Source organism: Vulpes vulpes, chromosome 11 (genome assembly GCF_048418805.1).
Source record: "Vulpes vulpes isolate BD-2025 chromosome 11, VulVul3, whole genome shotgun sequence".
Classification (NCBI taxonomy): Eukaryota; Metazoa; Chordata; class Mammalia; order Carnivora; family Canidae; genus Vulpes; species Vulpes vulpes.
Window position 1 is genome coordinate 55144851 of NC_132790.1, and position 576716 is coordinate 55721566.

The 576716-nt window shown below is 38.7% G+C and overlaps 1 long non-coding RNA gene, 1 other non-coding gene and 2 pseudogenes across 2 annotated transcripts; 1 reads left to right on the plus strand and 3 right to left on the minus strand.

Moving 5' to 3' along the window:
• The first annotated feature begins 31445 nt into the window (after positions 1-31445).
• Positions 31446-463200, plus strand: LOC140594433 (uncharacterized). The gene is made up of 3 exons (XR_011995215.1): positions 31446-31803; positions 217260-217331; positions 461085-463200. It is a non-coding gene; the product is annotated as an uncharacterized lncRNA (long non-coding RNA).
• LOC112933252 (lysophosphatidylserine lipase ABHD12 pseudogene) lies at positions 61054-105580 on the minus strand (annotated as a pseudogene).
• Positions 393906-394010, minus strand: LOC112933289 (U6 spliceosomal RNA). The gene has a single exon (XR_003237632.1). It is a non-coding gene; the product is annotated as a U6 spliceosomal RNA (small nuclear RNA).
• Positions 463201-533470: 70270 nt separating the features above from the next.
• Positions 533471-557041, minus strand: LOC112933278 (18S rRNA (guanine-N(7))-methyltransferase-like; annotated as a pseudogene).
• Between the last annotated feature and the right edge of the window lie 19675 nt (positions 557042-576716).

The following is a 576716-nucleotide window of genomic DNA, read 5'->3' on the forward strand; positions in this document are numbered from 1 at the left end:
TCTGCAGCTCTCAGGGGCCTATGCTCCCACTGAAACCATGACGTTTTTTGGCCAGAGAATCTGCCAGTCCGAGCTCAAGGAAGAAGTAAAAGACAGCACTTTTTATTTCTCTCTGAGAAGTAAGCCAGAAATGGAAAGCCATCAGGATTTGAAAACATTTCTTTAAATTTGATGCACTTAAATCCAAAGGCAGGTAATGAATTTTGCTTCATCAGTAAGCCTTCAATCTCCTTGATAAGCATATGCAACAGAAACTGAACACAAAAGGCATAAAATTGCCATGGTGATGGTTAATTGTAGTGAATCTGCATATATTAGTTCACAGTAACACAAATAACACTCCGGTAGGCTAAGGTGCTAAGATACGGAAAGTATATTGTGTTTAAAATGTTGCGAAAAATCACAGTCTACTCTGATGAAAATAACATTAGAAATATTAGCCAATTAAATATTATTTAATAGTGAATGAGAAAAAAAATCCTCATTTCCCTCAAAGCTACTTGAGATTCTCGTTTAATATTACGGTGTGAGGAATTGGGATGTGGTTGCCATGCTCTGCAATTGAGAGACACAGGAGATAGAGTATCGATTTTTGGGTTCCCCATATCTCCCTTTCAGCAGCTTTTTTACATTGGCATCTTCTTTCCCGGATGCCCAGACACCTCCTCAGTAACTAACTGGTGCTGTGGGAAACACCACAAGGAAGACAAAGAGATGGACCCTGCCGGTCAGGGGAAATATGAGGCTGAGCTTTACCGTCATACCCAGGAGGCCTCAACACTTGCCAAATTGGGGCAAGCAGTTTAGCTCAGTGAGACTTAATTTCCTCACGTGTAAACTGGGAAATGTCTGCACCTTGAGTAGGATAGTGGGTATAAAGCAGCCAGAACACAACAGTTGTTTAATGTCAATGATATTAGAAAGGGCCAGTACACATGAAATAATGGCAGTGAAGGAGTCTCTAGTGATGTGCTAGACTGCGTTTGGACTCCGAGTTCTGGAGAAATTCAGAAAAGGAGCTTGGGCTTGCTGAGTAAGGGGAGGCTTGGACTGCTATAGCTGGGGCAAGGAGAAGGCTCTGAGAAGCTGTTCTTTGGAAGCATCTTACAAGGGAATGCATGGAGGCAGAATGCACGGAGGCACATTGGTGGGCAATGAAGAGAGTTACATGATGTGCATGGAAGACTGGTGACTAGTGCTGGGGTCACATCGTGGAAGGCAATGAAACCCAGGCACAGGTGTGTCCTTAGAAAGGCTTAAGCTCTGAATGCTTTTGGGCAGTTGCACATATTTTCAATTATTTTAAGTTCATGTGATGTACCTTCCCTGCCTGCCCCCACCCCATTTACTTCAGTTTCCCTTTTTCTCTCTTTTCCCAAGTCACACTCTCCTCTTCGTTCTACAGTGTGCTGTTTACTTCCAAGTGCAATTAAAGCACTGGGCCAAAAAGCAAATGGAGCACATCTTGCCAAGTCTACCTGCAAAATGCATTGCATTTGCTTACTGTGACTCAGATTTGGAACGACCTAAAAAGGAAAGGGCAATAGTGTTTGGATGGTGACAGAACCATCCATTACCTTGCTGGGAGCCAAGACAGGGAGCCAGTAGAACTATTTGAGAAAAGACGAGTCATGAAGCAACAGTGATTCAAGATTAATAATAACTCTTCATGCCTGTGTTGTGATTTAGCAGAGTTTAGAACATTCTCAGAGCCAGTAACTCATGTAATTTTTAGGACAACCCTATGAAGTTGTTAAAGAAAGTGTTGTTGTCCTTATTTTACACATGAGAGAGCTGAAATGGAAAGATAAAGAAGGCTTGCCCAAAGTCACACAGCAAGCAAATGATGGGGTAAATGGAAACTCAGGTGGCTTGTTATGTTTTTATGCATCAAACATCTCTTCTGCGTCTATTGCTCCTGATTCTTGCTCTGCTCACCCTTGCCCTGGTCCTGTCTTCCAAGACACTGGGTTAAGGGTTAAGTATTTGGCAAACCAGTTGGAAAGCTATTTTGGTGACCTAAATATGAGGGGAGCAGGGGTTGCAATGATTCTAGACCTCCCCCTCTCCCAGGACCCCTCTGGGCATTGTTTCTCAGTCTCCTGTGGGGCCTCCTTTCTTTGGTCCACTCCTTAAACATTGATATCTCCCTGTGTTTAGCCGTGGTCTCTATTCTCTTATCACTCTTCATGCTCCCATGGGTGACACCTGCCCCTTTCCACCATGGCTTTTGTCATCAACTTTATTTTTTATTTATTTATTTTTTAAAGATTTTATTTATTTATTTATTTGTGAGAGACACAGAGAGAGAGGCAGAGACACAGGCAGAGGGAGGAGAAGCAGGCTCCATGAAGGGAGCCCGATGTGGGACTCGATCCCAGGACTCCAGGATCACACCCTGGGCATGAAGGTAGGTGCTAAACCACTGAGCCACCCAGTGATCCCTCGTCAACTTTAAATTCACATCTGTAGCCACACTCACTTCCCAGACCAAGATCCATTTAAGGACACTATCTTGACTCAAATCTTACCCTTTCTCTTTCTTTCTGGAATCACACACCGGCATTTGTTCCTTCCTGCTCCCTAGCCCTAAATTCTCCCTTTCCTGTGAATCCTTCGCAGTAATATTGAAAATGCTCAAATTTCTCCACTAAAAAATTAAAACAAGAAACACCTTTTTCAAATTATCTTTGAACTCACTTCCCTCTGCAACCACAGCTCCCTGCTCCTTCATGTACAAACTTTTCCAGAGCATTTAATGTGCTTGCTGTCTCCATTTTCCACCTCCCACCCATACTTCTCAGCTCACTAATCTGGCCCTCACCATAATAGATCTGACTAGGATCCCCAGGGATCCTCATATAACTAAACCTAGTGACACTTAGCAGAAGTCAGCAGAAGTCGACATGGTGAGCCACTCCAATATTCTTGGAACATTCTTACCTTGGCTTCTGTGACACAACACTTGTTTGGTTTTCCTTCTACCTATGTGTAAGCTCTTACTCTTTTTCCTTTGCTCATCCTCTAATGCAAAATGATTAAATAGTTTCACTCCATGCCTTCTCTCCTCACTCTATACATAATCACCTATATCCAAATTTTCAGTGACCAGCTATGTAGAGGTAACTCTTATATTTACATATCTAGCCTGTATGTTTCTTCTGATCCCCAGATCCTCATAACCTACTTATTAACAAACTTTTCTTCTTGGATGGCTCAAGCATATAACATGTCTAAGAGTGAACTCATAATTTTCATTTCAAATGTGATATTCCTCTAATTCCCTATCCCAGTCAATAAACTTAAGTCAGGACTTGTACATGTCTTCCTTTACTATAGCTATTTGTATACCGTATCTTATCCCTGTCACCATTATCTTCAAAAAGTTTTCTTAAATCCACTTACTTTGCTGTATTTTGAATGCAACCACTAAATCATAGTTGTGTCTTGCCCGATTATTCAAAAAACTTCAAGTTGGTCTCTTCCTAATTCACTTTTCTCTCCCTCAGTTCATTTTTACACTAAAATAAACTAACCTTTTAATCATCTCAGTCTTTGCTAAAAGCCCTTCAATATTTTAAAGGCCAGTTTGCATAAGTCACAGTCTTTCAGATGGCTCCATCCCACCATTCATCTCTTTCTGGCCTATGCAGCCTCATCTCACTTTGTGTCTCCATTCTTTCCACTCAAGCTCCTTCCCACCTCAAGGTTTCTGCACACTTTCTCCTCTGCATAGAATTCTTCCCCAGTCCTCATGCATTTAACTCTTCCTTATCCTTGCACACCTAGCTCACAGGTGGCTCTCAAAGAGGTGCCTCCCTGACCTCCTATGTATGACCTCCCATTCACAGGCCTTCATAATTCCAGCTTCATTCCAATGTACCCCTTTTCATGGTTTGAAATTCTATGTTTATGGGATTGATTAATAATATCCTTCACATTTGACTGCATGCTCCACCTACGTATAAGGACTGGTGACTATTTTTACTTATATTGGCTCCTGGGACCTAACAGAGTGCCTGATACACAATAGGCATTTGACAAATGTTTGTTGACTATGAAATATATACAGATGGATATTGGTTGTCTTCACATGAATGAATATCTTGAAGGCACGCCTCAAACCAAACTCATCTTTCCTCCCTTAACCTGTGCCCTTCCCCTCCTTACTGTGCAATTTCCCATTGAGATGAATGACCTAGTCATCTACCAGTAACTCCATCAGAAATCTGAGAATCATCCTTGATTGTTCCATTTCCCACCACACTTAGTCACTAAAGTCCTATAGATTCTATCTCAATATTGCTTTGATGTATGGCCTTCTCTTGAACCTTACCTATCTTAGTAAAGAAAATTCTTTTGCTTGAAATATTGCAACAGCTTCTAATTTGTGTTTCTGACACCAACACTGTCTCCTAATTCCCTTTCCCTTTCACTGTTGGAGTCATTGTTCTAAAATACTCAGAGGCATATTGTTTCCTTCTCAAAGTTTCAGTGGTTTCCTATTTGGATTGGAAGACAAAATGTAAACAACTCTGTATTCCTTTCATGTCAATTGTTTGTTGCTAACGAGTTCAGTCCCCTCTTTCTCTTTGTCCCCTTTCCCCCTTCTCTTTGTTCCTGACACATCAAATACCCTTATCATAGTGCTCACATGTTGTCAGGCTTGCTTGTGCCCATATTTTTGTTCATGTTCTTTGTTCTTCCTGCGATGCTCTCCTGGCCCACCTAGCAAGTGTTTTCATATACTATCAGCTCAGCAGCCCAACATCACCTCCTTCCAGCAAGCCTTTCTTGCTCCCATTTTATACACTTGTTCTAAAGTAAGGACCAATTTTTTAGTTCGGATTACCTTGAGGGGTGGCCCCTTGCTTTACCTGGGTATCTGCAATGCTCAGCATAGTCATACCTGGCTGACACTCAATAAATGATTTTTAAATATATGGATATGTTTTCAACAAATGAGGTAATTGTTTGTCAGCTACAGGAACCCACCCACTTAGTCTAATTTATGTAAACAGGATTTATGTTGAGGCTCCTGGGAAATCTCATGAAACCCAACTATGCAATACAGCTAGGCTTAGCAGAGTATTAGGACATTGTCAGGCAGTTGTTCTCTTTGTCTTTCTCTGGAGCTTCATTCATTCATTCATTCATTCTTTTTTTTAAAAAATATTTTATTTATTCATGAGAGACACAGGGAGAGAGAGAGGCAGAGACACAGGCTGAGGGAGAGGTAAGCTCCCTGCAAGGAGCGCGATGTGGAACATGAGAGACTCCTAACTCTGGGAAACGAATTAGGGGTGGTGGAAGGGGAGGAGGGCGGGGGATGGGGGTGACTAGGTGGCAGGCACTTAGGGGGGCACTTGATGGGATGAGCACTGGGTGTTATTCTGTATGTTGGCAAATTGAATACCAATAAAAAATAAATTTATTATTAAAAAAAAAAAAGGAGCCCGATGTGGGACTCAATCCCAGATCGTGGGATCATGCCCTGGGCCAAAGGCAGATGCTCAACTGCTGAGCCACCCAGGTGTCCCCATTCTTTGTCTGCTCTTATCTGCATATCTTCTCCATTCTTTTCTTGTATACTAGCTTTCTCTGTGAGGCTCTTGGTCTCTGAAGCTCCATAGCTTTGGCTGGCACCCAGCTTTGAGTCATGCATCTGCCCTCAGCACATGCTGCAGTGCCAATGTCTGACTCTCAACAGTCCCTATGTCTCAGTTCAAATTATCTAGGAAATTTATTGGTTCTTGGCCAACCAATAGAATGGCTAGCTTTGAATTGATTGAATTCACTGTTGCTAAGGGGAAAAAGTCGCTTGGCCTGAGTCCATTGGTTGGAATGGAGTATCTGAAAAGGGATGTGGGAAGGACATGTAAATTGATTGACTACTAAAGAAGGGACAAAACCATAGTTTTATAATTTGCTTATCAGGACTACTGCAGCTGGGAGTGATGTGAATAGCTAAAGCCATGGACAGTCAGTTCTCCTAGCCTTCCGTGCCCTAGAGAGTCTGATGTCCACCTTGGCCTAGCTTCTTCATCTCATCTTCAGCCTTATTGTCTTTCAATCCAGCAAAGCAGCCTCACACATAGGGTATCAAATAGAAACCACTGGTAACTCATAAAGAATATGGCTCAACTTTCAGATGTTTCAAATAGTTTACTTTCACGAAAGCAATTCTGGGCAAATAGTGTGCTTTGTCCTGAACTGGTATCTCTGGAGGGAATGGCTTTAACTACATGCATTATAGATTGGGCTTTAGACTCTGGCTAGATCTTCTATGCTTCAACTCTTCCCCAGAGAATTGCTTTCATGGATTTGGAAGTATCTAGAAGTGGTGTGGAGTACAGAGGCCATAATTATGTAGTCAGACAGGCTTCTGTTTCATTTTTATCTATAATCTTTGCATGCTTCTATTTTTTCTTTTCTGATTACCTAAAGTAATTTCTTGGGGGATATATTTATAGAGTTGAGTTTCCTATGCTCATTTTGGGCATATGATGCAAACAAAGCCAGGGATACCTCATTTATTGCCTCCAACCAGTAAACTAGTGTGTCTTCCAAATCAGGGTGCCCTGAATCACTGGGTCACCAGATAAGAAAAAAAAATTATTTGTGTTTGATGTTCAGATGTAGTGAGACTGATGTTGTCACGATTGATACTGCTATTTGGACATTTGGATGTAGAGCTTTAAGGAATTGTCAAGAAATGGTATTTTTGATATTATTTGGGCATCTAGAGACAGGAGAATCAGGCTTAAAAGAAGACTTTTTTTGGGGAAAATTATTAAACCTCCAGGGTCAGTTTCTTTTTTTATGAATTGTGGACTGTAAGGGATGTAATGTAGGGGGACTAAGGCTTGTCAGAGTCTTGTACATGGTAGTTGAAATAAATAATCTATTGGAGAAGGTGAAGGCTACTCTATTTCTCTGTCTCTGGTAATAAATATTGTGTAAGATGTGTTAATTACCAGGATACAAGACGGCCAGTGAACAAACTAAAGAAGTTTGAAATTTGGTCGTCTCCAAACTGTAAGCCAAATTAAGCCTATTTGGATGCTCTATTTTTATTCACAATGTTCTGTGGCCAAATAGGTAGAATAAACTCTGCCTAAAAGGAAGTTAAACAAGTTTTATTTATAACTTAAAAGATTCTGCAATATTGATCAGAATTTTCAATATACTAATATATATAATATCTGGAGGTACATATAGTATGTAGCACTTACCAAGCTTGTTTTATGATACAATCCCTTTTCCCTCTTCCTCTTTTAGTAGAGCATCTTATGAGACTGTCATTATATGAAACACTGATATAACTATGCAGCAGTTAAATGCAGCAAATACTGTTCACCACTGCTAGTGTACGTAGGACTGTATTAAGTGTTGCAGGTGATGAGATAGCATTTGTGTACATTCCTACACTCCTTTAGTTGTATGAGATTAAAAACCACTTCTAGCTAGTTCAAATGAAACATGGGATAAATTGACTGATGTATCTTGGAAGACCATGACATGGGCTAGCTTTAGGTGTAGCACAAGCAAGGTGTTCATTGTTGAATGATGTTGTTGAATTTCTCTATTTCTTGTCTCTTCTTGATATCATTATGGGACAGGCTCTATTCATGTGTCAAATTTCTTAGATTGGACTCCCAGCAAATGGATTCTTGAATGGAGAGTTGCATGAAGATTTACTGGGGAGAGCTCTTGAGCATTACAACTGTGAGGAAGTGAGAAGGCCATGACTGGGCAGCAGAAGAAGCTGAGCCCTGACGTGGTTGCAGCTGAAGCCTCAGCTGTACAGAGCTTAGCTCTGGAGCCCTTCAGAGTTGTCCCCATGTGGAAGAAAATAGTCCATGCCTTTGTGTTCCTCCATCAGAGGTCATAGCACCACTCCATAATAGTGGCTAGGGATACTCTTTGGGAGGGGGCATATATCCTTGTGGCAGAAAGCAAGTCCTGGTGAGAGATCCAGTACTTAGCCACCAGCCACCAATTATGAATTATGAATGGTGATGAATTTCACCATCTAGCTTGGGTTCCTACTGCCCCTGTGATGGAGGAGGTATAGGACATGTTGCTGACAGATCCACCGTATGTGGAGCAGCAGACCCCAAAGGGAATATGTGCTGCACAGACAAAAAAGGGAATCAATGTCAACTGTAACTTTCGGAATCTTACTGAGCCAGAGAACAAGAAAGCACATCCTCAAGTGATGATTTCTAGATTGAAGATATTATGGCCTGGGACTACTTGGTCTTATTTTATAGGTTAAGATAGAGAAGGAAACCTTGTTTCTAGTTTACATTTTGCACCCACTACTAAATATATATTCTACACTTTAATTTTAGAGATAATCTTATATAGCATAGTGTGGGCTGGTCCATTTTGATTAAGAATGTTTTTAAAAAAGACAAGTAAAAAAATTAGGTTGGAGTAATTTCCAACCTAATGTATAAAGAAGTACTCGCCTGTGAATATTATTTTCTAATTTCAGTCATTGTTTAAAGATTGATACTGGTTTATTTATAATGATGTACTTGCTTATATTTGTTGAATGTTTACTTTTGGCCAGACACTCAAAGATGCAGTTGATATTCATCATTCAAGCACTCTTTATAACAACCCTGATATAAGTACCATTGTTGTCCTCATTTGACAGGCAAGGGAACTGTGGTTAAGTGCAATTATTTTTCCAATGTCTTATATGTAATAGATGGGATTTGACTCTAAAACCTGGTGCTCTGCTATGTTGCCTTATTACTAATGTTGATATTTTTTGACTATGCTTGTTCAAAACAAATTCCTACCCTAGTTGAAAACTTAATTCATTGATTCTTGTATGGTGAATTAAAGAATTTGAAATGGAAGATATACTGAAATTATATCTTTTAACTTATTTCATGAGACATCTCCATCTGTAGAGCATTCATGCATTCAATGTTTTAATATTAAAATTGATTTTCAAATAATTTTATTACAGGCTAAAAAGTTAGCCCTTGATACTACCATCCCTTCAGCTATTTTTATTTTTGTGTTTCCTCATGGATCTGGTCCCTGAAAAGTATTTTTTTTTTTTTTTACCTATCTGTATTCATGACAGAACTGTTAGGTTGAACCATGTGGAATTTTCAATATTTTATAGTTTTCTTATGAAAATGGTAATTGATGTGATTCAACCTAATATTTTTTCAGCTTTAATTCAACACTTTGTATTAACCCTTTCATGTTGCTATGTAGTCTTTTTACTTGTCCTCTCAACATCCAATGCTCCATAAACTGTAAGTTTACTTAACTATTCTTTGTCTATTATCTTGAGTTTTTTACTATGCTGAACAAATATCTTCCTACACAAGTATTTCTCTCTCCAGGTTATTTCCTTAGGATAAATTCCTAGTGATGGAAATGACTGGATTCAAGGAAATTAATATTTTATGGCTTTTGGTATATATAGTTAAATTGTGTTACAGACAGAATCTCTTCAAATTGCAATCCACACTGTATAAATGTGCTAATTTCATCAGAACCTGGTTAGCTTTGAATATAGTCATTATTTCTGATAAATATAATAAGTGTGTAAAATGGTACTTAATGAATATTTTACTTAGTTTGTCTTTGATCACAGCAAGGTGGAGCATTTTCACGTTTGTTTACTAATTTCAATTCCTCCTGCATAGATCATCAGATCATATTCTTTGTTCATTCATCTATTGGGCATCTTATTTGCATATGATCATTGTGCATCTTATATAACTTGGATAGTAACCCTTTATCTTCTTTTATTTTTATTTTTTTCCTTTATCTTCTTTTAAAGACATTTTAATCCTTTTCTCCTTAAGTTTCATTCTACTATTTTAGAAGTTACAAAATAAATCTTTTATAGCATTAAATCTGAATTTTCTCCATCAATTAAAGCTTAGAAAGTTTTAATTCCTGCATATATTTAAATATATTGTATTTTATTCTTTGCCATATTTTGTAAGATTTTAAAATATTTACTTTTTTGGTGATGCAGAATTTATTTTGATTTATGGTATAAATTGAGGATATAAACTAGTTTTGTTTTAAATTTGCTAATCAGATATCGCCAAACTATTTTTTTTTAAGATTTTATTTATTTATTTAAGAAAGAGAGTGAGAGAGCACTAGCAGGGGGAATGGCAGAGGGAGAGGGAGAAGCAGGCTCTCTGCTGAGCAGGGAGCCTGATGTGGGGCTCAATCCCAGGACCCTGGGATCATGACCCAAGCCAAGGCAGATACTTTACCAACTGAGCCACCCAGGTGCCCCCAAACTATCTCTTAAGTATGTTTTTCTTTCTCTGTTGTATAGAGAGCCTAGGAGTGTAAAAACCTTAAATGTGATGGAGTATTTCTGGAGCCTTTGTCTGGTTTCACATTTTTAAAAATAGTGCCAGATATATTTTAATAACTGACAGGATGGTCTCCTCCACTCATTTTCAACTTTTAAAATTTAAGAACATTTAAAATATCCCCTCACCTCACTTTTGGCCCTATTTTTTCTTCTTAGGCCAATTAAGTAATATTTTGCAATTTCATAATTTGGTTAGATTTAAAAATAGTATATTGGTTTTTCTTTTGCTGCTATAAAATACCACCACAAACTTAGTGGCTTAAAGCCATGCAGATTAATTACTTTATAGTTACAAGTCTCAGCTGATTAAAATCAGAGTGTCAGTAGGGCTGTAGTTTCTCTGTGGAGGCTCCTAGGAGACAATTCATTTCCTTACCCTTGCCAGCTTCTAGAGGTTGCCTGTATTCATTGGATCTTGTACCCCTTCTCCATCTTCAAAGGCAATAGTGATGCATCTCCCTGTTTTTATCTCTGGGCAGAGCCAGAAAATATTCTCCAATTTTAAGGACCTAGATGAATACATTAGGCTCTGAATAATCTAGGATAATTTCTCCCAATTGCAGGGTCTTCACCCTTGGTCACATCTGCAAAGTCTTTTTTTACCACATAAGGTAACATATTCATAGGTACTGAGATTAGGATGTAGACATGTTTGGGGGGCACTAAATTTGTTCACAAAAAATAGTGTCAGAATTTTTGGGGGGATTCTGTTAAATATATGTTAAATGATTTTAGCAGGATTGCTATTTGTGCAGCATTTCATTTTCCCATCCTGCAGTAAGTGATCACCTGTAACATTTTGAAGATTACTTGAGTGGTTTTAAAGACCCTTTCTCCTCAATTGCACTCCTTAAACTTCTAGTTTGTGTGATGCTATTGTGAACAGGACTTCTGCTCACCCGTATTCCCCCGACTACATTTTTCTAACAAGTTATTGCTTGATGTCCTTAATTCCTCATGAAAACTTATTCCCTAATGTAATCTTAATTTGGCATCCACTCTACAAGGAGAAACATATGCTGGCAATACATGGTGCAGTATGAATGCAGCTCCCAGGGAAATCAGCGCAGCTGTGCCATATTGGGAAATCTCCATTTTTACTACTTATTTGAAAAGATGCAAAAATGCTGAGCATTGAGATGACCTTCAAAGCTTAAGAACAGTTGCTGAATGCTACATTTGACCTAGTTTGCTCAGTGTCCTGAGCAGAAGGACACCCAGCAGTCCAGGAGCTGCCCTGGCAAAGGGAAGTGACATATGGGCCTGGGGTGGAGAGGCAAGGCTTTGCTTAGGGACCTTGCACAGGCCTTCTCTCCAAATGATTGATTAATTTCTACTTTGGCTGGTTGTAGCTTGTGACCATTTCCTTCTGAGTCTGATATTCATGTTTAAGAGATTTGTGGTACAGAAGAAGGGTCTTTGAATTGGGAAACAGGAGGCCTGGTTTCAGCTTAAATGGAGATCTGAATTGAGCCATATAGTGGCTAGGAGGTGATGTGATTCCTTAGGGGATTAGTTCTTTTTATTTGTAATATGAGGAGTTGGACTAGATCTGTCAGCCTATAAACTGATGGAGATTTAAAAGAAGACAAATTCCACTTGAAGAAGGAACAAAGCACCAATCATTTCAGTTCCCACTTTATTCCCCCTTTGTATTGACTCTGGGGTAACACTTAGGAAACAGAAATTCTTTTTGATTCATCACTCTAGAAACATCTCTGACCTTGTGAGGTAATTGTCATCTCAGCCTATGGGTTCTTGTGCAGTCTCAGAGTTCTTGAAGTAGTGACAGTGGGCCCTGACATCCTTTTTAAGTGATAGGCATATGGGTTTCAAAATACATGAGTCTTCTGACACTGGATTTTCCTGGCTGTGTTCTACAGGAAGCTTTTGTTGTGTAGGCCAAGAGGTTAAACCTCACAGGCTTGTCACCAGGACCCAGAAAAAGTCCAATGATTTGGCTTATGCAGGAAATCCCCCTTTATGGATCCTGTTAAAATGATCCCGTCCCACTCTGTTTTATGCATTGACATGTTTTGATATTTTGTCTCTTCACTAGCCACTGTTTCCTCCTCTGCAGAGCAGAGACTCTGGTGTCTGAAGAGCAGGGAGTAGCCAACAGGGTCCAGAGGATGGCTTGGAGAAACAATGATCTCAGCCCAAACCTATCAGATCACAGTACTTTTCACAGAAATTCTGCTTGCAGCCCATCTTCTACTTCTACTTCGCATAGTGCTTCCTGTGTAAAGCTGGGTGGATGAGGGCCAGCAAAGCACTGGCATTAGTAGACCTTCAAATGCAAATTTTCTTTCCTCCCTCATGCTTGTGATTGTCTTTGTCTCTTGGAAGCATCCAGACTGCTGCTGGGGGTGAAGGCTGACTTCTCTGACCAAAGTTATAAGTTGCTGTTGCCAGAGGCATTCTGGTCATCCCTAACCCTAACCCTCTCCTGGGTTGAACAAGGAAGTGGACCATGAACCTTAAAATTCTAGGAACCATGTCATAGCGTGGATAGCTTGGCAGAATTTGCAGTTGTGGCAATGATGACACCCTTTTTTGAGAGCCTTTATAAACCAGACCTTGTGGGTTCATCTTGAAGAGCACAGAATCTTGTTTGGAATTCAGACATACAAACAGTAAATTCTAGTGTGGCATGATGTGAATGATAACAAGGGGGCACATATCTTGCTGTTGACTTGCTGGGTTGATAAATTAACTTCTGGAAGGCCAGTTAGCTTAATGATTAAGAGAGGCCCCAAAGATGAGGAAAACACAACTTGTGTGGTGTTCTCTTTTGAAGGTTTAATGGAGAGTGGAGGAGAAAAGGTTTTCTTTCTTTCTGTCTCTCTCTTTTTAACATTATATAACTATGTTATTTTATTATTTGTATTTAAAGATTTGGGGCCAGGCAGATTTGGTTTAGGATTCTAGCTCTCTTACTTACTAGCTTTGTGGTCTTGGAGAAGCTTCTTTATCTTTCTGAACCTTATTTTCTCTGTGAAGATTCATTGAGATATGCACATGGCTTAGTTACTTGTCTAGCACTTAAACATCAGCTCTCATTACTGCTATTGTTATTACTGTTACTGTTTGAAAATCAGAGCAATGTGACAAAGGGAACTGATATTTTGCAACTCCATCTGACAATCCAGTTGGGTGATGATTCGGTGGTCAGAACTGTTACAGAAAGCCACCCTGGTGTTCTGGAAAGTCAAGAAACCAAAGCTGACATGGTCACAGAGAAACTTTGGAGGGAGGACTCAGAGCCTCAGACCACAGGCTGGCAGGGTGCCCTGGCCTGTGGCCTGAAGTGCAATGAAGTCTGGAGGACAGGGAAGCCCTCTGAACTGCACTTCAGAGGAGTAAATCCCCAGAGTCTGTGGAGAAGAAAAGGGAGACATTGGTGCTGTTATACATGACTGGCTTTTGAAGAGGGACTACCTCGTAGTCTGCAGGAGTGGGATGAGAACTCAATCCGAGGACCAGAGGGTCAGAGAGCCTGGGCCTGGGCTGAGACAGGGCTTCAGCTGCCAGGCCAGATCGGAATTCAGAGGTACCAGATGTAGCAGATGGCTGTGCCAGCAGGTTGCCTGCCTTCCTCCCAGGCTATGAACATGGTTGGATCAGGCTTTAGGCTTCCTTACATAGCTGCATTAAACTGAATGTAGGAATATGGGCATTAGCAAAGGGCCCCCTTAAAAGCGTTTTTAAAAAGAGGATGGTGGTGGTAGAAATGGGGATTGAAAACAACTTACCTAGGCAGAAGTTGGAAAAAAGAAATTGCCCCTGAGGACAGGAATTAGGAATAGGTGTCTTTCATTATATATTCACTTTGGCATTTGTTTCAATTCCCTGGCATTTTGCAGATGACTTTCTCTTTTCTTGGAAATTGGCTTGCCTATTCTTCCTCCATTTTGGAGAAACTCTTCCAAGTTAGAAGGAGCATGCCTACGTTTGTCCTGGAGTTCGTTTTCCACCTGCCCTAAATCTTGCTTGTGGCCAAGCACACAGCTTATAGTCTGCTCCTGGAAATGTTCACAGTCTTTAGGCAGACTTAAGGAGTTTGCTGTCTTAATCAGCTCAGGCTGCTGTAACAAAATACCAGAGACTGGATGGTTTAAACAATAGACATTTTTCTCTCATAGTTCTAGAGGCTGGGAAGTTTGAGGGTTGGGTTCTGGTGAGAGCTCTCTTCCTGGCTTATCAATGGCCTCTCACTGTATCCACATGTGGACAAAAGAGATCGAGTTGTAATCTCTTTCTTTTCTTATGACACTATTCCCGTCATGAGGACTCTGCCCTCTTGACTTCTTTTCAGTCTAAACACTTCCCCAAAGCCCCAGCAACTAGTACCATCCCACTGGAGGTTAGAATTTTAATGTGGGGGGACACATTTACACAGTCCATAACAGCATCTAAATGTTGTTTTAGGGGCTAGGGACACAGACTCCAACAGATGACTACTGTGTCCACAGGCTGACATTGAAGAGCTGGGCTCTGTCAACAGAATACATGATCTGTCAGCTAATGCCTAACAGTTAGTTGAGCATATTATTTAGCTTTCCCAAACTTGCTGGGGTGAAATTTCTTATACTATACGGTTCATGGGAGGACTTTCTGGGACAAATTATGTAAAACACTTAACTTATAGCAGGTGGTCACTACATGTCAATTGCTCTTATGCCCATGTCCCAAATGCAACGTCATTATCCACCCATGTTTTTCTCCCTTTATAAACAGAATAAGAAACTGTCAGAGAAGATAATTGAGTTTTGCAGATAGAGAGCATCTGAACAACCTCTAGTTTGTTGGGTAAAATTTTCTGCTTGTGTTTATTTGCAAGGCTGTCATCCAAGCTGCATGGCTAGCCATCAGACAGGCTAGCCATCAGACAGGAAACAGAAGTTTGCAAGGGCAGGTGGAGATAATAATACCTGTGGAGCTGGGCTGATAAAAAGCAGAAAAGATGGAAGGAGAGAGATTTAATGTTGAGACACTCCCAAGAGAGAGCCTCCTGTATTTTGTGCTCTTTCAGAGGCGAATCTGCATAGTCATGGCAGCTACTGGCCACATACGTTAAATGAGCAAAGAAAGGTCTTAGTGATTCTAGACCAAAGTGCCCTAGGAAGGGATGTGTTTGCATGTGTGCGTCTGTGTGTGCATGCACATGCAGGAGTGTGAAGCTTCTGTTAATTGCACATGCTGTCTGGGCTGTGATGTAAATCATAGAAGAACAGAGCCGACTTGCCATTCCATTACTTCTCATCCTTCTCTGAGCCAACTGGCATTATTAAGATCTGAGAGCACATGGATTCATTTCCTCCATCTAACAGGAGGGCTACCAGGGCAAACTTTGAGGAGAACAGTGATGACTAAGCAGCCACCATTCATTCACTGGCTAGGTGCTACTTGTTAGGTTTTGTACTAGGTACTTTATGCTCATTATCATCAGTCCTGACAGCAGCCCTCAGAAGTACCTCCATCTTATGACATCTCTCTTTGCCTGGTGACTTATAAAGCTAAAGTCCAGAAAGGTTGTGTGACTTATGCCAGCTCACAAAGCTTGTAAGTGTTAGAGTTATGGTTTAAACACTTGTGGTCTGAATCCAAAATCTGTGGTCTATCCCCCATAACTGCTTCCCCTGTCAAAAACAAGTAAGCAAACAAGCAAACAAACAACAAACTGTAGAATCCTGTCTGGGTCTGACCTGAATCCATATAGGCACTTGGGTGTGATAGAGTAGTAGGACGAACCATTCTGGGAAGGGCTGTGGAGTACCCACTAAGTGGGGCACTGCCTGGAGTGGCTGGGCCTACAAGTGAATTGGTAGTGTCTGTGGGGTCAAGAAGCTACTACTGCCTGACAGAATAACAGCAGGCTGAAGGGTAGAGGGTACGTGTCCCAATAGGTGATTCTTCCAGTCTTCCTCTTTGCCAAGGAACTCACAAGGGAGATCAGATGTCTGCTGCCAGCACCTTCCAGACATAACTCTTTGGTCTGTTCAAAGTCTGCAAAGATCAGTTGTTCTCAAAGTCTTTGGTTTGAGCCAAATACCTCCAAAAATGTGCATTTTTATCTCTTAGAGTATAGAGTTTAGCCCATCAAGTCCTATGTGATTAATTTGTGTCTTTAGTTTTTTTTTTTTTTTTTTTTAATACTCTGTCTATATTTTTTTCATTTTAAGTCATGGGTTGGGAGAAGTGGATTAAAGTCTTCTATTAATGTGCTTCTGTTTATTTTTCCATATTTTCAATGTTTCATCCTACCTCCTGTTGACTACTATTTTGCCCTGAATTCAACCCAGTCTGAGAGTGAGTTTCAGACCCTCTACTTTCTTCTGGTTTACATTTGCTTGCATAGCTCTATGCAGCCTTTCACTTTCAACTTTTCTGAGTTATATTGTCTTAGATATGTCTCTGGGATGTACATACCTGTTTTTTTGCTTCGTGATCCAAAATAAGAATATGGTCTTTTAATAGATTTTAAAATACTTTATATTTATTGTAAAAAAAGAAGTTGCAGGGTACCCAGGTGGCTCAGTTGGTTAAGTGTCCAACTTTTGATTTTGGCTCAGGTCATGATCTCAGGGTTCTGTTCCAGGCTCAGCACTGTTTCAGGCTCAGTGCTGAACATGAAGCCTGCTTGGGATTCTCTTGCTTCCTCTCCCTCTGCCCCTCCTCCCTATTCTCTCTCTCTCTCTAAAATAAATGAATCTTTTTTAATAAATAAATTGCATGTTACTTCTGTTATCATATTTGATATTATGCCTCTTATTTTCTTTGCCTTTTCATAATCCTTTATTATATGATCAGTTTTGCTTGTGTGTATGTGATGGTGGGGAGGCCTGTGTATACTTTCTGATGACTTGGAAAGTTTGTGATCTGTTTGGATTTCTTCTGGTATTTCATTAAAAATTTCACTTTTCTCTTTATTTAGACCATGTTGGCTTTGCTGTAATCACTTCTGCTTCTATCTCTCCTTCCTCTCTCCATTCTTCCCCTCTCTTTTACCCAGTTTTTGTTGGTTCTCTTTTTAATGAAATTTCTAGGGTTCACATTCATACCCTTCAGTATATTTATCTTACTCCTTGTTGTTTTATTAGATTGAAATATATTTTGACCCCAACCTAGAAAAGATGACAAAAATCAGCATCCTTACATCACCTTCCACCTTTGTCTTTTCCCATATCCTCTCAATTTTTGTTCATAATATTGTTTCTACATCATTGTATAACACATAGATTCTATTTTCTAAATGTAGTTCCCATAGTTCTTAGTGCTTCAGCAAAATGGATCAATGCCCATTGTCAGCCCTTTTACAGTAGTTTCTCTTGTCATTTCTTGGCTGGTGGAACTCTGACTTCTGGTAGTTTCTCTAAGAGGCTCATGGCCGTTCATTCCCTGAGTTCTTGTAACTTTGAAAAATATTGGCCTATTGCCTCTATCCTTAAACAATAGTTAGGTTGGATAGAACATTCTTGGTTATACTTTCTCTGAGATTTGATTAGCATTTTCCTATGGTCTTCCTTTATTTTGTGTTGCCAAGTAGTTTGAAGTATTAGAATTTTATTTTAAGGTAATTGGAACTTTGGCCTAGCTACTCAAAGTATCTTTTATTTTTCAAGTGTAGTAGCTATAGCAGGATATGTCTCGGTATGGGCCATTCTGTAATAATCTTCTCCATGGATACAGTGGGCCCTTTCAATCTATAATTTCTCTTTCATTGATGGAAAATTTTCTAAAAGTAGGTCTTTAACTTTTTTGTTTTGTTTTGTTTCTAGTTGCTTGGTTCTGTCCATCAGAGTAAATATTGCAAATATGCATGTGGTGGATTGCCATTATGTCTTCCGTATAATTTTTTTCTTGAATCCTTTAAAATTTTGTTTAGTCATTTTTGCCATCTTCTCCTATTTGTTGCTTTCTGTGTTGCACTAATGTCTTTTCTCCTTTGTGCTCCTTTCAATATAGACTTCATATTTTTGATGATTTACTATTTGTGATGATTTTCCATATATTTCCTGAGCTCTGTCACGGCATGCTTTGTTTCCTCTTATCTTCCATTATATATCTTGGCAGAAACTTTGTAACTCTACTTTGCACTATCTTTAATATTATAAAAAATTTTTAAAAAAAGCTTTTATTACTGCTGGGGATTTACCCCAAAGATATAGATGCAATGAAACGCCGGGACACCTGCACCCCGATATTTATAGCAACAATGTCCACAATAGCCAAACTGTGGAAGGAGCCTCGGTGTCCACTGAAAGAAGAATGGATAAAGAAGATGGTCTGTGTATACAATGGAATATTACTCAGCCATTAGAAACGACAAATACCCACCATTTGCTTTGATGTGGATGGAACTGGAGGGTATTATGCTGAGTGAAATAAGTCAATTGGAGAAGGACAAACATTATATGGTCTCATTCATTTGGGGAATTTAAAAAATAGTGAAAGGGAATAAAGGGGAAAGGAGAAAAAATGAGTGGGAAATATCAGAAAGGGAGACAGAACATGAGAGACTCCTAACTCTGGGAAATGAACTAGGGGTAGTGGAAGGGGAGGTGGGCAGGGGGTGGGGGTGACTGGGTGATGGGCACTGAGGTGGGCACTTGATGGGATGAGCACTGGGTGTTATTCTATATGTTGACAAATTGAACACCAATAAAAAATAAATAAATAAATAAAAAAGCTTTTATTTATTTATTTGGAGAGAGAGAGAGAGAGAGAACACAAGAGGGGATGGACAAAGGGAGAGGGAGAAGCAGACTCCTTGTTGAGCCGGGACACCCCTGCCCCCCAACATGGGGCTTGATCCCAGGACTCCAGGATGATGACCTGAGCTGAAGGCAGACCCTTAACTGACTGAGCCACCCAGGTGCCCTATAAAAATTTTTTTTAATGAAATTATTTTTAGTTGTAAAATACACATAACACAAAATTTGACATTTTATCATTTTTAAGTATACAGTTCAGAAGTATTAAGTACACTCACATTGTTGTGCTGCTCTCCAGAACTCTTTTTATCCACAAAATTGAATTTCTGTACCCATTTAAACAACTCCCCAGCCCCTGGCAACTACCATTCTACATTCTGTCTCTGAATTTTATTATTTTTGGTACTTAAGTGGAATCATACAGTATTTGTCCTTTACCGATGGATTACTCCAAAGAACATAATGTCCTTTAGGTTCATGCATGTTGTAGAATGTGTCAGAATTTTCTTCCTCATAAAGGATGAACATTCCATTGTACACATAGAGCACATTTTGTTTACCCATTTATCTACTGATGGGCACTTGAGCTGCTTCTACCTTTTAGCTGTTGTGAATAATGTTGCTATGAACATGGATGTGCTATGCAAATATGTCTTTGAGATCTTGCTTTCATTTCTTTTGGGTATATACCCAGAAATTGAATCATGGGTTCATATGGTATTTCTATTTTTAACTTTTTGAGGAACTGTCATATAGTTTTCCATAGCTACTGCATCATTTTATATTCCTACCAACAAGCCTCCAATTTCTCTATACCCTTTTCAAAGTTTTTTTTTGTAATTGCAGCTATCCTAATGGGTGCAAAATATTATCTCATTGTTATCTCATGGGTGCAACTGTGGTCTTTTGGGTTGTTTTCCCCTTATGATTAGTGATGTTAATCTTTCATGTGCTTATTGCCCATTTGTGTATCTTCCTTAGAGAAAGATCTACTCAAGTCTTTTGCCCATTTTGTAATTGTTTTTTGTTGTTGTTGCTGTTGAATTATAGTTCTTTCTTTCTTTTTAAATAATCCAGAGGTTATTTATTTATTCATTTATTTAACACCTATCATGCCATGAATTCATAGAGCATGAGCTCCAAAAGGCTCCTTTCCGTTTGTTCTCACAAAGTGAGCTTCTCTGGGTGCTGCAGGCTGGCACTTCAATTGAACCCAAGTAACTTTCTCTCTTTGACTTCCTTCTTTTTTGAATCATTTTTCTTCATACACTTCAGGAAGCTAATTTGGGTTTTAGAGTGCTTAATATGCTTAACACATACATTAATTCTCTTGGCAAGAATCTTGCCTTAACTTTTCTGTTTACAACAATGCCAACAGCATGCTGAGTGACACTGTAGACTTTTCTAGTTTTGCTATGATGACATTTGTGGGACTTTCCTTTTTGAATAGTACCTATTCCCTTGATGTCTGCAATATCACCTTTTTTTTTTTTTAAAGATTTTATTTATTTATTCATGAGACACACATACACACAGAAAGAGAGAGAGAGAGAGAGAGAGAGAGAGAGAGGCAGAGACATAGGCAGAGGGAGAAGCAGGCTCCATGCAGGGAACCTGACTGGGGCCTCCATCCTGGGTCTCCAGGATCACGCCCTGGGCCGAAGGCAGTACTAAACCTCTGAGCCACTCAGGCTGCCCTGAAATATCACCTTTCTTGTAGATTCACATGTATGTGGCCAAAGGAAGAACTCCATATTTTCTAAAGGACCTAGGGAATATAGAGTGGGTACCTTCCTCTTTCCCTTTGTATTGGTCATTTCAGTGAATGACTCTAAGATGGCAGTTCCCACCAACAGTCTGTTGGAATTCTTTATATATTCTGGATATTAACATATTATCAAATATATGATTTGCAAATATTTTCTCCCATTCCATGGGTTGTTTTTTTTGACTTGTTTTCTTTGATGTACAGAATTTTAAAATTTTGATGTAGTCCTACTTTTCTCTTGTTGCCTGTGTTATTTGGTGTCTTAGTCAAGAAATTCTTGCTAAATTCAATGTCATGAAGATTTGTCCTTATATTTTCTTCTATTTTTAGGTTGCTTTTTTCCTCTAATGTTTAAATGCTTAGTTATATTAGTAATTTTTTTCTTGTTATTTGTCAATAACAATTGACAATCAATTTTCATATTTTTTTCTGGTCAATGTTTTACTTTCTGGTTTTTAAAATTAATATCTTATTTTAATTTTAATATGGTCTTCTTATATAAGTCTGTATTGATTCTTTTTTATTAGGTTATCTTTGAATAAAACAAATAAATTATGGATCTATTTTTCCATTAGGTTTGGGTGAGGAAGGACCTTATGATATTCAGTTGTATGCACCTGAGAGTGGATAAGATCTTTTAGCTTTTACTATCTCCAAGCAAAAGAACCAATGCATGGTTGTTGTTTGCAATTGAGAATCTATCTTCTATCTATACTGGTCACAGTCTGCTTCCTGCGGAGTCTGTGTGTTTCCTCATTGAACTCCTTTCCTGTGCAACACTTGGTGCTAAATGGGTCCTAGAAAACTTCCTCTGACAGCTCACTGATCCTCTCATGTTGCTACAAATGAGAAATTGTTTTTCTCTCTGTAGGCATCATCTTGTTTGGACAACTGTACTCTACCAGTTTTGTCTGAGGTGTGTACCTGCTTGTCCTTGTGAACTTCTTCATTAGATTTGACAGCTTCTTCTCTTTTAGCATGGTTCAGTTTCAGAAGACTATTCTAGTTTGTTGAAGGTGGAATTTGGGTATTTGTTTCTCCATTCTCTTTGATGTTGCAGTAACTTCTAGGGAAAATGAGGCAGGACCTTACAATGCAATCCAGGTAGTTGTATTTACTTCAATTCTCTACTCCTTTTCATTTTTTAGCAGCTCCATCACCTCTCACTTTCCTAAAATACAGAATAGAGCACCGAGAGAGCAAAAACTACATGGAGTTATGGAACAGAATATTTATATTGTGGACTTCTGACTCTGTCACTTACTAGCTATGTGACCCTGGGCAAGTAATTTAATTCTTCTATGTATTGGTTTACTTCATTTGTAAAATGGTAGTAATAATGATAATCAAAGTGTTGTAGGGTGCCCATTCTATGAGAGGCACTATTCTGACATTGTTGCATGTATAAACTCCTGTAAGTCTCACCTTATTGTCATCATCCCCATTTTATAGATGAGGAAACTGAAGCAAAGGTTATTAAATAAATGGCAGAGCTGAGATTCAAATTTAGGCCATCTGGTTCCAAAACCTGTGCATGTCCACCATACAGTAATCCCTCTGGTGTTCGTTACTTACCTCATGAGGATGTTGAGAGGATTAAAATGATAATGTACATGAAGTACCAAGAATAGTGCATGTGAAAAGTAAGAAGCTTCTCCTTTTCCTCTTTACCCCTTATCTTCCTATTTCTCATCTTTCCTCTTCTTCTTCCTATTTCTCATCTTTCCTCTTCTTCTTCCTGTTTTCATATCCTTTAGTTATATAGTAGGAGAGAATGATGGCTTGACAGTTTGTTTGACAAAAATGTCCCAAATAGCCCAAGCATTTGAAAACATTTCTTTCTTCTGAAGAAAAGTTTAAAATACTGACCTTTTTATTAGAGATAAATGAGAAAATGATGAAGAAGCTTTATCTTTTATTTTTTTAAAGATTTTATTTATTTATTCATGAGAGACACAGAGAGAGTGGCAGAGACATAGGCAGAGGGAGAAGCAGGCTCTCTGTGAACAGCCTGATTCAGGACTCGATCCCAGGATCCCAGGGCTTTGAGCCTTTGAGGCAAAGGTAGACGCTCAACCACTGAGCCACCCAGGTACCTCAGGAAGCTTTATCTTTTAGTCTTTCAGCCAGTTTTCAAAAAAATCTCAATGTCTTCAGGAGCTATAGATGAGGTAGAAAAGAAGGAACCGATCACAGGTGACTGGGAAGCAGTGACTGCACCTCTCTGAGGCACTAGGATATGATCTCTTTAGCCAGTTCATAAGTGAAAGGAGAAAGGTGAGACAGTATTGGGTGTCCTGACTATCCTCTGCAATTATCTTACTATTATCTTAGTAAGCTTTTATCTTACTATTCTACTTCTCAGCCTGGTTTCTGCCTCTAGGTTTCAAATATTAGAGTAGGTCATAAAGTGGAGAGTTGTGACCAATGTTTATAAGACATCCTTCCATCCTTCATGTTTTTCTACGTGTGTTTGCTTCATTCTCTGTGTAGACTTTTTCTTAGAGAAGAAGGAGGCACAGAGACTAGAAAATGGACTTACTGGTCTGCTTCTGTACTAACTTTCCTTTTAAACACTGAGAGAGAGAAGAGAGGGGGAGGAAGGGGATAGATAGATAGATAGATAGATAGATATCAACTAGTGTCTGAATACTGATTCCACATTTCCTGCTGGAGAATCTGATTGGTTTGGTTTTGGTCAGGTGTCCATACGGGTACAATTAAACGTTGCTATGCTGATGACATACTTGCTGAGGGTACACAATCCTTCTGAGAAGGAGGACTTGGACAAAGGAGAAAATGATCAGTAGAGGGAATGATTGGTATCTCTTCTTGGCCACTAAACTGCCACATCAGGCCCCAATCTGGCAACTGGGACCCTGACGTGGCAATGAACTGAACTCCAGAGTCTCAGTGCATGTGGAAACCGGCATCTATCATCCCCCGCCTCCAGTTCCGGGCCCAGTCCCTGAGCCTGCCCACTTGCTGGCCTGAATTGCCAGGGTTTAGTCCTTTTGCTGCCAGACACTTCGCTCCTTTCACTTGTCTGATACAGACTGCCTTGACAGTTGGTTTCTTTTGTTGGTTCCTGTGCCTTCTTTAAAACAGAGGCTTGCCTGGAATGTCGACTTTGTCTTATCTCTGCCGGTTGATGTCTCCTTGAGTGCCTTGCCCTGGCAGAAGGGCACTCTGTATCAAACTTCAGCCAAAGCCACTCAAAAACCCTGTTCTGGAAGCAAAGATGGGGCAATGTCCTCCTTGCCTCTCTCCAATAGTCCTATCCACCTCTCTCCAAATCATACCAATCTATTTTAAAGAGGGAACTGAACAATCTCAGGGGACATTTCATCCCTAAAAAGTTCTCCAAGGAAAGTTTAAAGATGAGCTGTTGTTTAGAGATCAATGAAAACGAGATGGAATTTAAATATTAAGAAGAAAGCTCTTGCCTTCAGGTAAAGCTGACATTTGCATAATAATGAGAATCACTCGCCAGATGGAATTGAGAATCTGACTGGAATCTCAAATCCTGGTGAGGGAAGATTCATTTACCTGAAATGGCAATAGGAAATATGCTAATCAGAGGTTTGCTGCTGTCCATCACGTTCAACAGATTCTGAGACAAAGAAATAGAGAGAGTTCACAAGTAGGAGGTGATACAATTTGACATTAAACTTAATTTGGTTTGTTTTCCCATCAGCCCCTGACAGATGTGCGATTGTGGAAGTCTTTAAAGGGGGTGCGGGGAGCGATTCCCTTCTGTCAGAACTGTCTGACACTGTCATTACCAATGCTGTCATTGTCATTATTGTTATTGTGTTGGAAACAACAGGAGAGAGGGAAAGGAAATCTGAAGTATGACCCAAATCATTATTGAGAAATAATGGGAACATCTTAAAAAGGAAAGTCAAAGAAAAAAATAAGGACTCCAAATAAACATTTTTGCGTCTTAATGGTTAACATGGGGGAGAATTAGAATCTGGGTGACAGAATCAGTCATTTAGAAGACACCTTAACTTGGAAATTGAATTTCCTGAAGAAAATAAGGTTATATTAGCCTGATCCAAACTTAAGCCTGAATACTTTTATTTTGAGGCAACAGAAGTTATTCTGAGAGAAAATGGAGGCAAGTTGTGGTAGGCAAAATTCTAAGATAACCCTTATGATCTTCTGGTGTCATGCCCTATATGATTTCTTCCTTTTGAGTGTGGGCAGAACTTGTGTCTTGCTTCTAATGGGATCACTCTCGTAATTGTGCTAATTTAAATGGCAAAGGTGAAGGGATTTTGCAGAGGTAATTAAGATCCATCAGTTGACTGAGTTTATCATAGGGAAGATTATTATGAGTGTGCCTGACATAACTGGATGGGCCTCTTAAAAGAGAGTGCAGGACTTTGAAGTCAAAGTTTCCAAGCAACAGGGAGTCTCTTACTCCATTGCTGACTTTGGAGAAACTACCATGAAAGCCTCAATGAAATGACTCTGTCAACAACCCACGGGAATCTGGAAGCAGATTCTCCCCTTGTTGAGCTCCGAGATGAAACCACAGCTCTGGTCAGCATCTTGATTTCAACCTTGAGACCTTGATCAGTGAATCCAGCTAAGCCATGTATGGATTCCTGACCCACAAAAATTGAGATAATAAAATGAGCGTTGTTTAAAAGCCACTGGGTTTGTGGTAATTTATTGGAGAAAATAGAAAACAAATACAGAAATTTATTCTTAAATAAGTGAATTGGAGCTCTGCTATGTGCATTAGGCTTTCTGGTGGGAGAGTGGGGCAATGGGATTGACAATGCTGGTATCATATACACATCTCTGCAGCCTGTTAGATGCCATTCTGGGCTCTTCTTATTTGTTTGAGGATGTCTCCATAGGGATGGATGGCTAGTATGGCCTTGTTTCTGATCCTGAAATTGTCACCTGTTTCGCGGGCCAGGCTTCTTTGCCTTTTCAGTGGAACAAATGAAATGGTGTGACTCACCCAAGACCACACTTTCAAAGTTAATGACTAAGCTTATGTTAGGGTTGTATCCAACTCTTTATCTGCATCCTGGCTCTTGTTACTCAAGTAGTTCAGTTCAAATAAAAACATTTGATGAGCACTTATATATTACAGGCTTCCTTTGGGGGAGGAGGTGGGATTGTTATTAATGATAACAGACTGAGGGGCAGAATGAAAGTCAAGGGCATAGAGGCCTATAGAAATTTCAATAGCCATTTACTCTAATAGTTATTAAAAATGGCCAAGTGTTATAACGGATGGCAAAGGGTTGGAGCTCCATGATTCTATGACTGTGTGATCTTACAAAAACTACCTTCATAGACTTCATCTGAAAACTGAGCTTAATAATAATGACAAAAATATTTATAAATTAGGACAATGATAAAGATAACAATAATATTGGTAATATGGTTTTGAGAATTGTATCGGAACAAATACACACAATACCAGTATTATGTAAACACTCAATATATGATACTATTATAATATTATTGTTTATGAGGGAAATAAATAAGAGAAGTCTTCCTGTAGAAGACAACATTTTAACTAAGCCTGAAATTATTGCTAGGTATTTAATCAAAGGGATGTATAGGAAGATTCCAGGTAGAAGAACTGTTGATCAAAGACCCAAAGGTGGAAAGCAAATGGTGATTCGGATGGACCATGGCTTCCTATAGTCTTTCTATCACATCCTCCTTATTTCCTTTGAAAGAACTCAACACTTTATTTATTTCAGACTATAGCTTGGATTTTAGAATGGCAGAGATGCTGGCTTCCAAGTCCCCATTAAGCTTACTTTTTCTCTCTGACTGCAACTGGGATTTGAACCTTGATACTCAGGAGAATAAGGACAGTATATGGCTGGTCCACACTTTTCAGAGTGCCACAGCCTTAGCTCTGGGAAGAGCCTGTTTAGGAAGCAAACTAAAGAGTATATGGGGGTCTAGCTACCCCAGCCTTTGGGGAATGGGAACATGTACAGTCTCAGGTATGAAAGGGCCCATTATTGATTAATTTCATTAAAAACAATCTTAGTAGCTCCAGAAAACCAAGTGCCAGGATAGGTTTCTTTTTCACCTCACGCTTGGCAAAGGGGCAGAGACTACATCCAAGTTATATATTGACGGAGGGGTCAATGTTAAGAGAAAGAGCTGGTAGGTGCTCCAGTTTGAAGACTCTGCAAGCTTTAAGCCTCTTCTTACAAATAGCAGTATGTATTTCCCTGTGGTCAATGAGAGTAGACCCAAGACCCTGTGGGTGAGAAAATGGAAAGTAGAAATGGAAACAGGAAGGAGAAGGGACATTTGAGAGAGGAAATCTTGAGTATTCATAGAAGGTGAATTGTGCGTGGGATGAAGGGCAAATTAATGGTCAAATAGAGCTATAGTTGGCCCATCTCCTGAATCCTGGGATAGTTTGTGACTGTCTACTTATTCTCCATTATGGCCTCTACCTGTGCATCTCTTCTGCATTGTCAACGAAGCTCTGGGGTTAATCTGGGGGGGCATGTGTTAAAATTATGTGAGATTGCTGCATGTGGCACTATTTTTGCCCTCTTCATAAGCCTAAGAAGATGCTTGGGTGAATGGGAAATGTGACAGCTCTCTATTTCTTCAAGCCAGTTCTGCGATAAGTCTTCGTGCTGGAGAGCACTGGCAAACTCACCACATAGTCCAAGATGTTAGTCACCTTGGTGCTCACTGTGGTTGATACTGTTGCTGCTTTTGTACATTGAATATTACTTGGTATTTGCTCCAAAAATTATCCTTATGAGTCTTGCTATTAAAAACAACACACACAGGATTCAGAGTATGAGATTCAAATGTCTATCAGAATGCACAGTGGACTCAGACTACTTACACTCTTAACACTCAGATAACTGTTCTACAGGGTTGAGTTTCAACCCTTCCCTTAGAGTGCTTACCACAATTTATAACTTGTTTGTTATTGCCTGAGTTTCCTGGGGACTGGGCTGTGTGTCTTGTTTACTGATATATACTTACAGTCTAGCTCAGGGCCTGGTATTTTCAATGCATATTTGTTGAATGAATGAATGAATTTCAATGATACTTTTCTAAGTGTATGAATAGGTATTGTTTGGGGCACCTGGGTCACTCAGTGGTTGAGCGTCTGTCTTCGGCTCAGGGCGTGATCCCAGAGTTCGGGGATTGAGTCCCATGGCTCCTTGCATGGAACCTGCTTCTCCCTCTGCCTATGTCTCTGCCCCTCCCCCCCATCTCTCATGAGTAAATAAATGAAATCTTAAAAAAAATAGGTATTGTTTCATGTCTGTGTACCTCCAGGATTTGTAAGGTCACTGTTTTGTGTTTAGTATGTTCTGGACCACAGCAATAAAGATTCCTTGGGTGTTTGTGTTGGTGCTCCTTCTTTTGCTGGAGATGGCTGCCGTTTTCTCTCTGTCTCCACCTTCTGTTCCCCTCTTTCTTTCACAGATGGTGTTACTATCCTCTGTAGCCTGCTTTTGGGTGAGCATGTCATTGGAGAGATAGAGCCTGGTGATTTAATGTTCACACCAGTTTTGCCTCATTAATGGGAGGTATGGAGTGGTGGTGGCTGTTCTGCAAAGGGGGAGAGAAGGACTTTCAGCAGTGTGAGTGGGGCAGTTGGAGAGGAGGGCAGAAATAGAAGGGATGCCCACGTTTCAGAAGTGATGAGTGCTGGGGAGTTCTTCAGCTGGAGCACTGTGGCCTTAGTGTTGCTCAAAGTGGACAGTGTATATAGCATCTGCTGGCAAAAGAAGCACCATCTTTCTCTTTTGATGCGTGCTGTGAACTTCCATTGTGGAGCCCAAGCCTTAGCTATCATTTTCCAGTCCCTAATATATTTGGACACATCTCAGGCATATATGGATTGAAACCTAAAGTATCTTCCTTTGTGTATCTAAGGTATGCCAAGTGTATTAACATTCTTCAGAGACAAAGAACTGATGATGTGTGTGTGTGTGTATTTTTAAAATAATTTATATCTCATATATATATGTGTATACATACATATATACTGGATATCCCCTAGCCCTGTCAAGTTCACACTTGAGCCTCCAAACTAAAAATTAACTACCAAACTGGGTCTTATCACAAGTCTGTGAAACTAGAATAGCACCTTCTTCATGGTCCCAGGAACCAGATTCAGTGGGAGAGCAGGGACCTCAGACATGCGCCTTCCTACTGCGCAGTTTCTAGGTGGGTGAACCTTGGTGCTGGCTTGGAGGTTGGGCTGGAAGTTATGGCTGAGTATATGTTTGCATATCAATTGTGCTGGAGAAGGAGGCTTCATTCCTCTATTGTGTTGGTGGCTTGAGTTGCCTTTTCTTCCTTCTGTAGAGTAATGCTGCTTGTCATTTATAATTAAACTGTCACTTCATAACTAACAAAGTCATTCTGACCGACAAGAAACTGTTGGAGGAGTAGTCTTCTCTGAGAACACTGAGCTGGCACCGAGCCGTTTGTCATCACTGTTGTTATTGTCTTCCTGTGGTTATGATCATTATTAATAATGATGATCATGATCATTAGGCATAGGAAGAAAATAATGATAAAATGGCTCTAATTAGGCATTATAAATACATCATGTTCTTATCATTATGTTGTCTCATATTAATTATAATCACTATAATCACTATAACAATATGAACTTCTGTTTGAGTTTGTCTTCTACACGATCAAAGAACTGAAAGACATGATCTTGTTAGCTTTCATGACATTCTGGCAAAGGGAGTGGATGTTTCAAATTATGGCCCTGTGTGTTGGAATAAGTATGGACTTAAAAACTCTAGAAACCAAAACCAAAAAGCAGCAAAATTAAGAGTGCAGATGTGTGTCTGATGTGGTATCAAGTCTAAAATGAAATAGATTTCCGGAAGTTCAATTCTTTCAATGTGGATTTTGCCTTTGCCATTTCCTAGCTGTTTGACCTTGAGAAACTTGCTTCACCTCTCTCAGCACAGTGATTAAAAGTGCTTTATTCTCCTATTGCAATGACAGGCAGCACATATTTTCCTGTTTAATTATATAACACAATGCAGCCTGCAGTAGGGTCCCAGGCTGTGAACTCTTGGAAGAAACCTGGTGAATATTTTTTCGGACATCGGGCACAGAGTGTGGCACATGGTTGGTTTGTGCTCAATGAATGTTGTTTGAATGTGTAGATATTAAAGGAGATCGCTTTATATAATTTATGTATAGCATATAATTTATATCTAGAAGGGATTTTAAGTAGATTTATTGATTTCTGGGACATATATATGCTTCTAGATGCCTGAAGTCAGATCTAATCTTTTGTCCCAGTCAACTGTCACCATTCTGCTCTGACTCCTTTATTCCTTCAGCTCCCCCCAGTGCTGGGTAGGGATCCATAAAGGTGAGAATAGGGGAGAATGAAGTGTCTTGGGTGTGAGGGAGAATGAAGTGTCTTGGGTGTGACCACTAAAAAAGATGAACGTGTGTGTGAAGATGGTTCACTAATGCCTGCCATGGCAATGGTCAGCCCAATGGGCTCTGCCCCTGCTCATCCTTCCTCCTCCTTTCAGAGGCTTGCTGTCCCTTCAAGGCAATTCCTGAGCCCTAGCTCCATCTAACATAACTTTCCCCACATCCAAGCATCATACGCTGTGGCGTGGATGCAGGCTTAGAGGATCTCCTTTTGGGGGGGATCTTGAGATTGGCTAAAAGTGGCAAGGTCTCAGATATTCCAGCACCCTTGTTCCGCTGAATTTACGCTCTAATTGCATCTAGGAGGAGATGTGCTGACAAAAGTAAGCTTAGTTTTGTCTCAATTATTGGAAATTCCTCATTAGTAGGGACACATTAATGCAGTCTTAGTTGTCTTTTTAAAGCACTAATCATGAAGACTTAGCACACTGCTCTCTGGCTTCTCATGCCTGACCTCATTTACTCCCATCCATGCTAGCAACTTCCCAATGTCCTGACATTCAAAAGATGCTTCCAGGCCTGGCTGCAAATCCTTCTGTGCAGTTGTCCATGCTCTTGCTTCTCCCTCCCATGGTGTCCTAGAGGCCATGTGTTTGAGGGAAGGAGCCTGGATCCTCTGGGAGGAGAGGCACCAATGAGAGCTGACCACCCCATGACACTGAAATAAACACAGGAGAGAGAAATGGACCCCTATTACCTGAGGCCACTGGAATTTGGGGCTGCTTTTTTTTTTTAAAGATTTATTTATTTATTCATGAGAGACACACAGAAAGAGGCAGAGACATAGGCAGAGGGAGAAGCAGACTCCTCACGGGAAGCCCCATGCAGGACTCGATCCCAGGACCCCAGGATCACACCCGAGCCAAAGGCAGATGCTTAACAACTGAGCCACCCAGGTGCCCCTTGGGACTGTTTGTTATAGCAACTAGCGTGTTACCCTGACAGCGATACACACCCTGGGAGAAATTCCTGGAGAGTTAGTGTTGAGCAGATGCGAATCCAAGGAGGAGAGTGCTGGTGGGGCGGCCACCCAGTCTGCAGCCCTCCAGGGTCCCTTCCGCAGAAGCCCAGCACCTGTCTAGCAGCCCCCAGCTCCACTGACCTCCTGGGATGGCTTCCGCAGACCAGGAGCGGAGGGGCTGCAGGGCCAGAGTCAGGCCTGGCACACTCCTCACCGACTTCTCTGCGCCCCTCCCGCCATATGCTCGCTCTCCAGCCTCTCCAGAAGGCACGGGCCATCCATCACGTCCCTGCTCCCTGCCTGCGGCCCGGGCGGAGCCGTGGAGGCCTGGCCCTGCAGAGCACAAGTGTGAGATGGCCTTAATTTCAGCCTAACGAATGCTCCGCAGGCTCCTTCGCTGGTTGCCAGCTCTCGGCTTTGTGTGCTGGAAACATCTTGAACAAAATGTCACGGAGAGCATCTCGGCAGTGTCCTGCTGACCGAGGACATAGGGCTGCCGAGCTCGCCATCTGCCTGCAGCCTCTCGGAGGTAATTATATCAGAGTCTCTCACGCCCTGCAACAAGGGGGATGTCAAATGCACTTTCCCTCCTCTAGGAAGGTGATTTTCATTTTCCCTGTTCCTTGGGAGCATGTATTGTGGCTGTCTCCAGGAGAGAGAGAGAGAGAGAGAGAGAGAGAGAGAGAGAGAGAGAAGATGTGGGAGCGTGTGGGGCACAGGAAGGAAAGAGGCTCAGGGAGGACATGCGCTGGGAGACGGGAGGGAGGGGCTCAGCCCCCGCGGAGCCCAGAGAGGGGCACATATGCTAATTTTGGCAACTTTTAATTAGACGATAGGCTGGAAAATTTTCATTATTATTCCTGCTCAGCTTTCTGACTGTAGAGGCTTGATGTCTTCTTTATTAGTGTAAAAGTCTGAAAGCATTTTCTTTTTTCCCCAATTACTAATTTGCATTAGGAAGAGGAAATGTGTCTGATAGCTCTTGGAAGGAAAATATTTTCAAAATTTGCTGAAAGCAGAGCTTTCATATTTTTCCCCCTCTGCCCCTCCAGCTAATGCTTTTTTGTTTGGGGTGGGAGGAAAGGGGGATTCAGTTCTAAACGTGAAGGGTGGCTAATGAGACTCTTGTTTGGCAAGAGAAATGCAAAGCAAGTCCTTGTTGAAAAACATTTTTTTAAATAAGGGACTGCTCCAAGTCACCTTTCCTGGGATATGGGTCTTCTGGGTTCCTCTGACTTTAGGCAGCACACAGAGCCCTTTTGGAAAAAGAGGGGCCACAGCATCTCTCACTTATGGAATTATTTATGGAATTTTTATAACAAGGGTCCTGACCAAGACTGTAAGGTCTGTAGAGGGCTGGCCCACTGTCTGGTTGTCCTTGGGTCGGTAACAAAAGGCTTGTAGACATGAAAAAGTGTGCTTTGAAACATTGTTTCTATTGTTCTCCTAGCAAGTACACAAATCAAGTTTTTAAAAAAAATCATTTTGCAGTTGGAGAAATCGAATTTTATAAAGGAGAAATGATTCACTCAAGGTTAACTAGTAAGTAGGTTGATAAACTGGTCCTATTTTCTTACAATTGAAGGAGTTTATGGAACATGGGACTTTCAGTTTTAAAATGAAGACAGTCTTGGGCAAAGTGGGATGAGTTGGTCACCCTACTAATTAGTTCAGTTCTGGGTCTTCAGATCCACGGACAGGATTTTTTCTTCTTTTTCACAGCTGCCCTTAGCATATACAGTATTTTAACTGGCTTTATCTAGGCATTCATTATTTTGGGCATAGATACTAACTACCCTACCAGTGAAGTAATCTGACTGATCTAGTTCTATAGGAGAATAAACATACTAAATATTGATACTGGCTTGTACCCTTTGAACAATTGCCTTTGAGAGGCTGCATACTTCTCTAGTCTGTTGTTCAAAACACATTTGGAAATTTCTGATCTTGTAATTTGTCATTAGACCCAATTTTTAGGGCCGTTCAAGAGACAGTGTGTTATTTTGCAGCATTATTTTGCAGCAAAATTGTCTTTTAGTAATTTGCCTATTGTTTAACCTCTTTTGAGTTTTTAAAGATTTTATTTCTTTCTTTATTTATTTGAGAGACAGTGAGAGTGAGAGAGACCAAAGAGGGAGAGGGAGAAGCAGACTTGCCACTGAGCAGGGAGCCTGATGCAGGGCTTGATCCCTGGACCCTGACATCATGACTTGAGCTGAAGGCAGGTGCTTAATCGACTGAGCTACCCAAGTGCCCCCTCTTGATTTTTTAGTTTTGCCCAGAAAATATTTTCTTGCCTGTCTCTATTTATACTATGTTGTTATATTCTTATACCAACTTGTTTCAGTGGTTATGTATCTATAACAGTAGAAAATGTGGTTGATTTTAAGTACAGATGGTGTTTCATGGCCACCATTATTTCTGGTGTAACCAAAGAAAAGCCACCTGGTGAATACTGAGGACACTACATATTAGCATAAGTGTAACCTTTGACACGTTATTCAAATATGTTGTAAAATTGCTAAGGATCCAGAATTTCGTTAATAAAAAGTAAGCATCATTAGAGTACTATAGATGAAACCCTGGAAAGGTTTTAGAAAGGTTGTTTACCAGGATGTACTAGAGTAGAACCATACTCACAGGACATATACTCTGGCGATAGACTAGACATTAATTATTTAATTAAAAAATAAGCAGCAGGGAATATCAATTTCTTTTTAAATTTAGTAGAAATATTACAAAATCCCATTCAAGAAAGCAAAAAAAAAAAAAAAATCCTAAAAAACAAAAAACTAAGGAGCAATGAGTATTTCCCCTCCAGGAACATTTCATATTTCAGTGTAGCATTAGGTCAAGTATTAGGCTGACCCAAATGAAATATTTTTTAGGTCAGAAATGGTTGAGTATTGGTAATTTTATATGGCTCAACCTAACATAACTAACATGACTATTGCCATCTTGCTGAGGGAGAAATGGCACTTCTTAGCAAGATGGTGAGTTATTGGTGAGACACAACAGGGAGGTACCTAGCCCTTCTGATTCTCAGTACAGATATGTGTCTGTGTTTCATTTCTCTAGCTCCAGTTCCAGTGGCTGTCACAGAGCAGAAACTTGATAAACCCATGTGGGGTTTTGAGAAATGGCCACAAATTTGTTGATACTCTTTCCATCAAGAGGTAGAGTCTGTGTCCTTACCCCTTAAATCTAGATAGTCTTGTGATTATTTTGACCAGCAGTATAATGGAAGTGACACTATGTAAGCCCCATGGCTAGGTCATAAAAGGCCATGCCAATTTTGCTCGGTTCTCTTGGAATGCTCATTCTTGTGACACTGTGATGTGCAGCCCAGTCTCCATGCTGCGAGAAGCCCAAGTCATACAGAGAGGCCACATGCCGGTGCTTCTACATATGGGTGCACATGTGGAACCCAGATTTTCAGCCATTCTGGCCTAGGCACCAGACGTGTAAGGGGAGAAGTCTCCCAGTGTGTTAGTCCTCAGCCATTTGAGTCTTCCTAGCTTAGACTGTGGACACTGTAGAGCAGAGACAAGCCACCCCTGTTATGTTTTGCTCAAACTCTTGACCCACAGCATTCATGAGCATGATAAAATGCCCATTGTGCAAGTCACTAAGGTTGCAGGAGTTTGGTATTTAGCACTAGGAAACTGGAGTAATGTGGAAAGAATGTATACTTCTTGTCCAGGAAGTCAGGCTTCATTCTGATTATGAGACTGACACGAGAGCTGCTAAGTCATCTGAATTCCAGACTGCTGCTCCCTTGCCCTTTGAAGCTCATGCTTGCCATTGACTGTGCAGGAGCATAAGCCATGAGTATCAAGGTGACACTGCCCCTAATTGGCTTGATGATCTGAGAACCCTGAGGAATGTTTCTGCCTACTGTGGGACTCTCTGCCTGTAGACACTTGGGTTTGTCAGAAACATCCCTTGAAAAAGGTGCCCTTGATTGGGTTCTGAATGCTGCTAGAATGCCAAAGTTTCCTCATGTGCGCATATCATTTAATTTTAAAATAACTTTACAACATATTTTTAAAGGAGTAATACATATTCATTATAGCGGGAACTGAAAATACAGACAAGCCAACAGAAGAATCCAAGACATCTATAGTCCCAGATATCCAGAGACAACTGCTGTTAACACCTCCCAAACCTCTTTTATTGGGCATTAATCACATGACAGAGTTGTATATAATATAATATTTAATTATAATAAAACTCATAGATGTATTATATATCACAGTATCCTACTATAAATTTTTTCTTTTTTTATCAAGATATTGTTGATATTGTTCCACACCTATGTAAAAAGCTCTAATTTATTTATTTGTACTGATTGCATAAGATTCACAGTGTGAGTACTCTGTAATTTATTGCTTTCCCTGTGATGGATGTTTATACTTTTCCCATACTTTAGTGTACAAATCATGCTGTATCACCTAAAGATAGTGTCTAAGTGATCCAAGCTGGCTGTTGAAGTTATTTCCTGTTTTGTACATCCCAGGGACTTTTCTAACAGGTTGTCCCTTATTCTAGGTCTGTTCCCCCTGCCCTCTACAGATTCATAAACACACACACACACACACACACACACACACACACAGGAATTCAGTAGGAGAATATGCATTACACACAGGGAAATTCTACAGAAGATGGCTTTGGCATCTTGAGATTACATGCTTTCAAAAGGAAGTAAGCATTTTCTTTCTCAGTCATTGTACAGGGTGGTGGCAAACATCTGTTCCTCTAAGAAAGAAATCTTTAAAGATGCTATGGGAAGTAGATCAGGCCAAACATGAAAGATTTTTCCGTGTTATGTTTGTAAATATATCCCCTATCAACTATAGAGAATTGGGAAATGGCAGCATAAATGTGAGATAAAAATGGGCTGGGAAGCTAGTTGGTTAGGTTTTCTAAAATGGAGGAAATGGAGATTATAAATGGTATGTACATGGATGAAACCCTCCTCCTCCTCCTGCTTCCTCTTTTTCTTCTTTTCCTCCCCTTTCTTCCCCTCTCTCCCTACTCCCTTTTTCCTCCCTTCCTCCTTCCCCTTCCTCCTCCTTCTACCTCTCCTCCTCCTCTTCTACTTCATTCTCTTCTTCTTCTTCCTCTTCTTTGCATCTAAGCAAAAGGTCCAAAAGGACTCTTGCTTTTTGTTAACTGAAGATCAGTAAAGTATAGGCTTCTCTTTTCTTGGAATGCCTTGCTGGAGTCACCTGCAAACATTTTTACGGGATAGAAGCACTTGGAATTTGGGATTTCTCAATGGGAAGACGCAAGAAGAGTTTGTGGAGCTGTTTCCTGATATGGTTTGGACTTCCTCTGCTACCCTTCCAGCTCTTCAGTCATTCCACAGCTTGAGGCATTAATTGGGAACTGGTGGAGTGGATGATTTTTACTAAGAGGTTAAGAGTAGGGCAGGTGGAAGTTAGGGGCAAGTTTGGGTTTTGCCGTCTGTCTGAGCTGAGTAGGCTCCAGTTCCATCATTTACTTGTGTTGAGACCTGGAGTATAATGGAACATTTTGAACCTAAGTTACTTATTTTGTATCATGCAGACTGCACAGAGTTGGCTTTGTGAGGGGTGTAGAAGGTAAACACAAAGTGATTGGTGCATAATAGACACTCACAAATGTTGGTTTCTAACTCTGCCCAAGATTGCCATTTTGAATGTCTTAGTGTAATGGACTGGAGAAAATGAAATTCACTGGAATTCTCCTGAGAAAGTGAAAGGTATTTTTGAGGAAAAGCATTTTTATGAGTTTAGGGTAGCACTAGTTATCTCTTCCTCCTCTGCCCCAAGGGGCCAGGGTATGTTCTAAATCTGTTTTATGTGTTAATGGAAGACATTGTTTCATTGGTTGTCCCCGAGGTGTTTGAGACTGAAACCAGGAGATTCTAGGAATATGTGAGCTCTGGGAGGTAATGCATCTCCATGTGTACCCTGAGTCTTCAGGAATCCTCCGATATCATAAAGTACTTGATTTGAATGGTGGCTTCCCTTTAGAAACCGGTAAAGGAACTGAGGGTGCTATGGATTTCAAGAGAGCCAGGGATTCAGAGGCAGTAGAAACAGGAGAAAATGAACTTTTGACTTGTAGATACCGTGGAGAGAGATATTTATTATTTTGGGCAATGGAACTGGGAGTCCAGACAAGTTCAACTGAGCCTTCCAGTGGCAGATTGACCTCTGGGTTAGTTTTCCCTTTAAGGTTCTGCATAATTTGTGGTTGTTTCTATTTACAATCTATTTTGGATATTGAAATGAGACTGATTTAACCAAATCACTGGAAAATACAACCTTTAGGTATGACACTTCTGCCCTTCAGATAGGTCAAAGAATACTTTGGCCCACTAACATTTTTATTGCCTTATAAAATATTTAGTGGCTTTCCCCACAATTCCTGGCACTTTGCTCAGAAATAACAGAGCTGGCAGCAGGAATAGGTCAAAGCTGGATGAAATCTAAAATTGATGCAAGAAATGTGCTTGTTTGTGTAGAATATAATTTCTTTCCATTCTGACTCAATTTTTCTTCAGATTTTGGACTTGTGCTTATCTGCAAGTCTTCATTATTATGCTTTTTTACAGTTTGCAATCTTTTCTGTTCAAGGACACAGACTGTAAGTCAAGAGCTAGAGTTGGATTCTAAAACTTGGGCATAGACCATACAGGATCAGAGCTAGAGAATAGATTTCAGGTGGAGCAACCAGTAGGGGAAGTATTCTAATAAATATAAACGGATGGTCAAATTCGCTGTTTCCTCTTGGATCTCACTATGTGTGTGTATATATATATATATATATATATATATATTTATGTGTGTGTATAACACACACATAAATCCTCACAACCTTGATACTCACAACCTTGATACTCACAACCTTATTATAGTAATTACTAGAAAGAAGGAGAATTAGCTTTGTGCCAGGCCCTGCATTAGATTTGTAAACATAGCCTATGTGTATAATAAATCCAAGGACTCCTTAAAGGAGTGTAGGAAAAAGTTTTAATTATATATAAAAATGAAACCCATATTTTTGGAATTATAGCTGATAATAAGGACATAACTAGTAGTGGACCAAGACAATAAACTTATTGCTTACACTTTGAGGAAAAATTGTTAGAGTTTTAGACTAGATTTCCTTTTAGTAAGATGTTACAAGCTCTGCAAATGCTACTGAATTCTGAAGCTATCAGCCAGACAAGATTACTTGAGGAAAAGGAAATGAATGTTTTTGAATAACCATTAAGTTTCAGATATTTAAATATATATTCTCTCCTTGAATGCTTATAATAATCTTGTGATGTAAGTATTATTATTTTTACATATTAAGGACATTGAGGGTAGGAGAGATTAAGGATTTGTCTAATCTCATGTAGCAAATGAATGCAAATGGGTTTAGAATTCAAACCATGTCTGTTTAGCCCCAAAATATATCCACTTTCCATCAGTCAGGTCTCTGTAGGGTTAATGCATTTGATTCAGAAGATGTTTTGCTTCAAAGCCAAATGTAAGGTTATTTGAATATAGAACAGTAATCCACAAAATTAAGAAATGAGGAGTTTCAACATCATATTTATTGGATATTGGCAAATGGCCATCTTAAAAGCTTCTCTAGCATCTTAGACAAGAAAACACTTGAAAGTGTAGAGAAAAGAATGAGACTTGTCAAGTTGTTTTCAGATAGAATGTTGAAAATAAAAATGATGGGTTGAAGATACTAAAAGGGACTGGCTCACTTCTTAGAGAGGGTTTGCAGAGTCAGAACTCTAGTGGGCAAAACTGAATGGGAAGTCATCAGAAAAGGAGAAAAACCATGATATAGGAAATAAACTGAGGGTTTCTGGAGGGGTTGTGGGTCGGGCCATGGGATAATTGGGTAATGGGCATTAAGGAAAACACATAATGTGCTGAGCACTGGGTGTTATATGCAGTTGATGAATTGCTGAGCTCTACATCTGCAACTAATGATGTACTATATGTTGGCTGATTGAATTTAAATAAAAAAATAAAGAAAAAAAAAACTGTAGTGGGCAATCTGAGAAACCAAACTTGCCAGTGTCTCAGATTTGATGAGGCTTGGGGAAATGACTCATGTTTAGAATGTACTATTTATTAATTTACAAATTAAGATTTCAATTCCTATGACCAAATAATGGTGCCTGCCACCCAAGGACATTTTAATTGGCAAAAGATAATAATATACTTTGTAACTGAAGGTTTATTAGTGAGTAGACACAGAAGGAATGGAATTGAATGACTATAGGGGAGTATTTCCTCTGGGCCACAGATGAGATTGTGCTATGTTTAGTGGTGGGAACATTCTCATCTGCTAGATTCTTGTTCATTAGTGCCACTTTTCCTAGACTCCATATAGATCTTATCCCTTTTTTTAGATTCACCAATTCAATTGTTAAACAGAGTTAAAAAATATGTACTCTAGTCACCTTAATTGGATCCCCACAAAACCTTTCACTTCACTGCTCTGAATGTGGAAAATCCAAGGCCAACCTCTTCCATCAGTGTTAAGTCTCAGCACACTTATTCTAAGGCCAGAAGTTAGCTTCCTATAGCCACCCAATATACTAACTACATGCACAATAGAGCTAACTTGGTCTGACATGACATTCAGCAATGAAATGGAATTAGGAAAATCATTAGCTAAAGATTGAATTTTAGGGAGAGAAAATTAATATTAGATAAATTTGGGGAAAGATTTCTGTAAATAAGAATTAATTAAAGAAGATATGAAGTATATAGGAAGAATTGGTCTTTGCATTTTATTTTGAGCAGGAGAACACACTAAAAGAAATATTTTCTGGGAGAGAAGCTATGGTTCTGAAATATTTTCATTTAAGGATAGCAATAATTTGAAGGGCTCATGTAAAGTAAGCGTTACTATTTCGAAATATTTTAGAAGTTTTTTTTCCAAGTAATTCAAGGGTGTTATGGCATGGTTGGAGTTCTGTATATCCCAATTACAGTGTGTTTATCTTTATATAATTGACAGATGCCTAATGATCACTATGTGAGGTGACTGCTAGACATTACGAATAAACATAGTAAGATGACCTCTTCTTTTAAGGGATGTTTACTTTAAATACCATGATAAAATACTTTTAACAAAGAGTGAATTACAACCAACAGCCATATATGCTTTGTGCCCAGTGGGTGCACATCTCCTACTATTGAGAAGTGTTGTGATAACATCTTGGAGGGCAGGAGCTGTGTAGAGTAGCGTTAACTCATGTTAGGGAAGTTCATCAATGCTATTTACCTTCTAGAAGAAGTAAGATGTTGCCTTCAAGCATGAGCCCCTTGGATGGGTCACTAGGTCACTAGGTATCTGATGACATTTTTTATTGTCACAACTGGAATGAGTGCTACTGGCATCTGGTTGAGTAGAAACCAGGGATTCTCCTAACCATTGTACAATGTACAGGCCAGTCCCCATAGCAAAGAATGATCAGACTCAAAATATCAGTAGTGACAAGGCTGAGACATCTTGCCTTGAGGTAAACAAGCCAATGGATAGCAGACCTCTTGCTCTCTGGGTCTTGGAGACAATAATATGTGAGAGGATGAGATTTGGCTGGAGGGAGGGGCAATAAGGACTCTGGGGAAGCTGCAAAAGCTCAGTTCAGTTAGGCTGTTGGTCCTCCTAAAGGAAAGTGAAGAATTTATACTGAGCTTTGAGTTTCAAGCCCATATTTTTGATTCCAAATCTAGTGATTTCCATAGTTTCACTGTCTTGGCAAGTATTTTGCACAATTTCAGATTTCTTTTGCAGAGAACTTTTGTTAGACAACTCAAAATGGAGTTTAAAAATATAAACAAGTGTTAGTGACAAACACTTTTGAAAATGAAAAGTTTTAATGAAGTTATGTCAAGGTTAAAATACAAAATCTTAAATTTCTATGATTTTTGAAAATAAAATTACCTTTGAGAAAATTATGCAAATGTGTGAATGCCTATATAACAGTCTCAAATGAGATTTAGTTCAGTAAGTTGGTGGAAAAATTACTCTTTGGTTTAGAACAAATTTTGGTCTATGATGTGATTCTGTAAAGAAAACCCAGATTTATAGAATATTGGGAAAATTATTTTATTGGAATGATTTGTTATAAGGATCTGGCTTCAAGTATGCAATCCAATTTTATTAGGTGACCCAAATTTATTTATGACCCAAATTTATTTCTTCATTCAAAGTGTTTTTTATTTATTAGAAATAATAAAGACAGGGGTGCCTAGATGGCTCAGTCAGTTGAGTGTCTGACTCTTGGTTTAGGCTCAGGTCATGGTCTCAGGGGCCTGAGATGGAGCCCCATGCTGGGCTTTGCACCATGCTGGGAGTCTGCTGGAGATTCTCTCTCTATTCCTCCTGCCGTTTGGATTCACAAGTACCTACTTGTGCGTGCTTGCTCTTTTTCTTAAATAAATATTTTTTAAAAAAAGACCAACAGTAAAATTTGCTCCCCAATTTCTCTTTCTAGTTCCTCATTCTTTATTACTGTTATTAGTTTCTCTGTTTTCTTCAGGAATTTTCTTATTCATTTACAAAGAAATAAAAGCATGCCTTTTTTACATGTAGATTTGTACTACTTATACTGCTTTTCATCTTATTTTCTCATTTAACAACATATTTCAGTAATGTTTCTATATCAGTAGAGAACTTGCCTTTTTTTTTTCACTACTATAGGATATTCCATTGTTAGCATGAGCTGTTATTTACTTACCCAATTTCTATTGAAGAGAATTGTTTCTCTAAACATATATTATTAGTCTTAAATATATACCAATTCAAACATTGTGGAGGTATATCTGTGAGATAATTTTTGAGAAGAGAAATAGGAGGGTCAAAGTGGATATGTATTTTTATTTTTGAACTATATCCTAACATTGTTCAACACAGGGGTTATATTCCCACTAGTAATGTACAACAGTCTGTCTCCATATAAACTTCTTAATATAGCATGTTATTAAACTTCCAGATTTTTGCCCAGGTAGTGAGTTCAACTTTTCTATTTCCTTTATGGAAATCAAAGTTTAAAGTTTTGATTTTTTTCTGGGGTCCGTTTGGTAAATTCTTGCTCTCTAGAAATTTATTTTATTTAAATTTTCAAGTTTGTTTGTATGGAGTTTAACAAAGCACTCTCTAATTCTTCAGTTTTTTGTGGATCTTATCATTTTTCCTTTTAATATTTATATCTCCTTTAAAAAATGTAAGATAGAGAATGATTAATATATTTTTAGTATCCTACTCTCCCCACCAAAGAATGCTTCTTACTTTTTTGGTTTAAATTTTTTCTTAGTTTTTGTTCATTGATTTATGTTATTATCTTTATTGTTTTTTCCTTTGGTTTATTTTACTATCATTTTAAAATAGAATATATAATTGATTATTTTATTCTATTTTTAGTTGAGTAGGTGGTTAAGGTTATTCATTTATTCTCTGAAACTCTTTTCAGCTGATTTTTTAAAAGTTCTGATGACTGTAGTTTTTGTCATCCATACTTTCTAGAAATTCTGTTATTTCAGTTTAGTTATCTTTGACTCCATAACTGTTTAAGAAAAAAATAATATTTAGGGATGGAATAGCCATTTTATCTTCTTTTGTTATTAGAGTCTAGTTTAATTCTAATGTGATGGGAAAAAGCTATCTGTTCTGTTTTTATTTTTGGAATCTACTGAGATTTTATTTGTGGCCTAATGCATGGTCAATTTTTATGCCTATTTCATAGGACCTGAAATAAAATTCATTCTTTATTTCAAAGTAATAAATTTGATTTGTACCAGTCAGGACAAGGACCACTTCCACTTCATCAGCTTTGTTACTCGGTCTTCTCTATTCTTGCTCTTTTTTTTTTTTCTTTTTCGTTGTTGTTTGTTTGTTTTGTCTGATGACTGATGTCAAGTACTAAGACAAATGCCTTATCTCCTATCACTAAGGAATCTCTATTTCTCATCATAACTTATGAGATTTTTGCTTTATGAATATTGCTGCTAAGTTATCTGGTAAGTAGATATTCGTTAATTGAAAATCTTCAGTTTGAACAGGAAATTTAGTATTACCAAATGCCCTTCTTTGTTTCATTTTATGCTTTGGACCTTTAATTCTAAATTGTCTAGTATTAATATTGTGATCCCTACTTTATGTATTAGCAATTACTTTGTTCAGTCTTCTTTTCTATTTCTCTGAATCACTTTTTAAAGCTGTGTCTCTTTGATTTTGGCACAGAATTTGACTTTACCTTGTGAGCCAATCTGGAAATTTTTTTCTTTTAATATGTAAGTTAAACACATTTACATTTTTTATGTTAGCAGATACTTTTGGGTTGAATTGTATTTTATAGTTTGTTTTTTCTTTTCTGTTTTTATAAAAGTCTTTATGTGGTTGGCTCTTTGTTTTCTGTTTGTTTTTTCATAGTTCTGTAATTTATAAAGGTTTGAATTTTTGTTTTGGTGGTTACTTCCATAATTTGTCTTTGTATTGCTAAATGTGTCTCTACTTCTAGTACTTAGCTTGTATTTTATTAATATCCTTAACCAGGGATCCCTGGGTGGCGCAGCGGTTTGGCGCCTGCCTTTGGCCCAGGGCGCGATCCTGGGGACCCGGGATCGAATCCCACGTCCGGCTCCCGGTTCATGGAGCCTGCTTCTCCCTCTGCCTGTGTCTTTGCCTCTCTCTCTCTCTCTGTGTGACTATCATAAATAAATAAATAAAAAATATCCTTAACCAGAACTCTTGAGAACAGCAATATTTCTGTGGCTTCACCATCTTTTCCTTGAATGTCTGCGTTTCTGCATTGTGGTCCTCATTCAGAGAGGTATTTATTTCATTAATATTGAAAAATAAATCCTGGCAAAATGCTTGGTCTCAGTTTCAATCTGTTCCCTGGCATCATTTTTTTTTCTGGTAAGGATTTCTGATTTTTTTAATGTTAAATTTGTATCAATATTTTCCTATATCTTTTTATTATTTATATCTTAATCAATTTTATTCTCCCAAATGAGCTCCTTATGTGTTGTTCTTTGGTGATGGTGGAAGGAAGGGGCAGGATGCCCAGGCTAGTCTTCCAGATTTCACACTCAAAGGACTTTCTTATTTCTACTGCCACACAGACAGACTGCTTCCTGAAAATTATAGCTCATCTCTGCTTTGCTTTTTTTTTTTTTCTTCTTGAGTGTAGCCTCATTTCCTCTGTCTTTTCAAATCAAATTGAGTCCTGGAGGTCTTTTCCCTCCAGTCTTGTTTACCCCAGTTCCTGCACTCACTGTAACAAACAAGAGAAAGAGTTTAGTAGGATGAACTCCTCATCTTTAGGAAGGGTCCCTTTTATTGCCACTTCCTGAGATTTGCTGGCTGAGCCTTTGTACCATCCCTCATGCTTCTTGTTACTTTTTGTGCAGCCTCTGCCTGGTCTTGACTGCTTTTGAGAGCCCTTTCAAAAATTTTGGAGTCTACAAATTATATGTCCCCTGATTGCACTGAAAATGGAATGTGTGCAATTTAATTAACTCTTGTAAGATTTACAGAAGAATTTTTATACTAGAATTCTGATTTAATTTTAAAATAGAGTGGGCACACTAGTCCTTCAGAAGTACAGGTCAGGGGCAAAGTAGATCAGATCTGCAATTTTTAAAATATACTGTTTCTCTCATACGCTCATGAACAATTGAAAACATGGGAAGATGTGGGAAAACTTACATAAATTCACCTTTAGTTTTATGTTTTAAATTCTGGCTTCTTTTTCTCACACCCAAAGTCTGGGCATCTGTGTCACACAGCTAGGGATATATTTCCAAGTCTCTTTAAGATAGCTACATTGCTGAGATTGTACAGTTGCATTAGGGATAGTGAGGAAGATGCTTTGACATTCTATGTGGCATGGTATTTGTGCATGGTTTTACACTCCACAGTTTCACACCATCTTGATGTTCTTGCTTGCTTACACACGGACATAGCTGTAGAGTGCCGGGGAATAACTGTGGGTAATAGGCTGGCCTTTTTAAAACCACAAGTCATGATACAGAGTCAGTGAGCATTTCAGAGAATGGCTAAGCCACAACATGGAGAACAGTCTTTATTTTTGGGTATCCTGGAAGGTATAAGCATTCCATGAGATTTGGTGTTTTCACACACCTGACATTACACCATCACTATCACTATCTTTGAATGTCAAGGACAAGGTTATGTATTCTAACTATCTTGCAATGTCACCTAGCTGCTTAGCAGCACTCTAGTACATTTTCTGGGTTATTGACTGCCATGTTGAAGACAGAAATGGTTGCAGAATGGGTTTAGTATTTTTAAATTTTTATGAAAAATAAAGAGCACTTTCCAATGTATAAAGTTCTGTGTGGTTGATACAAAGATGGTAAATCATCTGCCTCACATTCAAATGGAGGGCAGCATATCAACATTTGTTAAATACCTATTATGTGGCAAGTATTGGGCCAGGCATTTTATTTAATTTTTTTTAAACAACTCTAGTATGTGGGCATTATGAGGCCCATCTTACAGAGGAGACACCTGAGGCTCAATGAAGGGGTAGAGCCTATACTTGGATCAATGACACCTACTGCACCACACTAATTACATTTCACTAGAGGGAACAAGCATGACTACAATTCCGTGACATGGAAGTGATGGGTTGGGACTGGAAATCAAACCAGGCAGCCTCAAAGTTCCAATTTAAGTACCTGTGCCAAGGTGCCATTGAAACCTGGGTCCTAAGATTATAGATACTATTTGGATTTCTATTTGCATCAGGAAGCTGGGAGTGGGCTGGAAGGGAAGAGGGTTTGAGAGATTAAGCACTTTTGGGGTGCATAATGCAGGAGGATTCAAAACTATTAACCAAAAATAAAAGTTATTGAGAATGAATTGTTTTCCACTCAGAAAAATATGTAAGCCAGCATGTCCCCTACTAATTCTTAAAGGGAAAGATTATAAAAATGTGTTACATGCTTTTTATTCACAGTGGTTGGTGTCACACTTTCTGGTTTGGTATAGTGTGGGAAATCAAATGCTCTTCTGTGCTACTTTGGTGAAGTATTCAACACTCATCACTGGGGTGGCTCTTTCCTATCACCCTTGTTCTCATAAACTCACCAGGTCAATTATCTCACCATTTTAGCATCATGGGCTTTTGTGTTGAATTCACCATGTTATTGTCCTCACATGCATTTGCTTTCAGCACAGGCTATTTTTTTTTTTAATTTAAATTCAATTTGCCAACATATAGTATAACACACAGTGAGCACAGGCACAGGCTATTTGGAGTAGAATTTTGCAGTGTGTCATTTCCTGTGTCACAGGCAGATAATAGGGCTGTGTAATTAAAAAGGTTAGCAACACTGACATTTCTGTGTTTGTGCTAGAATTATCTTGATATTACCAGGGATTAAAGAATGCTGCCACCTGCTAGGAACATATGCATATGTTTGAGCAAAGGTTAATGAGTCTTTTCAGAAAAATGTTTCAAGTATGGGCTCAAGAGCAAGTTGGCACATTATAAAGTAACAGAGCTGTATGTTCTGACCCTAAGTCAGTTTTGGGTAAGACAATTTGAAGGTTCCTTTTTAGGGTGGTGGTGGGTAGTATAGTTGTTTGATTGATTATTTCAATATTGAATATAAGACAGATTTTCTCTGGCTTGACTAGATGCTCCACCTTGCACACTTATGTGCAATATTAATTCTGTGTCAGAGTAGTTGTACATATTGTAGGAGAGCAAATGCCCCTTTATCTTAATCTCTGTGTATTTGTCTTTGTGTTGTGCAGTCCTGTGTACAAAGATGGTAACTATCATGGAGGCGTATCCACAGTGACTTGAATTGTACTTATTGAATATATAAGCATATTGGAGATAAATATAGATTAATAAACTTGATACCATTTAATTACCCTCACACTGCATACCAATTCTCTATTCTCTGAAGGTCTTCTTTGGTTAAATATTATCGCCAAGTTTTTGAGAATCTTCTAAATCTCTGAGCCTTTGTACAAAATGTTATTTTCAGGTACCCATTTGTTAAGTGGCTTTTTCTCTTTGATTTACAAAGAGTGTTGGTGCTTTTTTGAAAATTGCTCTCTGGACAAACAAGACATCCTCTCAAATCAAGATGGTGGCTTGACCTAAAGAAGCCCTTTCACCTCCCAGAAAAGTGGAATAGTGAAACTTGTCTCTCTCTTATTCAACTGCCTTACTTTAAGAAAGGACTTGTTAGTTTAAAAATAGTCATCTTTTATTCCCTGCCTGTCAGGGCCTCTCTGCCTTCTCTCAAAAGCCAGCATTTACTGATGTTCTTTGATTGACACCCTCCTCAGCACTAAAATGGAGGAGAGAATGGGAGAATATTCCATTTTATTGACAGGTGCTGAGACCTTGTCAGGGACAATTGCTTAGCAACCTCTATGATGCCACTTTTGGGAAAGGGGAAGAAAGCACAGAATTACATGTAAATGAAAAGGAAGCATAAGTGACAAAGGCCAACTATCATAAAACACCAAGTATTTTTTTTTTAACTAGTTCTTTAAGTTAGCAATGTAACCTGTAAAACTTACACAAATGATTTTTTTCTTCCCTTGGGTTATTGGATTACTGAAGATTTGAGATAGCATCAGGTGGGGAGTGAAAAGCAGCTTGTTCTGGGAAAGAGACCCTGAGTTCCTACCTTGACTCTCATCCTGGCTGTTTGACACCATGCAGACCTCTCCACATTCTGAGAAAACCACCCTTGTAAAAATGAAAGAGGTTTATAATGCATGTAGAAGGGGCTTGAAAATTATTTAGAGCTTGTAAAATAAGAAAAAACATTAGCTTGCATTTGAAAATATTTTCAAAATGCCTCTGATCCTTGTAGTTCTGTGACACAGAATAACTCTTATCGCTATATTCCAGTTAGTAACTATTAACCCCATTTCTGGTTATAGAATTTTTCCACAGCTACACTGGGGTAGGTAGGAGCTTCATCAAGTTGACTGGTCCCAAGCCTGTGGCATTTCTACTCTTTTATCATTTTCTGTTGCTACCTTTAATTATTTTTGTAATGAGATTATGTAAACTAGCTCTCTCCAAATGATCTGCAATGGAAAACTAGTTTTTAAAAAAATATTCAAATGTGTCATACATGGATACTTTTGCAGAATATAATACAAATGAAATGGTACTCGATTTCCTGGTTTGGACCAATGTGCTATGGTTAAATAAGATATTATCATTGGGGGAAGTGGAGCAAAGGGTACATGGAAATGCTGTACATTTTGGTAACTTTTTATGAGTCAATTTACTTCAAAATGTTATTAGAAGTTAAAAATAAATACAAAATATAACTTACATTTTAAATTATTAAGGTCAACAGATATAAAATTACTCTGTCAAATTCCAACAGAAGTTTTTAAATGTATACTCTCAATTTCTGTACTCATTTTGTGGTGAACCAGAGACAGACAGGTCTACTGACCATACAAGTGTCAATGTGAATGAAAATAAATTCCTCTTCTGTTGAAATAAGTAATTCCTAAAGGAATTGTAATTTCTCAGTCTCAATTTTTAGTCCAAAGAAGAACGTCTGATTGTCCCAAACTTTGTTCATGTCTAATCAAGTATGGTGGGGCCGAGGAGGTAGACTCACATCAGGGCCCAAACTAAGAATGAGCATTAGTTCTTGGAGCAGTGAGGATGAAGATAAATCCCAGAAGAAGTCAATAAATGACTCAAAATGTGACCATTGCTAGGGATGCAAAGATGAGTCCCTGATGGAAGTAGCTGTAGATTGCTGCCCCAAACTACCAATTACTAAAATAAGATGAAGTGAAGAGGAATGGCTATGGGAATTCAGAGAAGAGAAGACTTTTACAATGGGGGAGATTACAGAATGTTTCTTGGAGTGAGTGGCATCTGAGCAGTTTAGATAATCCTTGAAGTAACTGTGAGGTTTAACAAGAGATAAATGGAGAAAGTTATTGTTGGGTTTTGAAGAGATTGCTATTTTAGGAAATCATCTTTTAGTTGTGGGGAGTTGGGTTAGGGGTATTGGGAGGTGAAGCCAAAGTCAAAGAGGCCAACACTAAGACTGGTGCGGGGGGAGGAATTCCAACATCTGAAACAGTGGTTGTAGGGTGGAGAAGGAAATGATTGCAAGAGAAATTTCATGTGTAAAATAGAGCATAGAAACTGATTCAATGTGGGGCATTAATAGTGCAAAATTCAGGGATCAAATCATATTGCGGAGGAGTAAAACTGAGTTTAGTTTCAGTTATACTGCTTTTGAGGGGCTGGTGTTAGTTTGGGTAGTGACTTCCTCATATAGTCAGAAATAATGGTTGTCAAAACATCAAGAGCATACATTCACCATCTTGGTACCTTGAATAGTGCTCCTTTAAAAGATATATTCAAGATCTAATTCCCAGCAATTATGAATGTGACCTTTTTTGGAAATAGGGTCTTTGAAGATGAAATTGAGCTAAGGACCCCTAGTGGAATCATCCTGAATTTAGAATGATTACATCCTTACAAGTATTCCTACAGGAGAAAAGACAGAGAGGTTTGACACACAGAGATATGTGGAGAAGGCCACATGAGGACAGAGACAGAGGCCGAGGAACTCGAGGAGCCACCAGAAGCTGGAAGAGCCAGAGAGGATTCCCCACAGGAGGTTTCGGTGAAAGTGAGTTCCACTGACACCTTGGTTTCAGACTTTGGGCCACCTGAAGCATGAGAATAAACTTCTGTTGTTTTAAGCCACCCAGTTTGTTGTAATTTATTATGGAAGCTCTAGGAAACTAATGCAGCACCTCTTCTGAGAGCTCAATATATGTATTTCAAATGATGTTGTTCCTGTGTTGTGAAGTAGAGGGGAAAATGAAGCTATTTATTCATCTTTATTAGTGTCTTGTTTCTGGATATTTTCAAGGTAGGTTTTCTTGCAAGTCAGCAGAGGTGGGAGTGAAGTGGTTCAGAAGAACGAAGTTTAGGACACCTTAACAAGGGTAAATGTGATAGAATTATTGGTTGATCTACCCCTGCCCCATTTAATTATTTTCTTCCTTCTTTCCTTGCTTCCTCCGTCCGACAGTCAGTCTTTCTTTCTTTTTCTTTCTTTCTTTCTTTCTTTCTTTCTTTCTTTCTTTCTTTCTTTCTTTCTTTCTTTCTTCTTTCTTTCTCTTTCTTTATTCTTTCTTTCTTTCTTTCTTTTTTCTTTCTTCTTCTTTCTTTCTCTTTCCTCCTTTTCCTTCTTTCCTGCCTTCCTTTCTATCCTTCTCCCCTCTTCCTCCCTCCCTCTCTTTCTCCTTCTCCTTCTTTTTTTATAGAATCTCTCTATATTAGATTTCCTGCCATTAAAACACAATTAATTAGCTTTAAATTTATTCTCCCATTCTTTTTTTAATACTTAAGGAATATATATATATATATGACTATACATAGTTGATATACAATGTTATATTAGTTACAGAAGATATACAACATAGTGAATCAACAACTCTATATATTATGCTGTGCTCACCACATTTTTCCATTTCTAACTGTCAATCAGAATTGATCACACTGGAATAACCAATGTTACCCCATTCAAAAGTAATCAGAGTCCCATACACAGTTCAAATCAGAGTCCCGTACACAGTTCAGTCTTATTCTGGTTGAAGATGTCTAATTGGACCAATTAGGGCACTTATCTATTCTTGAACCAATCACTCTGGCGATAAATTAAACTGCAAGAAAGACTTCATAGATGGTTTAATGGCATCTAGGCCTGACTCCTAAGGATAGGGTAACTAAGCCCCATTTTGATTTGCCAGTCCTTGGTTCAGATATTCACTAGACCAGATTTTGTTAGCTTGGGAAGACTGAGCATAATAAATAGGGCTGTATTTATGCCCACGTGTATTGCATTTGGTCATACTCCTTAGCTATATCATATATTACATAATCTCAAAAGTGATGGTGTGTAGCTGACCCAAATGAGGAAGACCCAAGCCTTCCTCAGACTAGCTGAACTGCACAACAGTTCCAGCCTTACTTATGGTGGGGGGGGGGGCAGTTGGCTATCTAGAAGTCTGATGTGACCTTACCCTCAAATTTTGGTCTGTAACTCTGGATCTATTGTTTAGAATCTTTGTAGCCTGGAAGCTTATAACTTCTTTAGAGAATATCGTGGACCTCTGTTGTATTGTTTTTAAAAATCTTAAATTATTGAGTGTAGTTGACATACAATGTTATATTAATTTCAGATGATCAACACAGTGATTCAACAATTCTATACATTATGTAATGCTCACCACGATAAGGATAGTTACCATCTGTCACCATACAATGTCTTATGCTGTTCTTTTCATCTCTGTGACTTATTTATTTTATAACTAGAAGTTGGTACTTAATCTCCTTTACCTGTTTGACCCATTCCTCTAGCCCCTTTTCCTCTGGCAACTACCACTTTGTTTTTACCATCTTGACATCCTTTTGTATTCTTCAATTTCTAAACTTTGTTTTGCCCCCAAACCAAAGTCAATGTTTGTTCTTACTCAGTGGATCTGAGTCAACTATTGACATTTGCCAGTTCAGTGGAAACCCGTAGCTAATTGGTTTAAGGCCAATCCTGAACCATTCCTGGGGCTGGAGCTGAGCCTGGGGCTGGAGCCAGTCCCACCAAAACCACATAGCCTCTACAGTGGATCATGGCTTAGCATTGATGTTGGGAGAGGCTATTACAATGTCCACTCATTTTCATTGTTCAGCTTCTAATGGATATTCACTTGCTGTTTTGGAGACCATTAATGTTTTCCTTTTGCAAATGAGAAGACTGTGAGATCACACTTTTCTAATTTAAATCATTTATCAGTCTAACACAGATTATTTGCTTACATAAAGAATATTTGGAGGTGTAAGAAATGTTCCTGGAGCCAGTATTCTAAGGGAAAGTGGTTTCGATTTGTGCTTCATAGAGATTCAGGGGTCTCTGAGATATCTCATAGCTGAGATGGACAAGGAAGGATAGACCTTTGAATGCTGGCCTTGTTTCATTCATGGTGCTACTTTCTTAGACGTTTCATGCATATTGTAGTTGTACATGCAGGATTCCATTTAAGATCTGATACTGCTGACATGCAGGTTGAAAGCCACTACTCCAATCCTAGCCCTGTGACTTTGAAAAAAAAAATCCCTCTTCCTCTTTGGTCTTCAGTTTCCTTTACTTGCAAAGTGAGGGTGCTGGATGAGAAGTTCTTGAAGTTTCCTTCTTTGCTCAGTAGTCCATGATTTAGTGACTTTTGTCTTTGGCCAAAGTGGTGCTTATTAGTTGCATGAAAACTGATAAATTACTACCTTAGAAGTTATTAATTCAGCATGGCTTCCCCATCTTCGTGAGTTTTCAGCTGGCTAATGCTACATGACAGTCATAAAATGCCAGCATTGCTAGTGTGCGATGGAGTTAACAGTATGAGATTTGCTAAGTGTTTCTATGTGATCAGTGTGAAAGCAATCACATCTCCAGAGTGAGAAAGGTCAGCGCCCTGTAGCTGCCAACCTTCACCACACTAAGGGGATGTGAAGGGGACTGCCACCCGCCGAACACAAATCAGGCTACAGAATGAATACCCTCTGCTGATGCAGTCTAATAGCTCTGGATGTCAAATGATATTATTTTGGGAGACTGTTAAGCCCCTTTCTCAGTGCACAGCAGTGTATAAATCCCTTCATCTCATTTGATTAATCTGAGTGACTATAGAATATTTTATTAGGCACAGAAAACATGACTGCAATGTGATGGTCTGTAGCATTACTGAGCATGGAAATTCTTTTAAGTCCTGACTTTTTCCTAGCTCTAGTATGCTTGAAAAGGGGGAAAAAAACCTCTTCTTGGTCTCAGTGAACTAGTGTTCTATATGATATAATGTTAGTGAATATATACATAAATAATTAAAAAAATGATTATGTAGTCAATCACAACTACTATAGGATCAGATTCTTCCCATCTTAAAGAGGACTCCTTCTTTCTATATGTTAAGCCCTGGAACACACACCAGTGCTTGGCAGAAAGGAGACCATAATATTAACAGTGGTTGTTTCTAACTAGCTGGTGAGATTACAGGTTATTTTAAAAATCTTTATGTTTTTATATCTCATACATTTTTGTAGTGGGGACGTGCTATATTACACTATAATGAGAAATATGTTTGAAATAATGTGTTATTTCAAAATGCATTTTTCTTTTGTTCATTTTAGGGTAATTCTTTTCCCCAGAAGGTTCTGGGCATGCTTTTTTTCCCCCATCCTGTTAAAATGGAGGAAGGTACCTGAAATGCTGTGTGAAATAGATTAACTGAGCTCTGCCTGGGAAGCATCCCACTTCTTCCTTTTCAAGACCCAGAGCCACTGTGGCCTGACAAGCGGTAAGAAAAGTGATAATAAAGATGATGAGCCACTCCAGGGCTGGATTTCATTTCCAGCTTAATTAAATCCTAGAAACACACCTGACCTCTAGCTTTGAAGAGCTGCCACAAAAGCCAGGTGCCTTCATCAGCTCAGGCTTACCCTGCAGCGATGGTGGAAAGCCAGCCTGAAAGGACAGGGGGAGGGAATACGCAGCCAATGGAGATGAAACGGTGGAGTCAGGAAGCAATATTTCAGAGAAAGCTGTTTTATCTGGTGGGCAATCTATTTGCCCTTCTGCTTAAAAGGTGAACAGCAAAGCTAACCTACAAATGTACTGAATTGAAACTCCTGCAATGGCACCCCGCTGCCCCTGCCACCTGTTCCCCTCCACCAGGTTCTTGACCAGCTCCTGTCCCCACTTGTGGTAAATTGGGTACAAAATGCACTTTGTTGGCAAAAGTCCTGACTGGCCCTCCATAATCCTGAGGGTGGACTGCCTCCTTGTTTATTTACAAGCTTCTGGCTACTTCTGGTGCTTTGGTCACTATGGCCAGCTGAGGCTGCCTGAGGTCTCTATTCTATATCACAGAGACCAGAAGTTCTCTTACATGTAACTAAAAAGGACAAATCCTTGCTATGATTTATTGAGCCTAGGAATTTATAAGGAACTTGAATTACATCATCTTACTAGCTCTCACAACTACTTGTGACCTATTCCCAGGGTTTTACAGTTGAGGAAATGGGGGCCCAAAGAACAGGTAACTGTCTTAGATATCAGAAGCCAGAGCCTAAGACCATGATTTGGACTCCTGGGATCTTGGAAGGGTGCTGATGGGAGAAGCCTAGAGGAGGCAGGGGGGCAGGCAGGAAAAGAAAAGAAAAGGGCAAATAAGGTTGTGATCGCAGGAAACTCAGCCTGAGTTTGATCCACAGGGGGTTCTGGAGCATAAACCACACCATAGAGTGGTCCCCACCTTGAGGCCAAGAAACTGAGCCCTTATCAGTTATCTGCTGTGGGCCATCTCTGGGAGTGAGGCCGTGACTTCTCAGGCCAGGAGGCTCTCATCAGCCAAGGGCAATTTTCTGAAGCAAGGGGCCAGTTGGAGCTCATGACAGTCAGTACTCGCAGTGTCTAGGGGATAATTGTACTGCCTGGAAAAGAGGCTCTGGTAGGGTACCACCCGAACCTATTAATCTGCAATTAATTCACACTGCTTCCCTTTGGAATCCAAAGATAACTCTAAGAGTTATGGTGACCCAGATGGATCACTTCTGTTCTTGTAGAATTGTGAGGGTTGTCACAAATGGGGATAAAACATTCATTGCATAGGAGGTGCTTAACCATGGAGAAGATGAAGAGTCCCTTGACAACAAGCTGTTATTTCCTTCTGCCCTTTGATTCTTGTTGTTAGAACATTTCTGTCTAGCATTCAAGTGCTAAATTCCCTAAGGAAGAAATCTTGCCTCATTTCATGTAACATGAAATGTTACATTTCATGTAACATTCCTGTACACATTCCTTGTCTATAGTAGACTACTAATCAACACTGGTTGAATTAAGTATTCCTTCAATTTGTGGGGGAATACCCTTCCTGGTGTTATTATTTCAGTCAACTGATCATTCACCATTAATTCAATATCTACTAGTTGTGAATAGCTCAAGGGGTATCATGTTGGTGGCTGCCTATTTTATTTCTTAACTACTTATCTGTTGAAGAGTTTCAGAGTCTATGAAACAGCAACAAGAGGGTGAGCATCAAGGTAATTTTAGAAGAGATTTAGTAACTGGACAAGGAAGGAATGGATATAGGGAGTCATATGGGAGAAAGAGTGACTGTCTTGGAATTAGGAGACTTGGAATACCATTCAGCTTTACAGCTGTAAAATGGGGCAAAGATGCTGCCTGGCTGAACATGCAAGTCTGGTGTGGGGGACCAAGGGAGACAATGTAGGTGAAATTCAGACTGTGCAGAGAAAAGTAACCCATGCTTAAGGACCAGTGATGGCTCAAAGGCAAGAATGGTAGGCAAGGTGTCTTAGAATCCCTCCCTGAAGTTCAGGTGGCACATTCTACCATTACCGCATGTGTACTTATAATTCAGTGCCTCAGGGAAAAGAAATAGAAAAAGGAAAATCAGAGTTCCTCTCTCTTTACCTCCTGACTTTAGGTATCTGAATATACTATAATTAGAACCCCAGCTTACACCAATTTCTGAAAGTTTCTCATTTAATTTTACAAGGACATACACACTTTACAATGCCTGACACCTGCTCAAGCAGGCAAATAATTGTTTTGACACTATGACACTTGTAGAGAGTATATTTTAAAAATTTCTAAAACCTGCCAATGGGATAATTAGAGTAATTCTCATTTGCCAGGGCAATGAGCTCTCTAGGCCAATTGCTCCCTGATGGCATGCCAACCACCTTTCCTGGTCCTCATTGGCTGGTGGAGATTTAGTTCCACATAGATTGTTTCATTCCTCACTGATGACTGATTTTTGACCTTTAATGATAATACCAATTATGCATTGAGCACATCACTTGTGGGTTCCTTTGGACGGGTGTTTTATTATAATTCTCATTGCTTGAAAAACACCTTTAATTTAATTTAATACAACTGTTGGGCTATTCAGGGTTTCCCTTACCTTACGGAATGACCCTGACACTGGAACAAGGCATGGGGCAAACAGAGCTAGCACCCATGTCCTGGACATGGTGTCCAGGGAAGGAGGGAGGGCCTGGGGAAGAGTTCAAGGAAGCAGATAAAGAGAAAATCTGGACATGAGGTGAAGATTAGTGAAAGAAAAGGCTAGAGGCAGCATCTTATGTTTGGGTCAGATTTAGGAAGAATTCTGGACATGCCAGGGGTAGAGGGAGTAGTGTGGTTTCTTTTCTGAACTGGCAGGCTACAACACTGGACCATGAACTTGGGAGCTGTTAGGATGCAGGGCCCAGTAAGGAAGCCTTCCATAATCCCAGCCTTGGTTGGAGACTCTAAAGAGCATCTCTTTCATTCCTACCACAAAGTGAATGTGGGAAATGCGGCCAGACTAGTGAAGTGACCCGTTGGAGGCTACATAGCTTGAAGATGCTCATTTCAGGTGAAGTTCACTCTGCTGGGCTTTCCAGGTGACACAGAAGAACACTCAGGTATCTAAAACTAGTTGCCAAAGTTTGTGTTTTTGTTTTTTCCACAATTCTACTCTGATTTGTGATTGGGTATATAAAGAAAATGTCTTTAAGATCTATTTTTCCCCCAACGGGGTGTGTCTTGAATCTTGTCTATCCACATGCACCAAATCGATCATTGCCTTTCAGAGTTTGGACCTTAGATGTGTTCATTTTATAGAGGAGAAAAGTGAGACTTCAGGAGGTGACATGGCCTGCTCATGGTCACATGGCTAGTGACTGGCTCAGTGCACTCGAAAAAGTATGAATTGGCCCATGCATGTATAATGAAGCTGGACTTTCTAGGTACACAGAGGAAGTTAGCTAAAGCACTTGTAAACCAGTTGGGGAGATAAGATTTTACTCTCAGGCGTAGGCCAGCGTTCAGAAAAGGGGATGGGATGATGGAGGATTGAGCCACCTTATTCTTGAGTCCTAGAACAGGTGGAACAGGTAGACATAAAGAGGAAACTGTGTTCTGAAGGTGAAGGAAACATCAGAGTTCAGGTAGAGAGTCATGAATGGGAGCTGACAGAGGGGACAGAGGAGAGCAGAAGCCAGGTGAAGTATTTATGAATGTGGAGAGTTAAATTCAAACAGTGCAGAAGGGCATTAGGCAAAAATTACCTGTTCCTTATCCCATCTCTGCCTTCTTCTGATTCATTTCCCATGGGTAGGTTCTTCTTGCTTTTGGTTCTTCCAATAGTTATCTTCAAAATTCTCAGTAGTATGTGAAACTTTTATATCTCCAATTATTAATTTTAAACATTAGTTACAGACTCTATTCTGTGTGATTAAAAAGAAAAAAAACTGTCCCACTCCCCCCACCTTCCCACCTCATCCTACTACTCTTTTTTTATTGAGTGGGTTCTTCTATTGGCACATCAAGAATTTTTAAAAGTAGACTTCAAATGCTTCATCTCGATCCATCAAATTTAGACAAATTGGATTCACTGTTCTGAGAGATAGAAGATGAAATGAGAAGCTCTGAACTTCCTTTAACTTTCTCTCCTTGCAATCTCGTGATTTTCCAACTACATCATTTTTTAAAAAGATTTTATTTATTTATTCTTGAGTGAGAGAGAGAGAGAGAGAGAGAGGCAGAGACACAGGCAGAGGGAGGAGCAGGCTCCATGCAGGGAGTGCGAAATGGGACTCGATCCCCGGACTCCAGGATCACGACCTGGGCCAAAGATAGACGCTAAACCGCTGAGCCACCTGGGCTGCCCCAACTACATCATTAAACGTCATCAAGGCTTATTACTTTTTCATTCTATTTTATAAATATGCTTAGCTTCTCCTTGCTTTGCCATATGGGTCATTAGCAATGTTATGATTACATATTAGTCACCCCAAGATCAAGCAGAGTGGCACTTCTGGGAGTAGAAAATAATACAAATGTATGTTGTGTAGATTCAGGCCATCCCCTTTTCTGAATAAGCTTTCAAAATGTGAAAATAAGAACTTATTTTCATTTACTTCAGCTTCTCAAAATGATGACATTTTAAATGTGCTATATATATGTATTTTATTAATATAGATGTTGTGTCTAAAGTTTCTAATTTTTTTGACTTTTCTTATTGAAAAATGATTCGTTCACCATTTACAAAGATTTTCTCATGTGATCACATTACCTATCAAATAAGAATCTATCTTTTTGTGAAGATTTTTTCTCCTGATATCCTAATATTCTAGTTGGGACTGTTCATTTTTTCATGGCACAGTTGTGTCTCTGGTTTTCTTTTTCAATGCACCTGTGGCTTTGGGCTCACTGTTTTCATGGTTTCCATTTTCTTGAACTTTTTTTAACTTCTCAAGCATATTTTCAAGTAATTTTTTTCCCAAAAAGGGGACATAAGGAGGTACTATGAGTCTTGCATGATTTAACATTCAACCTTAATATTTGAGTGGCAATTTGGCTGGACATAAAATTATATATTTAAGCTTATTTTCTTGCAGGGCTTTGAAAACTATTTGTAGTAGGTTGTGTTCTTTCTCCAGAAGTGGGGATAGAATTTGGAGAGCAAGATATTTATTAAGAATCAACATTTGGCGGGGCAAGATTAGGCTGACTGAGAATTGGAATTGATTTGCAGGTCTGACAAAGCTTCAGCCCACATGGCAGGTGCTCTGCAGTGAGTGCTACCCATGAATATCTTGTGTTGGGCTGAAATGGCTGGACTTTTATACTTCTCTCTCTCAGTCACCAGATACTGGCTGCCCTGAGAAGGGCATGACTTTATGGGACTAGTGTCCTTATGAGAAAATAAAGGGACACCAGGCACACATGATTATACAGGAAAAAGCTATGTGAAGACAGTGAGAAGGTGGCTACCTGCAAATCAGGAGAGCAACCTCATGAAAAACCAAACTTTCCTATATGTTGATCTTGGGCTTCTAGTCTCTGGAACTGTAATAAAATGCTTTTAAGTCACCCAGTGTGCAGTATTTTGTTAGGGCAGCACTAGCAAACTCATATAGCTCCCTGAGTTTTTCTGGAAGAAATTTTTATGACACCCTTATTTAGAGTCAGTTGCAACCAAAAGTGATTTTCCAAGATTTCAGACCTTTATTAAGGTCCAAGGTGAAGTGCTGTTGAAAAACATGTTTTAACTATCTTTACACTTGTCATGTTCTGAGCTTCCCAGCAGATTCTTCACATAATATTGTTACTTACCTCCTCCACCTTCCACTCTTCAAAGAGATCTGTTCATACTGTACTTCCAAAATGTTCTTTAACTTTTGTAAGTTTGCATCTGCTTAATGGATTATGCTTGTCCCTAATCATGACTCAGTGCTAGGAATCAATGAGCAAATGGAGGTAAGAATAAAGAAAATCAACTTAATTAGTAATTGGATTTAAATCCTACTAACTAGGGAAGTAGGATTTCTGTTTTGCCTTTAGGACACTTTTTGGAAAAGAGCAAATTGTCTAAAATCAAACCCTAGTTCTTCTACATTGTAATCCCAGGCATTGAGTTTAATTACCTTGATTTGGCTAGATAATTTTTCCAAATGACTCTTTCCTTGGAATCCTGTTATGGTGTTGAATTCCCATAGCAAAGCATTGGACAAAAAAATTCATCAATTATAAGGAAGATGTGGTATATATATATACAATGGAATATTACTTAGCTATTAGAAACGACAAATATCATTTGCTTAGATGTGGATGGAACTGGAGGGTATTATGCTGAGTGATGTAAGTCAATCGGAGAAGGACAAACATTATATGGTTTCACTCATATGGGGAATATAAAAAATAGTTAAAGGGATTATTGGAGAAAGAAGAGAATATGAGTGGGAAAAATCAGAGAGGGTGACAAAACATGAGAGACTCCTAACTCCAGGAAACGAACAAGGGGTAGTGGAAGGGGAGGTGGGCAGGGGGATGGGGTGACTGGGTAACGGGCACTGAGAGGGGCACTTGATGGGATAAGCACAGGGTGTTATACCATATATTGGCAAATCGAACTCCAATAAAAAAATATACAAAAACCCCCTCAACAAACAAACAACAACAACAACAATCCTCCTGGGCCGCACCTCGGCCCTCTTAGTTATTTCTGGGGGAAGGACCCAGGTGTAACTATTTTGTAGAACTCCCCAGAGCATTTCAATGCCTATGAAAAGCTAGAAACCACTGATTTAGAGTCAAAGAGTCTTGTTTCAACTGTGTGACTTAAAGCAACTTTTAGGCAACCAATGAATCACTAAATTCTACCTCTGAAACTAATAATATGCTGTATCTTAATAATAAATAATTTAAAAAATTCATCAATTAAATAGCATGCATTGAGTGTGTTGTGTTTCTATCTGTGGGTTTGGTGCTCAGAGGACACAAAAGATCCATAAAACACTGTCTCTCTTCTTAAGGATTGTTTCCTATAGGCTGACTGGCATGAAATCATATGGATATGTCTACTCTGGGATGACCCGGCTGTAGGAAGATCTGAGAAAAACCATGGGAATGGAATGTTTTAGCCCAGTTGAATCACAAACAGACTACATGGTTCTTTTTTTTTTTTTTTTTTGACCACCACCACAATTTTATTCTTAAATAAATGCTCAGTCCAAGGCCAGGTTAGGTGGACAGATGGGGAGAAAGCAGAGGAAGTGCCGGTCGTGGACCCATCCCCCACTGTGAGGCCCCGGGGAACAAAGGGTGCTGGGGGGAGGGCTGGGACCGCCGCCATCTCACGCAGCATGGTCCCCAGACCCCACACCCCCGCCCCAGGACCCCTGGGCCCAGCTCAGCAGGTGTGGGGTCCAGCAGCGGGGGGCTGGCCTGCATGGTCACTGTCCGCCCGACAAGAGCTCAGGTTCAGGGGCAATAAGAGGGATGGGATCGATCACACGCCAACAACCTGTGCCTTCCACGGACAGCCACGCTCCCAGCTGCCCAGGTGGGCGCCCTGGGTCAGCTGGGCCTCCTCCGCCCGCCCCAGCTGGCATCCGGGTCCTCTGTCCAGGAGCATCAAGGACGCCGAGCGGCCACAGCAGACGGGGAGGGCAGAGGTCTTCATGCTCCTTCAGGCAGCAGGACTCAGTGCTGGTGCCCGGGTCTGACTCCCCAGCAACCCCCTCAGTATCCGTGGAGGCTCAGGGCTCTTGTAGATGTACTTGTGCCTGTAGCCAAGGTCTGAGTGAAAGGGGATAAACTGAACTTTGAAGTCTCGGAAGCTTCGAGATGGAGCAGCGATGCTGTAGAGCTTTCTGCCAAGCTGGAAGGGCACGACCGGCTCAGCCTCCGAGGCAGGATAGGCAGGGAGCAGGAGATGTGCTTCAGGCTTTCATCATCTGCAAATTTAATTCTGCTGCTTGTAACGGGGTCGAGGAAGAACCAGTCAAACCCAGGGAAGTATCGATATATCACTGAGAATGGATGACTCTTAGCTTCCTCACGGATATTAGTGAACGGAGATTCCAATATAAGGGCATCTGGAGGTGTCTCTCGCTCACAGAGGCGCCGCACCAGACCTGTCGCCACCCCAGTGCTAGGGAATGACCCCAAATATACACAGGGTTGTCTCCACTCCGGGCTTTGATCCAGTCAAAAACGTGGAGTGCATCATAGGTCATGCCTCGCTCTAATGGGGTTCCTACTGAGTCACCCCAAACTCTGTAGTCAAAGGTGACCACGTGGTAAAACCCAGGGAACTCAGCACCTTATAAAGCTCCACAGGATGGTCGCCTCCTCTGGTGCCTTCATTCCCATGGAGGTACAGGATGATAGGGTGGCTGGAAGCCAAGGCATCCTCATACCACATCTGGTCCTTTCCTTGGGCGTCCTTCCACCAGGCAGCAGGGACAGTGTGCCAGACTCCAATGGTCACATCTTCCTCTGGCTGGAGGTAGTAATTACACGTGTGATTCAAACCTTGATCCTGCGGTTTTTTCAAGTCAATGAAATAGGGAACCCTCACAAAATTCAAGAAAATCAGTTTGGCCTGTATCCCAGGACACAGGTTGATGAGAAATGGAATGGCAACATACAACCCCAGAACACAGAGAAGTATCTTCTTTATTCGGAACCACAGGCCCTTTCGCTGCTCCTTGTTGTGCCCAAGATCGCGAATCCGAGAAACCACCAAGGAGCTGACACCGATGCAAACACACGAGGGTTTATTGACAAGCTCGAGCTTGGGTCCAAGTATATCTGACACAGCGGAGCAGGGACTTGGACCGACTACATGGTTCTGAAAGAGCTGAAAGATTTGTTGAGTTTTTACTTCTTGTTTTCAAGGGAACAGGACACATAAGAGGTTCAGCACTGCTTCCCAGTTGACCACACTCTTTTGTGCTGTGCTTCTTTTTGCTGTTTGGCCTGGAAAATATCTTAGTTCCTGAAGTCTTTAGTTCTTTAGTGACTATATCGGTGTCACTCCTTTACTAGATGTGACCTAGAAACAAGCTATGCCTCTCTCTAAGTCTCTAAGTGAGGGTAACTATGGTTCTTTCCCCAGCATACATGAAGCACTTCCCTAGTTTAGGATATGTAGTAAATACCCACTGAGTATCAGGTATGTGTGGAAGGTGCCTCCTCATCTTCAAGGAGCGATTTGAGCATCATCTTCACCCCCTGCTCAGCTATATTTGGTCATTTTCCCTCTGGACTCCTGTAGCATTTTCACTTATTTTTCTTATTGCACATCTCATATTTTACTATGATTTGTTTAATTAACTCCTGCACTAACTCTCCTAGATCATGAGATCCTATTTTATATTTTACTGTAATCACAGCCTATTATAAAAGTACCTGGCACATAGTAGGCATTCAAAGACTATAGTTGATTAAGTAATTACAACCGGTTGCTTTTTGACTGGGGACAAGGTATATAGGGAAATAAGAGAGAGGAAAAGATGGACTTAAATTATAGGACACTGGCAAGGGAGATATTTAAACATTTCATGATATTCGGTTGGCTGGCTGGGAATTGATGAGTAGAAAATATGTGACGTGATTTGACCCAGTGGAAATAGGGCAGGTTAATGAAGTTCTATTTGGGGAGGCTGGGATTCTTGAGAATTCTCAAAGCCTGTCTCTACCATCAGCTGTAGCATTATTTTGGTTCTGCCTATAAGTTGCTATTAGTGCCTGGCTCTAACCAGGGCAGAACCCAATATCCTCCCAAATGCCATCCTCTGCAAACACCAAAAGTATTTTCTCAGACTAAATCCCTGAATTTCTCTCAATCCGCTGTGGTGAATTTGTAATTATTTTTCTTGAGCATCCTTTTAAGACTCAATTTTGAAAAAGCTCCAAAGCATCATAATTACATGTGCAGAGGAAATCTTTATTTTGGAGATTATTCACCTATGATCTGAATCTTTAAAAATTGCTTGGTTTATGTGAAGTTTATGATATGCGTTGGGGATTTTTCTCTTTCATGATGGAGATGGTTCAGCCATCTACTCAAGGTGAGTTTGCTTTAAATATCATTGTTTAGAAGCTGAATTGGTTCAGGAAATCCCTAGACTCAACACAAATGTTCTGCTCAGAACCCTAAAGGGCAAAGCTGGGGAACTGAGCCTTGCCCAAGATCCTGGGAAGTTGTCCACTTGGATGACAGATTGGAGGTAGTGAAACATTTTGAAACAATGTTTAAATAAGGATTTTTAAAGAACTGTGGTGTGAATCACACTAATTACAACACAGTCAGTCTCAGAGGTGAGTTGACAAATTTATATATATTATTAGTGAGATAAAGGGTAGGGGGCAATTTTGTTCCTTATTAACTAAGAAATGGTGCCAGGGTTAGCTAGCTAGATTCTGTTTCCTTGTGCTGGCATCTCTTTAAGGTTAACATTTATTTAAACAAATAGTACTTCACTGGATCCTCATGACTGTCCTGTGACGTTAGATAGCCATCCCATTTCAGAGATGTGGAAACCCAGGTTTAAAGAAGCTAAGTAACTGGCTCCTGATCACATAATTGTATGTGACTGTGATGGTTAGTTTTATGTGCAAACTGGACTAAACTACTGTCCCCATTTATTTATTCAATCAAATCTAGGTGTTGCTACGAAGATGTTGTTACATAATGTTGCTATAAAACAACATTTGTAGATGTAATTAATGTCCATAATCAGTTGACTTATTTAAACCTGGATTTACCTGGTTCTACCAGTTGAAAGCCTTTAGAACAGTCTTTCCAGGGGCACCTGAGTGGCTCAGTGGTTGAGCATCTGCCTTGGGCTCAGGTCATGATCCTGGGGTCCTGGGATTGAGTCCCATGTCAGGCTCCCCACAGGGAGCCTGCTTCTCCCTCTGCCTATGTCTCTGCCTCTCTCTCTGTTTCTCTCATGAATAAATAAATAAGATCTAAAAAAAAAAAGTCTTCCCAGAAGAAGAAATTCTGCCTGCAGACTGCTTCAGCTCATGTTTGAGGATGTAGCCTCCCTCTCCTATGACCTTATCTGTGAATTTTAGACATTCCTGGCTGTTCCCAACAATTTTATGAGCATTAAATCACTTAGTATACATTTTCTACTGGTTCTGTTTCTCTGGTTGAGTCCTGGCCAATGCAGTGACCAAGAGGTAACTTTTTAAATTATCTTACATTTGTCTTGAGCCTTATAGTTTTAAAATGCCCTCACATAAATGATCTTTATTAAATCCTGGGTCTGTGAGTAGGTAAGTCAGTCATCATCCTTGCCTCACCACCAGTATCACCATCCTCACCATTATTGTTGCTGTTTTACAGCTGAGAAAAAGGGTTATGCAGCCAAAGGGCCAGTCTGGGGTAAGAACCAGTTCTTCTAACCCCAAATATGTTTAACATTAGCACCTACCTGTGCAAAACTTTAGATACCTTATCCTCTGGGTTTCTGGATGTCTTCTGATGGTCAATTCCTCTATTGTAGCCTATAATCATCACACACCTTTCCAGCGACCACACCCACAGAAAACTGGAGCTTGTCATCATCAGTAACAGCAGCATTTCTAAAATCTATATTTTAAACATCCATTAAAAAAAACGCATCCATCCAAAACCAAAGAAACCTCTAGGCATGATCTCTTCCTGTGGATTTTTCTATCAAAATTCTGATCATTTCGGAACCCTATCTATAGTGGTGAGTAGTTGTGTTCATGGTTAAGTGTATCCTAACTATGGTTCTTTATAAAGGATTTTTTTTAATTTAGTAAAACCAAGATTCATTTTTATTCGATGAATGTCAGTCTCACCACCGAGATTCCAATGTGGGTATCTCCTATTTCTAGCATGACGTTTAATAGTCTTGAATGATTAAAATGAGGTCACATAAAGTATTTCCACATGATTTTATGTATGTGTATACATGTGTCTGTGTATGTATTATATATTATAACACATTAAGTAGAGAATATGTTTGATTCTAATTCCTTAAAAAATTTATCAAACCACAGAAGAATAATCTGGGACTCAATATCTTGATATTTCTCTTAAGGATGATGAGGAAAATAACCAGCTAACAATGGTGAGTTATAGAATATTGATGAACCAACATGGCCCATTATTCGGTTGTTGAAGAAATGCATTGGACTGTTTAAACAGCCTCATCTCCAGGCACAGTTACAAATCAGGGAAGGATGATTTGCAATATCATGGTGGAAGACTTTATTTCCTGTAGAAAAGTGACTCCATCAAGATGGCAGCACAGGTCCTTCCTGACTTTTGTCCCTTTCATGAGAAGCCTAACTAGCAACAATCCATAGGCAAGATGTCATTGTGAAAATCCCAGAAGCCCCTGGATCACAGAGACTGAGAAGGACTGCCTTCAGAGGGTAAGTCAGAGGCATTCATCCTCTGACTACATTGCCTATCTTTCAGGATAGCATGGCAACACACCAAGAGGGCCTCTCTAGACCTGTGGTTTTTGGGAAAAAGAGAACCTAAGTGGACATCCAGCAACCCCAGCATTGTGAGAAGCTCCTGGGAAAATCCACTCTTGCCTCATGGGGATCACTGGGAGAGTCTGCAGGATCACAGGGGTAATCTTGACCACTGGGGATCAGATAGAGATGGAGAAGGCTGGGGCTTACAATGTCAAAATCTTGGCAGACAGCATTCCTGTTTGCCATGGCATCTGAGCAGAGATCCTATCCAGTGGCTCTGCCCATCTGCAGAGCTGAACTGGTAGCCCTGTCTGGTCAGGGAACTTGTTTGGCAGTTCTGCCTGACTTGGGTCCCCAGTCAATGAACCCTGCTATCTAAGGAATCTGTTCCATAGACCCACCTGGGCAGGGAACCAGATTCATAACCCCACCCAACTACTGAATGTAGACTTTAGTACCAACTGACTTGGAACGCTGGCCAGAGAACCTGGGCAGCCATAGAGCTCATCCCATAATTCCATTTGGGTGAAGAGCCAAACAAGCACCCCTGTCTAACTGTTGAACATAGTCTCTGGCCACACATGTGAGCACAGCCTATCATACTGCCTGGCCATAGAACCCAGCCTACAACCTGCCTTGCAACAGAGCCTAGCCTATGGCCTTGCCTGAACACAGCCTTGCCTCACTGGGGTGGGCAGCCCACACAGTGACAACTCAATCATGTAGCAAAATCTCTAGTCCCATCTAATTGTAGGCTACAGCTAGAGGCACCTCTCGACCAAGGAGCCTGGACAGCAGCCTTGCCCAAGAACAGAGTGTAGATATGGGTCTATATGATCACAAAGCCCAGCCTGTGGCCCCAACCAACTTCGGGGCACACTGTATGGTTCTACCTGATTGCAGAACACAGCCAGAGTCCCTGTCCAACCATGAAGCCCTGTTTTTAGCTCTGTCTGAACATGGAATCCAGCCAGTAGTACCGTCTAGTTGGGGAGCACAGCCTAAGACCACACCTGACCAGAAGTGATAATGGACCCCAGCCATGGACTTGCCTAACCACATAGTCCAACCTCGTTGCACCACTCTGCTAGAGAAACAGCCTGTGACCTTGCCTGACCAGAGGTGATTGCAGAACCCTGCTGGTGGCCCCACCTGACTGTGGAGCCTAGTTAGCAGCTAACCTTGGAGCACAGGCAGTGGCCTCAGCCAACTAGAAACCCTGACAGCAACCCCAGTCTGCCCACAGACACTACCAACTGACCTGTTCAGGACAAACTGAGCAGATGGTGCAGGACTGTCTCTGTCAAAGTGAACCTATAAAGTCTGGAAGAGGAAACTATTCATTCAAATGTACAGATACCAATACAAGGAATCAAGAATCACAAAGAATCAGGTAAATATGACACAACCAAAGGAAACTAATAAAGTTACAAAAACAGAAAACCCTAAAGAAATGGAGATATGTGAACTCTCTGGCAAAGAATTCAGAATAATCAGAATTCAGAGTGTAAATTGGTGCAGCCACCAAACAATATGGAGGTTCTTCAAAAAATTAAAAATAGAACTGCCATATGATCCAGCAATCCTACTTTTGGGTATATAACTGAAGAAAATGAAATCACTATCTCAAAGAGATACCTGCACCTCTATGCTCATTGCCCCATTATTTACAATATTCAAGACATGGAAACAACCTAAATGTTCATTGTTGGTTACATAGGTAAAGACAATATGATGTATCACTTTTAGTCACAAATCATTTTACTGAAGCTGTTTGTCCTTTCCTTGTTGTTTTGTATTTTTTAAATGAAACTACTCAATTGTTAAAAAAATAGAGACTTTACAGCAAATTTTTAATTTTTATTTGTTTTTTTCATCTTTATCTTTGTGAGGTTCAATTGCTGGGTCTGTCAGGTAATGGCAGACAGAGCTTGGAATTGTCATGCAACTCCTCTGACAGTCAGTGTTCCCATTAGTGAAAAGGGAACCATAAAACCTATCCACCCCTCTTGGGGATTAAATGGACCAACATATTTAGAATGTTTTGGTGGAAGAGCTCAGCCTTTTGCACTCTCATGAAGCCTAATGGACTTCTCGGAACAATTACTTTAAATTCATAAAACAAAATATAGAATTACAAAGGAAGCCAAATATATTGCAATTATATAAGCCAAAATAATTTTAAAGCAAGTTTATGTTGGAATACAATATGTATTTCTTTGTTAATATATTAAGAATTAAAAGATCAAGCCAAGGGTCTGTAAGTATTATAATTTTGAAGTAGTGAAGCACATGAACAATATTTTAATTTATCTGACAAACTAAAACATGAAAATATCTGTAATTTCTGTTGTTGACAAAGCCATATTGTGGGTTTGCAGCCATTTATAAATGAAGAAAATGCTAGATATTAGTTAAGGAATAGTGAAAAAAAGGTGACTTTTATTTCTTCCAAGTTCAAGGATCTCTGAATCTCTTGTCTAGCAAGAAGCAGACACTTGATAGAGGTTAGTTCCCTTCCTTCTAATTTCTTCTTTTTGATGCCTGTCCTGACAAGTACTGTCCTCAGGTTTTCTTCCTTTTTTTACTTCCTAATGAAATATGACTATAGGAAAAGGTCTGATGTCAGGCATTTGGCCCATGGAGCATCTAGATACGTTTATATTTTCTTGATTTCTTTCTTTTTTTTTTTTTTTTAAGATTTTATTTATTTATTCATGAGGCACACACACACACACACACACAGAGAGAGAGAGAGGGGGGGGGAGAGAGAGAGAGAGACAATGGCAGAGAGAGAAGCAGGCTCCATGCAGGGAGCCTGATGTGGGTCTCGATCCTGGAACTCCAGATCACACCCTGAGCCGAAGGCAGACACTCAACCACTGAGCCACCCAGGCACCCACCCCCCCTTGATTTATTTCTTAAGATCATTTCTTATTGTGGCAGAAATTGAAGGAATTTCGGCTTAGGGATAAGGTGGACCTCCCCAGCTCCCAGGAAGAAATGACATTGTAAAGAGAGCAGATAACATACTTTCTTAAACCTCAGACTGGCACAAGGATCGGCTGTGGACTTGACTCCAAATTACTACTCCAAATTTACTCCAAATTACTACTCTAGGTGATCAGTCTCAGGCGTCAGGGTCTGGAGACTCAGAGAAATGGGACCTTCTCTTTTTGCCTTGGTTCCCACCCTGTTCCTGGCATTCTAGAGTGAAAGCCCATAATGTGTCTTTTCCCAACTCTGTGTCCAGTGATGTCACATTGATAACTTGAAATCAGCATGGTGGGAGTCTTTGCACCATAGAAATCAGCAAATACTACAGGGTAGGGCTTCTTTCCTCCCATTCAATGTTTCCTGGAAAGCCAGTTGTTAAACATTTGTCAGCATATCCCTGTCTGTACCTATCCCTTCCTGCCTGGTGATTCTGCTCTGACAACATTAGTCATTCTTTTCCAAAACCTAAAAGAAGGGCATCACTTCCCTACTTGAGCGAGTAAGAATGTTTTGTGAGATGACTTTCCTTGTTCATGTTTTTTTTTTTTTTTTTAATTTTGTTCATGGTTTTATAAACATTCAGGCTAAACAAGCAAAAACAACTTGTGAGAAGATATCACACAAAATATAAGTGATTTAGGATACTTGCATCTACAGGAGAGTCAAGCAGGGGTTAGCAAACTTTCTCTTAAAAGGGCCAGAGACTAAATATTTGAGGCTTTACAGGCCAAGAGGAAACGTAGAAGCTATTATGTATGTGCTTATGTAACCATTTAAATGTAACTGCATTGGCTGAAATTTTCTGACTGGGGGTGGGGGTGTGGGGTGAAGGGAAAGGCAAGGTGGTCAGGTTGGAGGCTGACAGATGAAGTAATGAGGACTAGGACTAGGGTGGTATCAGGAGGAAGGAAGAGGGAGGAAGAGGTTTGAAGGAATGTAACTATCTAATTAGATGTATAGATAGTGGATAAATGAAAAGATGGATCAAATGTGATCTAGGGGGCTGGCTGAAGTTTGTAACTCGGGACTCACAAACATATTAGGAGATCGAAAGCTCTGAGAAATGCTGCAGTAAATGAAGCTGTCTTTGCTCAGCCCAACATTTCCCAAAGTTATTTACCAAGTTCTTTATTTATGTATCATGGAAGGTACTGGATTTCACCAATTTGATCTGTAGCTGTATTGCAGAATGCAATGTCTCATTAGGAGATGAGGAACCAACCATACCACTTATTTTAAAGAGACAATTTAACTTAGGGAACTGAATTGCTAAACAGGCATTTGGAGAACTGTAACTGGAGAAAGTTGTAGTAATTGCAGGTACCATCTACCACCCTTGGGCAGGAGGAGCAGAGAGAAGAGGTTGGGGTTAGTAAAACCTAGAAGCTGGGATTAGACGTGTTAAAAAGAGACCAGGACCTACTGCTGCTGCTGGGGTGGCGAGCCATTGCTCAGGTGACTGGTAGCACAGGAAGCAAGCAGCAAGGAGCAAATCCTTTCTTCCTCCTCCAGGGTTGCTGTCTCTCTTTCACACCCTTTATTGGCAGATCCTAACAGGAAGCCAGATGGCAGAGGAGAATTTATCTGTGGAGTCCAGCCTCAGAATTATAAACCAGGAAACAGAAGGGTGGGTGGCGTTGAGAGACAGTAGCTTAATAACCAGCCCAGATCCCAACCCATGTGCATGGTTAGTTTCCAAGCAATCTGGGTCTGGATGGCATCAGAAGTCTTTCCCTCCACCCAAAGGCTAGAATAGCCACAGGTATCTTTTTGAGGCTCTCCTTTTTTCTTAGACAGCAGAAGCTATTCATTAGAGAAGAGAAAATCCTGGTTTTAATTACATTTCTCTTATAATTCAAAAGGGTTCAAATAAAGAGAGAAAAAAAGATTTCAACAAAGTAAAATGATTTGGCAACATGTTCTAAAGGGTTTTTCAGCATCCCTATATTCAACTGTTTCTAATCCTGTGATTATGTGCTTCAGTTTTCCATCCTAAGTACCAAGGATGAAGATGGTGCTTAGTGGACAGTTTAGGGATGACAGGGCTCTATGTAGAAACAAGATGCACAGGGAACAAAAGGAAAGAGGCACCCTGTTCTCCCAAAGTTCTGCTTTTCTGAGACGTACAGAGTGGAGCACCTTTCTGGAAGAAAGATGACGCTGAAATTGAAGCATCTGGAGTATTCTCTCTCTTTTTTAAAGATTTTATTTACTTATTTGTGAGAGACACCAAGGGAAAGAGAGGCAGAGACATAGGCAGAGGGAGAAGCAGGCTCCATGCAGGGAGCCTGATGCAGGACTCGATCCTGGGACCCCAAGATCCTGGGACCCCAGAGGTGAAGGCCGGTACTAAACCGCTGAGCCACCCAGGCGTCCCTGGAGTATTCTCTATAGATGTACTGGTGGTTGCTGTGGAATTTCTTGCAGATGTAAACTGCTCTGGTGTGGATGTCTGGCTTAGGGCAATGTGCATAGTTTGAAGAAAGGAGACAGTTGGCTTCAAAGCCATGCCAGTCACTTACCAGTTGCATGGCACCAAGATAGTCAATTCACTTTATTATTGATAATAACTATACGTGTCCTGCTCTCATTTTTGGCTTACCCTAAGGATCTAAAGCCATGGTGGCTAAAAATGAAAACATAGAACAAAGAGTAAAATGAAATAAAAACACAAGGACTCAATAATGATGAGATGTGTGACTATTTCAGTTTACTTGGTTGTCTCTAGAAGAGATACATATATGAAAGAGATATCTTCCCCAACAATTCCTTTCTGTCATAGGGAAGTTGTAATGTGTACTTTTCTGGGCTTATGTTGCTCACGGATTTACATACAAATATTTGTCTCTTGTGTTATTATCGAAAAAGCTCCTAATGTGTAAGTAAAAACAAACCCAGGAAAAATATCTGTGTGTCAGTTTTCTTTGTTTATTGTTTTAGGTTTTTCTTGGGGCCAAATGGAGTAGATGTTTCTGAAATTGTAGTTTGAATCTAGGAGTCAGCAGTTGCTACTATTACTACTACTACTACTACTACTACTACTACTTATTATTATTATTAATTATTACAGTTGTAGCAGTGGTAGAAGGATTCATTGAGTGGTTACTGTATGCCAGACACTTTTTAAAGCACCTGTACTGTGTTACCTCCTTAAAATAACCCTGTGAGGTAGACATTGTTCTCACTTTCATTTAATGTTAGGAAACTGAGGCATAAAGAGGGAACTTTAGGGGAACTTGCCTGAGGTTACAGAATAGAGCTGAGACTTAAACCCATATAAACTAGTTACCAAGTGGGAACTTTTAGCTACTCTCCCATATTCAAGAAACACTTTCACACATTATATAAATCAAAGTAGCTTCTTGATTGCTTTTATTTGTTCACATGGGGATTTCATTTATTGGATATTTACAAAGTGTTAGATCAGATTCTAAGCATTTTCTGTGTGCATTCTTATTTAAACCTTATGGTGTTTTATCATCAACATCCTATTTATCAGACAAAAAAACGAAAGTTCAGAAAATTTAAGCATTTTACTCAATTGAGTTCATGCTTTTAGTAATTGTTGAAGCTGAGTTCAGGTCCATATGACTCACAACCCCACATTTTAGTGCAGTACATCGCATAACTCTTTGCTTATTAACCATAATTTTTTTTTCTATTTTTCATAGAGCCATTCTTAAATTTCCCTGAACATGAGTGTAAAGCTTATAACAATGGGAAAGCTGAAATAAAGCTAAATGAAGATCAGAAATCATGTAGTGTCAGCATTATACCAGAAAACTAGGTAATTATACCAGAAAACTAGGATGAGAGGTAATGAAATAGGGTTTAATGCTCAGGCTTTGAATTCCTTAAAAGACAAGGTAAACAAACAAAAGGCAAACAAGGCAAAAAAGCCAAAAAAATCCAGTTCATCTAGTTTGTATGGTTCTTGTGTCCAATAAAAAGAAGTAGACCAGTAATGCAGAAAACACACTTTCCCTAGCACTCAAAGTCCAGAGAAATGTTTTGAAAGTCTTGTATTTGGACACTAGTCGTGTTTGGGAGGGAGCTTCTATGATACACAGCATGGTAGCATGGTGTAAATGAATACTTGGTGAAGGATACAGATTAGAATTTTATCCTATATGAAGCAGAGGAGGTATTTCCAAGATTATCTGTAAAGGAAAATGTACTGTATTTGTTTCTGACACCTTTAGTAGAACTCACAGTCTAATGAGGAGGACACTTGATGGGATGAGCGCTGGGTGTTACACTTTATGTTGGCAAATTGAATTTAAATTTAAAAAATAGTAAAAAAAAAAAAAAGAACTCACAGTCTAGTGTAACATGTCAATGAATGTCCTTAGATCTGTTGAATAACTACATGGGTAAATGTGTTCCCCAGTTTCATAGAAGGGAATGACTTTATTTATGTACAAAGAGCCAATTGTTTTCTTCTTGAAACCCGGAAATAAAAATTTAAAGACTAACTTAGAACTTGTTTAACTTCAATTTAACAATTTTGAACCATATTAGTTAAGGAAGATCTTAAGCTTGGTCAGCACCAAGACAAAAGAAACAAGGGAAGAAACCTTGGCTAAGAACCTGGTGGGTTCCAATGGCCTATGGTGCATTTATGGGGGCCTATGCACAATTAAGTCAGCAGAGCCCTACCTGTTAGTGTTATGCTGGAACACACAGACTGAAGCTACCTATAAATCACCCAGGAATGTGAAAAAAAGAAAAAAAGAAAAAAAGACATGAGATAAAATCGGGAGACAAATCAGAATTACTGAGTCAGAGTGATAACCTTTCAAGGCTAGTGAGATAAAGATGCCCAGAACACCTCTTATATTCAAGTGACAACAGTACAACATTCTTGAACTTGAGATAGCAGTGCTTTTAGCAAATCATAATCTCACCTATTTATGCTAGTGACTGACATTCCTCATACTGTATCACTTGATTGTTAAAATTGCAAATATACAGATCAAGGATAAACTGAGAAGCTCATTGGATCATAGTCATGTATACAGATGCATCATGGCCAGGTTCTAGGGTTTTGCTCAAATCTGAAATCTGTATATGTGAGTCTGTTGCTCTGTCCATCCACCCAACCATCCAGCCACCAGCCACTCCTAATCTAAATAGAGTTGTATCTTCTGCCTCAGGAATTAAACCTGGTTCAGTATTAAAGGAAATGAAAGCTAAATTAAATTTCTTTACTTCATAATAATTAAAGGAATGCACTAGACATGACACAAAGCATAAGTAAACTATGCATTCATTTATAACTACAATGAACATTTATTAAAATATTCTTATGTGCCAGGACCTGTAGGAAGAGCTAGGCAGGGAATAAATATGAATAAGACATAGTCCTTGCTTTTTAGAATCCATAGTCTGGTAGAAAGTATTTGCATACATATCTACGACTTCATGTTCTATCTTCTTGTCTTTACTCACTCCACTCCTTCCTTTTTCTAAAATACAGGAACATGAAAACACTCCACTCCAAACATCTCTTGCCTCAGAGCCTTTGCACTTGCTGTTCTCTCTGCCCAGAATGTTCTTTCCCCAGATATATTCAGAGTTGACTGCCTCACTTCCTTTAGATCTCCCCCAGATGTCACAATTTCAGTGATGTCTTCCTTGAGTATCCTATATAAAATAGCAATTCCCTCTCACTTGGGGAACTTTGTATCTACATAATTCTGAATGATTTTTCTCCCTCACTATGTATATATTTCTTTTTGTTTGTTTGTTTATTGTCTTTCTCCATCTAGATGCCAACTAGAATATATGTTCTGTGAAAGTAGTTTGTTTTACTCACTCCTCTATCTCTGTGTCTGGAATAGAGCTTGACAAATAGTAGGTGTTCAATAAATATTGTTAAATAAATAATATGAAGAAGAAAAATAATGCTAATATATAAGCTAATATATAAGTGTTTCATATGTACATATATGTATATGTACACATATATATGCTAATGTATTTATATGTGCATATATGTATATATGTAAATATAAATGAATTGTGATAGCAACAGGGTAGGAATGACTATTCTGGAAAGGGAGATATGTCTTATGAATCCTTGAATAGAAAGGTATTTCTTTACTTTGAAAAAAACAGAGTCCACTTATATGGGACAGCTAACTTTCATGAGAGATATAACCAACATTTCAGGGATCAAAGTGCTGGTTAGATATGATAAATGACCATATGATGCCTGAAAATTTTCCATTACCCTTTGAATTTTTTTGTAGTCTGGGACCATCTGGAAACAAATGGGTTTGACCTCATTTCCAAAACTACTTGTGAAGCCTGTTCCTGTTAACCAGGAACTAAATCTTCACTTGTGGGCTATCTGTGCTTGATTCTGTGCTCCAATCCTTACAGTTCTGACTGCTGATGGGACTCAAGAGAACACTGAGCATTTTCCTTGTCACAAAAGCCATCATTCACTAGAGAGTGGGAGCAGAGACGAACTCTAATATCCACTGGCATGGCTCAGTGCAACCCAGACTGCCAAAGAAAACAGGTGTTCAATGATTACCAGAATAAGTTTGAGGCAAGAATCCAAGCTGTGCATGAGCCCATGTGACCACTTTCCTTGTAGTGCTGTGGATGTCAGACAGGTAAATGAGGACTCTCAGGCAGCCAGAGTAGACCCTTTGGGGCAGCTTTTCATTTCTACATTCATTCAGCCAACAATTATTTATTGAGCATATGTGCCTTGTGCAAGGCTCAGAGTGTGACCCAGTCTTGATATAACCAGAGGTCTTCCTGCTAAGTTTGTGTGATCCTCTAAGGGTTTCAGGAAACTTTCTCTTAGAGGTTTTAATCAGAGAGCATCTTTTGCAGGAAGGAAAAGCCCATTTAAATAAGCTTTTGTGAAACAGAGGATAATAGAGGAGACATTTTCCAGAATGCAAATGCAGGAGATGGCAACCTAGCAGCTCACTGCATAGTTCCCTACAAAGTGCCGTGTTCTCTGGACACTACTTTTCTCTTTGCTGGGCTCGATTCCTCTAACACTCAGGGCCTCAGGCCAAAAAAAAGGCCATTTCAGACCCTGCTGAATGGTGCTGTTCGGGAGTACTCAACAGAGACTGCTCGCAGGCCTGTGTGTTCCATTCCAAACTCCTGGGAGAACCTGATTGGCTCAGCTCATATCTAGAGTCCTTTCCCATCCATCAGACATAACCAGGGAGCAAAGTTTTGTAGCACCCACTGCACACTCAGAAGGGCTGTGGGAAGTGACTCTGACTGGAGGTAGAATAAAGATATAGGGAGGGCATGCCTGGCATGGAATTAAAAATTTAACTCACAAAAAAAATTTTTTTAACTCACAGAAGCAGAGAGTAGAATGGTGATTACCAGGGGCTTCCAGGGGAGTGGGGGTAATGGTGGGATGTTGGCCAAAGGATGCAAACTTCCAGTTATAAGGTGATTAATTTCAGGAATCTGATGCAAGGCATAGTGACTATAGTAACACTGTACCATATACTTGAAATTTGCTAAAAGAGTAAATTTTAAGTGTTCTCAATACACACACACACACACACACACACACACGCACACACAGATGGTTAACTATGTGAGGTGATGCATTAATTAGCTTAATTGTGGTGATCATTTCACAGCATTTATGTATATCAAATCATCACATTGTACACTTAAAATATATACACTTTTTATTTGTCCATTATACTTCAATAAAGATGGGGGAGAAAAAAAAAAGGGGAATTCTACTCATCTTAGAGTATCCAGCTTCTAGCACAGTGCCTGGCCATGTAAGAGCTTCTCAGTAATTGGCCATTAAGTAAATATTATGTCTGCATTTTGATGTCCTTGACTCAAAGGCTTACTTTTTTTGATGAAGAAATTGATAATATTTATTTTTTCTAATTATGAAACAATAAAAAATGAATATTCATAATATCACATTTTGGTATATTCATAAATCTGTCATTTTGAAAGGATAAAGTTACAATTTATAAATGTATTTTTACATACATATATATATAAAGTGAACATTTTCCTACACCAGTAATTATTCTTCAAACATTGGTTTTTAATGTCTACAAAATATTTGATTTACATAATAAAACTTATTTATCTGTTATTGGACTTGTAGGCTATTTTCAGGTTTCAGTATCATAAATATTTCCTTATGAGAATCTCCTTACACATGAAACTTTGTGCTTTCCTGTAGGTACATTTCCCAGAGTGGAATTATGAGATCAAAGGGCATGCACACTAGGGTGCATTGATAATTATTGCCAAATACCTCTAGAGAGGGCAAATTAATGTACTTGACACCAGTTGTGTACGATCATGCCTATTTCCCCATGTTCTCAACCCCAGATGGAATTATAATCTAAGAAGATGTCAGTTTGATCCATGACTCCACTTACTCAGAATGGGGCAGAGACCATGGCTTGCCCCGGGAGCAATGCCACTGGCTGATGGCATGAGGGCTATGGCAGGGCAGAGATGAAAACAATACAGGTCATGCTCTCAAGCACTTAAAGTCCTTTGCGGCTAGAAGCATTTTATAAACACCTCATTTAAAAGCAAAGGAAGAATAAAATATTTGTAGTAGAGAGCCAGCAGGAAGACAGGCACTGGCTGTTTATCTGTAGGAGGCCTTGGACATGGGAGATTTCTCAAGATGCTATTGCCAGGAAGACAAGACAGGCCTTTACAGATGCTCCAGCCTGGTATGATGTTAATGGCAAGAGGCAGGAGCCCTGTTTGTCATCCAGTGTTTAGAGTGACAGACAAGAACTAGGATAATTGGGAGCCCACTTGACCAAGCAGGGCCATAGATGGTGGGGCTCCTGATGCTGCTTAGAAGCCATGGGAAGTGGGGCACCTGGGTTGCTCAGTCGGTTAAGCATCTGCCTTTGGCTCAGGTCATGATTTCAGGGTCCTGGGATTGAGCCTTGCATTGGGCTCCCTGCTCAGTGGCCAATCTGCTTCTCCTGCTCCTTCTCCATCTGCCTCTGTGATCTCTCTCACTCTCAATGTTTGGTTGTAGTTACTAAAATGAATTTTTAAACCCAAGAAATAGACACCCTGGCCCAAACCAGACTCTCCATATATCTCTGCTCTCCCTGGCCCCTTTGCTGAAGTCCCAGATTTGTGTCGATCGCTCTCTTCTCTCCTTTTTTAGGACACAGGGCTCTTTTGAACTATGTGCTGTCCTTCACTTGAGCACCAACCCCTCCCAAGTTATGAGAGGTCTGGTCTAGTTTTGGGGAGGTAGTCACCCCTAAGAGAAGTGGATGGGGCCAGCCACTGGCCCTGCACAGAATAGGAGATAAAGGGCACCTTTTGGTGTGGAAGTGTAGTCACTGTAGCACATTGAACCAAACACATCTCACTGGGCAGGGAACTTATAAATGCCTGTGTTGGGCCAACACTGCCTATCTACCCTGACCCTTGTTAGCTACTTTCTGTCCTGCAGGTAAAACAGTGGTGAAAGAGACTCTTCTAGTCTAGTAGGGAATTGCCAGAGGAGAGACTGAGGGATTGAAGGGCAATAGCCGATGAGAGTGTGTCACTAATTCATACTTCCTTTTTTCCTTGGACCTGGGTGGATTTTTCTACATACTTGGAAGTCTCAGTGTATTGCCATAAAACAAGATTCTGAGCTGTGAATAAGAGAGAGCCTACAGACTTGCCTTGACTGCAGTGTGCAAAATGTGGAGATGTGTGTGTCCCTCCCCAAACCCCTTCTAGGTAAAAGGAGAAAGGGCCATTTACTGTGTGTCTGGAAAAGCAGACTGAAGTGGATGTTACTTGGCACTGTACCCAGACTCCCTTGGGTACCTACCACCATGTCTGTGCATCTATCCCCTAGGTTCAATGGGGATTTCCTTCTCAATGGCCGACCCCTGAGACTGTTCTTTGGCAGACAGTGGTCTGTTGTAGGAGTTGCTTTGCTCAAGTGTTCAGAGTTGGAAGGGACTGTGAGTGTAGAGTTCCCTTCTAGCCCTGTAGCAGCTCTTAGTTGGTGACTGATGGATGCAGGAATATGAAGGTCCTGCTCCCTGAGCTCCAGTGGGGACAAACTCTGGGACATAACTCACATTCCAGAGCTTCCCTGTAGAGTCAGGCTAAGGCCACTCTTTGCATGTCTCTCCTTGAGATGGCATCTCATTTGACTTCCTCCTCCTTCCTGTCCTACTTCCCCCACTCCCTTGCTGGACTTTCCAGGAACATTTTTCCCCCCATAAATCACTTGTCCATGAATCCCCTAATTCTGTTTCTGAGGAAACTGATCTTAAATTGTCCTGCTCTCATATGCAGTTGACAAAAACTTTGTGAAGTAAATGTCATTATCCCCGCTTTACAGATGAGGAAACTGAGTCTCAAAAGGTGGTAATATGTCCAAAGCTAGTGACTTGAATCTGGTTCTGTCTGACACCATGAACTCAATGCCATGGGAAATAATCAGCATTTAGATAAAGCTAGCTAATGAGCTCCTCAAAGACTCACGTGTTTTCTCAAGGTCACATGGAGAGTCAGGCTTCTGAATTGAATCACAGGAATTGTGTAAATCTGAGAGGTTTCAGGCCTAAGGCAGAATTGACCTTCTAGATCTATGATACTTTTGTTGACCATCTCACTTCCTCCTTTATCTCCCCACATATGATGTCTATCAGGTGTCTGCCTGAAGAGTCTGCTTTCACCTGTGGCTTCTGTGTGAGCCAGTATGCTTGTTGAGGACCAGGACCATGTGCTATTTGTTGTGAAATCCCCAGAACCAATCATGGTACTTGGCAAATAAGAGGCACTTAAATGAATATACTTTCAATTAAAGAATCCAGCCACAGGGAAGTTTCCTTCATGAGAAGTCTACTCTGGAGAAATCAAATAAATCAAAATGAAGGGATTTTTCATTCCTTAAAAAGCATTGGCATATCTTGAATTTCTTACTCTCTAGCACCTATATTATGGTTTAATGCAAAGACTTCAAGCCAGTGCTCTCTCTTTTGAGAGTGTTCCCTCTGAGGTTTCCTTTCCAGCAGCATTAACTAATTCTGTCAAGAGGTTTTTACCCTAGATACATTTTCTGTTCATATACATATTTTAAGGGACCAGTGACATCAACTCCAATTCTGGGGAATTATGAATTTCTCTTAATATTCTAAACAGAAATCCTCCACTGAAATCAAGCCTAATCAGTATATTGGACAATAAACATGACGCATAGGATATGACTTAGCCAATTTTGGGGGTCAAATAATGACATTATTGTTTTTTAAACTGTGAATCAATATTTAGAAGATCTTACGTTTTCCTGTCGATGTTGCTAGCACTTTTTCTCATTGTACTTTTATCAACCCTCCCCTCAGTGTACGAACCCCGGTAATAATTTGGATGGATATTATGGCCCATAGTTCCTGGAATTTTTCTTCTGAAAGGTATGTAGGTGGACTTTGTGATTATGTAAGCACAAAACTAATGGGATTGGCAGGATACCCAGCTGAGAACAGGCAGGTGCCAGGCAATCTTCTCTCAGCCTTGCTCTGCTAATGCCTCCCTGGGTGTGGGCTGGTGCTGGGCTGCTTCTGCTATGCTGCAGAACAAGATCATTGCCCACTGTGCCCTGTCACATCTTAGCTCACAGCTGTAACTGAAAATATGGGCTCCAGCAGCCTTTAAAGTTACAATTACAGAAGGAGTTTGGATCTAGAATCAGAGCTTGAAAGATTGGGTTGGGGGGAATCCATGGTAATAAGTGGATTGAACTGGGTGCTTGTGTTATCACCTAAACTTTATAGAAAATAATACTTAGGAATATGTTTTAGTTACCTATTGCTACATAACAAACCACCCCAGAACTGAATAGTAGAAAGTACCATGACTTTCTCATGGTTATGAATCTGGAATCTGGGCAGGGCACAGTAGGGATTTAATATACTGTTTCACTTGAGTTTGCTGGGGCTTCTTCACTCACATGTCTAATACTTGATCATGGATGGTTCAAATGTTTAGGGTCCAGATGGACTGGCTTGACTAGGACCATATGTTTGGCCTTGATTCTAGCTACTGGCTGCTTTCCTTCCTGTAGTTTTGGGGTCTCTCTCCATAATATGGCTTCCCCATGCAGTAGGGTGGGAAGAATTCTTACACGAGAGCTTAAAACTTCCAAGAGTGCAAACACAGAAACTTCTGAAGGCTTGGGTTCAGAACAGGCACAGAATCAATCACACTGTATTCTTGCTAATGTCATAGGTTGGTCCAGATTCAAGAAAAGGGAACTCTACAAGAATGTGAATACTGGAGGCATAGTCTCCTAAAATCTACTGTAACAGACTACCACAGCATGCTTTGAGGAGCAGGGCGGACAGATATGGGGCACACACAATAGACAGAGGCTGCTATGGTATACAAAGTGTCTAAGAGGACCAGATAAAATACAGCCACTCAGTTAAATTTGAATTTCAGGTAAGCTAATCAATACTTTTTTTTTTAAAGTAAAAATGGAATTCCATGCAAGTCAGCATATCATTCAATATTTGGGACATACTCATACTACAATAGTTTGTTGCTTTCCTGAAATCCAAACTCAACTGAATATTCTGAATTTTTATTTGTTAAATCTGGCAACCCTTGTTGAGAGTCCTGTGAGCCCAGATCCTAGAAGATGTTTATTGGTCTAGTTACATGGTGGTTCAAGGCAATGGGACCAGGGCAGGGATGGAGTGGGGGGAGCACATCTCTGAAGCTAGCAGAGAAGATTATGTTCGGAAGGGGACCTGGGCATTCAAGCAGTGTACCAAGGTGGCTGAGATTGGGATAAAAGAGACAGACAGAGAGGGAATCTCAACCCTTCATGACTGCTTTGAGAATTAAGAGTTTTTTCCTGGCTTTCCTGGAAAAAAGATAATAGTGCTACTTCATAGGGTTGTGGTGAGGATTAAATAGAGGGGTGCCTGGTACACAGCACGGAGAGCAGGAGAGGTGTCCTCACTATCAGAGCAACAATTATGGTAGTGATACCAGCGCAGGTATTGAAGCTGGCACAGACAGTGGGGATGAGGCGCAAAGGGAGTTAACATTCCCAGAACGCATGCCCGGCTCTGTGCCTGATGCCTGCAATTCTCCATCTCTCTGAATCATAATAGCCTTTGCAGGGACAATAAATCAACTTTAGAGATTAACAAATTAAGCTGGAGAAATTCATAAGTTTGCCTGAGTGGCAAAGTTAGGTCTTTCTGACATCAGGGTTTTTGTCTTCATAAAGAAAGACAAGTTGACACAGTTCATTCAGACGGACCTGAATTCAGAGACCTCCTGTTAGTGTCCTGTTGCGAGTCTTTCCCACTGGCCTTGGCCTCTGTGCTGCCTTAACTCTGAGACTTCCTTACTCATTTGTAAGATGGGAGTAATAGCCACTTTGATCCTCCCAGAGCCTTACTGGAGAAGCACTTACTGTGGTGGGGGCTGTGAAGCAATTGGTAAACTCCAAGGTGCTCTGCAGATGTTGAAATTGTTTTATAAAGCCTAGCACATCAAGTGTCAATGTCAATGGAATTTAATATGTTAATTCTGTATTCTGCTAATTGAGACCAAGGGTAGGATAAGGAAATGTTTCTCTCCTGAAGTCAATAAAGAAGGGCCTTGGTGAGGCAGGAAGGGGGAGAGAAGACTTTTTTCTCCTAGAACCCTCTAGGACAAGATTCGGAGGGTACAGCTTTCCCCGGGGGACTTGCAGCAGGATTTAAGGGCAAAAGAGCATAGCAGGACAAGAGCACGGCCAGTGCCCGTGTGGGTATATGGTTCTCCCCGTGGCTCATTGCTCCCAGGTAGCCTTACAAGTAGTCCCTTACCTGAGGCATAGGGAGCTCTGATGCAGTGATTAGTGAAATGCCCATTTCCCGTTTCTTTCATTGTCTGCTAAAGACTTGGAACTTATTTGCAAGGCCACTATGAACTTTTAGACTTCCCCAGACAGTGGCAACTTAGAGATATGTGGAAATACTGTCATTATCTATTTTATGGCTGAGCATGATGTAAACAGTGACTGACAAAGCTTGAGTGAGCTGGGTCGTGCCTCTGGCTCGGGTTTCCTCTTTCTCTAATTCACTCTGGGTCTGAATTTCTATCCACCCAACACACTGGACGTGCAGCTGCATTCATTATTCTCACGGTGCTGCCCAAATCTGCCACATAAGGAACAAAAACGGTCTGCAACCGCAGACTCATTTTCCGGGCAGTAAATTATGATAACCTGACAAGAGAACGTTCTAGTTCTGACACACATTTTCCAAGTTTACCAAGGGTAACAGCATAACTGGTGGTATATGTGTATGTGTGTGTATTTGTGTTTATGTGTGATGGGGGTGGAGTGAATGTGTGGGCTTCTGAAAGGCATCTTGTGAACACCACAGTGGAAGGGAGAGCGAGAGCGTTCGCTGCTTGGTAATGAGATTCAGTGTTATGGGGCTGTTATTTTTAGCGTTTAAGCTATGAAAATTTCATTCTCTCCCTAGAGGCCTCCTCTCTGCCATTCTTTAGCACATTAGGTGAGAAATCAAGTGTCATCTTTAAAAAATGATAACAGATCCCAAGTTAGCATGTAAAAAATACTGCTCTCCCCAATTCTAAGTGTTTGGTCTGGTAAGAGTCATCTTAGAAATTGGAATTTTTGATTTGAGATGAGCAGGGAAGGGACAGGAAAAGACAGAGGAAAGTCTTGAGTTAGAGAGGGAGGACTAGAGATAGAGAATTAAAGGACAGAATTGGATTCTATTCTTTTTGAATAATTATGTATAAATGCCTATGGCAAGTGTATGTGTGTATGTATATGTATGTGTTTTTATATGTATGTATATATAACTTGCATCTCCCATATGTGTGCTTCAGATGTCCTTTTGATGTATTCTATGAATGCTTTTTGATGATCTTGGTATAAATTCTCTCTTTGGGTCATACTCTCACATTATGCTCATATTTATACCCATCAAATTCCTTTAGCAGAGCTAGTAAACTGATTGCAATCTCAAAGGTCCAGAGGATTTTCTATTTTGACTGCAAAAGTTCGAGAGGCAGAATTCTATTGTCCTATTTGTGTCCTGTTTACCATTGCATAAATCTAGCCAATTATTAAAATTCAAGAGGCTTAAGCAAGAAGGTGCTCATGGTTTCATACCAGCTATATGGGTGATAATTTCTAAATGTATCTCTCTAGCATTGAACTTTTCCAGGAATTTCAGGCATGGAAATCCAACTGCTCACTTGCTAGATCCACCAGGATATGTAACACATATCTTGAACTTCATACGTCCCAAATCAAACTTTTTTAAAAAAGATTTTATTTATTTATTCATGAGAGACACACAGAGGCAGAGACACAGGCAGAATTGGAGACATAGGCTCCATGCAGGGAGCCCAATGTGGGACTTGATCCCCAGACTCTGGAATCATGACCTGAGCTGAAGGCAGATGCTCACCACTGAGCCACCCAGGTGTCCCTCCAAATCCAACTTTTAATTCAATTCATACCTAATCTTTTATTTAGTTCTGCTGAAGCTTTCTCCTTGCCAGTAAATTCTATCAGTCTCTTGGGTCAAAAGTCGTGAAGTTGGTCTTGATTTCTGTTTCCTCTCTCACCCCATGCACTCAACCCACCAACAAATTCTGTCAGCACTACTTTCAAAATATTTTCAGAATTGACCATTTGCTACATCTACTGCTTTCACCATGATTAAGCCATATTTTCATTATGGCAAGATCCTCCTGACTTATTTTACTCCTGCTATAAGCCTATTCTCCAACAATTGTACTTATGATCCTTTAAAAACTGGCCTGATTGTGCCACTCTTAAGTTCAAAATCATCTAATGGCATTAGAGATATGTGCCATTGTGAAAGCCATTGTGAAAGTGAGAAGCAAAGTGAAAGTCAGATGCTTACGTTGGTTGCAAGGTCCGGTGCTGCCTTCTGGACCTACCATCTCCTGCTCATTCTTCACTACACTCTTCATCCATGCTTATCTCCCTACTTCCTGTGAATGTGCATTGTTAAAAGATACACTGAGGTGTATTAAAAATTTTAAGAGTTTATTTGTAAAAGGAAAAGGCATCCTGTTCTTGCCAAAGACTCTCTATTCTGAGAGGTGCAAGGTGAGAAAAATAGAGCATACAGAGAGATTACTATGATTACTGTAAGCAGGATAACTCCCAATGTCTAGAATGCACTTTAGAGCAATGGTCCCTGAGACCCTTGCCAATCAGAATCGAAAAAGTCAAAGAAAGACCCATTGAAGGAATCACCTCCTTTAGCCAACTGGCTTGTTTAGTGATCTTATATAGCTACTTCTCAGCTTTCCCAGAAATGTCAAGTCTAGTGCAGCAAGTGGTATCAGCCACAGCTTGCACACTTCCATGCTCAATTAAATTAATTCCTGCAAGCCAAGGACTCACAATTGGACTGTACCTGAAATACCTACATATTTGGATAAATTCTTCTCTTTATGAGGTCTCTAAGATATCCTGAGGTCCCTGGGGCTGCTAGGAAGTGACCTTCCTCACTCACCTGGTTAGGTTGCCAGGAACCCTGTAAGCAAAGAACCAGGCCTATTTTTCCAAGGGGGTTCTATTGGCTCCATAAAGTCAATTTTAGTTCCTTAAAGCTGTCTGGTCACATCAGATTCTCTGCACATTCTCAAATATGACATTCCAATCAAAGTGCTGGTAATATAACCAAGGTTTTCAATCTTCAAGAAGAACAGATTCTTATTGAACTTATGCAAGTAATTATCTTGCCATGAAAATAAGAATACTCAGTTTTACAAGTACTGGATGGATCAGGTAGAGAGGAAAAGTAAGTGTTTAAATTCTGTTTACAAATTTATACTTTATACAATTACTGAGGTCATTGGTAGCTTAAGAGGAAAACATTTCTTAAATCTAGAAAAATCAAACATTAAGAAAGCAGCAATGTTTCAAAGAATAAGTAAGAAAAAAGATATAAAACATCCTCATAGGTTCACTTAATTTTGTATTATTAATGTGTGTTTTGTTTGAATCCAAGTTTTCTCTTAGTTCTGGTAATTCTTACCAAGTTCAGTTTTACAATCTTAAACTTATCAGAAACCCATATTCTAGAATACTTGTCAGAGTCCTTTCATGAATTTTTCCCAAGATGAAGCTCCTTTGTAAAAACATCAGACTAAAACAGTAACTATCTGTAAATCACAAAAGACTTAAAAATGCCCATGATTAAAGATCTGATGAAAGTTCATTGTAATAAAACTGACAAATTTGGTTATTTCTGTGGCATACAAGATTTTTAAGTTAAGTGAATTATGATGGATAATATTATATGAGGACATACCAGATTTCCAGGAATTTTGTACCATCTCTAGCATGCATCTATTAACTTATATTAATAGCATGCATCTATACAGCTTAAAGAGGTTTATCATCCCTTATTTGAAGTATTTCCCATGTAATTTAACACATCATACAAACTTAATTTAACATCTCTCTTTCACAAGGTGAAAGACAAATCCTCTGAGATTTTCCAGGGACCTGCTAGGAAATCTCAAAGTTAGTTTGAGGTCAAAAAGAATTTAGAATTTGATTTTGAGAAAATGTCAAAGGGTTTGAACATTTGATTAAGTAGGATCACAAACCTTTATGAAATAGTACTTAATTATCTATTTAACAAGAGTGACAATAGAGGATGTTAAAGGCAAATACACAAGCTTACAGTTATGAACAAAACTTAGCTTTCTTAATATTGAGAAGACAGGAGTTTCTTAAGTAATCAAAGACCTGATAAAGACAATGTGATGCATAGTAAATTATTTTGGTGAAACACAAAATCTTTTCTCTCCAAGTAGATTACTTAAAGGGTAAAGAAACATTTCACAATCTTTTATTAAGAACAGATCAATAGTTCAAGAGGAACTTTGTCCTTTTAGCAGATAAAAGAAAATTAAGTCCAAGTTTTAGTTTTACATAAGTACATTATTGATACTTGTTTTAAAAACACTTATTATTTCTAGTAGTTTTGATTACATATATTAATTAGAATTTCTAACCCTTAGAATCCTTAATTCCTAGTGAAAAACTAAGAAATAGGGATACCTGGGTGGCTCAGTGGTTGAGCATCTGCCTTTGGCTTAGGGAGTGATCCCAGAGTCCTGGGATTGAGTCCTGCACCAGGCTCCCCATGGGAAGCCTGCTTCTCCCTCTGCCTATGTCTCTGCCTCTCTCTCTGTGTCTCTCATGAATAAATAAATAAAATCTTTTAAAAAAAGAAAAGCTAAAAAGTAATTGTGGATTGGTAAATCTACAAATACATTTCATAATTCCTAGACAAATATCCTTCCTCAGAGTAAATTTTCCAATGTAGTACAAAATATGTTTAATAATAGTCCCAAATGTCTTTAGTTCCTCAGTAAAAGGAAGCCAAAGTGGATAAATCTACATTCAATACTTAACACTTTAGTATTTTATCTTATTTGGACATGATTTAGATATTCAGTGAATATCTGTCATTTAACTTAATCTTAGTATAATTTTTAAGTGTCAAGTTACCAAAAAGTGCTGGACACTGCTTTTAAGTAGATATACTACCAGACATTTATAACTTTATTTTACTTAAATCTATTTAATCCACTTGTTTGTAACAATTATGTTTAGATTAGTCATGAAAATTTTAGAGGTGCCTGGGTGGTGCAGTCTGTTTAAGCATCTGACTCTTGGTTTCAGCTCAGGTCATGATCTCAGGGTTGTGAGATAAAGCCCTGCATGAGGCTCCACACACAGTACAGAGTCTGCTTGAGACTTTCTCTTCTTCTTCCTCTGCCCTGCTCTACCACACAGGTGCTTTCTAAAAAAAAAAAAAAAAAGAGAGAGAGAGAAAATTTTAGAAGAGATTAAATGGCTAACCATTACCTTATTTTTCTCCCTGGAAAATTCTGTGACAGATGTGACATGAACTTTTTTGGCTTTTAGTAAATCTAGGTCGAATAAAAGTATTATATTTAATGGTGATAACTCTAAAGATATGCCTGTTTTAATCAAGCCAACTTAAATAGCATTTATTTGCTAAAGATTATCTTAGATCACGTGAACTTGAAAAACAGTTGGGTTTGTTTCCATATTTCTGAAAATATACTTTATTTATATAAATGCTTGTCTTTAATTAAATAGAGCTCTTTACAAATTAACTCTGGCAATGCCATCCAGAGGTAGAAAAATAGCACATATCTATAACACACCTACATAGTCATGCAAACAGTCACAAACTGAAATCTTATAGCTTTCATTTTAGCTTGCTTAAAAAAAAATTTATTAGGCTCTGAATACCAGCTTCCAATTTGGCCAACTTCTGACCATAGAGTTACTTAAAAAAAAATCCTTTCAAATACCTTTTTGGGTTTCAGTTGGGACAAACAGTAAGTATCCCTGGCAGACCTGAAGAACCCTTTGGGTGCAAGAGCTATCCCCAAAGACGGTGCAAAAGGTACTACCCTCCCAAGATCCAGAGTTGAAGTCCAGTGGCCAAGTTGGATGCCGCCTGGTTTTTAGTTGGACCTAATACAACTCCATTGGTTTCCAAATCCAGTCCAGAAAAAGAAATGTTCAAATAAAGTCTGAAACCTCAAAACACAAGAACTGCAGAATTAGGGTCCTAGGGGGATTTACCCACCACCTCTATAAGCAGCGAGAAAGCAGCATGCTCTGAAACCCCCTCAGACACGTACCTATGTCTGGTTGCTCATAGCTCCTGGGGGCCTTTGAGGGTCTCATTCTCCTCCCTCTTCTGACCCTGTTAAAAAAACTGAGACATGTTAAAAAATTTCAGAGTTTATTTGAGCAACAATCAATTTGAATCAGGGAGCATCCAATCTAGCAAGTAGAATCCTCAAGGAGCTGTACAAATTGAAAGATTTTTATAGCCAGAAGGGAAAGGGAACAAGGAAGTTATTCTAGGCAAAAAAGCAGGTTGGTTATTGCAAGGTCGATTTCCTTTAGGCAATGAAGGGTCTATGAGGCAGATGATCTAACTAGTGCTGACCTGGTGATTCCTGATTGACTGGTTTAAGATTCCATTTCTAGGGGAGCCAAAATTATAGTAAGTAAGATCTCTATTTACTGATATTGGGCTTAACATAAGCAAGTCCATTTTGGGCCTATTGTCTTATTTTTAACAGCATATTCCCATTCACCTTTGGTTCACTCTGCCTGGATGTTTTTCTTTTACATATGTGCACATTGTTCTCTCATTTGATTTCATCTCTACTCAAATGTCACCTCCTTAGAGAGATTATCTCTGAGTACTTAAAATGGTGTCCCTATTCCTTATTTTCCTGAGTCTGCTTCCCTTAACCTATTTTATTTTTCTTCACAATGCTCACCACCATCTGATAATACATGCTTATTTATTTGACTGTTTCCTCTATGTCAATGTAAGCTTCCTGAGGCAGAGGTTTTTTAAACATTTATTTAATTTTTTAATTTTAAGTTTTATTTTCTTCTCCTGCTGTGTACAGAGCCTAAAGCCTAGAGCCTAAAAGAAGTTGCTGGCATAAAGATGTTGCTCAATAATTATTTCTTAAATAAACAAATGAATGGGTGCTCTGCTAATGCTTTCCACAACATTCCTGTAAATTCTCTCTAGCATTAATGCAATTATTTAATTTTAATGCTCTAGGGTGTGATGCAAGGAAATGTACAGCTTGAAAGTGTAGTTTGTTCATCTATTTCTTCCTTGTCACTCCCCAAAGCTCCTTATTCTGAGTAAGGAGATGATTAGGGCAGAGGGATCACAAATCCAGGAAAATTGTTGGGTGCTGGCTTCCTTCTCTCTTTTTGTAAATGCCCTGAGACTGACTTGTAAGGTCACTCCCTGGAAGTGCTTGTTGCAGGTAGCCAAGCCCTGAGAGTTCCCTGGTGACTGCTGCCTGGGCCAAATCGTGCTTTTTATAGAAATAAGGGAGGAAAATCTAGTTAGAATGCTACTTTGCAAAACTAGAAATAAAATTTGAAACCAAGCTGTTTTAGAAGTTTACCCTCTTGACTCACAAATTTAGCCGGTTTTTTTTTTCACTTTTCCCCCAGTCTACTTCTGCACTTCCATTCAGGCATAGGATTTTGCTTCCATGTTGCAAAATATTTCTCTGCTTCTTCATCAACTTAAAACAAATTTCTGGAAGAAGATAAATAGGTAAAAGATAAAATTCTTAAAAATAAGATATCTGGGGGCACCTGGGTGGCTTGGTCAGTTAAGCGTCTGACTTCAGGTCAGGTCATGGTCTCAGGGTCCTGGAATTGAGCCCCTCATCTCATCAGGGCTCTATGCCTAGCAGGGGGTTTGCTTCTTCCTCTCCCTCTGCCCCTCCCCCCTGTTTGTGCTCTCTCTCAAATAAAAAAAATCTTAAAAATAGGATATATGAAAAATACGATGGTTGCAAAACTCTATTGAATGCCATATTCTAAACAAAGTCAGGCATAGTATGGAATCTTGTGTCCCTGTCACCTGCAGGGTGACAGATCAAACCCTCCTACCTGATTTTGTCCCCAGTGGCCAGGATATGGACTAACTGCAGCTATGTATTCCAGGAGGCTCTGAGTCATGCCTACACAGACTTCATTTCTACCTGACGGGCCTTGTCTGTATCTGATAGCAGCAAATGCTTTCAGGAAAAAAGCCTTTATTTTTTTTCCTTGTGGTCTTTTTTCTTATTACTTCCTATAAAACTAATCCACCTAGCATGACGTCCTCTTGTTTTTGTGTATTTCTTTCTGGTGCCTCCTAGTTGTGTGGCATCTCTGGATTGAAGGAGGTGTCTCAGGTCATTGGGGAAGAAAAGTGTCTCCTGGATCCTTGTTATCAGTGGGGCTTCTGATTGGCCCTACTTGCTGGGCTCATCTGATGCTTTAGTGGACTCCTGTTGGCATAGGGGTAAAATGAACTCTGGGCTGCCTTCTGTTGCTAGGCTATGGATCAGGAAACACCTGGCCTGAATAGCCTCCTTTATAGGTTGGGAGGTCATACAATGCCCTGCCTCGGTGTTATTCCTCCAATCCTGGGGTCTCAAACCAGTTCACTGTCCTCTTCCACCTTTCTGAGTTCCCCTTTGGCTGTCTTGAGTTATTTGCAGTGTGTACTATTGTACTTAGTGAGGAGAAATGGGCAGGGCAAGACTATGCTATCTTGCTCAGGCAAGAAGTTGACAAGTTCCATTTTTATTTTATTTTAAGATTTATTCTTTCTTTCTTTTTTTTTTTTTTGAGAGAGAGAGTGAGAGAGGAAGAGTGAGAGAAAGCATGCACTTGCATGCAGAGGCACATGAGTGGGGGGAGGAGCAGAAGGAGAGAATCTTCAAGAAATCTCCCCACTGAGCGAGGTCCCAACACGGCCTCATGACCTGAGCTGAAATCATATGCTTAATTGACTGAGCCACTCAGGCACCCCAAAAAGTTCTATTTTTAAAAGTAATATTTAGTCTAATACCTTTGTCATCTAGAGTAGAAGGCAAAGACTGCTTTAGAATGAGGTAGACTTGAGTTTGAGTCACAACCTTACCGTGATTAGCTATGTGACTTTGGGCAAGTTCACTAGCCATGGGCAGTTCAGTTTCCACAGGGGTAAAGAATAAATATATGAGTCACTTAGGTTTCAATCAACAACAATAGATCTGGTTAACTTCAAAAAAGGAAACCCGGAATGTACTGGAAGATTGATCATTCAGGAAAAGAAAAGACATACCAGTTATTTTCACAGAGGGGAGTTTAAAAAGGAGTTTGGATTAATTGGGTACTGGAGGCCAGAAAAAGCAAATATAGAACATTAGGATTAATACAAAATTAGTGACTGCAAGGGTCCAGTGCGCTCTGAGGGCTACGGAAACAAAGGGAAGAGGTTGGGTAAATCAGAATCTAGAGATTTGCAGGCAGGGCCCTAATGAGCTGGGACCTTGACCTGTGAGGAGAAGGCCTTGCCTCTGGGGCTGGTAATTTGAGTGTGAGGAGAGAAATAATGAGGCTAGAGTGTGCAGAAATAAAAGCTGAGCAATAGAAACGATGTTACTAGAACCAACTGTTTTTGGAATCAACTGCTATTGAGGTGAAGAGATGCTGCCTAGGTGTCACTGAAAAAAGTAATGTGTCTGCAGGAGGAGCAAGTTCTTTCTCCCTCCTGTCTTTCAGGCTCCCCTTCATTCCCTCTTTTGGCAGAGTCAAATGTGGATCCAGCCTTAAAAACAAGTGTATGGGTCCCACCCTAGCAAAGTAAAGAAGGGTATATTTTCACGTGAGAACCAATTCCTTAAAACTAAGCAAAGAAGCATACAATGTAGTGCATAGAATCAAAGGAATAGATGAAAATCAGGTCTTAGAAAGGGCAGGAACCAGGCCTGGTCAAGGCATCTTGAAGGAACAACTCATGGAACTTTTTAGAGTACTGACATTATGTACAGATTCTTTAGGGTGTTGCTCAAACCACTTTGTGCCCCTTTGTGTCTTCAGTCAAGAATAGAATATCTGGGACAGAGGAAGAAACTGGCTAAGTTAAGTTATATATCCATTCTAATGGTCAGAAGGTTCAAAAGGATGGGATTCCATAAATGGCAGCCCCTTAGGATCATATAGAGTAGGGAAAGGGCTGACTCCAAAGGAAATGATGCTGGGAAGAAAAAGAGATTAAAAGTTATATACTACATTCCAATGCCCTATTAGTTTTTGGCCTGGTAGCAAAGAAGCTTGAAGTGGCCTGGTGGCCTCTTTTTCTAATTTAGTGAAAAAATAAAGTGGTATCTTCTAGAGGAAACAATCATTCCTTGGAGAACTTCTAGACTCCCCCATCTAGAATCTCAGGAAAAGAGGGTGAAATTTTTGCAAGAAATTTAGAGGCTCTACACATGCATCTAGTGCTTAGATCCTGGGGTTTTGCATCCTGATTATGAGAAAGAACAATTATTATTATTCATCTTGAGAATACATAGTAGACTCTGAAAGAAAGACACATATGGCCTCAAGATTCACTTCCCTTGTAACTGTGTTTGGTCTTTAATAAAATATTGTATGGTTCCCTAAGGCTAATTACTTCTGGGTAATGGGGTAATGGTAAGTCTGGTAGATTCCATTGATAATAGTTATTACTTGCCTTCTCTTACTCTGAAATGAGTTCTTTTGTCAGTAATGTTTAAAATATCCTAATTGAACATCATGGATGTATAAAATAAGCATGATGTCAGGCAAAGAAAACTTAAAGCTAGAAATATTTTTATCCATTGAGGACTAGTTGCTGCCCTGTACATGATAATATGATTAATGTATAATTGACTTGCCACATATATCTGTCTGGTCCCAGAATATGACACCATGTCAGAAGCTCAAGGTGGGTGGTGTGTTTCTCTTTTTACCTTACAGACTTAAATTTAGATTCATATGTTGCTTCTTTTCATCTCTTACCATAATTTAAGGTAACTTTTAAAATATATCTTTTTAAGCATTATTTTTAATTGTGAAAGTGATTTATGAAGTGGTTTTGATATAAATGGCTTAGCGATTCCTTTATTGTTGCTTCTGTTTGTTTTTTCCTTTTATAAATATTCTTCTCTTTATATACAAATATTGTGCCCTGCTTTTCTTTTAAAATTTTATTTATTGGAAAGATAGTGAGAGCAAGAGAGAGCACACACTGAGGGATAGGGAGAAGAAAACTCCTTGCTGAGCAGGTTGTGCTCTGCTTTTTAACTCCTTTGACTAGAGAACCCATAGGAACTTTGAAGACTCCTCCTGGGTTTGGATCCTGTTGTGTAGAGTTGAGAAAATTGTGTATCAACTGATGAGAATGCTTCCTTCTAGTGGAGTTGCACTGCACAACCTGCACAGCTGTATGTGGCAGCCCTGAATCCTGGCTCTGCCATACTTACCCTGTGAGCTTGTGCAAGTCCTTTTCCAACTCTACTGCCTCAGTTTCTGCATCTATAAAATAGAGGAAATGATACTTACCTCATAGGGTTGTTGTAAGAATTAAATGAGTTAATATAGCAATTAAATGTTGTGCATATAAGTGTTATTTACAACTACTATTATTATTGTCAATAGGAATGAACATTTTAGGGCATAAATTGCAAAATGCTAAATTGAAGCTCATCTTTAAATGACTGAAGACCATTTAAAGGATTATTAATTAACCTCATAAATCTGGAATCCCAGCAACTCTGGTTGATGTCATGATTTGGATTCAAGAATCTCCAGGAATTATGGAATAAAGTATTTTTAGTCTTGGTACCCTGTTGAGGTGAGGCTGGAGTACTAAACCATATTTTCCAGAGATGAGGCACTGAAATGAAGGTCAGATGGCTCTGGAGGGGGATGGGAGCCAAAGAGGAAGCAATGTGATAATGGAATTGTAACTACAAAAATAGAAAAACCAGGAAGAAAGCAAGTGGTGAGGAGTTTGATGGAAGTAAGGACTTCCCTTTGTGGTGAGGAGAGGTAATGGCAAGCTCTCCATGATAAGTGGAACAGAAAAGTCTGGTTCCCACCAGAGGCTGATGCTTAGGAGCCATCTATCACAGTTAATCTGAGTCTGGGTGTTTTGTTTCCCTTTGACTTTATGTGGTATTACGGTCCAGATGAGAGTCACATGCTTGCATCTGTTCTTCCTCTCTGAAAATCACCTTGTTAACCAGCACCAACAATTTTCAAAGGAATGCTTTCAAAAAGATGCAGAGGATAGCAGAACGCTTTACGAAACACGTGTGCTTTCAGGAGGTCCACTTTTCTCAGATGTGTCTACTTTCATTAAAACAAAGCATGAAGATTTCCATGTCTGGGAATAGAGGCAAAAAGCTCTATGGCAGGCAGTTTCAGAGACCTCTCCAGGGAGAAAAAAGCAAACTGAAGGCTTGGGTTTGCCTCTCACTGCCCTGAATGGGCTGTGGAATGCTTTCTGCTCTCTGACCTCACACATTTCTCTCTCCATTTACCGTTTTTTCCCCTGAGAGGAGAAGGGAATAAGACTGTTTGGAGCCTAGGGTATGATCTTTGGGGTCACATTTAACCAATAGTCAGGGCTATTATGTTGTTTCAGTTTAGGGAAAGCAGATCCCAAGACAAAATTTTGAGTATAAATAATTTGTTTGGGAGGTGTGAGGGGAACTCAGGAAGCGGATTGGGAAGTGGGACAGGGACAATAAAGGGTGTGTTAACAAGCCAGTTACCACTGTGGGCAACTGGAGCCTAATCCCATAGGGATGCTCTGGGAAACAGTAGAACACCAGACTCAGAAGTTTCCAACCCTGCAGTGAGGGAGGGGTGTTTAAACACCAACTCCCATCAATCATCAGTTGGGGGCTGCTCTAGGAAATGTTAATTCCCTGGCATTCCCAAGACTCAAAGTCTTGCTGGGAGCTTTGGAAAAAGACATTAGGTAAAAAGATACAGAAGCTGATAGTTGGAAGTTTGTCTACACAACCAAAATGGCAAGGTCTGAGTATTCTGCATGAGGGACTTACAGTGTCTGTTATGTGTAGCTTAACTAACTATCAACACCCAAACTCACGTCTTTCTCTGGCCCTTTCTCCTAGGGCGAATCTCAGCAGATCAGCATGGCTAATGAGGGTAATGCTGATTGAAAGAGTAATCAATCACATTAAAACATGAAAAACTGCTAAGTATATATTTTCAGAAAATATATCTTTTGTACGTGATCATGCATCTGATCTTTGGGATTATTTTATATGACATATTTTGTTGGTAGAGAAAGAACATAGTGGACAAATTGGCTTAAAATAAACATGTCTTGGGAAATAAGAGATTTGGACTCACAGACACATTTCAAGGGAGAAACTGCAGAGTTTGGATATTTTTGTAGCTATGAGATAGGTTTCAGTAGAGAAAACACCTGAGATTCTATTGAGAATGGTTCAGTTGGGGGTGACAAAGCATGTACTCTTGTGAACTTCAGAATATCTTAGGAATGGCCCAGGCCTGACCTTCCCAATGGCATGGTTGCAGCCAATGTGCACCTGCCAAGTCTGTGTGAAGTCCTGCTGCTTTTTGATTCCTTTTAGCCAGTTCAACTGTGTGGAAGAAACTTTGGGCTGTAGGATGTGAAAGCCTTCTGGTGGATTTTGTGAGTAGGCTTGGATTGTTTTTGTCATTGGGTTTAATAGAGTATAAATAGGAATCATTCTTTCTCCACAAATCTTTTTGTAAGAAAAATTTCCCTACCTTTTAGATGATGTTGCAGGAAGATTCGGGTGGTTTTTTCCAGTCACTTTGAGGTATTAGACTAATTTCAGTTTCAAGAATAAAAAGTCCAATTTAATCCAACATGAAAACTTTAGACTCTCCAATTCAAAGTCAAATTTAGCTCATGGCTTGAGGACAGACGGGGAACAGGAGAGATTATATTTTGTTCTTTGTCTCCTTGTCCTGCATCCTTCTCAACTAACTCTGCTGAATTTGGCTTCTTCAGAGCCATAGAATATAGAGTAGAAGGTTTACAGGAGAAGGAAATCTGTTGTTTGATCGTTGCTTTTGTAAACTATACCGGTTGTAATTCCCTTGTGGCTGCCAAAAGCCCTCTATCAAGGGAGGTATCCAGTTGCTGGTTCTTCTGTGCATTCTCAGAGACCTCCAATGAGGGATTCTATGCCTCACTGTTTTCTGGGGAATGGACACAGCCTCTGACCTCTTCCAATTCCTCCTAATATCCAGCTAGCCAAAGCACAACATTGGATGCTTTGCCCCATAGGAAGTCCTCTTGGATGGGTCCCTCAAGGTAGTGGCAGCCTGAGCTAAAACCTTCTCATAGTCTACATAGGAACTAGACTCCCCTGATCCACCAAATTCTCAAAGTTCAGTTCATTTCTATTCTGCCCTCAGGTGATGTATCAACTAACCTCTCACTTTCACATCTCCGAAGATTCTAGGAACCCCATGTCAGTTCTTCCAACCACTCTATCACAAGTTTCTTGGGTTCTACCAACTTTCCAGCAGAGAGGAAGTTTCTACTTGTTCCTTTGATCAGGTAATACCATTCCTAAAAATGAGTTTTTTGGGACTCCCATTTGTTGTGGATTAAAAGAGGGGGTAAGAATCCTCTCTAATGATTCTACCTTTATTAACCCAACTTACTTTATGTAGGCTGGGTGTCAAAGATGCAATGAATGAGTTTGGTCATGTAGTGGTCTAAACCGTGTAGATGTGTCACATAATACATAAGCCAGCATAGGCTAAGTGCAGTAACAATGATGCTGAATCTCAGGGGCTTCAAATAATAGTTTTTCTTCTTTATCATGTCCTTGATCAAAGTAGGTTGGTAGGTGTTGGGGGTAGCTCTTCTTTGTGCAGCTGTTTAGTATCTAAGCTTCTTTTACTAGTATCTTTGCTATCTTCTATGTGGAGAGAACTTATTTTGTATCATAGCTTCCTTTGGTAGTCTGGTGAAGCCTATGGGCTCTTTCTCAGAATGATGTTTTTAAGTGAATAGGATACAGTGATCAAAATATTAATAAAATGTGTTGAAAGTCATATGCATACCTCTTTAGAAACATATTCGCTAATAAGACTGAGGTGGCAGGTCTAATGTCTTATGCATTTTCGAAGGTTAATGAGCATAACAATGCAATATTTTTCCCATCAAAGTTAATGGATTTCTTAAAATGGACCCCTTGGATATCTGTGGACTCTGGTTTAAGAATCTTTACAAGGCCCTGAAATCCTTTACAGGATTTGGCCGGTAGTATAAGAGAAGGCATAGGGAAGTGTGGCAGATGGCAAACACGGCCCCAGTTCTCTACTCTTCCTTGAACACACACTCTTGGCAATTTGACTTTGTATCTTTTCTCATCAAAAGGTTGAGTCTAGGTTCCTGCCACTTCATCCTGGGTTGCCTGTGTGACTTTCTTTGGCCAATAGAGTTTGGTAGAATGACACTGTGTTAGTTCTGATTCTGGCCTCAGGAAACTGCACACTTCTGCTTTTTTTTTTTTTTTTCCATGAATCCTGCCACTTCCATATGAATTCATCTGATCTGTCTGCTGGATAATGAGAGACATGTGGTCAGCTGCCCTGTCACTGTAGCCAACTGCCAGATAGATTCCACAAATAGAGAGGTCAGCTGACCTCCATCTGACTCCAGGCACAAGAGGGAGCCATAATGAGACCAGAAGGGCCACCTAATGGAGCCCGGCTTAGATTCTTGTTGATCTGCTGGATTGTGATCTAAATAAATAATTGTTGAAAACTGCTGAGTTTGAGATGGTTTGTTTCACAGAAATCATTAATTGATGCAAGAAAGATAGCTCTATTTTTAGTTGACTTGGCTAGGTGGTGAGAGTTTCTTCCATGTATATTCCATTGTTGAAATGGAATTCCATTGTAGGGCTCCACTCACATGCAAGAGGAGGCCATACAATGTTGTCTAGCAGTGCATTCAGGGTAAAGGGACACAGATGTTGGTGTGTCTCTGTGTGAAGCACTTACTCATTTTATCCTGCTTTGGAGCCTCAGTTGAAACTCTGGTACAAAGATAGAAGTACCATGTAATATCTGCTCTGCCTTATGATAGACACTATGACTACCTAAAGTTCTAGTCACTCTCCTGCTTCCATCTGCCTCCAAAGAGGATACAGTTATGATTCAGTAGATTCAGGCAGATAGAGGAGGGAAGAAACATGGAGGTCTCAGCCATAACCTCCAACTGCATTTTTAAACACCCCACAATTTCTTGTGTAGAGTTCCTTTGGGGGTTCCATAGGATGGAGCCATCTGGCAGGATCCATGCATTCTTGGGCTACTCTGTAGTGATTGATACCATCACAGTAGCATCAATATCTTTGTTCATTGCTCTTAAGAGTCAGTACCCAGTCTAGCATCTATAGTGCCTAGTAACATGATCTATGATCAACGGTCTGAATGTTTCAAGCACCCTAATGTCATACACAGAAACTGTGGAGTATGTTAGAAGGATTGCAGTGCATCAGATAGTCCTAGGTCACAATCTTTTCTTTCTAACTTACTTTGTGACCTTGGGCAAATTCCTTAGAAGTGGGAGCTGTTTCCTTTTTGCAAAATGTAGACAATTGTACATCCATATTTCTTATGAGAATTGCATGAAAAGATGATCATGAATGTGCTTGCACTAGAAGATCCTTTGCAAATAACTGGCTGAATCTAAACTAAAGGATAAGCATGCACGCTAGCATGTTAAATTATACTTTGAAAAGTAGATACAGATAGGGAAGTTGAATTAATCAGCCTACTGTAATCATAAGTCCATGTAGGGCCCTCCCTTGTATTACCCATTTATTTGATTTCATCTTTATCCCTCTTCCACTGACTCATTCATTTTTTTCTTTAGATATCCATTTTAATATTCTTTACACATATTCTTAAATTACTTTATCCTTAGAAACTATTATGTCATTTTGTGTGTTTATGTGTGTGTGCAAAGTTTAAGCAAATGGTGTTATGCCATAGATTTCTGTTTTTTACCCTTTTCAACCAACACCATATTTTAAATGACTGCTGAAAGTAATCACGTTTTAAATGTGCTGAAAGAAATCTCTTTCACTACTTTTAAGCAAAAATAGCATTATATTCTCAGTATTTTCTACCTTAACTTACCTATTCTCCAACTGTTGGATAATCAGATTGTTTCCAACATCCAAAGCAGACACTAAAAACATCTTCTAAGATGCCCTTTTTCTAATCTGCAGGAAAATGTCTAAGACGTATGCTCTGGAGAGGACAGATAATCACAGGGTGTGTGCACACTTGATTTTGCTGAGAAAAGTTAGGTGGCTTTTCAGAACAGTGCTAGTTTATATGCCTGCTGCTACTGCATGGGGAACCTGTTTCCTGACATCCTCACCATCTTTATAATATTTGAATTTTAATGTATATAAAATGATATCTTGTTGGCATTTTAATTTTTATTTCCTTTCTTTCTTGTGAGTGTGAATATCTTGATAGGTATGTTGGCCTTTGGGGATTCCTTCCCTGCATCAACACTTCATGTCCTAGAGAATCAGTTTTCTCAGCACTGTATATCAACTACACCATTTTCCCCAGGGCTTTGAAGAGTCACGTTTACTATGTGTCAAAGTCACATACAAACTGAGGTCTATGTCTGAAGTCTCTATTCTGTTCCAGGCTATTCTATTCATCTCTTTCGACACCAGTCCATACTGCTTGTGTAACAGTGGGCTTTCCCTGCCTCCTAAGATCATGCAGAGTAACACTCTTCCTTGTTCCTATCCTGCCTTATCTGTTTCAAAAATGACCTAGATCTTCATAGCCTATATTCTTCCTTTATCACCAGGGTCAATTTATTAGCCTGTTGTCCCAACACAAATTATTGAAAGCCTATTGTCCCAACACAATCTATATAGCTTTTAATAATTAATTGATAAGGTAACTTGATCAAAAATCTGTATTTCTAAGATATGGTATGTGGTATTCCTAGTTTTGTTAAATTTTTAGGGGCCATTTTCCTTTCTTCTTTGACTAAAGAGTTATTATGGAGAGTGGTTTTTTAACAATTCCAAGTGACTTTATTTTTAAGGTTAAAATGTTCTCATTAATTTCTAGTTTATTGCATTTTGATTAGAGAACCTTGACCTGCAAATACTTTTTAGAGCCCTACATGGACCTTGTGGTGTAATATATGATGGATTCATGTGAACGGAACATAGGCACTGGCAATCTATTCTCCACAGAATTAAAGTTTGGTAATTATTAAAATCTTATTATTTTTTTCTCTAGAAGGAACTTTATTTATTTATTTTTTTGTATTTTTTTAATTGGAGTTCGATTTGCCAACATATATCATAACACCCAGTGTTCATCCCGTCAAGTGCCCCTCTCAGGGCCCATCACCCAGTCACCCCAACGCCCCGCCCACCTCCCCTTCCACCACCCCTTGTTTGTTTCCCAGAGTTAGGAGTCTCTCATGTTCTGTCCCCCTCTCTGATATTTCCCACTCATTTTCTCTCCTTTCCCCTTTATTCCCATTCACTATTTTTTATATTCCCCAAATGAATGAGACCATATAATGTTTATCCTTCTTCGATTGACTTACTTCACTCAGCATAATACCCTCCAGTTCTATCCACGTCGAAGCAAATGGTGGGTATTCGTCGTTTCTAACGGCTGAGGAATATTCCATTGTATACACAGACCACATCTTCTTTATCCATTCATCTTTCGATGGACACCGAGGCTCCTTCCACAGTTTGGCTATTGTGGACATTGCTGCTAGAAACATCGGGGTGCAGGTGTCCTGCAATTGCTGGGTCCTAGGGTAGCTCTATTTTCAACTCTTTGAGGAAACTCCACGCAGTTTTCCAGAGTGGCTGTACTAGTTCACATTCCCACCACAAACAGTGTAAGAAGGTTCCCCTTTTTTCACATCCTCTCCAACATTTGTTGTTTCCTGTCTTGTTAATTTATTGGCATATAGCTGCTCATAATATGTTTTAAAATCGTTTGTGTTTCTTTGGTATTGGTTGTGATCTCTCCTCTTTCATTCATGATTTTATTAATTTGAGTCCTCTCTCACTCTCTCTCTCTCTCTTTTTTAAAAGATTTCATTTATTTATTCATGAGAGACACACAGAGAGAAGCAGAGACACAAGCAGAGGGAGAAGCAGGCTCCATGCAGTGTGTCCGATGTGGGACTCGATTCCAGGACTCCAAGATCATGCCCTGAGCTGAAGGCAGGTGCTAAACCGCTGAGCCACCCAGGGATTCCCTCTCTCTCTCTCTCTCTCTCTCTCTCTCTCTTTTTAAAATAAAGCTGGCTAATGGTTTGTCTATCTTATTAATTCTTTCAAAGAACCAACTCCTGGTTTTGTTGATCTGTTCTACAGTTCTTCTGGTCTCTATTTCATTGAGTTCTACTTGAATATTTATTATCTCTCTTCTGCTTGGTGTAGGCTTTACTTACTGTTCTTTCTCCAATTCCTTTAGGTGCAAAGTTAGCTTATAAATTTGAGGTTTTTTCCAATTTTTTGAGTGACACTTGTATTGCGATGTATTTACCTCTTAGGACTGCTTTTTCTGTATCCCAAAGATTTTGAACAATTGTATCTTCATTTTCATTAGTTTCCAAGAATCTTTTTAATTCTTCTCTAATTTTCTGTTTGACCCATTCATCTTTTAGTAGGATGCTCTTTAACCTCCATGTGTTTGAGTTTCTTCCAAATTTCTATTTGTGATTGAATTTTAGTTTCAAAGCATTGTGGTCTGAAAATACGCAGGGGACAATCCCAATCTTTTGGTATCATTTGAGACGTGATTTGTGACCCAGTATGTGATCTATTCTGTTGAAAATTCCATGTGCACTTGAGAAGAATGTGTATACAGTTGAGTTCAGATGGGAAGTTTTGTATGTATCTGTGAAATCTTTTTGGTTCAGTGTATCATTCAAGGTCCTTGTTTTGTTGGTGATATTCCGCTTAGAATATCTGTCATTTCCTGAAAGTGTCTTGTTGAAGTCTCCTACTATTAGTATATTATCTAAGTATGTCTTTAGTTTGGTTATTAATTGATTGATATAGTTGGCTGCTCCCACATTAGGGGCATAAATATTCATGATTGTTAGGTCTTCTTGTTGGATATAGACCCTTTAAGTGTGATATAGTGTCCCTCTTCATCTCTTACCTCAGTCTTTGGTATAAACTCTAACTTATCTGATATGAAGATTGCTACCCTAGCTTTCTTTTGAGGACTATTTGAATGGTGTCTTGTAGACAGCATACAGATGGGTCTTGATTTTTTATTCAGTCCGATACCCTGTGTCTTTTGATGGGATCATTTAGTCCATTTACAGTCAGAGTAACTATTGAAAGATACGAATTTAATGTCATTGTATTACTATTCAGTCCCTGTTTTTGTTGATTATTTCTTTGGGCATCCTCTTTCTTTTACAGGGTCCCCCTAATATTTCTTGCACAGCCAGTTTGGTGATCACATATTCTTTCAGTTTCTCTGTCTGTCCTGGAAGCTCTTTATCTCTCCTTCTATTCTGAATGAGAGCCTTGCTGGATAAAGTATTCCTGGCTGCATCTTCTTCTCATTTAGTACCCTGTATATATTCTGCCAGCCCTTTCTGGCATGCCAGGTCTCTGTGGAGACTTCTGTTGTTAATCTGATATTTCTCCCAATATAAGTTAAGAATCTCTTGTCTTAAGCTGCTTTAAGAATTTTCTCTTTATCTTTGAAATTTGCAAGTTTCACTATTAAATGTTGAGGTGTTGAATGGCTTTTATTGATTTTTTTTTGGGGGGGTCCTCTCTATGTCTTGGATCTGAATGCCTGTTTCCTTTCCCAGAATTGGGAAGTAATCATCTATGATTTGTTCAAATATACTTTATGGTCCTCTCTCTCACTCTTCTAGAATCCCAATTAGCCATATATTCCTCCTTCTTTATCTATCATTTATTTCCCTCAGCCTTTCCTCATGGGCTCTTAGCTGTTTTTCTGTTTCTTCCTCAGCTTCCTTCCTTACCATCAACTTGTCTTCTATGTCACTCACTCTTTCTTCTACCTCATTAACCCTCAGGTTAGGACCTCCAGTTTGGATTGCATCTCATTTAATCTATTTTTAATTTTGGCCTAATTAGATCTCAATTCTGTAGTAACAAAATCTCTTTTTTCCAGAGCCACCAGTAGCTTTAAAATTGTGCTTCTAAGTTGACTTTCTGACATCATATTGAAGTCCAAATTCTGTAACTCTGTGGCAGAGAGTATTGTTTCCAGTCTTTTTTTTGTGATGAATTCTTCATTCTAGTCATTTTATCCAATACAGAGTGACTGCATGAGTGGGCTGAGTCAAAAAGATCAACCATCATCTAAGTAAAATACACCCAGGATGATTCCAATGAGGTCTGAGACCAGAAAATAAAAGAAAAAGAAGAACAGAACAAAATAAAACAAAAGACCACTAAAATTAAAAACAAATTTTAAAACAAAGTAGTAAAAATAAAAAGCCAAAAAATCAAAAGCAAAGAAGAAAAAAAAAAAAAGTAAAGAAAAGAGAAATAAAAGGGGAGGTGGATGGTGAGGAAGTTGTAGGGGAGGGAGAATGTAGTCTACCTGAGTGGTCCTAGAGGGTGATCCTCTTGGTTCTGAGTGTATTTTGTTCTGTATGTTAGAAGATGCTCAATCCCAAATATATATAAACCAGCAGTACTTATATAAACCTCCAACATGGACCATAAAAACATTAACAAGAGAAAAGAAGGAGGCAGAATGAGCAAATATAATCTCACAGAATGAACCAACATGGTGTTCCGCGTGGTTTTGGGTGTATTTTGGTCGTGTGTTAGAAGTTAACTTCCACCATTGTAAAACAAAATGAGGCAGGGAAAAGAAAAAGAAATAAATACCCATATATCATATATCTACCAAAATTAAATTGAATATGTTAAAAGGAATCTAGGAGTGAAAATATATCTAAGGCATGTTGTAGAAATATGAAAGCAAAAAGGAAAAACCTTAATAACGAGGAGTTGGTAAAATATTGTAGGTAAGGTGGGAAAAGAGAAAAAATAGTGGAAATTTTTAGTTTGATATAAAACAAGTTGTAATGGAAAAAGGAAAAAAAAAGTAAAAAGAAAAATAAGGACTTCTAGTTTTATGTACTATTTTCCCTCAGTCCTGGAATTTTCCAGCATTACTTGGTCAATAAATGTGCTCTTTCCCTGTTCTTCCAGAAGTTCTTCTGGGTGAGGGGCCTGCTATGCTGATTCTCAGGTGTTTGTGCCTGGGCAGGGACGCCCCACCTCTTGCCAGGTGTTGGGCTCAGTGGGAGCTGTTTATCCTGTGAGGCCTTTGTTCCCTAGAGGCCCCACCTGTCCCAGGCACAAGGTGAAACAAAGAGGAAAAACAAAAATGGCGGCCAGATTTCCAGCTCTGGATTCGAGCTCCCTGAGAGTAAGTAACCGCAGTCTCCCAGTTCATACTGGTGTAGATGCTCCGCTGGGCAGGTGTGGGTGCACTGATCACAGCTTACGAGGCACCCAGTGGCAGGACAGTTCTCACTGGCCTGTGCCCTCCCTGCTTCCGCCTACACCAGGGGGAATGCAGGATCACAGACTTTGTGGCCTTGGGCCTCGCTGGGATCCGGGGCCCTCTGCCGCTGGACCCGTGCTCCCAGGGACCACGTCTCCTGAAGGCAGCAGGATACAGCCTCCTCTTTCTGTTCTCAGGCTCTTGTGTAAAGCCCACTCTGGAGCCGCCCGCATACCCGACTGGCTTCTCCCAAATAACCCTGGAGGGCTGCAGCGCTCCAGCCCTTTACCAATATCAGACTGCAGTTTGGGGTGACGTTTTCCCTGGGTGCTCCTCCTCTTATAGTGCCTCTGGGAATCTGGAGGCTTCACTAATCCTCCTGTGATTCTGCCCGATTTCCCTGCGAAGTACTTCCCCATCAGGGAAAACTCTGGTGTGGATTTTGAAGTTCCCACTTCTCCAAGGCCGGGCTTCCCTGCCCCAGAGGCTTTCACCACTTTGCTTTAGCCCTGCTAGTTGCAGTTCTCCTCCCCCACTTTATTCTTTTTTATTCTTTTTCGCCTGCCTACATTGTTAGAAGTGAAAACTTTTCTCTCTGTAGCACTCCAGCTGTTCTCTCTTTACATCTCCTGTTGAATTTTTAGGTGTTCAGGATGTTTTGAAAGTTATCTGGTGAGTTTGTGGGACCAGATGAATTGAAGACCCCTACTCTTCCACCATCTTTGAAAGCAAACTTCATTTTTCCAAATGCCCATCTCTATACAACAACCAGTATTGTTTCCTTTTTTCTTTCCTTTTTTTTTCTTTAATTAGAACCATATTAACTTAAAAAAATTGAGGGAGAACTGCTATCTTTATATTATTGCATTTTTTTAATCCTAATAAAATGGATATCTATCCACTTATTACGATTTTCTTTATGTCCCTGGGTTTTTTTAAATTGTCCGTATTTTCTTGCAAGACATTAATAGTTTCTTCAGGTTTTAATTATGAACATTTTTAGCCATATAAAAAAGGTGATATGTGTTATGCTATGTTTGCAATTTGAAATTAGACTGCGTATATCATGACGCTTCACCCCTAAATACTTTGGCCTAAATCCCCCAAGAATAGAAATGATCTCTTAGATAAGTTCAAATCATTATCTTACTTAAAAGAATTAAACATAATTCTCTACTATGAGTTAGTCCACACTCATGTTTTCCTAGTTATCCCCAAACTGTCTTTTAGAGTTGTTTCTTTTTTATTTTTAAAGGATTGAATCAAGGTTCATGCATTTGCATATTGCATTTTGTTATATATTTATAATCTTCTTTTTCAAGATAATACCCTCTCATATTTAGTTATCTTTTTAAATGACTTTTTATTACAGACATTTTCACACCATAAAAATACATGGATTAAAAATTGAACCTGCATGTACTCACTACTTAGTTTTAACAATTATAGGTATTTTGCCAATCTTGTTTCTTCTATTCATCTGTCTTCACACCTAAAACACTGTTTTTTCCTTGCTGACAACTTTCAAAACAATTCCCAGATATCATATCAATAAATCAATTCACGCTTAAGTAATTTATTATGTATCTCTCAGTGATAAGAACTTTCCCCATGTAACCACCATGCCATTGTCGCATTTAAGAAAAATAACAAGTTCTTAGCATTATCTCATTTCCATTCCATATTCAGATTCACCTGATTGTCTCACATTTTCTTCTGCAGTAGATTGCCTGAATCAGGACCCGAACAAAGGCCCACACTCTGCATTTAGTTATATTATTCTACAGGAGGTATGGTCTGAATACTGATTTCAAACTCCAGTTGAAATGTTTATTTTCTCCAATTTCAATTTTAGAGTATGTTTTCCCCTTTTGGATTCAATTTTACTATAATTTTTTGAATGTGCAAAACATTTACCTGGTTCAAGAGTCTAAAGTATGTAAGGCTGAATACTCAGAAAATTTTTGCTTTTGTCTTCCTCCCTGCATTCTATCGCTGTTCCCATTAACTCTGATTTCTATAGGTAACCATTTTTGAACTAGTTGTGGCTTCCTCTTCCAGTATTTCTTTTGATAAAAATAACCATGTGTGTGTCTCTGTGTGTACTTCTAGTTTTTTCTTACACAAAGGGTATATTCTATAGACTATTTTGAACTCTGAATTTGTCACTTAATAGTATGTCCCAGCGATTACTCTACATCAGTACATAGAGTCGCATTCTTTCTGTATTGTAGCAGATGATTCCATACAAAGGAATTACCTTGGCTTGTTTGCCAGTTGTCTGAATAATCTTGAGCACCTATTGTCTGGTACTTGTGGAGCATCATCTGGATAGAGTGAGATGTGGGACTGCTGGGTCAAAGGGAAAATGCTTGTGTAATTTTCTTAGATACTGCTGTCATAACAATTTTTTTTTTGATATATTTTCTGTCAGGCCAGATTTCAGATTTTTTCAATAGCCAGGCTTCTGGTTACTTTTACTGTCCACTTGTGCTGTGGTTCAATTTATCACAGACATTCTGTTAAAGGGTACATAAATCCACATGGTTAGTTTAAATTCTTCTTTCTGGCAGGTTTTCACTTTTTTATTGGGGTGGTATCTTTCTTTCTCACCCACACTATTGGGCCCTGAATGTTTGTTTGTTTGTTTGTTTTGAATGGGCCCTGAATGCTGTATGTGGAAATCCACATACAGTACATTCCTAGAATGTACTGCTACCAGGGGTCTGTTTGCCTCTGTTCCTGCTATGCCACTCTTCTCATGGAACTTGCACTGCCCTAGATGTGTAATTTACCCAAACACATATTGCCTTAACTCTTGTTCAGGTAGTTTCTGGGTATGACAATATTACCCTGGATGTAAAAAAATACACTTGGTTATGGAACATTTGAGGAATGTGCAGAGCTTACTATTCTGCTGTTATTACAGAGTATTTGGGGATGAGGGTCAGCAGTAGAGAAGGATTGCTCTTCAATTCTCAGTTCTATTGTTAAAAATTTTTAGATGGAGTTTCCCTGGATTATATCTGTTTTTTTTTCCCCTAGATTCATGAATTGCCTTTTAGATTAAGTTTTTGTGAGAGTGTGATTTTTTTCACCCTTTGCTATATTTTCTTTGGCATTTCAGTGAGAGGTTAAACAGGAAAGCATGTATTGAAGCTGCTAGTTAAATATAATTTTAAACCAGAAAACTCATTTTTTCACTATTGTATCTGTCAGCTATTGCTGTATAACAAACTACTTCCAAACTCAGTGGCTTACAATAATAATAATAATTTATTCTTGTTCATTTGTGGTTTGGCTGAGCACCAACTAGTCTAGACTGGGTTTGGCTGGGAGCTGCTTTATTTGTTCAGTCTTAACTGGGTTTAGTTTCACACTGCAAATTGGGCTTAGGTCTGCTCTAAATATGTTCAGAGATATCCAGAAAGCCTCTTTTATGGTGATGAAAGAAAAGCAAGAAAGAATGGAAGCATGTGTTCCTTTTAATCCCCCAGGTTTGGAACTGGCATACTGTCACCTGGACCCAGTTTCACTGGCCAAAGGAAGTCAGATGACTGAGCCCAAATTTAAGGGACATTACTCCATGTCCAGTGGAAATGAGTACAGAATTCCTAGGCAGTATAGCACCAAGTCCTTCCCATAGATTGTTCATACTCCCATTTCCCCCAACACTTCTACAAAATAAATTTCCTTCTCTTATTTCAAAATGAGGAAACTGAGGTTGAGGGCTTTTCAATGACTTCCTCACACCCTTTTAAAGAATTTCATCAGGATTTCAAACTAGGACTCTCTATCTAGCAAGTCTAAGCTTTGCCAACTCTACTCTTCCAAATTCAGTATCTTCCCAACGCCCACAGTTGTTTAGCACTCTGTTTACACATGGTGTTTACACATAGCACTCTGTTTACACATGGTGCTCATAGAAGAAAATCAGAGGAAGAAGCAGAAGTAATAAGCCAGCTGACATTTGAAAAGCTACCATCAACTACTCCCTAATACAGGAGGAGGTGAAAGATGATGCACTCTGAAGAAGAATTGTGATTTTGTTAATGGGAGTGGAGTTTATGCCTCCAGGTAACCTTGTAACTTGGCGTTGCCTGGATCACAGGAACTTGGAAGCATGATGTGGAAAAGACCCCAAGATGAACAACTCAAGCCATACCTGCTGTCCCATGGTTAACATTTGACATCTGCTGTACAGAGCAGGTTAGCAAAGGGAGAACTCAGCATTGGAGGCACATATAATAATGAGTCATACAGTCATTAATGTGCAAACCCCAGGCAGGGAGCTCACATTTTGTGTAAGAGAAGGGTTTTTGTTCAGTCATAAGTGGTCCCCTACTGGGTCTGGAATTGCTCTCTGCACCAAAAATGCCTGACTTCATTTTCTTTGAATTTAAAAGGATCTTCACAAATATTTTGGCTTGAAATTTTTTTTTAATAAAGGAAAGTAAATTAGATTAGAAAAAAGGATTAGCAGAACCTTATTGAAGATAGTTTCATTGAAAATGCCTCCAATGAAAATTGAATTAAAAAATATTACGAATATGCTGTATTCCCCGCCCACCCCCTATACGTCTTTCTCAGGTACAATATTGTTTCCATATAGGAGAACAAAGGAAGGGAAGTTGATAGATACACATTACTTTTTTTTTTTTTAAGAGAAACTAAAATGGAAGTTTCTTTTAAAATGATGTGACTAAAATAAATCTTAAAAATTAATCATGTTCTTCAGTAGCATAAAGTATTATAAGCATCTCTGAAAAAAGGAAGATTAAGAGTTTGCACTTCAAATAGTGACCCTACCAGTACATTAGGGGTTTATCTGTCTTCTCTGAATTTCACTTGAGCTTCACATTAGTTATAACTGGGCTGGACAGATTTCTAGAGTTGGTCACCTTGTCCTTGTAAGAAGATCAGCTTTGCTATTTTTTCCCCACTGGGCAGAGCAGAAGCAACCAGGGGCTAGTTTGCACATATGGGTATCTAACTGAGGCTTTCTTGCTGTTCCAGCCAGAAGACATTGTAAAAGCATTAAAAGTTGGGAAGTGAACTCCATGATTAATGGCAGACTCTAACTTTCTTTCCTGCATGCAGGATGGAACTTTAGACCTTTCATTGAGGAGGACAATCTTTACTGGAATGGGAGGAAATATTTACCAGGGAGGAAATAAGTTTCTAAAAATAAATCATCTTGAAAGAAAGTGAAGCCATCTTGGGACTTCTATACATCTTTTTTAACTTTTGTCTGATTGCATTCTCCAGTCCATGAATATTCAAGGAAACTTCATCTAGTGACTATGTTTGCCATTCCTTTGGTTGCATGATGAGGTGATGATGCCTTAGGCAGGGAAGACCCTCACTCAATCTTAATATTGTATGCTCCCTGCTGAGCCTCAGAACACAGACCCAAATATATTTTTTGATGTACACATACAAGCTTTTCTTTTGAAGGATTTTTTTATAATGGACAATGAGTGAGAGAGACATACTTGGTTACAGTTACTTTTTGGATAAGCATAAGCAACTCATTCAAGTAGAAATATCTGAAAATCTTCATTAAGTTCTTTTCAGAGTCATCAAGGGGCAAAGTAAAATCTGTACAATGCATTTTTGCTAGGATTACATTGCCAGTTCTTTGTTTTGTCCCCCACCATGAGACTTACTCTTAACCTCATATGGTCTCCCTGGCCCCATCAAAGTTTGCTCCCAGGTAAGAATCATAAATTGAATCCCACCAAAGTATAAGCAACAGAGAGGAGGAAGAAAATGCCTTTTACAAGGGTAGATGTATATTATGAGGGAACAGAGTCACAGATAGTGGTGGCTTCCAGTTGAGGGTATATGGGTCCCCAAGATTCCATGTAGATGGTAAAGGAGTTAGCTTTGAACTATTTTCAATATTTAAAAGATACTTACCCATGAGACAGTCATCCAGAAGATAAATCAAGTTTCTTTGAACTTTAATTCTATCAACTCAATGTGATAATTTGAGTTAACATGTGCTGAAGAATAATTTATAAATACCGAATATTTGTTATTCAAAAATCCATCAAAGATGTGATTCACGGAGAAGATTAAAAAATCAGTTTGAAGAAGGAGAGTTTGGACTTCTGAATTAAGAACTAAAGATTTAATAGCAACGTTTCCAATATCAGCTTGGGACTGTGATAAAGGAGAGCAGAATGAGCAGACAAAGAACTATTACTGAATGAGCACATGCTGAGGGTCTGGCTAGACACTGTCATGCACAACCATTCACTAGGCTATGGGGACCTTCATCTTGGGACTCTGTTTTATTCTAGTCTAACCCTAGTGTCTGGTGTGTAGTGACTTCACTTGTGGAAGGGGCTTTATAAACATTTATGGAATGGGATGGAAGATGAAAGAACTAACTCACCTGAGGGCACACACACACACAGAGCTAATAATGGATTCCAGATCCGTCTCAACAAATTCCACTTATGTTTCAGCCTCGCCATGAATTTGTATTGGTGGGGGAAGAGGAATTTGTCCTAGATGCTCTGAAGTCAGTCACACAGAAAATCGAATACTGTGTCTTAGATGAACAACCTGTATGTATATCTGTCTATCTTGGAGTTACTGCTCTTTGTGATGATCTGGGCTGAATTGGACAATTCTCTGCGGTGTACAGTACCAACCATATCACTCCAAACAAAGAGAAGTGTGAGAAACGAGTGGCCGAGGCTTTGTTTATAAACCCTGTGGCCTCTTGGACTGGAAGCCTTGTGTGCTGACTGTGCCAAGACCTCCAAATCCTGGCTTTGAGCTGTTTGTCCCATCTAGCTGGGTCATATTCTGCCTCAGGTTTTGTGTGTGCTGCCTTCCAGGGCTTGCATATCAAGCTGGATCTGCCCCAATACGAAAGGCTCAAGGCTAGGCATAGCAGGAGTAGATGCATGGAGGGAATAAAAAGCAGCCCACTCACAGCATGAACCTAGGAGAAAAGACTCTTTTCACTATCATTGTCTGCTTCTGTCAATCAGCCTCAGAATTCCTCTTCAGGGCTGGGATGCCACAGCTCAGAGAAAAAGAGTAACTCTGGGGATGGACACACACATGTCCACCATGCACAAATCACACTTAATGCAGACAGGCATGCAGGGAGGGAGTGGGGGACAGAAAGAGAGAGAGAGAGAGAAAGAGAGAGGTGTGGTGATCAAATCTTGTGAGTCAATCATGAGAGATCTCACCTTTCACAGCTATATTATTTTAATTTCAATAAACATTTACTGAGAATCTGCTCCTGCAGAGCATGGTAACAGGCACTCTGCAGGCTCCAGGTGGAGCACAAAGGCCCCTAAGACAAGCTGTCGCCCTCATGGTCTAGAGGAAGAAGCAAAAACCCAAACCAAACAAAAAACAAACAAAAATAAAAACTGAAACCCTCCACCCCAGCCTCCAGTCTTCAGAATTTTCAGGCTCTTTCACAAACATCTCATTTAGCCATCTCATTTAGGTGAGGGAGGCAAGTATCATCTGCATTTTACAGATGAGAACAAAGGCCTCACTGAAGATCGCAGAGCCAGCAAGTGGCAGCTCCAGAATCCAGGTCATCGAACTCCTGTTTCAGAGCTTTCCCCACAATATGACACTGCTTCTTTGTAAACACTTGCTTATAATACAGCACTGTGTTAGGAGAGCACAAAGAAAAAAATGATTAATTCTTCCTGGGCCAAAGGAGATAGAGGATCAGGCTTCTCAAAAGAAGTAATTTTCCATAGGTACGGAAAACACAGATTGTTGGAGGCAGAAAGACAACGGGATGGAAAGGTAGGCAACCTTCCCATGCAGGGCAGTGGTGAAGGGGCCTGTCTCTTTCATCCAAACTACTAAATGATCAGATCTAAGTCCAAGAGAAAACAGCTGGAGACAATAGAGCTTCTGTCTACCTCCAGCTTGCCTCCTGAGCTGCTATTTCCTGCATGAGGACCTGTCTGTATCTCAGAAAATGGACGTGGGAAATGATGACCTCTCTTCATTACTCCAACCCTCCTCTAATCTTGGGGCTTTGCTGGCCTCAGTGTGAAGATCCTGTCAATACACTACTGAATTTATGTGTATTGATCATTCAGGGGATGTATGGATGGGATTCAGGATGTTGTTCTGCTTCAAAAAAAAAAAAAAGCTCCTAACTTCCTGTGTGATTTAGAGGGTACTGGTTGGCCCTCTGATCCTATTTCTTTATACATAAAAAGAAGGGACTCATATCAACTATGTGGGTTGCTGTGGGGACCAAGTGAACTCATTTTTTGAAAATTTTAATTTCAGCATCATTAACAAACAGTGTTATATTAGTTTCAGATGTACAATATAGTGATGCAACACTTCCATACATCACCCAGTGCTCATCACAGCAAGTGCACTCTTTAATCCCCATCACTAATTTCACTAATCCCCCTGCCACCCTCCCCTCTGGTAACCATCAGTTTGTTCTCCATAGTTAAAGGGCTGTTTTTCAGTTTGTCTCTTTTCTTTTTTTCTTTGTCTGAGTGAACTGATTTTTGTGAAGCACATAGCACAGTGCCTGTCATATAGCTATTTATAAACAGAAGTGATTACTACTACTGCTCAATATGAGAAAGGGAAATAGATGAAGGTCTGTCGTGTGCCGACCACACGTCTCCCCCTTCCAGTCAAATTTGGCCCTTGCAAGGCCAAGGAGACCAGGCTGAATGGTCTCCATTGTCATAGTCAAGTGGGTCCTTCAAAATGGCTGCTGAGACCTCTATTTTATAGGTTCATAGAGAAGAGGAAGAAGGAGAAATCAGGATTCAGTATCTGATCTGACTGAAGGAGTGGATTTTAGTTTGTTTTCAAAGCAGTGGCTTTGTTTTGGGTGGTTCAGCTTATTGGTGAGACACGGTAACAGGCAGATGATACTCCAAATGTGAGGAGGGACTAATATATGACATTCCTGACCATTCAGTTGTGAGAAGACCCCAGGCAGCGGCAGAGGGTGGGCAGGGACTGGGGTATCACCAAGTCTTTGGCAGCACAATGAAATCCAAATTCCCATGAATGATGTGGCTGAGGCTGCATAGGCACCTTGTGGCTTTATACAGATGGACCCAGGACTTAGGGAAGATGACAGGTGGAGTCTTAGAGCAGGACTGAGCAGGGTTGAAGAAGGCAGGAGCTGAGGCCCACATGGAAGTCCCAGCAACTGGTTGTTTTTTGCCCAAACTCCTCATTTCCTCTGGATTTTTCTGCTTCCACAATGATCATTTGTCACTTGTTAACACAAACATCTTGTTGATACTGCATCCACACTGTATTTATATTTTACAGTTATATCAGCTAAGTCCTCCACATTTGTAGGAACTAATACCTTTTTCCTCAGCTAGGAATGCTCTTGTATTTGGGGAGACTCTTCAGGACAGAGAAGCTGTAAAAGGCAATGGAAAAAAGCACTAGTCAGAAAAGCATGTCCCTGGTTTACAAATGGGTGATATATCCTAGAAGGTAGAAATCAGGGGAAAATGCTTGAGAATTTTAATTGTACTTAGAACACTCAGGAACTCTGAGTACATGTGGTTGACTGCTGAAGGTCAATTATATTTCCTGTGGAAGAAATGAGATTTGAACATTATTTGAACTGATAATGTACAGGTAATAGTGATATAAAATCATGATTAATGCTGGAGTCTAGGGATCCCTGGGTGGCGCAGCGGTTTGGCGCCTGCCTTTGGCCCAGGGCGCGATCCTGGAGACCCGGGATCGAGTCCCACGTCAGGCTCCCGGTGCATGGAGCCTGCTTCTCCCTCTGCCTGTGTCTCTGCCCCCCTCTCTCTCTCTCTGTGTTACTATCATAAATAAATAAAAAAAAAAATAAAAAAAAATGCTGGAGTCTAGTTCAAAAGATGTGATATTATCATTGCAGTAAAAGCACCATTTGTAGTGGATAACATAGACTGGCTTACCCAGCACCCGTTCCAAGCTTCTTTAGCTTGCTATAGAGATGGAAAAGCTAAAAACTACATCTCCCAGACTTCCTTGCAGGTAAGATTTTCGTGTGACCTAGATTTACCCAGACAGGTAAACCTGCAATAAGGTTGGAGGCAGAAGAGTAACACGAAACATTAGCCATGCAGAAGCAAATCTGATCTTCCCCTCTTTTAGCATTTTGTTCTGGTTCCAAAGATGCAATCTCTTCCCTTATTTCTTTGAAGTGATTGACAATATATATTTTAAGGAAGTTTTTTCTCTCTGCAGAGATTTTACTTCTGAGTTGCTTTTTCCTTTTCTTTGTTTTGACACTTATAACTTTATATTAGAGGTTTTCCTAGAGTAATGATGATTTTTGGTTGTGTTCACATATATGAGGCGGGAACTAAAAACTTAGAGACCCTGCATAAGTAAGTTGGCTTGAAGATTGTGAGCACCACTGTAGGGTGGTCTGACTAGGGGACATCAGATGTCACTGTCATTAGGTCCCTTTTATTGGGCTCAGCAGAGGGTAGGTGCATGGCTGCCAGTGTTTTCAGAGTGGAGAAAGGAAGAGGGCTGGCTTCTGCATTCAGTACACGTAACTTCGCGTGACTACCTACCTACTTTGGGTAGGGTTTCCCGTGGTCATCTGCACTAGCAACGGAGCTTTCTGCCCAAACCCTTCTCAGAAAGAAACTTCCAGACTTCTTCCCAGGTAGGAAGTCACCCTGCAATATAAGGTGAGGATAGGATCTGGAGCAATACTTGATTCCCTAACCATCCTTTTCAATTTGGCTTCTCTCCTTTTTGGACACTTCCAGAAGTACTTAATGCTCATGGTGCCTGAGATTTTTGAGGATTCTGCTGCATTATTCAGGTTGGTCTTCAATTTTCTGCTGTCATTTTAGAATTCAAATTTCTAAAAAAAAAATAAGTAAAATTCAAACTTCTCTAGTTTGCTAAATCAGTTACCTCTAGTCTATCTTCCCTTCACTTTGCAATTTTCAGCATTTCATTTCTAGCTCCTCCCCCTTTTCCCATCTTTGTTAAATTATGCCTTTAAGAAAACCCCTTGACTATAGCCTTACTGGAATTTCAGGAAAGAAGGAAAATCAAATGTTGTCAACCTGCCATCTTAATCTACAGCTTCTCATGTATTTCTTTATATTCATTTTCCACCATTTATCCCAGATTCATTACATTAGTAGAAATAATCTTCTACTCTGTACATAAAGGTATTACAGAATTGTAAACATCTTTTCATGTCATTGTAACTTTTGAAAACATTTTTATTGGCTGTATATTTCAGAGCACAGATGTACCTAAATTTGCATACTTGAGTGGGGAATTTTAGATGTACAGATTTCAGTGATTCCTTCCCAAAGAGATCAAACTGAAAACTCAGATTATCAGGCTCTTACTTTTCACTAGGGTTGGACATTTATATTGTTTCAATTGTTTCTCTGATATGATGAATATCTTATGCATGAAGCTTTTTTCATGCATTAGAATGATTTCTGTAGGCTAGATTCCCAGGAGTAGAATTTCTGGATCCCAAACTATAAACATTTTTGAGGGTTTAGATTCTTACTGTCAAATTTCCTTCTAGAGGTCATGGCATCTTTGTCTAACATAGGGGAGCAGTGGGTTGAGCTATGCTTGTGCAGGCCCTGGGGAGAGGGCAGAGTGAGGTAGTCGGCCAGCTCATCTCAGCAGCTGAGCATCCATATATAAACACCTACCATATTTTAGCATTTCCTCCCCTGCCCACACATGATGCTGACTCATTTGGTCATTATGACAGTAGCCAATTCCAGACTCTCCCTGGTGCCTGGGGGTTCTTATCAGTTTTGATTGGAGGAGCACTGACCATGTGCTTAGATAACTCCAAAACCACATAGTTAGGGACAGTTCTGAGTGACACCTCCCAGTTTCAGCAAAACTTCAAATTGTTCCAAATAGAAATCTGGTAATAGTCCTAAGATGGGACTACTGAGGTCTTGTCACCATCAGAGCTCCACCCTCAGGGTTCCCTGTCTTTGCTGCACTCCATAGTTAGGGCCAGATTTATGCAAATGCTGTGTTGAGGACACAAGGATGGTGTACTCTGTGGGATCTTGATAGTCTCTGGCATCCATCTCTCCTTGACCAGTGGAGCATTTATGATATGTCTATGTCATTTTCCTTAATGATGTATCTCTTGTTACATAAGGACATTTGCTTTAAGCAAATGTGTCAGGCAAAATGAGCTTGGGTGAATTTAAAGGGGGAAAAATGGATTTGCATACTTAAATGAGGACCACATCCTTTACCATCCTGCAGGGTGAGGAGTCTCTTGAGTAGAAATCTCCCATGGACCATAAACACTGGTAGAAAGGGGGACTGGGTCACACGCCCTTAAGTCAAACCCATGGCTTAATTATGCCAGGGTTGTGTGTGTGTGTGCTTGTATGTGTTGGTTTAGTGTCCCAGAAATTATAGCTCCTGGTTGTTACTTACCAGTTTTCATGGATGGTACATCCTTTAGTGGTTACAGAGCTAACCCTGAGGTGGTTGTGGAGCAGGTCCTCGTGAGTGAGCTGAAGATGGGTACCCCTGTCCTTAGGCTCTTTGACAGCAGCCTTTCAGGTACCAACCCTTTGGTGGTCCTCAGGACCCGGGAAGCCTTCTGAAAGGATAAATGCTTTGAACAAATCTTTGAACAAAACAAATTTACCTTCCAGATAGGACCCTGATTACTGAACATTGCAGCTGCCTTGGTAATTTTCCTTAGTGTTTTATTGATGCATCTGTATGAAATGTCACAAAAGACAGCACCTGAAAGCTAGATATATTATAAGAAAGAGCTTGTCCTTTAGTGTTTGAGAGATTTAAATTCTGAGTCATCTGTCTACTTCCCAGGGGTCTTCACGTCTGACGTGGGAACATGATACTTAGCTCATAAGGTTGTTGCGAGATTAAAATGACCCTTGTGAATGCATGTGGCATAGTGCCCACCTACGGTCTGTGCTCTAAGTGCTAGTCTCCTTCCTTCCTCTCAGGGGAGGAATACTTTTGGAGGTGGTCCCAATCAGAGACCTTCCTGAATAACTCAGCAAGGACTGAGCCTCTGGAGCTTTGCTCACACCTGCTTCCACCTGGCTCCGATAATTGATGTACCTCTGAGAATTTCTTTCCTCTGCCATCTATTACTATTCACTAAGCCGTGGTTCTCAAAGTGTGGTCCCTGGATCAAGAACATCAGTATCACCTGGAATATTAGTGATGCATCTTCTTAGGCCTGATCCAGATCTACCTAATCAGAAAGTCTGGGGCTGGAACCCAGCAATCTGTGTTTGAACAAACCTTACAGGTGATTCTGAGGCAGACTCAAGTTTGAAACCATTGGTCTAAGGACTGTGGACCCTTGTTAATATGACCTACTTTCACACTTGATTTGCTGTCTGGATGTGGCCCACCTGGTTTAAGACTGAGAAATCAGCTGAGATCTCGACCCAGGTCTCCGACAGGTGCTCCCCACACTCATAGTGGAGTCTTTATCTTGTCTCAGTGATTGTGTCTCACCTGCGCATGCCTGGCACACCTGCGGTCCTCAGCACTCTCAGCCTGTAAGGAGGAAGCCCTGCTGTCAGCTGACCTACAGCCCTGCATTTAGATTATGGGACATACACTTTATTGTAATTGTCCTTTTACTTTGTATTTTACATCATATAAGTCCATGAAATGATGTGTTTTCCCAAGTGAAGAGAAAAAAAAACAAACAAACCTCAAAAGTTGCTGAAACTTTAATAATCTTGAGTGTTTTCCCTGATTGGAGGTTTAGGGCATATGCCAGCCCTTGCTTCATTTCCCAGCTCCAAAATCCTGTCACCTTTTTAGTAATTGAGGCTGGGAAGGGGTTAGATTCTCACTATGTCAAGCAGGGCAACAATAATTGCTCTAACTATCATCTTTAAAGTTAGGATCCTGAATACTGTCATCAGATCCTCCTTTCTGTATTCCTCCTATGTCCAGCACAGGTTTAGCTCACTGAGGTTTATTCAAAAAACATCCACTTTATGGACATGCTCAATTCATATCTGGCCTCTTATGGAGCCTACAGGCCTGTCTTGATCAGCTGCTAGCGTACTTTGAATAGTATTAAATTAGGACTTCCTTGAGTAGGCTTGTGTTTATCCTGCAAGGAGCTTTGCCAAGATGAAATTAGATTTTATAAGGTCCTGAATGGTTGGAGGAGCCATAGCTGGGCTTTAATATTTCAGAGAGCTATTATGTTTGGCTTGATATCAAGATTATGTAAAATACGCAACATATTCTTTGGGCAATATTTTGTTAGAGGTTATCAGACACAATGGTGAGAGGCCTCAGAAATTACCCTGATTTTAACAGTTGCTTTGGGTTTGGACACAAATGAAATGACTCGGTGGTCCCAACAGAAATTGCTGTGGGCTGGAAGATCCCTGGATGGCTCAGCGGTTCAGTGCCTGCCTTCGGCCCAGGGCATGGTCCTGGGGTTCCGGGATCGAGTCCTACATCAGGCTCCCTGCATGGAGCCTGCTTCTCCCTCTGCCTGTGTCTCTGCCTCTCTCTGTGTGTCTCTCATAGATAAATAAATAAAATCTTAAAAAAGAAAAAAAGAAATTGCTGTGGGCAAGAGGTCTGCTTTCCAAACTTAGAAACTTTGTGTTTGCTCTACCCTTGGCCCTGGAGTGCTTGCTGAGGTCTTCCCAGAACATAGTTTTTCATAGCATTTGTTAAGCACCAGCAGAGTGTGGTGGTGAAGAACATACATTCTGGAGCCAGACTGCTTGGATTGGAACACTGCCCCTTCCTCTTCCAGCCACGTGACCCTATGCATATGACCAAAGTCTTCTCTGCCTAAGCTTCCAAAACAGTAAAAGGGAGGCAATAGGACTGACCTCTTGGACTTGCTGAGAGGATGAAAATAATTCATATATATAAAGTGCTTGGAACACTTCTTGCATGAAGACAGCCCTCATTGTTAATGTTTACAATTATAATTCAGATTCAGTTGCAAAGTTACCCATTCTGAGAGACTTTACCTGATCACTCAATCCAAAGCAACCATCCATAACCCCGTTTAGTCTTTATCACACCACCATTTTATGGTCTTTATGACATTTAGCATAATTTATCTGATTTGAATATTTGTTCATCTGTTTATTTTATGTGTTTCACCAACCCCAGAACATAAGTTCCATAACATCAGGGATTGCACTTGGTCACTGCTGAATCCTTAGCACTTAGAATCCTACTGAGATCCCAAAAGACATTCAGTAAAACTACTAAATGGATTACAAGTTATAGAATTAGTCTATTTCCAATCAAACTCAGAGCTATTATTCTCCCACATTGTAGAGAGGAAGGGCATGATCTGGGGACTCCCAGACCCCCAAAGCCCAAGTTTTCTTTTGTAATTCTTCAGGGCTTGTGCTGCTCTTTGGGGGAACTTTGGAGTCTGCTTCATTCCAGTATCCTCTAAGGCCAGAGAGAGAGAGGTGCAAGGGGTCAGCAGGAGCATGGTGGAGGTTGAAGGTTTTAGTCCTCCTCACATGAAAATGATTTGGTCTTTCTAGCTCTTCAAAGATTAAACAAACAAAAAAATATGAGTTTATACTGGGCTTGGCTATCCTCATGCAAACTCAGGGAGACTGGTAAAATTAGTCACACTGCCCATCCTGCCATCTCCTGCCATCTCCATAGATGACTGGCCACCCTGCCATGAGGTTTTGTCAGTTCAGCTCCAACACAGGTCACAATGATCATTCACATGAGAAAAATCCCATTTTTATTTGCCAAGCTTGGCTAAGAATACATAACATTTGGATATCCAAATCTGTAACTCTCAGTGTTGAGCTTCTCTACTTATATACAGATACATTCATTAGGATATAAGCCAGTCTGGGAGCACTAGATCAGACACTACTGGGTCAGTGCTTTATGGCTCAGTGTTACACTTGTCCACACAGGTTTTGTGGTGGTTTTGGTTCTAAACCTCCTGTGTTAGTCAGGATGGGATAGGCTATACCACAGGAACAAATACCTCTGAAGTCTCAGTGACTTAATGCAATAGAAGTTTATTTATTGTTCTTGCACAGTCAGAGTGATTCTCCAGGGGGGCTATCTTCCAAGTGGTGACTCAGAGAATCAGCTTGCTGTGAACATGAAGTCTCCTCCCCAGGATCACTGAATAAGACTGAAGCCTGTGTATAGGCTTGTCTACTTCAGTATGAAGTGATGCATTTCTCCTTTGCTTCCCTTTAATTAACTGGAACAAGTTTCCTCAAATCATGATCTTCCATATTCCTAGGAAGGGAAGGAGAAGTGAGTATTGGGGTATACCTCCCAAAAGACTCTGTTATACAGAAAAACTGAGCCTATATTTTTAAAAAGATTTTATTTATTCGAGAGAGAGAGGCAGCGACACAGGCAGAGGGAGAAGCAGGGAGCCTGACATGGGGCTCGATCCCAGGTCTCCAGGATCACACCCTGGGCTGAGACGGCGCTAAACCGCTGTGCCACCAGGGCTGCCCAAACTGAGCCTATTTATGTTGTACTAGTCAAAGGGACATTACTCCAGCAATTAACAAGGTATTTGTTTTCTGTACAAATAAAATCTTCTCTGTCTAAATAAGAAAAATAAACGCACCTATTTCATGATTAGTGGGGGCACCTTCCTGGTAGGATGACTACTAGACTATGACTCAGTAATGCGTAGGATTTGGATGGAAGAAGAAAGTAATGTTTCAAGGCCTTGGGACATATAACCAGTGACTTAGAGACAGGAATGATTATGAATATTAACCCATTAGCATGAAATTAGAAAACCATTCAGACATGAGGGTCTTTGAGAGAGATGTTAACCACCCCTAAGACTTATTTTCTAACTTCTCATGATTGGTGATGAGATGAAGAGATGAAATATTCAGCATCCTTGGAAAGAGTTGCCAGGCATTTATAAATTTCTTCGAGGAAGTTCTGGGATGCCTACTGTGTTCCAGGCATTGAATTAGAAGGGGATCTATATATGTGAAAACATGATTCCAGGATTCAGGAAATTCATGGTCTGGGAGGGAATATCACTTAACAAAATAATAACATCTATACAGCATAAGAATTATTGCCAAGGTGAAGTGGTAGCTTATGAGATCAGAAAAGGGTTTAGGCAGCAGGAGGAATTTGAACTCAATCTGGAAGAATGGAAAAGCAATAACCAGGTAGAGCGTTCCAGGCCTGGGAACACTGTATAAAGTCACAGAGGTGTCAAATAGGAAGGTGTGTTTGGATTGGAGAATAAATACATAAATAAAGTATGATTGGTGAATGAAGTAGGGAGGGCAGGCATGAGATGTGGTTAGTGTGGTCATCTGGGGCCAGGCTACAGGGGCTCTTATTTGCCATGTTGAAGAGTTTGGGTTTTATCTTCAGGACAGTTCAATGCCTTTGGAGAGTTATAAGCAGGGAGTGAAGGCTCTAATAAAACTGTTTTCTTTCAAGCTGGCAGAAGGGTTGGAGATCACAACACTGGAAGCAGGGAGACTGAAGGGAGAACTGATGAGCTGGTCCAGGTGAGACTAGGGCAGGATCTCATGGAGATTAAGACAAGACCTATTGAGCCTGGCATTTTTGTAGCAGAGGAAAGGAATGGTACATTTTTCTTCTAATACTGCTCAGCTTAGGGGCATAGTAGTGGGCATTGTGGAATAGGATCCATCAAGAACTATATGAAGTTTCCAACTCCAGGTTTGCAAAATGTAGTAGATGCTGATGGTGCCTTGTCCAGATACCATTTGTCATGCTGGGGAGTAGGCAGCTGAAAGCTTACAGATGTACCTTTCTCCAGAGCATTATCTTCATCTGATGGGAGCTGTCTGGCTCTGGTAGTTACACATGCCCCACCCTGGTGAAGCCCACAGCCATAGTGGATTCATAGGGAGCACAGAAGTTTGACTGTAAAGGTGGGGACAACCTTGCATTGTAGTTTACCTCCAGAGCTCTTGTGGTCAAGTTAATGCTAGATTTCACTTGAGGCCACATTCTCTTTTCTTTGCTTTATTCTGCTTCCCTCGCTCTATTTCTATCAAGAGTGCTTTCTAATACAGCATGTGAACCAGAATCCTTGTCTCCGGCTCTGCATTGAAGGAAACTAACCAGGAAAACATACCAGGAAATGGTGGCAATGGAAGATGAAATCCAACCAACCAAGTAACTACCCCTCTGAGGAATAAGAATTAGAAAAAATAGTCTGAGAGTATAATATTTGGAGATAAATGGTGCAACAGAAACAAGGGGAGGTACCTCTTGCCAAGCTCATGAATGAGAATCTGGATTCTTTAAACTATGTATTTGTGTACTCTGCCCTGAGGGATATGGGCCACAGCTGTCCCCTGAGGCTCTCAAAGTCTGTTGGGCTGAGTTCAAGGTCCCTTTTTAAAAAAATTCTCAGGATTAGGGTGCTTGGGTGGCTGAGTTGGTTAAGCATCTGACTTGATTTTGGCTTGAGTTGTGATCTCATAATTGTGAGATTGAGCTCCACATTGGGTTCTGCACTCAGTGGTGAGTCTGCTTGAAGATTCTCCTTCTCCCTCTGTCCCTTGCTTGTGTTCTCTCTCTCTCAAATTAAAAAAAAAAAATTCCCAGGGTCAGGAGGCACTCATCTGTTTACAAAGCATATGTGGGAGGAGGTAGAAAGCTCTGTGAGGGTCTAAAGCTATTTCTTGTTTTGTTTCAGGAGGGGCAACATGGCAATGAACCTGCAGTTGATGGACCTTAGTCATCTCATATGAAAAGAGAAGGGTGGGACCAAATAATCTTAGTTTCTCCCTGATTCCATTCTACCTTCTGAAATAGAATTGCAAATGCTAATAACATCTATATCCTTTTGTTACCTGGTTGGCTCCTGAGGCTGTGGGCTGCAGAAATAGATAAAATTTGTCCCTGGTGCACTCTTTCCCCCTTCTAAGCTACCTTTACAAAGCCCTTGGCTCCCTCCTGTCCCCTTTATGCTGAATAACACTACCCAGGCAGCCTCTGTGTCCAGGCAAAGGCTCCAAGCCCAGTTCTTCCATTGTTTTGCTGTCTCCTGTTCAAAGTAGCCCTCACCATGCTGAGGACTACACGGGCCAGGAGCGAGTCTGGGCCAGCGCTGGTGGTGGCGTTTGCCACTACTCTTCTGCCCCACTGAAAACGCATCAAGTTGCTGGCATTGCAGAACAATACTAAGAGGGGCTGGCTGGGATTTTTATTTTCTACTTCCCCTTCCAAAAAAGCTTTGCTTCATTTTGGCATGGAGACAAAATGTAGCTACCCCCTTCAGCAAACACTGTAAAATCATCTCCAGACAAAACCTCCCTTTGTGCTTTAATCAGGCAGCTGCAAGGTACCAGGTCCAGGTCGATGCTGAGGGATTATGTGCAAGGAGGAGGCAGTTCAGGTCATCTTAGATACTGTGGGTTGTTTCAACTTGTCATTTTAGCTCTTGGTCTTGTGGATGAACTGAAAGAGAGGGAGTGAAGGAGAGGAAGTGGGGAAGAGAGAGAGAGGGAGAGAGAGAGAGAGAGAGAGAAGCCAAGGAAGGAGAGATGGAGGAGGGGATGATGGAAATGGGGAAAGAAAAAAAGAACAAAGCCCTTGAGGGAGGGGAGGGGAGAAGAAAGAGAGATTAAAGACAGAGAATTAGAGAGAGAGAGAGAGGCCAAGACGCACAGAGAAGAAAAAGAGAGATGGGGAGAGAAGCGAAGTAAGGACGACAAGGGGGGGAAGAAGGGGAGGAGAGATTAGACATGTGGACACATTCAGATATGGAGGGGACTCTTGCTCATTGCAAAGAATTTTGGAAGAAGGGGGCCATGGGCTGCAACACAGTCATATTGAGGAGGGTGGTTAGGGGTGAGCAAACAGTTTTGTGAAAAACTGACATTTGGGCAGAACCAGAGTTGGAAGAAATGAGGGATGTAAGTGGCCTAGCTGGATCTTGGCCCAGGACACACTGGATCCTTAGCCTCTGGTTTTCCCAGCATATCCTTATTTGCTCAGGGGCTGTCTTGTATTCCTGGGGCCTGTTTTCATTTAAAAGGAGTGGGGCTTAGGATCATGACCTTCATCCTGATTGTTGAGTGCAACAGGAAAGGGATGTTTTAGGGGCATCCTCAGAAACTTAGAGCACAAGGTTCTTCCTCTGTCCCTTGCCAGCTGTGTAGCATTAGGCAGTTGCCTGACCTTTCTGAGCATAAGTTCTCTTATGTTAAAAAGGAGGTAACAGTAGTACAGGTTGGGCAGTGTTGTTGTCCACCATAACAGGGCCCTAGGGCATTGTTTTCTCCTTTTTCCCCATGAAACTTCCCAGTGGAGTTCCCAGAGTAATTGAGAAGTCTTCTGTTTCTTCCCTACACAGCCTGATCCCCTGGGCTCCCAGAAATAAGGTCTGTCTCCAGCATGGGTTGTGGCCTCCAGCCAGGCCCAGAGGCACTCTCTCCTTGAAGGCTATGATGCTACAGTCATTCTTGGATTGACCATTGTGAGGGGGCCAGGGCTTGTGACGGGGTTTCATGCCCAGAAAATAATGTCACAGCTTCTCCAGTCCACATTTTGGCTCCTGAAAGACTTGCGCACTTAAATTTTTTGGGCACTGGGCATGCTAATGAGCCTTGGTGTTCAGAATGAAGTTGTGTGGCCACTTCCACCAGGCTCTGCAGCCTGTGTTCCTAACCATTGGCAGTGAGATAAAATTAAGGGAGCAAGTGCAATTAGAGCTGATTTCTTCTTCAAATCTTCTCATTGCCTTTTTGGCTTTCTGGCTTACCATTCCCCATTTCCATTCTTCTGCCTTGAGTTGGGGTATCTCATGGCCCTGAAGCAGCCTGCCCTTGGGTAAATATCAGACAGAGACCAGAGACTCGGCACTGCCAGACAGCCCAATACCACAGTCCCACTTAATGGGACTTCTAAATTAGTCAAAAGAAGAGGATCCTTTTGACAATTGATCTGATTGACAATATCCTCATTGTCAATTGACAATATCCTCATTGTCAATTGATTTCCTAATACCATCATTTACCAATCCCCATTAGGGGTCAGGTCCCATTCTACAGATGTCTCATGTATCTTCACCACGACCCCCCTTGGGTTGGCAGGAACGGACTGCTCCAGTTTTTAATGCAAATATGAGGAACTCAGAGAGGTGAAGGACCTTGCTCATAAATAGTGGAACCAGGGTGGGACAGATTCCAGCCCTCTAGATTTACAGACCTAGAGCTCCCAGGATGAATCCCACAGAATGCTGGGTAGAGGACATTTGCAGGTAAGAGAAGGGAACCAGAGCCAATGTGGATGGACAGAGAAAAAGCTCCCCTTGCCTTTGGCAGAGTGGTGGCAGATGGCCCCTTCTGCTGCAGTTAGGAGAGCTAAGGACCCTGGCTTCGTCATTAATACCATGGTAGTGTTGATGAATATTTAATTGAGAAATATGCCCCCCCAAAAAAATGGGGTAGGTGGCAAAATCTCAGGCTGCGACTTTAGAATAGTCAAAGACTCTAGAAATTTAATTTCAATCATTACATCTAAGTCATTAAGAGAATGAGAGGAATAGAGAAGCTTTCCCTTCCATTGCACATGTCCCCAACATCTCTCTCTTTCTGTCTCTGACACACACACACACACACACACACACACCACCACCACCACCACCACCACCTGGAATCTCAGAGACAGCCAGACTGCACTGTTGGGACAACTGTGGGGGGCCTCTCTGCCACTTTCCCTCACTGCTTCCAGGGGTACAGGCAGGCAGACCCCACCTGGGCATTTCTTCACCAGGGAGGAACAAAAACAATATCATGTATGAAGATGCTTTATTTTCTGTGCCTCTTCCCTGCCTGGGCTGCTGGGTGTCTGCCGGGTTGAAGACAGTGAGGGAAAATTGTGTCTTTGTGTTCCCTGGGGCTATATTATGTGCCCAGGCACTTGGCCCAGACTCTCTACAGCACTAATCAGTTTGTATTACAAGGTTCTGTTTCCAAGGCCCTCTTTACCATGTGCTGTCAATTCCCACCGAGCCATGGGCCAAACTCAATTTACTGTTCTGAGTATAGAAATTGGTGGTGGACGTGCTGGAAAGAAGGGATTGTGGACAGTTAGAAGCAGGCATTACCCTGGCACCCTCACCACAATTCCACATCTGTCCCTTCAACTGCAGATGCAGAAATCCAGACCTAGCCATGAGTCCAAATTCCAAGGATTCCTAAGAGATCAGGGCACTAGCAAGCCATGTTTTAGTTTTGCAATAGGAAACAGACTCTTCTCAACCTAGAGTACTGGAATAGGCCAGGCATTATCTCCCTAAAAGCAAAGCTGCTTTGGATGCTCTAGGCATTAATTCTCAAACTTAAACAAGCATCAAAATCATCTGGAAAGACTTGTTAAAACACAGATGGCTGGGCCCAACTCCTGAGAGTCCTCTGACTTAGGTCTGAGGTGGACCTGAGCATTTGCATTTACATTATGTTCCCAGGTGATGCTGATGCTGTAGATCCGGGGAACTCCACTTTGCGAACCACTACCCTAGGTCAATCTGAGGATCACATAGAAAAGGGAGCATAGTTTCAGTGGTTCCCAAATGCTGGGATCTGTAGGGATATTTGAGCCATTGATCATGGTCATTATTTACCACACTGCCTCCACTCTTTGGCTCATCTCTTTCTGGTAAAAATAACCAAGTCAAAAGAAAAAAAAAGTTCACCACCACAAAAATGCTCCTAAAAAATAATAACCGCCACCACAAAAGTGAATAAGAAAAACATGTATCCTGAGTGTGGTGAAAGGGTTTTGCACAATGTCCTTAGTTTGAGACTACAAGGAGCCCTGGCATGGTCTAGGCGGGCTAGAGTTTGCCAGCAAGATCCACAGCACTGCTGGAGCAGATCGCGCCAGAAAACTGGTGTGAGGATGAACTGCAAACCCCACCTGTGGTCCTCTCCACACAGCTGCCTCTTAAGGCACGGATGCCTCACCATCTGTGCCTTTAATGTGTGAAACACATCTTAAAATATACTATTTAATAAATGTGGTTTTTGTCAGCTCACTGCTGCACCAACCCCTTCCTGCAGTTGTGTTGCTGCCAGAACTATAGTTCAATCAAGGACACAAGCCCAGGAATGGGTCAGCTTTCCAGGGAACAGAGGGTGGTAACAATGTGAGAAGTTCAAGGAGAAGCTGCAGAGCTTTTTATAACCAGCTGTCATACCCTCATGTTGTCCTCAGAGACCTAAGACCCTCTAGAGGTCTGGGGTTATACAGTCTAAGGTATTGATATTCTTGGAGGGCATGGGTACCTCTTAAATCCTCCATGAACTGGTCCACCCTTTCTCCACCTGCAGTGGGTAAATATTAATCAATCAATATGTGTACCTAAAAAACCTTAAAAAACCACAAACTATGCTTGCTTCCCTGCCTGGAAGCTGTCTGGGTACTCTGGGTCTCAGAGCTAGAATGTACCTCCTTCTTTTAAAGTCTAGATTATGCCTCTGTTCAGCTGGTTTGCTTCTCCATCATGGAAATTCGGGAGATTTTTCACAGTCTGAGTATGACAGACTTGTTCCCGCTGTGCTATGAATCCATGCCTGCTTAGCCGGGACCAGCCTCCCACAAGGAGGTGTCTAGGGGTGTCATCTGGGCTTTTAGCTCTGTTGTCAGCTTTGAAATAAATTGTACCCACATTGTGTGGCAAAAGGGAAGAGGTGCGAGAGGGAGGAAAATTGAGAAGGGAAGACAGAGAGAGACAGAGAGACTCTAATTCTAGCCAGATATATTTTCTGATCAGTCCCTAGAAAAATCTTTCCAGCTAATTGTGTCCTCTACCCAGCTGGTCTGTAAATGGATCTGCAAATTTTTATAGCTTTGTCTAACTTGTAGTTTGAAGGCAGAAGGCCCACCAGGTGGGGCTAAAGAGAGACTTGTTTCCGATGAGGCCATAGCCGACTGGCTTACTTAGGAAAAAATTAATCTGGGAAAAGAGTTTACTTTTCGTATCTTAAAATGAAAGTTAAGACCTAGAAAGTCTTTGCAGTTCATGTTTCTTCTGTAGAATGGTCTGTGCTTTCAACAGCACCAAGTATCTTCCCTTCAACCTCAAACCAATTCCATGCAGTGTGCTTCCTCCCTCCTTCCAGACTCCAGCCTCCCCATTCTCCTTCCCTTCCCTCACTCCTCTTTTTTCCAGCTCTTTCCCTCCCTCCTTCCTACTTCCCTCTCCATACCCCGCCCCCAAGTCTAGTTGAAGATTCATTTGTCAGTTGAGACAATCCAGTTTCCTTCCCATAAAGCACTATTGCAGGGAGTAGCTATAACAAGAAGCCCCTCAGACTCTGAAAAACAGGGCAGACCGCCCACTCTCTCAGGACAGAGCTCATTGCTCTAGAGTGATTGACATTATTGTTTTGGAGATATTTCTTCAGCAAACTTCCAACTGAATGTTTGTGTAGCATTTCCCAGGGAGATGCTAATGGTTCTCAGAATACCCTGACACAGTCTTATCTCACTGACATACTGGTGATCTGACCTTCATGGCAAATGATTTGAAAAATCCCTTACCTTCTCCCTTTAAAGTATTATGGAATAGTTTTAGTAGCCATACTTTTAAATACAAACATTTTCAAGTTCAGAGCGCACAGATAATAAATAAATAATGCTCTAAGTTTTCGGATTAATTGGTAATTAATTTTTGCAAAGAGCTTTGGAGATAAAAAGTGTCGCATGCCATCATGTCAAATTAGCACTGATTACAGAAATGTTTAAGTTTAACATCATGTGCATGTTGGCTTTTTCAGACTACTTATATTGCGTTTCCAGAACAAAAGTACACCTCTTTGGAATCTTACATCAATTGCCAAATAGATGAGAGAGAGAATCAGTGACCTTGATGAACATTGCAATCAGTCTGATAGCAAATACACACACACACACACACACACACACACACACACACTCTCATGCATGCCTGATAAATTTGGACTGCATTGGGAAAGGCATTCTGCATCATATTCTGGGCAGAATGGAATGTGGAAAAATGACGATGAAAACGTGGCTCCTTATGGCAGCCCACAAATATGCTTTTTCTCAATTTCCAGTTTTGAGATAATGAAATTAATTGAGTAGATATGTTGATTCAGTCCTCAGAAGTAAAAAATCAAAAAAAAAAAAAAAACAAAACAAAAAAACAAGTAAGAGATATGAGATGGCAGACAAGGGCTCAGGAAACTACCTCACAAAGCAGTGGCATAGATGACAGCCCAGGATGCCTTAGGACAGCACAGGCTGTGAAATCACCTTTCTACGGGAATACTACTTATCTAGCTGCTTACTGGTTATACAATTTTGGGATAGTTACTCAGCCACCTCAAGAATCTGCTTCCTCTGAAAGGTAGAACAATAATGCCTACCTCAGAAGTTAAGGGCTAATTAAATAAGATCACTTAGCATACTGCCTGGCAGGTAATGTTTCTCATAAGTGTTGTCCTATGCACTATGATCCCGAGGGACACCCAGAGAGGGTTTCCCTAAATTGTCACAGCAGAGAAGGACCCTTTATTTTTTATTTATTTAATTTTTAAAAATTTTCCCTAAAGATTTCTTTATTTTATTTTATTTTTTTCATTTGTTTTTTATTGAAGCTCAGTTTGCCAGCATATAACACCCAGTGCTCATCCCATCAAGTGCCTTTCTCAGTGCCCTTCACCCAGTTACCCCATCCCACAACCCATCTCCCCTTCCACAACGCTTTGTTTTCCAGAGTTAAGAGTCTCTCGTGGTTTGCTCCCTCTCTAGTTTTTCCCACTCAGTTCCCCTCCTTTTCCTTATAACCCCTTTCACTATTTCTTATATTCCCCGTATGAGTGAAACCATATGATGATTGTCTGAGAAGGACCCTTTAGGGTAAGAGTATTTGAGACATGTGCAGCAATAGGAACAACTGACATTTGCATCCTGCTTTGGAGTTGACAATGCACCACCACAATTGCTCTTTTATGATATCCCCACAACCTCCTTATGAAGAGATCAAGGCAAGTAGTATTTTCCCAAACTTGAAAATTAGACAGTTAAGTGATTTGTTTACCCAGATATTTTGATCCCAAGCCCAATGCTATTCTCCTGCATCCCTGAAGGTACCATCCAGGACTGTAGGATGTAAAAAGAAGGAAACAGATGTAGGAGATCTTTCTGGATCAGAGAAGTCATTCCTCAGAGAGTGGGAGCCACCACTTTTTACACATGCATACACATGCTCACACATTTACACATACACCTCTCATCCCTGTGAGTCAAGCACGCACATATATGTACACTCACACACATTCACACCACATACCTCTCTCATCTTTATGGGTCAAGTGTGCACATGTATGTACACACATGCACACACTTTGAACACTCAAACACATTTACCTGAGAGTGACCTGATCTAGTTCAAGTCATATGCCAAGTGCCCTCCCATATAATCCATTAAAAAAGGAAGATGCCATTTCCAAATCTGATCCTTATTTTTTTGTGTGAAATAAAAAAGAAATTGTGATTTAGACACTGGTGGAATGAGAGAAGGATGCTGGATAAGTTCTAGAAGTGTAAAACTGGCATGCTAGTCTGGGTACTAAGGTACTGCAAATTTTCGTTTTTCCCCTGAGCTTCACACTAATGTCTTTCTTACACATGTCTTCCTTCTATTCTTATGAAATGATTCAGACAAATGTGGAGAAGAAAACTCGTATTTTGTTAAAAAGAGCTTGACTTGAGACAAGTTTCCATAACAACAGACTTTTTATATATAGCAACAACACTACCTGCTTTTAAAAATTTCTTCTGGAATCAAAGTCTGAGTCATTTTATATCTGGCAAATTCCTAAGATACGTTGGGGATAGGCAGAAGGGGCCTGCACACATCTTCAAATCACTGGGCTCATGGGCAGTTGGGCTGCATGGAGTTTTAGCTGTTCTCTGTGTCTCCCCTGCTGGAGGGAGGCTTGGTTAGCACTCTAGACTAAGAGGGCTGGAGGAAATGCTGACAGCTCCGCCTGCCAAGTAACACTCCATTCCAGATCACCTCTTTGCTCTCTCCTCCTCTGTCTCCCTTTCCTCTCTTTTCTTTTCTCTTCTCTGACTTAGCAGGTTAATAACATGCTGGACATCCAGTCTGACACCCTGCGCCTTTTGATGGGGTCCTTAGCCCATCCACGTTCAGAGTTACTATTGAAAGATAAGAGTTTAGTGTCATCATGATACCTATTCAGTCCCTGTTTTTGTGGATTGTTCCACTGGACTTCTTCTTAAAGGGGAATTTTAAGAGTCCCCCTTAAAATTTCTTGCAGAGCTGGTTTGGTGGTCACACATTCTTTCAGTTTCTGCCTATCCTGGAAGCTCTTTATCTCTCCTTCCATTCTGAATGAGAGCCTTGCTGGATAAAGTATTCTTGGCTGCATGTTCTTCCCATTTAGGACCCTGAATATATCCTGCCAGCCCTTTCTGGCCTGCCAGGTCTCTGTGGAGAGGTCTGCTGTTAATCTAATAGTTCTCCCCATAAAAGTTAGAGATTTCTTATCTCTTGCTGCTTTAAGGATCTTCTCTTTATCTTTGGAATTTGCAAGCTTCACTATTAAATGTCGAGGTATTGAGCGGTTTTTATTGATTTTAAGGGGGGATCTCTCTATTTCCTGGATCTAAATGCTTGTTTCTATTCCCAGATTAGGAAAGTTTTCAGCTATGATTTGTTCAAATACATATTCTGTCCCTCTGTCCCTTTCGGCGCCCTCGGGAACCCCAATTTAAAGTAGATTTTTCTTCCTCAGGCTGTCACTTATTTCCCTTAATCTATCCTCATGATCTTTTAATTGTTTGTCTCTTTTTTCCTCAGTTTCCCTTTTTGCCATCAACTTGTCTTCTATGTCACTCACTCGTTCTTCCACCTCGTTAAGCCTCGTCATTAGGACTTCTAGCTTGGATTGCATCTCATTTAATTGATTTTTAATTTCTGCCTGATTAGATCTAAATTCTGCAGTCATGAAGTCTCTTGAGTCCTTTATGCTTTTATCTAGAGCCACCAGTAGCTGTGTAATAGTGCTTCTGAATTGGCTTTCTGACATTGAATTGTAATCCAGATTTTGTAACTGTGGGAGAGAGGATTTTTTCTGATTCTTTCTTTTGAGGTGAGGTTTTCCTTCTAGTCATTTTGCTCAGTGCAGAGAAGATGTGGTTATGTATACAATGGAATATTCCTCAGCCATTGGAAACGACGAATACCCACCATTTGCTTCAACGTGGATGGAACTGGAGGGTATTATGCTGAGTGAAATAAGTCAATCGGAGAAGGACAAACATTATATGGTCTCATTCATTTGGGGAATATAAAAAATAGTGAAAGGGAATAAAGGGGAAAGGAGAAAAAATGAGTGGGAAATATCAGAAAGGGAGACAGAACATGAGAGATTCCTAACTCTGGGAAACGAACTAGGGGTGGTGGAAGGGGAGGTGGGCAGGGGGGTGGGGGTGACTGGGTGATGGGCACTGAGGGGGGCACTTGATGGGATGAGCACTGGGTGTTATTCTATATGTTGGCAAATTGAACACCAATAAAAAATAAGTTTATAATTAAAAAAAAATCAGACCGCTGGATCTAGCCCAGTTCAACAACAACAACAACAACAACAACAACAACAACAAAATAACATGCTGGAATCTTTGCCACACATAGATCTCAGACTGTGCTACATGAACCTAGTAGTTGAGTGAGTTGATTGAAACTGCAGGTTCCAGGGGCCTCATCCCAGGTATCCTGAATTAGGTCAGAGAATCTGCATTTCCATGCTTTTTCCCCAGGTGATACTGAGCCCACCAGGCTGGCCTGAGTCCTGCTTACATGTAAAGAACAATCTTAGATCACAAAAAGCACTATTTTTATGTGAAAGCATTTGGTATTTGCAATCACTCGATAGGCAGATGCAGAAGTTGAGACTTGGGGAGTTTGTCAAAGTCAACTATTTATTCCCTCATCCATTCATCGGATCATGACTGATTTCTACCTTCATCATTTTGCAGGGGGCCCAGGCCCTGAGATATGACAGGAAACACATAGAAAAATAAAGCATGGTGGTGCCCATCAAAGTGGCTGTAACAGCAGATGGCATAGCTCATTGCTACTGGAACAACACCTCAAACCTCATATTCTGACTCCAGATCTTATGCTTTTGAAAAACTTTTTATTCTGAAATAATCATGGACTCACAAGAAGTTCTAAAAATAGTATAGAGAGTTCCCATGTATCACCCAACTTCTCCCAAAAGTAACATCATACAAAACTAAAGTGCATTATCAAAATCAGGAAATTGACACTGGCACAATGTCACTAATGTGACTACATATCTTCCTCAGATTTAATCAGTTTTTGTCTTGGACTCTTATTACCATAGCATGAGGCCACCAGTGGACCTATAGACCTCACTTAACCTTGATATTTGTTCCCAACCAAAGTGGTTTCTAATCTCTTGGGATAAGGCTGCTGATCAAAATACACAGACATAAACTTTACTCTGAGTTTGTTTTTCACAGAATGAAAGCACATGTAATATCTAATGGACACTCTTAGTGCTGAGACTGGATTCCCTTTACTGGCTCAGCACCTGCCCCCAGATGTTGTTAGTGTTGGCTGCTACTGGCTTGTATCTGTCTTGTCTGGAAATTCAGCCCAAGAGCTGTCTTGTCTGAGATGTTATGTACCCTTTCTATTTCCTGCAGCCAGTGAAGCCAGTCTACAGCCAGTGAAGGATGGACAAGGGGACAAAGAGCCAGTTTTTGGATCTCACAGTAGGGCCAGTGCTCCAGATCTCCCAGGAGAATCAGGCTGAAGCCTGTCTCCATCTGAGAGCACTTTATGGCTTACCTCCTTCCCCTGACCCATCCTGATTTCCTCATTCTTTCTCCGTAAATCACAAGCTTTTCAACCCTTGTGTCAGACTCTGCTTGTAGGGAACTTAAGCAAAGTTATGTGTTTATTTTTTCTTTTCTCTCTTTTTCATTTTAGAGAAGGGCAGTTGAAGGCTTAAAATAGATTACTCATAGCACAATTAAATACCTCCTTACACTCTTAAGACAGACATACAGACATCTAAATACACACATGCCTACTTGTACACCCTTAAGGGTGTACACACCTCTTTCTCACACACAGATGAACCAGAACAGCATGGCAGATGACAATGGGCCAGTCTTGAGTAACCTTTTTGGACTCTATACTGTGTGCATAAACAAACAGCAAATTGAAGCCGGGATCAATGGTTATGAATTTCATGTCAGATTTGGTCTCATTAGTTTGTGGACATTACTTGGAGATAATCAATACAATGTGATTAGAATGCAATTTTAAATGTAGCATAACATCTTAGCTGGAAATCCAAATTACTGTCTCCCTGCCTCCCCATTTACACAAAGTCATCTTTAAATTAGAGAGATTGAACTGAACAGATCATTTGTTTTTTTCTTTAGCAGAGAATAACATCAATAAGGCTGCTTTCTGGTCTGCTGGAATATTCATGGCTAGTACAAAATCATGAAGAAGGGCTGCAGCCTTTTGAGAGGTACCACTGAGCATGAAACTGGGACTTGGAAGTCTGGGGTTTTCCTGACCTTCTGGCTGTGAAACTTGGGGCATGCTCTTTTAAAATCTCTGGTCTATTCTTCTACTCAATGGAGCTAATATACCCTCTCTTGCCTGTCCCAGGAAACAGAGATAACCTTGTTGAAGTGAAGGTGCTTTATAAGTTCAGAAAGTGCTGAAGAGAGAGGCAGGCATCAGCTTCTAGGACTTTAGCCCTGGATTTGAGCATCCAAGTGGTTAAACAAGCCCTGGTAGTTTTCTACAAAATGCCCTCAAAGTGCTGAGCATTTCTCTTACGGGATGTTTGGAACAGAGGAATTATTCTTCAGATCATCCTTCAGTCGGCTGTAATCATACATCAGCTAAGGGGTTGGTAGACATTCAAGGAAGCGTTGGGGAGCATGTAGTGACAGGGCCTAGACTTCAGGTTTGGAGACTATCTTATGTGAGTTCATTTTCCACTTTTTCTTGCTTCTGGAAATAAACTCTTAATTCCTTCTTCCCACTTGAAATCAGATATTAGCATCCTCCCTGAAGACTGCCTCCATATGGGGTGCAAACAGCATCAAAATATAACAGTCCAGATTTTGTATGCTATAAAAATATAGCATTTATTGACATGAAGTTAGTTATATTGGAGGATACCAGAGGAAATAAAAAGATTAAACTTCCACACAAGATACTTCATTTCTCAAAATTCATGCAAGTTACCATAAAACTTATTTCGGAGACAAAGCCCAGGCAGTTTACTAGCCCAAGAAACAGTTCAAGGTCTGAGCCTTCTGAAAGTTACTGAAATCTATTTCCTGAGCTTGGCAGGGGAAGTCCCCAGGGAGTCCTTTTTGTGTCTCATTGGTAAGATTGACTCTGAAAATGCACAGACTGTTCTACTGGATTCAACCTGGACATTTTGAGTTTTTCAGTTTGTGGAATGCTTAGGCTACAATCAGCAATTATTGGAAGCATTAGAACGCCATCTTTACATAATAGCAAAAACAACATCAGCAACAACAACTACTGTATTCCCTGTTAAGTGCCAACACAGTCAATGGTACTGTTGTCCATTGGTTACATCAGCCTTCAGGGGTCATCTTGAAGCTTTCCTCTCAATTCCCATGTCTAATCTCTTACCAATTCCTGTTGATTTCACTTCTATAATTCTTAATAAATCTTTCCATCCCTCTACACTATGACTACCTCAATTTGAACTTAAGGACCTTTTGTATCATGCCTGGATTATTGCAACCATGTCTTCTTGAGGCCATATTTCTCTCTTGCATTCATTCTCCTCACATTCACTGGGGTGACCTACAAAAATGCACATCTGGTTTCTGATTTAAGATGACAGACTGATATGTCTAGTCTTCCTTTTTACCAAAAGTCCCCAAAAAGACAAAGGGAAAAATTAAGAACAATAATTTATAAACACATAGATGAATAGAATAGTATAGAAAGCTCAGAAATGCAACTGGAGGGTATTATGCTGAGTGAAATAAGTCAATCGAAGAAAGAATTATCATATGGTTTCACTCATATGTGAAATATTAGAAGCAGCGCAGAGGGTCATAGAGGAAGGGAGGGAAAACTGAATGGGAAGTCATTAGAGATGGAGAAAAACCATGAGCGACTCTTAACTATAGGAAACAGAGTTGCTGGAAGGGAAATGGGTAGAGGGATGTGGTAATTGGGTGATGGGCATTAAGGAGGGCATGTACTGTGATGAGCATTGGTTGTTGTACATAACTGATAAATTATTGAACACTACATCTGTAACTAATGATGTACTATATGTTGGCTAACTGAATTTAAATTTAAAAAGTGCACAAAAAGGGGGGGGGGGAAGCCCAGATATAAAGCCATGATGTTGTGGTGAACTAATCTTTGACAAAGGAGGTAAGAATATGCAATGAGAAAAAGACAGTTTCTTCAACAAATGGTATTGGAAAAACTCAACAGCTGCATGTAAAAGAATGAACCTGAACCACTTTCTAGCATTTTCTTATACCATACACGAAAATAAACTTTAAATGGATTAAGGACCTAAATGTGAGACCTGAAACCATAAAAATTTTAGAAGAGCACAGGCAGTAATTTCTCTGACATTGGCCAAAACATCTTTCTAGATATGTCTCCTGAGGCAAGAGAAACAAAAGCAAAAAATAAACTATTGGGACTACATCAAAATAAAAAGCTTCTGCACAGCAAAGGAAATAGCCAACAAAACTAAAAGACAACTTACTGAATGGGAGGAGATATTTGCAAATGACCTATCTGGTAAAGAGTTAGTATCCAAAATATATGAAGAACTTATACAACTCAACACCAAAAAACAAACAAACAAACAAAAAAAAAACAACCAAATGATCCAATTAAAAAATGGGCAGAAGACATGAACAGACATTTCTCAAAAGAAGACCTCCAGATGGCCAAGACACATCACTCTTCACCAGGGAAATGCAAATCAAAATGACAATGAGATATCACCTCATACCTGCCAGAATGAATAAAATAAAAAACATGGGAAACAAGTGTTGGCAACAATGTGGAGAAAAAGGAATCTTCTTGCACTATTGATGGGGAAGCAAAGTAGTGCAGCCACTGTGGAAGACAGTATGGAAGTTCCTCAAAAATTTAAAAGTAGAACTACCCTATGATCTAATAATTGCACTACTGGGTATTTTCCCAAAGAATGTGAAAACACTAATTCAAAAGGATATATGTACCCTTACATTTACTGCAGCATTATTTACAGTAGCCAAATTATGGAAGCAATCCAAATGTCCACTGATGGATGAAAGGATAAAGAGGATTTGGTATTTACATACACAATGAATATTGCTCAGCCATAAAAAAGAATTAAAGTTTGCCATTTGCAGTGACATGGATGGACTAGAGAATAATGTTAAGTGAAATAAATCAGTCAGAGAAAGGCATATACCATATGATTTCACTCATATGTGGAATTTAAGAAACAAAACAAATGAATTAAGCAAAAGAAAAGAAAAGAAAAAAGAAAAGAAAAGAACCAAGAAGCAAACTCTTAACTATAGGGAACAAACTAGTGGTTACCAGAGGGCAGGAGGGTTGGGGGTTAGGCAAAATGTGTGAAGGGCATTAAGGGTATTTGTCTTGATGAGTGCTAAGTAATGTATAGAAATTGTTGAATCACTCTGTTGTTCACCTAAAACTAATATAACATTGTATGCTAACTATACTGGAATTTAAAATAAATAAAGTGTATTACAGAGGAAAAAACCCCCAATAATTTAAATGTAATATTGCTGGAAGACAAAGACAGAAATTATCAGCAAAAGAGAACGTTTAAGGAAATCCTAGATGATAAAAGACAGATGTGATCAGTTTGATGGCAGTAACAGAACTTGAGAAGCACTAGTCTGAAACACATGAGAGCAGTCTTCTTAAGGGAGAACAGAAAAGGTTTTGAGGTCGAGATCAACAAATCCAAAATGCTGTGACCACCAGGGTTAGTAATTAAAAAAAATGAAATTATAACAGCTGAGTCTCTTGGAGATGTCCCTCTTTCTCCCATTCTCCATTATACATAAAGCATATGATAATGGCATGAAATCCAAGAACTAGTCTCTAAAGAAAACGTGTGTTCTCTCTAGGAAGGTATCCTCCTATGGTTTGGGGGACCTGGAGAAAAGCAGAGCAGATTAGAAATGAATTAGGCAGAAATTAACAGTAGAAAGAGAGAAATAAGGACATCAAGAACAAAGCAGCTCCACCCAAGAAGTCATTCCAACACGATTCCCATGCCTTCCTACCATGTCAGTTAAGGGGGACTGTGCCAACCACTGGAGAAACACTCTCCAGCCCTGAAGTGCACAGGGAAGTTTGCAGTCACCAACCTCTGTGTCCTGCTCAGAACCTGCCTTCAGTTGCCCCAGTTGGGGAAGGAGACAGACCTACCCAACTGTAGATGAAATTTCGCTCTTTGCTCATGAATATGAAATCTCAAGCAAGAATTGCCAAACATTTAAGAAAAAGCAGTATCGCAAAAAGGAAGGATCAATATGAAAAACAAAACAAAACAAAAACGCAGAGCAATCTTCTGTGGAAGAGGCAGAAATAGTTGAGAAATAAAAAAGAACTGGAAAGTTCTATTAATATCCTTAAACAGAGAGACAGATGAATATTGTCTATTTTTTCTATTTAAAAAAGAACAAGATGTTGTTAATGAAAAACAACAAGCATTAGAAAAAGCAAAAAGGAATCCCTGGAAACTCAAAATGTGTTCAATTAAAGTGAAAAAAGAAATCAAAGGACTGACTACATAAGAACTCAAGAAGCCAGGGTTAAAGAGCCACGCTGGAAGGTAAGTCAGGGAAATCTCCCATAGCAGAAAACAAAAGTCTAAGAGGTCATTCTTTCAATGAGGGGGATGGATATAAGTCAGAGAAGAGTCACATGTGGGAAAGTTGCAGTAAAGAGAACGAACTCACTGCAGTTACAGGCAGGATGGCTGAATCTCATAAACGTGCGGTTGTGCAAAAGCAGCCAGCCACGAAGAGCACATTATAATGATATTAGTTATATCAATACATAATGTGTATTATGTTATAATTATATTATTATATTGTATATATTAATTTTTATATATTAATTATATGTAACACATATACAAAGTTCAAAATGGGCAATGCCATCTATGTCATGGAGTCAGGAGAGTGGCTGCCCTTGGGGAGGTACTGAGAAGAGGTGGCATGAGGGCCATTGGGGAATTACTAATGTTCTCTTTCTTGATCTGGGTGCTGGTTATAGAGTTTGTTCAGTTTGTGAAAGTTTATCAATTCATGCACTTTTCTCTATGTGTATTAATACTTTGATAAATTTTATCAAAAAGAGCAAAATACATATAAAACTTCATGCCTTCAGATTTGTCAGTTTGTCCTTAATCATTTTGTATTATATTTGGAAAACTCTTCCTTCATCTGAGATTACAACTTCCTTTTACCTGATGCTTTCTTCTACTACATTTGTGGTTTAATTTTGTTGTCATTGTTGTTGCTTAAACAGCATGCCCAACTAGATGTCCTTCTAAAGCATCATTTTTTTAATTTCTTTTTTTTTAAAGATTTTATTTATTTATTCATGAGAGACAGAGAGAGAAAGAGAGGCAGAGACACAGGCAGAGGGAGAAGCAGGCTCCATGCAGGGAGCCTGACCTGGGACTTGATCCCCGGTCTCCAGGATCAGGCCCTGGGCTGAAGGCAGTGCTAAACCACTGAGCTACCCAGGCTGCCCTTAAAGCATCATTTTAAAAGCTACTTTATGTGTCACCAATGAATGAGTAATGATATATTTAAACAATGCCTTATAGCTAGAAATGTAGATTATATCCCGTTTTCAGTACCAAAAAATAATAATATACAAACAATTGAGCAATAATGAGTTAAATATTCATCCATTAGGAGTTCCAGAAAGAGGACAGAGACAATAAAGTGGAAGAAACCAATAGATAGTAGAGGAAGTTTCTCAGGAGTGAAGAAAGAAGAGTCTTCAGAGTGTAATGTCCTTACCACACTGAGCAGGATACCGAAAAAAAGATCCACACTTAGAAGTCAAGTTAAAGTAGAAAACTCCAAGGATACAAAGAATGTTATAAAAATTCCAGTAAATTAAAAGCAGGTTACCTGAGATGCAGTGAGAATCAGCTTGACATTAGACTTCTCACCATCAAGAGTGAAGAAATCCTGTGTCTTTTTTGAGGAAAATGATAAACCTCAAATTCTGAATAGGCCCCCAGCCAAACTTTCAATTAAAGATATTTTTGATAAGTCAAGCACTCAAAATATTTACCACCCATGTAGCTGATATGAGCATAATTATTTGAAAAGTTTTCCTTAAACATAAGAAGAAATATAAGAAAATGATTTGAGGTACACAAAACAGTAACAAGTGAGCATGGTAGAGTGAGTGAAGTAGTTAGAACATGATGAGAAGCACTGGGACCCATATGATGCTGGAAGCCTTCTTTAAGCAGCAAGCGTTTGGTGGCATTTGTTGTAGGTTTGTACTTGGACATGGTTCTAGCCATGTATGCAAAGACAGTGTCACTTTATTTCTCTGTAACTTTAATATTAGTATTAATGAGAAACAACCTGCCCTCCGTTCCTATCCATCACTAGAGTTGCAAAATACACTTTTCAGATATGCCTCCCTGTTTTTGTTTTAAACTGCATTTTTGAGGTAACTCAGTATTTTTCTGGAGAAAGTCCCAGCCCTCATTATTCTTTTCTGTCTTTCCCAAGATGGTAGTGCTTACTTTTTTTGGCATGGGGAGGTTTATATATCTTTATGATGTTGGGAGACAAATCTTTAGATGCATTTATAGGGATCTTTGTGCTTTCTTTGGGTTCTTGCTGGCTTCTGCCATGGACTGTATGATTTTGGCTAGTTCTTGAGCCATTAGGTGGTGTCTGCTGGGTTACGTACGGCTCACCTTGTCTGGCCTTCCAAGGAGAATGCTGTCACCTGAGGCTGAAGTCTTTTGCAAAGTCCTGGTTGTCCATAATCTCTTTGTTTGGACCACACACCCAGTTGATTCACAGTGTTCTTGGTACCTCCATTTCCCCTCATCAGGACACATGAAGTCTTCTGGGTTTTCTCCTTATTTCACACAACCATAATGAATGCAAGCTCAGGCCCTATATTTAGATAATTTCCTCCATGCATGCTATACCAGTAATCTCTACATGTTTTAGAATTTGTGACAAGCTGAATGGAGGGCTTCTCCTAAAACATTGCAAAGTCCCTCAAGCTATGATCTAGGAAGTAGTTTGCTAGCCTATAGTGATCTCATGAATCCTTGTGCTAACTAGAAGGTTACCATTATGCATAAACCCTGTGGGATTTCAGCCTGGAGGAAAGCCAATGCATAGGTTTCTGACTATTTGCTTTTCCATCTCCTTCTCTTCTTCATATTCAGCATAAAGCTAGAAGGGTTAGACTTTCTCATGTGGTTCCCATGTGGGGATTTATTATATCCTGAATTCTCTTTTTTCCTTTGGTTTGTGGATCAACTCCCAGCTCTTGAGAACCCAAGAAATATAGAAAATTCTTCTCCTCTCAATATGACAATTTCCTTGATAGGAACCTGGAAGTCCTTTATTAATTAGTTGGAAACTATTGACTTGTATATTCTTTCTGGTATCCACTGTCTTCTTTAATATGATAAGTCTTAAGCTTCATTTAATCTAAGGACAGTTAAGGCTTCCTTGATTCCTCCCAATCTAAACCAAGTCTGCCAAGTTTATACCCATCCAGGGCATAGTTTCATAGTTATAGTTTCTTTGTGTGACTATCATCTGTTTATTACGTGGATCCCCTATCTAATGCATATTGTGAAACAAAGGCCTTTAGACAAATCTATGAATTACCCTGAGAATAAGGTATTTCAAACTCATCAAGGACTACCTCATTGTTGTTTCTCCGTTTAAAATGACAATAAAGCTGAGAGGTGAGAAACATCTGTATGTGTGTGCCTCATGATGAAGTGTGAGCTGGGGAAGGACGTGGATCCATTTTGTCCTCCTTTGTAGATACTTGCACAGTTTTTTTCCATGATGGGGTCTTGCTGGACAAGGGGTGTGAAGGAGCCAACATCTTGGTTTTGCCATATTGTTGCCATGAGAACAAATCATTATATATCCTTGGGTCTCTTTTTTCTTATCATATCATTGTATATTTCCTTTACATTGTCTTTTTAAATTTTCCAGAGAATCACGTGAGGTAGCAGATCATTGCTCCTGTGACCACATTGATGTAGAAGCAACAAAGATAGCGAGCTGAGACTAACACTGTGTTCTGGTGATTCCTATTCAGATCTCCTTCCACCACCATGTATGCCAGATCTCTGGTTATGTTTATTAATTTGAAAAATGACTACTTTGGCTGGATGATTTGTCATTAGCTCAGTTTGCTTATCCATGTAATCGGTATAGTAATAATTACCTAAGTAGAACTAATGTGAGGATTAGCATTCGTAAAGTGCTCAATATGGGATGATATATATATTAAGAGTAGATCCATGATATTTGACAATTTCTATTCTGAAAATCACCTCCTTGTCAATTACATTTAGAGGGAATTGGCTTCTCTAGTTACTATTGTGACATTTTTGCAACAACAGCAAATGCAGATCCCAGGTGTCTATTTTAAGCAAGTGTTTGGCCATTCAGAATAAGAGCCATTGAGTAATTTTTTCTACTCATTGAGTAATTTTTTCTACTCATCTTGCCATTTGGAAGTTGGTGTCTGATCAAGAGGAGGGGGCACTCGAGTCATTTTAGAGTTACTCCATTGAAGTGTTGCAGGTAGCAGATACCTCAACTCCAAATTGTGATTGCTTAGTAGTGGCTACTTACAGTGCTGCTTTGGGAAGGATTCTCAGGCTTTATCCAGACTCAGTTTGAGAGGGAACTGTAATTGGTTAATGATGTCTGTAGTGAGAATTGGAGGTTGAAGCAATAATAGCAAAGCACCATATTTTACATTCACAATGTTTGAAAACAATGTAAACTTTGTATGGAGGCACAAAAACCCCTGAATAGAAAGCAATTCTAAGAAAGAACAAAGCTGGATCCATCACATCTTCTGATTTCAAACTATATTACAATGCTATAGTAATTAAAAATTAAAACAGTGTGGTACTGGCATGAAAACAGGCACATAGACCAATGGGAACACAATTGAAAGCCCAGAAATAAACTTAATGCGTATACAGTCAATTAACCTTTGAAAAAAGGCTCCAAGAGCATACAATAGGGAAAGGAAAGTCTCTTCAATAAATCATGCTGGGAGAACTAGATATCCATAAACAAAAGAATGACAGTGGACCCTATCTTATACCACTTACAAAAATTAACCCCAAATGGATTGAAGACCCATAAAAGTCCTGGAAGAAAACATAAGGAAAAATATCTATGATATTGGTCTTGGCAGTGATTTTTTGGATATGATGTCAGAAGCACAGGCAAAAAAGCTAAAATAAATAAGTGGGACTATATAAAACTAGAAAACCTTCTCCACAGCAATGGAAACAATCAATAAAAGGAAAAGGCAACCTATAGAATGGAGAAAAATATTTTCAAGTCATGTATTTGATAAGTCAAGTTCCAAACTATATGAAAGGAGCTCATGTAACTCAATAGCAAAATAAATAAACAAGCAAACAAATAAATAAAGGGCAAAGCATCTGAACAGACCGCTTTTTCAAAGACATACTAATGGCCAATAGCATTAAAAGGTGCTTAACATCATAATAATCAGAGAAATGCCATCAAAACCATAATGAGTTATCAACTCACACCTGTCAGAATGGCTGTTATAAAAAAGACAAGAAAGAGCAAGTACTGATGAGGATGTAGAGAAAATAAAAGTTTTGTGCACAATCGATGAGATAGAAATTAGTTTAGCCAGTGTGGAGAACTCTATGGAGTTTCCTCAAAAAATTTAAACTAGAGCTAGCAATCCCACTTCTGGGCATATATCTGAAGGAAACAATAATCAGTAATGAAGAGATACATACACCTCCATGTCAATTATAGCATTATTCACACTAGACAAAGCATGGAAAGAACTTAAGTGTTCATCGACAGGTGAAGTAATAAAGACAATGTGGTATATATCTACAATGGACTATTATTTGTCTATTATTTGTCCGTAAAGAAGGAAACTTGCTACAATGTGGATGAATCTGGGGGACATTGTGCCCTGTGAAGTAAGCCAGACAGAGAAAGTAAAAAACTGTATGGTATCACTTATATGTGGAATAATAAAAAATAAAAAGCTAATCTCATAGAATCATAGAGTAGAATGGTGGTTGCCAGAGGTTGGAGGGTGCAGAAAATGGGGAGACATAGATAAAAGAGCACAAGATTTCAGCTATATCAGTTCTGATGATCTACTATTACAGCACAGTGACTATAGTTAAAAATGTAGCATTATATACTTGAAATTTGCTAAGAGTAAATCTTCAGCCTTCTCACTAGAACAAAGAAGAAAAAAGAGTTAACTACATGAGGTGACATATGTGTTAATTAACTTGATCTTGATGATTGTGTTGCAATGTGTGTGTGTATAAAATAATCACATTGTATAATCTAAATATATACATTTTCATTTGTCAATTATTCTTCAGTGAAGCTGGAAAATGTGCTGGAAAGTGTGCTGTATGATTTTTGAAAAAGGTAAACTAAGTATTATTTGAAATATGCACTAAAATGTACTCCTTACTTAATTTGAATGGCTTTTTCTAGTTACTTTCTTCTTTAATACACTTGTGATTGTCCACCTTAATGGAAAATTAAGTTTTAATTTGGAGAGGACATTTTGGATTCTGAAGAATTTGGAAGGAAAAGGAAAAATGAGCCTGGGACGAGCAATGAGGTGGGGGTTTGGATTTATTATTCTTTCTTTGCCCTCCCACATTTTCTCTCCCTATTCTGTTGTCTGTGCTCTTGAAGGAAGACCCATATAGACTATCTCAATGGGCTTCCTTGCTCTTCAGCTTCCAGGTGGATTTGGACAATGGTAAGCCCTATACTGGAGAACAAGAAGATAGAGGCTTTGTCTACCCCCTCTGTGTCCCTGCCATCAGGCCTCTGTCTGGAGCTGTGCCTTTCATGACTGTATGGCCCACTGTGTGGCCTTCCGTAGTCTACCTTCATGGAACCTCAGGAGTGCTATTTCTTTGACATGTCCCATCAGACATGGGGGCAGAAAAGGGGTTTTGCTTTCCTCTTCTCTGACTGGTACAACATTTCTTGTTGATTTCCTTAACCTTTTCCACAATTCTATAACTCCTCCCTTCAAAGAATCTCTGAAACTTGACGGGACCCTGCCTGATTCAGGGTCTTATCTGATCCAGATGGAGAATGAGAATCATGGTGAGCGAGGGAACCAAAACTACCTAGAAGGAGCAGAGACAAATGTACAGGCAGGAGTGACCGTCTAGACTGTGCTGCCTGGTAAAAGAGCCAGTTGTTGATTAATGAAGGGAAGAGAGCACAGAAGACGATGGTTTCCAAACCTCAATTTCAGCAATAATTTTAACTTCCTGATTCCTTTGAACTTTATTTTTTTGCTTTCTCTTCAGATAAGAGCTGCTAACAAGGAAAAAAATGGACTGATTTAAATTTCATCTTCTTTAATTTTTTCAGTGCAGGCTGAAGTAGAGCTGCTCATGAGCAGTGGAAAGACAACAAGTGTTCTTTGGAGGGGTGAGAAGGAAGGCTGGGGAGACCACAACCCCTGCCTAAGTGGTAAAACTACAGAGAGAGATGGTCTGTATTCGGATGCGCTGGGTGCTGTAACACACAACCTCCCAATCTCCTTTGCTTAACACAGTATAGGTGTAGCCTCATCCACTGCAGAGCCCAATGCAGTAGTAGACAATGGTGCTGTACTCTATGTAGTCAATCAGGGACCCAGGACTGTCTGATCCTTTGGGTCTCTGATAGAAATCTCCACTACATCTTCTGTGTCTGACTTGGAGACAAGGAAAGAAAGAGAACATGAGGATTGTGAGAGAAGTGCCAGGCCTGAAGGCAGCATATAAGTTCTGTCAATGTAGAACTCAGTCACGTGGTCTCATTGCATTATAGGGGAAGCTGAGAAATGCAGTCTAGGCACATTCCCAAGAAGAAAAGAAATAGGATGAGCGCACACATAGGAACACCACCAGAGCCTTTGTCCATGTTGGTTGGGAGCTCACAGCTCTGAATTGGGGAAAGACCCTTCCTCAACAGTGTCTGTGCTCATTCACGGCCTTACTCATAGCTCTTGATTCATCCCTTCCTTGTCAAAATTGAGTTAAGGTCAAGGAAACTCTTTCTGATGATAACTGACTCTTTCTGAAGGAGGGAAAAGGAGAAGAAGAACTACTATTTCCTTATAGTCTAGTACTCATAGTCTAGAGGAACTGAGCTTCAAGCTTTTCAGATCTGATTTTGAAACTTTGTTGTGTCATTCATCTATTCTGGGCCTGCATTTTTCCAACTGTGAAATGAATTAAAAACCTTATCTTAAAAGGTTAGTGTGGTATTGAGGATAGTGGTTGTCATAGCATACAGGTCTAATGTCATATTAGTCTATAACTCTTGGTGGACTCAGAAGTGGAAGGAAATGTTCAGATTTTGCTTCCAATTCCTATAACTCATGAGAGTTGTTAACTTAAAGAGGAATCAAGTTTCCTGATGCTGTCTCTTTCCTGAAAATTGACCAATAGACATTGAATTCAGTTATGGCCTCTTGCAAAGAGTATAGGAGTAATGACAATGACTAGCCATTTCCCCTTTTCTGGAACAAAACTGAGGTTTGGAAGGGCATGCCCAACTGTCTGATTCTTGGTCCATCCACATCAATGGACCAAGTGGATGGCTGTTGGAACAGTGTTGGGAAAAAGAACTGATGGGAGCAATTAGGGCTGATTTTGAAATTTTAGAGCTTAGATGACCTTGTGGAAATTTTTTCCTCTATTTATCATTGAAATACAATAAATAAAGATAATTCTTAATTCTCTCAGCCCAAATGTGTTTTAGTTTGTGCTACCTAGGCCTTCAGGGACCATGATTATAGTCCTGATTATTGGAATAGTAAGGGTGCTAACCAAATGGTATGAAACAAATAACCCTACTTAGTAGTTACTAGATGCAGGCACTTTCAAACATGTTTATTATTTTTGTCTTGGCAGACTTAGGATGAATACAGCACCAGCTGGCTACAGAGTGAAGCCTTTTCCATAGTACAATGCTGTCCTTTGGTTGTGTAGCAGTTAGTGCTATAAATTCATCAAGTTCATGTATCATGTGATGAGGTGCCTTTGTTACACTGCATGGAAATCATGTAGCCCTTGTTACTCTACTTGATAGTTGGGCAGTGATTGGGGGTGACTGTTTCCAACAGTTTTCATTAGGAATGTTCCGTATTTCACTTTTAGTCTTTTAAGTGAGCTACTTTCTGTGGGTCCACTTTCCAAGCACAGCCAGAGTCCCCAGTTTCATGATTCAGAGTGGATCTGGCTGTCCAAAGTTGTGTGTCAAGGGCCAAGTTTCCCAAAGGAGTTCAAGAGGAACGTTAATGTTCTAGCAAAGATCTATATCAGGGTGGGGAGAACAAGCCTGGAGAGCAAAGGAATAGAACAGGGTCTAGGCTTGTCAAGAGGGTCCTAGAGACTTCTTGGAAGTTATTTGATATCCAGGACATAAAAGTCTCAGAAAGACCCTAAGTTCGCTACTCAGATGGGAAGACATCCACCCTTTTTGTATGTTCTGGGCAGGAGTAACCTTGGTGGACAAGGTGTGTCTATTCAAAGTCTTAGTGTCTATGGCAGCTATGGGCTCTAAAGTAGAGACTGGCTGAAGCGAAACAGCTCTCCCCATAACCCTGTCCACAAGAGCAAGGACAGGTGAGCAAGACCACCATACAGATTTTTTTCCTACAGATTTTCAGGAAGTGGAGGAAGGGTAAAGGCTAACTCTTGTTTGACATTTCTGCTGATCTTCTTCTTTCTTACACTCTACTCAGGAATTCAGAACTATAAGAAATTGCTTTGTTAACCAAATGGGCAATTTAATGAATACTTGAAATCAAAAGAAAGACCTGCAATATCTTTATCTGTGTAATTAATTAGCCTATGTCTGTGAAGTGTTCTGAGCATGTGAAGTGCCAAGGATATCTTATGTTATTAATTATTATTATACATGGGAAACATAACTGGATTTCTTGACCTCCATGCACTTAATGGTTCCTGTTTAATGGTGTGTTAATTGTAGCTTTACTTTTTGATAAGCTTCGATTCTTTTTAGGTGGTGATATATTGAAACACTTTTTCATGCCTTTCAAGACTTTGCTTTAGAAAATCAAGTTTTGAAAATGTGTGCAAGTGTTAGCGGCAGTGAGGAGCAACTGAATGTGCCTCAGGGGGAAGGGTGTGTGGCTGCATAAGAAGCAGATTTTTAGAAGATACACCTGCCAGCATCATATTAAATTAAATGGGGAGAAGAAGAGACACACTTAGGTGTGCAATAATGAAAATCTGAACAAAGGTAGTGACTAGGAATTGGGGACTGTATGATAGAGAGAGAAATTTATTATTTTAGGAAGTGTTGAACATCATGTCCCAATGGGCCCTCTGGTGTACTAGGGAAAAATTGTAGGTAGCTTAATTCCCTCTGTTAAAAATAAAAAGGAGTCTGGGGAGCTGGAAGTAGCTTTGTAAATGGATAGATGCAAAATGAATTTGGAAGGGGAGCACCACAAGATGCCAATGGGCTTGAAAAGGAGATCCCCTGTGGCAAGTAAGAGCATGGGTCTGAGGCATGAGGCTGGTTTTGTCCAGGCCCAGGTTAAGCACAGGATGGTCTAGGAGTCAAGTTTGTCTGCTAATCTGTACTTTACTACAATATAACACTCCCTTGCTATTACTATTAGTAGTCAGTAAAAATATGACTATACCCCTCCATGTTGTGGGGATGGTATGTTAGAGAAGTCAAGGTGTTCCATCCCTGGGTCAGCCACAAGCAGAGAGAAGTGGAAGTTGAAAGATCAACATGAATTGAGTGCAATGTCAGCCAAAGTGGACTCATGTGATTCTGGGAACAAAAGCCAATAGGAATTCAGTATAGTCTTGATCAGGGCATGGCTTTCTAACAGCTTATGAGATGGGATCAAGCTAATCTTATTTAATGTCCAAAACCCAAGTGACTAGAGCTGTATCTAGATATCAAAAGGAAAGCAAATCCTGGAATTGGAGATACTTTCCAGATTGAGCATTATATGAAGAACCTTATGCAAGACAGAATCCCATTGCCTCCTTCCAGTTCTGTCCCATGTATATCCATTTGTTATATATATACACATATATATGTATATATATAACCTTTCTTTTCAAGAATAGACACCCATATCTCAATGAGACAAACTGTCTTTTCAGAGCTTTTAGAAAATCCTGTTTCCCTCCTCCCAGAAGCATTTGGTTCTGGATTACTCTGGGCTCTTAATGGGACAAAGTCCATATAACTACTCTGGATAGTTCTGGACTTTTAATGAGATGAGAACCAGAGGCACTGGTTCCCAGACCACTTTTGGCTATTAATGATGTGAGGCTAACAAAGGATGGACTAACTTCATTTTTCTCAAGCTCCCCAGAGCCCAGATATAGCTCTGCCATTCCAGGAAATTTATACAGACAAGAAATGCAAACATATGGATGAAGTCTCAAATTGCTACCTTCTTTCCCTAAGGCTTCTCTACTTCTATTTTTCATGTTGTTTCTTTTTTATTTAGTGTGTGTGTTGGTAGGCATTATAAGTGGAGAGGTGGAGGTGGAAAGCTGGGCGGGTAGCTGCTTATGAATTCTAGACCTGGACTTTTGTCATTAAATAGCTATGTGACCCTTGGCAAGCCACCCAGCCTTTCCTTCTCTGCCTAGCTCTGACTATCTACCTACCTACTGTATGGACTTTTATGAGATTGCTTTGTTTAGCTACCTCTATTGACAAAATGCTCAGGGTAACTGGTCATTTTATCTGCCAGAACAACAACAACAACAAAAAAAGAGTAACAAACGTTTTCTTCCACATGAACACTGAGGAAAGATACTACATTACTGCTTACTTTAATAACTTGAGGTGCAAATGTCTTCCCAGTCTGGCCTCTGGGACTCACTTGTGAAATGGCTTGAGTGTTGGAGTCACTGCCTTATTGGAGAGAAATTTCAGAAGTCACCACCCCACTCCAGGAATGAAGGTAATGTCAAGGATCCTAGGCGAATATCCCAATATGTCTCTATGTTTCTTTCTCTCGTCATCCTAGGATGCAAACAGGTTGAAGACAGGAGCTGTCTTTAATGGAATCTGAACAGTGCCTAACCCCTGTGGATATTCATTGAATGTTAAATAACAACAGTGATCATGTAATAATGATGCCCAGCTCACTGGGGAGAGAATACCAAATAGGTTGGAATTTTCCCATTACTGACAGTCAGCCCAGGAGCATCCTGAGGTGAATTTAAAAACCTTGGCAATTCGAGTCACATTTCCCATAAGAAATACATCTTCTAGCTTGGAGTAATTGTTTGGTTTATTGCTGGTTTACTGTGTGATTTGTTAGTCTTTGTTTAAATCTTCCAGGTCTGGAAGAAAGATATTGTGCTTTAATGATAAATAATCTCAAAGAGAGAGAAAAAAAAATCCAATCAGCTCCCCTGGCCAGTATCTTTTTCCTCTTTTTCTTCATCCAGTATTTTTTTTCCAACTGCATTAGTGTTCTAAAGTAAATTATTACCATATGAGCTCAATTTAAAGAGCTGCTATAGAAAACAGGCAGCCACAAGCTATTAAGAAAATAACCCTATTTCACTTTTGAGTGAAAAGGAAAAAAAATAACTCCATTCAAGATACATGAATACTTTTTTTTTCTCTTTTTTTTGTATTTTTTTTTATTGGAGTTCGATTTGCCAACATATAGCATAACACCCAGTGCTCATCCAGCCAAGTACCCCTCTCAGTGCCAGTCACCCCCACCCCCAACCACCTCCCTTTCCACCACCCCTTGATTGTTTCCCAGAGTTAGGAATCTCTCATGTTCTGTCACCCTCACTGATATTTCCCACTCATTTTCTCTCCATTCCCCTTTATTCCCTTTCACTATTTTTTATATTCCCCAAATGAAAGAGACCATATTTTGTTTGTCCTTCTCTGATTGACTTACTTCACTCAGCATAATACCCTCCCCAGGTCCATCCACATGGAAGCAAATGGTGGGTATTCGTCGTTTCTAATGGCTGAGTAATATTCCATTGTATACATAGACCACATCTTCTTTATCCATTCATCTTTCAATGGACACCGAGGCTCCTTCCACAGTTTGGCTATTGTGGACATTGGTGCTAGAAACATTGGGGTGCAGGTGTCCTGCCGTTTCACTGCATCTGTATCTTTGCGGTAAATCCCTAGCAGGGCAATTGCTGGGTATAGGGCAGGTCTATTTTTAACTCTTTGAGGAACCTCCACACAGTTTTCCAGAGTGGCTGCACCAGGTCACATTCCCACCAACAGTGTAAGAGGGTTCCCCTTTCTCCACATCCTCTCCAACATTTGTGGTTTCCTGCCTTGTTAACTTTTACCATTCTCACTGGTGTGAGGTGGTATCTCATTGTGGTTTTGATTTGTATTTCTCTGATGGCAAGTGATGCAGAGCATTTCTCATGAGCTTGTTGGCCATGTCTATGTCTTCTTTGGTGAAATTTCTGTTCATGTCTTCTGCCCATTTCATGATTGGATTGTTTGCTTCTTTGCTGTTGAGTTTAAGAAGTTCTTTATAGATCTTGGAAACTAGCCCTTTATCTGATATGTCGTTTACAAATATCTTCTCCCATTCTGTAGGTTGTCTTTTAGTTTTGTTGACTGTTTCTTTTGATGTGCAGAAGCCTTTTATCTTAATTAACTCCCAGTACATTTTTGCTATGGTTTCCCTGGCCTTCATAGATGTATCTTGCAAGAAGTTGCTGTGGCCAAGTTCAAAAAGGGTGTTGCCTGTGTTCTCCTCTAGGATTTTGATGGATTATTGTCTAAAATTTAGATCTTTCAACCATTTTGAGTTTATCTTTGTGTATGGTGTAAGAGAATGGCTTAGTTTCATTCTTCTGCACATGGCTGTCTAATTTTCCCAGCACCATTTCTTGAAGAGACTGTCCTTTCTCCAGTGGATAGTCTTATCTGCTTTGTTGAATATTAGTTGACCATAGAGTTGAGGGCCCATTTCTGGGTTCTCTGTTCTGTTCCATTGATCTATGTGTCTGTTTTTGTGCCAGTACCACACTGTTTTGATGATCACAGCTTTGTAGTACAACTTGAAATCTGGCACTGTGATACCCCGGCTCTGGTTTTCTTTTTCAATATTCCCCTGGCCATTTGGGGTCTTTTCTGGTTCCACACAAATCTTAAGATTATTTGCTCCAACTTTGTGAAGAAAGTCCATGGTATTTTGATAGAAATTGCGTTAAATGTGTAAATGGCCCTGGGTAACACTGACATTTTCACAATATTAATTCTGCCAATCCATGAGCACGGACTGTTTTTCCATCTCTTTGTGTCTTCCTCAATTTCTTTCAGAAGTGTTCTGTAGTTTTTAGGGTATAGATCCTTTACCTTTTTGGTTAGGTTTATTCCTAGGTATCTTATGCTTTTGGGTGCAATTGTAAATGGGATTGACTCCTTAATTTCTCTTTCTTCAATCTCATTGTTAGTGTATAGAAATGCCACTGATTTCTGGGCATTGATTTTGTATCCTGCCACACTGCCGAATTGCTGCATGAGTTCTAGCAATCTTGGGGTAGAGTCTTTTGGGTTTTCTAGGTACAGTATCATGTCATCGGCAAAGAGGGAGAGTTTGACTTCTTCTTTGCCAATTTGAATGCCTTTTATGTCTTTTTGTTGTCTTATTGCTGAGGCTAGGACTTCTAGTACCATGTTGAATAGCAGTGGTGAGAGTGAACATCCCTGTTGTGTTCTTGATCTTAGGGGAAAGGCTCCCAGTGTTTCCCCATTGGGAATTATATTTGCTGTGGGCTTTTCATAAGTGGCTTTTAAGATGCTGAGGAACGTTCCCTCTATCCTTAAACTCTGAAAGGTTTGATCAAAAATGGATGCTGTATTTTGTCAAATGCTTTCTCTGCATCTATTGAGAGGATCATATGGTTCTTGTTTTTTCTCTTGTTGATATGATTTCTCACATTGATTTTTTTTTACAAGTGTTGAACCAGCCTTGCATCCCAGAGATAAATCCCACTTTATCATGGTGAATGATCCTCTTAATGTCTTGTTGGATCCTATTGGCTAGTATGTTGTCGAGAATTTTTGCATCCATGTTCATTAGGGATATTGGTCTATAATTCTCCTTTTTGGTAGGGTCTTTGTCTGGTTTTGGAATTAAGGTGATGCTGGCCTCATAGAATGAGTTTGGAAGTATTCTATCCTTTTCTATCTTTCGGAATAGCTTTAGTAGAATAGGTATGGTTTCTTCTTTAAATGTTTGATAGAATTTCCCTAGGAAGCCATCTGGCCCTGGACTTTTGTGTCTTGGAAGGTTTTTGATGACTGCTTCGATTTCCTCCCTGGTTATTGGCCTGTTCAGGTTTTCTATTTCTTCCTGTTCCAGTTTTGGTAGTTTGTGGTTTTCCAGAAATGTGTCCATTTCTTCTAGATTGCCTGATTTATTGGCGTATAGCTGTTCATAATATGTTTTTAAAATAGCTTGTATTTCCTTGGTATTGGTGTGATCTCTCCTTTTTCATTTGTGATTTTATTAATTAGAGTCTTTTCTCTCTTTTTTTTTTTAATAATCCTGGCTAATGGTTTATCTATCTTATTAATTCTTTTAAAGAACCAACTCCTGGTTTTGTTGATCTGTTCTACAGTTCTTCTGGTCTCCATTTCATTGAGTTCTGCTTGAATCTTTATTAACTCTCTTCTTCTGCTGGGTGTAGGTTTTATTTGCTGTTCTTTCAGCAGTTCCTTTAGGTGCAAGGTTAGTTTGTGTATCTGAGTTTTTTCCAATTTTTTGAGGGAGGCTTGTATTGTGATGTATTTCCCTCTCAGGACTGATTTTACTGTATCTGAAAGATTATGAATGGTTTTATCTTCATTCTCATTAGTTTCCATGAATCTTTCTAATTCTTCTCTAATTTCCTGGTTGACCCTTTCATCTTTTAGAAGGATGCTCTTTAACCTCCACATGTTTGAATTTCTTCCAAATTTCTTCTTGTGATTAAATTCAAGTTTTAAAGCATTATGGTCTGAAAATATGCAGGGGACAATCCCAATCTTTTGGTATCAGTTAAGATCTGATTTGTGACCCAGCATGTAGTCTAATCTGGAGAAAGTTCTATGTGCACTTGAGAAGAATGTGTATTCAGCTGCATTTGGATGCAAAGATCTGTAAATATCTGTGAAATCCATCTGGTCCAGTGTATCATTTAAAGCTCTTGTTTCTTTGGAGATCTTGTGGTTAGACTATCTGTCATATGCAGAAAGTTCCGTGTTGAAGTCTCCCAGTAAAAGTGTATTATTATAAGTATGTCTTTACTTTGGTTATTAATTGATTGATACACTTGGCAGCTCCCACATTAGGGGCAAAAATATTCATGATTGTTAAGTCCTCTTGTTGGATAGATCCTTTAAGTATGATATAGTCTCCCTCTTCATCTCTTACTACATTCTCTGGGATGAACTTTAATTTATCTGATATGAGGATGGCTACCCCTGCTTTCTTTTGAGGACCATTTGAATGGTAAATGGTTATCCAACCTTTTATTTTCAGGCTGTAGGTGTCCTTAGGTCTCAAATGAGTCTCTTGTAGACAGCAAATAGATGGGTCTTGCTTTTTTATCCAGTCTGAAACCCTGCATCTTTTGATTGGATCATTAAGCCCATTCATGGTCATTGTAATACCTATTCAGTCCCTGTTTTTGTGGATTATTTCTTTGAGCCTCCTGTTTCTTTTAGAGTCCCCCTTAATATTTCTTGCAGAGTTGGTTTGGTGGTCACACATTCTTTCCGTTTCTGCCTATCCTGGAAGCTCTTTATCTCTCCTTCCATTCTGAATGAGAGCCTTGCTGGATAAAGTATTCTTGGCTGCATGTTCTTCTCATTTAGGACCCTGAATATATCCTGCCAGCCCTTTCTGGCCTGCCAGGTCTCTGTGGAGAGGTGTGCTGTTAATCTAATAGTTCTCCCCATATAAGTTAGGGATCTCTTCTCTCTTGCTGCTTTAAGGATTTTCTCTTTATCTTTGGAATTTGCAAGTTTCACTATTAAATGTCGAGGTGTTGAACAGTTTTTATTGATTTTAGGGGGGTGGGAATCTATCTCCTGGATCTGAATGCCTGTTTCCCTTTCCAAATTAGTGAAGTTCTCAGCTATGATGTGTTCAGATATGCTTTCTGGTCCTCTGTCCTTCTTGGTGCCCTCTGGAACCCCAATTAAACATAGATTTTTTTCCTTCTGAGGCTGTCATTTATTTCCCTTAACCTTCCATCATGGCCTTTCAATTGTTTGTCTCTTTTTTCCTCAGTTTCCCTCTTTGCCATCAACTTGTCTTCTATGTCAACTCACTCTTTCTTCTACCCCTTTAACTCTCATCGTTAGGACCTCCAGTTTTGATTGCATCTCATTTAATTGATTTTTAATTTAGGCCTGATTAGATCTAATTCTGCAGTCATGAAGTCTCTTGAATCCTTGATGCTTTTTTCCAGAGCCACCAGTAGCTTTATTATTTTTTTTTTCTCCCGTACCTTTGTAATTGTGCTTCTGAATTGGCTTTCTGATTTCTAATTGTAATCCAGTTTCTGTAACTCTGTGGCAGAGAGTACTGTTTCTGATTATTTCTTTTGTGGTGAGTTCTTCCTAGTCATTTTTTAGTGCAGAGTGGCTAAAATGAGTTGTACTGGAAAAAAAGAAAAAAAAAAAGAGGGGTACCCTGTGGTTCTATATACTGTAAATCCCTCGACTTCCCCTGGAGCTTTCCAGCGCCCGTAGGTCAAGAACTTGCTCTTCCCCTGTCCCTGCAGCTGGTCTTCTGGGGAGGGGCCTGCTGTGCTGACTCTCAGGTGTGTGCACCTGGGGGAGCCTCCCTGCCCCCTGCCAGGTGCACGGCTCAGTGGGAGCTGTTTACCCGTGAGGCCCCTGTTCCCTGGTGGCCCCCCTCCGTCCCAGGCACAGGGTGACACGCGGAGGAACCACCCCACTGGCGGCGGCCAGCTCCCCAGCCCTGGAGTCAGCTCCCCCAGTAACTCCCGCAGCTCCCAGTCCGCACCGGCCTGGATGCTCTGGGGATGGGGGGAGGGCGCCGACCTGCACAGCTTGGGGGCGCCCCAGGGCAGGAGCGTCCTCGCTGTCCTGTGTCCTCTCCGCCTCCGCCTGTCCCGGGGGAGCGCAGGGTCGTGGGCTGTGTCCCCCGCTCTCTGGGCTCCGGGGCCTGCGCTGCTGGAATCGCTCCCGGGCGGCTCCCGAAGGCACAGGGCGCAGCGCCCCCGCGCGGAGCCACAGCCTGAGCTGCCCCCGAGGCCCCGCCGGGCGCTGTCCCCCGGGCACCTCCTGTGTTAGTGACCCCGGGACCCTGGGGGCTCCCCCCGCCCCGGCTCTGCCCAAGGTCCCTGCGAGCGCCCTTCGGTCGGGGAAGAATCCGGCGCCGACGTGTCAAGTTCCTGCTGCTCCGGGCGGGGCTTCCCCGTCCCGAGGCTCTCGCTGGGGCCTCGGCCGGCTCCTCCAGGCCCCTCCCCCACCGGATTCTTTTTTCTTTTTCCTTTTTTTCCATCTTCCTACCTTGTTAGAAGCGCAAACCCTCTCTCTGTAGCGGTCCAGCTGTTCTCTCTTTAAATCTCAGGCTGAATTCGTAGGTTTTCAGGCTGATTTGAAAGTTACCTAGGTAAGTTGGTGGGGACGGGTGACTTGGGGACCCTACTCCATCGCCATCCTACACATGGTTCCCCTACATTTTTTTTTTTTTTTGAACCAGAATCTTTCTCTATGGTGTCAATGAAAAGGAACTGTGGCCTTCTTATCCTCCCAGCTTAGCCCCTCCTCAGTTTAGCCCCAGTCTTATTCCATAGTGTCCTGGAGGAAGCTGTCAGAAGTCTTGGTTAAAAGCTTTCTGATGGGGCCATTCATGATTGGTTTGGAAAAAGCCAGGTTTAGTGGGTGCGAACATGGCTTCTGTCTTAAGATCTGCCATGCCGTGTAGAGCACAAACATCTTGACAAGTGTTTAAACGCTGCTGTGGTATTACTGGCCTTGTGCATCATTTGTTTATTTATTTATGGTTTACTAAGTGCCAGACATTTTGCTAAGTGACAAGGATATAATAAATAAGACACAATTTTGCCTTAAAATGGTTGCATCATAGAGATGAGTACACAATTATAGACTCTCTTGATGAATATAATGAAAATGACAGATACAGCTTGGAGGTGGGCTATGGGACCACAGTAGCTTTCTGAAGGAGGTGATACTTGAGTTTCTTTCAAGGACAAATAGGAATTTGCCAGTTGGAGGGGGATTAGGAAAGAACCCTTCACTGTAACATCTTTTTTGCTTTCTGCCTCTTGAAATCTAGATAGAATTATTTTACCCCACATTTCCAAATATTGCCAATGTCAAAGGGGAGCCCCTTTCATGCCCATTTCTATTTCTCTGTGTATACCACAAGTTCTAACTAATTCTAAATAATCAGGCACCTAAAATGGAGCTTATACTGGGTTGGGTGCTTTGTAACATCTTGTTTTAATTTTACTCCTATATTTAACAGACGAGGAGGCTGAAGTCACAGAGCAGATAATTCAGAAAGCCTAGTCTTTTTTCCAAAATCTAAGCTCTTCATACAAAACCAAAACAAAACCAAAAACAAAACAGAAAATCTAAGTTCTTCTCACTATAGTAGTATGTTGCAAATTAAAAAGAACAAAAATCTATATGGTCTAAGTGGAAAGATATTCCAGTCTGACCTCTCCACTTTCTATCATGAAAGATCATCTACCAGGTTTATGGTATTTGCCTGAATAGAGAAGTACCATTATTATTATATTTGAACAGGGTTATTTGTTATGCTTGCCTTTTATTTTTCAGTATTGTCAGGCTTTGAAGTGTACATTTTAAAGTACATTTCCATTTCTTATGAAAGACACCTTGATGTTTCTGTGGATCCGAAAAGAAACGTGAATTCCTAAGCCAGTTGCTAATAGACTTTCAGAGATACTGAGCAGCATGATGCCAAGGTAGAAAGACTGGAACCTTCAGAGTCTCCTGCTCCTGTGTAGACATTATGACATAAATCTTGATTCTGAAGTGTCTATTTAGGGATTTTTCCCTCAATGGGTACACCCAAATTCAAAGAAGAGTATTAGGAAGTTTCGAGCTGATCATCAGCCCTAGACTGGTCCTAAGGCAAAGACTACTGACTATGATAATGTTTTTTTCTTCTTCCTAGGTATATGGCCAGACTGTATTTCCCAGCCTTCCCTGCACTTCACTCTGGTCATGTGACTGCATTCTAGCCAACGGATTGTGGGCATCCATGATGTACATCATTTCCAAATTTATCTCCTAAAATCTACCATGCAGGTTTCTCCATGTTCTGCAGCTTTTCCAAGTGTCTGGAATGGGGATGACTTTCAGGGTGATCTTGGAAGCCCTGTGGTGAAAATCCATGATCAATTTTTTTCCCTGAATCACCATGTGGAATAATCCATTCTCTGCCAAAAACTGTTAGGTGAACATGGAATAAACTTCTATTGTACTTCTATCATTTTTTTATAGGCTTATTTGTTACAGTACTTGGTGTTAATTTAAATGCTATCTGCCATCATTTTTTTTAAAGATTTTGTTTATTTATTCATGAGAGACACAGAAAGAGAAAGGCAGAGGCACAGGCAGCTAGACATCGTTTCTGGTACTTCAGGGTCACGCCCTGAGCCGCAGGCAAACACACAACCCCTGAGCCACCCAGCCTACCATCATTCTTTGAGACTTTATTGTCATAATCTTCATATACGTGTCCTGAATTTTGCAATTTATGCTGTGGGGAGCTCAGCAAGGATAAATTTGGAGGAGTTTGTGAGGCTTTAAATTGAAGTATGTCACCCAGGTTACATTCTTCAGGCCAGATCTCTGCCTATAGCTGGTTTGCATGGCTTGTCTCCTAAGGGTTTTACAATCATGGGGATGGGATATCGTTCTGACTGTGGTCTAGCAGAGATCTTTTTCCTTGATTGATTTATCAAAATGTTGTTTCTGTGGAAAGGTTTCTGGTGAGGTTTCTGGCCACCAGGGCCTGCTATCTCTGTGTCCTTATTCTTTTTCTTCTCTTGAAGAGTTGTCTATTACAGTGGCTTAATTAACTCTGACTATTTTCAAAATTTTATTCAGATAATAGGGTGTGAATCTTCCTGCTCTCAGAAGTCAGAGCTACTGAGTGAGAGCTATGTTTGACAGTGGGGAGTAAAGCTATTTCTTCTTTTGCTGATACATAAAGTATATATCAGTGGAAGGTACTGGCAAGGGCCTGGTGTCAGTGAAATGCTTTATAATACTAATTTAATTAGGAAAATATGTTTATATGTTGTCAATGTTTCTAGAGTTCTTTGTAAATCTGAGGGTTGGGGACAGTTTTCTTGGGTAGATTAAGGGGAAACCTGGGTCCTTCTCTCGGTGTGTCTGGCCCATATACAGACAATAAGCCAGGAAAAATCTTTTACTGGGCAAATCCAATTCTCATTTTATTAAAATGATCCAGAGCATGACTCAAAAAGGAGTGGGCAGAGTGGTCCATGACCCTGTTACTAGAAATTGCAGGGTCTGAGAACTAGGTTAAATGCTTGTTCTCTCTGTGATTCTGCATTGCCATTTACTTCTTATTTCTCCAGACAAAAGAAGGTTGAAGTGGGAAGGATGCCTGTGTATTATGCAGTACTCACGGATGATATCTTCATGATACGTTCTTTCTATTTCTGGGTCTTGGCAATACGGTGCAAGTGGGTAGGAATAAGACCACTTAGCAGTTGGGAATTTTGAAAGTATGTTTGATATTATATATTATCACTTTTATACCCATATTTCCAATCTAGCATGTTACCACCCAGTCTGAATTGAATAGAACGTTATTGATCTCTCTAGACAGAGGCATCTCTTTTTACTTTTCTGGGTTTCCTATTTAGGGTGGGTATTTATAACAGAACATGCCATGATTCTTCACATGTGTGCCATTAATATGTTGTTTATTACTATTTGGAAATCTATCTGAGCATTTGTCTCCACTCAACCAGAATACTCCTGACACCATCCCTAGGCAGCAGTAATAGCCATATTACTTAGGAAAGGCTATGGCTTTCTTACCTTTTAAAAAAATATTTTGTCTAAATAATTCTTTCTAACCCTCATTGAAGTTCTTAAATTGATTATCCTCATTCATAGACTCTCCCAGGGGAAATTGGAGTAGCTTCCTTAATAATTGCCCTTTCATTTAGATCATGTTGAATTGTCTCAACTTAAATAGTGACTGCTAAGTTACATCAGCAGCAACCAATCCTTGAAACTATTGGAATTCAGATTGTACTTTTAACTTAACCAGTACCAAAACATTTGTTGTATATGCCATCAATGGGTCCAATTGCCCCTGGAACCACTTTGTCTTTCTAAGTCTCTGAGAACTGGCGAGAGCCGATTCTGTACTAGAATGCATAACTTCGTGGAAAACCGATGTCTGATAGAACTCAGTGGCAGACAAATATTGAATGTCTTTAATTATGTCTTGATAATTTCTAGCTGGAAAATTTTATTGGTTTTCTTCTGGAGATTATGTTGGTTTAGTTGTATCTGTAAGAAATCACCATAAAGGGGCTGATTTTCTTTCATTTTTTTTTTTTTTTTATGTGGCTGGATGGGATTCCCTCCTCCCATTGTTAAGTGAGCTTTTTTACAAGGTAGTTCAGGCCTAAAAAGGAGACAGACATTGTTTTTAGCATAATCAAGTAGAGGAGGTGTGCTAGTGGGGTAGTAATCTCACCCCACAGCTTGAGTTGATCCGCTTGGGCTGGATATCTCACAGACATAATCAGACCCAAATAGTGGTCCTTTCCCTCCTCCTCTGGTTTACTAGGCTACCTTCTTCCTCTTTAATAGCAGCACCATTTGTGAAGATTGATAGGGACTGTTCATACATCTTGAAGGCCATAACCAAGAGAAATGGGAAGAGAAAGGAGGCTTTCATTGCAGAAAAAGAGAATGAGAGGGAGGGTCTGGGAGGTACCATCTGCTCTTGAGGGGGATGGCTACCTCAGTCTCATGGAGTCTGAGATCTTGTATCAGATGAGTTAATTTGGCACCAAGGAATAGAAATCCCCAACACAAATGATGAGGGAAGAAGGAAAACTTATTTCATGTAGATGCAGTTTGTGATGCATTTGAGATTGGCTCCAGCTTCCCCAGACTTCCTAGTTTATGCCTTCCTCCATGTGTCAGCTTTGTTCTAGGATGGACGGCTTAGTGGCCTCAGTAGCTTCAGGTTATCTAGACATTAAAGCAACAGAGGGAGAAGAAGAATGGCCTTTTCTGTGGGTTTCTCTTTACTTTAAGACTTTCCCCATTACATTATTTCTTATTGGTTACTTGCCCATTCCTTAACCAATAACCTTTAAGAGGTGGAATTACCATGATTGGCTTTGACTAATTATTTGGAGTAAAGACAATACTGGGGGATTTGTCACCATGACATCAAAGATTCCCTACCTGTGATGGTATAAGACTGCAATCTCTTACTTTATTATCCCTTATATATTATTAATTAGATTAATAATACTAAGATATTTAACATTTAATAACTGGTATGTAATATAAAATAGAAGTCTAACTGGTCACTTTAATTTCTAGAACTACACTATATATACTGTATATATAAACAATTATATTGATATATACTATACAGGTATATTTATATTACATATTAATATACTTATGTACTATGGTGTATATTATATATGCTATACTGTTACTATATATAGAATGTGTGTGTATGTATATGTATATGTATATGGTGTGCTTATGTGTGTGTATACACATATATACACTATATATAAACTACACTTATACATGGAATATAAGAAATAGTGAGATGGATTATAAGGGAAAGGAGGGGAACTGAGTGGGAAAAATTAGAGAGGGAGACAAACCATGAGAGACTTCTAACTCTGGGAAGCAAACAAAGGGTTGCAGGAGGGGAGATGGATGAGGGGTTGGGGTAGCTGGGTGATGGGCATTGAGGCGGGCACTTGATGGGATGAGCACTGGGTGTTATACTGTATGCTGGCAAATCAAACTTAAATAAAAACAAATGTAAAATAAATAAATAAATAAACTGATGCTATAAAAGGAAAAAAATAAACTGTAAACAATCTAAAAACTTCTTTCAAAGTGCTATATCTTCTAATACAAATCCTTCATCACATCAGCCTAATAATTTACTAGTTGTTTGTTAATGTTTGAAGCTGTGGTTATGTTCTTTTGGAGGATCCAGCATTCACTCGCTAAATGGTGCTCTGTCAGAGCCGTGGTTTGACAAGTGCATCAAACTCTTGCAACACCTTTCGCATTACACTGATAGCCACTGGGGGCTGGTCTTGTTATAACCTGAGCAGGGTTCATGACTTTGCCCCATCTTACCATAGAGCTCTCTAATGGTCTCTAGGCCTCGACTCCTGTCCTTCCATCCTCTCTTCCCTGCAATTAGCCAGGTCGCTACCTTCCCTGCTGCCTTTGGGGAAGAGTCCAAAGGGACAGGCAGAGGACAAGGCAGGAGTAGGGGATGGCAGGCAAGGGGCAAATCGGCCCCTCCTGGCTGCCCAGGACTTGGATCTTTGGTTTATCTTTCTGTTGGAGAGAAATAAGTATAGGCCCTGCCCAGGCCAGTTCCTGGAGAGGGTGCTCTTTTGAGAAGGAGGTGGCTGGTCTGATTGCTCTCCAGGGAGTGGAACAAAGGCAGAGGAGAGAGACAAGAAGGGAACGGGAATAAAGAAGAAAGATGAATTGTGGCTGTCAACAGCCTGTTTGGGTGGGTTCAGCCATCTGGGAAGCATGGAGTATGAAAGGTGAGGGGTACATGATGCAAGACTCCTCTTTCCAGAGGTCACTTGAGGAAGCACGGGTGATTTATAAAGACACTTACTGGGATATTTGGGCAGAATTCTCCTTAAAACTTGTTCAGCTCTCTCCTGGGGTACAGCTTGTCAAATACAGCAGAGCTCCTCAAGCTCACCCTGGGGGCCCCGGCTCTGATATCCAGGTAGATCCATTGGCCCTGACTGTTATTCAGCCCCTCCCTGAGCCTAGTAGAGTTAGATATGTCTTTGGGATGCCTGCCAGATGATCCTTACCAGCTTGGCTGAGTGGCCTCTTTTTTCTACCCAAAGGCTTTTAAACCCAGCAACAAATTTTCAACTCATTAAAAAAGTAACAGTGGACTATAGCAGATCCAGTATCCAAAGTAGAAAAGCATCTTGACATTGCAGAGATGTGTGGTTTCTGAGATAAACCACATGTGCTAGAATTTACATTATTAATTAATCCTACTGTTTATGGCAATTTTGCTGTTTACTGGCCAATGTGGAGGTATCTAAATATTTGAATAGCTTATAATGGTGTGTACCCGCTGAATATTAGCTGTGGTTACATTTCTCCCTGTCCCTAAAAGGTGGCTTCTGGAAGGGATTGCTGAATTATGTTACAGCATAATTATGTTCAAACCTGAATAAAAACTGTATTGATTCTTTTGGGGGCTGTGTGTTTTTTTTGTTTGAGGGAGGGGATAGGCCACCTTCTCAGTGTTTAGGAATGTAGCCTCTCAGCTGTTTCGGGTGTGGAAGGTGAATGCGGAGCTTGACCTCTGACCAGTAAACAGATGTTTCCTGAGGGTCCCACTCCCTTCCCCTCCATACTGAGGGGAGCATAGGGAACATATCATTCATCATTTGGTTACACTTTTTTTTTTTTAAGTAACATATTCTCCTCCGCTAGGGAACTCAGAAGTAGATGCTCTGTAGAAATGTGAACTGTAAAAGTGTATCCCGTAATTTATGGTCAATGTGCTTTGAAGGTGAAAAATACCCTCTAGTCATACAACATAACTTGTAGCTTCTGTCTGTCCTTTTATCCATTTTCCCCCTACTTTGCTAGCTGACTTTAGTAACCTGTAAAAGAGATCTGAAGAAGGAAGGAGAAATGAAGAAGCACACTGGAAAAATTCTTCATTTATTATTAAGTTAAAACTCCAATTGACTTGCTTCCCCCAGGCCTGGAGACTACAATGAGAGCATGGAATTGGTCCAGTTAGCCTCAAAAATTCAGAGAAATATGGGTGTTGTGGAAAGATCAGTGAACTGGGAGAGAAGAGCTGAATGCCAGCTGTGGTTTTCTGAGTCCCTTCAGTTCTCAGTGACTCAGTTCATACTCTGAACACAGTTCTTTCTCCCTGCTGGCTCCTATTTCTACACCATTCTGTGGGTTTCTTTTCTACTTCCTAGATAGCTTAGAAACATCACAGAAAATGCCTTAGGACTGTGTATAGGTTAACTTTTCTTGCATAAGAAATCATCCTATAAAAAAAAAAAAGAAATCATCCCATAATATTGTGGCTTGAAACAGAAACCATTTTATTTAGTTTATAATTCCCAAGTTCTGGCTTGGGGTGGGCCAGCTGATCATGGGGTTCTCTTATGCATCAGCTGGCAGGTCTGTAGGATGATCTAGAATGGCCTCCCCGCAGGTCTAGTAGTTGGTAGGTGGGCAGACCAGAATGCTGAAGCGATTTCAAGCCTCTGACTGCATCACATTTGCTAATGTCCAATTGGTCAATGCAAATCAAATGGCCAATTAAGATTCAAAGAGAGAAGAAACATTTCCTTTCTTAGTGGGAGGAAAGGAATTTATTGCTATTTTTGCTGTCTAGCACAGACTGCATTTGGAGATGCCTAAAAAAGAAATAAATGATCGTGTAGATAACAATTTTGGGTATTGACTAGGTGCTGGGTATTATACTAATCATTGAATTTACATGAAGTCATAACACATAATCTCATGGGTCCTACATCTTCGGTGCTTTTGTTAAAAAGAGAAAATGACTATGTGAGAACTCTGTTCTGCTTTATCCAGCAGATATAGAGCAGAAGTGTTTCTTGTAAATAGAAATTTTGTAGCTTAAATTATATTTTCAGCAGGATAGGGGAGTTGGCTATTTCAAGGAACCCTGTTGTGAATCCTTTTGTAACATCCCAAATCACATCCTGGTTTAGCTGCTTGGCAGGTCAAAGCACAGGGATTTCAAAATTTAGATGATGTAGAAAGGGCTCCAATCTTGGATTTGAACTTCATGGGTTCAAATCTTACTGGCTGTGTTATCTTGGGAAAGTTGCTTAATTTTCCTAAGCCTTAGTTTCTTTTTATGTTTATAAAATAAATTAATGGAGAGCTATTTCCACTGCTTTGTTGGAAGGATTATATGAACCTATACGTAAGGGGTCTAATATTTCACAGAAGTTCAATAAGTGAATACAATGTATTCTTCCAATTTTCAGATACTAGATTTTGTAACTACCTGTTCGGTCATTTTCCACCATGGACAAGAACCTTATGAAATATTTGTTTCCAGTTTGGGAATTAACTTGGCTTGGGTCCCTTTGTTTGTTCTAATAAAGTCTTGCAATAAAGCTTTACAGCCATTTTCACTCCTTGATCAAATTCAAGAGGATAGACGAGGAAATGAATTCATAGCTCTGTAGACATTACTGGCTAAACAGTCTGTACTAAGCCAATTTAAAATAAATTAGTTGCGAATAAGGCAGGTGCTGCCTAACACAGTCTACAAAGTTATCTTTTAACCCAATCAGCAGAGAACAGGAAAACAATGAAATCAGATGCCATTGTAGGGTGTGAGGGCCACCCAGCACAAGGTGGCCGAGAGATTGCTACTGATTTAGGGTCACTGGGTGGATGAACCTGCAGTGTCAACACAAAACCTTGACTTGGGGTGGCCAATCTCCCAGTGCTGGGAGAGCATTGGAAGGAATTTATAGCAGCTCTAATTAGCCCCAAGTGACAATTGCATAAGAACTACAGAGAACATTGCAGACTCATATTCCTTCTCAGGATTTCATATGAGAGCCTGGTAATGAATGTTTCTTAACAATAGGAGCAGAGAGACCTTAGCTCTAATAGTACTCCTGAGGATACAGCCTCCTTTATTTGCAATCCTGCAAAGATCAGTTGGATACTATTGTTAAACCTTGAAATTGCCCACCATTTTGCATTGTGGTTTAAATCAGAAGGGAGGACCACGGAGGAAGAATTTTTCCTGAAATGCCACCCCTTCTCCCTATGCAATAATGAACAGTAAATAATCTAGCACTAAAATAGATTCCTGGACCCAATTTCAATGTGTGTGTGTGTGTGTGGGGTGGGGGGTCAGTGCTGCAGTTTCCAAGACCAATAATCAACTCTTGGACACCAGCAGGGTGTCCTATGATTCAACTCAATTCAATTCAGTTATGATACTATCTATCCAGAGATGGTATCAGATCCTTCAGGTTAAGAGCTCAGTCTACAAGACTGCTCCCCATCCTTCAGAGACCAGTTGCCAGGTTGTTACCTGTGCTTCTGACCCACTGACTATAAATCAGAGGTTCCCACAACCCTCTCCTTGGGGTTGATTAATTTGCTAGAATGGCTCACAGAACTCAGAGAAATATCTTACGTACTAGATCACTGATTTATCATAAAAGGATATAAGTCAGAAACAACCACATGGAAAAGAGCCATAGGGCAAGTATGTGGGAAGGAGCTCAGGGCTTCCATGCTCTTCTAAATCTATTTTCACCCACACAGAAGTTCTCCAAATCCCTTCCTTTTGAGTTTTTATAGTGGCTTCACTACATAGGCACCATTGATTAAATAAATCATTGGCCATTGGTGATCAATTCAGCCTCCTGACCATCCTTAGGTGACCTCTAATGGCATAAGGAAAACTCTCATTAGCATAATAAAAACACCTTTATCTCTCTTACCACTTAAGAAATTCCAGTGCTTTTAGAAGGTGAGAAATGAGGATGAAGACCTAATATGTGTTTCTCATATAATTCACAAATATCACAAGCCCTCAAAGATTTTAGAATTATTTTTTAAAGAACTAGCACATTTTTAAAAGTTTTAGGCACAAAGAGTTTTTTTTTAATTTGTTTATAATACTAAAGAGTAATAGCACCTCTCTGGAACCCACACGTTAAAATATTGTTTCTCAAGTAAGTAGCTAATTTGGCCAATTGTAGTCATTGGTTCCCTTGATCTGCAATCCCTAGGTCTCAGTGAAAAGGTACTCAGTAGATTAATTCTCTAGTCAGATTTTGGAGGGTGGCTCAGAAAATTCCTACCTTCCTCCTTCCCTCCATTCAACGAATACATGAAGAACCTAATGTCCTGTTCTAGGTGCTGGACATGCAACAGGAAACCCAATAGGTTTGGGTGCAAGATTATTCCTGGGTCTTCCCTGAAATCAGAGCTCTCTGGTGTTCCTGGTTATGGCTAGAAATCCAGCTGGGTAGCTGTCAGGATTTTCATAGGTAACAGTGGAGAGTCAGCCATATTCCCGATGCTGAATCTGAAGAAACCTCCCCCCTTGTAAGTAGGGCCAGCCCTAATCCAGAGGCAGCCCATCCAGGCGTCTTCCTGAAATTTTAGCAACTAAAAGCATTCTGTTTACAATAAGAAAACCATTTCCCCCCACACCCTGATTGGAATGTCCCTGAATAGGTTCATGTTGACCCTCTGTGAAATCAATAACCTGAATGCTATGCAACTCCCGAGGTTCTTTTGTCTTTAAGCGGTTTTTTTTTTTTCCTTTTGCCTTTAAAAGATACCTGTAATTGCTAATCGGGGCTCTCTTCCTCTTCGGAGGCGGAGAGCCCGTTTGCGCAAACGTCCAATAAACCCTCTTGCTAATTGCATCTGCCTGTCTGGGGTCTGAGTCTCTGGGGCGTCCGCCGGGACACGTTGGCACCCGTGAGCCAGGGTCCAACAAATCAAGAGACATCCTAGAATGAGGCAAATACAGAGATAAATTCGGCCCTGTTTTCCTTGAGTCTTACAATATTTTTATAATAGATTTAAATATAGGCATTTAAAAAAAGATAGAAGGAAGTACCTGGCTGGCTTAGTTGGTAGAGCATGTAGCAATTGATCTTGGGGCTGGAAGTTCAAGCTCCATGTAGGGGATGGAGATTACTTAAAAATAAAGTCTTTAAAGAGAAAAGATAGAAAAAAATTATCTTTTTCAAGGCAATTTTTAAGCCCATCCTAAATTTTTTCAGCCCATGGTGGCTGATATGGAACTTGAATGGCAGATCTCATCCAGGAGGTGGTCCAGCTCCAATGACCTTCTCTTGGTAGAGCCACTTAGGAGCTTATTAAGATACTGATTCCAGAGCTCCAGCCAGGGACTTCTGAGTCATTGTATCCAGGGAAGAGGGTGAATTTCTGCCTTTTTAATGAGAAGTTCTCTGATGGAGCTCTTGGCTAAAAATCTCAGGCAGGCCCATGTGGCTAATGGGCCCCATATTGGGACCTGAGGACCCATTGTTCCTCCATTCCTCTGGCAAGAGTGTCTCACTTTCTTTTACAGAACTACTTTGCTCATCCTGTGGAGTAGAGACCTGTGCAATAGTTGATCTTATGCCCTTAGCTCATCCAATCAGATGCTATTTTTCCCAGAGTGAGGTAAGAGTAGGAAAAATCTGTTGGAGCCCACTGGTTCTACAGTGGTATTCTGACCAGCTGCTATTAACATCTGCTATCTAAATCCTTGGAGAAGCTCTCGTCCCAGCTTTTAACCAAGTTCAAACCTTCAGCCATTGCTTAGATTCTGTGAAACATCACAGACTCTTCAAAGAGATTATTTTTTGGCCTCAGCAAGCCAGAATTATTCTGTTGATACAAACCAAGAAGCAGAGAAGGACATGAAATCTCATCAAGTGGTTGGTGTTTGGCTTTAGGTGGATATTGTGTCTAAGAAGGAGATGAGGGTCTTTCAAAGTCTACCATGCCCTCTACCTCCACCCCCAGAGGGTACAGCATGTCTCTGCACTCTTCTTGAGTTTGGGTAACTCTGTTATCTTTGCCCAATCTTTTTCTGTCTTTATGTCCTTCTTTGTAGGTTCTTAGGACAAGAACTTTGTCTTAATTCTGTCATTCTGTAGACTAGGGAGGAGTTTGTAATCTTGAAGGTTACATAGGTGGCTGTGAAATGGATTATATTCTAAACTTGAGCAGTGATGTAGAAGCTGGTCCTTGCTTGAGACCCATCCTATATTGTGAGCCCCACCTATTTCTTTCTACCTTTGACCATCTCTGTGTTTCCTAAGTAAAGATAACCACTTTTCAGCTGCTTCTGACATGGTCTTTGAAGTCCAGAGGTCTCTAATTTGTTTAGGGATTGGTGTATTTCTTAGGATTATTTTCTCCTATTTGGGACCACATTTTATTTTCTGCCCCTCTTGAGTTTATTCTGTGCTAATGGCATGATAGACAAAAGAAACATATCCATCTCTAAACTCCCCAGGACCTCGAGTCTTAAAAGTTTCCAATTAGCATTGTTTCCTTGGCAGACCAACTTCCTGATTAAAGGGCTTCATTGGCTTTGGAAAGTTTGAGAATTTAAAACTGACTTCTAACAGAGACCCAGGGGCAAGACCTTATGAATAGAGGCCAGAAAGCAGGAAAGCAGATGGAGCCAATGAAAGGGGCGAGGGAGGCCACTGTTTCTGGAAAGGCGAAGAAGGACAAAAATAGCCTGTGGAGATAATTTGCTCTCCCACAGCAGAGTCTGTGGTGAGTTCCATAGAAGTAATGTGGTCTGAGAATCAGGAAATTCCAGGGGGCTCGTCTTTGTTCCTGCTTTGTGAAATGCCAGTGAATAAATCAAGGAATCTTGCTTTGTAACTTCTTCCTCTTTAAACTTACTTCATGGCCTAGATGTGCTCTGAAATATCACATTTAAAGAAGCCATGGAGGATATCAGAGTTCAGCTTAATAGTATGGAGAGGTGAAATGTGATTGGCTAGATGTCAGGAGATGGGATTCTGTCCCCAGTCTACCTACATAGTTTATATCATACCATACTATGGACACCCCTCTGCTCCATTCCAATAGAATACTGCTATTCTGTATTGTACTATGCTTTCTCACATTTATACCTTTACACACATTATTCTGTCTGCCTAGAACATCCTTCCTCTTTGGCTTAGGTAGGATTCCCAGAAAACAAAGAGGAAGATGAGATTCTTGTGATATCTTAAAGGAATAGTCTCAGGAGAAGGGAAGAAAAAGAAACACAATAGGGTAGGGGAAGGAACTAAGCAAGAATGTAATCTCAACTGATCCAACAGGGAGCTCTGAATGTTAATTGCACCATAGAGATTGTCCCAATTTCAGGAAGGGCCTCTGATGCCCCGGTTCCAGTCAGTCATTGGAAAGGGGCTATTCCTGTGGATACGGCGTATAACTTCTTGATTAGGTGTCTCCCAATGGCCCAGGAGTAATTGTCTCAATAAGGGGGCAGGTGTGAAACACACAGCTGGGCAATGGGAATGCTATCCTGGTAAAGGAGATCTTGGTGGAGCACCAACAACATCCCTCTTCCCCTATTCTTCACCTTGGTAAATTCTAGTCACTGGGATCCCTGGGAGGCCCAGTGGTTGAGCATCTGCCTTTGGCCCAGGGCATGATCCCGGACTCCCAGGATTGAGTCCCACGTCAGGTTCCCTGCATGGAGCCTGCTTCTCCTTCTGTGTCTCTGCCATTCTCTCTCTGTCATAAATAAATAAATAAATAAATAAATAAATAAACAAACAAACAAACAAATAAATAAATAAATAAAAATTCTAGTCACTAATTTTTCAAGACTTGGCTTTGGTCACATGTTCTTTGAGGACTTATTTCCTTTCGAGCAGGTTAGGAGTCCCTCATCTCTGTACAATAGCCTCCTGGACTTATCAACCTCTATCTTATCCCACTGTATTAATGGGCCTACATGAATATCTCTTCCTCTATTCTTTGTCGTTGGTGACATGGGATTACTTTTCTAACCTCTATTTACCATGCTTACCACAGTATGCACAACAAAATAGTGTTCCATAACATTGTGTTGAGTGGGTAAATGAAATCTTGGATCCTCCATTAGTTTGCTGTGTGATCAAGATCACATACCTAACTTCTGTGAGCCTAAAGTTCCACTTTTTAAATTAGTCCACTGGTCCCTTACTGTTGTTGAGGAGGTGAGGCTACCCAGCACTGTTGTAGCCATAAGCATGAGGCATGGTATGAAAAGCAGATCTAGTTTTATCTTGCTCACCTCGTGCAGAATCTGGGTGAAATTGCCCATAAGAAAGTGATATGTAACCTAGACAGGAGTGTCCCTCCTGCCCTTTCCCTCAGTTGGCACTTTGGACAGCTCCCAAAGATGTTTTCAGTGGGCTGAAATCTGTCTACCAGTAACTTTTTCTTTTGAGTCTTAATTCTGCCTGCTGGAACCACTCAGAACAAGTCTGCTCTGCATTTCACATGACAGTCCTTACAGATTGATTATTTCAGGGAGTGTTGCCATCTCATCTGCTGTTCTCACCTCTTGCTGACAACTGTATCCAAACCTTTGAAGTTTGAGTATTGCTTTCTCCCTCCTTCCCTCCTCAGTTGTCATCAGCTCCCTCTGTTACTCAGATGAGATGGAGAGAGTTGGAGGTTCACTGTTTGCTAAGTTCCCAGGAGACTGGTCCTCAGGAAGGTCTTTTCAGGACATGCTTGGAATCTTATTTCCGTTTTTCTAAACCTGCGAACTCAAGAACATTCCTGCTTAAGGGATCTTACATGCCCCTATTCTCCCTCAACAATATCTTGATGACAGATGATATAGATCCATAATTAATGTCTGGCTCTTCTGGATAAAGTATGGTTGTATTAGGGTGACAAGGAAACACCAGTGCACCAGGGTCCAGCATGTCTGGTGGTCATTAATTTGCCTATGTCATCTTAGGCAAATTCTTTCTTTGTTCTGCAGATGGCTCCTGCAACTCTCCACAAGTTAATGACATAATTCCAGCAGTGGACAGAATAATCAAATATCACAGGGCCCAAATGAACCTATTTAGTCATGTTTTTGATGGGGGTAAGGGAGAGAGAATAATCAAGAGTGATCCTCAGAGCTTGTAGGAACTCTAGCATGTTCGTTGGGAGCTTACAAAGGAAATAGATGAGCCAAGGAGGTGGGAGGAAAACCAGGTGACAGAGTCCTGAGATTCCAGATGATTCCAGGTAAGGGGAATAGTCCTCACTATGAGGTGCAAATAAGATGAGGACTGAAAATTGTCCTTGGATTTCAGCAACAGAGAGGTCACCTGATAATCACAGAGGCTATTTTAAGCCTGCAATAGGGGGTGGAAAACAGAGTGGAATGAATTGAGGAGTAAGTGGGAGGGAAGCATATGGAGACTACAAGGATAGACAACTTTCTGGAAAACTGTGTGTGAGGAGGAGGAGAGAGGGCTATAGCTGCAGGAAACATGGAGTGGAAGGAAGATATTTTTAAGGTGGGAAAGACTTGATTTGGGGAAAATGTGATTGAGAGGGTAGGGTTGACTCCATAGAAGAAAGATTGATGCCTTGGTACCCTGAAAAGACTAGGGAGGAGAGCCAGCACGTAGGAAGAGGGACCTTGCAGAGAACAGCTCTGCCTTGAATGTCAATCAGGGATCTCTGTGTTGCTGTGGACATCATGTTCTAATTTGCCAGGCCACTGCTATTTCTCCTTCCCTCACCTGAGGCCAAACCACTTGCTCAATACCTGTTACCCAGACAGCAGCCTGAACTCCAGATGCGTGTATCAGATGGGGGAAGGAGAACGTCTCAGGACTTCATAGGCTCATCCTTAGTGCTTAGACTAGCAGGACAAGCTGCTATTGCAGTGCATAATGGTCTCATTTCCCCTGGTCTGGCCCAACTCCTCTGTGCCTGGGTCCAGAGTAGGTCAGCATCCTCTAAAGTTCTTGGCCAAGTCCATTCTTATAAATGAAGTGATTGGCCCCATTTGCCTAGTATATAGAGAAGACTAAGGAGTCCATTGGCCTCACCTGTGTGGCTAAATGGCTTGGGTGTCATTTAATCTAACTTCAAGATGTGTGACTAATTTCTATAAGTGTTAATAAAATGCTGGCCATATAAAAAAATATCCAAGTGGGACATTTAAAAAAAAATCCAAGAAGCAAGTATTAGAAACGCCAATTAACTAAGAGCTTTAATATGCTTATATGTGTTTGTGCATAACTAGCTTTCTAAAGGCCTTGAGACAGAACCACAGGCCTTTTTAAAGCACCAAGAAACTGCAAGTCAAACATTCTATCCCCATGCCACCCTATACTCATCCAACCCAGTGATGATGAAATGCACATGGACAAGAGCAATAAGAAAAATAATAACATTATCACAGGATCAATGTCTATTGCTGGCTTCATAAATAAAGGACTTGGCTTCCCATTGAAGTTTAATTTTTGTAAATGCCTCTGGAAATTTAAGTAGCAGTAGGAAAACATTATCCTGAGATAATGTTCAATTTCTCCTAACATAAGCTCTTAAACCTTGGACGTGTGCAGTTTTCAGTCTGGGACAAATTCAGGAGAACAAATCTCTTTTGAACAGACTGTGGGAGATTTATTTTAAATAGGCTGGCTTTGGGGTACAGGTCTAGGGGACATGAGAGTAGATGGTGGTTAGAACAACAGAGGCAGAGAAATCCCAGAAGCCTGCTTTTTCTGTGACTTGTTCTGAGGTATCCCTCTGCAAAACAGGGAATCTTTTTCTCCTCTTTCCATGTCCCATGGCTGGTGCTATATAGCATGTCCCACATTTGTATTAGGGCACAAGTGTGGAGGCTCAGAAGGGTTCACCTGTTTCTGTAGGACATTACGATATCTTAATGTTTTGTTATCCCTTCTTGTCTCTCAACTGCTCTGGCAATGACTCAAATAAATCCCTGGGGCTGTATAATCAGCACCTGGCTTGAATAACAAACGAACTCTTGCTAGCTGTACCCTAGGAGAAGCATTAGAGTACTTTGAAGCTCTAGAATCACAGATATTAAAGCTGAAAGAGAGCCTCCTCCAGAGATCTAATCTAGGATTCCTCAGCCCCCATTACTCAGAAGAAATTCTGAAGATCCAGCTCAGAGGAGTGGGAAGTAACATCCAAGTCTACTCTTTGATAAGTGTTCCTCTGACTTAAGCTTGCACAGAACCATCTGGGGCTCATTAAAACAAAGATTGCCTGACCCCATCCCTAGTTTCTGATTCTGTAAATCTAGGGGTGAGGACCAGAAATTTGCATTTCTAATAAACTCCAAGGTCATGTCTAAGCTTTTGATCTTGGTCAGGAGACTACACTTTGAAAGTCTCTGAGCTGGAGTTCACCTCTTTTGATTTCATGATCCATAAGGTGGGCTGTTTTGAGCTAACAGTGAGTCTCTACAACCTATGGGGTCAAAGAGGGGCAGAAATACCCACATTTCCCAAGAGAAGCTTATTCCTTTATAGGAGATTCTGCATAGTTTTTGCCCAAGTAAGAGAAAGCTGCATTCCTTGCCACAACCTCAGGGCCTGGTTCCAGCTACTCCAAAGCCACATGGGCTTGGAAAAAGACAAGGATTTCTCATGTATCCTGGCTTCTGACCTTAAGTCTTTAAACTTGGGAGAAGAACTGTCACCTTTCTGGGAACCTGAAATGAAGACAACTTGCCTATCTGATGTCTGAACAGTGGATTTGCACTTGCTGTGGCGATCTCTCAGTGCAACAGAGACCTGACAATGATGAACGATGCTGGATTGCACTAAAATTCCATCAGAGCTCACAGGGTGGAGACCCCAGCCACTGAGCCCAGGGCCTCCGGCCTTTCCTGTGAAGGCATTTGTGGGACAGGGAGACAGTTGAAAAACTGATGGTTGAGCAGCAAGGAGGGAGGTGGAGGGAAAAAGGCAGCCAGGTGGGCATGGCAAGGTGGATATTTAGCAGCCTGAGGCAGTAATGAGGTAAGGGGTCAGTGGGACAGGAGGGAATGGTGGAGAACAGTGGGAGGATTTCCTTCGGTTCTGAGAATTTTAGACCCTTATTTGACCTCTCTCCTTTCCTGATTGAAGAATCTCAGGAAAAACTCCATTTGCCTCAGAATGTGGTACCAGCTCCACCTGAAACAAGCAGAGAGAACAATTAAGATCTTTGTAGGGCTAAGCATTCTAAATATTCTTGATTACGCTCTTTCTCACATGAAAGGTAGAAAACAAAAATGCTATAATTGTCAAGTCACTGTCCTGCTTCTCTCAATTTCTAGTCTGCAGCCTTTCTAAGTATTTTTTCCCCTTTGTTTTAATTTCTTACATCATTTTCCTTTTGTATTCTTTCTCACTGACTTGTCTTTGTTCCTTTTTGAGGAATTCAGACTTCTGCTCCTCCATTCACCTTTCTTTCTAGTCTTTGGCTTTTTTTTTTTTTTTTTATCATAGTCACAGAGAGAGAGAGAGAGAGAGAGAGGCAGAGACACAGGCAGAGGGAGAAGCAGGCTCCATGCACCGGGAGCCCGATGTGGGATTCGATCCCAGGTCTCCAGGATCGCGCCCTGGGCCAAAGGCAGGCGCCAAACCGCTGCGCCACCCAGGGATCCCTGGTCTTTGGCTTTTAAAAGCAGACTGTATACGTGATTATGAAATACAAGGTTTGTGGAGCCAACTTCTCTCCATGCAACTTTCATTTCAGGCAAAATGAGCCCCCCTTGCTTCTCTTTTGCTTAATGTAAATGTTACTGAGGTGTAATCTGCATACAGGAAAACATACAAATTATATATTTTCAGCTTGATGGATCTTCACAGAATGAACCCATGTAGTGACCAGCACCCAGATCAAGAAACAGAACATAGCCAGCCCCCTTCAAAATCCCTAGAGCCCCCTTTCAGTAATCCCCTGCCCCCCAGAATATCCGACATTCTGATTTATAACATCATACATTAACTGTGACTGGTTTTTAACTTTATGTAAAGGGAATCTGATGTAGGAAAAACTTAAGGGTTTGAAGCCAACAGCCAAGAAAGAATTCTTGATGTCTTTGGTGCAAAAAGGTGATTTTATTAAAGTACGAGGACTGGACCCATGGACAGAAAGAGCTGTACTGAGATCATGAGGAGGGGCCTATTATATACTTTCCAGTTGGGAGGGGGTTAGGGATAACAAAGTCTCTAGGGAATGTTGGAAACAAGGTTTCAGGACCTTGAGGGGGCTAGCTATTGTTAGGAAAGTCACTCATTACTGTATAACAAAACCTGAGTCATGAGACCCTTCAGATGTCTATCAGTGGGTCATATGCTTGGGGGATGATCACCAACGTGTATCCTGGGGAGGGTAGAGATAAAGGAAGTTTCCAAATGAATTTTTATATGTTGAAGTAGACTTATAGGATCCTGGGTGTTGGGCTAAGATTACCTGTTTTCCTTAAGAAAGTATTAACATCGAGGCAGTTGAGTCCCTAGAGAAAGGTCACTCTGCCTGTTTCAAGGACTTGTCACTGGGCTGTAGGTAGTAAGGGAATTTAATAATTTTTCTTCGGCATCTGTTTCCCATGTCACAATAATTCAATACATACTATTTATGGCTGTCTATTTTTCTCATATGATGTTTGTGAAATTTATTTATATTGTGACATGTCCTTGTAGTCAATTCCTGTTTTTATTGCTTTCTCTCTCTTCCCCTCTCTGTATAATTAATGTATCACACTTTTATTCATTCTACTATTGATGGACATTAGGTTTTTCCAATTTGGGACTATTAGGAATTTTGTTGCTGTTAACATTTTTTTCATGTTTTTTTTTTCATGTTTTTCTGTAAACACACATTCTCTTTTGGATTTGTATGAGTAGAACTGCTGCCACAGATTGGCATTTAACAGTTTTAGTAGATACTACTAAATGATTTTCTAGGGCAGCCCTGATGGCTCAGCGGTTTAGTGCTACCTGCAGCCTGGGGTGTGATCCTGGAGACCTGGGATGGAGTCCCACGTTGGGCTCCCTGCATGGGGCCTGCTTCTCCCTCTGCCTGTGTCTCTGTCTCTCTCTCTCTCTCTCTGTCTGTCATGAATAAATAAATAAAATCTTTGAAAAAAATTAAAAAAATAAATGGTTTTCTACAGTTGCTTTACCAATTTATAGTCCCACTAGAGAAGTTTAAGAGTTCTGTTTGCTCTGCAGCCCCATTTGAGACTTTTAATTTTAGTCATTCTGGTGGGTGTGTGTTGATGGAGGATTGTGGACTTAATTTGCATTTCTTCAATAGCTAGTACAATTGAGCACCTTTTAATGTCTTTGCTGGCCATTTAAATACCTTTTTGGTGAAGTACCTGTTAAGTATTTCATCCATTTACAGAATCAGATTATTTGCTTTTCCTTATTGCTTTGTAGGAGTTCTTTATAATCGTGGATATGAATTCTTAGGTGGATGTTCTAGAGAAAGTGTCTTCTCCCAGCCAGTGGCTTACCTTCCCATTCTCTTCATTAAACTTCCTATTTTACAACTGTCAAACTCATACTTTAAACTATAGCTCAAATGTGACATTTCTGGTGACTATTTCCCCATCCTCTATCTCCCAGGGTCATTGCCTACCCCTCGGCCTCCTACAGTAACTGCCTAAAACCCTCTCATAGCAATCGTCATTTTAGCTACAAACAATCCATTTTCTTACTTCTTTCCTTCCAGCCCATGAACCCCTCAGGGACAGACTACTCTAAATGGAACAGCGGCTGCTATTTCATTGAACATCTGGGTATTTTGTTTTTTACTTTTTAATTATCTGTGTTCCAACTTTCTACTATGTGTATTACCTTCATAATGATTAAAAATATATATTTTATATTGAAGAACAGAAATAAATATAATATTGTACCCTTAACCTTGCCTCATTTCCAACACTGTATGTTCAACATCTGTCTAACAGAAATTTCAACCAGCAGAGTAAAAAATGAGCTGTCCATGTCGTCTTTCCATCCCAACTCAGTTTCTATACTGTCCTTTATGCCAGGAGTGAGATGGCAGTATTAGAGCCTAGAAGCTAAGGATAGTGGAGATTTGCTTTAACTTTTAAATTTGCTTTTACTCTCTTCTCCAACATCCAAACTATGCTTTCTAGCTCTACTGTCTTTGCTTTTTTCTGTTCTCTTGGAAAATTATAACAGCTTCTAAATGGCTTCATTGCCCACCTTTGTCAGGGAAAAAAAAAGAATCACACTTGATGAAGTTAAACAGGTCAGGAAGATTACATTCAGGACTACTGTAATAAAGATCAAGATTATTGCCATAGGGGAGAAAGATTAAATTCAATTTCACAGATACGAAAGATGGAAGTTTTTAAGTACCGGCTGGAAAAGTACTGGAGGACTTTAGGTGGCAGTTTGGTCAATGTGATTAGGCTGTCTGTATTTGCTAATTGGTGTTTATCAGAGTTAGGCTTCTATCCTGCCAGCAGAGACTGGGAGATGACTTTAATCTTCTCTTGAGGATTGCATTTCAAAGAGATGACTCCCAGGTCCTTCAGAAGAACAATATCCCTGGTTGTAATTGGCTGGGAGAAGAGTTAGCTCTCAAAGGGGCAGAGAAAGAATTTCCAGTCACAAATGTTCTAAAAATAAATGCTCTAAGGAAAGGGAGATCAGGGCCAATAGTCAGAAGTCTGTCTAAAGTTTAGTCAAACTGAGGGGAGTGTTAATCTTGGTTATACTCACTCCAATTTAAAAGTCAGAATTTAAACTTGGTCTTAACATTCTATTTCTTTGTTCGAAAACCTTCCATGGCTCCATAGTAACAACCAATGGAGCTCTAAACTCATGCATGCTTAGGAGAGTCTCTACGATCTCACCCAAACCTTCCCTGAGTCTCACTCCTGCCATACCAGATGTGGCACTAGTGTGAGCATTCTGGGAATGGTCACAGCTCTGTGTGCTGAGGAAGAGTCTCTCCCTGGGTCACTAGACCAGCCCCTAGGAGCCCAGAGAAGGATCATAAATGAGCAACATTCTCTGGGGCTGGGGCAAGAGGTCCCTGCATCTCTCTGTAAACTCTGCCTGGTGGTGTGAGCTGTGGTAGACGCAGTCATTGCTCCTGGTCTTCTCCCCACCTCTCTGAAGATAGGGAGGAAGAGGTGAGGCAGAGCCATGAGGGTCAAGTCAGTAAAGACTGCTGCACATGCCACCTGGGCCCTCAGCCTGCTTTCTGGTAAGTGAGGGCAAAGATACAATTAGTTGTACTTAGTGATCTTTTTTAAAAATTAAAAAAATTAATCTTTAAATATAAGATTATGACTAACCATTTTACATTGTCTTAGTATTTTATAGATACTGTATTTAATACTCTCACTCTGTTAGGTACAATGACCCAACCCCACCCCACCCATTTTAAAGGTGCAGGAACTAGGGTAAAGGGAGGTTAACGTGAAAGTATCACAGGATATAAGTGGGATGATATGACTCTGAGGTTGGTTGAGGGTGGAGTGAGAGAAACAAGACCAGATAAATTCTAAAGTCCTTAGACTGCTGGCCAGATGTGTTTCCAGGAAGATAGGCATCTCCCCTCAGGCAGGTGCTCAGAGAGTGACCTGCCCCAATGTCTAATTAGTGACCTGGCTGTTCCTTAAGGGCCATCTGACAGCTGCATGTCAGGGGCAGTTTGGCAAAATACGGGACTTTTCCCATCAGGATCAAGGTTGTGAGCCAATCATGTCCTGTGCTTTTCCTGTGAAGGTCAAGGATTGGATATGGTTCTCTTTAATGTCTCCTGAACGACAAGGAAAATCTAAGATTCTCTACTTTCCTGTTCCACTGAAGATACAGAACTCAATTGAAAGGCCATAACATATTTAAGTGTCTGAAATTCGATCTGGAGTTGAAGCAGCAGCATCTAATGCACTTTTGGAGTAGTCACTGTTTTACCTCTGCGTGTGGAGGGCAGAACTGCCTCCCTACTTCCTCCAGACCCTGGAAAATGACAAGGACTTTTTACCCTGCCTGCCCATCAGACTTGGGCTGCCTTCAACTTCTACTGTATCTAGAGCGTGGGTCATATTTAATTCTTCGGGCTGCTTTTTTTTTTTTGGTCCCACTGTTCATGGCTCTCAGCTGTACTTTTCTTAATAAAGGGACAAGAGGCTGAGAGATTAGTAACTATAGTTACCATTTATTAAGGACTTTATCAGTTAAGGCTTTTAATAGCAAACAATCAAAACTGGCTTGAGCAGAAAGGTAATTTATTAAAAGATATTAGCTTATGCACAGAATCTCCAGCGAGGCTAAAGAACAGTTTGGAAGCTGTGTAGCCAGGAACAATACCCAAAATCTCACTATAGAATTTGAGGTAATGAGGATGTTGCAGCTGCCACCCCTGACCACAGCACCACAGCTTGAACTAATGCTGAATACTAGAAGCTGCATCTAAATTTCCCTACAACAGGGATCCCTGGGTGGTGCAGTGCTTTGGCGCCTGCCTTTGGCCCAGGGCGCGATCCTGGAGACCCGGGATCGAATCCCACGTCAGGCTCCGGGTGCATGGAGCCTGCTTCTCCCTCTGCCTGTGTCTCTGCCTCTCTCTCTCTCTCTGTATGACTCTCATAAATAAATAATAAAAAAAAATTAAAAAAAAATTCCCTACAACAATGAAAGATAAATATCATTATTGTCATTTTACAGGGAGAAGTGATGTTCAGAAATGTTAGCTAGCTTGTTTCCAAAGTCAGCTAGACTCTCTCAACTGTAAGTTCAGTGTGGGTGGGGACTATATTGAATTTGTTCATCATTGCAAGCTCGGAGCCTAGTACCATGCCTGGTCCATAGTAGGTACTGAATATACTTATAGAATGAATATGTGGGGAAATTGGTAGAGAGAGATGTGGTTACTTTCTCTTCTTCCTTTGGTATCCCATGTTCCTGGTCAAAGAAAGGGTTGGGCAAATCACTCAGCTTCAGGCAACCATAATGTTGTATCTTCCTGGCTGTGGTGATTGGTTCCAAGGTTTGAAGGATGTGAATTTGGCCAGATGCCCCATTATATGGGGCAAGACTGAAAGCCAACATTCAGACAGAAGTGAAAACAGGATTTATGATTAAATTATCTTGCATGATGTTAATATTGACTCTTTTATAAGTAAGTACTATTGCTCTAGTCAAGAAAGGCAGGTTGAAAGGTGATTGGAAGGTCATAGGAAGAGAGTTTTATTTTGAATGTTAACTCCATTGCCCCCATTAGATGTGCTGTAAGAAATATTCCAGAACTGGGTCAAAATGTCTGTCTGTCTTTTCAGTCTTTCTTTCTCTCTCCTTGGCAAGCCCCCAGGCATCTTAACTTACCTATGTTTAAATGGAGTCTTTATTACTTGCTGTTTTTCTATTTCCAAAACCTTGCTCAATGAATATCTCTGAGATCTGTTTTTTGGGACACCTGATGGGTCAAGGATGTGATGGTGATGACGGATAGAGGAAAGCAACCTTCAAGGTAGAGGGTGCAGGTTCTGGTGGCCATGGCTGGTTTCATACCATGTAAGAACCCTTCTATTGGAAGCAATCTGTTGTGAAGCATTCTTACATGGCCAGGAAAAGAGCCCTCATTCAGGCTACCTCTAGTACTGGGACTGTTGTGAAGTTGTCTGTGAGTTGCCCTGAAGGCCTCTTGCAGAAGCAGGGCAATAGCATGGAGGTCTGTGAATACTAGAATGTAATTTGGGAATTAGATGCTTGCTCTACCCAAGGCAGCTCTTGCCTCAGACCATCTTGATACATCCTTGTAGTACGGAGGCTCCTTCATTATCAGGACTCAATCATTCTCCTTTTGTTTCTACTCTAGCTCCAGCATTGACAGCATAACTCTGTCCCTCATTGCTTCCATGGTCTAGTGGCTAGCCTACAGATTAGCTTCTTAGGGAATGGTATCATTCCTAATCCAATCAGTTCTTGCAAGGGGATGGTTGTTGTATGGTGTGGGCCTAGTGACTTATTTGCAAATAACCCTTGGGCTGATTCCTCTGTAGGGTAGACCTGGGTGGGAAAGGAAAATATTCTAAAGCTTGAATTCTGCCTTAGAAATTATTTGTTTATGATTTTACTCCAAAAAGCAGCTTAAGATACTATATAAAGAATTGCTCTAAAAGTTCATGAATATAGTGGCTGAGTTGGTTAAACATTTGTTTTGGCTCAGGTCATGATGCTGGAGTTGTGGGATTGAGCTTCATGTTGGGCTCCCTGCTCAGCATGGAGTCTACTTCTCCCTTTCCCTCTACCTGCTGCTCCACCTGCTTGTGCTCTCTCTTTCCTACTCGCAAAAAAAAAAAAAAAAAAAAAAAAAAAAATCTTAAAAGAAGATTCATGAATGTACCAGGTACTAGTCATACACCAAACCACTTCCTCTCTGTAACCCCTCTGATGCTTGTATGTTTCTGGCACTTTGCATTAAGCTTATACCTCTGTGTCTCTCTGCTTTGTTGCTTCAGGAATTTCTCTGAAGCCAAGGACACTACTCAGTTACAACCAGAGTGGTGGAGGAATTAGTGAGTCACTTCCCCAGAGCAACCCTTAACCAATTGGGGAGGAGGATGAGTGGAGGAGTTCCTTGACCTCCCTGTCTTTGCAGATGTGTTCTCTGTGGTTCTTTCACACATCCCTAACAGTACTGACCCTTAGTTGCCACAGAGATAACCAGAAATTACTGCATTCTATATCAGCTTTTCTCTCTTCTCTGTCTCAATCCTTACTTTTTCTTCTTGGGACTGCCTCCTAAAAAATTGCCTGCACCCACACTTTTGTCTTAACCTTCTCTGTTTTGATACAAATTCTCTGACACCAACTGGGTTCAATTCAGACTCCAACTACTGGTATTAGCACAGATCCCACAAGTTAAGGACAAATTCCTTCACCATACTGCTCCTCTTAGATGTCACCTGCAAGCCTCAGGGTCACCTGCTTCTGACCTACTGGCTGTAAATTCAGAGACTTCCATGACCCCCTCGGTTTTGATAATTTACTAGAAAATCCCATAGAACTCACTGAATGCCAATGAACTCAGGAACAGCCATATGGAAGAGATGGATAGGGCAACTTCTAAAAGGAGGATCAGAGCTTCCATGTCCTCTTCTTGTGTAATCTAGGTGCATCATTTATCCTGCACATTAGTGTGTTCAACCAGGCCTTAACTGAGCCTTGGTATCCAGAGTTATTACTGGAGTTTCATTACATATGCATGATTATTATTATGGATTAGCAATTATTATTGATTAACTCATGATTGAATTTAATCTCCAGCTTGGTTCCCTTCCCCAGGGGTTGGGCTGGTTCATAATTCCAATTCTCTAATTATGTGGCTAGTCTTTCTGGTGACTAGCTCCCATCTTGAAACTATATAGGGACTTCTGCCATGAGTCACCTCATTAGCATACCAAAGACACTCCTGTCACTAAGAAAGGTCCAAGAGTTTTTGAAAATCTGCCAAGAACTGGGGACAATGACCAAATATATTAATTATGCTCTAGCTTTACTTTGGGAGTAATTCAAACTGAGACAAAAAGTTTTTATATTCATACCCAATACCTGGAAAAAGCACTTGTTAGCAGGTTCCAACTTTCCCTCATAGGGTGAGGGAGAGGAAGTCACAGAAGTTTGATGGGACAATATCATGGGAATCCTTATGTGCCATGCTTGTAGTGAAAACAAATGACAAGCACTTCAATTTCCTGAGTAAAGAGTAAGTGAATGAGTAGATTGGCCTTGTAGGCCAATGAGAATCATATGCAAAGCTGGGCATCCTGAAGAAGACTTTTTGGAGTACTGTGTGGGCATATGTCATTCAGAACAGCAGTCATGACTGAGACCCAGGTCGCTGGGGGCTTTGCGAGCCCCATCCATGTTAATCAGCAAAAGATTCAACTTAACATCTGTTTGTAGGGAAAGCTCACTCCTAAGACTTGTGATCCTGCCCATTCCAGCATGCTTCGTAGCCTCTGAAACACTCCGGCTCCATGTATCTGTAGACCCCACTGGGTTTCAGAGCTTTTCTCATCTCTGTACTTGATGGATAGAGCTACTTGTCCCACAGGCATTCCCCATCCACCACTGGACCCAGCTCCTTACCAGCCCTCTCACCTCCAGAGTTTTCATCAATCAGTTTCCATTTCCCGGGGTTAAAGTATATTCCCTGAGGAGCTCTTCTACTTTCCCAGGATGCCCAGTCTCTGGGCTTTGGTCGTTCTCCCTGTGATGCTGGCCTTTCTTTCCTTCCAAATCATAAAGAAAGCAGTCTGCTGCTGCTCTGGCCCATCCCTGCTTATCTTAGTAACTTTACTTTTCATAATGAGGCTTAATTGTAAGTTTTATTGACAGACTTCTGTTATGCCACAGGAACCCATCTTGAATCAATTAAAATCAATTAATCACACTGTGATTAACTTTAATGGTTGAATGTTTCCTACACATGGCAAATAACCATTCACATATGTTTCAATTAATATTTTTACCCCCGTTTGTTGACAAATGATCTATTGTACTTAAAATTAATTAAATGTTAGCGTGGTCCCAATTAACACTGCATTAACAATAAAAAATGCCTTGATTGTCAATACTGAGCAAAATCTGTGACAATCTGCCACTTATATTGTGCAGCTTATATTATTTAAACACACGGGGCTTAACCTTTGACCAAATATAGCAGATGATATGGTCAAAATGTGAGGCCATTTTTAAAGCCATTGAAAATCTTGAGGGTTTTGGCTCCGACTTGAGATAATCAGGAAAGATAAAACCTTGTTCGCTTATCCTCTTATGTCTCTATTTTGCTAAACCAAGATTTAATGTCTTTCAATTGGCATTGCTTCATACATAGTCTCTTTTTATTTTATTCAATATTTTATGTTTGTTTCTAATACTCTTATCTCCTAATACTGTCTCATTCTCCTCTATCTTGAGTGTTTCTTTACCTAAATGATACTGTACTATAAATTCCAAGCTGTATTTTTCATTTTTCCCTCAACCTTTTGTCTTTGAGACCCATCTAAGTAGGTACACGGTCCTTTTCATATGGAAACATTATTGATCTATGCCCACATTTATAAGCTTATTTTTTAAAAAGATTTTATTTATTCATGAGAGACAGACACAGAGAGGGAGAGGCAGAGAGAGAAGCAGGCTCCATACAGACAGCCTGATGTGGGACTTGATCCTGGGACCCCAGGATCATACCCTGGGATGAAGGCAGGTGCCAAACCGCTGAGCCACTCCCCATTTATAAGCTTTCAAATTATTTCCAGCTCTCTGCTTTTATAATGGTGGGCATTTATGATGCTGGGGTGAATATCTTTGTGTGTCTTAAGCTGGGTACCTGTCTGAGATATATTCCTTGGAGAAAGCAATAATTAGGTCATAGAGTACACTGCACCGCAGAATCAATTCACTTTTTGCATAGGAAGAAATGAAGGTCTCAAGATGGTAAGCAATTTTTCAAGGTAGATTTGAAGCTAGGCTTGATTTCAGATCTTCTAAATCTTAGTGAAATATTTATTTCATAGTGTGTAACTCCACCTCAATTTCTCAATGTTCCCTGGAAATATCTAGTAAAAAAATCTTTGGTATGATAATTTCATTGTGTTATAGCCTGGAATCTTCCTCATTTTGGTTACCTTAAGTAGAGACAAAATTCAAATATGTAAGTTTCAGTTCACACAGAGACATATTGTTATCAGGTAGTAGCGCTGGGAATGTAAACCCAAAACTGTTTTCTTAAAAAGACTGGCCATTTTTTTGGCAAAGGCCTATAAAACCAGCCAAATATTTTAGAATTGGTGATAGAGATATAACAGTTTTCAATCTATCTACTGTCAAAATTCATCTTACGAGGCTTGACTGCTAAAATGCCAACCTGAGATACAGTATTCTCCCTCCTTATTTCCCTTGCCTCAGTTCACATTCATTCCTTAAGGGTTAATTGAGCAACTATGAATTCAAGCAGCAGAGGACAAGAATGATACCCATTCCTTGTCCTTGTAATATAAGGCAGAGGGAAATAAGTGACAGATTTGTGTGCTAAGCCAAGTGCTGTGGGTAACCTGAGGGGAAAGCCATGAATCAGTGAGAGTGAGTGGTGAGCAGGGAGATGGTACCTGAGCTGGACTTTAACAGGTGTGTAGGAGGTGGTCAGGCAGGGGAAGGAAGGTAGGCATCACAAGTACAGGAGACAGCAGAGCTCTTCTTCCACCCCCTGCACTGACACCCTCACCCCCTTCTCCTGTCCCTACAGTAGCCATGTTCAGAAATAATCCAGCATCCCTGAGGGAAGAGGAACAAATGTTCTACATTGCACCATGCTAAGCATACCCCTCCAGTACTTGTGCCTGTGAAATGCATTTCACGCCTCGTCTGTTCTCTAAATGAGATGTGAAGGCAGTTTACACCTCGTTTACATTTGTGCTGTTTTACCAAACAGCATAGATACAGCTCCATCCAAAGTAATGAAATGAGGTCAGTCACCCCTTTCTTTCCTTGGATTGAATCCATCCAGCTCTTCAGGTCCTTCCCAGGCTCCGGTGGCTCCTAGGCAACCAGGAATCTACTAAGTTTGGGGAGAGAAGGTGCTAGGCTTAGAGGTGTAGGCAGCCACAGGTGTTCCATCCCTTATAGGTGGGGTAAATGGCCTTTGTTCCAAGCCAACAATTTATAATTTCTTTAAGTAAAATGTAGAAATCATAAATGGAGAGTTAGAAGAATTTTAACTTTTGCATATACCTATGTAACCAACACTCAGATTAAGATATAAAACATTTCTCTTACCCATGAACATTTTCTCATGTCCCTTCCCAGGCAATAGCAGCTCTCCACAAAGATATCCTCTATTTTGTCATTTATCACCATAGATACATTGTCCCTGTTCTAGAACTTCAAATACAAGAAAGCATGTAGTGTGTATTCTTCTGCTCAAATTATGTCTGTGACGTTCACATGTGTTTTTATATCAGTGATTTGTTCCTTTGCATTTTTGAGTGGTATCCCATTACCTGCATGAACCAGTTTAGTTACGTTCCTATTGATATTTAGGCTGTGTTCTGTTTTTGTTTATTATAACTAAAACTGCTGTGAATATTCCTGTACAAGATTTTATGGACATTGAGTTCTTTCAGGTACATAATTAGGAGTGGAATTTCTGGGGTATAGTGTCAATGTATTTTAACTTTATTAGAAACTCCCAAACAGTTCTTCAAAGTGATTGTACTGTTTCATACACCCACTAGTAGTGGATGAAAAATTCTGGTTGCTTTTGGTGATTCAAAGTAATGAGATTTTGTTGGAAATTACTGTAAAGTAATACACATTCATTTAAGGAACTTGAGAGAAGAGACAAGATTAAAAATTTGGGAAGACAACTAGAACATGAAAAGAATTCTATCCATAGAATATGTATTACCCCCACTCATATCTCTTCATTATCCTAATTCAATATAGTAAAACTCACTATATTGAAAAAAGCACAGTACATTTTGTCTCCTCCAAACTGCATGCCTGTAGGGTATAAGGAGTCCTAGGAGCCATTCACCAAACATAGACTGATAATGTTTCTCATTTTTGTCAATCTGATAAATGAATATTTATATTTTATTTCCATCTAATTTTTTGCTTGAAAATTAATGAAGTAGAGCATTTTGTTCATTTGCTTACCAATATTTGTATTTTTTCTTCGTGAATTGACTTCATGTCCTGTGCCAATATCCTATAGTGTTTTCTTCCTCCTGGTGATGTTTATATAGCTGTGTATCGGCTATTGCTTGTCATATATGTTGCAAATATTTCTCTCATTTTGTTATCATTCTTTGAGAAAAATGACTTTTGTTATTTAAAAATGCTACTTACTCATCATAAAACATTCAAGCAATGGAGAAAGGATTATGGAAAGATAAAAATTCTTCCAAATTCCATTCTCCAGAGACAAAACAAAAAACAAAACCCAGAGATAATCAATAAAGTTTTGGTGAAAATCACTTCAGATATCTCTCTATGCACATAATAGAGAAAAAACTGGGTATGTAAGGTAGAAGTTTAGAAGAATTGCCTAAGGATACAACATAAATTGTAATTAAAATGGTTATACTTAAGATAAGTGTGTCATTATTAAAAATGTATTAGTCTTCAAAGATTCTTTAGTATGAAAAAATTTATGAGTTTGGAATAATATTTGAACCATATAATTTAATTTTGTAATATAGTTTTGGAAATCTTTGCTATAAAAGTTGAAGAATAGCAAACATACTTTTTTCTCTTATTTCCTTAACACTGCTGATTTTATTAGTTATCTTATTTTAATGTTGCCAAGTTTTATAACATTTATAGCCTTTTCTTTGACTGTGGTCAATTTTTTTCCTTTTTTTAAAACACACCATCAGCATTTCTTTTACCTTAGCATTGCATTTATATTTTCTTTACCTTGGTTTATTGCTATTTATGTTCATTTTATTATTCTAATAATTTTCTTCATGAAAGACTCACAGTGTTAGATTTCCTGAGTTCTTTCATCTTTTGGAATATTTCTCAGTTGCATTTGTACTTGGAAAATGACTTGGCTAGGTATCTAATTAATGTATATGTCTTCTTTTTACTCAGAGCTTTATGGAAATTGCACCATTGTCTACTGGTATTAAATGTTGCTTGGATAATGCTGAGCTCGACAAGAACCTCACCAAATTCCTCCCCAACACACAATTACACCCTCCAAAATCCTGTTGATGATTTTCTTTTTCTCCCTTGATCCCCTCCTGATTTTTTTCTTTTTAAATACTTACATTTTGTTATTTTATACAGGAAGCATTCATTTTGGTTGACTTACATATTTGCCTTTTTGTTGCTTTTCATTCCTTCCTGCATCTCCGAGCTCTCAGGAGCTTTCACGTGGGGTCATTTTTTTTTTCTGCCTGCAGAAGATTCTTTGTTCTTTCCCTAAGTGTGGTTTGGATATGCAGCTTATAATTCTTTCCATTTTTTTTATTTGTATTTGTTTCATCTCCATTCTCCAGGTGTATTTTGCTGAGTATTGAATTCTAGATTGATACTATTGTGCTTTCTGCACGTTGAAGGTATGAGTTCACTGTCTTCTGTTTGATTCCATTGTTTCTGAAGAGCAGTCAGTCACCAAGCAGTCTGATTGTTCTTTGTAATGAGAAGCCTGACTGCAGACAGCTTTTGAGACTTCCCATACCCTCTTCCTTCTGCCCACATCTGGAGAAGCTGATAAGAAAGCCTTTGTGTGTTCCTTCCTTTGGTGCCAGTTGGAGATTCAAACCACAGGAATTCAAACCTACCTGCAGGAGGGGACCCTCACCCTGGCCCTACCCCTTAGCCACAGTGACAGCCAGGAGGATTTGCTTTCCTTGCCCTCTGACCTCATTTCCGACTTGCTGGAGACACCTGGCCTGCTCTCCTCAGAGACCTCCGTTAGGTAAGTAATCAACCATTCCACAGCCTCTGGTTATCTTCAACTTTGGCTGGGGATCCACCTGCCTCTTTAGAGGACCATAACACTTATTTCATTAATTTTACCCTGAAGTGTTTAATTGTTCTTTGTTTTATTTTGTTTTGTTTTCTAACTCTGCTTAGGCCTTTTTGGACCTATAGCTTGATGCTTTTATCATCAGTTTTGAAAAATTCTCAGCCATAATCTTGCCAAGTATTGCTCCAGTGCAGTTCTCTGTAACCTCTCTTTTTGGGATTCCATTAAATACATGTCAGTCTTTCTCACTTTTTTCTGACTCTTTTTCTATATTTTTATCCTTTTCTCTCTCATGTTTCACTTTGGATATTTTCTTCTGTTCTTGCTTCCAGTTCAATAATTCTTTTTCATCAGTGTCTAAGCGTTAAGTTCTTGATTTTGCCAATTAAAATTTTCAGTTTAAGAATTTTGACTGAGTTCTATTTTATAATTTCTAGTTTTCTTCTCAAATCCTCAATCTTGTGTTTTATCTCCTTGAATATATTAGGATGGTTATTTTGAAGTTTGTGTTTGGGAACTCAATGATCTTAAACCCTTCTAGGCTGTTTCAAGTACTTCTTGTTTCTCTAGGTTTAGGTTTCTTCCTTCTTCACTTCCATATGCTTTAAGTTCTTGTGTGCCCTGTGGAAGAATTGGCTTGAATTACCTAATCTATAAAAGTGGAAGACTGAGTCTCTGATGATTATTTTATCTTCATCCCTAATGTTCAGTGACTCCATCGGAATAGAATTTACTGATGAATATTTTGCAATCAACTCCTCTCTAGCCCAATATTCCTCAGGGCATAGTATTTCTTTATTCCAGGCAAGTTTACTTTTACTATTGTTATATACTATTCTACCATTGTGAGTGTGTGTGCATATATATATTCAATATACACACTTGTACATACATATAAAAAGGTTCTATTCTGTGTTATCTATATTATAATTATTACTAATATTAACCAATAATATATAATAACAGTGGCAGAAGTGAACTCCCTTTATATAAAATATACACAGAAAGTAAATAGATAAATATTTGGCTCATTTTTTTCTCTCTCAGAATATTAATTATGTATATATTGATTCTTATTTGTTTTTTATTTTATCATCCCCTTCATCATCCTTTAAATATCTATTTTCTTTTTAAAAGATTTTATTTATTTGACAGAGAGAGAGAGAGTGAGCACAAGCAGGGGAAGTGGCAGGCAGAGGGAAAGGGAGAATCAGACTCCGTGCTAAGTAGGGAGCCTGATGTAGGGCTCGATTCCAGGATCCTGGGCTCATGACCTGAGTGGAAGTGGTACGCTTAACTGACTAAGCCACTCTATTGCCCCTATCTGTTGTCTTTCTTACTGCTTGAGCAATTACCCAAGCTTTGCCATCCAGAGACTTGGCTATATTTTAGTTATAGATATTCAATAGTTTTCTACTTCTGATATGACTTGAATTCTGTACTGTTTTCATTTTCTTCTTCCATTTCTACCTTGCTGGCTCACTTTATTGCTCCTATTATAATCTCTTTTGATACTTTTTGAACACTTAGTTTTTTATATGAGGTCTTATTTATTTTTTTTATGAAGTCTTTTTTAAAAGAAAGTTACCTACAATTCTTTGAGACTGAAGAAACATTCGCATTTTTATGTATGCTTTTCATCTTGTGTTGTTCGCCCCCTTTTTTTGGTTTCTTTGTTTTAGGTATGAAATTGGTCCCTTTTCATTTATGGATCATCTTTACATGAAGTCATCTAATTCTTGTATAGGGAGAGACTTGCAGTAATGGTTGAGCCAAATATATCTATGGCTTAGATTTGTGAATTTTGACTTTAAACATGCTGCAATTTAATCTCTCCTCTGCCTCATCCTGGGCTTAATTCTCCCCAGGGTTGTTGATGGTCAATGGCTAGTGTGGCACAGAGCTAATCCTATTACTTCACTGATTTTCTGAGATACCATCTGGCCTTTGTTTTCTTCCCACTTGTCTTCTCTCTTTCTTTCCCTCAATTAATTAATTAATTAATTAATTAATTAATTACTGAAATATATAGTTGACATACAGTGTTATATTAGTTTTACGTGTACAACATAGTGATTCAACAATTCTATACATTACTCAGTGCTCACCAGGATAAGTGTAGTCACCATCTGTCACCATACAATGTTATTACAATGTTATTGACTATATTCTCTATGCTGTACATTTCATTCCTGGGATTTATTTATTTTACAACTGGAAGTTGGTATCTCTTAATCCTCTTTATCCATTCATCAACCAGTGGATGCTTGATCTGCTTCTATATCTTGGCTATTGTAAATAATGCTGCAATAAACATAGGGGTGCATGTATCCATCTGAGATAGTGTTTTTGTTTTGAGTAAATAACCAGTGGTGTGATTGCTGGATTGTAGATAATCCTATATTTAAGTTTTTGGGGAAACTCGATTCTGTTTTCCACAATGGCTGCACCACTTTACATTCCCACCAAGAGTGCAAGAGGGTTCCTTTCTCTCCACATCCTTGCCATCACCTATTGTTTCTTGTGTTTTTGATTTTAGCCATTCTGATAGATGTGAGGTGATATCTCATTGTTGTTTTGATTTGCATTTTCCTGATGATGAATGATATTGAGTATCTCTCTATGTATCTGTTCGCCATCTCTATGTTTTCTTTGAAAAAATGTCTGTTCAGGTCCTCTGCTCATGTGTTAATTGGATTATTTGTGGTTTTGGTTTTTGAGTTTTATAAATTCTTTATGTATTTTGGATATTAACCCCTTACTGGATGTATCATTTGCATATATTATCTAATCATAGGTTGCCTTTTGTTTTTGTTGGTGGTTACACCTCCCTTTTCTTTGCTTTGTCTCGATGTCTCATTGCATTAGGAATCTTAGGAAGCACAGACTTGAAAAAAAGAAAATTAGTTTGCTGTTTCTGCAACAGCATACCAATTAGGATTACAATTTAGGCAGGGCCTAGGTAGGAGCGTAGTGCAGACCTAAAGGCAGAGTTGTTTCCTGGGCTGGTGACCAAGTGCAAGTGATGGGCATTCCATCACAGGCCTCAACCAGTGTCTCAAGGTTGGGTTTATTTTGGAGTCCTGCATGTCACAGGAACTTTACTGAGGGTTGAGGACCCTTGGAAAGTTTCTTCTTCTTCAGGCCCAAATTGGCAACTTGAGCTGACTTTTTTTAATCCAATCCCTCAAAGATCTATCCAGATTTTTTTCATCAATAATAGCCACTTCCTACTGCAGCTCTGGGGTTTTGTATTCCAGAGACTGTGGCTGTCCTGAACAAATGCTCAAACCTTTCTGTTTTAAGAGTTTAATTCTTTACTCTTTTAGGCAGAAGGTACCTCAGTGTTAAGAGAATAGGAGAACAATAAAGCCTATAGAGCTGTGAGATTCTTTTTTGTGTGTGTGTATTTTTTTATTTTTACATTTATTTTTATAATTTATTTAAATTCAATTTGCCAACGTATAGTATAACACTTTGTGCTCATCACATCACGTCCCCTCCTAATGCCCATCCTCTAGTTACCCCACCCCCCCACCCAACTCCCCTTCAGCTACCCTCAGTTTGTTTCCTGGAGTTAGGAGTCTCTCATGGTTTGTCTTCCTCTCTAATTTTTCCCTACTAAGTTTCCCCTCCTTATGGTCCCTTTCACTATTTCTCATATTCCATATATGAGTGAAACCATATGATGATTGTCTTTCTCTGATTGACTTATTTCACTTAACATAATACTCTCCAGTTCCATCCATGTGGCTGAGTAATATTCTGTCGTATATATATGCCACATCTTCTTTATCCATTCATCTGTCAAAGGACACCGAGGCTCCTTCCACCGTTTTGGCTATTGTGGACAATGCTGCTATAGACATTGGGGTGCAGGTGTCCTGGCGTTTCACTGCATCTGTATCTTTGGGGTAAAGCCCCAGCAGTGCAATTGCTGGGTTGTAGGGTAGATCTATTTTTAACTCTTTGAGGAACCTCCACACAATTTTCCAGAGTGGCTGTACCAGTTCACATTCCCACCAACAGTGCAAGAGGGTTCCCCTTTTTCCACAGCCTCTCCAACATTGGTTGTTTCCTGCCTTGTTCATTTTCACCATTCTCACTGGCATGAGGTGGTATCTCATTGTGATTTTGGTTTGTATTTCCCTTATGGCCAGTGATGCGGAGCATTTTGTCATATGCTTGTTGGCCATGTGTATGTCTTTTTTGGAGAAATGTCTGTTCATGTCTTCTGCCCATTTCTTGACTGGATTATTTGTTTTTTGGGTGTTGAGTTTGATAAGTTCTTTATAGATTTAGGATACTAGCCCTTTATCTGATATATCATTTGCAAGTATCTTCTCCCATTCTGTAGGTTGCCTTTTAGTTTTGCTGATTGTTTCCTTTGCTGTGCAGATGCTTTTTATCTTGATGAAGTCCCAATAGTTCATTTATTGTTTTTATTTCTCTTGCCTTTATAGTCTATGGCTATACCACCCTGAACGTGCCTGATCTTGTCTGATATTGGAAGCTAAGCAGAGTCGGGCTTGTTTAGTCCTTTGATGGGAGAACTGTTGGGTTTTGATTTCAGGTTTATAATCCCTGACTTCTTTCTGTGGTAGAATAATATAAGGCCTTTGACATTACTGTAGATTAGTATATTGGTCAAGAAGCTGGGTTTTAGATTCAAACTCTAGTTCTACTACTTACCAATTTTATGATTCAGGCAGGGTACTTTGCCTTGTTTTTTTAGTTTCATCCTTGTTAAATGTATATGATAATTCACCTACCTCCTGGGATTTTTGTAAGGATTAAATTAGCGAGTATTGTAAAGGGAGTCAGGCTTGCTTGGTACATAGTACCAATGTACATTTGCTATTATTAGGTTCCTTGCTTTTATTCTTGTGCATGGAATCCATCTCCCACTCTTCTTAGAAAGGTCATATGAAGAAGAGTTCTGGTAGAGGCATAGTCATTAGCCTAGGAAACAAAACTCATATAGGCTTTTCACTGAGGGAACTCTCCCTCATGAGTATTCTTCTCCTGTAGGGATCCTAAAACAGGGAGAACTCTTTCTCCAATTAAAATCCCTCCCCATGAAGACTTTTGTTCATGAGGACATTTTCCCTTTAAGGACCCTTATTTCGTGAAGATCCTTCACTAGAACCCTTCTTCCATTAGGATCCTACCCCTAAAAAGGTCCTTTTCCCTTGACGACCTATATTAATCCTCCCAAGAGAACATATTTCCTATTAAATATTCCTCTATGCATACCTTTCTACATGAAGATCTTTACCTTAATAGGACTACTACTTTTTCAGACCTCTTGCTTCTCAAGGATTCTTACTCTAGAAGTAGCCTCAGGAGACCCCGGAAAAATTAGCACTAAATTTTTGGACAATTTCTCTTCCTGGGACCCTTCAGCCAGGTTATTAGAACTTAATCCTAAGACAAGCATAGCCTCTCTTGGCATTGTGCATAACTGGTTGAGGGCCTTCTCTTTATTTTGGATATATATCTGGCTTTTGGGAGATGACCCGTGGTGGAAGATTGACATGGACCAGATTCTCATTGTATTGATGACTCTGATTATTTCCCTCCAGCTGAATATGCAGTGACTGGAAAATGAGGTGTGTGGGCCATATGCCCATTAGCTCAGGGGGCTCTGACAGCAGACTTGTTTATAGGATATCACAGTACAGGGGGCGTAACAGGGTAAGCATTCTTCTAAAGGAAGATATTTGACATAGATGTGGTGTTCTATGGTTTCTGGAACTAATCATCTAGAGGAATTAGAAGACTAAATTTTGGAATATAAACAAAGTGGAGAGAATAGGTATTGAATTCAACATTGTTTTGTTCACTTGCACTCAATTAACTATGTTGTTTCAAATTATGATAATTTAAGAAGAAAAGCATAGTATTCTGAAGAGAGGAATCGGTATCTATTAAGATCCAGGGCATTAAAAGGCACGGCTTTTTTTTTTTTTTTCTGGAAAAGTCTGGCAGGCCCTAGTGCCAGCAGTACATACTTGGTAAAAAAAAAATCATAGGAGATGAAGCTGGAGAAGCATTTTAGATTCATATCCTAAGAGCCTAAGGATTTTTAATGAGATTCTGTAAGCAATGAGAATCTAGAATAGTATTCAGGAAGAGAGTGATCCAAATCACTTGGGAGGAAGATAAACCTAGTGGGAGCATACAGAATTGGAAAAGTGAGAGTCTGAGAGAAAGGAGTGCATTAAGGTGCCATTGTAGGAAACCAGATCCCAAACGCTGAAGGCCTGAACTTGGTTAATCCCTCCTCAGCGGTCAGAGGAATGAGATAGAGCCAAATCAAAGAAGGCTCAAAGATTTCTAGCACAGGAGATTTGGAAATTAAGTATCAGCCTTATGAAATGAAGTCTCACATGCCTACCAAAACCATCATGGACAAACATCTTTGATTGTAGCGTAATGTGGAGAAGGATATAAGGTGATGATGAGGACACTGGGTGGAAATTGGAACATACATGCCCAACGTCTACCCCTTCCATGAACTGGTTACCTAACTGAGAATAGAGATATTAGACTCTTTAGGCTTTAATCTCTTCAGTATTAACATGCATGACTTGCTGATTTTTTTGAGTAAGGATAGGCTGTTTTGAAGGACTACACACTTCTGCTTCCTACTGAAAATGCAAATTACACTTTGCTTTTCTTCTGATTTCTTGTACGTCCAAAATAGAAGAAAGACACCTGGATGAAGCATTTTCCCAGACTTTGCAATTTTCTTAAAGGGATCCCAGAGACCTTAAGCTTCTCTTAGGTTCCTTTGAGGTTTCTCAGTCCAAGGACTGTCACCACATGTCCTCCCTCTTGTCTACACTTTCAGCAGGTGTGTGTAGGTGGAGCTCAAAGTTAAAAGTAACTCAAGTAAACTCACACATCTTTTTTTGAAGCTTGCTGTTCAGTTGAAGCTCTTAAATTGTCAGTATTTTTCTTAGTAGTTAAACAGAACTAAAAATAAAGGCAATAGCCACTAATAACCATACTATACCTCCTATTTTCACCCCTAAACCAACTGCCTCAACAGACATAGCAGCAATGTGCTCCTAGGATAAAGTACTCCAAGTACTCCAAGGATACTGTTCATGATATAATCCTCATTGACAGTGATTCCAAAGTTGAATCACAGGCAAACAAAGGGGTTATAACACAAACGAGTTGTTTAGAGCACACATTCAAACAATTGTGGCTTCAGTACCTTAAATAAAAGGGCACTTGCTTCCAGGGCCAGGGTAAAATTTAGAGGGGAGTACTCAGTACTGCCACATTGGGAAAGCCAATTCAGTTACTTAGTGTTGCCTACTTATTGATTCCATAGTGATTGACTTGTTGGTGAGCTTGGAGATATGAGACAGAGCTCTAGAAAGAAGGAATGTCTGCCAAAAGTCTCAAATAAGAGACCATTTTGCCATCTCATGTGATTGAGGAAGTTTCCATTGGGTTGCTTTGGAACTCACTGAAATATCTGCATGCTGTAGTGGATTGAACCTATGACAATGGAATAGAATAATGAATTTCTCCCAACTTCTGTTCCAAATAGCCATCTTAGTCCACAGGACCAGTTCTTTGTAGTTTTCCACATCTCTATGGATATGACCTAATAACAAAGAAATCCCTATGTCATGGCTATGAATTAGCAAGTGGTGTCATTTTAAAATTTCAAGGATTTTTGAATGTAGAGACAAGAAGGAGGGACTGATAAGTTCCCATTCTTTCTATTGAGGGAATAACTTACCTAAGAGATTAAGAAGACCTCTGGCAAACAAAACAAATAACTCAGTAAATTCCTCTTAACTGAATTGAGAATGAGAACTGGTTATCAGCAATGGATATGTGTGTATGGGTGGGGGTGGGCAAATTTATGATCATATTAGACTTATCAACCATGCTTTGCAAGGATCTACACAGAATGGGAATATCCCAAGATGGCACCCCAAATGGCTTGGAATGTAGATGATAAGCTAACGGTCATACGGGCTTCCTTCTGTTTGATTCGGAGGAATGTGTGTGTGCAGAGAGAAAGGATTCAAGAGGTGGAGAGAATGTTTAGCCCAAAAAGATTTTTCTGCCCAAGCCTGCCTTGTTTTGCCTGTATTTACTAAAATACCCCATGTTCTGAAGACTATTGTTTTTTCAATAAATTAAAACCTTTCCTTTTTCTCTTGATACTTTCCAAAAGATTTGAACACTAATATATTTGAGCCATAGAAACTTCAGTAGCACCTGGGTTAACTCCTAAAACTGAACATAGACTTCCTACTACCATGAAGGAACAAGTAAACATTTAAAAACTTTTCCAATATATGTATATATAGAATCTGCAACTATTTCTAAATTTCTATCTTTCCATCTGTCTACCTATAAAATCAGTAATAAAAAATGTAGAATGCCATAATGGACCTGTAGTTCCTTTTCAACAAATTTACTGCTACTAATAGATAAATAATAATAGAATACAATGAAATCAGAGGGGGTGTTACATTAATAAAATGTAAGTAGAGAATCATGAAAGAATTATCTTTCATGGAAACAAAAGAGTTCTTAGAAATAAAAAAATGATAGAAATATTTTTAAAAATCCTTAATGAAGGATATCACAGTATGACTTCTAGACTAACCCAAATAATTTACTGACTGCATATTTCACTTTCCACAAACCTTCCTGGAAGTTTATCCAGATAACATAGATAAAATATAAACTTAGCAAAAGAAAAAAGAATCCCAATTGTTCAGTGTTGTGAACATAGAAGGAAGATGTGTCCCAGTTTCTGGCTAGACAAATACCACAGAATGCAAATACTTTCTCTACCGATGCAATGGATATGGTTTGGTGATGGATATGCTCCATTAGAACCCTACTTTTCCCCATCTTCAGAAACCAGGAAAGTGTGGATGCATTAATTAAATGCAGCAATCCAATTCTTTGCCTGTAGATTAGCTCTTCTTGTAATACTTCCCTTCTCTGCTCTTATTCATCAAAACAGGTCCAGATCTGCACTGGTTAATTGTCTTTGAGGATGTAACATCAGAAGCGAGAGATTGTTTTTTAATGACTTAGATCCTCCTAAGGATAGTCAGAGGGGTGGGGCCTAATTATTCTTAATACCTTTGTCTTTATAAGGAGACAAAAGTTGATTAATGATTAGGGTGATAATATAATTTCTATGCCTTCTGGGAATGAAAATAGGAGCTATTGATAATCGTCCTAGAAAAATGGACAAAATGGGATTAAAGGGCCCCTACTTGTAATCAAAATAAAAACATATATTAGCTGGGTTTCAGTGATTTTTAAAAAAAATTTTTATTTATTTATGATAGTCTCTCTCACACACACACACACACACACACACACATAGAGAGAGAGAGAGAGAGAGAGAGAGAGAGAGAGGCAGAGACACAGGCAGAGGGAGAAGCAGGCTCCATGCACCGGGAGCCCGACGTCCCGGGTCTCCAGGATCGCGCCCTGGGCCAAAGGCAGGCGCTAAACCACTGCGCCACCCAAGGATCCCGGGTTTCAGTGATTTATTGCACATTTAAAACTAGGGCATCCCGGGGGGACCAGTGGTTTAGTGCCGCCTTCCGCCCAGGGCATGATCCTGGAGTCCCGGGATCAAGTCCCATGTTGGGCTCTGTATATGGAGCCTGCTTCTCCCTCTACCTGTGTCTCTGCATCTCTCTCTCTCTCTCTCTCTCTCTCTCTCTCTCTCTCTGTGTGTCTCTCATTGATAAATAAATAAAAATCTTAAAAAAAAACTAAACACACTTAATGGTTAACAGAGACATGATCACATGATTTTTATTTTAATTCCGCCTTGAGGGGAAATAATACAATAACTTATTGAAAAATGACTTATACAGTCTGACACCTGATTTCTTTATTTTTGATCATCTATTATATAAAACAGTGAACACTGATGACCCTCACAGAAAGTAGATCTAGGAGTCTGGTAGCTATTGTAGTAATATTCTTAGAGCTCAAAGAAAAGTGAAGATATTCAAACTTTGTAAGAAGAGATAAGCTAGGTGAGGAAGAGACACAAGGTATTAATTATACTTGTAATAAGACTTAACAGAAAGAACAAAGCAGAGTGTAAAAGCAAAAATAAGGAAAAGGATAGAAGTACATTTCCCTAAGATTGAAAACAAAACAAAACAAAAAAAATTCCACCAAAAACATAAGAAATAAAATATTCACTAAGGACCAGACTAGATGAATGAATAGAGATATTAGATTCACAATCTAATGTTTTTGTTAAACTCCATTTTCAGATACAGTCTAATGATATATTGAATTTTTAGGAATAAAGAAAAAATCCAGTAGGGGTCCAGGCAGGGAGAAAAAGAAAACAATTGTATTTATTCAACAAGTATTTGTCAAGTCCCATGATGTGTTATTGTTCTGAATTTGTTGTCCTGTCTATAAGAGGATTAATACATTCCTGCTTGTTCTATGCGACCTGACATGCCTGCCTATGGGAGGAGCATGCCTCCCTTTTGAAGTCAGCCTTGGCCATGTAACTTCCTTTGGGTAATGGAATATAAGTTGAGGTGTTATGTGCTGCACTTGAGTAGAAGATTTAAAAGCAAGATTTATATGTAGTTCTGCCATTGTCCTTTCCCTTCTGTGAGGAAAAAATATCCAGAGAGGATCTGCTCTATCAACTTGGATTGTGGGATAAAAAAGATGTAAAGAGAGCTATAGCTATAAGTGGAGCCTCAGCCTGCCTGCAGCTGACACATAATGTGATTGAGAAATAGACTGTCATTGTTTGGAACTATTAGACTTATCTGTTACAGCAGCATAACTAAACAAAAGCTGACTAATGAAAGTGCCTATGACATTCCAGTTACTCTGCTTTGTGCTTGAAAGTTAGCCAATATAGATCCTTGCCCTCATGGAACTTATAGTCTAGTAAGACATCCTCTGAAACTTTAGATACCCAAAGATAATGGATCAATATTTATTGGGTTTTAAGACAAAGGCAAAACAAGTATATTATCAAATATGTAATAACTAAGATAACATTGCATTCATATGTTCTTATGGAAAAATTACTTGGAGACATTAATAGGACAACTGAAATATGAATTAAATGTGCTCTAAAGAATGAAGAAATTTGGTTTAAATAGGACTAGTGAAAAGCATTGAAAACATAGGGGCAACTCAGTTCACTCATTCATTCAATAAATATTTATTAAATGCAGGTAACATTTTCCTAAAAAATTCAAGAAAATCAGCTACAAAGTTATTAGAACTAATAAAGGAGTTTCCTACAGTGGCCAGTTACAAAAATATACATAAAATACATCATCAACTTTTTTGGTATACTTCTGAATACAGTTAGGAACAAGATATCTGGCATCAAAGTAACAAAATTATATAATACCCAGGAATGCAGTTAACAAGAAATGTGATACAAAGAAAACTTCACTGAGGTGTATAAAATGAATGAGAAGATTTAGTACTAAGGAGATATTCATTTTCCCCAAATTAACTTATACATTTAATGTAAGGAAGAAATTGAAGTTCAGAGATGCCAAATAACTTGCCAGAGGCAGCAGTGCCAGCAGAAGGGAAATCAGAATGTAAAACTTAGTCTCTCAAACTGTGTTCCCCTTATGATTTTATATAGAAGCAAACTACTAAGAAGCAAAACATGTATAGTTTTGACTAAATATAACTTTGGACAGTCAAATTCTATGAGGATAGCTGGTGTATGTGTCCTGGCTATGTAGGAGAATCATTAGCACAATTCAGGCTTTCCAAGTGGTTTCTTCTCCATCAGTGGCTTCTCCTGCTGATAATCCTAAGTTTATCCATCCACACCATTTAGGTGTTGGTAGCACCGCTAAATAAATGCATAAATAAAAGGACCCTTAATCAAAGTTTCAAGCAGTACCCTGACTGGATCTCCAGACTTGAATGCCTTCCACTAGGTCCCAGGGCAACCACTACTTCCTTGAGGGATGTTGCTGATTTTTTGCCCTTGTTCCTGGCATTGCTTTTATTATACAGCTTCAGCAACCCCACCCTCCCTCTTCTATGGTTGGCTCTTGATCTTGTAGGATAATCTTGTCTTAATTCACATGCTTATTTAGCCTCACTCTTTGCATTGTCCCCAGTATTTATGTGACCTTGGTTACTTTTAGGCCCAAAAGATGAGAGATCTTGATGCCTGGCGTTCTAAATATATTTTGTACATCTCAAACTGGAGAGTTTAGTTTTCACTGGCTTAATCTTGACTTGAATATAGCTCTCCCCTCACTAAATGTGGAGGCTGAGTTAAAAGAATATGTAAGTAATATCTTTCTCTCTCCCCTTCTACAATAATTTTTAATTAGACACATTTCCTCACTTCCCTTGCTTCTAGGTTTGTGTATGTAATTAAGATCTGGACAATGGGTTGTGTGCCATTTCTGAGATATGTCATTGAAGTGAGGGGTATATTCCCCTTTCTTTCTTCTTCTATGCTGCTGCTTAGAGTATGGATTTAATGATAAGCCATCTTTTATTATGTGAACTAAACATCCTAGGAATGCGGGAGCAATAAGATAGTAGGAGCCTGGGTCACCGATGGATTTGCAAAAACAGAAATTTCTTACCAGCTTGGGCTTTTATATAAAAGAAAAATAAACTGTTTAGTTTAAGCCTCTGTTATTTTTGTTGCCACATGTAGGCACATTTGTATGTAAACATAACCTCTCTTTCATGTGCATTATGCAGACCTAGCTCATTCACCCCCCAACACTAAGATTCTTCCCCTTCTGGAATACTGCCTTGAAGTATATGTTTGGTTTACTTGATATTCTTGGTTTGGAGAGCTAGCACCTCAGTTTCCATCCATCCGTTCTTCACTGACATGTCTAGTCTGCATTTCCAAGATGAGCATGTACAGGAGATGCTTCCTTATCTCTCTGGGACTTGTGCTACAGGAGTATCTTCCCTCTCCTACACTGTATGTGCACCCTCTTTCTTCCTATTGCTGTAGCTTTGTGTCTACCACACTGCCTGACTTATAACAGACACTCAAGAAATGTGTGCTGATGTATGAACACCATAGAGGACAAATAAGCAAAACTTGTAATTATGACTCCCATCTCTTTTCTTCATGTTATACTGGTCCACAGAAACTTGCATGGGAGTATAGTCCTCTGGGGTCAGGGCAAGTGTCACTGCTACTTGTTGGGTGGCTTGAAAAACCCTCAGTGTTGTAACTAATGATGGAGGAAGTGTCAGAATTCATCTTTGGACAAGAGAAGAAAAGCAGCAACAGCCACATTCTGACCAGTTAGCATTGGGCTCAATAAATGAGCTTTTTATTATGGCTTCATTAACATAGAATCTAGTCTTATGATTAGTAAATCACTCTCTGTATAATCTCATGCCATGCTGAATCCAATACAGTGTGTCCCACACTGAATAATAATAATTGAGTTAGTTCTAAATTTTGAGACCATTTAGAACATATGGTTTATTCATGAAGCAACATAACCAAAGCTTACTTAATAATTAAAAGCAGGCATCTGTATTTCAAATAAAAATTTAGCTATTTTTAAGTATATCTAGATCAATGATTTCTCACTGGGTGAAACCCTAAATCTTTAGAAGCACTTAGAATACTATTCCCTATAATATCTACCAAATCTAGTTAAATGTAAAAGCCCAAGTCTCAGTCACTTTTGGACACAACTTAGGCACTAAAATTTGTGTTTACATAATTTCTGAGTTAAAAGATCCATGGCTTTAATCAGATTTTAGAAGTTACTGAGTCACTGACTTAAGATAGTTTAGCAGCCCTTGTGGTGTTTACCAGAGCCATAGATGTGAACAGAGCCTCCCTGCTGCCCTACCAGAGCTCATTGTCTGAGAAGAGGTCCCAGAAATTATAAAACTGAAATTTGGAGTCAGATGATTTGGGCTTAATGACTTCTGAAGTTAGTCATTTGCATGGACAAGTCCTACCAAGAGAGAATTGAACCAAAAAAGTGAGGTCCAAGGAAGAAGGAGTTCAAACCCTCATCGTTTTTCACTGGGTGTATGTGGACACTTTCTAACTGCTTCTATGCCTTTAGTCTCCTCCCTTACTGTTCATACTCTGCAGTCTTTTCAGAGTGAACATTTCAAAAGGCAACACTGAAAATGTTCCTGGGGTTTATAATTTGATTTTCTCTGCCTTTGTCAGGTGCTTGTACCCTGTGGTCAAGGCTGGCTGTATTTTGCCTTTCAAACTCTTGAGCATGGTCTTGAGTGCCCTTCTGCCCTTGCCTGCCTGAGAAATTCATTCATCCTTCAACTTCCTGCCCAGTTCCTATCTTCCTTGGATGCATTTCAGAATGCCCACAGATAGATATAGGATGCATCAGTGTGGATCCCACAGTGCCTTGTACAAATCTTAATTAGAGCTGTAATCAGATTTCTGTTATGGTTCATTCTGTCTCCCTTGGATTCTATGACTGTTTTCTGTTCATCATTGTATCTTCAGCACATGAATGCATGGAAAGATCACTGGATAGGGAACTACAGCTAAGTTATTTTGATTTTATTAAATCAGGATTTGTGGAACTTTTGTGGATTGACTATATGGAGCTCCAGAAGGGATGGGGCACATTTAAGCCTTTCTACTTTTCCCCAGGTACAATTGCTGTGCTTGAAACATCATAGATATCTAAAAAGAGCATGATTCTTTGTCAGAATTGATGGAAGACATAAAGTTGCAGGAAGGTTCTTTAACTACTAAAGACAAAAGTGGTTTTAAATACTTCTGTTATTCTGAAACTTTAATTTTCTTAGTTAAATCACTATTTTGATTATGTACAATACATAGCAGTTTGTTACAGTATGTCTACAAGGCTTTATCGACATTCTTTTGTCCATTCTTCATAATTTGAAGTGATGCTTCGTTATGTCTTGAAAAATGGTCTATATTTCAGAGGTTTTTTTTCTTATTCAGTTTTCTTTCATTAATTCTCTTATTCAGAAATGATAAGGGCCTATGCTCCCTTGAGAGAAATTTTAAGTCTAGGACTTTGAGTTTAACATGGCATAGGAAGGAGTCACAATGGTAATTCATATTTTTTCCTAAGTATTTTCTCCTACCCTCTTTCATTATCATAATGAATAATATGCATAGGCTGTGGAGCAGTATCCACCAATCTGCGGCAAAATGAGAAAACAATTGTCATTTATTCTGAAGGTGCTTATACTTAATTGAGGAACTGCTAGCAAATTTTAAGCAAGGGAATGAGAAAAATCAGAGTTACATTTTTGGAAAGGTTATCTGGCAGTGCTGTTCAGGTGGAATCCCATCAGGCCTAGAGTCTGTTATGCCTCCACAACCTGGCCCAGGTCTTGCTCTGGCCTACGGGCCACGACTACAATCCCTATCTTCTCTCTTCATTTAGTGAACAGTTAGACATTTCCCCACACATGTCATACTCTCTCTTCCTGGAGTACCTTTTTCTGTACTTGGCAATCATCTGTCAGGTTTATTTCACCTCTTGGGGGAGCCCCACCCCCAGGCTTCCCCAGACTGGACAATGCCCACTATGAGGGTGATTGCTTTCCGCTCTTCTATCACACTGTGTCATAGACATCTCTTGCTGACTCTTCTTGTGGGACTGTAGCCCGGCTGATGCCAGGAGATTCATTCACATGGCCAGCTCTGTGCCCTCTCATGGTAGATTCCATAAGTGAACTAAAAAAATGAATGTGTTGAGATTCCAGGTAAGACAGCAGGGTGGATGCTAGAGAATCCAGACTTGGATTCAGACTTGACTTTAGAGACAATGGGAATGTATGCATTGGAGGCTGCCCGATTTTTCAGAGGTAGAGTCATGATAGACACCCCTGACTGGATGTCATGCACAATGCAGAAAAGAACAAAAGTACCAGAAGTTCTGGCCTGCTTCAGAAGACTGCATTTGTTAGGAGTTGAAATATGGGGGAAGAAATAACTTTAGAGTGGCATTATAGAAGTGGAATTTAATAAAGTAAATAGTCCTGCAACCATTTTAAGATAGGTTTGATTTCTTTTTATCTGAAGCTTCTTTCTTCTGTTGAACCTAAATTTTCAATGTGTAATTTAAACCCAGCTTGATACAAAATTTTCTTCTTTTCTTATTTTAGACTTCTGAATAAATATGTTTGCTTTAAAGGGAGAAATAAAAATTTAAAAGAGTAAACAGTTGAAAAATTAAAATATGAATAATTTACATGCTGACTGTCAGTTATTTTGTTGATTGCTAAATTATGTGTTTATCAAATGCTATGTTTAAATATATCCTTCAGTGTTGCTAAGGGAAACATACTTTCTTAACTGACTTGTGTGTAGAGACTTTATTTTTGTTTATATTGTTCCCACTTTATTTTTTATTTTTTGAAAGAATAATTGTTATTTTTAATAAACATAAAAGTTCATTTTTTAAAATAAAAATGCAGTAAAATGGAGCATGCACAAAGGAAAAAATAATGACCCGAAACCCCATTACCAAGAACAACTGTTTTTGACACTTGGCAAACATAATTTCAGATATCCTTTTATAGATGGATAGATAGATAGATAGATAGATAGAGAGATAGATACAGAGATGGAGAAAGAGAGAGAGAAAGACAGAAATAAAAGATTAGGTTCATAGAACACATGCTATTTTTACTGACAATATTAAACGTAATCCTTCTCTAATATAGTAGAGATAAATTCACAGTGAAATTAAAGGAGGCAGTTATCTTTTAATTCTCAAGTTGCTTAGACTAAGTTTTATATATAAATGAATACAGTGCCAACTATTAGTCCTTGTTTTACTCTCTTCTCCTTTGGTTTTGTGTATATCGATAGCTGTCTTTGCTACCAGAAATTCATCCTATAATAATTTTTGTAAGAGAGGCTCACAGGCCCTGGATTTTCTAAGTTATTATGTACTAAAGAATGTCTATTTATTGCTTTTATACTTTCTATTTGAAGGTATGCTTGTGGAGTATTTTTCTCTCAGAACATTTGAACTACTTGTCTACAGTTTTCTCACTTTGTATTGCTTTGGCTAAATCTGAAATCAACTCTTGTTTTTTTGTTGTTGTTTTCCTGCTGCAATGCTGGTTTGATATTTCCATTTTAACCATTGTATTTTGAGCTACAACTCACACATAGAAAATTCCAGAATACACAAAAGTAGCTCTAATACATCCCTTACCTGGATCAAGAAATAGAACATAGCCAGCGCTTTCCATTGTCTTCTCTGTATTTGCAAAATTCTTACATGAAAAGTGGCTTGTCATGGAAGGCTTACCTCCATGTATTTTTTTTACTTTTCTCAGATCTTGTGATAGTAATTCTTTTTCTTTTCCTTTTTTTTTTTAGATTTTATTTATTTATTCATGAGAGACACACAGAGAGAGGCAGATACATAGGCAGAGGGAGAAGCAGGCTCCCTGTGGAGAGCCTATTTCGCTTTATTGTACTCAACAGTACATAAATGAATTCTATCCATGTTGCCATTATGTGGTAGTTTATGTAGTATGGATAGAGCATGATACTCCTCTGCATATTACAATTTATTAACTTCTGTTTGATGGATTGAGAAGTGTTTCTAGTTGGGGCGATTGTGAATGATGGTGCTGTCATAAACATTCTAGTACATGTCTTTTAGTGAACATGTTTATATATTTATTTGGTATACTTTCCTATGAGTGGGATTACTGGGTCATAGAATAGACATGTGTGCAACTTTACAGCTATTGTGAAGCAGTTTTCCGAAGTGGTTACACCTACAAGCAGCATATGCTATGAAAGTTCCAGTTTTCCCACAATGTTATCTTTATTTGGTGATAGTTCTGTTTTTCATTTTAGCCATGTTAGTGAATGGGTTTTTAACTAATTTTATTAATTTATTTCCAGTTTCTAAGGGTTTTAAGTCTGGATTTCTAAGGGCTTTAAGTCTGTATCCCTTAGTACAAGACCTCTTTTTTTCCTGGACCTTGGTACCCCATCCTGAATGTTGAAATAGTAGCAAACACATTTCAAGTGGCATATTTCCCCTTTTCACTATACATCTAAAATTCTCTTTATATGTTTCTCTAATAGCATGTGTGCATGTGTGTGTCATTAAGGATCATGATGCAACTTCCCTTCCAAGGAAACTCAACCTTTAGTTTCTGACTTCTTTCTCAAGACAACATGGGGAAGATGGTAAGCAACCCTGCAGGTGACACAGAACACAGAGCATTTTGTTGGATCATTCTAGAAACACTGATTACTCAGTATCATTAAACAAACTTTAAGTGTGCTATTTTCTTTGATTCAAATTTGACCTAAAAAAATTGCTGGCAAGAGCAGAGTGTCAATGTTAGAGTTTGAATTCACACTATTGCAAATGCCTCCCATTTTCTTTCTGTGCCTTTTATAACAGCATTTTGATTTCCTGAATACTGAGGTGCATAGGGCTATGTGTAGTATCATTTTATACCTTCTGGTTAACCCTCACAGAAGAGCTGTGTATACAAAATACAACTAAGCTATAGAGAGAGCCCATTTGAGGCTCCAAAGAACTGTGTAATGATTATCCTACAGATCCTTCTCAAACGGAAAGAATGCCTCCCAAAGGCAAGCAATCAATCTTCTCCTTGGCACTTCCGGAAGCCCTGGGGTTGCACAATGTCAGGAGATTGTTGTTTGATTGTTTCTTGGCTGAAAATGACTCTGGCTATTTATATTTTCCTGCATTCACGTTACTTTCAATGCTCACTCATTGCTATATTGCTACTGACATAGTAACAATAAAGAAGAGTCTACTAAGTTTTTTCTTTTTTTCCCCTAAGTAGCAAAATTTATACAGTGATCTCTTTCATGCCTGAAACAAGGAATATTAGTGACTATAGTGACTCAAGATTTCATTCATGGAGGTTCCCTTCCAGAGGTAATTTTGAGTGATGGACTCTAACAATGGGGAGGGCCCAGATCATAAATGCTCACTATCTTGGCCTCTGTATGAAGGAAATGTTTCATCCTTCAAGACCAGAGGGGTGGTAAAACTTTTTATTAGCTATTTTAGTTACCTGAATGCTAGTTCACTTTTATTTGACCTACCTATGTTGCTCCATCTTGGTCCCTTAGCCAACATGAAGAAATGGGCTACATGGAGAAATTGATGGGTTCATTGTAGGTGTGCACATTGGTAGTGTCCTACTGCAGGGACATTGATGTTGAAGTATTTGAATCCTCTGACTGATTTAGGAATGTTTTCCTGAAGTTTCTATGCTAAATACCCATATGAAAAATTTTTACAAGTCTTAAGGACCTGAACCAGCAGTCTCTCTTGACATTCCTCAGAGGTGGGGATGGAGGTGCTATTGGCCCCTTTGGCCTGGTCCTCTAATGAACCAGAGGTGGCAGAATGGATGAGAGAAAAGGCTATGTCTATTTCCTATGGGGACCCAGCTTTCTCATGCGATGTCTGTGTGTCATATTTACCCCCCTCATGTATTTTTAAAGATGCACTTATTTATTTGAGAGGAGAGAGAGAGGGACAGAGAGCACCTGCAAGCAGAGGGGGGTGGGTAGAGGGAGACAAACAGACTCCCTGCTGAGAAAGGACCCTGACATGGGGCTCCATGATCCTGAGATCATGACTTGAGTCGGATGCTTAACCAACTGAGCCACTCAGGTGCCCCTCAAACTGACCTCCATGTTTCAAAGCTGAGACAAAGCTACATGTCAGGATTGTCCAGGAGCTGGGGTACAAGGAAGCAAGGAAGGCTTTGTCTAGCTCTGAGTGGGCTCTGTGTGACTTCAGAAGAGGGATGAGAATACAAACACATGCAGCTAATTAGGCTTTGTGTGAAACATTTGGCTGTGTCATTGTCTGCACTTTTAATATATGGAGTTGCTACTCATGACCTCGCTGGAGAAAGCACAAAAGAGAGTGTCTCTTTGGCTACTTTCCTGGAAAAGCACAAGCCCTTCTTTCTCCAAGGCCTGTTAACCAGGCAGCATTAGGGAACACACATGTGACTTCCCATTCCTTTCTATTTTGTGAATGTGGGTGTAGGGGAGCCATAAAAATCTGCTGAGGGAGAAAGTAATACATCTAAACCTCTTTAATGGGTTGGTTTTATTGTGCTTTGATGAGACCTGCATTGAACACCTGTGCCTCATTCAGTCTTTGTTTATCATATTTCTTAGTTTTCATATTGACTGCATTGTGTATATAATAAACAATTAAGAAAAAAGAGACTGGTATGTAAAATAGTTCTTGATAAAGTATATTGGGGACCTTTTGGAGCTGGGCCATAGTAGGATGATAACGCCCTCCGGCTGCCAAGAACATGAAGCAGGTGAGATGGACCAGGGCCAGTGTAGGTCCTCCCTTAGATTGCCAGGTCACCTGTCAAGAAGTTCACAGTGTACTCCAGGGGAGCAATTGCCCTCGGGAGGCCACAGGTGTGTGAGGATGGCTCTTTATTCATGATGCTCTCTCCCTAGATGCCCATTTCCATCTGAAATGTATTGAAGCATTTTTTCTTCCTGATACCCATGACTACAGGCTGATTGAGCAGGTGAGCCCAACTTACAGACCATAAAAAGCAGAAGAGAGGATGCCTAAGAAATGCAAATACTTTCTAATGAGGGCAGTGGATTAAAGTCACTTTCAAAAACCTGTTTGAATATCCCAAGGCTGTATTAAAATGTCATCCTTTAAAAGAGACATATTTTTAAACTTTGCTGGAGAAAAAAAATCATAGTTCTTTTGGATCTATTTTTGAATAAATGAGTAAAGAGCAAGTGTGTTCTAGCTTCTAATCTCTCTACGGTTATGGGTAACTGGCCTCCTCTCAGGAAGGGGGGAAAATTCCTCCATGGAATAGTGAATTCCCAAACAACATGTTTCAGTAACACATTCCAGAGAAGCAGATTTTGCCTCTTCTCTTTGGTAGGCCATGATCTTTGCCACTTTTGCTAAAAACAGAAGATTGATCCAGCCCAGTCATAAGGTGCAGGCAGTGGGCCAAGACCCTCTTGGGTCTCCACCTCTGATGAATTAGGTACTCACTTGGAACAGGTGAGAGGAATACTTGGAGGGGAGGGTAATACGGGGCTCAGGCAGTCCAGAGAGGTAACCAGCATGAGCCTCTAAATGTAAGCTAATTATTCTGAGATTCTGAAAGGAGTTGATAGAAATATCACAGCACTGCTATAAATTTGATTATTCAAAGACTCAGGCAAGCTGTAATTGTTTCCTCAGATACTACCATAGAGACTGATATAGACAAGGATATAAAGCAATATTCTGCAGTTCCTGGAAGAGGTACCCTGTCATTAAGTCCCAATTTCATCCTTTTATTTAAATTAGCTTTCACCTGTCCTCCTGAATCTTTTGAGCTTGTCTCCCAATGCTGCCCAGATGTCTCTGCCATCAGAGGAAATATGACAGTGCACCATGTTTTATGGTTTCTGGCTACAGCTGCTATGTGGGGCTGCAATTTTGAGATCCAGTTCAGTTTTTTTTACTGGACTTTGTTAGTCTGTTGTGGTCATCTTTTGGTCTCTTCAGCTTCAGATGCACACGTTACATGCATGCACACATATACACACATATACACAACTGCACACATACATGTATGTGCATTCCCATTCTCATTTTAATTGGCATTTCCCACATTTAAAAATTGTCTTGCAAGATAAGAAAGGAAAGAGATAGTTAGGAACATTAGACCTACTTGTTATGTAAATGAGAAAAACACTAGAATAACATGAAATCCAGCTAACATGCATTTATCAGTAGGCACCCCTAAACAAAATTAAAGAATAAAGCTTGCATACCTGTCAGAATAGCTAACATAAAAAAGATAAGAAACAACAAGTATTGGTGAGGTTGTGGAGAAAAAGGAACTCCTGTGCAGTGTGGGTGGGAATGTAAATTGGTGCAGCCACTGTGGAAGACAGTATGAAAGTTCCTCAAAAAATTAATAGAAATACCCTATGATTCAGTACTTCCACTACTGAGTATTTACTCAAAGAAAATGGAAACACTAATTAGAAAAGATACATACACCTCTATGTTTATTTACAATAGCCAAGACATGGAAGCAAGTGAAGTGCCTGCCAATGAATGAATGAAGATGTGATATCTATTTATCTATCTATCATCTATCTATCTATCTATCTATCTATCTATCTATCTATCTATCTATCATCTATCAATAGAGAGAGGGGGAGAGAGAGAGAATGGAATATTGCTCAGATATAAAAAATAATGAAATCTTGTCATTTTCTACAACATAGGTGGACCTAGAGGGTATTATGCTAAGTGAAATAAGTCAGAGAAAGACATAATACCATACAATTTCACTTATAAGTGGAACCTATAAAGCAAACAAACAGAAACAGACTCAAAAATACAGAAAACAAACTGGTGGTTGCCTGAATGGAGGGTGGGGAGATGAGCAAAATAGGTGAAGAGGATTAAGAGTTACAAACTTCCAGTTATAAAATAAATAAACCACAGAGAGGGAAAGTACAGCATAGGAAATGTCATCAAGAACACTGTAATAAAGTTGTATGGTGACAGATTGTAACTATACTTTTCATGGTGAGCATTGTGTGATGTATAGAATTGTCAAACCACTATGTCCTATATCTGAAACTAATATTAAATTGCATGTCAACTATAATTCAATTAAAAACAAAACAAAACAAAAACTTGAAAATGAGGGGATGAAGGTGTACTTACATGTGATTTTAAACAGAAGAAATAAAAAAAAAATAAATAAAAAAATTAAAAAAAATAAACAGAAGAAATTAGGGTTGATGCCAAGAGAAGTAAAATTACATGAAAATATTAAATGTGCAAAAGGGAACAGTTTAAATTGCTAATGGTAAAATACAAAGAAAAATATAATCAAAATTTTAGGTATCAAATTACAAAAATGTACAAATTAAAAAACAGGGAAAAACTCAAGTAGCAGGAAGCAATATTTTAAATATTAAGTAGGTAACAGAATGTAGAGAAATCAATAATATCCTTAGACTTTATTTATGGTTGTATGTGGAATTGTGTCCTATCCAAGGAAAAGTGAATGAAAATATGAATAGAAATAAATATGTATGAAAATAATATAAATTGGGCAGCCTGGGTGGCTCAGCTGTTTAGCGCCGCTTTCAGCCCAGGGCCTGCTCCTGGAGACCTGGGATCAAGTCCCATGTCGGGCTCCCTGCATGGAGCCTGCTTCTCCCTCTGCCTGTGTCTCTGCCTCTCTCTCTCTCTGTGTCTCTCATGAATAAATAAATAAAATCTTAAAAAAATATATAAATGATAAACACTGGAGATCTCTTTCTTCTTTCTTTCTTTCTTTCTTTCTTTCTTTCTTTCTTTCTTTCTTTCTTTCTTTCTTTCTTCTTTCTTTTCTTCCGTTTGAATTAAAGCCAATAAAAGAGACAAAACTTTCAGAAAGGTGACTAGAGAAATAAAAAGAAATAGCTATAAACTTTATTAAGAATGATCAAGGGAGTGTAATTAAATAGTTATTTATATATGCTTATATACAAATATCAGAAAAAGTAGAACTCAATATCAATACATGCCAATACAGATACATACGTGGATGAAAAAATAATTTTATGGGGCAATATAAAAAACAACTGAGTGTAGGAGAAATATGGAAAACTGAATAGAACCTGAAAGAAATTATGAAAAACATCTAAAAATAACCTCTGGAAAGATGTCAGACCCATATGGTTTGAGGAATGAGTTCTTTCAAACCATTTTAGAACACGCAATTTTTGTGCCATCTGAAATATTTAAGCACAAAAAGGCAAGTTCCCATTCTTTTACTTATAACTAGCATAACTGTAGAGAACTGCAGACCAATCTTTCTTAGAAATTTAAAATTCTAAATGCATGATGGCTGCAAGAAATCAAGTATAATAAAGAAATTATGTACTATGAATAAGTAGGTTTTAGTCCAGGAATTTGATGATGGCTCATTGATAAAAATATGTATTATGATAACCCATTATGTCAGTAACAGAAAAAGGAATGACTATTCCTGATGTAAAGTTATAGTAAAATAGGACTTGAAGAATAGCTCTTGTATGTAATGAAAACATATGTGACTGAAACATGTGCATTATGCTTAAAAGGCAAACATTAGAACCATTCTAGCTAAGACAAGCTAAGATTGTCTGCTCTCCCCATTATACCACAGCTGATCCTACATATATAATAAAGTGCTTTAAATCAACAGGATAAAGCATAGATATTTGTTAATATTATTGGGAAACTGAAAAATAAAAACACTTAGGAAAATGAAATTAAGGAGGATGCAAAGTCTTTTGTAAGCATAACAAGCAGACAAAGGATATCAAGGTAAAATAGATGAAACTATTAGCATACATGGGAAAAATAATCATATATTTATGATAGCTAGGAGTAAACAAGAACTTTACAACCATGATGGAAATAAGAATGGAAATTTTGTTTCTTAAATATTTTATTTACTTATTCATGAGAGACACACCGAGAGAGGCAGAGACATAGGCAGAAGGAGAAACAGGCCCTGCAGGGAACCTGATCTGGGACTCCATCCCAGGATCCCAGGATCACGACCTGAACTATAGGCAGACGCTCAACCACTGAGCCACCCAGGTTCCCTATAAAGGAAAATTTTGAAGGAAATGAAGTCACCTTAAATTAAAAGAAAAATGAAGACTGAATACATATTTGTGAACAAATAGGACAGGTGCAAGGTTAATATCTTTTAAGATATTTTAAATTTAAATTAATTTGAAGAGGTCTTACAAATCAATAAATAGATAAAAAATATCCTTAAAGAAACCAGGCAGCCACAGAAAATGAAACACAAGTTGTCAGGAAACAAAACGACATCTTATCATTAACCTTAGTGAAACGTTTGGTTTTGGAAAAGGTGACTGAGTGAATGGAAGATAATCAATTAAGGCAGTAGACAGAGTGGTAAATCAGATGCAGACTCTGGAATAGGACTATTTGAGTTAAAACACTTTCTAACTGCTAATTTCAGTCTACCTTTCCGTATCCAATGCCAACATTTATAAATCGTCAAGGGTGGCCTTTACACTCAATCACTGGTTGAAGTAAATGTGGAAGCCACACCCACCTGCAACTTATAGGAGTCCATCTAAGCATTATATCTGGCTGTTCCTCTATTTATCTGTATCTGTCACTCACCATTTTTATCTTTCTTTCTAATTATATTTTTATGTTTCTATGTTCAGGAAGCAGAGGTAGGTGGAGAGAAAGAGACAGAATTATGTTCAAAGATAGTGCAGTAGTTAAAACTTGTGCAATTTTAAGTCTACATTTTTACAAAGATAGTTAACCCAAAATATAAAACATCTACAATCAGATTGATAAAACTTAATTTAAAAAATGACAAATGGTGTGGTGGAGGCACTTTGTTAGCCAGTGTATTATTCATCCAGGCAATCAATACTCACTCCCACACTAGGTAAACCCCAAAATCTCAGTGGCTTAGCAAGATTAAACTTTATTTTTCACTCATGTCATAGCTAGATGTAGCCATGCCATCTGGAACATATGGCCTCTTAGGTTGCCATAGCAAGGGAAGAAAGTTATGTTGGAGGGTTGCTTTGGACATTTTAATGGCTTATATTATTTTTTGTCTCCATTCCTTTGGTTAGAACTTAGTCATATAGCCTAACTTCACTGCAAAGGAGATTGAAAAATGTAGAGAAGCCCATGAAGATCTGATGAGCATGATTTGTCCCTGCCTTTGATAGAGTATGGATAGGACCAAGGTCTTCAAGATGATAAGGTGCACTATGAACTTTTTAGGACCGTTATAGAGTTTCAGAGTTTGTTCCATTGCAGTAATATCTTTGCAGTAATACCTTTATCTGGGAGTTGGTTGGAGAGTATCAAACTCATTCCACCCTTTTCATAAAAAGTTGTCAATCTGGAATAATAATAATACCCAAAGTAGAGCTGCATTCTAGAACAGAGAATTAAAAAAAAAAAAAAAGATGTCTGCTTTCCTTCTTTTAAAAAAAATTACTTAAATTCTAGTTAGTTAACATATAGTGTAATATTGCCTCCAAAAAGCCAGATTTCCAATTTCTTACCTAAAGGTTAGTTGAACTAAGGAATATATGCAAAGGGGTATGCAAGAGTTCTTGAAAATTTTATAATTCTTGGATCAAGCAAGACAAATATACATGCTCTGTAGATTTTCTGTATTATTCCATCCTCTACCTGTTCATTACTTCTCTCTCTTTTCCTACCCCTCCAGACTGCTTTGAGAGGACTGCCCTCTGGTTTCATGGCTAAGGGATCCTAATGAAACCCATCACTGCATTTGCAGGTGAGTTACTAGCACGCTTTTGCTTAGTGGTTCGTATATGGCGCTCCAAGTGAGAAATTTCTTTCAATACTGAGTTTTAAGGAAAGCTTGAGTTATTTTGAAGGATACTCTGTTGTATTCATTTATTTATTTGTTTGTGTTAGTGCTTTCTCCTTTGCTTTGACAAGCAGGAAGCTCAGTTAAATTGTTGACCAGTACAATTAGGACTTTAAGGGTTGCAAATATGTACTGCACCACCCTCTCTCCTATGCTGATCTTTCATTTAGATTTATGTTTCTGAGTTCTGAATATTTGTTTCTATTTCTATTTAAGTATTGTGATATGTGTTTTAAATCACTTTAAATCCTATGCGCTAAATTTGTCCTGGGGAATTGGTCAGCACAGGAACTTCCAGGAATGATTATTGGAAGAAATTTTTGATATATGAAGTTGGGACACATTTGCTTCCAAGGCCAAACTTTACAGAAAAGTATCAATTTCTTGGGTGTTCTTGCATGCATATTTTATTAAAGAGCAGGCTTGGAAGGTAGGATGTTTATGGGAAGTAAAGAGAAATATGACAGCCAATTTAATAAGGAACAAAAATAAATTATAGAGAGTCCTTTTAGGATTCACAAAAGGTTTTTGCTTTCTTCTGTTCTAGAGGACATACCTCCTATCTCATTTATGCATTGCTTCACTAATGGGTGGGGAGATGAAGTACCTGGACTAGACTGTTAATATCTCTATAAAGATAATATTCCTGAGTGAATCAAATAGGATTTGCCCATTTCTCAGAATATTGAATGTGATAGAACAGTATTAGATTATAGACTATGATCTGGTTTCCAAGGCAACAGCATTCATTACTTTATTCTTTCCTAAGTCACCCAGTTTAACTGCCCTATCCCTTTTATCACACCTCCCCCTCATTAAACACTTACCAGATCCTTTTCTGTTGCTATGTAGGCAGTATAATAGCTTTCACAGCTCCGTGCTGAATGAAATAGGAAAACACACACAAAGTTTGGGAGTGTATGTGGGGAGAGAAATTTCAGCAGTATTTCAGGATCAAGGGATGTAAGTGGCAGGTATGTGTTCTATAGATATATATAGACATACACACACACGGGGCATCCCCTGGCACATTTTTGCACAGCAATATGCCCTATTTTGGCACCTAGAGCAGCCATGTGTGTCGATTTGATGGAGTCTGGGTTCTCCTGACAGTGTGACAGGCTATTAATCACATGTGACCAAAATAGCACACAGAAGAGGGCACTCCCCTTTCTTTCCTTCCCTGGGTGGGAATGGGTAATTTGCTGAAACTCCTTGTCTTTGCATCTGTTCTGGTTTCATTGTCTTTGTGCCATCCTTTATCCTTACCGGAGGACTTCTCATTTACAACTGTGTGTTGTCTTGGGCGAGTGAGGTCATGTGGACCAAGTCAGTGGAATAGAGACAGCTTAAAAAAATAGATACTTGTTTCACATTGACTTGTTTCCTCCTAAGACCCATTGAGAAAATCATGTGGCCTCATAATTAACATCATAATGGTTTTGTCTTACTTAGGAGAATAAAACAGGTAATATTTAAGTTTTAAAACATTTTTAATGGCTGGGTCATGCTGATAGTTAATACTTATCTTTGTATGGTTTACAGTTATATAATATTGACATACTTATCATGTTTTTACATGTTCTATTTTGAAGTGAGGTGATTGTGTACTCTTCTGTGGGAAATTTATAATATGAGACAGTGAGACTTTAGTGTCAGAGTCTGCTGTCACATGACATGCCTTGGACAGAAATGTATCCAGTTTTCTTGGGTATTCATCTGTGTCCAGATGGCCAACAAAGAAGAGTTGAACTTATTGTTCCCTCTAGCCCAAGGACATAAGATTATGTTGGCTTCACCAGTCCTTGTGCCTGAGGTTGGAGTACAGATATCTAGAAATGAGTCTGTAAGAGGGAGGTTATGGAAGCAGGGGGCAAGATCAAAGCCAGAAGAGCAGAGTTCAACCATATTCTTAAACAGGAGTCAGCAAACATTTTTTTTTTTAATAAAAGGCCAGATAGCCTTTGCAGGAAATACAGCTTGAGTTGCAACTATGCCGCTCTGTTGTTGCACAGTGGCAATCACAGATCATAGAGAAATGCATGGACATGGCTCTTCTCCAATAATTTACTTATAAAAATAGGCAGTTGTTCCTATTTGGCCCATGGGCCATAGTTTGCTGATCCCTATTTTTAAGAATGCCACCAATTAGATAGTAGTCACTATAATATGGGTTCAAACAAGGAGGATGTGTTGATCAACAAATGTTGCAAGAGGAAAAATAAGAAGAGATGGTAAAAATTGACAAGGCAGCTGGGTGGCTCAGCTGATTGAGCATCCGATTCTTGGTTTCAGCTCAGGTCATGATCTCAGTGTCCTGGGATCTAGCCCTGCATTGGAATCTGTGCTGGGCATAACGTTGGCTTGAGGATTTTCTCTCTCCTTTTCCTTCTGCCCCCATCCCTACCCCACCCTTTGTCTAAAATAAATAAATAAATCTTCAAGTAAATGGTAAAAATTGACAATTGACTAATATGTACTGTATGCTAGTCACTCTACTAAGTGTTTTATATGCATAACAACATTGCATCTTCATAACAATATCCCTTGAGATAAGTACAAAATTACTGGCTGGTCTACATGGAGGCTATATAATGTTCCCCTATAACACAGATAATGAGTGGCAGGACTAGGATTCAAACCTGGGTTCTGAAGTTCAAATCAGGTTTCAAAATTCACATCAAAATAAAAAAATCCATGCTCTAAGCCATCTTAGTTTGTTACTTTGTATTGTGGAGCTGACAAGTGGTGGTCAGGAGGAATTCAGAGGATGGAGTTCATATGGCTGCAGTAAACTTTATGTTGTCTCAGAGCATGTATAAGGCTGCATTTGAAAGACCAGAGAGTGTTGGATAGGCCACACTGACTACCCTTAGTACAAAACAGTAGTTGGATGGGACTGCAGAAAGACTGTGACGTCAACTTTCTTTGCATGTGAAGTAAGTCATATACATAAAAGAACATATATAACACATATTATGTAGTATAAGGTGTAACAATCAAACACCCTCGACCCCACTATCCCTCTTAGAAACAGATCATTTTCCAGATCATAGAAACTCCATTGAGCCTCCCATTGCATTCCATTCAAGTCTCCCTCTAAAAAAGCCCATTATTTTTCCATTTGAATTAATATTTATCTTACTTCTCTTTATAATTTTATGACATAATGTATGCATGCTGTATAGTATGTTATTTAGTTTTTGCCTTTTATAGGAATGCAATAATACTGCTTTGGTAACTTAATATTTTCTGTCAGCATCAAAATTTTGAAGTTCATACATCTTGCTCAATCTAAGTGTGATTCATTTGTTTCTATTGCTCTATAATATTCCATTGAATGAATATAACCCAATTTATGTATTCATCCTGTTAATGGCCATTAGGTTTGCTTGAAGTGTTAGTTGGCTAAGGGCAGCATTCTACTGTAAACATTTCTATATGTGTTGCAGATTATGAGCACAGATTAATTTCTTTAAAAAATATTTTTATCCTGAGTAGAATTTCTTGCTCATAAATTGTGAACACTCTTAACTTTCAGAGGTTTTGGCAAGTTACTTTTCAAAATGGTTTTACCAATTACACATCCACCAACAGTATCTGAGAGGTGGCGAGGCTCTCCATCCTTGCCAACCCTTCCTGTTGCTGGGCTGGTGGATGTAAAAGAGTATCTCAATGTAGTTTTGACTTGTATTCCCCTGATAACACTTGAAAACTTTCAAGTTTTAATATTACAGCCTTAGATTCTTCCTAATTATTATGTGTGAACACCAAATAGACTCCTAACATAGAACCTCACTATTAGGCCTTACCTGTCTCATGCTGGCATCGTTGGTGGGTATGCAGCAATACATGCATAGAAAGTCCTCTCAAGATTCAGGTGGATAAAATTATGTCTCCAGATCCATCAAAATTCCATTTATCCTCTTGGATTTTGGAGGAAGAGAGACTCAGGCTTATTCGTATGCTGTTCTTACTGCAATCTGGCAGTGGGAACGTAGGCAAAATTATTCCACTTCTTGGAACTGCAGTTGCTTCAGTAATAACATGAGCACAATAGTACCTCTCTTTGTAGGATGTTGCCTGTTGGTTACTTAGTTTTCTCTTGTTTTGTGGAGGCTTAGCGGCTGAAAACTACATTATTCAGATCCCTCTGATTTAGATCATGCCAGACATGCAAGGCATTCATGCAGAATTGAGGGCCGAGAGGAAGAGAACCATTTTTGCCCTCTGACCTGGTGGTAGCCATGCAAACATAAAGTGGGTATGACGGGATGCAGTGGCTTTCCAGGTGAGCTCTGGTATGTGGGTGAGGTCCCTGGTAGGGGCTTCCTATGATCCAAGTATTTTCTGATTTCTTCAAAGCTAGAAGTGGTTCTCACAGGTTTTTGCTCACCTGTCTCTGGTTTAGTAATCTCTGTATTAATACCCCCCTCTCTGCTGAAGTACCTAGAGTGGTTTCTATGTTCCTGAGCAAACTTTGACAGATAGACTCTACACTGCCTAACTACTTCAGAGTGTGTGAGGATTAAATGAAATACTTCATCTGGAGTATCTAGAATGAATCTGGAACATATAGTGGGTTCTCTCTAAGCATACACTTTTCCCATTTCCTTTAAGGAAGAGGATCATTTCTCATGTTGGAATATGGAAATGGATGGAGAAGAGTGAGCAACCTCACTTCACACAGTAGGTTAGGAGACTGGATGAATCTTCCTATAAAACTATATCCATGACACCTGGGCCAGGGCTCTAATGCAGCTGCTATAGAACTGTGGGATCTGGGCAGCCTGGGTGGCTCAGTGGTTTAGTGCCACCTTCAGCCCAGGGCCTGATCCTGGAGACCGGGAACCGAGTCCCATGTCGGGCTCCTTGCATGCGGCCTGCATCTCCCTCTGCCTGTGCCTCTGCCACGTGCTCTCTTTCTCTCTGTGTCTCTCATGAAGAAATAAATAAAATCTTAAAAAAAAAAAAAGAACTGTAGGATCCTTGATGAGACTCCCACATGGTGCAAGGCAGCTTTGTGTATTGCTGGCGAGGTTGAGTCTCCACCAGGTATGCTCGAATGCCAGCATCCCACCCCACCTGTGGTGATGACTTTCGTTATGGTTTTTACTCTGAAGCTCATCAAGACATTCCTACCTAGAGTTATCCCTGGATCAAGCCCCTACTAATAATTGCCATGAAATTTTCTAAAGTTTTAGAAAATTTTCTAAAATTTTCTGAGTTAGTGAATAGAAACTACCTTGTTCCACACTGTGGAAGCTTCATCTGGAAGGTAACCAGTGGAGCTATGACTTTCCGTTAATTTCTCCAGTGGCCTCAAACAGGCTTCAAATAAACCACACCATGACTGGCTAAAAATCAGAAATGTTACCAGACTTGAGCTCATTTCTAAAGCTTCTTTGCTTTAGAGTGTTGACATTTTCAGAGGCCTTCGTGAACCACCTCAGAAAAGCTAGGCTATGAGTCCGATTCTGCCGGACTTCAAGGTTCTTAATTTTTGTAACTATAGGAAGAAATGCTTCAGAATGTGTCCTATTCTCTCCCTTCCTCAGTACTACCTACGCAGATTTTGCTCTGTCCCTCTCTCTCCAGGCTAAGATATGTGAATTGAGCAAAGCATGTCTTTGCTGTATTCCTATTTCTCCTCCTCTGGGAGTCTCCTTCTTTTACACTTCAGAGACTCAATATTCTTGGGTGAATTTATATCACTGTATCCCCTTTCCAAGGGATATCTTCATGTTAAGGCCTATTGCCCCCTGGTGTGGAAAGCTCTGTCTTATGTGTAATTGGCACTATAGCCAGCCGTGAGGACAGGAATGAACCAGCTTTCCTGTTTTCAAGGAGTCTGACAGGAAAGACATTGCCATGTGATGCCAGCTTGGTGTGGGAGTTCAGACTTGAGGAGGGTCATGGGTTATAGGGAATGGGCTTGAGGGGTGATATGGGCCAAGCAGGGAGGTAGGCAGTCTGCATGAAAGGTGAGGAGCAATGTGCTTTCTGGTGAGATATTTGTGAGACTTTCCTGATCACTGGACATGTTGGCAGCAAATGTAGGGTGGCTCTGTCTGAGTCCAGCTGCAAGATGACCTTACCCTTCAGGAGCTAAGAGCTGGGCTCTATGGAGCCACTTGGGTCATGGTGGGGACAGGGTCTAATGCAAGGAGGCTAAAAGAAGAGGAGCTGGGAACAGCTGGGTAAGGCAGCCATTTGTGGGTAATTTCTTTGCTCTAGAACAAAGAAGTTTCCTCTTAGACACACACCATACTGACAGAGGGCACCAGTGGCCAGAGGCCTATCAGTTTGTCTATCTGCTTGTTTGCAGTTACAGAAAAGCAGATTACCAGAGCCAGCTAGTGGGCTTCCCCAGGGGCTCCCAGACCCCAGGCCAGGCAGCTCCATAGCCTCTGAGATGTACTGGAGATATGTTGCTGGCTGAACACCTGTTTTGTTTCAGTGTTGCCCTGGATGTGTGACAGAATTCCTAGTGTAGGCCACCTGGGGACACAGAACGTAGAAAGTTGAAGCACAGAGGAGGGAGCCATGATTTCCCCTGGAACTGGCTGGGAAACAGGGCCCAGGACATCTAAAAAGACAAAGATGTTGGGGGCTGGAGACCTGGTTTGGAAGCATTAAAATTGGGCACTAGTTTGGGTCCCCTACTTGTACACCCTGAAATAAGGATTTGAGTGAGAAGTTTGCTTGGGCAATGACTTTGGGCAGCAGAGTAAGGGAGTGAGGGGGAGTCAGACAGGCCCTGGGTGGGAAGGGCAGTAAGGGTATATCGATTGTCAGACACTTGCCAGGGGTGACTAGGGCCCGGTCCTAAAGAGAGGTTGTGTAAATTACATCCAGACCTTGTCCATCAGTGGGTGAAGAAGCTGACGTGTTTGTCCACCAGCTCCAACATATTCAGTGTTGAGGGCACTCTTAGGGCATCATCTCTCTGGAACTTCTGACCGTCCCTGAGCCTGAGATGAGCACACTCCCTCAACCTCCTATGTATGGCTTACATAGGAGCCGCCTGCAGATGACTGAAGAGGATATGCAGGGAAGAGGGCACTGGCACCTTCTGCTGTGGCACCCAATAGAAAAAATAGGGTGGGTCAGGAAGCTCATGGGTGTCAAGGGTGTTGGCCATGAAATGCAGTACACTCCAGGTCTCATTTCACTTTTTAACTCTTATTTACTGTCTTCAGTGGAGGGTGAGAAGGTCAGATTATCCAGAGAATCCTCCTTCTCACTTTCTGACTGGTGGCACCTGCGCTAGAACAAAATGTCTGGTCCGTGTTAATTGGGATATGTGTATGTGTGTAAATGTACGTGTTTATACGGATATAAATACATGCACATATGCGTGTTTGTACATCTTATGTATTTATATATGTATCAGTTATGTAATTTCGCAGTAAAAAAAAAAAACTAACCAAAAGGGAAAAGGGTTATTCTTTCAACATATGCCAGGGTCCTGTTATTTCACTTGGTATCAATGGGCCTAGTTTACTTCTCTTCAGTACAAGACAAAAGCAAATGATGTCTGCTATGTCTTCTGTGTTCTATCTTTGGAATTGGTGTTTATGGCTTAGTGTTTTGAGAATACCTACTTTATGGGTTATTTACAGAGGAAACTAGTTATACATTTTTTTAAAGAGCTATCTCATTTCCTGGCAAAATACCTACGTCTTTCCCACTACTTTTTGATGCAGTAATTAAGGGTAGTCTGTTTTTTATACCAGGGAAAATATTAGAATTGTATTAAAAGAAATGGAATACATTTGGTCTCACCTTCCAAATCCCTTTGTGGTTTTCCTGATTTGTTAAATGGGGATAATACTGTCTATTTCAGAGGGTGATTGTCAATACATATTGAGATCATAGACATAAGAAGACTATTAGGCTCCAAGGTTAGGCTGACTTCAAGGAGAGACTCAGAGGTCCCCTGATTCCAGGAACAGGCAAGAACTTTGTGCAGTGGGTGTGCTGGAACAGGGAGTTAAGGCAGTGAGCAGCTTAACTCCAAATGACACAGAGCCCAAGGACACCCCAGTGCAAAGAAAAAGCACATTGCAAGTAATCCAAATCAGTCGATTGTGTGATCAAAGCCTGTTCTAGAAAGAAGGGGAAAGAAGTAAGCCTGATAGAGGGTGGAAGTTCTAGTGATGTTTGGAAAGCCTGCTGCCAGATGTCATTCTTATGTTCCTACAAACAGCATTGTCCTTCATCTGCAGGCTGTTTCCTATGCTAACCATTGTTATTCTCATTCTAGAGAAACTGTGGCTTCAAGAGCAACTTGCCCAGTACTGGTGGAATAAGCATTTGAGGCACAGTGTATCTGATGCTCAAGCCCCCCACTTCTGTGTGGTGCTGAAACAGTGGCCATTGATATGATGCTCCCTTCTGTCATGAAAGCAGGAAACTAAGGAGGCCTTGCTTATTGGTTGAGGGTCACAAACACCTGGCTCACATCTCTGGCAACACTCTGGGGTACAGACTTCCTCCAGATGCCTGGCAAGGACTCTGGGTTCAAGTATACCATTATCATAGCCCTTAAATTTCCCTTCTAGGGAAGCCCCGGTGGCCCAGTGGTTTAGCGCCACCTTCGGCCTGGGGTGTGATCCTGGGGACCTGGGAATGAGTCCCATGTCGGGCTCCCTGCGTGGAGCCTGCTTCTCCCTCTGCCTGTGTCTCTGCCCCTCTCTCTCTCTTTATGAATAAATAAATAAAATCTTAAAAAAAAATTTTCCCCCTAACCTCAAGATTAGGTCCCACTCACTCTAGTGTGCTGCTTCTAGGCCTGCACTTGAAATCATCCCACATGATCCATTCACCATCTTTCTGACCTTGAAGTTCATTGTAACTATAGATTCTGTAACTATAGCATAAAGGAAGGCCACCTATCCTGTGTTTGGATGTGGTGTGAGCACAAAATAAACTTGTATTAAATCACTGAAGTGTTGGGTCTGTGGGGGAATCTGGCATTAATTACTTTGATTAATATATCATCTGTTTTTTCCTGTTACTTGTGAGTTTCTTGCAGATAAGGACCATTTTTCTATATATCTTGACATTCTTGACACCTAGTGAAGGTACAGTGGCCAAGAAGGACAAGTGAGGACATCACATGAAAGGGTAGGTCATCTATAGCTACAGCCTTCAAGGAGCATAGACCTTTTCACCTTCACTGACAGTGGGATGAGAAGCTCCTTAGTGCCTGGTGCTTTATCACCCTGGTAGGCACCAAAGTCAAGTACTCAGGTATTGGCTGATAGTTTTCTGCTTTACTTTTCTACTTTTACTTTTTTACTTTTTTTTTTTTCTTAAAAAAATTTTATTTTAAGTAGGCTCCACGCCCAACGTAGGGCTTGAACTCACGACCACTCCCCACCCCCACCCCAGTTCATTTTAAACTCCACTAATGTGCTGCTGTGTGGGTTCCCCTGCCAAGTTCTCCTCTCCCTCCCCGGCATGCCTACAGACCCGGATGACGAAAATGGACACTAGGTGGTGCCATGATCCAGCCACCCCATCCCTTCCACAGGAAGAGCAGGAGAGGGAAGATAGGCTTCTTTGGGTCATAGTCATTCTACTATGACTACGAGACTGTCCGCAACGGGGGCCTCATCTTTGCTGCCCTGGCCTTCGTCGTGGGGCTCATTATCATCCTCAGTAAAAGACTCCGCTGTGGAGGCAAAAAGAAGCACCGGCAAGTCAATGAGGATGATCTGTAATGACAGAGTCAGCGGTGCTCCCAGGGCAGGGGGACCTTTTGGGAAGCCTTCCCTGAGCTGGTGACCTTTGTCCCCAGCATGGCCAGGCCCTGGGGCTAAAGGAAGAGCCAGGCTCCACGTGACCTCTGGGTATGCTCGGCCTCCTCCCACCCAGGCCGCCTCACGTTAATAATAAAGCCAGCCTCAGAGAGGCTCCTTCCCCGGCTGCCTCCCTCCCTCCTTGGCTCCTGTACCTGCCATGACCCACTCCCCTTCCCTTCCGAGCTGGAGAACAATACAGCCCAGTCTCTTGGTTTTCAGTGACTCGCTCAGGTGCCCATGTGGCAGGAAGTTCAGTATGACAGTCACAGGCCTCTCCTTGACCCCTGAATTGCCAGGAGCCCCGTGGGCAGAGGACTTAGCCTGCCTTCTGAATGCCAGGCAGAGGTGAAGCGTTCATGACAATTGGGTGCTCCTTGGGTATCTGCTCAGGCCCTGGGTGCTGCTCCTGGAGCTCTCTGCTGGGAGCTTCTGCAGACGTGCCCTGAGCTGCCAAAGTTGTAGCTGCTTGTGACCACAGTGTGTGCTCTGCTACCTTCCATGAGCACCAGCGCGCCAGGATGAGTCTGGGGGGCCTGGCGCAAGCGCCTCGGCAAACACTGTCCCCCTACCCACCTCCTGACCCTGGTGCTAAGCTCAGGCCACTCCCTTTCTACTCTTGGGCCTTGGGGACTCCCACTGGGCCTGTTCTCAGCCACCTGTCTGGATGCTGCCTTGGTTGATCCCGGGGCCAAGGTGTGGATGGTGAAGGTGTGACCTTGGCACCCTCTCTTCTAGCCCTGTCCACGCTGGCAGGCACCCACCCAAGCACAACTTGAGCCACGAGGGTATCAGGCTGCCTCTCCTAGCAGCCCCCGACTTCCTAAAGCCTGTGGCCCCCTTGCAGGGCAGCGTGCTCCCCTCTGGCATTCTCTGCACCCAAAGAAGCCACGAGGGTATCAGGCTGCCTCTCCTAGCAGCCCCCGACTTCCTAAAGCCTGGAAGGTTTTTTGTTTTGTTTTGTTTTGCTATAGAAAGATATTGGCAGAACACTTGGCTTTTGTGTTCAAAGTTAAAATGTAATTATTCCTGCTTCCTGTCCCTTCATTAACTCCATCACTCTGATTCTGAGAAGGAAAAAGGGGGCAGGCGGGCCTGTCTTCCCACTGAGGAACAAGATCTTACCACAAACCTAATGCTAGGCATACAGCACAGTGTTTGTCATTATTTTACAGATAGAATGAATAAATTCATGGATGTGTGGCTGGATGTTTGCGTGGATTACAAGTATCATAATTGACTTTGACTATATTTTTTGGCATAAACCTTGAGAAGTTCTCTAAAAATATTAATTTCCTAGGGCAATGGCCAAAGGGTATACTGTGGATTGGAGAGAGAACCAACAGTCATGTCAACTATGTGTCAAGTGTTTTATGAACATAATTTCATTTCATTCTAGAACAACCTTGAGGAGCTCTGAGTCCATTTGTCAGATGAAATAAAGAGACTCAGATAGGCTTGTTAAGTATGTACAAATCCTAGAGTTAGCACAAATCACAAACTGTCTAGCTGCCATGTCCCTATTCCTTCTTCTCTACCATGGTCTGTAGTCTGTCTCCTTGACCTCACTGAGTACCATTTAACTGCATGGTATCCCAGGGCATAGCCTTGGCTCCTCATTTCCTACTGGCAGGGGTGGGCACATCTTACTTTTCTTCTGTGATCTCCATGTCCTCCCTCATAGAAAGCTGGTCCTATGAAACTGAAAGGGAAGATGGTGCCACAGAGAAAGCATATTATCTTTCTCCTTCTCTCTTCATCTTCTCTCTTCCTCCTCTCTCACTGCAGCAGGGTCTGGTCACCCTAGGAATCATCTACTGCTCTTCTGGCTGGAAGGTGGGAAATAGGGGCTGCTGTGTACTTTTCATCCCACTATGACCGAAAATAGTTATCTCAAGTTAACTGAAGCTCCACAATGATTGGTCATCCAGGAGGTCCTCTGCCCCTCCCACAGCAGAGTCTTTACCTCTTGTCCTTGGAAAAGGAAAGTTTAAGTCTCTGGAGTTTTATGTAGGAAGAACAGTTTAGGCTTCTTTAAGGTGGTAAAACATTACTGTGAAGAGTCATGTTGTATCCTGCAACCTAAACAGAACCCATGTGAAGGAAAAGGTGGTAGTAAGAACCTACCCAAAGTGGGAGTGGGCTTTTATCTCCATACAGGTCCTTTCTAACTTTCTGTCCACCAGATTCATGATTTTACTATAGTCAAAATTTCTACTTGGCATGATAGTGAAATAAAATAATAGGTTTTAGAATCTGGAAAACTTGAATTCCCACTCCAGCTCAGTTACTCCTTAGCTTACTATTTGTATGTGTTGGGTAAGTCAGTTCACTTCTGTGGTCCCAGTTGTTTTACATGTACATAACCAGTACTTTGAAGAATCATGACACTTGGGGTGTGATAAAAAATGTGCTCCACTCCTTTGTCTTCACCTTCATTTTCTTCTTATCTTCCATTGTCCTCTTAAACTTTACTCATTGGAGAAAACATTTTTTTCCTACCACTTGATTAAAGCTCAGGAGTCCCCATGACTTTTCTGTTCATTCTTAGGAAACCTAACCTACTTAAGTACTTTAGAGAATAAGGGCAGCCCGGGTGGCGCAGCAGTTTAGCCCCGCCTGCAGCCCAGGGCGTACATCAGGCTCCCTGCATGGGGCCTGCTTCTCCCTCTGCCTGTGTCTGCCTCTCTCTCTCTCTCTCTGTCTCTCATGAACAAATAAAAAATAAAATCTTAAAAAAAAAGTACTTTAAAGAATAAAAACAAATTAAAAACTACAATTGTAATTCTGTGGGAAAAAATAGGCAGTCCCAGGCATTAATGGATACTTCAATCTTCAAGAAAATGTAAGCCTTTTTCCATTTAGCTAAAACCTGTATTCGGTGGCCACCTGCCTTTTGGGGGAATAGGATATGATGGCTTGGTTCTTCTTTCCTGTATCAGCATTTACCCTTTCCCTAGGTTACACACAGGTTTTGCTGTTGCCTGGGTTAAAGTTCTTAGAGGGTGGAGGGGAAAAGAGGTCACAGGAAAATTCTTATATAACTGAAATGGGGTGGTCTTCTTTCTGACTCCTTGCTCTCTGAGACTTGCAGAGTTTTGAGCACACTTGCTCTCAAACGTCACGTTGATGAACTATTTGGAAATTCCTTTTGCTTGGATTCCTCTTTTCCAAAATTCTTGACCTCCAAAAGATGATTGTTAGCTACCTGGCACTCATTTTCATCTATCACCTGCCAGGTCCCCTTACCCTTCTGGTTTTCGGACAGTATCTCTGGTAGACAGAATCCTAGGATGACTCTCAAGGACCTTCACCCTTGTGTAATTCCTTCCCCTTGAATGTGGGTGGAGTTTGAGAATGATAGGTAAAACTTCTGTGATTATTACATGAGAGATTTGCATATGCAGTTGATGTTTTTAATCAGTTGACTTTTTTCTTAAGCATTAATTACTTAAGAAATCAGTGGATTCCGAGTTAATCAAATGGGAGATTAGTCAGGTTGCCCTAAACTAATCACACTTGTCCTTTAAATCTGGGTCAAGAGGTCAGAGACAGAAGCCACAGGCAACATGTTAGAGCAGTTCTTTATTGCTGGTTTTTGAGATGGATGAGGCCATGTAACAAGGAACATGGGGAGTCTCTAGTTGATCAGAGTGGCCCCAGTAGACAACCAGCAAAAAAATGGGGGCCTGAGTCCTAGAGCACCAAGAAACTGAATTTGGCCAACAATCTGAATGAGTTTGGAAGCAAATCTTTCCCCAGAGCTTCTGGAAATGAATGCAGCCCTGAGTAGAGAACCCAGTCACACCATGCCTGAACTTCTGCCTACAGAACTATGAACTCTAATACATGGGCAATGTTTTAAGCCACTAAAACTTTGTTTCAGTTTATTACACAGCATTAGAAAATGAGTAGAGGGTCTAAGAAGAGATATACTGGCTTTTTTATGCAGGCCATATACCTTGGGCCCATGGAAAACATTCACATATCCTTTCTGCTGATAAAATCTGGGAATACACACCTAGACCAATGCAATCAACTTTAAAGGGCACTAAATCAGCTTGCTAGATCATGCTTCCTGCACTCCATAATTTGAGGGACAGGGGTCATATTTCAGTCCACTGAGTTTCACAAACCCCAGGAGATACATATTAGACTGAGCTGTCCAGACAAAGTCATTCCTCATCAGTGAACTTGAGTCTGCATGCTTGAGTGATGGAGGGAGACCAGGCTGTCAGTTTATTTTCTCAGGCCCTCTTAGGGACTTCCCCAAGAGGTCCCTTGTTTTTTCAGGGATTAGAGAAGCGTTAGTGTGGCTAGCTCTATCAGGGCATAGACATGAAGGGAGGTTGGCTCAGGGTCTTAACTTTTCCCCAGTCTAAGTTTCTTTAGTAAATTCAGAAATTTTCTCATAAACAACCTGGTCTTCCCTAAACTTTCTGCCTTGGGAAACAATGGCACCTAAGTGGCTTGGAAATTGGCTGACAATGAGGCATCTCCTGGTTAAATTGATTCTGATTCCCTGGATGGTCTCAAATAATGCTCCTAGCAGTCTAGGGAATTTTCCTGGGGTATTTAGAACATAGCTTTATCTGAAGTAGTGGTTCTCAAACTCTGACCTGCATCAGAATCACCTGAAGGTTTATTAGAACAGAGATTATTGGACCCACTCCCAGAGGTTCTGATTCAGCAGGTCTGGGGCAGAGCCTGATAATTCATATTTCTAAGTTCGCAAGTTGCTGATGTGAGTCTGGAAACCAGATTTTGAATACTATTGCTCTGAAGACATATTTCTCATGAAATCCTCTTTTCTTTCCATATCTTAACCTCTTTTCACATCTGTGATTCTCTGCCAGAGCCAAACAATGTGGATATGGTTCTCAAAGATTCCTTTTAAAAAATATAGCATTTTGTCTGGTATCTAACTTTGACAGGCGCACCTGTTATATCTTGGTGACTTACTCAAAATTTAATTTTAACATCTTGTTTTTTGTTAAAAAGCAGAACAGATCCCTGTTCAGGGATATTGTGATCACTACATAAGTCACTCTATGCAGAATAGAAAACAATGCACATGGGTGTTCTTCACTGTGCTCCCTGGCCCCACCACTTGCTACAGACATTTTGGGTGGGATCTGAGAAGTTAAAAACCTCTTGAAACACCAACTAAGAGAAATTTTTGAAAGAATTAATACTGGGGAGGTTAGATGATTGAATCTTTTGAGAAGGTGTTGAGAGGATATCAGAAGATATTTCAGTGATATTTCATGGCACTTAGCCTGTGCCATAACCAACCTGATTCTGAGAAATGACTGCAAAGTTCTAAAAGTTCTTTTGGATTATGTATCATTGACTCCAAAAAGATCTCCCAAGAGATACTCTCAAAGGGCCCTACTTAATGGCTTGTGCTGTCCTCCTCTGAGCTCATAAGATTTTTAGATGGTAGATAAAAATCAAGCACTTATCTGAGACCCCAGAAGCCATGACATGGTTTCAAGGCAGTCAACCATCTGTAAAATGTCTAGAAAGGCAAGTGTGTGCCATCTTCTTTCTTTCTGGCCTCTAATTTATTGGCAGAGAAATGTTAAGTGGATTTTTTTAGAGAGTCACCATATTGCAGAAACAGATTGAAGCAAGATGGATTGGAGAGAATAAAGTTTGCTGTAGGATAGAATCAGGTCCAGAAAGGGAAGGCATATGGCTGATGCCACAGCCTAGACAGCCTCCCTGAGTGAAGTGAAAGCTTCTTAATTGTAAAGAGCCACAACACTAGTAATATTTATTGAGCAATTACTTTGTGCTTGCTTTTTATGAATTGTTTCAATCATTTCTTAACAAACATATGAGTTAATTACTATAATTTCATTTTTTTCAAGTGAGGAAATATAGGCAACCTTCCTGAGGTTGTATAGCTATTAAGTGGTAGAGTCAAAATTTGAGCTCATGGTCAATCAGACTCCAAGTTATGGAAAAACTTAAAATGAAACTAGGCATTATTATTCAGAAAAATTCACCGACCCCGTGTTATAGATTTAATTTTGTCTACCCCGAAATCCATATGTTGAAGCCCTAACCTCCAATGTGATATATTTAAAGACAGGGCCTTTAAAGAGGTAATTAAGTCAAATAAGGTCATGAAGGTGGGGCCCTTATAGAATAGGACAAGTGTCCTTAGAAGAAGAGGAAGAAATGCAAAGGGTAATGCACATGTACAGAGGAGAGGTCATGTGAGGATACAGTGAGAAGGTGGCTATCTACTAACCAAGGATAGAGGCCTCAGGAGAAATCAAACCAGCCAACACCTTGATCTTGAATTTCTAGCTTCCAGAACTATGAGAAAAAATAAATTTCTGTTGCTTAAGCTACTCAATCTGTGGCATTTTGTTATGGCAGCCGATGCAAACCAATACACCTCACCACCTTTATGGGTGGAGAATACTTTGCCATCCCTTGATTTTGAGTTTATTCGTGTGATTTACTTTGGTCAATGGAATGTTAGCAGACCTGATGTGAGTAGAGGCTTAAGCAACAGCTGGAGGTTTGGGCTTGCTGTCTTGTGCCTCTTCTAGTGTTGTGAGAAGGACACGCTCCATCCAGCTGGTCCAAGGAGGATGAGAGACAGTGGAATAGGGCCTTGCAGCTTGAAGCAGAGCCACCAGGCAGAACTTGGCCTAAGTCAGGCAATGCTAACCTGCTGTAGTTTGAAGTCAAGTCACCCTAACTCATCCCTATATTTGTGACAGTGAATGATAACTATTTTAAACTTCTGCATTTTTTTTTTTAGGCAGCACCACTGTAATGATAGCTAATGGATGCATTAATCAAAGCTTAGAATAGGGAACTTTACATAATTTGTGCACAATACTATTCTCTGGCTGCTCACAAAGGGTAGGCATGGAGCAATATTTGGAGAAAAGGTAGACAAATGGTTGCTCTAATATTTTTCTCAAGTTTTAGGTTAGGAGGATAAACTTCATTCCTCTAAAAATACGTATAGGGTGGAATTGAACCAGTATTTTCTTTTAGGACAATACTTAAATGGAAAGAAAGAGACACAAATACAGAGACAGATGAACACAGAACAGGCATTTTGGACTGAGCTATGCTGAGCTCAAATGTCCTGACTTTGTCATTAGCTATGTGTGATCTAGCACAAGTCATACAATCTCACTGAATTTCAGCTTTTCTGCTGTATAATGGGAATGCTAATAATATTATCCTTCACATCCACATACAATTATATCTCCCCACACATGGGTTCTGCCTGCCTAACTGGAAACATCTGACTCAGAGCAGGTACTCTTTATTCTGCCTCTTTACAGTCAAGAAATCTTAAAGGGATGGGGCATGGTGGGGAAGATTTGAGAACCACAAATTTAGGTGGTTCTTAGGGGATTATTTTTGCTTCTTAGGTTCATGGAGATATTTAGCTCAGAGGGGCCAGCAGGATAGGATGAGGCTGCTTTCCTTGCTAACTTGGGTTGATTGTAAAGCCTTAAATCTTAAGTTTGTGGCCCAATGGAGGAAGATGTTGATTCTCAGACCACCAGAGCTGAAAGAGCCCATTGAGGTATTACAGAATGTAGCTTTCTCAGCCTTGAAAAATGTATAAACTCTGCTTTGACAAGCTGGACAAGCAAGAGTTACTTAGCCTTTTTGAGTCTTTGTTTCATTATCTATAAAAAGAGAGTAATAGCAGTGTATGTCCCTTTTTGTGTAAAGGTTTCTATTATTATGGAAATCACATTAAACCAAGGAAAGCTAAAGCTCATAGCACAGCAGATAAAGGCTCACAAATATGATCTTGGGATATTTAATTTATTAACTTCAGTCCCTTTCTTTTGCAGATAAATAAACTGAGGCTCCCTAAGGTGAGCTGAACTTTTCCAAAGTCACAAAACTATGAAGTGCCAAAGTAGAACTAGACAGGGGAAAATTTTGCAAGTGACGGATATCTGAAGAGGAGGTATCCCCACTTGTTCAGATTTTAAGCTATAGGTGTAGTCTGGAGATGTAAGAGAGGAGGTTAAAACTATAAATTCTCACTATTGAAAACAATTCAGCATCTAGACTGTTACTGTTGCAAGAATACTCTCTAAAGTTACTAGCTTTGCTTAACCTGTTATACTGCCAGTGACAGGAAGCTCATTACCTACCATATTAGTGCATTCCATCTTGAGCGATTTGTTAGAAAACTTTTCCTTATGATGTGTCTTAATGTAATTCCACTTCTGGAACTGCACAGAATGAATCAAATACTTTCTTCATAGCATAATCTTTAAATATTTGAAGACAGCTCTTGTGTCTCCTGCTCTGACTCTTCCATCCACACATACATTCAGCAAGCATGTATTGGAACTACATATCAGGATTCTTTTAGTAGTAATATATAGAAAACTCAAACTGACTTAAACTTTGCATTTTTTATTTATACATTCATTCACTCATCTATTTATCTGACAAATTTTTATTGAGTACATTTTTATGTTTCCGTCTCTGTTCTACATGTGGAGGATAGAACAGTAAATATAATAGTCCTAACTCACATGGAACTTGCATTCTAGTGTGAGAAGGTAGACAATGAATAAATAAATATGTTTGTCTCAATAAATAAACATAGAGGTGTGGTACTTTGGGGGAAAGATGATGTGGGGACACTGAGTCATTTAACTGAAAACTATAGAGGCAGGGCACAATTCAGCTCTCTGTAATCTTTTATCTGTGATTCTCTTAGATCTGCTTTGTGCTAGACCAACTTCTCCCATGTTAGCAATTCAGCTGCTGGTGGACCAGGGCTATGTGGTTTCTCATTTATATTCAGAAGGAAATGGGCATTAGTTTCTACAAGGCAATAGAAATTGTGAGCTTCATTCAGGGAGAACCACTCTGAATCCTGTGTCTAGGGAAATGCCATTTATTGATTATCCAAAGCCTTGGTATATTCCCATATGAACTTTTAGAGGGATATGCCACTAAAAATTAGAGTATGCTCATTGCCACCCAAAGCATATAATCACTATGCAGCAGGGGAGGATGGTCTTTATGATTGTGAGGCAATATAATATCCACTATAAATACTACGTGTAGGCACTCAGAGTTTAGAAAGCTAAACAGAATATGGTCCCTGACTTTAAGGAGGTCATAGCTTTAATGGAAGGGATACAGATGAACAGATAATTCCATAATGCAATTAAACATTCCAATTGGCCCAAGATAATCATTAGCCTCAGGGTGGCATATGAGAATGAGGCCTTAAAACGGTCTTTCTAAAATAGTCAATATTCAAGATTTCTGCTCATGTCTTCTCTCCCTTATCAGTAACAACCTTACCCACATAGCTCTCTCATTTGAAGTGGATATATTTCTCCACTCCATGTGATTCACTTTTGCCCATGGGCTATTAACAGAGCTGAAGCTGGAAGAGGCATGAAACATTTGGGCTTTCTTTCTGTGCTCTTTCATTTCCTTTGGGAGACGAATGTTAGCCTGCTTGTCCCAGGAGAGGAGACACAAACAAGTGGAGCAGAATCACCCCAGCTGAGCTATCTTGGTGGAACCTAGCCTCAACCAGCCCTAACCAACCTCCAGACCCATGAGCCTCATAAATGCTTATTGAGAGTAACACTGAGGTTTTACGGTTGTTTGTTAGGCAGTATTATTGTAGCAATTGCTAACAGACACAGGCTTGAAGGACTGTCTTTGTGGAGATAAGTCAGAACCACAGTAAGAGGTAGTTCTGGTAGACTTGGTCAAATAATTTTGAATTCAGAAGTATGCAGATCAAGAAGGGACAGGGAGAAAAACTCACTCTTTCTAGTCCTGACTAGATGTGGGAAGAAGACAAGAAATGGAGATATAGTCAGATGGGACAAATGGCCAGAGAAGTGGATGGGCTGCAGTTGACATCCCTGAGTCCCTTTAGTTCCCCAGAGTCATGGTTGGGAATCAGGGATGGAGGGTACATGTCCTGAGACAAGGGGCCAACATAGGGTGGCCCTGGAGGGGATGCAAGGTGACCTTACAGCAAGGGTAGATTTAGACATGGCAGAGACTCTCAGGGTCTATGAGAGTAGTAGTGAGAGCCTAGGTGAGGACCAGGCAGCCAGAGAGCACCACCAGATGCTGAAGAAGCTGAGAAAGGCCAGTCCACAGCTCCATCCAACCAGACCTGTAGCAGCAGGTACTGGCAGGATTCCTGGGGTGGGACAGGCATCTCCTCAAGAGATACCACTTCAGGGCTTGGCCAGCTCTGCCTCTCCACAGCTGAAGCTGGAGAGGACTCAGAGGGCACCCAGTTAGTTCAGGGACACTTCACTTTCCCCACTCACCACGCACAGCCCACTCACCAATGGCATACCACGAGGGGATGGGATGGAGCATGTGAGAGGGGCTTCAGAAGTCTGAGAGTCTGGGCACCATCATCTAAATAGATCAAATGCTTAATTCAACAGATTCTTTAAATTTAGAATCAGACCCAAGAATAACACCTTAAAACAAATTTAGTTTTCTTTTCCTGCTTACCATTATTGACAGAATGAAGAAACCACGTTGTCTTTGTATGCAGAAGAGTAATGTAGATGGATTTTCTACCCCACCACAATGATAATTCAGTGTGGTGAAGTCTGGAGTGATGTTAAGCTCCAGTGTGCTGGGAAGCTGCATAGGCAGCTCTGACTTGGAATGAAGAGAGGAGGCCCGTTATTTATATTCCCCAAATGAATGAGAACATACACTGTTTGTCCTTCTCCGATTGACTTATTGCACTCAGCATAATACCCTCCAGTTCCATCCACGTTGAAGCAAATGGTGGGTATTTGTCGTTTCTAATGGCTGAGTAATATTCCATTGTATACATAGACCACATCTTCTTTATCCATTCATCTTTCGATGGACACTGAGGCTCCTTCCACAGTTTGGCTATTGTGGACATTGCTGCTAGAAACATCGGGGTGCAGGTGTCCTGGTGTTTCATTGCATCTATATCTTTTGGGTAAATCCTCAACAGTGCAATTGCTGGGTCATAGGGCAGATCTATTTTTAACTCTTTGAGGAACCTCCACACAGTTTTCCAGAGTGGCTGCATGGGTAGGAAATATCAGAACGGGAGACAGAACATAAAGACTCCTAACTCTGGGAAATGAACTAGGGGTGGTGGAAGGAGAGGAGGGCGGGGGGTGGGGGTGAATCGGTGATGGGCACTGAGGGGGGCACTTGACGGGATGAGCACTGGGTGTTATTCTGTATGTTGGCAAATTGAACACCAATAAAAAATAAATTTATTATTAAAACAAAGAGAAAAAAGAAAAGAAGAGAAGAAGCCCGGAGGAAGCTCCTGAAAATTCAGCACTCAGGATAAGTTGAATCTTATAGGACTTGTAGTGGGTATTCAGATGAAGAACCAAGGCAAAAGAGGATTGATAGTGGGGAGTGGCATATGCAAAGGCCTAGGTGGGGGAAAATACCTGTCATCCCTCTAGGGGACCCTTGTGGATTATTTGGGAGTCTCCTTTCAGCCAGGGCTCCCCTCTAGGTCATGGAGGACCTTGGCAACATTGTGGCAGGGAAAGTGGGCATGCACATGCTTGCTGAAATAGGGACCCTTCTCCCATCTCTTCTCTCTACTGAGCCCAAAAGATTGTGTGAATTCTCCAGAGGTTTTGCTTTACTTGGAAGAAATAGTAGAGTATGGGGCAGAGGTCGGCTGAGAATATGGCAGTGTGCAAGGCCCTTTGCACACACGTTTCCTTTTATTATCCTAACACAGCCTTGGCTCTGCCTCTTATCTGCTTGTTGAAAAGTGTATTTTCCAAAAGTTGATAGCATCCATATATATCTCATCCCATATGGTATTTCACAATGAAATGTCTCTGCTGAGCAGTGGCATCTCTTTCCTTTCTTTGGATCTGGGTGAGCCAGGACTGTGGTGGGAGTGATGCTCTGAGACTTCTTAGGATGTCATAAAAAGATGACACAGCTTCTGCCTGGTCCTTTTGGGACCCCAGTCACCATGGTTTGAGGGAGCCATGTGGTCACAGGAAAGGCTGTGTGTATTCATTTCAGCCAGAGTCCTGGGGGAGGTTTTGACCAATGGCCAGCATCAACTACCAGATTATGAGGATGAGAAACTTCTGACAAGAAACCCCAGCCTCTGTGTGGCTCCAGTTGCTACCACGTGGAACAGAGGTGCATTGTCTTTTTCAGCTTCTGCCCAAATTGTAGATTCATGAGCAAAATCAATGTCATGTTTCAAGCTGCCCAGTTGTCTATGGAGGGGTTTGTCACTCAGTAATAGATAACTGGAATGGTGTGAAGTCAGCAAAAGTGTGACATCCCTACTGTGCCCAGCCTTATGAAGAGAGTGCAACCTTAAGAAATATATATTAAATGGATAGATTAATCAAATTAACATTTCTTGTAAAGTGAATTGAGGCAGACTTAATTATAATTTCTTACCAGTCTCACCAATGAAATGGCCATTACCATGGATATTATAGGTAGATTTTATAGGATACAAAGAACTGACTTACCTTAGGTAAGGGGACCAGTTTTCACATTCTGTATTGCTAACCCATTAGTTGTAGCCCATGCTGGTTGTAGGGCAGCTGTAGTTCAGTGCACAACCCTTCTTCAGAGGAGAGGGCTCCAATACTCACATAAGTTTATATGGGAACACAGCCTGGTAAAGGATGCTGGGTGGAATCAACAGCATCCATTACAATGGTGAGTTATGAATCTGCCATAGGTACTTTCTGTCCTCCTCCTTCCATTCAACTTTCTCATCACCAAAGGAGTTCTCTTGTGAGAATGGATTGTGAGCGAAAGTCTCTAGAAAGAAAAATAAAATCACTTGCTCTCGTAATTAATCTTATTTTTTTGTGTCAGTAATATCTTAAGAACCAATATTTAAATGCCCTAAACCTTTTATATCTATATCTATATATCTATATCTATATCTATATCTATGTCTATATCTACTATTTTTTCCCCAGAAGTGAGCTACAAGGGCTGACAATTAGAAAATTTGGAAGTGGCATTGTAAGGGTAGTCCTTTAGAGCTCAGGCCTGCATTCACACGTGCACAACTGGACACCAAACAATGAGTATCGAGTTTAGAACCCTTGTCTGAATGATGATCTTAGTGAAGTAATTTCTCTTCTAGTAAACAGAATCAAAAGTTGCATTTGAAAATCACTTCTCTCCCCAATTATGCCACACTCCACCTCTAAATGATGTATAGTAATAGACAGAGAAACAATATCATGAAATATAGAGAGTAAAAATTTCATCAAAGAGAAAAAAAGAGAATAAAAATCACTGGCGAAGCCAAGTAAGACTTCTGAGTCAGTTGGATTCTTCTGGAAACAGGAGCTGAAGCAGAGTCAAGAGTGTAAGAGATTTGCTGGGTTGGAGTGTAAAGTCTGTGAAAGAGTGAAGGACAAGAAGACTTTGACCCTAGTGCAGATCTTATAGCATCTTAGCCAACCCAAAATGTAGCTCAGGAACAAGGATTGTGCACTAGAGGAGGTCATGTTTGGACTACAAGGTCCAAGGCCTGGGACACTTACTATACCTGGAGCTACTTTGGAAGAGCATGGCCTTGGTTCAAAAACTGAGGTGGAATTAGAAGGCTCTGCAGCTGCAGGTCAGCAGATGATTACATTTCTTTCCACCAAAAGGCAAATCCTTTCTAGAAGGTATAGCTAGCTCTGAACCTGCCCTATTGACACAGCCTCCAACAGAGATAGTTCTTCAGAGCTGAAGGAGCCTGGTGGGAGGCAGAGCTTTAAAAATTTAGCCTTAACACTCCAGCAGCACCCTGCTATGCCCTCCTTCCCTCCCCTTCCAACCAATTCTTGCCAATAGGGAGGTAAAGCCCCCAATCAGGAGACTGACCAGCAAGGGGCTGAGCTTGCTGGGACTCCTGACCAACCCTTCATGAGACACATTAAACATCTTGAAGCAGGCCAGAGTAGGCAGCCAGGAGGAGCAGGGCAGAGCAAGGTCTTTCTTCCCTTCCTGGCTTCATACTCATCCTCTTGGCCTCACCCACTATCAAGGAGAGCTCTAGTGGGCAGAAACTGCCAGTGCCTGCCTTTTGTCCATGGGATCTGGCCATGGGGCTGCTTCCATAGGACAGAAGATCATGCAACTTAGAAGGCGCTGAAAACAGAAAACAGTGCCTGCAGTCCCAGGGTCCACGGTGGCAGGAGTGAGCCATGCTCACAGCCTTTCATTTCATGACTCATTCATCTGGAATCGTACACTAGAAACAATTATGGAATTGGGTATGTCTGGCACTTCGAAAGCTATAGGATTTTTCTGAGAAATGCTTTGATGAGTTTCTGCTGACTGGTGAGATCAACACACTTTTTGCCTCTCAAGCTGAGGAAGTGCAGGATGAAACCAGGTGAAAAGCCTTGGCCCAGCTATAGGTCAAGGGAATTATCCTTCTTGGTTTATCTTTTTTAAAAAAGTGCCCATGTCATTTTCCAGGACAACTGAAGAAAAAGTGACTGAAGCTTCTGTGGCATAGGGGCAAATTCTGGTCATTTGAAATCTGAGCATGGGAATTGCAGTTTCTAACTGTGGGATCTGGGCAAATTTTGAATTTCTCTGAATGTTTTTTTTTTTTTTTAATCAGAATGGTTTTTTTTAAAGATTTTATTTATTCATGAGAGACTGAGAGAGAGAGAGGGAGAGAGAGAGAGAGAGAGAGAGACAGGCAGAGAGAGAAGCAGGCTCCATGCAGGGATCCCGATGTGGGACTCGATCCTGGGACTCCAGGACCACGCCCTGGGCCGATGGCAGGCACTAAACCGCTGAGCCATCCAGGGATCCCCCAGAATGGTTTTAAAGATAAAATGTTTCCTCCTTCCTTCCCTCTTTCCTTCTCTTCTTCCTTCCTTCCTTCCTTCCTTCCTTCCTTCCTTCCTTCCTTCCTTCCTACCTTCCTTCCATTGGTCAATACACATTTATTGAGCTGCGTGCTAGGCACTAGGAAAACACACATAAACAAAACCATTGATGACTTCAAAACCTTAGTACAAGAGAAAAATGGCAGTGTAGAATGTTTATGCAGTTATACATGTCTGTATTTGTTGAAGCAGGGTATTAAAGAGAAGGTGATGATCTCTTGCAAGGATTACAGAGAATATATCTAAGTTTGCAAAGGGAATAGTTCATGAAATGGACTTATTGGGGCTACAGGTCCTCCTGACAACTGGACAGCCAGAGTTTGATCAGTAGGGACTGAATGATCAAGTTGGAGGCTGTGAGGGAACCTTGGCATAGGCACAACAGGGAAACCATCAAAAGGGTTTGGAGATCTCACAGCAAAGAGGGCTGGGACAGAGCCTTGGGGAGTACCAAAACTTGAGTATGTTGAGACACCTATTGAGGCCTGGCAAGGAGAATGATGGGGAGAAAATGGATAGAATCACATTACTGAGTGCACAGCAGAGAACATGTCTGGAAAAAGTGTGGGAGAGCTTCAAATGCGGCAGGTAGGCCAAAATCAGGGAAAACCCAGACTGTCCATGGAATTTAGGGATTAGGAGGTCAGTTGTGAAGGAGGGAGCCATGTGAAGCAAATTAAGGCATATGAAAAGGCTTTGAAAATTGTGAAGAGCCATGGGAAAGCAATGTAAGTTCCTGACAGAGGCAAGAATTCACTACCTTAGGCTGGTCAATTCAGAATGTGCCGTGAGAATTTAACGGGAAATTCATCGTTCCAGATTTATAGCCTCTCAATTACATCATGTGGGTAACAGAACATCAGCATTTTAAATAGACACCCCTGTGTTCATAATGAATGTGTTTTAACACTTTTACATCCTTTTCTCAAAATTAGCTTCTTGTTGGCTCCAGAAGATTGCCTGAAATATGTCACCTAGGAGCAAAAATAAAATTAGGAGCATAAGAAAGAATGAGAGAGAGAAAATGCAAGTTATGGGGTCACTGTTATGTAGGAATAAATAATCTTGGTGACGGGGTAGCAGTGCCGAGTTACGGAATTTATTCTCTGAAGAAAGTCGTTTTAAAGTCTGATTTGGATAATGCCAATAGGGAAATGGCTTCAGCAGAACAAAAACGAGTTTTCAGCTAATAGTTTTATCCTGTAAAAAAAGAAAAGGAAACCAATAAAAAGTATGTGTGCTGAGGAGACCATGTCTAGAGGCTACATAGGCTTTCAGTAGTTCAGTGTAGATTTCAGGGTTTATTGCAGGTGACCCATGGCTGTATGCAGCAAGGAGACAGCTGGCAGGAGGCACATGGGACCCTGAATCTAGTTGATTTGTAATATTTTCTTACGATATTAGCTGAGCTCCCTGCAAACATCTAGAGAGGGGTCTCGTATAAGTGATGTGCACTGTATCCCTGGCAGATGTTCCTGAATTGGGGTTTGAACATGCCTAGCACATTCCTGCCTTGGCAATTATTTCCTCAAGGCCATTACTTTCCTTATTCTCAGACCTTTACTTAAGCACTACCTTCTCAATGAAGCCTTCTCCGACAATCCTTTGAAAATGACACCAGCATCCATCCACAGGCTCTCCCTTGCTTCTGCTTTATGTTTTCTCCTTAACACTGATTACTTTATGATACATATTTTACGAGAATGTTAACTGCTCAAAGCAATGATATTTGACTATTTCGATCACTGTTAGGTCTCCAATACTAACAGAGTGCTTGGCATAAAACAGGTACTCAGTAAATATTTTTCCGGATGAGTGAAGGAATGGGCCATGGTAGCCTATTGGGTTTTCAGCTCCAGAGAGGGATTGTCAAGTTTCTAGAAAAGCACCTCCTTCAGAAACGTCACCATTAAGTTACCACTTGGCCTTATTTCCTTAAAAGACTCTGTGATTCCTGCTTCTACTTTTGGCTCATGAGCAGCATTGTTCAAGATTCCCACAAGCTTTCAGAAAATTCCCTCTGGGCCTTTTCTGCCATTGTACACACTTGTCCTTTCAAATGCCTGGCAGGTCATGGACTGGAGCCATTCCTGAGGCCTGTCAGTATTTAGAACATCAGAGCCCAAAGGAACCTGGGGATTCCATTAGTCCAGGCTGCACTTTTACAAATGAAGAGCCTAGGGCAGCCCCGGTGGCACAGTGGTTTAGCACCGCCTGCGGCCCGGGGTGTGATCCTGGAGTCCCGGGATCGAGTCCCACGTCAGCTCCCTGTGTGGAGCCTGCTTCTCCCTCTGCCTGTGTCTCTGCCTCCCTCCCTCTCTCTCTCTCTGAATAAATAAATAAATAAATCTTTAAAAAAAATGAAGAGCCTAGAACTTGGAAAAGTGTCATCATTTCCCTAATGCCATAGAGCCCATTGGGTGAGTGGGGCCTGTGCAGGAAGGGAGAAAGTTAAAGGTGCATGTTCGGGCTTTGCTATGCTTTCAACATGTGATCTTCACAAGCAGTGTGGGTCTGGGATCACGATTCCATGTACAGGCTGGAAAACAGATGATCAGAAGTGTTCAATTACTTTCCTAACAGTGCTCAGTTACCGCGTGTGAAAGTCAGAATCAGAACCCAGATTCATGCTTATTCTAAATTCATGCTCTGTCCTCTGGATTCTATTTGTGCTATAATTTGTGAGGATAAGTCATATGCTGGGTCACTGCATAAGACAGTGGGAAAATGGATGTGTGCCACATCTTTCTTTGTTGTTGGTCACCTTTACTGTTCCGAAAGATGGTTTCCTGCTTTCTTCTTGCCCTGTTTCCCATCTAGGGGTCAGTCCTCCATAATTTTCCTTTCTCTCTTTGCTCAGTCTTCATCTACCATTTCTCTTCCTTGGCGTCTCCTACCAAATCGTAAAAATGTTTAATTTTGTGTATGCCCCATAGAGCAAAGGGACAAACTCTCCAGTTGTCCTATGTTCTGCTCTTCCTTCTTCCCTAAGATGAGGCTCCCTGCAGAAGGAGTCCTCGGCATGTATCTCTTGCCCATTTCCAACTCAACCCTCTGCAGTGCTGCCTCCGCCAGTGTCGAAGCTGTTCCTGTTCCTCTAGCCCCATTCCTACTTCTCCTGGTAACTACCATTCTATTCTGCCCCTGTACTTTTGAGTTTATTTTTCTTTTGTATTGAGTGAGGTCCCTCCCCTGTTATTCCATCAATTTTCTGCTATTATTTTGGAAGTTTTCCATTCTATTTGTATTATTTAATAGGTTACTCTAGAAATTTTTACTACATATTTAACAAAGTTTAAAATTAGTAAGTTTGATTTCCCCTCCCTAAATATAAGAAAGTTAGAGTACATAATTCCAGATATCTTTCAGAATTTATATAATATTATTACTTAATAACCTTTTGTATCTTGTTTATATTTTATGACACAAATGGATCACTGTTATCATTGTTTTTGTTTTTTTTTAAAAAAATTTTTATTTATTCATGATAGCCACACAGAGAGAGAGAGAGGCAGAGACACAGGCAGAGGGAGAAGCAGGCTCCATGCACTGGGAGCCCGACGTGGGATTCGATCCCGGGTCTCCAGGATCGCGCCCTGGGCCAAAGGCAGGTGCTAAGCTGCTGCGCCACCCAGGGATCCCTATTATCATTGTTTTATAAGTTAAATGCTGTTAGATTTACCTGATATTTACCATTTTCTTTGCTCACTATTTTGATTAAATATCAAATCTTCTGTCTGAAATAATTTTTCTTTTATTTCTAAAGTAGATACTTCAGAAGTAAAGGTCTGTTGGAGACTAACCCAGTTTTTATTTGTCTGCAACCGTCTTCATCTAACCCTTTTTCTTTAAATATTGCCTTGATGGTAATAAAATTCCCAATTGAAAGCTCCTTTACCTCAGCGCTTTAAATGGACCCCATTATTGCTGCTTGGAGTCATTCATTAGCCTAAGTGCTATGACACTAGAGGTAAGCTGTTTTTCTCTGGGTGCCTTGAAAGGCTTTGTCTTATTACTTGGTGTTTGGCAGATTCATTATACGGTATCTCAGTGTGTGGTTCTTTTTTAATTATCCCACTCAGATTAGGGATGAGAGAACTCATGCTTTCCCTCAATTCTGGAAAGTATTGAGTCATTATCTCCTTAAATATTATCCATCTACCAAGCCATTATCTTCTTTTAAAATTTGAAGTAGGCATGCCTTCAATCTCATTGCTCTATTTTCTATATCTCTTAATCTCTGATCCATACTTTTAATCTTTTGCTATATTGTCATTGTTATTTTAATATTTATTTATTTATTTATTTATTTATTTATTTATTCATTTATTTATTTATGTAAGTAGGTTCCATACAAAGCCTGGAGCCAGTGTGGCACTTGAACTCACCACTTTGAGATCAAGACCTGAACTGAGATCAAGAGTTGAATGCTGAACCAACTGAGCCACCCAGACATCCCTATTTTTATTTTTTTAGAAACTTTTTTACATTCATCTTCCTGTTGTTATTCTCTTTTCATTATGGAACTATTTTCAGTTCAATAATTATTGCTTCAGCTGTGTCTAATCTGTGAGTTTTTATCTTGAGTTTTTACTTTCATTTATTATATTTTTCATTTGAATAAATTCTCATTGAATCTTTCTTCTAAATTCCTGGTTATTTTTGAGATTTATAATTTTAAGCACTTGCTTCTTTAAATGTAATAAATATTTTGGATTCTAATGCTAATCATTTTAAAATCTGAGGACATTGTGCTTTATTTTACTCATCTGGAACATGGGCTTAAAAGAAATTACTACTCAATGGATTGCTTTAAGGATTAAATGATTAAGTATACGTAAAGTTCTTGGGATATCTTGCACACAGTAACATACACAAGTGTTAGCTGTTATTAGTATTATTATTACTGCTATTACTTGTAGAAATGATTTTGTTCTTTGCTGAGTATCTCTAAACTTTTCTGATTTGTTAAGTGATTTTTGATTATGAGCTCATGTTCCTTTAAACATTGTCACTGGACATTTAAAATTCTTTTTTTTTTTTTTTTGGACATTTAAAATTCTAACTAAGATGGTAAGTAAGGTACATTTTTCCAGAGAGGACACACATCGGCTTTTTCTAAATCATGGGAATATTCCAGTCCCAACTAGTTTAAATTCTTGCCCCGGGTATTTTCATGCCACAAAGTGAGTATGAATTCTAGCCTCAGATTTGCCTGAAGGTTGATTGTGGTTATGAATTCTCAGGAGATACTTGTTTCCCTTTCCCAGAAAAAAGGTTAATAGAGGCTAAGTTCATACTTTGTGGGGTAGGTTCTTTGCTGGTCTGCCTGGTGGAGGATTTTGTGGGAGTCATTGATTATAGATCCTACTGAATGATGATCCTTTATGTTCAGAGAGAAAGGAATGACCTTGGATCGTGTACTGGCTTAAGTGTTTACTTATTTTTGTGAGTTTATTTTTTTCTGGTCAGTTCTGGCTAACTTTCTTGCCATATCATCCCTTCTTTAGAAATATATTTTGAATATTTTATCCAGGATTTGCCCATGTTTTGAACTTGGAGATTTTTTTCTACAAAGGGCTAGGTAGTGAATATTTGTGGGTAACATGCTTTGTGGGTAACATGGTTTACTTTGTCATTACTAGCTCTGCACTTGTAGGATAAAAACAGTCATAGACTATTTACAAGAAAATGATAATGATGGTGTTTCTTTTTTTTTATGTTTTTATTTAAGGTCAATTTGCCAACATACAGTATAACACCCCATACTGACTCATCCTATAGGTGCCCTCAATGCCTGTCTCCCAGTTTTCTCCAACCCCCTGCCCACCTTACCTTCTGCAATCCTTTGTTTCCCAGAGTTAGGAGTCTCTTGTGTTTTGTCACCCTCTCTAATTTTTCCAACTCATTTTCTCTCCTTTCCCCTATAATTCCCCTCACTAATTTTTATATTCCCTGTGTGAGTGAAACCATATAATTGTCCCTCTCTGATTGACTTACTTCAATCAGCATAATACCCTCCAGTTCCATCCACACTGAAGCAAAAGTTAGGTAGTCATCATTTCTAATGGCTGAGTAATATCCCATTGTATATATAGACCACATCATCTTTATCCATCATCTGTCGAAAGACACTGAGGCTCCTTCCACAGTTTGGCTATTGTGGACTTTGGTGCACCACCAATAGTGCAGGAAGGTTCCCCTTTCTCCACATCCTCTCCAACATTTGTTGTTTCCTGTCTTGTTATTTTTCCCCATTCTCACTGGTGTGACGTGGTATCTCATTGTGGTTTTGATTTTTTTTTTTTTATGTTTAGCTTTTTAATTTTTTTATTTTTTTAAATAATAAATTTATTTTTTATTGGTGTTCAATTTGCCAACATACAGAATAACACCCAGTGCTCATCCTGTCAAGTGCCCCCCTCAGTGCCCGTCACCGATTCACCCCCACCCCATGCCCTCCTCCCCTTCCACCACCCCAATTCGTTTCTCAGAGTTAGGAGTCTTCATGTTCTGTCTCCCTTTCTGATATTTCTTACCCATTTCTTCTCCCTTCCCTTATATTCCCTTTCACTATTATTTATATTCCCCAAATGAATGAGAACATATAATGTTTGTCCTTCTCCGATTGACTAATTTCACTCAGCATAAAACCTTCCAGTTCCATCCACGTCGAAGGAAATGGTGGGTATTTGTCATTTCTAATGGCTGAGTAATATTCCATTGTATACATAGACCACATCTTCTTTATCCATTCATCTTTGGATGGACACCGAGGCTCCTTCCACAGTTTGGCTATTGTGGACATTGCTGCTATAAACATCGGGGTGCAGGTGTCCCGGCATTTCATTGCATCTGTATCTTTGGGGTAAATCCCCAGCAGTGCAATTGCTGGGTCACAGGGCAGGAATATTTTTAACTCTTTGAGGAACCTCCACACAGTTTTCCAGAGTGGCTGTACCAGTTCACATTCCCACCAACAGTGTACGAGGGTTCCCTTTTCTCCCCATCCTCTCCAACATTTGTTGTTTCCTGCCTTGTTAATTTTCCCCATTCTCACTGGTGTGGGGTGGTATCTCATTGTGGTTTTGATTTGTATTTCCCTGATGGCAAGTGATGCAGAGCATTTTCTCATGTACGTGTTGGCCATGTCTATGTCTTCCTCTGTGAGATTTCTGTTTATGTTTTTTGCCCATTTCATGATTGGATTGTTTGTTTCTTTGCTGTTGAGTTTAAGAAGTTCTTTATAGATCTTGGAAACTAGCCCTTTATCTGATACGTCATTTGCAAATATCTTCTTCCATTCTGTAGGTTGTCTTTTAGTTTTGTTGACTCTATCCTTTGCTGTGCAAAAGCTTCTTATCTTTATGAAGTCCCAGTAGTTCTTTTCTGCTTTTGTTTCTTTTGCCTTCATGGATGTATCTTGCAAGAAGTTCCTGTGGCCGAGTTAAAAAAGGGTGTTGCTTGTGTTCTCCTCTAGGATTTTGATGGACTCTTGTCTCACATCTAGATCTTTCATCCATTTTGAGTTTATTTTTGTGTATGGTGAAAGAGACTGGTCCAGTTTCATTCTTCTGCATGTGGATGTCCAATTTTCCCAGCACCATTTATTGAAGAGACTGTCTTTCTTCCAGTGGATAAGCTTTCCTCCTTTGTCGAATATTAGTTGACCATAGAGTTGAGGGTTCACTTGTGGATTCTCTATTCTGTTCCATTGATCTATGTGTCTGTTTTTGTGCCAATACCACACTGTCTTGATGACCACAGCTTTGTAGTACAACCTGAAATCTGGCACTGTGATGCCCCAAACTATGGTTTTCTTTTTAAAATTCCCCTGGCTATTCGGGGTCTTTTCTGATTCCACACAAATCTTAAAAAAATTTGTTCCAATATCTGAAGAAAGTCCATGGTATTTTGATAGGGATTGCATTGAACGTGTAAATTGCCCTGGGTAGCATAGACATTTTCACAATATTAATTCTTCCAATTCATGAGCAGAGGCTATTTTTTCCATATCTTTGTGTCTTCCTCAATTTCTTTCAGAAGTGTTCTGTAGTTTTTAGGGTATAGATAATTTATCTCTTTGGTTAGGTTTATTCCTAGGTATCTTAAGCTTTGGGGTGCAATAGTAAATGGGATTGACTCCTTAATTTCTCTTTCTTCAGTCTCATTGTTAGTGATTAGAAATGCCACTGACTTCTGGGCATTGATTTTGTATCCTGCCACACTGCCAAATTGCTGTATGAGTTCTAGCAATCTTGGGGTGGAGGCTTTTGGGTTTACTATGTAGAGTATCATGTCATCAGCAAAGAGGGAGAGTTTGACTTCTTTGATAATTTGAATGCCTTTTATGTCTTTTTGTTGTCTGATTGCTGAGGCGAGGACTTCCAGAACTATGTTGAATAGCAGTGGTGAGAGTGGACATCCCTGTCTTGTTCCTGATCTTAGGGGAAAGGCTCCCAGTGCTTCCCCATTGAGAATGATAATTGCTGTGGATTTTTCCTAGATGGCTTTTAAGATGTTGAGGAATGTTCCCTCTATCCCTACACTCTGAAGAGTTGTGATCAGGAATGGATGCTGTATTTTGTCAAATGCTTTCTCTGCATCTAATGAGAGGATCATATGGTTCTTGGTTTTTCTCTTCCTGGTATGATGAATCACATTGATTGTTTTACGAGTGTTGAACCAGCCTTGTGTCCCGGGAATAAATCCTACTTGGTCATGGTGAATAATTTTCTTAATGTATTGTTGGATCCTAGGGCTAGTATCTTGTTGAGAATTTTTGCATCCATGTTCATCAGGGATATTGGTCTGTAATTCTCCTTTTTGGTGGGGTCTTTGTCTGGTTTTGGAATTAAGGTGATGTTGGCCTCATAGAACGAGTTTGGAAGCATTGCATCTCTTTCTATCTTTCCAAACAGCTTTAGTAGAATAGGTATGGTTTCTTCTTTAAACGTTTGATAGAATTCCATGGGGAAGCCATCTGACCCTGGACTTTTGTGTCTTGGGAGGTTTTTGATGACTGCTTTGATTTTCTCCCTGGTTATTGGCCTGTCCAGGTTTTCTATTTCTTCCTGTTCCAGTTTTGGTAATTTGTGGCTTCCCAGGAATGTGTCCATTTCTTCTAGATTGCCTAATTTATTGGTATATACCTGTTCATAATATGTTTTTAAAATCGTTTGTATTTCCTTGGTGTTGGTAGTGATCTCTCCTTTCTCATGCATGATTTTATTAATTTGAGTCTTCTCTCTCTTCCTTTTAATAAGGCTGGCTAATGGTTTATCTATCTTATTAATTCTTTCAAAGAACCAACTCTTGGTTCTGTAGATCTGTTCCACAGTTCTTCTGGTCTTGATTTCGTTGAGTTCTGCTCGAATCTTTATTAACTCTCTTCTTCTGCTGGGTGTAGGATCTATTTGCTGTTTTTTCTCTAGATCCTTTAGGTGCAAGGTTGTCTTTTGTATTTGAGTTCTTTCCAGTTTCTGGATGGATGCTTGTATTGCGATGTATTTCCCCCTTAGGACTGCTTTTGCTGCATCCCAAAGATTTTGAACAGTTGTATCTTCATTCTCATTAGTTTCCATGAATCTTTTAAATTCTTCCTTAATTTCCTGCTTGGCCCTTTCATCTTTTAGCAGGATGGTCCTTAACCTTCATGTGTTTGAAGTCCTTCTAAACTTCTTGTTGTGATTTAGTTCTAAATTCAAGGCATTATGGTCTGAGAATACGCAGGGGACGACCCCAATCTTTTGGTATTGGTTAAGACCTGATTTGTGACCCAGTATGTGGTCTATTCTGGAGAAAGTTCCATGTGCACTTGAGAAGAATGTGTATTCAGTTGAGTTTGGATGTAAAATTCTGTAGATATCTGTGAAATCCATCTGGTCCAGTGTATCCTTTAAAGCTCTCGTTTCTTTGGAGATTTTGTGTTTCCGAGACCTATCGAGTGTAGAAAGCGCTAAATTGAAGTCACCAAGTATAAGTGTGTTATTATCTAAGTATATCTTAACTTTAGTTATTCATTGATTGATATATTTGGCAGCTCCCACATTCAGGGCATATATTATTGATAATTGTTAAGTCCTCTTGCTGGATAGATCCTTTAAGTATGATATAGTGTCCCTCTTCATCTCTCACTACAGTCTTTGGGATAAATTTTAGTTTATCTGATATAAGGATGGCTACCCCTGCTTTCTTTTGAGGACCATTTGAATGGTAAATGGTTCTCCAACCTTTTATTTTAAGGCTGTATGTGTCCTTCTGTCTAAAATGAGTCTCTTGTCGACAGCAAATAGATGGGTCCTGCTTTTTTATCCAGTGTGACACCCTGCGCCTTTTGATGGGGTCATTTAGCCCGTTCACGTTCAGAGTTAATATTGAAAGATACGAGTTTAGTGTCATCATGATACCTATTCAGTCCCTGTTTTTGTGGATTGTTCCACTGAACTTCTTCTTAAAGGGGTATTTTAAGAGTCCCCCTTAAAATTTCTTGCAGAGCTGGTTTGGAGGTCACATATTCTTTCAGTTCCTGCCTGTCTTGGAAGCTCTTTATCTCTCTTCTATTCTGAATGAGAGCCTTGCTGGATAAAGTATTCTTGGCTGCATGTTTTTCTCATTAAGACCCTGAATATATCCTGCCAGCCCTTTCTGGCCTGCCAGGTCTCTGTGGAGAGGTCTGTTGTTAATCTGTTATTCATCCCTATATAAGTTAGGGATTTCTTGTCTCTTGCTGCTTTAAGGATCTTCTCTTTATCTTTGGAATTTGCAAGTTTTACTATTAAATGTGGAGGTGTTGAGCGGTTTTTATTGATTTTAGTGGGAGCGGGGGGATCTCTCTATTTCCTGGATCTGAATGCCTATTTCCATTCCCAGATTAGGAAAGTTTTCAGCTATGATTTGTTCAAATACATATTTTGACCCTCTGGCCCTTTCTGTGCCCTCGGGAACCCCAATTTAAAGTAGATTTTTTCTTCCTCTGGCTGTCACTTATTTCCCTTAATCTATCCTCATGATCTTTTGTTTGTCTCTTTTTTCCTCAGTTTCCCTTTTTGCCATCAACTTGTCTTCTATGTCACTCACTCGTTCTTCCACCTCGTTAACCCTTGTCGTTAGGACCTCTAGTTTGGATTGCATCTCATTCAATTGATTTTTAATTTCTGCCTGATTGTATCTAAATTCTGTAGTCATGAAGTCTTGAGTCCTTTATGCTTTTTTCTAGAGCCACCAGTAGCTTTATAATAGTGCTTCTGAATTGGCTTTCTGACGTTGAATTGTAATCCAGATTTTGTAACTGTGGGAGAGAGGACTGTTTCTGATTCTTTATTTTGAGGTGAGGTTTTCCTTCTAGTCATTTTGTTCAGTGCAGAGTGGCCAAAAAACAAGTTGTATTGGGAAAAAGAGAAAAAGAGGAAAAGAAAAAAGAAAAAATGAAAAAAAAGAGAAGAAAAGAAAAAGGAAAGAAAAAAGCGGGGCGGGGGGGAGGGGAAGCAAACAGAATTCAAAAACCAAAAAACAAGGGGGAGTATTCTCTGGTTCTGTATATTGTAAATCCCTCAGCTTCCCATGGGACTTTCCAGTGCTGCTTGGTCAACAATTTGTTTTTCCCCTGTCCGTCTAGCTGGTCTTCTGGGGGAGGGGCCTGCTGTGCTGATCCTCAGGTGTCAGCACTTGGGGGAGCTGCTCTGCCCCTGCCTAGTGCAGGGCTCAATGGGGGTGTTTACCCCGTGAGGCCCCAGGAGGAACAACCGCAGTGGCGGGGCCAGCTCTGCAGCCCTGGAGTCAGCTCCCGCAGTAGCTCCAGGGCTCTCCGTCTGCAGGGCCCGGAGGCTCCGGGGCTGGGCCGCTGATCTGCTCAGCTGGGGCAGGAGCGTCCTCGCTGTCCTGGGCCCTCCCCGCCTCTGCCTGTCCCGAGGGAGGCCGGATCCTGGGCTGTGTCCTGGCGCCCTGTGCTCTGGGGCCTGCGCTGTTGGATTTGCTCCCGCCCCACAGCCCCCTCCGCGGAGCCGCCGCCCGAGCCCCTCCGAGCTGCTCCGGGTCCCGCCGTGCGCGCTGCAGCCCTTAGGGAGCTCGGCGCACTCTCCCGGGCGCAGGTGCCTGTTAGTGTCCCCGGGAGCCCGAGGGCATCCCCGCCCTCCTGGGTCCTGCTCTAACTCCCTGCGAGCCCCTTTCCGCGGGGAAGGTTGGTGCAGCTCCTGCTTCTCCGGGACGGGGCTCTCCTGTCCTGGGGACACTCGCCCCGTCCTCAGCCCGGCTCCTCGCGGGGCCCCTCCCCCTTGGAGGCCTTTTGTTTCTTTATTTCTTTTTCCCCATCTTCCCACCTTGATAGAAGTGCGAACTCTTCTCACTGTAGCATTCCAGCTGGTCTCTCTTTAAATCTCAGGCCGAATTCGTCGATTTTCAGGATGATTTGAAGGTTATCTAGGTAATTTGATGGGGACAGGTGACTTGAGGACCCTACTCTTCTGCCATCTTGCCCCCTCTCTCTTCAGTTGCATTTAGATGGAAAGTTCTGTATATATCTGTGAAGTCTATTTGGTCCAGTGTATTATTTAAGGCCCCTTTTTCTTTGGTGATGTGCTGCTAAGAAGATCTGTCATTGGCTGAGAGTGTTATTTTAGTCTCCTATTATTAGTTTATTATCATCTAAGTACGTCTTTACTTTGGTTATTAATTGATTGATATCTTTGGCAGCTCCCACATGAGGAGCATAAATATTCATTTTTGTTAGGTCTTCTTGTTGGATAGACCCTTTAAGCCCCTCTTCATCTCTTACCTCAGTCTTTGGTATAAACTCTAATTTATCTTATATGAGGATTGCTACCCTGCCTTTCTTTTGAGGACTATTTGAATGGTAAATGATTCTCCACTCCTTAATTTTCAGGCTGGAGGTGTCCTTAGGTCTAAAATAAGTCTCGTAGACAGCATATAGATGGGTCTTGATTTTTTTATTCAGCCTGATATTCTGTGTCTTTTGATGGGATCATTTAGCCTATTGGCAGTCAGAGTTACTATGGAAAGATATGAATTTAGTATCAGTGTATTATCTATTCAATCCCTGTTTTTGTGGATCCCTCTTTCTTTTAATTGTACCCCTTAATATTTCTTGCAGAGCTGGTTTGGTGGTGACATATTCTTTCAGTTTCTGTGTATCTTGAAAGTTCTTTATCTCTCCTATTCTGAATGAGAGCCTTGCTGGATAAAGTATTCTTGGCTGCATGTTTTTCTCATTTAGTGCACTCAATATATCCTGTCAGCCCTGTCTGGCCTGCCAGGTCTCCGTGGAGAGGTCCGCTTTTAATCTGATATTCCTTCCCATTTAAGTTAAGAATCTCTTGTCTCACACAGCTTTAAGAATTTTCTCTTTATCTTTGAAATTTGCAAGTTTCACTATTAAATATTGAGGTGTTTAATTTTTTTATTGATTTTTGGGGGGCCGTCTCTATTTCTTGGATCTGAATGCCTGTTTCCTTCCCCAGATTAGAGAAGTTCTCAGCTATGATTTGTTCAAATTTACTTTGTGTTCCTCTCTCTCTCTCTCTCTCTCTCTCTCTCAGCCTCTTCTGGAATCCCAATTAGACATATAGTCATCCTTCTCAAGCTATCATTTATTTCCCTAAGCCTTTCCTCCTGGGCTCTTAGTTGTTTTTCTCTTTTTTACTCAGCTTCTTTCCTTACCATCAACTTGTCTTCTACATCACTTGCTCTCTCTTCCACCTCATTAATCCCAGCAGTTAGAGCATCCAGTTTGGACTGCATCTCATTTAATCTGTTTTTAATTTTGGCCTGATTAGATCCCAATTCTGTAGTAACAAAGTCTCTAGAGTCCTTTATGCTTTTTTCCAGAGCCACCAGTAGCTTTATAATTGTACTTCTGAATTGTATTTCTGACATCGTATTGAAATCCAAATTCTGTAATTCTTTGGCAGTGTACTGTTTCTGGTTCTTTCTTTTGTAGTGAATTCTTTCTAGCCATTTTGTCCAATGTAGAGTGGCTGTATGACCAGGTTGAGTCAAAAATATCAACCATGACCTAAGTAAAATACCCCCTGGGTGATTCCAAAGAGGTCAGAGACCAGAAAACAAAAGAAAAAGAAGAACAGAACAAGATAAAACAAAAGAACCACTAAAGGGGAAAACAAAATTTAGAACAAAGTAGTAAAAATAAACATCCCCAAACCAAAAACAAAGAGGAGAAAAAAGAAAAAGAAAGAAAAAGTAAGGAAAGAGAAAAAATGGGGGGATCATGGTGGTGAGGAAGTGGTAGTGGAGAGAGAATGTAGTCTACCTGAGGGGTCCTAGACGGTGATCCCCTTGCTTCTGAGTGTGTTTTTTTCTGTATGTTGGAAGATGCTCAATCCCAAATATATGTAACAGCAATACCTATATAAAGCCCCAACCTTGACCATAAAAACATGTTTATGCTCCCGGGTATCTTTTCTGAATCTTTTCAGAACATATCTTTTAAAGATAAAAGAAGGGGGCAGAATGGGAAGGAAGAGCAAATATAATTTCACAGAATGAACCAGCACAGTATTCCACTTGGTTCTGGGTATATGTTGGTCTTGTGTTAGAAGGTACTAACTTCCACTATTGTAAAACAAAACAAGGCAGAAAAAACAAAGACAAAAACAAAAACCTGTATCTCATATATCTACCAATATTAAATTGAATACATTGAAGGGAATCCAGATGTGAAAAATATGTCTAAGACATTTAATTGTAGAAATATGGAAGTCAAAAAGGAAAAAACTTAAAAATTAACAGTTGGTAAAATATTATAGTTAAGGTAGGAAAAGAGAAAACATATTGGAAATTTTTAGTCTGATATAAAAACGAGTTGTAATGGGAAAAGAAAAAATGAAAAAAAAAAAAAAGAACCTTTTAGTTCTATATACTATTTTCCCTCAGTCCTGGAGCTTTACAGTGCTGCTTGGTCAATAAAATTGCTCTTCCTTGTCCTTCCAGCAGTTCTTCTGGGGGAGTCAGTCTACTGTGCTGATTATCATGTGTTTGTGCCTGGTTGGAGATGCCCCACCCCCTGCTGGGTGCTGAGCTCAGCATGAGCTGTTTATCCTGTGGCACTTTTGTTCCCTAGAGGTCTCACCTCTCCCAGGCACAAGGTAAAACAAAGAAGAAAATAAAAATGGTGGTGGTCAGATTTCCAGCTCTGAATTTGAGGTCCCCGCGAGTAACTAACCACAGTCTCCCAGTCTGCACTGGCCTAGATGCTCCCAGTGGCAGGTGTGGGTGCACTGATCTGCACAGTGTGTGGGGTGCTCAGCAGCAGGAGAGTCCTCACTTTCTTGTGCCCTCCCCACTTCTGCCTGTCTGAGGGGACATGGAGGATCGCCAGCTTTGTCTGCTTTGGCACCCTGGGATCCAGGTTCCTATGCCACTGGACCCACACTCTCAGGGACCTCCTGTCCTGAAGGGAATGGGGTACAGCTGCCTTCTTCTGCTAGCCTTTTGGGTAAAGGGAGCTCAGAGCTGGCCTGCCTATAGGACTGTCTTCTCCCAAATGTTCCAGAGGGCTGTGGTGCTCCATCCCTTTACTGATATGGCTCCACAGTTTGGGGTGAGCTTTTCCTCATGCACCACTCCTCTTATAGTGACTCCAGGAATCTTGAGGCTTCACTGCCCCTTCTGGGATTTTGCCCAATTTCTCTACTAAGCAGGGTAAAACTGGTGCAGATTTTTAAAGTTCCTGCTTCTCCAGGGCTGGGGTTTCCTGCCCTGGGGTCTCTTGCTGCTCGGTTTTTGTCCTGCTAGTCATGGTTCCCCTCCCTCACTTTATTCTTTTTTCTTTTTTTGTCTTCTTACTTTGTTAGAAGTGAAAACTTTTCTCTCTGTAGCATTCCAGTTGTTCTCTCTTTAAATCTCAGATTGAATTCATAGGTGTTCAGGATGTTTTGAGTTATCTAGGTAAGTTTGTGGGGCCAGGTGAGTTGAGCACCCCTCCTCTTCCACCATCTTGCCCCTCCCTCAATGATGGTGTCTCTATTAAACTTCATTTACAGAAGTAGATATCAGGCTTGATATGACCCATTGGTTTTAGTTTTTCTTTCTTTTTCTTTTTTTAAAAAATAGTTTATTTATTTATTCATGACAGAGAGAGAGAAGGAGGCAGAGACAGAGGGAGAGGCAGGCTCCCTGTGGAGCAGGGAGCCCAATGTGGTTCTCAATCCCAAGACACTGGGATCATGACCTGAGCCAAAGGCAGGTGCTTAACCCACTGAGCCACCCAGGTGCCCTGGCTTTAGTTTTTCAACCTCTGTTCTTACTTAACTATCCATAGAAGACACTAAGATAATCTTTCTGAAAATGTTTCCTGTAAGAATCCTGGAAGCCATAGCAAAAAGGGAACTGGGATTGCTGTCTGAGTGAAAATTTCCTTTCTATTGGGAGCTTACAGTCTTATAGGAGAAAATCCTATAGGGGCTCCCATGGGAACAACCTGTAGGAAGAGGCATGGGGGTTTGGGCACAATCTAGAGTTAAGATGTGGTAGAAACTTGAATTATTTGTTAGCCTTCCAGGTTCTTTTTGATAGGGTCTCCTGCCTGATGGTTGTAATGAATCCTGCTGGATCACGGAGTAGAAATTCCAAAGTTTCTTCTATCCTCCCCATTGTTCATTAATGTCTGTACAACATCTAAGCATGCATACCCCTCCTCCACTGAGAGAGCATTTTTTCATGTCTTTGGTCTAGACCAACATAATTGCTTTTTTTTAAACTTATGTCATCATTGTGGAGTAATGCTATGCTTTTTATTGATTCTTTGCACCTAAAGAATAACATTATTTGTCCCATGATCTGAAAAGGGGCTAGAAATGCAGAGGTGGATATATTTCATAATTTCCTAAAATCTGAGTACTAGAAATCTCACTTTAACAACAAAGGTGACTTCAGTACAATTTTCAGAAACATGAAGCTTTCTGTTGAGTTGTTTTGAAGTCTTATTGGTTGGAGAGAATTTAAGCTTATTTTAATGGCATAGGTGGTAGAAGTTGTAAGTAGGAAAGCAAAAATAGAGTCTGAGGCTACAGGTGCAAACAGATTTATATGGAGATGCCTGCTCTAAATGTAGTTGCTCAATAGCTGGGCTTTTCCACTCTGTTATATGAAGTACTCTGAAAAGCTGGCGTTTCTACAGGCATCTTTGTTAGTGGAGAGCTGGGAGGGCCCATCTGCTCAGAGGTTAATCTTACCAATTAACAGAGAGGACACTGGCCTCAGAAAGCATCTCAGCGGACTGGCAGACTTTCCCTATATTTCATTAGGGTGACTTTGAAAAGGTTGCAGGCAAATGGCACCTTTTGTTTTAAAACTCAGAACTATGGCTTTTTAATCATTTTTTAAATTAGAGTTTGAGAAGACCGCAGCGATGAGGATATGGACAAGTCAGCATTATTCAGAAACTTGTCCATGAGAAGTCTGGAGTAAAGGAGAAGCTGTATTTTTAAGTGCATCCTTGTTCTTCACTCCTTCATGCCTAGCTTCTTCTTTTCTTTACACTTATTTTGAAGCCCTGCTCCCTCCTCCTCCCAGTGAAAGCCCACGCCATATCCCTGAGTCTGTTGTGGAAGAACAGACTGGAAGACATCTGCCTCTTGCCTTATTTTTTTTTAATTCCTCAAATGATAGAGCCAAGTCTCCACACCAGAGCTCCCGTTCCCTGAACAAACCAAATGGCGGCTGTTGGCGGCGTATTGACAGCTTGTTAATGGAGGAATCCTTGACAGTGTGACAACCTGTGTGGGCTGCCTCGGGAAGCCAAATCCGCCCCCACACAAACCCCAGTAATTAACAGGTGGGGAGAAATAGCAACTAACTGCTGCTGAGGAGGGGAAAAATACTCAGCCAAATGAATTATGTATATTAAAAAAATAACTCCAATCTTGTCATCTCTTTCCTAGTTCCTGTTAGTGGTTCCGCTGGAAAGTGCATTGTCTTTGGGGTCAGATGAACCTGGATTTGAATCTAAGTTTGGCCACCTACAGCTATGTGACTTTGTGAAAATCCCCTCACTGAATCTCTATTTGTGAACAGTAATTTGGTCAGATACTATTTCAGGAGGCACAATCATAGATGTCATATACTGGTACTCAATTGTTAGAATCTCTTTTTATGATGATGGATTTGCCAAATTGTTCTTGTGGTTCTGTCAGGTTTTGTATTGTGAGGCTATGTGTTTTCAGTGCATTAAGTTTGAAATTGCTATGTCTTCTTGATGAATTGGGAATTTTATCATTAGAAAGTGACCCCCTTTACCTCTAGTCATGCTTTTTTGTCTTAAAATTATTTTGTGTGATGTTATTTTGTGTGCTGGTAGCTCAGTGTATATATATATGGCTATATTCCATTTGTTTTACAATATTTCTATGCTGTCATGTTTCTTGGGACCAAAAGTGAAGGATAAAAGGTGAAGAGAAAGGGCAGGCTTGGTATGGCTGTTGTGTGGTTAACACATCCATACTGGCTGAACTGACCTCCTAGATGTCCTTCCTTTTCTAGGTCCTTGAAGCCCCAAATATATACATTCTCTGAGAGAAAGTATGTTGGAGCTGCATGTGGAGGACCACACACACCAGGCCTGAACATCTCCCTCTCAGCTCTGACCTATATTAGAAAGGCTGTACAGGGAATTTCTCAAAACTTTTATCTGTCATTGTGGTATATTTCTAAGGGCTAACCTTAATTTAGGAAACATCCAAGATTGTCTAAAATAATGGTTTCCAAGCTTTCTCATGTATTGGATGCCTCTGTCAATGTGATAAAAGCCACAGACTTTCTCCTCAGGGCAAAAAACCACAAACACAAAGTCTTCAAACCATTTCACCCAGGCTTATGTACCTCATAAAGTTCTAGAGGCTCCGGGTAAAGGAACCTTTATTTAAATACTTATGTCATAAAAATCACAGGACGAAAGGCAGGATGCAAAATTTAGATGAACGCAGATATACTTGTCAGAATGGGAGACTGTGCGAGACTGTGCAGCCTTGGCAAAGTGTGCTGCCTGCTCCGGGCTGACGTCACGTCAGGTTCACCTGGGAGCCCAGGCCCTGAGCTTGCACTGCCTGGGACAAGTGTTTACACCATGTTTGAGGAAGTCTGAGTGGAGGAGTAGAGGAACAGGCTTAGAACCAGTGACCCCTATGGCTGCAGCTGAGGCACTCAGGAAACACCTTTCAAGGGAAGTGTCTACAACCCGAGACCTATCCCAGGCTCTCACTGAAGAGACTCCTAATTGGACTTAAGCTGAGGAGAAAACATCACAAGACATTGGAGAAATGTTATCATAAGAGGTATTCAGTAGGTATAACAAGTGGAAAAATTGATGCCACAGAAAGCAGAAGTAATAAAGTCAGCTGGAAAAGCACTTTAAGTGTGTTTAAAATACTCAAAGTTAAAAAATGATAGAATCCATAAACTGGAAATAATGGAAGAAGATAGACAAACCTGAAATAAAGAAATAGCTAGTTTTGGGAATGAAAAGTATTACCATAGGTGGAAGAAACCTTTAAGGATAGTTTAAACAGAAGATAAGACGTGACTGAAGAGTGAATACATAAAATGGAATAATTGCTGGGGGAAATCCTGCAGACTACAACAAAGAGGGATATGGAGTTGGGAACTATGAAAGAGAAGTTGAAAATTAGAGGATAGCACATGAAATTTGACCCTGGACATAGCATAATGAAACCACAGTGCTTAGGAGGAATGAGAAAATCTGAAAGTTACCAGGCAGAAAACACAAGTGACTTAATGAACTCACTGTCTGACAAAAGCCAGGCTCTCACTATCAGTGATACATTCAGCAAATAAAAAAGAAAGAAAAAGATCTCCAAGGCACTGAGACAAAATTGCATCTATATGTGTCTTACTAATGTCAATGATGAAAAAAAAAAAAAAGCAACAACACAAAAACCCAAACTAAAAAACATAAAACCACACCTAGAGAAAATGTGCACAAGTTCGAGTTTATTCTGGTTGGTAAAATTAAAAATGACTGCTATTTTTATTTATTTATTTTTAAAGATTTTATCTATTTATTCATAAGAGACACACAGAGAGGGAGGCAGAGACATAGGCAGAGGGAGAAGCAGGCTCCTCGCAGGGAGCCTGGGAGCCAGGACCCTGGGATCACAACCTGAGCCAAAGGTAGACACTCAACAACTGAGCCATGCAGGTGCCTCATGATTTATTTTTATCTTAATATTTCTGTGGTGTTCACATTTCCCACAATAAAAATGATTTACTTATGTAATAAAAATTAATGTTAAAAAACAATAATCGGTGTTGAAAAGAGAAGAGTATGTCTGTGTCTGTTCAAATTAAGCCCATTCTTTAAGAATTAGTGCCAATGACACGTCATCCACAGGCCTTCCTGTTATTCCTTCGCCTCTGCAAGACAGACTCTTTCATTAGCAGAGGCAGCAGAGTGCCTAGGGCCATGATAATTTTTAAATTTTATTTTTTATTTATTTTTATTTTTTTAATATTTTTTTATTTTTGTATTTATGAGAGTCATAGAGAGAGAGAGAGAGAGAGAGAGAGAGAGGGGCAGAGACACAGGCAGAGGGAGAAGCAGGCTTCATGCAGGGAGCCCGACGTGGGATTCGATCCCGGGTCTCCAGGATCGCGCCCTGGGCCAAAGGCAGGCGCCAAACCGCTGCGCCACCCAGGGATCCCTGATTTTTAAATTTTAAAACCTTTTAAAATCAGAACAAAAAGCTGAAAATGATAATAATTAACATATAATAATGAATACAGCCTGACTTATATTACATATTTATCTTTATACCAATGCAGTGGTAAAATATAATTTAAATATATATATATATATATATATATATATATATGTTTTAATGAAGAAGAAGCCCATAATGGCAAAAGTGCCCAGGGCCCATCAAAGTCACAAAGTAGTCCTGCACTTCTGACTACCTGTCTTAATTTTGGTTTCCCCAGAGTCACAGTTTGAGATAAGCCTCCATGGGCAGTTTTTTGGGAAATGATCTCAGCAAGCAGATGTGAGGGAGTAGACTGAGAGAAGGACAGGGAAGGCAGAAAAGTCAACAGAAGCTTATGTTCTCAAGGTCATTGTTGTGAGCACCGGGGCTTAGTTTCTCTAGACCTCCATTCCTAAAGACAAACAGAATACCTCTCAGTATTCCCCACCTGAAGGATAGGTGGCCAGGGTGTTTATCTATTGACTACAGTCCTTCATTTTTTTGAGCACTGTCCTTGAGGCTATTCACTACGTTCCATGGGGCTTGTATAAATGCTGGGTGGCTCCTGGCACTGGAGCAGAAAACAGCAAGTGCTTGGTCAAGGTGAGACACTTAGCAGGAGAGCAAGATTATAGGCTATCTCTGCCTGACTTATCTCACTTAGCATCATATGCTCTAGGCCCATCCATGTTGTCACAAATGGCAGGATCTCATTCTTTTTTTTTTTTTTTTTTTGGCTCAGTACATAACATTGTACATCAACTATACATCCATTGGACAAAAGAAAAAGATACCATGGCTAAACACAGCTGCAGCTGAAACTCATGGGAGCCAAGGTGAGGGGACTCAAAATACAAAAGTGTCTGCTACAGTTCCCCTGGAATCAATATGACACCAACCCTTTATTCCTGTGTTATTTCATTTGTACGCTTGTTAGAACTCACTTTATATTCAAAGATATTTCATGCATCCCACAGTTCCTTTTGTACTTGAGACATAAATTCCCTGAAGTCATAAGGAATGCTTATGGCATAGACCTTGCACTTAGTAGGTACTTGATATTTATTATTGACTTAAGTTAACTAAGGCAGTCCTAGATCATGATTTGGTAGAACCAAATTCCAGCCCCTGCTCTATGACTAATATGCTGTGTGAAGTTGGGCAACCCCTCAGTCCCGTTGGGTCTCATGGCTATGTCTATGAAATGAGGTGCATGTATAGGATCTTCTCCAAGGACCCCTCTGGATCTGTTTGATTATTCCTATCCATGCAACCCCTCTGAGCATTAAGGAGCTCCAACTATACTCTAAGCCTAGTGCTACTTGCTGGAATTATGGAGAGAGACACAATACGATCTTACTGTACAGGAATAAAGTGGTTCTTCAAGAGAGACAAATGAAGAATGAGAGCACATTATAGTGGGACAGAAGTAAGCACAGAGAGCCGAGGGTACACAGTGGGGATTTGTAATCAAACCTGGGATATGTCAGGAGGAACTCTTGCAGAGATGACAATGAAGGTGATTCTTTCAAGATGAATGGTGAGTAATGGAAGATGTGGGGAGGACAAGGGAGGACTCTCCATACAGCTCTGGTCCAGGAAAGGGAGGCATCTTTCTTAAGACTGAGGATTGCTTGCCTAAGACAGAAAAGAGATATTCCTAAGGCTCTCTGACTTTTGGGCCTGTGCTTTTCCCATATCTCATTTTGCCTTTCCCAGGGCAATTGTTCCATACTGTCACATAAAAGTTTTAATGTGTGTGCTGCCCCTAAGATTAGGAAAGGAGAACTAGTTATATGGACAAACTACAGCTTCTAAGGTGGGAGACAAGACATATTTTTCTATGTTTGGTAGGAAAGGAGAATCACTTTCACTTTATTTTATATTTATTATTAAGCAGCACTGTGGAAATGGATTTAAGAAAAAATGCAGTGATAGACTAATGGAGAGAAGAGGATATATGAGCTACTAGACAGGTCTTTAGTCAGTTTATATATGTTCAATCAGTCCAATGTTTTGCTCTTTGATAGTAATGAGTACATTTCTTTCCAGAAGTCAAAGTCTCTGTTATTTTCTCCCTATTTATGGTGATCAGGTATTTGTGTTACTCCAGGTAAAATACCTTGGAAATGGCTTGAAGAAGCAGCCCTTCATGCTAAGTGCACCGTGGGAAAGATGCATGATAGAAACTCCAATCCTCTTGATATAACTGCTGACATTTTCCCCTTCCTGCTCGGCATGAGTATGAGATCACCCCATAATTTTACCTCATGGAGTCATTTGCTGTTTTAGGAAGAAATGCTCTTTGCTGATAAACATTCTCCTACACATAAATGTCATGGTGAAAAGGTTTCTCTTTTTGGAGAAATGGCCAAAAGCCCCCAATTTCAATAAGTTGCTTCATTACAGAAGAGGAATAAGTGATAAAACTTGCTGAAGTATGGGCTGGAGCTCACAGTCTTCTCAACATTTCCCTGAAAGAAGAAGCAGGAGAATGCTGGAGGGACATGTGATTACTTGCAGAGAAGCTTGTTTCTTAGAAGAGTTAGGTTCATAATCTGAAATGTGGTGTTGATTACAGGTATGAACACTGATTCATTGGTGCTAATTCCAATTCTAAATGTGTAGTAATTGCTCAAGGCTGAATCTGGCTGTCACTATTTTTCAATTGTATTGTGGAGTTTTTTAGTCTTAGTACAAGCTGACTCCATAACTTTATAACAGAGGAGAATAGTAGAATGAATCAAAGGATTTATCTGTTGAGACTCCACAAAGTGTACCGGTTATTTCATTAGTTCTACTAATGACTGGACAAAGTATTTCACATATGTTATCAATTCATTTAACACACATTAATGAAAAACATGGAATGAGTCCTTTACTGGAAGGATTAAAAAATCATATCATGCCATCTTCACTGCAATATCAAGAAGTTAGGCATTTCATTATCCAATGTTTGTAGATGAGCAATGAAGCTCAGAGAGTTTAAATCAATCACCCAAGGTTACACAACTTGCAAATGGCAAAGCTGGAATCTGAACCTGGGTTTGTCTGCTCAAGCTTAAGACCTCAAAGATCACACTGTAGTCCCCCAGTAAAGGCTTGTAAAACTGAACTTTGATGGAAACAATGATGGCAGTCTCATTGAGATTGGGACCAGGGCATGAGGGAATTACCAGCCTCAGTATTTCACTCTTTTTCTTTACATTGATTCATTTATCAAACACTTCCTAAGTCTATATCCCTGTCATTACATTACCTTATGAAATTCAGAGTCCCTGGACTGCCTAGTAGGGAAAACAGAAAGGCAGAAAAATAATTACAATGCAGTAGCCTATATACCAATTCAAGTATAGCTCTGGTGCTGAAGGGCTGAGTAACAATCAATTGAAATTGTATCTTAAAACGACAGTTTTACTGTAACCTCCAATGGTTCCTGTAGGCTGTTGGACACAGCTTGAGTTCTCTTATGTTTTTGATGATAGTTGAGATTGTGGTCATCTGGTCATTTGAAAGGTACTTTATATCCGTGCCAGGTTTCTGGGATGGGTGGGTTAGTTGATGATGATGTGACAGGGGTCTCTTTCTTCAACATGAATTCTCCACATGGCTAGCTTGGGATTCCTCATAGCACAAAATCCATGACAGAGGGATTTCTTCTTGATGACTGGCATCCTTGAAGTGAACCTTCCAAGAGACAAAGTTGGCAGCTGCAAAACTTTTTTGGACTAAGCCTCAGAAATCAGTGTCACTTTGGCTGCATTTTATTGGTTATAAGCAAGTCTTCAGTCCAGCTCTGATTCAAGAGGTGGGGATATGCTGGAGCATGGATACCGAGAAGCATAATTCATTGTGGGGAGACATCTTTGGAGATTAGCTATTACATGTATCAAGTGCTTTGAGAACCCCATAGAGACCTAGGCCAAGTTTACTCCAGGGCAGAGGATGCTCAGCCTGAGAAGACACGTGATAAAGATGAAATAGTTCTTATACTCCAAGAGGTCAGAGCCTGGGAAGCCCAAGTAATGTGGTTGAACAGTAGTGTATGAGTGGGAAGAAGTATATGGAGAGTGGCACGTGAGTATGGAGGTTAACAACAGCCAGTTTCTTCCTGGCCATTCAGGGATTGTGAGCTTGAACAAACAGGAGAGGAACCATTAAAGGACTTAAAGAACCAAAGGGTACCAAGATGAGATTTGCATTTAAAAAGACCATGCAGGTTGCAGTGTAGAATACAGATTCGAGAAGGCAATATAGAATTAGGGAAACTCTTGACTTGGCATTAGGAAGAGATTCTAGTTGCTGGAATCCACCTTCTTTAGAAGAAGGCAGCACTTGGGGACGCCTGGGTGGCTCAGCAGTTGAGCATCTGCCTTTGGCTCAGGGCATGATCCCAGAGTTCTGGGATCAAGTCCCATATCAGGCTTCTTGCATGGAGCCTGCTTCTCTCTCTCCCTGTGTCTCTGCTTCTCTCTCTGTGTCTCTGATGAATAAATAAATAAAATCTTTAAAAAAAGGCAGCACTTGTGAGTTTTATGTTATAAAATGATTCACTGAAAAGGATATAGGGGATGAAGGAGATAGAGAACAAGGGACTGGGGGGGGTGCTTCTGCATTGGCTAATTCTGTGGAAGGCAGTGATATTTAATGTAATGGAGAATACAGAAGCAGGTGTGCTGATGCATCCAGTCTTGAACTTGTTGATTCAAGTTGAAATATGTGCAGGAAGATCAGAGGGAGATTATATATATATATATATATATATATATATATATATATTGTAGTGCAAACCATTGATGTCCTGCCCAAATTTCCTTTACTAGACCAGTGCATACCCCTCCCCCCCGCCACCTTAGGTGCAGTGATGGCTAGTCGTTAACAGCTCACACTTGCACCCTCATTCTGGAGATTTCTCTCACCTAGAATTGCCTGGGAGGTTACATATCCACTCCCTGGAGTCAATCTGCAGCCAATGATGGACTAATACAGGGATGCAAATAATCATCCCCCTTCTTACCACGTGGGACCACTCTGTGGTGCCATGTATGCTCCGAGGTTCCCTGGGAGTTCATCTGGGTTCACATCTTTACACAGCTTCTTCCTTCCCCTCACTGCTGCCCATAATCTTTTTCTCTCAGGAAGTCACCTGCACAAGAACCTCAGAGAGATCCACCTCAGGACACCTAAGATAGGCCTTTATAGATGATGTACCTAGTGGTACGTTGTTTGGAAGCATTGTAAGTTCTTTTGTGGTAAAAATCCTTTCTCAACAATAATACAAGGGTCTTCTTGTAAACTGGAGTAAGAATCATGACACATGAAGCATTTAAGCATGGGTGTGGAAGTGGAGCTCATAGTAAAGTGCATGAACTCTGAACTCTGGAATGATACAACCTGGTTTTAATCCCAGCTCCACTACTTATGAAGTATATCATCTTCTGTGTCTCAGTTTCCTCCTCTATAAAATGCGGAGAATAACAGTCCCTATACAAAAAAGTTATTGTGAAGATTTAATGAATCTAAATATTAGCAAATATATCTAAATATGTATCTAAAACACAAAAGTGCCACAAGAAAAATTTTATTATGTTCATTGTAATTATATTCTCAGTACCTAGAATAATGCTCGTCACATACTAGATTCTCAATAAATATTTGTTGAGTGATTACTTGTAAAGTGATTTGAAGAGCACAATTTCACTCCTAGGAGTTTATCCAAAAATATTCACGCAAATATAAACCAACATAAGTAAAAGATTATGAATTACAGAAGTAGTAATAGCTTTTCTGAAACAGCAAAAGATTTGGAAAATCTATACAAATATTTCTATATCTATATACATATACAGATATATACATATAATTATTGAAAAGACATAAATTATGGTTCATTTAGACAATGGAATACTATTTTCTCACTTAAAATACTCACTTAAAATACTATTTTCTCACTTAAAAAATGAGATACCTTGAAGTGTACAGGTATGGAATGATCATTAATATGTATTGTGAAAAAGGAAATTGCAGAAAAAAGCAACGTATAGTGTACATAGTATATCATCATCTGGGGAAGAATGTATACATGTATATATACTACATACGGACACACACACAATCTATGGTAGAGTTCATGAGAATTGCCTCTGGGGAAGAGATCTGGCTGTCAGACTCAGGAATGGGAAGGAGACTAGAGGTACACAGCGTTGATTTTTGTTCCATATGCAAGGCAAGTATATCCTATTTATAAACAAATCAAGCAATTCACTTTTTTTTTTTTTAAAGAATTTATATTAGCCAAGACTTGGCTGCCTAGGGGCAGGTAAGAGGGTGGGTGTATTTTCAAACGTCCAAGAGCCACAGGGCATCTTGCGGAAAGCACATGTGTGGACAACAGGCTGATTAAGACAGCAGCACTTCTCTGCACAAGGGGGCACCAAGCCCTTTACCTGGTAAATCCCCTGTGAATTGACCTCTAAAGATTGATTACAGCTCAGCCTTCCACTCCTCTGGTTTGGAAAATTGGATTGAATACCATTATTAATTTTGATTACCAGACCTGAATTCTCTGTAAGCTCACTTCGCAGGCTAGGCAGACTCTAGCCTTTTATAAACATTACCTTCAATATATGCCTTTTGGAGAGCGCTGAGAATAGGCCAGAAGCACCTACTATGTGTCAACTCTCCCTGCTGGGTGCATCACCTTACTTGCTCTCTCACCTCCTCTTTGAGTAGGCATCATTATCTTCATTTAAATAGAAAACAGGCTTAGGTTAAATGACTTGCCCCTGGACTTACAAGAGTAAAGAAAAGAGGAAGCACATGGCATATGCCATCATATGAGCTCACAAATAATATTTTGTTTGAAAGGGAAACACACAAGAGACCTAAAACAAACAAACAAACAAACACTAAGAAGGGGAAAGATATTGGCCTGCCAAAATGTTCCTAACTATGAGGAAAAAGGTGCTTTCCTCTAGCAGAACACCTTCCCTTGATTCCCTGCATGCTAGAAGGATTACATGATTTGAGAAGCAAGATGTGTCACTCTAGGAATCTCAGTGGTGCTGAGGGCTCCAGACCCTTCCATGCTGTCTACAAAACCAGAGCACTTTTTAAAGGTGGGACAGCTTTAGATATCACCAGAACTTGGGAAGATCACCCTTATTTTACAGATGAGGGTACTGTGACCTATCAAGGGAAGAGAGCTATTCAGGTCACACAAGGTAAAGGTAGGTGCAAATTAGGGCCACATTCTAGGTCTTTGGATGCTTTCTCTAGTGTCTTTTTTTTTTTTTTTTCTTTTTCTTCCAGTTCTTCGTAAAGCTGGATCCTGAAACTTTATAGAGGCTGCATTCCTCTTGGATCTAGTCTTACAGACCATGGAATGGACCCTTTGTTTATTCTGGGTCCCCTCCTTTTTGATGCCCCTTTTGTTCATTGGTGATTAAGCCTGTATGGAAGGGACCTACCAATATTTATGACTATAATTTTTAGGTGTTAATTTTTTAAGTAGTAATTTCCACTTCTCTTTAAAGTATACTGGAAGTATACTTTGAGATGGAACTGAGTCTTTTATTTGTTTTGGCTTTTCTAGACTGTTCTGTGCCAGGCATGCAGCAGGAACTCATCCTGGCTTACCTAGTTGAGTAATGATCTGGCATCCATTTAAAAGACCTGCACAGAATCCAGGGATATTGTCACATTGATGTATGGATTACTAGTAGAATATCAAACACTAACCCAAGTGCAGCAATTTGGAAAGCGCTATTGCTTCTGAGGTAGGCAGAGTTTGAAAATGGCCCCAAGATTCCCATCCCATGGTGTCTGTTCCATGTATAATCCCTTCTATTTGATTGTGGGCAGGACCTATGAGAATCATGGATGCCAGCCCCATGGTAATATTACATCATATGGCAAATTGATGGGATTTTAAAGATTTAATCAAGGTTCCTAATTAGTTTGATTTTGTGTTAATCAAAGGAGACTATCTGGGTGGGCCTGACCTAATTAAGTCAGCTCTTTCAAAGAGGGCCTAGGCCTTCCTTGAAGTTAGAGGGATTATCCTACTGGCTTTGGGTTGTCCAACCTCAAGGAAATAAGTTCTGCCAACAGTCATGTGAGTTTGGAAGAAGGCCCTGAGCTTCAGATGAGCCCCAGCCAACACCTTACATACAGCCTTGTGAGACCCTAAGCAGAGAACTCAGTTAAGCTGCATCCAGACATCTGCCCTATAGAAACTGTGGGATAACAGATGGGTTTTGAACTGTTAAATGTGTAGCCCAGGGCAGCCCTGGTGGCTCAGCGGTTTAGCGCTGCCTACAGCCTGGGGCGTGATCCTGGAGACCTGGGATCAAGTCCCATGTCAGGCTCCCAGCATGGAGCCTGCTTCTCCCTCTGCCTGTGTCTCTGCCTCTCTCTCTCTCTCCTCTCTGTGTATTCTCATGAATAAATTAAAATATTAAAAAAAATAAATGTGTAGCCCATTAAATAGCCAAAAAGACTAATTGGCTTTTGTGATTGTGGCGGGGGGTCTAGACCCTACCTTGAATGGTGCATGAGTTGTCCTACACATAATTTCTTCCTTTTTTTGTTCCTCTACTTGTATTGCATATATTTTTCTCATGTAGCAATATTCAAGGTCAAGAATATATGTAACTTTAGGCACCTTTGCATAATATTTTAAATTACACTTAATGTCCCCTTTCCTTCATCTGTGAAGCAAGAGTGACTCTGTGGTTGCATGTCAGTTGGCCCATTAGGAGAACTCACCAGAAAGTTGGGCTGGTAAGAAGCTTCTACAAACAGAACTATAATCTATGGACTTTTTGGAAATATAAGCAGCTCTGGTGGATTGGAAAGAGAACTGGATTTGCAGTCCAAATAGCAACATTTACATTCTCATGCTACTATCTTAGTGATATGACCTTAGGCAAACCGTTTAACTGTCTTGATCCTCAGTTTTATCTGTAGAGCAAGGGATAATAACAGGTTGGTGGCAAAGACTAAATGAGCAATTGTATTTGATTTGTGTTATCTTCTGGGGTTTTTTTTTTTTTTTAATCTTGTCTAGGTCAGTTCCTCTTTTATAGACTGTGGAGTGTCTTCAGCACCTTGATCACTTGGATTCTTCAGGTAGCCCTGGAAGGAAACTCTGCATATGATATTTTATTGGGGTTGGGAAAATGTCAGGTGACAAAGACAAGGGAAAATTCCTATTTTCATTTAGAGCAAAATGTCACCCTATTCTGTTTCAATGAAGAATAAAGGAATTTAGACAAAATGCCAGTTTTCCTCTGAACTAATTTGGGAATTATAATGACATGCATAGTCTCAGTTGAGTGCATGAATATTCATAATTAAAAATGAAATTGTCATTTTTTCAGATTGTGCAAATGAATAGAAATCCCCAGGGGTGTCCAGGGCCAGAAGAGCTCTTCATTTTAAGAAAAATTCTAAGGGGCAAAAAAACCACAAATATATATATATATTTATATATAGAGAGAGAATATTGCAGAGGATGCCATCTGAGGGTGAATGAAGCTCTGTGAGACTAGTAAGTAGTGTCACTTCCATCCTCTCCACATGGCATACAATCAGAGGACATAGGAGGTTCTCACCTTGGGAGGAAAAGAACTTGGAAGACAAGTCCTGGCTACTCACTCCCCTATCCCACTCCACTCTCCTGCTGCTGGCCAACTCTTTAGCTCACACACACATTCTGTTTTCCAGAAATATTGAGCTTCTACCTGTTCAAAGTTCAATAAAGTAGGATAAGCATACATTAAATAAATATAAGACTATGATATATACACAGAAGGAGAACACAGTGCTCTTTAAGCCTTTAGTTAGTAGTTACTATATCCATGTTAGCCTTTAGTTAGTAGTTACTATACCCATGTTCTAGATGAGCAAACTGAGCTATAAAACATTGTACATGCCAGTTCTTGGTGACATATTAGAAAATTTATTCTCTTAATTAGAATTTTTATTTATATTTTCTACTTGAAGAGTCTTTTCAGGATATTTCCTATATGTAGTACCAAAAGAAACCCAGGCTGCTGTTCAGGGAGAAATGGATAGGCTCTAGGTGTGAGGCCTGGGCTATGTGGCCTTACATAAGGCTCCAATTTCTAGATCCTCACTCTTGCTGGGACAAATTTGTTCTTGAACTGGATAACCATTAAAATAGTTCTTCAAGCCCTACATTCTGTGACTGTGATTTCCCTCCCTCTTATGTTCCAGTTTTTCAGACATTATGAAGCTGCTGTAGTTAATTTCTCTGGGCCCAACAGAGGGGATCATTTTTGGGAAGAAAGACCAAGAGCTGTGCCAGAGCCTTTAACTTTCAATAATCTGCTGTACTTTCTGCTCAAATCCAGGGAAGCAACTATTTCTGTTTTGCCATGGTAAAATAGGGGAACTGCTAAGTAACCTATTCTAGATTATTGACCTTAATTGAGATATATTTTCCTTGATTGAGAGGGTACAGAGATTTAACAAGCTCTGTAGTTTCTCCCAGATACCTTGGGAGGCATGGATTTTTCTTTCTTTTGTATTCACTTGGTTCTTCGGAGTTAATAGTTTCTTCGTGTAACAGTACCATGATTGTCTTTCCTGGATGCCACCCACATCCATTATCCTAGTTGCAGTTCCTTAATTGAAATGACATCTTAGAATTATTTTTTTAAAATTCATTGTTTAATTCAGTAAATTTAGTATTAATTAACGCCAACTGCCCTGATGTTTTGTTCCCCCATTTGTCACTCTCTCAGCTCATGGAAAGTACAGGAAATAATAGGTCTGTTTGATTTTATGGGACTTATTTAACTTTACAATTCAGTTTTACTAGTGTAGCAAGAATGGGAATTCAAAATGGCTTGGTATTTTGTAATGATTATGCACTTGGAAAAGAGAAAGGGAAGGAAGAGAGGAGGAGAGGAAGGGAAAAAGGAGGAAGACTGGTTGCCAGATGCCACGCATCAGGGGAAGAGCCTTGATGCTGGGGTCAAGATAAGGGTACAGTGGCTGTTAGTTAGGAGCTCCTCCTAGGGTAACAGCAGATAGCCATATACTTCAAAAGCCTTGTTCCATTTGTGTAGCATTCAAAATGAGATGTATGTGTGTGTATGCAAACATAGTTATAGCTCTGTGGGAAAATGGTATGTCTAGTTAATCAAATAATGTTGTAACAAAGAATAATCATGCATCTTGTTAATCCAATACAAATTTGTAAGAATTAGGCTATGCTGGGAATGTAGTTTTGAGTCTGAGTGGTTAAATACAGACTTAGGTTGGGTTCTCCTGGAGGACTCTTGAGTTTAGGATTTGAGAGCAAGTAGCTTGCTTGAGAGGTGATCAAAAGAAGCACCCAAAGATGAGGCATAAGAGGGAAGACAGCTAAAAATGTGTACATTCTTTGCTCAGTTCCCACACAGGCAACTGGGGCCCAGCCTTGCTGGAAAGCTCTGGAGGATGGTGCAGACTGTATCTCTGGGTGGTAGGCAACAGTATTCTCTAGACCCCATCTGTTATCCCTGAGGGCTGTTCCTAGAGGTACTAACCCCTTGCACTTCTAACTTGCCCAGTGCATGTGGGCCAAAATAAAGCCTCTGGGCAGAGAGGAACAGGTACTTCCTTTAGGTTGCAAAAGATTTATACTGAGGGATGGGTGCCAAAGGGGTATAGGGGGAGTACTGACAGTGTCTGTTGTGTTTAATAATTCATGTCTAGTCAGGCTCAAATGTCTGAGTTTAGAATTGGGGGCTTTCAGTTCCTGGGACAGACTGCTTTGGGGTTATGATTACCATTAGGGGTACAAGTATGTATTATACTGTAACACTTCTCAGTCTGTACAATTTATCTGTGTGGTTCGTGTTCTGACCAGCTCCACTATACCGGTTCAGTGTAGCTATCTCTGGTTGCCATGAGTGTTGGCTGCTAATGGGTTATAGCTGCCCCCACTTCTCTAGAAGATTGCCTTTGGTTAATGGGAACTAACTGTCCAAGGAGGTTATACCCCTGAGGATGCAGCCCACAGCCCATGACTCAGAGCCCTGACTTATTCTGTATATCATCCAAGTGGATTGCTTGTTCTATCTATAACAGCAATCATCCATTTATGCCCTAAGTGATATTGATGCCCTATCTGTGCCTCTTAGCTTCATATGCCAATGTTTGGCTACTCCATGAAAATGCCTCTTTACTATACCATAATAATAATTTCACAAGCCTTAAGAAGATTATTAGATACCTAGCAGAGTAAAGTGGGTGGGTGGATGGAACTTGTGTCCATATTTGGGTCCAGAGTAGGTGATATTAATATACCTCAAGCCAGGGACAGAAGGCAGTGAACATCGTTTTACATGAGGAAAATCTTATTATGCCCATTTTAGAGACAAGGCAACTGAAGCCCCGTTATTTCACTAACTTGCGTAAGCTCACACAACTTGGTCAAGGTAGAGTTGGGATTTAAATCATGCCCACATGGATTATACTTCCTCTACCAAACCACATTGTTTCTTAAAAGTAAGATGTCACAGATCTATTTGACTGGAACCTTGTCAATAAGGGAAGAAATTATGGCAGTGGTGGTATCCTAATTTCCAAAGGTCCTAAAAGATCAAGAGTCAATGGATCTAGCCAGTGGAGGTGGGCTCTGATTCTTCCTTGATCATATGATGTCCAGGTCACATAAGAGCTTCCCAGACTTGGCATTGCCTTCTGATTGGCAGGCCTGGCAGTCTAGGTGGGGGGGGGGGCGTCCTAGACTCCTTGTTCATAGAGACTATTCACCCTGATTCTCATGCTGAGTGCAATTAAATCTGCTCTTATTTATAACTTAGAAAGGGCTCATAATGTCTCATGGTCAGTGCAATCCATGCCCTAGCCATCAGTATAGTATTGAGAAAGATTCCTTTACCCTGTGGCCTGTTGAACATACACGGTCATGCAAGAAACACCATCTCCATATGAGATGTGTGTTTCTGAACCAGGAGGGCTCTAGTCTACAGATCATTTGAAAAAATGATTCTATTTGTTCTACACTTCTTACTTGACTTTCATTTAAGTTGTACAAACACTTTCTGAACGCTTACCAAGTGCCAGGCCCCACTGAAGACCCTGGGGAGACTACAAAGGTCAAGAAGATGCTGTCTTGCCTTCATGCTTGTAGAGAATACTAGGAAATAAACAACCAAGCATTATACATGGTAGAAAAATTAAAGGCTAATTAGTCATTTCTGCATCCAGCCATGTGAGCCCAGAAGGGCAAGTGGTTAATTCTGACTGCTGGGGATTTGGAAGTGACGTTGAAGGATGAGCACAATGTCGAAAGACAAGGAACGGGCCTGGATCTCTTTACCATTGCAGGCAACAATAGAAAAGAGGAAACAGGAGTTTTTAAATTGTTTTCTTACAATAGAGCTAATCTGTAAGTTACCATGCATAGTTTTTTTCTGTGTGTGTGTTGAGGAATATTCAGTGAGATGCAAGGGAGAGAAACAACTCACATAGGGCAGAACCCCAACCATAGATGAATTATTGAGTTTATCACAAGTTTTCCATGACTTACTCTTAAAGGCCAGACTCCCACCCACGTGACATAGACAAAGCCATGACAGCATGATTGTATTAATATTTCTGATCATCTGCATAACTTATCATGTGGCAATTATTTGGACCCAATATGTGCTGGTGCAATTTGGTTGTTAGGCAGCTGGAATAGACTGCCTGCATTTGTTTTAGTTTAACAGACCCAGGCTGTGTTTCTGTTGAGCAGATAAATAATTTTTTCCCATTAAAATGATTTATAAAAACTGTCACTCTGCACTTCTGCAGGTTCATTTTAAAGGAATTTGGTAGGATTCTGTTTGTTAGAGGGAAAGGAAGAAAACAATATTGCCCTAGTTTTCACCACAGGGAGTAATGGGAAGTGACAGCCTAGAGGCAGGCTGAAAAGGTGACAACAGAAATAGTTCAGCGCAAAAAGAGGCGGAGAATGATATTTATTGAACACCTGCTATGTTCCAGGCACAGTTCTAAGCATGCCTTGTGTATTGTTTCATGAATTGTGTAAAGATCAAATGGAATCATGCATATGAAAGTGCTTTCTTTATGACATGCTTTACAAATGTTAGGCATAATTAATATTTCCCTTTATTGTAATGCCTCCTAAGATTCATCCGAGACCATTCCCTGCTTTCTGTCATCAGATATTAATTTATGTTGAAGAAGCAGAAGGTCAGTTTTCTCTTATTTATAACATCTAAGCAGGAAAAGGTGATGGAAGAAGCAGGTGGATTGACTCATGGGACAATGAAAATGTATTCTGGAAGGGGTATTTATTTAGATTCTTGTTTTCAGTTCCTTCTTAATTTTGACCTTATGAGCTACTGGTACACTAGTCAATGGTGCTATCAGAGATGAACAGTCACTTTCTCCCTTCCATGTGACCTTATCCTGTGCTGGAGAGGGAGTAGTGGTAGGAGATTGGACTTGCCCTTCTAGTGTATGATCTTTTGGTCCTCTATTCACCTTGTTTCACCCTGCTACTAATTCTTTTCAGTGAGTGGAATTGAGATTGTTGTCACTAAAAAGGAAAGAACATTTGAAAAAAAAATAGAGAAAGATTTAAAAGAAGAAAATTCCTGCACTTTAAGAATGTATGTTCCTGTGTTTTTTTCTAACCCATTTATTATCAGTCACAAAGGGCCAAGACAGTCTTAATGTATAATTTATATCAGAGACAATAAGATTTCTCTCATTTTCCTATAGTTGTAAATTAACATTTATCAGGTGCTTACTTTTTGCAGAAGCTTGTGCAGCATTAGGCTCTCATGGTATCTGCACTTTCTTGACTGATTACCAGCCTCTAATTCCTATTACTCACACAGAGAATGCCTATCCTACTCTGGGGAGATCCCATCCCAACCTTCTATCTATGGTGCTGAATGACATGCATATTAGAATTAACACAACCAGCGTAACAACTGTATCCAAAATATGCATGCATGCATGACAGCATAAAGGCAGTTAATTAGAGTAAGATTTTTTAATATAAAGAATGATTTCTAGAACTCTCCATCTCATTTATTCATCTTTCATCCAAATATTTATTGATACAGTTTTCTGTACCAGATACTCTCCTAGGTGCTAGAGAAAATGTCCCTTGTGTTGAGGGTGGCCTCAGTCTAGTGGGGGAAGACAAACACACACTTATGAAAGAGAAAAGCTGGTGTTAAAACAGAGAGATTGGATTATCAAGAACGGTGGGTCATAACCAAAGAAGCATAAAAAACCTGGCATGTGTTATGTTCATTCATTCATTTGTTCATGTCATCACTCATTCATTCCTTCATTTGGTATTAATCACCCTGTACTGTTGTAAGCTTTCAGCTTTTATGGGAGATTGAGCCCTGGAAACAGAGTTCATTTTCTCATGAAGTACTGTCTGTCACATTTGAACATTTAACATTGATGGTATATTATTCTGTTAGAGTTCCAAGATTCTAGACTTCCATAACATAAAGAAAAAAGAAAGAAAGAAAGAAAGAAAGAAAGAAAGAAAGAAAGAAAGAAAGAAACAAGATCAAAGAAGGAAAGGCGATTAACATCTACTATGCTACACTCCTATTAATGTTATTTCATCTAATTTTCCCAACAAGTCTATAGAATCTGGTAGTATTGTCAATACGCCTTTAACAGTAAGATAGAAAATACTAAGAAAGATTAAGTAGCTTTCTCAAGGTCACATAGCAAATGGAGGAGTTGGGATTGCAACAATGCCTGTTTGAATTCAAAACCTAAAGATACCCTAAAATTTCCCTAAAATTACATGCAATCAGACTAGAGGTGCATTTTATGTACTGTGATATAGGTGAGGCTGGGATATAGGGAGGTCATTCTTTTACCTTAATTACAAACCCCCTTTGGTTTGTGTACAGGATAATGTCCTTGTGAGTTGTGACATATTGAGACCACTGTAGATGTTTCTGCCAAATAACTGGAATGTCCCTATATGCTGGCAGCCCAGGGGCTTGAGGGAGAGGATTGACTGTGTTAGCTTTTTCTCTGGGAGAGGACCTGGTATCAATCTCTGGTCTCAGTGACAGCTGTCCTAAGTTGTAACTCTCTTTGGTTTTTACTGAAATAACTCATCATGATGTTCTATTTGTCACTTGTCAAGGAAATCAATATAGTCTAGACTTGTTACCTTGCCAAGATCTGTATCAAACAATTTATGGTCAAAGTTAAGTTTAGCAATGGAGCGAGGAGCAGAGCTGATAAAAGAATTTGGATCTCCTTCCCTTACATTGAGGATTGAGCACTTCCTCTAATGGTGTGGGGTGGTGGTGGGGATGTTGAAATACCCTTGGCAAAACTAAGGAAGGGAGGACATTTATAAAAATAAGAAGTCTGAGAAGAGGAAAAGGTTTTCTTTAAAATAGGGACAATCATATTTGTTTGCCAGTGTTGCTGTAAGTATTCAATGATATACTTAATATTATATAGTGTCCAGCATAGAGCCTAGCATGAAGCAGACAGTGAATTATAGGAGCCAGGGAGGAAGAAAGAGAAAAATATCATGAGTAAAAATAACATCCACAGAAGCAGCACGGAACTCATTGTCAGGACAGAAAAGAGCAGATTGTCAACATGAGGGGTAGAAATGGTATGTTTCATATCCTTTGGTCAATTAAGTTATTTCATTCATTCAAATATTAATCAAGCAGCAAATACTGTGTCAAGTACTGGAGAAATGGAAACAAAGAAGAAATGATGTTGTCCTGTAGGACAGAGTCTAGTTGAGGAGACAGTTATAAACACAATTGCACCGTAGGTTGATGGAGGCTGGAAGGCAGGTGGGAAAAGTGCAGTGACAGAAGTGGTGTACACTCCATGAGCATATGGTTCACATGCCTGTTTGCTCTATGACCATCACAGTAAGAGATAGATGGAAAACCCTCAACAACACTAGTTAAATGAGGGCATATTGGATGAAAGAATGAAGAAATCTGCTGGGGTGGCAATGAAAGACTTCATGGAGACAAAAAGGTTTGAGCAAAATAGTTGGTGTTTGGAGGTTAAGAGTTTTGAGGGGCAGATAAGGGTGTGTGTGTGTGTGTGTGTGTGTGTGTGTAGTGGGAAGTGGGGTAAGGTACGAGAGATGCCAAATTAATAGGGAAAGTGTGTGAAAGACACAGGAGCATGAAACTGCAAGGACCACTAGCAAGCACTTGGGTGTGGTTGGAGTGGGGGTGTGGATACTGGAAGATGAGGCTGGCATGGCAGATAGGGGTAGAATAAAATATGAGCTGATTCTATTGGTTCATTCATTTTTTTTCTCCTTAAAAGTATTTGCTGAGTGTGTATCATGTGTTGAGATCTGTCATAGGCCCTGGAGATACGACACTGACCAAATGAAGCAAAAATCCTCAGCTCATGGAGTGTGCATGGAGAGACACAGTAAAAAGCATTTAAAGTGATATATAGTAACTTCAATTGTAATTAGTATTATGGAGAAAAGTAAATCCTGGAAGACAGGTGCAAGTGAGTGCTAGTTGTGTATACCTTGCTGTTCTTTGTTTTAGGACCTGAATTTGTAAAGTTGAGTTACATTTCCTGCCAAGTACTATGACTTCACTTGAGCTTGTGGCTTCCATGTGAAATCGCATCCCTGGAGTTCATAACTGCATTGGTAATTTTATAAAATTCACTGGACCTCTTTAACCAGCCTGCATAATATCATAGGCAATTAGTTTTTCCTTTTGAAAAAAAAAGAATAATAGTTGGTTTATTACTAATTGTAACTTATAGACTTTGTCATATGTGTCCTGGAACTAGATTTTAAGACACACAAACCCTTCTATTAAAGCTTTCATGCCAGCTTAACTGAACCCTGGATTTTTCTCATCTCTTAGGAAAATGGGTAGTGCTTCTTCTGTTCCTACTTCTGGCACAGGAAAACCTTGGTTGTGTTCTCCAAGTAGTCTTCTGGTGACAGACTTAGGGGTGTAATATCTTTAAACTCCTTTATACATACACACACACACACACACACACACACACACACACACACACATTTAGTGCTATAATGTTTTAGCATTAAATCCTTATATGAAGAAAGGAATGAAATAACTAGATCATTATTATTTTTTATTAATCACCTTAAGTCCTTTTGGGTCAAAGTAGGTATAAATAAATGAGAGTCTCTTTTTTAGGATTGCTGTCTGATCTGTTCTTTGATGTACAGTGAGAAGTTTCAGGTTAGCGAATGGAAATAGAAATTACATTTTATTTATGCAATGTGTGAATTGAGCAATTTGTTCATTTTCATAATTACAGGTAGTGATGCTGAGTGACATAAAATCAATTCTGCATGTTCTTCAAAGAGCCTTTCAAAACCAACCACTTTGCATTGTTCTTCAGGCTCCCAGATGCTACAGGAATGGGCTCCACCATCTCCTCATCCCTCCACAATATCCCGACAAGAATAGGACTGGCAATGTTGAGCATTTGGGGTTCTTAGCTCATTCTTCACCTCCTGCCTTTCTATCACCCTGTATTCCTTGTTTTTCAACACTTCCCTTATTGACTCTTTCCCCTGACCCGGCTAGTTTATCCCTTTAAAAACAAGAAAGAAAGAAGAAAGGAAAGAATGAAAGGAAAGGAGGACAGGAGGAATGAAGGAAGGAAGGAAGGAAAAGAAAAAGAAAAGAAATCCTTTAACCACCATCTTCCATCAAAGCCATAACTTTCTCTTCCCTTACACACACACACACACACACACACACACACACACACACACACCATGTCTTGAAAGAATTGTGTGTACTTCTTTTCCCTCCCTTTCTTACCATGCTGCAGCCTGTGTCCAGCAGCACTCTTTCTACTGCACACTCTACAGTGTTCCTGGGTGTTTCAAGGAAGATGTCATTTAATTCCTTGATAGAATGGACAGAACCAACAGGTTACTTCCTCCGTTGCTGTTTGGTATATCCTCACTCTGCTTTTCTCCTCCTCACCAGCCACCACACCCCCCTCCCCCGCCCCCAGCAATTCCTAATCATAATTTCCTCTCCTTCTCTTCTTCATTGTCCTATTCTCACTCTACCTGGTCTTACACCTCCATGACTTCAATTACTATCTTTAATCATTAAGCCAATAATGATTAGATCCATATCTACAGCCTAAATGTATCTCCTAATCCAAGATTCACTCACTTAATTGCTTGCTGATCATCTCCACAGTGGCCCTTACTTCATTCAGCAACCATTTGGCTACATTCACATTGGAATGATAGCTCTTTTTCCTTTTAAAGTTTTTATTATAGGGATGCCTGAGTGGCTCAGTGGTTGAGCATCTGCCTTTGGCTCAGGGTGTGGTCCCAGAATTCCCGGATCAAATCCCACATCAGACTCCCTGCATGGAGCTTGCTTTTCCCTCTACCTATGACTCCACTTTCTCTCTGTGTCTCTCATAAATAAATAAATAAATAAATAAATAAATAAATAAATAAATAAATAAAATCTTTAAAAAATAAAGTTTTTATTATTGATGTATAGTTGACATACAGTGTTATATTAGTTTCAGGTATGCAGCACAGTGATTTGACAATTCTATGCATTAAAATATGCTCACTATGATAAGCGTAGTTACCACCTGTCACCATATAATGTCATTATGATATTTTGACTATATTCCCTATGCTGTGCTTTTCATTTCTGTGAATTTTTGTTTTGTAACTATAAGTTTGTACCTTTTAAAACCAATTCACCTATTTTGCCCATTCCTCACCACCTCCCCTCTGGCGACAACCAGTTTGTTGTCTATTTGTAAGTCTATTTCTGTTGTTTGTTTTTTATTATCTACATATAAGTGGACATTATGGTATTTGTCTTTCTCTGACTTATTTCACTTAACATTATACCCTCTAGGTTTATCCATGTTCCACAGTCTGAGCTTCCAGTTTATCCCAAGCAGCATATAGTCTGGGCTGTACAAATATCCAATTCTGACTCCTGTCTCCTCTGGAAGTCTTTCACAAGGTAACCACAGTGTTCCTTGGTATGAACAATTCATCTTCTTACAAAAAGAGCCAGTAGTCCCTGGAATATCACCCTCTATGCTGACCCTTGGCTCCTTGTGGCAGAGACTGCCTAGCTTTTCACCAAATCCATTTTTGGGGGTGTGGGGCTGCATATTTAGACCACATTTACCAGCCTGCTTTGCAGTGTCTGAATGGAATGTGATAGAAATAATTTCTAGACCTGACCCATAAAAGCTTCCTTAGGGATTTTCCACTTCTTCTGCCTCCTTATGGATACATGGAAAGACTCAGAGGCCCTTGGGAAGGATGGAGACAAAAACAATTAGATTTTCTTTTTTTTTCTGACTCTAATTGAACTTTTCACAGCAAGAAATAAGCATATCATATTAAGCCAGCAAAATTGAGACTTGGGATGTTATAGAATTTAGCCTATCTTAACTAATACACTTTTATTTCCTGAGGGTTAATGATTACATAGCACTTAATATGCCCAGTCACTTTCTTTATAAATTCATTTAATATTTTCAAAAACTAGATAAGGTGTGTATGGATTATTAACACTCTTTTAAAGATGAAGAAACTGAGGCCAGGGAGGTTAAGCAACTTAATTTTGACCATATAGCTCATAATTGGCATATCTGGGATTTGAACCTACATTATTTGCCTCTAGAGTACACATTCCTAATGACTACATACAGATTCAAAAGAGATGTGTAGAAGGCATAATAATGGACCCCCAAAGATGTCTATGTGCTAATCCCCAGAACCTGTGAATATGTTCCTTTATATGATGAAAGGGACTCTAAAGATGTGATCAAATTAAGGATCTTGAGATGGGGAGGTAATCCTGGATTATCTGGGCATTCTCTATGTAATCACAAGGGTCTTTAAAAGTTGAAGGGGGAAGGTTGCCTTGGTGGCCTACTTACGTGTCTGACTCTTGATTTCAGCTCAGGTCATGATCTAAGCCTTCTGGGATTGGGAGCCCTGTTGGGCTCCATGCTCAGCTGGGAGTCTGCTTGGGATTCTCTCTCCCTCTGCCCCTCCCCACTGTTCTCACATATGCATGTATTCTCTCTCTCTAAAATAAATAAATCTTTTTTTAAAAACTTGAAGAAGGAGGTAGAACAGAAGGTCAGAGTGATCCAATGTGGGAAGCACTCAATCTACTGTTGCTGCCTCTGAAGCTGGAAGGGGACCATGGGCCAAAGAATGCAAGCAGCCTCTAGAAGCCAGAAAGGACACAGACACGGATGCTCCCTGGAACGTCCAGGAGAAACACAGCCATACTGACATCTTGATTTTAGCCCATTGAGACCAGTATCAGTCTTATATGACTTAAATAATAAATTGTGTTGTTTTAAGTTATTAAGTTTGTGGTAATTTGTTACAGCAGCAATAAGAAAGCAATATAAAATGTAACAGAGGAAAATGTTCCCTCACTTTCGATAGCATTCACATTTCTTACAAGTTTTTGAAAAGTAAGCTTGCCATTAAGATAATCCTACTTAAATTAGGAGACTATCAATACCTACTGTGCCCCATTTCTTTTGTTTTTTATTCAGTCATTTTCAGTTTAAAGCAGGAGTATATTTCCATTTAATTATTCATAAAATGTACATGTTAGGAATGAATAATCATGAACATTAAAATTTGATTAGAAACTTTCACATAGTGATTTTATTTTAAATAAATAAACCCACTCTATAATCTTTATTTTTAATATCCTGTGTTGAGCTACTAACAACTCCTCGACCAATTGCTACCTCTATTAAAAGTCTTATGATATGTCATGAATAACCAGATAAAAGCCAGCATGTAGAGAATGCCATGTTTTTTATGACATTCTCAGTATTAAGAAGATCAAGCAGCTAAACCTTGAATCCATAAGGAAAATATCCCCTAGACTTTAAATACATAGGTCAGAATTATCTTGTTCACCTGACTACCACCAAATACTTTCTTCCTTTTTTTTATACACCCAACCAAACACCCTTTCTACTGCTGGTTTTTACCTACATCTCTATTAATCTTTCTTAATATTCTCAGTAATGTTTAATGACATTGTTTTCTTTCTATGTAAAATACAGCTTTGAGAAGTTGATAAATGAAAGATGAATATTGATCCTGATGGGAAGGATGAAGAAAACTGCCAAGATCATGTGGTTAGTTAGAGCTGGCACTGAGGTCCAAACCCATCAGCTGATTCTGGTGCCATGCCTGGCCATCATATAGCACTGCCTATGCCTGCATACTCTGGCGGGTAAGATATACACCTGCTTCCAGATGTCTTCCCAAGACCAGAGATCATTGTTTCTACTCAGACAAGGATGCTGAGGACCATATGGGAAAAGTCACTTACCAAAGGCCACATTACTGGTCTAAGGGCATAGAATCTAACTTCCTATTACACTGAATCAAGTTGGCTGGAGTTTGTTTAGAAAAACGTACACAGGACTTATATCACAATTATATTTGTCTTTTAGTGCAAAACAAGTAAGTGACTGGGGGATCCCAGAGGTACTTGCTCAACCCTATCTCTAGTAAGACATACTTTTACTGTTTTCCTGCTTGGTTGCAGCCATGAAAAAGTGAGGTTGAATGCTGATTATGAGTTTTTATAAAGCTTTGGAAACTTAGGGAAACCGGTGGCTGATTGTTCATTCATTTATTCTTCAATGAAAATACATTTTAGCACTTAGGCACTGAGGACACAACAGTGAGTAAGACACAGCCTTCTTGAAGAGCAGCCTGTAAATAAAATATTCCTTCAGCCTGTTACGGTGGTGAAGGCACAACTACGAAGACAGACATTCCCAGGTTTGTATTCTGGCTCTGGTGCTCATTAGCTGTGTGAACTTGGGCAAAGTTGTTAAAAACGCTCTCCAAGAACCCTCCAAACCTCTGATTCCTTTAAAAATGAGAGTAAAACTATCTAAGTCAGTTGTTGTGAGACATAAGTGAAATGTGACATCTCAAGAATGTAGCCCAAAATTAGATTTCAGTAAGTGGTAGGTAGATGCATCAAAACTTAGGTATGATATGTTCTGTAATAGAGGAATGTACAAAATGCTGGGAAGGCCTTAGAGGCAGTGAAAATTCTTTCTGGCCTCAGTTATAGTAAAAAGAATCTTCAGACTCAATGAGTTTAACATAACTCCTTTAAGATTAAGTGATCATAAGCTGATTTTGTGAAATCTTAGAAACATGGGGTGTGTGTGTAACATTGGTGGTGGGTATGATGGGGAGGGAAGTGTGGGAGGGAAGTCAATAGCTTCCTCAATATCTTTGGAAAAGAAGGAAAAGAGGCTTCGATATGTCACCTTGGGAGAAGAAACTGAACCTCACCCTCTTTTTTAGAGCCACCCTGACCCTGCTCACAAGAAGCCTACATTATTTGTTCCTCTAGGTCAGTGGTTCTCAAAGTATGTTCCTGAACCGAACGCATCAGGATTCTCTGGAGACTTGTGAGAATGTATTATCTAAATGAGCCAAAGATGGCCTCAGAATATTGGCCCTATGTGTTTTCTTCACAGCAGTATGTGACCAGTTAGCTCAACAGCCCACTGGCATTACACTTATTTTTTTTTACACATTCAGTTGTTTTAAGCAGAGCCCTAATAAATTAGCAGATTTTTAGCCATAAAAAAAAAATCGGAGATGTGCCCTGTGGTTGTGAGTAGTCCCTTCTGATGTGGGAAGATGTTCGGGGACTCCTGAAAAATAGCATCCCTCTGTGTTTTGCTATACAAGTAAAGAGAAAGCATTTCTTTTTTCCAAGTACTGGCCTTTTGTTAATACATTGACTTCATTTTCTTCTCTGTACTTTTCAGCATATATCATTGGATTCTTATGACAACTCTGAAAAGTAGAGATTGTACTGACTTTTGCAGATGATGAAGAATAAATGACTTGTTTGAACTCAGGGCTATGGACCATGCATGAAATACTCAAAATAAATGCAACTCACTTTGTTAGTTTTTTTGGGGGATAGAAGGGGTAACTTTAGGTTTGTATCTGCAGTTGGGCTTCAGGACCTCTGACCAGACTGCCTATTCTTTGCAAGAGCAGCAGAGACCATTGTGATGGAATCTGGCTTTATGTAGTGTCACATAGGGCTGATCTTGATCTTCTCATCTCCTATCCCATGGTGTCTGTTTGACACAGCATCCCATGGTCCAAGTTCTGGAGTAATATGTTTTGAGCTTGTGATATGAGGATCTCACTGGACTATGAAGAAGCCTTCACCAGGCAGACTTCCTTCACTCACTTTCCAACTAAGTATAAGACAAAATACACTTTCATATTCATAGGTCATAACACAACCAACATATGCAATGTTTTTTTTTTTTACCCTTGGCAATAGAACTTACCAAAAAAAGTCTCTGATGAGGTGTTACTGTTAGTAATTTGGAGTTCAATGAAAGGGATACATAATGCACATTTTACATTATTTATATTACATTATTTATATTTTACAATCATCCATTTAGTGCTTACTGTGTGCTAGGCTCTGAGTATATAAATTTAAAGAAGGTATAATTCTTCCCCTCAAAATCTGAGTCTACTTCTCAGTAGGCAGAAGACAAATTACTCTGAACCACGTAGAACTGTTGATATCTTACCATTTCTGACTTCCAAAAACAAATGGACATTTTGTGTGATTCAAAGTGCTACATGTAAAAGGTAAGGTAGGGAGGTGATTACAGCTCTGTGGCTTGAAGTCATAACCGTACTAAGTCCTTACCATACTCTGGCAGCTTGTGTGAACAATTTTACTTTGTACATCAACCAACAGAGGTGGACATTAGAGTTATTCCCATTTTGAAGTGAGCAAACTGAGATTTAGGAAGATCAAGATCTGCGAGTGTTAAGTGGCTTGGCCAGAGTTCCACTTAGGTCTACCTAACTCTGAAACCTTTGCTCTTCATGTTTCAGTCTTATGAGAGAAAATACAGCATCTTTCTTTCAGTATTTTGCAGCCACATTGAATTTTATTATGAAATGACACCAGTTTAAATAGCACATCTAAATCCTCAAAAATCTGTATGTAATTAAAGCATAAGAAAAGTACACTTCTGAGGGAAAATTAATATTGCACTTCTGGAGAAAAAACCTTATGTATATGCAAACTCTAATTTTATTTTTGGTTGGTTAGAGGAGGAATGATTTACAGTACCATGTAGGGGTAAAAAATTGAGAGACCTCACGATGTAGAGCAAGATTGCTAACAATAGCAAATGGACTGATCGATACTGAATCCATTTTAGAGAGCTCACTCATGGAGAATATTGATACCCAACTTGGTCATTCTGCCTGTGAAATAAACAGGCACCTCTTCTCTCTTCGAGAAAAACCACATACAAGAGCCTGGGTAATGTTTCTAAACAATTAATTGGATTATTATCAAGGCTTAATGGATTGGTTTAATATATTCACACAAAACCATCAAGAGAATTGGGCTAGCAGTTTCCTTGTAGCTGTCCTCAAAATATATGACAGGATGTAGGAGTTTTAAATTATTATTACTTTTTACAGCATTCTGTGTGCATCATTTACATTATAAATAGGACCTATTGAAAGTCATTGACTGGGTCTTTGGCTTTGTTTCAAATAGCAGATATGGTAGATAGTGTGGCATACTCCGTTTGCTAAGGAAGATGATATAGTTATTTAAGCTGTAAATGAAAACATCACAACTTCCTGATTCTTATATTCATGTAAAATGTTTGTAATGCAAAGTTTCATGCCAGAGGTATGAGAAAGACCCTACAATATATGTGTCAGTTCAACCTTGCCACTGGGAATATACTTTATTCCAGTATGAAGTATATATAAAATATATATGTATATATATATATATATATATATATATATATATATATATAAGAAAATACATTTTCTTCATGGTGAAGGAATGAAAGAAGAGGAATATCATGTTTGACTTGCCCTCAGGAATAATCTGTCCTAGATATGGACCAAAAAAAAGTTTCCAAGTTAAACATTCCTTGCCTTGAGAAATCACAGATATAGAAGGAATATTATGATTCAGTGAAAATTGATTATGCTGAACACACAGGTATTTCACACACACTGTCTCATTAATCCTCAAGGCAACCCCTTGAAGTGAGGCCCTTATGAAGATTGAGGCAATGGTATTTTAAATAATTTGTATGGGTTACTCAAGGTCATATGATAATTAGATAAGGAAGTGGCATGATCAGAACTTGAGTCTTTTGATGACCTCAATCTCTTTTTTTTCATGACTGCTATAACTATTATTGTTATTTCAATACATTGTTTGAAAGGGTGATGCAAACTAATGGAAGGAAGCCATTAGGTTGTTCAAATGATTATAATGAAACTATAAAACTTACTTTCTGTTCAGGTTAGAGTTTAGGATGTGAGTACTTTCTTCCCTAATAGAGTCCTCATATCCAGTGCTCCAATATCTCAATGCACAGATTAACAGGAAGTTTTACCTATCCTTTGTCATCCTTTATGTAGCTCCATGTTCTTACTCTGACTTTTGAGTGGTGGTGTGGCAGCTTATCCTGCCTGTCTGGTGTTTAGATACATATGCCTTGGTCATTGCTGGTGCTGTAGACAAGTTGAGGGAAGTTTAAAGCAGTTGGCCTCTTACAGGTTGAATAACATGGCCTTTAGCAATGGGCTTGGTCCAGAGTGATCCACACCCAAGACCTAGATGAAATTCCAATGGAGAACCCTTTTAAGCACCTTTAATGGGTTTCAGGATATGTTGTGAGTGGGATAGGTGGTCTTTTGATGGCAGTTGGTCACAGTTCTCTTTGTTACCCCTTAATTTCGAGATTTCAGTTCTTAAATCACAGTCATGTTCCCAAGACATTTAGGCCAGACAGCTAGTATCTGCTATATTAGGGGGCCAGAGTAACTATATCTCTTAGCCTGTTGGCTTGATGAAGGGATGGGTCAATTATGTTTCTGCTGATGATGATATTTTAAAAAATCAAGATTTTTTTGGCATAAAGAAAAGAGATGCAAGTAAGATGCAAATTAAATAAAAACAGATATAAAATTTCAAACAGAACTATCTTATGATTTCCTCATTGTCTTATCTTGATAATATCAATTTCTTAGTCTATCCATTCATCTGTCTGAGCTTCTATAGAGTCCTAGAATCAATGACAATAGAATAGTAATGAACATTCCTAGGGTGCAGATTGTGGTTGGCATCTAAACACAATTCCCCACTAAATAGAATCAAAATTCCCCAGACAAGGTTGATTCCAGATTTGAAACAGAAAATATAGAAGGTGAGTCTTAGCATTTTGTTGTAATAAAAAGCAAAAGACTATCAAAGACTAATGAGATCAGGTAAAACAAAACTGGGGTCAATTTAAAGAAGCTTCTATTGGCTCAAGATGGAACAATTTGGGAATCATAAAAATGATTGGCTGCAAAGGATTGAAACACATCAAATACATAAAAATCCATGAGTCCCTAATAACACAAAAACCAAAAACTGATTTAAAAAATATTTCATTGGAGACTCTTAACTATAGGAAACAAATTGAGGGTTACTGGAGGGGGTTAGTGAAGGGATAGTGTAATAGGGTGAAGGGCACATGATGTGATGAGCACTGGGCGTTATATGTAACTGATAAATTATTGACCATTACATCTGAAACTACTGATGTACTGTATGTTGGCTAATTGAATTTAAGTTAAAAAATAAAAAAGAAATAAAAAATATTTCATTGACCATCATAGGAATTTACTGGGACACATACTCATTACTCTTAAATTTGTTATGAAGAGGAAATAAACATTTACTCAAGCTTTTCTACACCGACTACACTTAAGGTTAATAACATTATTGATAAAGGAGATTTCTCTAGAAAAGAATTCCTGCTAGTATTTACAGAAGAAATGATAGAATCAGAGAAATCAGCATTTGCGATGAATTAATAGTTTCAAATGAATAGGTAAGAGGCCATTAGGAGAAAGTAGATGAGGGCTGAACACACATGCCCACTGATCAATGTTACTATCATTGAAATTGGAAAAGACAAGTCATTACATGGCTGTGATATGAAATGAAATATTCAGCATAATTTAACACAGAAGTGTTCCTTTTTTTAAAAAAAGTATTTATTTTAATCATGTAGTGCTCATCACAATAAGTGGACTCCTTAATCTCTATGACCTATCCCCCTACCCACCTCCCCTCTGGTAACCATCATTTTCTTCTCTAGAGCAAGGAGTTTGTTTCTTGGTTTGTCTCTCTTTCTTTGCTCATTTGTTTTGTTTTTTAAATTCCACATATGAGTGAAATCATATGATATTTGTCTTTCTCTAACATTTCACTTAGAATTCTACTCTCTAGTTTACCTTTAAAGTATTCTTAACTAAAAATAAAACCTAAAATTTAATCAGGACTGTATCAAACTCCAGCTTATAGAAAATTTGGGAGATAGATGAACAATTTAAAAGATACCTAAAAATATAAAATTGGGGGGATAAATGACTTTATTTCTCTGCAAATCAATGCCATAAAAAGGAAAGGTAAATATTACTGGAGAATAAATAAGATTTAAGAGAATGTGCTGGATAGATGGCAATAATGGTAATTTTTTTTTCCTTTTTGGTGTGATTTTGCATCTCATCCTATCAAGAGCTGGAGTTTATTGTTCTACCTTTTGAAGGTGGGTTGCCCTTATGACCTACTTTGACAAATAGAACACTGCAGAGTTGGCAGTATGTAAGCTCAGAAGCCTACACCTGAAGGAGTCTTCTAGATTCTGTCCTTGCATACTTGGAGTCCTAAGAGTGTTTTGTGAAGAAGGCCAGGCTTGTTTCCTTGAAGAGAGTAAATGTGGAGAGAAAGACCCAGCTGACAGCCAACAGTAGTAGTCATGAGACACAATGAGGCCTTGTGGACCATCCAGTCTTCACTAAAGCCACCAGCTGACTACTGCCACATAGAGGCCCCCAGGCAAGGCCTGCAGAAAACCACTCAGCTGACTCTAGAATAAAATTGTTGATCTGTGGAATCTGGAACTAACAAATTATGTAACCATTAGGTATTGAGGTGTTTGTTGCATAGTAACAGATTGCTGGAGAGTCATAACAACGAAACGCAATGTGTGGACACTATTTGGATCTACGTTCAAACCTGAAAAAAGGATCTTTTGAGGACAAGTAAGGAAATTTGAACATAGATTGTGTATTAGAGGATATTAAGAAATCACTACTTTTTGTTAGTTGTTTCATCATGTAAACAAAAAATGATTTAGAGACACATTGTAGTTTTATCATGGAAATTACCTGATATATGGGATTTGTATCAACATAACTAAGCAAATAAAAAAGTGAGGGGGAGTAGGTAGAAAGAAATTGGTAAAATATTAGTAATTATTGAAGTTGAGTGATACATTGATGATAGTTTTTATATTATTCTCTCGATTTCTGATTTTGTTTCCTGTATTAATGTTTTTTGTTTTTTCTTTCTTTTTGTTTTTTTTTGTTTGTTTGTTTTGTTTTGTTTTAAAGAAAATATCAATTGTCCTTTGTGGCTTCTCAGTAAGGATTCATTTCTCTGCCTTTTCCGGTTGAGTGGTGGTTGGCTTATCTGGAAATATCGCTGGGCAGAGCCACTTGCAGACTGTGTTAATTGTGTTGATGCACTTTGAGAACCACTATGACTGTCACGCAGTAGTTGGATAAGGCCAAGGTCTAGTTCTATTGTGAGTGGGCAGTCCAAGATGCCTGGGCAATGGTTGGCAATGCAGAGGAGAGGTTCCTCCTACTGACTATGCCAAACTTCTGCCTATACCTCTCTCACTGCCTGTCCCCAATCCCCATTCTCATTTGTGGTAGAAAGATACAAGATCAGTTGTGTTATGACGGGATCTCCTTGGTCTCTAGGCAGAACCGTCTCCCACCTTCAGCTCCCCATACACATCTTCATCCCCAAAATGACATCTGTGTGGTTTGGAATCATGGTTCTGATCAATGTTGGTGGCAGGAGAGGAGGGGCCAGTGGAGAGCATCAGTATAGGTTACTCTGATGTTGGTTTACCTCCAGCTTCTTATCCTTTTTGTACCCTTAACTCAAATACCTGAACTCCAAAAGCAAAGGTCAACTCCTTCCTTGGACTTCCAGCCCAGTGTTATCCTAACCAGGAGCCCTAGTATCCCTCTGTACCAAGCTCTGATGCCTCTCTATATCCTTCACCCCATATCATCGGGACCACTTCTCTACATTTTGAGAGTGAGAGATATAAAATCAGGGAAAGCTTCACGGTAGAAGCTGCATATGAGTTGGGACTCGAAGGATAGATAAGATTTCCACAGGGAAGGATAGTGAGGAGGATGAAAAAAATAAAACAACCTTCCATGCAGTAGAAGCTTCTAGTTCTGTATTAACTTGAACAGGAATACTGGGGACCTTTACATGGGAGCTGTCTCTAAACCTGACAGTCCCGGGATCCCTGGGTGGTGCAGCGGTTTAGCGCCTGCCTTTGGCCCAGGGCGCGATCCTGGAGACCCGGGATAGAGTCCCACGTCGGCTTCCGGTGCATGGAGCCCGCTTCTCCCTCTGCCTGTGTCTCTGCCTTTCTCTCTCTCTCTCTGTGTGACTATCATAAATAAATAAAAATTAAACCTGACAATCCCATTGCCCATGTGCTTTTTATTTAAGAAGACGTTTTATTTGGCATTGCAGGAGAAAACATAAAGTGACTTATCTTCAGTCACTAGGGTGGGATAACCCCTCACTTGACTCTCTTTCCTTGGACATCATGATGCTCAGACACTTTCCATACCACTTTCCATACTTGAAGCTAGTTGTTAGCTAGCTAACAGTCCAGCTGTTCCAGGTGGCTAAAGTCCTTATACTTGCTGATTGAGCAGAGAAATAGCCACAATGAACTGTCTAAAGGTGCAAGAGCTCAGAGTATGAATCATGTCATGTAAGCAAAAACAGGCTTGGAAATTCATTGAAGGAAGGTGTGCATACATGCAAAGTGGCCACTTTGGTTTAGACAGTTTCTCTGGTATGGAAAGTGTCTGAGCATCATGATGAGCTATGTCATCAATAGCTATGAGCTATTTGAAGACAGAGACTATATAGCTGTCCCAAATCTTCTGTAGTCCTCTACTACCTCCTAAATACAGAATGGGTTCTGAGCTGAGCCATCTTGCAAAAATCAGAGAACATATTTATTTGATGAGAAACCATAAAATCTAGAGGGGTTGATCCAATTTTTTGACCTATCACAACAAACAAGAAGTCGTTAATACACTAGGCTGAGGAGGGTTGGTTTGGTTTCAGTGTATAAATTCATCTAGATTTTAATTAAAATGTACTATAGTATCATATCTAAGTTTTTTTAAAAAGACTGCTTCTTTCACATGTTTGAAGTTCACATTGTTTCTAAAAGATAATGCAGAGACAAAAAATGTAAAGTTGGTTGCATTTCTTACTAAGTGAGTTCTAATAATAACTGAGTAAAATTTGTAAAAAAAGATTTTTACTTTTGGCTTACCTGTGGGTTAGGTTATTGTAGGAAAAAGTGGCTTTTGAACCAGAGGAAGCTGAGATCCAATTCCAGCCATGTCCCTTATCAACAGTGGTACTTTGACATTAATATCTCTGAGCTTTGGTTTCCTTATCTGTCAAATAAAAATAATGATGTTTGCAGCCCATGAAGGGGGAAATTAGATTATATAGTAAAGCTTCCAGTGCAGGATCTGACAAAGAACTTTCCTCCCTTTGAATTGAAGCATATGCTTTTGTATGTATTTTATCTAGTCCATGTTCTATATATTCTTTTAAAAATTCTTTACAATCCAATCACCATTAGTAATAATAAGGTTATTGCCAATGAAGTAAGACTGAGAGATGTCAGTGAAAGAGTCTTTTATGGAATGTTTTGACTCCCATTATTGGAGATACGGTAAAACAGTGAAAATTTCTGGGGAGTGGCTACCCATGTTGTGCCACCCGTTTCAGGCATCTGAAGTTGTTTTGTCTTTTTCCAGTCCAGTGTTCCTTCAAGGAAGCCAGTCATACAAGGCAAGGTAGAGGGCATGACTTATCACCTGTACCAATGGGCAATCAGGCAGAGATGCACAGGCACAAATGTGTTACTTACTATCTGTCACATTCTTTCTCTGGTTGATGTCATTTTTTAATGATAATCCTTTTCCAAACTTCTCCTCTGACTTTCTCCTAAGAAGGAGCCAAATAGAACACATATGGCCCTGCTTATTTTTTTAAACACTTTATTTGCTTCTGATGATTCTCATAATGCCATTAAATTTTGACTAAGACCTTTAGCTCTATTTTGTTAGATCTCTACTACATTCTTGGATTCCGTCAATGTTGCGATTTACATCAGTGCAAACCTTTTCATTTCTGTATGTTTTCGGTACTTACTTGTCTTTTTCTCCTACAAGGTCTGAGTCTTTTCCTTGCCAACAAGTTCAGCAGTTTCTCTTTAACTTGAGATTTCCCCATATTCCAGAAAATAGATCCTATGAGTTCTGCTCAACACTTCCCACTCAGTATTATCTGGCTAGAGAACCTAGGAAAACCCAAATCCTTAGCTGCCCTTATTCACTGTGAGATCCCTAAAAAAAGATCTTTGCAAAACTTAGGCAAAGCTTGCAAGCAAATCATAACTTTATTGTTATCCAAGGACACGTTCTTCCACTCCATTCCAGAGGTCCTGGGAGTTAGATAGGGCCTTGGCCTCCCGACTTGGTACCTTCAGTTAAGTCTGGCTCACCACTCAAGTTCAAAATTTGAGATGACTCAGAACATGCTTGCAGGGCACCAGAGGAAAAAGAGAAAGATATATAGACAACAAGCACAAAAGAGTTTTCCCTTATGGCCTAGAGAGGAATGGCCTAAGACATTCAGCCCAAGTCTTCTCAGAAGTGAATGAGGGTGGATGAGGCCCTGTTCATAGCAGAAAGAAACTGCATTCCTGATCCTGTATGTTTTTTCTACATCTTTTGGAGCTTTCACTTTAAAAAACCTGGTCCACAGAGCAACTTTATACTTAACCCCTAAACCCAACCTATGACATGTAAAGGAGGGAATGGGTAGAAAGGAGGCTCTCAGCCGCCTAGAGGCTAGTAGCTATCATCCCTGCTTAACTGCAACCTGATTCTGAGCTTTGATATTATATTAAATCCTTTTATTACAATAGCCTGATCATGAAATATTGACTTTACCTTTTGGTTTCATGATTAAGCTGAGTTCTTAGAAATTTGGGGGGGTTGGGTCTGGAAAGTTTTAATGCAAATGGATAAGTGGCTTTAAGATTAAACTGTGAATCTGGAATAGGATTTTAAAAAATGTGTTCAGATTAGTAATTTGTGTGTGTATTATACAGTCTTAATTTCAAAACACTTCAATCATAAAGTCATTTATTCATGCAATGAACTTTTCAAGGCACCACTAAGGTTAAGTACTAAGAGTTTGAAATAGAAATATGTATGGTACCTATTGCATTGTTGATCTCTTGCCAACCCTGGGAATTAGGGAATCAACTGTTAATACATCACTAAATGAGATTGGAATCTTATGAAAGTTTTTGCATTTGCCTGAGGTCCCCCAAAGACAAATTATGGAGCTGACACTGAAATCTATGACTTCTGTCATTCAATGTACTGCATTATAATCAGTGTCCTAAATGATTGTCCTTTAGTTTCCTCCTTCCTTCCTTCCTTCCTTCCTTCCTTCCTTCCTTCCTTCCTTCCTTCCTTCTTTCCTTCCTTCCTTCCTTCCTTTTTAGAGAGGGTGAGGAGGGACAAAGGGAAGAGAGAGAGAATCTTAAGCAGGCTCCATACCCAGCCCATGAGCCCTTACACGGGGCTCCTTCTGGCAGCCCTGAGATTATGACTTGGGCCAAAACCAAGAGTTGAAAAGTTAACCAACTGAGCCATCCAGGCACCCCCTGTTCTTTAGTTTTCTAAATAAAGTATTAAGGCTTACTTGTGACTTGAAATCCATAGTTTCTCTTCCTTGAAATGAATCTGTCATCATAGTTCTATGATCGTGGCAGATGGGGCCAGGGAAGCTCTCATTCTCTTTCTCCTGGCAAAGAGACAGCTGAAAATCATGACTAAATTAGTTCTGATTTCTGCAAAATGATGATTCGTCTTTACCACTCTTCCTACTACCTGGGCTCTTAAGGAAGGGAGGAAAGGAAGGGAGAAGACTGGGAATGCAGAGACTTACTTTCTGACCCTGGTTCACATGGGTTATTAGCTATTTGTGAGCATGCCACTTTATTTTCTGAACCTCAGTTTCCTCATCTGCCAAATTGGTTGAAGCAAACATTTTTTAAGGTCGCTCTGCTCCTTATATTCCATCCCTTTAAGAGGGGGAAAGTAAAGGAGGGGAATATAAAGGAAATACAAAAATGAATGGGGCTTCACTGAAGAATAGAGGGTATTCTTCATCCAAAGAAAGCATATGACTTAGGATAACCTTTTGAGAAGCAGTTTGACATTATCTTGTAAAGTAGAAAATTCACATTAAATTCATTCTAAATCCCAGCAATCCTCCTTCATGTGAGTTATTTCTCACATGCACATCAGGAAACATATCTAAGAATGTTCATAGTACTATCATGTAGGAAAGACTTGGGAACCACTTAAATGCCCATTAAAGGGGAGTGGATGAATGAATTGTCCTGAAGTAATAATAATGCTTCCTGCTTTCCATCATGATCTAATTGGCTGAATTTGTTCACGCTGCCAATATGTATTGAGTATATTCATGACTGTGTCATCTTTGAGTACTGAACATATTGAGATGGCTAATGCACATTCCTGCCCTTGTAGAATTCTAACATCTTTCTGCTTTTTCTCACAGTATTGACACACCAGTCCACTAAATCAATTTTCTCATTATTGTGGAAATGGCACAAGAACATATCTATATATTCTCTAATCTTGATGACTAACACTATAAAATACATTATTATGTTTTTTCCTTAATGAATTTTTTATTCCCTTCTTTTATTTCCATCTACTTTCTGCCTCTATGTATTAATCTAGCCTGAACATTTTTACATAAATGGAGCTATATAATATGTGGCCTTTTGTGACTGGTTTCTTTAACTTAGAACTAGTATTTCCAAGGTTCATACAAGTTGTAGCATATTTTACTCCTTTTCATGACTAATATGTCATTATACAGCTATGCCATATTTTGTTAATCTATCAGTTGATGGTCATTTTTGTTATTTTCATTTTTTGGTTATTATGAATAATACTGCTATAAATATTTGCATGCAATATTTTGTGGACTTATGTTTTCAATTCTCTTGGATATATACCTAGGAGTAGAAAAGCTAGGTCATATAGTAACTGCATGTTTAATTCTTGAGAAACTGCCAAATTGTTTTCTAAATTGATCACATCATTTTACAAACCTACTAAAACTATATAAGGGATTAAATTTTCCATATCTTCTGTAACACTTGTTATTGTCAGTCTTTATTTTAATCAACCTCATGGGTGTGAAGTGGTATCTTATTATAGTTTTTATTTGCATTTCTTTAATGGCTAATGATGTTGAACATATTTTCATTGCTTACTGGACATAGTGAAAGGGAATATAAAGGAAGGGAAAAGAAATGTTGGGAAATATCAGGAAGGGAGACAGAACATAAAGACTCCTAACTCGGGGAAACGAACTAGGGGTGGTGGAAGGGGAGGAGGGCGGGTGTTGGAGGGGAATGGGTGACGGGCACTGAGGTGGACACTTGACGGGATGAGCACTGGGTGTTTTTCTGTATGTTGGTAAATTGAACACCAATAAAAGTTAATTTAAAAAAAAAAACAAAACAAACAAAAAAAAAAACTCTTCTTTGGAGAAATGTTCATTTACTTCCTTTTCCTATTCTTTTTTTTAAAAAATTTTTTAATTTTTATTTATTTATAATAGTCACAGAGAGAGAGAGAGAGAGAGAGAGGCAGAGACATAGGCAGAGGGAGAAGCAGGCTCCATGCACCGGGAGCCTGATGTGGGATTTGATCCCGGGTCTCCAGGATCGCGCCCTGGGCCAAAGGCAAGCGCCAAACCACTGTGCCACCCAGGGATCCCCCCTTTTCCTATTCTAATTGGATTGTTTGTCTTTCAGTTGTTGAGTTATTTTTATAGAGTTCTTTATATATAGAGTTTATATATGAGTTCTTTATATATTCTGAATATAAACCTTTATCAAACATATGATTTGCAAATGTTTTCTCACATTCAGTGGGGGAATCTTTCTACTTCTGTGGAGTCCCTGAAAGCACACAAATTTTTAATTTTAAGTCCAATTTATTTATTTATTTTTTCTTTTGTTGGTTGTGCTTTTGGTGTTATATTTAAGAAACTAATGTCTAATTTATGGCCATGATTACTCCTAGGTTTTATTCTAAGAATTTTATAATCTTAGTTCTTATATTTAGTCTATCATTATTCTGAGTTAATTTTTGCATGTGGGGTGAAGTAGGGGAATGCTTCAATCTTTTGCATGTAGGTATCCAGTACTATTTATTAAAAAGACTATTCTTTCCTCATTTAATCATCTTGGGGCCTTTGCTGAAATACAATTGACCATTAATATAAGGGTTTATTTTTGGATTCTCAATTTTATTCAATTTATTTATGTTTCTATCCTTATGCCAGGATTGCAATGTTGTAATTATTGCTGCTTTGTGATAAGTTTTGAAATTAGAAACTGTAATTCCTACAATTTTGTTTTTATTTATTAAGATTGTTTAGTTATTCTGAATCCCTTGCATTACCATATGAAATTATGCACTGCTTGTACCAATATATTAAATCATTAAGAATATTATAAAGTTACATTATACATGCACTTAGTAAACATAAATTCTTCTAAGTTTATACATAAATAAAAAAAGAAAAGAGGGAGAAGAGAGATTCTTCCCACACTACATTTAGAGGCCCCACTGTGTTTTGAGATGACGGAATGAATCTGAGGTCTTAGCAATTGTTCTCAGTTCTCATTTACTTCTCAAAGTTTGAACATTTTACTGAGATACATACTTCTAATGTTTAATGTTGCAGGGAGTATAAAAGGATTAATTTTGGAGATACAAAATTTGTACCATGTGTGCTTACATTATAACCTAATTCTTACTGAATGTCAACTTTTCCATAAGCTTCTTGAGGGCAAAGAGTGTATCATCAATGCCATTTATAACTTTTTATATTATGCTGGAGAGTTGTAGACATCCTGATAATCTTCTATTTCTACTCTACTGTTATTTATACAATCTTTGCTCTCTAATATTGTACAGATTGGTGGAATCCATTGCTTAATAGATACTGGGTGAGAGGAGTATTATTTGCAGTTCCTGAAGTAATCAAACAAAAAATAACAAAGGAGAGTAGATAGAATAATAGATTATGCTGGTTGGACCCATTAGAAAATATAGGGAACAGGAAGGTTGAATGACAACTTGAGAACTTATTTCATAATAGCTGGTTTTATGCATATTTCAGGACTCATAGTTTTGCTCCAGGCCATGGAGGCAGTTATAATTACACTATTTCTTAGTAAAGACACAAAGTAGATTCCATAATAGCTTTCTTAAAACTTTTATGTTATAAATTTTATACCATAACTAATTTGATCCAAAGATAGAAAGGAGAATCAACCAAGTGCTTACTAACATTTTGAATAATTTTTAAGAGATTTTTATCAACAACATTGACATATTGCCAAAAGCAGATGAAAATAGCAGCTCCCTGGTAAATAGGGTCACAACCTGAAAATTAGGTCTCTGTTAAAAGCTAAAACATGTATTTTTCTAAATTCTTTATTTTGACTTCTACATAATTTTCTATGTTGACTTATTATACAAAAACAAACCTCATTTGCTTTGGTCATAACAGAGGACAAAAACATCAATATTTGAACATAACCCAGTCACAGTCATTAGATCATTTGATCAGATTTTGGACCACTCTATGGTGTATCTACTCCTCTTAACGCTAATCTTGTGCTTGTTGCCCAAACTTGGAATTACAGAATTTAAACATTACATTTAAGACAAACCTCTTCAATATTAAAAGTCTCTTGCAAGATGGCACTTAGACTGTACTTGACCACTTTTGTTAATGAGGAACTTACTGATTACCCAAGCCGTTCATTTTACTTCTGTAGAACTCTAAACAATGAATGAAAATATACCTTTAATCATTAGTTTATTTTACTCTCTAGGTACATATCTTTCAGATACTCAAGACAGCCATCATCTTCCTTCAAGATCTCATTTGTATCCTAAGTAAATGTCACTATTTTAAGAATTTGTAAATTTAAAATTTTTTAATGTAAAAATTAACCCCTTATAACTGAAACCCAAATTCCCATGAAAAATGTAACCATAGCCCAGTTACACAATTATAATACTAAAATTTTCATCTAGGAAAGAAAACACAGGTCCTTAGATAAATCCAGGCAAGATATTCTCATCCCTTGATAATAGATTGCAGTGTCTTGTTGCTTTTATTTTCTGATGTGACAAAGTATGATCTCCACATTCTCACTGCATGGAGCTGGGAAAGTTGACTGTGCTCCCAGATTTGCAGACTCATGAAGAGAGGATCCTGGCTTCTGGAACTTCATTCACTACTACTTCAGTGAGTAGAAAGTTGTACTTTCACTTTGGCCCTATTCTAGATGTAGTTACAACTCCAATTCCACTACCTTTTATGAAAGTGATGGATCTCAGAGATATGCAAGCCTGCCCTTATCATCTATGTGGGTTAGGAGAAGCAGCTGCGCTCATAAGCCCTATTCTTCATTAGCCACTTCTTTTGTCATGTTTCAGCCCATTTAGCCTTCTAGCATGTATGCACATCGCAGTCACACTATTACAAGAGCTAAAGCAACATAACAATTATAGAGCTATATCATGACAAAATGACTCAAGAGCTCAGTGACTCTATTAAAATTTTAAAGAAGTTAATCCTCTGGGAAGTGTTCCCATTAATTAAACAAAGGTGAAAGAAAATGGGTTTTATGTTTATTCACTGCAAGGAAGAAGATGGGCCATAGCCTGAATGCAAAGGAGCTATATGATCACAGGTAAATGCATGTACTTGAAAGGTGAAAACTTCAGATCATTTATCTGCAAAGTACCTGGGCCAATATTTGCTCACTCATTACTGGAGAAGAGGGGATTTTTTTGTCAGATAAGTTTTCTAGAAGTCCATGAGAATTTAATCCAAATCTATTGTGCAGCATAAGAGGTTAAGCCTCAACTGTTACTGAGATCGGTGATAGTACATCATTAAATGTATCACAGAATGGAAAATTAGTGGAGTAGATTAATGGCCACAGAAAAGTCAGAGACTTTTCTTCTACTTCTTGCCCTCACCACACCTATCCCATTTAAGCACATGAATGCTATGCATCCAACTTATGCATTTATGGTTTAATTGAGTTTATATACAGTGGAGGAATCTAGGGTACATGGTTTTCCAAACATACCTATAAACAGAACGCTTTACCAAGGTGTACCATACATGAACCAGATCCTGTGTGGACCCCAGAGAGGCACAAAGTAGAATGTTGGCTAAGAGTGTATCAGAGTCTTGAGACCCTGGAGTCTAGGAGGGTATTTGTGCTGGAAGGAACAAAAACGATGGCGCCACATTACAGGAAGATTGTCTTTCCTCTAGTGGCCATTATGATCAAGGAGCCTTGTGGATGGTCCCTAAAAGGTGACAAGTTCAGATTTGAAAACCCATTTGGGTATTTATGTTAGTTATGTCTCTTGATAAACTTCTTATATTTATTTGTTGATCAAACAAGATTAACTAGATAGCAGGGTAAAACATGTGCATTTTAGAGGTGCCTAAAAATTGTAGAAAACTTTCAAGAGAGAAAGCCTCCAAATAAAGATTATTTATTTTTTCTATTTAGCATTGGTATCTGGAATGAGGAAATGTGTATTCCTCTGGATATAAGATAAAAGTCAGAGGACAAAATGAAATGTGGGCAGTGAAGGGAAAGGGTTAATGAGGGAGAGAGGTTGATGGAAAATGTTTTAATTCAACTTCCCTAAAAATAGCCGAGACAGGAATTCTTATACAATTGATTTATTGAGGTGGTGATTTCAGATGGAAATTGTAAGGGAATGAGGGAAGCAGGATATGACAAGGAAGAAGCTAGCCGAGGATGTACGTATAGCTGAAATGTAGAATAAACCTGATCCATGGTGAATCAGGTGAAGGAGAGCTGGCCCTCCTTTAGACAAGGACACTAGTCTTTGATTCTCTGTATCATCCTGTCTTTGGGTGAAAAGACCTAAAAGCTTTGGGAGCAAGTTTGATACTTGCATGGTCACAAAGAAAGAAAGCAGAATGGCAGCCAGACAGAAGAGATACACAGGGCAAAATATGGGGAAAGGGCACAGACCTTCCTGCTATTTTCAGGGTGCCATTCTTCCAGCACTTCCACATGTTCACCAACCTGGAAGCTCTCAAATCTCTCTCTCTGGGTTTTTATGGAGGCTTCATTACAAAGGAATTATTGATTACTCCATTGGCCATCAACAACGGAACTCAATCTCCAGCCCCTTTCCACTCCCTGGAGGTGGAGGTGGGGGTGGAAGGGTGGGACTGGAAGGTCCCCCCTCTAATCACAGGGTTCATTCTCTTGGCAAATGGCTCCCACCCTCTGGTTACCTAAGGGCCATCCCCAAGTCACCACATTAATGTAACCAAAGGCATCTTTATGGCTTTTATCACAAGAAATTCCAAGAGTTTGGGAGACTATGAGCAAGGAAGATGTGCACATTTGGAGGATGACTTAATGTGTGTGTGTGTGTGTGTGTGTATAAATATATATATACACTAATATATAAGTATTATATATACTTATATATATAAATCACAGTATCACAGACCCAGATTTCTAAGTCTTTTCCCACAGCAAATGTTATATATATATTAGTACTAATAAAAATGTGGTATGCATGGCAACTCTTTACCAACAATTACAAATGGCTTCAAGGACATGAACTTATTAACCCTTTTCTTCATGTCTAACCCCTGTACACAAGACACATTTTATGATGATAGTTAGCTTCTGTTCTGGTTTCAAATGAAATAAGAAGAAAAATAAACACAGAACATTACAAATATGATCCTGAGATTTATTTTATATTGCTTACCTAATACTGGATTAGAGAAACGAACATCTCATAAAGTTCAAAGGACTGACTGAAAAGGAGTTAATTTGGACACGAAGTATGTCCAGAACTAAGCTACATGCTTTCAAGCTTCATCTCATTTAACCCCTGAAATCACTGCCTCTATCTTACAGATGAGAAAACTGAGTTGCTCTGAAGCTCTCTAACTTGTTTTAGGTCACCTCTCTAGCAGTAAAAACACAGAGCCTCATGTAAACACACTTCTAACTCCAAATCTTATCATCGCTCTACTCTCTTAATAATTTATAAATTTTTTGATTGTTCACCCTTATAATAATTAATCTCCACACCCATTGTATGAAGTTCCAATTATTCTAGTAAATAGGAAATCTAGTAAGGATAATGTTTTTCTGAATTCTGCAAAACGCTAATGACACACAAGGAGGGGGTCTTGGGAACCTCTCATTTTTAGCAAGTATGTCAGAAGCACAGGTGACAACTTGGGCTTTGTCTGGTGTCTGAAGTGGGTTGGGTGGCAGTTTTATAGGACTGAACCATTAATCTCTGCAATGTGATTCTAACTCTGGGTAGATAGTGTCAGAATTGAGTTGAATTGTAGGACATTCACCTGCTCTCCTGAAAATTGTTTATTGGTTTGGGGACACCCTTCCCTCACCATTAGAATTGGTGCCAGAACTATTTAGCATCTCAGGCTGTTTGCTCTAGAAGCAGAGCCAACACAAGAATTTAGGGCTCTCTAGTTTACTGAGAGTATCTTCACACACACACACACACACACACACACACACAGAGGAAAGAAAAGAAAAGAAAAAAGAAAACAAACCCAAAAAATCTCCTCCAACCAACCAAACAAACAGGAGAAAGCTCCCAAAATCATAGGGGAAAGAGCTAAGCAGGATAGGCAAGGGAAGGGGCTGAGCAAGTTAAGTCTAAGCTTGGCTTATCCAAGAGGGGCATTGAAAACAGCACCACAAATTCATGTGCCCTCAAGGCAAACAGATTGGCTTTTAACCACTAAATAAAGCATGAGTTATTATTGGCTTCAGTAGGGGCAGGGAGGTGAGAGAAGATAATAGTTTCCTCATTAGGTGGCACCTAACAGCCCAGAAGAATATTCTAGAGAACAGGTCCTGCTGTGAACTGTTAGCCATTTACGCTCTACAGCTGAGGGATCAGTGGCCAGGCCTGTTAAACAGGTGTGTGGGTAGACACAGAGTGACTTCTATCCACCATGAGGTGGACAGATTCAGTTTTTCTGGAGAACATTTTTGCTGTCTTATGGCATATACCAGCAATATCATGTCAGTTGTTTGTCTACCAATAATAGTAAGTGTTCTGTTTATACCCCAGAGCAAAGCTGCCCAACAGAAAAATTTTTTCATATATATATTTATTGGAATTCAATTTGCCAACATACACTATAACACCCAGTGCTCATCCCATCATGTGTCCCCCTCAGTGCCCTTCATCCAGTCACTCCGTCTCTCTACCTACCTTCCCTTCTGTAACCCTTTGTTTGTTTCCCAGAGTTAGGAGTCTCTCATGGTTTGTCTCCCTCTCTAATTTTTCCCACTCAGTTTCCCTCCTTTCCCCTACAATTCCTTTTACTATTTCTTATATTCCCCATATGAGTGAAACAATATAATGCTTGTCCTTCTCTGATTCACTTACTTCACTCAGCATAATACCCTCCAGTTCCATCCATGTTGAAGCAAATGGTGGGTATTTGTCGTTTCTAATGGCTGAGGAATATTCCATTGTATACATAGACCACATCTTCTTTATCCATTCATCTTTCGATGGACACCGAGGCTCCTTCTGTAGTTTGGCTATTGTGGACATTGGTGCTAGAAACATTGGAGTGCAGGTGTCTTGGCTTTTCACTGCATCTGTATCTTTGGGGTAAATCCCCAGCAGTGCAATTGCTGGGTAGTAGGGTAGCTCTATTTTTAACTCTTTGAGGAACCTCCACACAGTTTTCCAGAGTGGCTGCACCAGTTCACATTCCCAGCAACAGTGTAAGAGGGTTCCCCTTTCTCCGCATCCTCTCCAACATTTGTGGTTTCCTGCCTTGTTAATTTTCCCCATTCTCACTGGTGTGAGGTGGTATCTCATTGTGGTTTTGATTTGTATTTCCCTGATGGCAAGTGATGAGGAACATTTTCTAATGTGCTTGTTGGCCATGTCTATGTCTTCTTTGGTGAAATTTCTATTCATGTCTTCTGCCCATTTCATGATTGGATTGTTTTTGTTTTTTGGGTGTTGAGTTGAATAAGTTCTTTACAGATCTTGGATACTAGCCCTTTATCTGATATGTCATTTGCAAATACCTTCTCCCATTCTGTAGGTTGTCTTTTAGTTTTGTTGACTGTTTCTTTTGCTGTGCAGAAGCTTTTTATCTTGATTAAGTCCCAGTAGTTCATTTTTGCTTTTGTTTCCCTTGCCTTCATAGATATATCTTGCAAGAAGCTGCTGTGGCCAAGTTCAAAAAGGGTGTTGCCTGTGTTCTCCTCTAGGATTGTGATGGATTCTTGTCTCATGTTTAGATCTTTCAACCATTTTGAGTTTATCTTTGTGTCTGGTGTAAGAGAATGGTCTAGTCTCATTCTTCTGCACATGGCTGTCCAAATTCCCGGCACCATTTATTGAAGAGACTGCCCTTTTTCCAGTGGATATTCTTTCCTGCTTTGTTGAATATTAATTGACCATAGAATTGAGGGCCCATTTCTGGATTCTATATTCTGTTCCATCGATCTATGTGTCTGTTTTTGTGCCAGTACCATACTGTCTTGATGATCAAGCTTTGTAGTATAGCTTAATATCTGGCATTGTGATTGCCTCCAGCTCTGGTTTTCTTTTTCAATATTCCCCTGGCTATTCGGGGTCTTTTCTGATTCCATACAAATATTAAGATTATTTGTTCCAACTCTGTGAAGAAAGTCCATGGTATTTTGACAGTGATTGCATTGAACGTGTAAATTGCCCTAGGTAGCATAGACATTTTCACAATATTAATTCTTTAAATCCATGAGCATGGAATATTTTTTCATCTCTTTATGTGTTCCTCAATTTATTTCAGAAGTGCTCTGTAGTTTTTAGGGTATAGATCCTTTACCTCTTTGGTTAGGTTTATTCCTAGGTATCTTATGGTTTTGGGTGCAATTGTAAATGGGATTGACTCCTTAATTTCTCTTTCTTCAGTCTCATTGTTAGTGTATAGAAATGCCACTGATTTCTGGGCATTGATTTTGTATCCTGCCACATTGCCAAATTGCTGTATGAGTTCTAGCAATCTTGGGGTGGAATCTTTTGGGTTTTCTACATACAGTATCATGTCTTCTGCAACATAGTACTAGAAGTCTTAGCCTCAGCAATCAAATAACAAAAAGAAATGAGAGGCATTCAAACTGGCAAAGAAGATGTCCAACAGAAATATAACACAAACCATGCCTCTAACTAAAAATTTTCTAGTGTCCCATTAAAAAAAAGAAGTGAAGCAACAGATAAAATTAAGTTTAAAAATATGCTTCATTTTACCCCAATATTTCCAAATATTACCATATTAGTATGCAATTAATATAAAATTATTAGTGACATCTTACATTCTTCTCTTTGTTCTAAGTCTTTGAAATCTGGGGTGATTTTCCATGTGGTTAGTGGCTACTATATTGGACAGCACTGGACCCCAGCATCTAGAGAGGTGGTTGATTTCAAAGGGACCACTTTACAGTCAGATCCTAATCAACAAGAATTCTTGCATTTACTCATCATGTACTGCATATACTTTGGGGATGTAGATTGTATCCTGAAGGTAGGACTATAATTTTCTAGAAGTGAAGAAATAATGAACTTCGTAGCTGGGTAAACTTGGATTTATATTCTCATTCTGCCTCTTACTGATTCAGCTAATGTATTTAACCTCAATATTTTTAAAACTCTGCTTCTTCAAATGGACATGGATAATGTTTATTTTACATGGTGGGTTGAGAACGGGAGCTATGCCTGGCCTGGAATATGCTCAGTAAGCCATCCATTATTGTAACCTCATATTGCTAATGGAGTATGTACCCCACATGGAGAGGATATGTAGATGCTCCTTTTGTCTATTTGCTCTTTGTGTTCTCTATCTCCCCTTTCTTTTCTCTCTCTCTTTTTTCTCATTATTGCATTTTCTTATTCCACTTTCTTTACTACTGTATCTTTTCATGCACAAATTTGAAGCATTCCTGAAAGAAATATTTTGAGGCTAGTTTCCTTAAAAACAAAGATTTTCAAAAAGAAATTTAGAGGTTCACGTGTAACCTTACTTTAGAATTGAAGACATGCTTATTTGAATCCTTACTCCCTCCCTCCATCCCTCCTTTCCTTCCTTCATTTTTTCCTCCCTTCCTTCCTTCATTCCTTTTCTTTGTTTATAACTCTTCCCAATAAGCTGACACCCCTCACTCTGAAATTCTTAAGTTCTGATGTTTTGCTATTTTTGTAGGACAGAATAATTAAATCTCTATATATTAATGAAGGAAAGGTCAGCTTCACTTAATACCTTTCACCCCAACGAGCCATGTGAGCATCAGGGAAAAATAAATTAATTAATTAATTAAAAGATTAGTTCTATGTCTAATATGGTAGGAAAGATTATTATTTTTTGCTGTTTTTTTTTGTATGTCCCACATTGTCATTACCTAACAGATGGCATTATGATTGTGTAATATTATAATGAATAAAATTAATAATATAGCTGATGTCAGCCTTCTTTCCTTTACTAACACTGAAAGCATCCTAAAATATTTCCAGTTTAGTTCACAGACTTCTATTTAAGTTAGTTTATTCACCACATGACTAATTGCTCTGGGGAAGAACAACAGCCAAATCTCTGAGTGGTATGGAACCAGTAGCTGTCCTACATAAACAGAAGCCTTTATGTACATTGTCAATGTGCCTACAGTTCACAGATAATCTAAAGTAAGATGTGTTTTCTCTGTTGCACAGAGAAGTGCTCTCAATTAGAAATATAAAGTGAACCACATGTAATTTTAAATTTTCTAGTAGTCACATTAAAATGTAAATAAAGGGTGAAATTAATTTAATAATATATTTTCTTTAAACCAATAAAGAACAGCTTTTCTCAATACATTTATGGCCTATTATAACCACTAGATTGACAAAATGAAAATCCCATGCTGAATAGATTGCAGAAGACAAGCCCCATTACAGTGAACAACACTTGATAGACAACTTCTTTAACTCTGAACATGAGATGGTCAAAGTACGATTTGGCCTATGCTAATTAGGTTGGTCAGGTTCAGATAAGTGTAACATCTGGAGTTTGTGTAGGAGGGCAGAAAGTCATGCTTGGACAAGGAAAGAGCTAGCTAACGATAATATTTAAAGGTCATCCATTTACTTTTCCAATAGCCTAGTGACATTTATCCTAAGTCACATAAGAAATGTTATAAAATGTCACAGATCTATGTAGCATTGCCATATGGAGGGCTTGGATCCTAAGGCTGATCTGTACAGGACTGTGACTCTATATTGCTATTGATAATACAACTAGAGGAAACTTTCCACTAGAACAGAAGTTGTAGGTTGGTATAAACCTTTTGAAAGCTCGCCTTTATTCAATAATTTAAACTTCTGGAGAACCTATAGATTCTTACACTTATTTTTTAGTAGAATAGGAAAATAATCAATGTGGTCCATAAAAATAAGGGAGTATAGTGTGGTATAAGGTCTTATGACACAGATATAAGGCAAGGGATGACCTTGGGGGGCCGTATTATTGGTATTTAACATCTTAATATTTGACATGAATATAAAATTGAAAAATGAGTTTTCCTGTGTAATAAATTAGTTGTATTACTTAATAGATAAACTGCCTTAAGTACTACTAACTATGAAGAATGTTAAGGTAATTTAAGAACTTCAAAGTTCTTCAAAGTTGAGAAGGAAAAAAGTAACAGCAGCATTACTTTTGGAAAACAATAATATGGAACCAATAATACAAAATGTATAAAAATGTACAAAATGGCAGACCAATAAATGTAGTGGATTTTTTAAAAATTTAAATTCAATTTGCTGACATATAGTATAACACCAGTGCTCATCCCATCAGTTGGGCACTTCTCTTGTGACCAACTTTTATCCAGTTCAATCCAATTCATTTTCCTTTGCAGTATCAGTCATTTCCACAGTTTGAAAATAAGAAGTAACAATATTCATTCTTGTGGTCCATGAACGAGGGCTATCTTTCCATTGGGCTGTGTCTTCAATTTTTTTAATCAGTCTTACAGTTTTCAGCATATAGATCTATCATCTCTGGCTAAATTTATTCCTAAATATTTTATTGTCCCTGATGCTATTATGAATGAGATTTTTAAAAATTTCTTTTTCAGATACTTCATCATTAGTGTATAGAAATGTAACTGATTTTTTTATGTTGACTTTGTATCTTGCAAGTTTATTGAATTTGTTTATTAGTTCTAACCATTTTTTTTGCATGTGAAAATTGTAGAATGTTCTCTCTATATGATTGTATCAACCTCTAACAAAAGCAATTTTATTTCTTCTTTTCTGTTTTTATTTTTTTAATATTTTATTTATTTATTTATTCATGAGAGACACACACAGAGAAAGAGAGAGAGGTGCAGAGATACAGGTAGAGGGAGAAGTAGGCTCATGCAGGGAGGTGGACATGGGACTCAATCCTGGGTCTCCAGGATCATGCCCTGGGCCAAAGGCAGCACTAAACCGTTGAGCCACCCAGGCTGCCCCTTTTCCTTTCTGATTTGAATGCTTTTATTTATTTTTTTACCTGATTATTCTGGCTGTGACTTCTGATACTATGTTGAATAAGAGTGATTAAAGGAAAAAAATTAACAAAATGAGAAGGCAACCTATGGAACAGGAGAAAATATTTGCAAATCATATATCTGATAAAGAGTTAACATTTAAACTATGTAGAGAACTCATACAACTCAATAGCAAAAAAACAAAAACAAAGACAAAAACAATCCAATTGAAAGATGGGCAGAAGAACTGATGAAGCGTTTTTTTCCAAAGAACACATGCAAATGGCTGACAGGTACATGAAAAGATGCTCAACATCAATAATCATCAGGAAAAATGCAAATCAACCACAATGAGATATCTCATACATATTAGAGTAACTACCATTAAAAAAGAGATAACTGTTGACAGGAAAGTGGAGAAGAGAATCTGTGTGCACTGTTGGTGGGAATGTAAATTTGTGCAGCCATTATGGAAAACAGTATGGAAGCTCCTCAAAATTTATGATCCAGCAATTCCACTTCTGGGTATATATTGAAAAGAAATTAGGATCTTGAAGGGATATCTGCACACTATGTTCACTGCAGCATTATTCACACTAATCATGATATGAAAACAAGTTCATATCAATTATCAATACATAATTGATAAATAATAAAGAATGAAGATATGCTTTATATATAAGATGGAATAGTATTCAGCCATGAGAAAGAAGGAAGTTCTGCTAATTGTGACAACATGGATGGATCTTGAGGACATCATGCTAAGTGAAATAAGCCAGATGGAGAAAGACAAATACCATTTGATATCACTTATATATGGAATCTAAGAAACAAAACAAACAAAACAAAACCCAGACTCATAGAAGCAGACTGAATGGCGGTTGCCAGGGGCTAGGAGGTGGGGGAAGTGGGGAGATGTTGGTAAATGGATAACTTTCCATTTGTAAGATGAATAAATTCTGGAGATTGTCTATAACCTGGTGATTTTTAGTTAATAATACTGTATTATATACTTGAAAGTTGCTATGAGAATAGATCTTAAATGTACTCACTAAAAAAAGAAATGGTAATCATGTAACATGATGGAGATATTTCCTAATGTTAGAGTGGTAATCATTTTGTAACATAAATATATTAAATCAACACAGCTGCATACCTCAAACTTGCACAGTGTTATATGTCAATGATCTATCAATAAAGCTGGAAAAAAATATCTCTGGTGAAGAATCCCAATTGCTTCCAATTGGAAGCCTTAGAGTTAGAAGCCCAGAATTGTGAGTGCTGAGGACTTGTAGTGCCTACTATTCTAAGAATCGTGGCAAGTAGAGCAAATTATATAACAAACATTGGTCAGATTAAGGCCCTTTCTCTTTACCAATGGACATACTGTTTTATTTCCATTATGACTGACATAACTAATTCCTTGGGAGTGAAAATACATATTGGGAAAAGGATTACCATCAGAATTAGAGTTTGATTCTGTTTTTGATTCTGTTACTTACTGGATATAATAAACTTTAACCAAATCACCTATTTCTCTAGGTATCTTACCCTGCAGCAAGCTACTTTGTGTTTGTTTAGCAGGATTCTAAGTGAATGAACAGAACATAAAGACTGTTAACCTGCACTCAGCACTGGCACTCCATCACTTCCATTGTATTCTGTTGGCCAAACCAAGGCCCAAGACCAGCTCAGATTGAAGTGTGGGGAAATAAACCACATTGCACATAATTTTACCACATTAAAAAAAGGGGCATGGACTCAGAGGGAGGTGAAGAATCGCAGCCATTTTGCAGTTTAGCACACAAGCCATGGTAGACTCACAGGCTTTAGCACATGAGCATCTTTTCTCTCTAAACGACTCTCAGGCTTTGGGTTTCTCTTTTAAATTTTTGGGAAGTTGGGGATAGGCAGCAGATTTGTGGGACCATTAACAGGACAGACAATGGTATACTAATTTCTCTAGCTGCCCCTAAACCTTCTAGTCATGTGACCAAAAGGCAACTATTTCTTCTGTTAACTTCCTAACAGAGATATATCAAAACTGCTTTCTTCTTGGGATATATTTTCCCTTGCTGAACCAGAACAGAAAGGAAAAGAGTCAAAACTAATAATTTCTCACTACTAGGGTATCTAGGTGCCAGACTTAAGAACTGGGATCAGAGTGTTTTCAGTTTATTGGCATAGCTATACCTAAACTAAGGAGCACTGAACTCATTATTTATGCTTCATGCCTTTGGGCACCTAACTCCAAAGAAAGAGGTACCATGGCAAGTGGAAATGGAAAAGTCATGGGCTGTTGAATAAATAGGCTATGGTTCCATCTACTCCTTGCTAGTTACTCAGATTGTCATTCCAGGCAGGCTGACACCTTCTTGAGTCTCAGGCTGGCTCACATTTTAGGATGTATCAGGGGAAGATGGTAGAGCCAAAGCAGTTCATATGTCTGTACTGAAGACCTGACTCTCATAGGCTTGGCTTTTAGTGATGGTTTTATTGTAGGAGGCAGTGGCTGATGAATACCATGCTTGCTGTCTGTACTTAGACTTGCCTTATTGCCCCAGACCTATGGATGCAGAGCTAAGCTCCTGGGAGAGAAACCTCTATGTAAAATTATGAGAGTTTTTCTCACAGGCCAGCAAGACTTTGAAATTTCTGGTAATAGTACTAGTATCTCCTAAATCAGAGAGGCACACAAGGGATATGGGCTTCAGATGACAGGATAGAGCAAGACGCATGCAGGGAGTTCTGGGGGAAAGGGAGAAACAGAGGAGATACCAGTGTTTTCCTACAAGATGCAGTAGAAGAACAGATGTCTTGTCAACAGACAGCACTGAGGGCACCCAAAGGGATGCAGTAGGAATAAGGCAGCATGTATGAGACATTCTCTAGGGGCTAATTTGCAGTGCAGCTTTTGTTGGGAGGGGACTTCCTTCAAATCAGCTGGTACAACTAGTATTAAAGCCAGAGAAATATGAGTTCTGACTGAGTATGTCATACCAGGGAAATAATTACTTAGCTCCTGCCACGTGCAAAGAACCATGGTAGGACCTTGGAAGGTAACTTGGGGCTGGTCATGATACCTGCCTGAAAAGAGCTCAGAGTCTATTGGGACAAAGAGGACTAGTAGAAGCCCACTTGTAATGGTTGGCAGCAAGTGCAATGGGTGGAAAGAAGGTCAAGGTAACTCCATGTGGATGGAACAGGGTTATGCCAGCAAAGCTTCAAGGTGCCATGTGGGCATAGGGCTTGAAAGGTGAATAGGATTTCATCCAGCAGAATGAGCTCTGAGTGTGTCTGAGTGTGCATATGCATATGGATGTGTGCTTTCTCTGTTCTTACTTTTCTGTGCCTCCATCTCATCTCTAATGTTGGATTTTTCATGAGTCACAGGGTGGTTGTGAGAATAGAGTATAATAGTATATGTAAAAAATTCTTTGTAAGAGATAAAGTACTAAAAGATCATTTAATGATGATAAAAGTAGGACCATGAAAACCTTACTAGCTTTTTACCAAATCAAGTCCATGGTAATTGCTAACATTACTTAAGAGATTAATATGTACCAGGCCATATTTTGGATACTTCATATGCATTAGTTCAATTTTGTCCTTACAATATTGCTTTGATCTAAATACTGGTATTACTCATTCCTATTTTACAAATGGGGAAACTGAGGTGTAGAGAGCCTTAGGTCACATTGCTGGTAAGTGGTGGAGGTAGGATTTGTTATTTCTTTTCCCCTATCAAATTTATTTTATTTTTAAATTTTTTTCTATGCCCTCAGCATTTTAATTTTTGTTTTGTTTTTGTTTTGAGTTTTTAATTTAAATTCAATTTATTAACATGTAATTTATTACTAGTTTCAGAGGTAGAGTTCAGTGATACATCAGTCTTACATAACACCCAGTGCTCATTATATCATATGCCCTCCTTATACTGTCTATCGCCCAGTTATCTCATCTCCCCAGTCACCTCCCCTCTGGCAACCCCCAGTTTGTCTCCTATGATTAAGAGCCTCTTATGGGGACGCCTGAGTGGCTCAGTGGTTGAGCGTCTGCCTTCGGCTCAGGGCATGATCCTGGAGTCTCAGGATCGAGTCCCACATCAGGCTCCCTGCATGGAGCCTGCATCTCCCTCTGCCTGTGTCTCTCCCTCTCTCTCTATCTCTCTGTGTATGTGTCTCTCATGAATAAATAAATAAAATCTTTTTTAAAAAAAGAGTCTCTAATGGTTTATTTCCCTCTCTAATTTCATCTTGTTTTATTTTTTCCTCTCTTCCCCTAGGATCATCTGTTTTGTTTCTAAAACTCCATATGAATGAGATCATATGATAATTGCCTTTCTCTGATTGACTTATTTCGCTTAGCATAATACACTCTAGTTCCATATTTTCTAATGCTGCCTGTATTTGTTTGCTCAGCTCAGGCTGCCACAGCAAAGCACCATAGATTGAATGGCTCAAACAACAGACATCTATTTCTCATAGTTCTAGAGGCTGTGAAATCCAAGATCAAGGCACTGTCTGATTCAGTTTCAAATGAGAGCTTCCTTCCTAGTCTGCAGGTGGCCACTGACTTTCTGTGATCCCACATGGTCTCCAGTGTTTCTTTTCACAAGGACAGCAATCCTATAGGATCAGCTGGCCTCCCTGCTCCAGGACCTCCGTCAACCACAGCTAACTCCTGATAAGTCTCATTTCCAAGCATAGTCATAATGGGGTATAGGGCACCCACTATTTCTCATAGTCATAATGGGGTATAGGGCACCCACTATTTCTCCTGAAATATGAATTTCAGGAGAACAGAATTCAATCTATCAAACTGCTCAATATAAGCATTCTATTATAATTCACTGATTATTGATCATTCATTGATTATTACTTCATGCCTGGGATTCTATGTGGAATTCTATGTGCTGCAGATATTGAACTGAGCAAAACAAAGTTTCTCTTCTTGGGGAGCTAACTGCATCCTCTATCCTAATGGCAGAAACAGGCAATGAACATGTAAATATCGTGTTAGGTTGTGAGAAATGCCAAGGAGCAAAAGAAAAGCAGGTCAATAGCAGACAGGAAGAGAGTATGATTTTGGCAACCAGGGCTAGAGTAAATGTGTCTAATAATTTGATAATGAAGTATTGAAAGTTTAGCTTGTTTGGAGGAAGAACATTCCAGGCAGAGAGGCTGGATGCAGAGGCCATGAGAAGCAATGGGTTCACAGGTCATATGGCAGCCAGTGTGGATAAAAGGAATAAGCAAGGACAAGAGTGATAGGGGGATCAGAGACATGGCAGGAACAGGACCATATATGGATGGAATGTTTTTATTCTGAGTGATATGGGAAGCACTATAAACCTTGGAGGGGAGGAGTGGTATGGCCTGACATTTTTTTTTAAAGGATCATTTGAAGGAAGATAAAGGGATGCTGGGGTAGAGGGGAGAGGTTAGTTGGGAAGTTATTATAAAATCCCAAGAGAGAGATGATGGTGGTTCAGACTCAGAGTAATATTGTTGGAAGCAGGGAGAAATAGGAAGATCCTAGTCATACATATTCTGACAGCAGGATCAGATAAGGGATAAAAGAAAAAGGAAATAAGTATGGTGCTAAGGTTTTAGACTAGGACAAGCATGAAATTTAAATTTGCTGAGGTAGGACTGATGAACTAAAAGTATGATTGGAAATATAGAGAGTTAGGGCTTGGACATATTCTAATCAAAATGTTTCTTAGCTAGAGATGTGGAGATGGTGAGTAGGCAGCTAGAAATAAGGGTCTGTTGGCCAGGGGAGAAATTGGGGCTGGATATTTAAATGTGTATGTCATTTGTCTGTAGATGGCATTGAATTAAAGAGATTAAATGAAATACTTTAATTATATTACTGTATTTCCTTTAGTGATTTCATGTCTCTCTTAGTATGACTTAGTAAATGGATGTTTATTATTATTTTTTTAAAAGTGTCTGTGGCTAGAAAAGAGAAGAAACCCAAGGCCAGAGCTCTGGTTCATTCTGGTATTTAGAAATCTGGAACACAAGAAGTAGGTGGCTAATGAGACTGAGAAGGAGCAGCCAGTGAAGGAGAATGAGAATCAAGAATAATGCCGTATGGCCAAACAAAGGACTGTTTCAAGGAGAAAAATAGACTGATCAGCTATACTAAATGTTGCAGGTGAGGTGATAGAGTGATGTCTGAGAGTTGGCATATGAACCTGGCAGTGTGGAGGTCATTGGTGGCCTTGATAAGAGGGTTTTTGTGGAGATGACAAGAAGGGAGACTGCAAAAGGAAGGAAGGAAGAAGTAGCAAAACCTTAGAAGAATTTGCTATGAAAGAAAGGAGGAAATGGGTTAGTTACTGGAGAAGACTGTGAGGTCAATGGAGAGGTTTATTTATTCCTTTTTATTTTATTTGTTTAAAAGGGAGAGAAAGCGTGAGTGGGGTAGGAAAGGAGGGGCAGAGAGAGAGAGAGAGAGAGAGAGAGAGAGGGAGAGAGAGAGAGAATCCCAAAAAGACCTCATGCCCAGCACAGAACCCAATGCAGGGCTTCATCTCACGACACTGAGATCACAACCTGACCTGAAATTGTCAGATACTAAACCAGTTGAGCCACCCAGGTGCCTCTGGAGAGGTTTATTTTTAATATGGGCAATGTTAATGAGAACATTTCAATACTGAGGAGAATTATTGAATGGGACGGGGAGAGAGAGAAGAGAGAGTGCACCTATATTGTAGCAGAGAATATGGATAATTGAAAAATTGGTTCCCTGAGTAGGTACATGGGAGGGAATGGAATCTAGAACAGAAATGCAGAATTCATCTTAGACAAAATCACAAATATTTTTTCTATGTAAGAGGAGAAAGGAAGAGTATATACATATGGATGTGGGTAGATTAGAAGACATGATACTAGCAATTGGAAGTTTTTGCTTGCTTCTATTTTCTTATTGAAATAATCATTGAGGTCTTTGGCTGAGATTATGGTCATGGAAGGAGGTGTTGGAGGCTTGAGGACAAATAAGAAGTGAAATGGAATTTTAAGAAAGTGGCAGCAGAAATTGTACAGAAAATATAGTAGGCTTGCTGGGCAGCACTAATGGCCTCTAGGTTTACATGAGACCTATACTTGTGGTAAACACCGTATAATGTGTAAAGAGGTTCAATCACTATGTTGTATTCCTGAAACTAATGTAACATGGTATGTAAACTATACTTAAATACAAAAATTAAAAGAAAAAGAGGTAGAGGTCTGGGGTGAGGGAATTAGGCGAAAGTGATCAAAAGGCACAAACTCACAGTTATAAGAAAAATAAGTATCAGGGATGTAATGTACAACATAAAGAGTATAGTTATGTTATATGGCATGTTTGAAAGTTTCTAAGTGAGTGGATCCTAAAAGGTTTCATCATGAGGAAAAAATTTTAATTGAAGTGATGTTAACTAAACTTATTGTGGTAATCAGTTTGCAATTTATACATATGTCAAGTCATGCTGCACACCTTAAATTTATAGTCTTGTATGTCAACTATATCTCAATAAGCTGGAAGAAAACAACAAGTAGTCAAAGAATTAGACTCAACTAGGAAGAGTTTTTTCCTTTTTAATCATCTGAGTATAATGGAAGAAGATAGTAGCAAGGTAATGTATTTGTAAGGATATTTATAATCTCCAGTAATATTTCAGAAATAGAATGAATTGAAGCTTATGACTGTATATGACACTTATTAGAAAGATATTATTTACTGTTATTGATATTTTTGTCTAGCAGTAGGCCTGTCTAGGTGATAGGAGGTGGCCGGAAATCTTCTTTCTTTTTTTTTTTTTTTAATAACAACTTATAATAATCCACTTGTCATTCTAATGATGGATGTGGTTTAAGTTCTTTGGATCAATGTTGAGTACTTCAATGTGCCAGTTTCTGTGTTGCGCATTGAGGGTATAGATGAATACAATGTCTAGGGAGTGAAGTGGATGTGTAAACTACAGCATGGTAAATACAGTGGATGAGATCAGCATCAGTACCTTCTGGTGGAAACTGGCAGAAGATATTAGATACTCCTGAGGCAATGATTACAGAGCTGAGTGGTATAAGTAAGAGACAGCCAAGTGAGAAATGTTAGGATAGAGGAGTCGGTAAGAACATTCCCAGTCCAGGGAATGACATGAACAAGGGTCTGAAGGCTTGTAAGAATGAAGTCAGCTTGGAGAGTTCAAGGTACAGTAGTTTGATGGTTGGAATGCAGAGTGATGCAGGGTAGCCTGAAGAGTAAATTGGGCCCAGATAATGAAGAGTCTCCATATATTTAATCAAAGAATTTGGCTTATTCCAATGGCACTTGTTGGTCACTGAAGGAATTTAAGCAGGAAAATGATATGGTCAGACAGTTTGTACCCCTACTCCACATTCCCACCTGAATTTGCTGGTGATCTCAGCTACCGGAAGCACAGAGTGACTCCAATACTGGAATGATTACCAAGTTCAGCCTAGGCAAGTGGTGGCTGCAGGTTGAAATTGTAATTATGGTCTCACAAGGCGTGCCCACATGCCTCGTGCTAGATGCCCTGTGTCTTTTATGCCTCTGAAAAATCTTATTTTCCTGTATTTCTCTTGATGAGTGGAGAGATTACAGTTGAAAGAGGAAAAACTAAAACTCCATGGAGTTAATTAACTAACATTGAATTTGAAGCTCAGTCTGAAAATGTAATCCTACCCACTTTCCTCCACCTGGGCTGCCCTCTAATTGCCTTTCCTGTACTTACAATCTCCTCATTTCACTGAAGCTGAAGTCAATTCTTTGAGGTGAAGTAAGGGAATATTGCCAGATGGAGCTGAAAGGGATTGTCAGTTGAACCACACAAAATAACTTCTGGGATAAAGTTTCAGCAAGTTGAGGGCACTACATTTTTTAATATTTTTTAAGTGGGAAAGAAGAACTCTTGGCTTTATAACTCATGAGTTTACATGGAAAATGCCTTTAATGATTCCCTCCCTAGGTTTTGTAGGAGGTAGCTTCTGCCTGGCCCCTCAGCAACATCTGCTGGCATCATCCTGTATCTTACCCATGCCAAGTTCTTTATATACTGTACCTTGGAAAGGCTGTGCTTTTTTCCCATGCCCCTTCTCCTGTTGTGATGGTCTCTTCCCAGAATACCTCTCCCACTCATATGCCTGATGTATTTCACTTATTATGAAGAAACTTCCTGTGCTGCTTCTTCACTGAAGCACCACTGAGAACCCACGTGCTTGCTTCCTTCCTTCCCCAGTTCCACATAGTGTGGTAACATGCTATTTAGCAGTCTTTTTTCTAACACTGGATTGCAAACCCTGAAGGTGGGCATCATTTTTGTTTCCCTTTGTATTTCTGTCTACTGTTGTACCCTCAAACAGTATATTCATTAATGAGGAACTATATTTTGCTAGACAGAGTGCATGTTGAAATGACCCAATAGCAAAGAGCAGACAAGAGACTATATAACTATGTTGAATTATCTTCTAGAGGAGAATTCTGTGGCCATATGCCACTACTGACTCAACCACTGTGTCATGCAATTGTTGGCTCACTTAGCTAGAAATTCTGATATGCTGAGCCTCAAGCCAAGCCTATTCCGCCATTGAGTTCATTCAGCAGGTTTGAATCTTCCCTTCCTTGAAGGTAAGATTTCAGTTACTGAAAAGTTACTGGGACTTTTCAGTAACTTGATTTGTGCATAGTTGTTGGAGAGCACATAAGCACACAGTGAAAGTGAGACATGGACCTATACCTGCTTAAGACAAATGTTTCAGGGAACTTTTTTTTTTCTATTCCTTTTTTTCTTAGTGATGCTATGAGAATTTTTATAAGAATCTAGCTGGACAAAAATGTTGGGTCTCACTTATGGTCATGCTTCTGTGTGCTGCACAAGCATGTACACAAGCTCTGTAAATACCCACCCCAAGTCCCCTCGACTCATTTTGGCAGCTGTTTCCTTCTCCAGGTTCAGGAGTAACTTCTCCAGGTAGGACAGAAAACTGCTACTAATAAATGTAGCCCTGGGCCAGTGACCTTTACTGGGAATCATCTGTTTCTGTGACACAAGCCAGCGTGTGTGAAGGAGGCTGCGTATAAATGTGCTGGGGAGGATGGGGTGGAGCACACCAACCTTGGAACGCAGTTGTAACAGGATGTTTGCCCTGAGGATCTGGAGGGTTTTCAGGCCCTGATTTCCTGGACCAGGTGGAAAATGAGAAAAAGGATCAAAAGGGCAACATATCCCCTCCCCACTGCTTGCTCCAATACTGGCCAGGCCCAATGTTCCCAGCATACTCCTTGGCTTTTGCTACAAACAAGCTCTGAATCATCTGCTATTCAAGGCAGGAGAAGAAAAACAAAATGTATTCAAACAAAAATTGAAAGACTGTATTGTTGATAAAAAGCTTCACCCCTCTAAGCTCAGAGGTGGATTCAGGATTTGTTTTGCAGGGCTGGAGTAATTTGTTTGTATGTGTGTGTATGCTGTGTATTAGGTTTCTTCAAACAAACAAATAAAAAATTAGGTGTAAAATGAATATTTACTCTTAATGCAAAAATAGTTAAATACAAATTTAGCATTAAAAGTGCTGAAAAATACCACAGACACATAAGCCCAAAAGTATAATTTTTGTCATTACATGCCAATTTTTATTGATAACTTTCACTGCTATTATATATTTACTTATGAACATCTATGCAGATATATACTGAAATACTTCTGTAGATAATTCTATACAAATATACAAACGCTCTCGAATTAAGGCATAACTAATTACAAATAGATATATTAAAATTGTTGCCACATTGTATTGAGATCCATAATTATGTAATCAACTGTCATACATGGACATACAGATAAAAATATGCAGGCAGTTTGTTGGAACATTTTTTTCTCCAGGTGGTTTTGCTGTATCAGAGGCCATTTTCTGTGTCTTTTTGTCTGAGATCACCACTTTGTCCCATGTAGGGACATGCTCTGATCCAGTTCAGTGCATTGGGACACATAAAGCATGCAACTTGACAGAGTGCTATATCCTTCATTTGTTATACTGCTGCAGGGTTGTACCTTACAAACTCGGGGATTTGGTTTGATACATTCTTTTTTAAAGATTTTATTTATTTCTTCATGAGAGACAGAGAGAAAGAGAGGCAGAGACACAGGCAGAAGGAGAAGCAGGCTCCATGCAGGGAGCCCAATGTGGGACTCGATCCCGGCTGCAGGCGGCGCTAAACTGCTGAGCCACCTGGGCTGCCCTGTTTTGATACATTCTATTTTGCATGATTCCCATCAATAAAAAAGTGCATTTATAATTGTTTAAGGTACTTTGTCAAGTATTTCCTGACAAGAGAAGTATTTTCATTTTGCCTTGGGATTAATTATAAATGAAGTCATTTGCTTACAAATTTACATGTTTGTTGATTGGAAGAAGTTCTCACAGGCTAGCTCCTGACTCCACATATTTTAAACCTATTTTTCCTCCATTGCCTACATTCTTTGGATACCAAGAGTTTTGGGTCATGTTTGTATTATGATTTCACCTCAAGTCCTGTCATGATGCCAGGTGAGTTAGTGCAGTAAGATTATTCCTGGAAGTTATCCCCACCTTCCTACAGCAATAACTTAACTTTCATGAGAAAGACTGTGATCCACATAAATATGTTCCGCTCAACCCAAACAAAATATATGCCCTTCCTTAGCTGATCTAAAAATGCAGATGGCCGTTCCAATGTTGTTCTATAAGAAAGAGCAAAGACAGAAGCTTTAAGCAGTTGTGGCTTAAACTTCTTACTTTTACAAATTTTGCAAAACCATAAGGTCTTGTGAACACATTGCTATAGCTCCTCCTAGGGTTTGGGAAGAGTCCTGTGCAAGTGGCTGTTTCTCAAGTTTAAATTTCATTATTGTTATTACAGACATCTAGGTTTGAGCTAGAAGTCCATGGATTATTGAATTGCTGATTACAGCTTTGGGAGAGTTTTTCATTCATTCATTCATTCATTCATTCAGACATTTTGTTCACTTATTTTTTATTCATTTGATTATCTGGCACTTGTATAGTGTAGTAGTATCTACTAGTGTTCAGTATGTGATAGGACAGGCAGACAAATAGACAAAAGTCTACATCCAGTTCCTATTATTGTGGTTGCTTTGTAGGAAATAAAGGAAATTATTTGTTGCCTCCTCTCTGGTTTGACTGCTGTTTCTAAGGCAGCCACAGGTGCAGGATCTCTTCCTGCTCTCCTTGCCGATTTTATCTGTGAGGTTCAGAAAGCTTGTGCTTAACCTTTTCCCCTGCTGGTGACTCCTGTTTGATCAGCCATCTCACTCCTCCAGCACCACGGGAATCAGAAACTCTGATACACTGGGCAGACACAGATACTTAGAAAGCGAAGCAGAAACTTGTGATATTTTAAGGATTTCCAAGCAGACTTCTTAATCGCAAGTGGTGCTTCTGTCTTGCCATTCCATGTCATGGGTGCCTGGGACTTCCCATGAGGGACTCATTCTATTCTCAAAGGCCTATCATCTCACATATGAAAGTTTTTCTTTTTCTCCTATGACCTTGGACCAGTTACTCATCTCAATGAACTTCAGGCTCTGCATCTATAAAATCGGGTATAAAGAGGGAAAATGATAGAGTATTTGTGGTGTGCTTGGTAAATAGGAAGCTGTGAATGAAGTAATTTATTCCATTAGGACCTAAATATCCAGGACAGGAACATTCTGAAACACAGTGCAGAGCAGGCTTCCTCTTCACAGTGAGGACATAGAGACTGTATGTTGAAACCCCAGACTGGCTGGATTTTTAGTTTTGACAAATCTTTTAGTGAATCTGTTCATTTAAAAATATATTGCTGGAAATTAAAATTTATCTGAAGGAAAGAAAAATAGAAAAATTGATAAAATTCTTTAGTCCATGTTCTTGTTTCTGGCACCAATCCAGGCACATAAGATTGTCCCTGTATCAGAAATACAGAAGGAACGTACATGTATTTTCCATTTTATATTTTTATTGTATACCAAATCACCCATAATGTTGCTATTAGGGAAAATTGTATGATATTTGTGGTCCATATTGCACCAAAGGGAGGGATATTAATTTTCATTTGGGCTGGATCTGAAAACTGCAATGCACACACTGAGTGACATCTCATTTTTCCTGATAATGATGTTGATACGTCTCTGGAATACCCATATGCTGAGCATTTGCTGTTTTGAACTTGTTCTTCATTAATTATGGTTGTGCAGAAGCTGCCAAAAATTAAGTTCTATGGAGGATTTAAATTTGAGCTCTGAAACGGGTGAATTTTACACATAAATAAAGAAACAGACTCAAAGTGGTGAAGTTTGCACAGCAAAAAAGTAGCAGAGCTGGCAAATTAACCCTACTGGTCTGATCCTAAAGTTTGCTTGCTGTCCCCATGACCCCGCATGGCTTCCTATCCCTGAGGAACTGATGAGTAGAGACAGTTCCCTGGTATCTGCACAGAGAAAAACACAGATAGGAATTTTGCAAATTGTTGCTTCATAACCAAAAGTGTGATTTTTGCTCTTCCAGTTTCATCTGGGAGAATAGAAGGGATTTGTTTTCTAAATGAATTGATCCCTGCATCTGAATTTCTGATATCCAAGATTATGGGCCTTAGTTTGTCTAACATTTGGGGAAATGAAAAAAGGGAAGGATTTAAGTGAAGGCTATGCAACAGAGATCACATTACCTTTCTTTTTAAGGAGATTGCACTTAAAAAACGAATTTATTTATTTATTTGAGAGAGAGAGAGAGAGGGAGAGAGAGAGAGAGAGAATGAGCAGGGGTGAGGGGTGGAGGGAGAGGGAGAAGCAGACTCCTCACCAAGCAGGGATCCTGAAGCAGGGAGCCTGATGCTGGACTTGATCCCAGAATCCTAGGATCATGACCTGAGCTGAAGGTAGATGCTTAACTGAGTGAGCCATCCAGATGCCCAAGGATCCTGCACTTTTAGGTGTCATTTTCATATATATGATTTCAGTGATTGGCAAACATTTTTCATAAAGGGCCACATAGTAAGTCTTTTGTAGCAGTATCCTTTTCACAGAGCTCTGATGTGATGAAAATCTGTTGAAATACATTAAGCACTAAAATATGTATTTGCCTCTTCCCCCACCTCTTCCTCTTTTTTTCCCCTTCATTTTCTCTTCTTATAGTGGTTAAGAACATTGGTTTTAGAATTAAAAGCCTGATTTCAGGTGGTTGACATTGGGCCAATTACTTAATCTAAGTCCCAGTGTTTGATCTGAAAAATGGAAATTTTACTAGTAGCTTACTCACAAAATTCTTAGGAAAGTAAAATATGTTAGTGCATGAATAGCATTTATGCCCATGCTTGGTGCTTAGCAGGTCCTCAGCAAATAGATCCAGCTACCCATTCCTCTTCTTTTTCCCCTCCTTTCTCTTCCCACTTCTCCTCATCTTCTTTATTACGTAAACAGTTCTTCAAGTGCCATTTCTTGGTTTTATTTTTTCCCAACACCTGAGGAAACCTTTGCATCCTCAGGGGTTAGTTTGTACCCTAGTCATTCTTTCCCAAGATGTGAATTTTCTCAGCAATCTCTGACATAATGCTCATGACCCATCTGTGCATAATGTCCCATGGCTAAGTGCTCATGCAAAGGTAGAAGCCCCTTAAGGCTACATCTCTTAGGGTCTTGACACATACTCTGGATGAAGCCTTTCCTAGATGTTATTGCTAAAACATCTCTTAATTCATGAACCAGACATTCATCATGATTCCTTACTGAATCTGAATCAGTTTAATTCAAAAAGTTCCTGAATCAGTAAGGTTACACACATACACAAACACACACACACACACACACACACGTGTGTGTGCACGCGCACACACACACACACACACACACACATGATTACTCTGTCCCTGCAAGAATGAGAATGGAATTCCTTAAGAATCTTTTTCTTTTTCTCTTAAAGAGCATTGGTGGTGGTGGTATTAGTGATACAGTGAACATGTATGAAATGACAGGCCGAGAAAAAATTCAGTGAGGGACTCTAATTCTTGATAAGGCTGTCTGTAAAAGCTTCACAGAAGCTTCTCCTTCTCAGGGGGAAGACCTCAAGTTATTGTCCAACCATACTCCTTTCAGGACCAGCCATGTCTCATTTCCATCAGTGACACATGAAGACAGAAGGGCAAGCAGACGGGAATGTGGGAATGTTCACACACAAATAAGGGCACTGGGGAGGTTGGCAAGCTCATCATTCCCTCCTGCAGATCCTGCTTCTGTCTTTAACATGTCAATTGGATCAAGCTTGAGTCTTTCTTTGATCCTCCTGACATCCTGTTTACTATTGTTTATTTAGCTTATGATTCTTCTGTCTCCAAGGTAAATCTACATACTGCATGATCAATAAGCTATGGGGGCCTTAATTAAAATTGCAGGAAAAAATTGATACTGGAAACAAAATTCCTCCAGTATCTGTAAGAAAAGGAAATGCTATTTCTCATGGAGGTTTTTTCACTGTCTCACACTGTCACTTTTGAAATTTGTTGAAACATTGGGGATCCTACAGTAGATTTCTGAGACGTAGCTTAGATATATGGGTAGATATGTGAAGAAAAATGAGGCCCTTTGATAAGACTTTTGAATATTTAAGTGTCTCTCTAGAGACTCAATATATAGTGTAGTTGGTGAGTGTTAATAAAAAGTCTGAATGCTTATTTTAACTGCAAAAGAAACCACAAATCTGGATTTTAGGTCCTGTCTCAGGTACAGAGAGAGAGAGAGAATTGCTGAGGCATTTGCAAACAGTATATAGGGTTTTGATTTCACTAATTTAACTACCTCTGGTAGTTTTTAAATAAGTCCCTTGAAAGAGGAGAGTGCTTCATCCTCTGCCCAGGTAATGGGAGCTGTCCCCAATCATGGTACTGAAATAGCTACAAAGAGTAGCATTGAGCCATGAAGCTCCTCAGGCTCCTTGCTAATGATCAAAGATGTGAGGTCAACTAGGGAAGCCATAAGAGTTACTGACAGAAATTGCAGTTAGCAGTTGTCATTATCGAGTATAGTGGACTTAAATTTTTTTCTACCATTCAATGGCTTTGTAACTAGCAAATTATTCCATTTTTGTGAACCATTATTTGCCCATGATTAAATTTGGTTAATATGAGTATTAAATGGGATTTGTATGTGAGAATTGCTAGCACAGTATTTGCAATATTTTGCATGTTCATCAGATGCTATTCCATCCCCAGACCTTTGTCTATCTGAACCTAATATTCCTGGGAGCTATTGCTCTTCTAATGCTGATGGGGAATCAACCTCATTGGGGTGCCTTCTTGATCAAAGAAGAATATCTAGCTCTTTCTGATATTTTCACACACCTGTGGTATTCAGCATGATTTCAGGGGAAATTACTGTTGATGGATGCCCTTTCTTTTAAAAAGTTTTTATTTATTTATTCCTGAAAGACACAGAAAGAGAGGCAGAGACATAGACAGGAGAAGCAGGCTCCCTGTAGAGAGCCTTATGTGGGACTCCATGCCAGGACCTTGGGGTCATGACCTGCGTCAAAGGTAGACGCCCAATGACTGAGGCTCCCAGGTGCCCCAATGCATGCCCTTTCAATATAATCGACAAAGTAGGAAGAAAATAACAGTTTTATTCCCATAAACTGGATGGAATTAGTATCCTAGAATCCAAAAATGGGGAGATGGAGGTATCAGAAAGAATATGATAAAAAACAAATGACACACAAAAGAGTAGAAATTTATGTAACTGAAAGTTCAGGTTTTATGTGCCTTGAAGTAATTTTATTTTCTTTAGGTTTAGTTAAATATTTAAGTTTTCCAATCAGATGGTTAGAGAAAAGAGAATGTGAAAAATTTATTATAGGGTACATTTTAAACCAATTTTTTCTGCTGAGTCCTTGGGGTTATGTAGGATCACATTGAAACACTTTTACCTGTGTTCCCTGCTGCATTGCATGGTCATTCCAGAAAGGTAAAAATACAAATGTTTGTGAAAGAATGCACAATTTCTTAGTGTGAGTTTCAAATTTGGAAAGAGAGAAGTGTCAAGCTCTGGGTGAGGTTACTTAAGGGGTAAATGTTTCTTATAGAATATAAAGGCACTTAATCATACATACAAATATAAACCCCATTTCCTACACCTTGCACAACTCTGCTGTATTATTTTGCCCTCTGAAATTAGGAGAAATCCTTCATAAAGTAAGCCTTAGTTTTAAAGTAAACCCACATCTATGGCCAAAATAAAGTTGCAGTTTGAGGTGACACCCACCTTCTAATTTCCATTTCATCTTTGGCAAAAATAATACTTATTTCTGGTGACATTCAAATAAAGAATGTTCAAGGGATATACAGTAATTTGATGTATGTTGTAGTTATGGATAGATGCTGAATGTTTCTCTGATGTGTGTGTGAAAGTGTGAATGTTTGAGTGTATAGGAGTGTGTCTGTGTGTATGTGAGGGTGTGTGGGTGTATGTGAGTGTGAATATATATATATATATATCATGAAATGATCACCAAACTAAAAAGCTTCCTAGGGCTTTAGTATAGCTACTTATTAGCTATATGACTTTGGGCAAGTCCTTTAATCTTTCTGACTTTCAGACTCTTTATGTATACATTTGTGATATTAAGACTCTGTTTATCTTGCAGGTTAATGGAAAGATGAAAAAATGGCTACATAAGAAAATTCCTTAAAGACTATAATTACCATACTAAATTAAAATATTTTAATAACAGATGCATTTGCACACATCAAGAATGGAAAAACACATACATCTTTGAACAATATACCTGACATGTTCCTTAGACTTTGAAACTAAGGTATAGCATTTCATTGACAGTTTCCAATCTCCTAGTCTGGCTTTATAACAAAATCAAGGGATACTTTTAGCTATAGCTACTGGCAGAACCAAGGGTAGTGTCATTCAGAAAACACACATATATCCGGAGTACTTTCATCCTCATGCATCTCCAAAGTCTTCCCCAGACCTACCTGGTATTGTTCCATTCTGTACGTGGGGCATCTAGGGTTGAGTAAAGCCCCCAGGTACATTCAGAGTACAACCACTTTGAAGAAGAACAGGTGAGTGGTCACACAGACAATGCATTGTATCTTGCTCCCTTTGAATTTGTTCATTGGTTTGGTCCATCTGGTCTTGGCTCACAAGGGTTACCGGTTAATGAAGCTTTAAATAAACATAACCCAGGGGGAAATAAATGAATCACATACCAGAAGAAAGCACTGAAGTATAATCTTATTTGCTGACCTCCAAAGTAAAATGAAAAAATACTGTTTCTTTCTGTTAAGGAAAAATATGATTACCAGTTAATTAGAATAGAAGATAATATAATACATTTAGACAGAGGAACTTGCCTCCAACTCTGATCCTTTTGGGTCATAAAAAGTCATTTATACATTCTGGAACCTCAGTCTCCTCATCTATAAGTAGGGATATAAAATCCTGCCACATAATAGAAACTCAACACTTTTTTTGTGCTTAGATGGTAGACTTCATGGGTGGGTGATAAATTAGAGATATCTTCACTCTCTGTTTCACAACTCTAAAAAGAGGGTATAGGTATGGGAATGTCTAAGTTTCTACCCAGCTTTAGCTTTAGTATGGGATTGTGCTAGACCTTGAGGTTACCAAGTCCCATACCCTCACTTGACAGATGAGAAACATATTGTAATTCTGTAAAATACATCCTCTGATTACTTATTACATCTTTGTCTCTTTAATACAGGTCTCGCAAATGGAGGATTGTGTGGTTAATGAGAAGTAGAAGACTTTACTAAGATCCAGCGAATATGGCCTGTATTTTTTGGGAAACAGTTATGGGCAGCTCCTGTTGGCTCATGTGAATTGTTTGAATACTCAGTGTGTTCGTTCTGTGTAGTGCCACAGGAGGAGGTTTACAGGGCTTAGGCCCCACTGACTGAAAGGAAGCATAGCTGGATTGGGAATTGATTTGAAAGTAATGAAACTTCTGTCTCATCAGGCATTTTCAAGTTTGCAGAGTCAATAGGTGATGGGGCTTTAATTAAAAATAAAAGGATAAATTGAAGCTCGGCTACAGCATCTGAAAGGAAAGATGAACTTTGGGATCAGGAGAAATATTGTCAGAATCCCAGGACAGAAAAAGCTGTTGAATTCTATTGAATTCAGGAAATTTAAACATATAACCTATGAACCTATAAAACAACTGAGAGGAAGCTTATGTGCATGCTTACATACCACCATCCAATTATATCTGGAAGAGATCACATTTTTATAGTATGGCCCAGTATGGTGAGACAATGAATGGGGATGAAGGTGGGGTCCACAGGTTCTCATCACTGGTAGCTTGATAACAAGTGTGGCATGTGTATGCTACTGCAGGCCCTAAGATTAGGCATGCTACTGCAGGCCCTAAGATTACTGCCACTGGAGATGGCTTAATGCAGGTCTGGAGTGAGCCCCATTTTTTACCGGGGCAACTTGGTATGCCCAGGTCCCTGGATCTGTTCAGAAAAATAGAGAACAAACTTCTCCTGTGTTTATATCCTTACATTCATTGATTTATTTTACAAGCATTTACTTGGCACCAGTACTGGGACATTTGGTATTCTGGAAATACTGGAGAGCTACAAGGTGATTTAACCAGGGTCTCTTCCCTTTAGGGGCTATATTATAGTGGGGCAGAATGACAGTAATGACCAACTATGATACAAGATGATGACAGGAAATGACCAATTGTGATGCAAGATGGAAGGAAATAAGCAATATGCCTAGAAATAGAGAGAAGGGTTATGGAGAAATAAATGATATCTTTTGAGCATATCCTTTACTCTTATGTCTTAAACCATGTCAGATATATTATTTATGTATTTTACAGTTATGAACAATTCTGAAAGGGGGATAAAATGTTCCTTATTTTACTGTTGAGTTAATCAAGGCTCAGGAGTTTAAGGAGGTTGCTCAAGGTCATAAAGGAAACTTTAAAGCTGGATGGTAAGCTTTAAAAGTTACATATCCATGGGTTCCCATAGCAGCCATTCTCCAGTGACCAAATGGAAGCAATGGCTGCTTTGATAGTTGATTTCAGTAAGGTGAGTTAAGCAAAGGGTTTATGCTTTCAGTTACAGTAAGCTAGTAGCCCTTAGTACCTGGATTTGAATCCCAAACTCTTTGAGACCCTAACTATATACATCTCCCAAACTTTTTCTATACTCAAGATCCTAGAGGTACTGTGCCATAGAAGGAGGTGTGGCTAGTGAGAGATGATTGATTTTTCTGGTTTCAGATCCCTTGTCCTCCCTATTTTTAGCCTGCCATTTCTATTTGTCAGTTAGATTGACTGAGATGTGTGTGATGATAGATGCTGAGAACCAGGTAACTCTTAGTTTCTGAGGTGATTTGGTTTCAGTGTTTGCTTTACCTAGCAGTCATCTTCACAGTCTTTGGGATCTACACTGAGATTCTTCCCTTAGTCTCTGCCTGGTCCAAATATTGAATATGCACAAGGGAAAATCTTTACCTTCTGTCTTCATAGTACTTTAGAAGTATATGGCCACTTCTCTATTCATATCATGTCCTAGCCAACGCCTCTGTCTGGTTAAAGACATAGATTTGTTTTCCAATTTATCCATAGATTGAGTTTCTAGTTTTTGGTTCTCTGGACAATAATAATTGTTTTAAATGCCATTTTTCACAATTTAAATAATCAGTTTAAAACATTCAAGAAAACAATGTTTATTTCCCAGAATGTGTTTTCAAACTTATGAGAAGGGGTACAGAGGGAGGGCTAGGGAAAGGGGTGGGAGTGACGACTTTATTCATTTTTCTACAGTGGGATCTGGAGTTTCATTCTGCCTTAAAGCTTCTTGATATGAACATTCAGGTCTTATTTCATATTTTCTCTGCATTCAGAAAAATCATTCATTAACAGTCTATTAATACTTGCTTACTAAGGTGTTATGTAGTCCCAACCTTTCCTACACCCTGAACTCTGCAGTTGTGTATCCATACAGTTGCTCAGCATCTCCAGCTGGATGTCTAAGAATATCCTGAAGTTAACATATGGAACAGAACTCTGGATTCCCTCTCCCGGGTACTCCTGCTTTAGCAAGAGACATCTTCAGTTACCTACTTGCTAAGGTAAAAAAAATTTCAGGGGTCATCAGCTTCTTTTTTTTCTTACATCCCACATCCAATCTATCAGAAAATTGTGTCAACATTACCTTTAAAATATATCCCTGGTCCTACCCCTTTCACCCTGTTCAGCACATTCCATCTTAATCAAAACTCCATCACCTCTTACCAGCATTATTACTATAGCCTGCTAAAATTGCACTGCTTTCTTCCGTGTCACACTAAAATTCACTGCTAAAAAGATCTCTATACTCTCCATTGTTATTAAGTAAAGACTAAACATCTTTTAGAGAGACCTACCTGATTTGGCTCCTGAGTTCTTCTGACCTTCTTGTTCTTCCACATTTTACTTATTATGCTTTTAGCCCTCTTGGCTTTCTTTCTGAACTTCTAATGCATTGATCTTGACGTTAGGTTTTTGCATACCCTGTTCTTTCTGCATGGAAACCTCCTCCACCATTTACAATGGTTACCACTTAGTCTCTGTTCTAAACTGCTTTGTCTGAAAGTTCTTCTTCAGCCATCCAAACTAGAGTGTCACCTTCCCACCCTCATCCTGCTCCTGTTTTCCTACAACCTGAAATTATCTTGTTTAAATATTTGTTTACATGTTTATTTTTTATTTCCTCTGTTAGAAGGTAAATGTCTTGAGGGAAGAGATAATCTCACACTTGGTAAATGCAGAATTCCCAAACCTAGGAGCAAATAGTACATAGTTAGTAGTAAAAAAATATTCTCTGGATAAGCTGGTATGAATTATATTTATTATATCATTTAAATATAACAATAATTACTTTGATTAAACACCTTGAATATGCCAGGCACTGTGCTAGCATCTTCATGTGAGCATTCCATTTAATCTTCAAGTAATATACAAGATAGTTTTTATTATTTACAGTTTATTGATTAGGGTTATAATGTTAAGAGAGAGTTTGTCTAACTTGTGCAAAGGTGTATCAGCTCACACAGAGGATGAAAAGCCCACTGTTTCAATTCAAGGGCAGTGAACTCTTCCTCAGCAATCCTCATCAGTGTACCAGTGATTCAGAGGGACCCATTTGTGGTGTGTGTAAGAATGGGAAAAGACAGTGAAATTCAGGGCACCTGACACTTATGAGGTGAGATTTGGTTTAGGATTTGAAGGGACAATAGATTGTGAATAGGAAATAATCATCAAAGAAATAGGGAAATATGACCTATGTTTAAGAGAAAATGGTAGTCTATAGAAACTGACCCAGAAGTGAGCCAGGTGTTTGAATTAGTAGATGAAGACTTTTAAAATAATAATCATAGATATTTTAGATAATCTCCAGCAAAAGAAGAAAACAATAGGTGATACAATTGGGGATTTTAGAAAATATATGAAAATGTTGAAGTTTACAAAACAGAAAATTCAGCATTGAAGAATACCACATCATATATATATATATATATATATATATATATATATATATATATGAGACAGGATTACTAGAACCATGGGCATAACAGAAGAAAAGATCATTTGAAAGATAATTTGAAAGAAATTGAAAACATATGAAAAGAAATAATGCAGGTTGAAAACACAGAAAGAGAACTGGTAGAGAAAAAACTCCCAGAGATTTTGTGACCTGGTAGAATCAAGTGGTTTACTACATGGGTTTTTAAGGAGAAGGGAGAGTTGGATGGGGCAGAAAAATATTTGATAACATATTGGCCAAAATTTATCTAAATTTGATGACCACCAAAGAGCAAGCTGTAAGTCCAGGATGTTCAGCAAACCCCAAGTGAGCTAGTATCAAGCACAATCACACGTGGGCCCATAATATTCAAAATGTTGAAAATGAAAAATAAAGGAGGAAATTCATAAAAAGAAATAATAAAAGATCAGAAGGGAAAATTCTAAGAGGTACAGGTTGTATTCATTTTCTTTTACTTTGTAACATATTACCGCAAATATAGTCCTGGAACAATACTCATTTACTAGCTCCTGATTCTGTAGATCAAAACTACATGGTGCTACATGGCACAGTTCTTTTCTCAGGCTGAAATTAAGGTGCTAGCTAGCTGCACTTTAATCTGGAGCTTGGAAGTCCTCTCCCAATCTCGTTCTTGTTATTGCAGAACTTATTTTCTTGTGGTTGTAGGAATTTCAGCAGCTGCCACTCAGCAGAGGGATGCTCTTGGCTTCCAGAGGCTGCCTGCACTCCTCATTATTAAGCCCCTTCCATCTTCAAGTAAGCAATGGGGTGCTGAATCATTCTGAGGCTTCAGATATCTCTGACTCCCCCTCTGCTACTAGCTTCGAAACATCTCTGCCTCGAATAGGCTCACCTGGTAGGGTTGAAGCCACCTAATATTTTTAAGATCAACTGATTTTTTACTTCAATATTTCATGTACAAAATCCTGTCACAGCCATGCCTAGATTAATATTTGGTAGAATAACCTGGGATTGGAAATCTCAGGTTGGGGGAGATCTTTAGATTTCTATTTACCGTAGAGTACTTCTCATCAGAAATAATGTCAGTCAGAAGTCAATGGAACAACATAGTGCAGCTGTGTTTCTAAGAGCCAAAAATTAGAAACAACTCAACTAGAGAAAGGACAAGCAAATAAGGTATTTCTATTCTCTCTGGTTTGATTCAACAATAAAAATAAATATTGCAAAAGGTCTAGGGTAGGACCAGAGGAAGTTCAGATGTAGAATGAATAAGTTCATTGAGTAACAGGATGACAAGGAACTGAATTTATCTCTAAGAAATTAATGGTTCAGCAGAATTGTGACATGAGCAAATAGTGAAACTAATGCCTAAAATTATCAAGGAATGGACTATTTGGCATGGGAGTCTGTAGGTAACTATAACAAAGAAGAGTAATTGGTTATAGTATGAGGACATGAGAATCTCCTTCCTTTGCTGAATATAGATTTAAACCCTGGTCTCTAGACTTTGTTGTCTCACAGACAACTCTATTTGGAATGCCTTATGATATGTGAATCTACAACTAAAGTTGTTTGTCAGCTTCATATGTCTGTCAACCTCATATGTCTTCCTGGAAAAAAAAAAAGTAATTGCAACAAAATCTCCAATTTTGAAAGATGGAGAAATAAGATCAGTGAGAAGTGGTGTGTAGCAAACATGTCATGTTGGCTGGAATATTAAGGACTCATTGCTTTGGTTATGGAATGAGATACTTGGTTTTCCTTTTCTTGCTCCCACTTCTGTTCTCTTGGAGATCTTCCTCATCCATTTCTTTCTATCACCACACTTGGGAGGGGAACTAGGAGGGATTTGCAGATGGTACTTTGAAGGTTCTGGTGTCTAGGGATTCCTTCAGATTTTGAGTAATACAAACTGGAAAGGACATGAAAAACTCTTAAAAACTTGATGGAAAAAATTTAAAAAAACTTGGTGAAATTTCCATTCAGTTCTATTAGCTTAACTTAAAGAGCTGGTAACCAAAGACAGAGATCCCATGTACCTATCATGTTTGAGTCCATAACAAGGCTATGCTCTGCTACTCCCTTAGCCTTCAACCCAATAGTCAGTATCTTGGCCTTTATCTTAACAAAATTCAAAACAAAAGGATGGGTTGCACTGTTAATTTTCCTCTGCTATCAGGCTGCGGTAGTTACCTGTTCTTTACAGAGGGGATATAATTTCCTTTTCTCAGACGATGTCTACATATAGGATGCACATGGGAGACCTCTGGATATTTGACTTCTAAGGTTTAATATATTCTTTTGTTTTTATCTCCTTGTCTTTGCAGTAAGCAACCCTAGGCTCAGGCAGAGAATTAATCTTTTCAAATTTTATTTCAAAGTACTACAATCATAACCAACTTGAATTGAAATCACCTAGCCTAAATTTTTTTCATAGAAAAGTAGTATCACCCACCTTTAAAAACCTCTTATTCTTTCAGATAGGACAGTTTCAACACAAACCCTCATGACATGGAACCTTATCAAAGTCTTCAAGAAGTAGCCATTGCATTTCAATGTTATAAATTTTTTTTTTTTTTTTTGACCAGGCTCTCTAAGACATTGGGGAAGGTACTAAAGCCTGAGCTGTGAGACTTGCCAGCTATTCACCAAGCTCTCTCAAGGGTGGTGACTTCTCAGACTAGATTTTTGTTCTCTCACTGCTCTCATACCTTCTGGGACTTGGACTCATTCATCTCATGGTAGTGAGTTTTGACCCCAGTTTAGAAATTCAAGGGCAGCCCCGGTGGCCCAGTGGTTTAGCGTCGCCTTCAGCCCAGAGTGTGATCCTGGAGTCCCGGGATCGAGTCCCACGTCAGGCTCCTTGCATGGATCCTGCTTCTCCCTCTGCCTGTGTCTCTCCCCCACTCCTTCTCTGTCTGTCATGAATAAATAAATTTAAAAAACCTTAAGAAAAAAAAAGAAGTTCAAGACCTGCAATTCCATAATAGGCTTCTCTGCAACTGAAAGCCTGTCAGGATCCCACCAGTTTTGAGGATCACTTTTGCTCTTCACCACTTGCCTACCTGGACACCAACATCAGGCAGAGATGATCTCTCCTCTTCCACAGGCACAAGTCTTAGCATGACCTCCAGACACTGCTTCTTCTTCCTACAGATCATTGTCTCCATTTGAATTTTCCTTCTCCTCAAGTCACATCCAGGTCCTCACTCTGACAAGGCTGCAGTCCCCTGCTCAATTTCCTCTCTGGCTCCCACAGAGGTTTCCCATATACCTTTTCCTCTAGCTCTCCCCTTTGGTTCATCCTGAACCTGCCTTCCACAGCCAAGGTCATTTTCCTAAAGTAATGTTATAAATCCTCTCTGTAAAGGGGTTCCTCAGCATCCAATCTGGCCTGCCTCCATCTTTCTCTGTGTGCTAGGTACCCATACATGAGGTCCAATTTTATCCCCTACAATTCTGGTTTTCATGGGATGGTTTCCTCTTTCCCTCTGTAACCTCTGAAACCTGTGTTTTGTATTTTCTTATGCTGCTTCATCTCATGATCCTGCTCTCTTCCTGCCCAAATTTCACTTATCCAGAACCTTAAAAAAGGTTTTTGTTCTTCAGGGTATGTTAGAGGCCTTTCTTTTCTAGGGTTATTCTCTTTTAACCTCAGATTACTTTCCTTTTCCACATCTTATTTCAACAATAAAGAATATTATTTCAAGTAGAATTGGATTAAAAACTGGTATTTAAAAAAAACCTATGTGGACCCAAGACTTACAGTTCTGTTTGTGTTTCTCTCTCCGTACCACACGAAACAGAGCTAAATCTTTAAACTATTTCTATAAATAATATTCAGAACCAGTTAAATCTGATCCCTATTTTTTGAATGTTATCAAATATGCTCTAATCTCATGCCCCAATATCTATGTGTCTTCTTTCTCTAGGTATCTCCCCAATTAAAAAAATCCAACTAAACACTTGGTTGAGAAAATGAAATTATAGAATAAATTTGGACTGGGAAATTTGGCTGTGTTGTTACTTAAAATATCTCATAAGACCCAGATTACTCACAGATAGAAACAGGGCCTTTTCTTTGCCTCAAACACAGAGAATGCACACTGACAGTCCTTCAATTACTTCTTGCTTATTTCTGTTTTATATATCTCAGCAGAATTCCAAAAGTCACACTCGAGAAGAAACCTCCAGAGTGGAATTTTATTTTAGCAAACCCGCAGGAAGAACTTACTGGTTTCAAATCAATACAGTAGTAAAATACCAGCAGGAAGTGTATAAGTGGTATATTTAGAAGCCTTATTGGAAGCTGGATAATGAGATCCTGAACTTAAACCTGCCCCTTGGTTTCACTAGGAAAGCAACATGTCAGCCTTGCTTGTAATTAGGTCTAATTGTTTCCTTGCAAAAAATAATCAGAGTAATTTAACCAGTGATCTGTTTTTGTTTTTGATAATTCAATCTTCTGCTGTTCTCATACAGTGAGGTCTGGCATGGGTAGGACTATAAAGTTGAAGCTTTTAATGTTTTGAAGCTTCTAACTCTGAATTTTTAGGGATCTTGTTCTTTTTTGCTCTTTTAGTTACATAACTACAGTTGCACTGCAATTACTGGCAATGGAAGCACTAAGAGGTTGCAGGAAGCTTTTCTTCTTCAGGAAAAAAAAAATTCTGTCTGGCTTATGGCTTAGTGGTTCAGCTGAGATGAGTGAGGCTAGCAGAGTCCAACCAATCATTCCTTGACTGGGTGAACTCAACCCAGCCAAGCAGTGAAGGATAATAGTAATGAGGAAGTGGCAGAGTGTTCTAGGAATGTACTGCTTGTAAAACAAAGCCAATTAACACTTTTGAAATTGCCATATATTTATGTAGGAACTAATGCCTCGAAACTGCAGGTTACAGGAACAGATTCCAGGACTGAGAGCCAGGAGAGCTTGATTTCTATCTGACCTCTGACCCTGCCTAGTTGTGTGATCTTAAGTAAATTTCCTCATCTCTCTGAGCCTCATTTCTCACTTTTAATGAGGGGATACATAATTTGTAATGGAATTAAATAGTTTGCTGACTGTGCAGTGAGATTTGCAAATGTATGTTAGCATTATTAATCGGTGAACTCTTCAACCCAGCGCCCTGCCTTAGTGGACTTCTGCTAGGGCAGACACAATAAAGGAGCTTTCTTTTGCGGTGACTCAGTTCATGTTATATGGATTTAGGAATATTGTCAAATCCTGCCCCTGGAAACATAGCTCCAAAGGGACATTACAAAGCCTTATAAAATAGGTACCGTAACAGCTCTATCATTAATCAACTGAGATATGCTGAAGGGGAATGCAAATTAAAAAGGGAAAAAATAAGCTCGTATTTGTTGATAAGAATTCTAGGCAGTAAAATAGGTGTTTTACATATATTATCTCATAGAATCCTCTAACTGCCCAGAGAGTTATGTTCAAAATCCCTTTTAATCTCTTTGTGGATCAGAGAGATAAATCATTTCGCCCAAAGCCACACAGCTAAAACGTACATAGGCATAAATCTACCCAGTTCTGTCTGACTTAAAAAATTATCTTCTTTTTACTAAACTACATTGCCATTATTTTCAAGAAACTTACTTAGCAAGAAACTATCTTACAAATAGTTAAGTAGAAATCATAAATATTTGGTTAATAATACTAGGCAAGAATCATTATACCTTAAATGGTGAATTGTCTACAGTGTACTGTCAGTATGAGAGATAAGAGAAAGGGGACAAAATCAAAGCTTATATCAACAAATTGATGGGGAATTTGATTAATGTAAATGAGTAATTGTAGCTTTGATTTTTCTGGGAACATGTAGGTATAGGAAACAGTTTTTGATCATGAAGCTGACAGACACAGCCAAGTTACCAGACAATGACAAGAAAGCAAAGTTATTTAGTCCACGTTTTGAATGTTTTCAATATGAAAATTTGATCTAACATAATAACTGACTCAGCAATTACACGGACCAAATTGTGTGCTTTGAAACAAAATCTCAGTTTAAGAACAAATAATATATTGATTCTTACCAAATAAGAATAGTAGCCCTCTGCCCAAGACCAGAAATGTTTCTACCCTGCCAATGTGTTTTAGCATTTGTTTTAATTAAAACATACAATAAAATAAATGATTAGGCTGTGAACTGACATAATAATGTAATGCGACCTATTGCTCCTATTTCTATCAACAAAGACAAAGTCACAAAAAATTGAAATAGTATTCCCAACATCATGAAACCTCTGGATGATAAGTTGGGGCAAGAGTGAGTGTATACAGTAGTCCTTGTTAACTGCTATTTCTGGAAGCAGATGATCCTCCTTTTCATTTGGTCAGAAGGTTAATAGTAGCCTAACATTACCCCACAGTGCCTACATCAACCACCTCACTTCATCTCATTCCATAGGCATTTTTTAAAAAGATTTTATTTACTTGAGAGAGAGAGAGAGAGAAAGAGAGAGAGAGAGAGAGAGAGAGAGAGAGGGAATGAGTGGCGGAGGAGGGGGGGAAGAGGGAAAGGGAGAAGCAGACTCCAGGATGAGCAGGAAGCCCAACATGGGGCTTGTTCCCAGGACTCTGAGATCCTGACCTGAGCCTAAGGCAGATGCTTAACCAACTGAACCACCCAGGCATCCATATAGGTATTTTATCATCTCATAACACAAGAGAAAGGACAAATACAGTACAAAAAGTTATTTTGAGAGAGACCACACTCACATGACCTTTACTACAGTATATTGTTATAATTGTTATATATACTTATTAGTTAAAAATTAAGCTTTATCACAGATATCTATGTATAGGGAAAAACAGTATATATAAGATTCAGTACTATCCATGGTTTCAGGCATCCATTAAGGATCTTGGAACATATCTCCCATGGATAAGAGAAGACCACTGGATAAATGATTTTCTCCCTCTTTTATGGCAGAAATGGGTGCAGAGTTAAGTCTAACACTAATGACTTCAAACAGAGTGTTAAATATGTATGCCAATGTAAAAAATAATAATGCATGGAAGAAATAATGTATAGTGGAAATATAACTATAAAATAATAACCTATAGGGATGCCTGGGTGGCTCAGTGATTGGGCGTCTGCCTTTGGCTCAGGTTGTGATCTCAGGGTCCTGGGATCGAGTCCCACATCAGGCTCCCATAAGGAGCCAGCTTCTCCCTCTGCCTATGTCTCTGCCTCTCTGTGTGTGTCTCTCATGAATAAATAAATAAAATCTAAAAATAATAATAATAATAACCTGTATTCCCAAATGAAATAATAAAACTCGGGAATCTAGGAGAAGCAGTTAGGAAAGAAATTGTGTGTTAAATTCTTCTTTTTGCATGGATGAATTCAATAGATAGCAGTTGATTATACAGTTATTAGAGGATTGTAGGTTCAGTTACATTTTATAAAGGTAGTGAGGTGCTGAAGCTGGCTTGCACTGGCTTTCAAAGCCTCATTGTTGTGTCTCTTCACACTCTGGATTCAGTAACATTATGTTGGTAGCTTAATGTTAATATTTGAGCCATCAAATTGGCAAATTCTACAAATCAGAGTCTGTTTCAATTTCAGGGAGGCTTGTTGATGCACTGCTGCTTTAAGTTTACCATTAAAAGAAATGTGCCTACTTAATCACTAGAAAAAAAAATAAAGAAAACAACACAAGTCTATGGCAAAAGGCATGCACACACACACAAAAGAAAGGATTACTGAAAACAGACTAACAGGTAATATTAGAAAAACAAATCATATTAATATAATGTGAGTAGAAAAGAGGAAGGCCAAGTGTTCTCATCAGAGGAGATAGCATCTGGAAAGATCCAGAGGTAGAGCTTGAGGTGAGATACTAGAAGCAGCCTAATATGGAAAGGGATGGAGTTTAGAGAAACTGATTGGACAAACAGCCAGCTTAAGATGGTCTTTTATGTCACATTGAGGAGTTTGGATTTCTTCTTAAGGGTGAATAGAGGTCCCTGAATGCTTTAGGCAACAGAGAAAAAGTGATAATATTTGAGTCACATGAAGCTTTTCTTGCTTAAAGGATGGCAAATAGAGTGGGGGCAGATATATGAAAAAGTGGATGTAAAGAGTTCTCCAGGTAGGAGGTTGACATACTACTGGAGAAGTCATGGTGGTTGACTGAATAGGAGAGTACATTTTGCTCTCAATTTTAGTGATTGCATGTGGGGAGTCATGTTCCAGGGGTACTTGAGAATGATGCCAAAGTTTGTGCTTTGGTGACTAGGTGATGGTAGTGGTGTTAAAAAAAAAAGAGAGAGGAGTTGCCATACTTTGAATATGTTGAATGTGACCTCGATTTGATAGCCTGGTGGATGGATATATCAAGAAAAAGTAGAATATATAAATGTCAAACTTAGTTGAGAAAATTTGGTTGAGATATAGACATTTGAGAATCATTAGCAGACAGATAGCATATAGACTTGGACTAGAGAAAACGATTTGGAAGTCATCAGTATAGAGAGATCATAAGAATAATTTTGGAATTGGATGAAATTTGCTAAAAAACCCAAGAGTAAGAATAGAAGCAAGTGTAGGATAGAATCCTGAAGAACAGCAATGTTTAAAGGTTGTATAGAGGAGAGACTTCTGCAAAAAGGTCTGAGTAAGCTCAACACCTAGTGCAGTGCTCTGCTCAATGTAGACAATTAAATTTCTGGGGAGTGACTGAATAAGGGAGGAAGAACAGGGGAAAGGAATTCAAGGACAAAAAAGATGGGGTCAGGAGATATATCATACAGTGGCACACTTACTGTGGAACTGATAAAGGTGAAGACTCAGTGGCCCTCACTTCATGGGCCCCTTCCAAGGCTCTCTAACTAAACTTGCATTCATAATTCAGTACTTTGTCATTTTTCCTTTAAAGGGTTCAACAAATACCAAAACACTTAGGTCCTTCCAAACCTGGTCCCGACTCTGTATAAATTCAAGGAAAAAACATGTCAAATGAAGAAAAGGTAGGCATTTCAGAATATAGCCTCAGGAAGTCTTTATGCACTGAATTACTGAGCTCCAAAAACCTGAAATGTAAACCATAGGAAATTGAGAAGAAACTTGCAGAAACACCTTGGTAGTGGGAGAGTTCTCTTAGATCAGGACTAATGCAATACAGGGTAATGAAAATAGGAAAGCTGTAGGGAATCTGAAGAATATAATTAGTATGTTTGATCCAATAAATGCCATTATTGGAAATAGTTCAAATTGTTCCCTTTGACCACAAGGCAATACAACTTGAAATTAGTTTAAAAATTCAAAAAAAATAAATGAAACCATTACTAAAATTTTTAGAATTCCCTTGAAGAATTTTCACTTCAAAGGTAATAAAATCGATATTTTAGTGTACTTAACCATAATAACAATAATAGTAGAAACCATAATTATAATAGTCAATACTATGTATTAAATGCCATGTAAAACAGCTAAGGGTTGCTATAAGGGAACAGCTATAAATGAGAATAAATGCACAAGCATTTATATCAAGAAGTTAGCAAAAAGAAGATCAAGTAACTTTGAGAAAAGCAGGAGTAAGGAAATAATCAAATTAACACAGAAATGGGTTTCTGTGCAAATAGGAAAACAACCAAATTAGTACCTAAACCCAAGAGCTTATTTGGAAAACTAAGTGAGACAAAGAAGCCAACCCCAAGCTTATCTACTCACAGAAATAAGCAAGTGGGAGTGGATGAAGAGAGAAGCCTACACACACAGAAGTAGGAACTATAAATCACCATTAATACAGTGGAGATCAAGAGAATGCTATGAGAATATTTTACAAAACTCTCTTCAAATAAATCTGAATAGCTAGATGAAATGGATAATTTTCTAGGAAAATACAAATTACTAAAATTATACCCGGAAGATACAGAAGACTTCCGCGTGGGCGAACATGTAAGTTATCGAGAAAGTTTTAAAGACTTCGTCCTCAAAACAGTGCCAGGCACAGATGGTTTCCTGGGTGAGTTCTTTCAACCTTCAAGGAACAGAAACTTCAATACTATTTAAATTGTTCTCAAACAGAGAGAAAAAGGAAAGCTTCCAAATTATTTTTCAAAAGCCAACATAACATTGATTCCAAAATCTTAGATGAGGGCAGAGAAAACAAAATTTGAGACAAATTTCTGTTCAGAATACCAAAGTTGGTGTTTCTGAGACACAAAGGAGCCCTGAGTCATTTGAGTGAGATCTCTTGAAAAGGCCAAAGGAATTAGCACAGTCACCAATCACATGAAGATCGTATATCTAGTCTGCTTATATTCAAGTATAGATGTAAATATTTAATTATTAATTTCATGACTAGGTAGAAATCACTAAGAAAAATTTTAAAGACTCCCTCACAACAAAAGCAACAAATGTAAAATAATAAAGTGCATTTAGTATTCATTCATTGCTGGGTCCTCTGTTAAGCTCTTTTTCAAGAATCATTTAATCGCTATTATTACTCTAGGTGAGAGCTAGCATAATGATTCCCCCTTAAATATAAGGAATTTGAGCCTCAGCAAGTGTATTTCACAGCTGGAAAGTGGTAGAGCTGGATTTTAGACCATGATAGGGCACTCTGGAAACTCTTCTCATTTCTCAGATGAATTTCAGTTTGTAAAATGACGGTCATCTGGCACTCTGAACAAAGTCATGTGCTGTGCAGATCCCAAGTGCTGGAAAAAAACACCTTCCGTAAGATGTAAGGGTGACATTTATGCTCCCATGTGCTAAGTATATTTTTGTACTGGAGTAGAGGGATATCCAGACTGGTTAAGAGCAGAGCTGTCAACCAAAGCTAAGACAGTAGAAAATAGAACAGGATGAGTTGAGATCAATAGGCATTGAGGGAATGAGGGAATGACATTCATGCTCAGAGTAGAAAGACAATTATGTGTCAGTCTTAGGTCAGAGGATGCTTTTTGGTGCCAATGATTCATGGGACAACTGGCATAGTAGACAGACTTTTATGTGCATGTACATATAGGTGTGTCTGCAGATAACATCTGTGACTTTCAAAAGATTCTGAAGAAGGGTTATATATTCACAAAAGCTTATACATCCCTGCTGCAGAGGGGAGTAAGATGCTAGGAGAGTACAGCAGCTCCAGGTAGCAAACAGAGTGACCTGGACAGCTTTCTGCTTTCAGGCTGTGCCTGCCAATGGGATGGGTACGTCAGGCTCTGTCCTCTTTTCCTCTGCCCTCCGCTACTTTGCCTTCCTGCTCTCTCCTGCCCATTCTGTGAATATGGCAGTGGGGGTAGGGTGGGGAGGATTCTTTCCTGTGACTATCTGTCTTTGTGCCTGAACTGTTGTGTGTGTGTGTGTGTGTGTGTGTGTGTGTGTGTGTGCGTGTGTGTTGTTTGCCAAGGATCCGATTGCATAAATGTGCTGGTGGCTCTCATCCTGGTCCTAAGAGCCAAAGCAAGATCACAGAATAAGAACTGGTAATAAAATAAACTTGTCAAATCACTATGTTGTACACTTGAAATTAATGTAGCATTGTGTGTCAACTACACTCAGATTAAAACAAAATAAAACAAATTCAGGGATCAAATTGGGGTAAAAGTTCAATGCACGTATCTTTTCTTTCCACAGAGCTTCTCATGAGTTGGCTTGTGCCTTGCCAGGACTAATTATTCCGATAGTGCTTCCATGCTCTGACTTGGTGCTTTTAATTGGTCCCGCATTATTTGGGATTAAAAGAAATAAACTGGAAAACTCATATTTCCAATCCTGGTTCTGGACTTAAAAGCAACAATAACAACAACAAAAATGAAGAATGTGGCTGGATGCTCACAAGAGTTACCATGTAGGGTGGGTTATCAGGTAGAAAATTGTCTCCTACTGAGGAGATTTTCTTTTCAAACATCCTCAGTGTGAACCTTAATAGGCACAGCCAGAAAGGGGGTGCCGTGTTGCTAATATAGCTAAAATTAACCATTGGATATGGGGCGTGTGGTGTCTTTATTTTAACCAATACCATATTCTGCTTGGAAATAATGGGACTGAGGGCTGGAGAGAAGGTGGTGCAGAAAGCAACAGGAGGAACAAATCCAAGAAAAAACGAAATTGCCTACTGCAAGAGAATAAATAAAAAACCACAGGAATTACTTATTGGTGTAGTCTCAAAGGCCTCATAAAAAGGAACTCTTTGATTTACCTTCCCTGTTTCCTGTAGTGGCTGCCAGACAAAATTAAAAATGGGCCCATGAAACTAGTGAGACCGAGACAGACATAAAGTATGCTTCAGAGGCTTCAACTTTTAAGTGCCTTTCCACTTAATTGTCTTTGGTTGCCAGCTATGGAGGGATGGAGAGAGAGAAGATGCAGTCTGGCTCGAAACATGTGCAGAATATCAAGACTAAGCATTCTGCTCTGTGCATGCTGATGGCTGCCCTCCTGTGTCTTACCTCTACCCCAACACTGCCTTCTTCCTTCTAACTGGGCGTATGCCCAGACTCACGTATTACAGATTGCTAGAACAGGGAACATTTTGGTGAAGTCTATCAATGAATTCCCTCTAGAAATACCACTCAGTATTTCTCAGCTTTTTTTGATGAGACGTTGGTTGGACAAAGCTCCAGGAGTGGGAAGGGGGAATAAAATCTCTTTTCTGCCTCAGCCCAGCACTTTCATCATGGTGCAGCACTCTGCCCCTTTGGTTAACATAACATACTGATTTATATGCATTTAATGTTTATTGCATACCTATTATAACATTTATCTCTTGATACAGTGATGCTATTAAACAACCACAAATCACAGCAGCATGCAAGAATAAGTGATTCTTGTGTCTGGAATCAACTAGAGGACAGTCAAGTGATTGCTGATTTTGCCTGGGCTCACTTATGAGTCTGCAGATTAGTTGGCTGGCTGTTGGCTAATCTAGGATGGCCTTGGTTGGGACATCTGGGATGACTTGACTCTCTGCCATATGCCTTTCATCCTCTGCTGGGCTGGTCTGAGCATGGTTTTTCGTGGTGAGGGCAGAAGTTCAAGAGAGCCAGCAGAGACATACAAGCTTCTTGAGATGTAGATCTAGAACAGGGAGGGACACTGGCATTCCTGCCACACGTTTTCTTGGCTGACACAAGACACAGACTAGTCCAAATTCAAGGAATAGGGTAGGAGAGTAGATTTTCTGTCTTTAGTGAGAAAAGCTGCAAAGTCACATGGAACATGATAAGTACAAAGGAAAGGAGTACAAATTAGGATTATTGCAACCTACCACATATACCACATATGTCAAGTCTGCACTACATGTTTATAGAAACCCAAGTTCCTTGGACTCCGAGCCTCTTTCCCTTTCTTTTCTTTTTTTAAATTTTTTCCCCTCTTTCCCTTTCTGCATGTTCCTGTTAGCTCATCCTTGCTAGGGAGAAAGGACAATCCTGACTATTTTACTGTAGATGTCATTTTCATATGTTTCCTGGTCCCATAACTCTTTGAGGAAAGCAGCAGAGGTGTACGTGAATACACGAGGGGCTCTTCCATTAACCTTGTAGCCTGAGCTATAAGCATAATAATACCAAAACTCATGGAGTGGATGCTCTTGGTGCTCCACTCAGTTCCCCAGCTACTGTCAATGTTGCCTACTAATTGGCTCATAGCTGTGTCCTCTTCTCCAGAAAATTGCCTCCTGCCCAGCAAAGGCTGCCTTGCCTCAGGAGCTATGCACTTGTCTCCACCTCTGACCACAGCAGCCTTTAGCTGATGACATAAAATGGGAGTATAAAAGACTGCTCCCTCCCCTTTGATTATAAGTTAAAATTCAAACAACCCTGCATGATATATAAAAGTCATCTTATGACATGGTCTTCCATCATGCCTTTCCAGCCCTGTTCTTTCTTCACTTTTTTCTGGGTCTAGACTGAGCTACAAACTATTTGCTGAGTAAGCCAGGAATCTTGTCCTAGGGGGACTTTATACATGATTTCCCTTAAGTTGGTGTGTCCTACTTTATGTTCTATGTTTGGTAAACTTCTAGTCATCTTTCATGATTCACCTTCATCCTCACCTCTTTATGGAGTGTATTCTGACCATATTAATGTCATTTCTGCCTCAGGATATATTATATACTTATTATATTCATTCTAGATACCGAGGACACTCTGAACCTACATCTGTCATAGGAATTCTTAGATTGATGAATGAATTAGAATACATTATTCTTTTAGAAAACCTGTCTAAACCCTGAAAGCAAATATGGGAAAAAAAATTTAAAAATATACTAAATAGCTCAAGTGTAGTGAGCAAAACAGAATTTCTATAAGCTTTAAACCACACTCACTCTTTTATTCAAACCCACCTAGTATGATTCCTTGATGTTGCTTAAAATATAAAGTCTGAATTGAAGAATTTAGGCACACTTTCTTGTCTTTTGATGATATGAACACCATATGGGTAGACAATGTGTCATATCAAATCCAGCTCAAAGAAATAAACCAGGCCCCTTTCGTTTGTTAATTTATATATTTTGTTCTCTTCCAAATTTATTATATATAAATTTTATATACTTTTTTCTCTTCCAAATTTAGGTCAAACATGTCTCTATAACATTAAATAAAAAGAAAAGTTAAAAATTTCAGCAAGAGATGAGGTGTGGGAAGCTTTTGTGTTTTCTCCTTAAGGTTCTAGAATGCCTTGTGATGGGGAGGGGAAGCTCTTGTGAGTTACAGCCCATGTCCATCAATGCTATATTATAGTTCTCGAATGTCTCTGGAGCTTGAACTTCTTAAAGCAAAGGATAATGCCCATATATACCCTCATTACCCAGTGTCTAATCACCAGAATTGAATGATATCAAAAAAGCATAAACCTCATTAATAAGTATAGGAAGATGAAAGATCACACTTATATCTATTTCTGTGACTATTGTTTTAGAGACTCATGTAAGAATTACTTGGGGGGCTTGATATAAGTGTTTTGCCTAAGCTTAACCACTCAGAAAATTCTGATTCAGTGAGACTGAATGTGGTCAAGGAGTCTGCTTTTTTTTTTTTTTTTTTTTTTTAGAGAGAGAGAGAGAGAGAATGAGAGCAGGGGAGAGACAGAGGGAGAGGGAGAGAGAGCATCTTAATCATGTTCTACACTCAGTGTGGAGCCTGACATGGGGCTCAATCTCACGACCCTGAGATCATGACCTGAGCCAAACCAAGTCATATGCTTAAATGACTGAACGATCCAGGAACTCCAAGGAGTCTGCTTTTTCAGTAAATATTCCAGATGATTCTCATACAGGAGGAACTTCAACCATACTTTGAGTACTCACTGTTCTAACTATTCTGTAATCACAAAAGCTATAACAACTCTGAGGAAACAAAGGATACAAAATATTATTCTTACATAAGAGCAGGTCAATTGCATGGTCAATAGTTTCATTCTTTCCCTGGCATAGATCTTCATCTGACTTGCCCCTGTCTGACTTTGTTAGACTCAATTCACTTGGTAAAATTACATTGCTGATCAGGTTCAAGTGTGCTCACTCTACGATTGCCTTCATGCCACAGAAAAACTCGAACTCACAGCCATGCTGACTGACCTCCCATCTGGCTCTGTGGTTTCATCAAGGTAAGACTCCTACTGAAAATAATTCTAAAAAATGGACAAAATGAGTGAAAGCTATATATAATGGTTTGAAGGTATTTGATTGTAACCAACACAGGCAGGAGTTGAGGGGCTACACTCACTGAGAGGAAGGAAGCAAAGTGGATGAGGTCTTTACTCACTCCAGCTTCCCTACTGGATGTTTTCTGGTTTATCATGTGGAAAACTAGAACCTAGGAAGAAAGAGGCAGCATATGTTGGTGCTCAGAGATTTCAAGACTGTGAGAGCTTGATAGGTAAAATCCTGGAGAGAATTCTGTACTTTTTCTTCTCCAAAATCCCCTTGACTCTACTTACTTCAAGTGGCAGCCAGGAAGGTGCACATCTTGGGTCTTTCTTTCAAGAAAGAATTTGCCAAAGGATACATTTAGTTGATAACCTTCAGGCACAAAACCTTTAAGATCTTTCTCAGTTTTGAGTTCAAGTTCTGTTCTTCCCATGCAGACCCTGGGCAGTGACTAGGCATGCTGAGGCTCAGCCACCTCTGCACAATGTGGGCCTCTTGTATAGGCAGTCCCTTTGCCAGGGCTCCTGTTAGGCTGGCTGTGGCCTTCCAAGGGCTGCCCTGTACCTCATACGCCTTCCTCCTCTCCTTGCATGGGCCTCAGATCTGCACAATGGCCTGAGAGCTCTCTCTACTTCTGCTTCCCCTGATTCCCCACAAATCCTTTTCCTTCTGATTCTTTTTCTCTGTTTTCTGGAGGCCCAATTGACATGCTCCACTGGCCACCACCTCAATTATTTGTTCCCTTTTAGCGAAACTTAGGGAAATAGTTGTTAAACTCACTGTCTATAATTCCTTTCTTCCCGTTGACTTTTAGCTCATTGCAATCACACCTTAACAACCCCATCACCACTTGCAACACATGTGCATATTCACATACTCCTTGGAAACTGTTCTCATGAATATCACTAAGGAATATCACATATGGCTCTCAGCTGACTTGCCAAAGTGAAATACTCCCTCCATTTTGATGATATGGTTTTTTCACTTGATTTCTTTGTCTCTGCCTTTGTCTCTCTTACTCTTTTCATACACATATCTCAGTGGCTACTCTTTCTAAGTCTATATCGTGTTTTTTCCTCTTCAGTTTAGAATGCCCCAGATCTCAGTCTTTGGGCATGTTCTCTTCTATATCCAGTGACATGCCCTAGGTGATCTTACCTAGTCCAAAGAATTGAAATACTATTTAAACGCTGACTATTCCCAAACAACACGTAAACTTGCTGGCCATCTCTCTCCTCACACTCCACACTCCACCTGCCATCCACCTGGAGGTTTGGAAGAACCCTCCACTTGACAAGTCTGACCTTCCTCTTGCCCCTCAACTTTTCTCCCAGGTTATGATAGTTCTATCCTTCCATCTGCTCAGTCCCTGTGATCTTTAAAGTTCATTTTCTCTCACACCGTATCCAATTCTGTTGGCACCAGCTTCAAAATATCCAAAATACATATGGAATTGGACCACTCATTACCTTCTCTGTTAACACTGCCCTGGTCTGAGACACTGTCATTTCTCCTCAGGATAATAATCACAGTAACAGAATTCCTGGGCTCCCCTCTTGCTACTATTTAACTGTACTGTATTCTCAACACAGCAGCCATGGAGAACTTTTTAAGTATAAATTAAATCATATCACTTCTCTACTCAAAACTCTCCAATGTCTGCCAGTTTTAAATTGAGTTGAAACCAGAGCCCCTCGAAAGTCTTGCAGGTCCCCTTACCCTCTCCCACCTCTTGATAAGTTTCTGGCATCCTTTCCTGTTAATCTTTCTCTTAGACACACTAGCTTCCTTGCCACTCCCCAGTGCACCAGGCATACTCCTGAACTCCGGGCTTCTCTGAACCAGTTCCCTCTCACATGATTGCTTTTTCCATAAGAGCAATCCTGAATACAGTAGTACCTCCTTATCTGTGGGTTTGCTTTCTGTGGTTTCAATTACTTGTGATCAGCTGTGTTCTGGAAATAGATGTTCCTCCTTCTGAAGGATCATCAGAAGGTCAATAGTAGCCTGATGCTGGGTCACAGTGCCTATTTCACTTACCACACTTCATCTCATCTAAGCATTTTATCATCTCACATCATCACAAGGAGAAGGGTGAGTAGAATACAATAAGATATTTTCAGAGAGAGAGAGAGACCACATTCACATAACTTTCATTACAGTAATTTATTATAATTGTTCTATTTTATTACTAGTGAATTTGTAAATTAAACTTTATCTAAGGCATGCATGTGTGCGGAAAAATCGCATATATAGGGTTCAGTGCTATCTGTAGCTTTAGGCATCCACTGGGGTGTCAGAACACATGCCCCACACATAAGGGAGGAGGACCACTGTACTCTGTTTCATAATGCTATTCCCTAACTCTCCTCCTTCCCATCCTACTTAATAACTTTCTTTCCTTATAACACCTCTCACTATTTAGCGACTGTAAAATTATGTTACACGTTGTGCTTACTGTTACCTATTTTTTGATGGATTAGGAATCATATTGAATGAGTTTTCTAGATATTCTGCCTAAATTCTGAAAGCAAGTACAATATCCCCCACCTGTCAAAAGATTACATTACACCACTTTGCTTTTATGGAAGACTTATATTAGTACCTGCTTTCTCTAACTGAAAGAAATCTGAAGAGGATTTTAACCTTTAAGGCTAAAGTGAAAATAGCATTTGTTGTGCAGCGAGCCATTACAGAGGCAGCGGGCACCTGAGCAGCGGGGGATCTTGCCCAACTCCTTCCCTGGGATCCACACTCAGCATCTTAGCATCCAGCCGCCAGACCACCGAACTAGGTCTGTGAGCATCTGTACTTTATCCAGATTTAATTTGTGCATTCATTAGCAAGATGGGTCCTAAGATATCAGAAAAGCCTAACAGGTTTGTTGATGGCTCTGGGAATGCTAAAAAATTTTTTTCATATAAATTAACGATAATTGCTTTTTTGCTTTATGCCATTTCAGGTTACAAAAGGTTTCATAGGCATGCTCTACTTTCAGATATTGGGAGAAACCTGTATCCCAGATGAAATAATCATAAAGTGCTTCAAGTCCAGAGATGATTAAGCTGCACAGGGGTTGGCAGGAACATTTGGCCTTTTTGTCACCTTATGGATTCAGTGTCTGGTTTATAGCAGGTGCTCAGTGAATGTTAAGGTGGCCAGAGAGCAAATGAATATCGCCAAGGGAGTCTAACCAAAGATTCTGCCTTTATGTGAAGATCTTGATCTTGTTTATTCCGTTTAGATCTCCTCACGCCCTGTTAAATATCCTCACTGGGTGACATCTGTTTTTCCTATAGTTTCTAAAAATATGGTTTCTGGACATATTACCCATCTGGCGCTAAACGTACCTGAAGCTTCTAAATAAAGTAAAATGAGATTTTAGCTATGTCTATGGGTATTTGAGAAATAGTAACGCTTCCCCATTACTGCCAGGTACCTGAAGTTTGCCAGAGTAAAAATCATAAATGGCATTGTGGTAGATGTCTTTGTTTCTTGTGGACATGGTACACTTTCCAAAATTCAGGGGGCTTTAGCAGAATTTTGAAATAATGATGATGATGATGATGATTTCTTTTTTAAAGCTGAAGCGAGGATCAGTTGAGTTAAAATGTGAAAACCTTGGTCCATTTCTCAGAGCATGGCAAGGCTTTCATACATGTTAAAGTCACTTCCTTCTCACTGGTATAAAAAAAGAGCTTTTACTACTTCCCAGGCATGCTCTGTCCCTTATCCCATGCTCTTCTTTCCAGTGAAACTGTCTTTGGATGATAATTTATTTCCTTGGACACGCCTTTGACTTTGACAGAATTTCTAAAGATGATTGGATGTGTTTTCACTCATCTCTGGTAATTATATTTCATCTGTATTTTATCCTTAGAATGTGCTTTAGCCTTCCATGGTTGTTTTCTCTCTCTTTTTTTCAAGTTGGTATTACCATGGTGCCCCATTCATTTGTTTGTTCATTCATTTATTCATTCAGTCAGTCCTACTATATGGTTTTTGTTATTATTTTGTTAGCCTCTGTCTGGTTAGATTTGGAGGACAAAATATGGAAAGACATGGTCCATGTCTTGCAAGATTTTCTAGTCTAGGAGAGGAAGAAAAAAAGAACTTCAGACAGACATATGAAGTGTTAAAAACATCATAGAAAACTTTACATATGCAGTAAGATCTCAGGTGACTTAAAAACAATAACAATAACAAACACCTCCAAATGCATAATTCTAGAGTAGGTAGCAACTTGTTATGGTTTAAAGATGGGAGTGTGGGAGAGGAGAGAAAAAAATGAGGGGCAGAGTGCCTGGGTGGCACACTTAAGCATCTGACTCTTGATTTTGGCTCAGATTATGATCTCAGGGTCATGAGATCCAGTTCAGTGTGGGGTTCCATGCTCAGCAGGGAGTCTGCTTGGGATTCTCTCTCTCCCTCTCCCTCTGCCCCTTCCCCACCTCGTGTGTCTGCACATGTGCACACTCTCTCTAAAGAAAAAAAAAAGAAAAATGATAGCACAGGTATGTTGGTACAAACAATTCAATAAATTAGAAAATCCGAGAGAAAATCAATGTGTCTATAATTTAGGGGATATACAGGGTACCTGGGATAGGTCATGAAGGCCCTGGAATGCCATCTGGCATTTTTGCGTTTATGTCTTGGGCATTAATTTTTTATTATATCTCTGTGAAGATCTATATATTTTTTAATACATGTTATAAATATGCAAGTAGCCCCTGTGCTATACAGTAAGGGCAATAACAAAGGTATGTGAAAACAGGGAGAGAAAAGCAAAGTAATAATAAGCTTATAGAAGGCAACAGTGAGAACAGCCTTCATTTTAGATTTCCTGGTGGCAAAGAGAAAGAAGACAACTCACATTTTGATGGGTGATTTCTTTCTAACAAAGAACAACTATTTCTGCACCCTGGGAATATGCATGCTTTCTCAGGTTTGTGCTTGGAAAGATCGCTTTCTTGTGGGTGTTTGCATAAAGAGTCATTGAATAATGGTGAGAGGCATTGTCTTTGGACCTGTTTTACAGATAATGCAGAGGTTTGTACTTAGAAATGCTTGTTTTATCTTCAGCCTCTCAGTGAAAGATGGAGAATATTAGGCAGATATTTTATAATGGCAAAATCCAGGAGACCAGAGCTATAAGATGTGTTCAGAAGACATAGGTGTGTCTTTTCTTCCTATTGTATTTCTCACAGTGCCTAGCAAAGAGGCCTGAACTAGTTGTGCAGCTATGATGTACAATACGCACTCTGGGACGTGCATTCTCATATGATTTTACCATGACAAAACTAACTTTGAATTTGGTTTGAATTTTAGGTTTCCAGAATTATTTTCATAGCAAAAAGGTTTATTTGTCTTTCCTTTAGAAAATGTTCTGAACTGAGAATTATAAACTAAAGGGGAAAATAAGGACAACCAAGTAATTGCCCACAGTCTTACTAAGACTTCTTAGTAGAGATGGATTTGGCAAGTTGGTGAGCTGTCTCTCATAGGCAGATTCGGATTCACATGCTAATTATACAATAGCGATTAGATCCTTTTCCCCTCTTATGGGAGATAGTCACAAGTCAGGGTAAGACCAGAGACAGAAAGTTTATTGCAGACAGGAGTTGCTTATTCTTAAATCCTCACAATTGCTATTTTTGAACAATTGAAAGAACTAATTTCTTTGGTATTTGTATTACAAAGATAAAGGATACTAGGAGAAAATAAAGCCCTCATCTTTAGCTAGCATTCACAAAGTATAAATAACTTCCTTTAACATGTATGACTCCTCTAATGCAGAGGGATTATTATTTTTCCTTCGCCAAGGGGATGAAGGAAATTGAGGCACAAAAGGGGGGAGTGAATTTCCTTTGATACATTTCTCTGGGCATGAAAATATCTGATGGGTGTATTAGATATAGAAATTTTGGCTTTCTGAAATTCGATTACGTATATTCCCTAAACCAAGAGATGGACTGTCATTTCTTGATGAGTTTTTCTTTTCTTAAGTCACTTGGTTCTTCAGTATAACTTGGCAGTGTCCCTGGCATCCGGTTAACTTTGGTGATTGTATGGGAGCTGGTGGGTGGGTGGTATCTACAACTTTGTTGCACATGGTGGCTGTCTTTCGTAGCTGCCTGGCTTTCTACCTTATTCGTGTGTTTCCCAGAAGGAAGTGAGTACTTTGTTTTAGAAAAACCGGACTCTAACCCAAAGTGACCCTGAAGTCTGAGCTGTATACTAATCGCTATCAATGAGAGAAAAGCACTTTGTTCTTAAAAATCCACTTGCTCCTTCTTCTTGCCCTTGAAGACTTCCTATTTGAAGTAGCAGGGAACAGAGGAAAGCTAACACATTTTGTTCTTTGGATTTCTACCAGTTTAATTTTCTGTTAGTTTCTTAAAATAAGTGTTGCCAAAAAGGACCAGAAAGACCTTGGATTTTGTTACTCCATCAAAAGCCTTGATATGCAGGAGGCATGAATGTCTCTAAGGGCTGAACCATTAAGGTGTGCTGACCGGAAGTCTCAATTTGCTATCATTTGAACGTCAGAAAGATCAGCAGCCACAAATCCTTAATAAATGACACCGCAAATAAAAATTTTTATTAACAGTTTAAGGTTGTGAATCCTCTTTTTCCTTTTCTATTTTCCCTCTTAGGGTCTGCTTCTTCCTTTTTGTATGATGTTTCCCTTCCTCTCACACACAACATGCATCTTTTCCCAATCTCTGTATCTTAATCTTCCATTAATTTTCCATAAGTGTATTTGCTTAAATAAAAGGGCAAACAGATGTTGACTTCATATTGTGAAGCATACACACACACACACACACACACACACACACACACACACAAAGGACAATTAATTCTTTTTTTTTTTTTTGTATGTGGCAGATCTGCTTTGATCCAGTACTGACAGCCTTTGAAAATGTATATTCCATTTAAGAACCAAGCCATATTTTGTTTTCATCTAGATGCTCAACAGAATTTAACTTCAAGTTTGGTTCCAATTCCCCCAGTGAGAGTCTTCAATTGTTCCCAGAAATAAAACCAGTGAATATTTCCATTTTAAATATTTGAAAGGCCTTTTTTCCTAAATGTGTTCATATTTTTGCTTACATTTTTAAAATTAGCTTAACCCTTACTATCATCATCTGCTTCATCAAAGGCAAGATGAAGTTACAAATGGTTTCTGGTTAGAGTTAAGAATTATTTGTAATCTCAGGCTAGATATATATAGGGGATAAACATGTTTTAGAGTGTCCTCTTAGATAACATTTCTGCCTAATAAGAAACAGATTTCATGACTTGATTGTCCTTAGAACTGTCTGAGGATGGACATATGAACATACGTACATACATCCATGCACATGCTTCTACCTCTGTTTTACAACTTTCTAGCTCAGCATGACCATGCCTTAAGCTAATCTTGATGTGACAGAGGAGCCTTAGCAGTCTTCTAGTAGTTAGGCCTGAAATAGTTGTTCAGCTATAGATCTGGTGTGTGGTAGATGTAAGGTTCATATCTGGTATCCAGACAGCAGCAAAGGTCCCTGCCTTTTTGGTCTATAAAGAAAGGCTTGGTTTCAGCCTCATTGTTTCCTTGGCACTCTGATTTCCCCACTAGGGTCTGGAGCCCTGCTCAGAGCAATAATTCATTTGTTTTCTGCTGACATTCTGATTAACTCATTCTGTTTTTGTTTTGTTTTTTAGAATTTTTATTTGTTTATTCATGAGAGACACAGAAAGAGAGGCAGAGACATAGGCAGAGGGAGAAACAGGCTCCATGCAGGGAGCCTGATGTGGGAAGCCTGATGCAGGACTCAATCCCAGGACCCTCATGACCTGAGCCAAAGGCAGATGCTCAACCACTGAGCCACCCAGGTGTCTATGATCAACTCATTCTAGAATTTCTATTTTGGAACCAGAATCTGTTCTATGTTCTTGATCATGGTTCAGACCTTTCAAGCAAAGATCTGCCTTCTCCCAGCTTTCCCATAGCTGATGTTGATCAGATCAGTCTTACCATCCTTAACCTGAACTCATTTCTTATGTTCAAACCATACCATTTTCATCTCCATCATCACCACTATCTACATCACTATCCTTAACTCCATCTATCGATATCTACGTGCAGGTTTCTGTATCCCAGTCATGGCACTATTCAATGGGCTAACCTATTCCGAAATTCCAAACCAACTTGCTTAGCATTCACTATTGCATACCATCTGTGGAATCAGCCAATGGACAGATGTTAGGCTAGTTAAACTAATTGAGCCATAGATAATCAGAAAGCTAACTAGGTGCTACTCCAGCTTCCTCAGTAGATTCATTCATGTCCCTGGTCTTTTCCTATCACCTCTATTTCCTCTCATATGTCACAATTTCTTAACTCTCTCTTTGTTCATATATTTGAAACATAGCTTTCTATGTTTGTCTTTCACCTAGACCCAAACCTCTTTCCCTGACTTGTGTTTCCATTATTCTTTGCTCAAGCATGGGGTTGTGTTGAGAAACATCCTCTTATCAATGTCCCTTGTGCTAGGAATTTGGTTGTTGGGCCTGGAAAGAAAAGTTTGGAGATAATACTGCAATCTCTTTTGAGTACCATGGATTTGGGGATACTTGGAGAGTCAAAACATCTTACACATATTTGTCCACAAGTGGGTACTTTACACATCTCTGCTAATTGTCTTGTAGTGTACCAGTTAGAGTTTACTCTTACAATTAAGTGTCTGAAAGCTGTGTAGAAGATCTAAAAAAAGTAATAATAAATTTTTGTGTAATAGAATCTGCTCAAGATAGAGCATTGAGATGAGCTGGCAGACGCAGAGAGATAAAGAGATCTGCTAAGAAAGTCATTTAGTAGATAATAAATCTAACCTAAATGAGACTTCTGGGCCCCACTCCAATGCATCAGATACCCTAATTTCAGAAATGCAAATGTTATAGGATTAAAGCAAAATGAAATATTGAGAGAAGATTAAGCATAACCTGATGCACTATTAATCTCAGCCTTCCTCAGAGAGTCATGTTTCAGGAAGAGGTAGAAAAGGACTCCCCAAAGCAAGCATTTATGCCTGGGAGCCTATTCAACAGGCGCAAACAAGCCTTGCTTAATGCGTAGATGTTATGGAGGGGAGACTTCTATCCCCACTCTCTCCGGCTTTCTAAAAGTAGCACTGACCTGTGCCATAGTCAAAATATAGCAATGTTGTTTGTAATCACAGCTCCCACCTCACTACTGACACTGCGGCACCTGCAAATTGAACTTAGGAACACAAGACAAATTATGCAATTTGTGAGGTACCCGGAAAACAGCTACTGTGAAAGTTAACATTAATAACAGTCTCATTACAAGTTTAGCTTATTCTAAGCTACACAGAACCTTGACTTTCTTACCAATTTATTACATTCTCTATTTTGAAGATTATTCAGAATATTTAAGATTATTAGAAAAATGGGCTTTCTCAAGAGCAGAAAACATCAAATAAAAAATGAAAAGAATGGTACTTTATAGAATACCATGATTTGCACGAACGCTTCATGTCAATAAAGAATCATTAATACTTGTCAAACTACACTGAAATTTCCAACAACTGAAAATACAAATTCCAGCTGTCCAATTTCAAGTCAACACAGTTTGTCTAAATTCAACCCTTGACATAAAAACAACTTGAAATTTATTGAATGCCTTTAAGCTGGCAGTTTAGACTTGTCAGATACCCATAGAGCACAATTGGGCTAAGAAAATCCAACTTCTGTCATACACAAGGATTAAATCAACCGAGATTTTTTTTTTTAGTCTTTCCAATCAGGTTTCTATTCAATGGACTGGTTGGATCCTGACATTCCTGAGATTCACAGGGCTCCATTTCCTTGCCACAGTGGGATTGTTTATTCTAGCATGAACTGGAATAGACTTATTTGTAAAGCTTAATATGGCCCCCTTGATGTCAGAAAAGCAGGTTGTTTCAATTATTATTTGCTCTTATAGTATGAAAATATTTTAGACAGGTTAAAATCTTTCAGATGAGTTATTAAAAGAAATCTGAATTTTCATTTATTGATCTAAAAATTTAAGACTTGCTAGGTACACAGTTTCGTCTTTCTAATTTTTTTAAATATTTATTTTTTTGAAAGTAAGAGAGAGCACAAGCTGGGGGAGGGGCAGAGAGAGAGAAGGAGAACCAGACTCCCCATTGAGCAGGGTGCCCAGCTCAGGGCTCTATCCCTGGGCCCTGAGATCTTGACCTGAGCCAAATGCAGATCCTTAACCGACTGAGCCACCCAGGCACCTCTTTCTCTTTCTAATTGTTTTGATTTTGCTGATTCCCAGATTCCTCTTGACCTCTGTAGCATCCTTTGGAATAGGACTCTTTGGAAGTAGTAGCTTTATATTTTGTTCAGTTTGACAAACATGTTCTTAGCACCTACTCTGGATAAGGCCTTAATTTAGGCTTTGACCTAACAGAAATAGAGCAATTTCTGCCATCACAAACCTTAAAGTTTGGCAAAAAGCAGAAGGGTAGAGGGACATGAAGTTTTTTGGAGAGAAAGGAGAAGCTGCTAGAAAGGGATATGTCACTTCCTAGCATGATTTTGCCAACCCCATTATTTATTTGGGGCATAGTCTACCCTGGTAGAGGGAGGGTGGGATCCAGCTTCTACAGATGATTATGTATTCCCAAACCTCATCCTGTTTTGTCAAGGCCTCTTTTGTTTTCCTCTGCCTTGATCAAGCCCCTGATGTATAAAAATATGGCATACACAGCCTGTTAGACCTCTTTAGTGATCTTCAAAGTCCATACATATTTACTAGCTTTGAACCACATGCTAAGTACAGATACAGTGCTTGCTCTCACAAAGCCAACTATATGGTGATAGAAACAGAAAATGAACAAAAATGGAAGAACAAAATAAATAATTAAGGCTTTTGGATTAGTGCTATGAATAAAAGGAACAAGGTGCAGCAATAGAAAATAAATATATTAACTTTATGAGTGCTGTTACTTAGGATAGTAACAGCCTCCCTGAGATAGTGATATTTAATGTGAGACTTGATAGATGAGGAATAAGCCATTTGAAGCTATGGAGGGAAGCATGTTTCTGACAGTGGGAAAGAAACTGGAGTGGGTAGAGGAGAGCAAATTTGGGAGAGAACAGTCAGAAATGGGGTTCAGTTTTCAGGTACAATACCAATAAAACTGTAGGACAAGGAGATAGTACCTTGAATTCAAGTCCAATATGAAGACATTAAACATTTCAAATATATGTGTCATACTATATGATTTACATTTTTAAAATGAGACTCTTTTCAGTCTTCTCAGTTTTATTGAGAAGTAATTGGCATACATCACTGTACAAGTTTAAAAGGTAATGGTTGGATAATGGTTGGATTTACATATATGTGAAATGATTATCATTTAAAAGATCTACTCTTTTAGCTACTTTCCTATGTATCCTACAGCAGAGTTTACTATAGTCATGATGTCATACATTACATTCCCAACACTTACAGTTTGTACCTTTTTTTTTTTGAGAGAGAGAGAGAGAGAGAGAGAGAATGAGTGGCAGGGGGAGGGGATGAGGGGCAGAGGGAGAGAGAGAGAGAGAGAATCCAAAGCAGGTTCCACTCTCAGCATGGAGCCCCATGCAGGGCTTGATCTCACAATTCTGAGATCATAATCTGAGCCAAAATCAAGAGTCACATGCTTAACTGACTGAGCCATGCAGACACTCCCAGAAATTTGTACCTTTTGACTGCCTTCCTCCAATTTTCCTTTCCCTGGCCAGAGATAGCTCAAATCTGATCTCTTTCTCTAGAAGTTTGCTGTTGTTGCTTAATTATTAGATTCCATGTAAGTGAGTTCAACAGTATTTGTTTTTCTCTGTCTGACTTATTTCACTTAGCATAATGCCTTCATAGTCCATCCATATTGTCATAAACTGTAGAATTTTTCTTTTTTTTTTAAATGGTCAAATAACACTCCATTGTGTATATATGTGTATTTATCTGTTCATTGATTGATGAACATTTAGATTGTTTCCATGTGATGGCTGTTGGAAATACTTCTGTTATAAACATGGAAATGTAGATATCTTTTCAGGTTACCATTTTTTTTTTCCTATGGATATATTCCCAGAAGTAGAATTGCTAGATCATATATATGGTAGTTCTATTTTTAATGTTTTTGAGGAATCTCCAATCTGTTTTCCATGGTGTACAATCCCACCAACAGTGCACAAGAGTTCCTTTTTCTCTAAATCTTTGCCACCCTTTGTTATCTTGTAATAATGGCCATTCCTACATGTGTGAGGTGATATCTCATTGTGGTTTTAATTTGCATTTCCCTGACGATTAGTGATGTTGAACATCTTTTCATGTGTCTGTTGTCCATCTGTATATCTTCTTTGGAAAATGTTTATTCAGGTCCTTTACCCATTTTTTGATTGGATTGTTTCTTTGCTATTAAGTTGTATGAGTTCTTCGTATATTTTGGGTATTAATCTTCTATCAGATGTATGCTTTATAACTATTTTTCCCATTCTCTGGGTTATCTTTTAATTTATTCAGTGATTTCTTTTGCTGTGCAGCTTTTTAGTTTCATGTTTCACACTTATTTATTTTTGATTCATTACTTGTGGTGGGATTTCCAAAAAATCATTACCCAGACCCATGTCAAGGAGCTTTTCCCCTATGTTTTCTTCTAAGAGTTTAGTGGTTTCAGATCTTACATTTAAGTCTTTGATCTGTTTCAAGTTAATTTTTTATGAGTGGTGTTAAGGAAGGAGTGAAATTTCATTCTTTTACGTGTGAATATCCAGTTATTCCAGTACCATTTATTAAAGAAACCCTCTTTTCTACACTGAGTATTCTAGGCTCCTTTGTCAAACAATAATTGACTGCATATGTTGGGGTTTGTTTTTGTATCCTTAATTCAGTTCCATTTGTCCATTTGTCTGTTTATATACCAATACCATACTATTTTAATTACTATTTCTTTTCAGTATAGCTTAAAAACAAGAAGTGTGATGTCTTCTGCTTTGTTCTTCTTTCTCAGGATTTTTTGTTTTATTTTGTTTTCAGCTATTTGGAGTCTTTTGTGGTTCCATATACATTTTTAGATGTGTGTTTTTCTAGTTCTATAAAAATGCCATTGGAATCTTGATAGGTTTGTACTGAATCTATGGATGGCTCTTAGTATATTGACATGTTAACAATATTAATTCTTCCAGTTCAAGAATACAGGATACCTTGCCATGTATTGGCATCTTTTATTTCCTTCCTCAATGTCTTGCCATTTTCAAAGTAGAGGTCTTTCAACTCCTTGGCTGAATTTATTCCAAAGTACTTTATTTCTTTGATGCTATTGTAAATGGGGCCGATTTCTTTCTTTTTCAGAAAATCCATTGTTAGTACACATAAATGCTATTAATTTTTGTCTGCTAATTTTGTGTCCTGCAACTTTAAATTTATTGATTTGTTCTAACAGTTTTTGGTTTGAGTCTTTAGAATTTTCTATACATAAAATCATGTCATCTGCAAATAGAAACAATTTTACTTCTTCCATTCCAATTCTGATGCCTTTTATTTATTTTTCTTGCCTGACTGCTCTAGGTAGGACTTCCAGTACTATATTGAATAGAGGTGAGAGTGGGCATCCTTGTCTTGTTTCTGATCTTAGAGGAAAATTTCTTAACCTTTCACCATGTGATTGGATGTATATATATCACAATATTGGGCTGTAGTTTTCTATTAGTGTCCTTATCTAGTTTGGTATCAGGGTAATGCTAATAAATGCCATAAAATGAATTTGATAGTATTCTCTCCAATTTTTTGCAAGAGTCTAAGAAGGGTTTGTGTTTGTTTTTCTTTAAATGTTTGGTTAAATTAACCACTGAATCCATCTGGTCCTGAGCTTTCTTCATTGGCAGATTTTGACCATTGATTCAAAACCCTTACTAGTAATTTGTATGTTCATATTTTCTATTTCTTTCTTGATAGGATATATATTTCTAAAAATTTTTTCATTTCCTCTAGGTGTTCATTGTGTTGGTGTATACTTGTTCATAGTAGCCTCTTATAATCTTTTGTATTTCTGTGGTATCAGTTATAATGTCTCCCTTTTCATTTATAATTTTATTAATTTGGTTCCTCCCTCTTGGTTAGTCTAGCTAAGGGTTTGTTAATTTTATTCATCTTCTCAAAGAACCAATTCTTTGGTTAATCTCTTCTATTGTTTTCTGTTCTCTATTTCATTTGTTTATGCCCTAATCTTTATTATTTCCTTCTGTCTGCTAACTTTGAGCTCAGTTTGTTCTTCTTTTTATAGTTCCTTAAGGCATAGATTGAGGTTATTTATTTAGGCTTTATAGCTTCTCAGTGGAGGTGTTTATTGCTATGAATTTCCCCTGTTACAACTGCCTTTACTGCACCCCAGAAACCTGTGTGGCTTATTGTTTGGGGACTCAAATCATGCAAGAGTATGCACTGGTAAGGCCACTGATTTTGCTCTGTGCTTACAGACTATGGCTTTCCAACAGTGCCACTGTTCAAGTGCTACTGTTGGCAGGGCTCTCAGATGAGCTACATAGCTTCTCATATGCTTTAGTTAGGTTCCACAGTCGAGCAGGTTGAAGGCTGTGTTCAGCACTGAGAAGGGCTATGAATTAGTTTCCCTACCAGGTGCAGTGGAAGAAGCAGCTCTAAAGCCAGTAAAACTTTTTGTTGTCTTAAGTCATCAATGCCCCAAGTTCCCTGGCAGAAACAGGCTGTGGCTTTCATCTTCAGACTATTACCTCTACCTGCTTGTCTCTCGGCTCAAGTATTGCTGACTTACACAGCTTCCAGGTGTTCTTACCAGCCTTTTTGGTTGGAAGAGAGGAGGAGACACTCTCCACAGGGGGTTGGACTATGTCTGTTTCCTTGCCTGGGTGGGATGTGAAGGGGCCCACTTCAAGTCTCTCTCAATTTTTCTCAAAAAAGTTTTTCAGTTATGAGGGACACAGAGCTAACCTCAGCCTCAGCTATGAATTAATACCCCTGCTTATGGATAGCAGGGGAATCCTGAATACCCAATAGTGGCTTTGGTATAGGAGCAGTCAGTTCCACCTGCCCTCTGCTCAAACATTGCTACATATATGGCCAGTAGACACTCTCCTGAGTTGATGTGGCTATGACTCAGCTCCTCACCTGAGTGTAGGCAAACCAGGCTGTAGGGCCAGGAAAATTTATCATTTAAGGATCTGAATCAGGTAGATCTGCACTGCAATGAATTCCCTGGCCAAAGTTACTGCTGACTTTGTTCTGCAGATGAGCAAAGCTGCTGGTTGGGATTATTACTTGGGCACTGCAGGTATGAACTTGTCTGCAAGATCCATGTGTTGGTTGTTGCCAACTTCTCTCCTTCCCCATTGTGGTCAGATTCCCAGTGGTTGAGTCCTGCAGATTCTCCTACAACACCTGTAGGGTAAAGCCAGAGATATCCTCATGAAAAAAAACGTAATGATGCGGGCATTGGTTGTTCTCCCTGGGCTCTCTTTTCCCAGTGGAGGAACCAGAGACTCAGGGGAGATCTCTTCACCTGGTGTTGTGCTGGCCTGGGAGAGGAGCAATGAAGTCAACATGTAGGCACTTTTCTTGGTCCCTGTGGTGCACGGGATGCTTCAGTCTCTTCCTGTGTTCTAAAACTCTCTCTAGACTCTCATGTTTATAAATAATTGCTAGTTGTTCTTGTGAGGGGACAAAATCAGGAACAACCTATGTCATCATTATGGTGATGTCACTCTGTCTTTTCAGAGATTCCTGTCTCTCATGGCTGCTTGCAGAGAATTTGTATGGATTTGTAATAGCAGGGTGGCAGAGGTAGAGGCAGTTGTACTATTCTAGCCTGTTTCAGCAATCCAGACAAAAAAGATCTTGGTGCCTTGGCCTAGGACAGGGGTCACTGAAATGTCAACCATAGAAAACTAGGATTTGGCAACTTGCTCTGGATGGTCTGTTTGTTTTTCATGTGTCATAACGTATCCCAACTTTCCCAATAAAACTTGCATGAACCCATTTATTCATTCTGCTGAAGTGGAATATGTGCTTGGCACTTTACTATTAGGGTGGCAAAGAAACTAAAAAGTCTTTGTCTTTGCACTCCTAAAACTCACATTAAGTGGCGAAAGATATCGGCCTGCAAGTTATATTGCAGTAACAATTGCAGCAATGGAGCTCATGCAAAATTAAGCAGGTGCATTAATAAGGGTGTGGTTTGCCACCAAGAAATTACACTCTACACAGTGTGTATCATCTCAGTGTTTTCTGTGTACCTAGTACAAGGCTATGTGTACTGGAAGCTCTTTACTAATGGAAACCCAAGTATCACTTAAGGTAGGCTTTTTCATTGATGACAGCATCTCAGAAATCCCAAAATGTTTATACTCTAATAACATTGGGAGCTGTTGGTATATGAATGGTCTCAATTATCATCTTTTTTATTCTGTATGCCTAGAATACAAGTTGGCAAGAAGTGCTAAGTAGGAGATTATAAGATTGTGCCTTATTATAGTTATAGGAAATAAGCAATACATAAAATATTTCATGGTGGAGGCTCAATGAGAATGTTCAGAATTTAAGAGATTCTTGGCTGAATTATCTCACTAAAATTTTACCTCATGAACAAATGAAAGAAAAAAAATTCAGTAACATATTTCAAGAAATTTCTAGATTGTTAGAGAAAGAGAAAAATATCTCAAGAGCTAGCTATGAGTAAAATGGAACTTGTAGCTGGCATAGAGGCAATGACCTAACTCATTCCTAGGGTGATGTGAGAAAGCTGATTTTGACAATCCATTTAGGCCTACAAGATACCATAGACAGTCTCAATCCATTCAGTACCCTGGTGCTTGATAAAGGATACTAGAGCTGCAGTATGATTTGGGAACCTATAACTTTCCCCATATAATCCTGAGGACTAGAATCTAAAAGATTTGCTAAAGTCCCAGTAGCCAGAGTCAATTCTCTCCCCAACTCCCCACCTCTCTCTCATTATTTTTCCCTCATTTAAAAACAAAAAAAAAGGATTTACTTATTTATTTATTTTTATTTATTTATTTAAAAGAGAGAGAGTACATATGAGCAGGGGGACAGAGGGAGAGGGAGACAATCTAGAACAGATTCCCTGCTGGGTACAGAGCCTGTTGCAGGGCCAATCTCATGACCTGATCCCAAATCAAGAGTTGGATGCTTAACCAACTGAGTCATTCAGATACCCCTACCTCTATCTCTTATAGAATTAAGACCTCTTCTCTTTCACTATCCAATCTAATGGGGAAGAATTACTATTGATGCTAAAATAACAAGAGGTGACTAGATTTGGGGTTGCATTCTAGCTCTGCTGCTTCATAGCTATGTAAGCTTGACCAAGTGATTCAAATGTGACCAACTGATATTAGGATAATGATTCTAGTTTCAGGGGCATTGTGAAGAATGCATTAAGTTATGTATATACAGTGCCGAGTTTGGTTCTTGGCACATGGTAACACCCAACAAGTATTCAATCTAATAATGCAATTGGACTTGGCTTCTTTGTGGGCACGAGTTATGGCATATAGTACTCCCTGCATTCCATCTCTTTAGATTTTTTGTCTTTTTTGAATGAAATGGAGATAAGGACTTTTTCTTTCTTAAAGCTTAGTTCTTCTCAAATTCATTCATATTTTTCCACAACCCAAACTTCTACATTGAATATTTTCAAACATGGAGAAAAGTTGCAAAATAAAATAATAACTATCTATATACCACCTAGATCCAACAATTAACTAATGTTTTGCCATATTTGCTTAACTTCTCTATATTTACCCTTTTTTTTCCTAAACATTTTAAAGTTGGAGACACTATGAGACCTCTCCCTAAGTATTTCATTTAGCATGCATTTTCTAATACAGAAGTTTTCCTGCATCAACCTAATGATATTATCACTTCGGAGAATATTAATTTTAATGCCATGCATCACTTAATATCCAGTTCATGATCAACATTTCTCAATTGCTTTAAAATATCTTTTATAACTGCATTTCTTTAATCTTTGAAGCAGCATCTGATCAAGGTATAAATATTACATTCAGTTATATCTCTTTGGTTCTTTTATCTGAAACAGTTGTCCCAATTTTCCCATGACATTGATTCTTTTTTTAAAGAGTCCAGGCCAGTTTTCTTCTGGAATGTTCCAACTTCTGGATTTGGCTGATTAAAACCCATTCCTATGACTCAGTTGCATATCTTTTATTCACTGACCCAAGGGTCTTTGAAGGTTGGTCACCTTCAACCTACTTGCTGGTAGATTACATGCCAAGATCCTGAATCCTTCTTCTAGACTGAAGCATAATTATAAATGTGTCTTTAAATATTGTCATTTTGATGTTAATTTGATTGGGGAAGAATGTCCAGAGAAGGAAAGTCAGGGTTTGAACTGACACTGTGGAGAGCTTTGCATTCTTTCCACCAAGAGGACTGAAACCTAGGAAAGAGTCCCCCTGTCAAGCAAAATGTAAATGTATCCAGGAAAATGGCAAATCATCAGTGACCTCTGGAGAGCCCTTGTAGGTTAAAGAATCCACTGAAAGATACTAAAGTCCCAGTAGCCAGAGCAAATGACACTTGAATCTTTTTTTTTTAATTAATTAATTTATTTATTTATGATAGTCACAGAGAGAGAGAGAGAGAGAGAGAGAGAGAGAGGCAGAGACCCAGGCAGAGGGAGAAGCAGGCTCCATGCACCGGGAGCCCGATGTGGGATTTGATCCCGGGTTTCCAGCATCGCGCCCTGGGCCAAAGGCAGGCGCTAAACCGCTGCACCACCCAGGGATCCCGACACTTGAATCTTTTATCTGAGAGTCCACAGTCCTTCTTTGTGGTGTCTTTACTAAGGAATGAGGATTTTTGTTACAAGGCAGAAGCTAGTTGGTCAAAAGTTCTAATTGAATCCCCTGTGGGTTTCTCATAGTTTCCAGACCACATGAGAATCAAGATCCTTGCAGAAGAAGCCAAGAGAATCTGTGTGGCTAGATGTTTTCAATAGATTTTCTTTTGTCTTTCCCCTACAGATCAATGTCCAATAAAATTTTCTGCAGTGATGGAAATGTTCATTTTCTTTTGCTGTCCTGTCAAAGTAGCCACAAGCTGCATGTGGCTATTAAACATTTTAAATGGGCTACTATGATTGAGGAACTGATTTTTAAGTTCAGTTTAGCAATAATTAATTTCAATTTAAATATCAATAGTCATGTGTGTCTAATGACTACTGTATTGACCAACATGATGGTAAACAGTGTTATCACTTGAATCAAATTTCCAGATCTCAAGACCAGGGAATACTTTCACTAATGTCATTCTCTTTCTCTACCTTTTCTCTTTGGTACTTGGAGGCATATACAATATTTTCAACTGTCTAGGTCCTAATTTTCCCTTTCCTTGAACAGCTCCAGATGTATGGTGGCCAGCAGAGGGTTCAGCCACATTGCAGCTCATGCTGAGAAAGGAAGCCTGCTGCCCTAAGTCATGCCAGACTCTGCTCTTGCCCTTTCATCTGAGCCTTTCATTTTTTTATCTGACCACTTGCTCTGAATCTTCACTCCTTTGGAAGGTGAGCTGAGTCCTGGGGAATGCAGACTATAGAAACTCTGCTTCAAAGCTGACAGAGATTTGATTTTTGGAATGGATCAAATTTCATTGAGAGGAGTTTACCAGCATTCCAGTCTTTCTTAACAAGCTGTGTTTTGTGATGTAGTGGCTAGCTAGGACAAGAAGAGAATGACGTTAAGAATTACAGTAGTTTTCCCTTATCTGGAGTTTTGCTTCCTTTGGTTTCAGTTACCTGTGATCAACTGTGGTGTGGAAGAATACACCTCCTGATGTATTACCATAAGGTCATTTGTAGCCTAACACTACATCACAATGCCCACCTCATTCTCACTTCATCTCATCACGTGGGCATTTTATCATCTTACATCATCACAAGGAGAAAGGTGAGTGAGTACAGGACAGGTTTTTTTGAGAGACCACATTCATATAACTTTTATTACAGTATATTGTTATAATTGTTCTATTTATAAATTATTTATTGTTGCCAATATCTTATCTTAATTATAAATTAAACTTTACCATAGGTATGTATGGGGAAAAAATACTACACATGTGGTTTATTACTATCCATGGTTTTAGACGTCCACTGGGGCTCTTGGCATATATCCTATGTGGATAAAGAAGGAGGAGGACCGCTGTACCGCAAAATGGCAAGAACAGCAGAGGTTACATTTTATCATGTGTGAAGAGCTTAGCACTTGTGTTGAATATTTACATGTATTGAATCTTTTGGTCTGTGCAATCTGACGGTTTTAAAAAGTATTTATAGATTTTTAATAGCCTAGGAGAAGGTGTGGTGCATGCTGCTGTCCACATTTATCTAAAGTCTCTTCATGTTTTCAGAGACTTTTGTCATAATCCAGTTAGTAACAATCTATTAGTGAATGAGAATGTGAGAGTGAACAGACTAAACCACATTTTTCTTTGAATCAGATACATAACTAGATCCATCTATTTTACCAAAAGAACTCAAAAGAAGCACTGCCAACTGCTAAAAGATTACTGTGTGTAATTCCTATTATTTCTAAGTACATCACCAGAATAGTGTCTCCAAATTTTGAATCTTAAAAGCCCTCACATGACCTAACCTGTCTGATCTTGAGTATGTTATCTGGGCCCCACATCCCTTCTTGATCCTTAAGACTTAGTTCCTTTATATTATCCTTTCCCTAATATATGCTTATAGTTCTTGGCTTTAAGATTTCTTATCCTTCATTCTGATACATATCTGAGGATGTCAGATAACATCCAGATTAACTGATAAAATGAGGCATATCAGAAAGGATTGAATCTGGAATTAGTTCATGCCTGCTGTGGGAGGAGAGGGAGACAAAGCTGTAAATGTTGAATTACAGGAAGTATAATATCACATATATAAGAGGCAGGCATGCGTTTTTTATTTCATTTCAAATGTATTGCAGATTGTTTGCCAGGACAGCTCAGTCAGTTCACACTTGTCATCAAGTCGTATACCTATTGACCACAACCTAGTCAGCACTGGCTGTAATTTTTACTTCTGATTTGCTAGTTGTAAATAGTACTTCATTGCTGTTTTAACTAGCACTTTATAAATAACTTGTGAGCTTGAGTATTTTGCCAGATGAATTCATTTTCTTTACTACAAATTATCTACTTGTTCCCCTAATTTGTCATATAATCTCACTCTTGAATGAGAATGCTCAAACATATTAAATTTTTGTGAGTCAAAAAAAAAACTTACTTTACTTATCTTTACTTTAAAGATAAGAAAAAATACTGTTCAGAAAGGCATATGGATTATCTAAGAGCATATGATACGGCAGGGAGGGGAAAAGGAATAAAAGTACAATCTGCTTAATTCCATTGTGCTTTCTAGGACTCCTGATTATGACAATAGTTTTCTGCCTTGGATCTACATTATTTGTTTCTACCTCTCTCTCTCTCTCTCTCTCTCCCTGGATCTGTATACACACACACATACACACACACACAACTGTGAATTTTCCAGCCATATGGAATATGCATTTCAATTTCCAATAGAAATTGGAAAAAGTCTTAAATAGAAAATAATTTAATTTGACAAAATAGTTGAATACATATATTGTACTTGTCCTGCTCCACTAAACAATTAACCCCTCTTTAAATTACAGAACTGCAATGTGGAATATGCAATCTTTAGTGAGGCTTGGAGAACATTTTGCATCACCATAAACCAGTTCCAAGTCACCAAGCTTTGCTGTTGTTGTGATAAATTATACATAACATAAAACTTCCCATTTCAACCATTTTTATGTTTAGTGGCTTTAAGTACATTCACATTGTTGTGTGTGTGTTTACTTAGGATGAGTATGGGTTTTTTTTAGCTTTATTTATTTATTTTTTAATAATAAATTTATTTTTTATTGGTGTTCAATTTGCCAACACACAGAATAACACCCAGTGCTCATCCCGTCAAGTGCCCCCCTCAGTCCCCATCACCCAGTCACCCCCAACCCCCGCCCTCCTACCCTTCCACCACCCCTAGTTCGTTTCCCAGAGATAGGAGTCTTCATGTTCTGTCTCCCTTTCTGATATTTCCTACCCCCTTCTCCTCCCTTCCCTTCTATTCCCTTTCACTATTATTTATATTCTCCAAATGAATGAGAACATATAATGTTTGTCCTTCTCCGATTGACTTACTTCACTCAGCATAATACCCTCCAATTCCATCCACGTTGAAGCAAATGGTGGGTATTTGTCATTTCTAATGGCTGAGTAATATTCCATTGTATACATAGACCACATCTTCTTTATCCATTCATCTTTGGATGGACACCGAGGCTCCTTCCACAGTTTGGCTATTGTGGACATTGCTGCTGAGAACATTGGGGTGCAGATGTCCCAGTGTTTCACTATATCAGTATCTTTGGGGTAAATCCCCAACAATGCAATTGCTAGGTCATAGGGCAGATCTATTTTTAACTCTTTGAGGAACTTCCACACAGTTTTCCAGAGTGGCTGCACCATTTCACATTCCCACCAACAGTGCAAGAGGGTTCCCCTTTCTCCATATCCTCTCCAACATTTGTTGTTTCCTGTCTTGTTCATTTTTGCCATTCTCATTGATGTGAGGTGATATTTTATTGTGATTTTGATGTGTATTTCCCTGATGGCAAGTGATGTGGAGAATTTTCTCATGTGCTTGTTGGCCATGTCTATGTTTTCCTCTGTGAAATTTCTCTTCATGTCTTCTGCCCATTTCATGATTGGATTGTTTGTTTCTTTGGTGTTGAGTTTAAGAAGTTCTTTATAAATCTCAGAAACTAGCCCTTTATCTGATATGACATTTGCAAATTATCTTCTCCCATTCTGTAGGTTGTCTTTTAGTTTTGTTGACTGTATGCTTTGCTGTGCAAAAGCTTCTTATCTTGATGAAGTCCCAATAGTTCATTTTTGCTTTTGTTCTTTTGCCTTCGTGGATGTATCTTGCAAGAAGTTCCTGTGGCCGAGTTCAAAAAGGGTGTGGCTTGTGTTCTCCCCTAGGATTTTGATAGAATCTTGTCTCACATTTAGATCTTTCCTCCATTTTGAGTTTATCTTTGTGTATGGTGAAAGAGACTGGTCCAGTTTCATTCTTCTGCATGTGGATGTCCAATTTTCCCAGCACCATTTATTGAAGAGACTGTCTTTCTTCCAATGGATAGTCTTTCCTCCTTTATCGAATATTAGTTGACCATAAAGTTGAGGGTCCACTTCTGGGTTCTCTATTCTGTTCCATTGATCTATGTGTCTGTTTTGTGCCAGTACCACACTGTCTTGATGACCACAGCTTTGTAGTACAACCTGAAATCTGGCATTGTGATGCCCCCAGCTATGGTTTTCTTTTTTAAAACTCCCCTGGCTATTCGGGGTCTTTTCTGACCCCACACAAATCTTAAAATAATTTGTTCTAACTCCCTGAAGAAAGTCCATGGTATTTTGATAGGGATTGCATTAAACGTGTAAATTGCCCTGGGTATCATTGACATTTTCATAATATTAATTCTGCCAATCCATGAGCATGGAATATTTTTCCATCTCTCTGTGTCTTCCTCAATTTCTTTCAGAAGTGTTCTTTAGCTTTTAGGGTATAGACCCTTTACCTCTTTGGTTAGGTTTATTCCTAGGGATCTTATGCTTTTGGGTGCAATTGTAAATGGGATTGACTCCTTAATTTCTCTTTCTTCAGTCTCATTGTTAGTGTATAGAAATGCCACTGACTTCTGGGCATTGATTTTGTATCCTGCCATACTGCCAAATTGCTGTATGAGTTCTTATGGTGGAGTCTTTTGGGTTTTCTATGTAGAGTATCATGTCATTGGCAAAGAGGGAGAGTTTGACTTCTTCTTTGCCAATTTGAATGCCTTTAATGTCTTTTGTTGTCCGATGGCTGAGGCTAGGAATTCCAGTACTATGTTGAATAGCAGTGGTGAGAGTGGACATCCCTGTCTTGTTCCTGATCTTAGGGGAAAGGCTCCCAGTGCTTCCCCATTGAGAATGATATTTGCTGTGGGTTTTTCGTAGATGGATTTTAAGATGTTGAGGAATGTTCCTTCTATCCCTACACTCTGAAGAGTTGTGATCAGGAATGGATGCTGTATTTTCTCAAATGCTTTCTCTGCATCTAATGAGAGGATCATATGGTTCTTGGTTTTCCTCTTGCTGATATGATGAATCACATTGATTGTTTTACGTGTGTTGAACCAGCCTTGTGTCCCAGGGATAAATCCTACTTGGTCATGGTGAATAATTTTCTTAATGTACCATTGGATCCTATAGACTAGTATCTTGTTGAGAATTTTTGCATCCATGTTTATCAGGGATATTGGTCTATAATTCCTTTTTGGTGGGGACTTTGTCTGGTTTTGGAATTAAGGTGATGCTGGCCTCATAGAATGAATTTGGAAGTACTCCATCTCTTTCTATCTTTCCAAACAGCTTTAGTAGAATAGGAATGGTTTCTTCTTTAAATGTTTGATAGAATTCCCCTGGGAAGCCATCTGGCCTTGGACTTTTGTGTCTTGGGAGGTTTTTGATGACTGCTTCGATTTCCTCCCTGGTTATTGGACTGTTCAGGTTTTCTATTTCTTCCTGTTGCAGTTTTGGTAATTTGTGGCTTTCCAGAAATGCGTCCATTTCTTCTAGATTGCCTAATTTATTGCCGTAGAGCTGTTCATAATATGTTTTTAAAATCGTTTGTATTTCCTTGGTGTTGGTAGTGATCTCTCCTTTCTCGTTCATGATTTTATTAATTTAAGTCTTCTCTCTCTTCTTTTTAATAAGGCTGCCTAATGGTTTATCTATCTTATTAATTCTTTCAAAGAACCAACTCCTGGTTTTGTTTATCTGTTCCACAGTTCTTCTGGTCTCGATTTTGTTGAGTTCTGCTCGAATCTTTATTAACTCTCTTCTTTTCTGGGTGTAAGATCAACTCGCTGTTTTTTCTCTAGATCCTTTAGGTGTAAGGTTAGATTTTGTATTTGACTTCTTTCCAGTTTTTGGAAGGATGCTTGTATTGCGATGTATTTCCCCCTCAGGACTGCCTTTGCTATATCCCAAAGATTTTGAAGGGTTGTATCTTCATTCTCATTAGTTTCCATGAATCTTTTTAATTCTTCCTTAATTTCCTGCTTGACCCTTTCAACTTTAGCAGGATGGTCCTTAACCTCCATGTGTTTGAAGTCCTTCTAAACTTCTTGTTGTGATTTAGTTCTAAATTCAAGGCATTATGGTCTGAGAATATGCAGGGGACGATCCCAATCTTTTGGTATCAGTTCAGACCCGATTTGTGACCCAGTATGTGGTCTATTCTGGAGAAAGTTCCATGTGCACTTGAGAAGAATGTGTATTCAGTTGAGTTTGGATGTAAAATTCTGTAGATATCTGTGAAATCCATCTGGTCCAGTGTATCATTTAAAGCTCTCGTTTCTTTGGAGATGTTCTGTTTAGAAGACCTATCGAGTGTAGAAAGCACTAGATTGAAATCACCAAGTATAAGGGTATTATTATCTAAGTATGTCTTAACTTTGGTTATTAATTGATTGATATATTTGGCAGCTCCCACATTCGGGGCATATATTTTGAAGATTGTTAAGTCCTCTTGTTGGATAGATCCTTTAAGTATGATATAGTGTCCCTCTTCATCTCTCACTACAGTCTTCAGGGTAAATTTTTGTTCATCTGATATAAGAATGCTTACCCCTGCTTTCTTTTGAGGACCATTTGAATGGTAAATTGTTCTCCAACCTTTTATTTTAAGGGTGTATGTGTCCTTCTGTCTAAAATGAGTGTCTTGTAGACAGCAAATAGATGGGTCCTGCTTTTTTATCCAGTCTGAAACCTTGCGCCTTTTGATGGAGTCATTAAGCCTGTTCACGTTCAGAGTTACTATTGAAAGATATGAGTTTAGTGCCATCATGATATCTATTCAGTCCTTATTTTTGTGGATTGTTCCATTGGACGACTTCTTAAAGGGGAATTTTGAGAGTCCCCCTTAATATTTCTTGCAGAGCTAGTTTGGAGGTCACATATTCTTTAAGTTCCTGCCTGTCTTGGAAGCTCTTTATCTCTCCTTCCATTCTGAATGAGAGCCTTGCTGGATAAAGTATTCTTGGTTGCATGTTCTTCTCATTTAGGACCCTGAATATATCCTGCCAGCCCTTTCTAGCCTGCCAGGTCTCTGTGGAGAGGTCTGCTGTTACCCTACGACTCCTCCCCATAAAGTCAGGGATTTCTTGTCTCTTGCTGCTTTAAGGATCTTCTCTTTATCTTTGTAATTTGCAAGCTTCACTATTAAATGTTGAGGTGTTGAATGGTTTTTATTGATTTTAGGGGCATCTCTCTATTTCCTGGATCTGAATGCCTGTTTCCCTTCCCAGATTAGGAAAGTTTTCAGCTATGATTTGTTCAAATACATATTTTGACCCTCTGGCCCTTTTGCGCCCTCGGGAACCCCAATTAAACGTAGGTTTTTCTTCCTCAGGCTGTCATTTATTTCCCTTAATCTATCCTCATCGTTTTTTAATTGTTTGTCTCTTTTTTTCTCAGTTTCCCTCTTTGCCATCAAGTTGTCTTCTATGTCACTCACTTGTTCTTCCTCCTCGTTAACCCTTGTCGTTAGGACCTCTAGTTTGGATTGCATCTCATTTAATTGATTTTTAATTTCTGCCTGATTAGATCTAAATTCTGCAGTCATGAAGTCTCCTGAGTCCTTTATGCTTTTTCTAGAGCCACCAGTAGCTTTATAATAGTGCTTCTGAATTCGCTTTCTGACATTAAATTTTAATCCAAATTTTGTAAGCCTGTGGGAGAGAGGACTGTTTCTTATTCTTTCTATTGAGGTGAGGTTTTCCTTCTAGTTATTTTGCTCAGTGTAGTGTGGCCAAAAACAAGTTGTATTGGGAAAAGGAGAAAAAGAGAGAAGAGGAAGAAGGAAAGAAAAGAAAAAAAGAAAAAAAAAGGAAGGAAAAAAGAAAAAAAAGAAGAAAAAGAAAAAAAAGAAAGAAAGGAAAAAAAGGGTTGGGGCAAGCAAACAGAAATCAAAAAGCAAAAAAACAAAACAACAACAACAACAAAACCCACAACAACAACAAAAAAAGAAAACAACGGGGAGCATCCTCTGATTCTGTATACTGTAAGTCCCTTGACTTCCCCCGGAACTTTCGAGTGCTGCTTGGTCAATAATTTGTTTTTCCCCTGTCCGTGGAAAAATACGGGGCCTGTTGTGCTGATTCTCAGGTGTCAGCACTTGGGGGAGCTGCTCTGCCCCTGCCTGGTGCAGGGCTCAGTGGGGGCTGTTCACCCCGTGAGGCCCCAGGAAGAACAACCCCAGTGGCGGGGCCAGCTCTGCAGCCCTGGAGTCAGCCCCCGCAGTAGCTCCGGGGCTCTCCGTCTGCAGGGCCTGGAGCCTCCGGGGCTGGGCCGCTGATCTGCTCAGCTGGGGCAGGAGTGTCCTCGCTGTCCTGGGCCCTCCCGGCCTCTGCCTGTCCCGGGGGAGGCCGGATCCTGGGCTGTGTCCCAGCGCCCTGTGTTCCGGGGCCTGCGCTGTTGGATTCACGCTCCCTCCCCGCAGCCCCCTCCACAGAGCCGCCGCCTGAGCCCCTCCGAGCTGCTCCGGGTCCCGCCGTGCGCGCTGCAGCCCTTAGGGAGCTCGGCGCACTCTCCCGGGGCGCAGGTGCCTGTTAGTGTCCCTGGGAGCCCGAGGGCATCCCCGCCCTCCTGGGTCCTGCTCCACCTCCCTGCGAGCCCCTTTCCTCCGGGATGGTTGGTGCAGCTCCTGCTTCTCCGGGACGGGGCTCTCCTGTCCTGGGGTCACTCGCCCCGGCCTTAGCCCGGCTCCTCGCGGGGCCCCTCCCCCTTGGAGGCCTTTTGTTTCTTTATTTCTTTTTCCCCGTCTTCCTACCTTGATAGAAGCGCGAAGTCTTCTCACTGTAGCGTTCCAGCTGGTCTCTCTTTAAATCTCAGGCCGAATTCGTAGAATTTCAAGATGATTTGAAGGTTATCTAGGTAATTTGGTGGGGACAGGTGACTTGGGGACCCTACTCTTCCGCCACCTTGCCCCTCCTCTTATTTTAGCTTTATTGACATATAGTTTACAAATGAAAGATTAAGATATTTAAAATACATTAACGTTGTACAACCATCACCACATCTTCAGAACTTTTTCTTCTTTCCAAACTGAAATTCTATACCTATTAAAGGTTAATTGTTTAATATCTCCCCACTCCCCGCCCCCCCCCACCTGTCTACTCTGGTAAACACTATTCTACTTTCTGTCTAAGAATGTGAATATTCGGGATGCCTAAGTGGCTCAGCAGTTGAGTGTCTGCCTTTGGCTCAGGGCATGATCCCAGAACTCCTAATTTGGGATGGAGTCCAACATCGGGTTTCCTGCAGGGAGCCTGCTTCTCCTTCTGCCCATGTCTCTGCCTCTCTCTCTCTCTGTGTCTCTCATGAATGAATAAATAAAATCTTAATAAAAAAATAATGTGAATATTCTAGGTACCAGAGCTTAGAGTTTCCTGGTTGCTGTTTTGCCTTCAAGCTTTTAAGGCCAATGTGCTTCTGTCCACAAAGAGTAGGGGTGGAGATTAGTTTAAGATGTGTGTGTATGATGGGAAAGAGATAGGCATAGTAAGTATAAGGTTAAAAACAGGGTGAAATTGAAGATCATTCACATATTTAGTTCCCAGTTTTTCAAGAACAAAGTGGAGACTAGCTGCCAGCTACATACTCAACATCACTTTTACTCTTTCTCCCTCCCTCCCCAAATGGTACATACATATATTCCTAAATTCTGAGTAGAAGCCCAGATAATTCAGAAGTAAAGTGATTTTTATTAACGAAGAAAATTGAGATTTGGTGATCATATTCAACAAACTCCCTTCTATTTTAGAACCAGTGGGGGCTGACCAGATTTTGGAGACATTTGGGCACACCCAAGTACCACCCAATAGAACCAACTGGATTCTGCTTCAATTCAGAGACTCACCAATTCATTTCAATTTCTCTGAATTCTTGTCCTCTCTGTCCACTGGTGTATAGAAGGTTAAAAATGGGGTCTTCTCTCTGAAGAAGCTGAATTCACATTTTTAAAATTTGATACATCATTTAATACTTCAGGATTTGATGTGCTTTCAGTGAAAACAAGGCTTCCTTAAAGTAATTTAGAGATATATGAAATTCTCATTATCACAAGAGAAATGTTGATCCCGTTGAGTTATGCAGGCAAGAATAAATATCTAATTATTTCAGCCTAATCACTGTCATTCCTTTCATCTCCCAATACGCAGTCTTTTCTTATTGTTTTTTCTTCCCAGACCCATCAGCTCTTTTAAAAAGTGATCCTTTTGAGTTCGGAAGAGATAAAAGAGGCTTAAAGATAAGAAATAACAGAAGTCCCTGCACTTCATGGGGATTACAAGTGGAATTAACATGGCTATATAAAATGAAGCCACAGCTTGGGGTTTGGAAATGACAAGGTTATTTATTCTCCCAAATCCTGGGCACTTGGTTAGGTTGTTATTAATCCCAGCGACTACACAGCTGAGGCTGGGAACCTTCATTTGAGGATGGAAAACTATTGAGTTTTGACTCTCTATGACAGTATTCTTTTTTTTTTTTTTTTGACAGTATTCTTTTTAAAAGCAACGTCTGAACATGAAAAAATCTAGTTTTTGAAAACTGTCTAAAATGGAGTATAAAAGTATTGTCTCTCCCCCTTCCTCCCCCACACCCCGTGCTACACTCTAGAGGTAAGTATCTTTTAACCAGTTTCTTTTTTCATTCACTCGACAGTTCCCATTAAATTTTTATATGTTTTTATTTCTGCTTCTATTATTTCAGTTATCAACTTTAGGCAGCACTGATCTACTCTAGGCAATGAAAGATCAAGAATTTAGGAGCATTTTTTACTATACTGTTCCTTTTCTTCTTGCTTCCGTACTTCAGTTTTGTCAATTACATTATTATTTTAGTTCTTCTACTATTGACCTTTATAACTGTAAAAATCAATGCTGACAATCGCATTGCTTGATTTGTCAACTTTAGAGGATACTTTTGAAGGGAGAATAAATTGGTGCATCAATAATTGCTTTTCCTTCCTCTCTCCCTTACCAACTTAAAAAAAAAAACTTTTATATTTTCAAGGTTATACTTATATTGTTCTCTGATGCCTGTAATATTACTTTCTGCATTTGGTATACAGATTGACTTTCAAAATTAAAAATTTCCTAAACAATATTTACAGCGTCTTAATTATATGATTATTACTCATATTGAAACAAGTTGCATAAAGCAGAATTTTTAGTTCTATATCTTTAAGTCCTACTTCCTCTACCCTCAAGATACTCAAGTGTCAAGACCCAAGTGATTCTGCTTCCCTCCCTCCAGTTTTCTTCATATTTTCTAGGGACTACTCAGTGCTGCTATTTCTTAAATCCACATTATCTGTTTCCTTATACATTTTTTTCTCCTGGAGTACCTCTGAAGGGTTTCTGTTTTAATTTGGATTATGACTCTTATGTTTTAGGAGTTTTGAAATATCTAAAAATCATTTTGTCCAATATTTGTTTAATGGCTTGATTGGGTATATATTTCAGGGTTTAAAAATCAGAAATTTGAAAAAAAAAAGTGTACTCTCTTTCAGCATCCATTGCTGCAGATGAGAGATTTGATGTTACTTTGATTCTTTCTCCAACTATGGAAGCTTTAATAATTTTTTTTTTTGTTCTAGGACTTCTGAGATTCCCTAAGTTGTCTCAAAGTGCAGATTCACCCCACCTCCCACCACTGATTTTGGTGGCCATTTGAATCAATTTGAAACGATTTTTTTTTTTTTTTTCAGTTCAAGGGTACTTTCTCTTAGCTTAGTCTTGGTAATTAGCCCTATCTATTCTATTATCCAGTCCAATTACTAATTTTTTTGATAACATGCTTGCCTTTCTGAAGTTTTCTTTTTTCTGTTTACTTCCTTTCCCTGGAGGCCTATTTTTGTCTTTGAAAGAAACAGTTTTGTTCTACCTGAAGATACTAGTATCATTTCAGAGTTTTCTTCTTTGATCCATTCTAACTTCTTTGAGGTCAAATATTACTTTTTCCATTTTGGATTTTTTTGTGTGTTTGTGATTAGCTTTCCTTAAATATCCTAGGATATTTAGCTATTGGTTTGTTTTTATGAATGAATCTAACATACCTTTTGTGAGACCATACCATTTCCCTTGGTCCCCTTTAAATTTCAGTTGCTGCTCTGGTGGACAGGTCCCTCACATTGCCAATAATCTACCCCAATTTCCTGCCACATCTCTCTACAGTTCTGGCTTAGTGGTTTCAAAAACTGCTGGCACTCACATAGTCCATGCCAGGACCACATGGAAATATGGATTGGATAATGCTTCTAAGCCACCCCTACCTTCTGTAGGAGTAGAGATTAGTGGATAAATGCATTAGTCATATGTTCTTCAAAGACACAATTCTTTGTCACGTGGTTCCTTAGATGTTCCTCACAGTATAGATCCTTACTTACCTCTAACATCAATCCTCAAGTTATACATTCTTTATTGAATTTCTTCATTCCTGATTTATTCTTGCTATCTTCACACCTGTTTCCTGAAATCACCTCCCAAATAAACTAACTGCACTCATGGTTCTTGTCTTAAGTTAGACTTGGTGGGGACCCAAACAAAGATGAGGTAATTAGTATACCTAGGATGCTGGGCTTTTCTTTGGAGCTGTGTAAATAACCTCTCCCTTGGATGGGAGGACTGACTGAGTTCTGTGTTTGCTATGAGGTGTTTTAACAAGCAGCTTCCCTAAAGGGTGCTAGATAGAAAATGCAATCTGGCTGGTCTACCATAGTAGCTCACATGAAGAGCCCTTTACACTGGAGGTAGGGCACATTGGTGCTTTTGAGTGTGGAAGGAGTTATTTTACCTTTTTCCTTCTCCTGATTGTACTGTCTGAAGAGTAAGTCCAGAGTAGTCTTTGTCTTGCCCTGCTCCTCTAACAGGCTCTAGTAGTCATGCCTACTTTCGTTAAAGGAAAATTTACCCTGGCATTGTAAACTACTGTTTGCTGTGTGGACTCTTTCAACATGGGTTAGGAGGTTGTAAGGAAAACTATATATCGCTTTTCCGGCCAAGCAGCTAACTTATTACCATGAAGATTAACCCAGGGTGTATGCCCACTTTGGTATAAGTTGATTGTATCTGAAGCTTCTCTGAGGCTCCATTTCGAATGCTATTCTTTACTTGTCATGCTTTAAGTTGTGAATTTTTCTCTTTTACATCTGTCCTGTCAACACCTTTTATTTGTTTTCTGTCCCCTAGAACTTCCTCCATTTTTTCTGGTCCATTATTGGCATCCTTTCCTGTTTTCCAGCATTATAATATATATATATATATATATATTTTTTAATTCAAATAGACCATGTAATGGGTACACATGCATGTTTTGGGTCTATCATCTTTAAGAATTCATTATATTTTAGATGATGAAATTGCAACTGACCTGTGACTTTCCTGGTCCAACAGACATAGAGCACCAGAATCTAGACTTAAACTCATTTCTTCTTATTCCTAGTCTTGTGCTCTGTTGTGTCATCATTTTACTCAGAGCCATGAGGGCAGTTGAGGAAACCCTCACATGTAAAGGTAGCCATATTTTGAAAGAATCCATATAGAACCAAAGGGCACTCATAGAATAGAAATCACAGGGATAACAAAACAAGATCTTTGATATCAGAGGTCTCAGACTAATATTTAGGTTGCTCCCTATTCTTTACTTACAGAGGATGGGCTGCATGTATCTGGCCTTCTGGGCAGCTGAAATTCAGGAAATTTGGGTTGTGTTAGTTGACTAAAATAACACTATGGTACTGGTAGAGAATTATGAAATCAAGAATACTTTACTATCTTCTGACTAAAATTGACTATGAACATTTGGGCAAATCCTTCTATCTCTGAGTCACCTTTAATGTCCTTATCTATAATATGAGGATACAATCAATGAATTTTAACTTTCTCTGGTTCAAAATCTAAGCAGAGGGAGGCAAATGATAGCTTACTTAATTGACAACATTACTGATAAAAAGCTTTAAGGCTATGATCCTTATAAGTTTTGACATTTGGATATGCATCTTGGCCCAATGTACCAGCTGCAGTAATTGTTATAGGTTATGCTGAGACCCAGGCTGGATTCCAATTAAGGTTTGATTTTCATCAGTGATAACAGTAGGATTAGTGGGAAGGGCAGATGCACACACAGACAGTCCTCAGATAGACGGTTTCAATGATTCCTAGACAGATGTTTTAGTTTAAGGGCATTGGCATTTTTACTGAGTAGAGATCTGTCTATTCTATCAGTAGCCTAGTCACTTTTCTTATACCCACTATCTATATTTCTCCATGGTCATGACTTCCAAAGGGAAGATGTTACTGTAATATTCCTAACTAGAACAACTTGAGCCCCAAGGGTATGGCCTTTATTACTTACTGAGGACTCCAATCTAGAGTGTTCTGGGGGAAACTTTGAGTTATTAAATACCACTTGTTGATTGGCTTAGCTCTAGTTTCTGTATCAAATTTCCTGCACAGAACATCTGCTTCCATTAATCTGGTGACTCCTCAGATATCCTGTTCTGAAGGATTTAGTGCTGGCTCTATGTTTAAAGGGGAGAGCTATGGATCTTGTTTTGAACCATATGCATACCTAGTATCCTGTTTCATTTTGTTAAAGCAATTCAACTACTTTGTCTCGCTCTTCTTGGCTTCATCCTCAGGAGGCTGGACATAAACTATACATTTTGGGTTCTTCTGAGATGGAAGAGTTTCCAGAACCATTATGGAATAGCATCATGTATGCATTTACCTGGGGCCTCGCACAACTTTTGTTGTAGCCAAGAATAGCCAAGAATATTGTGAAGAAAGTTGATATCATCATCACCAACACAATCTGGGCAAGTCCCTTAATTTTTCTTAATTGAATAGTACACCTTCAATTCCATTTGTGCCTGTGTTTGTCTTAGTCACAAGCCACATAGCCAGCATACCTAGCCCTTGTTTCACTCATTTCTGGCTTTTGCCCAGTTCCATTAGTTCTCATGCAGGGCCTCATACCTGCCCATGTTCACCAGAGGAATCCTCACTTTTGCAGACTCTTTTCAATGCACTCAGATAATGGATATCTCCTGTGTGCCAGAAACTGGTAAAACCAAGCAAGACCATGGCTCTCTAAAGCCATACTTAAAAAAGCCTTATCTGCATGTCTCTTCAGTCCCATTTGGTTCTCAAGCAGAGGCTTCCGTAAGAGAAAGAAACTGTCACTGCCTTTCATGAATCATTAAGAAAGGAAAGTAGAAGAGTTGAAAGGTTGGCAGTAACAATGAGAGTAGGCTATTACAAGCAGGTCAAGAGTCTTCTTTTTTTAAGTTTCATATCCCCAGCTGCTGTTCAAATAATCAAAAAGGGGTCCTCCCTGAAACTGATTTAATTCTTAGGAGGAATGAAAAGACATTTAAAGGGCAAGCCAACTTCATAAAATGACATTAAAAGGTTTTAAAATAGTATTTTGCTTCTAAGGGGTGTTTGTAAATGTCAGAGGTAACGTATTGATTATGGTCCTGGAAGTTCTTGCTTTGAGATGCCTAGCTGCCTTTGGCTTAACGAATGCTATTGAATCGTGCTCATGGTATGAATTATCTCGGCCGCCTTATTTTGTTTGCCTAAACTTTCCCAATCCACTGGGCTTTATCCACAAATGAACAAAAGGTATCATCAGATCTGTGTTTGTAATCCTTGTCATGTTTAACTTCTCATGTAAATTGCTTAGAGATAAAATGTTGAGAATGGCTGTAGAAGTTAATTGCTTTACAGGTCTCTGAGACTGTCTTATAGACTCCCGTAAAATGTTGCAAGTTGGTTGCTTCATCCGAGGCTATTACTGTGAATGCCTAAATAAATAAGAAAGCCATCTTGAAAGGGTACATATAATCCCATTTAAATCAAGATGGGGGCATACCTCCCCCATATTTCGTGGGCTCAGGCTTCCCTGGTGAAAATATATCTAATATTTTTATTTGCTGATATTAACCAGTTGTTAGTGGTAGCCAAGAATATTGTGAAGAAAGTTGATATCATCATCACCAACACAATCTGGGCATATCCCTTAATTTTTCTGAGCTCATGTCCCCAATTTGAAACCAATAGAGATCATATTAATTGCTCTGACTGCAAGGTCATAACTGAAGTTTCAAAGAAATGAGAATAGTACACATGAGTTCTCTGACTTACAGTTTACCAGGTCCTTACAATACTTGATGAGGCTAAAACTGGTCACTTCCCTTCTGAATTTTAGGACCATTCAGAATCTAGACGTTGGATGTGTTCATGGAATTTAACCCAGGCAGGCAGAAGGGATGGCATCTAATTTATGTGCGTCCACTTAGACCAGCACGTGCCAGCTGTCCCTGTAGCTGTGGCCTTCACCCTATACCAAGACTGTCTTTGGCTAAACATCAAAGACTGCCTAATTCATCAACAGAGCAAAACTGTTGGTTAAGTAATAGTTATGGCTTTGGTTTATTATCATAGGAGTTTTATAGTGTATTAAGATCTTGTTCTTTTTAGCGGGAAGGAGATAGATGCCTATTTTTTATTAAAGAAGTGATAACATGCTCATAGCAAACAAATTATTGTAGTAATGATGTGAGTAATGTGAAAATTAAAATCCTTTCTGTGAGTCCCATCTCATTCTCTGTGGGAAACCACTGTAAATGCATTCTTGTATATCCCTCCAGAAACTGTCTATTGTAACAGAAATGAGCAATATTCACACTCTTCTTCACCTTAACTTTCCCCCCTTAAAATATGTACCGATGGTCCCTGACTTACGATGGTTCAATTTAATGATTCTTTGATTTTATCATGGTGTGAAAGCAATTATGTGGTTAGTAGAAACCACATTGTGAATTCTGGATTTTTATCCCTTTCTAGGATAGCAATATGTATGATTGTCTCTGCTGATGCAGGCCAGTGGAAGCCATATGATCATATTATCATGAGGGTAAACAATACGTAGTCTGAAAACCATCATGTACTTAAACAACCATTCTATCACCTTTACACAGTATTCAGTAAGTTACGTGAGATATTCAACACTTTATTATGAAATAGGTTTTATGTTAGATAATTTTGCCCAACTGTAGACAGGATCCCTTTATGTGGAAATTGTATATTCACTGTAGGTGAATGTAAGTGTTCTGGGCACATTTAAGGTAGAATAGGCTAAACTCTGATGTTTGGAAGGTTAGGTGTAGTAAATGCATTTTTGACCTAACAATATTTTTAAGTTATAATAGGTTTATCAGGAAGTAACCTCACTGTAAGTCAAGGAAGATCTGTATATCATGTCTGTGCATGTGTGTGTATATATACATATATACCATTGTATGTAGATAGATAGATAGATAGATAGATATAGATCTGCTTCATATTTTGATGTCTGTATATCACATGGATAATTTGTTTAATAACTTTTCTATTAATGTACATGAAGTTTTTAAAGGCTTTGTTTTTGTTTGTTACTAAAATATAAACATACAATTTACATAATTTTGCAAGTTAGGTAAAAAATATACTTCCTTTTGATGCTAATTTTTTATTTAGAAATGTTCAAAGGTACAACAAAGTTCAACGAAAAGCATCATGAATCCCCAGATTTTCTTTATCTAGAGTTACTAATGGTAAATACTTCACCACTTTTGCTTTCTCTTTCTCAAATGAAGATCATTTAAGTGTAAGTTGAATACATCATGATGTGTCACCCTCAAATACTTCACCATGTATCTCTAAAGGACTAAGCTACTCCTCTATGTAACCATACCATTGACATGCCCAAGAGATTTAAAACAAACTTACCAATATTATATTACCTAGTATATAGCTCATATTCAAATTTTATCAATTTTTTCAAAAATGATTTTATAGATATTATTATGACTGATCCAGGCAAATGTCACCCACTGCATTTGATTGTCATCTTTCTTCATCTAGTCTTTTTTGAGATTTCATGTTGATGCTATTGTGATATTAACTTGTTTGAAATGTTTGGGTCAGTTATTTCATAGAATCTTCCAGTCTGAATTTGTCTCCTCCATGATTAGATTCAGGTTAAACTTCTGTTTTTGTGTAGCTGATATTGTGTACTTCTCATTGCATCCCATTGGGAGGCATTGGGATTTCAGTCTGTTGGACTACTGGTGATGCTCAGAGGATCACTTGGTTAAGAATGTTGCCCCCAGATCCACAGTACTTGATGCTTGAACAACACAAGTTTGTACTGCACGGGTCTACTTATATGTGAATATATTTTATAGTGCAGTCCTGTAAATGTATTTTCTGGAGAAGCAGGCTCCATGTAGGGAGCCTGACATGGGACTCGATCCAGGGTCTCCAGGATCAGGTCCTGGGCTGAAGGCAGCGCTAAACCACTGAGCCACCCGGGCTGCCCATCTTATGATTTTCTTAATAGCATTTTCTTTTGTCTAGTTAATTTTATTATAAGAATACAAAAAATATGCTAATTTTATTGATAAGGCTTCTGGTCCACAGTAGGCTACTAGTAGTTAAGTGTTACCTGTAAGTTTTCGCCCCTGTGGGGGTCAGCACCCCTTACTTCTGTGATATTCAGGAGTCACTATAGTTTTTATCCTTTGTAATGGGTAAGTAATTTGTGATTCTTTGAAACTGTATGCCTATCTTATTCCTCAAAAACTTACCCACTTGTTTTGTTTTCTGTAGATGATCACTGCCTGAATTAATAATCACATTCTGGCATCAAAATGGTGACTTTATAATTCTGTTCTTCTTTGGCACCATTCAAGGATCCTTTTAATTTTGTCTCCCCAATGTGTTATAATGCATCGCTATGTTCAAATTTTACTGAAGTTGCCCGTGGAAGCATTGCTGTTGCCTCCTTTTTTTCCCCGTGCTTTCTAGTATGAGATGTTTTAGGATTATCGCGCACTTTCCTTGTCCTGTACCTGAAGTCATTTGCTTCCCCAAGGAAGCCTGGATCCCTTTACATGTGAATTGTTTTTAGGAGCCAGGATTGGGGTCTTAGGTATAGTATCTTTGTTTCTAAGCCCAGGAGTCAGTAAACTATGGCCAATGGGCCATGTCCCACTTGTGGCCTATTTTTGTAGAGCTTCTGAGCAGAGAATGATTTTAAAGTTTTTAAAGAGTTGCAAAACCAAACCAAACCAAACTAAAAACAAAACAAAAACAAACACACAAAGAAATACTTTTTAAGAAAGATTATATGAAAGAGATCCCATACTGTTTTTAAACCCTAAAGTATTTACTATATGCCTCTTTATAGAAAAAAAAAAAAGAAAAAGTTTTTCAATTCCTATTGTAGGCTTTATCAGTATATACAGTTAGGAAAAATAATTTGTGGATAATATCAAACTTATATTAATATCTCAAATTCAATTCCAGTATCACAAATCTTTCCTCACTTTCCCCTATTACACATTGGTAACTCCTTTCTCCAATGAGAAACAGGTTTCCAATAAAAATAATATATTACTTATTTGCTCATTCTTATTATGCATACCAAGTGGCTTCAGAAATACTCTATCAATACCACTATTAAACAAATCTATTAATTCAAGTTCAAGATTTCTTTGTGTGGTGTTTTTGTTGTTTTTAGAATATATACAACTAGGACTGTATAGCCAAGGTACTATGTTCAAAAGTTATTCAATTAATTCTTTGTCTCCTATGTGCTTATTTGTGCTTATTTGATCAATGTGATGTGTACTAAGTTCATTGGTTTCTGGTTATATTTGATTTTAGGGTGTTTCTTTTTCATCTTTTTTTTAAGATTTTATTTATTTATTCATGAGAGAGAGAGGCAGAGACACAGGCAGAGGGAGAAGAAGGCTCCACACAGGGAGCCCGATATGGGACTCGATCCCGGGTCTCCAGGATCATGCCCTGGACCAAAGGTAGCGCTAAACCGCTGAGCCACCTGGGCTGCCCCCTTTTCATCTTTTATAAATTTTATTTATAAAAATTAAAGTATAGAGCACACAAAATTTAGAGTAGTCACATAGCTAGACCCATTTTTCCAACCCTATTCCCATACACCCCATAGGTACCCGTGTTTCATCATGAAATTTCTGTTTATCCTTCTTGTATTTACTTTTGTAAAAATGAGAATACATACACATACATGCATATATAAAAATACACAAAAATATGATCATATATATTGTTTTTTATGAAAATAATTCATATAAATATAAAATCACCTATATACTTTAGAATATACATATTTCTGAGGTCATTTTTCTTACACAAAATGTAGCAAAGTACATATACTCTGTTATACCTCAATCTTTTTACTTAAAAATAGACTGTCAGTACAAGTCCATATCACTGTATAAAGATCTTTTTCATTCATATGGATAGCAAAGTTCTCTACGGTGTGGGTACACCATTGTTTATTTGAAATTCAATCATTCTGGTTTTTTTGGTAGGGTTTTTGTTTTGTTTTTAGTTTTGCATTTCCAATATTTCACTATTGCCATAAATAATCTTGCATATATTATTTCTTATTTTAGAGATGAAACTTCAAGGTTAAATTTCCAAAAGTGGGATAAAGGTAAAAGAGTAGATAATAAATATGTAGTTTTGGCAAAGATTTCCAATTTCTCTTCTGTGAGTTTTCATTTCATTTTGTTTTGTTTTAACTGTGTGAAGATGTCTGTGATGGATTGGAAGGCTTTTCCTTTTCCCTTCAAGGTCTTTCCTTTTTCCTTCAAGGTATTTCTAACTGGACTAAGAATCAAATCGACATGAGATGGATTAACAAGAGAAAATTAAATTTAATTTCATATATGCAGGGAATCCACACAGACATGGAAATTCCGAAGACAGTCAGGCAAAATGAAGTATATTTGCCATTCTGAACTAATGAGAAAGGAGTAGGGTCCTGGGACTACAAAGAGAAGAAATGTAATTTATAGGAAGATAAAAAAGGGTAAATGTTTAATGAACAAATGTTTACTGGGTCACTCAGAAACAATGGGACATAGAGGAATTTGATCAAATAGCCCTTGCTAGGTTCTTTCTGGTCTACTCTAGCTAGTTCATAGGGTAATGTGGTTATCGATGGTAATGTCGCTCTTCCTGGAGCAGATCCTCTATCTAAAATTTTTTTAGGCAGCTGTGGGCGAGGTAAAGAGCTGGATACTTGAAAGAACCCATGTATTTAACAATAGGAGAAAAGGAGAAAGAAATGGTGTTATATTCCTATAATATAGTATGTAAATAAATGAATTATGCGGACATAATGTTGAATGCAATAAAGCAAAACAGAGAATATACACTGTATGATTGCATGTGTATGAAGTTCACAAACAGAACTAATCCATGGAGAGAAGTCAGGACAGTGGCTGGCTTTAAGGAGGCTGAGTGGTCATGATGGGAGTGAGTCTAAGAGAAGGCTTTGGGTTGCCTCTAATATTCTATTCTTGGGCTGACTGGCTGATATTTATAACTGGTAGAAGTGTTTACAATTTGCAAGTATTTACTCTTATGATTTGTGCATATTTCTGTGTATATGTGATAGCACAAAAATAAAGCTTGAGAAATCTAAAAGAGCCCTGAAAGATTGGTAGAAGTTGCTAAGTCTTAAAGAATTCTTATTCCTACATTGGAAAAAAATGCACAGGGGGCTAAATGGAGGGAGGCCTGTTGTTAACTAGGGACATTCTGGACCCAAATTTATGTGAAAACAGCCAAAGGCTGTCAGCTCATTTTTTTCACAGGCAGGCAGGTCATTTGTGTATAGTTCTTGAATAATCATCACATTTCCTTGTTTTACAAATGTGCAGCCGTCACTCCAACAGGGAAGGTGATGACAGCAGTCACTTTTGTTGTTACTGTAGTGGTTTTATTGTAGGCATTCTAAAATTAGAGGTAAATAACTTGCTGGAGCTTGGGGTTTATTGAATTTTCCCACTTTGCTTATTTTAAGCGATAACATTACCGTGGGTATTGAGCACTTCCTAATTTTCCTTGCAAATGCCCCTAGCATATCAGCACTGGAATGTTTTTTACTACCTGCAAAGAAAGAACATCAGCTTGGAGTCTGACAATTATGGGTTCAAACTCCACATCTTTAATTTTGTCACATTTTTTTTGGTCATAATAACATTTTGGTTAAAGGTTTCTTTGCTAATATCTGGATAAAACTATCTCTTTCCAAGGCTGATATGAGTTTAAAAATAATTTTATAGTTTAACATTCATGGTCATGAGCCCATCTATATCTTAGAAGTGACGGTGTGATTTGGGAGAGCAAGAAAGTGACAGAATTTTTTTAATCTTTTAAAGACAAGCTGTCAATTTCTGGATGTCTTTGTGTGTGTGCCTTTCATCACCCCCATTATATTTATTATCTAAATGAAGATGTATTCTTAAGGCCTGAGGTAGCATCATTTTACATTTAGTGAACATTTAGGAAGGCTAATCAACATATTTATGGTATTTTACTCATCTAAGCTCAAATCTGCTAATAACTTGTGAACACCAATTTACCAATTTTATGATTATTATGCGATCATTTGTTCATTTTATTCAACCCATATGCCTGTACTGACCAGGCCCTGTATTGGCACTTTTTTTTTTTTTTTTTAAGTAGACTCTCCGCTCAAGATGTGCCTTGAGCACAAACTTGTGCCTCTGAGATCATGCTCTACTAACTGAGCCAGCCAGATGCCCCTGTGTTGGGCACTTTGATTTGTGTTATTTCATTTAGAGTTTTACCGGCAGCTTCAGAACTTCATCAGCAGTTTTAAAGTGAAAAAATTATAGCAATAAATGAAAGATTAGTGATCATTTTGAAAATGATCAAGATAGCCTTCAAGTTCCCCTCAGCTTGGCTAAGCTTCACATAGATTTCTGTCTAACTATGACTAATGGAACTAAAAGAGTGCACTGGTTGGTATAGAGGCTGCTTTTAGGTGAACATGCTTGAACAATGGAATAGAGAAAGGGTCACAGTGACCACCTGGCTGAAGACAGGTCCATTGAGCCACCCACCTCAAAATATCCATAGACCCTACCTTACCAATGGGCTACTTAGAAGTAGGCACAGTTCCCAAAAAATGGAAGATTCTATACATGACCTTACCTCCTCATCTTCCCCCTTTAAAAATGGCCACCATCCACTGCCTTGTTGCAGTCTCTCCTCTGCTGTCCTGACCCCAACCCTTCCTTGTGCTGGGTTTATTCAATAAACTTCTGACTCTTTTGTTCTGCCTCAGTGAATACTTTCACTGCCAGTGTCACCAGCTTCTACATGATAGTTGCCCCATATTTGGGGGCTCTCATCCAATCAAGAGATAGCCCATTTATGAACCACAGTTAGGGAACATCAAATTGAACACAACCCCAGAAATAGTATTGAAAGCAAAGAACTTTTTATTACTTTTTCAAGTAAGGAGACAAATGTCTCGTGGTGGTATTAGTACAGGAAATCTCTTTATTCAGTGTGCTAGGGGTGGGAGCAGGCAGGTTGCACGAGCACTTTGGTTCAGTTGCACATATTCAACATGTCAGCATGCTAGTGCATACATTGTATGTTAAAAAAAATGGCAGAAAACTGTCCATAAGAGGAGATCTTAGTATTATAATGAGCCAGAAGTAACTTCAGAACAACTCACAGGGCTTCTATGCAGATTCTCAGCTCCATTCCAGCTCAAAATAGCTCACCGAAGGGGCCAGGAATGCCCAGTACAGGGTTATCAGGTAAAACATCTAGTTGGGCATCTCTCTGGCTAGAACTGCTGGTTCTGCAGAGCAAAGCATTCCTTTGGGGCTTTTTCTCTTCCCCCTTCCTCACTTCTGCTGAGAGCTTTCAACCCATTTGGAGAGTAGCTTCCCTGGTGCATCCTAGCTAATATACAGGCCCTTTACCTCCCATTAGTTAGAGTATGTCTGGTCCTTTGAAATGTAAATCTTCTCCAAGTCTCTTGATAAGCACCTATTAGCAAACACAGATGGCCTACTCTTGCCTTGACCAACCTCCCTCCTAAGGTCCTCCAAGAGGACCTGCTGGCTCAGCCTATGCTCAAAAACTTCCCTGCTTCTTGTTTTAGCAAGTTGAGTTCAATCTCCCCTACTGCAATTATCTTGACCCCTATTAGTCTTGAATAAGGACTCCCTTGCCTGTTTAATTCCCTTTGGTGTCATTTTTCTTTGACACGACTAAAAGAGTTGAATACTTTTACATGTATGTACTTATTGAACACTTGGACACTCCATTATTTGTGAAATGTCTAAGACTTTTTCCAATTTTTTATTGTAATTGTTATGGGGTCTCCCTGTTGGGTGGGAGCTAGTGTCATAGGCAATGAAAGAATTCAGCCAAGGCAGAACAAAATAGAATGAAGTTTACTGAATACTCTGCAAAGGAGCAGCAGGTAGGACAGCAAAGGAGAGGCTGTCTGCTGTGGGGTTGAGGGGCCATAGTTATAGAGTGGAGTGAAGAGGTATGAGAACTATCAAATTTTCCCTTTTTTTTTGGTGACTGTGACTGGTTGTAAGTATAGCCCTCTGATTGGTTAGAATCTATGGCTATTTTGAGGTGGGTCACTTAAAGAGCCTGTTTGCATTCATCTCAGTGCTGTGGGCCCTTTTGCCTTGATCAAGTTTCCATTGTTCAAGTGTGTTGCCTAAAAGTGGCCTCCTCAGTTTTTACCTTTTGTAGTTACTATTCTACCTATGTTTGTAGCTTATGGTATTTGTATTTCCCTCATTGTATAAGTCAGGTGACTGTGTATGTGGTCTGGTTCTGCACTCCATTTTGTTCTTTTCAGCTTACTGCTTAATAATATGCCAATACCTTTCAATCTCAAGTTTTGGAACTTTATAATAAGACCTGATGTCTGCTAGTGTAAGTGTTCTAAATTTGTCCCTCCACTCCAAGATTGTCTTGGTGCTTTTGGTCTTTTGGATTTCCATACAAATTTTAGAATTAGTATATAAATTTATGCACACCCATATATATGCTGGGATTCCATGGAATGTATAGGTTAATTCAGTGTTTTTTTTAAAGATTTTATTTATTTATTCATGAGAGACACAAAGAGAGAGAGAGACAGAGAGAGAGAGAGAGAGAGAGGCAGAGACACAGGTAGAGGGAGAAGCAGGCTCCATGCAGGGAGCCCGACGTGGGACTCGATCCCAGGTCCCCAGGATCAGGCCCTGGGCTGAAGGCAGCACTAAACTGCTGAGCCACCTGGGCTGCCCCAATTTAGTGTTTTTATATTTCTAAATATTTTACCTTTTTTCCATGAACATGGCATAGCTCTCTATTAAAAAAATGTTTAATTTATCGTAAAAGTTCTTCTAATTATTTATATGGAAATGTTGAAAGCATTTTGTAGACTGAATTGCAGGTATTTAATTTTTTTCAATGTTTAGAACATTTTATTAAAGTAAAAAATTGTTAGAATTAAGTGAAATAAAAAAACATAGCAAATATTTACCAAAACATTAGTAACACCAATCAAGTCACATACATGTAAAAATGCAGAAATGCCTTAAAAAATTTGTAAGTTGAAAATTATGGAGATTTCCCAAAAATAGAGAGTGCTTCATGAATCTGCGTGTTATCCTTGTGCAGGGGCCATGCTAGTCTTCTCTGTATCATTCCAGTTTTAGTATATGTGCTGCTGAAGCGAACATAGGTATTTGATGTTTTGATGTCATTGAAAATAGTATTTTGTCTATTGCTAATTATATAAATATACATTCTATGTTGATTTCTAAAAAATGATTTTGCTAAATGCACTCTCATATTTCCATATTTGTCTATATATATTTAGGCATGTTTTATGTATATAACCATGTTCTATAAAATTGACAGTTTTATTTATTCCTTTTATTCACACATACACACATATATACATATATATAACTAATATGTGAATGTATAAATATGCATGTTTTGTCTTGTAGTACTGACTATAGGATCTCCAGTAAAGAAAAAAAGAGTGGTAAGAAAAAGAATAGTAAGAGAGGGCATTTTTGTCTCATTCTAGATCAGAAGGAAATCTTTAGATATTTAACCATTAAGATATATGTATATATTATACATATATTTATATAAAATATTTACCCATTATTATTTATATATTTATATTATTATATATTTATAATATTTATATATTATTATATATTTATAATTTATATGTATAAATATATATGTATTTAGGATACCTTCTATCATATTAAGGAAATCCTATCTCTTGTATTGCTAGTCTGCTAAGAAGTTTTAATAAGTCTTTTAATAAGAACTACTTTCAAGTCAAGTTTTATTCTTAGTAAATGCTGGTCTCTCTGTTTGCTTTTATTCTTGTGCCATAGAATGTTAAATACAGTGGCTAAAAGCCTGGGGAATATAGAGAAGCTGCTCCTTCTTACCAGACCTGGAACTTCATTTGTTACATCCTCAGTATTTTGAGATTGTTGAAGACTGTACAGACTGTCCATGATATCTCAGTCATTTCACTGTGATTTTCTTTTGGACTTCTTCAATTCTTGTTCTATCACCAAGTTGAACATATCTAGGGGAAACACAAAAACTAATTTCAGGTTTATATCAATGTAGTTCCTTCTTTTGGCATCTTGACTCCCTCAAATCTTGAACATTTGGTTACTGTACGGTCTCTTCAATAGACTCTTAAAAATCTAATTCCTCTAATTGTCTAGAAGTTTATTTATTTATTATTTTTTAAGATTTTATTTATTTATTCATGAGAGAGGCAGAGACATAGGCAGAGCGAGAACCAGGCTCCCCAAGGGGGTCCTGATGCAGGACTCGATCTCAGGACCGTGGGATCACACCCTGAGCAGAAAAGAGAAGCTCAACCACTGAGCCACCCACGTGCCCTGTCTGGAGATTTAGAGCTAAAGGTAAATTTCATCATTTTACATAACGGATTATCCTATATGCTTCTACATAGTGTAAATATTCAAAGAATAAGGAGTTCTCCCATTCTCAAGAAAGTTATTGTCCAATGGGCTGGCAGAAACGTAGTAAAATATATTATGTGCAAATGCTGTTGCAAGTAGAGATCAGAGGATCCATTCACCATCCTGGGAACCCTTATTGGGGCATTTTATTGTCACATTTATACTTTGCTTGCTGGATAATAGTGGTTGCCTAGCTTGATGGATGTCACAGGTTAGCAACACAAGTACCCTGAGTTTAATCCCGAATCTCATAAAAATAAACTTTACATTTATGAAGAAATTGGTTAATATAATCACCTGCTGCTATGAAGAATTGGAAGAGGCCTATCAGAATGCAAGAATTTCCATACCCTCAAAGGTCCTTCTAGCTGGACTAAGAATCAAATGGACACAATGTAGATTAACGAGAAAATAAAATTTAATAGGTACATACAGGGACTCCACACAGACACAGAAATTCCAAAGACAGGCAAAATGAGGCATATGTGTCCTCCTGAACTAGTGAGAAGGTTATAGGAGTCTGAGACATTGGAGGAAAGGAATGCAGTTCATAGGGCAACAAGAAAGGGAGCAGATGTTTAAGAATTAGATATTTGCCCAGCCTCAGAGATGGGTCACTCAGACATAATTTATCTCTGCCAATAACTTTTATTCTGGAAAAACACCTCCATTTTTTTTCTCTTCTCTATTCTTTATTTTAAGTATATAGTGTATAATACACATAACATACAAAGTTGTGTTCATCAACCATTTATGTTATCAGTAAGACTTCTGGTCAAGGGCAAGCTCTTACTAGTTAAATTTTCAGGGAGTCAAAAGTTGTATGCAGATTTTCCACTGTGCATGGAGTCAGGTGGTGGCCTAATCCCCTAATCCTCCTGTTGTTCAAGGTCAACTGTGTGAAGTTTAAATGAAGAGTAATCTCTAGCTCCATTCTTTCATTCCCCATCCTCCAATCCCTCTGCCTCCCACACCAAAGAAGCTGTTTTCTACTCTTCAGTTATTCCTCATGGTATAAACCTTCCTGTTTCCATATATCATCTTTATAAAGCTATTTATTCATAATTTTGAGTTATTTATTATATTCTTACTTTGGAAGTGGATCATGTGTCACTTTGATAACTCCACACATACCTGTTCTTCCTTCTTCCTTTCTCTTAGTACAATTACATGGACAATTTTTCGTGAAATCAATCATTGCTGAGTCAAGAACTATATCATCATCACTTTTACTTTCTGAACCAGGAGAATTGCTCCCTTCCTGATCTATCTATGCTGGAGTGCCCCAGGACCCAGGCATTAGACTACTTTTTTTCTGTTTACCCTTACTCCCTAGCCCATTCCTATGGTTTTGAAAATTAACTCCCAAACTTATATTGCTAGCCCTGTCTTCACTTGAATTCCAGGCTCCTATTGTCCACTGCTGACTTGACATTTCTATGTGGATGTCCAGCAAGCTCCATATACTTAACTTGTCCAAAACAGAACCCTCCTTTTCCCTCCTCTGAAACCACCACTTTCCTCATTTCAGGAAATGGCACTTCTGTCCTTCTAGCTGGTCAGACCCTGAAAGCATTTAATTTCTTTAGATTTTAGATCTTCGATTCTTCGAAGAATCCCTTATGTAGGTAAGGGAGGGGCAAAAGTTTCTGGTGAGCACATAGGGTCTTGATTGCCTTCAACTCAGAGTCAACTCGGCCCCAAGATGGGCCGACGTGGCCCATCTTGGGGCCACCTGTCCATCGCCCCTGTGGTTGTCTTCCTGAGTTTTGCTCTGAAGAGCCTAGTGTAGGCTACTCCTTGGACTTGTGGCTTTTAAAACTGGTTCCATTCATGAGTGTTCTACTGGATTTTGCTGCTGAAGCCTTTGTTTGATGTAGCTGGAGGCTTGCCTTCCTCAGATCAGTAAGAGATTGGCAGTTCCTTTAGATAGGCCCACCAGCACAGCCCTCTTTGGTGTTGGAACAGCCTCTGATTGTAGCAGTGTCTGCCACCTAAACCACCACCTCTGTTGTCTGGTAACCTCAACCTGTCCCTCACCATGGAGGAGTCCACTGGCTGGGCCACGCTACTGTCTACTTTATGAAGGGCCTCACAGGGACTTCCTGGGGCCTCCAAACCACATGAAAGCCAAGGGAAGTCCAAGGATCCAACAAAAATTTGTTTCTTTATGTTTTTAATGACCACTTAATTTCTCATTTTTAATTTTCTAGTTAGTCCTTTTTGAATTCTATCTCAGAAATCTTTGTCAACTTCAGGATTAAAGAGATACTCTATTTCTTTGTAGAAGTTTTAGAATTTTAGCATTTATTTTTTTTTTAAATTTTTATTTATTTATAATAGAGAGAGAGAGAGAGAGAGAGAGGCAGAGACACAGGCAGAGGGAGAAGCAGGCTCCATGCACCGGGAGCCCGACGTGGGACTCGATCCCGGGTCTCCAGGATCGCGCCCTGGGGCAAAGGCAGGCGCCAAACCGCTGCGCCACCCAGGGATCCCAGAATTTTAGCATTTATATCTAAGTCTATGATCCACTCCCTTCCTCTCACTCCACTGTCCACCCCTCAAATAATTCTTTGAACTAGAAAGGCCAGCCTTAGGGCTTCTTCCTTCTCTCTCATATGATCTCTGCATCCCTCCCCAGGCACAGAAGAACAGTCTCTATGGCCTTTGCATCCAGATGCTCTCTGGATATGTTTATAAGAGAGATAAAATAACTGAGAATGTGTTCTTTCTTGCACTACATCCTAGCTTTACACTGTCCTTTTGTTGCTTTTATGCTTGTTTTAGATGGCAAACAGTAATCTTAACTCTATCTTTTTATCTCCAGCTCTTTTGCAGGCTGCCTCTTACTCAGGTAAGAGACAATGTACACAAAAATTTAAAAGAAAAATAAACTCATTGATATATTTTTAAAAGTCCAATCTTCATTACACAGAGTTCCCCAGCAATTGTATAATGCCTGAATTCTTCAGCAAGGAAGCTATCTGGAGTGTTTGAAAACCTGGCAGCACAGACAAGAGGGTGTGGTGGACTATTGAATTAACTCAGTGGTGAGAAGCCTCGTGGTGGCATTGGAGGCTGTAGCTGGAGGAACCGTGGCTATGTTGGAAGGAAGGTGGGAACATAGTGCTGGGAGGAGTAGAAAAAGTAAAATAATAGTTCAATATTGGAATAGGGAAACTAGTGTGGTTGTAAGATGGAAAAACCGAGGAAAATGTTGGAAGAGACCAGAAACCTCACTTCTTTTCCATAATTGATCTAAATAAAGGTGTATTTTCTTCTGATATGTCAAAGATTGATGCTATCATATTTATACCAGAAGACATTATAGTGCTGTGATATAATTTTGTCCTATTTATATCTAAAGCCGCTAACGTGAGTAAGGTTGAGGGCAATGTATTTTTTTATTCTTACCAATTGAAAATTTAGCTTCCTTAATCCATTTGTGCCAGAAATATTGTCCATTTATTGAGCACTTTGTATGTGATAGATCTGTGGGATATCACAGTTGAATAAGACATAGAAACAGTTTCACAAACAGCCCTGCAACATAGCTGGACAGCAAGTGTTCCTTGGGACAAGAAGTGTTATGTGGTGTATATATATCCGTGTATATAAATATATATAATCCATATATATAACATATATCCATGTATAACACACACACGTATATATATCCACACATAACAAATTTCCATATATAACAAATATCCTAAGCCTTTGGAAGATTTTGAGTCAGTGGGGGAGTGACGAATACAATGCAAGATTTTTCTTTCTCTGTGTGTAGATTAAAATCAGATTGAGAATGAAATTTGTTTCTGCCTCTCTAGAATCATGACAATAGAATTTCCCTGTAGTTCAGAAATATTTAAAAAGAACAATAAGACAGAATTTAACTCCCAGGTGCTTGCTTAGCAAGCACCATGCCAGTTAAGCACTGTTCTTGTGTCATTGTGCAGATCCCCAGTGGGCCAGAAGAGAAACTTCTTAATTAGATTTCAATGGTCCTTGTTTGCTAAGGTACATTGTTCAGGGATAGCTGGTGATGGATTGGCTAAACATTTTGTTCCAGTTTTTGCTTCTTCTCTGTAGTATTCTGCTGAGATGTGACTCTCTCATGTAACTTTGCAGTTTCCTCTGACAACAGGTTAAGTTAGCCTGCTGCCCCTGTCATATGCAGAACCTGATGGATGTCAAGGGATGAGACCAAATTAATTCAACAGGTGGCAGAGAACCCTGGGGGAGGAGAAGCCTGCTCCACATGGATATGCTAATACAGATTTCAGTGCATGATTATCATTCTGCAGTTCAAGAATAATTGAATTTGCATATCCCCAATGTTTAAGAATTGATTTCCTAAACGAGGAAATCTGGGGCATAATGACCATGTGCCTGTGCATCACTGCACATTATTTCAGGATCCAAAGGAATCTGCGGAGAGTAAATTACTTAGTCCCTTTGGATAGATGGAATTTTCATGTTATCTTAGGAAAGCTGTGGGCATTTTTTTTCTCCTAATCGAATGGAATCATTCTCTGTTCTAAACATAGGATCAGAAGTGCCTTAGAGGCTGCTAGGAGGTAAATAATTAGCTATCCTACTGCCTGGAGAAATAGCTCAGAGGTTTTTAGAGACTCTGCACAAATGGACTCGGATATTATGCAAAATTAGTTTTGGTTAGACTCTAATTTATCTAACTTAATATAATTATTGAGAAAAGCAAACTGTGGACAGTTAGGAGTAAGGAATCAAGAGCTTGTGCAAAGGAGATTGGGCATGAATGTTCTACTAAAGAGATAATGATAATTAGATATGACTGAATTTATTGCTGCTTCTTAACACTGCACATACAGGGTTTGCCCCATATCTATCCCATTGGAATTTCAGTTGTGTCTTCATTATTCAGAAAACCTTATCTTTATTAGGATCAAAGCCCTGTAAGTAAAGGTAAATAATTGTGTAATGTCATCATATATAGCCAGCTTTTCCAAATATGGTTGAATTTGATATGGAACCTATTTTTTTGAAACCCCAGCCATGGGCAGAAAATAATAACACCAAAACTCTGAAGCAATATTTTATGCTGTGGAAGACATATTTGGAGGGATACTCATAACAAGGCTGGTTCTCCTCCAGGCCTAGGTCAGCTGACGCTGACAGTAATTTAGGGAAAAGTAATAAGGCATATTATGGGTTGTATAGGACCATTAGATCCATTTGGTGTCTCTTGCGACTTTTAAGCTTATTAGGAAAGTAGAGTCATAGGCCTTTGTGTTGTAGGAGCCATGAGAAGTAGGATTTGAATGGATTGGAGACAATAAAATCTGAAAGTGATGGAACATTTGATTAAATCATGAGTTAACAGAAAATGGCCCTTGAGACAGGCTCACTGGAAGGTAGCTTAGGTTGGGTGGACAGCTAATGGGATTCCATAATTAATATTTTCATAGGGCTTCAGTCATGTCAGCATCTGTCTTCTCTCTTATGAAGCACAAAAATATGTGTCATGTGCCTGGGTGACTATTTTCAGTAGATCTCCGTGCCATTTTCTTTCTCCAGGAGTTCAAACTGCTGATTGAGAGCTGAGGTAGATGTCAGGCACAGGACCTACTGAGGAAGCTAGGGTCATTTACATTAGGAAAGGTGGGAATGGCGTTGTCATCTTGGTGGCTCAGTGGTTGAGCGTTTGCCTTTGGCTTATGTAGTGATCCCGGAGTCCTGGGATGGGGCCTGCTTCTCCCTCTGCCCATGTCTCTGCCTCTCTCTTTGTGTCTCTTATGAATAAATAAATAAAATCTTTTTTTTTTAAAGGAAAGATGGGAATGGATAGAGAGCCTGAATAAACACACCTGGATCCCAGAATTCATTCTGCAAGTGAGGAAATAAAAGACCTGGGGTTTTCAACAACTTGCAGAAGTCACCCATAAAGCCGTGTAAGATTTAAAGGTGGTGGGGGACGCTAAAAACAAAACAAAACAAAAAACTGTGTAAGATTTGGAGTTTGAATTCAACTTCATCAGACTCTAAAGACTGACCTCTCATTTTAATGCACTGCCTTTGTTAAAATGGCAAGGGTCCACCCAGACTAAACTCCACTTTATCACTGAGAGTTCTCAAAACCTGTGAACCTCTTCATTTTGTGGCAAACAGCCATCCTATAAAAGGCTATGTTCCTGTGAGGTCTTCCTCAGACCCAGGTTGGTTTAAAGGAGCAAGTTCTGGCAGTCCCGGTGGCTCAGTGGTTTAGCGCCGCCTTCAGCCCAGGGTGTGATCCTGGAGACTTGGGATCAAGTGCCACATCCGGCTCCCTGCATGGAGCCTGCTCCTCCCTCTGCCTGTGTCTCCGCCTCTCTTTGTGTGTCTCTCATGAATAAATAAATAAACTCTTTTTAAAAAAAAGATAAAAAAAATAAAGGAACAGGTTCTCATCACCCAACATCTGATCTACCATGTGTTAGTTACTTCTCACTTGACTTTTATGAGGGCCAAGTTGGAATGTTACTGTTGAACACATAAGAAAACAAAAGTCGAAAGTGACTTGTCTAAGTCTGCATAATGCACCTGGATTACAAGGAATATATGTCAAGTATTATAGCAGGTTTTAGCATATTTTTGTCTTCAAATTCTAACAGAATGCTTCACTGACAATTTTAGTCTTAATGGTAAAAATAATAATGCCTATCTCTTACAGGTAGGAAAAGTAACTTGTCCAAAGTCAAATATCTTGTTGCATGGGTTACTTGTTACTCTGAAGTCCAGATTCTATCCATTAATTCACTAAGATGAGACTCTTTATGATATTAGTCATTAATTGCCAGCCATGTTGTAAATCAGTCAGCTTGCTCTCTGGACACAGGGGCAGTAAATTGCAAAAACAAATGACCACCATCCCTCAGCCCTGTCTATAACCATGTTCTTTGCAATATGACTTTGCAGTTCCTCCCATCAAAGTGTGAACTCTATTTTTCCTCTTCTTGAATCTGAACTGACATGACTTTCTTTTACCAGTATAATGCAGCAAAATGATGCTATGACAGTTGCTAACCTAGGCCTCAAGAGGCTTTGCATGCTTGTGATAGCTTTCTTGTTGCTATGTGAACAAGTCTGAAATAGTCTGCTGCAAAATTCCCAAGGCATCCTGCTGAGGACATTCTAGGGTAACTGGTAACCAGTCAATCTGGCAGCTGATTGCAGAAGCATGACAGCCTAACCAAGACTAGAATAATCATCCAGATATATATGACCCAAATTGCTGACCTGCAGAAGTGTGAGCTAAATAAAGGTCTGTATTTTTAAGCTACTGAATTTTGGGGTGGTTTACCATGCCTCAAAAGTTAAGTGACTTAGCAGGGTGCTACACATTGTCTCTTGGCTTTGTTGCTACCTCTACATCTGGTTCCTCTTCCATCTTTCATTGTGATTACTGAAGGATTTCTATTCTTTCAGAGATATCTTTCCATTAAAATTTGATCTTACTTCAAATGTGTTCAAAGTGTGTCATTGAAAACAAGTTACAACAAGGGAATGACCGAGATTAGAGTCTCTTTTCTTATTCATTCATTCATTCCATTCACTCATTTGTTTGTTTATTTATAACTCTGCTCAGCCAAAGTTTAGTTCAAAGAATCTTTCCTTTATTTTGATTTATCAATCACATCTGATTGCAGTGATTAAGAGATTTTTTGAAAGCAGACAGATCATAAAAGAAACAGTGTTTCAAGTGTCACAGAATTTTGTGTTTGGAAGTGATATTATGTGATTATTGCCTGCTTACTCGGTGCTGGTTGCCCCTAAAAGAGACAGACAGATAGGTAGAGGATAGAAGTGATAGATAGATAGATAGATAGATAGATAGATAGATGATAGTTATAAAGAGTAAACTGTAGGGGTGGTAGGATACATTTTAGAATTATTTAGTTTTATAATCATTGGCATTCTGATTATGCTGAAATAATTTAGATTCTTATCCAACAGCAAGTTACAGTGAATAGGTAATGTGATAAAAGCCTGAGCAGTGCATTTCTATTATTCATTTGTTTCTCTAAAAGTGGACAGTAAAATCAATGAAAACAAGTGACTATATCCTTTACATAATAATGCTTCTAGCATGAAGTCATTCCTGGCTTGGGTAAGAACATGCACAGATGAAGGCAAATTTCCTATGAGGTCATTTGAAAAAAATGAAAATATCCGATTCGGCTTTATTTATTATTTATTGACTTAACTGTTTATTTATTCATGCATTTATTAAATACATATTTACTGAGTGCCTCCACTGTCTGCTAAGTACTGAGGAAACAAAGAAAAGTAAGATATAGTGTCTAATAGAAAGTCACTTATAAAATGGTATAGGATACATTATTATATATGGTGAGTAAATAAGAAAGAACAAAATATTTTATGAGCAAGAGGTTAGCTTGGCTTATGGAAAATCAAGATGTAAAGATAATATACAATATAGAAGATGCAACATTTTAATTGTAATTTCCTCCTGAATTCCCTGATTCGTGGACCTTAAAAAAAATCTGGCTTAAAAAAATCACCATATGTTTATCTTTAGTTTAGAATATAAGCTATTTCCTCTAGATCTGTGCCCTGAACTTGCATGATGTTATTTCCCAGCTGGTGTTATGACTGACTTTCTAGTAGGTCACATTGTTTGACACAAGCTGTTTCTGGAAGATGGGGTACATTAAATAAAATTAAATCCCATAGGCATCAGGTTTTTGTTTTTGTTTCGTTCATTTCATTGTATTTTTTGATTGAAAGCATCATTTGCATGATACCATATTAATGCTATAAGACTTTTGAATATGCTGGCAGAAGCATATTTGTCAGGTTAAGAAAATTTGGGTTCAATCTACACATTATTTAGAATGAGAACAATTACTGGCTCTTCTATAATTGAAAGGATTCAATGTAATCACCTCACCACCAGGAAAGTTGCTGAGCTTCTCAGAGTATGGTACCCTATTCACAGCTGCTGTATGGTTACTACTATTAGTGAAGTAGAGTAAATCAGGCACTGAACAAAGGGGGTAAGGGGGTATCCAGTTGAACTTGAAAAGAAAGACAATCTTGCTTTTTTTTCTTTTCTTTTTTTTCTTTTTTACCTTTGTACAGTCACCGTCTCTGTTACTATGGCTACAGTTTGAGACTCTCACTGGGGAACTTGGGCTGCTCAACAGAATTTGGTTAACTGAAAGACTCAAATATGCCTCTTTTTAATTAAGAGCCTCTTCTGCATTGGGATCCTGATACCCATTTACAAGGTTGATTTACTAGTGGCACATTAATGTATATTTTCCTCAGATCTCTTTGAAGTTTTCTAACCTTGTTCCTTCCAAGGACATGACCCTCCATTCAGAGATCTGGGTGGATCATTACATTAGCATCCCTTCTCCTAGTCCAAGTGGAAATTTGTTATGACCCTTAAACTACTGCTTACTAGGCATATTTCCCTTTCTTCAACTCTTTCCTGCCCACTCCACCCTGAGTGTGGTTATAAAGCTAGAGCTGTCCACTCTCCCAGGTACTAGTCTGTCATGCAGAACTTTCCATACAATACTATTTTTCCCCTTCTAAGTCAAGTAGTTATAGAAGAGCTTCTCAATCTAGGCACCGTTGTTATTTTAGGTTGGATGACTCTTTGTTGTAGAGGAGATCTTTCTTTGCATTTTAGGATATTTAGCAGTATCTTCGATCTGTATCCACTAGATACCCATCATATACCTTTCCCCAACTGGTGACAACCAAAAATGTATCCAGACATTGCCAAATGTTCTTGGGAAAGGGAGGCAAGACTATTCCTAGTTGAAAATCACTGCAGTGGGGTGACAATGCATAATTGTTTGAATAGGACAGTCTTGTTTTAGGCTTTTTGTCCTGGCCTACTTTTCAGCTCAAAAATGTCCAGGTTTATATGATAAATTATAGTTGCTCTAATCGTAGGAAACTCCCCATGAGATCAAAAGTGTGGGTTGGATGGAGGGGTGATTGTGTGCCAAGAGAAGACATGCTGCATGTGTGAGCCATCTGCCTATGCAACTTTCTTATGCTTCAGAAACTGTTTAGGTCTAGTTCCATATACACCTTTTCCATTTAATAAAGGAGTGTTGCTTTGTGCGTCTGACTTCATGGCTTGGAGCTGCTAGGTAATACAGTCCATGATGTTGATCTCAGTTTTGAATGGGCAGGTGCATAAGCATCAACCACAGTATAGGAAGAGGCAGGAGTGTATCCAAAGTAATAGTTACTTTGTAAAGAATATACAGGATTTGTATCCATAAAAACCTAAGAAATGTGATCTTCCTACCAGGGTTTTCACAAGCTCTAGACAGCATCCTCATCTACCACAGATTTCAAGCGTCATGGAATCAGCTGAGTTACAAATGCCAAATGGCAGAGCTGCCTACATTACAACCTGGACCAGCTGGATAGCTTCCTCTTGCTCTCCTCGTACTCACTCAAAGCTGAAATGTTTATAATAACCTGGTAAACAGATTGGAAAAGCACAACAAGTATGGTATATGTTGCCTGTAAAATTCCCAAGATTTCATTGCCTCTTTCTTGGTATCAGGGGATGCAAGATTCAGGATGCTTTCACTTGAGACAGTATATGCCAAAATGCTCCAGATCACTGGATCCCCAGAAATTAAAAGCATTCTGTAATTCTCTATTTGTAAAGGATTCATCTCCTCACCACTATCATGCAAGGGTTTCCAAGTGACTTGCTGTAGTTACTACTTTTAGCTTTCTACTCTCAGTAACATGATGAACCAGCATGATATATCTAGGATGATGAGAAGATCAAAGTCCCAGCAAATTAAATTGTGAAACAGATATAGAACACTGAAATAATGCTAAGTCTGAAGGGTAAAGTTGATTAGCTCTTTCTGCTAAGGGAAAAACAATAGATTCCGGTGTTGCTTCTTTTTGAGATAAGGAGAAATAATTGATTATATTAATAGCACTTACTGACCACTCTAGATTATGATTCCCTCCAGTAAGCAGATCATATCTAACAAACCAGCTATAAATGGAGTCATTGCCTAATTAAATATATGTCTACTACTTGTCATCCTCAAGTATTTATCCATCTTCTCTACTAACCGAATTGGCAAGTTTAAACGTCAAGGTGAGAAGTATCAACACTCTAAATCTCTTAAGTCTTAAATGATGGCAGATTCTCCTGTGATTTCCTCAAGGATGTCATTATATTTTTGGCTTAGCATTTGGGTATAGATAGGGAGTTTTAGAAACCTTCATTCATCTTCCTGCCAAAATAAACCTATTCCATGAGTCAGGTCAAAATTATTATTATGCCAGTTGCTAGGCTAACTAGTCTAAAATACACTGGGTAACCAAGGATATATACATGATATAGATGAAGAACCAGATGGGGCTACTATGAGGTATACTCAAGTCACAGTCTATTCAATACTTGACCTCTATAAAGTCCTCATTATTTCCTATGACATTCTGGGTCCCTAGGGATTAGCTTTGATTTAAATTGAACTTCCAACAACCTCCCAATGTCTGGGTAAATCTCTTTACTCAATACCCACTTAGCCTGGTTAATGGCCCCAAGGCCCTTTGGGGAAGACTATGAGGAAGATTCATGGTAAGTACTTCTTTGTTATTGCAGAATCCTTCCTCAAGAATACTCTGCTTTCTCTCAGTTCAAAGACATCTGCATCTGGGAAGTAACTCAAGTGTAAAAGGATCCTATCATGATGGCTCTAGTATTGCCTTTGTGAGGCATAGAATTTGAAGGTTATAAATCTCAAGCAGAACATTGGTGGGCTGTCCATCTTTCCTGTCAGATAGAACACCATTATCAATTACCAATAACCATATATTTCAGTGGGCCAGGCCATTGTGATCATCATTTTGCCCTACGGCTGTTTCTTTCAGCCATGTACAAATATTTTCCTCAGGCAGTTACAACTTGCTAACTGGTTATGCCATTCTAGCATCCTCCAACCTTATTAAAGGCCAGGTGGTCAATTTCAAAGTCAGCATCTCTTACCAACAACTCGAAGAATATTTAGTAGTAATGCTGGTTTTCTCCTCTCTAGTTTCTTGAGTACTTGACAAAGGGAGTTTCTTCTGGTCTCTTTTGTAGGATTTCGTAGAATGGACATTTTGCATAAAATAAACTTTCTCTGAAATTCCTATCTCCAAGTATTTTGGTAATTAAATGTTAAGTTTATCAAACCTACAGATATAAAAATTTTACATCCAAATAGTATGAAAAACCTGACAAAAATTAGGTGTTTGTTTCACTTTCCTTACTCCTTATTCCTTTTCTATTCAGGATCAAATGGTCTTTCAGGCTAGTGAAACAAGATTGGAAAGGACATAACAGAAGCAGAGTACTCCTCCCCTTCCCATACAAAAACAGTCTGCTTAGCAAGTCACGGGCCACCATTTCTGGGAGCACCACAGGAGGTATGGCGACACACAGCATGTGCTGCTGAGCTCTGCTGGAAAGGGTAATTGCTGCCTTGCCATTTGAGTTCAACCATACATAGTAGTCTAAGTGACTAATCTCTAACTGTCCCTGTGCTTTTTACATCTACCCTAGAGATTCACACTCACAAGTGATAGCACTGGACAGGCCAAGTTTAGGATATATGTCTACGCTGTGTGTGCTAGAGAGTGGTGATCTGGAACTTACAACAGGGATGGAAGGACCCTGTTTCCAATTTGTTTTACGATATTGGCTGGGAGGCAATAACAATGTATGTTGACAATAAAAAAGTAACAACAGGCTTTTCCTTTTTTCCCTGGTTTCCCCTCTGGCTAGGTAGAAATGCAAATACAAATTAATTAAGTTTGATGGTTATGAATCCCTCGTTCTTGCGCTAATATATTAGTGTGAGCCCTGAGAAGATAGGAAGTCTTTGCTCCTATAACCTTGGTCATGCTGTAATCTGAGCTTCAGGGGGATGGGTTTCAGCCTATTTTTGGGAGCAGCTACATATTTCCTGCCTTGAAGAACTTGACATTCACTTAGACTTCCATAGGAAATGATTTTCCTTTTAGTTAACCTCACCTCCCAGAGAAAGGTGACTGGTCGGGTCGGGTCTGGGTCTATGGCCATGAACTGCCTGGATGGGATTTGAAGACATTACAGACCATAAGTCACCTTGCTCTCAACAAATAATCAAGACATTTTTCTTGCAGCTAAATCCAGGAAGGCAAGTCACATACATATTGGCTTCCTCTCTTGGCTTTTATTATACTCACCACTGAGGCATATAAAGAAATAGAAAGAGACTTAGAGTCTAAGGGCTGTTTGGCTTTAAACATTTTTTATTTTCTAATTGAATTAGAGTAAAAACAGTAGTTAAAATATACTCTTGGTTGTTGTAATGAAAATCACAATAACAAATTAGCCAAAAATAGCCAATTTTCTGTGGTTTCCAAGGATACAGCCACAATTAGAATTGTCATCCACCAATCAATGTCCACTCCCCTTCCAAGGGACATTAAAAGGGAACTTGTGGAAGGGAAGGGGCCAGAGAGAAAGTTTGTCTTGCTAAATAGAGGTTAGGAGAAAAGAGGAAGTGTTCTGAAACCCATTGTGTTGATTCTTTTCAGATCAGTGAAAGGAAGATGGCTAAACTGATTCTGATCCTTCAGAAGTAGCTTAACTGAAAACAAGACCTCAGGGGCTCGGTTTCTGTTTTAAAGAGCCAGGTGGTCCTCTAATTCATGGGACCATAGGATCTTTATGTCCCCTGTCTGATTTTAGCTTTTATCTGTTGGTCCTTTGCCAATAGTCTTGTATCTAATCTTTGCAAACACTGTATGAGGATGTCTTAGACACTTGTTTTGGCCCACCAAACATCCATTCCACTTTTTTTTTTTTTTTTGACAGTAGTGGCCCGACTTCCTTTTAGAAAATTACATTTCCCCCATTTTATACTATCCAGGTATGCAGTAAATTAAGACTCCTTAGCCAGGGAGGGAATGTGAATCAGGCCATTCATAGTTAATACTGGGTAGATAAATCTTCAATGGAGCTATAAAATGACCGAAAATCGCAAGAACTTACTTGCTCTCTGGAAATTCTGGATGAGGCTACAGTGTTCCTTCTAACTTGCCCATTGAATTATTTTGTTTCCTATGTCCCTTTGTTAATCCCGTAAATTAATAATTTCCTTTAACAAGTGTCCATTTTAGTTTACATTAGTCAGAACTGAAAATAATATCAAGGGCTTATTATTCTTATTTTTATTTTAAGGAAACAAAGCCTCAGTTAAATCCTTAGTCCAAGGCTAGTGATTTTTTTTTTTAGAGATTTTATTTATTTATTCATGGGAGACAGAGAGAGAGGCAGAGACACAGGCAGAGGGAGAAGCAGGCTCCATGCAGCGAGCCCAATGTGGGACTCAATCCCGGGACTCCAGGATCACATCCTGGGCGGAAGGGAAGTGCTCAACCACTGAGCCACCCAGGCATTCCAAGGCTAGTCAATTAATATGGAATTTGGATTCAAACTCATATCTGCTGCCCTCCCTCCAACACCCACATGATTACCTTGTATCTCAATAAATAAATTACTCCCTGATCTATACCCAAGTCACAGACTCCCTTTCAACAGAGGAATCAAGGGGTGACTCCTGAGGAGAAAATTCTCATTCTTCACACTTTCCCTTTTTTGAGGTGTTGAGTCTTTTCACATACTTGGTGATTTTTCTCTTTCTATTCTTTCCACCTGGGTGAAAGAGGCTGATGATGGTTGTGTCATGCACTAGGATAAGATACAGTTTCTTTCAGGATGTGCATATGTCTCTCTTCTTCTTCTTTCCCCTTCCCTTCTCCTGTTTTTTTTTTTTTTTTACTTTCCCTTTCTATTCTTTTCTTCCCTTCTCCTAGATTCATTGGAGCATCAGAATACAAGAAGAAATTGGGATACTTAACAGGAAGAATGTTGGGGCTTTAGGACGTACAGCTCTGTGAAGTAGATGGCCTGGTCCTCTGCTGTGGTAGCTGTTCCCTCACTTCCATCCTATCCAAAGGCTCTTTTCAGAGCCATACACACACACACAATTTTTTTTTTTAAATGAAGAATGTTGGAAAGAAGTTTGGAGGAAGGAAGAGCTAGGTTTTAATTCTAGCTCCACTAACTCCTAGCTTGTTGTTAGGGAAAATCACTATCCAGTTATGGGAAGTTTCAATTTGATGTAATTTTTTGTTGCCAACTTAGACTATATTTGGAGGGAGGCAGCTCACCTGTTTAACTGTACACCTGGTCTGCTTGACATCATAGAGCTTCCTGGAACTGCTACTGCCTTTCCAAATGCCCTCTGCTACTTGGAAGAACCTGCATTCAAAGCACAGCCAACTTCCCTGCTTGTGCAGACCTATCTTACACAGTGAGCATAGATAATACAGAGCAGAGATATCATAAAGAGCTCGGATAGTCAGCATAGATAGTGAATAAATACTCTTGAGCTTTTGTGCCAGATGAACCTTGGCACCCAGAGTAAAGGCTCCAAAGAATTCTGAGATTTGCCCCTCAAACATGTGCCCTGTGTTCACAATGTGCTGAGCAGGAGTGTTGGTGAGATCTCCTTGGTCCCTTTATGCCCTCTGTGTATACTGTACTATCCCCTTTGGCAGTGAATGGTAGTCTGGTAGGGATAGTCCCCTTTGCGTTTCCTGCTGAAATTCATTTCAACTTTAGATAAATGGATAACGCCTGTCACTAGTTCTAGAGCAACATATAATATATCAGATTTATTTCAGTGGGGTTTTCAAGCTGTAAGTTAGATATCTCAGTTTAGGTCACTTAGGTATTAATGACATGCTCCCTAATCCAGAGTTCTTTGGTGGATACTGCTTTCCCCACTTAGAGAAATAGATACCTTTATTTGCACATGAAAGAAATGAAAACATGACTTGCTATTCAATGAATCATTTTTTTTCCTTTTCTTTTCTTTTAATCACTGTCCTTACCCATGATGAGCATCAGGCTAAAAGAAACAGGAATACTTAAAATATACCAAAGTGGAAAGTGCGTGAGTTTTGAAGCCAGACAGAACAAAGGTTAAAATCTAGCTCTACTTATTTCCAGCTTGTTGTTGGGCAAAATTACTTTCCCTTTGAGAAGAGCAGTATCCTAGTTTACCCTACTCTAAATGATGATAATATGTACCTTTTAGTATTATTGTTAGTGATGAGAGGTATTTATAATTGTATGTTGCACAGAGTAAGCTGGCTGTGTAGTAGACACCATTAAGTCAAGCCAAAATTTATCAGAAACCTATCCCTGTTTCACAACTGGTATATTTTAAACCTTTCAATATATTTTGGACAAATGCCATGCTCATGATTACCAGTAGCCCTTTCCTTAGGCTCTTTATTATGTAATACTATCATATGTGTTTCCTATTCCCACTGTAACAAATTACCACAAACCTAGTGGCTTTAAAAGCACAAATTCATTCACTTAAGAGTCTGAAGGTCAGAAGTCTATGGTAAATCTAAGTGCCAGCAGGGTTAGCTCCTTCTGGAAGCTCCAGGGTAGAATCCTTGCCTTTTCAGCTTCTAGAAGCCACCTATATTCTTTGGCTCATGGAGCCTTCTTGCCTCTTCAGAGAATCTTCTGTCTGACTTCTGCTCCATTCTTACATTTTTTTTTCCTCTGAATATATATCAACTGCCTCCCTCTAATAAGGACCCTTGTGATTACCTTGGGCCCCCGCAGGAAATTCAGGATAGTCTCCCCATGCTGAGATACTTGACTTGTTCACTTCTGCAAAGTATTTGATATATAAGGTAATATATTCACAGATTCCCAGGATTAGGTCATGGACATCTTTGGGAGAAGGAATGCTATTATTCAGACTACCATATATTTTACCTTGTAGCAATTTAATTCCTCTCTTTGATGAATTTAATTTTTTAATGTTTTTTTAATAAATTTATTTTTTATTGGTGTTCAATTTACCATCATACAGAATAACAGCCAGTGCTCATCCCGTCAAGTACGCCCCTCAGTGCCCGTCACCCATTTACTCCCACCCCCCGCCCTCCTCCCTTTCCACCCCCCTAGTTCGTTTCCCAGAGTTAGGAGTCTTCATGTTCTGTCTCCCTTTCTGATATTTCCCACACATTTCTTCTCCCTTCCCTTCTATTCCCTTTCACTATTATTTATATTCCCCAAATGATGAGACCATATAATGTTTGTCCTTCTCCGATTGACTTACTTCACTCAGCATAATACCCTCCAGTTCCATCCATGTTGAAGCAAATGGTGGGTATTTGTCGTTTCTAATGGCTGAGGAATATTCCATTGTATACACAGACCACATCTTCTTTATCCATTCATCTTTCGATGGACACCGAGGCTCCTTCCACAGTTTGGCTATCATGGACATTGCTGCTAGAAACATTGGGGTGCAGGTGTCCCGGCATTTCATTGCATCTGTATCTTTGGGGTAAATCCCCAACAGTGCAATGGCTGGGTCGTAGGGCAGGTCTATTTTTAACTCTTTGAGGAACCTGCACACAGTTTTCCAGAGTGGCTGCACCAGTTCACATTCCCACCAACAGTGTAAGAGGGTTCCCTTTTCTCCACATCCTCTCCAACATTTGTGGTTTCCTGCCTTGTTAATTTTCCCCATTCTCACTGGTGTGAGGTGGTATCTCATTGTGGTTTGGATTTGTATTTCCCTGATGGCAAGTGATGCAGAGCATTTTCTCATGTGCTTGTTGGCCATGTCCATGTCTTCCTCTGTGAGATTTCTCTTCATGTCTTTTGCCCATTTCATGATTGGATTGTTTGTTTCTTTGGTGTTGAGTTTAAGAAGTTCTTTATAGATTTGGAAACTAGCCCTTTGTCTGATATGTCATTTGCAAATATCTTCTCCCATTCTGTAGGTTGTCTTTTAGTTTTGTTGACTGTATCCTTTGCTGTGCAAAAGCTTCTTATCTTGATGAAGTCCCAATAGTTCACTTTTGCTTTTGTTTCTTTTGCCTTTGTGGATGTATCTTGCAAGAAGTTACTGTGGCCAAGTTCAAAAAGGGTGTTGCCTGTGTTCTCCTCAAGGATTTTGATGGAATCTTGTCTCACATTTAGATCTCTCATCCATTTTGAGTTTATCTTTGTGTATGGTGAAAGAGAGTGGTCTAGTTTCATTCTTCTGCATGTGGATGTCCAATTTTCCCAGCACCATTTATTGAAGAGGCTGTCTTTCTTCCAATGGATAGTCTTTCCTCCTTTATCAAATATTAGTTGACCATAAGTTCAGGGTCCACTTCTGGGTTCTCTATTCTGTTCCATTGATCTATGTGTCTGTTTTTGTGCCAGTTCCATACTGTCTTCATGACCACAGCTTTGTAGTACAACCTGAAATCTGGCATTGTGATGCCCCCAGATATGGTTTTCTTCTTTAAAATTCCCCTGGCTATTCGGGGTCTTTTCTGATTCCACACAAATCTTAAAATAATTTGTTCTAACTCTCTGAAGAAAGTCCATGGTATTTTGATAGGGATTGCATTAAACGTGTAAATTGCCCTGGGTAACATTGACATTTTCACAATATTAATTCTGCCAATCCATGAGCATGGAATATTTTTCCATCTCTCTGTGTCTTCCTCAATTTCTTTCAGAAGTGTTCTTTAGCTTTTAGGGTATAGACCCTTTACCTCTTTGGTTAGGTTTATTCCTAGGGATCTTATGCTTTTGGGTGCAATTGTAAATGGGATTGACTCCTTAATTTCTCTTTCTTCAGTCTCATTGTTAGTGTATAGAAATGCCACTGACTTCTGGGCATTGATTTTGTATCCTGCCACGCTACCAAATTGCTGTGTGAGTTCTAGCAATCTTGGGGTGGAGGCTTTTGGGTTTTCTATGTAGAGTATCATGTCATTGGCAAAGAGGGAGAGTTTGACTTCTTCTTTGCCATTGTGAATGCCTTTAATGTCTTTTTGTTGTCTGATGGCTGAGGCTAGGACTTCCAGTACTATGTTGAATAGCAGTGGTGAGAGTGGACATCCCTGTCTTGTTCCTGATCTTAGGGGAAAGGCTCCCAGTGCTTCCCCATTGAGAATGATATTTGCTGTGGGCTTTTCGTAGATGGCTTTTAAGATGTTGAGGAATGTTCCCTCTATCCGTACACTCTGAAGATTGTGATCAGGAATGGATGCTATATTTTCTCAAATGCTTTCTCTGCATGTAATGAGAGGATCATATGGTTCTTGGTTTTTCTCTTGCTGATATGATGAATCACATTGATTGTTTTACGCGTGTTGAACCAGCCTTGTGTCCCGGGAATAAATCCTACTTGGTCATGGTGAATAATTTTCTTAATGTATTGTTGGATCCTATTGGCTAGTATCTTGTTAGAATTTTTGCATCCATGTTCATCAGGGATATTGGTCTGTAATTCTCCTTTTTGGTGGGGTCTTTGTCTGGTTTTGGAATTAAGGTGATGCTGGCCTCATAGAATGAATTTGGAAGTACTCCATCTCTTTCTATCTTTCCAAACAGCTTTAGTAGAATAGGTATGGTTTCTTCTTTAAACATTTGATAGAATCCCCCTGGGAAGCCATCTGGCCCTGGACTTTTGTGTCTTGGGAGGTTTTTGATGACTGCTTCAATTTCCTCCCTGGTTATTGGCCTGTTCAGGTTTTCTGTTTCTTCCTGTTCCAGTTTTGGTAGTTTGTGGCTTTCCAGGAATGCGTCCATTTCTTCTACATTGCCTAATGTATTGGCGTACAGCTGTTCATAATATGTTTTTAAAATCATTTGTATTTCCTTGGTGTTGGTAGTGATCTCTCCTTTCTCATGCATGATTTTATTAATTTGAGTCTTCTCTCTCTTCTTTTTAATAAGGCTGGCTAATGGTTTATCTATCTTATTAATTCTTTCAAAGAACCAACTCCTGGTTTTGTTGATCTGTTCCACACTTCTTCTGGTCTCAATTTCGTTGAGTTGTGCTCGAATCTTTATTAACTCTCTTCTTCTGCTGGGTGAAGGATCTATTTGCTGTTTTTTTTTTTCCTCTAGCTCCTTTATGTGTAAGGGTAGCTTTTGTCTTTGAGTTCTTTCCAGTTTTTGAATGGATGCTTGTATTGCGATGTATTTCCCCCTCAGGACTGCCTTTGCTATATCCCAAAGATTTTGAACAGTTGTATCTTCATTCTCATTAGTTTCCATGAATCTTTTTAATTCTTCCTTAATTTCCTGCTTGACCCTTTCATCTTTTAGCAGGATGGTCCTTAACCTCCAACTGTTTGAGGTCCTTCCAAACTTCTTGTTGTGATTTAGTTCTAATTTCAAGGCATTATGGTCTGAGAATATGCAGGGGACAATCCCAATCTTTTGGTATCAGTTCAGACTCGATTTGTGACCCAGTATGTGGTCTATTCTGGAGAAAGTTCCATGTGCACTTGAGAAGAATGTGTATTCAGTTGAGTTTGGACGTAAAGTTCTGTAGATATCTGTGAAATCCATCTGGTCCAGTGTATCATTTAAAGCTCTCCTTTCTTTAGAGATGTTCTGTTTAGAAGACCTATCGAGTATAGAAAGAGCTAGATTGAAGTCACCAAGTATAAGTGTATTATTATCTAAGTATGTCTTAACTTTGGTTATTAATTGATTGATATATTTGGCAGCTCCCACATTTGGGGCATATATATTGAGGATTGTTAAGTCCTCTTGTTGGATCCTTTAAGTATGATATAGTGTCCCTCTTCATCTCTCACTACAGTCTTCGGGGTAAATTTTAGTTCATTTGATATAAGGAAGGCTACCCCTGCTTTCTTTTGAGGGCCATTTGAATGGTAAATTGTTCTCCAACCTTTTATTTTCAGGCGGTAGGTGTCCTTCTGTCTAAAATGAGTGTCTTGTAGACAGCAAATAGATGGGTCCTGCTTTTTTATCCAGTCTGAAACCCTGTGCCTTTGGATGGGGTCATTAAGCCCATTCACGTTCAGAGTTAATATTGAAAGATATGAGTTTAGTGTCATCATGATATCTATTCAGTCCTTGTTTTTGTGGATTGTTCCATTGGATGACATCTTAAAGGGGAATTTTAAGAGTCCCCCTTAAAATTTCTTGCAGAGCTGGTTTGGAGGTCACATATTCTTTCAGTTCCTGCCTGTCTTGGAAGCTCTTTATCTCTCCTTCCATTTTGAATGAGAGCCTTGCTGGATAAAGTATTCTTGGTTGCACATTTTTCTCATTTAGGACCCTGAATATATCCTGCCAGCCCTTTCTGGCCTGCCAGGTCTCTGTGGAAAGGTCTGCTGTTACCCTAATACTCCTCCCCATAAAGTCAGGGATTTCTTGTCTCTTGCTGCTTTAAGGATCTTCTCTTTATGTTTGGAATTTGCAAGCTTCATTATTAAATGTCGAGGTGTTGAGCAGTTTTTATTGATCTTGGGGGGGGGGATCTCTCTATTTCCTGGATCTGAATGCCTGTTTCCCTTCCCAGATTAGGAAAGTTTTCAGCTAGGATTTGTTCAAATACATATTCTGGCCCTCTGTCCCTTTCGGTGCCCTCGGGAACCCAAATTAAACGCAGGTTTTTCTTCCTCCTGGTGTCGTTTATATCCCTTAATCTATCTTCATGGTCTTTTAATTGTTTGTCTCTTTTTTTCTCATTTTCCCTGTTTGCCATCAATTTGTCTTCTATATCACTCACTCGTTCTTCCACCTTGTTAACCCTTGTCGTTAGGACTTCTAGTTTGGATTACATCTCATTTAATTGATTTTTAATTTCTGCCTGATTGGATCTAAATTCTGCAGTCATGAAGTCTCTTGAGTCCTTTATGCTTTTTTCTAGAGCCACCAGTAGCTGTGTAATAGTGCTTCTGAATTGGCCTTCTGACATTGAATTGTAATCCAGATTTTGTAACTGTGGGAGAGAGGATTTTTTCTGATTCTTTCTTTTGAGGTGAGGTTTTCCTTCTAGTCATTTTGCTCAGTGCAGAGTGGCCAAAAACAAGTTGTATTGGGAAAAGGAGAAAAAGAGAGGAGAGAAAGAAGGAAAGAAAAGAGAAAAAGAAAAAAGGAAGAAAAAAAGAAGAAAAGGAAAGAAAAAAAAAGAAAGGAAAAAAAGGGGTGGAGGAAGCAAACAGAAATCAAAAAGCAATAAACAAAACAAAACAAAAAAACAAAACCACAGGGCAGTATCTTTCGATTCTGTGTACTTTAAGTCCCTTGACTTCCCCTGGAACTGGTCCGTCTCGCTGGTCTTCTGGGGGAGGGGCCTGTTGTGCTGATTCTCAGGTGTTAGCACTTGGGGGAGCTGCTCTGCCCCCTGCCTGGTGCAGGGCTCAGTGGGAGCTGTTCACCCCGTGAGGCCCCAGGAGGAACAACCACAGTGGCGGGGCCAGCTCTGCAGCCCTGGAGTCAGCCCCCACAGTAGCTCCGGGGCTCTCCGTCTGCAGGGCCTGGAGGCTCCAGGGCGGGGCCGCTGATCTGCTCAGCTCCAGGCAGGAGCGTCCTCGCTGTCCTGGGCCCTCCCGGCCTCTGCCTGTCCCGGGGGAGGCCGGATCCTGGGCTGTGTCCCGGCGCCCTGTGCTCCCCGTCTGCGCTGTTGGATTCGCGCTCCCGCCCCGCAGCCCCCTCCGCGGAGCCGCCGCCCGAGCCCCTCCGAGCTGCTCCGGGTCCTGCCGAGCGCTGCAGCCCTTAGGGAGCTCGGCGCATCTCCCCGGGGCGCAGGTGCCTGTTAGTGTCCCCGGAAGCCCGAGGGCATCCCCGCCCTCCTGGGTCCTGCTCTAACTCCCTGCGGGCCCCTTTCCTCCAGGAAGGTTGGTGCAGCTCCTGCTCCTCCGGGCCGGGGCTCTCCTGTCCTGGGGACACTCGCCCCGGCCTCCGCCCGGCTCCTCGCGGGGCCCCTCCCCCTTGGAGGCCTTTTGTTCCTTTATTTCTTTCTTCCCCTCTTCCTACCTTGATAGAAGCGCGAACTCTTCTCACTGTAGTGTTCCAGCTGTTCTCTCTTTAAATCTCAGGCCGAATTCACAGATTTTCAGGATGATTTGAAGGTTATCTAGGTAACTGGTGGGGACAGGTGACTTGGGGACCCTACTCTTCCGTCATCTTGCCCCTCCTCCTCTTTGATGAATTTAATGTTGTTCAAAGTTAACTTCTTTGATATTAAGATCTTGCTTCTTATTTTTTTTGTTTTGTTTTGATTTGAAATTGACCTTATACCTTATCTACTTTTTATTTTTATCCTGTCCGAATCACTTGATTTAGATGCAACTCCTATAAGGCCCGTAAAATTGTGGGTTGATTTTGGTTTTGGTGATTCAATCTGAAGATTAATTTTCTTTATTTACATTTTTTACATTTTAATTTTACATTTAAATTTTTTTGTGATATATATATTAAGTCATTCACAATATCTATTTTTTTCTTTCTGATATCTGGAAATGTACTTTGCATTTTATCATATGATCCTTTGGTTTATTCTTAATTCTATAGATGAGTACATTCATTGTTTACATGTCACCTTGCTGAAGATTTTCTCACCATCTAGCAGATTCCTCAAAAAGGCACATAGGTTAGTATTTCCTGAGATGTTACAAAACCAAAATTGCCCATAGTTATTATGACTTGGCAAAATATACAATTCGTGGCTCACATTTCCTTTCCATTAGCTTGAGGTGTTGCTCTCGTATCTTTTTAATATCTGATGGTTAACCCAATTTTATTTCCCTAAGAACGAGCTGATCTTTATGCTTGGAAGGTCAAAGGATCCTTTCCTGATCTTTTGAGTTTAATACATTTGCTTGTATTATATTTTCATGCTGACTTTAGGGCATCAGTTTTCTTTAGAATATAGTGTTGTTATTAAAACATGTAGATTAGAATCTCCCTTTATTTAAGGAAAGTTTCTTAATTTACATTTTAAATATTTTCTTCCTCTACCCTTGTTTTGATATTTTTCTCAAAAATTCCAAGTGTGTGCTTTGACTACTTTACATACATATCAATACTCTGTCCCTAAGCCATTTTCCTCTTTCTTCATTTTCTGCGCTGTTCTCATCTCTACTCTTGTCCTTTAATATGCTTTTTCTTGGTGACTTGGCTTTTGTCCCATGTTTTCTTTTTAATGTAGTTTCATTTTAAAATTTTGTTTCCATTTCTTTCCTAAATTATTCAGTTTCTTTCCTAAGTTATTAGCTTCCACTTCACTTCCTACCTTGATTGGGCAACACCTTTTGTATCTGGTCATCTCCTTCCTAAATGTTTATATTTCTGCTTTGTGTCTGTTGTTTTTCATGTTGGAATATAGGATTATAATTTTTCTCTGCTTTTTAATAAGAGCTTTCTGTAGAGATGTTTTACTGCTATTTTTGGATGATTTCTCTCAATAGTATAAATGTTTTACTTATACCTTAAAAAAAACTTATATTGAATTTTCAAATGCATTGTATTCTCCTATCCTAGTTATTATATGGGAGTATCTTACCTAAACGGGAAAGACTAAAGCATCTTCCTTAGTTTCTTAACCAAAGGACTGTCTCATTTTTTTCTTTAATGTATGTCATCTTCTGATTTATATCCTAACCTAGTTGAAGAGGACTTCTACCACTGGTCCTGATTTTCTAAATTATTTTTGCCATCTGCTACCACCAAAGGATAATCCTATTGCCTTCTAGAATTTTTTTTTTTCTTTTAGAAGGTGATTATTGCTGAGAACTCTCATCTCTGAGCCTCCTAGAAGGAAACCTCCCATGTCTTCTCTCTCCATTGCCCCAGATGCTCATGCTCTTCTCCTTCTCAGTCCACTTCACAGCAGGTCTCACACAGGATTTGGTCCTCATCTTCAGAGGATAAATACTTTTTGGTGATGTGTGAAAACTTCCGTGACTAGGGGACCACTGCCCTACCTGTTATTCCTTCCCACAGCTAATGTAACTTTTTCCCCTTCCTGTGCTGGTTCGCTTGCAATCAGGATCTTTTGAATCCCCTGACAAAGAATTTGACATTTGCAGAATTCCTGACTTTTACTTTCTCCATCAATGTAGTTTGGACAAAAACTACTTTTTTTAGTAGTTTTTAAAAAAAATTTTAGACGTCTATTTTCCAAATGATATCTTGAACTTATAGCCAGTTGAGTGGTCAATATTCAATGTAAGCTTATAATATTTAAGGTAGCACTAGTTGCTTCCAGAGACAAACCCTAAGATCCTGATGGCTTAACATAGTAAAAGTTTATTTCTTGCTCACATAAACTACAGGTGGCATGGGGGAGTGCTAGAACAGGGGAACTTAGCCTCACAGTCATTCAGGGGGTTGGGTTCAGAGAGCTTTTGCCATCTTTAACACCTGGATTCCAGGATCACCCCAGACTTTGACATCCAGTTGATGGATGGAACAGGGAGAGATGCTGGAAGTTTCTACAGGAGATTTTCATGGATTTGGTCTGAAAGTGCATACTTCTCTACCCAGTCCCATTGATCACATTCACACATATAGCCACATCTAACTAAAAATGAAATTGAAAAATGGACTTCTGTTCTGTGCCTGGGAAGAAAAAAAAGATATATTTGGTTAAGAGCTAACCTATCTTTCCCACAAAGTTTATGTCTCTTTTGCCAGTTCATGAGCTCTGTGAAGGCAGGGCTAGAGTTTTTACTCCTGTTTATCCCCCCATTTGTCCTAGCATAGAACCTGGCAAATAACAGGGGCTCAAGGAATATTTAAGCAGTATAATGGAATTGCATTTTTATTTTGCAACTTCATCTTAATTATTTAAGTATCCTCCAGTTTTGATCATAGGCAATGCGTTTCTCTCTGGGACTTGCAATGGAAAGGGTTAAACTAACTCAAAGAAGAGATGACACATTGACAAAGTGAACAGGGTATGGAACAGATCCTTAAACCTCAATAAACTGTGATAAAGTCCTGCTTTTGTTTAACTTGTCATGGAAAAGGACACATATGTTGATCTAGGTTAGATCAGATTGTAGTCTGTTATCTGCCGTGATCCCAGGCAGCATGATGGAGAATAATCCGAGGTGACACTAGTATTGCTGCTAGATTTATGCTTGGAAGAAGTACTTTGTACAGATAAAGTGGTGTATATGTATGCATTAACATTAAGGGAACTTCCTATTAACATCTCTAATTATTACATTTTTGTTGTGGTATTATCATATAAAATAGTGTGGCATGCCATATCACATATGAATTTTCATGATGTACATAATCTCATCATTTCCAATAGGCCCAATTTTAGGCAAATTCAGCATGATAAACTCTTTCTGGGATGAAATTTACCAAGAGAAAGAATTCTTAAATTTTTAAGGAACTAAGAGATCATCTAGCACAACTATTTTAATTAAGAGACCAGAAAACATGTTAATAAGCTTAAAGACTTATAAAAGAATACATAACACAATGGAGACTAGAACCAAGTTCTCCTCTTACAAGATCCAATATTTCTGTCTTTTTAACTGAGAAGTAAAGGACCACCAAGCTGCTGATAGGAGAGTCTTCCTAGGTTCTCACTAAGATGGTTCTCTTGATGGCTTGTCCTGGGTTACTCTCAAGCATGTGAGTGTCTCTGAGATCCAATAAGGAGAGGTCAAAAGGCTCTGGCATCAATGAATCTGGCTCCAAGGAACTTTCTCCCCAAATCACTTCTCTCTCAAAAATTGTTTTTTTTGGATGCCTGGGTGGTTCAGCGGTTAACCATCTGCCTTTGGCCCAGGGCATGACCCTGGGGTCCCAATATAGAGTCCTAATACAGGTCCCTGCATGGAGCCTGCTTCTCTCGCTGCCTGTGTCCCTGCCTCTCCCTCTCTCTTTCTCTCTCTCTCTCTCTCTGTGTCTCTCATGAATAAATAAAATCTTTAAAAAATTGTTTTTGTGATTCAGTCAAAGTCAAAAGATGATAAACAAGAGAAAGAAAAAGAGTAGAGGATAGAGGGACTGAGCACAGAGGAAAAGGAAAATGAGAGGAAGAAAATGGGAAAAAAGAAAGATTTTAAAAACAAGTATTTCTTTAGCATCTCATATATCACAGAAGTTTATTTAAGTCTTCACAAGAAGAGAAGATATAAAAATAGGGAAGCTATTTCTTTACATTTTGGCCTTCTCATCAGCTTTGTATGCCAAAATAAGCAAATGCATGTAAAATACTATATGAATTCATTTAAACATGTTAGATTCTAATCTATTTCCAGAAAGAATGGAATATGTGCATATCATATTTGTCATGGTATATTGTTCAGCCTTATAAAGGAAGGAAATTCAGACATATACAAATGGATGAACCTTGAGGATGTTACGCTAGATGAAAAAGAGTCACTAAAAGACAAATATTATGTGATTCTGTTTATATGAGGTACCTACAGTAGTCAAATTCAGAGACAGAATGTAGAATGGTGGTTTCCAGAGGCTAGAAGGAGGCAGAATGGGGATCATTTCTTTATTGTACATAAAATTTTAGATACAGATTTGGAGTTTCAGTTTTGCAAGATAAAGAGTTCTGGAGATTGGTTGCACAATAATGTGAATGTACTTAGCACTACTGAACCATACATTTAAAAATGGTTAAGATGATTTTATGTGTATTTTACCACAATGTTTAGAAAAAGTTACATTAGGGGTAAGTGTGAAGTCTCATGGTAGAATTTCATCTCCTTTTGAGATAATTGTGAGATTTATCTCAGAATGAGATTGTGGCAACAATGTGTGTAAAGCTTTTATCTTCAATCTAAATATCAAAGAAGAAAACCAGTTAGTGCAAAGCTGCTTTTACTTTCATTGTCCAATATAATGGATTGTGTGTGTGTGTGTGTGTGTGTGTGTGTGTGATATATTTGTGTATGTAATAGCTGGTTTGCATATAGTGCAAGTCTTCACATGCATCCTGTCAGTTACTCCTCCCATTAAGCTAGTGGTTTGTGGTTTGGGTATTGTTATTATGCCCAGTGAACAGATGACTTAGCTCATATTTACAGAGTCTCTTAAGTCACAAACCTAACAAATGGTGGAGGTGGATTTGAAATTTGTGTCTGTCTGACTGTCAAGCTCAAGCTTTTAACCACTCACCTTGCCTTTAGATCACTGTGTCACAACTCCTGATAGCAGTAGAGGGAGAGAGCCGCATGCCAGATTCACTCCCCAGATCCTCAGCTAACTCCTTATGAACTTTATTGATTAAAACAATCACAGTGCTTGTGTATGTTAACTATACCTCAATAAGACTGTTTTTACAAGCACTGTGCTTATTGAGGTATAGTTAACATACATAAGTTACCTATATTTAAAGTGAATGACTTAGTAGGATTTAACATGTATACATCTATGACACCATCACCACAATCAAGGCAGCAAATATACACATCACTCCCAAAACTTTCCTCATGTATCTTGGTAATCCTTTTCTAAGTGAATTAAAATGTCAATTCTCCCCCAAATTGATCTATAGGTTTAAAACAATCCCAATAAAAATCCCAGCAGGATTTTTTTCAGTTATTGACAAACCGATTTAAACACATTTTCTGGATTGTAAAAGGAGCTAGAATAGTAAAAAACAGTTTATAAAAGAACAAAGTTGAACACTTATATTACCTGATAGTAAGGGCTAGTTTTAATAATACCATAAGCAAGTCAGTATGTTATTGGCAAAAGTTAGGCACATAGATCAATGGAACAGGATATTAAGTCCAGAAACCAAATGACACAAATATGGTCCATTGTTTTTTGACCAAGGTTAAAGTGTAATTTAATGGAGAAAGGATAATTTTTTCAACAAATGATGCTGGAGTAATTAACTGCCCCTATACAAAAAAATTAATCTTGACTTATAGCTGGCATCTTATACAAACATTAGCTCAAAATTGATCATAGACTAATACAAATCTTAAATATGTAGAACTTTTAGAAAAAAATATGATTTTTATTTAGGCAAAAAGTTCTTAGATCTCATATCAAAGAAAACCAATCTATAAAAAATAAATTGATAAATAGATAAATAAATTTATCAATTTATCTTTTTTAATTGATAAAAAATATAAATTGGATTTCATCAAAATTTAAAATGCTTGCTTTTTGAAAGACATTGCCAAGGGAATGAAATGACAAATTACAGGTACGGAGAGAATACTTGTAACTTAGTTGTATGAAATGGGACTAATTACACTATCAAAATTGCATTATAATATAGAACTAATGAAAATAACGGGAAAACATTTAACATATCTAAAGAACAACAACAAAAAATGGAAGATGGCAAATAAATACAAGAAAAGATATTCTCTGTCATTAGTAATTAAGAATTAAAAATTAAAACCAGGCAGCCTGGGTGGCTCAGCTGTTTAGCACTGCCTTTAGCCCAGGGCATGATCCTGGAGACCTGGGATCCAGTCCCATGTCAGGCTACCTGCGTGGAGTCTGCTTCTCCCTCTGCCTGTGTCTCTGCCTCTCTCTATGTCTCTGTGTCTCTCATGAATAAATAAATAAAATTTAAAAAAAGAAAATTAAAACCACAATGAGATACCACTGTACATCTCTTCAAAAGACAAAAAGGAAAGAAACAAGTAACAACAACAAAAAAACACAACCTAAAAAACCAAGTGTTGAGGATATTGAGCAACTGGAACTCTCTTACATTTCTGGTGGGAAGGCAAAATGAGAAAGCCACAATGAAAAACTCTTATAGTTCTTATAAAATAAAGCATATTCTCACTTTATAATCCAGTAATATCACTTTTAGGCATTTAGGGAAATAAAAACTTGTGTTTTGTGCAGAAATATACACATGAATTCATGTTATATACATGAATGTTTATAATAGTATGTTTTGTAGCAGCCCAAACAAGAAATGACCCAAATTTCCTTCAATGAATGAATGGCTAAACCAACTGTGGTATATCCATCCAATGGAATAGTATTCAGCAATAAAAGGAAGGGAAGAATTGATATACATCACAATACAACTGAATATCAGATGGATTATAATAACTGAAAGAAGCCACATGGAAAATTTTATACACTGTAGAATTTCATTAATATGGCATCTGGAAACGGCAAAGTGATAGACCTAGAGGAGAAAAAAAATCCATGGTTTCCAGAGACTGAGGTAGAAGGAAGGCATGATTTCAAATGGGCATCATTAGGGAATTGTTTGCTATGATGTAGCTATTCTTTTTTTTTTTTTAAGATTTTACTTATTTATTCATGAGAGACACAGAGAAATAGGCAGAGACACAGGCAGAGGGAGAAGCAGGCTCCATGCAGGGAGCCCGATGTGAGACTCGACCCCGGGACTCCAGGATTATGCCTTGGCTGAAGGCAGGCGCTAAACTGCTGAGCCACCCAGGGATCCCCATGATGTAACTATTTTGTACCCTGATTATGGCGGTTATATGACTCTACTGTTTATTAAAACTCACAGTACTGTCCAAAACAGCAAAAAAAAATGAACTTCATGCTATATATACTTTTTTGAGATATTTAAAAAATTTTTAATGAGATATTGTCTTTTTTTTTTTTTTTAAGCAAGCTCTTAATCCATGTGGTGTGAGAACAGTTTCTGCAAGGTGACCTTCAATGAGTGACCTGTGCATTGCTTCCAAGCCTAGGGTCCTTGAGACATCTTGTTCCACTCAGATGTAGACAACATCCACAGATGTGATTTTTTTTCACAGATGTGATTATTGAAAAAAAAAAAAGATGCATGTTTGTCAGAGAAGGACCTTTCTGCTCCCCCACCCCATTCATTATAGCTTTCTGTTCTGAGTTATAAGCACAAGTTAGCAGGAAGGATAATATTTTGTATTAAGAGATCAAGTAAATAACTGCTTAAATAATTGAGACCTGCCCTCAGCCCACAAACATGCTATCATCAGGGAACATCCACCATCAGTGGGAGTAGCAGGCTGTTTGGGAGATGTTGACAAGAGAGTGCTGGGGCTGTTAAACATGTCTTTCCAGCTCTCATAGAACCCATTTGCTGTATTATAGGAGATCAGTGTTTTTTTTTTTTTTTTCCTGAAGCTAGCAACTTGTTTAGTTCAAAAGCTAATATGTACATTATTGCTTTGCTGGATATCAAGACCTTTCTCATTAGAGGTATTATATTGATTAAAAGTTTTTCACCAAGTATCAGGTCCTATTGCCATGAAGTTATTCTTGGCTCCTTAGTGGTAACCAGAGAGTCCAAAATGATCATTAAAATTAATTAGAATAATTTGGAATGGAAAATTTGGTGGGGAAGCCAGTTGCTTGAGGTATCAAAGTGAGTTATTACTGCCACCTCATTTCTCCTTCTCACATCTTTCCCCAAGAAGGCTGTGAGTACCATGGTGATGAACCCTCCCTTGGGCAGGCCAGTGCAGAAGTCATGACCTGTGCTCTCCCATTCTATGTACAGTACCAGCAGACAGGGAGGCCAGGTAAGCTCAGGCTGGTGCTGCAAACCTTGTCTTCAGTAGGCTGCCTTTGCACCAGCTTGTAAATCTGGCAGGGCCTCTGCTTCTCTGAAGATGTACAAGACCTAAAATGTACTCTTTCCTAATGAATGTTTTAGACAGTTGTCCTTCTCTTTCATTGGCTTCTGGTCTTTTATCCCTTTGTGATTGGGGTTCTGCCCCACACTCACCCTTCAGTCTCCTTTTGCTGCTAAGATATTACCAATTCTAGGCAATTCTGTCTCAGAATCACTTTCAGTTCTTTTGTAGTAAGACTTTTCCTACCCTGTTTCAGATACCACCTGCATTTTTCAAGGATAATGCCTATCTGGGCTCCAGTACGAGTAGCTCACATGAAACTGCATGGAGGGTTCTGCTACAGATAGCATATTGTTTGGGGTAACTTGAAGAATCCCTGTAAATATCCTACTGAGGGTGGGTAGAGGCACAGGGGAAGAACTCTAAGTTCTAGTACAGAGCGTAACACCATCCTATATGTCATTTCATTCACCTAAGGGTTGCAATGAGGAGGGTATAGTCAGGAACTTTTGAGGTTCTCTGAATGAAATTTCAACTGCTCATGTGGAACTACATCTGGGAAAGTACCAGATCCCAAAGACAGCTGGTGTGTCCATCCTCCAGCTGTGTGAATATTGACTGCTAATGACTTACAGCTGCCTTCCTTCTATGGTGACTTGCTCTTGGCTTATGGGGAGCTGGCTTACTTTTGGAGGTTTGCCCCCCCAGAACATACGGGCAGCCAGTAGGCAATGACTGAGTGATATGGGGGAACATAAATGAAGCACACTTGCCTCAAGGTGAGATAATTCTGTCTTCTGATTTATGCCCCAGAGTCCCTTATGGATAAGAGTTTGTGTGAGATCACAAGCTTGTTTGGCCCATTCCCCTTCCAATTCTTAAAGGGTTGTGCTGAGGGACACTCCCTCAGTAAACCTTATTAATCCAAGTTCTTATATCAGGATCTGCTTTCTAAGGAGCCTATCCTAACCATTAAGTCCTTGGAGCTATTGGCAAAATATATTTTTTCTCTAGCTTTGATGTTCACCTCTTTTCTTCTGCCATAGCTTTGAACATTACCCTTACTCTTGGAGATGGTCTGTCAGTTGTGGTCAGTTTGGCTTTCATCTGGGTCATAACTACTTTCCCCAGGTGGTATCTGCTTAGACTAATACAACTTTATGTACAGGGTCATCTTTAAAGGACACATGAAAAAGTCTGGGGAAGAGGTAAAGGAAAAAGTTCTTTATCAACAAGAACAAGAAAAAAGTAGAGATGAAATAAGTCTTTATTGATAAACCTAGGTAACAATCAGTATGAATAGGAGCTGTTCTGGTATATGTCAATTCTGAGACAGTAAGAGCCAAAGAAAAAACCTCCATGGAGGAAGACACCTTATATGTACGGAAAAGACATAACACTTATAGATAGCAATATACCAATAACGATAGCAGGGTGATATTGTCTTAGATTATTATTTATTGTGGCTCACTTCAAATCTCCACAAATTACTGCTGATCCTTTAAGCTTCAAATTCCTTTCCTTTCTTATCGTTTTTTTTTTTAAGAGAGAGTGTGCATGAGTTGATGGGGGAGGGGGCAGAAGGAGAGAGAGAATCCCAAGCAGGTTCCACACTCAGTGTGGAGCCCAATGAGGGACCTCTATCTCAAGACCCTGAGATCATGACCTGAGCCCAAATCAATAGTTGGATACTTAACGGACTGAGACATACAGGTGCCCCCCATTTGGTCTTTTTTATCTTTTGCATTTTGGTTTCTGCATTTTAAGCCCTCCTTAAAATATTACTTGAGTTCTATAGTCCTAACTTTTGATTTTTTTCTAGACTTTCCTGAATATGTTGTACTGACAACTTTTCAAAAGCCTTGTGCTAATTATAACTTGATAGGTCATCTGGGAGCCTAATTAAAGAATCACATATATGTGTAAGAGACATCAGTTAGATCAGAATCCATGTACCAATTTTCATGCTACCATCTCTATTGGAAAACAGGGGACAGTGAGAGAAAACCCATGATAAAAAAATATCAGGAAAAAATGCCAAAATGACCTATTCTACTGAAGGAAAGAACTTGTGTGGGGATGGGAAAAGGAAGCAGAGTTTTAGAGCCTGGAAGATTAGTAATCAAGCAGTAAAACTTTAGCCAGTGATTACCCCAGTGACCAACACTCAAGAATGAAAACAAATGTGTTGTTTCAGATTCCATTTTTCTAACTGCTAACATGCTGTCTGAACCACGTTAGTATCCATCCTTCAAAGCAAGAAGACTGTGGGCTTATAGGTGTCTTTTTATGGCTTTCAACTCTTCACAATAAAATTGAAAGAAATATTTTCTTTTCTAATCTCAAGAAGAATTAGTCCAACTCCTTCAGTTTGCAGAAGATCAACAGATATTGGAATATATTCCAGGAAAACAATTAAATTATGGTATTATCAATAATGTGTCCCCATTATGGAAACATAAAGGTGCTCAACAAAATAATAATTCTGAGGTAGAGATGGATCAGGACCATGGAAAGAATAGAATACTTGACCCAATCTCTTTGACAGATGGATGAGTGAAGGAAGGATAGTATATATAAAGGATACATCAGACACCTAGAGGACCTTAATTCATATCCTCATCTCCAATTTTGGATATCCTCTAGCAGATAGTGCCTGGCTGTCTTTGATGCACCACATGTAGACAGACAGCATTTGACCCTCAGCATATGCTATGTATTTTCTACTTTGGGTCCCAGGTTTCTCTAATACTTCAGATATACTGTTGACCAGATATGCTTGACCAGTTGGTCAAGCATACATGCATAGTCTGGAAATGTAGAGTTAATGACCCCAGGGGCAGCCTTAAAAAAGTAGGTGTGGGATGGTAATTGATGGTTAAACACTTCTGGCCAGTCCTCAGGTGGATAATTCTGGGAGGTGGTCTGTACGTATCTTAGAGGAGAGAAGCTAGCCCTAGTTATCCTTACTGGTGACCTCAATAGTACACCTTTATGTGGTGGTTTTCTCTTTCTCTCTGTCTCCCTCTTGGGTCCTTCAGCCCTACATCCTGGATTTACTCTAAAATGAAGTACCTGCCCACAAATCCTGTCTCTGATTCTGCTTTTGGGAAGAGCACAAGTTAAGATAGTGTCAGGTGAGGACTTAGAAATCAGATGCTCCCAATGGAATTGAACCCAGATGCCCACAGCAGTGGATGAAATAATATATTCTTTATTGCCTTTTCCTTCTTCCTTTACCTCCTCTGTCTTCACTGACTGCCCTGGATCCCTCCTAAGTAAGCCCTAGACACAAGTTCTTGCTCAGCCTCTGCCATTGAGGGGAACCAAACTTAGGGATGAAGCAGAAGTGATAAGAGAATTGAAAGAAGAAACAGGGGAAAGTGGTTTCACTGAAGCCAAAGCATGGATGAATTTCAAGGAAGAGACAGTGATAAATTGCATCAAAAGTTATAGAGAAGCCAAGTAAGATGAGAAATGAAAAGAATCAAATTTAGGAACTGAAAGTTTACAGGCAAAGTTAGGATGGAACTGTCAATGTGGTGAAGATGGTAGATTTTTCCTCTACTGTTGAAATTTGTTCAATTGTTGCATTTGCCTGTTTCTCTGGTTTTGAGCTACACCTTCCTCATTTTTCTAAATCTCCAGGCTATAATTTAACATTTCCAATCTATTCAGAGAAATAATCTCTTAATATCACGATGATAGTGAAAGCCATTATAATTCTTCCCTTTTTGTCTCCCAGAATTTATTTTGCATTTACTTTTTATGAAAAAAATCATACCAACTCCTCTGGAGTTGCCCCAGCCAACTTCTCTGGCCTTATTCTAGTCTCCTTTCGTACTCTTTTCATCTATCTGCAATCCCCTAATTGTTTGGTTCCTTTTACTTTATACAACAATGACTCACTTCCCTTTTCATCAAAATTAGTTTTCTTGCCTTTCTTTGGGCATATGAATCATCCTTCTCTTACAAGTATTATCAGTAAGCCTCTCTAAATTCTGAAGTTTGCTGTACATGTGAGAGAGATATGAAAAAAAAGCACAGTTATTGGTTTAGGCTCATTTTTGGCATCAGTGAGGATAGAGAGAATCTTCTCTTGCTATTCATTAAAGGAAAGGGTCCAGAAATGGCGCACTCTTGATAATAAACATTATCTGGCCAGGATGGAAAAAGCAGTTCTATTCAGAATTTTATTTTAATCTTTAAGTTGATTTAGTTTCTTTCTTTACAATGTTCTAGGCATTTTATATAAATGCCTGATACATCTATAAATGCCCACCATACACTCTTCTTTGCTTGTACAAAGTCAATTCTATTGGCAATATTGGTAATTGTTTTGATTATTGTAAGTGGTTCTGTTCAATAAATAATTATTCAACATTGAATGATTTTCGAGGCACTCTGAGAATGTGTAAGGGGTTCTGTAAGGAACTGTGAGTGTTGTCTCAGAAGCCAAGGCAGTATTTGAACTTGGGGAATGAGTGCTTGTGATTGAGAGAGGTCTGGGCAGAGTGGAGGCTACTTCTGGTGTCTTGTTAATGTCCTGTTTCTGGATATGGGTACTGATTATGCAGGCATATTCTGTTAGTGCAAATTCAGTCAGATTTAAACTTATGGCTTACATGAATTTATGTAGTTATTTTATTCTTCAATTAAAAACCCCAAATTTAAACACAAAAATAAAGCCATAAAGTTATGAGATATGAATACAGGCAATTTTTAAAATAATTTTAGTATAAAGTCCTTTTTTTTTTTTAATTTTTTATTTATTTATGATAGTCACAGAGAGAGAGAGAGAGGCAGAGACACAGGCGGAGGGAGAAGCAGGCTCCATGCACTGGGAGCCTGATGTGGGATTCGATCCCGGGTCTCCAGGATCGCGCCCTGGGCCAAAGGCAGGCGCCAAACCGCTGCGCCACCCAGGGATCCCAGTATAAAGTCCTTTTTAACCATGATTCAGAAATCAGAAATCAATACAGAAATGAATGCTTAAATTGCAAAAAGAAAACATTCTAAATAAGGTGAGAAGATAAATGTCAAATTAGAAAACATTGGCAATTCAACTCACATCTCAACAAATCAGTAAGAGGACAACTATCCAACTGAAAATGAGACTAGAATTTGAACAAATATGCCACGTTACAACAATGAAGATGGAAATGAAGATAGATACTCTTATATGTATAAAAAGTTGATCAGTTTGTGTTGTAGGATGAGAAATGAAAGTGAAAACTAATAATATATCCTTTTTACCCATCAAGTTAAGAAAGATCTTTTTTTTTTCTTTTTTTTTAGTTTGATAACATGTTGGTAAGATATAGGGAAGCAGGGATCCCCATACACTGTTTATGGGTATATAAATTAGTGTAACTCTATGGGAATTTTATTGGGATTATCCATTGAAATTAAAAATGAACATACCAGGGGTGCCTGAGTGGCTCAATCAGTTGAGTGTCTGATTTTTGATTTTGGCTCAGGTCATGATAGTAGGGTTGTGGGATCAAACCCCACGTTGGGCTCCACACTCAGTGTGGAGTCTGCTTGGGATTCTCTTCCTTTCCCTCTGCCTCCGCCTGTTCTCCTGCCAAGTGCAGACACCCTCTCTCTCTGTCTCTCAAATAAATAAATAAATCTTAAAAAAACACATACTATATAATCCAGCAATTCAATCCTGAGAAATTAGGTTACTTGTACATGTATCAAATGATTCGGGTTTAAGAATATCAAGTGAGGTAGTGATTATAATTACAAAATACTATAAATAGAGATAAAGTTACTTTTGCTAATGTGCAGATAAAAACTCTTGAAATATACACACAGGCTCTGGAGAGTCAAGATGAGAAGTATATGATTGAAAGATATGGTCAGAGAGCTTTCATTGTCTACATGAATGTTTTCTTGAAAATAACACATTGGGAAAATTAATTAAATAGAAAAATAAAACTAAAGCATAACAAAAAAATCCCCCATAATGTTTCAACTTAAATTACACTAAATGATAGATACTAATCTGGTAAATGCAGTTGTATGATAACCTTACTAATTCTAAAAGAAGTGGTAATTGCTAAAACCAGCATATTACTGCACAATATCTATCTTTCACCAAATTAGGAAAGTGTTTATTCTCTTATACCATGCTTATTGGTCTGCGAATTGACAAAAGATCCTGACAGACAATTTGGTTAATGGTACCAACATCTGAAAAATCCCACCTACACCAATTTGTCACTAGAATGTAATCCACACAATATTATGAACAACACTATTGCACATACTGTTATTTCTATTGATTGAATATTAACATTGAACAATGAGTAATCAATACAAACTGAAAATAAATTAGCATGTATTCATATGATGAATACTACAAAGTCATTGAAAAAAACTCTAGTCTTTGAGACTACATAAAGGTGTGAGTATATGCTGCAGTGTATGATGCATAGTAAGTAAATAAATAATTAAGCAAGACATAACATTTTGTATCACATAATCACAATTTGACAAAATTTCATTGACAATTTCTGAAAAGAAATATCTCTAAGGTGTGGGAAGATAATCAATTCTCTTTTGCTTATGTTCAGTTTTTTTCAAATGTTATATTTCATACATATATTATTTTATAGTTAAGAAAATGAACAAACGAGTAACATGCAGTGCATCAGTGTCTGTTATAACTAGAGTATTCAGATATTGTTCTGCAGTGCTGGTTTCCTGCAGGTGATATATGGACAGCTTTATGCAGCTCTGAAGGGTCCCTGGTGGTGCTGATTCTCACAAAAGGAAAAGTGGAAAGATTTATTTCAGAAAAGCCTTTTGTCATCTGTCCAGTGGAGCACTTAGATTGATTCTCGGCTCAGTTTCCAAGAGGGCACAAGCAGACCATCTCCTCAGAGATTCCTTAAGTTTACACTCTAATGCAGTTGATAAAAGCAGCTGGTTCTAGGTCTGGAATCAAGTAATTTGTTGCTGTAGGATATTCTGTACAGGCCCCGCTCCTGCACTCAATGCCCCTCCTCCACACTGGGCATTGGAAGGACAGGTAACAATCTCTCGCACACGTCCAAATAGCCACGATCTGTCTGAATATTCACCATCATTTCCCAGAAAATGACCAGAAAGTTGCATAGAATTAAGGCAAAATATGCATCATGTTTTGGACTAAAACAGGGATAGAAGTAAGTACTTTGGGGAACAAAAAGGAGCTTAGGCACTGGGTTTACAAAAGCCTGTGTTTGAATTCCTACTCTGATCTTGCTTCCTATTTAAACCTGGCCGTCTTTCTGAGCCTCATCTTCTTCCTCTGTGAAAATAGGTCATCAGTATCTACCCTGCCAAGTTGGAAGAGTTGGACAGTTATGTAAGGAAATGTACAGGAGAAACCCTCATACTCTCTGGCTCATGGAGACACTATTCTGTGCCAGATGCTGATCTAAAGGGGGTTATGTATTTTGTCATAACTTCTCAATTTCTCAGTATCTTCCATAATCTTCCATTATCTTGATCTGATTTTAGAACCTAGTTTTTCTAAAAGAACCAATTTGGTTGCAAATTGGTCTGTATAGAGAAAAATGAGAAGAAAAACTCAAGATATGTGTCGACAAACCGAGAAAAAAATCTAGTAGAACTAGTAAAAATGCAGAAGATAAAAATTAATATAAAATCATCTTGCAATTATATGCAATACTTAAACATGCTTACATATCTTTACATATTTTAAAATAACTTAAAATAAAATTGACTTTATATTAATAAAGTTCTATTCATTTTTTCAAGTTATATTCATTTTGACACATCTATGTGATACTTATATAAACAGTACAACAATCAGGATAAGGGGCATCATACCCAACACTTCCTTTTACTCTTCTTTTTTGGTAGAACTTTCCCCACCCTTAAACTCTGGCAGCCATTGATCTATTCTGCATCATTTTGTCACTATGTTTTTGTGTTTTCAAAAATGTCATAGATATGGGGTCATACAATATATAACTTTTTGAGATTGGCTACTTTGAGATTCATCCAAGTTGTTGTATTTAACAATAGCTTCCTCTTTATGTTGGGTAGTATTCCATTGTATGAATGAACAATGGTTTGTTTAACCATTTATGTGTAAAAAAACATTGAGGTTGTTTCTAGTTTGAGGCATTTATGAATAGAGCTGCATTAAAAATTCATGAACTGGTATTGGTATGAAAATAAGTTATTTCTTTAAAGCACATACCTAAGAGGAGAATTGTTGGATCATATGGTAAATGTGTGTGTATATAGGCATTCTTGATTTTATTTTACACTAGGTGGTGGTGTATATTTAATTTTATAAGAACTATCCAAGCTATTTTCTAGAATGGCTGGACCATTTTTCATTGCCATCAGCAATACATGAGACTCAATTACATCACATCCTTACCAGCACTTGGTATTGTCAGTCTTTTTGTGTCCATGTGTTTTTGTTTATTTTTACAAACACATAAAAGCAATTCAATGGAGAAAAGAAGAGCCTGTTGCTATGTACATACACAAAACTGAAATTGCTTTTTGGTGAATAGACTCATTATTATTCAATATTAATAAATTCACCCCATCTTTCTTTGCATTAATGTTTGCATGCATTCACTTTTTTACTTTTAACTTCCTTATATATCTGAAGTGACTTTTTTTTTTAAGATTTCATTTATTTATTCATGAGAGACACACAAACACAGAAAGGCAGAGATACAGGCAGAGGGAGAATCAGGCTCCACACAGGGTGTCTGATGTGGGACTCGATCCCAGGACTCCAGGATCATGCCCTGGGCCAAAGGCAGGCGCTAAACCGCTGAGCCACCTGGGGATCCCTGAAGTGACTTTTTTGATAACATATACTTAAGGCATATCTTATTTATTTATTTATTTATTTATTTATTTATTTATTTATTAGAGAGAGAGAGAGAGAGGGAGAGAGAGAGAGAGAGAGAGAGATATGGGGTTTGAGGCAGAGGGAGCAGGAGAAAGAGAATCCTAAACCGGCTCCACACCCAGTGCACAACCCAACAACGGGGCTTGGTCTCATGACCTGAAGATCATGACCTGAGCCCAAATCAAGAGTCAGTTGCTTAGCTGACTGAGCCACCCAGGTGCCTTGGCACATCTTTTCTTTTTTAATAATAAATTTATTTTTTATTGGTGTTCAATTTGCCAACATACAGAATAACACCCAGTGCTCATCCCGTCAAGTGCCCCCCTCAGTGCCCGTCACCCATTCACCCCCACCCCCCGCCCTCTTCCCCTTCCACCACCCCTAGGCACATCTCTTTTTAAATCTATCCTGACAATCTGTCTTTTACTTGTTCCTAGAGCATTTACATTATTCATATTTATTACTATGTTTGTATTTAGATCTACCACTTATTTGTTTTCTGTTTGTTTTCTTTTTTTCATGCCTCTATCTTCCTTTTCTGTTTTCTTTTGGCTTACTTGAACACATTTATTATTAAATGTTAATGTATCTATTGTCTTTTTATATTCATTTCCTTGAATAAAACTTATTTTGCTATGTTTCATTTTTCAGTGGTTGTTCTTTACATAATCATAGTGAGTTTACATAATCTGCTTAAAATCTGTTTCTCCCTTCCAGTGGGAGGCAGAAAGCTTACCACCATAGAGTTCCCTCACCTTTCACTGTTTAGTTTGCACTTTCTCATGTGTTAATTCTACTTTCGTTGACAATTCCATCAATGTTATAGTTTTGTCCTCAACTGCCATAGTAAAGAACTCCAGAAAAGCTCTATTATATTTACCTAGATGCTTACTGTGTGATCTCTCTTTTTTCAAGACTGATGTTCCTAATTTCCTTCTTTTTGATGCTATTTACCTTCCCTCTGAGGAAATCCCTATAATCATCCTTTTATTTATTTTTTTAATTTTATATATACATTTTTTATTGAGGTTCAATTTGCCAACATATACTATAACACTCAGTGCTCATCCCATCAAGTGCCTCCTCAGTGCCCATCACCCAGTTTCCCCATCCCTCCACCTGCCTCCCCTATCACTACCCTTTGTTCATTTCCCAGAGTTAGGAGTCTCTCATGTTTTGTCACCCTCTCTAATTTTTTCCACTCATTTTCCCTCCTTCCCTTTCACTATTTCTTATATTCCCCATATGTGTAGTCATCCTTTTTAGAGTAGATCTGTGGCTATGCATTTGTTTGGTTTTCCTTCACCTGAGAATGCATTAATTTCAGCTTCATTCCTGAAGAATATTTCTCCTGAAAATAAATAAATAAATAAATAAATAAATAAATAAATAAATAATAGAATATTTCTCCTGCATATAAAATTGTAGATAAATTGTTCTTTACTTTCAGTATCTTAAAAATGTTATTTGACTTTATTGTAGACTTCATCATTTTTCATGAGAATTCTGCTGTTGGAATCATGGTTTCCCTGTAATTGAAACATCCTTTTCTGGTTTATTTCTGGATTCTTTTTGGTCTCTAAACATTTATATATATATAAATATGTGTTGACTTCTTTGCATTTTTTCTGCTTGAAGTTTGCTGAAACTCTCAAATCTGTAGGTTTATGTCTTTCCAATATTTATGAGATTCTTAGCCATTATTTCTCCAAATAGTTTTTCTCTTCCCTCTTTTCTTCTTCTCTTTGGAGATACCAGTGACATCAATATTTGACCAATGAATGAAAGTTCCTGAGAATGTGTCCAGGTTTTTAAAAATCTTTATCTAATTTTTTCATATTGGATAACTCTTTTTCATCTATTTTCAAGTTCATTGACTCATTCCTCTGTCATTTACATTATGCTATTGAGCCTATTCTGTGATTTTTTTTTTTTTACTTTAAACTATTGTACTTTTCAGTTCCAAAATATCCATTTGGTTCTGCTTATCATTTTTTTTCAGAGATTTTCAATCTTTTTCTTTGTTTAAAGAGTATTTACTGATATTTATTTGAGCATTTTTAAATATTACATGCTTTTTGGTGTCTTTGTTGAATAATTTCAACACTTTCACCATTTTCTTATTGGCATCTGCTAATGGACTTTTCCCAGGCAAGCTGAGATTTTTTTTCTAGTTCTTCCTATGATAGGTAATTTTGACTCATACTCTGGACATTTTGAATATTATACCATGAGACTGTATGTCTAATTTAAGTTCTATCAAAAACACTGACTTTTTTTTTTTTTTAACAAGAAATGCTCCTGGTAGAGTCCAAGCCACGTTTGGACCACCTTTCTACTTCCCTTTGTAGAGCTCTTTGGTTCAATCCTCTGTCTGTGTTCTCACTTGCCAGTGTTTTATCTTGGTCAGGTTCAAAGTCTTCAGCTTGCCGCTTAGAACTGGATTCACACATGTTGCAGCTTGGTGGTGAGCCTAGGAGATTTTAAAAAACTTTTGCTTTCCTAAGCTTCTTTCTATGACCTCCTTGATGTTTACTGGTTCTATGGTACTCTCTTCTTCACTCCTCCAGCCAGAAATCTGGAGCTATAGTTATTCTGCTGTGTTCTGGATTCCCCATGACTGCAGCTGCTTCTATGACCAGATGTTGCAAGGCCAGAGAGGGGAAAAAGCAATAGATATTGGAACCACTGTTGGAGCCAGAGATTCTCATATTGCTGAGATAGTTCCTCTGCCTCAGAATTTTAGGTGCCTGCAGTCTCCCACAGCTGCTGCAGTTACTACCACCTCAGCTGCCATAGCAAGATTATCATGAGGCATAAGAGAATAAAGAAAACACATATTTATTTTTAAAAAAGAATAGTGGGGGATCCCTGCGTGGCGCAGCGGTTTGGCGCCTGCCTTTGGCCCAGGGCGGGATCCTGGAGACCCGGGATCGAGTCCCACATCGGGCTCCCGGTGCATGGAGCCTGCTTCTCCCTCTTCCTGTGTCTCTGCCTCTCTCTCTCTCTCTCTGTGACTATCATAAATAAATAAAAATTTAAAAAAATATTTTAAAAAAGAATAGTGGATATTTCTTCCACTCAGAGCATTAAAATTCCCCTTTCTGATCCTTTAGCAAGAAGTAGAAGACTTCTCTTGGAGTTCTTTCTGTTTGTGTTGAAGACCTGTTCTGATTTGGGGCTGCTTTGAATCCAGGCCAATGAATACCAGAGTAGGGGAGGGATGATAAACCTATTGCATGTTCAATGGTGCTTTGAGACATGGTCTTCTTTAATTTGGCCCCTATTGTTTACCTTTTAGAACTTTCAGCAGCCCTATGCCTTCTATCCAGGTAGAGTATCATTGCTTGTCTTCCCTGGAATTCAAACTGACCAAACATACCTTATTAGACTCTAAACCTTGTGTCCTACTTTTCCCCATTGTGCCATGATACTTTTTTCAAAGATTACCGTGAATGAAGATCTCCTTTCTTGTTTGTTAAGTGAAACCCAACCCATAATCCTTTGGATATCTTAAATATTGAATGTTAAATTTCCTAGAATTGGTCAAAGTTATTCCATAACACCAGCATTCAGCTGTTCCTTATACATTGCTTTGGAATCCCTGGAATTAAAAGTCTCAAGACCTCACCACTTCTTTATCTAATGCTGGTTATGTGGAGGTAAAGAACGAATCCTATCTGAGTGGCTGCTCATTCACATGTCTTATTTTACATAATTATCCTTACCTGCTTTCCTGAGCTGTTTCTGTGTCTGATGGAATGCAAAAAAAAAAAAAAAAAGAAGGGGTTCTTATTAAGTGCTATAAAATAGAGGAGCTCTTTATTCACACTTCCTAGTTATCTGTCACAATTTGATGTGCTAAAGAATTTATAAAAGAGCTTACAAAACTAGAAAAGAACAAGTTGGAGAAGAGGATGAAGAATCAACCTACCCTACTTCATACACCAATACAACCCCAATGTACCCTCTTATAGAAATAACTAAAGAATACATCATTTATTTTATCTTGAGATTTTGGTCATAACAAAGATATTAATCACTTATGACTTGTGATAGATTGCAAAAATGGTGCAAACTCTCCATCACTTAAAAATATCTGTGCCCTTTTTCATTAACTTTGTAACTTCTCAAGAGATGAAGTTTTTTCTATTGCTCAAATCTAGGCTGGCTCTGGGACTTGCATTGGCCACTAGAATGTGGTGGATGGGATGCCTTGCCAGTTTCAAGTCCAGACCAAGAAGACCTTCATGCTTCTGTTTACTCCCTGGGAACCCTGCTGAGCCACCATGCTAATAAGCTCAGGCTAGCCTATGGGAGGATGAAATACCATATGGACTAGAGATGAGCCATCCAAGCTGATCCTGGTCTCCACCAGACCCAGTAGTTGACTATGCACTCATCAATGGTCCCAGCTTAGACCAGCTGAGTCAGGCTCAGATCAGCAGAATTATCCAGTCACCTCATAGCCTTAAGAGCATCAATCAAGTGTTGTGTAAAGCCATAGTTTGGAGTGGTTTGTTTGCTGCAAAATCTGACACATGAGATAGGAACTACTTTTATCAATTGACGAGATCCACATTCATCCCCAAACACACACACACACACGCACGCACACGCACACACAGAGGGAGGGAGGGAAGATGAGAGTGCACGTGCACAATGTTTGCTACTGAGATGCACTTAGAAATACTACTCTGAAGTCCCTAATCATATGAATGACAGTCCCAGCACCTTTCTAAGCCTGCCAGTAACTATAAGCACATCTCTAGGGAACTGACAAGTTTTTCATATATTTTATGGCATAAAATAGACATAATTGCCATTAGAATACAATAGTGCATGGATCCATATCTTCAGCACACATCATTTTTTCTGAGAAAAAAGAAGACTGACTTGCACAGAATGACTTTGTTTATGTGAAGGAGAAAAAGTAGCCTGCAATTGAGACTATGCAGAATGGTGCTGTCTAGATCCTCATTTTGTATTCTCAGTCCTAATTAGTTCTTTTGGAGCAGATTGTTTGCAATGAGCTCCAGAAAATTGAGTATGATTTACTCAAGGCAAATAGGGTTCAGTTGTTAACCTTTCAGTCTTTAAGGAGGCAACATCTTAAGGATGAACAATAGTAAATAAGGAAGCTTGTCAATAGGAATCAAGATTATGCCAGGATCCAATTTTACACCAAGTACAAGTCTCTGGAGAAAAATAACTTTTCTGGCATGGAATGACAGTGGGGGAAGTGCTAGAAGAGTGTCATCCCAATTCAAAGCTGATAATTCAATTTTGGAACGTCTAATACTGAGAGGCAATTTTAAAGCAAGCAATGTTCCCATTCTGCTACAGAATCTAGTGAATAAATGATGACTAGAACAATGTGGCAATAAGATATCTGACTTCATAGAAATATGGTGGTGTTCAGTAGAATTATGAGTTTTCAATGTAGTCTTAGACATGAACTATGTCATTAGTAAAGCAGGTGATCAGAGTGAATTGGGGGAGTCTACACAGATGCTTTTGCATGTGGTGGGAGGACCCCCTAAATCAGAATCTACAGCCAGTATCCTCAATCCTTCCAGATGAGCCTTCCATGTGGAATTGCCTGCACTTTTCTGAGTGTGCTGAACCTCCTTATCTTTTACCATGGTATCCTCTCCATCTGGACTATATTTCCTGACCTTCATAGTTTGGCAAATTCCTAATCAAATCATCCTCTTACAAGAGCAGAATGAATCCCTGCTTCATCTCTGTTTCCCAGGCATAGTTTACATTTGGGGTTCCCGATAGACTCTAAGACACTAAAAGACAACTGGACCATTATTTCTGACATCTGAGCTTCAAAGTCATAGCTGTTTGGGTAAATTAAAAAAAGAAGAAACATATGTACCTTCTCTTAGCCTCAGAACATAATTTACCCTCCATAGGTACATAGAGAAAAGTTTTCAGAGAGAACATTCAGATTCTCAAAAAAAAAAAAAAAAAAAGAAAGAAAAAAAAGAAAGAAAGAAAGAAACAAACAAGAACCACATTATTTTTACCATAGCTCCTGGGGCAACCTTACATACAGATGGAAATTTAGTTTCTGCTTCTTGATTGGGGACATGAAATGGTATACTGGCGGTATACAAACATGGCTACAGTTATTCCTGTCCTGTATAGACATCCCTTTGTAATGTGATTTTGCAGCTTCTATCAACAAGAGGTAAAATCCATTTCTCCTCTCTCAGAATCTGGGCTGAACTTGGAATTTGCTTTACCAATAAAATGCAGTGGGAATTCATGCTGTGTCTATCCTAAGCCCCAGCCTTGGAGAACTTGAATTCTTGTGCTTTATCTCTTGGGAAGCTGCTCAACTGTTCAGTGAACTGTCTTGAGCTGGTACATTGGAAGATGAGGGACTATGTACATCAGAAACCAGCCCACTTGGCTGCACCATGTGAGCCCACTTAGCCCCCCAGAGGACCTAGCAACTAAACAAAGATGCATAAGAAATGCAGATCAGGCCAGAGAAACCATCCAACTAGGCAGGGCTAAACCAATAATCTATTGAGATATAAACTAAATGATAGGCTGTTGTTTTAGGTGTCTATGTTTTGAGATGGTTTGTACTCAGGAAAAAAGATTAACTGACAAAATAGTCAAATGAACACATGTCACTCTGTTCCTACCATAGAGGGGACCAGAGTTATTCTTGGCTCTTGGTTTGTTCAAACATCCTCCCTAGGTTTCTGGATTGCTCTCTCTTTCTTTTCTTTCCTAGAGGATATTCAGCCTCTTAAATTCCTCTCCTCTCCATGCTTCAAACTTTAGTCTATCTTTGGTTTTTGGCCTGGGTTCTCTGTTTTATTTCAAATCACTGGTGGTGGGTGGGGGGTTCTCCTTGCACATTGTCATTGAGGGTTTACAATTTATTAGAATACAGGAGAGGGATGAATGAAAACTGCTTATACCAGGTCAGATAAATATAGGACTACCTTTCCACTTTCAAGTATTTCATGCTAAAAAACAAAGCAGGCAACCAAGTCCCCACTTCATGGTTTTCAGTCATTGTAACCTTTTTTTTTTTTCATTTCTTTTTATTTAAGTTCAATTTGCCAACATATAGTATAACACCCTGGGCTCATCCCATCAAGTGCCCTCCTCAGTGCCCATCACCCAGTTACCCCACCCCCCTGACCACATCCCCTTCTGTAACCCTTTATTTCTTTCCCAGAATTAGGAGGCTCATGGTTTGTCTCCCTCTCTAATTTTTCCCACTCAGTTCCCCTCCTTTGCCTTATAGTCATTTTCACTATTTCTTATATTCCCCATATGAGTGAAACCATATGATGATTGTCCTTCTCTGATTGACTTTGTTCACTCAGCATAATACCCTCCAGTTCCATCCACGTTAAAGCAAATGGTGGATATTTGTCCCTTCTGATGGCTGAATAATATTCCATTGTATACATAGACCACATCTTCTTTATCCATTCATCTTTCAATGGACACCGAGGCTCCTTACACAGTTTGGCTATTGTGGACATTGGTGCTAGAAACATTAGGTGCAGGTGTCTCAGGTTTTGACTGCATCTGTATCTTTGGGGTAAATCCCCAGTAGTACTGCAATTGCTGGATCATAGGGTAGCTCTATTTTAACTTTGAGGAACTTCCAGAAAGTTCCTCAGTTGTCCAGAGTGGCTATACCAGTTCACATTCCCACCAACAGTGCAAGAGGGTTCCCCTTTCTCCATATCCTCTCCAACATTTGTTGTTTCCTGTCTTGTTCATTTTTTGCCATTCTCATTGATGTGAGGTGATATTTTATTGTGATTTTGATGTGTATTTCCCTGATGGCAAGTGATGTGGAGAATTTTCTCATGTGCTTGTTGACCATGTCTATGTTTTCCTCTGTGAAATTTCTGTTCATGTCTTCTGCCCATTTCATGATTGGATTGTTTGTTTCTTTGCTATTGAGTTTAATAAGTTCTTTGTAGATCTTGGGTACTAGCCCTTTATCTGATATCATTTGCAAATATCATCTCCCATTCTGTAGGTTGCCTTTTAGTTTTGTTGACTGTTTCTTTTGCTGTGCAGAAGCTTTTTGTCCTTATTAAGTCCCAATAGTTCATTTTTGTTTTTGTTCCCTTGCCTTCATAGATGTATCTTGCAAGAAGTTACTGTGGCCAAGTTCAAAAAGGGTGTTGCCTGTGTTCTCCTCTAGGATTTTGATGGATTCTTGTCTCACATTTAGATTTTTCAACCGTTTTGAGTTTATCTTTGTATATGGTGTAAGAGAATGGCCTAGTTTCATTCTTGTTGTTCAGTTTTCCCAACACCATTTTTTTGAAGAGATTGTCCTTTATCCAGTGGATATTCATTCCTGCTTTGTTGAATATAGTTGACCATAATGTTGAGGGCCCATTTCTGGGTTCTCTGTTCCATTGATCTATGTGTCTGTTTTTGTGCCAGTACCATACTGTCTTGTTGATCACAGCTTTATAATACAGATTGAAGTCACACATTGTGATGCCCTGGCATTGGTTTTCTTTTTCAATATTCCTTTGGCTATTCAGGGTGTTTTCTGGCTCCACACAAATCTTGAGACTATTTGTTCCAACTCTGTGAAGAAAGTCCATGGTATTTTGATAAGGATTGCACTGAATGTGTTTATTGCCCTGGGTAGCATTGACATTTTCACAATATATATTCTTCCAAACCATGCATTGGACCATGGACTGTTTTACATCTCTTCGTGTCTTCCTTCAGAAGACACACTTCCTTTCAGAAGTGTTCTGTAGTTTTTAGGGTGTAGATCCTTTACCTCTTTGGTTAGTTTTATTCCTTGGTATTTTATGCTTTTGGGTCAATTATAAATGGGATTGATTCCTTAATTTTTCTTTCTTTGGTCTCATTGTTAGTGAATAGAAATGCCACTGTATTCTGTGATTTTTTATCCTGCCACACTGCCAAATTGCTTTATGAGTTCTAGCAATCTTGGGGTGGAGGCTTTTGGATTTGCTCTATACAGTATCATGTCATCTGTGAAGAGGGAGAGTTTGACTTCTTTGCCAATTTGAATGGCTTTTATTTCTTTTGTTGTCTGATTGCTGAGGCTAGAACTTCTAGTACCATGTTGAATAGCAGTGGTGAGAGTGGACATCCCTGTCATGTTCCTGATCTTAGGGGAAAGGCTCTCAGTTTTTCTCCATTGAGAATGATATTTGCTGTGGGATTTTCATAAAAGGCTTTTAGGATGCTGAGGAATGTTCCCTCTATCCTTACAATTTGAAGAGTTTTGATCAGGAATCGATGCTGTATTTTGTCAAATGCTTTCTCTGTATCTATTGAGAGGATCATATGGTTCTTGTTTTTTCTCTTGTTTATGTGATCAATCACATTGATTGTTTTACAAGTGTTGAACCAGCCTTGCATCCTAGGGATAAATCCCACTTGGTCATGGTGAATAATCCTCTTAATGTACTGTTGGATCCTATTGGCTAGTATCTTGTTGAGAATTATTGCATCTGTGTTCATCGGGGATATTGTCTATAATTCTCCTTTTTGTTGAGGTCTTTGTCCGGTTTTGGAATCAAGGTAATGCTGGCCTCGTAAAGTGAGTTTGGAAGTATTCTGTCCCTTTATGTCCCTTGAAACAGCTTTAGTAGAATAGCATTATTTCTTCTTTAAATGTTTGATAGAATTCCCCTGGGAGGCATCTGGCCCTGGAGTTTTGTGTCTTGAGAGTTTTTTGTTGACTGCTTCCATTCCCTCCCTGGTTATTGGCCTGTTCAGGTTATCTATCTCTTCCTGTTCTAGTTTTGGTAATTTGTGGTTTTCCCGAAATACATCCATTTCTTCTGGTTTCCCTAATTTGTTGGCATATAGCTGCTCATAATAAGTTTTTAAAATCGTTTGTATTTCCTTGGTATTGGTTGTGATCTCTCCTCTTTTGTTCGTGATTTTATTAACTTGAGTCTTTTTTTTTTTTTAAATAAAGCTGGCTTGGGGTTTATCTAGCTTATTAATTCTTTCAAAGAGCCAACTCCTGGTTTTGTTGATCTGTTCTACAGTTATTTTGGTCTCTATTTCATTGAGTTCTGCTCAAATCTTTAGTATCTCTCTTCTGCTTGGTGTAGGCTTTATTTGTAGTTCTTTCTCCAATTCCTTTATGTGAGAGGTGAGCTTATTTGAGTTTTTTCCAATTTTTTGAGCGAAGCATGGATTGAGATGTATTTCCCTCTTAGGACAGCCTTTGGTGTATCCCAAAGATTTTGAACAGTTGTATCTTCATCTTCATTCGTTTCCATGAATCTTTTTAATTCTTCTCTAATTTCTGGTTGACTTATTCATCTTTAGTAGGATACTCTTTAACCTCCATGTGTTTGAGTATCTTCTGAATTTCTTCTTGTGATCAAGTTCTAGTTTCAAAGCATTGTGGTCTGAAAATATATGGGACAATCCCAATCTTTGGCGATCAGTTGAGACCTGATTTGTGACCCAATATATGGTCTATTCTGGAGAAAGTTCTTTGTGCACCTGAGAAGAATGTGTTCACGTTCAGATGGAAAGTTCAGATGGAAAGTTCTGTATATAACTGTGAAATCTATTGGGTCCATTGTATCATTTAAGGCCCTTCTTTGGTGATATTCACTTAGAATACCTGTCATTTGCAGAAAGTGCCATGTTGAATTCTCCTACTATTAGAGTATTATTATCTAAGTATATCTTTACTTTGATTATTAATTGATTGATATACTTGGCAGCTTCCACATTAGGGTCATGAATATTCATCTTTGCTAGGTCTTCTTGTTGGATAGACCCTTTAAATATGATATAGTGTCCCTCTTCATCTCTTACCTCAGTCTTTGGTATAAACTCTAATTTATTGGATATGAGAATTGTTACCCCAGCTTTCTGTTGAGAGCCATTTGAATGGTAAATGGTTCTCCACCCCTTCATATTCAGGCTGGAGGTGTTCTTAGGTCTAAAATAAGTCTCTTGTAGACAGCATATAGATGGGTCTTACTTTTTTACTCATTCTGATACCCTGTGTTTTTTAATGGGATCATTTAGTCTAGTCCCATTCAGAGTAACTGTTGAAAGACATGAATTTAGTGTCATCATATTATCAATTCAGTCCCTGTTTTTGTGGATTAAGTTTTTGGGTTCCCTCTTTCTTTTACAGGGTTCCCTTTAATATTTCTTGCAGAGCCGGTTTGGTGGTCACATATTCTTTCAGTTTCTGCCTATCCTGGAAACTCTTTATCTCTCCTTCTATTCTGAATGACAGCCTTGCTGGGTAAAGTATTTTTGGCTGCATGTTCTTCTCATTTAGTATGCTGTATATATCATGCCAGCCCTGTCTGGCCTGTCAGGTCTCTGTGGAGACGTCTGCTGTTAATCTGATATTTCTACTCATAATTTAAGAATCTCTTATCTCATCTTGCTTTAATAATTTGCTCTTTATCTTTGAAGTATTCAAGTTTCACTATCAAATGTGGAGGTATTGATTTTTGGGGTGTCTTCTCTATCTCTTGGATTTGAATGCCTGCTCCCTACCACAGATTTGGGAAGATCTCAGCTATGACTTACTTGCTCAAATATACTTTGTGGTCCTCTCTCTTTCTCAGCCTCTTCTGGAATCCCAATTAGATGTATTTTCTTCCTTCTCAAATCATCATTTATTTCCTTAAGCCTTTCCTTGTGGGCTCTTGTTTTTTCTTTTTTCCTCAGCTTCCTTCTTTACCATCAATTTGTCTTCTATATCACTTAGTCTCACTTCTACCTCATTAACCCTATCACTTAGAGCATCCAGTTTGGATTGAATCTCATTTAATCTATTTTTAATTTCTGTCTGATTAGATATCAATTCTGCAGTAATAAAGCCTTTAGAATCTTTTGTGCTTTTTTTCAGAGCCTCCAGTAGCTTTATAATTGTACTTCTGAATTGAATTCCTGACATTGTATTGAAGTCCAAATTCTGTAACTCTGTGACAAGGAGTATTGTCTCTGGCTCTTTCTTTCGTGGTGAATTCTTCTTTTTAGTCATTTTGTCCAGTGCAGGGTGGCTATATGAGTGAAAAATATCAACCATGACCTAAGTGAAATACATCCTAGATGATTCTGACAAGGTCAGAGACCAGAAAATGAAAACAAAGATCAGAACAAAATAAACAAAAGGACCACTAAAGTGAACAATAAATTTTAAAATAAAGTCATAAAAACAAACAGCCAAAAACCAAAAACAAAGAAGAAGAAAAAAGGAAAATAAAAAAAGGTAAAAAAAGAGGAAAAAGAAAAACAAAGGGAGGAATGGTGGTGGTGAGGAACTGTAGTGGAGAGAGAATATAGTCCCTGAGGGATCCTAGAGGGTGAACCTCTTTGTTCTGAGTGTATTTTGTTTTGTATATTAGAAGATGCTCAATCCCAAATTTATATAAACCAGCAATACCTATATAAAACCCCAACATTGACCACAAAAACATTAACAAGATAAGAGTGGGGGGCACAATGGGAAGGAAGAGAGAATATAATCTCACAGAATGGACCAAAATAGTATTCCACTTGGTTCTGGGTGCATGTTGGTCATGTTTTAGAAGGTACTAATTTCCACCATTGTAAAACAAAACAAGGCAGAAAAAAAACCAAAAAAAAAAAAAAAAAAACGAAAATCCCTATCTCACATATCTACCAAAATTAAATTGAATATGTTGAAGAGACTCCAGAAGTGAACAATGTATCTAAGACATGTAATTGTAGAAATATGGAAGTCAAAAAGGAACAAACTTAAATAAGCTGTTAAATATTGTAGTTAAGATGGGAAAAGAGAAAAAATATTGGAAATTTTTAGTATGATATAAAAAACAATTCATAATGGAAAAAGAAATAAAAAACAGGAAAAAACAAAGGACCCTCTAGTTCTATATACTATTTTCCCTCAGTCCTGGAGCTTTCCAGCACTGCTCAGTTAATAAACGTGCTCTTCCCTTGTTCTTCCAGCAGTTCTTCTAAGGGTGGGGCCTGCTGTGCTGATTCTCAGGGTGTGTGCCTGGGGGATATGCCCTGCCCCTTGCCAGGTGCTGGGCGCAGTGGGAGCTGTTTATCCTGTGAGGCCTTTGTTCCCTAGAGGCCCCACCTCTCCCAGGCATAAGGTGAAACAAAGAGGAAAAATAAAAATGGCAGTTGCCAGATCTCCAGCTCTGGAGTCGAGCTCCCTGAGAGTAAGTATCCATAGCCTCCCAGTCCACACTGGCCTAGATGCTCCTAGGGGGCAGGTGTGGGTGCACTGATCTGCACAGCTTGGGGGCACCCAGTGGTAGGAGAGTTCTCACTGTCCTATGCCCTCTCCACTTCTGCCTGTCCCCAGGGGAATGGGGAATCACTGGCTTTGTCCGCGGGGGCACCTAGGATCTAGGGCCCTGTGTGGCTTGACCTGCACTCCCAGGGGCCACTTCTCCTGAAGAAACCGGGGTACAGCCACCTCCTTCCATTGCCAGGCTCTAAGGTAAAGGGAACTCTAGAGCTGGCCACCTAACCACCTGACTTCTCCCAAGTACCCCGGAGGGGTGCGGAGATCCAGTCCTTTACAGATATTGGCCCGCAGTTTGCGGTGAGCTTTCCCCCTGGGCGACCCTCCTCTCCTCTTATAGTGACTCCAGGAATCTTGAGGCTTCACTGCCCCTTCTGGGATTCTGCCCAATTACCCTGCCAAGCACTTTTCCACCAAGGAAAACTCCGCACAGATTTTTAATGTTCCCACTTCTTTAGGGCTGAGCTTTCCTGCCCTGGAGGCTTTCACCACTCTGCTTTAGCCCTGCTAGTCATGGTTCCCCTTCCCCACTTTATTTATTATTATTATTATTAATTATTATTATTATCATTATTATTATTTGCCTTCCTACCTTGTTAGAAGCAAAAAATTTTCTCTCTGTAGCATTCCAGCTGTTCTCTCTTTAAATCTCAGGTTGAATTCATAGGTGTTCAGGATGTTTTGAAAGTTATCTGGGTAAGTTTGTGGGGCCAGGTGAGTGAGGACCCCTACTCTTCCACCATCTTCAGTGATTGTAAATTGTTAGCTGGCTCCACTTATATATTTTTCCCCATGATGCTTTTGGAGAGTATGTCTTATTCCTGAGGTAAGAGAGAAATAAAATTTCTACCCACCACATTATACCTTTAGTATAAAATTTTGAGTCATGAGAAGAGAGTGGTTTTTATTTGATACTATTCCCCTTCCTGGCCATCCAAATCCCACCACCAGGGAGGAAGGGGTTGTGATGAGCCACTGAACTTCCCACTCAAGGCTGTGCTTTTCTAGCAGAAAGTGACTCTATGATTTTCAGGACCTACAAATCAATTAAAAGAATAGATTTTATCCAACTACAAATATTTGAAATTTTGATACTGCCAAATTGTCCTCCAGAAAATATAAATTTACATTCCTGTGTATGAGTGTTGATTTCCTCACCTTATCACAAATATTGTATTATTTCTGAATTTTTATTGTGTATTTATATGTATATATGACATATAAATTAAGCCTCATATTTCTCATTTTAACCATTTTAAATGTATAGTTTAACGGCTTTAATTACACTTACAATGTTGTATGACTATTGTCAATATATTTCCAAAACTTTTTCATCACCCCAAACAGAAGCTCTATAACTATGAAGAAATGCTCCTTGTTTTCACCTCACTCCAACCTCTGGTAATCTGTAGTCTACTTCTCTGTTTGAATTCACCCCTTCTAGATATTTCATATAAGTGAATCATATGATATTTATCCTTCTACTTCTGGCTTATTGCACTTAGCATAACATTTTCAGGATTCCTTGATGTTATGGAATCTGTCAGAACTTCATTTCCTGTTATGACTGAATAATATTCAATTGTGTGTATATGCCACATTTTCTTTGTCTCTTCATCTGTAGATGGACTGGGTTGTTTCACTTTTTGGCCATTGTGAATAATGCAGTTATGAATATTCACATGCTTCTTGAATCCCTGATTTCAATCCTTTGGTTTTACACTTGGAAGTGTAATTGTTGGGTCATATGGTAATTCTATGTTTAACTTTTGAGCAACTGCCAAACTGTTTTCCACAGTGGCTGCATCATTTTATATTCCCACCAGCAAAAGAGGGGGTTACAATTTTTCCACATTCTCGCCAACATTTAATTTCCATTCTTTAATTGTAGCCATCCCACTAGGTGTAAGGTGGTATCTCATATGGTTTATTTGCATTTGTCAAATTGCTGATTTTTTTTTCAAAGACTCCACATTTGGTTTTGTTAGTGATTTATATTATTTTTTCTGTTTTCTATTTTATTTATCTCCACTCTAATCCTTACTATTTGTATACTTACATTAGCTTTGAGTTTGGCCTGCTCTTCTTCTAATTTCTCAAGATATACAATTAGGTTATATATCTGAACTCTTTTTTAATGTAGGCATTTACAGCTATGAAATTCCTTCTGAGGGGCACTTGGGTGGCTCAGTGGTTGACTGTCTGTCTTTGGCTCAGGGTGTGATCCTGGGTCCTGGGATCCAGTCCCACATTAGGCTCCCCATAGGGAGCCTGCTTCTCCCTCTGCCTTTGTCTCTGCCTCTCTTTCTGTGTTGCTCATGAATACATAAACAAAATCTTTTTTAAAAAAGAAATTCCTTCTGAGCACTGCCTTTGCTGCATATCATAAGCATTGCTATGTTTTGTTTCATTTCCATTTATCTAAAAATATTTTTGAATTTTCCTTGAATTTCTTTTGTGACCCATTGATTGTTTAAGACTTTTGTATAAGGGGCACCTGGGTGGATAAGTCAGTTAAGTGTCCAATTCCTGGTTTTGGCTTAGGTCATGATCTCAGGGTTCTAATGTTGAGCCCCATGTCTGGCTGTGTGCTCACTGTGCAGTCTGCTTGTCCTTTTGCTCTCACCACAACCCTGTGCTCTTACTCTCTCCCTCAAATAATAAATAAATAAAATCTTTTTTAAAAAAGAATGTGTGCTGTATAATTTTCACATATTTGTAATTTTTTTCAGTTTTCCTTCCAGTTGATGATTTTTACTTTATTCATTGCAGTTAGGAAAGATAGTTTGTATAGTTTCAATCTTCTAAAATGTGTTGAAACTTGTTTTGTGATCTAACGTGGTTTATCCTGGATCATGCTCCATGTGCACTTGAAAATGTGTACTCTGCTTTTTTTTTTTTTATTCTGCTCTTTTTTAGGGGAGTGTTCTGCATATGTCTGTCAAATCTAGTGGTTTATAATATATTGTCAAGTCCACTATTTCCTTATTGATTTTCTGTCTAGAACATCTATCCATTACTGAAATAGAGGTTATTAAAGTCTTCAAATATTATTTTAGACATGTTTATTTCTAAATTCTATTTTAATTATATCAGTGTTTGCTTATGTATTTGGGGACTCAGTTGCATGTATATTTGTATAATTGGTATATCTTTTTAAAGAATGGATTGTTGAAATCTGTAGTCATCCATTTAAGTGACTTTTGCGACCTATTTTTGCAAAGACTGTATTCTTTGTTACTTAATGTCACTGACTTATCTTTAGTTTGTGTTTGGATAGTGTCTTGACAGAGATGTACTTTCATATCAGGACCTAAACAAACAAACCAAATCTCTGTCAGTCCTTATTGCCAATCTAAGGGGTGAAAAAGTATTATATAATTTTTAAGATATTGTTTTTATTTTTATTTTCCTGATAATTTGTGAGGTTGTGTCTTCTCAAATTTCTTAGTCACTTTTTCAGAGGGTTAGTTTTTTTAAATTTCTTATTCATTTAAATAATTTCTTCAGATAGTTTTCATATACATTCTTTATTACATGTGTTGCAATTATTTTCTTCTACCTGCCAATTTAAGTATTTTTCATGATGCCTGTGTTAGAAATAATTTGATTACTTTTATGTAATTAAAATTAAGAATATTTCCCCCTATGGCTTCATATTTTATGTTTTGCTTAATAAGTTCTTTCTTACCAATATTTTCTATAGTAAATCTAATTTCGTGTGCTTTAGCTTATTAAATAAATATTCATTTTTGAATATTATTTATTTACATTTTTTATTCTCTTGTGTCATACTCTTGATTTTCTTCAAATGTCTGCTTTTTTATTTTTTAAAATCTTTCTGGGATTTCATTTATATTTTTATACTACAGTCTGCTTGCAGTGATCATGCGGCTGTTCTGTATGAGGTTTATCAGTGTGATTCTCCAATGGCTGGTGTTTAGAGGGAGAATGTTCTCTGTGCTTTCTGGAGTACCCATTTGGGCACTCCTTGGCTTCTCCCACACAAGAACCCACATTACTGCCCAAAAGTTTTCATCACCAAAGTGGGAAAGATAAACTTGTATGAATTTAGTTCTACCTAAAATCACCTTGGTAGTTGGTCTTAGCACACATTTATCCTTCTTTTATCTTTTACTTCTGACATGGAGATGCCTTAGAAATGTTTTTGCTTTGCTTTTTACACCTATCATTTCTTTGTGCTCTTTGATCAGGGGTCTCTTCTGTCAAACTGACTCTTTCTGCATTTTACTTCCATGGATTCTTTAACAAGTTTGATTCACCAAAGAGACTACTGTTTTTGCTAATGTTACAGTTTTGCTTGCTCTAATACTATTTTTTATGTCTTCTCTAAGGAAGTAAAATATATAGGTATGTGTTCTCAGACTAATATCCTGACCTAATTTCCTATGTATATTCTTATTCTTTCTTACTAGATATCTTTGTAATAGCCCTCGAGTCTCTTTAAAAGATGACATTTAGTGAAATATGATTAAAAATACATAAAGGAATGAGAAGAAGAGAATGAATAAAAACTGAAAGAAAAAACAAGAAATTAATTTGGTTTCTGTAAGAATTTGGACCTTTGGTAGGTTGGGGCTTGGTCCTGAAAAAGGATAGAAAAGTCAAGGTGTGTCAGGAAACTGACCTTTGATTAACCCAGACGTAAGTTTTCTGGGAATGGTTTTCACAGTAAGTACAACTTAGTGAGGAGAAAGATGCTTAGCCAGAGTTCTCAGAAGATTATACATGTCCCTTCTCAAGAGGAAAATGGTGGTTCTACTGTAGTCAGAACTTTCTACAGGATAGAATCATGGGCAACTGGGCATCTCAGAAAGGACTTTGAAAATCCTGGAAACTTTGGCTTTCAACTGAGAATGTACAGCAAAGTCTCCATTGGTATGTTTCCATATCCTTTGGTAGCCAATAAAAGTCATAGCTTTAACATCTTTGGACATCTTTTGCTATTTCCATAACTGTCACACAATGAGACTACTTAAACTGTTTGGCATAAAACACTCTCTTTGGAATAAAGGAAATGCACATTTGGATCTTGTTTTTCCATTTTTCAGAAAACCCAGTCTTGTGATAGAAATGTACAAGATAAATACATTGGTCATTCGGAGTTTGACTTCCCAAAAATAAATAAATAAATAAATAAATAAATAAATAAATAATAAATATTTACTGTCATATAGGCAAGCCCCAATATTGCAGATATTCTTTGTAACTACTATGGTAGACAGCTTAATGTCTTTTCCTATTTTAGTCCCAAATTATGCTATTTCTGACATATTTATAGTCTTATTATTCTATGTTGATAGTTCTCTAACTGTATTATCTGTATAACGTTTGTCTCTACATTAGATTACTTACTCTATTACAGAAGGAAATGTGCCAAAATTCCTTCAAGAAAAGTCTGTGCCTAGGCCAGGACTGATGAAGTGATCTAAATAACCATTGACTTTTATTGCCAGTAAATTAATAATTGATTATGTCACCTTGTATGAGTGTTATCATGAGGTTCTCCAGCTGCTTACCTTTGCTCTAGGGTTTTTGAGTTGACCCCTTGTAAAAATAGCTAATCTTAGATGAGCAGAAGATCCAGAGGCTGGATGAAATTGAGAGAACAGGAAAATGTCCACTATGAACCTCAGATTCACAGTATCCTCGTAATAAGGCATGATAAAATGCAACCCTCAACCAAGGAATTAAAGGACCCCCTGATCAGGAATTATCCATTCCAATTATAGGACTTCAGTTATCTCCTGAATGACTCCTAGGAATCCAATTATTCTTTATTTATTCGTCTATAAAAGAGTGAAGGGAGATGCTAATGTTTCCTTTAATTGGGTTAAAGAGAGTTAAGAGAAAAATTAGATGCTAAATAAAACTGCTGAGATGGACATAATCAGATATAATTCTTGACATATTCATGTACATCTAACAATAGCTCACCTGTCCAAATCTCAGTCTACTTTCAAGTATGGCTCAGTGTTTTCACGACTCAGTAGCTTTATGATTTATTATTTTTTCCAGTTCTAATCCACATTGTATCCTTGAGTTACTTCTGAGCAAATGTCTTTTCTGTTCTGTGCTTCAATAAATCCCATCACAGAATTGGGCTTACAATAGAAGCTGCTTGAAAGAAGAAATGAGTTCAAAACTTGAATTAAATTTCCTCAGGTAAAAACAAGTTTTTTTTTTTTTTTCCTCTCTAAAGAGCCTTGTTGAACATGTGCCCACTCTTAAGGCAAGTAAGCTTGGACTTGAAGATAATTGACCAAGCTATAACTTGAGGAACTGCCTGGGCCCCAGAGGGAAATCAATCAAGGGCTATTGTGAGAGGATGATGTGCTTACTTCTCCTCTGAGGTGGGGCAGGTATTTCCTGGATCATTGTGGCAAGTCAATTTTGTGTTCATCCCTTTCAGTGCTGATTCTTGGAGCATCACTTCTTGGCCCTCCTCAGGCAGAATTGATCTCTTCTTCTTCCATATTCATCCAGAACTTTGTACATCCCTTGTTTCAGCCTTTTTGAGCTGCAAGGGAATGTAGCAATAAGAGTGAGAAGATGGAGATTGGAGATGGAGAAATGTGGCTTCAAGTCCTGTATCTGCTACTAATTAACTGTATAACTTAAAACAAGTTGTTTTCAAGACTTCATCAGTAGATTAGGGATAATAAAGACTCTCTAAGGTCTGTTGTGAGAATTAAATGTGCCAGTGCATATAAATCCCCCAGTGAAGTGTCTGGCACTTGATAGGTACACAGTCAATAATAACAATAACATTTCTGCCCTAAGATGAGAGAGAGAGAAAAGTTGGGTCAGAGCCTCACTCTATGTAGCTTGGAAAATATGAAGAGAAATAATCATCTTATTGCTTACCAGCCACAATCAACACATGGAGTGGCACAACTTCACTAGAATCCTTTAAAAGTGTAAACAAGAGAAAGAAAAAAAAAAAAAAGAAAAGTGCAGAAGTACCCAAAGCTTGGAGATGTTCCCAATAATATTTCCTCCCCATAAGCAATACAAAGGAAAAAGTAGGCGCGTGCGGCACATCCTGACAAATCTTGCCCATATGCTCTAAGTTAAAAGTAAAGTCAAGAGGATATCAATTGTCATCATCATTGTGGCTCTGAAAGTGTTAGCTAATGCAGTTTGTGTGGGAGAAAAACAGCTCTAAAAGTGAGAATAGAGGACATTAAATTACTTTTATTTGCAGATGATATGATTGTATACTTTTAGAACTCATGGGAATTGTCTGAAACACTATGAGAAATAAAAAAAGGAAATTCAGAAAATTCCCTGGTTGCAAAATTCATATTAAAATCATTACTTTTCTTATATATGAATGGTAAAAATAAAATTTAATGAGGAAGATATCCCACTTATAATACCAAGTAAAAGATTAAAAAAAACGAACAAGAAATATTCAGCATTTACATGAAGGAAACTTTAAAACTCTTCTGAAGATTATAGAAGAAGATTTAGAAAAATAGTTCGAATTGATTCCTGGATGGAAAGTCTCAATATTATAAGAATATTATTTCCTAAAATTAATCTATGAAGTGTATATGATCCAAATTAGAATACCAGTGAGATGTTTGGAGGAAAACTTTATAGCATCATATTTTTTGAGAAATATATGTGTAAAATTTCTATAATGATTCTTCAAAATAAGAAAAAAATCAATAGGTTCAGTGGAATAATATGCAAAATCTAGAAAATATTCATCTAGAGAGACATGAATATGTTACACACGATAAAGATGACATCTTGTGCAGTGGGAAAACATGGATTAGTTAAAATAAAAACACCTCTGTAAAACAGGAGTTGACCTTGGGGAAAAACACCTGGATGGCTACTTCATTCTCAATATAAATTTGTGATCTATTAGTTGTATGAATATAAAAACTAAAGCCTTAGAAATATTGTAAAGACAATGTGGATTGAAAAAAAAATCACTGAATTTATACAGGAAATATCAATAAAAGTGACTATGTAAAAATGAAAAACTGAGTCTTGGCAAAAGCATGGCAATATGAAAAATGAAAGTAAACTCCACAAAATTGTGTAATATGTGCAATAATCATAAAAATGACTAAAAGCAAATATCTCAGTCATAAATTGAGTAATTTTACAGAAAGTAAGACAAGTTACTAATAAATATAAAAATGTTCAGCCTCACATATTAAATAAACAAAAGTAAACTTAGATAGCATTTACACCTATCAAATTGGAAAAAGCAAATATAATTGATAATGTTAATTCCAACAAGGATCTTGGAAAATGGGCACTTCCATAAGCTTGAAGTCCAAAATATACCACTTTGGAGTGCAATGTGGCAATATCTAAGTTTTAAAAGCACATACCCTTTTGCCCAACAATTACATTACCAGAATTAGTCCTAAGGACATTCTTGCAAAACTGTACCATGATATGGAGTATAGTTTTTAACAGTTAAAAAATCAACATAAATATAACCTATAGGGTACTAGTTAATAAAATATACCCAAACAACAACAAAATTGTATTTAGCCTTAATAAGTATGCTACAGTGGAATCTACTATTATGAATAGTTTTTCAAAATATATTCGTAAATGATAAAAGCCAGGCACAGATCAGTTGCAGTGATCAATGCTTTTTGTATAGATATACTGTGTATGTGTGTGTGTCTTTGGTTAGTTGCGGATTTAATTGGAAGAAAATTCAAAACAAATTTTTGGTACTTTTTATATTTCCCAAATTACTGGGGATTGGAGGAGTAAAAAAATTAACATTTTAAAAAAGATACAGACTTAATTTTGTTTTACAGTTGTGTTAGGCTCACAGCAAAATCAAGAGAAAAGTATAAGGATGATCCATATGGCTCCTCACTCCCAAAACACACAGCCTCCCCATCATCATTATCCCACATCAGAGCGTTGCATTTGTTACAATGGATGAACTAGCATTGACACATCATTATCAACCAAAGTCCATTGATTACTGTAGTATTTACTCTTGGTGTTGGGTGTTTTATGGGTTTTCTGCAAATGTATAATGACAAGCATCCACGGTTATAGTATCTCACATGGTAGTTTCACTGCTGTAAAAATCCCTTTTGCTCCCCAAACTTCACTGCTGTTCAACTTTTGCTTCCCCAAACACTTTGCAATCACAGATCTTTTTATTGTCTCCCGAGTTTTACCTTTTCCAGAATGCTATATACTAGGAATCATGCAGGATGTACTCTTTTGAAATTGGTTTCTTTCTATTCAAATCCTTTGCTCATTTTAAAACCAGTAGTTAATTTTCTTATTTTTGAGTTTTAAGAATTATTTGGGTGGCTGCTGGATGGCTCAGCAGTTGAGCATCTGCCTTTGGCTCAGGGAGGGATCCAGGGATCAAGTCCCTCATTGGGCTCCCCGCAGGGATCTGGCTTCTCCCTCTGCCTATGTCTCTGCCTCTCTTTCTCTCCTTCATGAATAAATAAATAAAATCTTTTTTTAAAGAAGAATTATTTGAACATTTTAGGTAACAGTCCTTCCTCAGGATATCTTCCTCAAATATTTTCTCCCAGTCTATGGCTTATTCTTTTGACAGGATTTTTCTAAAGCAGGTTTTCATTTTAACAAGGTTCAACTTAATCAAAGGTTCTTTTAAGGCTCAAGCCTTTGATGTTGTATCTGAAAGGTCATTGACAAACCCAAGGATATCTAGGTACCTTGCAATGTTGTATTGTAGGAGTTTCATAATTTCACACTTTACATCTAAGTCTATGATCCACTCTGAGTTAATTTTTGTGAAGAGAATGAGATTTGTGGATAGATTTTTTTTTTAACCTATGGATGTCTGGTTGTTTCAGTACCATTTGTTGAAGAGACTATCTTTTCTTCACTTGGTTGCCTTTGTTCTTTCGTCAAACATCAGTTTACCATATCTTCATGTGTCTATTTTCAGGTTCTCCATTATATTCCATTCATCTATGTGTCTATTCTTCCACCAAAATGACACATGCCTTTGTTGCTATGACTTTAGAGGATATCAGACAGTGTTAGCATTCTTTGTGTTCCTCCTTCAATTTTGTGTTAGCCATTGTATTACTTTACTAGAGCTGCCATAACAAAATACCACAGATCGGGTGGCTTAAACGATGGAAATTTAGTATCTCATAGTTCTGGATGCTGGAAGTCTAAGATCAAGTTGGTAGCAGGATTAGTTTCCTCTCAGATCTCTCTTCTTGGCTTCCAAATGGCCACTGTTTTGCCATCTCTTCATTTGGGTCTGTGCTTGCATCTCTCTCTCTCTCTCTCTCTCTCTCTCTCTCTCTCTCTCTCTCTCCCCCTCTCTGTCTCGTCTTTCTAAGTGTGTCCTCTTATAATGATACCAATCAGACTGGTTTAGGATCAACTCTGAAGACTTTAAGTTAATTATCTCTTTAATGGTACTTACATGAAAAGGAGATTTGGACACACTGAGATACACAAGAGATGGTGCACAGAAGGAATGTCATGTGAGGACACAGGGAAAATGTAGACACCTACAAGCCAGAAGAGAAGCCTCCGTAGAAACCAATCCTGCCAACACCTGAAACTTGGACTTCTAGACTCCAAAATTGTAGAAAATAAATTTCTATTGTTTAACCACCCAGTCTCTGGTATCTTGTTGTGGCAGTGTTAGCAAATTAATAGACTTTGTATCCTGTAACCTTGGTATAATTGCTTCATATTTCCAGGAGGTTTTTATTCTGTTTTGTTTTGCTTTGTTAATTCTTTTGGATTTTCTACTTTTGTTTTAAATGCTTTCTGGTTTAAAAAATTAGAAAAAAATAACTAATGTATATATTTTAAAATAAATAACAATAGACCTCATTCTCTTCCTGAATTTTGCTCAGTGTCTCCTCCATATAAGTATGTACATGTTGTGGGTAGCATATGGTTATGTCCTAGTTCATGAACTGACACTTAATAATGTCTTCAATATGTGTTCCATTAATGAATGAATTAGAGTTCAAATAGACTGTTCCAAATTTTCTGAAAAGTTTTTGGGAAAATGACCTTTGTGGAAAACAGAAAGAATTGCTGAAATATGCAGAAATCAAATGAGAGGATGGAGGCTATTGCAGGAGGGTCCACTCATCTTTTTCTAGCTGATCCTGGAGAGGAAATCCTCCTATGAGCTCTATTGTAGACATAAATGGAACAGGTTTTATAGAATATAGAGAATGGAGGTTTCACTTTCTGAACATTCAGATTTACTATTCTAATCCTCTGCTTCTCCAGTGGTCCTGGGTGTTCTTGGTCAAGAAGACATGAGCTAGGTAGTGCATGTGCCTTTAATGTTTCCTGTGGTTAAAGGTAAAAGGAAATGTATCTGGCACATACAAGCAGAAGGTAACGAGAGAGGAAGGTAATGAGAGAGGTTTAACTCACTAAATGCATTTTCTTTTTCTGTATCTGGGTAAATTTTTTCTATTATAGTTATATTGTTTGTATCCTTATGCTCAAAGGTTAGTGGTTAATTGGAAAGTAGCACGGGGTCTGACACATGGTTAGTATTCAGAATTAGGAACTGATGAGTGAATGAATTACCTAATGTAGAAGCAAGAATCCAACACTAGGTTTGGACTTACTTTTTAAGCTTTATTCTTTTAAAGACATCTATGTGGCTTTTGCTGCCTCTAGGACTGAACAAAGAAGTCTGTTTTTATGGACTGAGGAAGCAGACATCCAGTTTGTCACAGATGACTAAAATAGATGTCTGCCTTAATAAAAAGAGAAATTATTTATATGACTAAAAATAATCTAGAAGCTACAAAATTATTTCCTGGTGAAGAAAGACCTTATGAATTATTGTCAGTTTGAGTGTCTTTACTGTATCACCCCTTCCCTGCCTTTTGAGAGAGCTAGAGAGTAACAAGAATATGGCAGATTTAATGACATTCTTTATCTACTAGACAGACAAATGATGTCTTCTGAAATATAATTCTCTGGATTTTGAAGTTAAAGCAAATTAAAAAGGAACTATGGTTAGAACTTTTCTGGATAAAGCAAATTGTAGCCATCGACAGGCAACACAGACTGACTTGCAGAGTTCTGAAAATAAAACCACTCACTCACTCACCTGTCTTCAGATATCTAACTATATGTCTTCTGTCTAAAAGGCAAGCCCAACAGAACTCCTGGAGACTCTAAAACCTTTCCTCTACAATCCATCCTCTCGTCCTTCAGTGCAAAGTGCGTATATACTTGGAATCTCTTCTTGACAAAACTGAACGCCTATGAAGCACAAGCATCAATGCTAGATACTTCAAGAGATGTGGAGAAAATCACGTGACAAGATGAGGCCTCATCATCCCCAACACTTACAATGTAGGCAATTGATCTAACTTCTTTCTAATAGCAGATGCCAGGAGAAGAGCCTGTTCCCCAGGATTTTGTGAGATCCTCTGGTTAGATGTAGTGAAAAAAATATTACATTTCTATTGGTATTTATTTTTATCTATTTTAAAACATTTCTATTTCTGTATTTTATAAATATGAGTGTTATATCAATACACTAGCAAATGTTGATAATTTATACTAAACATGAATTAGGAGTTGGGATTTATTTTACGAATAAGGGGTTGTTTTACTGATAGAGGCGCATGTTAAAATCATTCTGGAAATGAGTGGTTATAACTTTTACTGTGTCTTATGCACTATCTTAAAAAAATCATCAGTGTGTACCAACAGGCACAGGATAGTGTAGCATTATAGTAGGTGTATAGATAGAGGGGTGACATTTATAGAAAAAGGTAGATGAGGCTTGTTTCCAGATATCAGATAAACTATCACAAAATCTGGTAATTACAATCAAATTTCCATCTGGTAACACAATTACATGCAAAGAAAAACAGAGACATTATCTTTCTTGCTGTCTAACCTGGCAACTGGAAGTCCTCTGCCTTCTCTCATTTACTCAGTGTTTGCCTGACCTCTGGCTGCCCCCCTCCCCAAATTGCAGGAAGCTGCTGGTGGGTAGATGATGTTTTGTTGGGTACTTTTGTGACCTTTATGCCAACTACATGATTCCAAATGCAAATGTTAATAAGATATACGTTTTGCAGAGTGGTTAAGCATCGGACTCTTGTTTTGGCTCAGGTCCTGGTCTCAGGGGCCTGGGACTGAGCCCCACCTCCAGCTCCCAGCTCAGCACAGAATCTGCTTAAGACTCCTCTTCCTCTGTCCACTTTACCCCCTCAAATAAATAAATCTTTAAATTTTTTTACAAAAGATATACATTTTGCAGAAGAGACTGGGAATTTTAGATATCAACATAAGTGCTCTACTGCTGATCTATGAAATTTCATCAAACAAATGCCATTAACAGCAGCCTTTTTTTGGTTGTTGTTGGTTTTGCTGGGAATACATACATCATTTACAAAACTGTTATCAGCAATGTTAAGGGAATAGAATCACATCTAGCTTCAAATAATTTATACAAGATGTACTTTTATACTTCTTTATGTACCTCAGTGCTTGCACGTCTTACTTATTCTATCTGGTTATTCATATCCTCTTCTGTAAAACATAAAATTTGTTTGCTTGAGCTGAACTCTGTTTCCTTTTGCTCTGACCCACTGTTGTTTCAGGAGAACATGTTTAGATATTTGTTTTTATATATTTGCTTCAATACATATGGAATATTATTCTTGGAGGTATTTCAGTTAGCATCTACTAAATTTTTAATTAAAAATGTCTCTTTACCAAGTTTTTAGGCTCTCCAAATATTTGTAGACTTATATCACCATTCTTCACCTCTAGACATCATTTGGCTAATGAACATTTTAATTTCCTTTAATATTTGTTCGTAAGTCAGTTATCTCATAATAAATTATTTTTATTTACTTTGGAACTGGATTAATTTACCAAAATCTTTCAGTAAGGTATGTAAGAGGGCAATTTATACTGACTGTGATTATGTGGCCACATTGGGAATATGCATATTTGGTGATATCCTTAGACCTGGAAAATAGAAGAATTATACCTGAAAATTATATCAGATATGAAAAAAATAATATATCAAGATCCTTAAAGAATGTTTAATTAAAAAACATATGCTATGAATATATTCTTGAAATTCTGTGAGCAAATCCAATTTTGGTTCCTTGAGCCTTTTTTTTTCTTTTTGAATCTTTTTTGAATGATTAACCATAGTGCTGAGGAATACAAGTTTATCTGAATCAGTTGTGAAGTATGTCATAATTAACTGATAATAAAATACTTTGAAATAAAAAAGATTCTAAGTTTTTCTTATAGTAGTATCACTCTGACTCACACACATCTTCATATGCTTTCTTGAGTGGGAGAGAAAGGTTTGGCTGTGATTTGCAGATAAATTGCAGAGCACCTATTATAAGACACTGGTTGGATCTTTGAGCATTATTTTTAAATGTGTTTCCCATGTGTATAGATGGAGGGGATAGGGAATTGTGAATTAATGCCCAATATAAAATCATAAGAAATCATCAAGTTCAGGTTTATGTCCAGGGTATTGCCATAATTGCCTCCTAACTGGTTTCTTTACTGCTGTTTTTCCCCTTATGTAATATTGTTCACATAGTCAGGGAGATCTTTAAAAAATGTAAATCAATTAAGCCACTTTCCTATTTAAGGCTATCCAGAAGCTCATCATAGCTTTAAAAAGATACTCACTATGATATATGCCTCATAATTTGACCCCTACTTTTGTCTCAGGCTTCTCCTCTATCAGTTTATACTTCACTGTCTATGCTCTTAAATTGCTAAAGCCATTGAAGGAAGGGTCAACAAATGGTGCTGGTGTAATTGGATATCCATAGACAAAATAATGAACCTTGATCTAAACCTCACACTTTGTACAAAATTAGCTGAGAAATGGATCACAGATTTAACTGAAAACATAAAACTATAAAACTTGAAGGAGATAACACAGAAGAAAATCTTATGGACCTTGGGCACGGTGAAGTATTCTTAGATATATCTAAGCACATCATAAAAGGAAAAACTGATAAGATGGACTGTGTCATAATTAAAATATTTTGCTCTGCAAAAGGCCTTTATGAGAGGATGAAAAGACAAATTGCTACAGAATAGGATAAAATATTTGCAATTCACATATCTGGCAAAAGACTCCCATCTAGAATATATAAAGAATGCTAAGATTTCAATACTAAAAAACAAAACAATCCAATTAGGAAATGGGCAAGATAGATGAGAAAACATTTCACTTATGAGGATATGTGGATGGCAGGTAAGAATATGAGGATGTGTCCAACATGACTAGTCATTAGGGAAATGTAAGCTAACAGTACAATGACATATCTGTCATTATTCAACTATCAGTCAGAACAGCTAAAATAAATAGAGACAATAAAAATATGACAAAGGATATGAAGAAACTGGATCATTCATACATTTCTAGTGGTAATACAGTCAATCTGGAAAATAATTTGGCAGTTTCTTAAAAAACTAAAAATACAAATACCTATGACAGAGCAATGGCACTCCAGGGTATTTATCCCACAGAAATGAACATTTAGGTCTGAATAAAACCTTGTGTGCGCTCATTTATACCAGCTGTATTTATGATAGCCAAGAACTGGAAGCAGTGTAAATGTCCTTCAATAGATTACAGTTTAAATAAACCATGGCACATCCATACAATGGAATACTACTCAGCAATATAAAGATACAAACTCTTAGTACACACAGCATGGATAGAACTCAAGAGGTTACAGATTGTATTATTCTATATATATAACATTCTTATAATGACAAAATTTCACAGACAGAAAAGAGAGTAGAGGTTAGGGAATGCTAGAATGAGGGTAGAGGTGTAACTATAAAGTGAAGCATATAGAGATCTTTGTAGTGATGGGACAGTCCTGAGTTTGGATTGTGGCAGTGGTTATATGCCACAGGATGAAATGACACAAAACTATACACAACCTCACATCAATGGAAAAATTCCAGTTTTGATAGTATTTTATACTTATACTAGAGGTAATTAATGGAGAAAATGATAGAAAGGTACGTAGAACCTCTCTATATTCTCTTTGCCACTTCCTATGAATCTATATTTACTTAAAAGTAATTTTAAGTACTTCAGTTGTGTTTCAAGTGATTTCATTCTAGATGTTCTAAATACAAGCAACTAGAAAACTTTTTCTTTACATTTATATGTTAATATTTTATATTTAACATATAAACATTTGCATGGTTTGTGATTATATTCCTGCAGTAGTGTGTACACATAATTCCTAGCCTGCTTTTTCTAAGTACATAGTTATATTCTGTTATAAATTGTTTTGTTTTGTATAGCAATGTGTGTGCCTATGGCTTCATGTACAGGGATTCACACATGCATACCTATAACTAATAGATAGCAATTATACTGTATAATATCTGAGATTCCTTTTAATTTTGCAAATGGAAATGAGTTTAGGTACATAAAATATTTTTCTGTATTTCTTTAAAAAATCAGGAATTTTTTATGGCAACAGCACTCATATATTAAGTAGAATTGGTCTTTTTTGATTATTTTATTATGTTACATTTAATTATGGTAAAACACACATAACATTTACTTTACCATCTTAACCATTTTTATGTGTTCTGTTTAGAATATTTTTAAATTATTTTTATTTAATATGCTTAGTGTTGGCATAAAGAAGTGACAAGAATGTATATCAGAGTTATGGTCTGAAGCAGATTTTTCTCATCAATAATAATATCTTTCTAAAATTAGGGGAGTTTTACAAGGGGCCTGAAAGTAGCAAAGATATAAAGAACAAGAGAAAAGATTCTCTTATAGATAGAACCATTTTTTGTTGTTCATAGGAAGGGTTTGAAGAAATTCAAAAGAAAAATGATCAGTTTAAGAAATAGAATGATTCAGGCAAAAAAATAACAAAAACAACAATTACAAAGAACATTCACCTGCTGTCCTCTCCTCCCAGCAAATTTGGCATCATTAACCATCGTAAATTTTTGCAACATTAAACAATCCCTTCAGATATAAATAAAACCAGTCCGTATAAAGTACGTAAGGAATGCTATTTCACATATGTAAATGTTTGCTGGCCACTTCTTTAAATTTAATGACTTTTTCCCCCCTCATTCTTTCTTGTTGTTAAACATAGTCTTTAGATTCACTGATGAGGGCTGGAAAAAACACAGGGAAGTAGGCAGTTCAATCAAACTACCAGTTTTCTTTGAAATTTGGTTCCCAGGTAGTTGTTTATCTCAGAGATTAGCATACTAACTTTGAATGTGTGACACTAGCTTTCATCTAGATCGTGATCAAACTAAAGTAATACACACAGAACAAAAGCAGTTGTACTCCAAGCACAGACTTCAAAGTGTCCTTTGCTGGTGTCTTTTACTGCATCTAGCGGCTCATTTCCTTTCTCAATCACAGACCAACTGAACAAAGCACAGTTTGGTAATGTAGCCTAAGGCCAACAAAGAAGACAAAGAAGAGAAAAGCTCATAATATTCTAAGCATTGGGTATACAATTTGGGAATTATTCATACTAATTGCTTCCTTGTCTTTTTCATCCTTGAGATGCAATCTGACCATTAATTAAGAAGTAGAGTTGTAACCTGAAACAGACTCCCCTGCCACTGATTAGCTGCTAGGTGATTATTTATTGCTGGGCAACAAACTATCCACAACTTAGTGACTTAACTGCTTATTTCATTTGTGATTCTGTAGTTTGGCAGTTGGAGCTGGGCTCAGCTGGGTGGTTCTTGTAAGTTTTGACTGGGTACATCTGACCTTTTTTGGGCCTTGCTTATACATACATGATCAGTGAATCGGTCCACTGATACAGGATGGCTTCACCTGAGATGGCTGGAATGTTTGGAATGTTTGGCACCCATGGAATCATGGGGTCTCTCATCCTTCAGCAGGCTAGTCCTGTTCATGTGGTGGTCACAGAGTTCCAACTGCAACAAAGAGGACAAAACACAAAAACAAGAGCTTCTCAGTTTTCCCCTCTCATCGCATTGGCTGAAGCTAGCCCCATGCCCTTATCAGGAGTAAAATGGCACAAAGAGGGAAGTGCATTTGTAAAAGGCAGGGAAATGGGAAGCAAGAGCAAATTAGAGTCATTATGGTAACTGATAGATGAAAGAAGCTTTGATGCATGAACTTAAGGGAGAAGACATAAAACAAACATTGTAACTAGGTATCTTAACATTTCAGTGAAAACTAAGTATGTAGCCCATTCAAAAAGAAAAGTCTAGTTTAAAGAAAAATCGCAGAAGACTTATAGGGAAATTAGAGATAAATAGCTCTGATTTCCCACATGAAAAAATGATAAGCCAGATTTTCTACATTTGAATCTCAAGCAATTTTAAAATTCTGAATCCAGATTTTAGAAACAGGAAGCAAATGATAAGGCAATGATATGAGATACTTATTTGTATATTTTTTTGTATATTTTTTTAATTGGAGTTCAATCTGTCAACATATAGCATAACACCCAGTGCTCATCCCATCAAGTGCCTCTCTCAGTGCCTGTGACCCAGTCACCCTAACCCCCACCCACCTCCCTTTCCACCACCCCTTGTTCGTTTCCCAGAGTTAGGTGTCTCTCATATTCTGTCACTCTCACTGACACTTCCCACTCATTTTCTCTCCTTTCCCCTTGTTTTTAATAAAATATGAAATTACAACTTGTATTTTAATGTTTATTATAATTTATTAGATTGCTATAAGAAAAGGTTTTTGGATTTAATTTTAACTGCAATTCTGAGTCATGAAACACTATTATTATTACTGTTATTCTTGTTTGCACAATGGAAACTAAGGTTTAAAAAAATTAAATGATTAGTCTGCAAATCATATAACTAAGTTAATAGAGCTCAGCAGCTGTTGTTTTGACTTTTTTATAGTATTTTAAATTGAGAGTGCTTTTATCCTGTAAATATATACCAAATGATGTGTTCTGAATTTATCCAAAATCACAATTCAGAATTAAATCTATCTTATAATTTCAGTATCAATAATCAGCTGAGGACATTTTTGTTTTCAATTTTCAACAAAGAGTAAGTCACTTATTTTCAATTCTCATCAACTTTAGAAGCTTTGTTTTCTTCTTTTCTCTCTATCTTTTTTAAAGTTGAGACTTGTTTTGACTGGTAATGAAACTTACAATATAATTTTCTTATCACATGACAAGAAAAGCTGTTATTTCTTTCAATATTAATAAGTCAAAATACATATTTCCCATACACATTCATTTAATTATATGCTACAATTATGCTGTGGAAGCCAATGTACTTTGACTCTTAATTCGGTGCTCTTTTCATTATGACGTGTTTATCTTGTATTTAAAATTCATTCAGCCAAAAAGTAATCTTTTAACACAGATGTGGCAACCAATATTGAGGCTGATCCATGCTTTCCACAACATCTACACAGAACAAGGCTGAATCTTTCCCCTCTTCAGACTCTTTTAACATTATCTTCATATTTAGTCTTCATTTTATTATCAATTGTGTATGTGTTTTCCTTAAAAAGGAAGGGAGTTTGCTTCATTTATCTTTCTGGCAGTGCCTAGCACATAGTGCTACAGCAGGTATTATATGGATACTGATTGGATTAAATCATCATCTTCCATAGCCATAACTGTTCAATGACGATGACTAAACTCAGATCAACTGATAATGTTATTATTAATCATCAGACCTCTGTGCAGTTATCTTCAGAATGCAAGCCCAACCAAGACAGAGAGATAGAATAACTTTAGAATAACTTTCAATGGTAAATATTAGGCATATGCTCTAATGCCTCAAATTATTGCTATTTTCAAGGGTAAAATTTAAATTAATAAAGACTTCACTGTAAATATTTCATCTTTGATTATTGTAATTCAATAAATTTACTAGTTGAAGAGGTTAAACCACATGGAAATGGATCACCTGACATTTCTCGTGGGGTAAGTCATCTGGCTGCATGTACTTGTGAGTAGTCCCTTAAATGTAGAGAAACAGAAATGGAGGTAGGGAAATACCAAATGTATGTTCATGAATAAATACCATCAATTCTAACCGAGGTCTCCAGCTTTGACTTCACAAGAAGCAAAGTCGAGAAGAGAAAGAAAAGTGATGATAAGGAAGGAAAATTGGTAGGAAGAAGCCAGAACTGTGAAAAGCCATAAAACTATGAACAAGACAGCACTTGGAGAGCATCAGGTTCACCCTTACAATATATACACATTAGAGACGGCAGTCCTCTTTCAGCTCTCCTTCCCACATCCTAGGCTAGTGGTCCATCAATGTAAACTGTCCATTCTCAGGGTTCAGAACCCAAGTCTGTGTTCATACTAGATAGAAGAATTGGGCAAAAAGGCAGTTCTGAAATTCAAAATGAATGAAACTCTGTCTCAGAAGGTGGCCAAGATGACTAGCTCAACAGATTGGCAACTGGCCAAGGTAGACTGTACATGGATGGGTGCTGACTGATCTTCTATTCTAAGAGCTGGAGTAGAGTACAGTTTCACTTTGGCAGTAGGTACTGTTTCCTGGGCCAGTTTCCTCATTCCATCTAACTGAGAGACAGAGTAACCATAAATTTTAGGCATTATACCTTTGTGGGTGCAAAATCAAACCTAGCATCCTTCTTCTGCTTTAAGGTTCTATCACCTCTGTTTTCAAGTCCTTGACCTTATTTCTTCTCAGAAAGGAAAAAAAAAAAAAAAAGGATTCTTTAAAGGAATCAATATTCATGACACAAAAGTGTGGAAGAGGAAGATTGGTTGGAAGTTCATGTGGCATCTTCTTTTCTCAACTTTAATACAGGAGGCAAGTTATCTCAACTGCTTTGAAGGGGGTTTTGCCTAATAAAACACCAAAGGCACTTGAAAAATATTTAAAATAGAGAAAAATGCATAAAATGTAAGCTCACAGATGAATGGATTCCTATATTCCAAACACCGATGTATCATGACCCGAGGCAAGACACAGAACACTTTCAGTACCTCAGAACCCCTCTCAGTGCCCTTGTAATCACTTTTTTTTTTTGAAAGAGAGAGAGTTGGAGGGGAGAGACAGAGGGAAAGAAAGAGAAGATCTTAAGCAGGCTCCATGCCCAGCTTGGAGCCCTACATGGGGCCCAACCTGATGCTCCATCTCACAACCCTGAGATTATGACCTGAGCTGAAATCAAAAGTCAGGCATTTAATGGCTGAGCCACCTAGGCACCCCTGTAATCACTATTTTGTCATCTCACTTGCCTCTGCCAGGATTGGCAGATATCCCCCAAGAAAGTCAGACCCCACAATTGAAACTGTTACTCACTATCATGAGAAAATGTTCAGATGTTTTCACGCTGGTGTTCTTGGTCCAGGTTTTAAGTTGTCTGCAATAGTAAAGTCATTCCAAGTGATCTAGTTAGTACTCTGTTATTTAAGTGAAACCTACACAAGTCTCTTCTTGGTATTTATTCATTTTGTGTCTCATGCTGATCCTTCCTCTCAAAGATGATCGAGGTGTCTCTCTGATACCTGTTCTGCTCAGCCAATATCAATAACACACATTTTAATCTATGGCAGGGCTTTCTATTACCTGGAGAGGAGAAAAAATGATTTCCAAAGAGATGTGGTGAAGTGTCTGTTTTTAAAGGAATTCATATTTCCTGATTAGTACAGACCTAATGACACTGGAAAAATCGATCAGAATTTGAAAAGTGAGATTAAAGCGCTGAAATAATTTAAATGGCATTTTCCTTCTAGCTTCTACTCTAGCTCTATGGAAAAGTCCAGATGTACAATTAGGTGTATCCAGAATTTTTTGTATTCCAATTCCTATTTGGGATAGAAATCCAGAGAGGGATTATATATAATGAACAATGAAAGCATTTGCATCACATGGGGTTCTCCTGGGGAAGGCTCTGAGTGACTGTGTTTATTTTGTGAAAGAAATAAAAAGGAATGCTTCTTAGTGGAACTGCCACCGTAACTACAATTAATGGGGTCTACAAAAGTGTAAATTTCTACTGAGTAGGCTGCTGAAGCTCGTGGAGCCACTATAGGAAAAGCTTCCCTACAACTTTTCTTCAGCTTCCCTAAAAACTTAATGCTGAACTTCAGATACTACACAGATGATACCCTCCATTTTCTTCCTGATATCTTCCTGAAAGAAGAGAAAATGAATTACAAATCTTTTTTTTTGCTTGCCACATTTATTTTTAATAATGTACAGTTATTGTCTCATACGGTTAAAAAATGCTTTTTATTTTCTCATACTGAGAAACGTTAGGATCTACTGTTTTAGTGCTTTCAAATATACTGTAGAGTTCTGTTAACTATAGTCACGTGTGTTACATAAAGTAACTAAACTTTTTTTTAATAATAAATTTATTTTTTATTGGTGTTCAATTTGCCAACATACAGAATAACACCCAGTGCTCATCCCGTCAAGTGCCCCCCTCAGTGCCCGTCACCCATTCCCCCGCACCCCCCGCCCTCCTCCCCTTCCACCACCCCTAGTTCGTTTCCCAGAGTTAGGAGTCTTCATGTTCTGTCTCCCTTTCTGATATTTCCCACACATTTCTTCTCCCTTCCCCTCTATTCCCTTTCAGTATTATTTATATTCCCCAAATGAATGAGACCATATTCTAAGGAGCTTTCCACTACAATATTTTTTTTTCATGTACCAGATCCTTTATTAGATAGTGAGGAAAGAATGGTAAGCAAGAGAGTCCCAGGACCCTGGCCCATACAAGTAAAAAATCACCATAAAGCGGGACAAAGCCCTCTGATACCACAGTTTAAGCAAAGGCTCCAGAGCCTGGAAAATACTGCTATTCTTATTCTTCACTCCCTCTAGACACTGCGATTCCAGCATTAAATCAATTAGCCCCAACCTGGCTAAAACCATTCCAGTTGTAGATTTTCCAAGAGAAATGTTTGGGAAAGGCAAAGGCCCTGCTTCCTCCATTGCAATTTTGAGGGGGAAAAAGTATGGAACCAAGGAAATAAAAGTGCCTTTATGATCTCAATGTGCACAACATTTTCTCTTTGTCCATTTTTGCATCAGGTATCTTTTCTTTATAGAGGGGCTGTTGGTTCCACCTGACCTAGAGACAGAGCGGAGATGGACTCAGGTATCATCTTGTTTTAATTTTTAAATTTTAATTATTATATATGCATAAGCACTTTTTATAATTCATTTTTCACCATTTCAGAAATTATTGTTTACAAACAATAAAATTTACCCTTTTTTAGTATGTAGTTCTGAGTGTTTTTTGTAAATATTAAACAACACTCTACTGCACAAGCAATGAGCCAAAAAAAATGGCAAATTGAAATATGTTCCAAAATAAAAGAAAAAGAAAATACAATATTTCAAAACCTATGGGATGCATCTAAAGCAGGTGTTAGGGTGAAATTTATGCTATAAATGCTGTATTAAGAGAAAAAATTCAAATAAACAACATAATATAACAAGGACCTAGATAAAAGGATAAACTTAGCTGAAATTTAGTAGAGAAAGGGAATAACAAAGAAAATTCTGAAATAAATAAAATAGACACCATAATAAATAATAACAGAACATTTAAAGTTACAAAGAGTTTTTTAAAGATTTTATTTATTTATTTATTTATTTATTTATTTATTTATTTATTTATCTATCTATTTATTTATTTAATTTATTTATGAGTGAGAGACACAGAGAAAGGCAGAGACATAGGTGGAGGGAGAAGCAGGCTTCCCATGGGGAGCCAGATGTGGGACTTGATCCCAGGATCACCACCTGAGCAAAGTCCAACGCTCAACCACTGAGCTGTCCAGGTGCCCACAATGTGTTTTTTATTAAAAAAAAAAAAAAAAAGCAAAAACAACTGATGATGCTTTAACTACATTAACTAAGAACAAAAAGAGAGCTGACACAAAAACCAAAATGAGAAATGGAAATCAATCCTACCTCTGATGACCCCAGATAATCCCAGATAACAGATACCCCCAGAAATACATGGTGTGAAAACAGATTACTGTAAACAATTATATACTAGCAAATCAGAAAATCTAGGGAAAAAAACCCAGATTATTCCTAAAAATGCACAAGTTACCATGGTTGAATCATGAATCTTGAATCCAAGACACAGGAAATCTTCTTAGACCAATAGCAAAAATAAAAGTTAAATTAGGAACCAGAAATCTGCCAGCACAGAAAATCTATGACCACATGACAGCATTGGTGAATTCTACCAAACATTAAAAAAATAATTAATGAAAATCTTTACCAAAATCTTACAAATAAAAAAAAGTCTTACAAATAATGCTATAGAGGGAACACATTCTATGAGGCCAGTATTACCTTGGGACAAAAACAGGTTAAAAACAGTACAAGAACAAAAAAGTCTAATTTTTCTAAGTATTGCCACTCTGGCTTTCTTTTGATAACCATGTACATTATAAATGTTTCTCCACCCCCTCACTTATGATCTACATTTGTCTTTAGGTCTCAAATGAAGACTCTTGTAGGCATCATAGATATGTGTCTCATTCTTTATCCATTCTGACATCCTATTTCTTTTGATTGGAGCATTTAGTCCATATTTATTTAAAGTAATTATTGATGAATTTGTCTTTATTGTCATTTTATTACTTGTTTTGTCATTATATCTGGAGATTTTCTCAGGTCCTTTCTTGTCTTTGTTAATTATGTTCTCTTATTTGCATTCAAAGACTTCCCTTTAATATTTCTTATAGGTTGGTTTAGTGCTCACAGACTCCTTTAGTTTTTGTCTTGGAAACTGTTTATCTCTCTTCCTGTTTTGAAAGATAGCCTTGCTGGATAGAGTATTCTTGGCTGCAAATTTTTCCCATTCAGCACTTTGAATATATCATGCCATTTTCTTCTGACTTGGCAAGTTTCTGTTGAGAAATCTCCTGCTGGAATTATGGGTTCCTCTTGTAAGTTAAGGAATTCTTTTGTCTTGTTTTGTCTTGCTGCTTTTAAGATTTTTTTATCACTATATTTTTCATATTTAATTGCAAATAAAATATGTTGGTGTTAGCCTGTTTTTGTTGATTTTGAAGGAAGTTCTCTGTGCCATCTTGATCTGGATATCTGTTTCCTCCCCCAGATTATGAAAGTTTTCTGCCATTATTTCTTGAAATAAATTTTTGGCCCCCTTTTCTCTCTCTTCTTCTGAGACTCTTATAATATGAATGCTCTTATGTTTGATGGAGTCATTGAATTCCCTTAACTAGTCTCCTACTGCATAATTCTTCCTCTCTTTTGTCTGCAATCATTATTTTCCATTATTTTGTCCTCTAGGTCACTATTTTTTTTCCTCTGCCTTTTGTTCATTGCATCAAGCCTGTTTCCAACCTAATTTATCACATTCCTCATCTCTGCTAGATTCTTTTTTAACTCTTTAATCTCTGTGGTAAGGGTCTTACTGATGTCTTCCATTCTTTTCTCAAACTCAGTGAATATTCTTATGGTCATTGCTTTAAATTCCCATCAGGTATGTTACTTAAACCTTTTTTGCTTAGATCTCTGGCCATGGCCTTATCTTCTTCTTTCATCTGTGATAAATTTGTCTGTCTTGGCATTTTGTCTAAGTATGTGCCTTCTACTGTGTGTTAAAAAGCTAGCTATGTCTCTTGCTCCTGAAAGTAATGGCCTTATGAAGAAGATCTCATGTAGTACCCAAGGATTTGCACTTCAGGGAGTGTCTCTGATGTGTTTTGTGTGTGCTCTGCTCTTGTGCTTTGACTGCTCTATCCCTCAGGATAGTCATCTGCAGAGGCTCTCTTTGCCTACTATGGGCAGTATTTGGTTCCTGGCCTGAATGTGATGAGTTTTAGCTAGGTGTGTTTTAGTGTGTTTGTGAAATGAGACCTGACACCACCTCCACCAGAACTGATGCCCATGTAGACATGGTGTGGGCAGGGGTTTGTGTTGGTCTTCTGGGGGAGAAGCCCACTGTATTGGGACTAAGGCAAACTTACTGAGAAGGGCAGTCCCACCAAAGTTCAGAGGTGTGGGGCTCAGTGTAATCCAGTTAGACAGCCAGTGTTGGCACTGAGCTGCTTCCTGCAGGTTCCTCTAAATTTATGCTGAGGGGCAGGGAGAGAAATGTTGGCAGGGAGGGAGATGTTGCCAGCCAGCTCCTTTATTCCCAGAGAGGCATCTCTGTGAATGTTGCCTCTCAAGGACATGCTCCAAAAAGAACAAATAATCTCCCTGATATGTGCATCAGGTGTTTTTCAGATCACTGTGTCCACACTGTCTGCCTCTAAGTCATTTGCCTGCCTTATCTCCAGGAGTGGTGCAGTGCCATCAGGGCTGTATCCCAACCATGCCCACTGATCTTTTACTTATTTATACATGTATTTATTTAATTATTTAATATTTACTTAATTTGTTTATCAGAGAATGGGGGGAAAGCATTAGCAGGAGGAGCAGAAAGGGAGGGAGAGGAAGAGACAGAATCTCTCAAACAGACTCCATGTTGAACATGGAATCCAGTGTAGGGCTTGATCTCATGATGCTGAGATCATGACCTGAAATGAAACCAAGAGTTGGACACTCAACCAGCTGAGCCACCCAGGCACAGACTCTAAGCCTCGCTGGTTGTAAGAACTCAAGAAATTCAACCCCTTTTGCTTTCTAAGCTAATGGTTTTGGGGAAATGTTCTCCTGCATTCTCCTGTATGATCTTTTCTCTCTTGTCTCTTTTTCCATGACCACGTCCCCTCCTGTCCACAGCACCTATGATCTGTTTCTCCCCTAAACCAGGTCTCCACACTTTCTTCCTTCTTTGATGTGGCCTCTTCTCCCTTTAGTTGTTGAGTTTGTTCTGTCAGGTTTCAGGCTGATTTTTGGAGTATTCAGGCTGATTTGATAGTTATCTAGTTGTATTTGTGGGACAAGGCAAGCCTAGGGTCCTCCTATTCTGCCACCATATTCCCATTTCACATTTTTTTTTTTAGATTCAAATTCCTTTCAGAGTTCTCTCTTAGAGTCCCACCACTTCTACTTTTAAGTCCTTGGCCCTAAAATAGATAATGTCATCTTCTTTCTTAGAATAAAAACATGAACAAAATTAATTTTAGTGAGTTAAATATGCACAATACAAAGTCTGGGGAAAGAGGGTTGTTGAGGGGACTGCAGAATGGAGATTTGGTGATGGTTCATACCAATGGCCCATGGCACTATGGTAATAGGGGAAAACCAAGATTGCCTTGAAGTAGGGCACGAGGAAGGGGTTGTGGGTGGATATGTCTGCCAAACCAGAGAAGCACCTGCTAGCAAACTAGTTAAATCACATGGACAACTTAAAACTAAAGGACCCCACAGAGTGGGGCTGAGGCAAAGGTCAACAGAGGTCAACAGTGGACATGATGAGAGAAGAAGAGAGGACAGAGGAAAGGAACTCTCTAGAAATTTCAAACTTTATTTTCACAAAGAATTCATGAGATTTTGCCTCATAAAGAAAATGAAAAATTATAAAATTTTTAACTTTGCTTTGGTCAAGTGGACATTTAGTGACAAAGTTAAAGGTAACCAGCCACAAACCATGTAGTATCTTATAATTTGCACACTGTTTTATTTCCTCCTCCTGTGTATCTCATATAGAAAATTTAAATGCCTGATTTTTTATGTATGCAAATATATTGTTTTGTTCAATCTGTGTATTGCCTCAAAAATTCTAAAATTAATTATAGTATAAATAAATAAACATTCATAAAATTGGGCTCAAATGGATAATAGGGTCTGACCTGAAAAAAAGAAACAGAAGAAGACAATGTAAAGTCTGAAAAGGGCAAGGAAGAGGGAAAATTAGTTAATTGTGAGGGAGTTGGGGGTGCTCCTTGGTACCTGAGCTGAAGTCCTGTAATAGCTGAGGAGAGAGAGGAATTGGTGCTCACACAGGATATGAGGGAGGACAATAATCCATGTAAAGGAATCAGTAACATGCGAAGCTTGTAGGGGAAGCAACATGGTGGATTTGGGGCACTTTCTATAACAGGAAATAGAAATAGGGCAGAAGGAGTTTTCTTAAAAATTAGTTAAGGGAGGACTCTGTGTCATATGCTGTGTAGGATGAGGACCATGGAGCTATAAAAGGGAGTGAAACATAATCCAATTTGTGGTGAAGTAATGGTTCCCTTTTCACAACTCAGTGGGGAAAGACCTCAGGGGCCTGATTGGGTAAAGTAGTCACTTCTGTATTTGTAGTTCCAGGGCCACCATTTATCTGGAGACAGAGGTTTGAGTGACACCTGCAACTGAAGGCATTTAAGTTGTTGACAGCACCCAAGAGGAGTATGAAAGTGATGATAAAGTGGACCCAAGATAGAAAATATGGCCAAGAAATATCAGAACTCTCAAAAAGGGAACATACAAAAAGAGGATAATCATCTCTGAAGGTGTTCGGTTAAAATTAGTTGTCCAACATGGAAATTTGGTCACATTTTTAATATGGTTGAAAATTCATATCTTCTGGCATCTGCTTTAAAGATTGGAAGTAAGCATCATGTGAGATAATTAATACTGTGTATGGGGCAGCCCAGGTGGCTCAACAGTTTAGTGCTGCCTTCAGCCCAGGGCCTGATCCTGGAGATCCGGGATAAAGTCCCACATCAGGCTCCCTGCATGGAGCTTGCTTCTCCCTCTGCCTTTGTCTCTGCCTCTCCCTCTCCCTCTCTCTCTCTCTCTCTCTCTCTCTTTCTCTCTGTGTGTGTGTGTTTCTCATGAATAAATAAATAAAATCTTAAAAAAAATACTGTGTATGTTTTTGACCATTTTATCCTATTTATAGATTTTTCCTTTTCCTTTTTAACTTTGTATTCATTTGCAGAGAGCCATCCCTATGCATTGTTTTATGGTGTAAAGCTAGAATAATCTAAATATTTATTGATAAAGAATCAATTGGGTATAATGCTCAGAGAAATAAGTTTTAAGAAATAAAACACATGAACAAAGAGAAAAAGAGAGAGAGAAAGAGAGAGAGAAAGATAAACCAAGAAATAGACTCTTAATTATGAAGAATAAATTGATGATTACCAGAGGGGACAGGAGTGGGGAAATAGGTGAAATAGGTGATGGGGATTAAGAGTGCCCTTGTCATGATGAGCATTGTGACACATGGAATTGTTGAATCACTATATTGTACACCTGAAATTAACAAAATAGTATATATTAAAAAAAGGAATTGTTGAAAGAAACTAAATGTCTACTCATTGGTAGATGTGTATATAAATTACCATAGTTCATAAAGCAGTAAGTAGGGTAAGAACTTATACACACATGCAAATATCATCTTTTATATACGAACCATATTCGTGTTAGAAATAAACACTAAACACATATGTCCCATACATAAATATATTTGTTGAGGGGTTGATAGGTATGAATATATAGATAATAAATACATATATAGATATAGATATAAAGAAATATTGATGCTTAAATTTTTTCAATATGCCAGAATATGTGCCAATATTTAGAATATAGTTGTCTTTCATAATTAAAATGATAAGTCCTGTTTAAGGCTTATATTTTTCCCAGCTGTATTTTCTCTTAAGTTACTCAATGCATTAGGCTTTATTTAAATAAAACAAAGTAACTTTGAAGTACTTATAAAGTGATATATACCTATGATATATATCAAAATAGTTGATCAGTAATATTCTTTTCTCCCACCCTCAACACTTCAGTCCCAATTTGTAGTGGTCACAAATGTTACAAATTATGTATGGTTCTGGGAATTTTCTAAACTCACAAATTTTCTGTCTCACATCTAAGAATGTGTGTGTTTGTGTGTGCATCACACACAATACATATATATACATATATATATATATAAATAAGAATATGTTTATTATATGTATACATGCACGGAGGTCATAGGATCTGTAACCAGACTGACTATGATTCCTGACTTCTTAATTCTGTGTGATGAAGGGAAAGTTTGTTAACTCTGGACCTTATTTTCCTCATCAGTAAAGTGGGGATGGTAACATTAACTACCTCGGGAGTGTATTGAATGGTTAAAGGATATTCATATAATGTACTTTGGATATTGTTTATCACATAATCGGCATTTAGTAAATATTCATTGTTAATATTATTAGAAACTACCCCTGAGAGAGAGTCTGTACAGTGTTCTTTGGTAACAATGTCTACATCTAAACTTCTACCTTTTACCAAACTAACCTTAATGCAAGATAAACAAATTTGAAAAGCACCTTCAGGCTGGGATGGGATCTGATCAGAGGCTGGTAAAGAAATTGCATCCTGATTACAGAGCAACTTGTTTAACAACCACTGTTTACATGCTTATGGTATTTTATTCAGTACAGGCTAAAATTTGGGATAAAGGAGAGTGAATTTGGGATTGATTCCCAAAGGGAATTGATTGATTGAAAGGGATTGATTCAAGATGGCATTTACTTTGGATATATGTAAGAAAAGAAAGGGGGCAAGAGCAAAAATGAGCAGCAAGTGTGTGAGAGAGAGGTTGAGAAAGTAAAAATGAGGAGGATGGAATGATAATACCATAGATTCCAGTTTAGCCTACTGTCTATCAGGGAGAAGATGATGCTGGATATGATCAATGTTGTAAGAGGTACATACATGATATTGTTGGAACACAATAGAAGGATAATTAATGTTTTGCCTATGGGATAATAAAATAGGCAGAGGGTCATGGATAGAATTTATGGTGACCTTTGGGTGTAGATGGGTGGTTAAAACTGTCCCTCAAGTTGGAGTCTGCCTCAGATATATTCTCTTAATTATTCCTTCAATAGATATTTGCTGAGCATCTACTATGCCTGATATTTTTTTAGGTCTGGGGGAAAATACAACAGGCAAAAAAGACTATTCCCATGGAGCTTACATTATAATAGGAAAAAATGGACAAGTAAGATTTCAAAACCCAAAAATATGACATATTTGTATACTATAATGTGAAATGCTAATGAGAAAAAAGGATAAAGTCAGGAAGGAGAAAGAGTGTTGGTGGTGGGTCATGCGGACACATTATTTGATAGATCATATAGGTCCTCTCCTGTCCAGTGATCAGAGCATGTTCCTCAGGAATGTAGATTGCAGATGCCTTATCTTAATCACAGCACTGACCAGAAATAGAGAGATGTTTAATTAATTAATTAATTTATTTTATTTTATTTTTTAATTTTTATTTATTTATGATAGTCACAGAGAGAGAGAGAGGCAGAGACACAGGCAGAGGGAGAAGCAGGCTCCATGCACCGGGAGCCCAACGTGGGATTCGATCCCGGGTCTCCAGGATTGCGCCCTGGGCCAAAGGCAGGCGCTAAACCGCTGCGCCACCCAGGGATCCCGAGATGTTTAATTTATTGTAGAGAATGTTACTACATGCTGTACGAGTTAATAAAAATGATTTTGAAAGGTAGTCAAATATTCTCTGAATGACTGTAACATAAAAATAGGCAACTTCAAATTGCAACTTGGAGCTCTCTTAACTCAGAGCTACAGACCATTAAGGATGGAAGGAATGTCACCTATGACCTGATTCAACCTTTTCATTTCAGAGCAGTTTATGGGGTTAAGTGGCTTGCTCAAGGGTACACAAAGAATTGGTGGTAGACTTGACGTGCAAGTCTAGTTTGGCTGCCTCCTAGCCCCTTAATGCTTCCATTAAGCCAACTTTTCACTTTGCCTCAGGCAGACCACAGTCCTTGGAAAGAGGGAGCATGACCTTGAAGAAAGAGGACTTGATGGGGGAGTCAGGAGAGAGCATTTAATAAGGGGCCACCTTGTATCAGAAACAAGTCCAGTATTTCCATTCTTTATATCCTATTTCATCTTCATAAACAACCACTTAAGCAAGGTTTTATGATTCTATACCTTTTGGATTATTTACAAATGAAAACATGACATATATTAATTGAGGATTCATGGTACCCATCTTTTTTTTCCAGAAAACTATCTTGAACCTGATATTTCTTTAGTCCTTGCATAATTTTGTATTATGACACTTTATAAATATCCTTTAAAACAGTAAATAACAATACCTTTCCATTTTCAAGATTGCATGATAGTCTTACTCTAAATGTAGGATTCTGCAATATATTTTTTTACTTACAAAATATTTTTGAGATTTGTCTAAATCCATACATGAATTCTACTTCATTCTTATTTTTAATTTTTTAAAGTAGAGTTGTATTTTTTTAAAGCAGTTTAAAGCAGTCCACAGAAAAATTGAGCAGAAAGTACAGAGAATTCCTATTTCCACACCCCATGACCTGATGTGTACCCAGACTCCCTCACAATCAACAGACTTTACCAGAGTGGTACATTTGTGACAACTGATGAATCAATATTAATATATTATATTATTATTAGCTGAAGTCCATAGTTTACATTAGATTCATTCTTTGTGTTTTTTGTTTTATGGGTTCTGATAAATGCACAATGTCATGTATCCACCATTACAGTTATCAGACAGAATAATTTCAGTGCCATAAAAACCCTGTACTGAGCCTATTCATCTTTCTCTCCCTCCTCCCAAATTCATGGCAACCACTGATCTTTTTACTGTCTCCATGGTTTTGCTTTTTCTGGAATGTCATTGTAGTTGGAATTATATAATACATAGCCTTTTCAGATTGGTTTCTCTCACTTAGGTTTCTCCATGTCTTTTCATGGCTTGACGGCTCATTTCCTGTTAACACTGAATAATATTCCATTGTCTGGATGTACTACAATTTATTTATCCATTTACTTACTGAAGGACATCTTGGTTGCTTCCAAGTTTTGTCAATTATGCGTAAAGCTGCTATAAACATCCATGTGCAGATTTTTGTGTAGACATAAGTTTTCAACATCTTTGGGTAAATACCAAGGAGTACGATTGCTGGATTATATGTTAAGAGTATGTTTAGTTTTGAAAGAAACTGCCAGACTGTCTTCCAAAGTGGCTGCACCATATTTCATTCATTTTAATAATGATTTAGATTCCATTATTTAAATATTTCAAAATTTACTTATTTATTATCCTAAAAATGGACAATTAGGTGGCATCCAGTCTAATTTTGTATTCTGGTATGTATTTCATTTAGCACATTATGGGTTTCTCGAAGTTATGGACCTAGAAATGGAATTTCTGGGTTGACAATAATGTATATCTCCAACATTATGTATTTTTAAAGTTTATGTATTTTTAATCCCAAAGACATTGTACCAATTTACACTTCTGCAATATAATGATTTATAAGAAATATATATTTGGTCACTCAGATGACCAAAATATATTCCTCAGTTATATTTAGTCTTCACCCACGGTTCCTGAAAACACCTCTGAACCATAAAGGTAAGATGCGTGTCTGATTATTATTGAAGATGACTTTTGGACTCCACTCTAGAGTGGAGACTAGTTGCCAGGAGGACCAATCATGTGATTAGAGGGTTAGAATTTTCAATTCCATCCCCAAACCCTGGAGAGGCAAGGGTAACTGAAGGTTGAATTAGTCAATGACCAGTTAGTCAATCATGAAGCCTCCACAAGAACCTAAGAGGACAACTTTTCAGGTTTTTTGAAGAACTTTCATGCTTTGGCAAAGCAGAACACTTCCATATGCCACCAAACTGGGCCCCAAGTTATACCAGGACATAAAATCCCTCTTCAGGAATCTTGGCCTATGCATGTCTTCATCTGACTGGTAATTTATATAGCTTATCATATCTTTTTTAAATTTTTTATTTATTTATGAAAGTCACACAGAGAGAGAGAGAGAGAGAGAGAGGCAGAGACGTAGGCAGAGGGAGAAGCAGGCTCCATGCACCGGGAGCCCGACATGGGATTCGATCCCGGTTCTCCAGGATCGCGCCCTGGGCCAAAGGCAGGCGCCAAACCGCTGCGCCACCCAGGGATCCCGTTTATCATATCTTTTAATAAATTGGTAAACAAGTAATTGTTCTTTGTTCTGTGAGCTTCTCTAACAAATTAATCAAACCAAAGAGGTCATCAAAACCTCCAATCTATAGCCAGTTTGTCACAAGAACAAATATCGGTCTGGGTTTGTCATTGGTGTCTGAAGTGGGTGGGTGGTGAGGAGTCTACAAGTAATGAGCTCTTAATCCGTGGCATCTGATGCTATCTCTGGGTAGAAAGTGTCAGAAATGAGTTGAATTCTTGGACACCTGCTGTTGCGTGGAGGATGTGCCTCCCTCTCGGTGTTGGAATAGGATCTGGGAACCTTACAAGAAAGTTATAACCTAGATGTGAAGTTTCCAGGTTATAATAATGCACATCTTCAAATTTATTATATATTTTCAAATTGATCTCCAGGGGGATCCCTGGCTGGCTCAGTGGTTTAGCGCCTGCCTTTGGCCCAGGGTGTGATCCTGGAGTCACGGGATCAAGTCCCACATCAAGCTTCCTGCACGGAGCCTGCTTCTCCCTCTGCCCATGTTTCTGCCTCTCTCTCTCTCATGAATAAATAAATAAAATTTTAAAAACAAACAAAGTGATCTACAAAGACATTGTGTCGATTTACACTTCCTCTGTCAATATATACCAGGCCAGCCCTTGGTATTGTCAGCCCTAATTTTTTAATTCAACCTAAGAGATAAGAACTAGAAATTCCATGTTCAATCAACTCATATTTATTTGGTTATGGAGGTGTGAGCATATTCTTATATGTGTTGGTCACTTGGATTTTGTCTTCTGTGAATTGTGCATTCATATCCTTCAATGATGTTAAAACTGATGTTGTTCCTATTTTTCTTATTGAGCTGTAGAATTTCTTTATATATTTCTAATCATAATAATAGCTAAACTCTCACCAGAGCTTTGTTTCTGGTATTTCTGAGTGTTTTAGATAACTTAACACAATAATTGTTTCAGTAGTGTTTTGAGGTAGGTAATAACATCTACATATATTACAGGTGAGGAAATTCAGGTATTAAAGAATTAAGTTACTTGCTTAAGATTGCACAGCCCTCAGTTATAAATCCAGTCCAACTGGCTCCAGAAAGGTTTATACTAGGATAAACCTTTGTCTTTTATGTGAACAGCCACAATGGATGGCTTTCTATTTCACTTGTTTATTGGTGTTTTATATTATTCAAATATCTTAATTTCATGGAAATTAATTATAATACCTTTAAAACATTTATGATTACTTTATGCGTTTTATTAAATGAATTCTACAGAATATCAAGATCATAAAGTTATTGCCCTTTATTGCCTTCTAAAAGTTTTAAACTGTCAAAATATGGGATTTGACTCCCTGGAATTCACTTCTATGTACCATGTGAACTAGCTATTTTGTTTTACATTTTTCTCCATGTGAATATGAGATTATGTGAGCAAAATATGCTAAAGAGTTTATCCTTTCTCCATAATTTAAGTCAGCTCTCGTATAACTAGTTATGCTGGGTTTTATTCTGGACTTTCTCTCTTATTTACTGATGGGTCTATTTATTCTTGTGCTTTTTGCCTCCTAGATTTTTATTATAGGGTTGCAATTAAGTTTTTAATAGCTGGGTTAATGAGTTGTCTCCCTCCTTATCCTTCAAAAATATCTTGTTTATTCTTGGTCCTTTTTTTTTTTTTCTCTAGGAACTTCTGGTTGAGCTTAAGTTTCATGAAAACCCCTGTGTGATCTTGAATGGTATTATATTCGGATTGTACATTAATGTTTAAAAATTTTATGGTTTTAGCATATTATTTCTGTCCATCTCTGAGGACAATATATTTATTCTTTTATTCAGGTTTTTTCTTATGATATTTTCTAATAAGGTCTAAATGTTCACATGTAAGAAATATATTTAGCCTTTGATTTAATTCATCTCTATTTTTTTAGAAAGTCTGTTTTTTATTATTATTTCCTTTCTTCCACTCAATAGGAGTACCTCACTTATTTTTATAACTTTAAAATTAAAAGATTAACACATTTATCTTCACTGTATTTTGTTTCTTTGAATAAATACCTTGGAAATTAAATGCCGACCCCTGTCTGAGCTGCTCTATTGTATGTCCTGTAGACACTTATATAATGCCTTGACTATTAGTACTAAATATTCTGAAATTTGTATTATGATTTCCTATTGAAACCAGGATTTACTTGAGTTATTTTTAAATTCTCACTGTATTTCCTTCTTCTTGTCAACTGATTTTGGGTTATGTTATTCTACTTCAGTTTTATTTTGGTTAGAGAATGTGACCAGTATGCTGTCAATTTGAAACTCCTTATATGGTTTAGTACTACATGGTTAATATTTGTAAGTGTTGCTTATATACTTTAAAAGAATGTAGATGTGTGCTACTTTGGTGGTAGAGCTGATGTTGAACTATATTACTTTTGTTCAAGTCTCCTGAATTTTTCCTAATATTCTGTATGTTTAATATATTTGTTTATGAAATATAGATGTTAAAATAGCCCAAAGTGATTGTAGAATAGTGAATTTATCATTGTAAACTTCTCAGTTTTTGCCGTATACATCTTAACTTTAAAAAATTAATGTCAAGTAACTTCTTTTAACAAATAACTATAAGCATTAGTTAGTTCTATTCTAGAACCTCAAAGAACATTTAACATGCTTTAATTACCAATTATAATTCTACCTTCATGTTTTTAAAGCTATAGAATTTAATTTACATTTTCTTAAGCAAAGTTATTAATTTTAAGCAGTCCATAATTAGTGCCTATACCTATATAATTTATCAGATTCTGGGATGACTGTTTAATATTTATTTATTTTTAAAAGTATTTATTTATTTGAGAGAGAGAAAAAGAGCATGAGCAGGAAGGGCAGAAGGAAGGAGAGAGTGGATCTGAAGCTCACTCTGCACTGAGCACAGAAACTGACTGTTTCAACCAGGAGCCCCTGGAATGACTTTTTTAGTAACATATTTATTGAGATAAAATTCACAAACCATATATTTACTCACTAAAATTATACAACTCAATGATTTTCACAGTTTCAGAGAGTTGTGCTTCAGAATCACAATCCATTTTTTAATATTTTCATCAATTATCCCAAAGAAATCTCATATCAGTTAGTAAGCATGTCTCATTTCTCCCTAAAACTCTTGTCCTTAACCCATCTATATTGTTTCTATAAATTTGCTTTTCTGACATTTGATATTATTGGAAACATATAACAGATGTTCTTTTGTGAGGCTTATTATCACTTAGCATGATTTCAGGGATTATCCATGTTGTCAGAATGCCAGTGTTTTGTTCCTTTTAATTACCAAATAATATTCCATTTTATAGATATATGACATTTTATTTTATTTTTTTATTTTTATATTTTTAAGATTTTATTTATTTATTCATAGAGACAGAGAGAGACAGAGAGAGAGAGAGAGAGGCAGAGACAGAAGCAGGCTCCATGCAGGGAGCCTGACGTGGGACTCGATTCCGGGTCTCCAGGATCACGCCCTGGGCTGTAGGCAGCGCTAAACCGCTGCGCCACGAGGCCTGCCCGAAATACGACATTTTATTAATACAATAGTCAGTTGAAAGATGGGTTGTTTCCACCTTTTGGCTTTTATAAACAATGATGCTATGAATATTTTTCCTAGACTTTTTTTTTTATAAACAAATGTCATTTCTCTTGGATATATACATAGTATTGACATTGGTAGATCATATGGTGACTCAATGTTTAACATTTTGAGGAGCTGCCACTGTTTTTGCCAAGCACCTAGATGTTTACATTTACAGAAGCAATGTATAAAGATTCTGATTTTTCCTTGTCAGATGAAGTGATGTTTTTCAGTGATTTTGATTTACATTTTTCTGATGGCTACTGATGCAGAGCATTTTTTCATATGCCTATTGCCCATTTTTGTATCTTCCCTCTAGAAATATCTATTTGGATTTTCTCATTTTTTGTCATTTTATTATTGAGTTCTAATATTTGTTTATATACTCTAAACACAAGTCTCTTATCACATCTTTAATTTGAAAATATTTTCTTCCATTCTATCATCTGTTTTTCCACTTTTTTTGCTGGCATCCTTTGAAACAAATATTTTGAGTCCAATTTATCTGTTTTTCCCTTTATAGCTTGGGTTTTGGAGTTCAAATATAATATGCCTTTGCTGACTCAAAGTCCCATATTTTCTCCTAAGAGTTTTAGGGTTTTAGCACTTATAATTAGGTCTGTGATCAATTTCAACTTAATTTTTGTTTCATGTGAAGTTGAAGCCCAACTTAAGTATTTTGACTGTGAATATCCACTTTCTAAGCACCAATAGTATATTTTTGGCATCGTTGTTGAAAAATCAATTGATTAGAAAAGTGAGAATTTATTCTTGGACTCTTAATTCTATTTCATTAATCTATATATTTATCCTTATGCCAGAGGACACTATCTTGATTACTACAGCTTTGTAGTAAGTTTTAGTATCAGAAAGTATGAATCTTCTTTGTCTTTCTTTTCAATATTGTTTTGGCTATTCTGATTCCCTTGAAATTCTATATGAACTTAGGACCAGTTTATCTGTTTCTGCAAAGAAGTTGACCGGGATTTTGATAGATTTTGCATTAAATTTGTATATTAGTTTGGGGACATTGTAATCTGCATAAATAACCTAAAGCATGATTGTGAGCATGATTGTGAGACGGCTTTTTTTTTTTTTACCATTTATTTAAATTCTTTCAAAATTTTTTCAAGCACTTTTAATAATTTTTAGTAAACAAGTGTAATATTTTAATTCCTTTACCGCACTTGCTATATGCACTTTATTAATATATACTTCAGATTTATAGTAAATTCTATTGAAATATAAAATTAAAAATATAAATATAAAAACATTACTCCTTTGAGTTCCTCAAAAAGGTAAAACTATTTTATGATCCAGTAATTGCACTACTGGTTATTTGCCAAAAAAAATACAAAAACACTAATCCAAAGGGCTACATGCACCTCTGTGTTTATTGCAGCATTATTTACAATAGCCAAATTATGGAAGTGTCCATAATGTCCATTGATAGATGAATGGAAAAGAAAGTGGTGTAGATAGATAGATAGATAGATAGATAGATAGATAGATGATATACATATATACACATACAATAGAATGTTATTCAGCCATAAAAAAGAATGAAATCTTGCCATTTACAACAAATTAGGTGGCCCTAGAAAGTATAATGCTAAATGTAAAAAAAAAATGGTCAGAGAAACATATGATTTCACTCATTTCTGGAATTTAAGAAACAAAGTAAACAAGCAAAGGAAAAAAAAATATATAGAGAGAGACAAACCAAGAAATAGACTCTTAATCATAGAGAACAAACTGATGGTTACCAGAGGGGAGAGAGTGGAAGCTGGGTAAAATAGGGGATGGAAATTAGAGACTACTTTTATGATGAGTGCCAAGTAATATATATAATTGTTGAATCACTTATTGTACACCTGAAACTAATATAACATTGTACATTAACTATACTGGAATTGAAATAAAAAATCTTAATAAAAAAATAAATATTACTCTTATGTAGTCATATTCTTTTGCCCTTTATGTATCGTTATTGTAGTAAGTATTGCATCTATATATGTTACAAATCCAATAGCATGATGTTACCATTATCATTTTATATAATTTTATGTCTTTGAATAAAGCTGAGAGAAGAAATAAGAGCAAGTATACATTTATCTCATAACTTTCATTTACAATTTCATGTTTTCTTCATTTGTTCCTGTAGAATCCAATTGCCTTATGATGTCTTTTCACCTTATCAGAGTAAGGACTCTGATACAACTTTTTGCCCACCCAGCTCCATTTTGCTGTTATTGTCAAATATATTGCATTTCTATGTGTTATAGGGCCTGTAATGTAATATATATGTAGTAACACATATTGTATCATATGTAATATATTTCAAAATAAGTTAAGAGGGCAAGAAATATGCATTTATGCAGTCTTTAAAAACTACAAATTTTCCCAATTCTTGCCCTTGGCAGATATTTCCATTTTTCAGTAACTGGTGACATGGCAACCTATCTATAAAGGAGGCTAGGAAAGCTAAGGACAAGTTCAGCAATATAAGCTTAGACAAACCATGATCAATCACCCAGTGCTGGGCACTTTGGTGCCAGTCATATTCTCATCCCCCTAGATTGTCTTTCCATTAGATAGGAAGGGAAGTATGTTAGGCAGGTGGAAAGCAGTATCAGATGCATTGCTGTTCAACTTCCACTTTCTACCCAGCCTTAGTATATAAACTTAACAAATAAACTACTACCTACTATATAAACTTAGTTTCACCTAGAGAGAAATACATTTTCTAATTGCTTACTGTACATCTCAGTAAGTGAAGTTTACTTCTCACTAACAAAATAATCTTGCTCAATTTATAGCTGTAGTCAATCATGTAATTTACATTCATTTAAAGCACACCACTGATTTTCCCCATCAAAACACAGCTATTGTCTGGAGCTGCTACAGAAGTTATTGAGTAAAACTGTGAACAGCATGTTGAAGACCCACAGTCTGATTTTAACTTTGCAAAGAGAAGAGGAAACAGATTGCTGGTCCTAGCTGGGAGGTTTTACATTAAAAGCATGCAGAAGGAATGAGGCCCTTCTAAACAGAATTTCTTGCTTTTTTCTTTTCTTTTCTTTTCTTTTTGATAAGAGAAACAAAAAAGTGACATTTCCATTTCCATGAAAATGGAAAAGTGACAGTACGAGAATGAGTTGTCATTAGGCTCTTAGATATATTTTATACTTAAAATGTTGATGTCCCTACATACTGCCACACTGTCCCTGCTGTATGAATACTATTAATGTTCAAATCCCAGCAATTTGACCCTATGAGGGTTTTGATTCCATATTTGTGAATATAAGCAAGGTTTATAGTTTATATTATTTACTTCTTTTTTAAAAAATTATTTATTTATTCATGAGATACACACAGAGAGGCAGAGATATGGGCAGAGGGAGAAGCAGAGTGCCTGTGGGCAGCCAATGTGTGCCTTGATCCCACGGCCCCAGGATCATGCCCTGAGCCAAAGGCAGAGGCTCAACCACTGAACACCCAGGTGCCCTGATTGTTTACTTCTTTGATGGATGCCTTTTGCAATATGACTTGCTACTCCTACAATCAAGAGGTAGTTTCTTTCTTCAGCTTGTAAATCTGCCCTTGCCTTGTAACTTTTATTGAACAGAAGAACCTAGTACCAGTGATGGTATGTTGGTTCCAGACCTAGGCTTTACCGCCTTGGGACTTTTGCAATCACTATCTGGGCAATTCCAGCCTAGCCTACTGGAAAAGGAGAGAGACTGCTGATCCATCGCCCAGCCCTCTTCACCAGACCAACAATCTGCTAATCACCAGACACGTGAGTGAGGCCATTCTAGACTAGCTGCCCACCAGGTGACCACAGATATATGAGTGAGCTAGGAAATCAGCTAAATTTAACCTACATCAAAGGAACCACTTAGCCCTACTCTCGGATCTATAAGCTAAAAATGTTCCTGATTTTAAATCACCAAGTTTGGAGTGACTTATTACACATAAACAGGTAAGTTATACAGGATTTAAACTATTATGTTACAAGCAAGAACAGTTAAAACATTTGCTCTGAGTAGTAGCCCAGCTAAGTCATATTTTCAATAAAATATATAAATTTGTTTTTATGCAATTCAAGCTATATGTAAATGGCTTGAATTTTCATTTCTTTCTACCTAAGGGAAACTTCAGTCTGCATTTCAAGGTCATCCTGGTCAAATTCTGAAAGCTAAAAATGTCTCAGTAATACTGGCAAGTACTGATATAGCTTTATTTTAATTATATTAATTCATATAAAGAACAATGAAACACCTGCAAATGTTATCATTCTTGAACTAATTATTTTCTTTTAAAAATAAGTCATTTTGTGGTTTTAAAAATATATGTTTATTAAATAAGAAAATGTCAAAAAAAGAGGTGAGAAGAAAAATTTTTTAAAGAGCCAAAGAGCCTATAATCCCATCAATGTAGAAAGAATTGTTTGATATTTAAGCTGACTTAGAGTTTTTCCTAAACAATTGTCCAAATTTAGACAGGGTCCAACTGGACTCCTGCAGATAGAAATATACTCTATATGTAAATTAGAAAACTTCTGAATACAGTATTAAAATATAGATATGTGTTACACAATTATCACAGGAGTTTCTTGTGGACTTTTTCTCCTCCTTTTTTGGGTGAAGGGGTGTTTGTACAAGTAAGTCAGAATGAAAAGCAGTAGCAGTAAAAATGAAAGTTATACCATCTTCTGACTCTGATTAGAGTAGCAAATATAATTTTTTTTAAGTTCTCAGAGTAATCAGAATGTTTTGAGTCTTTGCCACAAGCTGACTCACAATTTCTGTAATAAAATAACAAAATTGAGGGCTTAGTCCCTGTCCTAAAGTCTCTACATTTGTTATTTCCTTTTTCCCTCTACATAACACTCTGAGATACATAACATTATTGCCTTTATCTCCACAATAAAGGAAATGGGTCTTAGGGAGTTTGGGACACCCGCAAAATTTCTATTGTAAGTTACCATTGGAACTGAGATTCAACCCAATGCCACCCATCAACAGACTTATTCTGGTAATTGCTCTGCTACAGAACTTTCAGCGTCCTGAGGCTCTGGAGTGGTGTCATTGTGGAACTCTGGGTGACCCTATATACCGAGGAATACAGGATGGATGCAGAATACTCCTTGCCACTCTTTTTAAAAAAGGCCTTCTGCATGTATGCCTAATACATCAATTAAATATATTTGATCATGACCATAGACCTAAAATTTCATACTCCTATAAAATATCATGTTTTAATGTTTCATATTAATAAAGAGTGGGTAAATCATATTTCCATAGCCTAACACACACCATGCAGCGATGGAAATGATACTAGATGTGGAGTTGTATGGCTTGGAGTTAATCACTAGTTCCTACTAGCACCTGTATGGGCAGAAGTCTCATAGAGACTAAATCAAAGATATAGATGAATTCCTTAGAAGTCCAGAAGTTGATCTGCAGGACAGGTGCTGTCTAAACCAGAGGTTACAAACCAGTTGACCAAAACCTGTAAAATTGCTCTGTTTTAACATTTAACATTGAAACATATGATGTTAAACAAACAAACACAAACATAAAATAGGAAGGAAAGAAGGAAGAAAGGAAGAGAAAAGGAATAGAAATTTGAGTCTGTTGAAGACACATGAAATTCTGGGATTTCATTTAAACATGTGTATGTCCAGGTTCTCTTAAAAAGGAGAATATGGAGCAAAACAAGGCCACATTCCAGTTGGCAAAAATAGGCTTGAAAAGATACCGGCTCCCTGGACTGGGCATATCATTTTTATTTTGCCACATTCTCATTAGTTCCTTTTATCCCCAGTTCCTAAGGCCAAGTGTGGAATGTCATGTATTACTGCACAGGTGATGTGTGTGTGTTTGTGTGTGTGTTTGGTTTGTGTATGGTGTGTGTATTTATATGTGTATGGGGTGTGGTGTGTGTGCATGTGTGTGCTGTGGAGTGTGTGTATGTGGTGTGTGGTGTGGGTGTGGGTTATGTAGTGTGTGGAATGTGTGCATGTGCATGCATGTGTGTGATGTTTATAGTGTATGTATACGAGTGTGTGGTGTGTGTGTATGTATGTGTATGGGGTTGGCAGTGTATGTGCTCATGTTTGTGGGTATAGTACATGGGGTACATGTGTGTGTGGGTATGCATGTATGTGTATGAGCTGTGGTGTGGGGAGTGTGTGTGTACATGTGTGGGGTGTGTGCATATACGGGGTGTGTTTTTATGTGGTATGTGTGATATGTGTATGTATGTGTATAGGGTGTGATGTAGGGAGTTTGTGAACACTCATGTGTGTGCATTATGGGGTATGTGCATTGTGGGGTCTGTGTGTGTGGTGTGCATGTATGTGTATGGGGTGTGGTGTGTATGTGCATGTGGTGTGTGTATGCTGTTTTGTGTGTACATATATTTGTGGGAAGAGGGTGTAGGTTAACTTTTCTCCTTTGCTGTTCTGGGCCTCAGGGCTTGATTTCTAAGTCTGGACTAAATCCAAAATGAAGGAGCAGTTATTTAACTGTCTCATCGTTAGTACTGTACTTTCTCCTTTCCTTGTAATTATTAATTCCCATTATTATTCAGAGAAGTGATTAATCTTTTTTTCTGCACCACCCCCCAACCCTAACTTGCTAGAATTAGAATTACAAATTCTTCTTTAGGGATTGTCCTTAGTTTTATCGGAGAAGCACTGTCCATTCAAATAAAAATCCTCATTCAAAATACAATTTTGTTATTTTTTTTTCTAATTGATCTGATCTGTATTACAAACCCACATCCCACTGGAGCATAGGGAATGCTATATTTTAGATCAATCCATTGAGTTCATTTTGATGTAGAAGTTTAAATATGTTAATGTTTGTACTTTCAGAATTAAAATCCTTCCCACCTTTCTACTCCAAGGCATGGCATTTGGGTCGGTGAGTGGTGTGGTTGGAATGTATGTGCATTTTTAATTTCAGCTCTTCTGATCTCACCAGTCGTGTTTCTTGTCTTTCTGGTCTAGGTTTAGTCCCTAGTGAATGCTGTCACAGCTTAAATGTCTGGACAGTAGTGTGCTTGAGATAGCTCATACTGGCTCTTGAGAGGCAACTCCAGATTATGCCCAGCTCCATATTTTGTTATTTTGGCTCATCACTTTGGTAACGTCAATGGGTCACAGTAGGAATTTTGTCAAATGTGACTAATCAGAGCTATTTTACTTGGAGAGCTGGTTGTTAAACATTTACGAATATACCACTAACTCCAGATGACAGAAGTGGAATTCACATACTGGGATAGTCCCCTTCACCTTTATTGTGGGCTTGGATATATAACTTGCTATGGACAATTTAGCATTAGCAAATGTGATGCCAGCATATTCCTAATAAGGTCTTCACAATGAGGCTCATCCTTCTGGAACACTATTTGAATCCTTGTGACTACCATGCTCTGAGGAATCCCAAATTACATGGAGAAGACACATGGAAGAGGTTGGAGGAGTACTGGAAGCTGGAAGATATAATGAGGCCTCAGCCATGTGACCCTCATTCAGAAATCCCAGTCAGCCCCCTCTATCTGGCCACCTCGGTAGAGGACCCTGATACCATGCAATAGAGAGGAGATGCTTCCAGTGCACTCTTGGCTGAATTCCTAACTTATTTGAATTGTGTGTATGTTTTGGTATGGTTATTTACACAGCATTAAAATACTTAAATGATTTTTTTTCCAGTTTCTCCACTTGTTCAGTTTTGTGGCTTCTAGCAGACTCAATCTCACCTCCTATTTTGCTCACACTACAAATGTCTCTGAGAAGCTTCCGTAACTTCCATTGGTAGCTATGTTAGGCTGTTTGCACCATTTCTCTTGACATGGTTCAATTCGTTGGTCAGCCTGTGTTCAACAGAACCAAAAGCATCTGAGAGAAGCTAACCTCTTTTCTTTCTGAGATGTGACCACTCTTATCTCCAGGTTTCTTTGGTTGTCTATATCTAGGTTAATGTAGGGACAGACTATAAGGCAGTCCATCATCCCCTAAGCCATTTGGGTCAAATATTTCCTGTCCATGATACTGACTTTAACTTCCCTAGAACACCATTTAACTTTAGGGCTAGGGTTTGAATAACAATTTAATGACCAAACTTATGAGACAGACAAAGAAAATCATTATTTTCAAAATGCAAATGTTATCATAGTATTCACACATACTTAAGAATCTAATGGAGGCTGATAATCTAAATTATTGTGCTAGTTATACTGAGAGAAGTGTTGTACAGTATTTTGCATTCAACATGGAGCTGATTTTCTGCTGACGTGATGAATAACTTTGTAACCCAAAAGTTGGATCCATTAGCCTACTTTAATCCTAGGAATTAGATTCTCCATGGGTAAAATCAGTTTAGATATGGATTTGATGGTGCTATTTAAAATGTAATATTATGAATTAAGGATATTGGACATGATTCCTATACTGTGAAGATTGAAATATAACCATTCTTTTTCAACTCTGGAGTCATGATTTTAAAATATACTAAAAAAAGAAAACTTTGGAAAGAAAAAGAAAGGGAGTCAATTTTTTCAAAAAACCTTGAGAGTCTTAGACATCTTAGATACACTTTATGTATATATGTACATTTGTGTGTCTATCTCTTTTTTGCTCATTCTTTTCTCATTTAACTGCCTTTTTGAACTGATTTATAATGTTATACATTTTTGATGAGTTTTTTCAATTAGATACAAATATTTTCTGCCTGTAGCTTACCTTTTCCCTCTCTTAATGATAACTACTGATGAAATTCAACTGTATTAATCTCAACAAATCCAATATTATCAATTTTTATAGTTTGCAGATCTTAGTTCTGTTTAAAAAGTCTTTACCTATTCTAAAGGCATAAAGATATGCTCCTGTGCTTTCTCTTAAAATTTTTAGTTCTTTGCCTTTCACATTTAGGTCTGCAATCCATCTGGAAAAGCTTTTGTTTATGATATAAAGTAGGAATCAAGATGCATATTTTCAACAACAATGCTTGGTTCACTCCATACAATTTATTGTAAATATCATTCTTTATTCCACTGCTGCAAGTGTTCCTTTGTCATAAATCAATTGACCATAGAAGTGTGGTACTCTGGCCTCTATTCTGTTCCAGAGTCCATTTATATCTCTTTACATCACTACTACCTTGTCATAATTTCTCAGAAAATGTAATGGGTCTTGATACCTGATAGTGTGCTTCATTATTATTTTGGGGGGAGATTTATATGTTTTTTAACTAATGGTACTGCATAGGTTTTCGAATATTGGCATTTAACGCTGTCCTTAATGAATTGCTTATTTATTTCATGTTCTAGCATGAAATTCATGGCATGTTCATGGCATTTGTATTTCTTATTGGTTTGTAAAAGCTTTCATTTTAATTAGCATATTATTCTTTTTGTTACCATTTTATTTTGCAAATATGCACAGTTTGTGGTTTCTTTTTTGCTTATTGTATTTTTACATAAAGTAGTCTTCACTTTTTATATAATAAGGTAAATATTTTTTCCTTTTGTCTCTTAGTTTTGAAAATATATTTGGAGAAGCCTTTTTTACTTTGAGATAAGGCAGTACATCTTGTTTAGGTTTTTAAGGCTCTTTGTTCACACGTAACTTTTAATCTATTTAGAAATTGTTTTCTGTACCATGCATGGTGGAAACAAATTTTTTCCCAATAGGAAAATATTTAATCCCATAGTAATTAATAAATAATAATGTCCTTCATTTTTCATTTGACCAAAATTATATGCCAAAAATTACAAATATACATGAGTATCTATTTTAAGTTTTCAATAAGACTTTTAATACACTTGGGATGCCTGGGTGGCTCAATGGTTGGATGCCTGCCTTCAGCCCAGGCCATGATCCTGGAATCCCAGGATTGAGTCTCCATCGGGCTCCCTGCATGGAGCCTGCTTCTCTCTCTGCTTCTCTCACATGCCTGTGTCTCTGCCTCTCTCTCTCTCTCTCTCTCTGTGTGTCTCATGAATAAATAAATAAAATCTTTTTAAAAAAGAATTTTATTACATTTATTAAGAGAAGATGAAAAGTGTATCATTAGAGGTTAAGGATGGCAGGGTGGGGGGAAAGGAGTTTTGAGAGAGTAGATAATTTACATGAGATCTAAGATTATGAATGCTGTAATGGCACAGAGCTGGATCAGGAAGCAAAAACTAAAGCAATGCTTCTCAAGTCTCATAATGCATATGTGTCACTTAGAGATTTTGTTAAATATAGATTCTGATTCGGTAGCCCTCAGGTGGGGCCTCTGATTCTACATCTTTAACATGTTCCCAGGTGACAATAGGGCTGCTGCTCTGCAGACTACATTTTCAGCTGTTGGAGACCGGAGTGTCTATCTGGGTCTTCATGTTTCCTTTACTCCCATGCATTCTCTGCATTCCAGTAGGTGGGGGAGTTCTGAGCTCCGTGAGTCTGTTGCTGAGACTTGGCTGACACTTATGAATTTATTTCTTCACATCTTCCTGGTAGACAATCCCTGTTTATTTGCTATTGTTCTGCATTTTCCCTTGTCTTATTTGCTTGAATCATAATTGACAGATACTTTTGTCTTTTGTGTCCCAGATGAAACGATTTTGTCAACCTTAACAGGTGTGATACCATATCCTGGTCCTTCCTCTTGCACTGTTCCATGTTGCCTGTCCTCTTCAATGAAAGGAGAAATCACTTTCTGTTTATTTCCGATAACATTGGAAATACAATGGGAATAAAAAAGAAAACTTTACACCTAACATCTGACACTCAGCATTTTTTGAAAAGTTAATTTTTAGGCCCTATATTATGTTGAATTTAGAGAATGCCAAGATTCTTGGAAAATGAAACATGTTAGCTACTTCAGTAGAAAGAAACAATAACACTATTTCTTTGACATTGAGCCTCCTAGCTTGAACACTGTAGTTAGGTTTTATTGTATAAGCTTTTCCTAACATGTCTTTATCTGTCATTAAAACTTTAGAAAATTCATCATGCAGGTAGGTTGTTAAAGAAAAATAGATTTCATTGCATTTAAGTAAGAATAACTTCTGAAATTAATAGAGTTGTTGACATGCATCGTTAACTCTTGACATTTGTGTTTTCTGAATCTTCGCTGAATGAAAGTAATAACTGTCTGGAATTTTCATTCAATTAGTAATTATTTAATTTTTAAATTTTTTAGCATGAAACCAATTAATTTTGGCTCTAAGTTGCTTTCTCAGGGAGAATATTTATTTAGCTCTTAGATCAGTCTAGAAACCCTGCTATTTTGCCAAAAATAAAATAACTGATTCAATCTGGCAAACTTTGCTTCAACATGGGGAAAGATGGATTGTGATAAGACTCAGTGAGGGAGTGGCTGAATAGAATAATGCATGATTTTTTCCCAAGTCAGATCACTTCTAATCAGAATTCTCAGCTTCCCTAGCAGGAATGGAGATAACTTTTCTTAAGACCATGCATGAACCTCTAGCCAGGTTCTTCTCAAGGTACTTTCCGGAAAAATCGCAAAACTTCAAGACATTTTGGCTTTTTTGCTCTTCATAACACTTTTACACAAATGTTTGCATTTTTGTGGGTGCTGGGATACCTCAGGGACCCTGAATAAATTAACCTTGGGAATCTCATAAAAATACACTGATGAAGAAAGATTTTCAGTAATTATTCTCTTTTTACTTTTTTAAAAAAATGTTTTATTTATTTATTTGAGAGAGAGAGAGAGAGAGAGAGAGAGAGAGAGGCAGAGACACAGGCAGAGGGAGAGAAGCAGGCTCCATGCAGGGAGCCCGACATGGGATTCGTTCCTGGGTCTCCAGGATCACACCCCAGGATGCAGGTGGTACTAAACCACTGCACCACCAGGGCTGCCCTCTCTTCCTACTTTCAAAAATAATCTTTACTCTTTGACATAGAGACTGAAGTTGCCTTCTCCAGCCTTTAGAAAAATATACACATTGAACTCAGTGCAATATTTCTAACTGGCACCATTCTATGTTATGTGCGAGTGCCCCTCAAATTATTACTGTATGTTAATTTTTATTAGACAGGAGGTGGCTCTGTGAGTCTTGATTTCCTGCCAGTACAATCAAATGTGAGCTGAAGGAATGGAAAGAAAATGTTACTTTCAAAATCCTAGTGAGGAGTGTATTGCTTATAAATTACTTAAAAAGTGAGTTGTGTTTCAGTTAAGTGATTACAAATGTCTTTAGTGGATGCAGTGTCTGAAATGGGCATTCAATTAATATTCTGCTTCTTCCTAGTCCATGCACAATGCAATTTCAAAATTTTATATTTCAACAGTCCCATTCTTATGGACTGAATTTTGTCCCCCCTCAAATTCTTATGTTGAACCTTAGCCCCCAATGTGACTGTATTTGGACATAGGGTCTTTGAGGAGGTAATTAAGGTCAAATTAGGTCATAAGGATGGGCTGTAATTCAGCAGGAGTGGGGTCCTTATAAGAAGAGGAAGAGAGAGCAGACCTCTCTTTCTTTATCTCCCTCTTTCTCTCTGTGTCTCTTTCTCTCTCTTCAAGCATACCCAGAGAAGAGATCATGAGAGGACATAGTGGAAAAGCAACTATCTACCAGCCAGGAAGAGAATCTTTATCAAAAAATAACCCTGATGACGCTTTGATCTTGGACTTCCAGACCTTTCTAGACCTGTGAAAAAATACGTTTCTGATGTTTAAGTCGCTCGGTTTGTGGTATTTTGTTAAGGCATCCTTAGCAGTTGCATGCTCATTTTTTTCACATTTTTTACTTTTATGATGATTCTTTCTTTTAGAAGCAAGTGTTCTGATGGAATGAAAATAGGTTGATGGAAAAATGGGGTGTGAGTAATGACTGAGTGGATTGGCTTATTCTTAAGTCATTACTTGTATTGATATATAACAAGTTGAACTGAGGTGACCCATGCTCCCCCCCGCAAAAAAAAATTTGAATACATTGAGAGCCAGAGTGTGTTTGTTTGTTTAGGATCTACAGTACTTAGGCTAGTATCTGAGATATAGAAGCTTTCTAATATATATTTGAATAATGAAGTGAATAAATCAATGAAATCAGTTTCCAATTAGATCTCCTAGAGACATTTAAAAGTATGCTATCTCTTTGAAATACAACAATGCAGTAAAGTATGTTGAGTTTTAATAATTTGGTGAGGCTACAATGACATATATTATAGTTCTTGTTATGAATTCTACTGTTCCCAATGCTTCTACTGAAACAGCCATGACTAAGGCTGGACAATTTATATATTTCATCCATGTTCAAATAATAAATTTTTGCTACTTGATTAGTACTGACCTCATGTCAGACAAGTCAGTGTACCAGGCAAATCCCTATCCACCAAGATTGCATGTTCCCCCCAAAAGATTCATAGAACGCTGGTGGTACCTGAAATAAATACCAGTTCTAGAGTCATCTCTCTGTGTTTTTCTCTCTGTTGTCTCCATCTTTGTCTTAAGCAGAAAAGTCTTAAGATACTGTCAAAGGAAACAGTTTTCATGCAGCCAGAGGAGTATTGCTATATTAGGATTAAGCCATCGACACGAATCAAATTCCCCTTTTATATGATGTAACTGTAATGTACTGTTAAACTTTGCATTTTTCTTTGCCCCAGTGGAGTAAATGCTTAGGCTTACTATTAAAATGTACTCTTTTGAGTTTTGTTTCAGATGACAGATATGATCATAAGTGTTTGACAAGGCAGAAGTCGACTATAAAATTAGAGACAGGGGCACTTGGAGGGCTCAGTCACTTTCAGCTCAGGTCATGATCCCAGGGTTCTGGGATCAAGTCCTGCTTCGAGAGGGAGGAAAGGAGGGGAGTGTCCTTGCTCAGCGGGGTGCCTGCTTCTCTCTCTCCCTCTTCCCCTTCTCCCTGCTTGTGCTCTCTCTTGCTACCTCTTTCTCAAATAAATAAAGAAAATCTTTTTAAAAAATTTAAAAATAAAATTAGAGGATATTGAATGTTTTTGTGTATCTGAAATCTCCAAATGCAGCAATGAAGTAAGAGTCCAGAGAAATTCAGACTACCTTTTCTAGATGCTGTGGTATAGGTTCTTTATGTACAATTAATCATTTAATCATCCACAAGGTGGATATGATTATATTCATTCCAAAGATAAGGGACTAATCTGAAGGTAGTGTGTGCATACACCCAGCTAAGAAATGCTAGAGCTAGAATTAACATTCAGGTCTTTCTGGCATCCTTTTCAATGCAAATACATAAAAGATGTATGTCAAGGGGTGTACAATGAGGCATAATTGATAAATTAGATGTGGTAATGTTTAGACTTAGGTGAATTAATTTAAATTAATTTTAAATAAATATTCCCCCTTTTGCTAACTCCCACTAAAAAACAATGAGGAGTTGAGGGGTGCCTGGATAGCACAGTCAATTAAGCATCTGACTCTTGGTTTCAACTCAGGTCCTGATCTCCCAGTGTGGTGAGATCAAGCCCTGCGTTGGACTAAGTGCAGAGTCTGCTTGAGATTCGTTCTCCTTCTTCCTCTATTCCTCCTGCTTCTGTGTGCATTCTCTCTCTCTCTCTCTCTCTCAAATAAATAAACAAAGCTTTAAAAAATTTAGGAGCTGGAATAAATTATGGACATAAGCCTGCCATTCACTGAGTACTTTTCCTTATGACAGAAAATAGACCAAACACTTTAAAGCTTTAGTTCATATATTCCTCAGAGGGAATGGTGTAGGTGCTGTTATCTACATATTACAGATGAGGTAAGTGGGACTCAGAGAAGTTCATCAACTTACTCCAGGTCACATAGCTTTCAGACTCAAACTGGGTCTCTGATTGCAGAGCCTCATCCTTCACCACCACTCCCTTCTGTAACACAAGTGCAGACTCCACTTCTGGACTAGCTTTTTCAGGTTTTATCAGGGGTCCTAAGCCTGGGAATGGAGCTAAGACGGGGCTGGGCTGAGGTTAAGGAAGAGACAGGGCTATGTCTACTAAACATGCAGAATGACAAGGGCATCAGAATATAGAGCTTCAAGCAGTGTGTATCCCACAGTCAGGAGAAACCCTCAAGCATTTGTGTTTACTCTGTGTACAGTGAGTATGGATTGTAAAACCTGTTTCAAGGAGGGCATGGATACAACTTGTTATGGCTAAAGTCTTAGGACAGTGTTGCTTCTTGAAATCTGAAAAATCTGTTTCATGACTCTGGATAGTCCTGGAAATTCCAAAATACATTTCTTTCCAAATTCTTGTTTTGAAGAGAAGTGTTCTTGGTCTTCATTCCAGAAACATGGAGTCATTTTTCATTTTTTAAAAAACTGTTTGTTTTTCAAGATCGCATTAACATTTTGTACTGCCACATCAGCATTTTTTTCTATGATCCATAAGCAGCCAGCTACCTCTATAGTGGAACTTATTAGGATCAAACTCCACTTTGCTTTTTTTTTTTTCCACTTTGCTTTAAACTGTTACAACCCATATGGAGACTTTCTTGGGTGATTTCCCTCCATTTCCTGCCATTCTGTCTTCCCCCAAGCATCATTACCATGTTCATTTTATTTAGGACCTGGTGGTATTCTGGTTCCTTTTCTCTAAATATAAGCTTTAGAGTAGGGCTGCCCAATATAGTTAGTAACTGAGATCCACATGTGGTTATTTAAATTTAAATTTATAAAAATTACACAAAATTAAAAATTAATTTCTCAGTTAGCTACAACTAATGTGGCTAGTGGCTACCATATTAAATATTGCAAATATGGAATATTTTCATTTTCACTGAAAACTCTATTGGGAAGCATTACTTTTGAGCTTCAATTTCCTAGAGAAAATATAACTTAATGAAATATTGTGGTATATTATATTAATTTTCATGAATGTATTTACTTCTTTACTGCATGTCTCTTCATGGAGTACCTTGCACATAGACCTCTTCATTGCAGGGGAATTATATATACCTTTGCTCCATTGTCATCAAGTTTGGTCAGATGATTTGCTTTGTCCAGTGAACTATGAGCATAAGCAATGTGTGTACTTCCTAAGGAAACATTTTTAATAGCCAGTGTGTATTTTACTGTGAGATCTTTTCCCTCAGTCTTGAAGCAAGCAGTGTTTGAAAATAGGACTTCTTCTGAGTCCCTGGGTGAAGGCAACATGGAGGAGAACTGAACACATCCATGATCAATATTTAATGTGGACAAAAAATAATCTTTGTTTAAACTCACTATTTTTAATATCATTTATTATCACATACTAACTTGACTTAAACTGACTGATACACACATGAACTCTCAATATTCTAGAAATGAAGCCAAGAGACTTTCTTCAGTGATATTCTATGTAGGGTTGAGCTGGAAGCCAAGATAACAGGGAAAAAATCATACAGATGATGCAGTTGATGATCAAGTTCATGACTTATACAGAGAATAGAAGGTTAGCCCCTGGATGAATTGGTTGAGCCATGTGACAGGACAAGAGCTGATATTTTTGGACTTTATTCTATAATCAGGTGTCCACAGAGTGATTTTAATCCCGAGGGTATGAATAGCCCTCAGATGAAGAGCCCTCTGTGTGAGAAGATGTGCTTTCTGTAGTCCAGTGATTCTTTTCATTTATTTTAATGACGTCTCTGGTATCTGCATGGGGGAGCTTCTCCTCTTTTCATGTCAAGGGCATTTTTCCCCCATTCCAATGCTATCTTTATGTTTTGTAGTTAGGTCAGTGGAGTAATAATAAATACAAATACACACTAAGGGATTGAGGAGTTGAAGGTAAAGTGGGCAGTAAGTTAATGACTTGCTCACCTGAGGAGGAGATGTAGATGATACTTATTTATTTATTTACTTTACTTTTATACTTAGATTCTTGTATTAATTGAAATAAGAAAGATTTAAAATCATCATTTCCTTGCAGGCAGGATCCTTGTTGCTCAGGGGAACTAAGAACATTTCCAAATGAAGAGAGTAATGATGGAGAGTCAGAGACTCTTGAATATTTGAGTCAGTAGAATTTCCAGATCATCAATGATACATCTCTGTAAAAATGAATTTATGAGCTAAAATACTCCAGAGAAAGGGTCATTATCCCATGTGATTGAAATAGCACTGGTCCAGGGATAAGATGCCTTGGCACTGAATACTATCAGTATGTAAGAATTGGGGGGAATACCTTCACTGATATGACCTTTGTTCTGCTTCCTATAAAATGAATCCTTTGTCTCTTTGATATTACTGGCTCTAATTTGTGGGTGAATTTTAGCAAAATTATTGACACATCTTCAAAAATACATATATTATAAGTGTGGGTATATTTTTAAAGAAAAATAGACTATGCAGAAATTGTAAAATTTTATTGGCATACTGGAACAATATTTCTGTATAGTACTAAAATTAAGATAGTATTAACCTGAAATGCATTGTTTTAAGTTACTATGCTAGTTACCGTTGTCAGGAAAACCACTAAGAAAACATCTCAGGAATTACAATTTTTTTTTTAAAAAAGGCAAGAAAATAGAAATAGAACTCTAGAAAAATATCTAGTTAACACAAAAGAAGGCAATAATGTAAGAACAGGGAAACAAAAGCATAAGATGTATAGAAAACCAATAGTGATATTGCAAATGTAAATACTGCCTTCTGTGTAATTACATTAAATATAAAGAGATCAAACATTCCATAAAAGTGTAGAAATTGGTAGAATGACATTAAAAATATCTAAATAGATGTTTACTATAATGACACTTTTTATTTAAAAAAAAAAAGCAGGTTGAAAGTAAAAGGATGGAAATGGTATACCATACAAACAGCAGCCTAAAGAAAGCCAGAGTACTATACTAATATTAGATGCCCACCCAAAAAACCTTTAAGACAGAAGTTTTTTTATTAGACAAAAGGAGGGATATTTATTATGATAAAGTTGTGAGTCAAAAAAGAAAGATATTACAACTCTATATATACATCTACAAAACAGATATAAACCTGACATAATTGAAGGGAGAAAAATTCCATTCAACAAGAGTAGTTAGAGAATTCAATAACCCTTTTCAATAATAGATAGAAAAAAATAAGCAGAAGATCAACAGGGAAATGAAAGATGTGAACAACACTTGCGACTAACCAGACCTGACAGACAGAAAAATCCACGCAGCAACAGTAGGACATGCATTCTTCTGCCTGAAAGAAGAGGAGATCAGTGGTTCATTCTCTCAAGTACACATGAAACTTCATGCAGGGATAGCCTATATGCCAGGACTTAAAAGGAAAAGAAGACTCAAGAAACTTAAAACGATTTTAAATAAAGTAATAAAGAGGTTTCTCTGATTGCAATTAAGTTAAATTAGAAATTAGTAACAGACAAGTTTGAGATTTACACACAGATGACCAAATGAGGAATACATGGCCTATGTTATCATCATGGTCAGTGGGCTCCTAATTCATGTCTAGAACTATACTTTGGGGCCAAACAAAATTGATTGGAGGAATATACATACTGACATTTGACCACATCTTCAATTATCTGTATTTTTCAGTTTTTGATTGGCTTTACTAATCAGCTCAGATCGTAAGGTGTGCATTTAACACAAGGAGAAGAATTTCCAAGTTTTGTTTTTCATTGGGTTTTAAATGGCTTCTGGTTACTGCTCTACTTTAATGTTGCTGTAAGAACTAGATACCAGGGGATCTCTGGGTGGCGCAGCGGTTTAGCGCCTGCCTTTGGCCCAGGGCACAATCCTGGAGAGCCGGGATCGAATCCCACGTCGGGCTCCCAGTGCATGGAGCCTGCTTCTCCCTCTGCCTGTGTCTCTGCCTCTCCCTCTCTCTCTCTGTGTGTGACTATCATAAGTAAATAAAAATTTAAAAAAAACTCGATACCAAAAGCTCTCCTAACAGTCAGAAGCAGAAAGATACAGAACCTATTCAAGATAGCTGGTTAGAGTTAGCATAGTTATCAGCTAAGGAAAAAAGAGAGACATAAAGCAATAAAGGATTTAATCATGATTGAAACAATATTAATGGAGCCATGCTAATAAATGTTTTTGGACTAGAGTCATGGGTATAATAAACTAAACACCTTTGGAGGTGAGGAGAAGAGTGTTTAGAATTTCATTTTTTTTCCCCAAGGAAGGTAATTGGCATCAGTGACCATCATATTGTACAACAGAATTACTTCATCTCCTTGCATGGTGACTGAGGACAGGATTAAACAGTTTACACCACTCTTCACTCCACTTGTTTCATTACCATTAATGAGAGAGCACGCAGAGTTTGAGGGGAAGATCTGTTCCTGAGCCTGTACTTCTGGGCTTACCCTTCTAATCCTCTTAATATTACCCTGTACACTTTAAGGAATTCAAATTAGAAGTAAAGGGAGCTGAATGTCTTCTGTGACCTTTTAAATAATGAAATGTCCCTAAGTTCTGTGCCTCAGTCTTTTAAGTCTAAGAAAAAATCCCACATCCTCTTTTAGCATTCATTCATCTGCTAAGTTTCCCCAGAATATTATTGGAAAGATTTTCACTGGTTTCTCCACATTAAAGAATCAATTCCTACTTGAAACATTTCTTGCACACTGAAGCCATGTTACTAAGTAATGTTGTCTTTCAAATTTGTTTGAGGTAAACATCTCTCCCTCCCCATCCTCAAGATGTATCTTGAGTCTATTATTTAAAAAAAAAGATTTGTATTTCCCTGATGGCAAGTGATGCAGAGCATTTTCTCATGTGCTTGTTGGCTATGTCTATGTCTTCCTCTGTGAGATTTCTGTTCATGTCAAAAAAATAAAATAAAATAAAAAATAAAAAAATTTACTTTAATATAGAAGCAAAATATAGCCAGGAAGAAAACCAGATACTAGGGCAGTTTTATTCATATATTTCCTTAGTTTTATTTGTAGTTCATAAATATGGCCTCTGATCCAGCCAACCTGGATTTACCATGTGCCCCTTTGCAGCCTTTTCTTTCATTCCCACTCCCTAAACAATTATAACAGTTGATACTATCAGAATGTCAATCATGTGGCAGACATTTTTTTCACATATTATTTTTAATCATCTCTAAAGTCCTGCTATGGTATACTGAACTCTCCATTCCACGGATACAAGAACAGCAGTTCAGAATGATAGCCACTTGGTTGAAGTAATATAATGAAGTAGAGAGTCAAACCTGTGATTTAAACACAGACTAAACCAAAGTTCTTATTTTACTATGTAAAATTATAACTCTTCCTTTATGGAGAACCTGGGTGGCTCAGTGGTGGAGCGTCTGTCTTTGGCTCAGGTCATGATCCCAGGGATCCCTGCATTGGGATCCCTGCATGGAGCCTGTTTCTCCCTCTTCCATGTCTCTACCTCTCTCTTGTCTCTCATGAATAAATAAATAAAATCTTTTTTTAAAAAAAAGAAAGAAAACATTGTAAGACAGCTGTCTTAGGTTGGGTTTCTTAGAAAAGATTCTAAGATGAAAGTTTGTGTACACGTTTCCTCAGTGATACTTTTAGAGGACACATCTGCAAGGAATTAAGGGAGGCCTTAATGGCAGAGGGAGAAACTAATTTGAAGCCTCAGTTGATGTAGTAAGAAGCTCTAGGTGGACGTTCAGAGTCGTATATGATTATGGCAAGGTATACAGCTGTGAAAGAAGATGGTGGATGTGTGCAGAACACCACAATATCCCTTATAGAAAGGATATTGATTAAACAAATATTGTGAGATGTTATATACCAGGAAACTTCTGATGTTTCTGATGCCAGCCATTGTCTCATGAAGCCTGAATAAGGGAAGAGGCAGGGTACATAGGTACTATGGACTGATTAATTCCATAACAGCAGTATGTTCAAAGGACAGAGGTAATCCCAGTCTGTGTAAAGAAGGCAATACCACCAAGGTTTGATGCCTGAATTGAGTCTTGGTAAATGGATAATAATTTGCTGAGCAAAAGTCCCTAGAATGATATCTGGAATAAGGTGGCATACAACACAAGTTTATTGTTTCTTAATGCTTGTAGTTCTAGTCCTTGTTCATTACCATGCACACTAGTTTCTCAAGAAATAATTTTCATGTCATGTATATTTGGCACATAACAGACGCTCAATAAGTATTTGTGGAATAAATATAACACAGTGTTATATTACTTTCAGGTGTACAATATAGTGTTTCAACAATTTCTTTTTTTTTTAAAGATTTTATTTATTTATTCATGAGGATACACAGAGAGGAGAGAGAGAGGCAGAGACACAGGCAGAGGGAGAAGCAGGCTCCATGCAGGGAGCCCGACGTGGGACTCCGTCCCAGGTCTCCAGGATCAGGCCCTGGGCTGAAGGTGGCGCTAAACCGCCCTGCCACCAGGGCTGCTCTGTTTCAACAATCTCATACATTACCCAGTGCTTATCATGACATACGCACTCCTTAATCTCATCACCTATTTAACTCAACCTGTTACCCACTTCTCATAACCATGTTTGTTCTCTATAATTAGGAGTGTGTTTCTTGGTTTGTCCCTCTCTTTTTTTTCCTTTTGCTATTTGTTTTATTTCTTAAATTCCATATATGAATGAAGTCATATCATGATTTCTGACTGACATTTCACTTGACATTATACTCTCTAGCTCCAGCCATGTCATTGCAAATGGCAAGATTTCATTCTTTTTAATGACTGAATTATATATATATCTCACATCTTCTTTATCCATTCACCAATGTGATGGACACTTTGGCTTCCTCCATATCTTGGCTATTGTAAATAATGCTGTCATAAACATAGGGGTGTGCATATCCCTTTGAATTAGTATTTTTGTATTAGTTGAATAAATACTCAGTAGTGCAATTGCTGGATCATATGATAGTTCTATTTTTAACTTTTTGAGAAAATTCCATACTGCTTAGAGTGGCTACATCATTTTACATTCCCATGAAGAGTGCATGAGGGTTCCTTTTTCTCTACATCCTCACCAACACCCATTGTTTCTTGTATTGTTGATTTTAGTCATTATGACAGGGGTGAGGTGATATCTCACTGTAATTTGGATATCTATTTCCCTGATAACAAGTGATGTTGAGCATCTTGTCATGTGTCTGCTGTCCATCTGGATATCTTCTTTGGAGAAATGTCTGTTCATGTCTTCTGTCCATTTTTTAATGGGGTTATTTGTTTTTTTTTCTGTGTTCAGTTTTATAAATTCTTTATATTTTGGATACTAACTCTTTATTGGATGTCATTTACAAATATCTTATACCATTCCGTAGTTGCTTTTTTAGTTTTATTGATTGTTTCCTTCATTGTGCAGAAGCTTTTTATCTTGATATTGTCCCAGTACTTTATTTTTGCTTTTGTTTCCCTTGCCTCAGGAGACATATCTAGAAAAAGTTGCCATGATTGATGTCAAAAAAGTAACTGCATGTGTTCTTTTCCAGAATTTTTATGATTTAAGGTTTGACACTTAGGTCTTTAGTCCATTTTAAATTTTTTTGTGTATATACAGTGTAAGAAAGTGGTCTAGTTTCTTTCTTTTCCATGTTGTTTTCCAGTTTTTCCAACACCATTTGTTGAAGAGACTGTCTTTTCTCTTTTAGATATTCTTTCCTGCTTTGTTTAAAGTTAACTGACTACATACTTGTGTGTTCATTTCTGGGTTTTCTATTCTGTTACATTCATCTATGTGCCTATTTTTGTGCCAGTTCCATACTGTTTTGATTACTACAGCTTTGTAATATAACTTGGGGTCTGGAATTGTGAAGTTTTCAGCTTTACTTTCCGTTTTCAAGATTACTTTGGCTATTCACAGCCTTTTGTGGTTCCATACAAATTTTAGAATTGTTCATTCTAGTTTTGTGAAAAGTGCTGGTTGGTATTTTGATAAGGATTGCATTAAATGGGTAGATTGTTTTGAGTATAGATATTTTAACAATATTTATTCTTCTAATCTATGAGCATGGAATTTCTTTCCGTTTGTTTGTATCCTCTTCAGTTTCTTTCATCAGTGCTTTATAGTTTTCAGAGTATAGGTCTTTCATGTCTTTGGTTAGATTTATTCCTAGGCATCTTAATATTTTTGGTGCAATTGTAAATGCGATTGTTTTCTTAATTTCTCTCTCTGCTGCTACATTATTGGTGTATAGAAATGCAACATATTTCTGTACCTTGATTTTGTATCCTGTGACTTTACTGAATGCATAGTTCAGTTCTAGCAGTTTTTGGTGGAATCTTTAAGTTCTCTCTCTATATATTGCATCATCTTCAAATAGTGAAAGTTATTTTTTTAAAGATTTTTTTTCTATTTATTAGACAGAGAGGGAGAGAGCATGAGTGGGGGGAGGGTCAGAGGGAGCTGAGTGCTCTGCTAAGCACAGAGCCAAAGTGGAGCAGATACTAGGACCCCAAGGTCATGACCTGAGCCTGTCAGATCCTTAACCCACTGAGTCATCCAGGTGCCCCTGACATAAGCCCATACTTTTATGGCTAATTAATATATGACAAAACAGGCAAGAATATACAATGAAGAGAAGATAGTCTATTCAAGAAATTGTGCTGAGAAAACTGGACAGCAACATGAAAAGAATGAAATTGAACCACTTTCTTACATTATACACAAAAATTATTCAAATTGTATTGATAACCTAATGTGATATCTGAAACCATAAAAGTCCTAAAGAAAAACATAGGCAGTAATTTCTTTGACATTGGCCATGGAAACAATTTTTTTAGATACACCCTCAGGCAAGGGAAACAAAATAAAAATTAAACTATTTGGAACTACAGCAAAATAAAAAGCTTTTGCACAGTGAAGGGAACCATCAACCAAACGGCAAGGCAATCTACTGGATGGTGGAGAATATTTGCAAATGATATGTCTGATAAATATATAAAGAACTTATCCAACTAACACCAAAAAAACAAAAACCGAAAGAAAGAAAGAAAGAAAGAAAGAAAGAAAGAAAGAAAGAAAGAAAGAAAAAATCCAAAAAGCAAAACAAGCAAATGAAAATCCAACCAATAATCTGCTTCAAAATGGGCAGAGAGCCTGAATAGATGTTTTTCCAAAGAAGACATACTAATGGCCAACAGACACATGAAAAGGTGTTCAACGCCATCAGGGAAATGGAAATCAAAACCACACAAGATATCATCTCACACCTGTCAGAATGGCTAAAATTAAAAAGTCAAGAAATATTTGGCTTTTTGTCTTAAATTTAGCAGCCCTTAGGTGAATTATTCTTGTTCAACTGAATGAAACTAACACATATTTGGTGCCATTCATGTCTTTACAAGTTAATAAAATAATCAGTACCAGGCTTTTAAAAAAAGAAGCATTCTGTTTGTTTTTGTTTGTTTTGTGACAACATGTTTGCACAGTGTATGTGTCCAATACTTGGGGCATAAGAAAAGAATAATCATCTTCTACTGTGGAGAACTTACCCTTTTAAATGCAATAGATTTATTAAGTAAATCAGAAGGTATGCACGGTAAAATTTATAGATTTTTTTTCCATGCAATGGAATTGAGTAGAGGGGAAAGTAAAAATTGTATATTGCTTCAAAATGTGAGAACAGTCTTCACCTGGTTAAGCCATCTCCATGCAGGGCAGTATTAGTATGTTTGGATAGAGGAAATGAACAAGGCAAAATTTTGAAGGCCCTTAAATGCTCAGTGTAGACAGAGGAAATTGGTCCTTCAGACAATTATGTCCTTCGAGGAAACAACAATAATTTCCAGTTGGGATGAGGTGATAGTAACTTTTCAAAGTGATGCCTTGGAGAGTTTTAGTGTGCAACAACATGCACATTGTACTCATTTGGGACAAAAAGAAGGGAGAGAGACCAGTTAACAGAATAAAGCCAGATAATTCTTGATGAGAATTTGTACAAAGAAAGACATATTCAAGGAGAATATTTAAAGAGAGGATGTGTTTACAGAATGAATTAAAAAATATGAGTCAAAAGTTACATTGCTAACCTAAAGAAATTATATTACCACTCCATGATTTCATTCAATTATCTAAAAAATTCACTGGTTCTTTGTGTTCTCTTCTTATAGATAACCTAGATCCTCTATTTGGCAATTTGTTTGTTTTCTGCTTATTAGATTTCAGTGGGGACAGAGAAGAATTGAGTCACAATCCAACTGTGAAATTGTAAAAGGTTCAAATGGTCTTTCGTAATGATTAATTCATTCATGTAACTTTTATATATTTCTTATACACTCAGTATTCTAGATAAAGAACAGATAAATAAGCAATTATAACAATTTTAATTTAGTGAGAAGCATGTCTTTGTGTAACAATAGTTGGACATAGGGAAGTCTAACCCAGGAGTTGATAGGGAGAAGTCAGGGATGCTTTCCTTGAGGAAATGATATCTGGATATAGGATGGATAAATGAATGGTAGCTAACCATTTAAAAAGACAGAAAAATGGAGGGCCTATTTGGCTCAGTCAGTAGAGCATGTGACTCTTGCTCTCAGGGTCATAAGTTCAAGCCCCATGTTGGGTGTGGAGCCTACTTAAAAAAAATTAGAGAAAGATGGAAAGAGATTAAGATGTTCAAAGACACAGAGTTAAAGTCTTACAGGAATTTTAGACTGGCTTGAGTATTTTCTTGCAACAAGTTATGAGAAATGTAATGAGATATCTGGGCAGCATCCACAATAATAAGAGAGTTTTTCTTTAGACTGAGGGGTTTGAGCTTTATTTTGAGGTCTTAGAATTCCAACCAAGACAATTATATGATCAATTAAACTTTGAGAGATCAGAATTGTGCCAGTGAAAAGAAAACCATGAGCAACTGGAGAATCTTGGTAGGAATTTTTATATTCTCAAATAAAAAGTTGGCAATGTAGGTTAGAAAATAGCAGCATATCTAAGGAGTTCTGAAAGAAGTATGCACAAGATTAAGTAAATGATTCGACGTGAGGTGAAGGAAGAAAACAAGATAGCATGGTGGATACTTGCTATATGCTTACCAATCCAGTCCTTCTTCCTTTGCACAGAGATAATTTATATTTCTTAGTTATCTTTCAGTGGGGTGGAACCCCATGAAAAGTTCTTGCCAATGGAGTATACACAGAAGTGATTTGTGGGCAAAAGAGTTAAAGAAGGCATGCTTTCTCTATGTTCTGTTTCATCTCCCAGGTAGTCATCTGGATGATGTTAGGATGATGTTGGAGCCACATTTAGTAGATGGCAGATCCAAAAGATGAAAGCAGCTTGCATCTTCAAACGATTGTATGGGACATAGACTTCAATGATTTATATTGATTTTAACGAGAATGAGAAATGGTAGAGGTGTGTGGGGGGGGGTATGAAGACTGGAGTTTTATGCCTTTTTTTTTTTTTACAAGGCAGCTAGAGTTTTCCTGATTAATACAATTGCCACTTAAATTTATGACTTGAGGGATGGCTAGGTGACTCAGAGGTTGACTGCCTGCCTTTGGCCCAGAATATGACCCTGGAGTCCTGGGATTGAGTCCCATGTTGGGCTCTCTGCATGTAGCCTGCTTCTCTCTCTATGTCTTGCCTCTGTGTGTGTGTGTGTCTTTCAGGAATAAACAAACAAACAAACAAATAAATAAAATTCTTTAAAAAAATAAATAAATTTATGACTTGAGAATATGGGTGGATGAATAATATCTTACCAAACTCTGGAACATGCAGAGTAGGATGAATTTTTTGGGTGAAAGATAATTTTAACATAATCAACTGTTTTTGTTATGGTGTGATTTATCAAAGCTGTATGCCAGTTGGGGATTTGGATATGATTCTGGAGCTCAGAGGAAAAGATAAAGCTGGAAACATGGTGATAGGAGTTATTGGCATAAATTAAAATTGAATCTATGAGAGGGAATGATAATATCCAAAAATCTGTGTGCTATGAGAAGAGAAATTGTCCAGGACTAATGCCTTAGGGACATGAACACTGAAATAATAAAAAGAACAAGGATACTGCAAATGATACTGAAGTAAAGCAGCACAATGGTTGGGAGGAAATCCAAGAGAAAGGGGTGTCTCATAAAGTAAAAAAGATAAAGGTGCACACAGGGAATAACAGCCAACAAAATCAGTATATGAAAAAGGGTCAAGGAGTAATTAGCCCATTAGATTTTACAGCTAGAGTGTCTGGAGTGTCATGACCATGTGCCTTGTTTGTTCAGGGCAGTCCAAGTTGAAGCTTAATTATTAATAATGCCCCCTTTCACCACTTTAGATGATAGGCTATGTGGTCACATTAGTCACAAGAATTTCTGGTAACAATAACAGTAGTTTCAGTGATAATGAAATGAGTTTGCTGTAGGTTGACAAATTCACAGGTGAGACAGTGAGTCTCTTCAGAAGCTTGGTGAAAAGAAAAAAAGGGTTAGTTGAAGTAATTGGTCGAGGAATCAATGAGAAGATTTTTGTTGATTGTTGGATTTGTTTTCAAGTTAAGAGAAACTTGAGCATCTTTTGTGCTAAAGGACAAAAAAAACCTGTAGATAGGGGGAAAATGTTAGACTTCTTGCTAATAAAGGAGATTTCCCAGATAAGGTTTTAAATGAGGCAAATGGATTAAATGTCAGTTCTTCATCTGCTTCACTAGCTTTTCGTTCTTTCTGTTGCCATTCAGAGTCACAGGTATTGTGGGTTTTTGGCCTGCACTGTGAATGATCTCTCCTGAAAGATAAGGCCTGTATTGCCACAAAGACAATGATTTTTATGATCTTGCAGTGATTCATGTCTTCTTCATCTTTAAAGTGTGTTCAAATGCTTTGTCATAATTTTTGCATGTTAATTCCTCTTATCACATCATGGGGTGTAAGCTAACACAATTTTTAAAAATATTTATTTATTTATTTGAGAGAGAGGGAGAGAGAGAGAGAGAGAGAGAGAGAGAGAGAGACCATGCTTGAGCAGGGGAGGGACAGAGGGAGAGAGGGTACCAAGCAGACTCCCAGTTGAAAGGAAGCCCTGACATAGGGCTTGATCTCATGATCCTGAGATTGTGACCTGAGCCAAAATCAAGAGTTGGACACTTAACCTACTGTAACACCCAGGTGACCCTAATAGATAAGTCAGCTTACAAAATTTATTTTATTTAATACATGAGGTCAAACAGAAGCTTATTTATTAAACAATACATCTTTTTTTCTTCTCTCTTGGGAATCATAATCACTATTCAGTCTTTGCCTATATTTTAATGCACTTAGAAATCTCTAAATCTCCATAATTCATAGTATAGAAGTAAAATATAATTTATCCACATTATGCTACTGAATTACTGTACAACATATGAGGAAGAAGTCAGAATTAAAACTGGTGAGATAAAATCAGATTCACCAGTTAGGATTTTTATCCACTTAGGAAGATGAGGACATGCAACCTTCAATATCATTGAATCATGCATCTCTAACAGGATATTTTGTTTAGCAGAGAACGTTCTTGCAACAAGAACTATTTTTTTCCATAAAATAAATCCTTCTGTTATGGAAAAAAAGAAACTACTTTAAAACATGTTATATATTTTTTTAGCTTGAAAAAATAATATTGCTTGAGTTGGTGGAAGGTTTATGGGCAGAACAGGCAGTAGGTCAATAGTTCAGGAATAATAGCAAACCAGAAGACTAAGCCAAACATGGAGGTTGAGATCTCATTATAGGAAGGACATTACTGCTTTTGAAGATCTGTTCCACCAGAGTTAATATTGGCTCAAGAGACATCATTTATCAAAGGGCTGCAGTAGTAATTGTGATTTTCCCCAAGTAGTAACATTGTATATAAAGTTCACGTCTCATTCCCATGATGAGACTGCCATATTAAAAGCATTGCAGTTTAAGAACTATGTGACTCTTCTACTCTAATAGTCACACAATACTTTTATTATACTTTGCAGACTTCTTTTTTCCCCCCAGGTTTCTGGAAAGACCTGTTGGAGAGTACTTACATATTTCCTCATGGAGATGAATAAAACTTGAAGAAAAGAGGGGCAGCCCTAGCACAGGAAACATTAAGTAGTGTTGGAGGGGAATAAAAATACTGACTTAAGTGGATAGGAATATGAGGTTAACATGTTGAGGGAAGGCAGTCTTGACTGTACTAAGATGACAAACAGTAAGCAAGAGTAGTCTAGGGAAAGGAGACAAAGAGAAGCCAGGTTAGCCTATATCAGAGGAGATAAGATGAGATTGTAGGATGTTGGTGTGGAGCACCATATTCAATGAGAGAAGAATGGAGACTGCGCTTTATATCAGGCTTTATTGTGGTGAGTGTGTAGGTAGCAACCTTACGAATCCTCTATTTCTATAATCTGCACTTAAGCTAGATTTGATGTTTCTCCTTCTAGGAGCCAGATTATCATTCTCATGAAACTTGTTCTTCTTCCAGTCTTATCCATCTCAGTGAATGAATCCACCCAATTCCAAGAAAGAAAGCTCAAAATCATTCCTAATTTCTCTATCCTTTTCTCTTTTATGGTGAGTCAATACCCAAGTCAGGTAAATCCCATTTCCAATAGGTATTTTAAAAACCATGAACTTCTTACTTTCTTCATTCCTATTACCCTAATCTATGTCCTATTATATCTTAACTGGACTTCTGTAGCTGTCTCTTCAGAGTTCTTACTTTGTTCCACAAAACACTCTCTGGATAGCTTTTCCTCTCCACACAGAAGTCAGAGAAATGTTTGAACAATGGGAATGTGATTAAGTCAATTGCCTTTTTGAAGACCTTTAATTGTCTCCCATTTCCTTTACATGATTTTCTAATATCCTTAACTACATGAGTTTCTCCTCTCTGTCTGGTGTCTCTCTTTGGAGCATTTTTCCCTTTTGTATGCAATCTTTTCAGCCAGCCAACTTATATTCACCATTCTGGTCTCAATTTAAAAGCCTCATCCAGGTGCCTGGGTGAAGCATTCAGATGCTTCAGTTGGTTAAGCATCTGTCTTCTGCCCAGGTCATGATCTCAGGGTCCTGGGATTCAGCTAGACTTCTGGATCTCTGCTCAGTGGAGAGTCTGCTCCTCCCACTCTCTCTGTCCCTCCCCACTGTTTGTATGCACACACACTCTCTCTCTCTCATGTTTTTTTTTTTTTCTCTCTCTCTCAAATAAATAAAATATTTAAAATAAAAATAAACAAATAAACGCCTCATACATAGAGGATACTTTCCCTGATATCACTCAAGCTAAGTAAGAGCCTGCTATTCTATATTCTTATAACATCCTGTCCATAGCAGCTATCACAATGTAATTAACTATATTTGTTGTGTAATAGTGGGTTAGTACTCCTCTTCCTTCAAGCTTTAAACCCTCAGAGACATGGTTTATGCAATATTGGATTCCCCAGTACCTACAAAATTGCCTTGCACATGTTAGACTCTCATTATTAAATTAGTAAATCAATGAATGTTTGTCAAAGATATTAATACCAATTTTTCTGATTTTGAAACTAATACTGCTAGACTTACTTTGATAAGAGTGCAAGATTAATCTAATTTTTATTTAAAAAATTTTCTTATTTTCTTTTTAAAATTTTTTTGAAAGTTTTCTTTGTTTTTTACTTTTTTCGTTTTATTTATTTTTTAACAGTTATCTAAGTTCAATTTGCCAACGTATCGTATAACATCCAGTGCTCAATATTTTTATTTTATTTAAGATCTATTTTTAAAAATTTAATTTAATTTTATTTACAATTAATCAACATACTGTATTATTAGTTTCATAGGTAGAGTTCAGTGATTTATCAATTGTAGATAATACCAGTGCTCATTAAATCTCATGCTCTCCTCCAATGCCCATCACCTAGTTACCCATCTGTTCACTCCCCTTCTTCTCCAGCAACCCTTGGTTTGTTTCCTATGGTTAAGAGTCTCTTTTGGTTTGTCTCCCTGTTTGATTTCATCTTATTTAATTTTTCCCTCCCTTCCTCTATGCTCCTCTGTTCTGCTTTACAAATTCCGTATATGAGTGAAATCATATGATGATTGCCTGTCTCTGATTGACTTATTTTGCTTAGCATAGTATCCTCTAGTTCCATCCATGTTGTTGCAAATGGCAAGATTCGTTTTTTGATGGCTGGGTAATATTCCATTATATATGTATACCACATTTTCTTTTTTTTCTCTTAAGATTTTATTTATTAGAGAGAGAGAGAGAGAGCACACAGGGAGAGGGAGGAGCATATTCTCAGCTGACCAGAGAACCAGATGTGGGGCTTGATCCCAGGATGCTGAGATCATGACCTAAACCAAAGGCAGATGCTTAACTGACTGAGTCAACCATGTGCCCCTATATCACATCTTCTTTATCCATTCATCTATTAGTGGACAGCTGGGCTCTTTTCATAGTTTGGCTATTTTGGACATTGTTACTATACACTTTGGGGTGCAGGTGCCCCTTTTGATCACTACTATGTTGGTGTCTTTGGGGTAAATGCCTAGTAGTGCAATTTCTGAGTGATAGGGTAGCTCTATTTTAAACTTTTTGAAGAATCTCCATACTGTTTTTCCATGGTGGCTATACCAGCTTGCATTCCCAATTGCAGTGTAAGAGGATTCCCCTTTTTCTGAATCTTCACCCACATTTGTTGTTTCCTGACTTGTTATCTTTAGCCATTCTGACTGGTGTGAGGTGGGATCTCATTGTGGTTTTGATTTGTATTTCCCTGATGCCAAGTGATGTGAAGCATTTATCAATCCCAAGGCTCAATCCCAAGACCCATGAGATCAGGATCTGAGTCAAAACTAAGAGTCAGTGGCTCAACCGAGTCACCAGGCACCCCTAAAATTACTTAAATTCCAGTTAGTTAACATATAGCATAATGTTAGTTTCGGGTGTATAATGTAGTGATTTCAACATTTACGTTGAACTTAACTGGTTAGAATTAAATCACATATATTTTCATGTCTCCAACACCTTCTTGACTCTTGGTAAATCTCAAGAGTCATGTGTCAGTATGTGTGTGAATGCTAAAGGTAGTTTTGCTGAATTTTGCCAGTATTCTGTGTCTGGATATAACCTATTTTAGAAGAAAAAGGTTGGAAGAGGATTTCTTTAAAGCCATCACTTTCCAAGAGTAAATGACTTGCTCAAAGCTATAAAAGATAGTTAATGGTAGGCAGAGCAGGGCTTCCCACTTTAACCTTGTGAATTTTTTCTAAGATAGTGTTTAGACTTGCCTGTACTATCTTATAAAATATGGCTGCACACAGATGTTGTAGTGGGATACTGATCCTCTAAGCCAAAATGTTTACAGTTTAAGAAACCATGATACATTATCAAATATTTTAGCATATTGATTTATGAAAATGGAAAATATCATGGGCTTGAAATCTAGGACAAATTGGGTACACATTCAGTGTTGGCCACATTCTCTTCTGTTACATTTCTTTCTGCTTTTGGAACTCAGGTATAAAGTGGGTGTTTCTCTTTCTCCTTAGTTCATAGCACAGTTTATTACTTGTATAGTCAAGGTTCTTTATTTTATTTTATTTTATTTTATTTTATTTTATTTTAGTATTTTTTTATTTCCCTTTTATCCCTTTCATTCTTGATCCCAAGTTCCACTATGAGCATTGACTCTAATGTGTTTGACATGTGTCTATAAATATGCACAGATATCGTGAGTAACATGAACATTGTTCTGTGTTTGTTTCAAAAGCATATATTGGTCTTTTGCTATAGATCACAACTGTTTCATTCTTTTAACAAAAATTTGACTATTTGTAAGACCTATTCATCTTACTGTTTGTATGTCTAGTCTTTATTTCTAACTACTCATGTTCTGTAATGCAAATGTACCACATTTTATTGTTCTTTTCTTTAAATAATTGTAACTGGATATCTTGTAGTGCTCTTCTACAAAAAATAACACTATTTTTATTTTTATTTATTTATTTATTTATTTATTTATTTATTTATTTTTTTTTTTAGTTATTTATGATAGTCACAGAGAGAGAGAGAAAGGCAGAGACACAGGCGGAGGGAGAAGCAGGCTCCATGCACCGGGAGCCCGAAGTGGGATTCGTTCCCGGGTCTCCAGGATCGTGCCCTGGGCCAAAGGCAGGCGCCAAACCGCTGCGCCACCCAGGGATCTCAAAATAACACTATTTTAATAGGCATCCAACTATATGCATCTTTATTGATCTCTGAGAGTATTTATTTAGAATATAAATCCTGGTGAGAAATATCTGGGTTTGGACATATGTACACTCAAAACCACTTGATTCTTCCAGAATTATTTTCAGAATAGCTATGTTAGTTCACATTACTGCCCATAGTACATGGGAGTTCTTGTTCATACCTTTGCCAGGTCTTAATATTATCTACCTCTTTAATCTTTCATAAACTCACAGTTTTAATGTTGGTCCAATGTTTTTCTCTGCATTCTTTGTTTAGGTATAATTTACCTTATATATATAAAGCAGATTTCAAATGTGCAACTCAAAGAGATCAACAAATGAATAAAACTGTGTATCCACTAACCCAATCAAGACATTTATCATTTCCATCACTGTAGAAATTCCTCTTGATTTCCTATTTGTGTTTTCATTTGAATTTTCATGGTTTTCAATGAGTTTCTGTATCTTTTCACATGTTATTATGATATCACTTGACGATTATAGTTTCTGTGTTAAATAATATAAATCTGTCATATTTCCTAGATAGGTTTACTGGTGCAGGAGAATATTTAAATTGGTCTTACATCTGGCAATGGTCAGGAACCCTTTTATTAGTCTCGATAGTGTGCTTATTCTATGGAGTTCTAGGAAATCAAATCATCAGTTAATAATAAGAATTTATCCCTTTCTTTCCAAATTTGACACTTCCACTCTATTTGCAGTTTTTCTTGAGTTGACTGATCACTTGTTTTCAATGTCTCTAGGCTTTTGAATAAAAGCTACAGATTTCTTTTACAGTATCAGTTTATTGGTGCCCCACAACCTTTGTATGCGGTCTGAGCACAATGAAGATTTGGGCATGCATTCTGCTGTATATTGTGTCTCAAGTACTACTAGCTCTAAGACATTGGTCAAAAAACAAAAAACAAAAAACAAAACAAAAAACAAACAAACAAACAAACAAAAAAAACCAAAAAAAATGGCTAAATGGCTGATGGATAGTTTGTTCACTCAGAGCACTCATTCTCAACTGGAGGTGATTTTATCTCCCCAAGAGACATTTAACAATATCTGGAAACATTTTTGGTGTCATAATCTGGGAAGTGCTACTGATATCTATGTGGATGTTGTTAAATGTCTTTCGCTGATGTAGACAAGCCCCCACAACAAAATATCAATAGTCACATGGCTGAGAAATCAAAATATAAATAAGACTAAAATATAAATAAGACTATATGTAACATGCAGTGTTGTTTTGAATGTATTCTATCACTAGCACTTTGATCTTGGAAAACTTCTTTCTGAACCTCAAAATTCCTCAGAGTGGAAGATGATACTGCTACCTCTGAGCGATGGCATGTAATATATGACAAGTGATGTGACATGAGTGTTCCGTGAAAGATGCTTGTTAGTGCTTTGCTCTTAGCTTTTTTAAGAAGAGTATAAGAAAGAGCTAAACAAAAAACATTTGTGCATCTTCTGTAGTTATGCTGTGGAATACATTGCCACAGTGCAACTTTGTATCTCTGGTTATGTAAGTTTTCTCATAATGAATTTTTTTCACTAAAAACTTAAGAATTTCACATAATGTTACCTGTAAGAATATGCTACTACTGGGATTTTTATTAATTAATATTAACCTGCTACTGAGGTTCTATTATAATAAATTTTCTGGGATGTGTCTGTTTTATCCTGCTATAATTGGTAGGATTAAAAAATACATAGCATTTGTTAATATATGTATTTTTATGAGAACTTGTCTTTTCCATTATGCTATAGAGCTTCATAGCCCTTGGATTATACATTGGTTTTAGCATATTATCTACTTATTGTAACTGATCTGATTATTTTTGTGTCTTCTGTCTGCTACTAAAATATGTGAATTCAAGTGGCTCATTCTTCTTTTCCTCCCTGGCAATTATCACATGTAAGGAAACCCTCCATGCCATAAGGAAGAGCTCAGGGAGGGATGATTATGGACTGGGGATTAGACAAGTTTGAGTGAAACAGAGTTCCTGAGCAGGGGCAGTTGATGGGATAAGCACTGGGTGTTATGCTATATGTTGGCAAATTGAACTCCAATAAAAAAATAAAATAAAAATAAAACCATTATACTCGAAAAAAAATAAAGTGACTACAGTATGCAGGGTAAAGAAAGAAAGAAAGGAGCTGGAAAGAAAAAGGACAAGTTGGGGTAATTTAGTAACTCACACAAGAAGTGATTTAGACTATTTTATCTAAATCAAAGACAAAAAACATTTATATTCATTATACAAAGAATTCATTAAACAAACATTATACAAAGTTCAGGGGAGACTTACGGAAACTGAATTAATAGGACCTGGTGACTGCTTATGGCAAATGGGGAAAGGCCTTATATATGGACTCGAAGGTTTTACTCCTGGGAAAGATGGTGCTGGTGACAGGAAAAAGGAAACAAAGGGGTTAAGCCAATTTTTCTGTAGGAGGTGAAAAAAAAAATGAACTAACAACTAAGAACTGAATGCGTGCCTAGTTCTAGTCTTTCTGTTTGCAGGTAAGTGGTTTACATGATATATTTCTCCTAGAGAGATGTTTATATTTTAGAAAATTTGAATTTCAAGTATTGAAAGGCCATTTATGTGGAAATGTGTAATAGATAAATAGAAGTGCAATATGAAGCCTGGATATACGGTAGAGTCAGTATAGTAGTGATAGTTAAAGCCTTGGACATAGATAAGATTTTCCAGGTAGAAAGCAGAGAGCACCACCAAATTTATATTGAACACTGAGTAAATCCACAATCAAAAGAGAACAGAGAGGGAACATAATACATACAATTTATTGAATACTTACTATATACCAAGCATTGAGCTAAATAAAACATTATGCATTAGTCCAGTGAATGTGCCTGGCACAGAACAAGCAGCAAATAAATATTTCTTTTAATGAAGAAATGAATTTCCATGATAATAATATTACAAAATGGGAATTGCTTCTGCCTCATTACAGATAGAGGGACTAAGTCTAAAGATGTGTAAATAACATCTTCATCATCATGTAACTAGTATGAGTGTTTTTGCATTTGAAGGTAGTAGGTCTGTTTGAGTTCAAAATATGTGGTTTTTCTGTTATGCCACACTGCCTCTTTGGATAATGCTATTCTAAGAAAGGAGGAAGTTTGAACTAGAAAAGGATGATCAAATATGTAAAATGCTGGAAATAAAGAAGAGAAATAAAATTCTAAAATTTAAAATGAAAATAGTCTACTCAAAACACAATTATTGGTTATGAACAAAATACAGAAAATCATGAATATTATATATTTGGAGCAGCAAAAAATCATAAAATATGATATTTCTATGCTGTAAGTGGGGATTTTCTAAATGGAATCAACAGAAAACTAAGTGATAGAAACGAATCTTACTAATGGAGTCATAATGATTCCCTATGGCCCAGAGGAGTAAAAAGCCAAGGAAAGTGAAAGTGGAAAAGGCACAGAGCAAAAGACATTTTTCTTCAACTTGAGCTTCTGAGGGAATTATTTTGGAAAAAACAAAAAAAAAATTTTCACAAAATGCTAAAAGTTCTTCAAGGTTTTGCTCAGGATGGAGAAAAACAGAAGAGAAGATACAGGTTGTGAGAACAAGCCTATGATGGTTGCTTCCCGGCCTGTGTTGACCATGAAATAGCAGGCCCAAATGCTTGCTGCTGGATCATAACACTAAGAATGGAGAATTAAAGAATCATAGCTAATGAAAGTGTAGTGAGGTTAATATGGTTGAACATTAGCGGTAAATCAGTTGCCAGGAAGCATAAGCATGCTGCCATTGCAAATATCTGTATCTAGTAAAAGGACCAGAATTGCTCAAATGCCCCACTTTAAGACATAAGGCAGTCTTGTAACATATTTGCCAGGGGATTTCTCCCAAATGAGTTTTAAGTTCCTGGGCAATAGACTTTATATAACTGGGAACATTAAACCTTGTAAAAAATTAAACTTTATGTGAGTCTTTTTTTTTTTTTCTTTGAGATCCTTCTTTTCCTAGGACACATTGAGGATCTGCTCTGTGGCTGATGACATTAATGTTTAAAGTACAGGTTTAAGAATGTAATCTTGTAGTGTATGTATGTGGGAGAGGAGGTGGGTTTTGGGGAAGCTGACGGAAAAATTGATTTCAAAAATATTGTAGACAAGAATCCCTTCTTTGAGATTCATGATGAACACGAGCATCTCCATAGCTCAAACATATCTTAGGAAAGAGACTTATGTATTTCAGGACAACTCTGCATTTAATTTACTTTTTCCATGGAAGAATTTAAGGAATGTTAGCACTCTGTTGGACATTTTAGGGAATATTTCTGGATTATAATTCATGTTTTGGAAGCACTGTTAGGGCCCAGGAAGTATCAAGTATATTTTTAAAGATCTGTGTTTAGATTGTTAGGTCCTATAATAATCTCATCCATTCTGGGTCTCAATTTAGGATATGAATGGGTAAGCAAGAGGTTAATGTTATAATAACAAACTGGTCATTGGAAGCATGTGTAATATGGGAAAGTTGGAGATGCAGTAACCTCTTTTGTATCAGGTTAAAAGGAACAGCATCAGTTTCAGGGGGAAAAATCTCTACTGGTACTTTGTGAAGAAGGGGCATGTGATCCCATCAGGAACATGGGTAGATGCAAGACTGGTTTGGATAAGGTGAATAGAGTTAGGTAGTCTGTACATGCATGGAATACAATGTTATTTTCCCTGTCAGAATAAAGGATTAGGTTAATAACAGATGGTCTTTACTGTGTTGAATGTTATAAGGTGATGGAAAATCCAATGAATTTTACTTTCATGATATTATGCATAGTTATTGCATAAGCAAATACTAACAGGAAAAACATGCGTGAACTGTAATAAATCAAATTTGAGACATAAAATGAAAGAAAAAGTGATTTTTGACTTAGTGAAGAACGTGACTATGCACCAAATGCAGTAGAAAACACATACTAATTCAGTTTATAAGCATTTGAAGTCAACATCAAAGTGACATTCATGAAGTGGTGGAGGACTTGCATCGTGTCTCATTGGTCCCAGGTAGAGACACAGGAGCAAGGAGAAGGATGAGAAAATAAAGAGAAACTCACGTTTTAGGATAACCTGCTATTATTTTCCCCTTCCTAAACAGCTTCAACCCTACTGATCACTGGCATTGCTCCAGTTTATCAGGAAAAAGAATCCGTAGCAGTGGGGTATTAGTGACATGTTCCAAATTTGATGAGGAGTCCAAGGTTCTTCCATCCTCTAAGCCCACACTCCATAGAGGAGACTTGTTGGTGGAGGTCAAGGCCATGGATGTTGGTGAGCTGTGCTACATGGACATGTGACATATGAATACTTGGTTTAATCTCTGCTGTAACCATCTTGAAATTATTAATCATTTTTAACAAGGTGCTTTGCATTTTTATTTTTGCACTGGGCCCTGAAAATTATGCACCTGATCCTGGCCATGGTGTAATAAGTGTACATTCCTGTGTGCTTTGGGGATATCACTGAGTTTCATTTTGTGTAATCTTTATTGCAGATCACACTTTTAGGTGGCTCCTATTCTCATGAATTTGGGGTGATAATAGAGGACAGCTACCTTTCCTCATGATACAGAAATTTATAGGATGGGAAGAGAAGCTCAGGAAGTGGGAAAGGACAGATGAGGCTTAAAATTGATCAGGAAATGAGAATGTTTTGGAAATTATAAGGTAAGACTATATGAAACCTCTGGCCCAGTGAAGTCTCTGAGCATACATAAGAATATAGGAAAATTGGTCTGAGTGTTTAATATTACTAAGTGTTCAGACCAAACTCCACTGCAGATCTGTAGCAATTTAGAATAGTACAAGTGAAAAACTCAGTCTAGGGATCCCTGGGTGGCGCAGCGGTTTGGCGCCTGCCTTTGGCCCAGGGCGCGATCCTGGAGACCCGGGATCGAATCCCACGTCGGGCTCCTGGTGCATGGAGCCTGCTTCTCCCTCTGCCTGTGTCTCTGCCTCTCTCTCTATCTCTCTGTGACTATCATAAATAAATAAAAATTAAAAAAAAAAAAAAAAGAAAAATTCAGTCTAATAACACCCCTCCTTAAAACTCAGACTCAACCTCAGAATATTTTACTTTGAAGGGCTTAACACTTTTCTCAGCCCCAAGAGAAAATATACAGTATAGTTTTATCTATAACTCACTCAAGAATGTAGCCCAATCAGTATTTTGCTTTCTGACCAATGAGGTTAACACTTCTAAAGGTAAATTAATTAGGAACCTTGAGGATAGGCAGAGAGAATATTCTTGAATCTTTCTCCTAGAGGCCAGAAATATTCTTTTCAAATATACATAATTTTTAGAAGCTCCAGTTGTAATTGATAATAAAACTTTTATTGTTGACTGCATTTCTCTCCTCTCTCCAGCCTAATAGCTGTAGTCCAGAAGTTGGAGCAAGTTTCCCCAAGGGCTAAAACTGTTAGGATCACCAAACAAGAATGTTCATTGTGAAGTGCAGTGAGCTCAGGCAATTTACAGCATTCATTCTCCCTATCCATAAATGGCACTTCATTGCTCCTCCATAGGCTGTGGGGAAATGTGTTTATTGCATTCATTTTAAGAAATATTCTTGCACCTCTTTTGTGGGCCTCCCTACAATCTCAGCTATATTTCATCTCCTAAGAAGTTTGCTAAATGTAGCTTCAAGCAGCTCACTCTGGTAGGTGTGCTTGAGCCATTATCATCCATTTTTCAATAAAGCTGTGGGTGAAAGTGTCATTGATTCTTTTTCACCAGGAGAGAATATTAGCTTTTTATCCTCATCATATTATCTCTCTGCTTGACTGATAAAACTGCCATGCTAAAGGAAAGGTCAGGAATTATGGAGTGGGTGTTCATTTAATTCCTCTTTCACCCCCCTCTTCCAACAAATGTGTTGGGAATGTAACAGAAAATTTGTGTTTATGAAATGAGAATAGAAGAGGGAGATAAATGGATGAAGTCCTCATGGATTAATACATCATTTTGTTGTCTCGGAATATGTGTGAGCCTTAAAGGGTCTTCATTTATAGCTTATAGTTTCCCCTTATTTCATTTTCTTACACTGATAGAAAGAATTCTCAAATGACATTTAACCAAACTATGAGACTTCTTTGATAGGTTGTCACATTCCTGGACACAGGGAGGGGTCAGAGAACAGGAGGGGACAGAAGGTTCGTGTGGCCAAAAAAGATCATACAGCTCTCATAATTCAATACACTCAAGGAAGTTATAATTAGTGGGTGTTCTTCTAACTGTATTTTATTTTCCAGGTAGCATGAATTAATGCTGTGATGAGCAGCTGAGAATGGGGAGGATCCAAACAGAAGAGATTCGTTAGAGCCCTGGTGAGTAATTTAGAGGAAACCAAACTGTAAACACAAGCAATAAAACTAATGGGCCAGTTCTAGGTGCTTCTCTTCCCATTCCACTTTTTGTGATTTTCATCCTGCCCTATATTCTCTAGATGGTCTGATAAGGTGGGAAGTTTAGGATTTCCCCCTCTCTGTGCTCCTACTCCCTAATCCTAAACAGCAGTCTCACTGAACACGCAGGAGAGAGCGTGATCTTAGAGAGATCTAGTTTGAATTCCAAATCAGCCATTTCCTGTTATAGGATGTTAGGCAAATAATTAACTTCTCTGTATCTCGCTGTTCTTGTGGGGAAAAGGAGACAGAGTGAGAGGTGATTATCCCATGGGATTTCACTGTGTCTCTGAATCCAAAACTTAGAAGCCATCCTTGACTCTGTCCTGCTTTCCATCCCTCACATCCGGGTGGTCAGGAAGACTTTTCCAATTCTAACCATTAAATATCTTTTGAGTCTGTGACTTGTTCATTTCTTCAATGCCATCCCCTTAGACCAGACTGTTGTGGTGTCTTACTTGGACTACTGAAATGGCCTTCTAGTTGGTTTCCCTCCTATCTCACACCCCTTTCCAGTTCCCTTCTCTCCTAGTCAAGATAGTATTTTTCCCAGGTGCCTAGCCCTTCCTGCAACTATAAAAGCTACACTAAAGTCTGGATGGCTTTTCCTCACATGTAAACTTTTCTACAATCTAACAATTGCCCACAACTCAAGAATGGGTCCTCTCTAACTCTCCATTTAGTTAACTTTGTAGAGCCAACCCCTTCGTTTCTTTGTATATGCCTATCCCTAGGCTTAAAGAGTCTCTCTACATGGCACTTCCTTCCTCACCCAGTGGACTTAGTTATTTTCTATTTATCTTTGAAACCTAGCTTACATATGTCATCTTTTTAACCCTCCTTCATTCCTTTGAACAATCTTAATAGTTTTAACATTTCTATTGTTATATTTATTGCACTAAATCAGACTTTTTTTTTTTAAAGATTTTATTTATTCATGAGAGACACAGAGAGAGAGAGAAAAAGGCGAGATAGGCAGAGGGAGAAGCAGGCTCCATGCAGGGAGCCTGATGTGGGACTCGATCCCAGGACTCCAAAATCATGCCCTAGGGCAAAGGCAGGGGCTAAACTGCTGAACCACCCAGGGATCCCCAAAATCAGACTTTTTAAATGCATGCCCTTTTTACATATATCCCCTAGATGAAAAAGGCTAATCCAGAAGAACTTTGTATTCTGTGTCTAAGACAGTGCTGATGTTTAATATATGAATGAATACATTAATGAAGTCATGAGTATTTGATAGTAATATAAACCTTCAGGGTCACAGTCCATATTAAGTGCCAATAAATGTTAGTCTCTCTTTTTCTTTCTTTTTTTCCCTTTTTTAATATCAGTGTTTTAGTTAAACACACACACACAATGTGAAAAAGACATCCATGAGAAATGCCCGCTTTAGGGAAACCAAGTAAAAGATAATTTCTAAGGGAAATAGCAGAATAGGTCCATGGAAGCCACCAAAGGTGAGATGAATGATACAAAATCAGTTCGTTTAGATTAATTTCTCATTGGTACAAATCTTGGTGGGAAAAACTCCATCTCCCATCTTCCTTCCCAGCATTTTACCAAGCTCCTGGAAGTTCGCCAAAAGTGCCTTTCTGCAAGCAGCTTTCTCTTCCTGGTATAGTCTCTCCCTTTCTTCAGCCAACTGTATTTAACTTGAGCTCGAAATTAAAGCTCCCTTCTTCTGGAAGCCACCTTAAGGTGTTCAAGGCTGGTTGCATTACCTCTTCTCTGTGTTCACATAGCCCCGTGCTTTCTGCCTTTCACTCTGTCTTGTAACCACCTTTTATGCATTATTGTTTCCCACTGATTGTGAGCTTCCTGAAGACAAGGTTGGTGCTTCATTGATCTCTATGTTCCAGTGCCCTGTACAATGTATATATTCACTAAATACCTGAATGTATTTATCACTGATAGAAGTCCTTGCCTGTCACTGTTTTACACTTGCCCCTTTCTGGAGTATATCCCACTAGGGGACAACTGCTTTTTGTATCCTGCGTATGGAACATGCTTTGTCCATTATTAAGACTGGAGGCAAAAGCTCTAAGAGCCAGGAATACTTAGCCCCACCTCTTCCCATCCAAGAGCAGTGGAAGATGTAAAAGGACCAATCTGAGAAACAAACCCACACTGTGGATCTTGACATCTACCTGCAAACATTTGTAACGTCCTTCTCTTTTTGGCCTCTCATTAAACTTGCAAAAACTATGAGGCAGCTCTTGGCTGGCACTTCACTTTTTCCTCTTTGAAACTTGTGAGTTCTAATTATTTGTTGCCCTCTTGTGGGTCAGAGTTCACTTCTCTGCTGGGAAGAGCCTGTCTGCTGATGCCCCATCACACCCGTCCACTCTTGCCTTCCTGCTGGCATTTTAGAATGCTATAACACTTAGGGAAACTTCTGATTAAAAAAGGTTTAAAACGAGTCAAGATGGCAGGTTAAAAATAACTGAAATGCTCCTGCTGTCCCAGTTAGTAGACCGATGGTCTAGCAGTTAAACCTCCAGGCAGTGCCTCTGGCGAAGTGAATCCAGCACCTCATCATTATCTTCCAGAAATCCTTAGGTCGGCTGAATCTGTAGCCATTAGCTAGAATGGAAAGGTTTTGACCTGTCATTTAAACAAGAAACGTCAGCCAAGCCAAGTTCTTCATTACAGGGAAGATTTTTAGTGTTAGAAGAAATCATGGCCTCTTTAATTTGTAAAGGAATGATAAGGGAACAACTTAGTGCTTCCCCAGACTATCTTCCTTCCATTTGTGTCCCTGCCAGTCTGGATTACGTGTCCTTCTCATGTGTTCTGAGAACACCTCCATGATCCATAGCTCTCATTGCTGGGGGAGGCACCCAGGGACACCCAGGGACACCCACTTGTGTCCCTGCCAGTCTGGATTAGGTGTCCTCCCCATGTGTTCTGAGAACACTTCCATGATCCATAACTCTCGTTGCGGGGGGAGCCACCAACCTGAGAATGGTGGCTGGGAAGGCAACCTCTGGAGTTGAATTGCCAAAAGTGGATGTCAGCCCTGCTTCTTACTAGTTGTGAGATCTTGGACAAGTACTTTACCATTCCATGCTTCAGTTTATTTATCAGTAAAGAGGAGGTAAAAATGTATTCCCTACATTATGGGGTTTTGCACAAAAACTAAGTGAGATAATATGTGCAAAACTCCCTTAAGAGTACCTAGGACACCGTAGGTACTCTACATGTTAACTGTTTTTATGAGTATGATGATTTTTTATAATTTTTATCACCTTGTCTTTTGTGTGCATGCCTGCCTTTCCTATTGGACTGTGAATATTCTGAGGACAAGGATTTCATCTTTTGATTCTGAATCTCCAGGGCATAACACAAGGGCTTTGTTTTTAGTAGAAACACAATAACATGTTTGAATACATGGAAGGGCCTAATTCAACATCTTCATTTGAGAAAGAAGAGAAATGAGACCACAGATCAGAAAAGGATCAGTGTCTAGAATTATAATCCAGCTTTCTTTGTTCTGTATCTGGTGTACTTTTCTAGGCATTGCAGGGCTATTTGTGCAAGGAAAATGGAAGACTAGGGCCCACTTCATGCTCTGGGAGTTTGGCCAGTGATAGAATTTGAGGAAAGAAAATATGAGCTTAAATTATGAGGTATGTCATCTCACACTATTTTGGAGCCCAATTTTCCAGAGATTTCTGAGCCCTCAAACTAAAACCTGTCTCATTTAACAATGGCATTTGAAGATTAAATAATATCTGTATCTGTATTTATATCTATATCTACCTATGTATACATATAGCAATATGTAAAACCAAAACCCAGAGTAATTAATTGACTAACTGTACATAAGAAGTGAAAAAGTGACTCAGCCAGCACAAGTTCTATTACTGGCCTTTTAATTCAAGGTATTTTTAAATAACACAAATTATCAATTATTAAATATTTACCCTGTGTTAGATACTGTGTTAGATGATTCCTGTTTATAATCTTAGTCATTCCTTATGATCATCCCTATTTTACAGATAAGAAACCTGCAGCTTACAGAAGTTAGGCAACTTCCAAGGTCATACACATAGAAAGTAGTAGGGCTGAGCACTGTGATTCATTAGCAGAGCACCACCAGAACATTTGTCAAATCCACCAAACCATCTTTGCAACTCTGCTTGGAAACTCTGGACTTCTATGAACCAGAAGGAACAGTGACAGCAACAATAATTATCATGAAATCCAACGGTATGAAATTCAATTTCATGTTCATTTTCTCATCTTTCAAAAAAGTTTTTTGGACTTCTGCTTTTGGTCAAGATGGGGAGTGGATTTGTTCTCTTAGCTAAAATACCAATCAAAGGCCAAATATATTTTTTAAGTATATTTATAAGACACTGGTTAGTAGTCAATGGAAGGCAGTGCACCTGAGAAACAGGCTAAAAACTCAGCAAACTACGAATACAAAACACTTCCTCAACTTGAGAAAAGGCATTTACAAAACACCCACAGCTATCATATTTAGCAGACTGAAAATTTCCCATGATACCAGGATCAACACAAGGCTATCTGCTTTCTACATTTTATTCAGCACTGTACTCGTCATTCTAGCCAGTATAAAGGTGGGGCTGGGAGGGAATAAAGGACATTCAAACTGGAAAGAAAAAAGTAAAACTTTTTATTTGATGTTGGTATGATCTCTATGTAGAAAATCCAATAAAAGATACAGAAAAGCTATTAGGTCTTATAAGAAAGTTTAGCCATATTGCAAAATACAAGATCAATGTGAAAACCAATTGTAGTTATATGTACTAACAATGAATAATCAAAGATTGAAATAAAAATGTCATTTACAGTAGCACTAAAAATGTGAAATGCTTAAGGATAAATTTGCAAAAATATAAAAGATTTATACACTGAAGATAATGAAATACTACTAAAAGGAGTTCTAGAAGATCTTAATAAATGAAGAGATATGCAGGATTCATGAAATGGACGTTAATATTGTTAATGTGTTTATTCAAAAACAAAACGCCCCAAACCAAAAAATGATCTATACCTCACACCACATATAAACATTAACTGAAAATGAATCATATACCTAAAATATTAAGCCTAAAATTATAACATTCCAAGAAGAAATGTAAAAGAAAAACTTTATGATCCTGGATTAGGCAAAGATTTCTTAGTACACCAAAGGCACTACCATAAACTAAAATTTTTACCGAGTTATCAATGGGACTTTATAAACATTGAAAACTACTCTTTGGCTCTACATCACTTGCCATCAGGGAAATACAAATCAAAAGCACAATGAGATACCACCTCACACCAGTCAGAATGGCTAGAATTAACAAGACAGGAAACAACAGATGCTGGTGAAGATGTAGAGAAAGGGAACACTCTTGTACTGTTGGTGGGAATGTGAATTGGTACATCCACTCTGGAAAACTGTGGAGGTTTCTCAAAGAGTTAAAAATAGAGCTACCCTATAACCCAGCAATTGCACTACTGGGAATTTACCCCAAAGATACTAATGTAGTGGAGCATTGGGACACCTGCACCCCAATGTTCATAGCAGCAATGTCCACAATAGCCAAACTGTGGAAGAGGCCTCAATGTCCTTTGACAGATGAATGTATAAGGATGTCATATATATTTTTTTTCTTTTTTTTTTTAAACTGGTCATCCTCATTCATGAAGGCTGAAAGAAGTTTTTTATACATCCTCCATGGGTCCAGGGAGCCAGCCCCAGACTTGCAGTGAGGATGCGTGGTGTCACACGGAGGCTGGAGGAGCTCATTTGCCACTTCATGGCCTATAGGTGCCTCCAGATTTCCATAAAGGATACTCTCTTGGGGTGTTTCCTCCGGGTACTCAGCGGGCTTTCTCAATGATAGCCTTGGCAAGCCACTGTTCATGAATCCTTCTCAGGTGAGCTGCCCAAACCTGCAGCACATGGAGATGTGCATGCCCCAGTGATATTTACTGGGTAGATGGGAAGGTTGGATGGCTGGTTAGATGAACAAAACAAATGTTTTACAAAGTTCATCTGTTGCTAGATGGAAGACTAGGCTGGCCGAACGACCTAGGGCATTTCACCCCAGGGCTCTGAGCTCTGCCTCTTCATTGGTTCAAACAGGGCCTGGTCACCTCTGCACCAAGGGCCACCCTTGGCCTGGGCTGGGAACGCTTAGGGGAAAGCGAGGGAGGAGTGTCAAATGCTCAGGAAGAGTCTGAGTGTTCACTCCCTCCACCTCTGCAGAGAGTGGCTTTCCCAGGCCTTCTAGGAGGCTGCTTCCCCGCCACCCCCCCCCCCCCCCAGGAAGTGGTTTATTGCTTTTAGAACAAAATAAGATGCTATTAAAACTTTTGTTAAGTGAAGAGAAACTGTTAGAACATGAAAACTTTTCTAAAACAATATTTTTGTCACCTGATGGATGTAGGCTCTTCAACAGAGAAAACTGCTCGCCTGTAACAACTGCGTGCAGCCTGAGCAACCACCTAGAAGCGGGGCTTGCGCCTGCGGCGACGGTCCTGGGTGTCAGGTCCGACCTCCTTGCCCTGCCGCCTCCCTCCGGCGCTCCCTCCCAGCACCCCCTCACCGCCCCGCCGCGCCATCCTGTAGGGGACCCTGTCTCCTGTGACTGCGGCCTCCTGGACCTCCTCTTCCTCGTTACTCTCGTTACTCTCGTTCAGGGGCTTGGGCATAAAGGTCGAAGGCCCAGAAAACAAGCAGAGGTAGAACTTCTTTGCTTTGGCACTATTGGGGAAGTCCACCCCCCGCCACCAGTGCAGCCAGCCTTGGTGGCCTGGGTCGTAATCAGCTCCAACTGCTCGGAGTCCTCCAGGTACAGCTGCAGGACGGCCCGGCCTCCACGAACCAGCACAGAGCCACTGTATAGCGGAAATGCTGACACAAGCATCAAAGGAGCCTGGTTTGAAGGGGATGCCCTGGCCCATGTCCCCCAGAAGCAGGTCTCCCTCAGTGTCTGGGTCCAAGGCTGCATGCAGCATGGCAGGGCTGATGCCGATGCCCACCCAGCAGTGCCCTTCATCGGAGAGATAATCTCCACTCAGCCCGAACCACAGCCAATATCCAACAGGCAACAGGGCTGACCCTTGGGCAGACAAAGGAGCTCCAATGCTCGTCCAGCCATCTTGGTCTGGACATCAATCATTCGTGAGTTGCTCACGTATTTCTCATTATATATATATATATATATATATATATATATATATAATGGGATATTACTCAGCAATCAGAAAGGACAAATATCCACCATTTGCTTCTACATGGGTGGAACTGGAGGGTGTTATGCTGAGTGAAATAAGTCAATCGGAGAAGGATAATCGTTGACAAGGGGAGGTGCGTGGGAGGATGGGGTAGCTGGGTGATGGGCACTAAGGAGGGCACTTGATGGGATGAGCACTCGGTGTTACACTATATGTTGGCAAATTGAATTTAAATAAAAATTAAAAGAAAACACTACCATTTGTAAAATACTGTGAAGAGAATAAAAAGACAAGCTATGGATGTGGAGAAAATACTTCATAAAAGACTTGTATTCAGACTATAATAACTCTCAAAACTCAATTATAAGAAAATAATCAAATAAAAAATAAGCAAAAGATTTGAATGGGCACTTCTCCAAAAAATATTCATATAGTAGAAAACATAAAAATATGCTTAACATACTAAGTCATGAGAAAAATGCAAATTAAAACTACAAGGTCATCCCACTACACAACTATCAGAAAGGCTAAAATGAAAAAGACTTACTGTACTAGATGTTGATGCTGATGAGGAAGAACAGTGACTCACAGTCTAGGTAGGCTTCTAAAATGGTCCAACTGTTCTAGGAAATATTTTTCAGTGTCCACAAATGTTAAACATATGCCTATCATTTGATCCAGCAATTGTACTCCTTGGAATTTACTCAAGAAAAATGAAAATATATGTTTTTTATTTTTTTAAGATTTTATTCATTTGTTCATGAGAGACACACACACACACACAGAGAGAGAGAGAGAGAGAGGGGCAGAGACACAGGCAGAGGGAGAAGCAGACTCCATGCAGGGAGCCCGATGTGGGACTTGGTCCTGGGACTCTAGGATCACACCCCGGGTTGAAGGCAGTGCTAAACCTCTGAGCCACTGGGGCTGCCTGAAAACATATGTTTATATAAAAAAAAACCTTTTGGGGAGTATTCATAGCAGCTTTATTTTTAATAACCAAAACCCAATGATCATTCAGAAGTTAAAGGATGAACAAAGTTCAATGTGTCTATACAATGGAATAGTATTCAACAATAAGAAAATAATGAATGACTAATACAAACAGCAAGGATGAATCTCAAAATAATTATGCTGAGTGAAAGAAATTAGGTAATAAAGAGTACACATTATGTGACTTATTTATATTAAACTCTAGAAATTCAATTTTTTTGTGTCAGAAAGCAAAGCAGTGGTTGCCTGGAAGGTGGACCAGGAAAGAGACAGGGGGCAGGCAGATGCTTCTATGGGTGATTAATACATTCACTATTTTGGTTGTGGTGAGAGTTTCACTGAGTATTTATATACCAAAACTTATTAAATTATGTGTTTTAAATATATTCAGTTTATTATGTATCAATTATATAGCAATGAACCTATTTTTTAAAATCTTGACTTTTGACTGTAAACTTGAGGAGGCAATCCTGAGTCAGGACCTAAGATCAGACATGCTGTGCCATGGGCTGATCAGGCATGAAGTATCTGGCAGAGGTTTCACTATGGTGATGACCATTGAAGTCCCCTTAGTCTATTTACAAGACATAGTTCTGTTGATTTCTCTTTACTTGTTTATAACTGATTACCTTGTAACCTAATAAATGGTGGCCAGAGTGTTGGGTGGTGGCCAGTTATGGGCTCAAGGACAGGTATCTAGAGTGAGGCCTTTAGCCTGATGGCTTCTGGGGGCGTGCAGGTGAACCAAGAGGCAGTGGGTTTGGTGACTTCTGACCAAACAGGCACCATTTTTAGCTTTAAGGATCCTGGTTTCCATAAGGATTAAGATACAAATTTGTGCATCAGGGGTTCATTCCTAAATTCAAATCCACTTGTACAGCACAGGATGCCCTTCTGTTGGATTGTGATTTCTCTTTTAAAGCCCAGGAACTTTCATCCTAAGCCACTAAAGTTAGAGAATCACCACATGCTTCCACACAAAACCCCCAGAGCCAGAGATATAGGCTTTCACTTGGTCCCAAACATTCTTCTGTCTCTAAGGGGTGGCAACCCTTGAACTTTTTAGTATTGAGGTATGAGGGGCACCTCAATGAAGACACTGGGATTCCAGGATTGAGAATAGGGCTGCCTAAGAAAGACACAGGAATCAAGCAGCTGTGAATGAAAACATCATGTGCATTGAGTCTAGATGCAATGGTGTGGACTTAATGGGATAGTTTCATTGAAGACAGGGGTAGAGGTTGTGAATGCTGGGGCTTTTGTTGAATTCCTGTTAGAACCCTCTCTGTAAATGATACAACTACACGTAATGAATTCATCTTTCAGTGGCTTTTACTCAACTGTTCTTGGGAATACAGAAGTGGAGGTTCACAGCACATGACTCTGGAAAACTGCACACCTTTCTTATCCCTTTCTTCTTCTAGAGTCTTGCAATTTAAAGCAACTATTCAATTTTTTTGCATTAACTCTCTGTTCTGTCTTTCTCTCCCCCCTTTCTTCTGCTGTGCCAGTTTCTCTCCTTGTCTTCATTCCATTTCCTCAGAGAGTTCTGTGCCCTTTCTTTGTTTATTGATCATGTAGTTCTACTAGCTACCTTGCTCTTTCACTCCTAGGAGACAAGAAAGAGTGAACATCTGTGAATACTTAACCTCTGACATTTTCTTCAGTCCTTGTCTCATCACAATGATTAATTATCTTGTTTCAGTGAGCATCTTCAATATCTGCAAATCCTCAACCCCTGACATGGGCTTCTCCATTCCCCAATTCATTTTTTTTTTCCTGAGTACTTACACTATCTAACTTGTCCACATATTTTATCTAATATTTTTTTTTTCAAAATTATCTGTTGTCCTCTCCCCAGTTAGAAATATAAGACTCAATAGGGCAGAAACTTTTATCTTGTTTGGTCCATGGATAGATTTCGAAAACTTCAAACTAAATTTAGTGCAGGGATTGATATTCAATAAATATTTATGGAATGAATAACTGTAATTCTTGCAAGGAGGCATCTTTTTCGGTTATTTTGCCTTTCAGAGCAAGTCACTCTCTGGATGTTCAGTGACTCCCATTATTCTTTATCTGGGACTACTCCTTAAATTTTCTCCAACCATCTGTTGACTTCTCTTGGCTTATGAGTGTTTAGTAGCAATAGGCAGATTCCCAATTATTTTAATATATGACATAGTTATTCCAATATAACATGGTCAGTCTCCTCTTAGAGGTTACATTTCCATGCAAGGGACAATGAGCAGACTCTCTGGGAATCCCTGCTCGTTGGGCATTTGGAACGTTAGCATCAGGAATCAAAACTGAATCTAGATGCAAGGTTAACCAGTCTTTGAAGGACACAGATCTAGCTTTGAAATTGGATTCTGCCACTTACATACTATATGTCCTTTGACCAAATCCATAACCTTTGAGAGCTTCAGGCTTTTTTCCCCCACCTATAAGACCAATGAACCAACAGGCTTCACAGGCCATATATTAAATGAGATAGTGTATGTAAAGTCAGCCCAGGTCAGGACATATGAGAGGGCCCCACTAGATAAATACAGGTGAAAAAAAGAGGGAGAGAGAGAAGAAAACTGTATATTCAATAAGTAGAAGTCACAGAGAGAAAGCAATTTGGACTTGAAGAGTAATATTGGGGCAATTAGATGTATGCAATAATGGAATGACACTCCTTCAGAGAAGTGTGAGTCTCTGTAATGATATCTTAAGAGAGGATAAGTGACAATGTATCTGGGAAGATAAAGAGGCAAGATGTGCACCGGGTATCAGAGATGCTCCATGTGCTAGTTCAAAGTCCCCTGAGAAGTGGATGCCAAGATGGGATTAAACCTATGAGAAGTTTCTTAGGAAAATGCCTGTGAGAGACAATATAGTCAGGACCAGAAAGGTCTGGAGAGCCTCAGAACATGATGCATTCTGATCTAGAGCAAAAGAGAGAAGGAAGGGCAGAAGGAAGATAGAGTGGAAGTGTCTCAGACTTTCTTGCAGTTCTAAGCAAGGTGTCAAAAGGTCATTGAACCAAAGCCACTGTCAAAGAAGTCACATGTCTCCCAGGAAGATGTGTCCATGTTCTCAGTCGCTGGATGGGAGCAGCTAATGGGAAGGGTGGCAGTGGTACAGTGATGGATTTCAGAGAGCAGTAGCTAGGTCCCGAGTTCAGTAGCACTCATGGAGATGGGATTCAAGCAGAGCCTTCCCAATTCTGTTACACACAGCACTACCTTTCTTCTTGATTTAAATCTGAGGAGACTCAAGGAGAGCTCAACACTGTGAGTCCCTGAAAAGGGTCAAACACTTTCAAATCTAGTCTGAGACTAGATTTAATAATCAGTATTCTCAGGGGGTTCAGCAAATCTCAACAATCAATCTTTCCAAGAATGTTGACATTTAACTAGAATCCTTGCTTTGGATTGAATTGCACTTTGGCATTAATTAACTCTAGAGGTAGGAAAAAATTATTTTAATTTTTTTCATTGGGTCAACTTTAGCAAGAATTGAATGAAATGAAAAGTCATTTCCTAGTGCTGCAGCTAGGTTGAGTCCCTCAGTTAAATTAGATTAATTAATAAAGTGAGTATCTATTCTGTGTCAGACACTGCACTCAGTGCTGATGAGATAAGAATGACTAAGAAATGGATCATGCACTCAGGACATTTGCACTGATGTCACATAGGGTATCTTATTCTGTTGACATCCGGCAACCTACTCTCATTCCTTAAAAGATGGCATTCTCCAAACCAGTTAGGGTCCTCACACCGGTAGCTCAGTATCTGCATTGCAGGATCCATCCACATCTTCCTTTCCCTTCCAGTAAGGCACAAAGGAAAAAGGACAGATTTAACGTCAAATTCCAATTGCCTAAACATGTAAATTTGGGCAAGTTTCTTAACTTCTACAGACTTTCATGTCTTGCCATAAGAACTGGGGAAATGAAACAAAATAAAACAAAAAAAAAACCTCCTACTTTCCTGGATGTTCTGAAGATTAAAGACAATCTATGCAAAACATTGTTGTAGGTAGGTCTTAGCACATCTCAGAGGCTCTAATTATCATAAATACTTTCATTCTTATAAAGTGACACAGGATTGGCCTGAACCTACTCCTGCTATTATGATAAGGGGTTAAGACTTGTCACAAATAACCTGTTTGACTTTATGTAATTGCCTTTTATTTATTTTTTTTTATTTTATTTATTTTTTATTTTTTAATTTTTTTAATAATTGCCTTTTAAAGTCACAGTGTCTATGCCAGGAAAATCAGGTAGTGCAGATGCCAGACCCCTTGTAAGACTTTGGCTTTGAAATCTGGAGCATCTATTAAGTCATGGCTACTCCAGTCAGCCTTAGATACATATCTGACTGTTTATTCATGTAATAAGAACATACAAACAGTTATTTGTTTCTTGCCCCACAACACTATGCCAATTCAAATAAAGCCTTTAAATGACTCATTTTGGTCATAATCATTTTCTCCATTAGCTGAGCTGGTCCAATTAGCTTATTGATTGAATATATTTCAGTTCTTATTTTCCTCAACTATTTCTGTATCATTTGGCATTTCATGAAGGACTCCCTCTTTCCTAAAACATTCTTTTTTCTAGCATTTCTGACATTGAACATTCTTCAGAATTCTTTTTGATCACCTCTCCACCTTATTCATTGCTGAAATATCTGGGACTCCTAGGATCCTGTCAGGCCCCTTTTCTCTAGATTCTTTCTATGGGAAATATCATTAGATCCCTTGGCGGCAAGGGTCACCTGTATATTGATAACTTCAAAATCTGTATCTTCAGTTGAGCCATCTCAGATGAGCTCTTTGTCCATATATCCTACAAAGTGTCAAGAATCTCCGACTGGATGTTTTTATTGATGACTATCAGACGAAGACCAGGCTGCAAGGAATACACTTGTAGCCAAGTAAAATTAGATTTGTTTAGTTTACTGTGGCTCAGGAGAGTTCACACTAGAGTCACCAAGGGAAATAGTTCTGAACTGTGTCTGTCAGAAGGCAAGTCAGTGATTGGGTACCCTGGTGAGCTTTACCAGAAAGCAGGATGATTAAAGAGAGTAGCCACTCCTGTTAGTTGGACCAGGGCGATACTTCACTATTTTTGTGGTTGTAGAGTAACTACAAAATAGAGTCCCAAGAGTGGCCTTGTTCATATGGCATAAATATAGTTTATGCTTGTTTGGGGGAACGATGCCTAGTGTCATCTCTCACTATGAGTCTATGGATGCCTAAAAATCCCTTCTCCCTACTTTTACACTCATTTCAATCATATTGTTGCCTCAGTGAACCTCCAGTATAGGTTTAATGTCCACCCACCCATACCAACCAATAGCAACTTATGTCTCCTACCCCCTCATCCTGACCACCAATGGTCAAAGTTCAGAAACTTGACTCTTCTTTCCTCTTTTATGAAAAAAATATTTTAAATAGTGTCCTAATATATTCCTCTGTGTCACTACCATACTCCTAATTTATTTGAACATTGCTAATGTAATGAATTTTCTAAGTAGAAATCTGATCATGCAACCAGCTTTTCTAACAATATTCACTGGCTTTTCCAATACTTTAACCCAGCCATTCCTGAATTGGCTTAGGAAACCTTACAGTATGATATTTGCCAGTGCACTTTAGAAATCACAAATACAATGAGCTATTACTGCCCAGCTCATGCCCTTGGGCAGCTACTAGAGATAGCTCCTGTCCCCTCTTGTGATTTGGTCTAGGCATATCATTTTGAGTGAGAATGTCTCATTGGGTGAAAAAAAAACTTTGATAAAAAGGTAGATGAGTGGAAAGATTAATAATAGAATTTATACTTGGGAAGATACTTATAGTAGGAGGTGTGAAGAAAATAGAAAGGTTGAGAATTGGAAGACAAAGAAGGAAAAAAAAGAAAATGAGGATTTGAGAAAGGAAGAACAATAAAAGGGTATGAATGAATAAAAAAAAAAATAACCTGTATTTGTGTCCCAGGCATGTGAGGTATTTGACTGTGATCATCCTATTGTGGCAGATGGGCATTTGTTGTGTTCCCCAATATTATGTACAAGCGCTGGTAGCAGGCAGGTATTGGTTCTGACTGCTGTGTCTGCCACAGGACCTGGGGCAGGCTTTCAGGGTAACCAAACTTTTTAATATACAGACAGGGGTTAATATTCCTTAGCAGTGGTACTACTTGCTATGGAGATTCCTTGCAGTAGTTTACACTGGGAAATTAAAAAGAAGTTAGGTGTTTTATTTTTTTTTTAATTTAATTTTATTTATTTATGATAGGCACACAGTGAGAGAAAGAGAAAGGCAGAGACATAGGCAGAGGGAGAAGCAGGCTCCATGCACCGGGAGCCTGACGTGGGATTCGATCCCGAGTGTCCAGGATCGCGCCCTGGCCCAAAGGCAGGCGCCAAACCGCTGCGCCAACCAGGGATCCCAGAAGTTAGGTGTTTTATACTACACTCTGAAATTCAACTAGAGAGTATGTTCTGCTTGGTGGCTGGCTTTCAAAAAATAGCCCCAAAATGATTCAAACAAAATGTTGCACTGTCGGTCAATAGTAGGCTTTGAACAGAGCAATATTTTTTCTTCCCATCTCAAAATCTTTTGGTCCCCTAAAAAAGTGAAAGCAGCGAAATAGATTGGGTCACAACTTCTAAACATGTGTTAATCCCTTGAACATTTTGACAGTCTATCAGATTCTACGAAACATGTTCAAAACACACTTCTGAGAAAGAGGAACATAATACCAACCAGATTTCCAAACCTGTGAAATGTGATATGCTAGTGGCTGGAAAAATAATATCACCTACTAAAAAATGTGTTTCTGATACTTAATTTTGCATTCACACTGGGAATAACAAGTGTGACTCACTAAACATACAGGATTTGATGCTGCTATAGTTACTATTACCGTCAATAGTCCAATTAACATTATAAACTGAAAAAAACCTGCTAATGTTAAAATTCATACATATAATCTCTTACTGAAGAGTATACTTCTTGGGAAGAGGGTATTATTTTTATTATTAAATTTTAGTGAAGTAAATGAAATTGGTGAATAAATATTGCCACACCCTCAATTATCTCTTGTGGGGAAAGTTAATTCATTTTATCATGTGCTGTCTGCATACTTTTCTTTACACAGGGTGCAAAAATAGGTTATGAAGGAGGGATTTCTTAACTATCACCGAGATGTGCAAGCTTATAAATAGCCATGGTTGAGAAAGCTGTGGTGCACATAAAACACACAAACTGGGCACTGTGGGATTTCAGAAAGACTGTTCCTTTGATGTCAGACATATGGAGAGCAGCACTGCGATAAAACTGGACAGGCAGAAGCTAGGTGTAGGACATTTGAGGTGACAGGGAGGGGTGGGGCACAAAAATCACCACTTTGGAATCATTTCCAGGCATCTGCTGCTTTGATTGCATCATTCATCTTGACTGCTTGCAGGGAATCGTTCTGACATTTAAAACTGAACTCCATGAAAGAAAACTCACAAATTAAGATGAAACTAACTACCCAACTCACAGCATGGCTGTTAAATTGAAATGAGTCAGTGCATAAGAAACATCTAGCACATAGATGAGTGTGGCACAGAAAAAGGCAAAGGTTCATGTCTTCTTAATAACGAAGCCTATATCCCATCGCTTTCATTTCCCAGGGTTTTAGAATTACCAGGACACATAGTAAGCAGTCACTAATACTTGTTGGATGTATGAAATAGGGTTACTCATATCCTTGGAATTATGTTGGGCCAATTTGACATCTGTTTTCTCTTAATAAGCCATTTCCAACTCAAGTATCTCCATATTATGCCAATCCTTCTACAATGCCTTTTGGATCCAAACTTTTCGTCCTCTCCCTGCCACCACCCTATTGTGACTAATAGTTGCTTTATACAATGATTGTGTTCAATCCCTCTGTAAAACCTCAAGCCCAGCCTCTCCCTTTCTGTCTTTTCCTTTTCTAGATCTTGCCTATCTGTGGGGTGAATCTTCCTCAGATATTTCTCTGCATATTCTCGATGAGTGGTCCTCAGAGTATAGAGCATCACTACCACCTGGGAGCTTGCTCATGTTATTGCTGAGTCAGAAACCTGGGGGACAGGGGTGGAGGTCAGGCCCTCCAGGTGATTCTAGTCCATGGTAACACTTGAAAGGCCACTGATTCAGCTCTTGCTCCCTTGTTCTAGGTCCTACTGTGACTTTCTCTGCTGATTGGTTTAAGTCATACTCTCAGAGTTTCTACTAAAGAGCTTGCCCAATTTAATCTAGCCTTCATTCTTTTATATTGTCATCCCATATGAATGTCCACACACAGTCGTATTTCAATTAAGATAATGATAGTTACTCATAGGACTTTCATAATACAGTTCTCTGGTGCAGAAAGGGGATTTGAAAAAAAAAAATAGCAAGAGATGAAGCTGTGAAGGCCATTTCACAAAGAATGTCATAAACCATCTTAAAGGGCTTAAATTTTATCATAAAAATTATGGGAACCCATTGAAGTTTTAAGCAGGAAAATAACCATGAGTAGATATGCATTTTAGAAAGACCACCTTAAATGTTATATGACCATTGAGAAGGGGAGTAAAGCAAGGTATACTTAAGTGGAATATCCTTCAGAGAGCTCCTATGAATAAACTGATGACCAGTCAACATGATATTTTGATTGCTACCAATTTCTGAATGTTGATGTAGAGGTAAATAAATCATGATATTTCCCCTTGAATTGGTCACAGTCTACTTGGAGAATCAGTCATATGAGCCTATCTTTTTTTTTTTTTTTTTTTGAGCCTATCTTTCTAATGCATAAGGAGAGTTGTGTTGAGAGACCTAGGGAAATTGTCATGGCACACATTTGTGCCTGGGGGAGATTGGCCACACCTAGCAAGGGAAGCTGATTTTGGTAACTTTTCTGGTGTTCTGAGTTACATTAATAGTCTTAGATTTTTTTGTATGAGAAAAAATACAAAACAATTTTTGAGAAAGATTTAGGTTAGGATAGACATGGCATTTTTGTGTCCTTACATACCTCCAGAACATGGGATACTCAGCAGAAATTAAATGATTTACTGAGTGTGAGTGAATCAATACATAAATGGTAAGCTTACCTTCTGATTTCTAAGTGCCTGATGCTGACTTTTAATACATATAGAGAAAAATGCCATTTGATGGGTTACCTGTTCTGGAAGGGATTAAAACTAGAGAGGATAGTTAGTGGTTCCCATCAAGCACTTAATAAACCACAATTCTAAAGCAGAATATGTTAGCCTAGGTGGGATATGAGGTTTTTTTTTGTTTGTTTGTTTTTAAAGAATGGGGGTGGAGGGCCCAAAAACCAAAAAGCAGCAACAACAAAAGAATGGAGGGATCCAAAATTAGGATATTAATGTTCAAAGTCATTTAGCATATGCTTGACTAGAGACTTTTCTTAACCTAAGTTCCTCCTAGACACTGAGATTGAGAAAGGGGCCAATGATAAAGTCTAGGAAGTCATCAGAGGGAACAAGAGTGAGAGACTTAGGAGTGTGAAGCAGGAAAGGAAAGGCAGGTCAGACCCTCAAGATCTTCTGAGAAACCATAAAGAACAGACATCCAATTTTTCTATCTCAAGGGCCTTAAGAAGAGAGCATTTATCCACTAACTCCTGTGCCCCATTGATCAAGTGTTCTGATAGGACTTGTAGGGTATGCATATGTGAGAGTCTGGAAGGTCCCTGTGACTCTATGTCAGATGATAGTGATAAGGGATGTTAGAGATTGTGCTGTGCAGAGCTGAGGCAAGGTGCTACCAGTTTATAACTGAGTAATATGGGTTATTACAGCAGAACCAGAGTGAATGTAAAAAAGCCGGATGCAATGCAAGGACATGTCTTTTAAACAATTCTATGAGATGGGCTTCATTGTTATAATTTCACAGATAAGAAAATTGAAGATCCTAGAGGATAAGTAACCCACTTATGATCACCCAGGTGAGCATAGCCAGGACTATAGCCTGTGAATGTCTGACTGCAAAGTCTATATGCTTTTCCAGTGACATCTCAGAGCTTCTCCCTTAACTCCATAATCTTCAACCCTAAAGTAGTGATGTGCTCATCAGTTCCATACTCATATCTGTCACTCTTTGGCCCTTGATGTGCACTCTTGAGTATTTAGGGTTCCCTATATTGTAGACCCCAGGTCATCCCAGCCTAGAGTGACCCACTGTGTTTCTTTCACAATGTTATGCATCTTCCCAGGTCTTGCTCTCCCAAACCTTAAAATGTACCCCTCTATGATATCATAAATGATGTATTTATTAACTTTGACATTTAAAATTACCCAGTAGTACAATTTATAGTCAATAAGACTTTTATTTTTATCTAATAAGGGAATTATTATTTGAGCTTGCATTTCAGAACCAGGCAGTACAGTCAGACTACTGTTTATTTATGTCCTATAAACTTATGATAAGTGATAAACAAAATAAGAGAATGCCTATAATCATCCAGATACATTTCTCAGAAAGGGAAAGCTCTTTGATTCAATATTTATAAGATCCAAAATATTTTATTGAAACTTGTTAGTTGCAGATTTCTAAAAAAAATATGCAGAACTAAATCTGTCTATCATGGAAGAAGGCAAAAATAGCTAGTAAGGCTAGTGATCACACTGCCTTGAAAGTTATCAGTGTGAGCGTCTGGGTGGCTCAGTCAGTTGAGCGTCCACCTTGGCTCAGGTCATGATCTGGGGTTCCTGGGAATAGGGTCCAGTGTCAGGTTCCCTGTTCAGCCCTCCCTTCTCCCTCTGCCCTTCCCCCCTGCTCGTGCGTGATCTCTCTCTCAATCTCTCTCTCAAATAAATAAATAAAACCTTAAAAAAGAGAAAGTTATCAGTGAGGAAAATTCTATTACCTATTTACTTACTTATTCATTCATTTAAAAATTATTTAAACATGTATCAACTTTCATCGTAAAGTCAAGTCAAGAAATGAGTAAGGACTATATATAAGGAAAAACAAGGATTTGGTTCTTATTTTACAAATATATACACAAATAGTCATACAATTTTATCTCAAATTCTCATTTGTTAAAGAGTTAGAATCATTGACTTTAATCCCCCAAATTGTCTACTGCCTCCTTCCAAACTATGGTATTATTCCAAGATGCCTAGAATAGAATAGATATTCTTTCCCCAAGAGATAACACTCCAGTATTTAATCAGAGATTGGGTGAATTGGATAATACTGGGGAGACCCTAGAATGTTATTGCAAATAAAAAAAAACTTTATGAAAACATGAGAAATTATTTTTCATTAAAAACTATGGCCCATGGTCAATATCTTTCATACACAAAGTACAATTACAACTAAATCAAGAAGAAAAATGAACACAAAGATGAAAATTGGTTTAAAGACAGGAAGAGACATATCACAAGAGACAAACTATAAACGGTCAATAACAAAACTTTAAACTTCACTTTTAATCAAATAAATGTATATCATATGACCCTTTCCTGTCACACTGGAAAAAATTTAAAAGTAATCATAACCTCTGTTGATGAAAGCAAAGAAAATTTACACACTTATGTAGAATCAGTACGAATATAAATCTATATAGTGTTCGTAGGTAGTAATTTAGAAATGTTTATCAAATGTCTTTTTTTCTACTTTTTTATACTCCAAGGAAGATATTAAAATTGTATCTTTATAGTTTGTGCTTAATGTGAGGAAGATGATGCTTATCTTGGTTTTGTTCCAATGAAGCTGGTGGAAAATGTCCTTGAATATGATTAACAGCAGTCAAGAAAGGAATCAAGGAAGTCAAAAATCACACACTTGCAGAAGAGGCTAGTAAGAGGTTAGTAATAAGTGGAACAGAAAAGGGAATGTTGATTCCTTTTTTAATTGAAGTATAATTAATAAACGGTGTATGTTAGTTTGGGGTGTACAATATGGTGATTCAACAATTCTATACATTTCTCAGTGCTCATCAGCTAAGGGTACCCTTAGCTATCACCTATTTCACTCATTTCCCTACCCACCTCCCTCTGGTGACCCAGTTTGTTCTCTGTGAGTTTAAAGAGTCGGGTTTTTTGTTTGTCTCTTTTTTTTTTTTTTGGTTTGTTTCTTAAATTCCACATATGAGTGCAATTATACGGTATTTATTTTTCTCTGATTTATTCCCCTTAGCATTATACTCTCTATATCCATCCATGTGGTTGCAAATGACAAGATCTCAACCTTTTTATGGCTGATATCTAGTGTGCATATGTGTGTATGTGTGCATGCATGTATCACATCATTATTCATTCATGTATGGATGGGTATTTGGGCTGCTTCTATATCTTCACTATTGTAAATAATACTGCAATAAGCAAACAAGCAGAATGGTGCATATATTTTTTCAAATTAGTGTTGTCATTTTCTTTGGGCAAATACCCAGTTGTGGAATTACTGGATCATATAGTAGCTTTATTTGTTTTAATTTTGGAGGAAACCTCCATACTGTTTTCCACAGTGGCTGCATCAATTTACACTCCCACCAACAGTGCACAAGGGTCCTTTTTTCCCCATATCCTCACCAACACTTGTAATTCCTGGGTGTCCACTAAACAGTACAACATGAGGATTTCCCTGTGGTTTTCTGTGTGGGCATCTACCCTGTGTTTGGAATTTAACCCCCTGATTATGAATAATTCTTTTCTGGCATGGAGATACTCAAGAGCCTGGAAGTCACCGAATTGGATTCTCTCTCTTCTGTGATTTCACATGGCCATTCTTCTAGTGATCAAGTGTTCAAAATTCAAAGCCTCTCTGAGGGCCCAGATCCTGGGTCTTGAGCTCCATGACAGGAGTTCCTCCTCCTCTGTTATACAGGAAAGGAGAATGGACAAGGAACACAGCTTCTAAGCCTGTTACTGGGAACCACTCCTCTCTTTTATAGTGCTGTTCTAGAGCTGAACTCAGATTGAATTTCTTCCAGCCCTGCTTCCCTTTTATGATCCATACACTCTGGTCTTGATGCATATTTTCAGTGTTTCAAAACACTATGAAGGAAAATCTTCACAGATTTTTACAACATTGATGACTTGTCTGAGTTCATCCATTTTACTACTCAGGGTGTATACTAGTATTTAGAGTTAGGGGAAAAAGGGAGTGGTGAGGCTATAGACCATTTCTATTCCTGTTTGACTATGGCATTCCAATCCTGTTAAGAAAACTTTACACTTATGGAGCAGAGTCCATTAAGTGTCTGCTTTCAGCTCAGGTCATGATTCCAGGGTCCTGGGATGGAGCCTGCGTGGGAGTTCCTGCTCAGCAGGGAATCTGCTCCTCCCTCTCCCATCTGCACCCCCACCTCATACTCTCTGTCTCTCTCTCAGTCTCTGTCTCTGTCTGTCTCTCTCTCTCACTCTTGCTTTTTCTGTCAAATAAATAGAGAAAATCTTAAAAAAAATAACTGAGGTCACATTCCAAATAACTGACCATTCCAAATAATGTATACATAATGTATACATAATTATATCCATAAATGTACATAATTGCCCTCCAGAATTCCTCATTTTTTCATGTTTACTTAAGTATGGCTTTCGTAATTTTCCCCTTAGACTTACATTTATTTTTATTTATATTTTCTCCTGGGAGAGAGGCATCTCTCTCTCACCTTTATCTCTTTCTTTCTCTCACATTCTTAATCTTATTTGTGTGTTTCTAAACAGAGACATTCTATACTACATAAAACACTGTTCAGAATGTTCATTTTAGGGCACTTAAAAATTGGTATACACTGAAATTGTCCTCAGAATATTTAATTGTATGGAAATATCATAACTCATCACACCATTTTCTTGAGAGTGAAATCATTGCATCTGTGAGTTTTGCATATATAGTACAAAATTTCTCACTGACTTTTACTCTAACTAACCACGTAGGAGTTTTCCTATTACCCCACACTCCTGCCAACACATTTAAAAAAATCTTTTCCAATGTAGTAGGCTTGTCAATTAAAATAGATTCCAATGCGCATAACAGAAATATCCGAATAATATTGGTTAAAAACAGGGGATCCCTGGGTGGCTCAGCAGTTTAGCGCCTGCCTTTGGCCCAGGACATGATCCTGGAATCGCGAAATCGAGTCCAGCGTTGGGCTCCCGGCAAGGAGCCTGCTTCTCCCTCTGCCTCTCTCTCTCTCTCTCTCTCTCTCTCTCTGTCTATCATTAATAAATAAATAAAATCTTAAAAAATATATATATATATATATTGGTTAAAAACAATATAAAATTTTATTTCTCTGAGGAGGAGGGGCAAGACGGCGGAAGAGTAGGGTCCCCAAGTCACCTGTCCCCACCAAATTACCTAGATAACCTTCAAATCATCCAAAAATCTACGAATTCCGCCTGAGATTTAAAGAGAGACCAGCTGGAATGCTACAGTGAGAAGAGTTCCCGCTTCTATCAAGGCAGGAAGAAGGGGAAAAAGAAATAAGGAAACAAAAGGCCTCCAAGGGGGAGGGGCCCCGCGAGGAGCCGGGCTGAGGACGGGGCGAGTGTCCCCAGGACAGGAGAGCCCCGTCCCGGAGGAGCAGGAGCTGCACCAACCTTCCCCGCGGAAAGGGGCCCGCAGGGAGTTAGAGCAGGACCCAGGAGGGCGGGGATGCCCTTGGGCTCCCGGGGATACTAACAGGCACCTGCGCCCCGGGGGAGTGCGCCGAGCTCCCTAAGGGCTGCAGCGCGCACAGCGGGACCCGGAGCAGCTCGGAGGGGCTCGGGCGGCGGCTCCGCGGAGGGGGCTGCGGGGCGGGAGCGCGAATCCAACAGCGCAGACGGGGAGCACAGGGCGCGGGGACACAGCCCAGGATCCGGCCTCCCCCGGGACAGGCAGAGGCCGGGAGGGCCCAGGACAGCGAGGACGCTCCTGCCCCGAGCTGAGCAGATCAGCGGCCCCGCCCCGGAGCCCCCAGGCCCTGCAGACGGAGAGCCCCGGAGCTACTGCGGGAGCTGACTCCAGGGCTGCAGACCTGCCCCCGCCACTGCGGTTGTTCCTCCTGGGGCCTCACGGGGTGAACAACCCCCACTGAGCCCTGCACCAGGCAGGGGCAGAGCAGCTCCCCCAAGTGCTAACACCTGAGAATCAGCACAACAGGCCCATCCCCCAGAAGACCAGCTAGATGGACAGGGAAAAAACAAATTGTTGACCAAGCAGCACTGGAAAGTTCCAGGGGAAGTCGAGGATTTACAGTATACAGAATCAGAGGATACTCCCCCTTGTGTTTGTGTTTGTTTTTGTTTTTGTTTTGTTTTGTTTTTTGTTTTGTTTTATTTTGTTTTTTTTTTTTTTTTGCTTTTTGATTTGTTTGCTTGCCCCACCCCTTTTTTCCTTTCTTTCTTTTTTCTCTTTTTCTTCTTTTTTTCTTCCTTTTTTCTTTTTTCTTTTTTTCCTTTTCTTTCCTTCTTTCTCTTCTCTCTTTTTCCCCTTTTCCCAACACAACTTGTTTTTGGCCACGTTACACTGAGCAAAATGACTAGAAGGAAAACCTCACCTCAAAAGAAAGAATCAGAAACCGTCCTCTCTCCCACAGTTACAAAATTTGGATTACAATTCAGTGTCAGAAAGCCAATTCAGAAGCACTATTATAAAGCTACTGGTGGCTCTAGATTAAAGCATAAAGGACTCAAGAGACTTCAGGATTGCAGAATTTAGATCTAATCAGGCAGAAATTAAAAATCAACTGAATGAGATGCAATCCAAACTAGAAGTCCTAACGACGAGGGTTAACGAGGTGGAAGAACCAGTGAGTGACATAGAAGACAAGTGGATGGCAAAGAGGGAAACTGAGGAAAAAAGAGACAAACAATTAAAAGACCATGAGGATAGATTAAGGGCAATAAATGACAGCCTGAGGAAGAAAAACCTACGTTTAATTGGGGTTCCCGAGGGCACCGAAAGGGCCAGAGGGCCAGAATATGTATTTGAGGAAATCATAGCTGAAAACTTTCCTAATCTGGGAAGGGAAACAGGCATTCAGATCCAGGAAATAGAGAGATCCCCCCTAAAATCAATAAAAACCATTCAACCCCTCGACATTTAATAGTTAAGCTTGCAAATTCCAAAGATAAAGAGAAGATCCTTAAAGCAGCAAGAGACAAGAAATCCCTGACTTTTATGGGGAGGAGTATTAGGGTCACAGCAGACCTCTCCACAGAGACCTGGCAGGCCAGAAAGGGCTGGCAGGATATATTCAGGGTCCGAAAGGAGAAAAACGTGCAACCAAGAATACTTTATCCAGCAAGGCTCTCATTCAGAATGGAAGGAGAGATAAAGAGCTTCCAAGACAGGCAGGAACTGAAAGAATAAGTGACCTCTAAACCAGCACTGCAAGAAATTTTAAGGGGGACTCTCAAAATTCCCCTTTAAGAAGAAGTCCAATGGAACAATCCACAAAAACAGGGACTGAATAGATATCATGATGACACTAAACTCATATCTGTCAATAGTAACTCTGAACATGAATGGGATTAATGACCCCATCAAAAGGTGCAAGGTTTCAAACTGGATAAAAAAGCAGGACCCATCTATTTACTGTCTACAAGAGATTCATTTAAGACAGAAGGAAACCTACAACCTGAAAATAAAAGGTTGGAGAACCATTTACCATTCAAATGGTCCTCAAGGGGATCCCTGGGTGGCACAGCGGTTTGTGCCTGCCTTTGGCCCAGGGCGTGATCCTGGAGACCCGGGATCGAATCCCCCATCCGGCTCCCGGTGCGTGGAGCCTGCTTCTCTCTGCCTGTGTCTCTGCCTCTCTCTCTCTCTCTCTCTCTCTCTCTCTGTGACTATCATAAATAAATTATAATAAAAAAAGGAAACCAAGTTGGATTCCTTTAAAAAAAAATCAAATGGTCCTCACAAGAAAGCAGGGGTAGTCATCCTTATATCAGATAAACTAAAATTTACCCCGAAGACAGTAGTGAGAGATGAAGAGGGACACTATATCATACTTAAAGGATCTATCCAACAAGAGGACTTAACAGTCCTCAATATATATGCCCTGAGTGTGGGAGCTGCCAAATATGTCAATCAATTAATAAGCAAAATTAAGACATACTTAGATAATAACACACTTTTACTTGGTGACTTCAATCTAGCATTTTCTACACTCTATAGGTCTTCTAAACACAACATCTCCAAAGAAACAAGAGCTTTAAATGATACACTGGACCAGATGGATTTCACAGGTATTTACAGAACTTTACATCCAAACTCAACTGAATACACATTCTTCTCAAGTGCACATGGAACTTTCTCCAGAATAGACCACATACTGGGTCACAAATCGGGTCTGAACTGATACCAAAAGATTGGGATCGTCCCCTGCATATTCTCAGACCATAATGCCTTGAAATTAGAACTAAATCACAACAAGAAGTTTGGAAGGACCTCAAACACGTGGAGGTTAAGGACCACCTTGTTAACAGATGAAAGGGTCAACCAGGAAATTAAGGAAGAATTAAAAAGATTCATGGAAACTAATGAGAATGAAGATACAACCGTTTAAAATCTTTGGGATGCAGCAAAAACAGTCCTGTGGGGGAAATACATTGCAATACAAGCATCCTTCCAAACACTGGAAAGAACTCAAATACAAAAGCTCACCTTACACCTAAAGGAGCTAGAGAAAAAACAGCAAATAGATCCTACACCCAGCAGAAGAAGAGAGTTAATAAAGATTCGAGCAGAACTCAACGAAATCGAGACCAGAAGAACTGTGGAACAGATCAACAAAACCAGGAGTTGGTTCTTTGAAAGAAATAATAAGATCGATAAACTATTAGCCAGCCTTATTAAAAAGAAGAGAGAGAAGACTCAAATTAATAAAATCATGAATGAGAAAGGAGAGATCACTACCAACACCAAGGAAATACAAACAATTTTAAAAACATATTATGAACAGCTATGTTCATATGTTTTGTATGTTGTTCAGGCATATCTTTTGGCCATTTTTTTTAATTGAAAAGAAACATGAAATATTCTTGTGAAAAGAACTTGACGACAAAATGGCAGAGATATGACTGCATATGAAGAAGGAAAGCATGGAAACAGTACTAAAGGTGAATGCTGAATTCATTTAAATATAAAATGAAGACCAAGTGTCTTTCGGGAATGTAGTTGCAGAAAGTAAATACTAGGAACTCTGACAACATAAAAGCAAATAAATATGATGAAAACACAACCTGGAGGTGGGTGATTAAGGAAGTTGTGAAAGACTGTGCAAATGTCCTTATATATTTTTTAAATACTCTGTTAATAGCTTCTACTTAATTTAGATGCACCTTAGAAAGGGATAAAGGAAGTTGCAGAGTACAACAGTGGAAGAGATAATAATAAGAACATGTTAATAACAACAACAAAAGTAAATATGGAAAGCTAGAAGGAACAGAGGAGGTGACAAGAGATGCAAGGTTCTTATTTTTTCACCTGCGGTAAAAGACACTCAATATAGGTTGTAAAAAAATGACCCAGAGAGGTAAGTGTACTATAAAAAGTAAGTGTAATCACTTAAAAACCATAAGGAGACTCTAGATCTTTTAAAATATAAGATGGAAATCACACACACATACATACACACACACACCACATATCCTAAAATCTACATTAGCCACATTGCAAAAAGACAGAAAATACTAAAAGGAAGAAAATTACATAAAAGGATACTAGGGGGACTGATTCTGCTAGTTCAATAGAAAAATGACATAAATTTTAATCTCTTGAAAGCATTAAAGGCTCAGATTGCATCAAAGAGTAATGCCCAATGCATATTACATGTAAGAAATATCTAAAACAGTGTGACTCAGAAAAGTAAAATATAAAAGGATGGACAAGTGAGTACTGAAGTGTAGCAGCAAAAATAAGTGAAGGATAAAGAGAAATTGATGCCAAGCTAGGAGTAGGGGGAGTTTTTAAGGGATCACCGTTTGATGATACTTAACTATTTTAACTATGAGGCTCAAAAATTTACAAAGAGAGCAACAATAATGGAAATGTATGAACTGACTTTACTTATGAATATTAAGGTCAAACTAAACATTACATATAAAAACATAACTCCGTGAATTTCAAAAATAAAATGTACCATGACCCAAATGGTAAGTATGCAAATATGGTTCACTGTTAGAATATATAGCAAATATGGTGGTTTGGTTCTTCCAAGGCATATGCCAGTGTTGAAGAGACTAAGCAGCTAAAATTCTGCATGTGATGCTTTCTCTGTGGCAGAGAGACAGATGACCAAGTAATCAATTGAAAAACCATAAGGAGACCCTGGATCATTTAAAATATAAGAAGGAAGTCACACAACACACAGACACCCCACATATCCTAATATCTTACATCACCACATATCTTATCCTACATAGCCACACTGCAAAAAGAAAATACTAAAAAGAGGATGTTAGTTGCCAAGACCAAAAATTACAAAGGTGATGGCTATCTCTGATCTAGATCTTAACTTGAATGGTGATTTCCTTAAGTTATCAAGCATGGAGGCATCTCTCTGACTTCAAGATCCATGTAAAGGTGGTGTGATCCTGGACTCAGTGAGATGTTCAGAGGTACCAGCTGCTTTGGGGGGTCAGTTCTGCAAATTGTTCTGGAAGCATCAAGAAGGACATTCATACTCTTAAAACATACTCTAAACAAAGATACTTAAATGAAATGAGATAAACTTTCTCATCTATTCAAATGGCAAAAATTTTAATTTGGTAATGTCGGTACTAGAAAGTTGTGTAAATTATTATTTCTCTTCAGCGGAAAATTAAAAAAAAAAGCTGAGTGCTTAGATTCAGTGATTCCAATCTTTTGATTTGTACCAGGAAAAGTTGGCCAAATTGTTAGGACTAGAATGTTCTGCACAGCTCTGTTTACTATTAAACAAACAACAGTAAACAAACAATAGTCAAAATGTATTTAAAAATCTAAATAAATATTACAATAGGCTCTTTTATAACCATTAAAATATATGAAGAGGATATATACATACATTATTATGGAAAGATCTCTAGCATGTGTTACTAAGCACAATAAACAAAAATCATTATACATGTACACTATTAGCTATTATATAAATATGAATGATGATTATCTTTATATTCATAAACAAGTATACACTGATAAATGCATTTTAAAAATTGGTCTAAAGGGAATTATGTGAGTCTGTTGTCTTGGTGACTTTGGACCACAGCACTTGGAATGTGAGAGGACAGTTTTCTTTACACTTTTATTTTTCTATATTATTTGGATTTTCCAAACTTGACCATGAGATGTTTTCATTACAAAATTTATCCACATGGATTATTTAAAAATGTGAGATTGTAGGCATTTTGCCTTCTTCTTAATTTTATTAGTAGTTTAAAGGACCTTGTTAGTATGTATGAAGGGCCAGAGTATCTAATTTTTCTTGAGAATTAACTAGGTGACCATGAAACAGTTTTCCCTGAATTCTCTCTTTAATTTATGCCACCATAATGTAAATCCTCTAAGACTGATGCCACCACTCTATGTGTGAAGCTTCAGAGACTCAGAAGTGTCCATAGCACTAGGCTCATGTCACACACAAGGTAGGAGATAAGGAATTTCAACACACACACTTTTTCCACATGCTGTGTTTCTTCCATAGATCTTTGCTTCCTAGTATCCATAACAAAAATTAACTTCCTTTAAATAATACATTTCTAATATATTAAAAGGTATTTTAATTCTAAGACTGGGTGAATGTTTACTTTTTTCCCCATGAACAAAAGTGGAAGATAATATGCCAAGATGACACTGTCTCAATAAAAAATGATATTCATTATTATAGCATATGTAGTTGTGTGATATCTCCTCGTTTAATGACTTGCTATGCATAAGTGCCAGAAGACGAACTTGACATTTGATACTGATACAACTCTAAAGAGAAGACCTTGTATTGTGGCCTAATATAGCTTCCTTAATGTGTCAAGTGCTTTATTTTCCAAAAATGAAAATGTAGGGTTTGTCCTACCCAGAGAAGTCAACAGCCCCCCTGATTTTATATTTTATTTTTTTTCTTCCCTCTCCAATGACCCTTCCCAACCTCTTTATTTCTCATGCCATGTGCCCCTTTTTTTATTTGTTCCCTCCATTCCCATAACCTGAGTTTTTGAAAGTGTCAGTGGCTCAGGAAGATCATGGTGAGCAACTCCTGTATGTGGCATTAGTGAGATGCTTTAATTTGACCCTGCGTCAGTAGACATTTTTGTATTTTAAAACATTTTTCCATCCCCCATCAGAGGAACTTAAGGAGGAGGATGAAGATGAGAGGTTCTTGCTTAGAACTGAGGAGGATGAAGATGAGAGGTTCTTGCTTAGTATATGATTCTACTGATGTCCTGAGCCCCTAGAGGCTGCTTTTGTCTAAGGAAAGGTCATTTCTGTTTCAGTCTTCTTGTAGCCCCAGTGTGGATGCTGAAGAATGAAACGTGGGCTTGAAAGAAAGCCTGGAAGAGGACAGAGGCTAAATCTTGCTTGTCTTACTTGTCTCTGTTTCTCTTAGTCTCCTGTTCATCTTCTCTTCTCATTACCACAGTACCTCCCCCAATGCCACCTTTTCCAGGAGGTCTCTGCCTTACCTGGCTGGAGGAGAAAGAGGAACCAAGAATTGGCTTGTAAAAGTTATTTTGTTTACCTGAAGGCATTTCCTAAATCCTCTTGCTCAGAAGCCTGCAGTGCTTCATGTAGCACTTTTCTGTGTCTAGGCTGGACTCTACCACCTAACACAAGGCCCTCTGCAGTTGGCCTCCCCTGTGCTTCAGTACCCTGCTCCCATGACATCCTATCTCCACCCTTGGCCTCAAGCACCACACTGAACTCTAACACCTAAGTACATAGAAAAGCCCTCCTAACTCTGGTAACTCACACATGCCTCAGGGCACCTCTCCCTCACTGTACCACCTTTTTGTCTTAATTGCATTACATTCATTCTGTAGATTTACATCATGAGTCATCAGCTGTAATGGTAACATACAATCTCTCCCCTTGGGGTGCTCCAGTCCACTTTTTCTATAGTGGTTCACTGTGTATCACTATAGACCATGTCCCATGGCAACTGCATAAGCATAATTCCTCCTCCACCATAGTATAAGTTCTATTTGATTTATGTCTGCAGCTTCCCCTCTTCAGGGCCTTGCACATGGCTCAAGAAAACATTTCCTCTATGGCAGTGACTGATAGGAACTACAGGTGCTCTTTGAGTTTACTGACAGCCATATCATGGACTACTGTGAACAGAAGGCATTCATATAAGACCCAGATTTTCTGAGATTTCCCTCCATTTAAAAAATTGTGTCTCATTTTCACAAGTCTTGAATTCCATATTAAAAATTTGATGACAATAGTGTTTTACATTTCTCTTTATGTAAAATATACTGCTCAAAACAAGAGTATCATTTCTACTCTAAACTCAAAGCAAAATTCATTTTTTCCCCTAAATTGTACTTTACTTGTAGTTGTTCCAATTCATATGAATGTAAACAAACAAAAACACAAGTTTGATGTCTGTGTTGTATCATCAGTAAAAGACTGAAATCAGTGCAAACTCTTCTCTTGACGATCTCAAAACTCTTCTTGTTTTGTTTTATTTTGTTTTCAAAGGTCTTCTGCGGCCAGCACAGCTCATCAGCAGCTCTGCAGTACTTTTGCTAATGCATGCCTTGAGTACTGGGGATCAGAGCTTTCTAACCACTGGAATAGAATTTTCAGAACCAGGAAGAGAAGGAAGACCATGATAATTGGAGATAATGATAACAGTTTCATGTAAAGGTTTTCTAAAGTCAGACATCTGAATGTCCTACAGGACCAAGGTTGGGATGGAAAGAAGTATTTTTTCCCCTAAACCCCAAAACTGAAAACTTACTGAGGTTGAACACTTCCCACAAATCTATGTCCTAAAACCAAATATCTTCTGCTAAATATGGAAGTGGATACGTTTCAATATTCATTTTTCCCTCTCCCAAATCTCCTTCCCTTCATCCTTCCTATCACTCAGCTCCTGCTGTTCTTCTGATCACCAGCTGCACCTCTTTCTTTGCAGGACTACAGCACTGAAGCAGCACACATTTTAAAGCAGAATTTAGGACTTGACACAGAGGAAGGAATCCAGCTAACTCTGTGGAGAGAATCTAATTAGGTAGATGGGATTTGAGAAGCTGAAGCTTTTCTAGGACATCTGGCTCACCCTTCTGTGTAATGGAAGTTGTCACTGGCCCTTTGCTGGCAGCTGAGGCACCAGGATGTGGGTGTCACTTCTTATTTGAATTAAATGCTGCCTCCAGCATGACATGTCACAGGCAAACAGGAACTGCTGGGTGCCCAGGCATTGGGATCTTTACCTGAAGTCTCTTTCAACTCAGTGACACTATAATTTTGCACAGGGAGAAAGTTGCCACCTCAGCAGAAGAAAGAACTTCCTGAAAATCAGAACTCTCAATCACTAGGTAAACTCTTTAGTTGAGTACTGGGATCTCCACTACTGGCCAAGGACAGGCAGAGAGGTGGCTTGGTGGGGAAAGCAAAGATGGGTCTACCTCTGAGCCTGAAGACTTGCTAAGTTAACTCAAAGCTTTCAGCCTCGTCTTTCACCCATAAGATGGTGGATATTATATTCATTCAGTCACATATTCAATAAATATTTATTGGGAATCTGCAGTATACTAGGCATTCTTCCAGGGATGAGAATAGAATGATTAACAAAAGAAGTGAAGTCCTTGCCCTCAGGGAGCTTGCATGTTAATGAGAAAAGGCAGAAAGCAAGCAAATAGATACTTGGCTGTGCTAATACTGGCAATAAGGGATAGAGAACGGTGGTGGAAATGCTGCCAAACCTGTGGAATTAAATGAAATTAAATGATATTAATAGCAATTAAATGAGATAATAATGACCACCATTTATTAAACATTTTTGGGTTCCTGGCACTGTGCAAAGCACTGTGCCTTAAATAAACCTCATATCAATAAAAAACCTATTATTTTGTAGACCCTGCAGCTGAGACTTTGAGTACTTGTCAAGTAAACCTAGCTAGTTAAAGGTAAAGCTGGCAATGGAATTCAGGTGTGAGCATCTGGCTCATAACAGGCACCCATTAGTTATGTTGTTTATGGAATTTGTTAATATTTTTATAATATTGAGCTATGACAAAAGTTATTTGAAGTTAATTTTTTTTTCATTTAACAAATATTGCCTATGGCATAGTGCTAGAGGCTATGATGCATGTAAGGAAACATACAATGCTACCTGTGCTTTGTTCTACATTTCCATCTAATGTGGAGAATGCTATCTTGGGAGAAATTAAGTTAAAGCAGCATGTGACTCTGATATATAATAGTTCTAGACAACAGAAGTCACTATTACCAAGGGCAGCAGGGAGAAAAAAAAAAGGAGTCAGCAATGGGGTTCTCTGTGGTCAGGAAAGACGTGGGTTTGGGTGAGGTCTTGAGGGGGATAAACCTGCAAGGCTCTGGTAGGAAGTAGAGAGTAAAACAGATGGGATGGTTTGTTTGCAAAGATTAATGAAGCTTCAGCAAAAATTGGAAGCAACCCAAAAGTCCATCAAGAGGACAATGGCTAAACAAATGGTAGCATATTCGCCCAATGGGATATTATCCAGTGATAAAAAGGAATAAACTACTAACACATGCAACAACATTGATGAATCTCAAATGCCTTATGATGGGTAAAAGAATCTAGACACAAAAGAGTGTGTATGGTTTGGTTCCATCTGTATGAAATTCAAAATTAAACAGAACAAATCTATGGGAATAAAAGTCAGAAAAGTGATTCATTTTTGAGTGTGAAGGAAATAAATCAGGAATGGGAATTAAGGAACATTCTGGGCTGATAGAAATGTTCTGCAGCTTGCACTGTGTGGTAGTTACATAGGTGTATGCATGTATAAAATGTCACTGAGTTGTACATTTTGCTGCATGTAAATGAAACTATGGTAAGTCAAACACAATAGAGGAAAAGGTTAGGGTTGGAATACTCTTGATCAGAGATTGGTTCATATAACCAAGACAGAGATCACCAAAGGCGTTTTGGGGGAAAAACAAAGTTTGGAGTCAGTTGCCAGACAGCTCATAGTCCTCATAATAAAAAATACAGGAATTATCATTTATCCTATGAACAACAAGTAGGCTTTGGAGTTTTGGGGTAGAAAATTAATAAGTGATGTTTCAGGAGGGCGTCTGTCAGAGATCTGAGGTCTAAGGTGGAGGAACATAATCTGGAGGAAAGAAAGTATTAAGAGTCTACTGTGTGCTAAACTGGTATTTTCATAATTTGCTGGTTGAAGAAGATAATGCTCAGAGAACTTGGTTTCCCTGGGTCACAAAGCTGATCCTTATAGGAGCTGGGATTTTGGATTCCAAAGCTCAGATTTGCGGCACTGTGCTGTAGTTTTTCCCAGAAGTTCTGAAGTGAGGAGACAAGCTAGCCTATGGAAGGGAAGAGAGGAAAAGATGTAGGTACATAATATTGAAAAGAAACATAAAGGGACTTCCAATGTGTGTGGATGTAGCTATATTTTCTTTGGGTTATCTCAAATGAAGATTAAATTTCCTTGAGCAGAAGGACACTTCTGGCATGGTATGAAGATTCCATCCACCTTGATGAAGGAGGACTAAATCTTCTGGCATTTGAGACTATATAGAAAGTTGTCAATACATCTTCAAAATAAATAGAACAAGAAATATACATATATTTGCATACACTGGGGAGAAATTTTGACCTCAGGGATAGACTTCTCAACTGGGAATGTGGGGAGTTCCTTAATAAGAATTATAGAGGCAATCCTAAATCTAACACAAAAGGGTGTGAATATTTCATCTCTCTCTCTCTCTCTCCAAGGTTAATATAACATAGCTTTTGTTTTTGTTTTTGTTTTTGAGGGGGGTGGGGGAAGGGGTTGCTTTTTAAAATTCATTTTAATTCCTTAATTATAACCTGAATTCATCAACCTAGAAAAATATTACATTGAAACAGAGTCCTCCTGGGGGCACTTGGGATGAGCACTGGGTGTTATGCTATATGTTGGCAAATTGAACTCAATAAAAAAAATTAATTTTTTCGTTCAAAAAAAAAATAAAAGAAAGAAAGAAACAGAGTCCTAACTGATTCTAGTTCTCTCCAAGGATGTAACCACAATTTATATTTTTATATGTATCCCTATAATATGCTGTGCATTAACATACACATGATATATAATATAGACATGCAATCATTTTTGGTGGCAGTTTTAAATAAATTTTTACAAATTTTAAGGATTCTATAGCTTTATTTTTTAATGCAACAGTATGTATTGGGGAGATTTTCCCGTCAAAATATATAAAAGGACTTCATTCAATTGTAATAGGGGGGTGCATTGCTTAAGATGAATGTGCTTTAGTTAACTTAACAGTTATCCCACTTACTGTTGTTTTTATAAGAATACCTGCACGGAACCTCCTTGTTCTATGCCTCCATTTGCATATGTGGAAGTACTTTTCTCGGAAAAATTCTAAGAAATAGATTTATGGTTTAAAATGATAATACATCTCTTAAAATTTCCCTCAAGCATGGTTGAACCAATCCTGATGCCTCTAAGCAGCATATAAAATTGCCTGGCACACTTTACAAATACCCTATTGTATAATTTTCTTGTGATCTCTGTTTTTCTTAGTAATTATATTATCATATCTATTATTACTGATGCATAGAGGACATAAATCTTGCCCTGCCCAAACTGGCAATCAACATCTCTGTGGTTGATGGTAAAATAAAGAAGGTAATTAAGAAATAAAGATAATAATAATGAAACTTCCAAAAACACGAAACAAGACATCACAGAGTAATGGTCATTTTTGATGACTTTCTGATATTTGTTGTGGGCTTCTGTTCTATGATCATAAAGTCTGCAGAAGTGAGTTGTCTCAGTGGTGTTCTATATGACCAAGAATCTCCAATGGATTCAAAGGTATTTCTTTTGACTATAGGCAGGAGGATTGCCCGGGAAGCAGCATGGAATGGTAGAAACCATCACTGATGGGGGTGCTGAGTCTGGCATTTTCCTAAATCCATTGGTCATTCTGGCCACTCTATACATCCTTTTTGAGCATTAGTGCCTTCACTTGAGTAAATGAAAGCCCCCAAATGTTCTTTATAGATGTAAATTTTCATAGTTTTAAGAACAAGTGAAATATGTATTTGAATAGGGTATTCTTTTTGCACAAACTTCAGTGGGTGTCAGAATTACCAGGAAAGTTTGTAAAATGTCAACCTCTAGGTCCCACCAGTAGGGTCTTGTCAGGGGCCTGGAAATATTCATCTTTTACCAGTTCCTAGGTGATGCTGATGCTGTTGTTGCTGGTGTGGCAATCACACTTTATTGCTTTAGTGTGGTTCTCAGGCACAATGGAATGGACATTGAAAGAAAGCCTGAGAAATAGTGAGCTTTGAGGATTTTTGAATGATAGAGATACAAGGCTCCAGATGCAACGAGTGTAGAGACAAGTTGTGTTTGAAAGAGGCCATATGGAGGCTGCAAGAAAGGAAGGCTGGGCCAGAGAGAAGCCATCCAAGGAGGAGGCTTCTGTTGTAACTCAGGAGAAACATGAACAGAGTTTGAACTGGGGTGACATCGAAGGGAATGAACAGGAAGAGATTTATTAGGAGTAATTTGGAACTTGGGTTAAAGGACCTGGAATTGTATGCTGGGATGAAGGTAAGGGAGGAGTCTTGGATGCCTACAGATTTCTAGTCTGGGTAATAAGGTGAATGATGGTATTACTTGGACTGTAAAACAGGGAAAGAGCATTAGCAGAAGGTTAGTCAAGGTGTGTGCAAGTACTGCAAGGGGGTGGTGTCACAAACAGCCCCAGGTTCCTGCACAAGGGCCAGGAATGCGTGGGAAATAAGAGGAATGACACCTCGATGTGACCTTGATTAATGGGACCTTTAACTGAGAATTATTTTACCAGAGCTGAGACCAAACAGGAAAGTCAAGAAGATGGGTGTTTGAAAATAGGGTTAATTTTATTTTTAAATTATAAAGTTTTCTTACATTTCAAAATGTAAGGATTTTGACAAATATTTTGGAACTTCAATAAATAAATAATAGCAAGGTGTGGGCAGCTATGAGAGTGTGATAAAGAGGCAATTGTGGCAGCAGCAGCTACAAATTCACAAGGATAAAATCAGAGTCATGAATAAGTCAGAAGTGCACACACATGTATATGAGATGGCAAGGAGAAGAAAAGAAGGCTGAGCTCTCTAAACAATCTTAGCTTATATCTTAGATGAATAATAGTAACATAGATTATATATAGATATGTATTATAAACACATACAGAGAAATTAAATAGGTGAAAGATTGTAAAGAAATATATTAATGCATGGACAGTGGTTCTATCTGGGTGTTTTTAGATTATGTTTATTGTCTTATAGAAACTTTTATTTTCTTATTTTCTATAATCAACGTGTCATGCTCTTAAACCTTGTTAAAGGTATTTACATTGATTTTTTTTTTTTTGTTTTGTTTTTTTTTACCAACTTGTTTTCAAGTGGTGGGGAAAAAATGACAGAATTCTTAGAGAATAGACTGGAGAGTTTGGCTTTCTGGTTCTCTTCTCTCTACAACCCAAGACAGATCTTGGCAATTTCATGAATCATCTAGATCTCTCATTGTTGAATGATGGGCAGGCTGGACCCCCTGAGTGTTGCAGCCTCACAGGCAATTTGATCCATTCTCTTTGGGAAGCCTGAGGCTAAGAGGTAATATTTAGAGGGCTATAACACTGAAGCCGATTTGAAATACACACACACACACACAAGTGTTAGTGATTCAGAACAGTGTAGCCACAACTCACTCCACCTGCCAGCCTCTGGACAAGTAGGGCCCCTGGGCAAGTAGAGGAGCTCTAGTAAAAGTAATCTGGGAGCTCTGGGCTGGCTTTGTTTCCCAGGATTCAGAGGACCCAGCAACAAATGGCCAGGCCCACACAGCCAACACAGATGGATGGCAATAATAAAGCAGAAATTTTATTTTATTTTATTTTATTTTATTTTGTTTTATTTTATTTTATTTTATTTTATTTTATTTTATTTTATTTTATTTTAATTTTATTTTATTTCATTTCATTTTATTTTATTTTATTTATTTTATTTTATGTATTTTTTAAAGCAGAACTTTTAAACATAAAACACACATGCTTCCCATTGCTCTTTACTAAGAAGTAAAATAGGATTTTAAGATCCATTCTTCATGGTGCCTGGATGACTCAGTGGGTTAAGCGTCTGACTTTTTTAAAATTTTATTTATTTATTTATTTATTTATTTATTTATTTATTTATTTATGAGAGAGAGAAGCGCAGAGACACAGGCAGAGGGAGAAGCAGGCTCAATGAAGGAAGCCCGATGTGGGACCTGATCCCGGGACTCCAGGATCACGCCCTGAGCCAAAAGCAGGCGCTAAACCACTGAGCCACCCAGGGTTTCCAGGCGTGTGACTCTTGATTGTGGCTCAGGTCATAATCTCAGGGTCAAGGTCTTGAAATCCAGCCTTGCCACAAGCTCTGTGCTGGTTGGAGCCTGCTTAAGATTCTTCTTCCTTCTGTGTCTTCCCACTCTTCCAGTCCCCATCCCTGCTCACACTGTCATGCTCTCTCTCCCTCAAAAAATAAAAAATGAAAAATAAAAATCAGGTCTTTATATGGGACAGGGCATTCACGGTAAAATAATATAAGAGCTTTTGTTCCCACATCCACAAAACTGATCCTTGTTTTCTTCTTTAAATCCATCCCTTTGCTTTGCAGTTAGTTCTGATTCTAATTATGTGGCTCTGTGACCTAAGAAATGGAAACACAGGGGTTCACAGTTATGTGGATGCTTTCCCTTATTGCTCCATGTTCTCTGCCTTCCTTCTCTTTAGAAGAACTCAAGCCTTGAGCCCAAGCTTTAAGAAGTACAGGTTGATTTCTGCCTACAGACATGCACATGTGCCTTTCTGCCTTGTCTTCCATAATCTCTCAACAATGACCCCCTGAATATTTTTAAACTTTTATTCATCTGTATTGGATTATTTTTGATTAGGTTCACATGGAAATCACATTCATCCTTTATTTAAACTTTTATTTCTGTATACTGTACATTTCAGTGAGGACATTCAGTGACCCACTATTTCTCCTTTAGCATGATAATCATAGTTGTGAGGTGGCTGTGATCACACAATGGGAAAATGACATGGAAAGTTTCTTGTCTGCTTCTCTGCAAACATGACATCTTTCTGAATCTCTTTGAGGTCCAGGCTTGGCCTTTTTATCCTAGCAGACAGATTCTCTGACATTGGGTAGGCCTGAAGGCTAAGGAGGGAATAATTATCTGGGGAGAGAGCTGGCTGCCACTGTAGCCGTCAGATGGCCTAGCAATAGGAAGGGAGCTTCCTCCATCTCATTTCCAAGCAGTAACGCCACTGGCATAAACCAGAATCTGGAGGGATTTCACTGCATGTTTGTGCTCACACACCTGAAAGTGCCTATGTATATCTATCTGTATAGTCTTATTTTATGTAAATATTACATATATTTTTCTGCAATTTGTTTTCTCCCTTAATAATATATGAGCAAAATCTCCAGGATCTCCACTGAAATGAAATGGGATCTGGCCAGGAAATACTGATAATCAGTCTGCAAGCATAGGTTTCATTTCTATAACTATTCCAAGACTCCACCATTAGGGTAAAGCTGAGATCAGGCCCTTTGTTTAGGTGCATGTTTTCTCCAGGGTTATAAAGTCAGACAAAAGAAGGTTTTAAAGTATTGTAAATCACAAGAATGTTACAGAATGTTATAGTTGTTCTGCAACATTGACTGTTTTTCCAGGTTAAAAAAAAGAAAGGGGGACTTTTCTGGCTGGAAAGGTCATTAGTTAATTTGAGATAAGCAATTTACTAGAAACAAGGACAAATGTATTTCTGAGCTGATTCATAGGGGAAGGTCATGGGGAGGACGTGACCCCCAATTGACTTGTGAGCAGGATGGAGGCTCCCAACCCCTCCTCTGTCCTTACAGTGTACCATCCGCCCACCTTTCCCACTGTTTGCAAGGATGCCTCCTTGTGACAGTGAGATTGTGTTGAGACCCTACAGATGATTGGTGTATGTGACTGAGCTCTGTTAAGGTCTCCATAGAAACCTTAAGATTCTAGCAGCGGGTGGAAATCTACTTGTCTTGAAGCCCCAAGACCAGCCTGGTGAGTTCCCATGCTGGTTAAACCTGCCACCTGCCAATCTGTAGTGTCCCCCGCCCCACTCCACCACCACCACTTCGGTCTCTGCCTGTCCTCCTTGCTCCAGGCCAGTTTCAGATTTCACTCAGGAAGCTCTGAGATTTTGAACCAACAGAGGCTACTTGAGGTGGATAAGGAAATTACCTTTGCTCATCCAAAAGTAATTTGTAAAGAAGTTATGATTTTAAATATTTTTGGGAGAAGGGTGAGGAATCATATTATATTTTATATCTTTTTATATGTTCCACCTCAATGAAATTGTCTTAGTATCACAGTGTTTTAAATGACTGGATATTATTCTGTATTAGCTATGCACTGTAAATTGATTCCTCACTAACACATTGAAGGGCATTTATATTTTTCCTGATTTTTCTTTATTCTAAACTATATCAAATCTTCTTTTAAAAATTTCACATAAATATATGTTCAATACTTTTAATAGATAAGCAGTTTAATGGATAGCATATTGAGAATCCCAAAAGTTTCCTTCATATTCCTTCCCAAACATTCCTCTCTCTCCTTTCCAAGGTTTATAAATAACATGGCTTCTAACATTGTGTATTAGTTTTTCTATTTTTAAACCTTACATAATGGAATGATCCAGTAATAATCTCTTAGGTTTGCATTATTTGCCTCATATGGTTGCACTTGTCTTTTTTAAGATTTATTTATTTATTTTTTTTTTTTTTAAGATTTATTTATTTAGGACCCCTGGGTGGCTCAGTGGATTAAGCACCTGCTTTAGGCTCTGGTCATAATCTCATGGATTGGGTGATCAAACCCCACAGGGGCTCCATGCTGAGTGGGGGGTCTACTTGAGATTATCTACCTCTGCCCCTTTCCTATCCCCCACTGCTTGGGTGCTCTTTCAAATAAATAAAATCTTTAAAAAAGATTTGAGAGAGAGAGAGGGCGTGCCCATATGTGGGGGGAGGATTAGAGGGAGATAGTGTGAAAGTTTATTAAGTGAAAGTAAGAAGAGAAAGGGAAAAAAATATCTCAAGAGAGGGGTCCCGAGTGGGTTGCCCCTGTGGGCTTTTATGGTCTGTCTTTTACAGAAAACTTACCAGGGAACTTGGTAACTTTCAGTGGTCAATCTGTAACTATCATGAAATTATCTCCCTCTAATATTTAAGACAAACAAGGTAGTCTTGTTATGTTCCCTTCTCTCTGGGTTTTAAGCCTCAGCATTTCCACATCTGGGATTCTATGAGCCTAGCCATGTAGCACCCTACCTATGTCTCCCTACATAGCCCCACTTGTCCCTTATTCAAGACCATGACCTGAGCCAAAAATCACTAGTCGGTCACTTAACCAACTGAACCACCAGGTGCCCCAAATTTATTTGTCTTTTAACATGGAGGGGTGGTTCAACATCTTTATTATTGTATTGTGTTCCACTGACATCATTTGGAATGTGTGGATATTTGTGCAGTTGCTAGTTTGTGGCTATTATGATTAATAATGCTATAAATATTCTTGTGCATATATATTCTTTTGCACACTAGTGAATTCTTGCTAGATATTGAAAAATTAAATGTTAGGTTCAAATTTAGTTGAAAATGCCAATACGGTAGAAAACATACGTCTGAGGCAAACTGTTAGTATTGAAAAGGATTTCATTGTTTGACATTCTCACAAACTTAAATTATCAAAATTTTTTAAATTTTTAAACATTTCAGTGAATGTGAAGTGATATTTCACTATTGATTTTTTTTTCATTTTAGTGATATTAATGTAATTTCATATAATTGTCCATTTGTGGACACTTTTTAAAATTTCTTGCAGTTTTTATTAGATTGATTTTTAATTCATTTTAAATTAAATTTCCTATTGAATCAAAAGTATTGTTTATATATCTTGATAGGAGTCTTTCCTTGTTTATGTATATTGAACATCTTTTCTCATTTTGTGGCTTACGTTTTTCTGTTTATTTTACTTCCTTTCTTTCTTCCTTTTTTTTTTTGAGGGGTTATAATTTTTCAGTTCATTTCAGTATAAACATAATATAAAAGGCATTGCCATCCTCTTCTCCTCCTGGGGGTGATCCATCAAGCCTGTCAATCTGGACCATTAGTTCACAGCTCACCATGAATTATGTGCAGGGCATGGTCACATAGATCTAGTAGCTTACTACAAAGTTTGGCTTTGATATTGTTAGTGTGGCTTACTTTTTAATTTTTTTTTTACTGGAATCTCAAGATAAACAAAAGTTGACAATTTAGTTGCCCTATTTTTCCTGAGGGTTGATATTTTCCTAGTTTCATTTAAAGCTCTGTTCTCATATAATGTTATAAATGTATTCTTCTGTATTATAGTCTCCTAAATTTACTTCTTGCTTTTTACATTTATAGTTAAAATCCACTTGAAATGTATTATTGCTAGGTTGTGAAACAGGGAGCAGGACTTTTTCTATCCACATGGATATTCAATTTTCCAAGCACCATTTATTAAAAACTATCTTTTCCTTCATTGTTCCTTAGTATTGCCATTGTCAAAATTAAGTGGTCATATATCTGTAAGTCTGTTTCTGCACAGTCATTTAATCCACAGAGTCTGTTTATTAGTCTGTGCTAATAACACAATGTCTTCATTACTGTAGTTATATAATAATTCTTGGAAATTGGTAAAGAAAGTCCTTCTACTTTTTTCTTTGTTCCACTTGCTCTTCTTCCAGCATATCTTGGATCTTTTTTCATCCCATAGAATGTTGAATAAAAATGGTGTAGAGGGGTGGGCATAAATGCCTTTTTTTCTCTGATATTAAAAGAAATGTTTTCTGCAAATGACCATGGCATCATTTCTCTTCATGATTATTATTTTAGAAATATGCTTTACCAATTTTCTTCTGTTTATAGCTTCTAAGACTTTTCCATCATAAATAGAATTTTTTTGTTTCTTGAGTATGCATATAATATTTTTCAGTAATTTTATTAATATGGAAAATTACATTGATATATTTTCGGTTGTTGAACCAAACTTTCATTCCTGCAATGTCTTAAATTTGGTCATGATATGTCCATAGATATAGATATGAACATAGATATAAATTATATATATATTTGCCATCATTAGCATATTTTTAGTATTATTTGTGTATAAAACAGAATGTTTCTATCTCTTAATGCCTTTGTGAGGCTTTTATTTATTTATTTATTTTAGAGGGGGAGGGAGAAGGAGGGTGGGAGGGTGGGGCAGAAGGAGAGGGAGGGGGAGAATATTTTTTAAATTTTTTATTTAAGTTCAATTTGCCAACATATAGTATAACACCCAATGTTCATCCCATCAAGTGCCCTCAATTAGTGCCTGTCACCCAGTTACCCCATCCCCCTACCCTCCTCGTCTTCCAAAATCCTTTGTTTGTTTTCCAGAGTTGGGAGTCTCTCATGGTTTGTCTCCCTCTCTAAGTTTCCCTACTCAGTTTTGGAGGAAAAGAATCTTAAGCAGACTTTATTATGCCGACTTCAGAGCCCAACTCCAGTTTTGTCTCACAACCCTGAGATCATAACCTGAGCTAAAATCAAGAGTCTGATGCTTAACTGATTGAGCCACTCAGGTGCACCCCTCTTTTGTTAGGCTTTGATATCAAGTTCATGCAGACCTCATACAAATTTTTGGGAAATATTTCCTATTTGTCTCTCTACTGAAAGAGTATTCATAAGATGATTTTTTTCCTTATATATTTGGTAAGACTTACTATAATAAAGAAATATACCTTTGCCAGGTATACTTTGTGGGAAGCAATTTTTTTCAAATCACAGATTGATTTTCTTTAATACTCATAGGACTATTGCATTGTTCTTTAATTTTTGTATTACTTTTAATAAGTTGCACTTTACCGGGAATGAATTCATTTCATCTAAAATTTACTCACTATTTTTGTGCTTTTCTTTATCCTCTTTAGTATATCATGTTCATTTATAATAGGCTTATGAATACTTGTATTCTAATTCTATAATCTCTGTGATTTCTAGGTCTATTTCTAGTGATTGATTCCCCCTCCCCTTGTTATGGGTATATATTGCAGGGATTTTTTTGTGCCTGGTGATTTTTGATTGGGTATGGAAACTCTGAATTTTATATTTGTTGGATGCTGGAATTTGTTGTGTTCTTCTAAATGCTGTTCAACTTTGTTCAATTTTGTGGTCACTTAGGGTCAGTAAATTCATTTCCAGTCTTATTTCAAACTTTGTTATGATGAGTCTAGTGTTTATCTTAGGGCTAACTTGACCCCACTGCTAAAGCAACAATATTCTGAAGACACTACCAATGTCATGTTTTATGATGTTTTCTCACTTATGTCATGTTTGTCACAACTAAAGAAAAACATTGGTATATTATTGTTAAGTAAACTCCACATTTCATTTGGATTTCATAGTTTTTTTTTTTTTTTTTCCTTTTACCTAATGTCCTACTGTTCCAGATCCCATTCAGGATACCACATTATATTTAGTCATTATGTTTCCTTGAGTTCCTCCAGACTGACAGTTCTTGATGACCATGACAGTTTTAAGGAGTACTAGTTAGGTGGGGTTTTTTAGAATTCCCCTCTTATTTTGGGTTTGTCTGATGGTTTTCTCAAAGTTGGACTGGAATTATGCATTTTGTTGATAACAGAAGTAAAGATTCATTCTCTTCTTAACATATCAAGGGTACATGCTAATGATGTGACTTCTTGCTCATGACGTTAACCTTGGTCAAAATGACCAAGGTGGTATTTTCTATATTTCTAACTGTGAAGTTGCTTTTCCACCCTCTTCCACCGTGTGCATTTGTGAAGCAAGTTCACCAAGCCCAACCCACAATTAAGGATAGAAGGTGTACATGAAATTGGAGAGGGTAGTATATACATAAATTGTTTAGAAGTCTGCTTTTAAGATTCTTTCTCTTCTCTTCACTAAATATAGTGATATTTTAAATATGTTTTTAAACAATGTATCTGATTATTTGACATATAAATTTTCTTGGGTTTTATGTTGATTTATTTGCATCGTTCATGATGTTTTGCTTCTTTGTGTGTTTGACAATTTAATGTTGCAAGCACATTGTTAAAGGAATTTTATTTGTGGTAATCATATGCAGTATGGCATATAAGACACTACTTATACTCCACTTCAGAGCCTCTCAGCTATATTGCCTCTTGTTCCCACTGCTACTATGGTCACCAGCTCTCCTTGGGCTTAGACTTTTCATGAAGACACAACCCCATATTACCTAGTCATATGTCTCATACCATCTACATTTTGCCTCTTGCCCAGGGCTTCCCTTTTGATGTCTGAGTTTGGAACCTCAAAGACCGGGCTTTGCAAACACTCAGACGTTGGGGATGTTAATTCCTAGAGGGCAAATATTTGATGAATGAAATATCAAAGCCAGGAAAATAGAGTTGTCCCCCTTTCTCCTTTTGAAAATATCAATGAGATGTAGTTATATGGTTTGTATAGGGTCAAGTAAATAGTCACACCCATCAGCAGCCTACCATTAGAGTTCCTCATTTCAGTGGCTCTTCTAGCTTGACTCTGCTTGGAGTCAGTCGCCCTAAAAAAATGGTGGCCGATAAGTCCTTTGCCACAGGCTCTGCTTTCTAAGGAATCCCTAAGAATAATGCCTCTGCCTGACGCTCCTGAGTTTACCAGCCTGGGACCACCTTTTGTCTAAATTTATTAACCTGGGGTTTTTTGGAACAGGCAGACTTTGCAAATTTCAAAATTAACCCTAATAGAGAATTATGTTTATAAAATCTTAGAGGATCTTTTCTTTTCCTTTATTTAGAATTCAGAGCAAAATAGACGTTTCTCCTCTTGTCCTTTATCTCTGAGGTGCCATTAAAAAATCAAGTCTATCTTCTTACTACTGATGAAGCATTTTCAGATCACATGTTTATATGGGGATCCTGGTATCTCCCCACATCCATTTCTCCTAACCATATATGGTTGTTAAAACTAACTCCGTTACTGAGATTTCAGTTAGACCCAAAGTGGCAGAAATCTCAACACCTACTTGTGTCTGGTTTCAAATTCTTCTTTATTTTGCACCCTCAATATTTCCCTTACATTCTTTATAGCCCTGCTATACATTAAAATCATGTTTATTATTTTTCATCCAGTGTTTTCTAGGTGTTATTATTGGTGAGACTTTCCTGATGTATTGTCTGTATAGTCCCAGGAACAAAACCCTGAATATTTGCAATTCTGCCAAGCTTGGTGATCTTTTTTATAAATGCACTTCAACTTGGAAGCAGAAATTCAAGAGGAGCGTTTGCTACTAGCAAGCACATGCCTTCCCTGAGAAATAACATGGAAGTAGAAAAGACAGGAAGAACAGATACAGACCCAAACAGTATGCATTGCAGCCCAACAATAGTTAGTGTAGGGAAATCATCTCTACATGTTTCAGCAAACCTGATCATCCATGTCCTAGAACTAAATTATCATTAATATTAATAATGTTGACATCAAGGAAATGTAAAAATTTTAAAAATATTCATCATATCAAAGAGGGTAACACTACATAAAATATATTTAAAAATCTTTTTCCTGGGATAATTTAAAGTGTCATGTTACTTTAAAGAGTGGATAATAATAAGATAAAAATTATAGTCATTGTCAATTATTGAGTTTTTAATAGGTGGCTAGTACTGAGCTCTGCATTTTATCTAAATTCTTAAAATGATCACTTAATTCTCACAATAAACCTGCATGATAACTATTATGAGTTTTACTTTATAATAAGTACATTAAAGTTATGCAGCAAGTGGCCAAGACAGAATTACAATTTCCATTTCACTATATTAGTATTCTTTTCCATCCAGAAAGATTTATTATACTATAGACATGTTCTAAGAATGTGTCAGATAGCTGAGGCATTATCACATTTCTTTGCTCAGAAAACTCCCTGACAACTCAGGAAGAGACAGCATGTATTCAGTGTCTTTCCTTTGACCCCTGTTTATGACCTTGTACTAGCAGACTCCCAGATGTTCAGACCCTCTATGTGGAAGAGCCTGTGATAGAGGTATTTTGGCACACATGCCAAATTTGTGGCATTGAAACCAGCGGGGAGATCTAAAAGAGGAACTAGATAGTGAGTCAAAAATGACAAAAACAGCAATAAACAGGAGAGCCAAGTTTTCAAATATGATAATTCTGTCTGGACAGTTGACAAAGAACAAATGCTCCCTTGCTCCCTATGGAAATGATAATTTTAAAAAGCAGACTGGGAGCTTTAGATAATTATTTAGTCCTTTTAAATATTTATGAGTTCCAGTGTGCTACATACATTTTAAAAGACAGTTGACAACTGCAGCATATATCATCTTGTTCCCCCAGCAAGCTAAAAATAGTTTTTTTCTTCTTAATGTAAAAACAATACTTTCAGGTTGGCGCCCGTGAAATAAAAGACTGTAAAATACTAATTTACAGGCATGACGGCAAATGATGTTATAAGAAATTCTTCATGTGGCCTTTCAGATGTGTAATCGGTTCTGTCACTTCTGCCTGAGAGAGACCATAGAGGGCACTCTTGATTAGTGGCCAGGACAGGGGCTGAAATTTTGAGGCCCTGAGGTTAATGCTGCCAGTCTCTACCCATGGGGTGTGGGAAGCTTAAGGAATCAGTTCACTTGTAGCCTGGAGGAAAAAACTTAGATTTGATTCAGAAATGAGAACCAGTCTTATGATCAAAAAGGCAAAGCATTGACAGGAGCAGGAGAAAAAAAAAAAAGAGAGAGAGAGAGAGAGAGAGAGAGAGAGAGAGTAAGCTTCCAAAAAGCAAGTGTTGACTGTTGTTTCAAATTGAGCTCATGTTTTTCCTCCTTTTCTAGGGGGGCAGATGCAGTGGTGTAGATGAGTCTGGCTGATTTAATGGGGCAGCCGAGGACCTCCCATCCTTTTTTGTATCTTAGAAGGTAGAAACTTGTCATGGAAACCGTCGGTGCCCCAACCCAGATCTCCTTCACCAGCAGGTATACTCATTCCCAGCTTCCAATAGTACTTCCTGTTTGCATTCCACAGAATTGGAAGAATTGCCCTCCTTTCTCTGAAGAATTGCCCTTGGCCTAAAAGGAGCCACTTACTTGACAGGCTACTTCCTCTTGAGTCAAAATCAGTGATTGTTAACATAGAGTAAAAAATGCCAGCCCCATTACTGCAACATGAGAATGTCACTGTGGCACAATGCATGCTGCAGAACTCCCCATGGGATCAGGCTGGACTTCCTCTTCCGTTGAGGCCTCATTTTTGCTCACCCTCTTCCCCTGTCCCATTATGCTCCCTTTGCTTCTTTACATACTTCACTTAAGTTTACCCCTTTAATAAATTATTTGGTGAGAATCTCTACTCTAGGGAACCAACTAAGCCAGAAGGATAAGGAGTGACCTTGTTATGTGAGCCAAATGGGGAAACACAATCTCTAACAAGGTAAGTGGGGTCTCCCAACCTGATATAGCAAGAGCTTGTAAACAGCCATTCTCTAAGCTTAAAATGTGCTTCTCCTCCTGAACACTGCTCGTGCTTTAGGACTGCATCCTAATGTCGTTCTCTTGGAAAATGCTCTCTACTTGTCCTGCCTCTGGGAGTCCTCCAAGGGTCTGACTGGATCTGATTTCTCCTTTACTGGGGCTTCCATGATGGTTTACATTGCTTTGTGTTGTTGATATATCACAATGTATCATGAGGTTGGCTCTAATTTTTATTGAATGTGGCATAAATGCCCTAGCTTGCTTCAGCTAGAGGGTGCAAGGCAAGGAAATGTTCTATACCTGAGCTCCTACTTCTGAGGATGGCAATGTCTCTGCACTTCTACCTACTAGGGGCACCACACTCCCATCCATCACCTATATCACACTGTCTGAGAGTAGCAGGAATGCCTGAGGGTCTACAGCTATTACATTAGATCTGTCTGGAATTGGTGTCTCCAAAAGTCTGTCACACAGCGCAGTGTAGTGATAGAAGGACACTGAGATTATCATGGGAATCCAGCATCTCCCAAACAGGACTGAAGAGGAGGGCTAGCTCCAGGCCATCCTCATGAACATTAAGCTTCTTTGCTAAATTCTGTGCTATCATATAAGCTAGTCATACAAACAAACAAGGATGCTATCTCATCATGGGGATGGCTGTACAACTTCTAAGGTGTCAGGTTGTTGTCTTGGTAACACCCCGTGGAGGAATTTCCAGGCCTGAGGAGGTGTGAACTATGGGGAGATGTAATGTATTGAGCTCGATGAAAATGCTACTGAGAGAGAACTAGGCCTACGGATTTCAGAGCAGGGAGCTTTGGAACCCCAGCTCCGGATAGCAGCTTGTACATTCCCATGAGTACCATTATGCCCTGAGAGAGTCCACACATACCAGAAGACATATATGCACAGCACATGCAGGGGCTGGGGGGCACATACACATGCAAGAGGAGGGAACCTTGCCTTTTAGTCTGAGCTGAGACCTGAGTACCTGGGTCTGCTGTATACAGTAGTGGAGGAAGCCCCTAGAGAAAAGGATACCATAAACCTGGCTCTAAGGAGCATCCTTGACCCACAGGGTGGAAGGTCTGAACCTGTAGCTGCTCCTCCTTCTCACATTTAGGCCTAGATCCTCAGTCAAAGAAGCCTTTGTCCCAAGGTAGCTAAAGAGTTTGGGGGACATATGAGAAGTCTGCTGGATGGACCAAATATGAGGGGAAAGGCCTGGAATCACTCCAGGAATACCTCCTCAGAGGATAGGGCTCATTAGTGGGTAGATGCAGACAAATTTGTGAGAACCCAACACGCATGCAGGGAGATGTTAGCCCACACATGATGAAGCCTCAGCTCATCATACTCAGCCTCAGCTAGCTGGCAAATCAGATATAGTCTTCCTGCAACTGGCCACAAACCTGAAAGAAGAAGAGTTTGATGAGTATATGAAAACGATCCCAGAGATAAAAATCCCTCATATGCTCTTGAAACAATAACAAAAAGTCTGTCCTAGTCAACACAGCATGTGTGAAAACTGAAATCTTGTTTATCCATCCAGACAGGAAGGAGAGATCATGTCTCTAGGCCTACTGCCACATCTTCAAGCCCATGGCTCTTAGCCTGAGACCCATGCAGTGCAATTTTGCAAGCAGAACCAGCAGTGGAGGGTTAGAGCACTCAGCTTCCAGGGCTTATTGACGCCACAGGAGGTGGTAAGGTCAGGTACCACATGGGGACCTGA